Here is a 454,064-nt window from a genome sequence, read left to right as displayed (position 1 = left end):
ATATATACTAAGACATCTACGGAAGCGTATTGCATTCACTTGAATTATGTATTTTTTTTCTGTTTTTCTGAGTAATTATTTAATTTTTTCTGAGTAATTTATTTTTTGGTTGGTTTTTCGGAGTAGTTTTTTTTCTGATTTTCTGAATAATTATTTTTCTGAGTTTAGAGAGCAGTTGAAACAAAAGCCACATTCATTCCTTTATTGAGAGCTCAATGGAAACAATCATGACCGACTTGTTTAGTTTAATCAAGATTGACTTTGAGCTGGGTTCAAGACACTGGGAGATAGTCCTGTCCTTAAGTCATATCGATGGTATTACCATTAGTTTGTCGACTCTACGCAGGCACCCGAGGACTTTGCGGTTGTTCAGAAGGAAAGCCCATTCAGATCTGCTAGACATAGCAATGTTTCTCCAGGATCAGTTGGACAGATATGGCATGCTCCACGGGCATGAATGTGTGGGCAGGAAGCCCATTGGCGTCACTTGCAGGATAGAGGTTCTCGCAGGAGTTTGAAGTATCGCGATGATTCAGAAAAAAAATTACTCCGAAAAACAGGGGGGAAAAATTACCATCAGAAGTAGAAGTACTATTTAAGAACACTTCCTTTCAGAGTGTTTATATTATTATAATTACTATTATTTTTTTTAAATTATTATTATATCACTGATTCTTCACTATGTGCGTAGAATAAAAATGCTGTAGTTCGTCAGTGTGAAGTTGATTTTCACGACAGTAAGTTAGTTGTGTCATCTTTTATAAGATGATGATTTGTATGATATTATCTAATTACTAATCCTGTAAAGTTTATGATTTTTACATCCATATAGAAAAAAAAACAGTTTTATTCACAATCATATCATTGACAAAGGTAAATTAACATTTACTTATCAAAATCCTTTTAGTAGATGTTTTGCTTCTTCATACATAACATGTATTTTTTAAACTCAAATGGAAGTGAGATCAAGGGAATGTGTTTATTGTCTGTGTGTGTGGATATGTGACCTCATACGACCAACCTCGTTGAATAAACATTCTCAAATGTTTTCACGGCATCTCTGTTAAGCTCAACCTTTGGAAATGGAAAATTAGTCACAAAGAATATGAATAGTGTTTGAATTTCACCTGCCAGAGTGACCGATGTGTGAGAGGAGGAGGGCCGATCCTGAACAAACACTTACAGCTCAACAGATGACTTATTGTAACACATGAATGCATGTCGGAATATACGGCTCTGAATCAATGGATGAAGAGTGTGTGTGTGTGTGTGTGTGTGTGTGTGTGTGTGTGTGTGTGTGTGTGTGTGTGTGTGTGTGCGTGTGTGTGTGTCTACACTGCCTGATTCATGAGGAATCATAGATGTTTTATAGAACTAGATATTGAACCGGAGGATGGTGCCCTTCTCAGTTTTCTAGCTTCCAGGTTTACTTCCTGATTATGCCGCTCACTGACTTTACGCAGAACTGTTTGTCCTGCTGGTCTGACCCATGACTTCCTGCTTGGCTCATAAGCATTTTCATGAAGTTACAGATTTGTAAATCACTTTTCCCTGCCTGAGGGTTTTTCAAATATGAACCCTCAATGGACCAAAAGTTCACAAATAACCTTGTTTGCATTACAAGGTCTCCTGTCTATGGGGAAAATTCTTTTTAGACTGCTGTATCACCTTCAAGTATTATAAATATAAGTTTATATATAGCAATGGAAGCTAGGCTAGCATCTTATTCAGGTCTTAAAAACAGGCTGCTTTCATTGTACAAACCCTGTTACACTAATGTTGCGTGATGTCTGCAAGATGTCTGAATAGATAACTGTTTGCTGACACATTTATCTGAACAATTTTCCATTATGTTTACAACTCACACCCGTTCCAGTTTCCCTCATGGGAAACACGTTGCATCGTAGTGGATGGAGAAACACAAAAAAATGCTTTGATCCTGCTTGATTTGTAACATGAACGACACATATGATGTTTGTGAACTCAAAAAAAAAGAACTTTCAAGTCAAAAAAGTTGCAGTTCGTCGTAATTAAAGTTAAATATCATCTGGTTTTGTGTTAAAACGCTCAGTGAACTACGTCGTCTCGCTCAGCACCAACATGGCCGCCAACTCGGCACAGAAAAGGTCCTCGAAAAGATAAAATGAACAGTTAATCTGCTCATATTGACGACTGCAGTTACGCGTTGTGGTGGCCGTTCAACAACCCGACTGTTGGCTGTGTAGTCTTCATATTAACGTATTTTCACTTTACTATCTTCTAAATTTACCGACATCATATGTGGGATTCATGGCACAATTCAGACGGGATCAAAACATTATCAGTGTCTCTCCGTTCACTACCAGACACAATTTTTCTGAAATAAAACCAAACCAGAAAGATTAATGCAGCTTTATATGGAAGGTTTGAGTCTTGTGTGGTTAAGGTTGGTGAAATTATGCAGTGTCATCCTGTGTGTGTGTGTGTGTGTGTGTGTGTGTGTGTAATCACCTCACCATCACAGAAGATGACAGATATGACAAATATCAAACCACACATCTTGAACTCGTGCGTTTGAACGACTTGCCTGCACAACAACTGGCGTACAGCGACATGCGTTCTTGACTTTAGACACAATTTCTCAAAAGTCACATACAGTGAATAAATCATCCACATATAAAAGCATCATCAGTGTAAAACGGGGTACACTCTTTGCCACGGTTGCATTTTACAGAACATATTTTGAAGCCAGGTTCATGTGCTCGTATTTTCTTTGTATTCTTTGTCTGGCGTTGAACGGTGTAGCGTTTCAGCATTCTTTCCAAAGGCACCTCCATTGTTTCATCTTTGAACTACTATGTTAAAGGTCTCTTTCTGTCACAGACTGTACAAAATCTGACTGCCACTCCCTGATTCCTATCTGCCACCAAACCCACAAGCATCAACCCGGCATTAGACAGTGAATGGACAACAATGGTCCGACAAGAAAAACACTTGGCCTGGTTCATTGGCGTTGATTACGTAATCACTTATCATGCCGTACATGTTGTTCCCAAACCGAGATGATTGTCGATGTAATGTCTGTATTTGTTTGTTTTCTTAATGTATCCTTGAATTTACCTTAAAATAAGGAATCTCTGTGATTTCTAAGTGGTAACTTAAGACCCGCTTTCTCTGATTCCCTCCCCAGAGAATTTCATCACACAGCCTCATCCTCCCATGAGATCAGTCACATCATGAGATCACGTAACCTGTTCCTGCTGGTTTACCTGCTGGGAAGCTGCTATGGTGAGAGCAGAATTCGTCTTTTCTCTCTTTTTTTAAGAAGTGTTTTAATCGTGCGTTCTGTCTAATGACCAGCAGTGTGCGATTTTAGTGGTTGCACGAAGAAGTTAGATAAACGTGTGAATCTAGGTGCTGAATTGTAGGCAGCAGGACTTGTTTCAGAGTCTTGAAGACGGTTCACCTCTCATGCAAGAGGCTTCTTCAGTTCTAACTAACTGGAGGGGAGATTGAAGGCTTTTAAACTCTGTGTGAGAGTGGGAGTGTCCTTGCGAAGCCGCTCAGGTGAAACTCTCGCCAAAATGCAATTTAGGCTTTTTTTTTTGTGAATGTATATGAGTCAAACCTTCGCGCAAAAGCATAATTACGATGAAAGAGGCAGTTTTTAGATTTACCGTATTTTTGTTTTTGGCTCAGACTCATTTTCAATGGGAGTGCTACGCGCACTTTAGCGATAGCATCAAAATCGCTAAGAAGGCTCGACACAACATGAAACTTTGCTCGTAGTATCACCAGGGTCTCTACACATGAACACGAGCATTGAGTTTAGAGTTTACTAAAAAGAAGGTTTTTGAACAGCACACCTTAGCAGTTGCTTGTTCCGCTAGCCGCCGTCATGGCAGCCGGGAAGTATCGATCTCCGAATGCAGCGTGAGTTTCACTTTAAGGACACGTGCGAGCTCTGAGGTTCAGGGTCGTTAGGACCGGCCTTCATGTGGATTTCTCAGGTTAGCTGAGCCCAGGTGTGAATGTTTGTTAATCTGTCTGGGGAGAGAACTCAGTCCTGTATTGTAGGTGGGTGATAATGTCTCAGGTCACCTCCTCTGTTTAGAGACGGTCGTTCCGGTTTGACAAAGATGGATTCCTTTACTCCTCTTTCAAACCATCTATGTCAAGCTGCCTGAATTAACTTTTAAACACCACAACATGATTTACAGCTGCTGCACATACATGACAAAGGAGGCGTCAGGATAAATTCATTGCAGATAGAATTTAACTTTAAAGCCGAGACGTCTCAGTGACACCAGCTCTGAGAATTGAAGAGGTTCTTCTTTTCAGTTTTAACGATTTGAACGCTCAACAATCCTACAGCGGTGTGTAATATGTTGTGAAGGAGAGAAGGAATATCTCAAAATAAAATGTCTCATGAATGTCTTCTTTTCCCGACAGGGGCATCAAATGGAACAACGAAAGAGCCGTAAGTGGGAATATCTCAGTGGTGAAAGACGCAAAAATATTTTTCTTACAAATCCAGTGGAACATATTTGTCATTTTCCACTTCACCCATGTGATTGTGATGTGATTGTAATGAACCGTGATGGCTTTTGTCTCTTAAAACTTGTTTTGTTGCTCCACTGATGGAAATTTACAGGAATGCAACCTGCGATGCAAAAGAAAACTGTAATCAGGTGAGTGGCACACACATACCTGTGCACTTCTGGTAAAAAGACAAAGACAAAATTCTACCAAAAACTGTTTAAATTCAAGGTTTTTATGATTATGTTGATGAATTGGGATTATAATCGAAATCAAATACCTACAAATGCCACTGGAACAAAGATGAAATCCTAAAGACAATTTCTCATTTATTTTCTGAACAATAAATCGGCAGTAAAATCTCTGACTGAGGGAAAAATACCAAGAGTGTTTTAGTAGTACAGAGTCAAGTAGTTTGAGGAGACCAGAGATGAGATTTGTTGTTGTGAGTTGGCAGCACAACTTCTGTCCTACCATGTCACCTTTGTAGTCACGTCTCCTCGTGACTTCACCGTCTCAGGACTCTCAAATGACTCAAATGTACGGTAGCAAACTGACAATATCACATAACAACAGGATCAAGATTTTACATTGTTACCAGATATATGATACTGATAGACACTGACAAACACGACAGAGTTAATCAAAAACATCTGGTAGTCCACAGACAACAAAAACACTGAATACTACATTTGCCTGCAGTGATTACAAATGTGGTGAAGCCCCTCGCGGGAAACATGTTTGTTGATAGGTAATAAAAAGAATGGGAAAAAAAGGGTGGCTACTACAAGTGAGTGCACAATCAGACAGTATAGGCCCAAAGTTAGCTTTGGCTTCATGAGAATCTACTATTAAAAAAACAGAACATTACATTCCTGATGTCACAACCCGATCACATCAAACCAGTTTGGTCCCTGATGTAATTTCTAATGTCTTTAGATTTCTGCGATAAAGTAAATCTCAGCATGTCTCTGGAATGCGTCAGAAGCATTTCATCATATTGTTTCCTCATCGCTCAACTTTTACCTTTTTGTCATTTTATTCCAAGGCGCCGGATTCGGCCTCGGGCTTTCTCCGGTGTGTGGGATTGCCGTCGACGGACACGGGGAGGGATCACATGCGGAGGCTGAAAGGCATGCTGGAAGCGGCGATGGATGTGTACACGTTCATGGTAAGGATGACAGCATTCACAGGCACATCAGGAATGTCCTTTGGCAGAGTCACACTAAGAAAGGAACTTTCACAAATTCCAACCTAACCAGTTTGTTGGGTAATGTTGTCTGTCATGGAGTAACGCTCAGACTTTGACTGTTCCTCCAATGAAATGACACATTAACTGTTTTAGCTTTTCAGGGAAGCTCTTTCACTCACATGCCATAAATATATTTCAACAAACTATCTCTCCATCAAGCCTCTTTCATCCCATCTCCCTTAACTTTTTTCTCTGGCACCCCTCCATCACTCCAACCACAGAGGTCCAGCATGACAGGCGTGCCACTTCTCAGCCTGCAGGGGGCGCTGGAGTTAAACCAGGGAGCCGACCCTCTCCAGAATGAAGATCTGGTCCACATGTGGATGGAGGTCAAGATGAAACCGCTGCTGAAATCCATCACCAAGAGCTTCCTGTCCTGCCTGAGCACCAAGAACTTCAGCTGCTCCACCTACCGGACCGTGTACGTCTGAGTCTCCGTCTACATGTTTCTGTTTCCAACATTGCAACAACTTCTCACCATCTGACCTCTTCCTGCAGGGTGAGGGAGCTCAGTCACCATTTCTCTGAGATGGATCCAGTCAGACAGAAGTGGATCTACACTTTCTTCATGCAACCCTTTCTGTCTGGAGACAGAGTAGAAGGTAAAGCTTTCATTGGGACTTTTATGATTTGCTACTCCAGTGAAAAGAGTTGGGACTGATCAAATCCAGAATCGGTATCAGGTGCCGATACTGACATAATTCACTTGAGGTATATCAGACGGATGACGTCCATAAAGACTGAACCTTTAACTGGCACATTAATGGTCATATTTGTAAGAACATTTTATTTTTGAGTCTCATTCACAACTCGTCAAATACTGACGCTTTGGGATTGTATCAATTGTTGGCCATCATCCCGAAGCGTCAGTATATGACGAGTTTGGAATATATATATAAGATACATTGTAGGATAATATATCTTTACAGATTGTGTGTTTATGTGTTTATAATCTCTGTACAGGCTGTGTGGGGAGGAACGAGAGCAGTGAGGAGTGGCTGATAAAGAATTTTGGTGCCTTCAGGGCCATGGCCCGAATGAAGGACTTCTCAACGCTCAACATGGTTTTCAGTGGAGTGAGTTAACTTGAATTTTCTTCAAAATGAAAAAGATTTAAAGGAATGGGTCACACAGAATAATCCAAATGTTTTTTTTCCTCTCTTACCTGTTGGGCTATTCATCCATCTAGATTGATTTGGTGTGAGTTAAAGAGTTTTAGAGATATCGCCAGTAGAAGTGATGGAAGTGTAAAAAAATGGATTTTAAAAACTCAACAGAAATTTCTCCCTCCAGAAATCATGATGATCCAGCATTTTCATGTAGGAACTATTTTCTATCCGTGTCACCACGCAGAGGGAACAACACATCTAAGCTATGATAGGCTATAACTAAGCTTACAAAGCTAGCTAAAGTTGTAGCTCAGCAGCCCAGTTACTATAATTTAATGTTAGCAGTGAACGTTTGTGCAAACCATAGATACGCCCAAGGTGACATCTCACATTCATACAATATACTTATTAACAACATGTCAAGTCAGGAAGTGGCCTTAAGCTACAAGGCTTCCAAAAAGACGTCTACAGCTCGAGTCTGTGGGGACGTTTTCTAGCTGTTTCACTGGCGACCAAAACCAGCTTTTTTTTAACAGGAAGTCGGACCATCTCTAGGTCTTTTTGTGGCGACAAGAAGAAGGTATTTTAAGCAAAAACTTGGGTTTTCCAAACCCTAAACAAGTGTCTTTTGTGTCTAAGTCTACGCAGACCGTTAGCAGCGTGTTGTGACAAGAGAGAAGTAGAAAAATTCAACTTAAACAAACGTAAAGATGCGACATAAAGAAACATCTCTACAACCGACGTTTCCAAAAATCTGCCACAAACACAGTCGACCTCAGATTGGGGATTATTTCTATTAATTAGTTTAAGTGACTAAGGTCCTCCTGCTCTTGTTCCACAGTTGGAGGTTCTCCACCTGCTGTCTCCGGCGCAGAAGGCTGAGCTGCTGATGATGCCTGAGGTCGCAGGTTTGGACAACGGCACCCTGAACCTGGTCTTCCACAGTTTGTTGACAGGAGGCACCGGCCCTCCGCCCCCCACAGCCGGCCCTGGATGGGGCCACAACTGGACCAGCCCTGAATACCCGCTTAGCATTCTCCCACCACAGCCCCCACAGAACACCTTCAAAGAGGTACTTTAATGCTACTCAGTGTCATGGTTTCACGAATAAACATTTCTTAGCAACATGGTTTAAAATGGCGAGTGCTTGTTTGCGAACCTCATCTCCTTTGTCGCACTTACAGATTGCGAGTGGTTTCATGATGGTGTTCAAACCTGTCGGGAGCTTCGTCCATGACTTTGTGTCCTTCACACAAGAGGTACAATCTCACACACACACACACACACACGCACACAGATACATAAACTGTCCACCTGCCGGGAGAAATGGCTCCTGACCCGCTCTTTGTTCTCCAGAGGGACATTTCACAAATACGAAGCACCACTCTGACCCAGTTCCTGCTCAACTGGACTCTGGCTGAGCTGGCAGACATGTACCGAACAAACGACACAGCCGTGGTTCCGGAGCAGCTGGAGTTTGACGTGACAGATGTGGAGGATTGGTACAAGCAGGTGGTGATGCCGCTGTTACGGAGGTTCCTACCGAATGAAGAGGCCCTGCTGGATGGAAACATCAAACTCGCCTTCCACGAAGTGTTGTACGTAACTCTAACGATTTTTGAGTATTGATTCATTTTTTCCCTGTTGTATTCTTTATGTAGTGTGTGTCAGAGCAGGTACAACACACTGTAAAACAATAGCATCAGATTAGACAAAGATCTATATGTACATATTGATGTATATTACCAAAATGTATTGTAATGGTATTATATTTTGGTGATATATTCTTGATGAAAAATTGCAATTTACAGTCTCTTTATGCAGCTTTTGGCAGTGCACCAGTCTCACTCACTCCAACCCAGATCAGTGTGTTTGTTTCTATTATGAAATAAGGTATTATAATGTCCTTTAAATGTACATGTGTGTCTTGTTTGTGTGCAGCTATCTGGACCACCGCATGGACAACGAAACCTCTGAAGAAATGGACGTCTGCAGCATCACTCTTGATAAGAGTCCTTGTGGGGTGAGGCTTCATTTAACGTTTGCATGTTTAAATGTTCAGAAATTGTAATCTCAACTTCTCTCAGCTTTCTCCTTGTTGTCAAAAGTCCGTCTTCAACTCATGCAAACATCTTTTTTTTTTTTACCCCCTTCCAGCTCACGGACGCAGTGGAAAATGTGGCGAACGTCTTGCACTGCGCTGCTCGTACCAACCTGACGATGTCTGAGGAGACGATCATGAGATTGATTGTGGAGCTGATGGGACGTCTGAACTCACTGATGAGGGAGTTGTCCACAGCGGTGAGGATGTTAACGACTCCGTCCATCCATCTTTCTATTTATCCATCTTAAAAACACATGACACAACATTTTGTCGTCTTCTACTGAAATATTAGACATTTAAAGTTTCTCAGTGGACCATAAATCAGAATATTAGCCTGTTTTACTTCAGTGTTTACTCACATATGCACATTTAAAAAAATGTTTTTTTTTATTTTGGTTATGTCTAGAACTGTGCTTTTAAAGAACTAACTTTAGTTTAAAATTTGTAGCTGATGGTTAGAAACCAAGAAACCCGAATCAAACTTAAAGAAATGCACGACGACTTGAAAACATTTGTGATTAGAATTAAAATCAGTGCTTCCTTCTCCGCCTGTAGAACTTCACCGAGCTGGCGTCTGACTTTAAGGAGATCTTCAGCGAGGCGGACTCGTCGCCGATGACCAAGGAGCACCTGAACGACCCGGACTTCATCAAACTCTGGTTTAAGATCAAACTGATGCCCCTCCTGCCCGACGTACCCACAGGCCTCCTGTCCTGCCTCAGCACCAAGAACTTCACCTGCCCAGTTTACCAAACCATGTGAGTCCACCGGCTTCAGGAAGTGTTATTTTCATCACACACACACACACACACACTGTAAGGTGCATTTAATGTATTTTCTTTCTTTCTTCTCTTTGTGCAGTGTGGCAGACCTCAGTAGACACATGAGTTTCATGGATGCTGACCCGATGTTCAGTCATAACATCTACAGGCACTTTATCTTTTCCTTCCAGCTGCATCACAACACCTCTGGTACGTAAACTGTCAGCAGACGTTGCAGCTTATGAACAGAAATCAAAAGGTCTTTTTCAGACGAGTGGTGAAGGTGAAGTACAAGTACCTTAAATCTGCAGTTACTTTACATCTTTGTGTTTCAGATTCCTTTAACCACAAAGTCCAGACAAAGGTTTAATACTTGTGGTTAATTTAGTCAATCTACATTAAATTTGCATGTTTCAGATCCCGGCTGTGTGTCCTCAGCCAATCACAGTGCAGACTGGCTGAAAGACAACTTTGGTTTCTTCTCAAGATTTGCCTCCGTCACCGACTTCTACATGCTCCACTCAAACTTCTCTGGAGTAAGTCCAGACAACCTGAAGAACCTCTGTCTGAACTGAAGCCTGTACTTGTTGTTAATCGTCTCTTCTCTGTTGTTTTTCTCGTGCAGCTGGAAGTTCTTCACCTCTTGACTCCCGACCAGACAGCAGAGATGCTGCTGCTGCCTCTTCCCGCTCCTCCTGAGAAACACGTCGTCATCGACCGAGTGTTTGACTTCCTGCTGGAGTCACCTGAGGAGAGGAATTTTGCGGCGGTCCTGCACTTGCTGGTCAAACTCGCCAAAAAGGTCACATCTTGTTTTTTTAAAGACACAGTAACTTAAAACTTTTGGGAAACTTTTAACTGTTCTGGATGATTAATTGTAAAATATTCACACTTTCAGGACGATCCACCGTGTGGTGTCTACAAACAAATGTGAGTACTTAAAGGAGGTTTTATAACTTACCTCTGCATTGCTTATTAGTTCCATAGATTAAGCTATTTTCTTTTTATTAGCACAGTTGAATGAAAGATGAAAGATGCTTTTGTGTGGAGCAAGCAAACCAATCACAAGACTCTGCTGATGATATATTTGAATGTCTTAACCCTTTAATAAAACCTAGCAACTGTTCTCATCTTTAAATGAATGTTTTATATTTAATTCTTTTCATTCGTGTGTCAGATTTGAGAGATTGTACGGAGCCGTGCCATCTCTGCCACCAGACCTGGAACCAGTCATCTGGGCCGGCATAGACAGCCTGACAAACATCGCACCGGAGGGTCAGTCCATACAGGATGAATACCTGCCTTATACCTATTTGTTTTATTATATGCACGCAGTAGTTAACCTCACATTTTCTTATGTTTCTATTCTATTTGTACAGAGTGTGTCCCAGAGAACATCATGGTGAGATTTCGCCTGAATTTTTTCTTCCACTTATTCCATTTTACCTGCATGTTGTTGCTTTTAATTCAATTTTACTGACAAATTGTTTTTATGTTCGCCTTAAAATGTTACAGTGCCCAGTAACCCCGTACAATGGTGAGATCTCTTTGAAACATTGATGTGAAGTCTCATGTTATTTCTCATTACATTACTTTGAATGCTAAAGGAGCTAAAAGTCATTTGAGATTTTCTTCCTCTGCTGTTCGACAGGCACTAAAGTCTGCAGAGGAGTTAACAGGTATCTAATTTTTGATGATTTTTACCCAGAATCAGTGATGTGCACAAGAGGGGGGCAGGGGGCACAATTGTTGAAAAACACACGCTAAAGTGCCCTCCTGGGAGCCAAAACGTGCGCTAAAGTGCCTTCTTGGGAGCCAAAAGAGCGTGCCAAAGTGCCCTCTTGGTTGGCAAAACACACTAAACTGACCCCTTGGCTGGTTAACACATGATAAACCGCCCTCTTTGGAGCCAAAACACACGCTAAAGTGCCCTCTTGGGAGCCAAAACGCGTGCTAAAGTGCCCTCTTGGGAGCCAAAACGCACGCTTAAGTGCCCTCTTGGGAGCCAAAACGTGCGCTAAAGTGCCCTCTTGGGAGCCAAAACATGTGCTAAAGTGCCCTCTTGGGAGCCAAAACACACACTAAAGTGCCCTTCTTTTTCGCCACTGCCCTTCAAAAAGTCTGTGCACGCCACTGCCCAGAATTACTAATAAATGTCGATAGTCTCTGTGCTGACATGTTTCACGTGTATTCACAGCTCTGCCCTGCACCTCGACCTCAACACATCTACCGAAGTTTCCTGCAACTTTACCTTGGAGACATATGCTTGTGCACAGGTTAATATCTAATTCAAAATAGCCAAAGTCCAGTTGGAAGTACAAAGATTTATTTCTACATGAACCGTTTGCTGTCTCTCTCTCACACAGCTGGAGAACTTCACAGCCAATCAGCTGGTTACTCTTTTGAAGTGTAATCTGCCTGGAAACAGCAGCCACTCCAGAATGCTGTGGAAGATGCTGCTGACCAAGTTATCCTTCGTGCTGGATCCAGCTCTGGACATCTTGGCTAACATGGTCAGTAACTCCTCTGATGCACGTACATGAAGTTCCTCAATTTCTATTCAGGGTTATAAAAATGACTCAATCAAATCATCTCTCCTACAGTCCGTGGTTGTTCCCTCAGGGATGGAGGTTCTGGATGTGATTGGAGAGATCAGAGTGTCGCTGCTGACTGACGAGCAGCTCAGGAACAGCAGTGTCATCATGAAGTGGTTCTCCGGACGTCTGAGCGGGTTTCTGCCATCAGCGTCGGGAAGGTTCCTGCACTGTCTGATCCGCAGGAACCTCAGCTGTCACTCGTACCAGCAGATGTAAGTGATTGTCCACAGATGCCAAGTCTTACATGAGAGATCCTCTTCTCACAACAACATGCATATTATGGTATATCACACTTTATATCCAACATCGTATTTGACATCATTTAACCAAGAAATGTGCGCTTAAACATCCTCGAAAACAATTAAAGTTCGGTGACGTCCTCATGCTGCTCTTCTACACAGTCCAACAAGGCATTAAAGTGTTTTGCCTGGCTCGTTAATCAAACTGCCTTTCAATGTAGCTGTCATCACAGTCTGGCACCGAAGCTAATGACCCTTTCTTCATTTTTGGATTCCTTGGTTTGCTTCACTTTAAACTTTAAGTTGAATTAATTACAACATCATCTTTGACGAGTAGCAAAATACTGAGGACCCAAATGCAAGACACTCAGGAGGGAGGCAGGGTTAAAAACAACGAGCAAGCTTTTTATAACAAGCCAAAAACCCAAATATACAGATAGATAGATAGATAGATAGATAGATAGATAGATAATATATATAAAGTGCAAAATATATATATAATACATAAAGACAGCAGGAAGCATACGGACTATATACACAAGGGCTGATTAACTAACACAGGTGAACACAGGAAAAAGGCGGGAAATCACACAAAGGGAGGAAATAAAAAGCAAAACATGACACATGAAGGCAGAACTTCAAAATAAAACAGGAAATAACAACCACAAACTATGACACTCATAATTTCAATAATGTATCATTACTATCATTATATATGAATAAATCTCATCCTGTCCTTCACTTTATTGTCAGTCTGAAGGTTTTCAGCCACCAGTTTGACAGGATGGACCTAAAACAGCAGCACCTGGTCCTCAAGGCTTTTGTCCTGCGTTTCCTGTCGCATTCAGGTACTCGCTGCTTTTTCATATTTTTGAACATGGATGGATGTGAATACATTATCATTTACATACATCTCTTTATCTTCGTGACTTGGTCCAGGTCCAGACTGTGTGTCCAACAACAGTGCAGAGTGGCTGATGAAGAATCTGGGTCCGTTCTCACAGTTCTTGTTCCTCAAAGAGCTGCTTCACCTCAACCCACAATTTAACCCTGTAAGGTTTCAGTCCTGCTAACATCAAGACTCTAGAAAACCAGTACCTTTTAATTTTCAGCAGCTGTAAACATGTTTTTGTTCCTGCTCTTCCATTTAGCTGGAGGTCCTACGACTCCTGACTCCTAATCAGACTGCAGAGCTGCTGGTGTTGACTCTTCCGGCTCTTCCAGACAAAGACGTCCTCATTAATAAGATCTTTGATCACCTGACTGAGTCTCCTGACCAGAAGAAATTCACAGAGTTCCTGTCCAGCCTCACCATGTTGCCCCAGCTGGTAAAAAGACAAACATGATTCCTCTTTATTCAAAATCTGCACTTTGCACTGTTTGGTGATCAGCTGTGTTTTCTGTATTTGAAGGGAAACTTCTCCTGTGCAACATTCAGAGCACTGTAAGTTCATGTTTACTTTTGATTATATATAAATATGTTTTAAGAAGTATATGAAAGACAAAACTCTGTTATTAATCCAACGTCTTGCTGTTGTAGGTTTGACAGAATGGACCTGGCCATGACGAATGTTTCTCTTGATGTAGTGTCATCCATCACATACAGCAAGATGTCTTTATCCAGGCACATACCACCAGGTGAGGAGAACAGGATGTAAAGTACTATTGATGTTTATATAATGTAAAATAATATATTTACTCATTCTGTGTAAGTTCTGTGCTGTATCAAAGTCTCTGTGTCTCATTATTATATCATCTTATCATTCTCCGAAATATGGTAAAAACTAATTTGCGTATCTTTTACTTTTATTATAGGTTGCATCATTTACAGCGGACAGGTAGTTAAATGTGATTTTTGCATTTGTTCTTTTGATGAGTTTCATAATTAGTTTTAATGATAGAAGACTGATAACTCTCTTTATCTTCCCCCACTAAGTGCACAGTTACCATGACAAACGGTGAGTCGTCTCACTGCTTCAGCAGGTTCATTTTGACATAATTAAATATTTAAATGCAGAGATTAACCACAAATGTATTTATTCCTATGTAACACAGAAACAGACATTTGTGTTGGAGTGAACAGGTAAGATTTATAAACCACGCTCTGTTGATTTTTTTGTGATTTACTGTCAATAAATGTTTGACCTTTCCTGTTTTATTTTGAAACTACAGCACGTTGCTGCAGCTCCACCTGGACAGCAGACGGTTGAACGGAAGTTTCTGTAACTTTCCTGTTGAGGAATTTGCTTGTGCCTCGGTGAGACACCGACACATCTCTGATCTGCAGCCGTCCTAAAGCTGCTGACCTGTGAAACTGTTTGTTTGGAACATTTCCTCATCTCATCTCACCCTGTTGTCTTTCTGCTCCGTCATCACAGCTGTCAGGGCTGAACGCCGTGGATCTGGCTGTGTTGTTGACATGTCATCGCTCCTCCAACTCCAGCAGCTCCAGACCTGTCTGGAAGCTTCTCCTCTCCAAAGCCTCACATGTGCTGGATGAAGCTCTGGATTTTCTTACCAACAAGGTGTGAATCAGCAACGCTCCTCATGTTACTCATTCCTGATCAGATCTGGACACTGTGGGTGTTTTTTTCCTTGCAGACTCTCGACCCCAGAAATCCTGCAGTGATGATGATTCTGGACGCTATACGAGAAATTCGATTGGATACATTCGGCACAGCCGGCCTCAATAATCCCGCCCTCATCCAGCTGTGGTTCAAACGACGACTTCTTCCATTCCTGCCTGCAGTTTCCACTGACTTCCTGTCATGTCTCACAACGAAGGGTTTGAACTGCAGCAGCTACCAGCAGATGTACGCTCAGTTATTCACTGTCACCTCAGAGCATATTTAAGTCTATCACTGGTTGTTGTTCTTTGTATTGTGCGTATAACACAACCCTTTGTTTTATATCTGAACTCAGTTTGCAGGTTTTGAGCCGTGTCCAGCCACACATGACACACTCCGGGCAGATGTTTGTCTACACACACTTCATAAAGGCTTTCCTGACCAGGCAGAACACCACAGGTAGGAATGTGGACATCAGTGAGGACATTTATTATTGATGTAAACTCACAAAGTGGAAAGAATGTAACATTTAGCCTGAGAGTGGCACTAAATAAGAGAACATCTAATGACCTAAAATGATTTGATATACTTTATTGCCTGTTTCCTGTCTCACTCAGGTTCTCACTGCACCGTCCAATCGTCTGTTTTCAAATCTGTTTCATATTTTTGAACATGGATGGATGTGAATACGTTATCATTTACATACATCTCTTTATCTTCATGACTTGGTCCAGGTCCAGACTGTGTGTCCAACAACAGTGCAGAGTGGCTGATGAAGAATCTGGGTCCGTTCTCACAGTTCTTGTCCCTCAAAGAGCTGCTTCACCTCAACCCACAATTTAACCCTGTAAGGTTTCAGTCCTGCTAACATCAAGGCTCTAGAAAACCAGTACCTTTTCATTTTCAGCAGCTGTAAAGATGTTTTTGTTCCTGCTCTTCCATTTAGCTGGAGGTCCTACGACTCCTCACTCCAAATCAGACTGCAGAGCTGCTGGTGTTGACTCTTCCAGCTCTTCCAGACAAAGACGTCCTCATTAATAAGATCTTTGATCACCTGACTGAGTCTCCTGACCAGAAGAAATTCACAGAGTTCCTGTCCAGCCTCACCATGTTGCCCCAGCTGGTAAAAAGACAAACATGATTCCTCTTTATTCAAAATCTGCACTTTGCACTGTTTGTTGATCAGCTGTGTTTTCTGTATTTGAAGGGAAACTTCTCCTGTGCAACATTCAGAACACTGTAAGTTCATGTTTACATTTGATTATATATAAATATGTTTTAAGAAGTATATGAAAGACAAAACTGTGATATTAATCCAACGTCTTGCTGTTGTAGGTTTGACAGAATGGACTTGGCCATGACGAATGTTTCTCTTGATGTAGTGTCATCCATCACATACAGCAAGATGACTTTATCCAGGCACATACCACCAGGTGAGGAGAACAGGATGTAAAGTACTATTGATGTTTATATAATGTAAAATAATATATTTACTCATTCTGTGTAAGTTCTGTGCTGTATCAAAGTCTCTGTGTCTCATTATTATATCATCTTATCATTCTCCGAAATATGGTAAAAACTAATTTGCGTATCTTTTACTATTATTATAGGTTGCATCATTTACAGCGGACAGGTAGTTAAATGTGATTTTTGCATTTGTTCTTTTGATGAGTTTCATAATTAGTTTTAATGATAGAAGACTGATAACTCTCTTTATCTTCCCCCACTAAGTGCACAGTTACCATGACAAACGGTGAGTCGTCTCACTGCTTCAGCAGGTTCATTTTGACATAATTAAATATTTAAATGCTGAGATTAACCACACATTTATTTCTTCCTATATAACACAGAAACAGACATTTGTGTTGGAGTGAACAGGTAAGATTTATAAACCACGCTCTGTTGATTTTTTTGTGATTTACTGTCAATAAATGTTTGACCTTTCCTGTTTTATTTTGAAACTACAGCACGATGCTGCAGCTCCACCTGGACAGCAGACGGTTGAACGGAAGTTTCTGTAACTTTCCTGTTGAGGAATTTGCTTGTGCCTCGGTGAGACACCGACACATCTCTGATCTGCAGCCGTCCTAAAGCTGCTGACTCATGAAACTGTTCGTTTGATACATTTTCTCATCTCATCTCACACTGTTGTCTTTCTGCTCCGTCATCACAGCTGTCAGGGCTGAACGCCGTGGATCTGGCTGTGTTGTTGACATGTCATCGCTCCTCCAACTCCAGCAGCTCCAGACCCGTCTGGAAGCTTCTCCTCTCCAAAGCCTCACATGTGCTGGATGAAGCTCTGGATTTTCTTACCAACAAGGTGTGAATCAGCAACGCTCCTCACGTTACTCATTCCTGATCAGATCTAGACACTGTGGGTGTTTTTTTCCTTGCAGACTCTCGACCCCAGAAATCCCGCAGTGATGATGATTTTGGACGCTATACGAGAAATTCGATTGGATACATTCAGCACAGCCGGCCTCAATAATCCCGCCCTCATCCAGCTGTGGTTCAAACGACGACTTCTTCCTTTCCTGCCTGCAGTTTCCACTGACTTCCTGTCATGTCTCACCACGAAGGGTTTGAACTGCAGCAGCTACCAGCAGATGTACGCTCAGTTATTCACTGTCACCTCAGTGCATATTTAAGTCTATCTCTGGTTGTTGTTCTTTGTAATGTGCGTATAACACAACCCTTTGTTTTATATCTGAACTCAGTTTGCAGGTTTTGAGCCGTGTCCAGCCACAGATGACACTTTCAAAGCAGGTGTTTGTCTACACACACTTCATAAAGGCTTTCCTGACCAGGCAGAACACCACAGGTAGGGATGTGGACATCAGTGAGGACATTTATTATCGATGTAAACTCACAAAGTGGAAAGAATGTAACATTTAGCCTGAGAATGGTGCTAAATAAGAGAACATCTAATGACCTGAAATGATTTTATATTAGGGCTGTCAAAGTTAACGCATTAATAACGCGTTAACGCAACATCCTCTTAACGCCGTTAATTTTTTTAACGCGCGATTAACGCTCGGTATAAAAAAACAAAAAACAAAACGCGCATTGAAAGATTTACGGCCGTCAGTGGCACCTGTAGTCTTGATCCAGAGGGTGGCAGAAAGGGAATCAGAAGAAGAAGCAGCAGGGTTGGCGGTTCGGGAAAAACACGGTGGACTGAAAAGTGAGGAAATTGAGAAAGGACTTACCGTAAAATACCAAATAATAGCCGGGGGGTTTAGTTGTTTCAATCACTTAACAGACCAAAAGGCAATTTGGGACAGGCGTTTAATTCCTTCCTCACAATAATCCTGGATGAAAATGTCACAAACTTCACCAGCTTCTCGGTGAATTCTCTGGCATCCTTCTGCAAGTGAAGTTGTTGCGGCGGAGGAAACGATTCAGCCAACCAGCACTCGCTGCAAACTCCTCATCTCTGCTGTCACTCACGGTGGCGGACATTTGTTTCTCCATCACCCTGATCATTTTGTGGGACACTCTCTCATGGCGTGCGCGTTGCTGATAACTCATCCCCGCATGTTTATCTCAGGCTCCTCGCTAGCCTTCTTCCTCCCTCCAGCAGGCAGCCTGGTCCTGTTGCTGTCCTCCTCGGACAGACGCTCAAGCTCCGTTTCTCTCACTCTCTTCTGGTCGACAGAGAAACATCTAGCGGCTGCTTCTCCCGAGTTTTCCTCTGCATATTTTACGACAGAAAGTTTGAATTTCAAGTGGTACTTTTTATTGTTTTGCTGCACCGGAGCCATGGCGATCATCAGTGTGATACTGACTGACAGAAAGCAGCACACTGCGTGAAAAAGGCGAAGAAGAAAAACGTGCCGTGTCAGTGGACAGGTCTTCTTCCTTAATTTTAAAAAAATAAAAAATTAGACCCGACATTTATTTGGAACCGGCAGGTTATTTACCAAAATATACATCTGCGCCGGCGTTTAAAGGGACCCTGTGGTTAATTGAAACCCGGATATTATTTGGTCATTTACGGTATGAACGGCAAACCACTTTCAAAACAGCCAGATGGTTCGGTCGATAGGACAAAAGTTATCTGCATGTACTATCGACATGAAATGAGTTACCATCGAAGTACATTGAGTTTCAAATATCAGTTGCAAGCCAAACACACGGCAGATGCAGAGAGCCCCCCCCCGCCAAAAGCAGACAACAAAAAAGGCCTTTTATTTTCCTGCATGATTTGAAGTGTTGAAAAAAAATTTTCATAATGCAAGCATATTTGCCCTTTCTTATGTTGTTAAAAGTATTAAGAACATTAAAAAGTACATCAAGGTACATTTAGAACAGAAAAAAATGTGCAAAAAAAATTGCGATTAATTTGCGATTAATCGCGAGTTAACTATGGACAAAATGCGATTAATCGCGATTAAAAAAATTAATCGTTTGACAGCCCTATTTTATATACTTACACACATGGTCCTCAAGGACTTTGTCCTTTGTGTCCTGTCTCATGTACTCCCTGTACTGTCCAATTGTCTGTTATCAAATCTGTTTCATATTTTTGAACATGGATGGATGTGAATACATTATCATTGACATACATCTCTTTATCTTCATGACTTGGTCCAGGTTCAGACTGTGTGTCCAACAACAGTGCAGAGTGGCTGATGAAGAATCTGGGTCCGTTCTCACAGTTCTTGTCCATCAAAGAGCTGCTTCACCTCAACCCACAATTTAACCCTGTAAGGTTTCAGTCCTGCTAACATCAAGACTCTAGAAAACCAGTACCTTTTAATTTTCAGCAGCTGTAAACACGTTTTTGTTCCTGCTCTTCCATTTAGCTGGAGGTCCTTCGACTCCTGACTCCTAATCAGACTGCAGAGCTGCTGGTGTTGACTCTTCCGGCTCTTCCAGACAAAGACGTCCTCATTAATAAGATCTTTGATCACTTGACTGAGTCTCCTGACCAGAAGAAATTCACAGAGTTCCTGTTCAGCCTCACCATGTTGCCCCAGCTGGTAAAAAGACAAATATGATTCCTCTTTATTCAAAATCTGCCCTTCGCACTGTTTGTTGATCAGCTGTGTTTTCTGTATTTGAAGGGAAACTTCTCCTGTGCAACATTCAGAACACTGTAAGTTCATGTTTACATTTGATTATATATAAATATGTTTTAAGAAGTATATGAAAGACAAAACTGTGATATTAATCCAACGTCTTGCTGTTGTAGGTTTGACAGAATGGACTTGGCCATGACGAATGTTTCTCTTGATGTAGTGTCATCCATCACATACAGCAAGATGACTTTATCCAGGCACATACCACCAGGTGAGGAGAACAGGATGTAAAGTACTATTGATGTTTATATAATGTAAAATAATATATTTACTCATTCTGTGTAAGTTCTGTGCTGTATCAAAGTCTCTGTGTCTCATTATTATATCATCTTATCATTCTCCGAAATATGGTAAAAACTAATTTGCGTATCTTTTACTTTTATTATAGGTTGCATCATTTACAGCGGACAGGTAGTTAAATTTGATTTTTGCATTTGTTCTTTTGATGAGTTTCATAATTAGTTTTAATGATAGAAGACTAATAACTCTCTTTATCTTCCCCCACTAAGTGCACAGTTACCATGACAAACGGTGAGTCGTCTCACTGCTTCAGCAGGTTCATTTTGACATAATTCAATATTTAAATGCAGAGATTAACCACACATTTATTTCTTCCTATTTTACACAGAAACAGACATTTGTGTTGGAGTGAACAGGTAAGATTTATAAACCACGCTCTGTTGATTTTTTTGTGATTTACTGTCAATAAATGTTTGACGTTTCCTGTTTTATTTTGAAACTCCAGCACGATGCTGCAGCTCCACCTGGACAGCAGACGGTTGAACGGAAGTTTCTGTAACTTTCCTGTTGAGGAATTTGCTTGTGCCTCGGTGAGACACCGACACATCTCTGATCTGCAGCCGTCCTAAAGCTGCTGACTTATGAAACTGTTTGTTTGATACATTTTCTCATCTCATCTCACACTGTTGTCTTTCTGCTCCGTCATCACAGCTGTCAGGGCTGAACGCCGTGGATCTGGCTGTGTTGTTGACATGTCATCGCTCCTCCAACTCCAGCAGCTCCAGACCCGTCTGGAAGCTTCTCCTCTCCAAAGCCTCACATGTGCTGGATGAAGCTCTGGATTTTCTTACCAACAAGGTGTGAATCAGCAACGCTCCTCATGTTACTCATTCCTGATCAGATCTAGACACTGTGGGTGTTTTTTTCCTTGCAGACTCTCGACCCCAGAAATCCTGCAGTGATGATGATTTTGGACGCTATACGAGAAATTCGATTGGATACATTCGGCACAGCCGGCCTCAATAATCCCGCCCTCATCCAGCTGTGGTTCAAACGACGACTTCTTCCATTCCTGCCTGCAGTTTCCACTGACTTCCTGTCATGTCTCACAACAAAGGGTTTGAACTGCAGCAGCTACCAGCAGATGTACGCTCAGTTATTCACTGTCACCTCAGTGCATATTTAAGTCTATCTCTGGTTGTTGTTCTTTGCATTGTGCATATAAGACAACCCTTTGTTTTATATCTGAACTCAGTTTGCAGGTTTTGAGCCGTGTCCAGCCACACATGACACACTCCGGGCAGATGTTTGTCTACACACACTTCATAAAGGCTTTCCTGACCAGGCAGAACACCACAGGTAGGGATGTGGACATCAGTGAGGACATTTATTATTGATGTAAACTCACAAAGTGCAAAGAATGTAACACTTAGCCTGAGAGTGGCACTAAATAAGAGAACATCTAATGACCTAAAATGATTTTATATACTTACACACATGGTCCTCAAGGACTTTGTCCTTTGTTTCCTGTCTCATGTACTCCCTGTACCGTCCAATCATCTGTTATCAAATCTGTTTCATATTTTTGAACATGGATGGATGTGAATACATTATCATTTACATAAATCTCTTTATCTTCATGACTTGGTCCAGGTTCAGACTGTGTGTCCAACAACAGTGCAGAGTGGCTGATGAAGAATCTGGGTCCGTTCTCACAGTTCTTGTCCCTCAAAGAGCTGCTTCACCTCAACCCACAATTTAACCCTGTAAGGTTTCAGTCCTGCTAACATCAAGGCTTTAGAAAACCAGTACCTTTTAATTTTCAGCAGCTGTAAACATGTTTTTGTTCCTGCTCTTCCATTTAGCTGGAGGTCCTTCGACTCCTGACTCCTAATCAGACTGCAGAGCTGCTGGTGTTGACTCTTCCGGCTCTTCCAGACAAAGACGTCCTCATTAATAAGATCTTTGATCACCTGACTGAGTCTCCTGACCAGAAGAAATTCACAGAGTTCCTGTCCAGCCTCACCATGTTGCCCCAGCTGGTAAAAAGACAAACATGATTCCTCTTTATTCAAAATCTGCCCTTTGCACTGTTTGTTGATCATCTGTGTTTTCTGTATTTGAAGGGAAACTTCTCCTGTGCAACATTCAGAGCACTGTAAGTTCATGTTCACATTTGATTATATATAAATATGTTTTAATAAGTATATGAAAAACAAAATTGTGATATTAATCCCACATGTTGCTGTTGTAGGTTTGACAGAATGGACCTGGCCATGACGAATGTTTCTCTTGATGTAGTGTCATCCATCACATACAGCAAGATGACTTTATCCAGGCACATACCACCAGGTGAGGAGAACAGAATGTAAAGTACTAATGACATTTATATAATGTAAAATAATATATTTACTCATTCTGTGTAAGTTCTGTGCTGTATCAAAGTCTCTGTGTCTCATTATTATATCATCTTATCATTGAAATGAGCATTTTAATATGTGTTTTCCAAAATATATCAAATACTAATTTGCGTATCTTTTACTTTTATTATAGGTTGCATCATTTACAGTGGACAGGTAATTAAATGTGATTTTTACATTTGTTCTTCTGATTAGTTTCATAATTAGTTTCAGAAGACTAATAACTCTCTTTATCTTCCCCCACTAAGTGCACAGTTACCATGACAAACGGTGAGTCATCTCACTGCTTCAGCAGGTTCATTTTGACATAATTAAATATTTAAATGCTGAGATTAACCACAAATTTATTTATTCCTATATAACACAGAAACAGACATTTGTGTTGGAGTGAACAGGTAAGATTTAGAAAAACCACGCTCTTTTAATTTTTTTATGATTTACTGTCAATAAATGTTTGACGTTTCCTGTTTTATTTTGAAACTACAGCACGATGCTGCAGCTCCACCTGGACAGCAGACGGATGAACGGAAGTTTCTGTAACTTTCCTGTTGAGGAATTTGCTTGTGCCTCGGTGAGACACCGACACATCTCTGATCTGCAGCCGTCCTAAAGCTGCTGACTTATGAAACTGTTTGTTTGATACATTTTCCTCATCTCATCTCACCCTGTTGTCTTTCTGCTCCGTCATCACAGCTGTCAGGGCTGAACGCCGTGGATCTGGCTGTGTTGTTGACATGTCATCGCTCCTCCAACTCCAGCAGCTCCAGACCCGTCTGGAAGCTTCTCCTCTCCAAAGCCTCACATGTGCTGGATGAAGCTCTGGATCTTCTTACCAACAAGGTGTGAATCAGCAACGCTCCTCATGTTACTCATTCCTGATCAGATCTGGACACTGTGGGTGTTTTTTCCTTGCAGACTCTTGACCCCAGAAATCCTGCAGTGATGATGATTTTGGACGCTGTACGAGAAATCCGCTTGGATACATTCGGCACAGCCGGCCTCAATAATCCCGCCCTCATCCAGCTGTGGTTCAAACGACGACTTCTTCCATTCCTGCCTGCAGTTTCGACTGACTTCCTGTCATGTCTCACCACGAAGGGATTGAACTGCAGCAGCTACCAGCAGATGTACGCTCAGTTATTCACTGTCACCTCAGTGATTATTTAAGTCTATCACTGGTTGTTGTTCTTTGTATTGTGCATATAACACAACCCTTTGTTTTATATCTGAACTCAGTGTGCAGGTTTTGAGCCGTGTCCAGCCACAGATGACACTTTCAAAGCAGGTGTTTGTCTACACACACTTCATAAAGGCTTTCCTGACCAGGCAGAACACCACAGGTAGGGATGTGGGCATCAGTGAGGACATTTATTATTGATGTAAACTCACAAAGTGCAAAGAGTGGCACTACATAGCTGATAACCAACGTCAGTATAATCGTAATTTAGAAATATAGAAACCGTGCAAGGCATGCCAAGGCAGAAAACAAAACCAGAGAACTAAAGAGAAACAAATACAAAAGCAAAGTACAAACTAGGAATGACATGGGCAATAAAAAACAGAGACACGACGGGGATATGGACACATGAGCAGGACGGGATGGGAAACTGAACAGATTAATTTCCAAAGACAGCAGGGAGCGAACAGAGTATATACACAAGGGCTGATTAATTAATAGGACACAGGTGAACACAGGAAATCACACAAAGGAAGGAAATGGAAAGCTAAATATAAAACATGAGGGCAGAACTTCAAAATAAAACAGGAAATAACAAAACCACAAACTACAAAAACTTCCTAACTCTGCATGTTTACAGATAGGTACCGTAATTTCTGGACTATAAGCCGCTACTTTTTTCCCCCCGCTTTGAACCCTGCGGCCTATACAATGATGCAGCTAATCTATAGATTTTTACGAGCTCTACCAGGAAGCGCAAGAGCGAGACAGACAGGTGGAAGGGATAATGCGCCGAGGAAGACACTAGTTTGATTGTCATTATGCGCATCATGCACACACCCTCATCATGGAAAACACACGAAAGAAATGCATATGATGCAACTTTTAAGTTAAAGGCAAAAACGAAAGTGACATTGAGAGCGACAACGAAAGAGAGACTGAGAAAGTGTGAGACACAGTCATTCTGAGGCTGTTCAATTCCGACAATGAAGAAGACGACTTCAGTGGTTTTAGTGCACAGGAGGAAGATGAAGATGGCGATCAATGACTTTTCTGGTAGGGATTTTTTTAACCAGCTGTATTACTGCTGTGTTACTGCCGTGTAATATCTCATGTCACAATGTGGACACCTGCAGCTTATAGACAAGTGCGGCCTATATATGTACCATTTTTTTTTCTTTTTAAAATTAGTTGGTGCAGCTTATATTCAGGTGCGCTCAATAGTCCGGAAATTACGGTAGTCTTAGCAGTAATAAAGGCTGAATGCATTGAGCAGAATGGAAACTCACATTTTTTTCTTTAGGGGAACCCAAATTTAAGCAATTTGCAATCAGTTGTAATATTTTGAAAAAAACTGATGTGACTCATAATCCATAGCATGATTTCTGCGATCTTGTACATCAGCAGAACTACGACTCTCCAGATGCATCACATTAGATGTATGTAACGTATCCTGTAAAACCTGTCTTGCGGTTCAGATGTCAGCTGCAGCTCAAACACCAACAACAGTGGAGACTGGCTGCAGAAGAACTTGGGAGGTTTCTCCGCCGTCGTGTCCTTCCGGGACCTGCGGATGCTCTACTCCAACTTCTCCGGGGTACTTCCTGTGACATTCTCTCCTCTTTTATTATGTTTGTTTATTTCCTTTCTTTACTTTTGTCTCACCTGTGTTGTCGTACTTGTACATTTGTCCGTGTGCACATGCAGATGGGAGCCTTACCACAGCTGACGGTCAGACAGCTGGCAGAGATGTCCGCCACGCCTGGACAGCTCAACTCCTCTGCCCAGGTTGCCACGGTGATGAAACACGTCCCCAGCGAGCGCCTCTCGGCCTTCTTCGATGACTTCTCGCCTGCTATAAGCGTGAGTGTTAAATTAAACACCAATTCTTAAATCACATCTTGTGAAACGTCGTCTTTGATGAAAAAGGTGTGTTATTTTGAAAACTTCCTGTCTTTGTTTGCTTATCCTTATTTTCTCCTCGTCCGCAGAATCATCAAAACAGCACAACAACTGCGGTGAGGTCGGCCATGTTGCAAGTCGTGTTTGATCGTGCAGACCTCTCGAACACCTCGACGGTATCTGATGCAGCTGTGATGCTGTGGCTCCACAACCGGATGAGCCCCCTGCTGGTCGACCTGTCGCCAAACCACGTTGCGCCGTTCTTCCGCATTCTGGCGGGAAGAAACTGCAGCATCGAGCAGCAGGGGTGAGGAGTCTTTTAAAACGTTGTGTCATTTTGTGCGTTCCTCTTTGCCCGTACAGCAAACGTCACATGTCAATTTGTTTTCTGTTTCAGAGTCGAAGACCTGAATTCAACAATCCCCTCGCTCAGGGAAGTCACAAAGAAAGAAATCCACAATCACATCATTCAGTCCCTCAGAGGTAAAGAATAAAAACTACTGTAATCACATCACGTTTTTCTTGTAATGATTAAAAATAAGTCACCAGGATGCAGAAATCTTTGAAACTATGGCTTCTAGCAGATCAAGTTTGTTTGACAGATGATCTCTTTCTCTTCTTTTTTCCAGGACCAGTCCCTCTCAAGTGCTACGGTGACAACTACAACCACAGTTTCTACTCCTTCATCGAGCGCTCATTCATGGGATTCCAGTTCCCCAACCTGACGACCTTCATCTCCCTCATGACTCACAACAGGACGCATCAGGTAAAAGAGACCCAGAGGAAAATTTGCACTGCTCAAAGCTTGCTCCTTTATGGCTATGGAGCCGTAAAGGAGCTCAATGAGAGTTCTCCTTTCAGTCTCGTTGTAGTCTTTTTTGGTCTCAAACATTTCTCATTTGTTTCTCCCAAAATTCCTTAGGAGCAATAGGTGAGACTTGAGACTTTACCGCTTAAACCTTGCTCCTTTCCAGCACTGGGAGACATTCTGAAACTTCATTGAGAGCTTGATGAGATCTCCTTTGAAACTTACAGGGAGCCCAAGTTGAGATTTTCTGCACCTGTTTCTTAGGAGAAACGATTGAGAAACAGGAGAAATCAGCCACAGCCTCACTTTGGTCTCACAGAGATCTCATAGTTGTCTAGGAGAAATGAATGAGACACTACCGAGATCTCTTTCCCAATTTTCGTTTCCTCTGGGGACGATAAAAAGAAAGTTATCGAGGTTTTCATTTCAAGAGCAGGAGGAGGATGACTTACTGAATGTTTGCTGTTCCTTTAGCTGGTGAACTCCATGCCTCCGTCACATCTCGGGGATTTCCTTCGTCGCCCCGACGTCGTCGACAACGATGCCGAGCTCTGTGTGATCTACAACAACTACATCCAGACACCTGTGTTCCTGGAGACTGTATGTACAGCCACTCACGGAAAAACACACAAATAAACGCAGACACATTGATGATGTAAAAACAATTCTGTGTGTATTCACTACAGGAGTCTCTCCCGGCGGTGGTGCGGCGGCCCACGCTGCCTTGCGTCTGGCCCGTCGCTCTCAGCAGCTCCAGCAGGTCAGAGGCCAACGCCTGGTTCGACCGACGCCTTCCCAGCTACCTGGTGTTCCTCAGCAAGACTCTGATCGGCTCCAACGTGACACACAACGCCTCCTGCATGGCCTTCCAGAAGCTGTACGTATGCTTCACACAACATTATGTGATATTTTTGTGAGAAATGTATATTTTTGTCTTAAAATAATTCTGGTTTCATTTTGTTTTTCAGCGTCTCAGTTCTTGGTGAATACAACTTCACCACTGCAGACTTCACGAGGGAAGACTTTTTCGACACCATCAGGTCGTACCTCACCTCAGGTCAGTCCTCAGACTAACACACACCTACAGTCTAGTCTCCAATTTAGTGACTTTCTCGCTAAATTTGTCGACTTTCGGTGACAATATTTCTCAGTGAATGTGCTCTAGTGTTGTGTGTTTGGTGAGCGGAGGAGAGCAGCGGCAAATACACATATTTTAAGGTAAATCCTGTAGTTGATGGTAAATTTAATCAGCTTTCAGTCAGTTTACATGCTAGAGCGATGCTTAGCATTTGACAATAAGCACTTGTAGAGTCACATCTAGCGATGCTTTGGTAGCTAAATGCTAACAAAAGAATAACTGTTCATATTTGTCTGCAAGAAAAGCTGTAGATACAAGCATTAACAACAAAACTGAGTATATTTAAGACAAAGGGATGATATCATGTGAGGCTAAAGGGGCTAGTATCAGGCTCTCTGTTGATTTGTTCCCCTTTCTTTCTTTATCTTCACTTCCTCAACAAAAAATCCTCCATGTAAATGTTTGTAATCTGTGATTGCAGCGATCGTGCCGAGGTGTTACAGCCAGTCCGACCCGGAACTGAACTCCACAGCCTGGTTTGCAGAGTACATCGGCTCGTTCATTTCTTTCCTCACTCTGGAGGACCTTCAGACATTTGGCGCTGCACAGGTACTGAACATTATTTGTGGGATCATGAGCTTCACTAAGATTTGAAAAGCTAAAGATATGAGGATTAATAATCTAACACCCCCTGTTTTCCTCTGCAGAATATCCAGGTGTTCACAGTGAACCCTCTCAACATCGCACTCTTCAACCACTCCGTCTTACCTGCCAACGTCACCAACTACTACACTGAGCTCATTTATCAGCAGGACAGCAACTTCAGTCCCTTACTGTGAGTCTAAACCTTTAAAGTGTTTTTTTACCTTTCAGCCACAAGCACCTGAATACTTCTTCCGCCACTACGTACGTAAACGATACTATGCTATTTGAGTGTAACGGATTCTTCTCTCTCTTTCTGTTTCTCTGCAGTCTTCCTCTGGTGTTTCGGTGTGTCGCTCCCGGTCCAGCGTTCCTCCAGCTGAGCGCAGGACAAAGTGAAATAGTTCTGTACAACCTGACCACTCTCTGTACAGACCTGGACCCACAGGTGATGAAAACACAAAAACACACACTTATATTTCAGCTGATGCGTGCATTTTTCCGCAAGCAGACGGATCTGCCAGAGGGAAAAACTTTAAAAATGAATGAAGGAAAATAAGTGAACCACCGGACAGCTTTGATTTATCCTGGTTTGTTTTTTGGTGGGATATAATAAATTTTAGGGAGTTAAACGCCCCCAGTTAAGCTCCTCAGTTTTGATAAGAATTGTCTCGGTTCATCCAGGTAAAAATCCAGGAATATTTGATGGAAGCTTTGTCCACACATGATTTAATTCTGTTTTGATTGATGAGTCATCAGTCTTAGCCTCCAACTTCTCCGGCAACCGGTTTGTACAAACACTGCTCTATTTTACGCTAAAATCCTAATTAAAGCTGACAAAGTTTAATCAAGCTTTTTCCCTCTGTAGGTCGCTGCAGCTCTGTCGAGTAACTTCGGCGACAACATCGACGCCTCGGTCATTTCTGCCCTCGGCAGCGAGAGCACCGGCATATCCACTGGTCAGATCGCCATGATAAGGCCTCAGGACTTGATCGCTTCCATCGGCATCCTCAGCAGTGTGAACGGCTGGAGTGAAGGTCAGGCCAAGGCCATCATCCAGTCGCTGATGTCATCGGGGATGATGCAGGTAGCTGCAGTCTGTCGGCTGAACCATGAGATTTGATTTGAGACGCGAAAACTGCTGTTAATTTTGCACTACATCATGTAAATATGTATATATGTCTGTTTCTTCCCTTTTTAATTTATTGCTTATTTTTGCTATTGTTTCTGTTCTTTTAATATGCTTCTGTTTTTGTAATATTCTGTCGCTGCTGTGACAAACACATTTCCCTGTCTGCGGGACATTAAAGGATTTCTGATTCTGATTCTGATTCTGATGGTTCTGTCTCTGAGTGAAAAGCCGTCTCACAGTTGCTCTGCTTCCGTTTCACCAGATCTCCAATGCGTCAGCGCTGCTCATGCTGGGTTCTCTTGTTACGGGAATTCCTGCAACGACGTTCAGCAATATCAGCGGCTCCCAGCTGATCGCTGCGTCCCTGAATCCTTCGTTTGTGACACACCTGACATCCGCTCCTCAGATCGTCCAGCAGACCTTTGTAACTCAGGTAAAACTGATTTATTTATTTATTTATTTATTTATTTATTACGATTTTAGTGTCACACTTAATAACCACCATTGAAAAATGGTTAATTTATCACTCTTTATCGTAACATTGCAATCTGTGTTTATAATGTTATTTTATTTGGATGGACATTTTAAAGTCACAGGTCATAATCTCTCTCTGTTCACATTAGACAACCGCTTTTTAATCACGGCTAAAAGAAAATCCTACTTTACTCTGCGTACAGTAACAAGTAATAGCTAAAAATGAAATCCTCTCAGCTTGGCTGCTTTTTTTATGTTTGAAGTTATTTGATATATAGTAATTGATTTCAATTTTATTCATCTATGTACCAACATATTGGAGTATCAACTGTATTCTTGTATCTTTGTTCATCCCTTGATTTAAACTGCGCTAGTTTATTTTTAAATTCTGTTCCTAGGACATCTTACCTGTACTTCTACACCTCTGAATTGTAAATCTTTACTGTCACAACATTACATCTGTTATATAGAGCACACCTTTGTGACCTCACTACATAAATAAAAGGCAGTGAGACTCATTAACCTCACTTTTCCACATCCTCACTCAGATCATATCCGTGAACAGCAACAGTGAGACGATCATCGAGAACGTTCCAGACGAACTGGCCACTGAGATCCCTCGCGCTCTGCTGCTGGGCTTCTCAAGTAGCAACACTGTCGTCACCAGACTCAACAAGAAGAAATGGAAGCGGCAGCAGGTGAGAGGATGCAGCAATGAGACACGCACCGTTTGGTCCTGAACGCGGCTCCCGGACCGACGTCGTCACACTCTGTGTTTTTATTTTCTTCAGGTTGAGTTGTTCTTCGACGTGGTAGCCGTGGAAACTGCAACCGCAGCGCTGGGAAGTCCGACCAAGTGAGTTCTGGAGAATGTTTTCTATGAGAAGGAGAGTTTAAAAGTAACCACGTCAGGTAGGTTCAGGTGATTAAGTGTGTCTTTGTCTGTTTGTGTGTGAAGTCTGTCATCCTCAGTGCTGCAAGGGTTCACATGCACCAGAGTGAGGACCATTAAGAGGAGTCAAATCAAGAAGCTGATCAAAGCCTGTCGGAGGAGAGGCAGGAACAGGGTCAGACTGGTGGAGACTCAGGTGAGGAGGCATGAACATAAAAAACAACAATACTTTTGGATCTAATTTATCAGTTTTTCTACCTCAACATCTTCTCACCTGAGTGGAGCAGTAACAGAAGTACACACAGAAATGATAACGGTTTTATGCTCGTGTCACCGACAGCTGACCTGCATGTACAACTACATCAGAACAGAAGCCGATGCCACCAGCTTCAACCTCTATCCTCCTGACATGCTGCTGTACTACGAGTGAGTTTTGAGTCGTTCGTGTCGGACCGGAGTTAGAAACCATCAGAGTAGTTTTTCTTAATTAATCCTCGCTGTCTCTCCAGTTACTCTCTGGTGCCGCAGGCCAGCTGCAGGTCCTATTTTGAACAGCTGGCGGATGCAGACTTCTCCGTCTTCTCCACCGCCCTCAGCTACAAACGGAACGATCTGTTTACTAACTGCAGGAGCTGCCTGGTGGGTCCCACAAACAACCAAACATACATCTCAAACTGACATTTACACAGATCCTGGGGAGGTTAGTAGGGAAACAATTATGGCATCATAACAACTGAAGCACCAGTTATCGATACTTTCAAGGCTTTAGAAGCGTTAGTAATAGTGGTATTGGTATTCGCTCGATCTTCATGAATGAATGATACGCCGTACTAATCACTTAAATAAAGAGTATTAATGTCCTCCTTCCATGGAAAACACTGGTTCCAGTTAAATGACAGGACACGCCAGACATCGTGCATATAATTCACGCACGGTATCATCGGGGCTCGGAAATAAGGTGGATGAAAAAGTAGCCGATTGATCTAAATCAAACTGACTTTCTCAGAAAATGTCCCAGTGTTGAATTAATTGAACTTATTTCCTGAGGGGACATTAAAGCACTACATAACAGTTTAATTACATTTCTGAGGAGGCCGATTCAGTTAAATTTTGGGCTAGAGCACCAACAAGACCAACAAAAAGCAAACAACCTAATAACTTTACTAGAATCGGTATCAGAGACATTTTTTGTGGGTATCAGTGCATCAGTGAGTTTTCCTCGCTGTTTTAAAATCTGTCTTCACTTTTGCCTTTTTTGCGCCAATCTGATTACAGTACAGGGGTTAAAATGAATCTTAATTTACTCCGGGACTCCACACTGATCAAAATTCAGCATACACCTCAAGAAGCCACTTTTTAAGACACGATGTCTATATTATATTTTATTTTATTTTATTCAATTCAAACCTTTATTTGAGCCTCAAAAATCTTTGTGAAAGAACAAGTTCTCAGTGAAAACAATTGCACAGTCAAGTGTTTTGAAGTCATTGCCTTGAATTGTCCGGTTGTAGTGAGAGTGTTGATCTTGTGGTCCAACTGATTTAACTTTTTAAAGTAAATGTCAGATTGAGTGTCAATGAAAATCTAACAGACGCTCATGTCTTCTCTTTTAATTTTCTGATCTGAAATTAATTTCTGCTCCTACTTTTTTAAAATTTTCTAAGGGTATAACAAGCACAAGTTTGACTGAGGATAACATATCGGTGATGGGAAACATGTGCTGCACTCTGGACGGGTCGTACATTGAGAACTCCGACCCGTCCATCTTGGATAAACTCAACAACTGCCCAGAGCTCACCGACGCCCAAGCATCTGCTGTTGAAGCTCTACTGCAGAGCGGGAAAACAAAATACGGGTACATCAACACAACAATACATTTGGGTTTTTCTTTTTCATGATACAGTAAATCGCTCTCGACAGATGAATTTCTTACCAACAACCTCCAGTTTCCTTTCAGATATTCCCCTATTGTTCCTGATTTTTTCCCCAAAAACATTTTGGGTTTTTTGTTTCGATTTCTGTTTCGCTCTCTTTATACTCGCTGTTTTTTCAATAACCAGAGCTCCATCAACGTGGAATGACCAGACGCTGAGGGAACTCGGCACGCTACCGCTGTATCTGACTTCAACCTTCTACGGTAACTTCGACAAAGTGAGTAACAAATGAATGCGTTAATTATTCCCGTTCATCTGCGGCATTACCTCACCTGTCTGCTGTTGTATTGAGGTAGGTGGCTTTTGTTTTGTTTAATTATCTGTGTCTTCTTTATCTCTGCGAGCAGAAAACAAAGCGGAGTTTCCTGAAGTACTTCCTGAGGAACAACAAAGTGGCCAGACAGAAGCGAAAGGCGATGAGGAGGGAAATAAGAAAGTCCAATAAAAAGAAGTCAAAGCGATCTCTGGGTGAGCCGCCCTCCGTCGCCTGCTCCTGAATTATCCTCCTGAATTTATAACTTTAACTTTTTTGTGCGCCTTGTGTGTGTGTTTCAGCAAGCGAGTGCACAGTGGGAAACATCACCATGGTGACCATCAGTGATGAGACGTTCCCCTTCGACTATGACGACATCAACCAGTTCGACTGCTGCCTCAGTGCCACCACTGTGAAGAACAACCTGGATGCGATCACTCAGAAGGTGGACCAGGAGGAATACCTCGCCATTGTTCTCAGAAAGCTGAGAGAGGTAGGTGACGCCTTTTTCTAACTGAGAGGTGAAGTTCAGGCATGCTGGCAGAAGTGCTGGTTAAGGCCATTTTATTAAGAACCAAAGATTATATTTTTTCTTTAGAACCAAAGATTAAATGTCAAAGTAAGTTAAAGTCAGATAAAAAAATCAATAAAGCCAACAGATTGTGAGCTGTCACGTCTTCATGATGACAATAACAGTTAAAAACACCACTGATAACTTTTATGATTCTCACATATTTGTAGGCTTACGCTGCCAACGTCTCCATCCCAGAGAGTCAGGTTCAGCTCTTAGGACCAGCGTCCCGTGTGGCAACTAACGATGACATCAACAAGTGGAGCATCACTAAGATCGACACGCTCTCCGCGTTGATGGACTCGACAAACGGCCCGTGGGACCCGAGCCTGGTCAGCAAACCAGTGAACAAGTAGAGTATTTATGTGTATGTGTGCATTAAAGCATGTGAATAACTTGTGTCTTGTCATCTAGGCGGAGGCCATCATCTCTAAGTATCTGAGTAAGGAAGGGAACAAACTGGGCAGCGCTGAGCTCAACACCATCGGAGGAGCCAACCTGTGCTCTCTGGACGCTGACGTTTTGAGGAACATTTCCCAACAAAGCCTCAAGTGAGAAGTCAGGGCAGTGTGTGTGTGTGTGTTAGAGTTTACCATTGCTGCTTGTGTTACCATGAGTGCAAAGTCAAATTTGCAAATTGGAGGTTAGAATAAAGTCAGGGATCTCCAAAAATGTCTTGAAACTATGTAAAATGCTGATTCTCGTGATAATATCGTCAGGTTTACACAAAGGGGGCCCAAACTCAAGGCACACAGGCATGAAAAATGAGAAAAGCTTCTGAAATAAAATAAATAAAAGCTAAACAAAGTACAAGTACCAGGTATAAACGCAAGGAATCAGAACCAAAATCCGGACACAGGATGGTAAAATGGGTCAGGTTGATGCTGGACCACAAGGGGCAAAACAGAACAGACGACTGACCAAGAGAGGCTGAATCCAAATATCAAAACATTGACCCAATTGCAGACTCGTGGACTTTGCAGGTGCGTTCACGGGAAGTCGGCGAGTCTTGAAGGCTGACTAAACTCACATTTCATTCAGTCCATAAGGGCCCTCAGAAGGACTTTCTGTAGACTTCCAGAAAGTCCGCTTGGGCTGCAGACTTCACTGGACTTCACTGATTTAATTACCCACAGTTCATTGCAATATGGACGTGACATTATAGAACTTTTTATGAACGGGTAAAACAGTTACTTTGTAATCATGTTATTGAATCGTGTTGGCTAGAAATAAAACTCAGAAATTTTAATAGGTAAAGACTGTTGAGGTTAATAAAACATATTTTATTGTTGTAAGTCTTGTGGCTGTCTATCAGTGACTTATATTTGCCGTCTGATCTAAAGCGCTCCAAACATGAAGTGATGACAGTGAACATGTTCATACAACTGAAGTCCAGGTGGGGATCAGTCCGCAAGTTCAGAGGGTGCAGATTTGGATTTAGACTTAAATACTCAAGGTGTGAGGAGTGAAAAGGCAGGAAAACCGACAAAGGGAGGAAATGAAAAACAAAACATGACACATGAAGACAGAACTTCAAAATAAAACAGGAAATAACAAAACAGTGACATATATCTACCTAGCAAACAACAATAATGGCACTATGAAAATAAATAAACTATGTCTTCCAGTGTGTGGTGGAATTATAATTTGGTTCTACCTCCTGTATCCAATGTCTACCATTCCTCCTCTCTTACTGTGTTTGTGTCTCCTGCAGAGGTGCCGACGCCCTGGACGTGTCCAACTGCACCACAGAGAAGAAGACCGTACTGTTCAACATCGCCAGTGAAGCGTTCGCCACAAACACACGCTCTCAAACTGTCTCTCTTTCCTCCTACCAGCTCACAAAAACTTACCTCGGTAGGCAAACAGACACAAAACACATCGTCACACTGCATGTAGAAGAAAACTTCTATGAGCAAAGTTGACTCACTGTTCGTTTCTTTCCTGCAGGGGGTGCAAACGTAAGCTACGTCCGAAGTTTGTCCGCCTCCAACGTCAGCATGGACATGGATACCTTCACCAGTCTGGATGGGAGCGTTGTACTGGTCAGTTGTGTGTTTGTGTGTGTGTGTGTTTGGCTGTTTCTAACTGTGATTTATTAGATATTAGTGGTGTTCATGAGCAGCAGGAGTCTCAAAGTACATTGATTGTTAATGAGAGGTTTTAAGAAGGCAACAATGCCAGAGACAGAAGACTGAAGTACTTGTAGCATTCTGTTTTTGCCTTTTGTTGCAATGGGACCTGGATGTGTAGTTGTTCAACATACCTGGTTCGTTCTGCAGGATTGAAATATAACTTAAAGAGCTTACTTCCCAACATGCTGTCGATGTTAGTGATGATGGAGAACCCACAGTCCTCGAACAATGTGAGGCTTCACATGGCTTCAGCAGTCTGACACATCAAGTTTTTTTCTCTTAAAACCTCAAACTTACTTCCCTTGACTCAAAGACAGTTCAGGATTTTTCTTGAAATTAGACTTTACTTGCAGATCAGGGTCTGTACAAAGGAACCAGATTGGGCAACAAGTCGAGGCGAGCAATTCTCGTTGGTTTGAATGGCCGCCATCTTTCCATCTGTATATCTATTTCTTATATAAATCTATGGATCACTCACAAAACTGACCATTAACGTGGAAGAGGACATGTGTTATAAACTGCGGTAAAAACCCCAATTGAGAGGCGTTTTACTAATTCCCTGTAGACATCTTGAAAGAACGCTCCGAAAACCGTAACGAAATCAGCATATCAAACATGTCCTAATCGGAAAACGTAACTTTAGGAATATCTCAATGATTTGGAATACCCAAACAGAATATGCTGTTTACATGACTTGTATATAATTTGCAATATAATGATATTCTGAATAATAGCTGTGTGCATGTAAAGTCAGTGAAGAGGCAGACAGGAACTGGGGTGAGAGTGGTGTGACCCTGTAACCATCCGGTACCAAACCACTTCACGACTCTACATTTTACTCTACATCACTGACATTTGAAGCGTATCATAAAGAGATCTTTAGGCTATCATGGACCAGAGAAGACAGAAAATTGTGAATCATTTGCACCCACATGTAACATCTCCCTGTTCTGCTCTCCCTAGCAACTGTCAGTTGATGAAGTTCAAGGTCTTCTCGGCCAAAATGTGGCAGAATTGAAGTCCTATGAAAACCAAACGCTGGTACAGAGTTGGATCAGGGCGCAGCCTCAGTCACAGCTTGACAGACTCGGAGTGGGGCTCACGGGAGGCAGGGCTGACACGACAACCGCCACTCCAACCACCTCCAATGCTGCAAGCTCTACTACCGTGACCACCGGCTCTGCAGGGGCTTCTACCACCTCTGGCTCTGCAACCACCTCCATCCCTGCAGGGGCTTCAACGACCACCGGCTCTGCAACCACCTCCAACTCTGCAGGGGCTTCTACCACCACCGGCTCTGCAGGGGCTTCTACCACCTCTGGCTCTGCAACAACCTCCATCCCTGCAGGGGCTTCGACGACCACCGGCTCTGCAACAACCTCCATCCCTGCAGGGGCTTCGACGACCACCGGCTCTGCAACCACCTCCAACTCTGCAGGGGCTTCGACGACCACCGGCTCTGCAACTACCTCCAACTCTGTGACAACTACCGCTGGGTCTGGATCCACCAGCACCACAGCAGGATCGACTGCCATCACCGGTGAGTCCTAAAAATTGTGCTTGCAAGATTTTAATACTACTGGAGGTGTGAGGTAGATTGGAAGTCCATCCAACCTTTTGATAGTGATGAGTCCAACATGTCCTGCATGTTTCTGATGCACTACAAAATACAGCAGTTTAGCATCTCTATATGTTTGCTTGGGCCTATGATCCTGGGGTATGTCAGACCCATTGTAAGAGTTTGGTACGCGCTATCTGTACAGTTTAGATTGCAAAAGAAAGACAGGAGAGGTGTTGATAGGATATATATTTTGTAATGTACAGCGCCGAAAAATCATCCATGCTTGTTTGGTATGTGAGGTAAAAGGTAAACCGGCTGAAGGTCCAGTAGAAATTAGCTGGAATGGTGCAATGTCGCCACCTACTGTGGTGGAGTTGGACATAGTTCTGTCAATAACTTGATTCTCCCCCGGTGTTTGAATACTGGGACAATGGCAGTTGTCCAATTAAAGGTTGAGCTATGACCGGATGGTAACAATGGGAGGTGGGACTTGGGTCGATAAAGAGGCAGACTCTTTTCCCTAATTGGACCTTATTTCAGTAGTTAATGGCGAGAGAAAATCATGTTTTGATCCCACTTTACAAATATCGTCAATTCACGGCACAATTCAATTTAAAAGATATTTTTTTCAACTTGAAAAAGTCACAGTTTGTTGTGAAGATGGTAAAGAACCATTTAGTTTTGTGTGAAACTATATCGTCTCGCACAATATGCATCATCAACACCAATATGATCCTCACCTTAGCACGCAGTTATGTGAAAAGAGAGTTCGTCAGTTCTGTGAGCTGGTTATTATATCGGCTGGACAATGTTTCACTTACGGTGAGCGTTAAATGAGACGACTGTTTCGTATTATGTATATCCACAGTCACATACTTACTCGACTTTCTTGAGTTGAAGAAGCATCCTTCAAATTGAATATCATGTGTAGCTCAGCATAATTCAAACATGATCAAAACAACTACTGCATATTTTTTATCTGAAATGAGGGATAAAAGAGAGGAAGAGGTGCGACTTTGCCTCTCCAGCATATATTCATATTATCACTGTATAACGTATAACACTGATTGCAGAACATAGTTGACGTTACATTGATAAATTGTGTACGTCATTCTAAACGTAGTGAAGAACAGGCCGTGCAGTGTTACTGATCTCTGATGTGAGTCTGTGTTTGTGTGTTTTTCAGGCAGCAGTGGCGTTCGCGTCCGTGCCGACGCCGGCTTCTCCGTCCTCGTTCTCCTCGTGCTCCTCATCACTTCTCAGCACATTTTTGTATGAGGAACACACATGGCTGTTTAATTTAATAAATAAATAAATAAACTGTATATTCACTAAAAGGAGGAAATACTGTCAGACAGCGTTACCTCAAACCATAAGTGACATAAAACAGCATTTGCTACATGTTATAATACAGATGAATAATGTATTCCTGGTTAATGAACCCTTCAGTTTGCTCTGACACATTTAACTTTGCACTCCTGGTGGTTCAGTTTTTTTATTCGTTAAAATGAAGGCTTAATAGACAAATGAAGGTGATTGTTTCTGCTGTATTTGTGTTGTTGTTATCCTGCGTTTTTAAGAGCAGGCTTGCCTTTAAAATGAACAACATGTCTGGAACTGTGGGAAGTTATTAATAAATTCAGATTGTAAGTGATTGCAAAATCATCAGAGCTCATCGTGTGCACGGTCGCTGTTTATTAATATGCAGGTTTGACAGAAGGCCACATCATTTCATCTGTGAAACAAACACCAACAACACAGTTTGTGACAAAACTATCGTGAGTATATAAATAAATCTGAGCTGTAAGTAAGAGAACATCACCCTTTTCTCCAATCTAATTTTGTGAAACCCTTTAAAGCGAAACTCTCGGCAAAATGCAACCTAGGCTTTTGTTGTGAATGTTTATGAGTCAAACCTTCATATAAAAGCATAATTACGATGAAAGAGGCATTTTGAAGATTTACCGTATTTTCGTTTTCGGGTCAAACTCATTTTCAATGGGAGTGCTAGGGGCACTTTTACGATAGCATCAAAATCTCTATTTTTAAAACAGTAAGAAGGCTCGACACAACATGAAACTTTGCTCGTAGTATCACCAGGGTCTCTACACATGAACACGAGCATTGAGAACATTGTTTGTGTACACAGAGTTTACTAAAAAGAAGGTTTATGAACAACTCACGTTAGCAGTAGCTTGTTCCGCTTGCCGCCGTCCTGCCAGCCAGAAGTGTCGATCTCAGAATGTGACGTAACCTGGAGGACAGTTAAGGTGGACCGCTACTGTCTCCCGGCAACAACTATCCACACGAGATCTCACGTGACTTTTCTGGCTTTTTATTTGAGTATTGTTTCTTATATGAGGCTCCTTTCTCAACTTCAAGGTCAATATTGTTTTCCGCTAATGACAAAACAACTAATTATCCTGCATTTATATGGAACTAAGCTTTAGGAGCGTTCCACCTTAACTGTCCTCCAGGTTAAGTCACATTCGAAGATCGATACTTCTTGACTGCCATGACGGCGGCTAGCGGAACAAGCTACTGCTAACATGAGTTGGTCAAAACCTTCTTTTTAGTAAACTCTGTGTACACAAACAATGTTCTCAATGCTCGTGTTCATGTGTAGAGACCCTGGTGATACTACGAGCAAAGTTTCATGTTGTGTCGAGCCTTCTTAGTGTTTTAAAAACAGAGATTTTGATGCTATCGCTAAAGTGCCTGTAGCACTCCCATTGAAATCAGTTTGACACGAAAATGAAAATACGGTAAATCTTAAAAGTGCCTCTTTCATCGTACTTATGCATTTATACAAAGGTTTGACTCGGGTACATTCACAAAAAAAGCCTAGGTTGCCTTTTGGCGAGAGTTTCACTTTAAGGCAGCAACAACAGCAACGAGTTAGAGGCATGAGTCGACATGTAACAGTGTCAGAGGGATCTTTCATTACAGTCAGATTCACTGGAATTACATTTCAACAGTGGTTCATTCAGGAACACAACTGCTGTCTGTAGTGTGGTGGACTGATTCACGTGCTGGAAGTTTAACCCTGAGGACGCCAAATCAGTTAGTGCTGCAGTTAATCCTTATTTACATTATTGATTAACCAGCCCATTATTCTCTGTCAGAAATTAATGGAAAAAATATCTTGTGTTAAGTTTGCAGAGCCGAGATGAAGCGACAGGATGACGAGTCCCGAAATCCAAACAACATATTTAAGCAGGAACAAACACGTTTGGCCCTAAAGCCTTTAAAAAGACAAAATATAGTTTATAAGCGTTTATAAACGCCAAGTTCAGTCTTGCAGGTCGGGCAGGTGTGCTTGGCGTCTCTCAGCCGGTCCACACAGAACGGGATGAGACAGCAACCTAAAACAAAGCTGGAGAGGACAGAAGCAAATGTCAGGATCAATCATATGCAAAATATTGTATATATACATAATTTTAAACATTGTTCTGTCATTTATCTTATTATTATTATTTAAAATAAAAAATAAGGTGGTGGTTAAATTAATTTTATGAGTCAGTTTCTTCTGGTCACATCTACATCTGCCACTACATTGTGTAACTAATCACACCTGGTGGAGTTCAGACTCATTTAAACATGCGTGCAGTTAGCTTTACTTGTTTTCTCGTGTTTTCAGATTGATCCAGATTTAAATACCTTGAACACACATGACGTTCATGGTCCTCAGAGGGTGAATCCTCATTAAGACTTTACAACTAGTGCCAACAATATATCAAAATGTGTGCTTGTCGAACACTTCAGACTAAGCTATCCACCAGACTTCTGTCAGCTTCGACTGCTTTTAGCTAACATGCTAAATTGCTAATATGGCACATCTACATGCTAAGATCAGCAGATTGGGACAGAGAGGAAAACCTCCTGTTGTTCCCCTCGTTGATAGCCTTGAATATGTTAGATTTAGCACTGGCTTTAAAGTTCTCTAATCTTCTACTTTAAATTATAATTGGTGGCGAAAAGTGTTCATTCCCACGAGGCTTCTTGTTTTCACCGACTACAACTTCAAATGACAGATTTGACCAAGGACAGCTCACACAAATCTATTTTGACTTTTTGAGAAATAGTCCAAGGATTTGTGAAATGACCCCGAGTTGGATGAGAAGATTGAGTTCTCTCTCATTCAGGGCCGTAGTCAGGATTGTTAGAAACACGGGGGTCATGCCCACATACCCCCACACTTTTAGTCTTCATATATATTATAATGGAGCAACAGGTGCTCGCTCCCTCTTACCCACAGAGGAAGAGTCCTCCACAGAAAAGGTAGGTGAGCAAACCAGCGGAGTAGTTCACCTTGGACAGAACTGTCTGATGGCACTTAGGACAGGCGACCTGAACCGGACTGTCCCCCAGCGGGGCGACCGGCACTGTGTGAAATGAAGATGGAGAGGACCGTGAAAAGTGAGGACAGCGACGAGTTAAAGTTAAAGGACATTACTGGTCTACAAGTATTCTGCTGTAAGTGGGCTTCTTCGTATCACACACTCACACACACACACACACACAGTGTAGACTCACCAACAGGCATTTGTACATTCGCCATTGTTCCTGTAAATAATTTATTCAAGATTTTGGTAAATACAGGCTACAACATGAGCATATTATAGACAGGAAACACAAACTAAAACCAGATTTAAACCAAGAAAATAAAGAATTGTTCTTCCTTTATCTTTACATAATAACATAAACATAAAAAGACATTACATAGGTGGAATAAATGTTATTTATTCAGTTTGTGATCCTCGTAATTCTTGTTTAAACGTGCATTTGTCAAACAGTATTGAGACGTATAATTACACAAATCATAGTGCAGCAGTGTGGACAAGTTCACAACCTAACAAGAAGAAATATATGCTCAAATACCTAAATATTAACTCAATTCCTATAGTTTAACACATCAACCATGACTTTTTACAATAAAGGCAGAGTACTCACAGTTTGTGTGGAGGAATGTTTGACCGCAGCGAGCACAGTCTCTCTCAGTGCGAGCTTCACCTTCCCTGCCAACCTTATTTTCGTCCAGGAGTCATAAGATTGCTGGAACTGCCTGTGTGAATCTCTGTGACCCAGCCCTGTTACGACCCAGATGAGCAAGGAAAATATCTAACCCAAGATTCCCAATTTCCCAGATGAGTGCGTGAGAACAGCTCTCGGCTGAGTTGTCTCCTGGATGCAATCTGACTTTACCACAGTATGTTTTTATCCTAATTTGGGTGCACACTTCTTGATTTTATCTCAGATTTGTTCTGTTCTCATCCATTTCTTTGTGGGCTGGAAGGATTAATTCAATATCATCTTACTGTCATGCACATATATGGATTAAATAGATGTGATGACAGTAAATTTTAAACTTTGACATGCTTTTGTAAGCAGTTCTGAAGAACGACAGCCGATAATTGAGTCTCATCAGCCCAAAAGCATCTTTCTTCTGGATGTTGAGGCCCAGAGACAAACAAAAATAATAAGGAAATAAGAATAAGTAAAGACAGAAGGCAGAGTCTCTGCAGACACACACACCACAACACACTTAAACAGGCTCGTAAGTGATGATTGAGAGGGATCATTTTTTACAGAGGGATCACTGGTGTATTGGAAAACACACAACCGTCTCTGAGGCCGAGAGAGTGGCGGTGCATGAATCTAACAGAGGACAAATAACCCTCCATTCAGACTGAAATTAACAGCACATGCTCCTGCTGCTGCAAATTAGATCTGGTGTTTAACTCTTTTACAGACGAGCAGTTCGGTTCATGGGTTCGACTGTGTCAGCGATCCCATCTGTATAAATATCCTCACAGGAGAAGGTTTGAAATGTTCTCTGTTTTACCTGAAAATTCAATGAAAAGACAACAAGTAGCATTTTCCTTTTGAGAAAGAAGTAAATTAAGTGTTATTATCATTAATATTATTCTAAAACACTCACTTGGACACAGTAGTTTTTACCAAACACTATTAAAACAGAAGTTCATGGTTCGTTAGATTACATTAGATTCATATGTGTTAGTAGGTTCAGTGCATGTGAAACTTGTTAAATTAACAATTTAGGTAAATGTTACCCTTCTTAGTTAACATTTGTAAAGTGGTCAGGAAGTCTAAAAGCTTCACACTAACCCAGCATGTCCTCTGCAATTCTCTTTAACCACCAACAGTTGTAGTAAAAAAAAAAAAAACATTTATTGGGTCGTCGTGGTCGTCCAAGTCAAATCAGGTCAAGTCCAAATTTTATTTACGTGGCCAAAAATCACACCTCACGTTGTCTCAGGGAGTTTAACAATATTGTGTCAGTTTACTGGCTGTAAATACTTACAAACCAGCCACAAGACACATAAAAATATATAAACAAAACAAAATATTTACAGGGAATCATAGATGATTGGATAGTAATCAAAAGACAGATTCAGATCAGAATGAGTTTTGTCCTGCGTGCCTCTTAAGCCTTCACAAACAGGTGTCGTCACACCCTGACTGGCTCGGAGGTGAACGCCTCAGGCTGCTTTCACTCACTGATCAGGAGCCAGTCTCCCCACAGGTGATCTGATCCAATCCAGAGGGAAGCGCCACACAGTGAGACGGCTACAACATGCTCAGTGTACGACACCACCCTGGATTTGATGTAGGGGTGTGAAGACAGAAGGTGAACCACAAAACCACAAAGTACCCGGTGTTAATATAGAAATATCACAACATTAAAAAAAAAAATACTGTGTCTTAATTTATGAACTCATGTGACTAACGGGTGCTGCCATCTTCTGGTGAATCAAACGGGATGTGTGTTGTGTTCACAGTTAACTGTATTACTGCCACTTTATATTTCTACTCCACTACATTTTGGGAGCAGATATTGTCGCAACTTTGTTCTCCGCCACATTTACTGGACGTTATTTTCTAGTTACTGAGCAGATTGAGATTAAATTATCACCCCTAAATAAATTAATTGAATTGTTTTACTGCACCTTTACTAGAAATGAAGAACACCTGAATGCATCACTAGTTACAATCGAGTAATTTCATTTATTTGACTCCCAAAATGAGCCGTTCTGAATAAACACTTTTACTTCTTGTACTTAAGATCATGATTTTGAATGTAAGACTTTTACTTGTGACTCAGGTATTATAAGTTTCTCTCAAGTGAAAGATCTGAGTACTTCCATCCAGCTCTTAATCAATTTATGAGCAGCCTTTGAAGCTTTTTCCCCCCAAATTCATCCCCTTTCTAAAATTCAGATATTACAATGATTTGTACACATTTAGAAAGTTTAAAATCAACGACTGAGCCCATTAAAAAAGAGGAGTTATTGTCATAAATCAAACTATAAGGTTGATTCTGTATCTCTGACACAGAACAAATGTTTTAAATCCACAACCAATTCCAACAATTAGACGCCGACCGCGATAAAACACAGGAGGCCGATAAGATGAAAGATTTTTTTTTTTAATCAGTAAAAACAGGTGCAATATTTCACATGTAAACAATTGCAGCATCTCATTCTTAATACCTGAATAGTAACAAAGAAATAATATTGTAGAGACTCAATGATTCCTGTAAAAATAGATCCGTTTAACAAAAGCATTATATCCCCTTCAAAAAAAAAAAGAAAACAGAAAAATCTTGCTAATTATTTCAAGTGCTCTGAGGCTCGCCTGCCGATCAGTGAGCAGGTGACACGTCTTCAGTATTAAATAAGTCTCAGCTTCATTAGTCGCCCTCTCTCTCTCCTCCCTGCAGCCAGATTCCCTTTGCTCACCTGGAGTCATGCATTTACCTGCTGCTCAACATTAACGTGAAAGACAATGACTGGAAGATGTTGTCACCGTCTCTCAGCTTGTAGAGCAGCAGGTGAGTGCACGCTGTGACTTCTCAAACAGACGCAGAGAGACGCAGGCTTTTATTTCTTAGATTTCCTGTTGCTCCTTCATGACTGTAGTTTAACGTTTATTTCCACGACAAGAGTCGTGTCAAGTGTTCCACTATAACTTTTTTCTTTCCAAATAAGCGCCCGTGAATGAATCTCAGCGCCTTCTTCTGCATACTTCCTGTTGTAGTTTGACTTTTATCGAGTGAAACATCAGGAAGTGTTGAGTTTTATTGCCGTAGCTTCACTGTGTTTAGAAAGTACAGCAAAGAGGGAACAACTGGAATTAACTAGGATATGAAAGCATAGAGTCTGCGAACAAAAAAAGGGAAACTGAGCGAATGTTGTAATCAATGATTATCTTCATTACCAATTAATCTGTCCATTATCGTATTTGTCGACAAAATGTCAGAACATTTTGAAATATGTTCCTCAAAATCTTCCAGAGCCCAAAGTGACATCTTCAAACAGCTTTTATTGTCCAACCACCAGTTAAAAACCAGAAAAGCAGCAAAAATCCTGACGTTTCAGCGAATGTTTGGCATGTTTGCTCAAAGAAATATCCAAAACAATTAATCTAGTATCTCAAAAGTTGGCGATTCATTTTTTTTGTCTTGACAATCAATGAATCAACTTATCATTGCCGCGCTACACGCAGCAGGATTTGCTGATCTTATTTATTCGTCTTGTGTTAAAGAAGACTTTTAAACTGCGGGTCAGACGAAACAAACAATTTGAGGGCGTCACTCTGGGTTTCAGAAAACATGTGATAGGCAGTTTCCTACCTTCACCACACACTGTTTACCTTTACCTGGCCTTTATTTGTTCATGCTGGCTATTATCTGAGCCTGGGCCTTTATTTAAATACCATCTATTGCCTAAGAACCGACAGTGACTCAGGGAGGGTCCGGTCTGGCTGCAGGGCTCTGTGTAGTACGATCAACTCCGGTTACGTCTTCACACTTCAACAGACGTTACATTTCTGAAAGCACAGCAGGACTGAGTAGTATTGTTTTTAAATTGGACAGTTGGCACTTAGTTCCCATACTAGTGTGTTCCTAAGAGTGGATAATCCCACCGCCATCACAGCACTTTAATGTAGTATTCTGCCTCTGACCAACACTGATGTTTTGCTCGCTACCTCTCCACCGTCTTTTAAGTGTTTCCTCACATCTCTCCTGACTTAGCAGCAGTCTTAGATGTTCTCAAAGCCGTCATTTCATCCTCCTTTCCGCCTATGACAACATTTCTAGGTCTTTGCCCCGTGGGCTTCGATTGACCTCCTCTGCTCAGCTTCATTTAGCTCAGAAATCCCTCCCGTTTCACCTCTTTTGTCTTCATTTCCTGGCCCTCTTTTCTCTCCTCTCGCTCTCAGGATTCCCTGCGGACTCGTGGTCAGGACGCCATATGGCTTCTTTTCTGTTCTGCCTCGTTTCTCTCCACCTCCACCTGTTCTTTAGCCTCCGTCCTGCCCTTCAGCGCCCTCAGCAGGACCCTGAGCAGCGTGTTCTCATTCAGCAGGTTTTCAGAGGCGTCCGCCAGGTCCTGCAGCCGCCTCACCGCCTCGCCGAGCTGCCTGCTTTTCTCCCGGTGCTGCTCCTCTAAGTTTTGCCTTTCCTGCTGCAGCTCCGAGTTCTTGGCCTCTAAGGTGCGAGTGTCAAATGTCAGCCGCCTGTTGTCACGCCACAGCTGCGCCAGCTGCTGGGAGAGACGCTCGCGGGCGTGACGCAGCGTTTGAACCTCGCGCTGGAGTGCCAGAAACTCGGCACGGAAGATGCCCCCCGGCCCCTCGCCCTCACCCTCCGCCTCGCTAGAAGACGTCGCTGGTTTGTCTGCATACTGCACAGAGCCAGAGTGCTGCAGGATGAAGCGCAGGAGGTTGGGTAACGTGATGGGCAGGTCGTCGGGAAACTTCACGCTAAAATGTTTTCTTGAGGAAAAGAACAGAGAAAACAAAAGTGAAAACACTTCTGCCGAAATTCATTGATGATACTGTTCTCACAAAGAAAGAAATATCTTTATGTATAATTCTTACTGAATTAATAAGACGGCCCAAATTATTAAATATACATCAATAAACTTATTTGGTGCCCGTGGGGAGAGTCTCCCTGACTTCCTTAGAAACCGGTGTAGCTGATGTAAGAATGTGAAAGTGAGATCTGATCTGGTTGAGACTCATGTGAGACGAATAACATCAGGTGTGAACTGACACACTGGGCTCGAGACGGATGTCGACACCAGGTCCGAACTGGGCCTGTGTTGTGTTGGGTTGAACCAAAGCTGCAACTAAAGATTCACTGATCATAATTTAATCAAGACAATCATTTTCTGACCAGCTGTCTGGGCTATAAAATGTTAAAATAAAAGAGTGTAGATGCAAAACTAAAAGTCCTAAAATCAAAAAGGATGTCTTCAAATTGTTTGTGTTGTCTAATTATCAGTGTAAAACTGTATTTTTAAACAAGACAAAAAACAACTACATAAAACAGCAATCCTCACGTGTGTCAATCGAAGGAAAACTCCTCACCAACCATTTCGATAATCGACAAGTCGTTTCAGTCAACTTTTATACATTTGTTGGTTCCAGCTCCTAAAATTTCATGATTCGCTGCTTTTCTTCGCCATTTATGATGTTAAGAAAAGAGTCTTTGAGTTTTTGGTTGGACGAAAGAAGTAATCTGAAGACTTCATGTTGGGCTCTTGGAGACTGTGATGATCTTTTTTTGACATCATCAACTTGTGAAAATAATCGTTATTGATATCAAACATCGTTATCAAAACAATTTTCCCGATTCAGCTCTGACACACGTCCTCTGGTCACTGCCAGTCAAATGTCCAGGGATTATTGGGAAATGCAAATGTCAGTGAATTTGCATTTGTCTCTCTTACCTGTATTTGGGAAAGAGAAGAACAGAGGGAACGTGATCCACCATGAACTCCCACGGAAGGTCGTTACGTGCAACATTCACCCTACGCAAACAAAATCAGGATGTATTATTGACACATTTCTCTCGTAAATGTTAATATCAATATTAAATCCTTAAATAACTAAATTCACTCACATTCTTACTTTATTTCAAACAAACTGTACTGACACATAAAGCTGTATTAACAGTCAAAGATAAAACATACTGTACCTGGCGACAGTGATGGTGCCGTTTCCCTGTAATAACCTGGCCAGCTGGATGAGGACATGGTTGAGGACAGAACAAAATCCACACCACTGAGTGTAGTAGAACAGCAGAACATCCTACAGGAGAACAGACAGCAGCTCAGGTCCATGAACTCAACACGGTTCACCTTCAGACCGAACATCAGTCACTGTACAAAGCACTCACGGCATGAACACTGTTAGACGGGGACATGGAAGTGAACTGGCTTTTTGGGGAGTTGTGTAATCTGCTCCCATTCAACGTCGGCTGGTTTGGGACGGGGCCAGCATTTGAGTCTTTTCTCACCTTTTGGACGTCCATGACAGAAGGCAGGAAGGAGGCAGTGTTCAGTTCTGTGATGAGGGGGCGAGGCGACGAGTGCTGGTGTTTGTCTGGATGCCCGGTTTCCCCCTCGCCGTCTTGCTGCTCTTCCTCTCCCACGAGGTGTCTCTGGAGGAGGCTGTATGGAGCACTGAAGTTCCTGATGAAGGCCTCTTTAATGGGACGATGCAAGCAGATAATTACTTCTAGAATCACAGTCATCATGACACAATCTTTTAATCAACCGGGGTGGGCCTCCTTCAGCTTGAAATAAGGCACCTCCTCACCGCTTAGTTATATTTTTGCTCAATTCTTGGATGCCAGCGTGATCATTGTTATGTTATTTGATCCCACAGATACTCGACAATCGTACCGAGGCAGCCTTCGACATAGCAATCATATTAAAAGGTTTGTCCTATGGCACTTTTTCATGACATTAATTAATAAACCGACAAACGCTGCCTGGTGTTTACTAGGGCTGGGTATCACCAGGTACCTCGCGATACGATACTATCACGATTTTTTGCCCACGATAACGATAATATCACGATACAGCGATTCTGCGATAATCGATATATTGCAAGGAATTTCATCCACGATACATCACGATATCTGTGTCACTGAAGAAATTCAGAATTTATTGACTGCACTGAATCCATTTCACAGGAATTACAAAACATTGTCAATCAATTTCACATGAATGACAGCCAAGTAAACAAAGAGTATATTGCACAGTGTCTCTTCTTAACACACACTGACTACAACTATCATTAAATATCTATATGTGTGGGTTTCAGAGCTACTTAAACCATTTTTTTAAATTTTATTTGGTTGTATACCTTTGTTTGAATAAAGATAAAGCTGTCCTCCAAAGAGGGGTGGTGGTGGAGGGCCAAAAAAAAAATTTATTTATTTATTTTTTTTTACATTTTTAAATATCGATATTTGGCACCAGTGTATCGATAACGTACCTCAAGACGAAATATCGCAATATATCGTAGTATCGATATTTTGGCACACCCCTAGTGTTTACAGATGACAGTGGATCAAGAAACACATGCAGAACGCTAATTTTATCTTTTCTGTTCACAATAAAATGCAGATCACCATCACATCATTATACATACTCCAGGATAAAATGTTTAGTCTCACATAGGACTTCAAAGGCTGCTACACCTGTTTCTTTGTGGTTTCAAACTATGTAAAACAACAATGAAACTGAGACATCTCAGATGATGTCCATAATATGCAAAACAGCACCAAACCGTGTCCACAGAATGGGATTCAAACAGACATGGTAACCACGCGCTGAATAGACTCTGTAGCTTTCCATTCAACTTTCATATAAATGACACATACACTGTAACTGTGTTTACCACGGTACACCCAACAGGAGCTAACACAGATCTCAGAAATGTGTTTCTAAACTACAGCTGCATCCAACTTGTTGGACTTTCACACATGAAGTCAAGACGAGACCTTCTACATTTAAATCTAAACATTTTTAACTGTCTCAAAACTAACATGAACAGCTACAGCCTTTAATGAAATGGCTATTTTTATTAGATGCACATAAGAGCATTTATTAATGTTTTCAAAAGTTATGCACAACATCAACATCATCACTAACGTGTTGGTATGTGTTCAGTGACTTTCCGTCCAAGCCACAAGCCAAACAGAACCATGTGATATGAATGAAATGCTGTCTTACCCAGAGACTCGGTCAGTGTGGTTTCTGGATTGCGGCGAAGAACATAATGAACCTCGTCCTTCAGGTTCACGATAGCTGCAAACGACCCGTCACCGCCCCCGCCACCAGCCTCCTGGTGTGGAGAAGCACTTTTGTTGGCGGTTGCTCCGAGCCTCACCGCCAAAGGCCAGTTCAGAGCAACATCCAGCACATAAAACCTGAGCGTCCTGTTGGTCTGACACCAGAGCCCTGTGATCCCGTCTGCTTCCTGCGGAGGGCCAGAGGGTGGAGGTATGGATGAAGATGGGGGCGTGAGCGGAACTCTTTGCGTGTCTGGCTCCTCTTTGGCTTGTGATTCATTGAGTTGAGGTTTGACTTTCCTACAGCAGGCACTGTATTGACTAAAAGGGCTGTAGCCGTTCAGAAAGTTGCTACAGCCCAATGAGGTTGTGGGTTTTATGGACGTGGGGTCCGATTCTTGGTGCAGGCAGCAGTGTCTGAGATAGGGCTGCAACACGTCTCCTCCCTGAGCCGTGGAGGAGAAGGAGCAGCACACGGAGGAGCTGGTCAGGAGCGATCGGGACAAGCGGAGGCACACCTCACACACACTGGTGCTGGACTCTGGGAGAAGGACCGACTGGCAGCACTGCGAGGAGTGGGAGGTGAAACTTTTGTCCGAGCTGGAGTGGTTTTTGTTGTCACAGGAATGATAACGCACAGCGATGTCTGCAACCTGAAAGACAAAAGATAAGATATGGACATGCTTTATTGAATTTGTTGAGATCTTTGCTGACACATTTGGAATAAACTACAAATGAAAGATGTTGCTTTTAAACATTGATAAATGGAGTTGCAGTCGTGTACATGGATTGGAAAGATATATATTTGGAGGAAGTAGTGTCGCCGTCGAACAAGACTCCCAGATTTATAGCTACAACTTTAACACTGACCGACTGCCAGCGTTACACAGATGAGTAGACTGATTAACATGTTCACAAATAAAAACTTTATTTACACATCGATCTCCACAGATCAAGTAACTGTAACTCCATCCCTGCTCACCTGCTGCAGTATGGGATTGGGACTGGGCCCGAGCGGATTGTGTGGCAGGAACAGCAGCAGCGCCGGTCCTTTAGTCAGCTCACGTTCCAGGAGGCGGGACTTGGTTCCCGGAGGCTGCAGCCAGTGGAGGACGGTCTCGTGGTGTTCAAACACCCAGCTACAGATGGCCTCTGATGTGAAGTTGCGCTCGCTTCGAGGGAAGATCTGACAGACGAAAGCAATCCCAATCCCTGAGTATACTCTCTAAACTACAGTCAGAATCTGCTCGCGTTTTTTAAAACATCTTTTCATCTACACTTTCATGACCTGCTGACTTTCACTTACCAAAGAGGAGTTTAATCTTCTGTAAAGGTAAACGGTTTCATCGTCCTGCAGCGGGATGGCCTCGGCCACCTGTTTGTTGGTCACAACCCCGAAACGTACCGCACCACGGAAATCTGCACCGGGAAAACAGAGGACGACTCTCAGAAGACTGAAAAGATCCGTCCTTTATAAACTCACTTTCAGCACATTTGATAAAGCGGCTGCATACACAAGACTGAACATACAACATTGACATTAATCCATTTTATCCATCGTTGTACATTTTCATTCAAAGCTCACTCACACTTATCTTCAGGGGTAAAAAGACCAAGTTTCACAAACAAGGCCATTTTTAATCCAATACTTCTTTACAAATGAACCAGCTTCAGTGATATGTGACATCTTCTTACCCCTCTTTAGAGCCTGCAGAGCAGAGGACAGATATGTGATGTACCCCGGCGGCTGAGGAGAGGAGTTGAACTGGAAGAAACCCACCACTCGAGGCTACAAATGCACAAGAGACAGCCAATTACATTCCAAAGTAACATATGGAAATGCTGTCATATTCAAAAAAGACACAGGTGTAATAAACGCAGATTATGTAATACAACTCGACAACAGTAAAACTTTCAGGTCTTTCCGCAAAAAGAGAGCCAGCGTTAGTGACTTTACATGTTTTTCAACCAAACGATCTGAAGACAAACAATACCTCGTGATAGGAGAGGAACTCCTTCAGTGTTGCTCTGGATGGGAGGTAAGTGAGCGGTGTGATGACTCTGAGGATAAAACTTTCCACATACGGAGCCAAAAATGGACCCTTGTACTCAATAGGCCCAAACCTGCAGCACAGAAACGTAAATAAGTAGTTAAGATGACACACAGGAGTTAGACATTAAAGTTCAAGTGAAAGGAGCGGTGGTTTCATACAGGAAATGCCTGCCACAAGACGAGAGGGATTTTAATGTGTTAAAGCTCATCAACATCTGACACGTTACAAACCAAAGCCACTAATGCAATGATCAATGTGTCAAGTTTTCCAGCAGCCAAACCGCAGCAATCTTATCAGTTGAGTCAGGAGTGTTAAAGTCGCGTCGCGCTCTTCTGTTTCATTTTTCATGTGCCCGTTATTCAGCATCTGACATTTCAGTTTACTACAAATAACTCTGAGAGGATGAGCGCTCTCCGTCTTACCTTCTATAAAACAAATGGATGATCGGGTACTGATAGAAGCGGTTTTGCTTCCTGCATTTCCCCTGACTCCACCAACAGTTAACGGCCACAAACTGCACCTGTGTTTGTGCGAGAAACAGAGAAACAAGAGCTGAACCGTGAATTTCCAGACGACAGAGATGGTGTGATGTGTTTTTCATTGTCAGGGTCAACAGTCAGACAAGTACAAGTTAATATTTCATGAGCTGTATTCACTCTTCTCGTTGTCTTTCTAAGTTGACATGCATGTTTCCAAACCATCAAGCCGCTGTTTGTTGTTATCAGCGGTCATCAGTTAAGCTTCTTTTCTGATATGGAAACAGCCCTGCAGAGTGTCTGTCGTGTCGTCAGGTGTTCTGTACCTGTCTGGCCAGCTTCTTAGCGACCTGCTGCACTTCCTGCCGCGCAGCCATCGAGTGAGCACACCACGGTGCGTAGAAGAAGATGAGGGATACCTCCGCCATGCTCCTGAGACGCTCCACCTGGAGAGAAAATGTTACAGACGTGTCACAGACCCGACGACTGTGCAAGATTTTCATTCAGTGTGATCATTATTTTCACCACCTGGCGTCTGTGTCTTTGAATCTCACCTGGTCTAGCTGACCCATGTAGAGGTCCACTACCGGGGCCTCGGTAGAGAAGAACCGCACCGGAGGCCGAGCTGATGCCACCACATTCTTAGCGCGGCTACAGAAAGAGAATTTTAAAAAAAGACTTCAGTGCAAATTCAAAGTTTCCTGCATCGAACTGAACACTTTACTCTCTGGAGGTGTTACAGGTCAAAAAGAAAGACTGCCAGAGTCACGAGGCAGGGAGTGCCAGACATTATTTGTCTACTATTTGCTTTTCCACTGGAAGTTAAGTCTTTAAGTATTTGTTAATTAAATTATTGGTCAATTGACGGAAACATAATCACCAACAATAGCCATAACAAGTCATTTACTTCAGAAAAAAAGCTGGAAATTCTCTGGTTTGCTGCTGTAAAGATATCACCTGGTGACTTGTGATGGGCAGCTTTTCTTAATTTTCAGATATATTATATATTAAACAGCTTCATAATCAGCTTCATTAACATCATGGTTTACAGCTGGAACTATTGGTTACGCCGCCATTATTAATTTTGTTTTAACATTAACTTAAAAAAAAATTCTGTATTGGAAACTAGACAATGTTGGCGTTATTTCTATAATAACTAGGGATTTTGATGAGTAAACAAATCATCGCTGTTAATAATTTAAGAGATTAAGAATATATTAACCAACAATCAGTGATGGGCACAAATACATAAAAAAGTATCATGTCACAAATAACAAATACACTCCCTATAAATATATCAAAATAAAATACAAAATACTGGTACGAGGAAATGCATTTAATCTAAATACACTCATTTGAAATTTAAAAAATACAACACAACATCTAAAATTATCAAAATTAAGTCTCCATTTTATTTTGTGTTCGTGTTTTGTGTAGATTATCATTCAGGCAACTTGGTGTTTACTTTATTTATGGTGTTTGTTTTAACTCCTGATGTTGGCTTCTCTGATTTTGCATCAAACATAGACCAACGTTAGAGGCCCCAACTGTTTATAACAAGAACTGTCCCATAAAACTCATATATCATCAATGATTAACCGATAATCGATTGATAAGGCAGCCAACTATCAACTTTGAAAACTGCTTAAAATTTGCATCCACCACAATAAAAAGTCAAATTATTGACTGTTAAATCAAAACAGCTGTATGGACTGTATACTGCTGGACTAATAAAACAAGTGTGATCAGGTCTACAGATGCTGCTGGTTATACTTTTGTACAACCCTCACAACAATATTACTACTTTTACTCAATTAAACACTTATAACACTTTGTTCTGGCACCAGAAACAGGATGTGTCTGAGATCATTTGTCTACAGCTTGCTTCAAGTTTCAGTCCTAACAGCTGTAACCTCCACAGCTGGAGGATCAATGTGTTGTTTCCTACTGAGCTGAGTCTGTTAATGTCTTCTGGGTCACTTTCAAACACACCTCAGGGATATCCTGGAGGAATGACAGACAGTAAATACACTGCTGTCTGTTTAAAAGGTTTTAAGCAGGGTTAATCCTCTTGTCCTACAGTTCACGGCAGGTTCAGATCAGCAGCACAACATATGAACAACCCCACCTGGTTTTTAAGTAACCAGCTCATTATTAAGGTTAGCTAATTAACGGTTTACTAATGCTACAACAACATTTATCTCCACGTAACCACCATGTTCAGTCATGAGGTCCAGGAGGTCTGTTAGCCTGAGAACTAGCTCACACTGACAGACTTCAGGAGAGAAGCTGCTCTGATTGACGCTGCTGACAGTTACCTGCATGGGAATTTGACGGCCAGGACGAGCAGGACGCCGAGCAAGACAGCCCCGCAGAGTAGACCCGGTCTCCGGGCCATCAGAAACAGCACCTGCCGGAGAGACTGCCGCACCCGGCGCAGCATTACAGGCTGTCGTCGGCTCTCCGTCCCATTTATACGCCCCGGGTGCTGCTCAACGCGACCATTAGCCCAACGGGGGCGGGGAGGAAGACTGGTTAGACGGGGGGCACAGCTATCCTGGATTGGACATCGGTGCTGCTGGTGTGTAGGGTATTCAAACGCGGTCAGACCAACCTTTCTTCCCCACGTAGACTTTTCACTTCCGCAACAATGACGTAAGGGACGGACGGTAAAGTGCTGTCGGCGCTAACCGCGAGATTTGTGCTGATAACATAAAGCAAACAATAGGATTTATAATAATTTAGGCTTACGTTCTGGTGAATTTAACTGCGATACGTCACCATCATGTTTGAATTCGGCCGTAATAAGTGTCCTTGTGATTATTTTTGCGTTTTGAGTCTTACGTGCTCTTTTGAGATAGTCCCTACGTTGTTATGGCGACAACCGTTGCTGCCATGGCGGCTGCCGAACGCTAGAGGGCGGAGTTTCCAAAGATTACAATCAATTAAACTTTATTTAAATAGCACCTCTCGACACACAATTAAGGCCAACTTTACAGGCGACACGCAAGCTGTTGATTACATTTATTTTTCATCAGTTGTTTTTTTTTTTCTCTTCTTTGCTTCTCTGAATATAAAGATGACGAATATAAATTGTGTAAATCATTCTATACATGTTCTATGTACAGTTAATTTCACTTGAACAGTAAATGAAAATGGTCTCTCTTCAAACATTTTTTATTATTTTACTTTAGTTAGATGTTGTTAAGTTTGTTTTTGTCTTTTCTTGTACAATTTGGCTATTTAATTGTATTTGTAAATACCATAAAATAATGGCTATAAAACATTTTAATCAAAAGAAAGGCTAAGCATTTAGTTACTTTAAGTTTAAGTCAGAATTTTGCCCAAACTCTTATTAGTTTATTGTAATCTGTATGGGAAGACAGATCCATACAGTGACATTCTTCTCTCAACTTCAAAACAACAGAACAAAATCTTACATTAATAATACACAATGGGGAATATATAAATATATAGTTGGACTGTATTCATAAAAATATACTCGATGTAAAAAGACACTATTGGCATATGACAGATAGTGTACATAACACTGAGCATGTGGAACCCAGTCAGTATATTTATAGATTCATTCAACCTGATCTTATGTAGGATTATTTGTAAAGGTCAACAGATGTAGAGAGTTAAATATAGTTGGAAACATGTCTTTGTCAATGAAGGGTTGTTGTGTGGGAGTGTTATTTCCGATATGTTCAGACACTGTTTATAATGTACATACTGTAATTTCTTGGCTCTTTTTGTGACCTCTTCTGCATGTCACTTGTCCCCCCCATAAATCCCCCCCATAAAAATCAATTAAATGTCATCGTTGATCGTTAGGTAGAGAGTAGCTCCTGCACAAGTATATAAGCACACAGGCATTTGGTCAGAAAGTGGTGTTTCTATTTCTGAAGTTAGATAGAAACAAATCCAAACAACATCATGTAAAAATCTTTATTTTTTCATTAGAGAACGTTGAAACAAAATCACAGTGTAGAACTTTTAAGTGCAAATGAACTATGTAAAAAAGAAAGTCTTTGATTAGCTCTACGCTCCCGTCACATGAAAACAGAATGCAGACAGAATGTTTATGAAGGATAAAAAAAATGTGCTAAGCAATATTTGTCAGCAGAGCCAGCAAGTAAAATCTGCTATGAACATGTTCTGTTTAAAAATCATAAAAATTAGAAAAAAGAAAAAAGATCTGTTTTGGAATCTCACAAAAATTAAGAAAAACATGATCTAAGTGCCACATGTACTGTGAGATGTTTTTGTTTTCCCTTGATTCACCTGTAAAGTCTGACGTTCCCATCGGGCTGCAGAATGACAAACTTCAACATTTGACACATTTCATAATCATGCTGCCAAATCTCGCAGCGCTCCACAGTTCAGACAGCTCTGTAGGACCAAGATCACAGTCAAACTGCCCTGAAGACCCGAAGAACATCGTCGAAATTTATGCTAAATAAGAATTTTTTAACTTACTATAAAACGGTTTCCTTCAATCAGATACTGTTAAAGCTGCAGTTGTTCATTTAACTGGCTGTGGATTACATGTTATTAAGACATTTTTACTCAAACAAAAATGAATTTAACAATACTTGTTTTGTTCTTCCTTCAGTAGCCAGGTCACAGATATCTTAGTGCTACAAAGCTGTCAGGAAACTCCTTACGAGGCCGTCCTTACCACCACCGTTGCTGGAACGTGACTAATCATTTGCATAACTGCCCTCTGGACCTTTTTAGGCAATGTGGTTTGTGAATGCACTGTGCACGCAGAGAGAGATCGCTGCGGTAATCTCTCTTTATCAATAACACCACAGATATCTCACCCGTTCACATCTTGTTGGCTTTGTTGCTCCTACAATAGCTCAATGCCTCTTTTGTTCCACATGGCAACCATTCAGCAGAGAGACGAGACTGGAAGCGAGAAAACTTCCCTCCCAACAGCAAAAGAAGCCAGTCTCATGTGATATCACTGCCAAAAATAAACATTTGTCCACTTCAGCAACTGGATTTCTGGCTATTTTATTTGCTGTGATGTGTGCGGCGTTAATTGGGCGCTGACTGCATGCAGTTTGTTACGGTGCCTGTGTCTCTGGGTGCATCAGTTGCTGCACCACCAGGTCTATATTAATGATGGGACTGAAGTACAGAGCCCAGTAGAAGAGGCAGTTGCACACAAACTGCGGGACAAAAGGCCACATGATGGCGAATGCGAACCCCTGAGATAACATCTTCCACAAGTGGTTCCACATCTTGTCCGGCAGAGACCTGAAGAAAGTGGAAAATCTAAGTTAGTGTGTGTCGCCAACCTTTAACTGAACAACTACACAATGCCTGCAACAGACATAAAAGCTTGACATTTAAATGGGCTAGCTGTACGAATTGAGTTTGAATTTGACAAGTGCCAAATGCTAACGTGTCATCTTTTACAAGCTGGAATCTTAAGACTTCATCTTTTTTTTCCCTTAAAAAAATGTGTCTAACCGATTAATTGACACAATCACAATAGTTAATTTCACAGTTGACAACTAATCAATGAATCAATCGTTGCAGATCAAAATTGTTCACTGCATTCTTTTTTAAAAAGTCTACATTTGACTGTGTATCAAAAAGAAAGAAAAAAATAAAAAGCAGAAACAGAAGGCTCGGCGTTCCCTCTGTGTCTACCTGATCGTGGCTCTTGTCCAGAGTCTCCACAGTGCGCAGCCTTCCAGCACAGACAGCAGCATGGTGTTGACAATAATGAAGCGAGATGTCCAGTAGTGGACGGCTAGCCAGTCCCAAGCAAACTCTGCTATCAGCTGGTACGGAAGCAGGAGGTACTTCACAAGAAACTCTGCCCACTGTCGCCAACTGGGCTCCAACTAACGAACACAGAACCACCACAGGAAACAAAAGAAGCAGAAGAAGAAGTCATTTCAGTTTTTTTTATTTACAGTAAGATCTGCATCCTCAACAACTACATTATAATTACATCCAATTTCAAATGAATTATTTCAGCTGTAATATTAATTATCACTTCTCATCGAATACTGCCTTTCTCAACTATTCTAATTTTGTCATTTTTATTTCCCAACACCTCCGTTTACCTGCATGATGACCCAAATTTTAAGATAATCCCATGAAAAGCAACAATAACCTGATCCCGCTAACAAATACTCTGTGTATTTAAATCCTAATTTTTGTCCATTGTTGTCTAAAAAACTATTAAGACGACTACACTTGGTGACATACAGCTGGAAACAGTCCCAAATAAAGACACTGTTACCTCCTATTAGAGTAGCCGTTACTGAAAACTACAGTGCCGAAGTTATCTAGCCATTTGAGTTAAATTAAACAATCTATATGCGACTCATTTCTGAATATTCACATCTTCACTAGGAACAAACTTTCCTGGGGGGGCACTAACAGGGTAGAGAAGTTGGAAAATACTGAGAAACAAACTAAATACTTGTCTGTTTTGGTCTTTTAATTGTTGACTTGTTGACTAAAAGAAGGTGGTGATTCGATGTAATCATGCCCCATAAATGTATAAATATGTCCCACTGATTCTACCTCTCAAAAGATTGATACCATCTATCTGGCAGATCGCAAACTCTCACCTGTGAGTTGAGGAAGCTGCCCTCCAACGAGTGGTCGATGTTTGCGATGGCCGGACAGCAGGTGTGCAGGAAGGGCAGGAAGGTTTCCGAGTAGTCGAATAAATACAAATAGAAGAGTGTGAGACGAGGGGAGCGCTTCAGTGCGTACAGCAGGAACAGAGACTTCCCTGCATTAGCAGCCTGGAGGAAAGTGATGGAAATACAAGAGTACAGAGAAGGCGGACGGTCATTTGGTTGTACGTGGATGAAATTAAACAAACACTAACAGGAGACTCTTCTTAATATCTCTGTTATGGCGGTTTTTGTAAAATGAAGGGACGATGGTGTTAAAACGAAAGCAAAGGTCACATTTCCTTACAGACCAGAGTGTAACAGGATTCTTACACACACTTTCTCGGAGGTACTACTAATTCTAATTTGCCATCAAGTATTACTGAAAGTATCACCAACATGGGAAGTATTTTCAACTAACAATGCATCAATCAATACTCTGAAAAGGCTTTTGACTGGCACTGTATTCTGGGGCAGCCCAGACATCGTTACCTTGTATTCCCAGAGGTTCTGCGGAGGTTTGACCCCCAGGGTTTTAATTCTGTCCAGTTCAGCCAGAACCGCCCGTCGATGAGCCTGATTTTCGATGTTGTAAGGAGGTTTTAACAACTCTTCATCCCCCAGCATCAACAGCAGCCTAACGCAAAGAAATAATCACCACATGGCACGAACATATTGATCTACAGCATGAGCTACAACACTCCTTACGTACTGCGACACTCCGTACGTACTAAATGTTTAATAGATACGGCTAAACTTTCTGGTTTGGAGGAGATAAATGTGTCTACATGTTGAAATCTAGTCAAAGAAAAGTAAACAAAAACTGCAGTGAAATAATATTCTACATGATGTATCTACCTCCCATTGACGTTCTCCTGCTGGAAGGGTTCCCTGTAAAGCTGGGCCCAGGGACCCAGGTGATCGAGCCAGGACACCACTTCCTCCGGTGTCCAGCGAGACACAGGTTTACTGATCAGCGGGTCATGCTGGTCGACCACACCACTGCTCCAGTGATACACCAGCACCATCACCTGGAAACACACACAGTTATTAAAACACAGTACAGTGATCACTTGTTTACCCTGCTTGCACCAGGGTGCGTTTGCTATTTGGATGCAAGGACAAGTTTTACAGGTCTGCATGGTGGCATGAATCCCTCATAAGCCAGTCTGGCGCTAACCTGGTGTGTCTCCACTAGATTCAGTTACTGTGTCCTGCATGAATCAACCACTGCCAGTAGAGGCCACTGTATGTGTTTGAATTAACCCTGCAGCAGTGTACAAAAATAAGCATGTAATGAGAACAAGGTCACTTCTAAACAAAGAACAATAAGCATTACTAGGAATAAAATTCCAAAATACGACTGTGATGCATGACAATTTATCCCCACTGCTGTAACATTCTTCATGGACCGCCGTTAAAGCCGGGCTCAGACTACGAGAGTTTTAAAAATCAGTTATGTTTTAAACCAAACAAAACAAAAACAGTAACTGTGACTCCACCATCAAATACCAGTACTGTGCATAATAAACAGATTATAATAATAATGGATAAAGCGAATAATATCACCAATAAAGTGAGCAAATGGAAAACCAAGAGGTTGTTTGTGGTGAAAAAACAAAAAAACTGCAGAAGAGAATCCTGAACGTCTTTAGTTTTGGAGATAAAATAGCAAAAGGACGTCTTAATTTGAGTTTAGACCAGCAAGGGACTGTTGGGCATATTAAAATTAACTTTATATAACCAAAATATTTACCCGAACATGTAAATACTGATTAAGTTGAAGTTTCATGTGAGCTTGACGTGATCGAGCATGACAGATTCTGACAGATCAGCTGTCGTCAGTTACTTATAGATCAAACTTTACACGTCTCAGGTTGCTGGAGATAAATGCATCTGAAATAATCAGACGCTTGTGGCTCAGGCCCTTCTTCTCTGAATGACTTGATTCAGTCATGATATTCACTAATGAACTGTGGACAAAATCAAGACCACGCTGTTCTATTTACATTCTTACCTAACAGCACACACACACACACCCACACAAATGCACTGCCACACGGCAAAACACACAGTGACGTTGCTCCCGGGTGCCACATGGACAAAATAAACATGGTCTGTCTACAGGATGTGAACCGACCTCTTCAGTCACGACTGTGGTGACCTCCGCAGGTGCATTTTACAAAACCATGCAGTAAAAACATAGCCGCATGCAAAGACAACTCTTTAGATATTATGTATTACAAAATATCATTGATTAGCAGGGCACCATTGCAAAGTAAGTATCCACCAACACTGGTAATGTTTACTGCATATTACAGACCATGGATCTAATCTACCAATCCAATACTGAAAACTAATATTAAACTAAATGTAATGGATCCAATTTAAACTTATCACAGTTTCGCTGAATATTCGGTTTCTTCAACGTCGTAGGTATTAACAACAATTTCCTCCACAACGACTTACAATCACTGTCCCAGAAACATATATCTATATACAAATCTTCATCAAGAGTCTGGTCTTTACAGAATAATTTATATTATTTAAAAAGTAATGAAAGCACAAGAATGTGTACATGATTTAAAATAAAAAACATAGGGTTAACATTCTTACATTAACATGCTTTCCTTTGGATTACTGTGTGCCTCATCAATAAATCATCCTCACAGCACGGCAACACTGATGCACTGTCAATAGCACCTGATATGTTAGATACAGACCATATTTGAGGTTTTTGGGGGTTTTTATTTGCTGTTGAATACTTACAGCAACACACGTGAGTGCAGTTAGGACGCCAGAGAAGAAGAAGCCCGCTCCTTTGTGCTGGGTTGTCCTGGATCTACCCAAGTTGTCACCGTACCTACAAACATGGAGATATTTAATGCATGTCAGCTCTTTTGCTTCAGACTACAAAGGGATCAAATACAACAGGACAGATCAGACACAGGGCAAGTTCATGGGGATGTCGTGATCATTGTCAAATGTGAACTCTACCAGACTAGACATCAAAGCGTGTGTCTGCTGCCGGCTTAATGCAGGCAGCAGATTCAAAATAAAATAAAGAGGATGTAATAAATAAATCCAGAGTTCTGCTGCCTCAAATTTGATCCTGTATGTCTTAAACTGTTCATCGTGAGTCGGAGTGCAATGCTAAATCAGTAGAGTACTTTTTTTAGTGTACACTAAGCTCGCACTCAGTCCCAAAGCTTTAAACAAAATCAGCTCGTATCACAGATGATGTTGTTCTACCTCTGGAAGGCCAGCAAGCTGCGGGAGATTTTGGGGTTTGCCTGGATCTCTTCTCTCCTCCGCTGAATGACCTCAGTGAACAGCTTGTCAGTTGCATCCCTAGAGAGAGAAGCATTAAGTGAAATTAGCAGATTAAATATAAATCAGCTACAAGAGAAGAAACTAAAGACGTGGTGAAAGTCTGATTGTGTTGTTTGTGTTTTTTTCTTTCACTTTGAGCAGAGGATTCAAACCGGTCCTTCAACATACATGCTGCGAAAGATTCGTGGTAATTACTCTATAGCCACTTTCACCACTTTGCTTCCTCTATCCGATTCTTCTTGTGAACAGTCAGCACGCGTCTTTATGTTCGATACATCACAATGTCAGGTCTAATTGCAGACAATGCAATGATTTGTGTGTTGAATTTGACCCGACTGTGTCCTTCCAAATTTCATCCCCTCGGTACAACTTAATCCGACAAGTGAAAACACCTTTAATCGTGTCTCTTCACACTACAACACTGTGCAGCGACTGTGTGAGACACTTTGCATCACTTCCTGATTCTTTCGGTGTTACAGTAAATGCGTCATTTACATTCAAACGTTGGTCAAACAATTGTTTCCTGCTTCACTGACGGAGTTAGTGGTGGCTGGTTGTTTCTAGCACCAACTCCACAATTCTTAGTTTGTATGTCCACAAGTTTCTCATCATCCTTTTACTCACTACATTCTTAACTAATGATTAAAAGACCTTTAGTGAGTATGTGACTTCACAAAGTTGTTTTGGAGTAGTGTGAAAGTGAAACCATGCTGCGCCATATAAAGCATAAACATGTTATGATCCACATGCTGACAGGGAAAGTTTGCTACTGATAACGTGGAGCAAACATGATTCATCATCATGCAGAGAAGCTGAAGCCAGCAGAGTGCACACTCAGTCAGAGAGGCGCCAAACTCAATTGATCTTCAACCGTTTGTCGAGGAGTCAAAAAACATGCCTTCACCACAAGTCATACATCAGGATATTATTATCATCCTGTACACATGGAGCTGAATAACCAGGTTTCTCTGTGTTTAGTGTAAACTTCATACTCTGAATGTGACAAGACTCAAAACTGGAATACTAGTGTGCATGTAAACATGATCAAAATGTCACTGTCCCAGTGGAAAACAGCCTCATTGGAAGGCATGGACAGACAGTCAGATGTTATATAACAGCTAGTACCACATATTTTCAAATGATATCCACGCGCAGACACACATACTTTGTGTCTGTTGAGGTTGACAGTAGGTCTCTGTTCTCTACTGTACATGAGAGAAATGTGAATTCTGTGGTCAGAAAATCAAACATTGGTTTCCTGATATGGTCTGGCTGTGAAGAGCATACCTCAGCAGTATGTTGATTTTAGGAAAGCCTTCCCACTTCTCCCGGCACTCCGGGCACTCATTTTTGTGAGAGGACTCCCACCACAGGGCCAGACAGTGACGGCAAAAGTTATGGCCGCAGGTCAGGGTGGTTGGGTTCACCAGGATGTCGTAGCAACAGTGACATGAAAATTCATGCTCCGAGATGTCGGTGGTAGAGGGCTTCGACTGAGCCGGCTCGAGTATTTGAGGGGGGTCGTCCATTCCTGCTCCCAGACCGTCATCTGATGAATCCCACTCCATCTGGTGCAACATATCCAAGTCTGGATAAGAAGAGAAACAAGGTTACAAAAGAATAAGTACATGGAGAAAGTGATATCAGTCTAAAGATTACAAAATGGGTACAATTTCAGAGACAAGTGGCTAGAGCCTGACCGATTTATCGGCGGGCAGATATTATCGACCGATATTAGGCATTTTCCAAACTATCGGTATGAAAAATAAAATAAAAACGGACGAAACACCCTCCAACTGTGTTATGAGTGTTGGCGTCCACCAGAGTCTCTCTACAACAGGTCGAGTCTATGCCACCTGATTGACGTACAGGACGGCCAGTCTGAGATCTCTTCTTGTAGGGTCTCGCGTCACCATGCATGAGCAAACGCTACTAGCTACTGCAAAAGCCAGCTAAGTGTTCTGGTTAGCGACTTCAATTGATATCAACAAATGTGCATTTGTCAAACTACCATCGCTATTCTGAAGAAGGGGAACTTTCGAACTGTTCATAAAAAGTACGACACTGACTTCCCTCCATAAAGCGAGCTGAGAAGGAGAAAGGTGAGGGAACTAAAATCACAGTTAATCGGACAGAAGTCGTTCTTCACACAGCGGAACTCACAAGCAAAAGCTGACACCGAAGCATCGTTATGCGTGAGTCACTCTATCATGCGAGATGACGCTGGCGTGAACATCGCCGCTTCTCAATCCGTAGCAAAACTGTTTTTTCTGTTGGAAAAAGAAAGCCAAGTTGTCCCTACATGCTCTGGGGCTGTGCAACTAACTTTGAAGGCTGCACATCTGAACAATTGGCTCCATGGACTAACCTTTTCTGCCGATCAGCTGTTAGCCTCGCCGATCAGCTGTTAGCCTAGCAATGCTAACTTTCAAACTGAAGTTCTCAATACTCTGTGGGCTGTCCATCATTGTTCTGTTGGTCCTCCCTCCACCACAACCTCAGGGTTATTCATAGCCTTGCTCCTTTGTTGCTCTCCTCTGCTGCTGTGGTCTCCCGCGGCACGCGGCGATGTTGGATGGTCGCTGCTCCGCCGTTGCTGGAGGGGTCTTCAGGTGTTCAGCGCAGGAGCTCCTGGACCTCTGCTGTCACTTCACCCCAGGCGCCATCGCTGGGATTGGGTCTCTTGGTCTCCTGCGTCGCCCCCGCTGTGTGCACGGGGCCTCCAGACTCAAGTTTGTTTATACGGACAGTGCTATTCCATCCGTGCAGACTGACAGGCGCTCCATTTACTCTATGTTTTGTTTGTTTCACTTTAAGTGCTAAGATGATAAAAGAAGCCTTCGCTGAGACAGCTGACTCCTTATTTCGGGATATTAAAAACAAACCAGAAGTATTATCATCAATCAAAGTTCTTCAGCTATCAAGAAGTACAGTTACACAGCGCTGTGAAGCAATGGCCGAGGATTTGACACAGCAGCGTCGGAGAGACACTGCAGACTGCGAGTGTTTCTCACTGCAATTAAACAAGTCTACAGACGCCAGCGATACAGCCCAGATGTGCATTTTTATTCAGATGGTGTTTACAGATATTAACATTACTGCCCATGAAAGAACATACGCAAGGAGAGGTCATTTTTCAGTCATTCAAAAGCTTTGTCTAGAAAACCAGCAGCAGCTCTCGGTGTGTAAACTGTGTGCAGTATTGATGGCTGTTTGTCACCTATGTGCATTACTGCTGTCAATTGTTATGTGCAATACCAAGGGTTACATTACTCTCTCAATATCAGTTATGCGTTGTGTATATAAAGTATACTTAGTGTATGTATAAATAAATAGATGTTTAGTATTTTTTATGTAGGTAGATCATTTTGACCTGGTCATTTTGAAAGTAGCTCGCAAGCTAAAACAGTGTGTGCACCTCTGATCTACAATGTCCCTGTTGGCAACACTCGTGTTTTGTGCGCCACAAACCCTGTAATATATTTTGATGTTCCTCTGTTCTGTTGTGACAATAAAACAAACAAGTTTATTTTTAAACTGCATTATCATTTTATTTCAGTGAGGACTCATAAATAACTACAAATAACTAATGTTACAGAAATCTGTTTAAGTTTTGTTAGGCGTTTTTGGATTTATTTATATATATCGGAATATCGGATTTTTAAATCACCAAATACTTGTATCGGTATCGGCCTTAAAAACCCTTTATCGGTCGGGCTCTACTGGTGATAACTGTTAATGTAGTTTCTCCATTATAGGGATATAATGTAATACATTGTAATGTAATACAAACCCAGTTTACAGTGTTATAAAACAGAGAAACACAGAAAACCTTTACAGTCCACACAGATAATGTGACTTTGATGAAAATGCATGCAGAGTTGATTCAAAAAAGTGTGAAATATGATTACAGAAGTATATCGGAAGCAGTAGTTGCCTGCAGCCGTTAGCAAAACACATCGAATGATGTGAAACTACCCGGAAGGTATTTGAAAGTAGACAGCAGCATCAATGGAAAGTATAGCTACATCAGTTGTGGATACAGAGGTAACTTATGCTATCTTACATTTCCAAAAACAAAGACTTACTCCTTTCACAGGCGTAATGTTGATTGATACTGGATGTCATTAAGTACATATAAGCACGAGTAAACATATGTCTGGGTGAGGAAAAGGCATGAAAATCATTTTAGCAGCTAGCTAGCTAATGCAGTACTTTCAGCTTATTTTATTTACAATGAGCTGCTGTCATGATAGCAATGAGTCAAATATGTAGCTAATGTACAGATAACGCTATTAAACAACAAACAACGAAGCCTGTCAGCACCGAAAGCGAAAACCTTCCGTTAATTTAGACGCTGACAGCTTGTTTGGTCTAATTAGCTAGCTACTTTGCTAGCAGGTAACGTTAACTAACCACATTCTGCAGTGGACGTTAGCTGAAACTGTGACATTCTAGCTCGATAGCTACAAACGTTAGCTAGGTTAGCTTCGTGAGTAATAGTTCACAGATGTTACTCATACCGAGATGTGCAGTCGTTGGCTGTAGGACTGATGTGCTAGCTGGAGAGAAAGCAAAAGCTACCTTAGCAGTAGTGGCGCGTAGTGCTGAGTTACCTGTGCTAAGTGAGTAACTGCTAACAGTCAGCGTCATCCATTAAAACGTCAGTTTACCTGCCTCAGGAGTGGCCTCTGACAGCTGACCCGCTGGAGGATGACATTACCATCTGCTTTAATAACTTCGTGTCGCTTCTCGTCGGTCAACACTGAATCAAACGATCTACGGAGCAGAGGAATATTTCTGCTTCAGTAGTTGTCACCATGGCACCCCGCACTGCTGCTGCTGCTGTGGAAAGCCCCACGCACACTCCCACGCACACTCCCACGCTCACGTCAGCGTGTCATGCGGGTGCCTGATTGCGGGTGAACGGTCGTCAGTGGTCTCACTCACCTGTGAGCCCGCAGCTGCAGCAGAGGAGGAGGAGGAGGAGGAGGAGGAGGACACAGGAGCTCTTCCTCTGTGATGTTGTAATGCCTGTGAGGCACAGCTGATTTCTGACATGTGGCTTCTTCAAAGCTGCTGCAGTTCAAAGTTCAGACCTGATCCCTGAAGCTCTGACTGTAACCTATTAACTTACACGTCAGGGGGAGAACATGTTGTATTAATAGTGAGTTATGTCTCAATGTGTCTTTAGATAGTCCTGAGTCAACATCAGAGCACACATTCTGTAGGATAAGACATGTTATAGAACATAAAGAGGTTATATAATCTGTCAAATACAACCACTAAGGGTAAAACAAAGTCAATTTGATGCAGAAACAACCTTTTAGGCTCAACGTGAGCTATGATCACTTTTGTGCAGGTGAAATACAGCCTTTTATGAGTTGTATTGGCCCTTTAAAGGTATTTCAACAGGTAAAAAAGGACTGGATTGGTTATAATCGGTCAAATATAACCACCAAGAGTGAAATCAAGTCATGTTGATGCAGAAACAACCTTTCAGTAACAAGGTAGGAGCTGTAATCACTTTTTTTGCAGGTGAAATATAGCCGTTTATGAGTTGTACTGGCCCTTTAAAAGATTATCGACAGGTAAAAAATGACTGGATTGGTTATAATCTGTCAAATATGACCACCAAGAGTGAAATCAAGTGAATATGATGCAGAAACAACCTTTAAGTAACAAGGCAGGAGCTGTAATCGCTTTTTTTGCAGGTGAAATACAGCCTTTTATGAGTTGTATTGGCCCTTTAAAGGTATTTCGACAGGTAAAAAATGCTTGGAATTGGTTATAATCTATCAAATATAACCACCAAGAGTGAAATCTGGTGAATAAGATGCAGAAACAATCTTTCTGTCCTAAGGCAGGGGCTGAAATCACTTTTTGGCAGGTGAAATACAGCCGTTTATGAGTTGTATTGGCCCTTTAAAGGTATTTCAACACGTAAGAAGGAGTGAGTGGTCTATAATCTGTCAAATATAACCACCAAGAGTGAAATCAAGTGAATATGATGCAGAAACAACCTTTCTGTCCCAAGGTATGAGCTGAAAACACTTTGTGGCAGGTGAAATACAGCCGTTTATGAGTTGTATTGGCCCTTTAAAGGTATTCCAGGGTATTTAAAAAGGGACTGGATTGGTTATTATCTAGAGCACAGAGCAGGTAAAATAATGGACAGTCACAAGTTTGATGCATGAAACTTGTGACTTGTGTTTGATCCAGATGAAAGCAGCTGTAGACGTATATAAACTGGGCGATACAGCTTTAACAGGACGTGATCACTTTTTGGCACCACAAGGGAAACGTCCAGCTGCTCTCAACTTGAGGGGATGCAACATGATATGAGATACACAAAAACGTAGCTTACACCTCGGTCGCAGGTAGACAGTGCTTCAGTATTTTGGGTCACAAGGTTCAGAAGACGCCCATTATTCCCAGATTGGTGGCTTCATCTTTGATATGTGGTGAAATGACGACCAGCATTTCTCATTCAGACTGTACTGCTCCAACACTCACCTCTTTTAAATCAAGACTTAACACATTTCTTTTTGCCACTGCTTTTAACTGAAGCAATTCAAGTCTTTGAACTGCATCATGACTCTGACTCTACAGTCTTGTTTCTTTTAAAGCTTTTCTATTTTAGCCTACTTGTTTTGATGTTTGTTTCTTAATGTTTTTACTGGTCTTAAAATGCAATTTCTAATGTATTTTAAATGAAATTTTAATGTAATTTGTGTGTGCCTGTAAAGCACTTTAAGTTGCCTTGTGTCTGAATTGTGCTATACAAATAAACTTGCCTTGCCTTGCCTTACTACACTCACATAACAAAACACAAAACACACACATAACTATTGCGCTTTATATTATTTCAGTACATAAACCTGCTCCTTATGATTCACTTACCTCAACATTTAACATATATATATATATATACATATATACAACAATAATACAATATTATTATAACTTTAATTTATTTACTCATTGCTGTATTTATTTTATTTTCTTATTTATTTTTATATTATACCCATTATGTATGTATTGTATTTTTACAACCTAAACAATTTTTACCGATTAATTTTGTTTTTTTTTCTTTTTCGTATTAGTATTTTAGTTCACTTCAATATCTTAGTATGATCTGGACCTGTAAGAACTTTTTACTTTGCCATTTTTAAAATTTCCACTGTCTGGAAAGTTGGATGATGTGTGATATGTGCCTATATGTTTTTTCCCATATGTGTGTATGAGGATCTATCTATCTATCTATCTATCTATCTATCTATCTATCTATCTATCTATCTATCTATCTATCTATCTAATCATTTATATGTCATACCTATTTTGACCAGCAGGTGGCGGTATGCGCCCTCCAGCGTGTGTGAGCTGCCATTACAGATAGACACCGCTGCACACAAAAAAAACCCCACGAAGAAGAAGTGGTGGCGCAACACAGTTTAGCTAGACAGCAGCGCTCATCCAGGATAACGCCACAACTTAGCTTCATTTACTGTTCACCCTGGTTTTTCTTATGACATCCTTCAAATCTGGCGCACTATGTTTGAGGTAACGTAGATTATTTAGCTGCTATTCGGGCTGTTAATGACACTGCAAGCTGTCGTTTGCTGCGGTTTCTGGATGTAGCTTAACTGTTATAGTTCACTAGCTAACTGACACAGTTCGTTAACCTGGTATGCAGATATAAAAAGAAGTACCTTGCTAGGTGTGGGTCGACTGGGGTGACGTTTGTTTGCAAACAATAAGCAGCTTTCATTCCTACATTTAACACCTGCTCTGATTGACATCAGCGGAATAGCTGGGCTAGCTCGTTAGCTAGTGACGTTTTTTGTTAAAAACTACCAGCGATGCATTCAGTGACATTAACTTATCCGGGAAAAAAATGATTTATTGACTCCAGACTGTGAGGAAGTACCAGGGCCTCTGTCGTGTGCTAGTGATAGTGAAGACTATATCAGAGACATAGACACACATTGTGTCAAGGATGATAATAGCCAGCGTAACAACACAGAAGTTTATTTAAGGCAGCACCCCACTGTAAATATTGGTTTAATGCGTTTAAGATTGGTGTTCCTAGTATGTCAAAATCTCAGTCGCTTCCGCCATCTGTCAGTGGCTGCACAAAACCCGCTGTTTCTTATAAATCTGTTTTGTTTTCTCATGTTTTTTGCTTTGATAAATTATACTCACGTGCTACTATACTTATACTATACTTATAGTTATTGCAAGAAGCTCAAAATTCCTGATAAAGGTCAAATATACAGCATTATAATAAAAGTACAGTGTTTCTGGAGAGATGTCCTGGATCACAAATGTTGTTCTCCAGATGTAAGAGAACATGTTGGACCCCAACAAAAGTCACATCATCATGATTTTAATTGTTTAATTAAAAGGCAAAAATGATCATTGTTACTAAGCGTGAATGGTATCTCAATCAAAATAACTGCAATGTGATTTTATTTACAATCGTAATCCATATATATAAGGCACTTTGTTCTTTTGGATGTTATATACTGTAATATTGTCTGGTTTTTTTTGTCTTGGCCATCATTCCCTTAAAAAAGTGATATATAATCTAAATGGGACCTATTGTAGTATAAGAGATAAGATATGAACAAAACACCTGATTGAGTTGATTGAAATCCAGTTAGCTTGGTTAGGGTTGTTTGTTTCTGCTTGAAATGTGCAACACAAATAAATTATTTTAACAAATAACAAGGAAGGAGTGAACCCTTGTATATTGTCCACATTGCTCCAAGTTTATTGAAAAGACAAGACCTTTTGGAAGGGAGTCAAATCACAAAAGACTCAGACAATTACACGATCAATAATTGATAAAATATGTCAATAAAATGAGACAAGCAAGAGCTGTTAACATCAATGGAATACAAAAGAAACCTGGAAATAGCAAATACAAGATGGGGCGCAAAACAAGTAATTTTGAGGCACACGAGTTCAAAGAGGCACTGAATTTTCAGCTCGTCCACTTGATTTGTTTTGATTGCTTCAGAGATGTGCCGTCACAGCGGCCTGCGGCTTGAGATTAAAGATGTTGTTGCTTCAGATTTTGAGTTGAATTTCTCGCGACGGTCTATGAACGAACATTGCCGTAACAATAAACAAAGTGGCGACAGCGTGTCAGAACGAGTTCGCTACCTTTTTTTTTTCATTATTTCAGTGTCTTGGGCGCCTGTCTGTAAGGTGTGAAGTAGACTATGTCAAATCTAATGTGAGGCTACAGGAGTGGAATTGCAGAACACATTCTTGGGACAATATATGAACCGTTGTTGTAACAATGGGACATTTGTATTAGTCTGCTATGATGAATTTGGCAATAGTTGTCTAACCTCACTCGCTATATTTTTCTCTGAATTATCTCTGGCAGATTAAGCTCGTGTTATTATGTGCAATGTCTTTTGTTTTATTGCGGCTACCCTGTACTTGTGGTTTCTGAGGATTGTTACTGAAAGCTTTAAACATGTTGGTTTTCTGAGCACGCATGTCTTTGTCTTTATTTCTCAACAGGATCCCGAACTCCAAGATCCATTGTCACTGAGCTTAAATGAAAACTATGATGACCAGAATTTGCCACATCATGATTCAAAAAAAGCACCAGCGAGCCCAGACTATAATTGTGAGACACCAGAGATTCAAGTAATCATCAAAGAGGAAGAGGAAGGCTGGACTGTGAGTGAAAACCGTGAGTGGAAAATCTTACCTATCAACAAACTCTTATCAGACACCATACACACTATTACTCAGTCGTGACTCTTCATGTTTTTGTTTTGCCTTGTCATGTTAAACACAGATGAGAACTTTAGCTCAGAGGAGGAGAAAGAGGACACGTCCACACCCACTTGCTATCCCCACCTCAAAGCGTACGGGAAGGACAGCTCCATTTCACACGGAGTAAAGAGACACGACAGAGTATGCTTAGAGGAATCTGGTGGTGCGACTCTCTATGGGCAGAGCTCCACTGCAAGGGAGGGACTGCAGAGACACATGATAATGGACCCTGATGGGAAACCGAAGATTTCCTTTATATGTGGAAAAACGCCGGGAAACGTGACTGTGTATCAGTGCAATAACGCAGTATGTGAGATGACCCCCGGTCACACAAAGAACATGAAGTCCCATCAGAGTACACATGTAGCGGACGAATGTTATGCTCAAGACCAGAGCACTGACGTCAAACAAAGCACATCTCTGCCGACGGAAGCAGAACTACATGAGACCAAAAGATCAGCACCTTGCCAAACAGTATGTACAAATACTTGCTGTAGAAACTTTCTCTTTTTTTCCTCTTAATTTGTTTTCTAGTCATTTAGTATTGGTTTCATATGGTCAAACAACAGTGTGGTCTTCCAATGCCACCACAAATGCAATATAAGGCCACCTGCTTCGCTCCGTTTGTGTACAAGTTACGGACAGAGCTTCAAGAGTCCTGTCCGAAACTTGTACACAAACGGAGCGAAGCAGGTGGCCTTATATTGCATTTTTAGGGCTGTAGATTATGTTAATCGTCTGATATCTCAGGTGTTCACTTTCTCATACAGAGGTGATATTCGTCTGGCTGATTGGAGCGATTTAGGAAAAGTTTTGATTCGGAATACGTTGCATGAACAAGCCTCACATTTAAAAAGTAAGAGATGTTTGGGATTAGAAATGGAACGATTATACATTTTCATAAAACGATTAGAGTCTGACAAAGTGTCCTGGTTTTACAGTTTCAAGGTAAAAATGTATTACTTTATTTCACAACCACTGATGTATAAAATCATACGAGCATTTTTATTTAGATGTTGTATTTTTGTCTGCATGACATTTCTTTTTTTGGCTGTTTGCTGTTAATTTTTTAAAAAGAGAAATCAACAGTAGTCAGTAATAAATAAAAAATATACAAAAAGATAGTTCATTGCTCAAAAAAGTACAGTTTGTAAAGATTAAGGAAATAAATGCCCCCTTAAACATCTGTTATGTTTATGCCGTTGTTGTGAGAGTTGATTTATAAACAGCGCAATGCTCCTTTACCTGCTTCGTTGCCGTTGTTACACAATCATGACAGTTTAAACTATTAACTATTTGGGATTAGAATATGAAAATGTTTCTGCATGTGGACCAATGATTTTTTTTTTAAACAGTAAAGCATTTTTTATTCTTATTTTAAGTGCCATACATGAGCCATAGCACTTTTTCACCCTGTGATCTGTATTTAGGATTCTCCTGAACGTAAGCCCCTGATGCCACATGGACTAAAGATAGCATCTGAAAACTTAGAGGACCAAACGCTCCATCTGACTGTCAGACTGCAGTCGGGGGACGAGGAGGAGGAACAGGAGGAGGAACCAGAAGAGGAACAAGATGAAGAAATTGGTGGTTTAATCAACTCTGATGGAGAAGTGGTTGAGTGGGATGCCAGTAAGTGAATCATAACAGCACATTTACGGCAGAGACACGACTTTTGCAAACAGTTCAGTTTATTTAGTCAGGACCATTTTTGATTCAGTTTCCCCGAGTCATTTAGTAAGTAGCAATAAAAAATATGAGACATTTCTCTCTCTGAATTGTTAACCAAATATATGTAAGTATTTCCAAAACAAGACTTTTTAAATGCATGAAAACTCCTGCAGTCATTATTTTGGCTTTTGCTTTATTTTGTCCATCTTCACTGTTCAATTAGTGGTCATAGCGCACAGCATTAGAAGAATACAGTGTGCATTGAGTTTATCCTCACATTAGCTCTATTTTTCATCTAGACTGCAGCCATTTATTGAAACTTCAGTTTTAAAACACTGTTGTAAATGTTGAATATCAGTTGTCATGTCAGGTATCTCTGAAACTGAGTCAACTATCCTGATTTTTATAGGAGACAGTCCTGACCGAGGCTCTGATTGCACAGAAAGTCCTCAGCCTAGCAAGGTAACTTGTCTTTTTGACACAGCTCAACAATTTTGATAGAAACGCATCGAAAGGGGCTGTCGCCTTCACGTCTCTCGACACCTCTATTTGCACAGCATAAAATGGCAATGCATAGAATACAGTTCAACAACGACGCATGCTTTATACAACCTGCAGAATGAGAGAAGTGTTGAGACAATTCTCAACCTTCAAATCACTGACATTTTTTCTGTGCAGCTTTTCCAGTTTGACAAAGTGGAAAGATAGAAATTACTTCATGAAAATGTCGTATAAAACAATGAGTTGTCCCGGAAATGTTTTTGTTGTTCATAATTAATTTATCAGGTCTCCCTCGAGACCCTTCTAAAATTGTATTTTTGACTAGTTTCCCCACAGCAAGTGTCTGCGAAAGTTACTGCTTTGTGTAGGGATGAGCCAAAGTTGAGATCAGTCGAAGTCTTGCGATACTTGCGTACTTTACTGTCATTAACCTTCAAGTACTGTTACCTGGGTTTGGGGGGTATGTTTCTGATGGTTTTTGATGATTATATTCACAGGTTGTCATCCTGTCCGAGTCTCAGCTGCAAGGCCAAAACCAGAGAGGAAGCAGCAGCCCAACGCTCATCATGGAAGTTGAAGATGATGAAAGGGAGGAAAGCGAGGAAAAAGAGAGCGTAGCAAAGATGCCAGCTGTCACACCCGTATATCGTGGTAAACAAAAAGTCAAAGGAATTATTGAATGTGTTTAGGTTGTTTATAATAGTTATGTCTCAGTTTTAAGGAAATCTTTCTGTACACAATGTAATCAGGAAAGAGACACAGAAGAAAGAAAAAGGCTCCGGATATAAAGGTGGTGTCGGTGGACGTCTCAGACACCGAGAAAGAAGTCCCTGCACATCCTGGTGAGTGAAGAGATGGAAAATCATTCATTGTAAAACATGTTTTCTATATACGTTTATGATATGCCTCATCATAGCATCAATATAAGAACTGTGTTTCTCTCCATTTGGTAACTTTTTTTCTGTTTTTCTTTGTCACAAAGTTAAACGAAGGGGCAGAAGAAAGAAATCAGAAATTCCACTGTTGTCCAATGAAGACTTGGAGGCAGAGCCAGGAAGTGAGTGTTCCTCTTGATTTTTATGGTAATGATAATGATAATAATGCACTCAGTGTGTGGATTTGTCTAACATCTTTATCTTATAGTATCAAGGCGTACCCGAAGAAAGACACAATGCCCTGTCATAGTGGAACCAGAAGAAGTCAGCTTAAAAACTGCCCGCCGTGTTGCTCCTAAGACTGGTGAGAAGTCCAATTCTGCTCATTTATTCTACTTCATTGCATATTATATGAGTTATGAACGATTAGGATTTTAGTTTTACACCTTGCACAATGGGGTTTTAAATTAACTAATTCAGAAAGTTCATCAACAAATTAACATGTGTTTTCTGTTGTATGGAAAAACCACTTGTGTCCCGAAGTTTGGTTAATTTTCAGACACTGTTTTAAAAGTCTGAACTGCACTTTCAGGAAGTGATGAGCAGAACTAAAACAACATTTCCTAACAAATCACTGGTTCGCAAACATTTTAAATCTAATTTTGAATCACTTTTCCATTCCTAACTCTGATACATATTAAGGTTTAACATCAGTTTCGGACTAAAGCAACACTTTTGTGTTTTCTTCCACCAGCAAAGCGACCTTACAGAAGGAGGAAAGATATCAAGCCAGCTGCTGAAGGAGAGGGAGAAAACACAGGTGTTTCTGCTGGTAAGTGCAAATAAAATGTTCCACCAGAGTATATCAACAGTTTGGTAGTGCAGATGCAGCTAATACCATGTTATCCAGTGGTAAGTGCAGTGTGCATTGACTGCTAATGTGGGGGTTAGTAAAAAAGTACTGCTTCAGTAAGTCTGCCTGCAGTTAGATAAACATAGAATGCTAGAATGATTCACAACGGTGAATACATTGTTGACAGGAACTGTGATTTTATTGTAAACCTGTGTTGGACTTTCTCCAGTGTTATCTAGAGCACTCATTAAGATGGAGAAGACACTTGACAGAATCATCATCATCATCTTTTGTAGTGATCCAAATGCAGAGCAGCACCAGTCAAACCTGTTTCCCGTATCGGGCAAAACATTTGTTTTATATTAGCAGAAATTTAGAGCTGATGCTACATGCTGATGTATACCAATGATTAGTATTGGCCATAGATGTTTCTAAAAATAGGAAATATGTTCTGTTTTTTTAAATATATGAATCCCTGTTGGTTTGAGTCTTATAATCATCTTTTAAATTTGGATCTTCCTTTATGTAATACCTCAGTTCACACACAAAGAAAGAAAACAGCAGCTGTGAAAAACAATAAACTGCAGCTCTAACCCACACTGCCTGCAGGTGGTTGACAAATTTAAAAAAACAAACACTATCCACAGACAATCTAATTGACATCTGACTGGATTTTAATCTGCAAGCTCATTTTGCAAGCATTCATCCAACAGCCTAACCGTGTGGTTTCACCTTCTCTTTACCCGCTTAGGGAAGAAGCGCCCTGGCAGAAAAATGGTTCGTGTTCCAATAGAAATCCCTCCGGAGCTCCTGAAGACGCCCAAAGAGAAGATAGAGTACCACTGCGCAGTGTGTGGCAAAGAATTCCCTCACGCCTACAAACTGGAGAGGCATCAGCTGATTCACACGGGAGAGAAACCGTACTGCTGCTCCATCTGTGGTCGCGGATTCAACCAGAAAGGAAATCTCAAAACACATTACAAAGTCCATTTTGGTGAGACTGGATTATATTTTACTTACAATTTATGTACATGTACAGTTGCATCCTGGAATATTTTTTGTTTTTTTGTAATCTAGATTTAAATACATATGCCCAGATTGATTCCAAAAAACCCAATTTGAGGCATCATAAATTGTAACAGCACCACCACCACCATCAATTATTCATCTGTCTAGCAGCCCTAAATCAAACCTTAAGCTGTCAGTTGAATTGGCCTGTTTCCTGCTGCATTGTGGTACAAATGCCCCTTTTCCACCAACATGGAACCAGAGCCTTTCTGGTGCAAGATTCCCCCATGAGCAAGTACTTGACAGCCGTGACGAAGAAGAAATTGCGCTTTACTGGGCAAAAATCTCAGAGCAGGTTCAACGCACTCTGTTGATGACTCGTCCTAGATCATATAGGTTCTTCTCAAAAATGGTGGAAATTCAAAAATCTTGGTTCAGGAACCAAAGCTAATTTGGTGGTAATGGAGAAAAACAGGAAAACCAGCACGGTGGTCTACAATGTTTTTCCAACCAAGTCTTATAAATATAATGTGGAGGAAAAGGAAGACAGAGCAGTGCAACAGAGAATTAAAAATGTATTGTACAGTGATATATTTGAAGAATAAATAAAAAACTGGCAACTTAAAACCTGCTTGGAACAACCAGTCTAATTTAACACTTTGCAGAGACTGTTATACTTTGAGAGTAAAACACGATTTGTCTCTCCTTTGTCAAGGTCGTAAAAGCACGGTGGAGTTCGAGGAGGAGGTTGATCCCATAGCGTCAGAACTCTGCGAATACTTGAAGTCTCTACCGGGGGAGTCCAGGATCCGATCATCCCTCCACTGCCTGGAATGTGGAAAAAAGTGTGATAGTCAATCAGCTTTACAAGCACACCACATTACTACACACTCAGAAACAGCTGGTGAATCAGAGGTAGTTGAGCAGAGCTCATCACAGCTTCTGTTCTGCCGCCGCTGTGGCATTCAATTCAACGAAAAAGAAAAGTTGGAAGAGCACATGAAAACCCACGTGAAGGAGAAGCCCTACTCATGTCCCGACTGTGGCAAGAGGTTCATCAATGAGAGCTACATACAAGTTCACCAGCGCATCCATACTGGGGAGAAACCGTTCCTCTGCTCCCAGTGCGGCAGAGGTTTCCACACAGCTTCCTCTCTCAAGCTACATGAGATGCAGCACTCTGGGGAGAGACCATTCGCATGCTCTATCTGCGGGAAGACGTTTCGGATAAACTCGTACCTGACAGCACATTACCAGACCCACATTAAAGACAGACCTTTCATCTGCAGCGTCTGTGGGAAAGGCTACTCTAGAGCGGAGGAGCTGAAGGTACACCACAGGCTTCACACCGGAGAGAGACCCTACGAGTGCGGAGTGTGTGGGAAGAGCTTCATTTACCGCCAGGGTCTGCGGCAGCACCAGCGCACACATGCTGGAAGACGCATTGGGCCAACCAGACAGCTCGGTAGACCGAAGCAGGAGGGCAGGCTGGACATGTAACAGCTGATCTATTGATGCATTTTTTTGGTTGTTAACTGTGTCTGAAGATATTACAGTACAAAGCGCTTCTTTCCTGATCTTCTTCCTTCCATTCCTTCAACAGAGACGATTACTGTGTCTGAAAATATGCGCTACGGAGTCGGTGTGGATTTCCAAGAATAATTTGGAAGCTTACTGTGTTGTCCTTCTTGTATTCATGTTTTGTACCCATGTTTTTATGTTTACTCTTCTCTAGTAGCCCATCTGTACAATTGGAGTGCCTTTGTATCCTGCATGCCAAATACTAATATTTAATGTTAAAAAATATGCACAATATCCCTGTTATTTTAAAATCCATGACGATGGAATACAGAAATTTTTCAGAAACATGTCTTGTTTTTTTCTGCTCTTGAAATAATGAATCTGTCATTTAAGCGACATCTAATCTGCACAGTCAGCTCTGTGACCCTCCTTTGAAAGCTGGTATTTTGGCAGGAAAGTATGCTGTGCAGAAACTACCATCACAAATAGATGGCAGATCTTATGTCATCATCCTCAGTCCTTTCAAAAAATGGCCAGTTCACCCAGAAATGATGAAAACTCATAAAAGCCCATTAGTTACCATAAAACTCACGTAGCTGTGTGTGCACTACAAATTTGACATTTAGCAATTTTGCAAAAAAGTTCACCTCAGAGTTCGTACAGGAGAGAAGCTGCACCAGTGTGACGAGTGTGGGTAGAGATGGTCCTAAAGACAGGGCTTCAATAACCATAAGACGACTCCCAAACCCATAGGGGGCAGACCAAGACAGCTGTAGAGTACCAGGAACTTCGAGCAGGCCAAGGAGAGCACTGCCAGATTCAGATGGTGTGGACCTGATCTCTGATCCTTCTGACCTCGGTATGTATGTTGATCAACTGACTTTACCATTGAAATTAGAGCATATGCCTATTATTGTCCAGGGTATCTTGCACATTTGAAGATTCATGACAAGAAGCTAAAACCACTGGGAAAAATAATATCAGCTGGGTATTCACAGTAATCTAAAAATATAAGAGTGAATATTTGGGTCTGCTCCTCCATTATCATTATAAAATAAGATTTCTTTAATATTACCAAAGTGATTGATCAAGAATTATGACAATTTATGAATGAATTCAAATAACATTGCTCTTATTTGGATGTGTGTTGGCAAAAAGCTGTCAAAAAACATGACAACAATGTAAAAGTGGGGCTTTTATTGTGATAAGAGAACCGGAAGTCCTGACACAGCTGCAGAACTGGTGCTTGTTGGTTATTTGAATTAATGCAAGAATTATTTCGTGCGTATGTGTTTACAACAAGCTGTATAAAACACGAGAGTACAATACAATGTTATATTAGTGGGGCTTTTATTGTGATTTTTTAGCATGCTAACCGGAAGTCCTGATCCTACTGTACGTTGCAGCAGCTGCAGCTCGACAGGTAACCATCAGACCCCAAAAGCTTATTGAACTTCACTCATTAGTTAGTCGGCATTAACATGACACACTCTTTGAATATGATGAGCATGAAAACGAGAGAGCGGTGAAAACTATATCTCAAGGTCGTTTCAATAAACTTCTCCCGAGCGACTACTTTTTCACATGAGGGGGGCAAATCTTCAGCTGAGGTTGGTCAAAATGTCTATTGTCTTGATAAACGTTAGCTAGCTAAAGTCAGCGACGGTTGAACGGGCGGAGGTGACAGTTACAGCAGAGATGACGTATTTGTCTCACGCCGGATTACGTGAATCTATCGCGGCTGTTATTTGTTGTTGTTTGTTAGCATCTGTAGATTTGGAAGGGGGGGCTACTCGCTTGTGTTAGCTTATTGCCGAGATCAGCAGTAAACGTCAGTGGCTAGCTGGCTAATAACAGTTAGTCTGGAGAGGGTCGTTGACCGGGGAGCTGCTGGTCACCGCCGCCGCGTCACGGCTCATCATAATCAGAGGTCAGACGGTGTCTGTGCTGCAGGGTGCGTCTGCTCCTGGTGAGACAGATGTTATGACAGCAAAGGTACCAACAGGTTGGTCAGTTAGGCTGCTGCTGCTCAACTCAAATTACAATTAATGATAGATTTAGGTGAATGGAGCAAAAATGTGTCCCATCAAACTAATGCTGGAGTAAAAAAAAAATAATAAAAAAAACATCCCCTGAATGAATCCTGGACTAGTTTCATAACAGATCACAGCAATATGAGAGGAATCACTTACCGTTTAATTGAATTCTTGCAATTAATTGATCTTTGTAGTGATTTTCCATTTAATTAAATTTATACTCCAATTCTGAATAATAATTAAAAAATAACTTGAACATTAAGACTGAAATAATTCAGTTAGTTTGATTAAAATCAGTCCATCGACAAGCTGGGATGTGTTTTTGAGAACACTCAATAAATATGAGACCAGAACAGTTCAAATGATTTGATAGTCCCTTATAGTCTAATACAATGAAATTGTTTGTATTGTATTCAGTTAATAGATAATAAATAGATAGATAGATAGATAGATAGATAGATAGATATTTCATTGTTTTAATGTAAGGTGTGATCTTGAAATGAGGATCTTGATCTTTGAAATAATTTTGATTATTTTAAGCACATCCAATATTGATGATCGTTAGCCCCCTCTAATGTACTGCTGGTCCACAGAGCAGCAGAGGTTGTTGCTTTGTTGTCTACAAACAGCTGTGAAGCTTTTGACCATGTTTGGCTTCATATATTGTACATTCAGTCACTAAGCTATGACTTGTAAGTTGTCTTTTTACTGACGTTTTGATTGTTGGCCTCTCCAAGGCTGTTTATGTGAGGGATGGACTCTGAAAACTCAGACGACTATGGACCAGATGTGATCCTCATTGAAGATGATGAGCAAGAAATCAGATGCCTGATCAACTCTGATGGAGAAGAAGTGGATTACTCAGATCGCAGTAAGCACATAAATTGTAATGGCAAAGTCGAATGTGAATCACTGGAAAAGTAGTGCACCATTTATGTTGTCATTCATCAAATATGTAACGGTTGTGTAATCAAGGCTAACTGTGTGACATTTTATAGTGCTACTCCTATTATATAATTATAAAACGAAGTCAGTATAAACATCCAGCACTATAGATTCCCAGCAGAGCTTGACAGGCCAGTCTTATATGAGGATTTGAGTACTTGAAGTTACCTGAATTCATCATGTCCGACTTATAATAACGAAAAATCTCTGTAGAAATCAGTTTAACTGAGATTTCTAGAAACACGACTATGAATGCTGGATGTGTGAACCAGCAACTGATTGCTACCAATCTGTTCGGCATGTTAACTTTATGAAATATGTCAATATTGTGTTTACAGCTTGTTTCTGCAGTCCCAAAATGACAAATCAGACCCACTACTATTGGAGTTGCTTGGTAAAATGTTTCTTGGTAAACTGCCATGTGTACAATACCCTGTGCTTTCCTTTTAGAAGAAACTGGAAGAGATCCAGAGCCTGAACACAGCAGCTCCTATGAAGAGCCTCAGTCAGAGCCTGAGCCTGAGGAGCCCAAACAAGACCAGGCACCTCGCAGACCCAAGAAGAAATATGAATGTCTGGCCTGCGGAAAGGTGTTCTCTCACAACACCCATCTGCGACGGCACCTTGTGATTCATTCTGGGAAAAAACCTTACAAGTGCTTCATATGTGGAAGAGGATTCACCCAGAGTGGAAACCTCAAAACACACATGAAAGTTCACAGAGGTCAGAGGCAACAAGAGGCTCCTTTGTCTTCACTAAGATGCTTATCAGACGAGTTAAATGGGACACCTTCTCAACTGGTTATATCACATTAGTACCTTGTTGCTTAATCACTTTTTCTCTGTTGAAATGACAGATGAGTTATGCAGATCTTATCTTATAATTACAGTACAGTTTCGTCATGCCAAGAACTGTTGTTTTTTTTTGTTTTTTTCCAGCAAAGAGTCAAAAACTGTCTGAAAACTAATGTCTTTGTTTTTCTCACAGGAGAGCTACCAAAGTGGACATTAGTCAAAGAGAAGAGTCCTCCCGAAGAAACTCCTGTAGTTCATCTGTGTGGAGAGTGTGGGATGGACTTCCCTCAGAAACAGCAGCTGGAGGAACACCGCAAGAGTCACAAAAAGCCTTTCGAGTGTCCCGACTGTGACAAGACATTTAAAAACGAATATTATTTTAAACTGCACAAACGTGTTCACACGGGAGAGTCGTCTTTCGTCTGTTCGCAGTGTGGAAAGAGCTGTGTCACAGCAGATTCCCTTAAAAAACACGAGTTGAGACACACCGGACAAAAGAACTTTCACTGTGATCAGTGCGGGAGGTCGTTTTCACAGTCCTACAACCTGAATGTGCATCTCAAGACTCACACCGGAGAGCGGCCTCACCTCTGCTCCATCTGCGGTAAAAGTTACTCCCAAGCGCGTGTTCTGAAAGTTCATCTGCGTGTTCACACTGGAGAGAAACCGTATACCTGTGAGAAATGCGGAAAGTGCTTCTATTACTCTCAAGGGTATCGGGCGCATCTGAAGATTCACGACAAGAAGCCGAAACCTCCAACGAAACAGCTGGGGAGACCAAAACAACAGCTGTTATTGGTAAATGATTAATAATGTCACCCAGGAATTAACATTATTCTAGTATTATATAAAGGGGAAAGTGAATATATCCGGGTTTGCTTCTCTATTACCATGTGAGATAAACATCTTTCAGGTGACTGGTTAAGTGACTGGCTAAGCAATATTATAAGGCGTACAGTCAGCTCCATTATTGCATACATGTAGTGGAATACAGTATTTAAGACAATAAATCATGATATTGTGAAATGTGCTTAATTGTATTTATTTGTTTCTGTGTGTTTGTATGTCTGATTGAAATATAAGTTTGGTACAAAGGAAAAAGCTTTTGCTGCATTCTTGATGAAAGAACTTAACAAAGGTTGTAGCACAATATATAATAACTCCATATATTCTTGTTTATTTATTATTTTTGCATTTGGATGTATAAAATATAAGCTGTTGTATGCATTGGGTTATAATAAGCATACGGATAATGGAGTTAACATTACCTATACCTTTGTTGTGAATGTACTTTTGTATCATAAACATGGTTGTCGAACCTTTTTCTGTCATGCCCCTATTTGAAAGCTAAAAATTGTGAAATTAGGAGCTTTCATCCTCCACATGTGGAAAGGAGAAAGAACAGTAACAGCAACAGTTTGAATATTATTGATAATAACATTATCCAGAACATGAACATGTGTTCTCCACACCATCTTGTTAGCCTTGTTAAAATCAGAGTATTATTGGTTGTTTTTGGTTGACATTTGTGTGGTATCATAACTCAAAGAGTACAAATAGATGTAATTACATTTATTTTGGCTATGGTCCATTTATTTTTCTAACAAAATGCAGCAGATAATGCAATTTTGTTCCACCAGTCTTTCATAACTCAGAATATCTGCTGTGTTAAAGGTCTTTTCTCAGGTCGGATTCTCAGTTTCAGTGCTCAGTACTTTATTTGGTCTCAGTAAGCAGATCAGCCCAGATGTTTATTCTTCAGCCATATTTCAGGGATGAACCTGAAGCCAGCACAGGCTGACAGGTTGTACCATTCCTGAAGGGAAATCCAATGCCTTTACCTAAAACAGGTGAGTGATACTGTTAGTCTCTCACTAATATCCGAGCAGAGACCTTCAGATAAATCATAGTTTAACATACATTTGCATTCCTACCAAGACAGATGACACTGCTCTCAAGAATTTACTTAATCTTATCTACTCCCCCCTCCCCTCCCTACTTGGTCCAGCCCAGTGATTTCACTGATGATGTCAGCTGTGTATAACTGCCGGAAGTAGTCGGGTACCTCAGGTTGGATACGCCACAGTCGCACGTATAGCGGGTATGGTAAGGCGCAAAGACAGAAACTTATGGAATGTAGAACTGAACTGATACACAATAAGTGAACTTAATGTGGCAACGTGGACATTAAAAGCGGCGTGAATGAACTGTGATGTGCAGACCGTCACTTTTTTTAAGTGGCGGTGGGCAAATCCATCGCAAATCTCTCTGTGTCTGTGATTGGATGTAGGCAACGCCAACATTCCATTGCTAATCCTTCCGCTTCTGCGATTGGCTATGGGCAACGCGAACGTGCCGTTGCGTATCCGTCCGCCTCTGCCATTGGCTAGTAAGATGCTAGCTACACTCACACATAAGGCAAGTTTATTTTTATGGCACAATTCAGACACAAGGCAGCTCAAAGTGCTTAACAAGGACATACAGCTATATTAAATGACATTAGAAATTGCATTTAACAAAAAAAAATAAATAAATAAAAATGGCAAACACATTTTGTTTAAAGGCTTTATATTAAATATTGTCTGTGACATACCCTGCTTCGGGATAAATAAAGTATCTATCTATCTAATTCTTTTATTTCAGCCATAATTAATCATAATTATAAGCAGGTGACCTGCAACGCTCCTCCAACTCATGTCTGCCCAGCAGCCATTACTACATTACAAATTACCTGAGGCCACGCCCATCTTCAAACTCGGTCTTCATTATAACTGATAACCTGTAAAGTCACAGCTGGTAAATAATATTGCCTACTGCAGGAATACTTGTCCATGTTTAACCCAGAAATGTTGGGTAAGGGTAATGCAAAACTAGAGATCATTTTGCGATGGGATCACGTTGATGCCACGCCGCCCGTCAGCATGGTGACATTCCAACCCAGGACTACTATGTAGTAGTTTCTCCATTACTCCATTATTGGATTAGTGCTCAGGGGTTGGACCAAACCCATCTTAGAAATCAGGATTTATTTTGATCTCATCTCCACACCTGTAAAGTTTTTTACATCAAAACAAACATGACCCAAGGCTGTAATATTGGGGGGCCACGCCCCTATTTGTCGCCCCCTTTACTCAGACCACGCACCATCTTTGGCCTCGACTACACACCTTTTAAGTTTCGTTACTGTTTCTTGCACAGTTGTGATGCTATGGCGATGCCATAAATCTATCCTCAGACAGAGACATATGAAAACCTACCAAAGCACACAGGCTCACAAGGTGAAAACAATACCAGCCGACACTGTCGTGGCCGGAAATAATTGTTTCTGCAAGTTGCAGATATTTGATGGAAGGATAGGTAAAACAAACAATTAACAAGCATTGTTAAATACAAAGTATGAGTAATACGGCACTGATGGTAAAAATAGCATGTTTTCATGCATGTTGATAATCTCTCATGGTCATATAACCTCACATTCCAGATGGTTTGTTTCACATGATCACGTGATCTATTTGGCCAAGTGGGCACTTCAGGCAAAATGTGTAGCAAAACAGCATTATATTATTAATAATAATAATAATAATAATAATAATAATAATAATAATAGTAATAAAAATAATAATAATAATGCATTTTATTTAAAGCCGCCTCTCAAAGCACTCAAGGACACTGCCCATAACAACAACAATACATCAAAAATTAGGAAACATTTGAACTACTGTAGTGCTGCAGAGGTGTCCCGGCCTGCAAATCTTGTTTACCTGATGTAACATAAAATGACACCAAAGTGACAAATCTCGCATCATAATGATTTATATACTTTTTCAGTGAAAAGGAAAATTGTATTGAAATATTTTTGTCCGCCTCACCTGTAAATCTTTTGGAAATGTTTTGCTTTATATAGTCCGTCATTAGCATTAGCTTGTAAGTTGGTTGTTTACCAACTCTTAATTGTTTACATCTACAAGGTTTCACATCTGAGAGATGGACCCTGAACACTCAGAGGACTTTGGACCGGATGTGATCCTCATCGAGGATGATGAACAAGAAATTGGAGGCCTGATCAACTCTGATGGAGAAGAAGTGGATTTCCCAGATTTCAGTAAGTAAAAAAACTGGAACAAAGTATACAAAAAGTAGCATATACTGAGTGACAGGACGGTAAAACCCTGTGTATGTTGTCATGTCATCTAGTCTTGTAATAAGTGCTAACATTGTGAGACTTTGTGTGTATAAAACCAAGATATATTGTCTGGGCAACTTCTGTAGTTTATTTTATTATATAGAATTATCAATACAAAGTCAGCATAAACATCCAGCATTTTTGCATTCCCAGCAAAGCTCAACAGGTCAGTTTATATGAGGATGAGGGCAGAATCAAAGAGAGATTGCCAGAGACACGATTCAGAATAAATGCGGATGTTTCTCTCGTCACTGCTGCATGTGTAAATAAGCAACTGTTTAACAACTGTGTTCTTCATATTTACTTAATGACGTGATAACTTGTCAATGTTGTGCTCACAGCTTGTTTCTGCTGAAGTGACAAGTCTGAGCTGCCACAGTTGGAGTTGCATACTCCATGTTCCTAGAAAAGTCATTACCATGTGTACACTTGTCTGTTTGTCTATTATTATTGACAATAAATATCTTTTATCATTGGATATTTTATTCTTTTATTTTCTGTATTATTTCTTCCATGTTAGTTTTGTTTTATTTAATATGCTTGATTTTGTTTGCCTGAATCCTGAAATGTTTTAATCCCTGTTCAACCATGTAAAGCACTTTGTAACTGTGTTTTGAAAAGTGCTTTATAAATAAAGTTCATTATTGTTATTATTATTATTACACTTTCTGTTTCCTTCGTAGAAGACCCAGTTAGTGAGCCAGAACCTGAGCAGAGCAGCTCCCATGAAGGGCGTCAGCAAAAGCCAGAGGAGCCAAAACAAGACAGGGGGGCTCGCAGACCCAAAAAGAAATACGAATGTCCGACCTGTGGAAGATTTTTCCCTCACAACACCGCTCTGCAGCGACACCTTGTGGTTCACTCGGGAAAAAGACCATACAAGTGTTTCATATGTGGGCGAGGGTTCACCCAGAGTGGAAACCTCAAAACACACATGAAAGTTCACAGAGGTCAGTGTTTTGCTGAAATTGTTTGCTCTGAGTTGTTGTTTTTTATTTTTTATTTTTTATTTTTTTTTTACAATTAAATACAAGATAAGTTATGCAGATCTGATTTTGAACTTCCACTGCAGTCTTTATATGCTAAAAACTACTTATCTTTAAAGCCTCTGCAGCGGTGATGGCCAGCTCTCTCTGCCTCTCCCATTCTTGTGAACTTGATAGCGCAGGAACACCTGCAGAGAATTTCATTACATCTGGCACAAACGTCCACCTGGACTCAAGGCTGAAATTATCAGATTTTAGTGTTCAAAGTTCAAAGTCACTGTGACCACAAAAAAAACAAGTTTTAACAAATGTTTAATAGGATAAATCAATGAAGTGATGACATTTTATTTCCAAAATGACAAAGATCAGTTTCCCTTCAGCATAATCTTCTGCTTTCTGGCCATTATTTAACACCATAACTTTGGTCAGATACTGAATTGTGACACCAATCCCTCCTTAAAACTGTGGTGACAGGACAGATTTTCTGTGCTGCTGGGTGGAACATTTGTTCTTTGTTCAGTTTGTACCCTCTTTGCAGGAACATCCATGTTTGAAGTTTTTTAGTCCACCTCAGGCTAAAGTCAAAGTCCTCACTACATTTATTGTGACTCTTGACTGTCATAAACCACAGACATTATAAATAGTAGACAGTGTTTACGGTCTGATGTGATGCCAACGCAGAAGTTCCTTAAATCTGCATTCTCTCTAATGGCCAGCAGAGGGCGACTCTTCCGAAAGAAGTCAATACGTTTGCAAGCTCATGAGAAAGTGACCCTCCTTCTCTCGATATTTTATCTTAATAAACAGTTTCCTAATCAGTTTAATGTCTAAATCGCTAGATTAAAGTCACCTTCACTGTCACTACCATACCTATGGCTCCAACAAAACAAGATGGCGAGCTACTAAAGAATGAGTCCTTGGCAGTTTGTGCAAATTGACTTTGCCCATGCAAGCCAAACCACTGATTACAGTGATTCTATTCATATTTTGTAGTGAAATTTAATTTAATGTTTTAAATGCTTATGTGACTGTTTTTGTTTGCCTCACAGGAGAACTACCAAAGTGGACATTAGTCCAAGAGAAGCGCCCTCCTGCAGAAACTCCTGTCGTTCATGTGTGTGGAGATTGTGGGATGGACTTCCCTCAGAAACAACAGCTGGAGGAACACCGCAAGAGTCACAAAAAGCCTTTTGCATGCCCTGACTGTGACAAGAGATTCAAAAACGAATATTATTTTCAACTGCATAAGCGAGTTCACTCAGGAGAGTCCTTGTTCATCTGTTCGGAGTGCGGAAAGAGTTTTGTTACAGTGGGTTCACTTAAAACACACGAGTTGACGCACACTGGAGAGAAGAACTTCCACTGTGATCAGTGCGGGAAGTCGTTTTCACAGTCCGCCCACCTCCGCTTGCACCTCGAGACTCACACCAGAGCGCGGCCTCACCTCTGCTCAATCTGTGGAAAAAGTTACTCCAGAGCATTTGTCCTGAAAGTTCACCTGCGAGTTCACACTGGAGAGAAACCGTACACTTGTGAGAAATGTGGGAAGTGCTTCTATTACTGTCAAGGGTATCGAGCGCACCTGAAGATTCACGACAAGAAGCCGAAACCTCCAACGAAACCACGAGGTCGACCGAAACAACTGATGTTAGTGGTAAATGACCAATAATGGTGAACTGACAGATGGGTGAGATTATATAAAGGGTAAAAGTACATTGAGAACAGTTTACTTCTCTATTAACATGTGAATTAAACATCTTCCATATGACTGAAGTGATTGGCAGAGCAATATGACAGTAATTACACATATTATATGTTGTATAGTTAGCTCCCTTATTACAAAGTTGTATTTGACGTCTGTATTTAAGACAATAAATCAGTATATTGTAAGTCATTGTTAGTTATATTTGTTTGTGTGTCTTTATTTGTGATCACTGTATAAACTGAAATATTATTACAAATGAAGAAGATTTTCCTGCATTGATGACGAAAAAAACCTATTTTTTTAATATATTCATGTTTAATTTTTAGTCAGACTTCTTACTGAAAATATAAGCTGCTTCATGGATTATATTGAGCATGCAGTAGGATAACAGTGTCGACATCACGTTCAGTATTTTCTTAACCCAAATTATGGCTATCAATTTTTTTCTGTCATGCCCCTACAAGGAAGCTGAATAATTTGAATTTTATTGTAATACAATTATCAAGAACAAAACTGCATTTTTATAAAAATCTTTCTTTATAGAAGGTATTTTCTTATGTTGAAGCAGGCAAAGCACAGGCAGATGTATAAACAGTAATTTTGGTTGCATCCATTCATGAATGCTCAGTGTCATGGCTGTGTCTAAGCAGAGTAGCCCAGATGTTTTATTCTGAGCCGTGTCCTTCAGTTCCTCCAGAATGATCCTGAGGCTTCTCCCGATCCAACATGCCTGGAAAACTTTAAGACGGAGGGAGCAACGATCATTAAAAAAAAGTAAAGTTTAGAATGAACCTGTTTCTCCTATTGTTTTGGATCCAAAGAGTAAGTTGTCAATTCAGATTTTCCCCATCAAGGGACACTCCCATCAGCAGGAGTCAATTCAGGCTGTACCATTCCTGCAGGTGGGTCCAATAACTTGTCTGAAAACAGTTAAGCGATACATTAATTCATTCTACTAGCATCCACGTATAAAACAATTTCATATACTCTGTAGTATGACATACATTTGCAATAATACATAAACAGATAACAATGTACATCAATTACTTGCTTAATCAATTTTAACTCCCCCCGTACTTGGTCTAACCCAGTGAGTTCGCTGATGATGCCGGAAGTAGTCGGATACCTCCTTGCCGGAGTCGGACGGCGAATAACGGTCATGGTAAGTATCAAATAAAGAAACCTGCTGAACTGAACTCATGAACAATAAGTTGACTCAAAGTGGCAGAAAGCAACATGAACATCACAAACTGTGTGTATGAAGTGTGACGTGCGGGCAACGTAAACACTCCATCGCAAATCCTCTGATGGCTAGTTAGATGCTAGCTACGTAGCTATTTAATTGTTTGATTGAGATAATTAAAAAATATATATCCGAAAGCTACGGCTAATGGATAACAGACAGGCACATATGTGACCACATTTTATATTTTTAATGGAAGTTTTTCTTTAAATATTGTCTGTGGCAGTGGTAACTTTTAATCTCCACCAAAATTATGATAAATAGACAATATTGCTAGATAGACCCATGACTTATTAGTAGTAATTTCTATGATATTAAAGAGTGCTTAGTCTCTGCTACGTTATTACATGATCATGTTGATGAAAACATGTCCACAGAAAGATGTGTATCTCCAGGACCATGAATGCATAAAGAGGAGGGCATCGTGTCCCAACTTCAGGCACCTTTCCTCAGACTGAACTCATCACCTGTAAAGTCACAGCTGGTGACTAATACTGCCTACTGCACGAATAATTATCTATGTACTTTAACTAGTTGAAGTCGTGTTTATTATAAGCAAACATGATGCAAAACTAGACACCGACCAGCAGTGGGATCACAGCAGCCGCTATGTCAACATGTTGACTTTATACACATGACAGGTGTTGTCATTGCTACATTATTACCTGGTTATTCAGTACTTGGGGGTCAAACCACACCCATCTCCGAAATCTGCCTTCATTTTGATCCCAACTTTACTTGTTAAGTTTTCCAACAAATGAACGTGATGTGTCTTGCGTCTTGAATGATGTTTTCTAAATTGATGTCATATATGCTATTTTGTCATGTTTGTTAAAGCTGTGCATGTTTTGTAGATTGCCCTGGCAAGTAATTTTGTAATTTTAATCTTATTTTTTATATATTCTGTTTTGTTTTTAGGGTGACTTTAACATCTGTCTAGGGACTACAGATGAGAAATAGCCTCTTGGCTAATTCTGGCGCATTTTCAGTAATGTTATTAATGTGCACTGTCCCTGTTTTCAGATAAACTACATTTCAAATTTCAAACGTGGACCCCCCCCCTACGTTATGTCCTCCTTGCTCGGACCACACCCTTCTTCTAACTAAGCTTTTATTTTGATCTCAGCTACACACCTGTACACCATAAATCTATAGTGAAAACAAACAATTAACAAGCATGGTTAAAGTAATATTGTGCTGATGGTGATAATGGGGACAAATGGCATGTTCTTACACACACATGGTCATATAGACACATAATAATCTCTCGTGGTCACATACGTTCTTTGTTACCTGACTCTTGATTGTTTACCTCTACAAGGTCGTTTATTTGAGAGATGGACCCTGAAAACTCGGAGGACTCGGGATCAGATGTGATCCCCGAGGAGGAGGAGGAAGAAACGCACGAAATTGGAGGCTTGATCAACTCCGATGGAGAAGTGGATTTCCCAGATCTCAGTAAGCAAATAAATTGGAACAGAGTAAAAGACAGAAAAAAAGCAGGACACACAAAAAAATAAAGCCCCACTTATGTTGTTATGTAATCTAGTCTTGTAATAAATTGTGGAACTGTATATATAAAAACAAGACATCTAGTCTGAGGTACTCTAGTCTGAATGCTTTATTCATTCCCAGCAAAGCTCAGCAGTTCATGAGGATGAGGGCAGAGTTAAAGAGATTGCCAGGAACATGATTCATAATAAACACTGACGTTGTGTAAATAGACAAACTGTGTGTTAACAATTTGTCTGCCATATTTACTTTATGAGTCCATTATGTGCCAATATTGTGCTTACAGATTGTTTCTGCCCCCCCGAAGTGACAAAGCGACCCTGCTAATATTAGAGTTGCTTGCTAACTCTTCCTTAGAAAACATTACAATGTGTACACTACCATTTCTTTTTTCATTTCTGTCTAGAAGAAACTGTAAGTAAACCAGTACCTGAACACTGCGTCCCTTATGAAGAGCCCCAGGAAGAGTCTGCGGAGCGAAAACAGGACCAGGGACCTCGCAGACCCAAAAAGAAATACGAATGTCCGACCTGTGGAAGATTTTTCCCCAACAACGCCTCTCTGCAGCGACACCTTGTGATTCACTCAGGGAAAAAACCTTTCAAGTGCTTCATATGTGGAAGAGGATTCACCCAGAGTGGCAACCTCAAAACACACATGAAAGTTCACAGAGGTCAGAGGCAACAAGAGGCTCCTTTGTCTTTAATTCTATGTTGTTGTTTGTTTAGTCAGATGCTTGTGTGCTCTTGGCTGTCCACCTTAGAACTGGAGTGATGCTGTAGATCCTCTGCGCTTGAAGAAGATCTCTATCAGTCCTCTGTACTCCACCGGTAAAAATAGTCTCAGTACAGACAGCGTGTTTCCCACTGGAAAGTGATAACTTCCATTTCACCAAAAAAAGCACACTCCGGGTCTGGAAATTGAAGCCAATGCGGAAGTTCCTTAAACCGGCTTTCTTTCTAATGGCCAGCAGAGGGCGACTCTACTGGTTTCACAAAAGAAGTCCATTGTATGTAAGCCTATGAGATAATGAACATACTCCTCACTTAATTTATTACCTCAGTAAACAGTTTCCAAATGAGTTAACGGTCTCAATTGTTAGTTTATTTTCTATTTCAATACAGTACGATGTCGCTACAACAGAATGTCCTTTGATTCTCTGTCAGATCTCCAGCTTCACCATCTCATCCTTAAATTGACGCTTTTTTCCTCCAAAAAACAAAATAGCGATCTCCAATTTCCTGTTCGATATTTTTTCTGTCCTATTGAATAAAGGCACGAAAAAGCCCTTCCATATTAAAAATGTGGTTGTCAGAGCTCGGTGGCGCAGTGAATACTGTCAGGGCTACTATATAAACTACTGCATCAGATAAGTGAGCTGTTGATATGCTAGTTAGGTGATAATCAGTCACAGCAGAAGAGACATTTGCACTAACAACTAACAATTTGTCAGTCATGTCACTTTTGTGGAGCGGTTTTAGTGGTTTAATAAAAGTGATTTGCAACGCAGCCTAGAAGCAAAGTGTGTGGTATTGTATTTTGCTCTCGCAAGCCAGTCCACTAATTGCGGTGATTCTATTCATCTATTCGATTTTTGCTCCAAAATGCAATGTTTCAAATGCTTATGCGACTGTGCTTGAAAATGCAAAACTGTCTGAAAACAAATGTCTTTGTTTTTCTCACAGGAGAGCTAACAAATTGGACGTTGGTTCAGGAGAAGAGTCCTCCTAAAGAAACTCCAGTGGTTCATGTGTGTGGAGAGTGTGGGATGGACTTCCCTCAGAAACAGCAGCTGGAGGAACACCGCCAGAGTCACATAAAGCCTTTCGCGTGCACCGACTGCGACAAAAGATTCAAAAACGAATACTCTTTCAAACAACATAAGCGAGTTCACTCAGGAGAGTCCTTGTTCATCTGTTCGGAGTGCGGAAAGAGTTTCGGCTCAGTGGGTTCATTTAAAAAACACCAGTTGATGCACACCGGAGAGAGGAACTTCCACTGTGATCAGTGCGGGAAGACGTTTGCACATTCCTACAACCTGAACCTGCACCTCGAGACTCACACCGGAGCGCGGCCTCACCTCTGCTCGATCTGCGGGAAAAGTTACTCCAGAGCATTTGTCCTGAAAGCTCATTTGCGAGTTCACACCGGAGAGAAACCGTACACTTGTGAGAAATGTGGGAAGGGCTTCTCTTACTGTCAAGGGTATCGGGCGCATCTGAAGATTCACGACAAGAAGCCGAAACCTCCAACAAAAACACTCGGGAGACCAAAACAACAGCTGTGATGGTGAATAATCAATAGTGTCACGTGGGATTTCACAGTAGTCTGATAATGTATAAGGGGTGAAGCTAAATATATTACAGCTGCTCTTCTATTTCCATGTCAATAAAACATCTTTCATATGACTGAATTGATCGACCAAGCAGGATGATGGTAGTCACACAATATTATGTACAGTCAGCACTCTTCTATTACCGTACCTGTTTTAGATGTCAGTATTTAAGAAATTAAATCAGGATGTTGTGAATCATTGTTTGCATTTTCTCTGTGTTTCTGTTTGAGATCACTGCATAAATGACTGCTACAAAGGAAAAACGTATGTTAGTGAAAGAACTAAATAGAAACAAAAGGCTGTAACATGACTTTAAAAGACTTTCATGTGACTTTAAATAGAACTTATATTTTTGTATCTTCATACATATAATATAATATAAGCTCCTTCGTGCATTGGGTTATATTTAGAATGCAGCATAATAAACCCAATGCAATAGATGATAATTCCATTAGTTACACCTTTATTTGATATCTGTCACGTTTTTCTCTTTTCCCAAAGTTTGGTAACTAATGATTTAACTTGATCCATCCATCACTGCTCAGGACTTGTTCAGTCTCAGTAAGCCTGCCTTTTACTCTGACAGCTACAGAGTATGATCATGGACACGCAATCACAATAATAATAATAATAATAATAATAATAACACACACCAGTTAATCTTTTTATTGACAAGCAGTGTTGGTATAATATAGCTGGATCATTTGTGGCGACACTGGCAGTAAAATGCTTACAGGCCGCCCCAACCTACATAAAAATATATACAAACATCACACCGTGATTGGCTGGGAGGAAAATCCCCCACACTGCTTCCACTCAATCAGGAGTCAGTCTCCCCACCTGTGCTCAGGTGATCTGAATCTCCTGCAATTAGTATGGAGGGGTTTTGGAAAATCAGCCCAAAACAATAAAGATGGCAGGACTCAAACAATTGGGCTGCTACATGTATTTGTATGTTTTTAAGGAATGAGTGTTTGTTGGGTAGTTTTAATTAATGTGAGCATTATTTTATGTGACATGTATGTTTACAGAAAAATATAGAAAACGGAAGTGCCGTATAAGAGGTTATATCCGTGGTGCTTTTATTTTGAATTTATAAGCCGACCGGAAGTTCCGACGCTGCTGTGTGTTGCTAGCAGCTAAAGCTAGAAAGGTTACCATCAGATCCAAACGCTCATTTAACTAAACTCACTAGTTATTCGGCGTTAATTTGACACACTGTTTGAACATATTGAGCATGAAAATGAGAGAGAAGTAGAAATATTGCCAAGTGGTTTCAATAAACTTCAGTCGAGCGACTACTTTTTACCTGAGGGGGAAAAAATCTATGCTGAGGTTGGTCAAAATCTCTATTGTCTTGTTAAACGTTAGCTAGCTAAGTTAGCGATGGTTGTGCGAGCGGAGGTGACAGTTACAGCAGATATAACGTGTTGTTTTCACGTGGGGCTCTGTGGTGAAATCTGTCGTAACTGTTATTTGTTATTGTTGACCAGCGGCTGTAGCTTCGGGGTGCTAATGCCAGCTAATTTCTAGCTAGTAAACGCCATGTCAGTGGCTAGCTGGCTAATAACAGTTAGTCTGGAGGCAGAGGTGGTCGCTGACCGAAGAGCTGCTGGTCACCGCCGCCGCGTCACGACTGAGACATCTCAATCAGAGGTCAAACACTGGTGTCTGTGCTGCAGGGTGCGTCTGCTCCTGGTGAAAGTGGTGTTGTGACACTGTAGATACCAACAGGTTAGTCAGTTTGGTTGCTGCTCTGCTCAAATTGCAAGTATGGTTAGACTTGAGGGGTTGGAGCAAAAAAGGAGTCCCATCAAGCTAATGCTACTGAGCTAACCGGGCTCCTCAGTGAAGATGCAGAACTACAGGTTTGCCCGAGTGCTTCTCTTGACATTAAAATCACTTAAGAGAACCGTCATCTTATGACAGCAAACACTGTAACCAGTAACAGTAGCTTACTTGTCCTTACAGTAAAATAGTATGGACAAGGTAGATTGTACATCAGGCCCAGCCAGTTTCAAACCCCCCCATCACAACAAAGCATTCACCCTGCTGAAGTGTCCTTGAGCAGGACAATGGATGTCTTCCAGTATTGAGGCAATGTTATGTTGCTCATCCTCCCTGTAGAGGGGGACATGTGACAAGAATACTTTCCCACAGAGAGCTGGCGCTGGTGTTTGAAAATACAAAGATGGAACAGGATGAAATAAAAAAGACAGTCACTGAATTAGTAAGTTGGGTCACTTTCTACAGAAGTGTCATTGGGACCTTTTTATATTTAAATCTTGTGATTTATTCATCTTTTTGCGGTGATTTGCCGTTTTGTAATCAGCCTCTCTCAAGTTTCCTTCAGGAGCTAAGAATCCAAATCTAGAGCAATAAAGCAAATTGCTTAATTGAAATCATTGTCTGCCTACAAGCTGGTATCTAATGTTTTTGAGACCACAGCCCTATATTTTATATGTAGTGTATATATGTATGATCAGTATTTTGCTATAGTTTAATATTTGTTTATTGACTGTTGATTGTTCCCCTCTGCAAGGTTGCATATTTGAGAGATGGGCTCCGAAAACCCAGAAGACTTTGGACCCGCTGTGAGCCTCGCTGAGGAAGATCAGCAAGAAATCGGAGGCTTGATCAACTCTGACGGAGAAGAAGTGGATTTCTCAGATCTCAGTGAGTGAATAAATCGTAAAAACAAATTCTGCACTGAGAGTCGGGAAAGATGGAGCCCCATTTATGCTGTAATGAAATCCAAAATACCAGTCGTGTAATAAATACTAACGTGAAACTTAATCTTTTGAGTTGTTGACACTGAGTTACTCAAGTATGTGTTGGTGTAAATGACATTTCCAGTATGATAGAATTACCTTCCAGCGTCATGTTGCCGTCTGTTGTTTTTGCTCGGGGTTTAACTGTTTTGAAAGTGTTCTTCAACCTTTTTCTTTGCCTAAATAAAATCCTTTCTCTTCTTTCTGTTCACACAGGAGAGAATGCTATCCCCGGCATCGTACCTGCAGTCGTTCCCTCCAAGACGTTTCATCAAGCCGAGAATGAAAAACCCCCGTCCCTACACAGCTGCTCGGTGTGTGGGAAAGACTTCCCCTACGCTTCTAAACTTCAGCGTCACTTACGCACTCACTCAGGAGAGAGGCCTTTTCCCTGCTCGATGTGTGAAAAGAGATTTCCAGAAAAGGGGCTGCTCATGATCCACGAAAGGGTCCATACTGGGGAGAAGCCATTCCCATGCACTTTCTGTGAGAAGCGATTTGCCAGTCAGGGGGAGCTCAGGCTGCACAGGCGGACACACACTGGCGAGAGGCCTTATCACTGCTCCATCTGTCTGAAGAGCTTTTCCCGACACTGGCATCTGAAAACTCACTTGGAGGCGATGCACTCTGAGGTCGTTGCGGGCTTCACGAGGAAGAAGTTTCCGTGTTCGGACTGTGAAAAGAGCTGTAACTCAGCAGCCGAGCTTAGAGATCATCAGAGGACTCACACCGGAGAGAGGCCGTACCAGTGCTCTTTCTGTGACAAGCGGTTTGCCTTGTCGGGTACGCTTGTGAGACACGAGCGTCTCCACACTGGCATTACACCGTATCACTGCTCCGACTGTGGGAAGACATTTGCTCAGCAGTGGACGCTGACGACACACATGCGAACCCACACGGGAGAAAAACCGTACAGCTGCACACAGTGCGATAAGTCTTTCGTGGCTCCAGGAGAGCTGCGGAGGCACACCAGGATTCACACTGGAGAAAAGCCGTACACGTGCGCAGACTGCGGGAGGCACTTCTCACTGGCGGGAACTCTGAGGAACCACAAACGGTCGTGTACACAGAACAAGAATGGATCAGTTACAGGCGTCGTCTCGGACCCAGTTCAAGCTGCAGTCGGCGAATCATCTCAGCAGGACGTGGTCAACAATGTCGGCTCTGAGGTAGAGAAGATACACAGCATTTTTCAGAATCGAGTCGTTTTTGTGGCATTTGGTTTGATTCTTTCTTCTGGTCTTTACAGCCTCCTAACGTTATTGTTGCCTCCACTTGTTTTGTGTCACCTGTTGTATAGGTGTCTGACAGTCCGAGTTTGCAGAGCGCCGTTGAGCCTCATTCCTCAGACGGTCTCAACTGTGACAAAGCAGCTCAGTGTGAAAATAAAGAGGAGAAAGAACCAGATGACCAACCAGAGGCCGTCGCTTCCAGTCCGCAAATGAATGTAATAGTGAAAGAGGAGGAAGAGGAGGAACCTTTGTGTGGTACATAAACATGAGATTCCAGATAGTTTTCGGTTGTATGGTTTATTAAAATGCCTTTGATAATGATTTTGACACTCTCTTTTTTGTGTCACTTGTGTTTCTCCCACTAGAGGAAGCTCCTGACCAGCTGTCTGGTAGCGAGGATTGTACCACACCAGAGGAAACTGAAAAGCAGCAGCAGGAAAGCAACACAGAAATTAGGATTACAGTAAAGGAAGAAGAAGAAGAGGATCTTGTCAATAGTAAGCAGAATGCAGTTATAAAACATTACTGGACCTTGCAGCATTGGAAAAACTGGAGGAAATTTCAACGTTTCATTAACCAATAAGATTGTTTTTCCTCATGACTCATCTATCTTTGTTCCCTCTTTCATTGTTTTACTCTCCGCTGTTTCTCTTGTGTGCAGTTTTATTTTTGACGGCAGCTTTCATTACTTCAGGCAGGGCAGACAATGTAGAGAGGAAGCTAGATTTTAGTCCCAAGTTAGCGGTCCACAAGTAATTTTAGAAGCTGGATGAATTTCTGCTAGATAGAGTGCCATTTGACGTGCAGTTTGAGAGATGTCTGGTCGGCGGTCTTGCAGTTTGAGCAGTTTAATGTGCTCCTTTTTCTACTGTGTTTGTCTGACAGTCACAGGTGGTTTATTATTATTTTGATTAGGGCTGCACGATATATCGTTTGAGCATCGCCATCACAATGTACGTGTGTGCAATAGTCACATAGCAGAGCCTGCGATGTAGGATGCAAATTAACTTATATAGTTTCAAGGGCACCTGACACACACTGTGCATGCAGACTCTGCATGCACAGTGATCCACCAATCACATTAGTTCTTAATCAGTGTGCCGAAGCAGACCAGCCTCTGCACATGGAGTAAGTCGCTGGTAGCAACATTGAAAAATGAGCAACAACAAGAGAAAATCACGAAAACGAAGACTTGGTGCCAAAAAGAAAAGCAATGTCAGTCATCTGGAATTATTTCGGCTATAAGAAGATGAACATTTCTGATGAATTTTCTGATGAAAATTCCTGTTTTTTTTTCATATCGCAATATATATCGCAGGGTTAAAAAAATTTGCAATGTCAGTTTTTTCCAATATCGTGCAGCCCTAATTTTGATATTGGAAATGATAGAAAGTGGACTGTCTTTTTCAGTTCACTCTGACTGACCGGTTTGAAAATGAGAGCCCTGCACAGTGTTGATTTCGTGTTTCTTCTAAAGGCTCTTCAGAAACTTATATGAATTATAGATTAATTGAGAAACTCAAAAGTAAACTGTTTAACATTGCTTCAGTCAAGAACCTGTGATGTATTTATTTTGAGTCAGTCTTAATATTCCCAGGAATAAAAGGTACCATTTGACTCTGTCACTTTGTTCTAGCATCAGGCCCATGATTCAAAGAGAAGAATACGTTTGTACCGATAGAGGAAGCTCATCAAGATGTGCCTGAAATGATTATTAGTACCGTAGACATTTCTTCAGTTGTGCCCGGCGCCTGTCCTTCATTAGTAGAGATATTTAATGCAGCTTTTATCGTATGACGTTAACCCACATTCACATGTGCTTCACTGCTGGACTGCCCACAGACGAACTGATGGTTGATAATTGGATTTTTTTTCTGTCTCTCCCCTTTTTATCACCATATAATCTTCTATCACGTTGGATCTCACAATCAGCTGCGTCTTTAAGAATTCTGATGGTTGATATCATTTTACTGTAAAGAGTGTTTGAACTTGTCATATATTTTTCCCACAGTGTCTGAAGAGGATCACGATCACGTGTCCGACAGTGAAAAAGACAGCCCTCTGGCTTCACCTGCGCAGGACCAGCTGAGTGACAATCTGACAAAAAGCTCTTACTGCTGCGGGCTCTGTGGAAGAGACTGTCACAAGATGTCTGCTCTTCAGATCCACATGCGAATTCACTCGGGTGAGAAACCTTACCAGTGCAGTCTGTGTGGGAAGCAGTTCACCCAGAAAGGTCAACTCAAAGGTCACTTGAAAGTCCACACGGGGGAGAAGCCGTTCTCCTGCCCGGACTGCGGGAAGAGCTTCGCCCACTCGGGCGCCATGAACAGACACCGGCTCACGCACACAGGAGAGCGACCCTACCACTGCTCTTTGTGCAACAGGAGCTTCAACCAGTCCGGACGCTTGAGGGAACACGAGAAAATCCATTTTGGAGAGAAGTATGACTGTCCAGAGTGTGACAAGAGTTTCACACGAGCTTCGAGCCTCAAGAACCATTTCAGGCTTCACACAGGAGAGAGGCCGTACGGCTGCGACATCTGCGGGAGAGGCTTCAGCCGCTCACAAAGCCTGAGGCTCCACAGACGGAAACATGAGCAGGGTCAGACTGAGGATGAGTCTGCTTTCGGTCTGAGGAACGATGACTTATCACAGAGTGACGACAACTCTCCAATTAATATGTGTATAACAGACAAAAATGACTGATAATGTATTTATATAAATGATAGAGATATGTACCAGTAGTAGTATTACAATTCAAGATTTTAAGGCAGTAAAACACGAATTGTAAGAGGGGAAAAGTAAGAGACTACCTCTGTGAATAAACCGTCATTAAACCTTTTTCGTGGTGGTTCACAAAAAATGTATAAAAGCTACAATATTTAACACCCAGAGTGGTGCTGACAAATTAACAAACAGACGCGTCAGGTGATGTTCAGCAACTAACAACATTCTCAGACAAAATGACCCAACAGATATTTCCCACAAACACAACTTTTGTAAAATCTTGGAAAATGTTTAGATGATAAATTTTAGTGGTCATATTTATTCGCGTTTATCACTCTTTACCTGTGTTAGTTGCATTGAAAATATCGCGCTCACATTAGTATTTATGGTCGTACAAATGAATCATTAAAGGTCTGTGATTTCACATTTTTCCATGCAGTATTTATCATGAAACTAATTGTGTATGTGGAAATTGGACTGAAGAAATATGATGTTTTTGTATCAGACGTTGAGAGGGCCAATGAGCAGTCTGGGAATCAGGTGAAACTAATTCATTAGTTGGCTGTGAACTACTGGAATGTCAAAGATTTAGCAGTAAATGAAGTGGTGAGATCATCATGATATTCATCAGGTTCTTGCCAAAACCATTTTGCCTTTGTTGGGATTTTTTTTTTTTTTAATGTCTGTTTTAAACAGCAGCTATTTAACAACTAAATAATGAATCAGACTCACCTGGTTTAGAACAACTCTTTAAGGCCAACTAACAATTTTGAGAAAAAGGTGTCATTCTCTAAGGCTGTGATAAAAAAGGTAATAACTTGAAACCGTGTAGATGGTAAATTCTGCCCAGTGCTGCCTCTGTCTTATTGTATGGGACATGTTATACTGAACAATAAAAGTATTAAAGACTATTTTGCCTGAGGATTTGTGACTGCAGGACGAGAAATGAATGGATGAGATATATGAATATATGTCGGCAAAGTCAAATATTTAAGATATGCATTATATATACAATATCTTTTACACTTGAAAAATGCATATACTGTAAATACCGGAAATAACTCTGACCAAGTGAGTTCTTGCATATAGAAAATCAAGAGGGTGCATTAACAGAGAGCCAAACACAGAATATTGAAAGAATGTTTCTAGATACAGTGATGCATCAAAAGTATATTTTTAAATTTTCTCCATCAGTATAAACCAATTCTCCCTCAGTCGTGTATGACAATACGTTTTTAAAGAGGAAAGTCATCCACAAAATGTATTCACTTTCCTTCAGGTAGCCTATACTTTTGACTACCATCACCCTTGCTGTATGATTGACCCAGAGGTTGGTGGAAAAGGATACTTAAAGATAATGTGACAGAGGTATATTATTTGTGTTAAAACATACACACTTTAATGTAGCAATATTGATTTACCTCCTGGAGCTAGTGAGCTATTTGAGTTGCACAATCAATCATTAGCATGTGTGAAATATCTATCAAAATAGACTATTAAATATTCCACAACAATAAAATGTGACTTGTTTATATTTTATACAGTATACAGTATTTTATACTACTTTAACTAATGGTTATATGTTCAAATTTCTATCTGATATGATTAACTTTTACCATTTAAAGGACATTTACAGGTGTTCATACTTGACTTGAGTGTTCACGTACAGGTTTTACATAACACAAAGCGGCACCTGAAGGCAGCACAGCGACAAGAAAACACACTCTGCCCCCTCAAATGAAAATAAATGACCTACCTTACCGATCATAAATCAGCGTTATCCTTATTTAGATATCAATGTACCTTTAGTCTGATGTTTTATCGTATAACACTGTTTACATTTGAAGTTTAATTTTTTTTGACCCAGAATTCGTGGAGGTGCTCTGAACCGGAAGTTTTCAAAAATACGAGGTACGTGAATGCGTCACGAGGATAAACAAACGCGCAACATGCACACTGTTGAGGTCATCGCCGTCACGAGTAACTTAGCCGACATTACATTCACTTAAAGGAAACATTGATCCTTATGCTGTGTTTTAATCTGTCCGGAGAACTATTCAGGTGAGTACAGGTGACGCTAGCGCTCCTGTCAGCTAACGTTAGCTCACGTTAGCTAAAGTTACTGCACACTGCCGTTAAAGTTTAAGCTAGCTAATGCTAATAACCGTATTTCTACAATATACTCTGACAGTCTCCGGCGAACACGTATGTTTCTATAATTACCCAGGTGCAATCAGAACTGCGAGTTACTGAGTGGTCAAACGTCTCTCAGGTGAACTTTGACATTCATATGATTCGCTATGCATGGCTAGCTAAAGTTAGCTACAGCACAGTGTCCTTTGGACAAAATGTGCAGCACTTCACGTCAGTGTGGGTGTTCACAGCACCTCTAATGTAGGAATTATATCATGAGGCGTCACTGGAGTGTTTGAGACATTCATCAATACAAGTCAAGATTAGGTTCTATTGATTGAGGCTCATGTGACCTCGATTTGAAGTCTAGACGTGCCGCAGTTAAAGACACAGCAGGATACTTCTAATCTAGTTATGAGCATTGGACTTGTATTGAGGTAGCTGCTGCACCTCCATGTTAAGTTAATGTGTCCTTAACATGTGTGTGGTCTTCTTCACTGTCCAGCTGTTGAAATAATAATTCATCATCATCATCATCATGGTAGTTCCCATAATTTATGCAAAGAATCTGCTTCCTCTTATGATGAAACCCTTCAACTCATTTTCACTTCATCACTTCTAATACACGCTTCTCCAAACAACGCCACGCTGCAGGACATTTGATTTTCCACTGCGCTGAACTTTGCTCTGCTGTCTCTCTCTGTGTGTCTCTCTTGTGTTCAGTCACTCGCTTTGACAAACACACACTATCAGGATGGTGTCGTACAAGCGGTTGAACCCTGAAGATGTTCAGTTTTCCAGTGCAGTTTTGTCAGAAGAGTCTCGTCCTGTCCGCGAAGACGTCCCAGTGAGTTCATGATGTGTATTTATAAATCATCTATATGTACGGTCAGATTTAGAAGTGTAAAGGATTGGGTTCTTAAATGTTAACTGCAGAAATGTCTTGCTTGTGAGTCTTGTTATTTTATTACTTGATGGTATTACTTTAATGACTGGTCGATGATAATCTGCAACTATTTCAAGAGCACCATTTAAGGTTGTTGACGTCAGCTGGGACTTAAACAAACTGTCATTTTACAATATTTTTGCCCAATTTCAAGGCCAAACAGTTAATCAAGAACATTATCAGAGATTAATTGTTCATGACAAAGTTGTTAGATGAAATCCTGGTTCTGTTTCTGTTATGGTTTAAGACAACTGTTTGGTTGTTTTAAGGTCCCAGATTAAGTTGTTCCAGTGCAACCTTTTTTCTATGTTTATAGTTATGAGCCGTCTTGAAAAAGTCTCAGTAAGACATCCCTGGTGAAATAAAAATAAAACCTCTCTTTGTTTTCTTTGTTGGTTTCCCATACTAGGAAAACATCAGCAGTTCTTTTTTTAACAGTGTAGAAGAACAAGTCTGATTCCTCCTGATTGAATGCTTTTCAGAGTCTGTTGCTGAAGGGATTTCCTTGTTGTGTTTTAAGGTGCCAGACCCGGAGGAAGCCTCTTTGCTTCCACGGAGGCCGTCATGCTCTGTCACCACGGGCGTTTTGGTGATTGGCTGCCTGCTGCTGCTCCTCTGCGGCGGCTGGCTGCTCGGCACCATGTTCTGGCTGCACAGGCCGTCCAAAGAACAGCCACATAGACCTCCTCCACCTGCAACTGCACAAATGCCAGACACTGGTGCAAAAACGGGACTAAACGACACTGCGGCCACCGCTGCCCGTCGGGAGGCTTGCAGTCTAATCCCCGAGGCGTGGAGGTTTGATTGCTACCCTGAAAGAGGGGTGGTTGTGACCAAAGAGTTGTGTGAGGCGAGGAACTGTTGCTTCATGCGTGCATCCTCTCCGTCCTCCTCTGCCGCCCGCCCATCGGGGAGGAATGGTATCCCTTGGTGTTTCTATCCCCCGGATTTCCCTTCCTACTCGCTTGTGTCTATAAACGACACGTCCGTGGGGCAGAAAGCAACTCTGGTGAGGGAGGTGAAGACCTACTACCCAGCAGACATCCTCACCCTAGAGGCGGAGATACGTCAAGAGACAGATACGCGGCTACGTGTCAGGGTGAGCAAACAATATATCGTTACGTTTTATAGGTCACACAGTGCAGATGACTTGAAGCATCTACGTATTTAATAATGTAGTAATCTGATGTTACTGTGAACAGAAAGCTGTTGTTGCAGCTGCTTGTCCACACTCCACATTCACAGCTCTGTCCCTGTGAACGGATGTGTCGGTGTGCCTATCTTTTGTTTAAATTAGGTCGGTCCAAAGGTGCCTTTTATAAACTTTATAAGTCTGTTGATAGTCAGGTAGTTTTTATCACATCTTTATCTGGTTTGTAATTTGATTATTGTGTTTCTCCTGCTTCTCAATCTAGATCACTGACCCATCTAACTCGCGCTTTGAAGTCCCGATATCTGTTCCCAACGCCACCAAGAAGGCGGAGAGTCCGGACTACATCGTAGAGATTTCAAAGCAGCCGTTTGGCCTCGTAGTGAAGAGGAGGTCAACAGGAGCAGTGCTGTAAGTTTAACAGGCTACATGAGGTAGTTTCTCAAGGCATGTTGTGATAAATGAATTAACAATACAATACTGTGTCCCTTTTCAATGGTTTCTGTCAGTCTGAACACCACAGTGGCTCCTCTCTTCTACGCGGATCAGTTTCTCCAGATCTCCACCTCCCTGCCGAGTCAGTTCATTTACGGCCTGGGCGAGCATCGCTCCTCCTTTCTGCACGATGTCCACTGGAACACCCTCACCATGTGGGCCAGAGATGTGCCTCCTACGGTACGGAATTTCCTCTTTTTGTCATTGCTCCGTTTCTAATTAAAACAAGTCGGTGATTTGAGTTGAGGGGGGACGACGTCTCTGTTGTTAGACTGCGATCCCCTTCTTCATCCTGTGCTAGTAGAGAGAGAGCAGGGGCAGAGGGGTTGTTGTGTGGATTATGTTAATCTAGTCTGTCCGACTCATTGAGCCTATATCTGTGTGCAGATTAGAATCTCTCACCCCGATCGTGGCTCTGAAATATCAGTCGTGTAACTTTGCTGTGTGTCGACAAACCCGTGGCTGCTGTCCGTGGTGCTGAAGTGACGGACCGATTTGTATTTACGTCTTTTTCTCTCAGTCTCGTCCGTCTCCTCTGTTAAGATTAAGAAATTAAAGGACAAGTTCACCTATAAATGAAAATTCAGTCATTATCTAGCTATCCTCAATCTGGGCTGTATTCTTCTTCACGGCTTTTCTGCTCTGGATTATGGCTCGATTGAATGTGCAGCTCAGCTGTATAAATAAGGTGAAAGTTTTTTATAACGTCCTTGTGTTTCTCTCCACGTTGTAGGAACAGACAAACCTGTACGGAGCCCATCCGTTTTACCTGGCGATGGAGGACGGAGGGAACGCGCACGGCTTCTTCCTGCTGAACAGCAACGCAATGGGTCAGTCCGCATGTCGCCCTGATACTCTCACTTCAGGTTTCACTACGTTCAATAACACACATTAGTGTCAGAATTTGTGGATTGAAGAGGCGGGAACGATTCCTACAGTGTCTCATGACATTAAGCAATTTCCTCAAAACAGAAGTCCCACATGACGGTTCACCATCACGACTGTCTGCAGTGTCAGAGAAGTGTGACTGCAGAGTCAGTCATTATCAGCTCCAAGTGTTTCATAAAGGGGTCGCTCAGAGGTTGTGTTGTCATAAGCAGAAGGATTTGCTTATAAAGGTCAAATGTTTCATCAGAAGTCGCTCTGTGTCATCAGATGTGATCCTCCAGCCCGCCCCTGCCCTCACCTGGCGCACCATTGGTGGAATCCTTGACTTTTACGTTTTCCTCGGTCCCGATCCGGCCTCAGTGATCCAGCAGTACGTGGAAGTCATAGGTCAGTAAGTCTTTTCATTGATGCAGGAATGTTGAGATAAAACATATGAACAGCTTCAGGAGTGTGAAAGCTTTGCAAACTTTATCTTCCTCCTCCTCTTCTCCTTTTAAAACAGAGATTATTCATCATGATACACAACCACAACACCTAGATAAGTGCTGAACATGAATTTAATTTTGCTGACAGAAAAGATTCAACAACTCTTGCTGAAGATTTGTGGCGTCAAGAGTTAAAAAACATCTGTACAGCCTGTTTCTGTAATCAAACACTCTACTGGATGTAATTCTGCTAGCCTGAGAGTTTGTTGAGGGTGTTAACGGTTTTGTCCTCCTGCCTTTTGTATTCTTCTCCCGCTTCAACCCTCCTTGTGCTCACAGGCTACCCGGCGATGCCCATCTACTGGGCTTTAGGTTACCATCTCTGTCGCTGGGGCTACAACTCTAGTGACTCTACCTGGGAGACCGTGAAGAGCATGAGAAACTATGGGATACCCCAGGTGGAGACGGTTTATTTTGTCCGACTGTCAGTGTGGCTCGTTGAGTTTCTTCACGAAGTTAATAATGTGTGTCGGTTTGCCCGCAGGACGTCCAGTGGAACGATATCGACTACATGGAACATTTTCTGGACTTCACTTTTGACTCGGCAAAGTTCGCCACGCTGCCTGATCTAGTCAAGGACCTTCACGCACATGACCAGCGCTACGTCATGATCCTGGTACTCAGGAGATTATATTTGCTTTCATATGTGTGTGTGTGTGTGTGTGTGTGTGTGTGTGTTGTGTCTGATGTGGCGCATTTGTGTGACGGCTGTGTCTCAACCTGCAGGATCCAGGTATCAGCAGCTCACAGCCCGAGGGCTCATACTGGCCGTTCGATGAAGGGCTGAGGAGAGACATTTTTATCAAAGACGCTGAAGGAAAAACACTCATTGGGACGGTGAGACAATTTATTGATCCTGTGATGATTATATCAAGACACAGTTACAACCTCCCTTCTGTCCTCTGCTGTCAACAGGAAACATTAAGGGTGGTTTAGTATTAAGATTCTCCATCTGTCCCTCCAGGTGTGGCCCGGTCTGACGGCATATCCTGATTTCTCCAACGACGTGACACACGAGTGGTGGTACGACAACCTTAAGAGGTTCCATGACAAGGTGCCATTTGATGGAGTTTGGATTGTAAGTATGGGAATCACTAACTATTTTGATAATCAGTTAACTGGTTTGAGCAACCTGATTCCAGCTGTTTAAAGGGATATTCCGGTGTAAGTTTAATCCATGGTCTAAATCACCGCGAAACTGTGTTAGACTCCCTCTCGAGAGATCAAGTTAGCAGACCGCTAATTTACGTAGTTTTATCAACCTCAGAAACGACCGCACGACAACAATACACTGCAGTAAATGGATCCAAATATAAACTGCCACCAAAAAGCCACAAATAATGCTCAGAACAGCACCAAACTTCAGCAACATTACAAATATGGTCTCAGCACATAGTCCGGGGCATCTAACCTCCGCTAGCTTAGCTGGATTTCTATTGTGAAGCTAAAAACAGATTTCAACTCTCCTCCATCAGCTTCCGGGTCGGGGAAGTCCCGACATGACGATTACCGAGTGCGGTTAGAAATGCTCAATTCCGTTCTTTTCCCTGTCCGCTCTCGATTATAACTGTTATAAACTGGCAGGTAAGACACATATGAACTGTGATTGCTTTTCCATGGAGTCATAATCAGACATTTTCATCCATGAGCCGCTGAACTCTACTGCACTCGGTAATCGACTCGTCTGGACTTCCCGTCAACAGGAAGCTGCTGCAGAAGAGTGGTAAATTTAGTCAGCTTTTCAGTAGAAATCCAGCTAAGCTAGCGGAGGTTAGATGCCCCGGACTATGTGCTGAGACCCTATTTGTACTGTTGCTGAAGTTTGGTACTATTTTGAGCATTATTTGTGGCTTTTTGGTGGCGGTTTATATTTGGATCCATTTACTGCAGTGTATTGTTGTCGTGCGGCCGTTTCTGAGGTTGATAAAACTCCGTAAATTAGCGGTCTGCTAACTTGATCTCTCGAGAGGGAGTCTAACACAGTTTCACAGTGATTTAGACCATGGATTAAATTTACACCGGAATATCCCTTTAAATGTGAATATTTTCTGGTGACGGTAAACTGAAAATCTTTTGGTTGTGGACAAAACGAGACATTCGGATAAAAAAAACAACTTCTTTCTTAATTGAAAAGATATTTGACTGATTAATTGACAATCAAAATAAAAATTGAAAAGTTGCAGCCCTACTTTCATGGCTCTCTCCTCGTTCCGTATCCACTACTTGAACTTTATTCTTGTTCGTTTTTAGGACATGAATGAGCCGTCAAATTTCCTGGATGGGTCGACCGAAGGCTGTCCATCAAACAGTCTTGAGAATCCTCCTTACACGCCCGGTGAGAGATCTCATGCATCCATCACACAACAGACATCACGTAAACACGATAGCAGAGTAGATATTAAAATGTTTTGTCTTTGCCCTCTCAGGTATACTCGGAGGTTTGCTGAGAGCCAAAACTGTGTGCGCCACTGCACAGCAGAAGCTGTCCATACACTATAATGTGCACAGCCTCTACGGACTCATGGAAGCAAAGGCATCTGCAAGGTCAACACCTTTAACACACTCGCACACACAGATGCAAAACAAATATGAAATGCTAAACACATGAACAATCTTCTGTCTCTCTGCTGTGTCCACTCCTGTGCAGCGCTCTGAAGCGGATCGTGGCAAAGAAACCTTTCGTCATCTCTCGCTCCACCTTCCCCAGTCAGGGGATGTACTCTGGTCACTGGCTGGGAGACAACAGGAGCCAGTGGAAAGACCTGTACACGTCTATAGCAGGTGAGATCATTCGGGCTCATATTCAAATAACACATAAAAACGTTCTCACACACACAGAATGATTATTTATTTATTTTAATATAGTTTTAATATGGCTGACCTGTAATCACACATTTAAAATGAGTTTTACCTTAATCAACAAAAGAGCAACTTCATCCCCTTCATCATAACTTTGAAAGCTCAATGTGTCATGTTTGTATGTTAACAATCAACCCTCTGCAGTTGGGATCCTCAACAAGTCCCGGGGCTTTATTTATCAGTCATCCCACACTTTTTGTCACTGTTTGTTTATATTGTATATATTATAGTCACTGTTTGTTAATGGTTTATTGTCGTCAGTGTATTCACTTTATTCACCAAGACAAATTCCTTGTTGGTGTAAAATCCTTCTTGGCAATAAATCTGATTCTGATTCTGATAAAGTCGTCGTTTGTGGTAATAAACCCACAAAGTATTTTAAAAAGTATTATAAGTACAAAGTATTATAACAACTCTTCTGAGTCTTTAGAAAGGTTTCGTCTCATTATTTCACCTGCACATTTGCGGTGTGCTTCACTCTCACGGCTTCTATTTCAGTAAAAATAGCAACTAGCTGTTGAGCAAAGTGGCTAAAGAAGCCAGTGTTTTAATGAGAATTTAAGAGGATCAAAGCAGAATTCAGTCAGCTGGACAAAAACATGACTCCAAATAACTATCAGCTGATAATGTGTCAGCTTTGTGTCTGTAAGCTTGTTGTTTCTTCTGTTCCCCATGTAGCCAAAATAAACTGATACAGATTTAAGTGACAGTTTTCTTTACTGCCATGTTGTTCCTCACAAGCCTGCATATTTACAGGATTCATGACACACTTATGTTGTTGTACAACTGCTAATTTAAAGGTTGTGCGATTCTAAAGATCTTCATTACAGTTAAGTGGCGGCTACACACGTTTTATTGCACACACTGTTCTGTAATTAGTCTGTCAACTACAGTACAGTAAGGAGGAGCAGTAACGCCCAAGCTGATGGGTTGTTATTAGACTAGTCTGTCACTAGTTTAATAATGATTCTCTGTCGCAGATTCTCAACTTGTCGTCACTTTAGTCTCTCAGTTTCTCTCAAACTTGATCAGGTTTCTCTCATCAACGTTTCATCCTGGTGTTGTCCACCTCTGTTCTGTCTCCTTCAGGTATCTTGACCTTTAACCTTCTGGGCATCCCGCTGGTGGGAGCGGACATCTGTGGCTTCAGCGAGGAGCCACAGGAGGAACTCTGTGTCCGCTGGACGCAGCTGGGAGCTTTTTATCCCTTCACTCGCAACCACAACACCATCAACATGAGGGTGAGATCTCAACGTCGCTGCTCCAGTGTCACCAATGAGTAGAAATAGTCTGCATTGTAGTACCAACTGAAGTTATACCATATTTACTGTTTAAATTTGCAGCCTCAGGACCCGACAGCTTTCAGCCCTCTGGCTCGTACAGCCATGAAACAGGCTCTGCTGCTGCGTTACTCTCTCTTCCCTCTCCTCTACACTCTCTTCCATCACGCACACGTACACGGACACACTGTCGCGCGGCCGATCATGTTTGAGTGAGCAATCCTGCATGTTTTTATCTTGACCTAATTTGTTTGTTTTTGGCTGCACTGGAAGGATCTTTGACATATGTATCCTGTATGTAGGTTCCCAAAAGATATCAAAACCTATGGGATCGACAAGCAGTTCCTGTGGGGGAAGAGTTTACTGGTGACACCAGTGTTGGATCCTGGAATGGACTATGTGGAAGGTTACTTCCCAGAGGGTCTGTGGTATGACTACTACACGGTGAGACCTACTGCCAACATTCAGCCCCGTACACACACAGATTACAGAGATTTAAAGTTTGCTAACAGTCTGTGGTCACATGTGTTCATCTGCTTCAAAGGGCGAGGCCGTTCGCAGTAAGGGAGAGGAGCTGCGACTCGATGCACCTCTAGATAAGATCAACCTGCATTTGCGCGAGGGCTCTGTTACACCAACACAGGTAAAGTTGATGCATTGTTGTTGTTTTTTTTCCTGAATTCTTAATTTCCTCACCTACAGGCCCATTAACACTGGACAACTTTGGGCCCCAAAAGTTGACAAATGTGAGAAAAATGTGGTTTAAAAAAAGAAGTTTTTAATCCAAATCCAAACCTCACATTCTCCTTTGTACCACTGTCATGGCCAAAGCTTAATTATCTTCTTGTGACACTTTCAAAATCTGAGACGGTGAAACAAGATGATGAAGTGTCTGTTTTTCTTATATTTACTTTGTGGTGCTATGATCCACCTGACATTCATCAATACATCTGACCAGCCTCAAAACCAGCAGGAACTTGACAAGATAGAGGAGCTTTGGATGTATTTAAGGTCTTTAGTTAAAGTGTCAGTTTCCCTAAATTTCAGACATTTTCTTGCTTTCGCTCAGAAGTATTTAGGAATGCATCGGCTATAGTTTTGGCTCCATGAGCTGAAGTTTTGAGACGGATCTTGAACTCCGAGTTCCTCAAAGAAAGTTTCTATTGCCACACATTTTTCACTCCTTACGTCTGTTTGTTCAGGCGCCCAACCTGACGCTGTGGGTGAGCAGCGGTCAGCCGCTTCATCTGGTCTCGGCTCTCTCCGACGATGGCTCAGCCAGTGGAGATCTGTTCTGGGACGACGGAGAGAGCATCGACACCTACGAGAACAACCAGTACGCCTACATCGTCTTCAACGTCTCGCAGGTGCTGATTTTCAAGTAGTTCTGCCTCAGTCTGATCCTGATTCAGTTTGTGATTAACCACATTTCAGACAAACCTCTTCAGCAACCACAACAGCAGCGCATCCTGTCGCATGTCTCGTTTTGAAGCAACGCGTGCTGTGATGTAACTAACACTCTCCCGTCTGCCTGATCACGTAGAACGTGATGACATCAGAGGTGCTTCGGACCCACGAGGAGGCCACATACATCACCGTGGAGACGGCCGCCTTCTATGGAGTGAAGCAGAAGCCGAGCAGAGTGCTGGTGAACTCCCAAGATGCAACGTTCACCTACAGAGCCAACCAGGTGAGGTTAGGAGGGGGTCAGAGGTGAACAGACCGACGCAGACGATTACAAATAAAGTGGTAAACGTCCCCGGTGACCGAAAAGTACGATCTTTGAATCTGGAACCTGGAGGTATATATCGATATGTTGTCTCTCCTCTCTTTCTCTGCAGGTGTTGACAGTCGCTGATCTCGGTCTCAACCTCAGTCAGAACTTCACCATCAGCTGGATGTGATGAATCGGATCTTTGTTTGTTTTTTAATCAGTGGTTTTATTTGCCGTTAGCTTTTTTTAAATCACAAGCTGGTGTGCAGTGCAGCCTTTAAGTGTCGGGACAGTGATGTTTCTGCGTGTTTTGGTCTCTGCGCTCCAGAACGTTGTAGGTTAAAGAGAATGATAACTGAGGTCGGAGTGTTTTTATTGGGTGGACGGTGTTGACATTTCTACCTTTTGCGAGCTCTCTCATAAAAAGGGCCGTGATTCCAACCTGCTCGTCTGATGTGGTCGCAAAAAAACCCATCAAATTATAGCTGAGACTCGGCACTATAACCTCAAAGTCATTGCTTTCATTTCACAGCTAATGTTCTGGAGCACAGAGAAGAACAAAGTGTCGGTACTGTGGATTTACTGAGGTCAAAGGTCAAGTTTGTGTTAATCATATTTATAGGGCTGTGTTTTAAAAAAAAAATGGACTTGAGCATTTCTGTGTAAGTAAACAACAATATGCAGTCGATGACCTACAGCTTTAAATATCTACAATGTAATTTAATGTCCAGTAACTTATAGCTGAACTGTGAGCTGACTAAAAACAAAAAGCTTGTCGTTTTTTACTTCAGCTCAAAGATCAAATCCCCATTTTTTAAAAACTTCTCATCAGCAGAAAGACGACGTGCAATAAGTGAAAGAGACGATGATCCGCCTTCCTGAAAATGCGTCTGAATAGAGTTCGAGATGTAAAAAAAATATTGTGCTCGATTGCTGTTTACAGCCTGTTTTTGCACTACGCTGAAGTATTGTAAAGGTGGATACAGGTGCCTTATGATTCCTGTTTGTGTGCGTTTGAGCGTCTCTGGGTTTGTTCCAGATGAGCCTTTTGTTGAGCTTTAAGCCCGTTTTCAACGCTGAAGAAGACCAGAGTACTGCTGTGCACGAGGACTACTTGCATAACTAAGAGTATAATAGACCAGCCGCACAAACATTTTACTGTGAAGTCTCTCAGCACTGGTTTTCTGACACGTCTGACGGCAGAATTTAAAGGAACCACAGGTACGTTTCACGAGCTGGTCGAGTGACGATTTCAAACGAAAAGTTCTGCCTGTATTTCTCGCTTAAATGTGCTTACATGATATTATGACCGTGATGCTGTGAAAATCTGATTAGAATCTTATTGTTTTGCACCTTTTTTTTAAAAAGCAGATTAACTATACCAGTATGGTTTGTTGAAGAAGCCGTCGATGCATGTGTGCTGTTGAAGGGAAACTTCGCCAAACCCCCGAAATGATTTAGAGCTTTTAAAGACATCGATACAGACTCTATATTTTACTGTTGTTTGTGTTCGGGTCACTGAAATTGTGCAGTACTTTATGATGAATTCTTGTGTCTATTTTTTGTGTAATTGCTTAAATTTAATTAAATGAACAATATGAGAACTGCTGGAGTTGTGGTGGGTATTTTCTATTTAATGATAAACATATTTTGGGCATCAACAGGTAAAGAAAATGGAAAGCTGATGTCTTGAAACTTCCTTTTCTAAAACAAACAAACTAACAAGCAATAATTTTGAGCCCTTTTATGATCCACTGGTTTTATTTGTCTACATTATATTCTGATGTGAGGTGTTGCAGCACGTCTGCCACTAGAGGACACACTTTCTCAATGCTGCAGAGATTGTTGTGGCTAAAAAGATGGGATTCTTTTTGTATATTTGTCCGTTTTAAGTGTTGAAAAGCAAGTCTAAGCTCCAAATTATTAAGATTCAACAGAAATGTGAATAACAGATTACTTTCCCTGCCACTACAACTCTGATCAAAGCAACGTATTTGATCAACAGCAGGTATAAACTACTCAGTAACCAAGAACGATTAGGAACCAGGTAACCTAAAGACAGTTTTACAGTAATATTCAAATATGGTTATCTTATCTCTTAATACCTGTTATTCTACAGTGAATTACAATCTCTGTAGATTAAGAAATGATAAGATGTTTGGTTAATGTTTACCTCATTTTACTACAGTTGCTCTTGGAGTCATGAAGGTTCACATCCTTGTGTGTGTTGGCTCAAATTAACAGACTCGTATCTGATATTTTCCTTTTCTTAAAGACCCAAATACAGTCTACAATGTGTTTCTCTTTCTTATCCCCACAGCTGACTGTTGGAGCTTCATAGCTGTATAGTAGGGCTGCAACAGTATGACATTCAATAACCAACTTAGAAACATTTTTAACGGCATTACAGGATTTTTTCCCCTTTTTTTTAATAACACAGGGTAGAATTCAATTCAGATGACAAGCAAATGCACACGTTATGAAAAATGTCACGTTTCATACCACTGTTCATACCACAATACTGTGTAGGATGATGGATGAGCAGAGTTTGACACTAGAAGGCTGTTTTTACATTCATTGCCGAGTGTAAATTCTCTCTGTGCTCATTGAAAATCAGATTTCATAGACCCAAATTGAAAATACTAATCCCAGTTCAATATTCAGCACACACAAGTGTGATGTGGAAACCTGAAGCCTGTTCACATACACTGAGAATAGACTTTTTGTAGAGAATTTGCAGAATGATCAATATTTGCATATGAATATTTTAAAGAAGACACATTATGCAAATTTTTAGGTTCATCTTGTTTTTCAGGGTTACTACTAGAATAGATTTACATGCTTAAATGCTCAAAAATATCAGTTATCTTAAACTGTCCACTGCTGCAGCTCTGTTTTCCTCCTGTGTCTGAAACGCTCTGTTTTAGCTCCTGTCTCTTTAAGGCCCCGCCTCCTCCTGAATACCCAGTGTGCTCTGATTGGTCACCTGACACACGCCTGAGCCAGCACAGCTCACAGTGTCTCTGGTGTTTTCAGCCTCCAGTTAGCTTCACTTCTACTGTGAATGTAGGCGTAAATCATGCAAATGTGTGACTTTGTGACATGGTGTGATGTCACAAAGTCACAGGATTAAAGGCGGGACTACTGACGAGACGTTTCAGGAGCTTCAGGAGCTTCAGGAGCAGTGTTTTATTCTTGGAGAGAGGAACGGACTTCAGGCTTTTTGAATTTGCAACACCTTTTACATGCACAAGAATCTACTGTGGATAATAAACCAAAGGAGAGTAACAAAATAGGTCTCCTTAAATATGTAAACGTACTGTATTTGTAGCCTTTTAATGTGTTAATACATGTCAGTAGGGCCTCTTTAAAACGTTTATCACATCGTCCTCCTGTCGTCTTCACAGCAGAAAGGATCCTAACTTATTTTTCACCCCTCTTTTCCTTCTCTTGTTTTCTAGCCATCAGCTTTCCATCCCTCTGCAGCCTTTTCTTTTCTCTTTCTCTTTCTTTTTCTCTTTGTGTGTGTGTTTTACTGTTCACCATTTTAACCCCCATGGTCACACAGATAGAGTCTCAGGATGCATGTCATTAAGATACGAGGGGTCATTTGAGGACTGCGGCGATAAACTTTTGCTTGTCTCTATATAAAAAAAACCCCAAAAAAACACTTCTTAGTTTGCGCTGCTCTCCTTAGAAACTCACCAGAAAACAAGCCATAAACTGAAAGAAGCAAGTCAGCCAAGAACTTTGACTGGATCTCATGAATCATGACAGCAAACAAGTATTTAATTGACCTCAACACACACACACAGGGTTACTACTAGAATAGCTTAACATGCTTAAATGCTCAAAAAACACATCCGTTATCTCAAACTGTCCACTGCAGAAGCTCTGTTTTCTTCTCTGTCTGAATCGGTCTGTTTTAGCTCCTGTCTCTTTAAGGCCCCGCCTCCTCCTGAATACCCAGTGTGCTCTGATTGGTCACCTGACACAAGCCTGAGCCAGCACAGCTCACAGTGTCTCTGATGTTTTCAGCCTCCAGTTAGCTTCACTTCTACTGTCAATGTAGACGTAAATCATGCAAATGAGTGACTTTGTGACATGGTGTGATGTCAGGAAGGCACAGGATTAAAGGCGGGACTACTGACGAGACATTTCAGGAGCTTCAGGAGCTTCAGGAGCTTCAGGCGTATTGTATTAATGTGTTAATACATGTCAGGAGGGCCTCTTTAAAACGTTTATCACATCGTCCTCCTGTTGTCTTCACAGCAGAAAGGATCCTAACTTATTTTTCACCCCTCTTTTCCTTCTCTTGTTTTCCAGCCATCAGCTTTCCATCCCTCTGCAGCCTTTTCTCTTCTCTTTCTCTTTCTTTTCCTCTGTGTGTGTGTGTTTTACTGTTAACAATTTTAACCCCCATGGTCACACAGATAGAGTCTCAGGATGTCTGTCATTAAGATACGAGGGGTCATCTGAGGACTGCAGCGATAAACTTTTGCTTGTCTCTATATAAAAAAAACCTAAAAAAAAACGCTTCTTAGTACACGCTGCTCTCCTTAGAAACTCACCAGAAAACAAGCCATAAACTGAAAGAAGCAAGTCAGCCAAGAACTTTGACTGGATCTCATGAATCATGACAGCAAACAAGTATTTAATTGTCCTCAACACACACACACACAGGGTTACTACTAGAATAGGTTAACATGCTTAAATGCTCAAAAAACACATCCGTTATCTCAAACTGTCCACTGCTGCAGCTCTGTTTTCCTCCTGTGTCTGAATCGGTCTGTTTTAGCTCCTGTCTCTTTAAGGCCCCGCCTCCTCCTGAATACCCAGTGTGCTCTGATTGGTCAGCTCACACAAGCCTGAGCCAGCACAGCTCACAGTGTCTCTGATGTTTTCAGCCTCCAGTTAGCTTCACTTCTACTGGCAATGTAGGCGTAAATCATGCAAATGTGTGACTTTGTGACATGGTGTGATGTCACGAAGGCACAGGATTAAAGGTTGCATATGAATATTTTAAAGAAGACACATTATGCAAATGTTTAGGTTCATCTTGTTTTTCAGGGTTACTACTAGAATAGATTTACATGCTTAAATGCTCAAAAAACACATCAGTTATCTCAAACTGTCCACTGGTGCAGCTCTGTTTTCCCCCTGTGTCTGAAACGCTCTGTTTTAGCTCCTGTCTCTTTAAGGCCCCGCCTCCTCCTGAATACCCAGTGTGCTCTGATTGGTCACCTGACACACGCCTGAGCCAGCACAGCTCACAGTGTCTCTGATGTTTTCAGCCTCCAGTTAGCTTCACTTCTACTGTCAGTGTAGGCATAAATCATGCAAATGTGTGACTTTGTGACATGGTGTGATGTCACGAAGGCACAGGATTAAAGGCGGGACTACTGACGAGACGTTTCAGGAGCTTCAGGAGCAGTGTTTTCTCTTGGAGAGAGGAACGGACTTCAGGCTTTTTGAATTTGCAACACCTTTTACATGCACGAGAATCTACTGTGGATAATAAACTAAAGGAGAGGAACAAAATAGGTCTCCTTAAATATGAAAACGTACTGTATTTGTAGCCTTTTAATGTGTTAATACATGTCAGTAGGGCCTCTTTAAAACGTTTATCACATCGTCCTCCTGTCGTCTTCACAGCAGAAAGGATCCTAACTTATTTTTCACCCCCCTTTTCCTTCTCTTGTTTTCTAGCCATCAGCTTTCCATCCCTCTGCAGCCTTTTCTTTTCTCTTTCTTTTTCTCTTTGTGTGTGTGTTTTACTGTTCACCATTTTAACCCCCATGGTCACACAGATAGAGTCTCAGGATGTCTGTCATTAAGATACGAGGGGTCATTTGAGGACTGCGGCGATAAACTTTTGCTTGTCTCTATATAAAAAAAACCTAAAAAAAAAAACGCTTCTTAGTACACGCTGCTCTCCTTAGAAACTCACCAGAAAACATGCCATAAACTAAAAGAAGCAAGTCAGCCAAGAACTTTGACTGGATCTCATGAGTCATGACAGCAAACAAGTATTTAATTGTCCTCAACACACACACACACACACACACACACACACACACACACATGCATAGACACACACACTCCAGAAAGTGAAAGCAACCAACTTGTCCTATATTTCCCCCTCTGATAGCACGGTTGAATTATCCTTCCCCAAACCGATGGACTCTATAGATAGACGTGTTTTTCTTGGCTCCGAACGTTCACGGGCTAACTGTTTCCAGATGGCAGCTTGTGGAAGGGCACATATATCATTCAGCGGAGGAGGGGGGGAGGAGAGAGAGAGAGCAGAGCGAGGGAGAAAGAGCAAGCGGGGGTCTGTCAAAAGCATTCTGCTCCACTGACGAGGGCATTTCCTGTCTGGATTTGGGAGGATTAAGTATTTGTGCGTGGGGGGGTGTTTGTATGGTCGGCATGCGGGAGACGTGGGGGACAGAGTGCAGGACTTCACAGGGACTTTTATGATGGAGGATTCTGCTCATGTTTGATTTGAATAAACGTGCTCCAGTGGAATGAAAACAGAAATATTTAGAAAAAAGCAAAAAAAATAGTGATTTACTCTCAGGGTTTACGTGTTCTTCTTGAGAAACACTTGATGTTGCCAGGAAGCGTTTCAGTCGGGGTGCTCCGAGGTTGCATGTTTTGTGAAGTTGAGTCATATTTTTTTTGTAGCTTTACTTCATACTTAAAGGCTCATATTATGCACCACAAAATGAAACATGTTGGATCATTTCTGGCAGATGTTTATCGTGCACGAGTGTCTCGGGGGTCATAAAAAGCTAAAAGCAGCTTCTTTGTTCCTTTGTCTTTCGTTTACTGTCTGAGTTTACGGTCTCAAGCCGATAGAAACAGTACAAGACAAACTACAACTCCTCCTCAAGAGTGTGTGCGCTCCTTGTTTATGTGCACTTATCTTCATAACATCAGTTCTGCGAAGTCAAGTCAAGTTTTGGCGAGTTGTCCCGTCTTTGAGGATCAATTTGGATTTCGGTAATGATTAAGCGAAGGAATGTTGCACATGGATGATTATCGGAGTTTTGCATAAACTCATTTACAAAAAGGGAAAAAGAGTCGTTTCAGAAAACAAGACTGAAGTACAGCCAGACTGGCAACTCTGAGGCTGTATTCAGGCACAGTTGTACTTCCAGCTACACGCTAACGTTAACCTGCTAACATGCTTACAGTGGCTACAATAATATGTTCATGTTCACGAGTTTAGTTTTGTGTGTTAGCATGCTAACATTTGCTGGGTGGCACTAAAAAGGAAGTTCAGCTGAGTGTGTTGTGTTGGACAAACTTAGAGTTTCTCCTGAGTTCGTTGCTACGGGAAAAGTGATCACGTTGGTGATTCTAGTCTTATCTAGAGGAAAACCTCTGGGGCTTAAAAGAAGAGCCGACGTGGAAGTACCAAAAAACTGCAGTGCCTCAAACAGCCAATTCAGGGTCTGCATCCTTAGAAGGACCCGGCCTTTGCGGTCTTCCACGGCGAGTCCTTCAGAGAGACCTTGTTAACCGTGTCAGCCGTTGTTAAATGGGACGGTCTAGCCTTTGGAGCACTTCCTGGTTGCGTCACCAGATGTTTTACCCTTACGTCATGATTTCTGCCACCCAGGCCCTCGAAAGTGACGATCTACGCCACGCGATGTCGGCATTTTCTCTCTTTATTTCCTCTTTTAAGGAGCCTAAAAGAATCCTGAGATATGTGAGGCCACAAAGGATAGCAGCGGTGCATCCTCCAAAAAGAGGGGAAAAGAAGGAGCATCTGGAGGAGCCTTCGAATTGGGACAGCCCTCGAGCGGCATTGTGATGTAATTGGCCTTCAAATGCTCCTCCGAGGGATGCAGACCCTGAATTGGGATACAGCCAATGAACCGCATAACCATGAAGTAAAAAACAGAAGCCAGGAAACGTATTCGGTGTGTGTCAAGCCCCCAGAGAGAGCGCCAGGCTTTGAAGTCATCTTTCGCAGTGGCCAAACTGTGTCATTACATCATCACGTGACTTTTCCCCCGTAAGCTTACATTGTGAAAGAAGCATCTTTAAAACGGTGGGTACATTTTTTTTGGAGCGTCGGCGGAAGTCTTTGGTTGGAAGTTGAGCCATTTTTACATGTTTACAGCCCGGCGCAAACAAGGGTTTGTATTATTTTAAGGCTTCTGGTTTGGTTTAATTTAGGGCTTGGGCGCTTTATGTGACAGCTGGCCACTTGCTGCCTGGCGAGCTGCACCAGCACCAGCACCACGAGCCCACCTCTGCCAATTCTGGATCAGCCGGTAGTTTGGCGGTGTCACGCAAAGATGGTGACAGCCATTGGAATCTGTTCTGACTCTGAGCTTCCTCGCTGGGATGTGATTATTTCAACCTAATTCTATTACAACACAGTCGATGTTGAGACCTCAGGGTAGCCAAAAGGAAAAGTCGGGATCATTTAAGTCAGCAGGATTTATCCTCTGGGGACAATGATGCCGCAACAATACAATTTTTAATCACGTTTTGCAGGTTCCAGTGTTTTGTGTTACACTCACTGCTCTGTGTTTACTCTCCACACCTTCAGCCGTCTTCCTCAAAGGTGTGGTGACGTCTGCTGCTCCCTGTCAAATATTTACCCGGTTTTAGATTTTCTTCTCTTACCTTCCCTTTCTTTAGCTTTCTTCTCCTTCATATCAGCTTTGGTTAACATCAGTATGTGTCATTGTTTGTAACATAACTGTTAATCTTAAATCTAGTACATTTCCCCTCCAGTGACAGATTCTCACGATGGACCAAAGCTTTAATTCATCATCGCCGGTTTGAGTTGTGTCCATCGAGTCCATCTGTGACGCAACGAGGACCGTGTGACCCGTGTAAATATAGAAAAAACTGTTTGACCCCTGACACACACACAGAGGAACATGATGATTCAGAGCGTGGAGTAATGAGTGAGTTTTAAAAGAAACGTCACTGTCACTTGTCTGAAGAGGGAGGACCACGACACGATCATGTCAAACTAAACCATCTGCAGCAGTGAATTTACGGGACGTTTTAGAGGTCTCAGTGTGTCGACTCAGCAGAAAAACCTCTTCAGGGTTGAAGGTTTGAACACGCCCGACGGTGATGTCACAGTGTGCTGACAACAACCAGGTCAACCACACACACACACACACACACACACACACACACTTCTCTGCTCCTGGTTGTTGCTTCGACTTCACCAAAGCCCAGATGAGTATTCAGGTTTCATTTGCCTGTTGCGTGACACGGAATGGAAGTGCACGGTTGAATTTTACACATTTGGCCGGACAGATTGGTAAAAAGCACCAGGGTTCTAGTCCGACCCGTGGACCTTTGCTGTGTGTCGTCCCCAACGTTTCATGCCGTTTCCTGTCATCTCTGCAAACTGTCCTATGAATAAAGTCATGAAAGACCAAACAAAGACTTTAAAAAAAGGGGAAAAACTCTTTAAAGGAAACTGAAAATGGAAGGTTTTTGTCCAGAGTTTGAGAGAAAGTGGACAAACTGTTTACCAAGAATTTAAATATTGTGTTTTTGTTTTAATATCGGTGACGTCTGTGCGACAGAAACACATCTGTGGCGTTCTATAACAGATCACACGGTGGCGTTAGAAGCACCGGTGACCTTAAACTCTATTCTCGTTCCCACAGGGCCTCATTTTTCTACCTAACTGCAGCTGATTCTGCCAACACACCCACATGAAAGAGGAGCAGAAACAAACAGTAAAGTACTGAAGGGTGGATCGAACGAGGCCCTGCACCTGAACATGTGTGCAGGTGTCAGGTAGCTCTGTGAACAGACACCACCCGCCCACTTCAACACACCCTGCCGGCAGGACAGGACAGGACGGGACAGGCCGACTTACACCTGGTGAACTGGTTCCACGGTTTTTCCTCCATTAGCTCCTGAAATAGATCCACGACGTTACATTTCACACACCAGCAGCAGCTATAGGCGCACGAAACACGCTCGCCTCGGGTGACTCAGCAGGGAAGGACGTACCCTCAGTTTCACTTTGTATCTGTGGGGATTTTGAGGGGGAGTTTTCGATGACATGACTGCAAACAAATTACACATGTTGGGGTTTTTTTTTAAGAAGAGGCAGCTGAATCTGTGAGTCTCTAATCAGGCTGAACAAAAGAAAAACTACAATACAATCCCAGGAGGAGTACGAGCTATAATTAATACTTTGGACTTGGATCACACAGATCTTATCTTATCACACACACACACACACACACACACCAACACAAAGGCAAAGTGAGCTCCACCCATGCAGCAGCAGCGTCACTGTCCACCTTTCACAGGTGTCACATCCACGGTCTCACTCAAGAAAAGGTGATTCCCACACACACACACACACACACTCACTCCTGCAGTCTGTCACTTCCTGGATACACCGTGTGTCCAGGCTGCTGCTGTGGAAACTTTCACAAGTGTGTTGTTGCTGTTGGAGGAAGAGAAGGAGGAGGAGGAAGAGGAGCAGGAGGAGGAGGAGGAGGGGGGAAGCTCCGTCAGCCTACAGCCGCTCAGCTGCTCTCACAGTCGGATCGGATCAGTCCGGGACCTGAGCTCCGGGATGTCGGCCGTGAAGGCGCTGCAGCAGTGGTGCCGGCTCCGGTGTGAGGGCTACCGGGACGTGTCCATCACCAACATGACCACGTCCTTCAGGGACGGCATGGCGTTCTGCGCCCTCATTCACATTCACAGACCGGATCTCATGTGAGTACGAGGACCGCACGGAGACACTGAATGAAGTGTGTGTCAGTCAGAGCTGGCTGTTTCCTGGCTGTTTCCTGGCTGTTTAGGGAAGAAGCAGTCGGGTGCTGGTTGTAGGTTTCAGCGGTTGTTTGATGAAAGGGGAACAAACTTTAGATTCTCGGGTCTGCAGGAAAACCAGGAGCAGGAGCTGAGCTGAGGATCTGTGGAGCCCAGAGACTGAAACACAGTTTACCTGACAACATGTGATGTTTTTTTAATGTCTGTTAACACTGTTGCTAAATATTTATATTGTCGAGTGGACTTGAGACATCAACAACATGTCAGGTCTCAGGTTCTTGTGAAATGCTGGATCAGTTAAAAAATATAAGTGAACAAGGACAAATTAGAGATGATAATCTATCAGTTGGACAAATTATCAACCGATATTGGCCTAGGACAGATATAATGTATTGGCAGATGTGTTGCCGTCATGAAAAGTTTTGTTTGAATTGAACATAATGCAGAAAAATCATCGAATCATCTGCCCCCTCGAGCTGTTGTTGGTTGGTGCCCTAGCTAATGTTGCTAACGCCAGCTAGCAAACTTCAACCCTAACTTCTTTTCTTCTTGTCACAAAATACATATTTGAGTAGTTATTTTGATCATTTGTTAATTAGTAAGTTGATATTCAATGTCATTAAATTATACAAGCTCTGAGCTGCCAGTAAAAAGCTCTCAGGGACTTTGGTGGAAAATGTAACATTGCTAATGCTAACGCTGAAGCTAGCTAGCAACCTTTAACATCTTTTAAACTGTTTAAAATCCGGTTACAACGTCAGACTGTCACAAAACATAATTTTTAAAATTTATTTTGAGAATTTGCAGGTTAATATAAAATGGCATTAATATGGAACGATACTGGCTGTGAGCAGCCAATAAAAAGCTTCTGCCATTTGTGCAGCAAACTTAACATTGCTAATGCTAACGCCAAAGCTAGCTAGCAAACTTTAGCGTCTTTTCAACTGTATTAAATGCGGTTACAACATTAGCCTTTCACAAAACATACATTTTAATAATTATTTTGATCATTTTTTAATTTGTAGGTTGATATAAAATGTCATTAATCTGAAATGATACAGGCTGTGAGCTGCCGCTAAAAAGCGTGTGTTGTAAACTTGACATTGCTAATGCTAACGCCAAAGCTAGCTAGCAAACTTAAGTGTCGTTTCAACTGTTTAAAATGCGGTTACAACATCAAACTGTCACAAAACATTTTTTTTTAAATTATTTTGATTATTTGCAGGTTAATATAAAAAGCCAGCTAAAAAACTTCCAGGACATCATATAGAAGCTCTTTTGTAGATTGATGTAAAATAAGACATTGCCTTTTTCTGCTGTAAACTGCACCGTGACTTGTTCGGCAAACTTAACATTGCTAGAGCAAAAGCCTCTAATGCTATCATTGCTAACGCTAGCTAGCTAGTCCTGGAGGGCAGCGCAGCATCCTGGGCTCATACTGTAAATAGAAATCAGCCATCTTTGCGCCTTTTTCCACGATTCTTGATCGCTGATAAACCACAGATACCACGTGATGCCAACGGTCTGATACTTATTACCCACAAACTTTGTTAGAAGCTCGAACCATCCAGAGTTCTTACAGAGAGATGGAAAAAAAAAAAATCATCTTGGACCATAAAATGTTAATTCACAATCATAATACTAATTCTAAATGAAAAAAGATGCTTCTATTCTGCACCTTTCTACGAACTCTGTAGATGTATTATTTTTAAATATGATTTGTTTTAATTGTTAACAGTATGACCTCTAAGTTATTGTTAAACTTTAGAGTATTACCTCACTCCATTTACATATCTGTGTTTAAAGAACACATTTGAGGGATCGTTGAAACAAAGAAAAATGTGTATGATTGATATATTTATCAACATCGACCCCAACAATTATATATAAGACGGGCTCTTTAATTAATGTTGATTATGTTAAACGTATAAATATTGTATACCTAATTATCAAAATAAACCACTTCTGAGAACTCAATGTTAAAAATACCAATTCTATACTTAGGTGTGACCGTCTATCTGCCTGTATGTGGTCCAACCTGCTCCGTCACACTAAAATTGAAGATAGTGAGTAACAAGTTGTACATCTGTTCATCTGGATACGTGGCTAAGCGGTCGAGCCTGAATGGAATCAATCAATTTTTTTTGCTTCCAGAACAACCACATATTTTGCATACTTCAGTAATAGGCCACTACATTGAAAGAGATTGGCCTCTGGCGAAGAAAGAGCACTTCACCTCTTTAAAGAAACACTCGTAGTTATAAATCAAAGTTGCACAAACCTTAGCCGCTCCTGAGACCTCATCCTGTTTAGGGCTGCGAGTAGCGATGTTTATCACCACTGAAGGATCTCTTATAAGGAAAAATACTCAACACATGTCCCATGAGTCCATGGTGATGTTTCAGCGTCGCTTGTTTTGTCTTACACAACCAAAAGAAATTTGAGAACTGCAGCAAATCCTCACATTTCATAAGCAGGAGCTGGTATATGTTCGTAATCTTTGCTTGATAAACGTCTAAGGAGTAAATGATCCAAATTCTGTTGTTTTATTTTCTGTCTAATGACAAATGAATGACAAGGGAATCGACTAACTGTCTCAGCTAGTTAGTTATTATTTGGATTGAAGTGTTTGCAGTCGGAGCTGAAAATCAAAGTTGAATTGGATCCCGTACAGTTTGTCTCTGGTGCCTTGATCAAATATTTGTTACTCAGATTTTACAGGAAACTAAAAAGGACATGCCTTTTGTTTTTTTCCCCTGCCAGGACTTTGTGATAACTCCTGGGGAATTTCCAGCAGGGAATAATGGTTAATATTTTGTACTTGACAGCTGCAAAGTGGCGCAAGATGGTCTGAATAAGATCCGTCAGCGTCAGACTTTGGTTTAATTTTTTGAAATATTCCAAAGAACTGACTCATCGTCCCGAGTTGAACATTGGCCAGTTTCACACAGAGACGCCTGGTTTTGTTCCAGCGAGGCCGTTGTGGCAGATAGTTTCAGTTTCAGAGGAGACGCAGCTGTTCCTGTCGTCTCCATCCCTGTTTTTACCTGCAGCCATATTTCATGTTTACATGGGCTGAAGCACTGAATAAAGGTTAAAGTTAAAGGGCTCAGGTCACTAAATATAAACACTTGGAGGCCTGAGATAAACTTTCTGTACAGGTTTCAGTGTTATGACGCGCTGACTGCAGACATGTGACACTGTGTGGGATGAATTGATAAGTCATGCTGTCAGTGTCACGACATACGTTGTTGTGCATGACTAAATAACATGTGTCGGGCCTCGGCTGTCTGTAAACAAACGGATGAGGAAGGGAAGTTGGATGTTCTCGTGTTTAGTTACTCATTTTTTATCTCTTCTGTTGCAGCGACTTCGACTCACTGAAGAAGGAAAATGTCTACGACAACAACAAACTGGTAAAACATGTTTACATTCTGCATGTTGACCTCTGAACGCTTTGAATTTTTTCCTCCTGACGAGCTCATGTTTCCTGTTTACACAAAGGATTTCAGTATAGAGGATTTCTTAATACTGATATTAATCTTCCAGTTAACAAACTTGTCCAAGACTGAAATATTTCAGCAACTACAGGCTGGTTTTTCCTAATAGACAGGATGAATCTTCGTGACTTAAAGGTTCCTTGTGCTGTTCTAGACCTCGCTATCCTCACTTATCGACGGGTGGCGGTAACATGCCGAGATATGCTGCAGTGCGCCAGCGTAGGTAGGGAAGAAGAAAACTACAAGCTAGCAAACTCTTGCTTAGTCTCAATACAGGGTCTGCATCCTTCAGAGGAGCATTTGAAGGCCAATTAAGTCACAACGCCGCGCGAAGGCTGTTCCAATTCGAAGGCTCCTCCAAATGCAGCCCACAAATGCTCCTTCTTTTCCCTGTTTTTGGAGGATGCACTGCTACTGTCTTTCGTGGCGTCACATATCCCAAGATTCTTTGCAAGCCCGAAAAAGAAGAAAGAAAGAGAAAATGGCGACATCACGTGGCGTAGATCGTCACTTTCGCGGGCCAGAAATCTTGACGTAAGGGTAAAACATCTGGTGACGCAACCAGGAAATGCTCCAAAGGCTAGACCGTCCCATTTAACAAAGCTGACGCGGCCTTCGAAGACCGCAAAGGGCGGGTCCTTCGAAGGATGCAGACCCTGCATAGAGACACAGCAATGGAAGTCAACCATGCTGAATCTAAAGAACGTTTCAAATGTTTCATGAGAAAAGAAATGCATTCAACACACTTGTCAGACCTGAAGAAGACAGATGATGTGTAACCATTGTGCCGCCAGCATGACTGTAGACGTCTTGTGTGGATAATCTGAGTTTATAATTAGATTAGATTTTATACGGCGCTCGACAACAAGATAAGTTGCAAAGCAGAACTTTCCTTTACACACAAACTCGTACCTAAAAACTATTTCAAATCGATTTTTTTCTGAATATCTTTACAATACCTTGGTTACAAAACACAGACATGTTTTAAACCTTTTTTAATAACCAAAATACACCAAACTGTTCAGGGAAAGTGTTGAAGAGTTTGTTTGAGAAAATGTCTAAAGTTAAGTTGAACTTCAGTTAAGTTTGCTGGTTTATATTATACAATATCTGATCAGAGAATAAATAAACAAGACTCTTTTCATACTTGACACGATGCCACTTATATAATTGTGGATTAAATATCAGAAAGCATCAATTTTCATTCTCGACCTTTGGAAGTATTTTAATGAGCTTTTCTAAAATCAAGATCTTCCTAAAAGCTCAGACTTTAAGACGTCCCTCTGGGCTACAGGCATGTTGAGCCATCCTGACATTTTAACGACTAAACGATTTATAAATCAATCCAAACGTGCAGCTGATCAGATGTGATCGATGGTGAAAGCGGCCGTTACCTGCCGCAGCTCGCAGTGGCTTCAGCGTGTCTGTCGGCTCTGGATGTTGCTTCAGCAGCTCATGTTGGGTAACAGGGAACTTTCAACATCCCGAAGCGTCAGAGTTCGAACGTAGTTAAGAGGAGAAGTCGCTGCCAAAAGACGGGAGTGTTTAAATCTGGCACTTTGACGTTGGCTGGTTTGTTGCATTCTTTACTTTTCACTTTCTTTCCCGGAGCTTCGTTATTTGGACTCTGAGCTCCGGGACTCGCACAAGCTCAACATCACAGACTTTTTTTTTCCCCCCCAAGTAGAATGAAAAACCTACATTAAACCGTGATTATGTGACACTGTTCACGTTCTGAACTGAAATAAAGCTGAAACCACAGGCCGGTAAATAAAACGGTAATCTGTGAGAGATTAAAAGGCCATAGGGCACAGCGGAGTTTTTATGGCTCCGCTCATCGTCTGATTACTCATTAAGTCGGGCCTCTGCTGCTCGCTGGCCTGTCTCTGCTTGTTGTTTTCTTTTCTGCTTCCATGGAATCGCTGAATGGGGGATCCAGTTTGGAAATTCCTGACACCCAAACGGCCCTTCAAACACACGAGGCGTAGATTCAATCTGTGGTCAGAAGTACGATGTTCGAACAAAAGCAAGAGATGCACAATGGAAAACACGGGTGAGATGATCGTCTGTAAATCAAACAGAGAGGCCCTCGGTGAGAAAGAAAGTTGGTATAAATGAAGCGCTTAAAAGAAAAAAAAAGGATCAACATCTAACGACAATCTTGTTTTCCTCAGAGTCTAAACATGCTGATTTTGGCTGAAGCTCTCTTGAGAAATGTTTCCTCGGTCTCGGAGGAAGACTCTAGTAAAATAAAGCCGAAGAAAACACAAGAGAAATCTTTCAGTGGGACACTCTCTGTTTCAAACATGCACTTGAACACTAACATCAAGCAGCAAAGTCGCTGTGTAAAGTGTGTTTGAACGCAGTGTGTTTTTCATTTGGGCCTCACAAAGTCAGACGGTGCTTTTTATGTGATTTCATCGGCCCATTTCCGTCTTTTGGCTGCACGACCTGGATTCTAAAAAAACAAAAAAAACAAAATCCACCCTGAGTTTCTCCCGTTCTGTTGGATAAAGTCGATGTTGTTTGCAGGCCTTCAAGGTTGCAGAGGAGGAGTTGGGAATTCCAGCTCTGCTGGATGCAGAAGACATGGTGGCTCTTAGGGTTCCTGACCGCCTCAGTATCCTGACGTATGTCTCGCAGTATTACAACTACTTCCACGGACGCAACCCGAGTGAGTATCAGTGTGTCCAGTGGCGCCTCTGCCTTTTGTTCCCCTCTCCCCTGTCGCACCGGTCCAAACTCTTATCTGTTCGTTTGCTGCAGTTGGTGGTATGGCAGGTATAAAGCGCCCTGCTGAAGAGCCGACAGGGGAACCGCCCGGGAAGAAGAACCAGCCGGTGACGGCCAAGGTGTTCCCCCCGTCCAAACCTGCCCGAGAGAACAGTCCTCCACCCTCCTCCAACATCACGAGGCCCGCTCCCTCCCCAAAACAAAGCAGAAATGTCAAGCAGGTAACCTTTGCTGCTGAATGCTTTACACAAACATTATGAAGTGTGGAAACAACAAATATAACCGACATCGTCTCAGATCAGCAACATCATGTAGTTGTCGTCATTTCCACCTCCTGAAAAAACCTTTCTCCTCCTCTTATCTCCTCTTCTAGGACGTTCTGGTTGAGAAGTCCAAGCAGACGGGCACCTTAAGTAGCAAATGTGCGTCCTGCGACAAGCACGTTCACCTGGTGCAGCGACAACTGCTGGACGGGAAGCTCTATCACCGGAGCTGCGCCAAGTAAGAACCCATGAAAATGAACGCGATCGCAGCTGATCCACATAAATAAATAATAACTTGATTAATTACATTTTCATTGTCCCCGTTGCTAACTTGTGCTTCCGTCTTTCAGGTCGCTGTCGCCTACAAACACTTCTGCACCTTTCAGAGATTTACCCACAAACACCCCAGCTCTCAAATTCACTCCTCCGCCAGACGCCACAAAAACCAACACAAGTACTTCCACCAGTACTCCCTCCAGACTGGGACCAGCGTGGCTGACGGCGAAACCCAGCACCACCCCGAGCTTCTCCAGCACCTTTTCTACTCCCTCCCGGCCTGCTTCAAGTCTCTCCTCTGCTGCTAAAGACACTCCGACATCTTTGGCCTCTAAACCGACACCTTCACGTTTCGCTACTGAGTCCACCTTCACCACCACCACCACTTCTGTCACCCCCAGGCCCACCCCTGCTCCTCGCTCCTCCACCACAGCGGCGAAGACTCAGCAGTCCAAGCTCAATTTCTTCCAATCGGATAACACCGCCAACAACGAGGACAAAAAGACCACGACCGCCTACATCGGCGTCAACAAAGGGACGAATGTGGGCAACAAAGTCCAGCAGGCCACGGCAGGCCAGGCTGTGACTGTGCTGGTGAACGTTGGCGGCAGAAAGGAAGCGAGTGTGAGCTTGAACACCGGCGGAGATCCAGGAAAGGTGGGCGATGGCGGCAAGTCCAAAGCATCTGCAGCAGCCTTCATCTCCAAGAAGCTGACGGAGGAGAACAACAACAACAGCAGTAAGCCATCGTGGACAAATGTGGCGCTGAAGAAAACTGACAAGTGAGTAATCGAACTGCACACAGACAGACAGACAGACAAAGAGCTGCTGTGGACTGACCTCTGCTGGTGATCAGCAGCACTTCAATACACGACACAAAGAAGGTTATTGGTCTGCTGGAATTTATTGCCAATGCATGTTGTTCAAGAGAATAATCAAGATTAGTTTAAAATGTTTTTCAATTATTTTAGCAGCCATAATTCAACTGGGTGCTTTTAAACTGCAATAATTATGTGAGAAATAAAAATGTAAATCTGGGTGAAAGTGCAAATCCCACTTGGAGCTCCATCTTTCAGAATAATGTATATTTGATGATTTGGATTATAATTACTGATACATTACGTGTAAGTCACATCTTAATGTTGAAGCTGGTGAAGGCGGTTTAACTACTCTGTGGTGTATTTGCTGGGTAGAATTGGAATAATTTTTTTTTTCTGAATTATTAAAATAACATCCTAATTAATTTGTTGACTGCATGTTTTAATGTAAAACTGAGTGTGCAAAGTAACAAGTAACTAAAGTTATAGAATAATTAACTTGGTGGAGTAAAATGCACCAATTAGCCTCTGAATTGTAGTGTGCTGCAAATATAAAGTAAAACTACCTTAACGTTGTACTTGAGTATAGTACAGTACTTTAGTGAGTGTACTTAGCTGAGAATTTAGTTTTTCTTCTGAAATCATGAACTTGAATGTTAATTCGGTTGAGCTGTCGTGTGTGTGAAGGTCATAAATAACCAGCGTCTTTAATGGTGCTGATGGGGATTTTAATAAAAAACGAATATGACTTCTCCTCCAATCAGACTTTCTGTAGTCGAGACCCCAAAGAAGGAGCCGGAGGTAGTCAGAGGGAGAGTGAAGCTGAGAGTGGACTCGTCGCTCCTCGCCGACCTGCACTCTCCCGACACCAGGAAATCCTCTCCGAGCCCGTCCAGCAGGAGTGGACTGAGAGCCAGAACTCCAGAGAGAGGAGCCACAAAGCCCGGCACTGCATCACCCAACACCTCAGGTAGAACTCGCACACTTCATACTCTACATTACATGAAAATGACTGCAGTGTACAACATTGATTATCTCATTAGAATGCAATGTTATGTTGGGGAAACATGTGGATGCCAGCTGACACGCACCCCCCATGTCAACGGTGCTCCCCGGTAGCAGGAAATCACGCTGCAAAAACTGCTCGGGAATGGCCGGAGAAACACGACATCGTCCCAGATCACAACGTCCTATAACAAGCCTCTGTAGATCAATAAAGTTGTATTTAATTGAACTAAATTGAGCTGAATTTAATGTGATAGAAGTAACGTTTGTGTAAAGGAGCTCCTTGTTCCTCGGGTGATTATTTGCAGGCTGCTCCATGAGAGTTAAAGTTGGAATCGCAACACAACACACCTTTATGTTCGACCTGTTTAGTTTGATTTCTTTTTTTCTCAGCAGCATCAGAGAAGGAGTCTCCTTCAGACTGGAGGTTGAAGCTCAAGCCCGTCTCCAAAGACGCCAAGTAAGACCTGATTTATTTTGATTTTATTGTCTTTGACTTGTTGAGTTTTGTCTGATATTCTGTGTTTCCTGTTGAAGGTCCAGTGTGTAGGATTCAGGGGCAGAAATAATCTCTTATCAGCTGAAACTATGACTCCTTGAAGAATAAGTCTTTTTATATTCACGGAGTCCGCCATGTTTTCTACAGCAGCCTACAGTGGACAAACCAAACACTCGAGAAGAGGCCTTTGTGTTTTTTTGTGTTTTTTTTTTTTAGCATGGAGTGTGAGATGAGGGGTGTTCAGCTGGTTCCAGTCTGCCACCGCTCCACTAGATGTCACTAAATCCTTCACACTGGACTTCTATTTCTTTCTTTACTGGCTCGCGTCCTGATTTCAAACCTCCAGCAGGGATAATCTGCACGTGGGCGAGCTCACGGCGCATCAGCATCGTCAAGCGTTAACTGTATGAGCGTTTTTTATTTATTTATTTATTTTTTTGTCCTGTCCATCCATCCATCCTTTGATCCTTCATCCATCTATCCAACCACTCGTCCCGCAGGAAGCCTGTACCTGCTGCTCCTCCAAATGGCTCGGCCATCATTTGTCGCCGGAGCGTTCGGTCGCTCCTCTTCCGCCACATGCATGCGAGCCCCAAATGGTGTCAAGACGGAGTAGCGTCCTCCGTGGTGCAACATATGCTCCGTGCTCAGAGTTCCTTTCCCCCAGATGACCTTCCCCCTCCCGCTCTCATGAATCAGGACCGGAGCGAGACAGAGAAGGGACGACTTGTAGGAGCAGATAAATTGCCATTAATTAAATTCTGTCTGTTTTTTTTTCTCTTTCCTGCTCGTCCTCCATCCATCTACAGACCGGCTGCTCCTGCACAGTCCTCTCCTAAACCCTGGGCTAACGGAGCTGGAAAGCCACAGACCTCAGAGCTGTCTGTCGGGCCTTCTCCCTCCCCGGGTCTCCACAGCTCGAGCATTTCTGTCACTCCACCAGCACCAAAGGGTAAAAATGATCACCTGTGTTGTAATACTGGTCTGTGTTTGAAGATGATTTAAACAGTAATACCTGCTTACGGCTAATTTGTTCTTTGATCCTCGTTTATCCTATCCAAATATGATTCTAAAGGAAACAGTTTAAATATAGTTACCTGAGTATGAACAACACCTTTCAGGGGTTTCTTCCATCCTTTGTCCTTGTTTTTAACACTATTTATATATTTATTTGTATTAATCTTTCTCTCTTCCTGTTTCAGGATTCCTGAATGGTCAGGGAGACCCAACAGAATCAAAGGTTCCCAAGGTAACGAACGTCACATGGAAAATAAGTTTGCTTTCCCTTATCTCACATCATTTTAAATTGAATTCTTTGACATTTTTATTTCTTGTCAGGTCATAATATTCATTTAGAAGCCAGTGGATAATAATCATCCATTTACTGTGTTGTATAGTTTTACTGTATAAACTCGAGTGAGAGGGATTTAGTCACATCAAGCTAAAAAGGTTGCAGATTGCAAACAACTGAATAAACCTCGTCTCACCCTCCCCACAGTTTAACTGCTAACAATGTGAATGGGCCTCTCTGCTGCCCGTGTTTAGTTTGTCCATTCTGGGCTACTGTAGAAACATGACCAACTACTTTTACTCTCCTGAAAGTAAAAGTTCTTCTTTAGGTTTAACCAAACTGGGATCGTACACAGTCTGGTATCGCCTGTCGGTGGCACAGTCATGTCGTTTTGGGAGTCACTGTCAATCGACCTAGTTAGAAACACTAAAACCAACACATTCACCAAGTAAACACTAATTAAAACAAAGAATATTACATTTCTTCCAATAAGGTTTTCCATTTCTGCCCCTAAATCCCTGTAAATCCAACCCACTGGATCTTTTACTAAAGCATTTTTTCAATAATGTGCTCACGTATATTTCTTACCCATCATATTGGAGTCTCCACAATGAGCATCCGTGTTCTTGATCTGTTTGTGTTTCACGCTTCAGACCAAACCGGACTACATTCACAAAGACGAGATCATGAAGGAGCTGCAGGACATCGAAGACAATCTGAACGAGTTGGAGAAGAGAGGAGTGGAGCTGGAGATGAGGCTCCGCAGCTGCGAGGACGGTGCGATGACAAACACGCGAATACTAAAAGAGCCTCCTCTTTAATACGTGCTGATTGAGAAGCATCAGATTGAGAAGATGGCGTGTGTGTAGGATTGACCGTGCGTGTGTGTGTGTGTGTGTTTGTGTGTCAGAGGGTGAAGATGACTCTCTCATGGACGAGCTCATGGTCGAGTGGTTCAACTTGATCAGGAACAAGCAGGTGGCCATGCGCCGGGAGTCTGAACTGGTCTACATGTGAGTACACACACACACACACACACACACACACACGTACTTAGAGAAGGGGCATGCCACTATTTAGCGATTAGTGAAACAGACTTGTGGCCAGAAGGTTGACAGTTTGAATTCCCAGTGTCCTCCCACCTCCGTCCCACAGCAGGACGTCCTGGAACGAGACAGCCTCGCCCCCCCGCAGGCTGCCGTGGACAGAGAAGTGTGAGGCAGGAAGCAGCTTAACACAACAAACGCAATCATTCTTTTGCTAAATCAAACGTTTAAATCCGTCAACCAGGCCTGACACGATAATTACACTGTCGATGTATCGGTGTATCTACGAGACTTTGATTTTTTTCTTTTGCTGACCTCGATATCGCCCGTTGTGTCCTCGTTGTGTTCGCCAACATTTTGGCCGACGTGATGCCAGAAAACCTCGCAGGGTTTTCCCCGCCATCACAAGACTGTTCATCATGAGAACAGCTCGTTTGACGTTTGATTTACTGATTTGGTTGTAAGGTTTATTTGACTTAGAATATTGAAATATAGATTTCACGTTACAGCTCTAATGTCTGAATATTAAGAATGAAAAGTCCTCTGCTCTTTAAAAGGATGCACATGAATTATTACTCTTTTATAGTATCAGCATCTCATAAAACGGTCTTATAGTGACAATAATACTGTTTATTGCAGTTATTTTTATATATATATATCGTCCAACAACATGTCGTTATCATGACAACCTCAATCGAGGCAAAAGAAGAAAAATCTATTTTAATAATGATAATAATTTGAATCCAGATCTACATTTGAAATACACACATTGTTGGATTTATGGAGAATAAGTTGACAGTAGAGAGTAGAAGGATTTTATACAAGTGGTTCAGACACTGAGCTCCCTCCACTGAGTTACAGGCATTTAAAAGCTGCTTTAATTAATATATTTTTTATGTTAACAATGAATCAGATCGACAAAGAATTATCATCCACTGCACTTTAAATTGTTTTAGCACCTTTCAGCTTATTGTTTTGGTTCGCAGGAATGAGGAATGAGTCCTGCAGCCTGGAGATAAGTTGAGCATTGTTACAGTGCTGCCGAAGGAAAAATCCAACTGGCTTTTTACCTTTTTCTTTTCTTTTAACCTCCTAATACCCGATACAATAATAATTATCTCTGCAGCATTTTTATTATGGGAATTTAAGTTACTTGTAAATGTTACGTAGTGTCGCAAGAAAATGTTGTTGGACGGCCGTCAAAACATGCTGCATTTCATTGAAGGTTGAGCATCTGTTGAATGTTTGATTCACCTAATTTTGCCAGAGCTTTGAACAGTTTTAGGTGATAGAAACAATACAATACATTACTTCAATTTACATTTGTCTATCGTTGTTATTGTGTAGTGGGAGGACCCAGGACCTGGAGGAACAGCAGCCCAGTGTGGAGCAGGAGCTCAGGAGACTGATGGACAAACCAGGTGAGGATTTGTTGGTGAGGGCAGATTCAACAAAACATGAAACAGTTCAATTAACGAGGGCTTAAAAATGTGCTTTGTGTTTGAGCAGATCATCTGAAAACAAGCCGGGACCGCAAGAGAGAAGAGGAGCTGATGGCCAAACTGGTGGAGATCGTCAACGACAGGAACGCCATCGTGGATGGTCTGGACGAGGACAGACTCAGGTGTGTTCGACAGAGTGTTTTGTTGTTGACAACCGGATTCACGTCAAGAGTATAAATATTTTTCTCTCAAATGGATTTGGGATTGAGATCCGCAAATGTAATGTGATTCTCCTCGGCCCGTGATCCGCCCTTCTGCGTAGATTCGTGAAAATCGGGGCATTAGTTTCATCTGTAAATCCTGCTGACAAACAGACAAAACAAACCACTTGAAAACGCAACGCCTTCGGTGTCGGTGAAATTACTCGCGTCAGAGTGAAGAGCCAACCCCGAAATGTGTCCTCGCAGACTGATCTACCGTCTGTGTGAATACAGCGAATGCACGAACTGCTTTTAATCTGTGTTCACTTTTTTCTGTGTGTTCTCAGGGAGGAAGAGGAGGACGAGGAGCTAAACAAGATGATGAAGACTTTCAGTGAGTGTCTGCACCACCTCCACAGGCCGTCTGACCCTCCCGCCGCTCTGCTCATTAGTTATCTCAACCCCGGTGTCACTGCAACTTAGTTGGCTTATAAATTATCCAATTGAGGATTTCCATCATGGACGCCTCTAATTGAAGTAGATAGAATTCTCATTGTGGTTTATGCGAGTGTGTGTGTGTGTGTGTGTGTGTGTGTGTGTGTGTGTGTGTGTGTGTGTGTGTGTGTGTGTGTGTGTGTGTGTGTGTGAGAATGTGCTGCATTTTTAAGGGTGCCACTGGGCGATGTTTTCATCTCATTTGATCTAATGACTGCTAATGGAAAAAGCATCAAACAAAATGCTCCCCCTCTTTTTGTCAGCAGCGGTTCCTATTAGACAAATGGATAATGTAGCTGGTTAATTTGACCCTCTGATAGAATAGAGTTAAAGCCGGCTTCATTTGCAATTCATGACCGGGGAAGCCGGGCTGAAATTGAGGAGATTTATTGAACTTCAGCGGAAAAGGTCGTTATGCTACAGCGAACGAATGCCGACCGTGGGCTAAAGACTAGCCATTTCAATTTAATGTATTCATAAAGTTAATGCCAAAGTTTCACAGTTCATTCCCGCTCCGAGTCACGCGACAGTTTTCACACTCGTGTTGTATCGCATCATGAGACAGACGCCGCGCACAACACAACTCATAACTCAGCCGTAGCTCCATTCAACTGATAAACTGACTCTGGATCAGTCCACTAAATGCATTAAAGTGCATTAAACTATCATGGCAGACGAGCTTCAGCTTTGTGAACTCCCACAGGTGAAACAGACCTAGCTTACGAGCTAAACCGGCTACAAACAAACATTTGTGCAGGCTTTTCTTTTTGCTTGTGATAAATAACTTTCATATGAATACAATAATACGTGCACAAGAGTACTACTGATATATAAGATGATCATTTTAAGAGAAAACACCCCTTCTCCTTATGTTTGTCTCATATTTGCAGTTTAGAAACTGCAGGCTACCAGCTAGCAGCTAGCTAACGTTACACCGACAAACATCTCGCTCTTCTCTGCTCAAGTGTGTTGGTTTTTTTCGGTTAATTCACAAATTATTCCACAGTTGCTACATTTGGCTTGCTGACATTTTAACTGTTCATGAAGCTCTAACTTCTCTGTAAATGTGACTTTGTAAGAAAACACCATTAGCTCCAATATGTAGTGCTCCTGTAGTGATGTCACTCCCTCATAATTAAAACAGCATTCATTCTTTTTTTGGCTCATTTTGGGGCAGAACTCCTCTACAAACTGTTAATCATACACTTTTGAATATGATGGGCTAATAAAGATGATATGGCTATGACATTTTTAAGCAACCACCTGCATGCCTTTTTAGCTAGGCTACATACCTGATAGACACAGAGCAATGTAAGCATTTGTTTGGAGTAATGTTTCTGACAAATGTAGGTGCAGTATTCACAAACTTTAAGCTCTTTTTTGGTCTCTACCGACTCCTGAGGAAAATATCTGGCTCCACTCGGTTAACGCTTAGCTGTGATACAAACAAATACAAATCTACTGCAAGATCAGTGCAAATGTATGACGCTTGTAGTATTCGTTTGTGCTGCAAACAAACACTACAAGCTTTCAAATTGATCGGAATATCTTGTTTTTTAATATTCGAAAATGAACCAAACACACCTGTTATATTTACCTGTGTGTCATCTTTTGACTAACATCTCCTTCTACTCCCTCTCTGCCTCTCTCCCTCTCTCTTTGTCTGTCTTTCTGTCTCTCCCTCCGTCTCTCAGGCATAAAGAAAGACAAACCGAAGAAAAAGTCTCCGATGTCCAAACTGTTCGGCAGGGGGAAGAAGAAGGAGGGATGATGCTCGCCGTAAACACAGCGCCGCGGCTCGCTTTGATGATTTCTGCTGCTCTTGCTGTAGTCTTAATGTCAGTGTACTCAGCCTGTGATTCATAGGATAACATGGATGTGTGTGTGTGTGTGTGTGTGTGTGTGTGTTGTATACAGTATGTGTGAGTGAGTGTGTGTGATCTGTCATTTTGAGCGCTTATAGAAAAATGCCCTTCCCTCTGTCGACTGCATCACTCAAGATCTGACGTTAACCCTGCCTGCCAGTGACACACACACACACACACACACACACACACACACACACACACACACACACACGAGAGAGATGCTGCTGAAGGGTTAATGACTCACCAGCCGTGATGTGATTGGGTTCAGTGCTCCAGTTGTTAGTTTTAATACCCTTCTAGTCTTAATCTGTCTACTTAATGCTGTCAAACACACACACACACACACACACACACACACACACACACACACACACACACACACACACACACACACACACACACACACACTTCCTCTCCTTATACACAGCAATGCTAAGATGCTAATACGAGTTAAAGTTCACAGGTCAGGCAGCAGTTTCCTGCTCTCTGCTGTGTTGAAGTGCAGTCTACATGTTGCTGGTGACTCTCGGGGTCCCTCTCTGACCCGGCTGTCGTGGATTACATGTTGAATGCGTTTCTCTTTTAGTCTTAAAGGTCTCTCTCTCTGTAGTTTTCTGTCAAACACGGGCCTCATTTTTCTCAGACAACGGCGAGTTTACTGAGAGCGCTGCCCTTCGATAAGGTGACATGTATTGTTGTTTTTTTTTAAACTTTTTAGACCAGCGGTTCAGGAGCGTTTCCTCTCATGTCACGATTTCTTTTCTCCTCATGAATTACGGGATAATTTAATATCTTCAGGGCCTCAAATTAAGAGTCTGAGAGGGAATAATCCCTCCTAAGCCGAAACTTGTCACAGCCTGCAGGTAAATACAACCTGCGATGAGTGTCGTAAGTACTGTAGGCAAAGCTTTGTAGCAAGAGCGCCGTGAGGCGAACAAGATTTGGAAAACACTGTTCTAGACACACACTGATGTGTGTTTAGAGCATCTTAGACCGGTGAAACAGTAGAATGCACTCTAAGGTTCACTAATTAATGATTTAGAGCTTTGGACTGCACATTGAGGTCATTCAGAGAAGATGATCCTTTAGTGAAAAGCTCCAAATCATTAGTAAGTGCACCAATACCATGTTTTTAACAAATTGATGCATATTCGATGCTCTGACATCATTGGAAGAATCTTTTTTTTTTGCTGCATATGTCCGTTAAGTTTTTAGAGCTGACTAGAGAAAAAGGATGAATCTTGTTTGTGTCGCTGGCTGGTCCATATTGGATCTGTATTTCTACTTGTTTTAAACGCTTCCTGTTTAATTCGTGTGGCACAATCTATTATACTAAGTCATTTTTTCACAGGCACTGAAGCAAACTTTAAAATCTCTGTGTCGGGACCAAACTGCTTCATTTCAACGCAACCAGATTGTTACCACACATGATTTAACGTTGTATATATGTTAATGTGATTGTCCCCCTTTGTTCCCAGATATCTCAGCTGTACATATTGTATAAAGTTTACAACAGTGTGATTATTAAATGGACAAATAGGACTGGATTTTAACCAAACGACTAATAAATGTACTCAAATTTTAATAAAAAGGTGACAACCTCTGGACAGTCTCATGTTTACCTGCAGCAGCCGGCGCTCTCAGGAGCCGAGTTAGTGCTTTTTATTTTGCCTTCATATATTTCTTCCAGAAACTTTAATAAAATAAACTTATATTGTGATGGTTTTTTATTCAGGCATGACATTGTTTTGATCATATTCAGCCCCAGCAGGATTTGTCTTAAAACAAAAAAAGGATGATGTATTTTCTGTTTTCCACCACTAGGAGGCAGCATGACACTTTCCATGTCACTGGAGATCCCACATGTACACAGCCGAGCATAATTAGCTCCTTCAGTGTGTTTGATCTGTAGAAAGGACAAACGCACAAAAAGGTACAAACCCAGACGAAGAACGAAAGACAGATTATCTTTTATTTTAACATTTCTATTCTATTCTTAAGTTTGAGTTTTCATCCTCTGATTTTTCTTCTGTTCTCAAAACGGCAGACAGACGACACAATCCTCCCTCCAACTAAGTCCGATTATATTTCTCTAGTGAAACTGTTACATAAAGTTGTCATGTGTAATTATTTTCTCTTGTCAGACAGCAGAATGAAACAAAAACAAAGAAAAACAACAGAAATAAAGCCCAGAATCTGTTTGACGTTAAAGGTCAGTAACAAACTTAAAGTCTCCTTTTGATTCTGCATTTTTACAGCTGCCGCCGCCGTTTGTTATGTTAAGTACATTAAACTCTTCCTTCAACAAAGTGAGAACAATTATGACAATTTCACAGCCGGGTTTCACAAGGACATTTCTTTATTTTCTATTTGTAAAACTGCAAATTAGAAATCACAAAATTCCCTCAAAGTGCTTCACAATCTGTGCAGCATACAAAACCTCTGTGATATTTTTTAGTCCCTCCAGTTAAACTAGAGTGACACGTCTGCAAAGTGACAAGAAAAAGGTTAATATTCACCTTAGAGACTGAACTAACAGTCATTTAAATTGTCAGTTAATCTGCAGATAATTGTCTCGATTAATCAAGTAATCTTTTTGTCCATAAACTGTCAAAAAGTTGTTATATGAGATGCTCATAATGAGTGACGACGTCCTCAAATTGTTTATTTTGTTGGCCCACAGCCCCAAAACCCAAAGACTCTTTATTTACTGTTCTAAATGACAAAGAAAAACATTATATTCTTATATTTAAGAAACCAGCAAATTAATGATTGATTGATTATCAAAACAGCTGGTGATGAATTTTCTTTTGATTGACTAAAGGATTATTGACTAACTGCTGCAGCTTTAATTTGTCAGAAGACTAAAGAGGTGATGATGCTAATTGCTCTGATAAGAAAAAGAGAATGTTTGGAAACTGACAGGAAGCATTGCTGTCTTTTCAGTATGTTTGTTTTCTCACCTTTTATTGCTTTAGAGCTTCTTAATTTCTTCTTCTTCTGCAGCTTCGAGTCCCTCCAGTCATCCCAACCCTTCAGCTCACTAATGAAGGAAATGTAGATTGGTCATTTAATGGTGAATACAATTATAGGCCTAATTATTTTTTACATTTTTGAGATTTCAAAGCAACAAAATGCAACTTCCTGGAGTCTCATGTCAACCCAGAATGCCAGTGATTAACGACCTGGCGATGAGGAGAGACAATCAACCGTGTCTTTACAGGAAAAAGTCACATTTTGTTGCTTTAAGAAAATAACAGGATGTTATCTGAATCTTTTTATTTCCTCTGAACGTCGTCATGTATCAAAAGAGGAGTTCACGTTGAGTATTTCAGGTTAATATATTGGACCAGTGCATGTGCAGAAAAAGACAGTTCTGGCTGCTGAAACAGCTTCATTTATTGCAACAAAACCTCCGAGAGACGAGACGAGGTCAGACTACGAGAACAACTTCTCCCCGCTGCCGTTAAAATATCCCGTTAAGACACGAGAAGAAAGAAAATAATACAACCAGAGACGAGAAATTGACTTTTAGCTCAAAGTTGTGTTTTTTTTTTTTATATATATATCTGTTGGTGTGAAAATACAAAAGTGTAATCTTTCCCCCCTCTAACGCCGACATTTGTTCCTGTTGTTATGTGTGAAAGTGTTTGTTGATTCCTTCTTTAAACCATGATAAAATGTTCCATCGCCGCGCCGCTGTGTGTCTGAATCAATCACGTCTCCGCTTGACTTCGGAACATGTTTATCTTTGGGGGGTGAAAATGGGCCTTTGCGTCGACTCAATAAGGAACGTTTATAGTGTGGGGGACTCAGGGTTTCAGTGCAGACTGTAAATATACCTTTGAGGTGGTTCATTTACATAACACAGCGGGCCCTCACACGTTCTTCACGCGGACTTTTTTTAAACAGTTTAGTGAGTTTTCGGCGAGGCTCCACTCTGTTCCGACAACCATTCACGGCTCGTATCTGTTGAGTGCATGTCAAAACAGTGTAAACTCGACATTAGCACACACTCGACCCGTTGGTATTGTTGTTTCACGCGCCTTTGTGTTTCTTTTTAAGGTTTTAAAAAAGGAAGCTGTGTTCATAATTTGACACGCCGCACACTTCTCGCCGCGTCTCTTCATCCCTTTAGTTGCTCTGTTCAGCTCGGTCTCTTCACACCGCCCAGATTTTATGGTGTCTTCAAGTCAACATAAGTGAACTTCCTCTTTTGTTTTTTGGATGAATTCAGACGGCTGACTGTTTCTTCTTCCGTTGAGGGATGGGTGAGCTGGCCAAAGAAATAGTACCAATCTAATATCTATTACATCGCAAACAGGATCCAATATCTAAAGTTCAGTTTTGAAGTGAGACTATAGCTAGACAATTGTGTCACAATTCAGGGTCTGCATCCTTCGAAGGACCCGGCCTTTGAGGTCTTCGAAGGCGAGTTCTTCAGAGAGACCTTGTTAACCACGTCAGCCGTTGTTAAATCTAGTCTTTGGAGCATTTCCTGGTTGCGTCACCAGATGTTTTACCCTTATATCACGATTTCTGCCGCCCAGGCCCGCAAAAGTGACCATCTACGCCACATGATGTCGCCATTTTCTCTCTTTCTTTCTTCTTTTTCGAGAGCGCAAAGAATCTTGGGATATGTGAGGCCGCGAAGGACAGTGGCTGTGCGTCCTCCAAAAACAGGGAAAAGAAGGAGCATTTGTGGGCTGCGTTGTGACGTAATTGGCCTTCAAATGCTCCTCCGAAGGATGCAGACCCTGAATTAAGAAGCAGCACGAGTTAGATTAAAGATTTTTCATTTTTGGTTACTGCTATGCCGCTGGATAAGACTCACACTGCATTATTTACATTTATCAGATGCTCGTGTCCAAAGCCACTTACAGTAATTCATACATACATTCATACACTGATGGTGTTGGCTGCCATGCAAGGTGCCAACGAGCACATCAGGAACAGTTCAGGGTTCAGTGTCTTGCCCAAGGACACTTTGATACGCAGACCAGGGGAAACAAACCAGCGACCCTCCAATGACAAGACGCTGGCTCCACCCCTGAGCCATAGCCACCGTGAAGACGAGCCACAGGAAGTAATTCGTCCAATCAGCATTGAAATCTAGCTCGATTAGTTTGTTCGTGTTGCGTGGATCTACATGTCTAAGAGGTAATACGAAGTCTGGAAACAGAGGTACGACAAGAGGACATCAAATACTGCAATCATTATGATTCGTCATTGAAGAGTAGAGTGTGGACACCTTCATGGTCGATCACAGCTTAAAATCGTGACATCACTCTCCCCCACTTCCTGATATGTTATCATACTTAAATCCATTGTTTCTAAAGTCCATTTTGGGGCAGCACAACCAACCCACAGCTACACATGAATCAAACAGAACCAAATTTTACCAGCAAAAGGAAAATTAATACAAACTGGTACGAACTTCCACTAATAATTGAATGATTTTATTTTATCTTTTTATAAATCCCATCTAATCAATCAGTGATGTATCTGAAAGTTGCAAATTCCGATTACATTGACCTCCATCTTTGTTATAAAGGAAAACACACATACAACGACTTACTCCAAGATATTTATTAAACTACTAAAGGGACATGGATGAACAAACACCACCAAGTATATACACACATATAAGAATGGATGACTGAATGAAGGCACAATTAAATTGTAAATGAGTTACTGCTGACATAATTAATGAATTAAAAATGTTATGTTCTCAAGAACAATTCAAAAAAGTGGCATCAACCATCATCCAGGCTCCAACTATCTGAGGCCACAGAGGAAACACACAGCATATGTTCTTTGGTCTTATTGTGTTTTTAGTTGATACATGGAGCCAAAAAGTCTTCAAAGTAAAATAAATTGACCACATATAAGGTAAAAGATAACCAAAAATACCCAAATGTATATACATACCATTGCAATGGTAAACAACGGACTTGGCTTGTGGCTTTTGGGAATCTTTGCAGCCATTCTTTTTGGGTCGAGATTTGGGGCCAATGGTTGGCCCGGTGTGTTTCAGGCTTGAGGGTAGGCGGGCCGGGGCTATTAAGTTAGCATGTTAACTTTAGTAGAAATACTGTATCTGCAATACAGTACACAAACTTCTTTGTGATATTCCTTGTTTCTTCACATTGTGTTAATTAATTTAAGTTATTCTTTGATTTTTTTTTTTACTTAGATTCTTACATATTGCACCTTTTAATAAATAATGTTCCTGTTGACCATCTCTCAGTTTGTAATGACGCTGACATTATGACAACAGCTATCACAGCATGGTGAAGAGGCAGGAAACAGCTAGCTTAGCTCTGAAAAATGTTCACAGCAATTTAGCGTGGGTGCATTTGTGAACTTTAAGCGAATAAAGATGTACAAAAGTTCTCTCACACAGGTCACATCGGTAAGGTCTCTCTCCGGTGTGAATACGCCGGTGCTTTTTTAGATCACCTGAAGACGTAAACGTTTTCTGACAGTAGTCACAACAGAACGGTCTCTCTCCAGTATGGATACGTTGGTGGACAGTTAGAGCGTCTCCGTTAGCGAAAGCTTTCCCACACTGGTCGCACCAGTATGGTTTCTCTCCAGTGTGACCACGTTGATGGCTGATTAATGAAGATAACTGTGAGAAAACTTTGTCACAGCGGTCACAGCTGTACGGTTTCTCTCCAGTATGGACACGGCGGTGGACTTTCAGTATGCCTGATGTTGTGAAAGCTTTCTCACAAAACTCACAAATGTATGGTTTCTCTCCTGTGTGAGCACGGCGGTGGACTTTCAGTTCACTTGATGATGTAAAGGCTCTGTCACAGAGCTCACACAAGTGCGGTTTCTCCCCAGTGTGAACGCGTCGATGACTGCATAAACGAGTTGAAGTAGTGAATGCTTTCCCACACAGCTCACACCGGTACGGTTTCTCTCCAGTGTGAACACGTCTGTGGTTTGCTAGCTCTCCTGATGAAGTGAAGGCTTTCTCACAAAGATCACAGCTGTATGGCCTCTCTCCGGTGTGAAGTCTCTGATGGATCTTTAAAGATCCCGATGATGCAAGGAGTTTGTCACAGAACGGACAGTTGTGGAGTTTAGGCTCCGGTCCTATTCCCTGTTTCTTGACAGAAGACAGACACACACAGAGAAGGAGAGAGTGAGTGAAGTATCTAGCTATGTAACCAAAAATTACATTCAGAGCATATATATGGAACATAATGTGGATCGTTTCCACACAGCATTTTCTTTAGCCAGAAAATCTCTGTCTGTGCGCTCAGGAGCTCTATGACAGCTATATCACAACCGTCTCTGTATGATCAACACAGCCCCGATGTAATTTACCAACCATTTGTTTTTTTATTTGACATGGGGCATCAGAACAAGGGGGATGTGGGGGCATGACATGAAAAATAGGGTTTATTATTGCTTAGACCAGGAAAAAGACAAAGAGTGACGGTGATATCAGCAGCGCATTTCTGAAAAGTTGAGAGTTAGCTTCAAAACCTACCTACCATCATCAGTGCTGATGTTCAGCATTTTTCTGAATATTGGTATCACTAATTTTCACATCAGAATGCCGATTAAATAAACTCAAACTGTCAAATGTCCCACAAAAGATATTATCTGACTGGTAACACATTACAATTAATAGCCTATAAGCACTAAATTATCTAAGTCTGCAAAGAAACTAGTGACTTGTGTAATAAATGTAGTGGAAGTATAAAGTAGCAACAAATAGAAATTCTCAAGTGAAAATTGTACTTCTGTTTGCTCCATCACTGGTTGATTGAGTTTTTACTGCAAATGAACATTGTTCCCAAATATCGTCTTTAAATATCCTCGCTGTCTAATATCGGTATTGACCCTGATGAAACCATATCAGTCAACCCCTGATAAACAGTATTTAATATGCGTATAATATTCATTATTTATCATCATTACATCCAAAAATATTATATTTTCCAGATTTATAAGCTGTACAGCAAGATGCTGCAGAAATAAAACATAAAGAATCTGACAGACATGTGATGTGCAATGTTACTGGACATATGACTCATGATAGATTGTCTCTAGAATCAAATTATTTAACTGGTTGGCACTTAAATTACTTTTCTATTTCAGAGAGTAGGTTACTGAAAAAACATACCATTGCCTCTGAAATGTCACCACTGCATTTTATATATTAGACATTTCTGATCAGTTTATAGAAACGTGTATAGTATTGTGCGGTAAGAAGCTTGATGGTGATGACATTCAAATCATGCGACCGCAATGTAGTCTCTTCATAGTCTGTCAATAGCTTTTTACTTCTAGCAATTTAATTTAAGATCCGAAAATCACAGACGTGGTGTTCATCTGTGAAGATCATCTTGTCGAACAAAGTGTGTAAGTATCATTTAGCTATGTTTGCCACAGAGATCATTTTCGGCGATATTCGAAATTGGAGATTGGAGAAATCCCTCAGGAGGGAACCAGGGCGATGCTAACTTCCGGGTTGGCCTGCGACAATACGTCATGGCTGCGCCGCTCGATATCCAACAAAAAACTAACTTCACCGCGGTTTTCAGTTAAACAGACTTTAAGCAGTTACCTTTGGAGAACTCATCTTCTTCTTCCTCACTCAGCCGTCTCGAAGTCACAAAATGGAGGCGGATTGTTGTCCTTCTCCCTCTCCTCACACCGCCGATGTGGAGGGACTGTGCTCAGCCGAGGACGTTACACTGGAAGCTGGACACAGCGATGGAGAGGGAGCCCCATTCACAACGATGAAAGCTGCACAGGCACTTCCGTGTTGTGGGCACTTCCGCCGACCGAGCCGGCTAACTTCCGGTTTAGCGCCCGGCTAACTTAAAACGAGATCATATTATTTATTACCAAATGGCTCAAATAACGAGAGTGAAACGGGGTTGAGACGCCCAAAAAAAAAATTACCCACCGTTTTAATTTAATGGGGAAAAGCATTTTTCGGCGCCAGTGCGTCACGCAACGATGTAATTACACAGTTTGGCCACTACAGAATATTTATATTAAAAGCGTGGCGCTCTCGAGCAGCTTCGACCCCGGATTCCAAAACCCAACCAAATTTTTAACGGTTTTTTAAGTGCCAAGAAGAAAACCGTTACATTAGCATTAAACATACAAACACATAACACAGAGACTAAAAGTGTTGGAGCAGTAAAACGGAAAGTTAAATCAGAAAAGGACAGCAGAGGGAGCAAAACAACGAACAACAGGCTCATATCCGCCATTTCAACATTTCCAAGATGTCGTCTCTCTGTCAAGGAGGCAAAGCAGTCCACCAGGATGAGGAGCTCTTGAGCCAGGCACCTTGGAGGAGGTCCCAACCGACAGCGAGGGGATGACTGACACCCTCTGGCTGGTAGGCTACCTGTTTATGTCTTTTACTTTTGACCCTGTATTCCAAACACACGTTTAGCTAGCTATTTCAACCTCTTAGTCCAATTACAAGACTAATTGCTCGTTTTAGCTAACCAGAAAAACTCAATTGACATGGCCAGTTAAAGAAATTATAGCCTCTCTCCTGAAATTTCACACCCAACATGGTGAATTAAGAGTTTAGTTCGACCAAATAAGACTCAATTAGAGATGGTTTGAACAGTGAAAACAAACTAAGGTTGAGTTTTATTTTGTTTTTGTCTGGTGTAAATGAAGTGGTTGTCAGTCTGTTGCCTGGTGCATTTGGCTGCTATGTGTTGGCTGCTATTCTTCATAAAAAGTCTGTCTCTTTAGGGATGCTTTTGATTATTTTATCAAGATAATCATTAATAATCATAGTAATGTATAATTAAATGGCGTATTTTGATGGTGCTGTGTTACATTGTGGCCAGTTTAGACCAATTTTACAAATATGTTGTCTCCATTAGTCACTTAGACACAAAAACATTGAGTTCATAAAAAAAAAATCTAACTGCACATTAGCTGTAGATGTGAGAGGAGTATGTGCTTGTTGAGCTACACTCTGTGGGCTAATGTGTTGATGTTGTTGTCACTGATCCAGGAAAGTATCGTTGCCTTCATGTGGTGTAAATCCTGTATGATAGAAGGTATCTACAGGTGATGCTGTGCTTCAGGTTGTGATCAGAGGCTGCCGCCTGTCAGTGTAAATCCTGTTTAGGTTACAGGTGTTTCCATAAGATAGTAGTCTCTGGATTGTTTCTCTCTCTGTGTGTGTGTGTGTGTGTGTGTGTGTGTGGTGAGCCAGGGGCCTCCCTAGATTTTTATGCCCAGTGGCCTCTGCATTCTTAATGCGTGGCTGGGTGTGCCATATGGTATCGTTCATGTTAATATTGGTATTTAATGGTAAAAAAGGCAGTAGTGGTTTAGTTACCGAAGATCAGATGTACGTTAAAACCACTGTAATATGTTCAGGAGTGCATGAACACTGTAACAACAGAAGGGAACAAGACAACAAACTTAATCTATCACTTCAAGCAGAAGCACTCGGTTGCATACAAGGAGAGCTCAAAAGCTATTGTGAGTTTGACCAGAAATATTTTGCACTATTTTGTCACAACATCAAGAACATAATTATTGCAGAAATTCCCTGAAATGCTGTGATGTTATATCATACCCCTGTTCAAGCAATTTGAGAAGGTTCCTTTCCTGTTTCAACATGACAAAGCTCCCCAGAGCAACAACTGAAGTCCATTAATAGAAGATTTTCCCAGTTTGCTGTGGAACAACTTGACCAGCCTGCACAGTGTCCTGATCTCAACCCTATTCAACCCTTAAGGGTGAACTGCAACAGGGACTGAGCCGGCCCGCATCGCCCATCATCAGTGTTAGACCTCACTGATGCTCTTCTGGGAGAAAGGTGTATATTTAATATTACAGTCTAGATATTGCTGGAGTTAATGATCTCTTTCTATATATCTGTGGATGTGAAATCTTTAGATTTTTAGGTTAATTATTTAATTATCTTGCACAACGGGAGAGAGAGAAAGAGAGATAAAGACCTGTTATCAGAAGAAAACAAAAAGTTATTCCCTCTTATAACTTCTATGACTGTAACTCCCAGATCAGGAGCGCCATGCCAGCATGGATAGATGGCGCCTTGACAACTGCAGCAACTGATTTAACCTGAAAATGTCAGATCAAGGTGTACACGTTATTGTCATGATAGTTATCTTCTAGGCAGAAATCAGGTGTGATTAAATGAGCCTGACGCTCATTTTTCAAATTGTCCATGTGATCTTGAGAAAACCAAATCGTTATCGTGAAAAATCCGCCTTTTGTTTTCTCAAGATAACAAGAAATTAATCAATTTTTGCGGAGAAAACAAGCTTTGTTATCTCGAGATAAATAATTCACTCATGATCTGGAGATAATGTTATTAAAAAAATAATTGCCACTCTCAGCTTCTGTAGAAATATGCCCTCTAATGTTGTTTTTGTATGATTACGACGGAGTGTGACTTCCTCACCCTCGGTCTGTTTTGATGGATTTCACGAGGTTCTTATAACCCAGTGAGAGGTCATAAAATGAACCACATGAGGAAGTTTAAAGCGCTGTAACCTTATTCTGTCGGCTGCTTTATTAAAAAAAAAAACCACACACAACTTGCAAATATTTATTCTGTCCTCGGATAAGAATCCTTTGCAGCACAATATGTTCTGCTCAGACAAAACAGTGAGAAACGTGTAGAAGTGATGACAGATTTCAGAGCGAGGACAGAATTTGCATGAAGGATGAGAGGGTTGATGTGTGCGGAGTCCATAGCAAAGTGATTTTTGATGTTCGTATGATGCGTCGCTGCACGCATGCACACAGAGAGTGGAACAAAACGATTGACAGTGAGCTTACTGGTTTTGTTTTTGTGAGTTTTTTGAGCCCCGTCGCTGTGTTTTGACAAAGAGTGCTGTCTGAGTATAAGTGCGTCTTTGTGATGACAGCACTGGAAAAGTGATCACGGCCCCGGGGACCCCCTCAAGAACCTCTGGATGTCGCCCGTGGAAACCCTTTGCATGTGGTCTCTCTGCTTGCAATAACACACACACACACACACACACACACACACACACACACACACACACACACACACACACGCACACACACACTCAGTAGAGCGTACACACACCTTAGTGGTGGTGACAGGCGGGAAAATCATCTCAGGATTTTGGTTGAGGTCCCCCTCTTTGTGTTTCTTAAAGTGTCTGTGACAAGACAGGAGAGTAATGATCGGTGTGTGTGTGTGTGTGTGTGTGTTCCTCTGTATGAGTAATGTAGAGTAACAGACAGAGAGGATTTGTGGTCAATGAGTCACAAACACCATATATCACATTTTTTATTTTCCCCTCACATTTGCAGCGCCAACATTGAAGGATCAAATAAAGTTCCTTTTAAAATTATTTATGCGGAAAAGCGACCTGCCCTTACGAAGTGATGAGAAGCACAGATTTTTCTTGCTGTAACAGAATCTTTGGCTTTTTTTGGACTCTGTGTAAAGATACAATATGTGACACATCTGCATCAATATGTTTGAAAACGTGTACTTACATTATCAGAATGTCAATGTCCAAACCCAGAGATATCCATATTTTTGATCACCTTATTTAATTTAATCTGGTCACCTGTCAAGACAAATTCCAATATATGATATGATGAGATGTCAGAGTGACGGAAAGAAGTCAGAGAAATGTCAACTAAATGTAACGCAAATTATTTAAAACAAAAAAAACGTTATTTTCTGCCTGAGTCATGGCAGTGACTTTACTTATAAAACAAATATGTCAAAAACAACCCAAATCAAATGTATCAAATCTAAAGAAAAGTGTTCTGAAATCAGATGTTAAAGAACAAAAAATTGGTTCCTGCTTTGGCAGAAATTTTTGGTTCATGAAGGACCAAATTGGTGGTAAGCCAAGTATGTTTTCAGGACCTGCGATAAATTTCTACTTTGGCCCAAACCTGATGAAGAGCCAATAGAAACTGTACTGTACTTTTCTTTAAGGTCCACTGTGAAGAATTTAGGATCATTTAGTCGGTTTAGTAATCATTTTATGTTTTCATTAGTATTTGATCACAAACTAAAACTTGTTATATTATTGTTACCTTAGAATGAGTCTTTTATATCTACAGAGGGAGCTGGCCTTCTTCTACAGAGTCCACCATGTAGCTCCACCAAGTTTCTACAGTAGCCCAGAACGGACAAACCAAACACTGGTTCTAGAGCGGGACTTTTTTAGCTGCCTCCGAAGATGAGGGTGAGAAGAAGGTTGTTCAGTTGGTTGCAATCTGCAACCTCACCACTAGACGTCACCAAATCCTACAAAACATTTAAAACATTTAATGTGTTAAAGAAGGGAGCAGATTTGAGTTTTGTCCGTCCTTCGGGAGGTAAAAACGATCTTTTACGAGTGAAGTAAATTCTGTGAATTCTCATCTCTTAACTGTGTAAATTGGCTTTTCTCTGTTTAAAATAGCTGGAACATAACAGGTAACTGATGTGGGTGTTAGGGATGGTGGCTGAGCCTTATGTGAACCTTTTTGTGGATGTTATGTTCTTTGTTTAGTGGCAGTTTTTTGTTTCTTTTCTTTTCGTTTGTTTAAATACTTATTAACTTTTATGTCGTGTGCCTGAGGTCCCCCTCGTAAAATGAGATGGCACATCTCAAGAGGTTTACCCTCCAATTAAAATTTGAAATAAAAATAGAATAAAGTTATGCAGATCCAAAAGTAACACAAAACAATTTTGTTTGAACGAGTAAAAAAAAAAAATCAGATTACCATAATAATAATTTGACTGTGAGTAATGAAACTCTCCTGGTACCTGTGTGTGTTCACTGTGGCACCTCAGCACCAGCTTTTTTATCTTATGTGCTTTTGAAGGTCAGTGAAGTACACTGACACTGTGTATGTATGCACATGTGAGCTCATATTTATTGTTAATTGAGCTGAATTGAGACCAGAAGCAAAAGCTTAAAGCAGAAAATGAGAGAAGCACTCAAGTGGCTATCAGTATCATAAAGGAACAAAAGTGAAGGAGGGGAGCGAGGGAGGAGGGATGAAAGGAGATGATTTGCAGCGTTAATCCAAATTGAATTACATTGATAACATCTCCCTTTCTGGCTTTATTTCACATATTTTTTTCCATTTCATTTCAAACATCCACTTTTCTTTTTTGGTTCCTCGGCCGACTTCAAGACGATATGAGACACAGTTTGTCTCTGGTAGCAGCTGGCTGGTCGCTCTCTACAATATTTCTTTAAAAAACACAAACTAATGAATGAACAAACAGCAATCAGTATGTATTCATTAGACTCTCTCTTGCTCTCTCTCTGTCACTCTGTTAATAGTGTGAATTAGCATATAAATGAGAGATAGCATGTGATAGAATCCATTCTGCTTCAATCTGTCCACTGGGACTTATGATTATCTCTTTCTCCTCCTTTTTTCTCCACTCCTTATTACTCTTTTTTCTTCGTCTCTGTCTGCCTCTCCTCCTCACAGCCAATTATTCCCGTCTTCCATTTCTGTTTGATGACTCCCCTTTTTTTTTTTTTGCTTTTATTAACCGATACAGTTAAAGAGTAATTCGTCGTGTTTGTGATTATTTGTTTACCTGGATGTGTGTTCAGGGCTGCCTTTGTGTGCGGTTAGTTTAAGCGTACTTAATTGCTCCTGACTAATTAGCAGATGAGTCGAGGCATTTGGGAGATAGACAGAGCACACACACACACATACACACACATACGGGGACGTCAATACACACATTTATAGCACCTTCTCTTCCGTGTCCTAAGTGTTCGTCTCTTGTTCCTTCCCTCTCTTGGCTTGGCGTCCCCAGACGGTTGAAGCCCAGCGGTACGCAGCAGGAGGTGTTAATGATGTGAGGGCTCTGTGTTCTCTGCTGGGAGCGATCTGTTGTGTGTTAGCGGCTGCTGTCTGTCACCATATGAAGAGAAAAACATCTTCATATAGTTCATGTGACTGTGTGGAGCTCTGAAACTGATGTCTCACTGTGATGTAGGTGTGTGAGTGTGTGTGTGTGCAAGTGTCTGGTTTTCCACTTTTCAGTTGCTCTGCATATTAAAAATCATGAATCTCCCGCCCGCTGTCCCTGCCAAACAACACTCAGACAACTTTATTGGTGTGTGTGTGTGTGTGTGTGTGTGTGTTTGTGTGAGGTCTTTGCGTCACTGTTCCCTTTTTATAATTAAGATTTGTTGGTCGTACGTATGCCTTATGGCTTCATGCTGAGTTTGTGTGTGTTTGTGTCTGTTGTGTGGGTGTCTGTGAGGTCATGTTGGGCAGAGGGAAGACTTGACATGACTTGTTTTCACTGTTGGAGAAAGGGCAGATATTTTATTTCACTGTTGGGGGGGGGACAATAAACAGAACTGTAGTGCTGTATCGTAGGCAACTGGACTTTCAGTGTTCTTGAAGACGTTCCACCTCCCATCCTCTCAGGCTTCTTTAGTTCTAAATAACTGAACGGGAGTTGCAGGCTTTAAACTCTGTGCTTTTAAACAAGGTCTACGATATAACATGATCTGTAGGACTGAGATCCTTCATCTACAAAAGCCAGAGTATTTTCTCAGGAGTGATTTCCAAAAGTACTGTTGTACTAAATATAGTAGAGTAAACACAGCAGAGACTAGTACTGATTAACTATATTGTATAATTAAAATGTAAATAAGCACATTCCAAGTTTATTTTTTGATGTAAACACTAAATCTAATTTTATTTGATATATTTTACATATTCTTATTGTGGATTTTATTTTCTATTTGGGATTTTTGACTTTTGCAGGACTTGTAAATGTAAACAAATCACCCTATTTGGCGATAAACCTCATTTTCATGCTTAGTTGGTGTTACGTTTCTGGCCACAGGGCTTGTAGCTCTGTTTTGGTCTCCACCAGCATTTTTCAGATGGGTAATGTTAAGCTATCATACCAGAGGCTTAAAATTATCATATTTTGTGGAGACTGAATAAATAAATGTGTAATTTTACTAGGCTTACTGGTGCATTCAAAGTAGCTTGACTTGAACCCAGTAGACTTTGAGAAAGTCCAGGAGAGGAGAACGACAGCCCTGCTGGTGAATCACGTTCATGATCATAGCCTACACCAAGAATGATTGGCTAGAAAGAGGCGATGTGAGGCCATGGATCAATATTTTGCTGATCATGACAGGAAGTGAGTGAAAACAGGATGGCATCAATTTAAACCACCTACCAATAGAGGTGTCAAACAATGGTTAAATTATCATTATGGCGTTTTTGGCATTAATGTGCGTAGATTGTACAGGGGTCATTATTTTACAAATATGATCATTATGGTACATCTGGCAATGATGGCTTCTGCAAAACACACATTCATTGGGTCTATCAGAGCTTTATTGTTGAAACTGTTGCCTGCGAGCAGTGAGACTGAAGCAAAACAGTAATGTTCTGGGTAAAACCAAAACAGTGAGCTGGTAGAGATGCTTTAAAACCCTGCAGAGCTGACCTTAAAAATAGTTTCTCCACTTGCAGTGTGAGTCACCTGTACAAGACGAGACAGAGTCAACTAACACTTGGGCTCAATGTGTCCATCATCAGGACCATCAGTCTCTAATGTTTGGTACTGTGTTTCGCTGACTCACTATTTTCTCTGGATAAATACTGAGAGCTGGCTCACACAAATAGAGTAGATGTTAGAGTAAACATTTGAATAGTCTTAATTATTGCCTTCAGAGGACAGTTTTCCATTAACCAAAATGTGAGGCTCCGCCAAATGAAACACACACTTTGGCACTGTGGCCTGAAGACAGAAAACCAAGAAAGTGATTCATCATTCAGAGGAACACTGGCACCGCTGTTTCACCAAAACGCAGATCTGCATTCATTTCTTTTTTTGGCTTCCATCCCCCTTTTTTTTCTGGTTCTGCTGTTTTGCTTTATTCCCCCCCTAAGTATTTTTTTGTTTTAGCAGCCTGCTGATGGTTAATCTCTGTAAGCTAAAACAACACACAGACACAGAGGACGCACAGCCGTGATGAGGATGGATGATGCCGGAGTGAGTGAATTAAAGTGAATCACAGAGTGTTAGGCTTCCCCTGCACAGGAGGAAAATTTCAAGACACACACACACACACACACACACACACACTCAAACACACCGAACCCTTAAGGTCTGACACCCTTTCAGATATCCGCATTAGACGCTACAATCCAATTCCTGGCTATCGTTTTACAAATCGAATCATGACACACCACTCATATTCAATATCACCAAACCTCCAGCCTTTTAGTTTGGCCTCTCAAACCACCGTGTAAAAGCTTCATCATGGGCCACGCTGATGAAATTACCCTCTATTATCCCCCCTCTCTCTTTCTCTTTCTCTCTCCAACTCTCACTCTCTCCTTTCTGTCTTACTTGAAGGAGTGTGCAGATTTAATTTACAGCAGGACTCATGAGCCACTTAGCGCAATCTCTCTCCGTGTGCAAGGATTGATTGATTAGGCCTTATCTTGTTATCTAGGTCTGTGGTCGTTTGATAGGCCTGTTTGTTCTCTCACTAGTCTCTCAGTCTTTCTATCTGTATCCCTTTCCTTTATGTAATTTCATGCCTCTGTCTTCTCTGTAGTGTGTGTGTGTGTGTGTGTGTGTGTGTGTGTGTGTGTGTGTGATGGCCTGCAGCTTCTCCGTCTACTTTTCCTCCAATGTGGGAATCAGACACTGATAAGGACGGATTGTCTTGCAAGATCAGAATTAGGAAATTACATGCTTTACCCGTTGCAGACTCACACCCTCCTCCCCTCTCTGTCTGCGGACTGCGAGATGAGATTGTTTCTCAGAATTTGCTCAAACTGCTCGGCAGTAATGGCCGACTAAGTGAATCTGCCGCTGATGCTTGTTGTTTGGTCAGTGGAGTTTCATTCATAAATAGTATTCAAGCTTTTAGCAGTGAGGGTTTTTATTTGAAGGAAGCAATATGGTTTATAACGAATGCAATAAGTCCACCTTAAGAAAAGTAATCCATTACTTATTACTTCTTATGTCCTGCTGATTGGAATAACTTTTTCTTTCCTCAACTCACAAAGGAAATTCTTCTAAGAGGACAGAATAGGCATGTAAAGCCTGAAACACACCGGGCCGACCGTTGGAACTCTATGGTGTGTGCTTTGTATTTCGATGCACTCTGTTCCGTCTTTTCCCGTTTTCATGTTTTGGATTACTGGCACTAGACTAGCGCCAACAGATCTTGTGCAAGCGCAGAACGTACATGCTACTGTGTAACTGGCAGCAGTCGAGGAGGTATGTTTCAATGCAACTTTTCTGCCGAACAGGTCAGACGAGAGGCAACAGAGTAGTCAGATAAAGGCAGTTGGCTGTTGGTTTGAGTCTGGGCTGTTACCAGCAGTTGGGAAACAACAGGAGAGACTAGTCTGAACTGTTGATGAGCTGCTTCTGTTATTAACCGACAAACTGTGACCTATACTCGACATTACGGCCTGTCAGACTGACTGACAACTTATACAAACTGATACCCTTTTGGCTAACTGCATGCAGTGAGGCTAACACTTTACGTTGCTTTCCCTGATCTCAGATATGATTGATTTAAAAAGAAAACAATTGACACGAGGAGGCTGAGTCTAAAATCTAGCTCTAGGCTACTTAATATGCAAGAACAAACAAGATAGATGTTACATCTTTTTTCTAAATTTTAAGATGCTAAATGAACTTTTGACGGTTATGAAACAACCTCAATTTAATACTGATGCCTCTAAATGACCTCTGTATGACTCATATAAGCAAACAAGATCATCAGTGAGAAGATTGGCTATTTTTAGAGTCATAATTAATGCCTGTTACCAGGTAGGATTTGTACTCATCGGGGTTGGATAAGTCATAAGATTAAATCTATGATTATGGTGGAGTGCTGAGGATGATTTGAGCCTTTTGAGTCTCACAGCCTGAGGGAAGAAGCTGCTCTGTAGTCTGGTGGCATCAAAGTTGTCTTTGTTTCACCATTGAATCTTGCGTCCATGGGGTTGCAACATCAAAAAAATGTATTTCTTTGTAGTAGCTTGAAGTAATTTTTGCTCATCTGCTTCAGTGAGTGTACACATTTGGAAACAGTGTTCAGCGCTACAGTAATGAAGCAGTTCATACATTTTACATCTGCATCAAACATCACTGTTACCGACCATAAAGGAATATTACAATGAATGAAGTGGTTGTGTTTTTTATGGGTCAAAAGACATGAACATTATTGTTTAGCGGTAAAGATTTTAATGTTATGCATCCCTGGAACAAAGTAATCATAACTTAGAAGTGCTCGTGCTCACTCAACCTTTAATTTCTACACCTCCACAACAAAAAGTAATTAATTTTGAATTGACTGGCTGTGCAGTGTGTTCACAACCGGAGACAGAACTTTTCCTGTTCTGACCCGACAGCGCAAACTTTTAAACCTCCCCTGTTCTCGCCCTGCTGTCGCTCCTCAAACCTTCATGCCCTCCTAAAATCTAAACTCACCCCTCCCGCGGTGCTTAAACTAGACTCTTCCTCACCCCTCTGCCCCTGTCTTCCCCCCACCCCCCCACCATCAGCCCTGACCACCTGCACTGCTCCTCCTCACCTGAGCTGCGGTCCTGAGCTCAACCCACCTCCAGGTCTCTTTTCCAGCCTCCTGCACTTTTCCCACCGTCTGCCCCGACCTGACTCGTAAACACACTCACACACACACATACACACACAAACACACACACAGTTGGAGCGGCAGGTTCCCTCTAATGACGTCCTCGGAGTATAATTAGTCTGGCCAATTAACAGCAGTAACGATGCTTGCATTCATTATGTCAAATTACACTGTGCTGACAAAGTGTCAACTCAGCTACGCTCACCTGCTGAGGGTATCTGCGTGTGTGTGAGTTTATGTGTGTGAATGTGTGTGCTTTTTAGTTTATTAAATCCTACTTCATCATTCCAGAGATGAAGAATGTCCTGCCCGTTTCTTCATTGTATGTCCTAACACACACGCACACACACGCATTCAATTAGCACACTTGCAGTAGATCTGTTATTCTGGTGCCTGTTGTCGTGGCGATGCTCTTGTGGCCAGGAATAAGGCCTGTGAAAGCAGTTGGATCAGTACATTGCATTATTAAATCATGGATATTGATTCCTTCTCTCTCTCTTTCTCTCTCTTTCTCTCTCTCTCTCTCTCTCGCTCTCTCTGTGTGAGTGTGTGTGTACGCAATGTTATTAAATGCTATATATTACTATGACTCAGATGGGGTGGTGGTAGCTGTGATCTGTGTGGCCTGAGATGTGATTTTTACACACACACACACAAACATTAGCATAACACTGATGAATGTGAGAGAGAGGTGGGGGCGGGGCCAGGAGCGGCTGGAGGTGGATTCATCTTAATTAGCATCTCGTTCCTCTGGAGGTAAATTACTCTGCTGGAAACACACACACACACACACACACACACACACAGACACACACGAAGGCAGAGGTATTAGGAGGTATTAGGTTAGGACTGTTTACTCAGGTAAAAGTAAAAGTAGTTCAGTAGTACAACAAATACTATTACTAGGACAAGTACTGTATTCAAAATTGTACTGAAGGAGAGGTTTTATTAATATAGTTTACACAAGTGTTAAAGTATGCAGAATGTCATCATCATAATTCATTTTACATCACTGGATTAGTATGTGTTGAAGCTGGTCAATATTGAACTAAGCTTACCGCCACATTTATGTAGATGATGCTTTTATCCATCGTGACTTTTATAAAATGCATTCAACCACATGGATACAGCAGCATATTCTCATATCAAAACCACTGCACAGGTTGATGGCCAGTGTCTCCAAAAACAAAATGTATCAACGTTCCCAAAACAACATAGCCATTGCAGCGTACCAGCGACAGGCATACCAGACTCACATTGTACGGATATATTTTGGTTAGGTTTAGTTTCACTGGTGATACTCATCCTCATGAAGGATTTGCTGCTCTTGATACCAAATCTCAACTTCCAACTTTGCTTTAATTATTACTACGACCACTAGAGGTCGCCATTCCAACAGTAAAAGTAAATATTACTTGTAAAAAGCTGCCAACACAGTCAACCTTATACGATGTGATTTCTGATGAGGACAGTCATGGATACAACCCCAAACTTACAGGAATCTTGCAAGTACATCAAATTCATCGTCATACTTTGGTGGTCTAACAACACATTAGATTTTATTCAATACATACAAGATATTCATTGATGTTTAATAATGTATTTTGTATCATTAATAAACATTAATCTGCAAAGTAAGATAAAAAATAAACAAAACTACTATGTATATGTAAGTGGATAATGTAGTTCCAGGCTGAAAGAATGTTGGGATAATGGTTGACTGATTAATGTAATAGAATACTTTGTGTCCGCTTTGTGCTGGAAGCCTTCGAGGCAGCGAGGACGGTGGCGAGGCCGGTCGTCCTTGTGTTTACGGCTGTGGGTGATGAGGTTGGAGCTCCACCCAATCTTATGTCATTATATCCATTTGATGAAACAACTAACTCATATGATATACAGTAATGGTCTGTTAAGAAATGCCTTTGGGTTGTTTTATTTTGTGATTTAGCTCATTTGGCTGTTAATGCAGAGCTTTATGATCAAAACAAATGTATCTACATGGATTAAAATCAAAAGAGACTCAGGTAACTAGTATTAAAAGGTGTATGAGTGGTTAACTATCTTATAATTTCATCACTGTGGGGTGGTGTGGTTCCTGTAGTTGCCATGGTGACAAAACCAGCACACAAAAGAAAGCCTTCAAAGCTTAACATTTTAGTGGCAAAGGACAATTACTGTTGGAATTTCGGCTGTATATAATGACGTGTCACTTTTCAATATTCAGTATTAGATGAGTGGTGGAGGAAGTACTCAGATCCTTTATTCATGTGCAAATACAACTACGTAACACTTTATTACAAGTCTTGCATCTCAACCTTTAATCACATTAAGGTGTAATCTGTTCTTGAAGTATCCCAAGTAAAAGCATGCGTTCTGCAGACAGATGACCTCTGCGTAGTTCAAGCTTTACAACAAACATTTAATGCTCAAGAACTGACAAACATGACATTATTATCATAATTGATTTTTATTTATTTATTTATTTTTTATACTTTTTAAGGCTATTTATTTTATTCTATTCTATTCTATTCTATTCTATTCTATTCTATTCTTATTCTATTCTAATTCTATTCTATTCTATTCTATTCTATTCTATGCTTATTCTATGCTTATTCTATTCTAATTCTATTCTATTCTATGCTTATTCTATGCTTATTCTATTCTAATTCTATTCTATGCTTATTCTATGCTTATTCTATTCTAATTCTATTCTATTCTATGCTTATTCTATGCTTATTCTGTTCTAATTCTATTCTATTCTATGCTTATTCTATTCTAATTCTATTCTATTCTATGCTTATTCTATGCTTATTCTATTCTAATTCTATTCTATTCTATGCTTATTCTATGCTTATTCTATTCTAATTCTATTCTATTCTATGCTTATTCTATGCTTATTCTATTCTAATTCTATTCTATTCTATTCTATTCTAATTCTATTCTATTCTATTCTAATTCTATTCTATTCTATTCTATTCTATTCTATTCTATTTAATTTTTCATGCAATTCTTTTTGTTAAGCCCAAACTTAAAGATGATGGATCAGTTCAGGGGACGGTACTGCTTCTACTGGTACTGTATAGTCTAACTAAATAACTAATAACTAACTACAAATGATTCAACCTAAACCACAGAGGAAATGGCTCTCTGAAGCCTGAAACACACCGGGCCAACCAGTGGCCATCTGAAGTGTTTGGGGAGACTCTGATGAGTTCGGGAACAAATCTGTTTGGTGTATTCAGCTGTGTTGGAAGCTTTTGGAACTGCATGGACAGCGTCTTCTCTGATTCAACTTGCGAAGTCTGAGAACGTTGGCTGTTGGCCATTGGATACTCTGATTGGTTGTGTGCCAGCTGTTTGACCATTCTGCTTGGAGATGTGCTAGTGAATTTGCGCAGTGTGTGGGAGAGGTGGAATCCTGTATGGGCCGCTGAACTCTATGGTGTTAGCTTTGTTTTTCTATCTTAACTTATTGAACTTTTTTCTTTTAATTAAAGAATTTCTTCTTCAATTAAGATAGGCGAACCGGAGCACCCGGAGAAAACCAATTGTCGCTCAGGGAGAACAAATGCGTGTGTTTGAGTCAGCTCTTGAGCGTGGCTCAGGCCACTAGAGGAATCTTCTGAACTATTTCTTCCTTGCGTCCTCTCTTTGCTGGTGAGATCTTCTAGCTGGGTCTTCATGGAGCTTTCTATCTCCTTCCACTCCTGCTCCTTTTCCTGCAGCATCTTCTTGAGACCCTCTGTGGCCTGAATGAGGGATGACTTTTCCTCCTGCCACTGTACCTGACGACCTCAGAACAACCTAGAAAGGACATGAGAAGAAACCTCGAGAGGCAATTCAGAGAGAGATCCCCTCCTTGGACGGCTGGGTGTCTGCGCATTTGTTCTTGTATGTTTGTGACACACAGTGATAGTTTCACACACCTGAACTTATTGAACTTTTTTCTTTTGATTAAAGAATTTCTTCTTCAATTAAGATAGGCGAACCGGAGCACCCGGAGAAAACCAATTGTCGCTCAGGGAGAACAAATGCGTGTGTTTGAGTCAGCTCTTGAGCGTGGCTCAGGCCACTAGAGGAACCTTCTGAACTATTTCTTCCTTGTGTCCTCTCTTTGCTGGTGAGATTTTCTAGCTAGGTCTTCATGGAGCTTTCTTTCTCCTTCCACTCCTGCTCCTTTTCCTGCAGCATCTTCTTGAGACCCTCTGTGGCCTGAATGAGGGATGACTTTTCCTCTTGCCACTGTACCTGACGACCTCAGAACAACCTTGAAAGGACTTGAGAAGAAACCTCGAGAGGCAATTCAGAGAGAGATCCCCTCCTTGGACGGCTGGGTGTCTACGCATTTGTTCTTGTATGTTTGTGACACACAGTGATAGTTTCACACACCTGAACTTATTGAACTTTTTTCTTTTAATTAAAGAATTTCTTCTTCAATTAAGGTAGGCTAACCGGAGCACCCGGAGAAAACCAATTGTCGCTCGCACACCTGAGCTAATTGAACTTTTTTCTTTTAATTAAAGAATTCTTCTTCAATTAAGGTAGGCTAACCGGAGCACCCGGAGAAAACCAATTGTCGCCCAGGGAGAACAAATGCGTGTGTTTAAGTCAGCTCCTGAGCGTGGATCAGGCCAAACAGAATAACCTTCTGTACCATTTCCTCTTTGTCTTCTTCTTGCTCATGAGATCTTCCAGCTGGGACTTCATGGAGCTTTCTACCTCCTCCCACTCCATTTTCTTTTCCTGCAGCATCTTCTCGAGACCCTCTGTGGTCTGAATGAGGGATGTCTTTTCCTCTTGCCACTCCACCAGATGACTTTGGAGCTTCTGCTCAACATTCGTCAGAGCAGCTGCGAGGGTTTTGTTCTTGTGGTTCTGCTCCTCCAGCTGATCCTCAAAGAGAGCTCTAGATTTCTCTATCTCCAGCAAAGTGATTGTATCCTGCTGCCGGCTGAGGCGCTCAGTCTCCAGGAGATCCTCTGCCTCTTTCAGGGCAGCTGCGATCTTCCTGGTTTCCTCTTTGTGCTCCTCAAGCTGGGCTTGATGGGAAGCCTGAGATCTTTCCTCAGCCTCCTTTGCTTCCTGTCTCATATCCTGAATGAGGGATGTCTTTTCCTCCTGCCACTTCACCTGACAACTCTCAAACTTCTGCTCAGCATTCTTCAGAGCGGCCGCAAGGGTTTTGTTCTTGCATTTCTGTTTATCCAGCTGAACCTCATTGAAAGCTCTAGATTCCTCATTATCCCTCAGCAGGCAGTTTTTCTCCTTGTACCAGTAGTAGCGCTCAGACTCCAGAAGTTCCTCTACCCTGTGCAGCTCTGATATGATCTTGCCGGTTTCCAAACTGTGATCATCCAGCAGGGTGATTTTCTCCTGCTGCCAGTAGTGGCGCTTAGTCTCCAGGAGATCCTCTGCCTTTTTCAGGGCAGCTGCGATCTTCCTGGTTTCCTCTCTGTGCTCCTCAAGCTGGGCTTGATGGAAAGTCTGAGATCTTTCCATAGCCTCCTTTGCTTCCTGTCTCATTTCCTGAATGAGGGATGTCTTTTCCTCCTGCCACTCTACCTGACAACTCTCAAACTTCTGCTCAACATTCATCAGAGTGTCCGCAAGGGTTTTGTTCTTGTGGTTCTCCTCCTCCAGCTGATCCTCAAAGAGGGCTCTAGATTTCTCTATCTCCAGCAGGGAGATCTTCTCCTGCTGCCGGCCGAGGCGCTCAGTCTCCAGGAGATCCTCTGCCTCTTTCAGGGCAGCTGCGATCTTCCTGGTTTCCTCTCTTTGCTCCTCAAGCTGGGTTTGATGGGAAGCCTGAGATCTTTCCTCAGCCTCCTTTGCTTCCTGTCTCATATCCTGAATGAGGGATGTCTTTTCCTCCTGCCACTCCACCTGACAACTCTCAAACTTCTGCTCAGCATTCCTCAGAGCGGCCGCAAGGGTTTTGTTCTTGCATTGCTGTTTATCCAGCTGAACCTCATTGAAAGCTCTAGATTCCTCATTATCCCTCAGCAGGCAGTTTTTCTCCTTGTACCAGTAGTAGCGCTCAGACTCCAGAAGTTCCTCTACCCTGTGCAGCTCTGATATGATCTTGCCGGTTTCCAAACTGTGATCATCCAGCAGGGTGATTTTCTCCTGCTGCCAGTAGTGGCGCTTAGTCTCCAGGAGATCCTCTGCCTTTTTCAGGGCAGCTGCGATCTTCCTGGTTTCCTCTCTGTGCTCCTCAAGCTGGGCTTGATGGAAAGTCTGAGATCTTTCCATAGCCTCCTTTGCTTCCTGTCTCATTTCCTGAATGAGGGATGTCTTTTCCTCCTGCCACTCTACCTGACAACTCTCAAACTTCTGCTCAACATTCATCAGAGCGTCCGCAAGGGTTTTGTTCTTGTGGTTCTCCTCCTCCAGCTGATCCTCAAAGAGGGCTCTAGATTTCTCTATCTCCAGCAGGGAGAACTTCTCCTGCTGCCGGCCGAGGCGCTCAGTCTCCAGGAGATCCTCTGCCTCTTTCAGGGCAGCTGCGATCTTCCTGGTTTCCTCTCTTTGCTCCTCAAGCTGGGCTTGATGGAAAGCCTCTTTCTCTGCCATTTTTTCCAGCAGCTTCTGAACCTCTGCCCTCTCAAATACAAGATCAGTCTCTAGCTTTTCGGCTTTTGTGTGAGCCTCAAGAGCTGTTCCATTCAAATGAAGGACTGTGTGTGTCTCTGAGACGGTTTGGAGCTCTGATTTCAGAGCCTTGAGCTCCTCTGACTTCAGATTCTCCGACTGTTTCTTCTCCTGCGATGTGTCTTGAAGGGTCTCGCTGTGAGAAGTCTGCACCTCAGTCATCACCTCAGGTTCATCGCAGACCAAGTCTCCGTGAGGGGAAAGTGAAGCGCATGAAGGTTGAGCCTTCTTTGATGTTTCCAGATTTTTCCTGTCTAGGCTGTTCATTAGTCTCTTTTTTATCCTACCCCGAGTCCTTCCACTTTTTCGTTTCCTTCTGTTATTATCCTCAAAGTCTTCTTCCTTCTTGTTCATCTTTGATCTCGTGTCTAATTCTGTCTCACTCTGTGTACGATCCATTGCGATGGTCTTAGCAGAACTGGCAATAAAAAGTCAGAAACTCTCCTGTAACCTTTTTTCAACATTCTAGAATGCCGGAAATCCTTTCTATCAAAGACCCACTGATGACATCATCAGTGGGTCTTTGATAGAAAGGATTTCCGGCTTTGACATTCTTCCTTCTGTTGCCATAGCAACAATACCAATGTTATTGATGGCCATTTGTACACAGTGTATTTATTCAAAATTGTGAATTCATTTTTCTAAATAAACAAACTAAATAAACAAACTCTCTTTGTTTTCATGTCTGAATTAACAAACTGACTTTAAATTACACTTACTGATGACTTAGATGTGACAGAGGAATTCAACAACACTCATTTTGAAAATCTTTAGTCATGACTCATGACAATTTTGTAGCATACATGAACCAGATTTGATTGTCTGCCTCAAGATTTCCAAATCCTGTTATCCCAATATTAACAGGCATGAACAACCAGTTGATGTTCAGGCAGAAGGTTGAGAGAGAAGCTGCTGAAGCCAAGAGTGTAAAAACCATCATGGATACTGTGTCACCTGCGATGTTTACATCCTGTATTTTGTTGTCAGCGCTTGTGTTTCTAGTGTTGTTGTGTAGTTCCCCTCCTCCTCATCGAACACATGCCTCAAACACTAAAACCAGCGAGACCACCCTGAGAGAGGATATAGTAATCACAGGGTGATGAGAAAGATCTTATTTAATGTACCACAATATCCCGAACCCTTAAAGGGACAGCACAATGTCATACTGTTTAATTTGTTGTGTGATGTGGCAAACCCTGCCACCCTTCTGGCTTATCACTGAAAATGGAGTTGCACATGAAATATTGCATGTGGATACTAGGGGTGGTGAAAAAAATCGATTATTTATTAATCGCGATTATAATATTGACGATTATGATTCGATTATTAAATTTCCAAAAATCGATTTAAAAAAAAAAAAACTGTTTTTTTTTTTTTTTTTTTAAATAGTAATACAAACTGAAGTACTCCTCTTACTGGCTTCCGCTACATGGTCCACAGTCTGGAGCCAAGATATGTTATTCCATCTCAGAGCTTTTTCACACTTAAATCGATTCCAAATCTTTACAAGGAGACAAACCTTTCTGTGCAAGTGTCCCTCAACTCTGCTGACAGGGTAGCAATAACCTGCGATGCCTGGACATCCAGAGCTACTGTCTCATACGTGACCGTTACAGCTCATTATGTCAGCAGTTAATGGAAGCTAATGTGCTACGTACTTCAGACGAAAGCTATGGATGATAGCCACACAAGCGCAAATATGTGTGAGTTTCACACATGCATGATGACATACAATTGTAAATATAAATGAATGTGGTGTTTTTTTTTTATTTTTAGGGCCCGAGCACTGACCGGTGCGAGGACCTATTGAATCTGCTAGGACTATTCTTCTATTTCTCAACATTGATTGCAGTTTTGGAGGCCCGAACATACCCCAAAACTCACCAAACTTGGAATGTACATCACATCTGGTGAAAAATTTGATAATTTAATTTCAGTGGTTGGGGGGTGTGGCCTGGGGACTCTCTAGCGCCCTCTGCTGTAAATCCCTGCATCATACATGCACATACATTTCCGAAATTTGGCATGCGTATCATGACCAGACGCACAAAAAACGTCCGGGACCCTCAAAGCCCTCAGTCCATCAGGAAGTTGGCCATTTTGATTGCGGCCGCCATTTTGTAACATTACGTGCCCCATACTTTAATGAACTCCTACAGATTTAACCCCACAGACTTCACAGTCAGTCTTCCTCTAGTCACACTCAGTCTCATCCTCATACCTTGAAGATGACAATTTATCAGAAGCTTTCGCCTACATCAAACACGGTGGGCGTGGTGATGCGCTCCATTTGATGCTTCGCCATAAACCATCAACTCCTTATAACTTCAATATACAATTTCCCATCTACATCAAATTTCTCACATATGTGTAGGGGGTCGCACTGATCACGTCTACGCATCAATACTAAGTCGGCCATTTTGATTTTGGTACCATTTTGAAACGTTTCCTTGCCTCGTACTTTAATGAACTCCTACAGATTTAACACCACAGACTTCACATTCAGTCAGTCTTATCCTCACTCCTTGAAGATGAACATTTATCTAAAGCTTTTGCCTATGCCAAACACGGTGGGCGTGGTGATAACCTCCATTTGATGCTTCGCCACGAAGCAGGAAGTCCTTGTAACTTCAACATACACTCGAGGGCCCATTCATCGTTACTTGCAGCTTTAATTTATTGTTGTAATTCTTAACATTCGCAAAAATGATGTTTAACCTGCCGTTGTTTTTCCTTTGTTTGCTGTGCTGTTCATATCTAACACTGTTAAATATTGGGCAGTGTGTCTATGTGAAAGGTCCTATATGAATAAAGTTGAGTTGAATAATGTCTGAACAAAACTCCATGTCTTCTTTATGTTTTTCAGTAGCTTTTGGGCCAGAGTGGTACAGAGACATGAGTTATATCAGCTGTGGCTACAGAAATCTGTAAGCAGGATAAATTCATAGTTTTCCTTTCTTAAGAGAAAGTTTTTAATACAGACAAAAGTTGTTATGCGAGTGTCGTATTTGAGTAAATGTACTTTGTTACCCTCCTCCTCTGATTAAGTATATGTTCATATTTATACACATGGGCTCATACGTATGCCTGCACACGCACTTAAACACAGACTTGATCCAAGCAAAGGACAGGGACCTGAGCAGGCCTCTGATAGGTAATTAGCTTGTGAAGTGACATAGACGTGCTTGCAGAGCCTCCGACAAATACACAAATACAAGTACACACATACACACACGCACACACAAGAGGCAGAGCTGGCTTGCTCTCTTGATAGGCAATTAACTTACTTCAGACACCTCATCAGCAAGTGAACAAAAATCCCCCTCTAATCGGACACACAAACACGCACACACACGTCCTCGCAGCTTTGCATATGCAGTGTTCATTGAAGCATTGATATGCAGCGTGAGTGGGAGAATCTGTTCCCATTGCTAGCGCCTTAGCATTGCTAAATTTCAAATGCACATACACAAACACGTTCAGCCACGCTCACACACACAGACACACACACTCACGTACTCTCATCGCAGGGATCAGGGGGCAGATGATTCGTCAGGAGTCCCGCTGAGTTAAGTAATCACACTCGGGTGTTTAATCACTAACGAGAACCTGATGATGCTCTTTAATTAACACAACACTAATTGAAGAGGGCTGGCGAATCACAGCTCTCGGTCCTGTCTGTTATTTGAATAATTAGAGAGCAAAGGATTGTGGGCGAGGAGCCTCCAGCTGTAGGTGGGTCAGATGCAGTTTGTGTAGCCTGGAAATGTATTAGAGGAGATTCGTATCGAGCGTTGTGGGCAGAACAAAGGCAGGAAGTTTAGAAGTTTCTCAAGAAGTATTGCCTTTATGTTCAATCAAGATTATTAACATTAATACAAAGATAGAAAAATGTACCTCAAAATTGATAATATTTCGACTAATTCCACATTGTGTGCATTCAAAAAGACATTTTACAGTAAAGAGTTTGTTTCTATTGATAGTAATGGCTCTTTCTTGGTAAACACAGTATCTTTGCATATTCTTGTTTACAATGCTGTAACTGACGTACATTGTAATGACGCTGTTTTGATTACAAAATGTCGATAGACTACTTTGCATGCCAATTACCCAGTTTGATTTAAAATCCGTATCCTGTTGAAGAAGTGAAGGGGAGCACTGAGAAGAGATTCAGCACAGAAAAACCAAACAAAGTTCAAGGTGACTACTGCAGGAATAGCTTATAAAAGCGCATGTAAACGTATGTATCTGTTCATCATGTCCTTGAGGCCTAGTAAAATGTACTCTGCAGCCAGGTAGGCTACTGGTCAATGCTAGAGAATTATTCCTCTACTTTACTGATAATAACTTCTGTAAGCCAAAAACCCTCAACACCAAGGCCTAAGAGTTTACTTGTAGTGGTAGTTGCACAAGTATATTTTACAGCATTTTACGGTTGGACAAATTGGTTTTCTGATTATTTGGATTTCAGAATACTGGGCCATCGGAACAATCTGCAATCCAACTCTTTGTTGTAATTTAACTTTAATTTGCGTCTAACCTGGACACACACTATTTATTTTAACCAATAAAAAAACTGACTGGCCTCCAAACTTCTGTACAGTAGACTTAAATTCAACTTGTTTCTCAACTGCGTCAACATGCGTCAATGTTGAGAGCTTCGTCAATCCTTTGTCGAACACGGATATTCATGTTTCATAGACTGAACGTAGGAACGTAACAGCCATGATTCATAATTTACCATGAATGTATGAACATTTGCAGAACCGTCTGTGTAAGAAGCTGATATGATTTTTACATCCGTGAGCCGGTTGTAAACAAATGTTCGGAAGCGTACGAATCCTCTTTGTGCCACCGCAAAAAGGCTGAGAGCACCATACGAAGAGTTAACAGGATTTTGATTCGACTGGCTTGATTAGAGTTGTGCCTCTTTTAAAGTGGGCCGAGAAGTTTGGTGAAGTTTTAATATGTCAGGGAGGGGAGGATAGGACCGAACATGGCAACACGGAGGGGGGATTAGTGTTTTGTTAATGAGGATTACCGTACAAACCGGTGAAAAGCAACTAAGCTGAGCACCACCGTCATCAAACCGATTTAGTTCCTGGCTCCTATTTAGAAGGATTACCAGACAATGTTATTGTAATTACAATTGTTCTACCAATGAGACTGTTGAAGCTATTCTTGTCCGTTGTTTTTTATATTTAGTGGGCTAGCGTTTGCGTATTTGCTCTGCTAGTCACGGTATCGGGTTTTACATGACCAGAAGACCTTATTGGGTTAAATAAGTTAAGCTAAGATTGTTTCTGGGGAAAAAGTTAGTGAACAGAAATACCAACAGTATCATGACAGAGTAATACAGCTGCAGATTCTTCCTCCACTTCAGCAGGAGGAAGATTAACCTGAGACATGTTGTCTTCTTTCTCCCTCCTCCGTTTATTTCCCCCCTGAAAGCTGCTGCTGTCTGTTTATAGGCTCCACATGGGAAAAGGACAAAGGTTTAAACAGAGGGGGGATTTCAAAAGATAATTAAGGAGGAACGAACAGGCAAACTATTGAAGGAGGCACGGAGGAGGGATTGGGAGCAGAGAGGATAACAGAGGAGCGGAAGCTACCTTTGTTTGTGTCTCAAACAAGTGGATCAACTCAACTGCCTCTCAGACGCCATGAATATGTATTATATCAGGTTATTCATCCACCGCCATTGTTCCACCCCAAATTATGTCCCACCAGAGGAACACTGAGGGAAGACAAAAGACAAATTTGGGCAAATAAAAATGTAACAAAAACAAAAAAAAGAGAAAACGACAGAGCTGTTCTTTTTATGTCCACACAGGTTCTTTTGTGGCGTTAGGGGAATCTTCAGAGATAACTCGCTTTTTATTCAACCGAATAATGGCGCCTTTTGAAGAAACAGCTCTAATTAACATCTATTTGAATAATCAGATTACTCTACATTCTTAAAAATGTGCTGGTGAGAAAGCAGGAATGTATAGCGTGGGTATATTCTTTTGTCATCGCGCTAATACACCGAAGGTAATATGAGAAATACTGAACGCTAAACCTTTTTTTTTTACAGAGAGCTGTAGCAAGCTAATTAAGGGGTTTATTGCTGGATGGGTTTCCTACGAGGATATGGCCGATACACGTTTAAAATCTTCCCATATCCATTTCTATTTTATTGATACATATTTTCATTATTCTTTGACTTACTCAAATGTCGGTCAATCGGTTAATCCACCACTTTGTTGCAGATTGAAGTATCTCATTTACAATAGATGGATTGCCATGACATTTACTACATGTATCCATGGTCACCAAAGGATGAATCCAACTGAGTTACCTTTCACATTGTGCCATCATTTTAATTTATCCCGTACTTTGGATTATGGCAGAGTGACCATATTACCAAACCCCCAAACCCCCAAACCGGCACATTTACCAATACTACAGGTACATTAAGAAGTGGAGCGACTGTTAGCATTTAGCTCAAAGCTCTATTGTACCAATCATATATAGGCTACAGCCTCACAGGTTGATGGTATGACTGTAGACACCAGTCTTTATGTTTTCACTGATGTGCGTTGGTTGTCGGCAGTATTACTAACTTTGCGAAACATGACGTTTTTTTAACAAATTTGTTAATTTGTCAGAAAATAATGGATGAATGAGAATCAAAAAAGTATCCAAACAATCTGGATCTAGTGGATTTAAATTAAATTTATTTGAGATTGGTCTTGATCGACTTAGCAGGGACTTCTGGGCCTTGGCGGAGGTATGCGCTCTACTGCATGCCATTTTAGTATTTGTACTGTTACGTTATAGATGTTCCTGATATCTGGTTTCACCTTTTCTTTAGGATACAGGTGTGTGTATTTTTATAACAACTAGTAAAGATGTAGAAAGGTCTACATATTTTAGTGAAACAAAGCTTTTCTGTGTTCTATCAATATGGAGCAAGACATCAATTAAGTTTAAAAGAAAGAAAAAAAGAAAACCTCATTCAATATTTTCAAAGCCTTGAGAGTAAACTGGATTAATTCACAAGACAGTTGGCTTTAATTAAATGAAACTCGAAGACAAGCTTAACAGACTGAGAGGCTTTCATACTTGAAATATGGTAAAATCACCACTTAATCCATGAAACAGTTTAAAGTGCTTTCACTCCAGCATAAACATGCTTAGAATGATGACTTGCACGTAATTCTAAATAATGATTCTGTGCTGATGATCTATATTATATAGACACACAAACAGACAAAGAATAAAAGGAGTGTCTTTCTGGCATTCCCAAGTCAAGTCAAACAATGAGGCGCACACACACATTCACACACTCCTTTGGCACAAACACAATAATATAGGTAGCACTCACCTGGAGGGAACAGAGGAACAAGGGGCTAATTAGTGATGATGAGAAGTTAATTTAGTCAGACACCTCAGGTAATAGTCTCCCCCCTTCTGTCTTCATCTGCCTCTTTCTCACCTTCCCTCTCCCTCATTCATTCCCCACTCTGCATATTGCTTTTTACTCTGCAGCCCAACAATTTTCATGTTAAGACAAGGTGTCAAATGTTCTGTTTTATGTTTTTTTTTATCCCTTCAGTATGTCTCCATGCCTCTGTCTCTCTATCCATCCGACACACACACACACACACACACACACACATACAATGACACATATCCACGTGTATTCTTCAGAGATTGCAGCGGCTGCAAAGCAGGTGAGATTGTCAAGTCGTCTAAGTGGGAAATTACATTATCTTCAGCTTTGACATTGCTGAATTGTATTAGTGTGTGTGTGTGTGTGTGTGTGTGTGTGTGTGTGAGACAGAAAGTGCGAGCAGGCGAGATGGTTCCTGAGCTAAATGTTTGCTAGCAGGTGAGCCTGTTGTTGACAGATGGTGTTTGTGAGAGAAGCTCGCTCCCTGCAGAGTCTCACCCCAGGAAAACGCTCATGCTAACGCAGACAGGCCCACTGTACACACACATATGCACACGCACTGTACTGGTACATACATGGAGCTGTAACACGCCGGCATGAGGTCTCTGAGTGTATTATAACCTGCTCAAATTGTGTCGTTCACAGCCAGTTCACAGCACAACCAGGTGAGACATAAAAGGGAAGAAGAGATACAGATAATGAAGAGGGGAAACGGTAAATAAATAAATGTTGGCAATGTTTCTGCAAACGTCACATTTCTTTATGTTGCAACTTTATATTTCTTAATGTTCACTGTTCAGTTTTAATGTTGCTGCTGCTGACATGCTTTGATTATGGTCTGATTAGGTTAAGGGGCTGTCGAGATGGGTGAAAACGATCTTTTTGTCCTCCGTCTTCCTCGGCATCATTTCAAGAATATTTGCGTCCACACGGATCCGCTGAAAACGACCGAAAACGCTGTAGTTCATATTCCAGGCCTATAGGTGGCGCTTGACATTCACCAAAAACGGAGAAGAAGACACGGAGCATGCGCGTTAAGCTTGCGCACTGTATACGGAGAAACCGAACACAACAAGAAGAAGATGAAAATGGCTAGTGCAAGGAAACCAGAACCGTTTGTGTGGACCGTTAATGAGGTCGAACTGCTGCTGCAACTCACACTCAACTACAAGGCGAGTAAGTTGCAAGAAAGGCTCAATATCTTCTGCGGCACGAACACGAGCATGTAGTCCGCCATTGTTGTTGTTGTTGTTGTTATGAGACGTCGCTGGGTGGGGCGATAGCGTCAACGTTTTGGAAAGTATGCGAATTCGCCTTCCACATGAGAACGGGAGGGCTGCGTTTTCGGATTTCTCCACCCTGAGACCCGTTTTCAAAAAAGTGCATTTTTGGGCGCTGCGTTTTCAGGATCCATATGGACGGTCGTCCAAAACGATGCTATACATGTGCGTTTTCGCAAAAGAGCGTTGTCGTCTGGACGGGGCCTTAGGCACAAACACCACCTGGATAGGGTCAGGAAAACATCACATCTCAGCTGAAAATGTGCTGACATCCATCCAAAAATATCCAGCTGTATGGCCACAAAAAGGGCTGGAAAATGCCCCAGTGTGTCGTCAAAATATATGGCTTTGTCACCACAAACACGACTTGAAATGTTCCTGATGTGTCACCGAAAATATCTGCCTTGGTTGCCACAAACATAGCTAGAAATATACCAACGCATTGTCAAAAATATCAAGTGGTTTCAGGATTACAGATGTTATAACCCACCGAACAGCGGCCTCTTTGCTTGGCAGCCGTGTCACCTTGCTGTGAGGCATGCTCTCCACCTCCTGACGTGAAAGTCAGCTCATATCCATATAATGTGAACCTGATATGACATGAAGTGTAGAAATGCGGATATGATTTGTGTGATATGCACACATTTTAAACGTATGTGTGGTTTGCAAAAACAGCTTTTTTCTCTGGCGTCGGGGCTGAAAGGATCAGTGAGTGGGTTGATTCACTACCATCATCTAATTTCTGCTTATAGAATAAAGAAATTACCCTCAGTGCCACTTGTGCACCTTATTCTGACAAGGCATTCTTCATTAGGGCTTTGGAAGTTCTAGGCAACAATGTCATTAGTGGCTAAACTGTAATTTATTGATGCTTTACAGATCAGCAACAATCCACTGGAAACATCTGACACAGGCTATCTGCTTTTAACTACACCTTCACATGTACATTGTGACACCATCCATATATAAGATGTAATTAATCCAATGAACGATGGCAGAAGTATATCAGGATGCAAAGAGAGGTAATCCTCTGTGAAGGGAAAGAAATCTATGACAGTAACACTTTTTCTGCCGTGATCTCAACATTAAATGGCAACACACACCAGTAGTGTATGATGGGCATCCCTAATCCGGAACCAATGTTTTTCTATGAGTATGAAAGATATTCTCCCATCAGCAAGATGTGATTCAGCTCCGTTCTGCCAGCAGCAAACACACTTTTTAATCCATCATGCGCACGCAAAGTGTGCAGGCAAATATGTGAACAATGCTGCTCATGTGGCAGTTTACTTATGTGTGTTAAAAGTGTGTTCATCATATGATAACCAATAGGGACAACTTTTTATAAAATCAAATTAAGAAGGATCAGTTCTTCTCCAGCACAACTTTCTGTCTTTAGACTTCAGATGTTTAATTCCCCATTAAAACCTCTTCAGTTTTTAAAACTTTGACCGCTTACCTTCTGTAAAACCACCAGTTCTACAAATTACAAATACCTCGAGATGTTTCATGTGTATCGTTAGGAAATTTCTACACTTTGTCATATAACGTTCAGAGTGACGTAGCCTGTGTGAGCTGAGTCAGGAGATGGAGGGGATGGTGGCCAGGTAACTCGGCTGCCAAGCGACAGGCCACTGTTAAACATGAAGTTTCAACATTTGTAAGGGTGAAACCACTGGATATTTTTGATGCAACGTCTGGACATTCTCCAGCTGTGTTTGCAACAACAAAATTGGATATATTAGACGTGACGGTTTACCATTTTTCCAGCTGTGTTTGTGGCAACAAAACTGGACATATCTGATGAAACGTTGGGATATTTTCAGGGTGACAGAACCAAGTAAGCCAAAACATAAACCAAAAAATACCTGCGCTGTTTTCTGCCATAGAGAAATGTAAAAATCCAATATATCTGTGATTTGCAAAAATGTACACTGCCAACTTGTACGCTGGCAACTGGATTTGGAAAACAGCTTGTCACAATTTATAAACCTCTTGTTCTGTGTCCATTCAAAGAGTGGCAGCAAAGGAAGTGAATAATAAAGAAACAAGCAGAATGGAAGAGAAAGTTACAATGACATCAAAAACCTTAAATCCACCAGCTCGTGACACCATTTCACTCCTCGGCTGGCTGACCTCGCACAGACAGCAGCCATTTTGTGCCTCTGAGATCAGATTAGTAGTCTGGTGGCACTGCTTCCTATCAGCAGGTCTGCTGGAGCGTGGCAACTGTGGAGGAGTCACTATTAGAGCTAATGGCAGACTAAACAGCCTTTAAGTCAGGCCTGTTGGGTGTAATGAGACTTTAAGTGTGATGATGACAGGAGGAGCGAGAGGAAGGAAGAGCACACTGACAACTTGGCGTTAAACAACCACTTAATGCTGCTCTGGAGCTATATGTAGGTGACGGATGAGAAGACCAAAACAAACACGGGGAGAGGTAACTGAACTGTAAGGAAATATGATAAACTTGCGTGTCAGAAGGGTCAAATCACAGAGTCGACAGAGAGGCAGGCAGTCAAAGTGTTAGAAAGAGAAGAGAGATACGGCGAGGGGAGGGGGAGCGAGTGAGAGCTCCTGTAATTAGTCAGTTAATTACATCTGGATGATGATCTGCTCGGGGGGATGGATGTTGTTTGAGCTGTGTGTGTGTGTGTGTGTGTGTGTGTGCGTGTGAGTGTGTGTGTGTGTGTGTGTCTGTGTGTGTGTCTATCCTTGGCGGCTGTGTACACTCCAGAAAGCGTTTACTGAAATGGGAGCTAATTCTCGCTGTCTGAGGCCATTACGGTATTAATTTAATTTGGGTTAGCTGTCGCTAGCTCATTAACACATCTAATTAATTCATTGACATCAGAATTAAGTTGTTTCACTGAAACTGACACCTCTCTCTCTTATAAGAGAGAGTGGGAGGAGAGGCAGCGACAGATTGAATGAGAAGCAGAGATAGGCGAGGAGACGAGGGGGGAGAGAGATGATGGATTTAATCATATGTACAAGAAAAATACTATTAATAAATGTTGTTAGCTGCGGTGAGTAGAGTCAAACTCTTCTGTAGGTAATGAGGAAGAGGAATGAAGAGTAACAGTGAACACAGAGATGCAGGTAATTGTTGGTGAAGAGACGAGAAGCAAAACAGAAAGTGGATGCTTTGGTGTTTTAATGCAGCCATTTGAGAGGTGAGGCCAGAAGTGAACAAGGTACGCAACTCCACTACCTGAGTCACAGTAAAGTTACTCCTGGTCAGATATTACTCCAATCCAAGGGGAAGTTGGTCAGTTACATGTTCACTTGAGCCGAATTTAAGTGTAGTTTCTTTCCAATGTCAACGAATCGATGTGAATATCAGTTCGTCGGCGGTGGATTCACACAGGACCCGGTTCCAACACGACAGCTTGGTGGGCAAATTCATATTAAGTCATTTATCTGATCAGCCAGAGCATAAACGCTACAACTGCAAGTATGGACAGCTTTGTTAAAATGTTTATCTAGAATTAAACAAATGTTATACCGTCATAACCTGACATGCATTCTCGGGGTGAATGGAAATCTTTTGCAGGCAGAACAGGGCAAACATTTAAAATGAAAATGATAGAAAACATAGACTTCAGCATGGACATCTTTACCTGCTACACATACTGCCAATACATGAAAAAATTTAATGCAAATGTAATTCTGGACAAAAACTACAAAAGCGTCATCTGTTGCAAATGCAGGTATGAAAGAAATATGCACACCCACCTGTTCACACAGTTCAAATCTCCCCAGGTAAGAACACCTGAGAATATTGGCCAGTTAATTAAAATTCGGAGAGAAGATTATTTCGGCGCATGTTGGCGTGGGTGTGTAGTTAGAGGTGGGACACCTTTGGAAGTGGCACGCAGTGTGAGGCTGGCTAGAGGTAGGGATTATTTGGATGTAACACGCAGTGGGTTTCTTGTTAGAGGGGGGCGTCGTCACAGTCTGTCTCTGTGGTAAATTTGATTAAGGCTGGCGGGAGGAGGTGGTCCAACCGTGAACAGGTGCCCCTCACAGTTGAGTCGGGTTCAACCCTTGGTCTCGCTCTCCCTTCTCTCTGACATTGTACTTCCTGCTCTTTGTTCTCCCTCCGTCTCTCCACGTAATCCCTCTCTATTTTCACCGCTGTCTCCCCTCGCCACCGCTCCCCCTCTGCTTCATCTGTCTCTGTTTGTCTTGTAATCAGTCGCAGGAATGGCGGCCTCGTAGCACGCGGGACCAGCACCTTGAAACGCTTCTCCTTCCTCGGCTCGTCTCGTCCTCGGCTCGGCTGCGTGACTTTCACTGACCTTCACAAACCTCACGAGCCTTCCTTCCCCCTCCTGTTCACTCTATTCCTGCTTCCTACGTCTTCACCACCCCCCCCTCTGTAGTTCCCACCTGTCTGGATCAATCCAGCCAAACTCAGACCACCATTTGTTAAACTCACTGACTGATATTATTTGTATTTGGTGCAAGATGTGAAATCTGCTGCACGTTGTCAAATCACAGATCAGTTTCGGAGTTAATATTATATTTTATATCAGCTCTAACGACATAATACTCACTAAGATCTGAAAACGTGAAAAAAGCTACAACAAAGTCTGACAAGGGAAGATACAAGAGCCAGATGGTTCAGGTTGTGAACAAGCCAACAGTGTAGGCAGGTGATCAATACCACTTTATTTGCAGTTAAACTGAAGGTGATTAGCTCGGTTCCTGACCTCTGAATCACCGCCCAGATCCTTGATTTGTTTTCAGTCTCTCCCCGATTAGTCACTCACTATATACCGTACATACCAGCCCTCTGCCCTCCTCCACCTAAACTACAGTTTACAGTTTTGTGTTTCTTTATCTAGCTCCTTAGCTAGGTTGTAGCAACTCTAGCTAGTCAGTTCACGTATCTTGGTAGGTAATCAGGCTGGAAAAAAAGGGAGACTTTCTGGGTTGTGGAAACGCCTCCATATAATCCATATACACCACAGATTAAAAGTCAAAAGTACATATCTAAAATTTGCATTTCTGAAAGTATCTTCAAGTGGAAGCATTGTGAGAAATGGCGTTTTCCCACCGGCGCCAAGTCAAAACAAGCCGTGCAGATTTTTAATTCGACACTTGACACAGAAGAAGACATTCTTAAAAGTTCAGCTCGCAGTACTTTTGTACCTTCTATCTGAATCTCTTTAGTCTCTTGTACTTTCAAAGACCTTTATGTGTTTTACTGTTTCATCATGTTTCATCATGGAGTGAAGCTTAGTAACTGCTGGTGAAAACACGTTTCCTGTAATACTGCTTCATAATAAAAGCTTTTAAATTACTAGATAATGGGGAGCTTTGGGAGTTATCAGAAATGTAAGTCTTTGTAACTTAATTAGCGGAGCCACTTTGTTTTTGGTAATTCTCTTGGATAGCACAAGATTGGTACAGGAGAGTCATTGGTTTAAGACACACCTTCAAGCAGGTAGCCGAGTTGTGGTGGAAAAGCAAATCCCTGCTGAACCGAGTCAAACCGAGTAGAGCCAGGCCGGCAAAAGTGTGCCTGTGTTCAGGAGCCGTCATTGCCAGGTAGTCCTTCAAAAAGAAGAAGAGGAGGGATAAAATGATGCCGGGCTAAAGATGATCAGGAAGAAATGATGTGACATTTAGAAGTGTATTTCTTCTTCTTTGGACCTTTTTCATCCATTTTCAGCAGCAAACTGAGCGAGCGCAGTGACGAGACGCAGATTAGTAGCAACATTAACGTACGTGAGCTCACCTCTGACTACACACACCTCAGACAGAAACTGAGAAACACTCAACTGATTTGTATCGCTATGAAATTGAGAGATTACCAATTGGGAACACAACAGGAGGTAAGGGTGAAATATAGGGAGACTGTCGTAAAAATTAAGAGAGTTGACAGGTATGAAATAATGAATGGATAATAATCTTCTACTGCCGAACCTGGCCTTTATTATAACAGAAGATTTACTGAACACTTAACCGGAGCAGCAAGAGCTCAAACTCAAAAACAAACAAGCCAACTCGACTCCTCTGTAGCACTGTGGCACGGTCTGTAACACTGGAACAAACACAAACAAGTCCTCAATAACACTGTGCTATAAAACACCCGACCCAGAACCGATCCACTTAACCTCTTTCAACATTGAAGTGACGAAAAATAGGATTAGCAAGTGGAATTTCATCGCTGGATTACAAAATGTTATCCCTAACACTGCTAATTGCTGTTTTTAAGTAAAAACAATTGGCGGCTCAGTCTGATTATCAGGTGGATTCACCGAAAATGTTGGCGATAATCCAGCTGGTGTGCTGGAAAACTGCGCACACAGCTGCAAGAAGAGCGGTGAATTAAAACCAGGAAGCTGGGATCGATGTTTACAGCTGATGGTGTCAGTATTAATTTCGCTTAATTTGACTTTGTTTTCTTTTCCAAACTTTTTTTTGTTTAAAAAAAATCCGTCTGATCAAAATGCATCTCTAGCAAATTCCCACAACTCGGCGAATACCTCGGTGAGCGGCGTGTTATTACATCCAACAGAAAAATCGTTAACAAAACTATGAGATGAAGTTGTAATAAACCACGACGTGTCCTTAAAAGTCTCAGCCTGTCTCGTTAACACTGTGTTAGACAGTTATTCCCAGCGGAGGGAGAAAACGGAGAAAGAGGGAGTGATCGACAGAGAGAGAGAAACCTCACCTCCTTAGTACGGAGGAGCTACATCACCAGCTGCAGCAATTAACCCCTTGTTCCTCTGGGAACCATTAGAAGGTAGAATAGCCTTTAAAATTACATATGGCTGCAATTAGGGCAGAGAGAGTGATGAAATGATTTGGCGGAGATTTTTCTGTATAGATTTTTTAGGAAATGGCCCTTTTTATAGCACCATAAATTGAAGCTAAAAGAGTAAAGTGCTTCAGCCTCTCCTCTCCTCTCCTCTCCTCTCCTCTCCTCTCCTCTCCTCTTTTGCTCTTTTCTCATTTTCTTTCCTTTCCTCTTTTGCCGTGATTCCTCCACTTGTCTCCTTGTCTCATTTGCTCCCCTTATTTCTCTAGTTCCTTTGCTAGCAAACTTTCCTCCCCTCTGTGTTCCACTTTCCTCCTTCCTCCTTTTCCATTATGTTATTTTTTGCCCCCCCCCCCCCCTTCCTTCTCCTCTTATCACCTCTTTACCCTCATCTTCGTCTCCTTCTCCCTTTTTCCTAGTCCTCCTCTCATCTCCTCATTTGCTCACACCATTTCCTCTCCCCTGTTATTCCTCCATTCCTCCTCTCTTCTACGTCCTTCCTCCTTTAGATTTTTGTCCCCTCTCCTCCTCTCATCTCCTCCTCACCCTACTTTTTTGTCTCCTCTCCTTTTTTATTTTCTCCTCTCTCTCCTCCTCTACCTTACCACTTGTCTTCTCTCTCCTTCCTCTCCTTTGCTGTGCCTCCTCCGTTTGTCTCCTTACCTCATTTCCTCTCCTCGCTTTTCCTAGTCCTCCTCTCATCTGCTCATTCGCTGACACCATTTTCCTCTAATCCCTTTTCTTCTTCTCTCCTTCCTCCCTACATTTGTGTCCTCTCCTCTCCCAACCCTGAGTCCTCCTCTCATCTCCTCCTTTTCTGCTCTTTTCCTTTATCTCATTTCCTCCCCTTTATGTTCCTCTCCTTCTCGATTTTTTCCCCCTCCTCTCCTCTCCTCTTTTCCCCTGCAATAACAGAAGGAGATGGCTTAAGCATCTGTGTCATCAGTGCAGATTAATGTTCTAATAATATTCACAGATGTCATTTCAAAACTCTCCATTTGTTTATTTTTGCTCTCCGTCTCCCCCCGAAGCTCGCCCGCCGCTCTCCGTCGCTTCCTCGCCTCCTTTTCTTTTCTCCTGTCAATGAATCACAGGACTAATCACAGGCCCGTCGTGGACTTCAAAGCAGCCACTTAAGAAGGCCTGTCTCATTCGAGTGTGACACACACGCCTCTCCAGCACCACTGTTTTTTGAATCATTCTTAATCGGGATAATTACACATGAGAGGAACTAAATGAGCGGAGTCTCGAGTTAAAAAAAAAAAAGGGGGGGGGGCAGGACGGCGAGAGCTGATAGCGAGAAAAAAGGGAAGACAGCAAAGTGCTTCCTGACACGTTTATTCATTTGCTTATTATTTTGCCGCTGTAGTTGTTTGTTTACTCATTAAGGATAATCCAATTAAAGCACTTAAGAGCAGCTTAAGACGAAGCGTACACACACACACACACACACACACACACGTCTCAGAGAGGGTCCAGTCTTGGAGAGAGGACAGGTTGTGTTGGGGTCTGTAGCGCCTGCAGCCTCCACCCCTCCCTGCCACTACAAACAGGGCTTCAGGAGAGCGTGCCAGGGGCTTGGGGCGCTGAGACCATAACATGCCTCCATGGCGGCTCCACGTTGGCTCCGGAGCTGGTCAGTCGCCTGCCTGCCTGCGTCCCCCCGCAGCGCTTTCCTGTCGTGTGTTGGCTGACTGGTCCCCCAGTGCACATATGCCCACTTACACTGTGTTCCTCTCTAATTAGCTGCTCTTGTCTACACAGGCGCACAGGCTTTGTTAAAACATTGCTATGCCTTTCCCTGGCATGTTCCTCGTCGTGTAAAAATGAATCCTCCTCACATCAGCAGACGATGCGGCGGGTTCATTAATCCTGGCCTCGTGCGTCGCTGGCTGGGCTAATAAAGAGGACGCTCATGGCTCTTTTTACACCAAACAAGCAATAATAATCTGGAGGGCAGGCGGCGAGGGTGGAGAAATGCCTTTTACCTCATTTTCTGTTGGTTTTCCACGAGTCGTTTATTTAATCTACGAGATCCCTCGCCGGCTTAACGCCGCGATACCAACGCCGCTTCTCCTCCAGTCATTTTTCATTACTCTCTAACCAAATCAACTGTTATCTTTTTTCTTTGTTAATTCTTCTTCCTGTGATAGAGGAAGAGAGAGAGGGAGGCAGAGGATGAGAGTGACTCTACTTTAGAGTTTGATCATTAATTATTAGTCTCTGGTTCCTCTGAGGAGAGAAGCTGATGACAGCTAATTAAGGATGAAGTGATGTATATGCTCTCCCTCCCTCTCTCTGTTCCCCCCCCCCCCCCCCCCCCCCCTCCCTGTCTCTCCCCCTCCCTCCCCTGCCCACCTGCCAAATCATATGCTGGAGCTATAGACAGTAAATATCCAGAATAAATGTGTGGACGGCGGCAGCACACATTGTGTTTACAGCATGCTTCAGTGATTTTTCAGCAGAGTGATTCTCATCCTAAATATGAAGGATTGTTTTTTGGTGAGTTCAAACGACACCAGAGTCTGTGAGTGGAAATATCTGGGCCATTTTAAAGGATAAGGCTGGTGTTATTATTATTATTTATTTCAGACTCTCAAATACTTTTCTAGCGTCCCTTTACTGTCTGTGATTCTCAGCCTTTCATTCCTACTGAAGATGTAAATCTTTAGAAATCACAGATTTATAGTTTAAATTATAAAAGGAGCAATAATTTCCTAAAACATCACAGCATGGCAGATTTAATCCAACTTTTAGTTTTTTTGCAAAGAGGAGTAAATAGTGTTTGTTCAGGACTAGTTTCAGTTGTGGGTTAATACACATTTTGGCGCTCTAGTGTGTAGAGAAGTAGGATTGACTCAATATAAACAATGAATAAACAAAATAACACACCCACCACATAGAGTATGTACTCTTAGTATAACCTTTTTATTGTTATTTTAGTCTTTTCGTCTGATTTGTTGACGATAAGAGGAATATACAGCAGAATATTTACAAGCCCTATCCTTTAAAGTTCCACTATGGTGGCGCTGTGGAGCTTTCTGGAGGATTAGCAGCTCCTCTTTGTTTTTGGAGCTCGTTCTGTACTAACATGGATGATTGACACGATTAACATTCCTGCTGACTGAAGGGAATAATGTGAACTTGTACGTCCATTGACACCTGGATGCACCACAAAATAAATAAATATAAGAATACTAGCTGATTTAAACCCACCGTGATGTTTGTGGTCCACCAGTTTGAAGCCTCAAGTTTGGCGTTATGGCCGCCATCGTCTTTGTTTTTCATTAATGATATTTGGATGAGAGAGCAGAGTTGGAGAGGATATCCGTGCAGAGCCTTTGAGTTGAGAAAGTCGCGTCATTTCCATTAACTCCAGTGGATTATTTTTGTTCTAAACAACGGTGGATCGTCGAGCTTCTAAATAGTAAGCTGCAACTTCTACCAGCCCGGTACTGTAAATCAATCAGTCAGTTAATCATGTGAGCTGCCAAACATCGCACTTCAGTCTCTCTGAATTCATGTATTTTAATCGCGTGCCATGAAATCTGTGACGTCTTCTTGCTCTCAGTCTCTCTAAATGGAGCCACAATGTACAACATGAGCATCAGGCTGGGTTAAATAATAGTTGAAACTACAGATTGGGACCATAAACTGATGAGGAAACTGTTTGTTGAGGTAATAATCGAGTGAGAAGTAAGATAATTTTCTTATAGGCTTACATACAATCAGACTCCTTCTTGAAACCGGTGCCATTAGACAGAATGCAGGCTTCAGACACTTCCACTTGGCTTCGGTTACATCGACCAATATATCAACCTGGCAGATGTGTTGGTGTAGCTCAATACAAAGGAAAAAGCCTCCTGAAGGCTGCAAAAGTAAACAAATAGAAAAGAAAGTGATGAGACAGCTTCTGGGTGACAGAGGAAAACAGAGCAAAAGTATTAAATCTTTGGTAAAATGTCTTTTATCACATCGTGTTAGTACAAAGTCAGTAAGCATAAACAACTGAGAGGTGAGGTCACTGTGTGGTTTTCGCTTCATCATCCTCCGCTACAGCTGCGTCTGCTGTGTCGATTCACCTCCAGCCAGATCCACAGAGAAGTGACTGGCAGATAGATCATCATGTCACTCCTGCTTTTCTTCCTCTGCCCTCAAACAGCGATGATGATGTCTTTATGACACGTCCCCGGGCAGGAGGAGGGGAGGAAGAGCGGGAGCCGAGCCGATGGAGAGGTGGGAGGAAAGAAAAGGGAGAGAGGTGGAACGAGGTGTTGTTTTTTTTTTAAAAAAAAGGTCCGGGGATGGAAAACTGTGGCACATTGACCGCAGTTGGACCACGACTACGGTAAGACCAGCTGGACAAACAGAACGTGAAGTGAAAAGCCGCCGTGCCCACACACCCCCCCCCCTCCCCGAAAAAAGCTTTTCTCTTGAATTTGCGGTGACTCCAGCAATAGCAACACCAGTGGAGGAAATCATTTGTGCCTCCAGGCGAGTCATTACAGAAGCAGAGTGTGAGATTGCAGTGACAAAACTCTGTCTCTGGCCTCACGACCAGCCAGAGACCAGCACGCTTCTCCACACTCATTACTTCATACCTCCTCTCCTCCCCCTCTGCTCCTCCCTCGCTCCTTTTATTTTCATCACACCCTCTTTTGTGATTTCATTGTATTTTTTATTTTTTTCATCATCAGGTCAGACTTATTATATAGTTTGTACGTAGATTGCATTTCATGTTTGGCACAATTTTCTCAATGTTTAACAGTATCCCATTACAAAAAAAGTGAAATTTGCCTTTTCACATGTGAAATTCACTGTTTGAAATGTGTTGATTCTCATTTGAAGATAGCCAGTAACGTGAAATTGTGATTTTCACACATTGGCTATTTTCAAAGGCGAACCAAAGATAATTAACATGTGAATTCTACTTTTACATATTATCACATGTGAACTAAAATTGTAACATGGGAATAGAAAATAAGGTCCCCTGTGTATTACATGTGATTGGCTGATTATCACATCCGGATTAGAATTTGCACATGTGGGAACAAAACGTGGAACATGAAATCACATTAAATTTGCTTCTTAGCTTTTGAACTCCTCATTTTTTCCACAAATTTTCACATGTAAACTAAAATTTTAACATGCAAAAAAGATAATATTGTCACATGTGATTTGACAATTTGTGAATTGCTTTGGGTACATGTGACTGAAAATTCACACACGTGAATCACATGTGGAAACAGGAGCACTTATGTCAACACCACCAACAACAAATAGCTTAGCTTTGACATACAGAGGTAAAAATTCCTAAAAATTAAAATGGCTAAGTCTTTATATACACAGACAACAGCTACGCTAGATTTATTGATATGTTTTAATGTCCATGCAGGAGAGAAACAGGCCAAATCTGTCAGTCATGATCACACAAGAGCACACTTATATGAATACACCTGTAATATATATCTAATAATGAGTTAACAGACTTGTATATCATATCAAATTAATTTATATATATTAATATTGTGATATTCCACGTACCCATTCACTAACTATTCCTGCGCCTTTTAAGAGGAAGTCAATAAAGTTAGTTGACTGTTAACTTTGTGACATTTTCACCAGAAACATTCAAACCAAGACAACAAAGCGAGACTTGTCCTCGTCTGTTTGCAGACTGTTTTTGCCCTCGCTGGCCAGAAGGTGTCAGCTCTGTGTTGGGTAGTGGTCCACGTCCACACACACACACACACACACACATACACACACAGACACACGCACACACAATACACATGCACACAGACGGACACACGCACGTACAAAGCAGTGCGCTATGGCCCACTGATGTCCAGCTGCTCCTGTCAACACTCCGCTACAGCGTGTAATTCACCCTCACACACAACGGCAGCTGAGACCTGAGAGGAGCCCCAACCCCCCCCCCCCCCCCCCCCCCCCCCCCAACACACACACACATGCACACACACGCACACACACATATAGTAGTTTGAAGGGAAAGGAGGAAATAGGAGGTGAGAAAGAGAGAAACTATAAAGAAAAATAAAATAAGTGAAGTGGACAGAGAGCTGGACATGGAGAGGGAGAGTTGTGGGTGACAGACGCACCGAGAGCCAGACAGACAAAGAGAGGGGGGACACTGTTTAAGTGGCCTAATCAAGGGACCACCCCTTCAAAGGGAGGGCTGGTGTGTGTGTGTGTGTGTGTGTGTGTGTGTTTGGGCAGGGGGGAGGCTGGGTGGGTTGCACATGGACAGACTGAGTCCAAGTTCCCCTGCAATTATCAACTTACCCATCCTCCCCCCTCCTCCTCCTCCTCCTCCTTCATCCCCTGAGAGACCCAAGCTGCTGTACCCATCAACAACTCATTCAGGCCTTAACAAAGCAGCACCACGCCTACCCACACACACACAATTACACGCACACACATTTTTACAACGGCGCAGCCCGGGTCGATGCTGACTCCGTGGATTAATCCTCCACACGAGAATCATTTGAAAACAACCTCCAAAATCAAGGGGAACGTTTATGTGATCTCATTTGAAAGAGGTTGTTTTGTTGCTTTTGGTTACATTAATATGTTAAATACACAAAGTGTTGTTAATCAACAAGCATGAACGTCACAATAGATGTCCTGCCTTTTATTTATGCTTAGGAATCAGGAAAGACGTTGCAGAAATCGTTTTCATCAAATGGACTTTTTGTGAAAGCATTTAAGGATAACTCTGCTGTTACTGCTGAGGTTTTTTTTTTAACTCCCTTTACTAATAAAAATTTCACTATCGCAGTTAATTTTTTTTTTTTTTTGCCAACTCCCACGTGAGAATTGTTTGAAAAACAAAGGCTGAAATAGAAAAAGTCTTCTACAACTGATTCTTCTCGTTTTTTTCTCATTTTGCTGTAAAGGTCAGGTCAGAGATCTGTAAAGGGAACAAGCTGTTTTAATAGACTCTTACCTCCTGTAACAGAAGCTTTTTATGTGCTAACCCATGGATCCTGCCTCCTTTTACACTGAAACTCTGGTAGCATGAAACAGAGGGGAAATTCTCTCTCTCTCTCTTTGTGTGTGTGTGTGTGTGTGTGTGTGTGTGTGTGTGTGTGTGTGTGTGAGACGGTACATGGCCGGCGTGTGCCGCTCCACACGCTGAACATGCCCTGAGGCCATCGTTTCACCTGCGGCACTCTTAATGTGGAGTGCTTGCTGTGTGTGCGAGGACAATATATGCATTCATGCCTTTCTCTGTGTGTGTGTGTGTGTGTATGTGTGTGTGTGTGTGTGTGTGTGTGTGTGTGTGTATTTGTTCTCTAAGCCCTCAGTAATAAGGTTGGCCATGGTGCATCAGAGATAAGGCATTAGGCAGTTGACCTCTGACCTCTACCTCTGTTTAATACGGAAAACTGGCCCCTAACACCCAGGAGAGGCCATGTTTAAGAGACTGCTTAATGAAATCAGTTGGATTGTGTGTGTGTGTGTGTGTGTGTGTGTGTGTGCATGTGTGTTGTGTGGTAATTGAGCTGGCGTTATAAAGCAGCTGTATTTAAAGTGTTGTCTCGAATTTAGAATTAGCTTTAATAAATACAGTGTTTGAAGATGATTAAATCAAGTTTTTTTTTTTTTAAACAACAGAAGACAATTGTCGGCTGTCACTGTTTTGCCACCGCTTAACAGCAGTCGTGTCACTAAACACAGAGAAGTCGCAGCTCTGAGGCTTTATTAAAAGACATAGAATCTGTGGTATGTGAAGGATTTTTATTTTAGAGACTTTACAACAAAAAAAGATCTCCGTTGGCTTGGTTCAGACATTACAGGATCATTACAGACAGAGCTGTGATGTTTGGCACGGGATAGGCAACAAAGGAAGTGATCAGTTGCAATGTGTGATGTGTGCAAAAAGACAGTTTCAAAACATTACAAGATAAAATGATAAAGAAAAGAAAATTAACTTTCACTGATAAAAACTAACTTTATTCCTGTGGCCTGTGCCTGACGCTGGACGATAAACATTTCTGGATGCCCTCAGATGCTCATGCAGTCACGGTATAAACCCTGATACTCCCCGTGCTCCCGAGCTCTCAGTCCAATCCACTAGCTGCACAGCTAACTGAGCTAACTAGCTAACAGCAGCTGCAGTAAGTAGTTACTCTAGTGATATGCTGCCTGGTGTCTCGGGATATACTTGATCATGTATATTGCATCTTTAATTGACAGACCACTAGTCGTAGAAAAGACATAATCTCTGTTTAAGTTTGTAATTTAAAATATATATATTTTTTTTAATAACTAAAAGTTAGCTCCACGTTAACCAGCTACTCCTTCTTTTACATTAAGGCATGAGTAATAATAACCAAGTGATGTAATAGTGTTATAGTCGGTATATTCTCCTGATACTCGTTACAGTAAGTAACATGTTCGATGTGCGCCTTTATTCATAACAACGTATTGTTACACTGTAGTATTAGTACTTTCATTAAAGAATCTGAATTCTTCGTCCACCATTGCCTCAACCAAAGCGCACTAGCTGAAAAAGTATTTAAATGATTTTAGTTTTAGTTGTTAAATTATTAAACATGATCATTTTAGCTTGTTGGAGCAGTAACAAAGATGCATTTTAATTCTGTGGCTGGAATCTTTGATCCTATCAAACACAAGCTGTCACATGAGGACATGACATTCAAAACATTCAAGTAAAGTCAAACTAGAGTACTTAAGTAAATGTACTCAGTTACTTTCCACCGCTGCAGAAGTGCTTTATGGACTTTCAGAGACTTCTTATCTGCTGCACTTTTGTGACATTTCCCTCTCACAAAGTCCTTTAGGAAGAATAACAATCTTATTCCACTGTATCTTTATCTCATCTTGTCAATAAGGACTTCATGTCTGCGTTGTGTCTTTTTTGTGTGTGTCTTGCAGAGTATGAGGTGTGTGTGTGTGTGTGTGTGTGTGTGTGTGTGTGTGTGTGTGTGTGTGTGTGTGTGTCAGGTAGTTAACCGGGTGTGTCCAGGACACTGAAGACATTCTGCAGCCTCTCCTCCACTCCATTAGGCTGTAAGTGGAGGCGGAAGTGTATCAGATGTGTGTGTGTGTATGTGTATGTGTGTGTGTGTGTGTGTGTGTGTGTGTGTGTGTGTGTGTGTGTGTATATGTGTGTGTGTCGATGTGTGTGTGTGTGTGTTTTGCTGGTGCGTGGGGTGTCACTTCGGCTGTATTGGGGTCAGGTTGGGAAATATAGAAGCTTCCAGGCACTCAGCACGTAATTGAAAATCTATTTCGCTCAAAGTGAGGAGAGGGAACGAAAGAGCGGAGAACAAATGAAAGAAGGAAGGCAGACGGAGGAGGAGGAGGAGGAGGAGAAGGAGAAGGAGGAGACCAGGTGACCAAAAGATAATAGTTGAGGGGAGGAGGTGGAGAAGAGAGTATAGGGAGGAAGACACAGCAAATGAAGGAGATATTATTTTAAAAGGTGGAGTGTGAGAGAGTGGAGGAGGGAGCGATGGAGGTGAGGGAAGGACAAAACCAGCGGTTGGAGGGTGGAGAGGCTTCACTGCCGTCCTAAGTGGATAAAAAGCAGAAGAGACGGCTGAGAACGATTCATTTTTGTGTCCTGGTGAAGACGTCCTCCCTGTATTATCCCGTCCCTCCTGATCTGTCACACTGTGTCTGCATGTGTTTCTGTCCAGCCTCTGACACTGTGATCTCCCAGGCTGCAGACAATATATTCAACAACAGAAAAATAAAAGTCTGAGACACAATCTCAACCGTGCATCTGTGAAATATGTATATAATCTTCATTTTGCTGTTGTTATTATTATCATCATTGTGGTAATAACACGTAATGTTATCGTTGTTGCCAAACATTTTTGTTGTTTGTTTTGCTTATTTGAGTAATTAGATTAAGAAACACTCCAGTTCTAGTATTTTTCTAAAAAGGCATAATGATCCAAATCTACAAAATAAGAAATGAGCACCTGCTCCAGCTCTGAACTCTCTGACAGTTACTTTGATGCAAAAAGACGCCAGACGACAGCAAATCCAGTGTTTTTGTGATGCTGCTGGCGGTTTGTTTACACACGATTATTATACGTTGAGCAAAACACGATTTGGACTTCTGTGTCTAAAACAAATATTTTTCAATTATGTTTACATCTCTTAAAACACAGTCTAGTCAGTCTCACTAACTTCAGTGTCTTACTTGCACATAAATTTTAATTAGTCAGTGGTTTGTTCACCAGGTGCTAGCTAATAGCTCATTAATAACATCCAACCATATTCATAAAGTAAAACTGGATCGTCCAGGCTCTGCACTAAAATCAGAAGCAGCAAAACCTCATTTAAACTCCTGCTGACGTTTGTAATCAAGCAAATAACTGAAAATTTCCCATAAGCCCTCCCATAAGGGGTGATGGTGTAAAGGTTTTTAGACAACAGAGATTATAGTTACAGTAAAAGGTTCGTGAAAATGACTTGGAAGAGAGTGTCGGTGCCCATTGGTGCCCATCTAGTGAGTCACGGAGGTAGTGGTACAGCAAATATCTTAATTTGCTAAAAAACCCATGTAGTTAAACTGCATCAGTTTGAATATCACCACGCCAATCGAACACATCATCATAAGGAGACAAACGTGTTTTGGATACAGCGACGTGAAATGAAATCGGCTTTTAAAATGAAATAGTGATAATGGAAACAACACCCGTGACAGTAAAAGTGTGAGGTGAGGAAATATGACCGTGAATACATTCAATTAAAAACATTAAAGTCAGATTTTCTTTTTCTTTCTTATTCATTTCACAAGGTGGACTTCAGAAATGTGTTTTTCAACAGTCAGAAGGGAGATTTGAGTTACACAAAGGTTGAGGACTCCTGTGATGAAATGTTAAACACACGTTAAGTTGTTTTAAAGCTTAACAGTTCTATTGACAAGCACTGGTTATTTCTTTTCAAGAAGATGCATTATTCTCTTTTCAAAATGAAAACATGTTGAGTTACAGACACAAATGGAGAGGTTAGCTCAGACGTTATGACACTGATTAGTGACCAGGTTGATTTATCTGTCTACAACACAGGGTTGTTCAACAAAATACCAGTTGACTAAATCACAGATTCTCGTTAGATGGTACCAATGATTTACCAGTTTTAATCACATGCTGCAGCCTCACGTCCGGCATAATGCACATCCCAAACTTGTTCATAAAGTTTCCAGGATGCTTTTTCTACTCGTCGACAAGAACTTGGCATTGGGATTTTTGCCGTCTTGAGTTTCAATAAAAAAAGACTACACACAGCTGCCTTTTTATCCTGTGGATGCCCTCATGCTAATGTTGTTTTGAAATTTTCTGATTAAGATTTAATGTCCTTGCAACAAAATCCTTGTTGCTGCTCAGATTCTTTGGGACCAAGTATTTTTCCTACAACTCCAACTGTATAGTCAATGCTTTTTTTTTTTAATTAATGTTAAGTCCCTTTAAATGGTTCTACCTGATTGCATCTATATGAGCTGTTAAAGAACTGAGATTGCAGGATGGTGTGAACACACAGATGTCCACTTAACATGCATATTACACTTCACTGTATTGACTTTGCACTCAGATTTACAGTGCTGTTCACTCAAAACAGCCTGTTTTTTACGGCGCTGTGTGCCTCAGTGATGAGTGGACCATCTCAACAGGCTGTGTTTGTCTCGTCACACGGGAGCTTTACGTTGTTGTGTTAACACCAGTGATTTTCGGTGCAAATGACTTTCCTCTTTTAAAGACCAACGGAGCAGCTGTGAAATCGCCAACACTCTCACACACCTACCAGAGTCGTGTTGTTGGATAAACGGCACCTTGTCGTTGTGAACAGTTTCAGAATGAGAAGAACAGAAGATTATAAACCGATACGATCTCAGTCGTTGGTTACGTTTCAGTGTCTAGATCGTACAAGTCAGCCTTTTGTTCACTGAAACAAAGACACAGAAACAGAGCAAATGAGAATTGTTTTTCTGGTCTGTTTGATTTTTTATATAGTTCTTTATTTGTTCTCTGCTTTTTCTCATAATTAATTCCTGCGCTCAAGAACCTCACCTCAGCCCAAAACCCAATTAGTAAACACAACTCTAAACTAAGTGAAGACTTGTCAGAATATCCGTAACTTTCAAAAAAACATCCTCTCTCCCCAAGAAGACAAAAGTACAATAACACATGCACTAAAGCTCTGGTGAATAATTTATTATGAAAGCGAGAGTTTTGGGCATTCAGATGAACTACAATTGCTTTTTTAATTAGTGGCGCGGCAACAACAAGTAAGAAGCCGACCACAGAAACATGCACACAGAAACACTGACACCACAGAGCAACACTTCACCTCATTAAACCCACAAATACCAAACCTGTTGAAGTGAAAGGACAGAATCTGGAGAGGCACAACGGCAATTTTGTGAAACAAGAGGGAGAGAATGAGAGGGTTGTTTCTATTGTTCACAGCTGTGAAGAACAAAAGAAGAAAGTATAGCCGAGTCCCTGACAACATAAACAACATAGAACGTCTTTACGCGCAAATTAACTGGTTAGATGTTCTGCATCTGTATCATTTTGTGTCCGTACCATGTTTTTCTTGTTCTTTGCTTAAATGTCTCCAATTTACTACATTTTTAAGATCTACTTGTCGTCATGTGGTTGGTGTTGTGATACAGTTGCAGTTCTTTTAGATTTAGGCGCTGAAATTACTTTGTTAGGTGTAAGACAGGGTTTGAGTTCAAATAAGTACGCCAACTTAATGCGGACATCTTTTCAACTATCCTATACAGGGTGTTTCCCTGTAGCATTACTGTTGGTGCCACTGTTGCAAAACCGCTACCACTAGCATCTTTTAGCTACTTTAACCGAGTGTGAACTGGAAAACCCCCCATCTCAGTGCATGAAAAGGCAAAGTGATACATGCAGTTGTATTAATAGGTAGGCAGGTATTGTTACACGTATCAACCGGGGAGAAGACTTTGGAACACTGATCCGTTCACTTGTTTTACCTCGTTTTCTCTCCTCTTTGCCTTCTTTGTTCCCCCATTAGGGAGGTTACCAAACAGTGCCTCCTCCTGCTTTGGTTGCTTTATGGCAGACACACTTCATTTGTCCCTTAATTCAACCTTTGTTAGTCTAGTTGTGCATTCACTGCGCCTCCTTTCTATGCAGACCTTCTCTCCCTCTGTATTACCTCACCTGACTTCCTCTTTTGCTGCTGTCATACTTACTACAGCCACTAGAGGGCGTTGCCTAATATTAAATGTAATAATTTGTCGTCATAAGTGTTTTGTTTTTATTTCTAGTGAGGAAATGTTTGACATGTTTGATACTTACCTGATGATTAAGTGCTGAGTATATGAAGGGCTAACATCCACAAAACATGGTGTGAATGTAATTCGTATTTGTCTAATTGATTAATTTTGATGTAGATTGTTGTAATAGAGGTAGGATGAGGATCGGAGGGACGGATGCTTCCTTCACACGTGTGAGTCTTTGACTGAATTGATCACTGATAAGACGAGGAGGATATTTTGATGAATTTTCTGGACTTTCTTGGTGGTTAGCTGCCGTGCTGGATTAGACTGTGTTGATGTCCATGAAGCTCTGACACACAGTAAACTCAAATGGTGAAAAAAATCAAAAAATGTGACATTATACCAGTTAACAATATTAACTATATTCATATAACTGCTATGTTAAATCGGATATTACTGCAACTATTAAGATGTTTGTATGTGTTTTAATGTTCAGTCCTTTTCCAGACTGTTGAATTATGGCATAAATCATTTTTTTCTTGTAACGTCAAAGTCACGATGTGAACATTTTAAAAAAAATTACTCCAATCTACAGAAGACCAAAAAAAAAGCACAACAAAGAAGACAATTTAGCTCATCTGTCCAGATGTTCAAGTGAGAGAGATAGATAGTGAGGTTTGTGCGTGTGTGTGTGTGTGTGTGTGTGTGTGTGTGTGCGCCTGAGGCCTCTTCATCTCATCAGTAGAAATCTATTCTGCTCAGACTCATCCAATAAGGTGGGTAATGATACTCCACTCTAATATTGGGACCGTCCAAATTGAACACATTTAAACTTTAATGCAAGTCAAGTCCTGGGGAGAATGTAATCTGCCCCACTTAGAGTGTGTGTGTGTGTGTGTGTGTGTGTGTGTGTGTGTGTGTGTGTGTGTGTGCGTGTGTGTATGTGTGTGTCTTTTAGGATTTGTGTGAGAGTGTGTATGTGTGTGTGTGTGTGTGTCTTTTAGGGTTTGTGTGTGTGTGTGTGTGTGTGCACCCGTGTACGTCTGTTTCTGTGACATGTAAAGCACTTGGAGTTTTTTCTTCTTCTCCGTTTTGCTCCACTAATGAATTTAAATATGTTGAATTAGTTTTAAGAAGAAGGTGAGAGGTGAGGCGAGAACGTGTGTGAAGTGCTGTGTAGAGTTGGTTTTGAGCAGTTGAAGCAACAGAGCTGCTGTGTTTAGAAGCTCCAGCTGAGAGAGGAGCGCCGTGATGACAAAAACACATTGCACACCTTTTCAACTCGCTCCTCTTCTCCTCCGCTGAGAGAAAGTTCACGCTCTCTTGACTTTTTTACTGTGAATGTTGAGACTTGAAAGTTTGTAAACTGATTTTTTTATATACATTTTCTATCTGTTAATCAATTATTTAGCGCAGTAGACCTTTTAGTAGCCACTTCACTACTTCACATAAATTATTCAGTGGAACTTATTCATATAAAATGTAGTTAACTAATCCACCAATTGTTATTTTGTAGCCATGTTTAGTGCTTATTCGACAATTTTAGCATGCAAACATGCTAAACTAAAGTGGCAAACTGATGCAAAAACATGAAACATCACTAATGGAACATTTTCATAACAGTTATAACAGTTAAATGTTCATAAAATGTTAAGTGAGATTTATAACATAACATTAGCATATTAATTAGCAGTTAATACATTTTTTTACCTAATATTTCTGGTCATATGACATCAGCGTTATTTATTATTAACTGCAGACCTCTAACAGTCAAACCTGTTCAGTATGATAACTTAACTTTCCAATCCAACAAACTGCACATTTCTAGCCGTGCTTTGTGTTTAATGCTAATTAGCAGATGTGTATATGCTAACATGCTAAAGTGAGGTGAACATGGTAAGAGTCATACCTGCCTATGGGAAATTCTTTCCTGCTGAGAGTTGGATTCATACCACTTCCATCTGTTAAACTAAAGCTAATGAAGCTAACATAGCTTAGCACAAAGACTGGAAATAAAGGAGAACAACTAACATTCATCTGTACAAAGGTGACAGGATCTATAGACCAGCGTCCCTACAGCTTACCAAATAACACCGTATTTCTTGTAACCTATTTTCACACATCAGCATGTTAACATTGTCATTTGGCATGTTAGCTGCTAAATTTAGCATCCGACTCAAAGTAACACTGTGTCTAATTACAGCCTGACACTGCTGTTAGCAGCGCTAGTCTTGTGGTGACCTTTTAAATAAATTGCTAAAAGTAAACGTATTGTTGTTTACAGACAAAGATCAAGCATTAGTGCACTGATAACGTTTTATTTTGTTGTGTTAAATATGTTAGGCCAGTTGACTTGATGTTGACTTTAATCCTTCAAGTGCATTTTAATTATACAGAATACCTTTTATTTGCGACCTATATGTCTTTTTGTTGACATTAGGATTTGAAAAATCTGATTTTAACAATTATGAGACAAAGTTTTGTTTGTTTCTGGACATGTTGTCGTGTTGTGTAAGTGCAAGTGTTTGCACTACATCTTATATGGGATCTATATTAATTTGTTGAATGGTGTGAGTGACACAGTAATTTGAAAATAAATCATCATCATGTGGTGTTTAGCTTTTTAAAAGTCTTATCAGCTTTTACAAATATTTTAGTTCACACGTCCGCAGAGTCCATAATTAAATTTCAGGGTATCTCCCTGTGTGTGTGTGTGTGTGTGTGTGTGTGTGTGTGTGTGTGTGTGTGTGCGAGTCATAACTCTTGCTGTTATGTGTTGTGATTGATTATTTAGACATGTTGAGAGCCTGACCAGCTCTGTGTGCGAACGTCTCAGACGTCCATCCACAAATACGAACGTACGTGTTTGTGTGTGCACGTTTGAGGTGTTTTACCACTAATCCATGAAGAATCCTCTTCCTCCTCCATTTCCTCTTCCTCCCAGGATGTCAGGGTCACATCAAAGGAAGAGCGGTGACCTTTGACCCCGTGACCCCCAGTTTAGCAGGTTTACGAGCGAGCAGGGCGAGAATCCATTAGCTACAGCAACATCATCAACAACAACAGCAATGATGAGGCCGGCAGAAGACTGGAAATCAAGATAAAGCCGCGACGTCAACTTCAAATTAATAACATTTAATGACAAGTTATAATGTGACATAATGACAAATTATCAAACCGTTTTTAATTACACTTAATCACGTTAACTAAAATAAACCACATACAAATGATTCTACCAGATTTCACAGTCACAATAATTACAAACAGTAACTTTCAGAAACTTTTCTTTTTTCTGTCGTTATTAATGTTCCAATGACTCAATTATTTTGTCCCCGAAAACCTGATGAGATTAGATTGTTTTCATAACTAATGAAAAATGATAGGGCAAACTGAAAGGCGCTTAAACATGCTGAGTGCTGTGTGTGCGCCTGTGTGCGAGTGCATTTGTGCTTGTAAATGGGGCTAACCTGCATTTAAAGCAGCCCTCGGCATTGCTCCCTGTTTTTGTCTTTGCACAATGAGTAACTTATCTAAACCATCCCCTCTTCAGCGCTCAACTTCAGCTGCCTATTTATCCATTTTGGGTTGCGCGCAGCCCGTCGTTAGTATTCTGGTACACACCTCAACAAAGCCATTATCATAAAAACACACACATTCACATGCAGATGGATAGCTCTTAGCCTCTTAGCTCAGCAGCTAATGGTGCTAGCCACTTAATTAAGGTCACTTATGGACAAACTCTGTTAGCATGGGCACTAATAAGTACTGCCCAGACAATGGGACTGTGTGTGCGTGTGTGTGAGAGTGTGTATGGTAATGATATTGCTGTAAAGCCTGACCTGCAGTCTCCATTACCTCCAGCTTATTGAGTGGTTTGTTTTGCAGAGTGGCTCTTAGAGGTGGGTATCATTGAAATTTCACTAGATGGACAACTGGACACTTTAGAAAATGCATCACAATACATTTTGGGCTGAAGTGTGAGTGTGAGTGTGTGTGTGTGTGTGTGTGTGTGTGTGTGTGTGTGTGTGTGTGGCCATGTTGAGGGGCACCCAGAGACAGAAAAAAAGAGATAAAGTGTCTGCAGTTTTCTCACCGAAGCCCATGTGGAAACCGAATATCCGGCACATCGTTAATTTATAGCCTTCTGCTTTCCTCCTCTTCTCCCTCAGTCCTTTGCTCATGTCCTCCCTTCCGGAGCCTCTCCTCAAGTTGCCTCATCTAAAAACAATTAGTTCCCCCAAGAAGACTGACCAACCAGTCAGCGTCCAGAGTGTGTGTGTGCGGTGTTGTCCCGTCGGGGAGCATAACATTGCCCTCTAACATCACCACACAGGATGCTTCCGAAGACTCGGTGACCTTTGACCTCCAGCGGTGAGGATGAGAGACGAGGGGAAGCAGAATGAGAGGGGGAGCGATGGGGACGACCCTTCTGCCCCGACACGGCAGCTTAGTGCTGGATGTAAGAAAACACCTCCGAGCTCAGTTTGTACAGTAGGTGTTTAAATCTCACGAGGCAAAAGCACCAAAATAAAGTTGTGTTGTGATCATAGGTGACATTTACCTGTGGGACACCCAGGACATGGCCCATCACGTTGTAAAAGCATAATCTGTTCAAAATGGTTAAAAACATTGCCTGTGTAGCTTGAAATTATATTAAATGAATTCTGATGTTTTCCATTATGCCAAAATTCACTCAGACCTCGAATGAACCTTGCATTACGTTGCTTAAAATCAGATATTTTAAAAAATCTGTTTTCGTTTGAGTCCTCATGTCCCAAACCAGGTTTCAACACAAAGTGACTTCTTGATTGTGACATTTGATCTCGTATCAACACATCTCCACGTATCTTTGTCTATCAAATACTATAGTGTCTTTTCTTAACATAAGTTAACTTAACATAACATAACTTAACATAAATTGTGTAATGATGCAACACGTTTTGTCGTATCAAGTCCTGTTGCATCTTGTCATATTTGATTCCTAATGCAATGTAAAATATTGTAACATAATGTTAAATAATATAACGTTCCGTCCTAGTGTATCTTTACTGAAACACGTAACAACGCATAACATAATGCGAAATGAATTCAAGGTATCATAATGTGCCGTGTCAGTTCCTTTCATATCAAACCCAGTTGTATTTAACCAAACCATCTTTTTTTTAACATATACTTGATTTTGATTTTGACTTGATCTTGATTTTTGGCTGGCTTGTGTCCCAAAAAGTCCTAAAAGTCTTTGTGTTGTTGTCTCAAGGCGTGTTTTACCATATTATATCATGTTGTATAATGCATTATATAATATTATCTTATATTGTGTCTTTTGTATTTTGTCATATGTAAAATTGTATTATATCGTTGTATTTCTACTGTCCCGAGTGTAATTTTATCATTTTTTTGACTGCTTTGTTCATTAGCTACTTTTGAAATGAATATTTTACATAAATAAACATTGAATCAATTTAAAAACATCCTAATATTTTTGTTTTTTTATTTTTAATTAAGCCAGCGGCCCCCAACCTTTGTAGCATGTGACCCCATACAATTACTCCTAACGTTCTTCAATATGATTTCTTATCAGTCCTATAAAATACCTACTTTGACTTCTTTCTTTGTGTCATTAAAATCACATTTTCAGACCATTCAGTAATTTCACTCATGAAATAAATTGTGACTCTTAAGTTGGGAACAACTGGAATAAACCATCAAACTGTACATGAAGTAGTTTATTAAGTCAACATTAAAGTACATATTGATGCATCAGTATTAATGATGTTATTCATTATACCAGGTGTCAGCGAGTTTCAGGAAAACAAGTACTTTAACTTTCAATAATTAAAGTAAGTGTAGCTGTTTATACTTTATATGTACACTAGATTTTAAGGGCGGGACTTTTACTTACTAAGTACTTTAACTTAAAATAAAGGATCCGATTACTATATTTTGCTACAAAATATTATTAGCATATTGTCCCAGTGTAACATACTTGAATAGTTTACTGCATCTTACTGTATTTTATTTGCACATTTTTGCATTGTTTTTAGAGTAAAATCTGTGTTTAATTCAAGTGTTCAGCAGCCATATTGCTGACAGACATTGATTTATTTCTCCCCGGGTGAAAACAATTGATTATGTGCTCACAGGGACACTAAAGAACAGCTGTTTCTTTCTTTCTTTCTCCTTACGCTTCCGCCAACGACCGATCCGTCTTTCGCCCTCACCACCTCCGTCTTTTCTTTCTGTATATATGCACTGCATGTCCCCTATAATTTTGTTTTTTTTTTAACACCATGTACGTCTTAACTCATCGCAGCTTTGACAGAAGGCCACTGGCTTTTATGTTTTGTGCGTGTGCATCTGCTGCAGGAGCTTTTTGTACGCGGTCTCACGATCAGGAACCCCAAAGTTCAGAGGTCAGATAAATAGTTGTCAGGAGGGCCTCATCCCAGGAGAGAGACAGAGAAACAGACAAAGAGAAGGAGAGCAGGAGGTTCGTAATTAGGAGAGAAACTTGAAACTGGATGTGAAATTAGCATCTTAGCTAATGAGTACAAGCCCTTGCCCCCCTTTGGTTAAACTCAGTCTTAGTCTTTGTTTGTATTATATTCAGCCGGCTCTGTTTGGCTGAAAGTTAAAGCGTTTTAGTCTCATGTACTTTGTGGACACTGGCTCGACGAAGAGAAGAGTGTGGAGAGCGTTTGCTAATTGAAAAGATGTTTGATGAACGTCTCGCCAACGTCTTCCCGATAAGCCAACGCTCTCCACAGTCGGTCTAATGTAACTTGTGCCAATGTCTGCAAGGCGAGTGTGTGATAATAATCTACTTTTTAGTCAAAATCTGCAGCTTTTTAGTCATTTTTCTTTTAATCCATCCGATTATTTTGAACATTTCAGTCAATCTTGTCCAGACAAACCCATTTCTCCTACTATTTTTTGATGAAAAACAGGTTGAGTGATTAATATTTTGTCCGTCAACGAAAATAGACAAACTGTTTTATCTTCAAACTCAATTTTTCATCAACAACAATACTGCATGTTGATATAGTCACAGTTGATGTTTAACGTCTCATCAGCGACTCGTCTCGCTCAATGAAACAATAGGTTGTTGTCGAACATATTAAGTTTATAATTAAAATCAACGCTCCTTGATCGACACTTCTGCGTGTAAAAAACATTGTAATAAACAATCACAATGTATTTTTCTTTGAAACATTAAAGCTTAATATAATTTACTGAAAAAAACATTTTACTTTATGGTACCAATAAGCTTCACCGGTGTTTCATTGCGATCCATTCGTCTGAACGTCCTGCACTTCTAAAGATTTTGCATTAAAAAAACCTTCTGCTGCAGATGAAATAAGTGGCCTCCCTACACACACACACACACACACACACACACACACACACACACACACACACACACACACACACACTGAGGCAACAATCCCATTTCCAAAAGCCATATGAAATAGATACGTCAACACAAAACGAACAGGGAGACACACAGAGAGAGAGAGGGAGGGAGAGAGATGGGGGTTGGAGGAGAGGGGGGGGGGGAGATGGGATGAAGGATAAAAGATGGATTAAGGTTGTGTTTAAGATTGGCAGCGGCGGTTTGTATATGCTGCATGTGTGTATTTAATGTGCGGTTGTTTAGGGGGGAACAGTAAGCTGGGAGATGTGCGACTTTATTTGTTGCAGTGTTATTCTCCTGCAGCCTGCCAGTCGCCATGTCTCAGAAGGAAAAAAAAAGCCTTCTTACCCAACATACTTATCTGTGTGTGTGTGTGTGTGTGTGTGTGTGTGTGTGTTTGTGCAAACCCCTTTACATGTGATAATGACAGCTGTAATGCCTGTCTGATATCTACTCAGCTCTGGGACTTCAGTTGCATGTTTGTATGTGTATGTGTTTATGTGTGTGTGTGTGTGTGTGTGTGTGTGTGTGTGTTGTGTGTTTGTGTACCTGAAACGTGCACTTGGGATAGACATGCTTTAAACGCCCTTTGTGTGAAACGCAGGAACGTATCAGAGAGGGATAATCTTTACCGTGTGTGTGTGTGTGTGTGTGTGTGTGTGTGTGTGATGAATAGTCTACGACAGGTGTTGGGGATGAGATCTCCAATTATCACACTTTAATACCTTTTTTCCTGTTCACACATAAACACACACACACACACACCTCAGTGCGAAGTGGAGGGGCGAGTCAGGAAGAAGCGAAAATGTAGTGAGAGGGAAAAGAGTCCAGAAAAGACGGAAGGACTGGAGTTTCTTTTTATTTCTGACCCTCTTCTGAGTTTTTTTTTTCTTCTTCAGTGCTGCAGACTCCAATAAACAGATCTAATCTTATATTACAAAATAAAAGCTTGTCACACTAATAATGGTTGGTCAAAAATGCACAAATAAAAGCCGTTACAATGGGTCACATGTCTTACAGAGAGACACATTTCTAGTATCTGTTAAAATCTCTATTAAATGCGTCACAAACAACCGACAGCAACATATATTAATTTGGGTAACCATGGTGATAGACCATCGTGGTAGACTAAGTGAAGGAGGATTGTGTCGTTCTTCACCTCCTCTCCACAACTTTGAGTGTGTTGTTGCACAGCACAGTTTACATTTTTACTGCTCAGCTCTCATCAGTCACTTTTTTTTTTTCTTTTTCACAATAAAAGATTTCCATCGCGCTCTCAAGATGACATCACCCCGATGACGTCATGACGGTGATGTCATCTTGGACTTGTGACAAACTGAAAGTGAGGAGTTGGGAGGCATGGGCGTCTAGAAAGATATGCTTATCGGGTTGCATCATGGGAGATGTAGTTACCTTTTTTTTTTTTTTTTAGAGCTGGACCAATACTAGAATCCAAAAGTGGGGATATTTTGGCACTTGCAACTTCCATTTTGACCACTAAGAAAATCTTTCACTCGCGAGGCCCCCAAAGATCAATTTATTAATCACTGCAAGTACAACAGATAGATAAAGTGTTGAGTTTGCAGCAAGCAGGTGCAACACAAACGAAACAGAACAGAAAACAGAAAGACTTCTCATTAAGATATGAGAAAGAATTAGAGTGGAAATGTAATGAATGTGCTAGTCTCAGATAAAGGCCTCATTTAAGTTGAGGAATATGAGACTACAGAGGTTGTAGAGGGCGATTTAGATTAAAGTTTGTATCGTATAGTGAAGTAGGAAGCTTATTGGTGCTGAAACTGAAATGCGACCGGGACGTAGTTTGTTTATAGCCTTACCTTAACTTATTACTTCTGGCGATTACATTTATGCTTCAGAAACCATCCAGGTGGTTCATTTCTGAAATCTTGCCCAACAAAAGTTTAAGTCTCATAAACTTGTGTTTGCCACGGAGCTTATTTTCCGCGGCAATACGAAATCCAATTAAAAAAGTCACGTAGGCTCATCCTCGAGGGGAACCAGGGCGATGCTAACTTCCGGGTTAGCCTACAGAACTTTGTCGTCCCTGCAGTATCGAATTGCGACCCAAAGGAGAGGAGGGAATGTTTGTCGTCTCAGCTTTCACGTGGACGTTTACACAGACGAACACATGAACAGTGAGTTTCGTCGTCAGCACCCTCCGTCTCCGTCTCCGTCTCCCTCGTTGTGTTTGCGTCCTCCCTCGCCTATGAAGTAAAGAAAGGCCCTTTCGCTTTCTCGCTCTCCCGTCGCTGATGGTTCTGTATCTGCTGCATCAGCGATGTGCCAGGCAGCACAATGACATCATCTAACGCAGACAGTGTGCGATGACTGACACTATCCTCTAGCCTGTCAATCATCATCGCCACCCGCCCTCTAGGAAAGCTGTGTTTATCTGCAGCTGTGACTGACTGAGGGACAGGTGTGTGTGTGTGTGTGCGCCTCGTACGACACATGCCGCCACACACAGGTCTCATCACGTCTCCATGTGTGTGAGGGGAAACTATTATTATTATTAGGGAGTCATCATGAATCTTGACCCCACAAATTTCAAAGACAAACATTTTAACTGCAGGGAGGGATGACGGAGCATTGCTGTTGGCGCTATCAAGCAAACAAGAGTTCAGCTGGACGCCGCGGCTTTGCCAGCTGGACAGGTGTGACCAGAACAAACACGGAGAGACCAGGAGGACGTCTGCAGCCAAAACAAATCTGATGTTGTTGGGTTTTTTATGCCTAAACGCTACTACAGTCTACAAATAATGCAAAATGAGTGTTGAAGCTGAGCTGATGCTTTGAGGTTCCACGTCGTATTACTTTGGACTTTTCTCACCATTTAAAAGTCTTGACGTGAAGCGATGTTTTTCCCAGTTTCTGATGTTTTATGAGTTCAATCTGTGCACAAGAGAGCTATTTTGAGGGACTGGGTAATGACTGGATGCCCTCTAATTTTAAGTTGCAGATGTAGTCGCTCAAAATAAACTTTACTTCCGGTGTCTCACGGAAATTTCTAACTATTTCATTGTCTCATCAACGCTGATCAGCGGCTGGTTCATACGATTATATGGAGCAAATTTCATCATCATGACTGAAAATCATCTTGATTAATTTGTTCGTTATTGCTGGATCGGAAAAAAAAATAAAAAATCTGAAATGCAATTTATACGCCCAGCGATGAACGGCGGTGCACATTAAGTTTGCGTGATGAAATTTCACACCGTTGTTATGGATTATTTAATAATGTCATACTTTAAAGCACATTAAGGACGATGTGTTTTATTAAAAGATTTCACTGCACGAGCAGATTAATGAAAACAAAGAAACAGATGCGTGTTTGTGCGTTTGCTTACACGCTCGTGCATTAGTTGATTTTCATGTTCGGTTAAACTCCCGCTCTCTGTTGTTATTAAGCATCGCATGAAATTCGGTCTGATTTTATTTTGCTGATGTGAAATCGGTCTTTTGTCCAAACTGCTGAAGTGAGGAACATGTTTCCAAACAACACATGTCAGCGCACCTTTCAGTTCAGTGTTTGTGGGGAGTAAAACTCAGGGACTTTTTATTTAGTACACGTGAAAATAAAGAGCATCCGTTAAATAATCTCATTAAACTTTATTTTGCGTCTTGAACACTCACTTGAAGTGAACAAAGTGTGGCCGTGTGTGTGTGTTTGTGTCTTTATTCTGCTGGAAAACTACATTAACAAAGAGGAAGTTAATGAAATTAATTCAAATGTGCCTCGAAAAGGAACAATTTCACAGCTGAATACAACTGAAGAGACGATATTTAAGAGGACGCACCCTGTTAATCACAGAGCTGAAACAATTAAAAGGCTACAGAGCTGTATACACGCTGCAGAACTGTGAAAATAAACACTAAATACATTAGAAATGACTATGAAAGTCCAACATGCAAACGTGATTCGGGCTGGATTTGAATAATAATTGTTGATAATTGCTTGATTTATTAGTTTTCCGTGCATATTTTGTTATTAAACGTGAGACAAACAAACCAACTGTGATGCTGGGAGACATGAATTCAACAGATGCTGGTGACAGTTCTTTATTAAATATCATTTAATACATTTTTAACAACTCATCTTAACTTTTGTCAGCGTCTGTCGGAGAGCCGTGTGAACAGATGCACAGAGAGGAGTCGTTCATCTCTCTCAACACTGAATCTGGAAACAGATGAGAGTGTGTTATTTACTGTTACCTGCTCCGATGCTCTGATGTCACACGTTTTTCGCTCCAGCTCTGCAGGATTGTTTTCTACAAGTCGACTGGCTGAATAAATAGGATATTTGTACATGCAGAAATGATCAGAATAACACATGTGGGTGGTTGTTGGACGGGTAAGATCTGATTTCTGTCTCTTGATAATGATGAGATTTATTATTTTTTATGGAGAAATATTATTATTTTCCCCTCCCGCACAAACCTGGTGGCCTGCCTCTATTTTTAGCAATGTGTTCTTGAAAATCTACACTTATTTTTACACTGCATCGGTCTTTATCCAGTAGTTTCATATTCATCTGAAGCATTCTGTATTTTTCTACTGTATTTTTTGGGAGCTTTTGTTCCTCCATCCTCAAATATTTCACCACCGACACACTTCAGACTGAAAATCGCTGATGGCCGTCACTGAATGGGGCCTTTGAAACCGTCAGATGGAATTTTTGTCTCGTGTGCGTTCGTTCCCGCTCATGAGTTTCGCAGTGTTTGTACAGTTCTGTATGTTTTTACAGAAGTGCGTGCGAGTGTCGCGTGTGGCCCGTGTGTGTGTGTGTGTGTGTGTGTGTGTGTGTGTGTGTGTGTGTGTTATGGTTGGACGGCCGTCACAGGCTCATGAACTGGCCGTGATCCATGCTGGTGTGTACAGTATGTTTACACACGGTACAGTATGTGTGTACACGCCACTGTGACTGTGTGTGTGTTAGTGTGAAGGTGTGTGTGTGTGTGTGTGTGTGTGTGTAATCGCTGTGACCCATAATGTTTTTCTCTCCAGGAAAAAAAAAAAAAAGAGGGGAGGTGAACCGGGAGTCGTGCCCCAGCTCGTAGCTCCACTGGTGGGTCAGCCAGGCGTCCCGCAGGGCCCGTGGCTCCGGGTCTGACCCGGAGAGTGTTCCAGATTTGTGAAGATGCCGATCCGTAGAGGGTAGTTTGTGTATGTGTGTGTGTGTGTGTGTGTGTGTGTGTTTGTCTGTGATTAGCCTGACTAGCTGCTTGTTGATGTTCTGTTTAATGATGTTCCCAGAGAGACACAGACAAATGTTCAGAGAAGGAGGAAGAGAAGGAGGAAGAGGAGGAGGTGCATGACAGCAATAAACTTGCACACACTTAATTGTCTCGTGCAAAAGCAGAATGTATTTTAGTTTACATTTTTTCTTTGGGTGATGACAACAGCAAACATTGATTGTGACACATAGTTTTGGATTTCGTAGCCTCAAACAATCTCACGAGATGTTGAGTACAAATCTAAAAACAAGACAACAGAGAAAGTGTGTCTCAATAAAGTGAAAAAATAATTATCATTTTTGTGCTTTGGTAATTTATTTACCCCCCAAAAAAGTAGACAAAACACACAGTAAACAATGTTTAAGACAGATTTCATTACGAGCATTTTCTTCTCCCTTTCTGTCGACATCATTATAATCATCGTGAATTTGTTTGGCCACGATAATCATGTTGTAAACATGATGTTGTGACAGAAGTGAGCGCTAAATGTATTAAAAACTACTACAAATAAAAATACTCAACATGCAGGTATGACACAGTCTGTCTCATTATATTATATTTAATTATGAGTGATGCATTATTCTGTTTACATCACTTGCATGTAGTTGAGATGGAACAATTTATCTCCCCTTTTCTTCTGTCGGGTTCTTTAATCGACAAACGATGCATCATATTTAATTACATAACTTTTAATATATATGTATATACATCTGTAATTAATAGAAAGTGAAATATTTACCACTTAATGTGTTAAAGTTGCACAGAATGCTCAAACAAACTCTGTTTCAGCCCACCGTTGCTGAGCAGATTGACTTTATTGTCATCAGACTTCCTCTTTGGTATAAATTTACATCATTCTTCTCGCTGAGTTCTTTAAAACTTAACTACAGCTGTAAAACCACCGTGAAAAAAAAAAAAAAGCCTCGCCAAAAAATATGCCTCATGGCAGAGAGACCCTCACGCGCCTTGAGGGAGGCCTTTTGAAAAGATCTGCTTGCTCCTATTTTTGGTGGGATTTTAGTGAATTTTAACTTTCTGCAGCAGATAAACAATTAACGGGATCCTCCTGCTGCTGCTGCTGCTGCTACTGTGTGTGTTTACTGTCTGCAGCTCTGTGTCTTGTAGTTTGGAGACCCGGCTGTCTTTGATTGCATGTTACCTCTTATTGTTCGACTCCTCTTGGGCATTATAATCCACGGTTCTGTGTGTGTTTACATGTTTGTCCATTCGTATCAGAGGTTACGTGTGTGTGTGTGTGTGTGTGTGTGTGTGTGCGTGTGTGTTGTTGGTGCATAGTCCCTCGGTGGCTGTTCCCCTGCTGTAGACGCCTGTTCTGGCGATAGCATTGTCTCCATGTCCAAAGACCTGCCGGCTGCCCTATTCCACCACGTCTTTATCATGCTAATACAGAGAAAGACGGAACGAGGGAGGAGGGAGGACGTGGGGAGGAGGGGGGGAGGAAGGAGGGAGAGGGAAACGATAGCTCGACAAACAGAGAGAAGGGGTAATCTTTCCCCTCCTCTCTCTCTCTCCGTCCCCGTCTATTCCTTCTCACCACCTCCTCCTCCTCCTCCTCCTCCGTTCTCCCTCTCTCCCCCTCTACTTCCCTTTCTTCTCGTCCCCGCACCCTCTTCATCTGCCGCTTTCTTATCTTCCCCCCTTACTTCTTTGATAATCCCTCCGAACATTGTCTTCATAATTACACACAACAATGATTCCCATCCTTGCAAGAGAAATGTGCGCCGCGCATGGAGAATATTTCATAGATGAAGACCAGTGTGTGAATTAATAACTTGGGTTTCTCATATAAGGTTGTTTCTGTGTGTGTGTGTGTGTGTGTGTGTGTGTGAGAGAGAGAGAGAGAGAGTGTGTTTGAAGGGGGGAGCACATGGAGCCCAGTGTTGTTTTAACACGACTGTTACATTATGCATGCTGACAGCCCTGCCTGTCCCCATTAAAGGCCCATCTTGTTTCCCCATTATATCTGGTTTCTCTGTTAATAGACCTCTTTGTGTGGCACTTCCCTTTATACTGGGGGTGTTACAACAGAAAGGTCAGCGCCGGTACAACCCGCCATGCTGCCGCGGCCCCCGAACGACTGCGTAGTCCTCTCATCGCGGCTCCTGGGTTTTTTTTTTTTTTTGGAGGAGGTATGTTAGATGTTCAACCATCTCTTCCTTTGTTTTCGTGCTCAGGTTTTTATTTCTCTCGCACACGTTATGAGGTTCATAAGCCACAACAGACTTAATTCATATTTAATAAATAATGTAAAACGCTTCTTTATGGACCGGCAGGAACAGAGACGTTGTACGAGAGGGGACAGTTCAAGAACACAGACGCGGAATAGGAAAAGTCCAGTGACAAAAAAGCCAGTCGTCTGCTTTATTACAGCCGAGCTGGGAAACATTTCAGCACACCGTGGAGTCTCACCGCAGTTTCAACCGATTTTGGTCGCAGACGGACTCCTAACAGGCATGGAAGAGAAGAAAATCATGCTAATGCGCAAGATTACCAAGAACAGCGAGGTTAATCAAAAATTTGACATTAAACTCTCACATTAGTTGAAGAGCTCTGGTGGGACGAGCTGATGACGTCACGTGTCGCGGCACCGCTGGGTTGAGACGTAGAAGTAGGTGGTTTGGTGAAAGCTCGGGCATCTGAGGAAAAAAAAGAGATTTCAAGCCACATTTTAAGCAATTTTTATGTCCCAGTGACCATTAAAAGTAAAGTTTGGGCTTTTCGTGCCCAAAATAACTGATGGGGGGCGCTGCAGAGAAGACTTGGCTACAGGGAAGTAAATCTCTTCTTTCAGCATAACTTAGGCCTACTTTGTCTTCCCTGCTAGTAATTTATTTCATCTAAAAAGACAGAAGATGTTTATAAACCCATTTGGCTTGAAAAATACATGGAAACTTTCCGTTCTAAGTTTTTACCTTTGCCGGACGTGGTTTTTGTCTTTTTCTGTACCTAGTTTAAACGCTCCAAAACAACTGATGGTAACACATTTTTTGAGATATATAGAAAAGTTTGTGAGTTTTTTAATGGAAACACGGCTTTGGAGACAGGATCTAAATACTCACTGTGACAATCATTTTACCCTTTGTTGGGGAGAGGAGTAAAAAAAAGGCCGACACATGACCTGCTGGGTGACGTTGAATTGTGTTAAAAAAAATTGTAGGATGACACTGAATTAACACGTGGGCATTTAAACTCAACTTTCAAATGTATTTGATGGCGACACAGCAGCCAGGGTTTGGTTTTGCCCTACCTTGACTTTTATCACTTTATTTATTTACCCAGAACCGCCATCTTTCCTTAACTTTACCCAAGTGCTTGAAAATCTTAACCACGGTTTGGTTACCAGGAGTTGAAACGATAGATAAAAACAACAACAGATGAAATGTGCTGACAGTGAACAGCTGGGAGACACATTTAATATAAATTATGTTGCTATGTTGACAGTCAACCACTTAACATCCAGTCCAAAAAACCTCATTTATCAAGATTTGCATGTGCAGACATGATGGAATATTTTAGCAGAGGAAGCTTTTATCAATCATTCACCAACGTCCCTCACAACTATTAGCTGTTGGCTTATTATGAAGTTTCAAACCTACGTCCTGTTATAAATGACTTTTTGTCCAAGAAGACAGCGAGCTTGCTGCCATAAATGTTCCCCTCATCCATCCGCCCTCTCTCACCCGTCCGAAGCCGAGCAGATAAAATATGAAACGTTGTGTTTGACGTCGACTTGAATGCCCCGAATGAAATAAAGCCACGTCGATGAATCTCTCCTTATTTTAGTACCCATAAATCTGTGGGTTTGAGGCATGTTTGGAGACGTTTCCATCCAAAATTCAGTCGCAACTAGAAAAAAAAACACACAAAAAAAAAAACGCAGCCCCGTGTGTGATTATATCTGCATCGAATCCATCAAGCGGTTTAACGTAGCTACTACTTAGAAATCCTCCATCATCGCAAACGCTGCGGAATGACTTCATTATAATAACTGGATGATATAATATCCTGCTAGCGCTGCCATCTTTTTCTCTTCATCCGCTTCTTTTTTTTTTTTTGCTCTCTGCTAGCTTTTTGACCTCCCCCTCGCTCCTTCCTTCTCCCTCTCCCTCTCTCATGTGAGTCCACTGTGTGCCGGCCTCTGCCAGTGATCCATGGATGGTAATGGCCATTCCTGCTGCTCCCACAGCACACACCATTACTGCTGGAACACCCAGACGGAGCGCGACAGACGGAGGAAGGAGAAGAGGGGGAAAAAGGCCGAGAGACAGAGGAGGAAGAAGACGGGCCGAGGGAGAGAGAGAGAGAGAGAGAGGGAATATTTTGGTTTCAAAAAGCGTAATCATGACATGAAACTGGAAGCATGGCAGCGTGTGTGTGCGCTGCGTAAATGTGTGTGTGTGTGTGTGTTGGAGATCATTTCATGGTGAGGATTAGACAGGGCCAGGTAAGATATCTTGTTTCCTGTGACCTGCTCATCGCGAGGTTTCCCACACTCATCACTTCACTCTATCATCCCTCTCGCTGAGATATAAAACATGTAGACAGTGACCTCCAACACACACACACACACACACCATTTCATCACACACTTACCCGTACCTTCATACGCTGCAGAGCTGTAAATCCAAATTATCTCCAAATACCTCATTTCAGTCGATCTCTCTCTCTCTCTCTCTCTGTGTGTGTGTGTGTGTAACGCTATATTCCTGACATACTGAAAACTTGAGAGATGTGTGTGTTTCCTGTAACTCACTGCGGGTTATGATAACAACCGTTTCTCCTGTCAACAGCCCATAATGTCAGATTTACAGGGTTGCCCCCGGTAACCAGCCGGGGCTGGCGTGGCTGAGTGATTCTACAGCATCTGTCAGAGCGAGAGAGGCCATCTATCACACACACACACGCGCACACACACACACACACACACACTCATATCTAATGTGTCTCTCAAACGGATTTTCAGTGTAACAGGGGAAAGATTTCTGGATGAATAATCCAACACCTCTCCTCCGTCGGAAACCGTTCCTCCACAGAAAACTGTCGTCATCGCTTGTTTTATTCAAACAGCTTTAAACCGTGTGTGTTTATGTTTCGGTCGCAGACGCAGGACGCAGTTCTTGTAGTGCGGCGACAGGAAGTGGTTGGAGCGGATGAACAAAGCATCTGATTTTGTCTGGTTTGTCATTAAACACCTTTGGTTGTTTGAGCAATTTAAAGGTGCAGTGTGTAAGAAATAACCAGCACGTCTTGGCCGCTGTCGGTCCGAAGCTCCTGTGCTCGTGGTCCAAACATTTTCTCCATCATATCTGTCGGCCTGGCTCCTCTCAGTTTGATTTACATTTCCCTTACAATGATACTACCTGTGTGAAGGTGTGTCTTTAACGGATGATGTGCTAGTCTTGTGTAGTTGGTCAGAGGATGGCTGTAAACACACACACACACACACACACACACACAAAGCTGCTAACAGAGCTCCATTTATCCGGTGGCAAACGTCCTCTGTTATCTAGTTAGTTAAAAGCTTTGTGTTGGGTTTTCACCAGCAGTTACTTAACTGAAACTGGTGAAAGCAAACGTGATGAAACAGCCGATATTTGCGAGCACGAGGGACGAGGACAGACCTGAGATCAGTCTCACCACACAGGTTTGTTTGAGGTAAAGAACGGGCTCGTCACGGGTTAGCCGTGGTCATGAGATGTCACTGTGGCCTGCTCGGAGGCAGCGTGGGCACATTTTAAACCTACTCAGGAGGAGCTCCATCCAGGGTGCAGCTTGGCTCAAATAAATGCCAGTGGAAAAACCACACAACAGTCCCCTGGTCCGGAGCTCCCACATTGCTAGCTCGCTGAGTTAACTATCCAATGGCAGCTACAAGCAAGCAAGCGGTTACTCCAATTCTTGTATATCCTGCCTTTAAATATATCTGGTGCTCTTTTTTAAATAGTCAAAACATCGTAAATGGCTACATTACATGGCGTTTCTATTCAAAGTGCCATAAAAGAAAAATAAAAGATGACAGCAGAGAAGTGGATGATGTTTCCGGACTGGACCACGAGGTTTGGACCTGCCGTGGATCTCGGTGGTTTCAGAGACTACAGTCGTCGACACTCTCAAACTTTAATTATAGGTGCAGCTGACCGTCCTTGCATCGTCCATGTGGGTCATTTTTTCAACAGTTCAGTCACGAGGACTCGTTGTTCAGACCGTCTTCCCACTTTTTCCTCGTTCTTTCTCTTTCTTGTGAAGTGAAAAAATAGCACAAACTAACTAAACAGTGCGAGTTATGCCTTTCTTCTCCGTTAATGTGATCAAAGCTGTGTTTTAACTGTTTTAAATGGGCCTCGCTGGCGGGCGTTTCCACTGATGTGAAACCCGGGGGACGTATCGGAGGATGTGATCGTGTACCACGTTTACAGTCTGCCTGTTTAGCTCTTATCACACCGCACTACTTCTAGATCTGATCTTGATAGACTATTTTAATTCTTATCATAATAGACTATTTCATGCACCGATGCCTCTCTACTCCCGTGCAGCTGTGATGAGGTATAATTGGTTTGTTATGCACATATTCTCGGGCTGCCTCACCGTGCAGCGGACAGAATTTTATTGTGTTTTCTCTTGTTGCCTTTTCTTCTCTTTTGTACTTTCACCATTGTTGAAGCGGCAGCGTTGGCCTACTTCCATCTCTCTGTATCTCCAAACACACACACACACACACACACACACACACACACACACACGGATAGACACTGAACACACCAAAGGTTAATAGTTGTTGCATTGGTGACGATCACTGATGATTGTCCACCGAAGCGCGACCGCTGTCTCTTCTAATCTTAAACACACATGCAGTGACATGATGTCTTTGGGTTTCCCGTCATTGAATCTTGTAAGTTCTCACTCAGTTAAACAGAAAACAGAGCGAGGATGAAAATACTTATTATCATAATAGTATTTAGTTGGTAAGTATTTTAGGAAGCTCCTGTTGCTCTCTTGTGAGTCATGTTGCACCCTGCAGAGCCACAGTGGTTCCACTTTTATGTCTCGGCCACTTCGACTCGTCCTCTTCACCTGTGTTTTCAACTCCAACTCACAGAATACATGTTGGTGTATGCAATATGCATTTCTTGATATAAACGTTATGTTTGAAATGCTGAAACTTTAAGATTTCTGTTGGTGAATGTTGAATTTGATGTTGTGACGACACTAATCGTCTCATTAGGTTTAGGCACAAAAAACACTTGGTTAGGGTTAGGAGAAGATAATCCTTTGACTTAAAGGGATATTCCGGTGTAAATTTAATCCATGGTCTAACACACCGTGAAACTGTGTTAGACTCCCTCTCGAGAGATCAAGTCAGCAGACCGCTAATTTACGGAGTTTTATTAACCTCAGAAACGACCGCACGACAACAATACACTGCAGTAAATGGATCCAAATATAAACCGCCACCAAAAAGCCACAAATAATGCTCAGAACAGCACCAAACTTCAGCAACAGTACAAATAGGGTCTCAGCACATAGTCTGGGGCATCTAACCTCCGCTAGCTTAGCTGGATTTCTACTGAAAAGCTGACTAAATTTACCACTCTTCTGCAGCAGCTTCCTGTTGACGGGAAGTCCCGACGAGTCGATTACCGAGTGCAGTAGAGTTCCACAGGCTCATGGATGAAAATGTATGATTATGACTCCATGGAAACGCAATCAAAGTTCATATGTGTCTTACCTGCCAGTTTATAACAGTTATTATCGAGAGCGGACAGGGAAAAGAACGGAATTGAGCATTTCTAACCGCACTCGGTAATCGTCACGTCGGGACTTCCCCGACCCGGAAGCTGATGGAGGAGAGTTGAACTCTGTTTTTTAGCTTCACAGTAGAAATCCAGCTAAGCTAGCGGAGGTTAGATGCCCCGGACTATGTGCTGAGACCCTATTTGTACTGTTGCTGAAGTTTGGTGCTGTTCTGAGCATTATTTGTGGCTTTTTGGTGGCGGTTTATATTTGGATCCATTTACTGCAGTGTATTGATGTCGTGCAGTCGTTTCTGAGGTTGATAAAACTCCGTAAATTAGCGGTCTGCTAACTTGATCTCTCGAGAGGGAGTCTAACACAGTTTCACAGTGATTTAGACCATGGATTAAATTTACACTGGAATATCCCTTTAAGACTAAACAGGAAAATATTTACCTACGTTTCATTAAAATATCCAGTGGTGTCACACTTACAAATGCTGAAACGCTGTCTCGAACAATGGCCCCAGAATAAATGTACCCAATGCACATTTCTGCAAACCCGTGAATATGTTGAAATGTTTAACTTAACATTTCTTTTGGTTCAGTTTTAAATCTTATGTCGTGACAACATTGTGTTTACAATCGTGTTATGTTTAGGCACAAAAACAACTTGGTTGGGGTTCGGAAAAGAAGATGTTTTGATTAAAATACAGAGTTTTGTTCCCACAAACAGCCACGGTGATTTATATGGCCAAAAATCACAATCCCATTGCCTCAGTGGTCTTTACAATCTGCACAGTGAATGACATCCTCCTCAGAAATAGCAGTTTTTATAACCTAAAATTTGTCCCGTCGAAAATATGCAGTGGTTTCACTTCACAAATGTCGAGACACCATCTCGAACAGGCATCTCTCCTCGCTGTCACGACATCATCTCCTGCACCTCCTGACATGAAGGTCCGCTCTTATGAATGCACTCTGAATCATGTAATGTAACTGTGGTCACACGTATTATAGCAATGTTGATATGATGCGTACAAAACACACAAATTCAAATCAACCAAGGTTTGCAGAAACGTACTATACCAACATTTTATTCTGAGGTACTGCAGTCATTACAGTCATCCAACAGTTGAATGAACCAAGAATTATGCTGCAATTATTCTGTGAAAGCAGGATTTGAAACTTCACTTTTATGAATTGGTAAATGAAACCATAAAGCACGTTTCTTTATGAATCCTCAGTTCGTTACAGTCCAGCTACACCGAACACGTGATGTGTGTCAGCAGTGCTGATGTGAAGCAGAACACACGTATGCTTCAGGTTTGTGTGAGTCAAAGACACGTATACGAGACATTTAAGTCAAGTGAAAAGTTCCCACTGATTTGTGTAATATGGATAAGTTAAGGGCAGGGAAGGTGATTACGTAGAGGGATGGTTGATTGTTGAGTCTCATTCCCAGGTTGTCAAACACTGATGCTTTATGTCGGCGTTCAACCTGAATTATAACCCAAAACATCGTAGCGGACAGCCTGGGAATGAAACTCCACGATCAGCTATCCCTCTCCAGAATCACCGTCCCTGCCTTTAACATCTACAGACTGCAGTAATCTATTGGTTACGGTCTCCGTCCCGAGAGATAGATCTCTCTGCTTAGATCTTGACGAAGGGTGGCAGTTTCACTTGGCAAGATAGCTGTAGCTCACATCTCACTACTTGTAAAGTACGCAGCGTCTCCTCCGCCATCTTGTGACTACGTTTGACTTTTCTTTGTTCCTTCAAATGTGAAATATGTCTGCGTCTTGTGCTGTCCGGTTCCATACAGATAACGGTTTGGAAGAAGTTGATATTCAGGAGCTGTGGGACTTCGGTCGGCTCGTGGAAGTCGCTGAAGTATCGTCCTCGAGCATCCAGACGACGGTAATCTAGATAAAGTCACCGAGCAGCCACCTGCCGTCAGTCAGGTAAATTCACCTATTCATTTCCTGCACCCAGGTCGTTTAATTTACCAAAATATCGTCGCTGCATGAGACATTTCTGTCTCAAAGGACCACGTACGCCTCGTGTAAAGACTATAAATAGCAGAGGGGCCCATTTTTACGCTTGCGGAGCAGATCTCGGTGGCACTTACGCACCACGTGGGCGCCGCTCTTGCGTACAGCAGCCGCTCCACCGAACGTCTGCATACGTCACGAGTGTGCTGTCGCCAGCCTGTTACACGTTTTGAATCTGCTCCAGTTGCACTGGAAGATCTCGATTCCAGATCCTGTTTTTCTTTGACAAAGCCGTCGCTGAACCTGTGAGCGTCTTTATCTTTTGATCGGGTGTTGTCGTTTTTTCCGTTCGGCCCTAATGGAAGAACAATTATAACCCAGAACAATGTGTGTGTGCACTGTAGTCGCCACCTGGGTGTGTGGGATATGTCATAATGTGTTATGTTAGTCACTGCCCCTCTGACAGCCCATGTCAATAGGTGGGTGATACAGCTGTCATCATATTGTGGTGTGAATGAGCTTGGCTCGGCTGTGTGAGTCTGTATATTTGCACTGTGTGTGTGTGTGTGTGTGTGTGTGTGTGAGAGTGTGTGTGTCTGCAGTCCCAGACGGAAGCCCAGAGGACAGATGGTGGGTTCAGACGCAGACTGACACACCGTAACCAAGCGATTACACACTCAATGACTCCCCCTGAAGAGAGAGAGAGGGAGAGAGGAGAGGAAGAGGGGGACAGGGGGGAGAGGATGGAGAGAAAAAATGAGAGAGAGAGAGAGGGTGAGAGGGGAGAGACGAGGGGAGGAAGAGAGGGTGAGGGAGGAGTGCGGGATATCTGAGGAGAGGAAGAGGTGTCAAGTTTTTCATTTGCAAATCTGGTAGATTTAAAAAATGGGCAAAGTGGAAGCGAGCGAGGAGCGAAGACGAGGAGTCGGATGGAGTAAAAACAAGTTGAAATGAGAGAGGAGGTGGAGAGGGAGGAGGTGGAGAAGGGGGGGGGGGGCCCTGTACCAGGAAGAGATGGTGAGAGTGAGAAAAGAGGGAGTAATGGATGGATAGAAAGTCTTCAGGGACACCGGATTACATGATAGCCAATTAGAGCGAAGGATGTTGGAAACTCCCCTGATGAAACCGATACGTGATTGGTTCGGTGGTTTATTATGCTCGCTGAGCTACCGTTGCCTCTTTAATACACTCAGATGCGCACAGACGCAGATTAGATTTGGGTAATCTTAAACTGGCGGTGTGTTGTTGTGGATCTGATGTTACCGACATGATTCATTCCAATAACGTGTCACAGCTGATATACGCGAGGAAAGACTGCAGACTCTTTAAGGACTCTAACCTCTGCCCACGAGGAACACTGTTTACAGCAGCGAGACAGACCGAAAACACCCCCAACACACACACACACACACACACACACACACCACCAGCCGAGTGTAGCCCGGCCCAGGTCAGGTCAAGCGGGATCATGGGAAACCATTCCTGTGGCCCTTCTCACCTTTTTCATCTCAGAGCGTCTCAAAAACATCCCAGACATCGCGCTCTCTGCTCTCCTCCTCTTCCTCCTCTCTTTCCCTCTTTCAGGTCAAACCCCTCTTTTCTTTTTTTCTTTCTTTTTTTTTCACCAGCTCTGACACAACAGTGGCCACAGAGGGAAACTTTTACATGTCCGCGAAGGTTTTATCGACTACTTAAACAATCAAGTAAAAGTTTTCTTCGCGTAAAACAAGACTTTTTTCGTCGCTGGTAAAACGTGAGGGCAACTGAAAATGAACCAAGAACTCCACAATAAATTACTTTCTTGTTTGCATATGCTATAACAGCCATGGCACTTAAACCTGTGTACAAATGCCACAACTTAAACATCTGTTGGGTCAAACTATAAGTGCGTTTACACCAGAATAAGCGCGTCTGTGCACTCTAAGAAAAGACATTTTACTTTTACTGACAGGAGACGAGTTTGCCTTCCTCTTTTTTTCTCAATTGAAAACAGCAGATCATAAACCTCATTAGCTTACATCCAGAAGACGTTAAATGTGTCTTAAAAGTCAGCGAGCATTCTTACCTTCAATACAGGTCATAGCATCGTGTCTGAAAAGGGGCGAGAACGGACGCGTTTACCCGGCTGTTGAGTTTTCATTGCTGCCAGTCGGAGCCGTGAAGAGTATATACTCATTATACACATTCATATTAAGGACCGAATCTGGATATTAGTGGGTTTTTTGTCCAGTGTGACAAGGACAAATTAAAGAACTGGCTTTATAAGGAGGTGTTACATGTATTACAGGCACAATTACTTTATTAAGGACGCAAAAAAAACTCCATAGCACACAAAAAAAACAGTAAATACGTCGCAGTTCCTTCCTAAGATCGGCCCATTTTCACTCCGTAGTCCAATAACTGATGAGCAAGCTTGGTATCTGCGCTTCCACGTCACCTGTTAGTGTTCTATGTTTTAGCTTTGTCTACATTGAAAGGAAAAACAAATTAACAGGATGGTTAGAGATGTTGCTGGGGAGCTCTAAGCAGCACTCGACACTCCCTCAGGTGCGTGCGAGGCCAAAGACACCGATGTAATGACGCTACACTCTTCACAGATGCATCATTGTATGCAGTCACATCTGATGTTAGCAAAAAACAGTGTGAAACGATCAGCACCGTGGTCTGTCGTCAGAAACAGATACATAGAGAGCTTTGTTGATCCCAAGAAAGGGAACGGGGGCCGACCTGGAAGCCAAGAAGCAACGTTGTGATCTTGTCATCGGCATTCAAGCAAAGAATGAGCGACTTTTCTTGTTTCCCTTCAGACTGGAATGGCTTTGCTTCGATGCACGTCATTTTGCTGCGCACATAAAACTTAGAATGGTGAATTTATCCTTCCAGTGCAAAGTTTAGTTCTTGCTGCGACATTCGAATAAAGGCAACCTGTACCGTCTTATGTCTGATGCCAATATCAGTAACATTTCAAACAAAATGAGTTGAAGTTTGAACAAAAATGCTGGAATATTCTGTGACCTACACATCAGAACTGCTCGGGCTGCGCTGGTTCTGTGTGATCCAGCAGGCCGGGCTGTGTAAGTGAGGGGCGAGGGTGGGGAGGCGGCGATGAAGAGGGGTCTTTTCCGTTTCTTTCGTGTCAGCGCAGAATCAGAGTGGAACTTTAAATCCAGCCCTGTGTGGACTCTTCTGGAGCAGATATTTACAGATTGGGGGGGATTAGGAGGACGGCTCTTATTAAGACCGAGTCCACATCATTTGACTGTCATTCTACTTAATCATCGCTAAATGGACTCATTAAATTCCTCCTCTAAAGTGTTTCCCTTCAAACTCCGTGGCTTTGAGGCGCTGCACACACACACACACACACACACACACTGACCCAGTCTATTGAAGAGACTTTTATCAAATGTAATTTATCAACTTTCTAATGCGACCAGGACTTGTGATGCAGTTAATTCTGCAAGAAGGATTAGTTGTGTGTCTCTGGTTGTACCATATATATATATATGTGTGTGTGTGTGTGTGTGTGTGTGTGTGTGTTGTTCTGCTGTGCTGTAGTGTAAAGGCCGTGTCTCTTTTGCGTGTAAGCTCACAGCTCCGAAGACTGTTTTTCTTTTGCTAAACCTTTAATAAATTGAATGTTACACACCACAGAACACAAGCGTTTGACTCTGATGTATTTTTTTTGGGGGATGTTGCGGACAATCCAAAAGTGTTTTGAGTTTTATTTCTGTCAACAATCGAACGAGGACAAACTGGTCTTGAAGTCAGTAAAAGTTTAGAATTAAAACTCTTTATATTTATTTGTTAAATGAAAACAGGTGTTGATTTTTTAGCTAAACCAGCGATGTGCCTCCAGGAAAAGCAACATCTGTGCATTTGTCAGTCAATCTGCTGCTTTGGTCCACACTGAAATATCTCAGTCACTACACGGAGGATTGCCAATAACCAGCCGATACAAGCCGGCTGTAAGGACTTTGACGAGCCTCTAATTTTTAAATGAGGCAAGAGGTTGACGTCTTTGATTTTAAATTAAATGTCTTGACATTTGCTCCCCTTGTTCTGGTGACCCCTTCACTGTCCGAACAGCAAAGTGCTACCATGAAGTAAAACATGTAATTTGTCCAATAAGTTCATTCATATCTCATTCCCATAATTGTTGTGCTAATTATAATAGCATGCTAACATGATCAGCTGAGTCGATAAGCATTATACCAGCGACCAGAATGTTAGCAAATCATGTGTTAGCATGCTGATGCTAGCACAACAATGTGTTGCAGTGCTTGTATAGAAGTTTTACTATGTTATATACTGAAAGCAGCTCTATGTAACAATTTGTAGTCATTTACATGTGTGTGTTAAATGTATTAATCACTTTTAATGGTCATATGTGAGCAGATTGTAGCGAGACCTTCCCCGTCTCTCTCTCTCTCTCGGCCGCCTTGACAAGCCTGTGGACGATTTCTTTATGCAGTTAAACGCTGCTGAACCTGTGGGAGGATTTCTGTGTGAAGGACTCAGGTCAGAGTCTGAAGTAGCTGAAAATGAGAATTCTCAAATAAAGTACAAGTGCCTCAAAATTGTGCCGAAGCAAGAAGTTCACTCAGAAATGAAAATTCAGTGATAATCTACTCAACCTCTCGCCGATGGAAAGTGGGAATGAAAGTGACGATGCCTCGCGGTTCATGCAACGTTTCTGGAGCTTCGCGGCAAAACAGCGTTACAGCGCTCTCCTGAACAACTGAAGAAAATGTCAAATAAATTAAAATGTCTCCCTACAGCTCGTCGGCGTAATCCAAGTCTCTGGAAGCCCTGAGATGTCTTAAGATGAAATCTTCACCGCAGCTGCATAGCTAAACTAGTTAGCGTTCGTCCCATCCGACGAGCTCGACCGCACGTTGAACATGTAAATAAAGTCTTTTCATGTCAATTGGAGATCTCTGGACTTCAGGGGACTTGTATGGAGCTATTTTATGTATGTTTTTGGTTGTTTTTTGTTGAATTCTGCATCACTGTTCTGCTGTGAAGCTCCAGAAATGTTTTGTGGACAACAAAACTTCACCTGACTTCCCACCAGGGGCAGTTCTAGGGGGGGGCCAACAGGGGCCAGTGCCCCTGTAACTCTGAGTCCGGACCCCCCCGCCAAAGCTTGTTTTAAGTGCTTTTTGAAGTACACTACAAAACGACTGTCAGTAAATACTCACAGTGTCTTTAATCACAGAGGCCTCTTCTCAACTTCCTCAGCTCCCCCCCCCCAAATATTTCCACTTTACTCAAACCTCCCACTCCCCGTCCTCGCCTGTTGTCTCTGCTTTTCTATCGAGGCGAAACGGGTCGTTGGCGGCTAATAGATTTAGCCGCTATACTGGTGGAGAGACAATGAGAGAAGCATCAATTTATCCGCCGTTTAACTGCTCCAATCTAACCTCCGTAAACTCACCCGGTGAAACTCATTTCTGTGTTTCCTCGCCAATCTGAAAAGCTATCATCTCGCTAATCTTGGGCTTTCAATTCGCCGGGGGGACAGGGGGGGAGTCGGACCAATCCCGGATCTCGGAGATGATCTGTTAGCCCGGCGTAAATGTTTATAACACGGGGCAATCTCCAGGGTTTATACGTTGATGCACAAGCACACGCGCACGTCCAGTCGTACACACACACACACACACAACACACACAAACACGCTTCCTTTTTTTTTTTTTTTTTTTTTTCTTTCCTCCTGTGTGTCTCTGTCTCTCTGTTTCTCTCTCTCTGTCTCTCTCGCCCTCTCCGGGGCATTTATAGGGATGTGAAAGCTGTTATTGGGCAGGTCAGTGGAGTGGAACTGTCAGATAATAGGCTAGTTACCGTGGCAGCACATGAATGAGGGATGGAACGGAGGAGGGAGACAGAGGGAATAGAAACGCTCAACTCGCTCCTTAATCAGAAGGTAAACTGGAAATCTGGGGAGTTTAGACTCCCTGCTGAAACAGATAGAGAGGGAGGGGGAGGAGGAGGAGGGAGAGAAAAGGGGGTGAAGAAAAGTAAGCGCGTGAGGGAGATAGAGGGTGACAAAGGGAGGAGGACAGAGGAAATGTGAATGGGTGCGGAGCAGAGATAAAGATACAGAGGGAGAGAGCTTATTACCATTCCCGGGGAGCCAGGTGTTTATTTCTCTATTTGTAAACGCCGGCTTCATTACCCAGAGTTCAACAGGAGCGCGGCTGAGCTGCGGCTGCATCAAGGTCAGACTAATCAGACAGCCAATAGGAGGAAAGACAGAAGAGGGGAACACAAATTATGTAATGTATCCTCTCTACTGCTCCTTCCCCTCCATCCTTGCCATTTCCCATCCGTCTCCGGTCCTCCTCCCTCCCTCCCTCCCTCCCTCAGCCTGCTCACCCTCCGTCTCCCTCGCTCGGTCCGCAGGGAGGAGAACTCTTCAGGCCGTCTCCCACTGCCTGTGATGGAGACTGACAAAGTCTGCTTTGGAGAATGACACTTGTTTGTATGTCTGTGCATCCTTCAATTTGTCTAAAGCGAAGGCCAATACGATGCACAATCCTGCTTTCATTGTCAAAGTCACGAGGAAACGGTCTGTGTTGTTGTGTTCGTGTGCTGAGGCGGATTACAGGTTTACATTTTGAACACTTTGAAGTGAGAACATTTACCTGAGAGCACAGAACCGGTACTGGTGAAGTCTTTAAAGACTTGGTGATGACTCCCGACAGATTTAAAGTGAAGCTCTCGCCAAAATGCAACCTAGGCTTTTTTTGTGAATGTATATGAGTCAAACCTTCGTATACGAGCATGATTATGACGAGAGAGGCACTTTTAAGATTTACCATATTTTTGTTTTCGGGTCAAACTCATTTTCAATGGGAGTGCTACGGGCACTTTAGCGATAGCATCAAAATCTCTATTTTTAAAACACTAAGAAGGCTCGACACAACATGAAACTTTGCTCGTAGTATCACCAGGGTCTCTACACATGAACACGAGCATTGAGAACATTGTTTGTGTACACAGAGTTTACTAAAAAGAATGTTTTTGAACAACTCACGTTAGCATTAGCTTGTTCCGCTAGCCGCCATCCTGCCAGCCAAGAAGTATCGATCTTCAAATGCAACGTAACCCGGAGGACAGTTAAGGTGGAACGCTCCTAAAGCTTAGTTCCATATAAATGCACAGATAATTTGTTGTTTTGTTGTTAGCGAAAAACAATATTGACCTTGAAGTTGAAAAAGGAGCCTCATATAAGAAACAATACTAAAATAAAAAGCCGGTAAAGTCACGTGAGATATCGCGTTGTTGTCGGAAGACAGTAGTTCCACCTTAACTGTCCTCGAGGTTACGTTGCATTCGGAGATCGATACTTATCGACTGGCAGGGTAAACTCTGTGTACACAAACAATGTTCTCAATGCTCGTGTTCATGTGTAGAGACCCTGGTGACATTATCAGCAAAGTTTCATGTTGTGTCGAGACTTCTTAGTGTTTTAAAAATAGATTTTGATGCTATCGTAAAAGTGCCCGTAGCACTCCCATTGAAAATGAGTTTGACCTGAAAATAAAAAAATACGGTAATTCTTAGAAGTGGCGTTTTCATCATAATTAAGCTTTTAAACAAACGTTTGAATTGGGTACATTCACAAAAAGGTTGCATTTTGGCGAGATTTTGACTTTAAATTGTCGAATTGCAGGAATAACAACCCTAAATCCACTATCTCAAACTCTTTAACTTTAAAGGACTGATCGTTTACATTAACATTAACATACTGTAAAAGTCAAACCTACGGTAACTGTGAAACCACTTGCAGGGGCTGTCTAAGCATGCTGCGAGAGCAGATTCTCCCTCAGTAAACATTTACATCATTATCTAGATTTTAAAACCAGAAAGGAGGACGACACTGTGGTGGAGGAGTTGGTGCTGAGTGCATCATTAGCGTAACAGCGAGAGGAGAATAATAAAGGCCGTGCTCTACACTCGTACAAATATGATGATGACACCAGCGGGAGCCAAAAAGTTGCTGAATGAGCCGGCGATGTAGAAAGCATGAATGAAGCAGCTGAGCTTCTTCAGCGCTGTGCCAGAACTGTCGTCTTGTAAACAAACTGAGTCAAACACTGACTTCCACTCAGCAGTGGCTCATCGGACTGTTTCAGATCGTAATCAGTCTATAACGGGTCCATAATGCTACTTTGCAGACTAATTGTATGTGTCTAGTTAAGCCAGTTTGCTTGGGCTCAACAGGTTTATACCCATTTATCAACTTCAACTCTTCGGTGTGATCACTTACTAGTTGTTTCACGACACAAACACACGATACAGATGGTGTAAAAGTGGGATTAAATCAGACATTTTAACCAACAACAACAACTATTTGTATTCAGACATGTTGAGGACGATGTTGTAGGACCTAACATGCGAGGGGGGAAGGAGATGAGTAATACAGCTCCTGTTTCCTGCATGTTCAGTCCAACTCTTTGAGCGGTTATGCAGGAAGCTTGAAGCTAATAACTCTTGTGGTAGCTGTTTCTATTTATCAGAGACAACACTTCTTCCCCAAGATGAGGAAGGAGCTTGTGGTCGCCATTTTAAAAGTGATGATGATGTTATCGCCGCTGTGGACTCCTGTCTGCAGAAAGTTTAGACCCATATGCTCCAGGACCACTGGACTAAGTGTGTAAATGTAGGACGGGATGATGTTGGAAAATAAATGTGCAGCGTTTAACTTGAAGGCCCCGACACACCAAACTGACGTCAAAGAACCAGCTGCGTTGAAGTCCGACTGCCTCACAGTTCCTGTGTCACAGCTGCACTTGAACACACCGTTTTCTATGTTCTTCACCTGCCATGATTCGTTTTTCAGTTCCTCCCTTTGTCCTTTTTCCCACCTGTTTTGCGTTATGATTAAGAAGCATATTCCTGACATCACTCTCCCTAATGGAGCCGCTTCTAACCTTGAATTTGTCCGATATGAAAAGTTGAGAATGGCGCTGGCAAAGGATATGAGTGAGGACAAAAGGACACTACGGATACTAGAGCGACAGGGCGACAACACTGAGCAGCCAATCGGAGTGATCGCCACCAACTCTGACCGCTAAATGAGCCAAAAAGACGCCAACAAGGGCCGTTTAGTACCAACCATGCGGGACACACCGCACCGACAACAGACGCCACAGACGGCCCGGAACTCACCAACGACACCTTGAAGGCCTCGGTTTGAAAAAGCTTCATTTTTTCAATGATTTCGCCATTTTTTGTTGGAGGAAATACCAACACTAAGCCACTCAAAACAAGCATGGTGTGATTGCACCCTCAAGTCGGAATTATGGTTTGGCATGTGAATGTGTCTGTGTGCATGTGGGCGTGTGTGTTAAGATAAGAAAAGCTTTTTTTTTTTTCTTTCTTACGCGCACACGAGTCTACGTGGTATTGTAATAATCATGATTCTTTTGATGTCCCGGACTTGAAAAAGGCTCTCAACAGGGCTGTTCTCCAAACTGCTAATCTCTCAAAGGTATAGTGAAGAGGAGGAGAGCGCAGGAGGAAGAAAGGAGCGAGTAATGAGGAAGGAAATGGAGAAAGAGAGGTGGTGCTGGTGGAGGAGGAGGAGGATGGAGAGCGGCGGTGGAGATCAGTGAGAAGGAGGCCAGACTCGCGGAGAGATGGAGGGAGAGAAGGGCAGAAATTGGAAAATGAATGAGAGGAAAAGCGATAAGAACTCTTGCTTTTGAACTTGAAGAGCTTAATTTGAAATGTCAGGGCTATACCTCCCCTCCCCCCCCCACCCACACTCACACACACCCACACCACACCTCCTCCCTTCTTCCCTTCCGAACTCCCCCTCCCTCCCTCCCTCCCTCCCTTCCTTCAGGAGTCCCTGTTGTGCGGTAGTGTGGATTAAAATAATTAAACAGGCTCTGTTTTAATTAAGACAATAAAGCCGGGAGTCTCTAGGTAAGACCTGCGAGAGATTGAGGGAGAAAGAGAGACGGGGGGGGGGGGGGGGGGGAGGAGGAGAGGAGAGCGGGTGAGGGAGGGGGGGGAGATGATAAAGTGGTCTAACGAGAGAGGCGGGATGATAGGACGTACGGAGGGAGATACATTATCTTCATTACTTATCTATCTTGTCTGTTTCTAGGCGTGAGATTGCATTATCACTCTCTACGTAAGTATGTTTGCATCGGCCCTCCATGTACCAAACCCACCAATGTGTGTGTGTGTGTGTGTGTGTGTGTGGGATATATGTCGAGAGCTGCTTGTTTAATGACGGAGGCCTGTGTGCAAGCGCGGATGTGTAAATGCATTTATATTGCTTTTCCCCCCCCTCCGCATCCGAAGCACTACTTGTTTGTGCGTGTTCCCCCCGCGTCGCTCAGACGTACGTGTGTGTGTGCGCGCATGCATCTTTATTTCGTCTATTCCCTCTCTCGGCCTCGCGCTAATGAAATATTTATTTATTTCTCGGAGCGAGGGGGCGGCCGGGTGGTGAGGAAACTCAAATGAAATGTCATATCTCATTGTGTCTCCCCGTGAGGAGGGTGTGCGACGGAGGGAATAGAGGAAACAGAATTGCTACTGAATTATATACGGAGGATTCAGAGGGGAGTGATTACAGGACGGAGAGGGAGGGGAAAATGAGGAGGAAGACGGAGGGAGGGAGGGAGGAGAGAGGAGAGGAGGAGGAGGTTGGAGGAGAAACAAGTCATTCATCTCCCATCACTTATTGTTGTTGTTGTGTGTGTCATGTTGCGTCTGTCACGTCGTCAGCTTGCCGGTCGTGGAGCTTCAGATGTTGAACTCTGGACTGTGGAGACTCCTGTTAGCTGTAGCGGTCACACACTGCAAACACACACAGCGAGACACACCACAGCCTGTGTGGACTCACCGGAGGGACGAGCCGCTGCTTATCTAGTAGAGTAGCTGTTATCATTGCACTGAGAGCACACACACACACACACACACACACACAGAAGGAGATTAGAACTTCTTAATCTTCTCTCGTCCCTACCTGTGTCGCACAAACATGCACAAACACGCCGAGCCGCTTCCTGTCAGGAGATCCTCGAGGGACCGCTGCGACGGGAGGCGTGGGTACTTTACGGTAGTCCTGCCAGCTCGTCTGCATGTTCTGTACAGAAGATGACCAGCGTAAGAAGCGTGTAACACAGCTGGACTTGTTTACAGGTAGAACTCCACAGCACCGGATCGCCAGAATGAATGTCGGCTAAGTACGATTCACGTCTTTATGTTGCAACTTTATGTTTGTGTAGGTTGAATTTTCTGTTTCTCTCCTGCGCTCTGGTTTGGTTTACGTAAAAAACCCACTTGGTTAGGGTCAGAAAAGAATAATGGTTTGGCCTGAAATACCTGGTTTGGTCGCCACAATCACGGACGGAGACGGTCTCTGACTACCTGCGAAATATAGACGACGAAAATGACCGTAAATGACCCCAGGTGTCGGTGAGACGTTGGATACGAAAGGTGGCAAAAAAGGATATAATGTCAACGTGATACGGAACAAATGTCAGCATGGGACGTCTCTGTGGTTTGCAGAAATGTTACCTGCTGACACTCATGTAAGTGTCACCGCACGTGTTTGTCTAAATGAATGAAGAGAAACCAGAGAGCCTTCCTGTTGGCACACTTTTGGAGATTTTGAAAACAATCCCCTCAATATGACTCGTATTTTTGGACAGCAGCCTGGAACCAAATTATCAGTCCGGGCTGACACCGATTGGATGGACTGGCTTGAAACATTGTACAGAAATTCCACGGCGCCCAAAAACTGAATCCCATTGACTTCTGCTGAACTCCTCTCGCGTCAGCATGAGGTTAAGAGAGATCGGGTTGTCAGTGAAACGTCCCGACAGCTGTTGGATTGATCACCATGAAAATTGTTTCAGGCTTTTCGTGCCCCTCTCTGTGATTTTTTAATAAGTTTGCTGATCCCCTGACTTTTCAGGTCACAACTTATATGAGTTGATACCTTTTTACAAAATTACAAAAACTAATGACGACCCCATCGGCTTCAGCCGCACCTTGTTTGGCGCTAATTAGCAGACGGCGAGCACTGACGCTAGCACTTACAGAGGTGTTAGCGTGACTGTAGTCTATCAACCTTGTGGGACTCTTTAATATGTGTGTGTGCGTCACCAAGTCTTCCACCAAGAGACGTATGTTGAGAATATCTGGGTGGAGGAAAAAATGTAATGATATAATACAAAGGGCAACGGTGGACAGCCAGGAGTGAACATGCTAGCTGATAAGCTGGCTAGCAGCAGTGCTAGCTCAGGCCATGTGCTCCTGGCCCTGCTGGACTTTGCGGTTCCCTCCGGACTCTGTGCTCCCCTGAGGGTTCGTAACCACGAGCGTGTCCTCTTCTCTTCCCTGAGCCTTTTCTCACGACCCCGCGTGTCTGAGCTGCAGGTGCAAAAACACTCCCGACAAACAAACAAACAAACTGTGAAAACAAACGCAGGCTAATGACGGGACAGCTGCGCCCCGCTCACCAGGGTTCTCCCTCCATTAGCTAAATGCTCCTTCATGACTTTCCCTTGAGGAGTTAACGTGTCGGGGAGCGAGAGAGTTAACACCTCAGCATTCAGCGCGGCACAAGTCTGAGTGGATTCTCCATCTGTTTAGAAGATCTGCACACTTAAAGCGGCACTAAAAGAAGGAACAACGCGACAAGCTGAGTGTAAAGTCGTCACCTGTCTGCAGAACGTTAAGTGTGCATTCAGCAGAAGGGAGAGTAATCGATGCGTCCGTTCAGTTAGCTGTTGTTTTGTTTGTTTTTAATCTGATTATATTTTAAATCAGAGAAAATAAAGCCTAAAATTGTGTGTTATTTCCACAGAGCTCTGCTGTAAATGTTCAGACTGCAGTAACAGGAAACACACTGAACGTTCAGCTCTGAGGCAGCAGAGGACGGCTCATCAGGACAAAGTTAGTGAAGAAAGAATTGATGCACCGGGCCGGCCTTCTCTCTATTAATGCATCGGGAAAAAAGAAAAAAAAAAAAAAAAACGCACCCCGCCCTCCAGGACATTAATATTTCAGCCTGGGATCACCAATAAAATACCGGGGCTATATTTGGGGCCGAAAAGTCGTCTTAAAATGAATTTTGCGGGTGAGAATATTGCACCGCCGTACTCAGGCCAGAGGCAAGAAATGAGACTGTCACACGAACAATATTCAATAACGAAATCCCATCATCCTCCACTGCAGGCCAGCCCTAAAACTGTGCCAGTCAGCCGCTGACACTTCCTGGAAGTTGAAGAAAAATGATTTGCAGACAGGTGAAGTCTTTCAATTCTTATTTGGTGAGGTCGCACATATTCGTATTGGTCTGATGCAGGATTAACGGTTTCAAACCAACCCAGCGCTTAAATCATCTGCTCTCCATTATGAGCACGAGGAGGCGCGCTGGCGAAATTAATTCCTGACCTCTGACACTTTGAACCTCGAGTCGTTATTCGCACGCTTAGAATAAACACAGAGCGGCGGGAGCACAAACAGTCAGGATGTGGACCGGGAGGATGAAAGGAGCGACGATGAGGGGAAGAATAAAGATGGACACAAACAGAGAATACACAACGCTGCATCGAGAGGACGACTTCTACACTATGTGCTCATGTGGAGTGGCTCCCATTAAAGGAGGTGCAACCAAGTGATCATTATAGTGAAGCAGCAGAATAAAGCTGAAGTAGTTGCTGCATTTTACTTGACAATCATACTTTCTGGCTGAATTGAGGCCTCGTTCAAAATAGCAGAGTGGAGGTTTACTCTCTCGCTCTTTGAAAATGTGGCGACTCGATTCTCGCCACCGTATCTGGTCTCATTTATAGAATAAACGTAGCTTCAGTGTTGATGTTGAGGTGATAGTTTGGGTCTTCTGATGCGGGGTTGAATGAGGTACAGCCGTCAGGGAGCAGCACCGACAAGGAGGAAGAGTGTTGGACTGCAAAACTCGACCAAACGCAAAACAGAGGTGGATTTCATCGTTCGATGTCGAGGTTCAGTTCCTGTCGGTCAGTTCGGCAGGAAGAATCGTTCGTTCGTTCATTCAGTCACGTTTCCGGTACAATGTTGTTTAGCGGTGAATCATGTAACGCACAGCTCTCAGCTCCTCGTTCTCAAACGATCGTGCTAACGGTCAACATAACACTTTAGTTCAAGGCAAATACAAAGACAACTTCATGATTATGTGTACTGTTAGACAACACAACAGTGGATAATGTGTTTATTCACCTTGACATTAAATTGACACGCATTGAAGGTAAGCCAAGGGTGGCTGACTGACTGAACGAGAACGATGAGCTACAAACGAACTGAAATGTTTTTTGTTTTTCATGGAAACCGTTGCTATGCTTTCCTGTTTCTCATTGGCTAAAATTTGACGACAGTGTCCTCGACTCAGCGTACGATTGGCTGGCTCTCAGTCCTCTTCACCACCCTGATAGCACAGCGAACAACACAGCGACTCGTCTGTGAGAACGAAATAACGAACAAGAGAGAAGTGAAACGTGGAATCAGGTCAGTTCATTTGCGTTAAAGAGTCGTTCCTTTGAACTGATTCGGTCGCAAACGACTCAACTTTAAAGCAAAACTTATTTTCGCCACCAAAAAGAAGTCACACCTAAAAAAAATGGTGCTGTCAGTCCTTTCTTTCCAGACTACATTCCTCCAACTGTAAATAATCCAGTATATACAAATATATATCACAAGCTTGATTGTGTCGGTCTCAAGTCACACTGCATTCAGCTGATCAATCACTCAGCGAATACAAGTTCAGCAAAAGCATCTATTTCCCATCAAGCCTTGTGGTTTGCAGTGTATTTTTAGTTACATTTGCTGTTTTAAGTTCCGAAATGCAAATATCACTGTTAGTCTTTGTAACACCTGTGTCAGTTTAGTTATTATAATTTCTTTGTGTTGGTCAGTCGTAACGTGAATGAAATGGATGTTAACATACTTGTGGCCAACTGTTGTAACAAAATCAACTCTGTGATGTCACTGGACAATTCAACTTGTGTACCCGGGTGATGATGCTCTACAACTTGGTCGCTCTGTTTCTGGTCCTCGGTCGTCCCTTCACTCAACCCTCACTCGTGCTGGCATGACATAAGGGGGGACGTCACGAGGCAGGCGCTGTCGATTTAAGTCGATTTGGAGATTTATAGATCACAGGTGCGTAATTTAACAAATGGGAATCTCACGCTCAGCATCTTGAACGTATTGAACGAAAGCACACCATCGGAAATCATCTTAAATAGAAATTGAAGTATATATCCGAGAACATTTTTTATAAAAGATGCCCCAGGACTGATTCAGAAAGTGGAGAGAAAAGTTTGTGGAGACGTCAACGACAGCAGTGACCTCTCTCACACCTGCAGCACACCTGCACACGGTCGGGTCACGGCTGCCAGAGCTTAGCAGGACTGTCCGGATCGAGGCGCCGTGACGATCAGACTGAACTGTAACTGAACCCGGTTTTCCCGTCAGCATGTCGGTGAGTAGATCGTTTTCACTGAGGCGATAACAATGATGACAGTGATAAGGCGATTAATCAGGTAGCAGAAATTTAATCGGTCGGAGCTTCACAAACATGAGAATCTGCTGTTTTTCTTTATAATCATTTTACTTTTACCAGTTGGATTCTGGGTAATGTGATGACACTGCACATACATTCTGGGTTCATATAAATGTATTTTATTTTAATCTTCTTTTATTCTAATTTAGGTAATTGCATATGTTTTCTATCTGTGCATCATGACTGCACTTCTTCTTCTTCTTCCTCTTCTTCTTCTTGGACCTTTTCACCATCACCCCATAAAAACCACAACACATGGCGGAGCTTTAAATTCTGACCTCTGACGGATGACGAGGGCCTGTTGCACGTTACGTGAGGTTTAGTGCCCCTCGACGCTTCGTCTTCATCTCAGACACGACTTTCACATCTTTTGTCTATGAAATCGCTCTCCCCGGCGAAATCTACATCCGGCTGTGAGCGTCTATTTTTGCATTAAAAAAAGCCGCACGGCAAAAATGTTCTCATTCAGGAAAATATTGTCGCTCGGGAGTCGCCGCAGATTGAAAAGTGTAGAGTCCCGCTGTTAGGTAAAAAAAAAAAAAAAAACCACGGTGCGTGGCGTGTTTGTTTCCTGTTTGAGGACATATGCTGGCGTGTCGGCGTTTATCTCGTGGATAAAGCCAGGTTGGGATAAAGCTACGCAGGAAAAAAAAAAAAGGCTGGCCTCAGTCTGGTGTGTATGGAAAAGGCTGCAGAGCAAGTAATAGCAGCAGGCGTGTGGGAGTGTTTAATGGAGAGTGGAGTAATTTGCGCTTTTTAATGATGATTAGAGGAGGAAATTGGCTCAGATTTACAGTGTCACTCAGCACTGAGACAGACGAGGGAGAAAATAGAATAAAGGCCTCTAAATTGTCTGATACTCGTGTGTGTCTGTGTCTGTGTGTGTGTGTGTGCACAGGTGTGAGACAGAGAGAGAGACCCGTAACGTACGACTGACCCCCACCGCCACCACCATCACAACACCCATCCACCCACACACCTCCACACCTCCACTTCCAGAGGAAATGTATCACTTAAACCAACTGCAGCTCAGCTCACAGAACCTAATGAATCTGGACTCAATTTTACGCCTAGCTGCCCTTCCAACTGACACACACACACACACACACACACGCTCTCTCTCTCTCTCACACACACACTTAAATACTGAGGCGGTCTTACCTATAGCTGGGTGGTAGTCTTTGTAACGTAAAGAGGAAATTGGAAAAGTGTGATTACGGCGCTGATTGGCAGAAGAGTCTCTCCTCAGACTTTACTGTCTTCTCATCAACACTTTATTCTCCTTTTGACCTCTCCATTACCCATCGAAAAAAACCCTCCCGACACACAAACCCCCCTCTTTTTTTCTTTTTTTTCTCCTCGTGGACCTTTTATCTCTTTCTTCTTCTTACACCCTCTTGGTCCAGTATTTTTTCTCTCTCTCCTTCTGCTGATTGCACCATTTGCCAAATTAATAGAGGGAATAAAAAGTGCAGTGGAGGAGGAAGTTGCCGAAGTCGGTTTAAGAATTTACAAAATGCACAAGATCTTGTCGAGTGTCAGAGCCGTTAGTAAATCTAAATACAGCTGGTTTAGTCTGATTTTTGCCCTCTTCATACTGGACATGTAGGTGTTTGCATCGCCGATCTGAATTATGTCCTAAAGAATAACCAAATCCAGCTGATCTGAGTTCATTTTGACATCGACCATGTAATGTTTGCAGTACACTGCTTCCACTGTAAACAATGAAACTGGCTACCTCCCCTCCCCCGTCTCTCTCGGTTGCCTGTACAAGTCTGTGGACAAGTTACAAAACATTAACACAAGTAAAAAAATAGACGTTAAAGATACTGATTAAAGCCTCAAAACTGGCAAGCAAAATAGTCTCCAGCCTCGATTTAAAAGAGGTAGTGAGAGTAATAAACTCATCTCTCATACAAATAACTGAGATACATTGTTATTTGTTAGGAGAAAAATGATTAAGAAGATTGATTAAACTATTAATACATTAAAAACATCCAAGAATGATAATTTTCCCTCTGTTATTTCGGTCTAAACAGTGAGTTTATGTAGGTAATTCTCTGAGGACGAGTCGTTATGTGGAGTAATTAACATTTTTAAAGCTGTTTGAAGAAATTCGCTGATTGAATTTTTGGTTGAGTTGTAACAGCTCCCGTCAGCCTCATCCCTGCTTGTGGTCTTTTTTATTTATGGGGTCACTATTTTTCTGACAAGTGCTCTACAAACCTCTTTCTCCAATCAGGAAAAAAACATTTTAAAAACCTTTTGAGTGACCGTCACAATATCCAGACGTGGGCGACGTCGAGGTCCGGCAACGGATTTGTTTTAAAAACTACGCGTCACCTTTTTTTAAAATGTTAATTGCGAATAATTCAGAACAAAAAACCTCTTCAGTGTGTCGAAAACAAAACCGGGCCGGCACTGAACCGGTCGCCTCTGTGAGATCTGAGTGAAAAGCTCTTCAAACTGGTCACACACACACACACACACACACACTCAATGACATTTAGTATAAAATCACTCAAACAATTTTGATCATAGATGACAAGTTGAGAGGAGAGCAACCCCTTAAAAACACAGGTTTGTTAGAGGTCGCACAAAATGTCTCCCTCAAACACACACACACACACACACACACACACACACACACAATCAGGTCACATACGTTCTGTAATTCTGAAGATGAGTTGTGCAGCTTCTTTTTTTTTTTCTCTCGGTGGAGAGCCGTAGCATGCATTTCTCTATTAAGATATGTAAATTCATAATCTCTCAAAAGCCCATTTTTACATCCATTTCTCTCTGTCATTCAAACAGTCTTCATTCTCTCCCTCTGTCGAGCTCTTTCTCCCCTCTCTCTCTCTCTCTCTCTCTTCTTTTTTTTTTCTTCCTCCGCCTCGTGGTTTGTATGTCTGTCTTTCTGCTCTGTCACCCTCTGCCTCCGCCATCCAAACAAGCAAAACGCCAACGACGGAGACGTGTCTCGTCCCTAAAGGCCAATTGTCAGGCATAATTACCATCAGAGAATTAGAGGTTGAAAAAGATTAGATTAGAGCGTGTGTTTAATTTTTTTTCTCTCCCTCTCTTCTTTTTTTTTTTTTTTGCATTGTTCCTCCACACTCTTTATTTTTCTCATTATTATTATTATTATTATATTATTAAAGAAGAAAGAAAGAGTAAATTAAAGAGTGCAGTGAAAAAAAAACAGCAAGGAGGAAAAATACATGTTTATATTCGTGGCTGCAGCCAAAGAACACCGCTGCAATTAATGTGTCCGGTATTTTTTTTTTACTGTTGATGTTTAAGTGCACGAATATCACGAAATAATGAAAAACGCCTCTCGACGCTTTCCAAGAACCTCAGGTGACGCCTTTAAACGTCTCGTTCTATTCAGCAAACAAGCCAAAATTAATATTCAGTGAGGACAGATATGTGAATAACAACAAAGTGTTTCTTCTTCTTCTTATTTCTCATCAGACGACATCCAGAAGATACGTTTTAAAAAGTCTTCATCATTAATGTTCTCGTTTGGAAGCATCGTTTATGTCCGGAGCTGACAGAAATATTGATTTAAAAGTATTAACCAGAAACCAGAAATAAGCATGTTCTTCTTCTACTTCTAAAATGTAATCTATAACTTTATTAGTTAGTAGCATTTGAAAGTTCGTAACACTACTTTTATGTTACTTTCACTAAAATATCTGCAGGCGATACTCAGTAAAAGATACTGTTTCACTACTACAGCATCGGACTAACTGGGTCTCTATTAGTTATAAAAACGTATTGTTTATCATCGGTTCTGTTACGTCCACCAGAACCTTCCACACTGGAGGCGCTTGTCCCGGGATGAAACTAAACGAGGACATGTGAGGACACATTCATGCTAAAGAAACATAAAACAACAACGTTAGGCAGGAACAATAGAGAATATGTCTCCTGTAGGAAGAATATAAGTTCTGCAGACACTGATGGATGGACTTTGATGGATCCAACAGGACAGATCCATCAGAACACACACGTCAGGTTGATTCCAGTAGGTGTCCTTGACCGAGGCGCTGGCTAAGATCTGGAGTGCTAACATCCCTGAGCGCTGGACAGTCGCTGCCCACTGCTTCATCGTATGTGTCATAAACAAAGATTCTTCTTCTTTGACTTAATTTTAAGAAAAACCCTTTTTCTTGTCTCTTCTTCTGACCAATGCCGGCAAACCTGAACAAAATATTCTCTTGTTCTTACGGTTTCTGTAAAATGAACTGAACGACTAAACTGTGGAGAATCTACCTGATCTAAACATGTACAATATGTCCATATTCATATCGTTATGAGCCTCTATGAAAGGGTTCCCAGTGAGTGTGGGTCTGAATTTCCAGTTGGTAACGCCTTACCAGACGTATATTACTCCATTACTTCTTAAAGTAATGTATTACTGTAACATGTAACCTTTGTCTACCCGCAGCTGATGAATACCTGTGACTCCCGCAGAGTCATCTTGCGAGAGTTGATGCCAATTTCACGTTCACATTAAGACAAAAGCCAGATGTTAGCAGGTGTTTGTGTCCAGTTCAGTCCGGAGGGATATTACACTGCATTAGTTTCAGCGAGGTGTTCCTAATAAACTGGTAACTGACTGGATAGTCTAAGTATAGACACACACTTATCGATTGAGTGGGCAACCCTTCAATAAAGCTCCCCCCCCTCCTCTGCGGACGTCTACCTTCCTCCAACACACACACACACACACACACACACACACTTCCACTAAACCTCCAGTACGACCACAAACAAGCGACTGATGGAGTGAGGAGTGAAGCTTGATTTGGTCCTTTGGCACCCTGCAGTTTGGATCCTGTCCCCGCTCTTTGGCTATCCTCTGTCATTTCTGTCTTGCCAACTCTGTTTCTTACGCACACACACACACATGCACCTACACACACACACACACACACACACACACAGAGCATGCCAACTGTTACACTATCCGAGCCAGAATGACCATGTGTTGTTGTATCCTTCTAATGTCTCCATCATAACAGCGGCGCTTCTAATAGCACTTGATCAGGTCTTATGACACGACACGGTTTTCCTTTCCTTCCTACTCTCCTCCGGTGTTCACGTCAATAGCGGCTGACATCATTAAAATGCAGCAGACCGATCTTTACCCACACACACATACAGCATATGCACACTTGCCCACACACACACACACACACACACACACACACACACACCTCTCCTAGAATCAACACAATAATTGAAATATTTTCAACCTGATTAGGTCTGGCCTGCTGGCTGGGTCGGTTGCTAGGGCTATGCTCCCTGGTTGCTAGGGGGAGTAAATCATCTGGCATTATTTGATTTCTGTTCCAGATATGAAACCGTTACCGCCGCGATTAAATGTCTCACAGCTTAGACACCTTGAGGGGGGAAAAGACTGAGGAAGAGAAAAGGGAGACAGACCGAGAGAGAGATTAAGTTGAGGAGGTGGAGGGAGGGAGGGAGGGAGGTGGAGGGAGGCGAAGAGGCCCCTCGTGAGAAAGAAATATGAGAAAAGGTGAGAATGATAATGCCTAAATACAGAAATACAGAGCGCGTGTGAGAGAGAGAATAACAGGGTAATAAGGATGAAATGTTTTCCTGCACTTCCGTGTCTCAGTTGGCTGTTCGCTCCCTCCTGACGACTGACAGGTTAGTGTGTGTGTGTGTGTGTGTGTGTTCGTGCACACGTGTGACAATGGCGTGTTTGTGCTAGCGCGCACGCTCAGTTTCCGACAGGGCTGACAGCCGTGCATCGTGTTGTGCGTGCGCGTGTGCGTGCGCGGAGTTGTTTGCGCTGTGTTGATACGGGGGCACAGGGATCCGCCTACACATGGGAGCTGTGGCCGTTCTCAAATGTTTATAAAACACAAACTGAACCAAGAACTCCCACCGGAACACACGTTGTACACAGAAGGAGGCGAGCGGAGGAGAAGGAAAAAGACGGAGGAGGGAGAGGACGCTCTGTGTGATGCCGTTTTCACATGTTTGTGAATTAGTCGACGAGGAAATTGATCCATGTAAACGTAGCAAAGTGTGTTTTGTGTGTTAATACGATCTATAGGACTCGTCTTAACTATAAATGAGTCTCTAACGCCTGTCTGTATGTGGCTGGCATAGCTCAAGAACTATTCGTCAGGTCTATTTCACACTCGGCAGGTTTGTTGCTGAGGGTCCACCGACGTGCAGTGTTGAATTTGGTGCAAATTTGGTGAGAACAGCAATTTGTTGGGGGGGGGGGGGGGGCGTGGCTTCAGCTGTCTGGCTTGGATGGCTCTGCAGACTGAAGCTAGGCTAACACAGGACGTGACATTGAAATCTGGACGCGGTGTTGAAGCTGTAATAGCTCGACTCCCCGGCTATAAAATGACCCGATCTTCTGCATTTTGGGGGCCAATGGAGCCTGCACACTTGAGACTTCCGCCGAAGAGTCTGCTAACTTCCGATTTAGCGCTCGGCTAACTTGAATAGAAATAAAATGAATTAATCTCGCGGCTCTTATAGACTTTCCCAGTGTTAATGGACCGAATAGCTTAACTTATGATTAGTGAAACGAGTCGTTTTGTGGGATGTTGTAACAGAACGTTTCATTCTTTCACAATGTAAGCTTATGGGGAAAAAGTCTCTATAAAATATCCTGGATGTTCCGAATAACTTCTGGTTTCATCTTCTGCAAACTAGAATGAGGATAAAATGATTTAATCCTGGGTGTTTCAAAATGTTACCGACCAAATGGATCAAATTACGGTACTGAAACAAATCATTTTTCAGAGGTTTTGGTGCTAAAAACAGCGGTTTTTGCAGCGGTTTCTTTCATAACGTAATCTTATGGTGAAAAAATCGTTTGCATCGTGACCGCAGCTCCGGCACGGCACTATATGTGTGACCACCACATAGTCAGAAAAACATTTCAGAGTCGGGATTGGCTCTAATAAACAAAAAAAACACATTTTTCAAGTGGCATATTTAAAGTCCTAGTCTTCTGCGTCTCCCCAATTTCATGTCGACACAGTTTATTTTGACCTCTCGCAGGCCGCACCAATCCGGCGAGCCCTGTCTGATAGGATTACAGCAGTAAGCGCTTGTATTTGTGTGTCGCTGTCTGTGGGTGCCTCTCCCTCCCTCAGCCTCCCTCCCTCCCTCTCTCGGCGAGTGTGTGTGAGTGTGTTTCTAACTGAGTGATATAAAGCTACTTGAACGTGCTGTCAGATGGAAAGATGAAAATGAAAGAGGAGGAGAAATGATTGTGTACCACTCGCAGCACTCCACATGAAGAGCCTCCGGACCGTTTTGTGTCAAGCACCCCGACTGGTTCTGTATTTGATCGTGGACCCCCTTTTGATAAGTTTGTGTCCTTACCCCACATCCATGATGTCAGCGACCCGGTTGATGGGCCGCTCTGCTCTGACCAGTCGCACCCTTCCTGATTTTAACAGCGTTGAGTGCAGTTTTGTGTTTTTTTCAGCGATAATACAACCTTAATCACAACGACAGAGGCACAATGTAATAAAATGCATCTGTCCCTCAAGACTGTCTCTTTCTGCAATCTGTCAAATTAAAGAAATAAGAAACTTTAAATGTATAACTCTGAGTAAGTAAAGCTACTGTCTCTCAAAATATAATCACAGGGAGAAAGCGGAGCGTGAACGTCTGATTGGTTGTTGATGCCCAGATGTTCAGCCAACTCGTCGGCGAACTTCTCTCAGCCGACAAGCTTGTTAACCTCCCGACCTTCCACGCATCAGTCGCTCAGCTCAATAGGAAATTAACGGACTTGTAGTGACTTGTTGATTGTGTTGTTTGCGATGTTAACAGGAGGTTAGGGACTGAATCTGAGAACGCTTTTGTTGTCGACTCGACACAGAGTTGTATGATTATAAGCTGCTATTATAGAAGGAAGGACAAGAAATAAAGTGACGTCCTAAAGAAGTGAAATTCAAATTTATCTTATTTTGTCAACCCTGTAGTGACCAAATATCATTGTTGTTCATGTACAGAATACAGAAGGTGTGATACATTCCCTTAACTGTTAATTATCATCATCAAAAAACATATTTTAGGGTTCAATGTTGAAGGCAAATTAACTTTACTGTCTTCTTCATCTTTAATGCCACAGAAACTGAAATTCAAATCAAAAACACTTTTAATTATGATGAAGTTGAACCGATGTGTTGCCATATTTGACTGACACTAAATATGCCAATCAACATTTCTAATCTCTATAAATACAGTTTATAAAATGTTCCGTCCTAGAATATTTTATTATTTTTATTTTATCAGCATAATTAGTTACAATAATGAAAACTTTTACTTTTAACATAAATTCCAAACTTGCATTAAACATATAGCAGCAAATGAAGAGTAGAACACATTAAACACAAACTGTACCAGTGTAAAAAAAACTATTCAAGATGTAAGTTGGTGTGCGCTCATTTTGCACTTAACGTAATATCTGAGGCACAAACCCACAACTAGCGGTAGGATGACGAGTTTCGCCCTCTAAAGAGATTTTCAGAGGCACATTTGAAATTTAAAGAGAGTTAACCCCCGATTTAAAGTTTCAATCGAGGGTTAAATCTCTGGTGTTTTATTGTGTTACGATCCTTTTCTTTATAACGAACATAAAACAATCGCTTCAAATTGCTGATGTCTTGTTAGCTAACTAGCCAACAGTTACATCCTAAGCATGTTGTTGATTTGGACAAGACAGTCTCACTCTGACTTATCTTTATTCCCCTCTTTGAAATTTAACTTAAGTCCGGCAGCGAAGTCACGGCAGTTGTTACGGCTCCTCTGATATCAGCCCAGACCGGATCACGGATGTTAGCCTATAACCGCTAACGCTAACGGCCAGGTGACGACTTTGTTTGATAACGTAAAGTTGTGAACAAAATGCGAGCTTTGATGCTTTCAGGTAAATGGCAAATTGTGAGAATACCAGGATTGTTGCAGTATGCAAGAGAAATCACTACAGCTTAAAAAAAAACAGCATATTGATAATGTCCGGTTGCGTCTGTTTACATAAACGCCACTGATGACTGCAGGTGATGTATGAGGTGTCATGAAGGGTTGTCCATTTCAATAACTAGCCGCTGTAACTCTGCTGTCAGGGGCACGAAGGCCCTCGGCAAGGAGGTCGAGTAAAACATTGGAAATAGGATTCAGCCTTAGAGGTTGTAGGCTGTGAATTTTCTCGTGTATATATATATTGCATTTGACAACAATACGGCAGCCGTGTTCAACAAAGTGGCTTGTTTTACTTTCTTCCATTGATGTAATATTAGTCACACTTTAGGGGTAGTTGGCTAACTGCGCTGAAAAGGATCATAGTGGGTTTCTGGCGGAAAAGTACACTACTCTAATTGCCTTAAACCTGTTTCTCCCCTCAACCAGTCAATATGCCTGCAGTGTGTGTGTGTGTGTGTGTGTGTGTGTGTGTGTGTGTGTTCCGCTGGTCAATAAAGCGTGTGCTGAGAGGCAATTGGTTGTTTTTCCTCAACTTGACACGTTAAATGCAGTCACACTTCAGGTAAACACACACAGGCGTGCTCGCGAACACACACACAAACACACACACATACACACACGTACGCTTACACGCGTGCTGCGAGGCGATTGGGTAAACGGTATTGATTCTGTCCAGCTTTCAACTTATTTTCCCTCATAACCCCTCGGAGCTCCATCGCACTCGCTGACGAGCGTGGAGAGTCTCTTAAATCACACCCACATGCAAACACAAACATTTTATTCACAAGTGCCAACACACTCGCGGAGAGACAAAGAACTGTTGTGGATGTCGTTTGTTGACCCCGAATGAAACGTAGATGATGGAAAATGTCCACCGATGACTTGAATCATTTACTTTTAAAGCCGCTCTCGCTGAGGCCGATGCGTTGTCTTTGCTCCCTCAGTCGATCGGACTTAATTGGTTTAAGTTTGAGCAGCTTGATTTCCGCCCACTCCAGTCATGTTTGTATCAGCCGAGAGGTAAAACAGGGTGTTCAGCGCTGTTCGCTCCTGTTCAGTGTTTACACTTGAACCAGGCCACTAAATCAAGAGAGATTAGGTTGTGTTTTCACAATCTACGGCTCATCGGTGCAGTTTGACGATCATTCCAGATGGATACGGAGGATAAATGGAGAGTTCTGCGATTAACAATCTCTATGATCGGCAGTTTTGCCGTCTAGTTTTGCGATTTCACTGCATCTCCACATCTCAGCAGGTAATGTGCAAACTTTCCCCTCAACGTTTCCAAGCGGCGGTCTTGTTGGCACCGCCGTTGCAAAGACAACCGTTCAATTTGTCTGAGAGCCTAGAAAGCGCCAATAACACCGGACACACTGCGTTTGTTTCCGCATTTCCGTGAAGAAATGATCAACACGACTTTGAAAGATATAACAGAGAGAACGAAGCATGTTCACTGAAGAGGTAACTACCGCAGGGGATTCATTTAGGGTGGAGGAGGAGTGAAAGAAAAACATTAGGAGAGTTTTTAAGTCTGTAATAGAGACGTGAATGCAGGACGGGTTGTGCCATGAATCAAGCCTTTCGCTTTTCCAGGGAGTTCTCGTACCCAGAGACGGGATTGAATGAATGTATAGTGTGAAAGCGAATCTTTCCTGTTTATATTTACTAGTGCAGTGCCCGTAAGAAAAATGTATTCCTATAGAAAAGTGGGAGGTTAAGCAGCTTTTTCATGGATGGCCAAATGAGGCTGTTTGAAGGTGGGACGTCGGGGATATTTAGGTTTGTTGTGAAATCCGTTATTCCAGGGTATAATTGTCCGTTTTTGACTATTCTTGATTTTGCCATTATATTTCACCTTAAAAACTATTTACTTGGTGTCATTTTTTATTTGGCACAACCTCACATGTGACTGTACAGTTACTTTTTTATTTTGACAAACTGTATTAACACAATGGACCTAAAATAAAAAAAAAAACAACATAAAATCAGAGTAGAAAAAGTTTGATTTTTTTACTGTGAAAACCACAAATATGTTTAACAAACCATTTTTTATTACTTATAATGCAAATTTAAATTGTTGTTTGCTAAATATGTGCATACATCTTAAAAATGTACAAAGTTACATGTAACTATTTACATTTAAATGCAGGCAGTGCTCATTCAGCAGTCTCCTAATTGTTTTGACTCATTAAACAAAAAAACGACTCCACTACACCCTAAACACTACATGACACACTAACTACACACTCAAAACACGCTAAATGTCACAAATCTCTCAACTCTCAGTATCGCTGTCTGTCAATCATCCGCCTAGGTCCCTCCCACAACTTCCTGTTCCTCAACAACCAAACTTGCTGCTTGGACACTTTCATGGCAAAAGCCCGTTTTTACCGTTTCTTCTGCACCAGACACAAAGCAAATGTGACGGCAATGTTCGCGAAAAAGCATGGCGGACATTATTTACCCCAAGTCCGGTTTTGGATGTGTTGGTGAGTCCGGTCCGTTGCCTCGATTGGGAGGTGGGCCATGTAGCTAGCGGCTAGCAGCTAGCTAGCGGCTAGCAGCCAGCAAAGTCCCGGTCCAGCTGGCGCCGCTGCAGGTATAAATCTGCTTGTTTCTCGAGGTGGGGGGTCGCGGTGGGCTCTGCAGTGATTGGCTCTGGTGCGCACGTGACTGTAGTGGCTCCGGTGGACAATGCTCGTGGAATTTGTAAAGCATTTATGAAATAATTTATTAACGGTATCATTGCAGTCCAAACAAATGCAAAATTGCACACCCTTGAACCACGCAGCAGCCATGTTGAAACTCTCAGGTCAGTCTGATCTTGATCTGCAGAGATATTTGAGGAATACACACACACACACACACACACACACACACACACACACACAGACAGACAGACAGACAGACAGAGATTCCTTGCTTTTATAGAGAGATTACACTGAAGTTGAAGCAGTCAAGTTGTCCATTTCCAGATAGACTTGGTGTCTCACCAGGCTCCTGGAGAGGTTAGCGTAGCCGCTGTTGGATCAGTTATATCAGAACTGGGGAGCTTATTTCATCGACCGAAGAGCAAAGAAGAGGCAGAGAGAGATAGAGATGTTTTTGCTCGTCTCAAGACCGACTTCGGTCGACAACAATTTGAGGGACCAACTGGCTCCACTGGTGGCAGCGCTCACCTGCTGTTTATCTGATTGTTCGAAATTAGCTTGTGATAGACGGTGATGGACAGATGGTTCGGCCAATCACCTGCCGAGTACTTTTGAAAGTGCCTTCCCCTTTCTGAATAGTTTCCACAGTGTACTGATGGTTCTGTGTGACGTCCGGTTTCAGTTCTGACTCTAACAACACTTTACAGACTTTGCTGTGGTTGTCATGCTCAGATATGGAAGGCAAATTTAACGTAATATCAGGTTTTGCAGGACGTCTTATTGGTTGATTGTTCAGTCAGTCTTCAATCTAAGTGTTTATTTCCATCGAGGGGAAATGGATGTAAATCTGGCACACGAAAAGAATTAACTCTACTTGAGTGATGCAGGTGGCTGCCATGTCCAAAAGTATATTTTCATAGAGGAAGATGGATGGATGATACGTTTCAATTTTGAGGTTTTATGGGTCGGTTCCCCTGAATTATGAAAGTGGAATCTAGCGTGCAGCTTTGGCTTTTATCTGCAGAGATTTGGAGATATCCGTCTCTGAGGTTTCTGCCTTCACCCCAACACAAAGTAGATAAATGGGATTTCACTTTATTCTCACAATAATAATATAAAAAAGAAGTCATATTTAAAGAATATATGTGATTTTAAAATAGCAGCATCTCTCTGAATATCCCACAGAGCTTTGCTATGTGCATTTTACATTACAACGTTGTTTTTTGACCGGACACATTCCTGCTGAATGTTTGAATGAGTCTCTTGGAAAGAATAGCTCAGAATCAAAGCCAAAACAATCTGCCTTGCTTGATACCACTTGAGGTAAATGGGAGAATGTGTAAGGAACTGGCAAGTAAATCAAAGATGATGAGTAATGATAGTTTCTAATTAAATACGATAGAGTTGCACAAACGATTCTGCTCCTCGCTGCCAGTGAGGCAGAGGGGAACGCTGTTTTTTAGAGGCAGGAGTGTGAGCTTTGACACCCTCACAGCGTCCAAGAATAAATAATTAGTGGAGTTGGCAGCGGGGAAGACGGGGGACAGAGATGTCATTATTTACGCCAGATTATGGACTCATACACACATTGACTCACACATGCGTGCATATACATATTCACCGACAAGCGCTTGCAGATGTGCGGTGAGTGATGATCAGGTCGGGTTTCAGCAGGTGCATTTAGATGCAGCAGAAATAGATTTATTAGATGAACAAGTCCTCTTCCTCTGCTGGAGGTTTGTTGCTTTATGCCTCCATTTTTATTTTTTAGCTATATTAGCCGCGCGACACGAGGGGATGGCTCGGTCTGTCTGTCGCTGTCACTTTGGTCCAGGCTAAAATATCTCGACAATTATTGGATGGATTGCAATAAAACTTTGAACATTTAAGGTCCCCAGAGGACGAATCACACCGACTTTAGTGGCGCCCTGTTCCCCGTAGCACCGCCACGAGGATGACGTTTAGTTCGGTGAAACTTTGTCTGGCATTCTCTCTGCAGCAAAATACAAATATAAGACAAGTAACAGCAAACGGAATGTAGAATAAAGACAATTAGACAAAAGCTGATAAATAAAACAAAAAAAAAACAATTAAGTAAAGACAGCATCAATAATTAAAAACCGTTGGATGGATTATAATGTCATTTATGTCCCATCCAGCATTGATTGTAACATCCGTGACCCTTGACCTTCTAGATTGCATCATCAGGTCAAGATTGATTGATTTATGAACCAATACTTGCAAAACTAATGACATTTCCATCAGGCTTAGCTGGTTAGCAGATATACGTACATTTATATGTCATTATTTAACAGGGCCGCAAAACAAAATTCAGTTTGAGTCTTTTTTAGCGTAAACATTAGCTTGTGTCAGCTAACGTTAGCTTAAAAAAGTACGGGACTTTCACCCAGGAGATTGCTGTTCGTGTCCAGTGTGAAAAAAAAAGCCAACAGTCGTTCTTTTAACTTACTGACATAGTTTTCTTACATCTCAAACGTAACGTAACATGAGTTACATATGTAACGTACTCATCTTAACCCAAACGGCAACGTTTTCCTCAACCTAACCAAGTTGTTTTCATGTCGAAGAAACCAAATTCCAAATTGTGATAATGAAACAAGTCTTTCGTGGCGGTTGTGACGGTCAATTCACAAACCTTTTCCCAGTGTAAGCTTATGGGAAAAAGTCTTTTTGGGTCGGTGTGCGTTCACGTGACGTTGTAAACACACGGTTTGTTCCTGGGGTCTTTCTGGCAATCGACCTTCCCCGTTATTCAAGTATGGTGACGTGGAAGAACAGTTTAAGCTTCTGTTGAGTGATGATTTATTTAATGAATGTATCCCTGTGGGATGTCTTCCACTGTCTCTTACTGTCTTCTACTTTTTTGTCGATATATATTTTAATTAATGCTGCATTTTTGAGAAAAGACAGCAACTCCCTGCCTGTTGAGTTATTTGCACTTTGGTTGTAACAATGTTTTTTCTGACAAAAAGAAAAATGACAAAAGCACATCACCGAATACACACGATTTCTTTTATTACTAAACACTCCATGATGTGATGTTCAACACGAGTTTATCAAACAGCACAGCGTGTGAAACAGTTTGAATAATCCAGTTTTGTCTCTCTCTTTAGATCACTTTTAATCCTCTCGTTCTTCTGTTGCACCACCTCTCTGTGCCACTCTGTTGTTTCAGCCTCCCCTCCGTCACCTCCTCCCTCACTGCCCCACCCTCGCCCCCTCTCACTCACATCAAGTGGACATCCAGACGTTTGTAGTCTCACATCTGGAAGAAGCATTTAGCTCTGGTTGAGTCTCAGGAAGTTTTCACACTTCACGACTCATTAACCTGCAGACCTGCAGGCCTCCCGAGCAAGAGAGAGGGCAGCGGGGGAAGTGAATGGTGGAGGAGGAGGAGGAGGAGGAGGAGGAGGGACAGATAGGGGGATGATGAGTTGGTTACAGGAAGGGAAAGTGAGATGATGACGGAAAATTGAGCACTCAAGCTCAGCTAAAGTGAAAGTTGAATTAGCACATTCAGACACCAAAAATCTGCTCGATTCACCAGAGAAATGAGAGAAATATCGCAGTTCGGTTTAATTGGTTGGTGGCCGTTTTGAAACTCTGGCAGGTTTAACAGCAGATGAAAGAGGAGGATCTCTGAGTCGGACGAGTTAACATGAAAGGAGAGCGAGTATGGAAGACGAGCAGAAAGAGGTGCGAACACGTCCGGAAAAAACAGATCGGACCGAGGACGAGAAAGAGGGGTGATGAATTCGTTGGACGTGTGTGTGTGTGTGTGTGTGTGTGTCCAGGGTGTCTGTGTCCAGCCCTCTGTGAGTAATGTGTCTGAAAGAGGAGCTTTCCTAATGAAACACTTTTCCCGGAGTGATAATTACACCAGTAGAAAGCAGGGACACCTCCAGTCAATGTGTGAAACTTAGCTTACTAAAACACAAAGTTCCTCCGAGGCTACTCCGCGCGTATATTAGTGTGTATTAGTGTGTATTAGTGTGTGTTAGTGTGTGTGTATACGGCGGGCTGACATTATAAGCTGTGCTTAATAATCAGCCAAATAAGTTGGAGCGGACCCTCTCCCAGATGTGTTTGTGTTTCTCTCGTGCAGGGATACACGAGCTGACATTTACATGAGCTGAAGAAGCTGATTTAATGCTTTCACTTTCTGTACTTTTACTGTATGTGGAGGCTGCTTTCTGTCTCAGGGGGTCAAAAATGAAATTATATTAACTTTGCCCCCCCCCCCCCCCTTCCTCTTCCCCTTCCTCCTTCTCTGCCTTTGGTTTGTTCTTCGCTTTTTCCCGTCTCCCGATTTCAATCTCCCCGGCACAGCTGACTGACATCCTCTGCTTTCACTGCATGTCACAGTGGTTGAAATCTCACTGAGGGGCTCGATGCAGATAAGCAGCGGAGATGTGGATAAGCAGCGACAGAGCCGGGGCATCAGGTCGGCAGAGGAGGGGGAGAGGGAGGGGGATAAAGGGAATGATGGGAAATGTTCTATATGTATCCGAGATGCACAAATACACAAAAAGATACCTGTGTCTTTAATGGGATTTTTTTTTTGTTGCAGGGAAATCTTGTATCACACTTTGACAGCCAAAAGAATTTAGTCAAACAAATCAGACCTAGACCAGCAGAACAATTCAATTATTCTGCGTGGCTTTAATAAATGTTTGATATGCATTACATGGGAACTTTCTCATTCAAATTTTTTACGATTTAACAGTTGGGGCTTTTTCCCATTAATTCTCGACACACAAAGTTACAATTTGCACTGTGGGCGTTTATTAAATAAATATGAAAGAGTCTGACAAAATTACAGGCGGAGGAGCAGGATAGGGTGGAGATTAGGGGCACATGGGTAAAACAAAAAGTTTCAACTACCGGTGCGTTTATAATACAAACTCCTGGCATGTGCGCGCTGGGATCTGGCAGATGAAGTGTTTAATTCGTTGGTTTAATAGATTTTTTTTTTCCGCCTTTTTGGGGAAAATATGGAAATGCCCGTTGCTCCTGCAGCGCGTGCAGACTTTTCCACACGGTGTAAGCAAATCTCTCTTGTTTGTCCTGCTCTCCTCCGGTGATGAGATTCTGAGTCCTCTGTAATTTCTATAGACGTCCATAATGTTTTCCAACTGGCAGATTTACAAACAGTAGCATCTGGAGACTCTACTTAAGGGTGGCTTTAGCTGCCTGTTCAAAAAACTCTTTTAAAATTCAAGGATTACAGCCCTCCGGGATTTCAGGAACATGACTATCCATACCTCGCGCCTTACTTGGCTTCACGCGGTAGTGACAGAAATAATATTCCTCTGAAGAAATGTATTATTTTTTGTGTCCTGAGAACAAAAAGAAAATTAAATTAAAGGGTTTGACGCTCCGACACCACATCAGCAGCTTTTCATCCACACGGACAAATAAGAGACACGAGCTAAAATATTGAACATTTAGAATATATAAATATTGATGCTATCATTACGTCACCACGCTTCAGTATGGATGGTTTGAATGTTATTGTGTTTTGAATAATGTCACCAGAATTGTTTGTAGTGTCCTACAATTAGAATATTCTGGCTGGGAATCAGTTTTAAATAGTTTTTATCATGGTTTTATATTTTTTCATGATTATTTTTTGTCGTTATTTGAAGATGACCATGGAGATACGGACAGGAAATGAGAAGGGGGGGGGGGGGGTGGCGTGCAACAGAAGTCGCTGGCTGGATTCAAACCTCGGATGCAGTTATGTAGTTACGTACGTATATCACCCGGGAGGACAAAGGAAAGAAGTTCATGTGAAATTCACGTTTGTGCACAAATATCCAGGTATCCACACTCAGCGTAATAGCAGCCATTGTTCTACAAAAGACGATAATTAAAACATCTCTCTCTTTCTTCTCATCCTCATCCTCATAATCATCCGCTCACAAATTTGTATAAACGTAACTACAAACGTTGCATTCAGTGACCTCCATGTTGACTTCTGTATGACAGCGTCCTGCACGTGACATTGTACGACGTGTAATTGTCTCCGTGCACTTGTGCGTCACTTCAGGATCACGTTTGAAGCTGATACTGTCCACATTGAGGAGATAATGGATGACAGATGTAGGTGTAAATTGTTTGTACACTGTTGTCAATAAATGTCAGAGCACAGAAAGTGTGATTCTGCAGGTTCACCCCACTTTTACTCCTCCACGCCCAGAAAAAGACCAATAAAAACCCAAGGTGTGGTGACTCAACTGGAAGTAAAATGCATGAAATATCAATGTATGATTTTAAAAAGATGCTTTTAAAAGAGATGATCCAGATTTGTTGATGTGTTTTGGACATCAAACATAATTCCTATGAATTAACCATTAAGTTCTTCATAGAATGGTAATTTTGCCTTTTACCATCATTGAAAAAAACAGCCGGCAGCTTATTATAAGAGGCCCAATAAGGCAAATCTAAAATAACAAATATAAAAACAAGTGGCTGTCCTTTAAAAGAAAAGGCATAAATACAGTCGCACATGTTGTTTTTTTGTTTTTTTTCTCCACGAGTCGGGTGAATGAAAGCCCACTTATCGTCGTGCCAATTAGCTGCCTGATGGCTTTCAGCTGAAATTAGCCCATCCACTGCTGTGGAGTGCAGGTTAGACTGCAGCAGCCCGCTAAATGACGAGAGATACTTCGTCTCCTGAATGAACGAGACGGAAACAAACCACCTCGGAGCTTTATATCGTCCATGTGGCTGTTTAGTTACTCGCAAACATCTCGTGACATTTCTTCCCCCCCGTTGATTAATGAACTCAGGTGCTGGGACTGGTTTATTGAGTTGTTACGCTTATTTCCTACATTATATTTGTGTATTTGTAGGCCTGATTTTATTTGCATTACTCTGTATATTTTAATGATAATACTTGGTGTTAAAAGCAAGATGTAGAAGAGTATTTCTACACAGTGGTATTGTTATTTTTCAAGTTAAAACCTTAAAAGTTAGAGCCCTCAACATTACTTTTTTACGCCTTTTCTATCATTACATTTGTCTTTTTTGGGGTTAAATCTGACGTGAAATCAGCTCCATACTCCATAAAATGTTAAAGAGCAACACTGCAGGGAGAAGCCGTAACCAGATCATATGCAAACGTGAAATGATTCATCAAAAGTTAATGAAAAACATGTGGATTCGGCGCCCGGACGAGTCATCTATACACGGGTTAAACAAGCAGGGAGATAACGCACCACCCTGCCTCACCCCATTACTGACATGGAGAGAATTAACTCCATCTTATCTGCTATAATCTGCGTGCTCCGACAGGCACACAGACACAAAACCATTCAAAGGTACATATTGAGTTAGTGTTGAACACTTTTCTTTCCCATAATTGATTTAATCAGAAGATGTAGCAGCGTCACAGACACAAGAAAACATGGTGGGAATGAGAGTTCGACCAAGTATGGATATATTTGTGTCGTGCTTTCTATTAAAGCATAAAACATGATAACCCTATATAAACAAGTCTTTTAATCAGATTGTAGGGATAATAGCAATGACTGTATGCATGTACTCACTGTCATCCAGGAATTCCACTGGTTGCGTGTACGTTGCGGATCGTAGTGTGGGATCATGGGAGTTGTTGTCTTAATCGTCAAACAACCACCACCGCTGATGAAAATCCGTCCCCGTGGCAGAGATGTTCACTGACGAGCTGACGTTTTAAAAGTTTTATTCACTTCATGTTGAGTCTCGCTCACTGACTTCCTTCCTCACTCTCTGGTTCTCTGCTGAAGTTAAAACGACAGACCGCTAAATGAAAACCCACTGTTACCTCAACAAAGTCCAGATTCCTTTGACATTTGGGATAACATAACACAACTCAACAAAATATACAACCATAGTCATTTTTAGATATTTTGATGTTGAATTTAAACCTGAAAGGTTCCACAAACCTCGCCGTCATCGTCCTTAACCCCTGAAGGAACACCGTTCCAACATAGGAACACCCTTCACTAAACGAACACCCTTCGTAAAAGCGAATAGTTTTTTTTTTTCTTAACAGTATATACTCAATATTGGAAAGCTGAGACTGTCGTGATTATTTTAAGCCCAAAAAAGTTATTTCCAGACCATGTAATAGCCTTCTAAACTCACCATGACACAACATTAGAAAGAGCCCTCTACCGCAAGAAGCAAGAATGCCTACATACCTTTCGGAGTGTTCCCTTTTTCCACAGCTACAACGTCATGCCACAATTTTTGTTTTCATAGTTCGCCAAGAGTCCATAGAATGGGAATATCCGTGTCATTTTACCCAAAACTAGCTACAAGTGTCGACCCGGCAAGAAACTCCAGGGTCGTAGCTTTCATTTGAGACCAAGATTATGTTTCTAGGTAAAGGGATTCTCAAGTTATAAGCCTTTGAATCTCAGTAGGCGCTCTCGGAAAAAATAGGACCCAAGCAAAACGCACAGACATGCCTTTAGAAAGAAAATTGTGAAAAATCAATTTTTCAGTCTTTTGACTTCAAATTTTGAGTGTAGCAAGCTGAGACCTGTAGCTATGGCCTAATGTGTCTGCTGTGTCCATAGACATACCTGAACCCTTATATCTTAGTCAGTTTATTGACATTTGAATTGGACGAAAACCAAAACCTGTGTTCCAACCTCTGTAACTTACACTTCTAGAAAAAACTTGAGGGTGTTACCTTTCCAATGGTACCAAGCACATCCCTGAGTCTCAAACTATGTGGGAGCTGTCATGCTTTTAATTTCGGTATGTCGTTTTGGAAAAAGAACCTTAAAACGGGGGCGTTCATTAAGTGGTTAAAGCTCTGGATTCTTCATCAGGCCTCATTTCTTGTGCTGCACGTGAAGTTAACATCATCACAAGTCAAACCATCAGTTATGCTAAGAGGCTCGGCTGCTTCTTACAATTATTTCTTCGCGAACTCCCCAACGAAATGGTTCTTATTTATACATACTTTATTTAAATGTACAATTAAACGCTGATAAAAGGCGCCATGTTTGAGTTTTCCAGCCTCCAGGTTTGCGGCTCCGAGGCCTCTCTCTCTTTCTCTCTCTCTCTCTCTCTCTCGGGTTCAGCTGCAGGTTCAAGTGAACTGATTTAAATTGATGAATTATTGAGTTCTCAGCCCACAATCAGCGGCGTGGGCTGCAGAATTGGAGGTTTTGTGATTTAATGCTCATTTGCACTTAGAGTTACTTCCCAAAAATGTTCATGTGCCCACTCTTGTACTTAAAAGTAAAAACTTTATAGCGATGAAACACATTTTCTTTCAACATGTTGCCGATTATTCATACAGACGTTGGAGGAGCTCTAATGGCCCTGAACTTTATATCATCGATACAAGTTTGTGCTCTTTAATGTCCCAACGTGCGGACAGTGGAGCATGTACAGTATACACATGAGCCTGTCTTGGTGAAAATAACCGTATCTGAGACTTCTCTGATAAAATAACACAGATTAAATCAATTTGTTTTCTCCAGATGTATTCTGGGATCGTCTTTCTCTTCGTCTTTCTTCGAGTGCAGCAGTTGCACTGAGCAAACTTGCTCCCATTTCACACAGGTAAGTGCTGTGGGAGGTTGTGTACCTGGTCAGGTATGAAGGAAGAGGAGAACTGAGGATGACAGATTTTATCCACAGTCACATATTACACATTAAGGGTCAGAGTAAGAAACAATCATCACTCCAAACTGGTCAAATGATGCTCTCCCTGCATCTCGAGTATCAGTTTTGTCAGTTTCTGGGACAGATCAATAAATTCAACATCCGGTTAAACTTTCAAAATAAAGCTTGCTGACCAACACTTCACCTAGTATGAGATGTTATGACCTTTGGACCGTTAGCATCGCTGTGAAGCGGTCGTGGTTGGGTTAGGTTTAGGAAAATATCATACATTGGGTCAGAATAACTACGTCCAGTCAAAAAACACATCGGTCTTGCGAACCCTGCTCTCCGGAGGGGAATTCCCGTGAACGACCCATCTGACCAGCCTCTGACTTGGACTTTACTTGCTCGTCATGCTGCTGCACGAGCAGGTGGACTTTGAAGCTCTAAGTGATGCGTCGGAGCGAGAGCCTGCTGTTTGTGGCGGTGCTGGTCCACAGCCGGGTCACATGTGCGCATCATTCACATCCTGTAACCTACAAGCGCAACACACACCGAGCAGCGTCTGCAGTCCTTCAGTGTAAATGTGATGTATAATATGTTCGGCTGACTGAGACCTCGTAAACAAACACGGACCCACAAATTCACGTCCTCTCAGCCTTTAAGCTGCTGCTTCACAGAACCCGAGGAAATGTCACGCTGCACAGGAGTGACTTCCTCTTTGTGAGCAGTGAGCAGAAGGTGTGACGAGCTGTGAGATCAAATTCTCAAGTTTACAGACGCACATGTGACACCGCTGCTTGTCTCAGTCTCGCCGTACAAATTCATCTTTTTGTTTGTGACCATTTTTTTGTCCTTATATTCACACAGACGTGTACAGATGTGCGTCTGTGCCTGACTCTTGTTACATGTGTTACTAACAGTTGTTTCATAGTTAAGGGAAGTACTAGTATTTTTATACCTGGGCCCGATAGCTACATGCTGTGACATGACTGCAAAGGCTGCAATGTAATCTTTTGGGGCAACACTGATCTTCAAAGTTGTTGTTGTCACTGACAGGCTGAAGTTGTTCGACTTAGTGTCTGACAACGAAACGGAAACAGTTCTTACAGAGAGGGACCTGCTTTGTCAAAGGGATATTCCGGTGTAAGTTTAATCCATGGTCTAAATCACCGTGAAACTGTGTTAGACTCCCTCTCGAGAGATCAAGTTAGCAGACGGCTAATTTACAGAGTTTTATCAACCTCAGAAACGACCGCACGACAACAATACACTGCAGTAAATGGATCCAAATATAAACCACCACCAAAAAGCCACAAATAATGCTCAGAACAGCACCAAACTTCAGCAACAGTACAAATAGGGTCTCAGCACATAGTCCGGGGCATCTAACCTCCGCTAGCTTAGCTGGATTTCTATTGGGGAGCTAAAAACAGATTTCAACTCTCCTCCATCAGCTTCCGGGTCGGGGAAGTCCCGACGCGACGATTACCGAGTGCGGTTAGAAATGCTCAATTCTGTTCTTTTCCCTGTCCGCTCTCGATAATAACTGTTATAAACTGGCAGGTAAGACACATATGAACTTTGATTGCTTTTCCATGGAGTCATAATCATACATTTTCATCCATGAGCCGCGGAACTCTACTGCACTCGGTAATCGACTCGTCGGGACTTCCCGTCAACAGGAAGCTGCTGCAGAAGAGTGGTAAATTTAGTCAGCTTTTCAGTAGAAATCCAGCTAAGCTAGCGGAGGTTAGATGTCCCGGACTATGTGCTGAGACCCTATTTGTACTGTTGCTGAAGTTTGGTGCTGTTCTGAGCATTATTTGTGGCTTTTTGGTGGCGGTTTATATTTGGATCCATTTACTGCAGTGTATTGTTGTCGTGCGGTCGTTTCTGAGGTTGATAAAACTCCGTAAATTAGCGGTCTGCTAACTTGATCTCTCGAGAGGGAGTCTAACACAGTTTCACGGTGATTTAGACCTTGGATTAAACTTACACCGGAATATCCCTTTAAATAAGATGAATCAGATCTCACTCTTAAATCTGTGAGGTGGAAAAGTGAGTCACAGGGTTGAAGATGTAATGGCGGACTACGACCACGACCATGATGTAACATCTCGCCTCTCTAATATACTTCAGACCCAGTATGACTACAAGTGAAATTATCTTCAATGTCCATCATCTAAAAGTCATCATAAAAATCATAAAGACTGAAGAACTTCACTCAAAAACATCTCTTTTTTTAAGTCTCTTCAGTATCAAAGTTACCCAGTGATAGTTGTCTGAACAAACATCAGTAAATTGTAAAAAGGAACAGCTAATAGCTGAGTCGGCGTGTTTTTGTTGGCGCAAATTTGACATTACAACAAATTCAGGAGAAAAGGGGGTTCAATTTGAGCCCCAAGCTAACTTCATGTCAACATTATACTTCTTGTTTGGATTCCCAGAGGCCCAAATATGGGAAGCTTAGTGTTGTTATCCCCAAAATAGAAATCTTGGGCTGAGGGGTGCATTGGCTACATTGGCAGCTTAGCGAAACACTTTAGTTGTGTTGGTGCTGGAGTGGCTTTTTCAGCATAATATTAAACTCCTACACTGCACTCAGAGTCACCAGTATACACTGTAGCATACACACCTTTCCTTTCCTAACACAGATAAATGCCCTTTTATACATTAATTCACTGTTAATTTAATTTCTAAATAATGTGGAGGTTATTAAAGCTCCGCGTCTCTTGAGGGAGCGTCGATAAAAAGGCCTGAAATTGACATTTCGAGCACAAAGACGGTGAGGGGTTTGAAACATGAATAATTCTGTCAGAGGCTGCAGAGAAACGCAGTATTTGGTTGTTGTCTTGACGCTGAATGTCTCACCAGAGGTCCAGACGCGGCGTTAGTGGCATTGCAAATAAACCTGTCCGTCATGACAAATGTCGTCGCGAATGCAGCGGTCCCGTCTCCTCCGCGGCGTTCACGTCGGGTTCGCGTCCCGGCGCCGCTAACAGCAGAAAGACTTCCACAGCGGCCGGATAAATAGCATTGACCCGAGACACCGCGCGCCCGCTGCTCCCGCCGCACATTCAATTCGACTAAAGCGAGGTGATTATACAGAGTGAAAATTTTTCATGCTTTAAAATTGTATTTGGTCATGAATTATTAAATCCAATCACCTTTAATCCAGTTTCCAGGTTAGGAGGCCGCTCGGCTGCAGGTTCATAAGCATACGGGCTGAAAACGACTGAGTCAGCACTGATTGACTGCCGGCTTTTGATTTACGTTCCGTCTTTGGCAACTGAGGACACGTTCAGACCAATTATGCAGCTGAAAACTTTTTCGCGGGGGGTGGAGGAGGATCGATAAATCACCCTTTAACGTATGTCGATATCTCCTCCCAGTGTTGTCCCAGTGCTGAGCGGAGCTGTTGGGGTGGAAGAAATACGTCGGTTTATCATTTCAAATATTCACATCAGAGTCGCCGGTGCTCACATTTACTCAAGTACTGTGTAAGCAGAAGTTGAGCTGCTCAAACTTTACTTGAGTACTTTTCCTTTCTCGCTGATCTTTATCGATACTTCACTGCAGTTCAGAGAAAAGTGCTCATCATTTACGCTGTTTTTTTAAGCCAAAATCACTGCAGCTGACCTTTTTTCTTAGTTTTCTCACATTTTGAAACAAGTCCCCGTCTATTTCTGTTATTCAGGAGAACGCTGTTTTGCTGTGGAGCTCCAGAAATGTTTGGCGGGCTCTGAAACTTCACCCGACTTTCCATCAGCGGGAGGGAGAAGAGATTATGACTGGATTTTCATTTTTTGGGGGTGAACTTATCCTTTTAAAACGACGTCCACCTCCACCAGCTAAAGCAGTTAAACGCTTCTTACACATGAGTGCGTCTGTAATAAAACAAATAAAAGGGGAGATTAAGATTTCTGTCCTCTGCGCGGACCTTTTCCTTCCTTCCTGACTGCTGCGCGGCCTTTACTCGCGTGCAGGATCTGACGTTCTGCGCTGTATTTTGTGTGTTACTGCCCCTCCTCTCGTCCTCCGCCGCTGTGCTGTTGGTCTACTGTACAGCCAACGTGAAGAACACGGGCTCGTTTATAGATGATCGATATCAGCTGGAACAGTCGAGCGTTTGGATCTTTCTGTCGGGACATGTGTCTGTCACTTCTATGCTTCAGTTAACCCCAATCAGCTGGTGCCAGACCTGTATTGAACAATTTGTCTCATACACTGTAGATAAATAACACACACACACACCACCTCTCTCTCTTTCTTTCTGCGTGTGTGTGTGTGTGTGTGTGTTTAACTCTCTGATGCTGAATCAATGCGACACCTCAGGGATGGCACAGTGGAGGTGGAGGTGGGGGGGGGGAGGAGGGGTGAGGAAGGGAGGGGAGGGTCGTATGCCAGGCTCGTTCTTCACACTTTTTTCTTTCCTCTTTCTCTTTCCTCTTTTTCTTTTCTTTTTTTTTTTTTGTAAAGCAGAGGTGTGTGCGAAATAATACCCGCTCATTAGGAGCAGCACGCCGGCTCCTGGTTAATTCATCCCGGACTGTCATGGAGCTTGTGTACGACCCCCGGGTAACACATAAATCACGCGCAGAACCAACCGGTCGAGCGGCAAGCTTCATGCCCCTAACGCCGCTGATTTATCAACCAAATTACTGCGAGTCCTTGCTCGGGCCCCAACACTTTGCCGAGGAAATCACCGACTAACCCCTGAGCGAACCGATTTATTGAAAAGCTGTCCCCCTCCACCTCCGTCTCTCCCCGCCCTGCCCCGCTCCCCGTGTCACTCCACTCATCTCTCACTGACTTAATTAAAATCTATCCCGTTGGCTCGTTGGCATTTATTACAACCACTGGGCTAATGAAACAAAGAGCACGACAAAAAAAAAAAAAAACCCAAAGCTGCTTTGTGCCCATAAACGTTCATTAAAACCACAACACACACACACGCGCTCACACACACACACACACACTGGCTTCTGACTGTACTTATTGGCATTTAAACAAGGTGGGCTTATTGAGGACGTGTCTCAGTCAGCAGCTGGAAAAAACAACAACAACGATTAAAAAAAACGAAACTGTTAAGAGGAAGTGAAGCCTTCTGATTATCTTTGTTTTTGGAGGTCCCAAAGCTCCAAGATGAACAATAATAATGTTGCAAAATCAAATGTTTTTTATATTTCCTTTGAACCTATTAAAGTGGTGGTCGCTTCTTTTGGACGCATTTGATTAGAGGACAAAAAAAGAGCATTGATTTTTCCTTTTTTTTGTGCGAAACAAAGAAAACTGTCATGGTGTCAGATGGTATTTACATTTTTTCACTCTATGTTGCTCTTATCCCAGAAGAACCCATGCTGACACACTCGTAACAAACACTTTAAATGTCCTAAAATGAGTCTGGATCCTTCACTCCACATTATTTTTCCATCACAGAGAACGTAACGAGTGACATCGCTTGTTTTGGGTGCTAATAAAAAATAACAAAACATACAATATCGATACTTCAGGGGTCGTTGCTGCTTAAAATGACCGTCGACATCAATAAAATAAAGAGTTTAGTATTTTAGTTTTGTTTTATAGCCTAGCTGGACTTGTCTGATACTTAATGTGACATTTTCTCTGGATTACTTCCCCCAAAAAATGTCGGTTTAAATCTTTATTTCATTTGCAATCTTCACCAAATGAGTTAAAGCGTCAAAGTATTTGTGCAGGATGGTTTTAGAGCTGTTTAGGAGCGTCAGGGAGCCACACGTCAAATAATCCACCGAGCTCTGAGGTCTGGCTAACGCGCTAATAAAGTATTTAATTTATCTTCTTTTAATTAGGTTTACCTCTAATTAGCTTCACAAATGAGGAGTGTGTAGGACGTGTAAATTGATTTGAAAACGGTGAGTGATCAGCCGCTCCTGAGCTGTAAAAGGCCAGAGAGGTTTAACATAAAGTAGGATTATTATTATTATTTTTAGTTAAATTTGTCACTTTTGTTTCCCCATAAAAAGTGTTAAAGTTTATTTTTGACCTCAGAAACAGAACAAGAAACAAATCTTCAGTAGATTGACTTTTCCAGACGTGTCTCATGAGCTTCAATGAACCACTGATGAATAAAAAAAACAACTTTAATTATATGATACCTTTAAAAAAACAACGTTACAAAGATCTTTATTGTTTAGTTTTGATGAAACCTTGAAAGTGGATCTTGAGGTTTTTGTTTTTAAAGCCACATCTTTATCCTATTAGTTCTTTAAATGTTTATTGTAACTGATTTGTTTGAATTAAACTGATTCAGAATAAATATTCAACACTGAGCGAGATGTCCTGTGAGAATTTGCTCTATTGATCTTCCTTAGAAAATGAGCATATTTCCTTTAAAGGTGCAATACGTAGTTTTGGGGAAAAGACATTTTAATCAGAAGAGAAATTAAAGAAAAAGTAAAAGGCTTTTTTTTTATGCCTAAACAGACTAAATTAACAAACTGTCTTTGTTTTCATGACTGAATAAACTGAATAAACAAACCGTTTCATCCTGTTTTACTTTGTTTACATGTGGCGGACCCTGCCACCTCAGTGTTCTGGGGACTTTATTTTCCTCTGAGGACAGAATATTTCTGAGTTTGTATTTTTTTTACCTCATTAATATTGTTAATATTTCAATTTGAATTTGAATTTCTTCTCTAGAACTACATAATGCTCCTTTAAGTGTCCACTGTCGCCTGTTTAAAGAGGTTCAGGCCCTTCATACGTCACTTTAAGAGGCTCCATGCTGTCTGACTGTGGCTGCAGGCCCGTTCAGTCCGGATCAAAGATGCCTGAACCCTAATGACAAAAGCTGCTAATTAACTGAGGAGGAGGAGGAGGAGGAGGAGGTGGTGATGGAGAGTCAGAGAGTGCTGGGGGTGGAGGTGGAGGTGGAGGGGCTGGGTTTTTGTAATAGGTTCTTGAAATTACGTCGATAATTAATTGTGCAAATTTGTTTCTATTAAATAAGAATAGCACGTATTGAAGAAGTCAATTAGCGTTAATTAATCCTGCATCTGGAGGAAGAAGAAGAAGAAGAAGAAGACAGGGATTGGAGGACTTTCTCTTCTTCTGTGGTTCTTTCTAACCTCAGGCTGTTCCTCCCTCCAGTCTTGGAGGTTACAGGCAGCCATTGGACTCTCTCCTCTCCTCTCCTCTCCTCCCCTGTTTTTCTCCCCTCCCTTGCCTCCTCTTGAGAATTGGAAATGGGGGGATGGAGACGGGGAATGTGGAAGGTGCTAAATTAGCTGGCTGATCCGCGCTCATTGCCGCATACACATCCCCCTATTACTGCGCCCCGGCGCCGCTTAATATTCCGGGCATGGCGGGCGCGTCTAGATAGCAGATTTATCAAATGGGAAAATGAATGTATGATGATCAGTTAAATTGAAAATCAGCGCCCGGGTGACAGGCCGCACTGACACCTCGGTAATTAGAAAGAAAAATGATGGCGTCCGAATGCATAATAGAGCAAAAACAATTTACGCTATCCCCCCACGCCGTAATGATCGCGCGCTCAAATTGAAAATTTCTCCCGGTTGAAATTGAATTCATAAAGTGTGATGCATGAGCGGCACGGACACAGCGGGGGGGCGCGCGCGGTCCAGGGCTCGGCGTGATCGATTGGTCGTTTGTGTCGGTGCCACCAAAACACCCACCTCTCCCTCTCTCCCCCCCCTCCCTCCCTCCCTCCCTCACCCACTGACTCACCCTTTGGTGAGATGGATAAGATTTGTGCGTCACAGCCAGAATAAACAGACGCTTTCCTTCTCACAATCTGCCTGTTTTGACATTTGTATCCACTTTAAAGTCAGGCTGAACACTGAAAACACCAAAACAAGCAACTTGAATCAAACTTCAGTCTGTTGAAGTACCTCTAAAATCAATTTAATTAGAGTTAGGGTGCCTTTAATGAACCCACAATCAGACACACTCCAGATGCGCCTTATGGTCACTTTTGCGCCTTTATTTGGTTTTGAAGTCGCTTTAAAGTGCTTGTGACGCGCTCATCTGATAACACACAGACCTCTGCTGTGTCCACTGTTACATCCAAACCCTCTTTTCACACTATTTCCTTAATTATTTAACAAAATAAATGTCCACAGCACTCTGTGAGAAAGGCGCATGTTACGCTCCCCTTGTCTCTCCACACACGCGCTCTCTCTTATAAAAGGCCTCGCTGAAGGCACATCAAACCTATATTTTCTAATTAATCGCACTCTTGAAACTAACCGATTATAATAAAGCGTTTCCAGCTCCCCCCACCTCCTCCAAAAAAAAAATAGAAGAAGAGGAAGAAAAAAAAAAAAAGGAGAATAAAAGTAGAAATTTCACAGTGCGCGCGCGGAATGAACGATTTAATGTGATTGTTTCGGTCGAAGGGGACGTTTCCCGAGGCCTTATGGGAAAATAATGTCCTTATGAATTAAATAATAGGGTTATTACTTTCATTGATTTTAGCTGTCTGGGAATTTAGTGTTCAGCTCCGGTCTTAACCCGTCCTCCTCCTCCTCCTCCTCCTCCTGCTGTTCTTCACTCTCGCTCCCTCCTCGTCCTCTTGTCTAATTATTTTCCTATAAGCCCCCCGCTTCCTACAGCGCAAATAGCAGAGTCACTGAGCGAAAATTATGTAAATATTATTAAAGGGACTCAGGCACGGAAATTCATTTTAGGTCGGCGGCAGCAAAGTAAAGCTCCGTCCCTCGGATCCCCCTCAATTTATTTGCAAATAAAGGCGGAGGTGACCGGGAGGGATCAGGGATATTTAGCCGGGCTGTCAACACGGGGCTCCTCCGCGCGCCGGCTCGCCAGAATTAATGGTTTTAATAATTGGGATTTCAGTTTCCAGGGACTTGGTGGCGTTTACACTTCATAAGCTAAACACACTCTTTTCTGTCTTTCTCTGTCTGTCTCACACACACACCTGCACATTTAGGAGAATCCGTCTTCTCTTCTGTCCCTAAACATCCTCTTAATTCAACCATCCTTCACTTTCTCACACCTTTTTTTTTTTTTTTTTTTTCTTTGAGCTCAGCCAACAAATTGGTGAAAAAAAGAAATAATATATATATATTAACGCGAGCCTGGCACATCAGTCGCCTCCTCTTCCTCTCCTATATCTTTATCTGTCTCCCCCTCTCCTCCCTCCTCCCTCCTCCTCACCCCCCGAGGGATTCACAGTCCTATTAGAACAAATGACGAGGGGCCCGGGCGCTTTTGTAAGAAAAAAAAAAAAAAAAAAAAAAAAAGGCGCAGGCAGACGGGCGCGCGCCTGTCCTATTATGTGCGACACATGATCAATAGGGCGATAACGCAGCAACATCAATATAAGCGACAGAACAATGAGGGATATCATCGAACATCTATCTTAATATAGCCGACTACAAGGGCCGTCTGACAACCGCGGCAGCTCATGAAAATTCCGCCCCACGAATCTGCCGCCATCTCCTCCTCCTCCTCCTCCTCCTCCTCGTGCGCTCAATACACCATGCGCACTCACGCACGAGTTCGCCCAAAACACGCGCGCACACACACACACACACACACACACACACACGCGCGATGCAGCTGGCGCGGCTATTATTTCCCCATTTCAATTTGACACCCCTGCCTTTCATGCTAATTCTATTATTGTAGGAAGTTTATGTGATTCCATATCACTAGAAATCGGTAATGTCTAATAACCCTTTGGGCTGAAAGGAGGAGGAAAAAAAAAAAAAAAAAAAAAAAAAACTGCCTGGAGACCCGCGGCAGCCAGTGGGAAAATAATTACTTTCATATCAAAACTCAGCAGGAGGCGCAGGGTCCTATAGCCCGCGGCCACTAACCTCATTCCAGCTCGGCCTTTCAAATGAATAAATTTGTTAAAGCAATAAATACAAACAGCCAGACGGACTTGAGCCCGAGCTCCGGCTCACTACACAGAGAAAAAAGGAGGATTTATCTGCTGGAACACGACAAAAACTCCAGCCGCCATGATCCAAGCCTCCGCCACACAGCAGCAGCAGCAGCAGCAGCCTCCCCTCCTGCACCTCCTCCACCCCTCAGAGACAGTGATTCAATTTAAACAATAACTTTATTTATCAAAATGTTTACATATAAATATCATTTTCTCGTCTTTCTTTACAATATCTGAGGATTTTTGTTGTGTGTAAGATGTTTTATTGTCACCTAGTTTTTTTTTTTTTTTGTTACAAGTTGGTCACCAGAAAAGAGAGAAAGAACCTGCTTCTAAAGGTGTCGAGGCCTAAAGCCTGAATATGAGGACAGCCGCGGCTTTTTGTCGGGGCCATCTGGATTGATCACACATTATGATTAAAAAATAGATGAGAATTAAGTCTCCTGATTCCTGATATGTTTTAGAGTGTCTCAGCAGAGCTTTGGGAATGTTTGAATAGTCTGAGCGGTTGTTCCTGGTCCTTTGTTTATGTTTGCTCCTTGCAAGTGTTAGTCCATATCGACATCCTCTCCATCTGTTCCGGGTGTTTCTTGACAGTCTGTGTTTGCCTCGAGACGCTCGGAGAGGTCTGGAGACGCTCTCTCCTCTCTCGCACCCTTCTCTTTTACACACAGCTCGGAAACTTGGCAGCCGTCGGTCGCTGCCTCCGTCCGAACTTTCAAACTCCTCTCCTCGCTACTGTCACTGGACTGTGCGGAGCTCAGCCGGGCCAGAGCCGCCTGAGCCGCACTGCTGGGTGGAGGAGAAACAGGAAATCTTCCATTACTGCAGTCACCACCACACTCCTCCGCGTCTGCTCCATCCACTCTATTGCTAATGTGATTGTGGTGATGCTGCGTGTCATGCTCCGTAGGATCCGAGTTTAGAGGCTTAGTGACAAAGCTGGAGAGGTCGGAGGGAGCGGGGCTCCCTTCACTTGGCACACACCTCTGTCCCAGGCTGAGCCTGTTAATGCTGCTGTCCTGACACGGTGAGGCCTTCAGGGCTGTTTGGGGCACTAGAAAGCCCAAGGGCTGATGGGTAATGGGGTAAAGCAAGAAGTGACCTTTGCCCACCAGAGTCCTCTGACTGGGCAACGAGGGGAAGTCCAGCTGAGATTTGCGTCGAGGCGTGGCGTCAGAGAGGAGGCTCTCCACGCTGAAGGGGTTGCGTTTCTGCAGGGCCGAGGACCTCGGGCCTCCAGGGCTGGAGCTGTGCGTGCTGCCTGGAGAAACCTGCTCCGGTTCTCCTGCGGTTCTTTGGTTTTGGTGGTTTTGTAGTTGGCTGAAGTCGTGTCGTGTTTGGTCACAGCTGGAATCGGTTTGGTGTCCTCCTGCTCCCTTTGTTGCTGGCAGTTCGATGTGAATAGTCCCGTTAACGCTGGATGGCTGCTGCTCGCTGTCAGTGAACTGGGAGACCCCGCTGTCGCTCTCTGAACCTCCAGGTGTGTGGAAATTGTCACCTGCGAGCAGTTTGTTCTGCGACTTCAGCAGCTTCCTCTCATGTTTCCGCTTCTTCTTCTCGGCGCGCTCTTGCTCCCTGCGGGCGATCTCCTCGGGGTCCATGGGCTCGCCGCTGCACGTGGTCGGGTGGGAGTTGTGAGCAGGCCGGCCCGGCCCTTTCTTTGTGTTCTCCTTTTTTCTCCATTTTGCTCGTCGGTTTTGGAACCACACCTGCGCACAGACACACACATGAAATACACACAAACACAGGTGGGAGAGTGACACATGAGATTAGTTTCTTTTCCATGTCAACACCTGTGAAACACCATCGCTGAGGTCATGTATTCAATCACAGTGTTCAGATATAATGTCACAATTTGTTTTCAGGTTTGAGGAGTTCGGGCTGAATTGAGTTGATTAATGGACCAGTTGATTATTCTGGTACGCCAGATAAGAAATCGTCAGCAATTTTGATGATCAATGAATCATTTGTGGAGGCAAAATGCCAGATTAGCTCGCTTTTTGTGTCACTGTGCATCAGATATCTTTGTGTTTTTCGACTGAATAAGCTAATTCAAGAGGTCATCTCGGCTCTGGAGGATTGTGACGGGCATTTTTCACTATTTTCTGACATTTTACGGACAAAACAATCATGAAAACGATGGATCATTTAATCGGCACTGAACAGAACTGTCACAAATGGGACAACAGTAACGTTTTTATAAAACAGGGCCTACATTTATTTCAGGCTGGACCTACGAGACATCTCCTGTTGTTATAATCCAACACAATATTCTTTGCTCTACGGTTTCATGTATATAATATTCATGATCTGATTAAAATCTGTGGTCACTTTTAAGGACGTCTTTGTGTATTTTGGGTCTAGTCTTTGGCTTGAGATGTTCCTAATTAGACGAAACGTCTATGACAGTGCGTTGAGACAACCTCAGACAACAGACCTCACACCTGCCACCATAATAAATCAGTGTCACACTGGTTATCAGATGGTAAGGACAAAAAACATATTGCCTGCAAATCCAAACAGATTCCAACAAAGCCCTGAAACAAGAGGAACCTTTGTCCTGCCTGCCTCTGAGTCAGTCTGTGTTACTGCCGCTGTAAACACCTGGAGTACATCAGGTTAATGGGTCACGGAGGTGGACCAGCAGATGCACACATGTGCTGCTGTTAATTACCAATGAATCCGCCGATTGCATTTAATTGTGCCGTCGCTGTGTGCTGCTCCACACCCGGCCCTCATGCGCTCATATGGGGCTTAACGCTTCCCCGGCTCTCCTCCCTCCGCACCGAGCCAACAGAGGCAGCCTCCCCCGCCTGAGACGCTCCCCGGCCGGCCTCTGGGCGCGCTCAGAGCCGCGTGTTCGGCGCTGATAACGGCGGGATCGGGCGGAACATTGCATAATAAGGAACCGGGACACCAACATCACCGCGCGACAATGGCGCTTCTTATGAATTGTTAATGTTGGTTATATCTTTTCCCCCCGCAAAAACCTGGTGATAAAGGAGCGCTAAGCAGCTTGAGGGAACAATAATCTGAGGTTTAGGAGCGAAATCCCCCCAAACAACATCCAGCGACGGCGAGCTGCGCTTCTGTGGACCCGAGCACGCTGAGAATTATATGTGGCTCACTTCAAGATACACGAATACACGTTCAACCACACAGAGCCTCATCAATACATACACAGGCTTTACACACTGAGCACAGAATACTGCTAAACCTGTGTGTCTATTATTATTATTACTATTACTATTATTATTATTATTACTATTGTTGCTATTATTATTATCATTATTATTATTATTATTAGGAATTAAATGTGAATAATTATCGAATATTATTTAAAAAAAACTTTATTTATTGTATGCTGTATATTTTCTGAGCTGTTCCTTTAAAATAATTGTTAAAAATATATAATCCTAAGGTCTTGTATTTTGTTAAAATATTAATTAATTATTATTCTCTTTCTTGGTATCTCTTATTATTATTATTATTATTATTATTATTATTATTATTAGTTTATTATCTGTTAAATTATTTAAACATTGTTGTGTATATAAACATATATATTTAAAAAATCATCATTCAATAAACATCGTAGCTAATTTCTACAATATCCTGATAAAATAATAATAATAATAACAATAATAATAATAGTAACAATAATATAAATAATAACCTGAGATAAAATAAATAATAGAATAATAACGGCTTCATTTTAAACTATGATAAACCTAAAATAGACAATAGATGAAGAACATGTGAGTATAATTGTGAATCAATTGTCGAATAATTGGATAAAAGCTTAATAAAAACACTGAATGTGAAGGAAGAGTTTCCATTTTCACGCCTTGGTTTGCTCAGTAAATAGCCTTGTTTTTATTAACCCATAAATCAATAGTCTGCCTCCATGCATAATTCAAAAGAGAACCTTTATTGATGCTTTGATAATTGACAAATAGCTGTCTCGGTGTGGGGCAGGCCTGCACGAGCGTCACTAAACAAACGCCCCTCGTGTATTTTCTTTACGATAGTTTTGTGGATTTGTGACATAAAATCGAGATTAAAAAATATATATATATATTTTTTTAAATCAGAACAGAAACTCAAATCTGCTTCTCCTCCAGCAGCGGAATAAAATGAATGAGTGCCTCACAAAACGATGTGACTCGTGTCTTTACCTGAACCCTGGACTCCACGAGGTCGAGCCTGAGCGCGAGCGCCTCCCGCATGAACACATCTGGATAGTGACTCTCGTTGAAAGCCTTCTCGAGCTCCTCCAGCTGCCAGCCGGTGAAGTTGGTCCTCGTTCGTCTCCGTTTACAACCGGGACTGTCTTTATCCGGGTCCCCAGAATCTGCATGGGTCGACGTGTGTGTGTATGTGTGTATGTGTGTTTATGAGTGTGTGTGTGATTGTGTGTGTGTGCGTGTGTGAGAGAGAAGAGAGACTGTCATGGCAGAATTTGGCTTATAAAGCTCAGCTCAGTGTAATCACACCTTTCTTTTAAATTTGTATTATTTTTTTTGCTGGTGAACTCCAAAACATTTAGGCCTAAAATAAACTTTTATGTCTTACCTAATATTTAATATTTTAAAGGAAGTTAAAATATTTGCTTGATGCAGTTTTGTTATTTGCTGCCTACCAACAATCAGCAGCTAATAAACATGATATTGAAATAATAGATAATTTTCCCCTTTATTTTAACATACAGGGAGTTTTTGCAGTCACATTTTAAATAAATCAGCCTGCACATAAACTTTTCCTGCATTTCTTATTAAATTCACTGAGCTCTCAAACTTTTAAACAACGATGTTTTCTCTTTAAACTGGCTTTCTCGTTCCATGTCTCTCCTTAAAGCCTAAACAGAGTTTAATTTAGCCTCAAAGTCCTCTAAATAATTTTATTTTTTTCGGCATAAAACAATCCCCTTCCATTCACTACAGTTTCTATAACAAAGCCTTGTTTCCACACAGGTGTGTTAATGAGCCAGCAGCGGTAAAGAGCCGGGCCTACCTGAGAGTTTGAACTGCTGGCTGTCGGGCGACAGCAGCGGGTTGGAGCTGACCACCGAGGCCGAGCAGGAGCCGTTAAGTAATCCGTCTATAGAGAAGGGGACGGCGGCCGAGGACTGCAGCTGGTGCCCGCTGGCGAGCTCGTAGACGTGCTGGTGATGGTGGTGGTGGTGGTGATGGGGACCGAGCGGGTACGGGAAGCCCACCAGCCCGCCCAAGGAGCCTCCGAACTGGGCGTGAGGATGCTCGAGTACCCGACTGTCCATGCTCGCCCGGGCTGCGGCGGGGCCGAAGTGAAGATGCAGAGGGAGGCAGTGTGGCTGAACATGCAGTCACAGAAACAAAGTCAGGGAGAGGAGGAAGAGAAGGAGGAAGAGGAGGAGGAGGAGGAGGAGGAGGAGGTGACGGCGGAAGGGGGAGAGAAGGGAACCCAGGCAGACGGTCGTCTCCCGCGGCCACGGTACGGTGTGTGTGCGGCGGCGGAGAGAGGAGAGCGGGGCTGCGCGAGGTATTCACGTTTACGGTCCAGCCGAGATGTCAACCCTGCTCCTTCCGTCCGCGAGCCAGCTCATTAGGACTCCTCCATCTGCTCGCGGGACCAATAAGAAACGTTAATCGCCCCGTGACGTCAGAGGCGCGGTTAATGGAGTAACGGAAGGCAGAGAGAGAGAGAGAGAGAGAGAAGAGAGAGAGAGAGAGAAAGAGAGATTCTATCCGGATCGATCGCTAATTACACCTCGCGCGCTCCTTTAATTCAGCCCTGTCAAAACAACGAGGACGAGGCTCGAGCGGCGCGTGCAAACAGCCGCGTGACTCCATTAAAATCTCACAAATAAAACCCGCGTGCTTTATTTTGTCTTTCTTGTGAGGAAACACGTTTTCCTCCAACTTTCTCTCCTTTCTCTCTCTCTCTCTCTCTCTCCGTCTCTCCCCCGTGCGTGCGTGGTGCGTGCGTGCGCGCTCCCGCACCGCGTGTGTAAGTGTTTTACAGGGGCATTCAGGGCCAGATTGATCCAATAACAGCGCCTTTATCATCCCCCCCTCCTTTTCCTGAGCTGTCACATCGCATTTTAAACTACAAGCCTCTCTCCATCTCCCAGGCACCCCCACCACACACACACACACATACACACGCACATCATATCCAAACTCCGCACCATTATCTCGATTTTTCACCTGAGCAGCTTACACCCGTGTTTAGTTGTAAATGACGGCCGGAGTTAGTTGTACATGATGTTTTGTTTTTTTCCCCCCAAGAAGTCAATATACAGCCGCCATTAAAGTGCGCGTGTATCGATACAGGACAACATCAGAGGGCTCCAGTGTATAAAGATTTTCACTTTTTGGTCCGTTATCATGAGCAGGAATCCTTCGAGACCGTTTCCTCAAATGTCGTTATGTAGAAAAATAAAATGTATGCATAAAAAATAAAACTACAAGGGTTGGAGTTGTTTGTATTGATAATGAAGCACCCTTTACTTTTTAAAACAAACAAAATAAAAATGACAGCTAGCACAGGATATCAATTATGAGACCGTTTATTAAAACAGTCTCAGTTTTGGAGCTTTTCCTCCACATCACGTGACACCTGGTCCAAACTCCACCTGCTTATGAAGATCACGTGATTATAATCCAGCTGTACAACAGATATATGGAGCTTCAGGTGGGATTGTTTTAATCTAAACACATTTTAAGTCTCAGTCACTAAAACTCCAACCACAAAAATGTGCTTCTACCAACAGATGGAAGCAGAGAGCAGCAGTGCAAATTAACTAAAAATATTCTTTAAATGTATTAATGCTGATGAATAAATATTTTACTATTACAACAATAATGATTTTAAGTTATTCTACGTACGCTGAGTGAATTTTTTCATTGATTCAGAGAGAGTGTTCAGAGAAATTAACAGCTTGATCCTCAGAATAAAATGTCAGAATTAACGTTTTGGATATATCTATACGTACGTGTTCATCAGCAGGCCTACTGGACATTTTTATGGAGGCTTCGGGACAATTTTCCAGACGTGTTTGCTGCAACAAAAAAAATCTAATATTCTTAACAGGAAGTCTCGACTCACCAGTCGTGTTTGTGGCGACAAAAAAAGCAGCTATTTCAAGATTGTTCAGAGAAATTAACAGCTCAATCCCCAGAATAAAATGTCAAAATTAACATTTCAGATCAGTCTATATGTAAAAACAGCTATTTCAAGCCAGACCATGATGTTTTCCTAAACCCAACCACCTGGTTTTTGAGCCTAAACGTAACCAGAGCATGAACACAGAGAGAATAACATTTTTTTTTTATGAAACGCAAAGTTTTTACTTATCCATGGTTTTCCCTGTAACGTACGTTGCTAATATTTATTCTGGCAATTGGGTTGAAATAAGAAACAGTTTAATATCCCAACCACACTGTATTTATGCATATATATTTACAGTTTTTTATCAAGTTTTTTTTTATAAATTACATAAAATTCCTTAAAATGGCAGATATTCCTTCTCCCTCATTGAAAATTCCAGAATATTTGAAAATGCAAATATTTGATAACTTCACAAGTTTAACTTCTGAACACATCATGTTTCTTAATCACAGTCTAATAAGCCTAATAAATGTCTGTGTGCTCTGGAAGCCTTAAATCTCCACGTTACACTTCCGATGGACCTCATGGGACCTTATTTTTACAGCCGTCAGTCGATACCTTTTGAATTGTGCCATGAATCACACATATGATGTTTGTGAATTAAAGAGATAATTTTTCAAGTCCATAACATCGCTATTTGTTGTAAAGAGTAAACTACATCGTCTCAATCAACATACGTCACCAACACCAACATGGCCGCCACCTCGGCACAGAAAATGTTTCATAAAAGTTGAAAGTCACAATAAATCTGCTCATATTGAAAACTGCGGTTACAGGAGCAGCTCCACCATGTTTAAGTTACGGGTTTTGGTGACCGTTCAACAAGACAACGTCACTAAAGAGACGGTTGCTTGTGTAGTCTATATAATTACGCCTTGTGTTTTGTTATTTTTCTGACAAACTGTGATTTTCTTGACGTGTAAAATTATCTTTTGAACTGACAAATGTCATAATGTCATGTGTGTGATTCTTGTACCAATTTAAGCGGGATCAAAAAAAAATGTTCTTTCCAAAATAAGGTCCCATGGTGTTCCACCGTAAAAAGGGCGTGTCTTTGTTTTTCTACTGGACATCTTTGTGATGTCACAAATCTTGCTCGTAGTCCCGCCTCTTAAAATTCAGATTTTTAATGAGCACAGAGAACTCTGACACGCTGAGCAGATTAATGTGTAAACAGCTTTCAGTATCAAACTCTGCAAATACATCATTTTACACAGTGAAGCTCAAACATTTAGCTGCAGGAACGAGAGGAAAACATATTCTTGAGTGCAGCTCGACTTTAAGTCATCGTTGTAGAGAGCAACAAAGTGAAAAAAGAAAACCAGAGGAACAACTCCTGCATGTACAACACTGACATCTATACAGCAGAAATCATTCAGATGCGACTTGTTTTACATTTTCTCTATTCCTGCCATGATTGATAAGTATATTAATCTGCTGCTTTTTATATTCACGTGTAAATACGCACTATAATTACTTGTTTATTCACACACCACCCTGGAATAACTGATTGATTATGTACATACAATTATAACTTATAGCCTCAGTGGAAGCTTCGCAATTAGAATAGGTTACGTTTACGTCGCGCAGGTTTGCAAACATGAAAACCTCCATTTTCAAACTGATTGATCTAGTCAAGAGCTGTTGTGACTGAGTGAGGATGAGCTTTAGAAGGAGGCCGACAGTGTTAAACAGCGTATTATGACAAACATGGGCTTCATACAATAAACACAGTACGCTGAGTGGATGTTCAGGTCAGATATGACAGTGGAAGCAGCTTCCTCTCAGACGTTGCTGTCGATGGAGCTCTCCTGGATGCGGTTAGCCGAGCCGTCTCTCAGCTCGCTCCACCTTTATTAGAGCCACTTGAGGTTAATAACGTCTGAATTCAGGTTTGAGTTCCTCTAAGTGTTTCTTGCCTCTTCTCCGAATGATGATCTGCTTTGAATAAGATCAACCACATAATGGACACAAAGCCTTAAAAGGCATGACGGCTCAGCGGCGAATGAATAGCAACAATAAAAGAAACAAAACACATAAGCGAAATGGAGTTAATGGGTCCTTGTGGGTTTAAGTCCAGAAATATAACAGCAGGGTCGTTATTGAGCATTTAAATTTATTTAGAACTTTTCTTTGGACGTCTTTTTTTTGTATTCGCCAAAAAATAGACACTGAAATATAAGATTTCCTCCAGAATGATCTCTGAGAAAGAGCAGAAAATCGTATCTGAGAGCGAACGCGTCCAGTCTTCAAGAACCCTCGTTAATAATTTGGGCAGACGGGTCAAAGAAATTCGATTTGAAAGAGATGAAATGGTCTTCGCAGGATGGGAAAACCCACCGATACTATAATCACCTGAGACATTGTGTGGCTGCTTCTCAAAGGGTTTGTGAGAACAGATTCAGTTGTAGCAAATTAACACTCCTCTTCAAATCAGAGTGTACGCTCTCATTCATTAAAGATGGACTTCACAGAACATTTCCTATAATTTCAACATTATACAGTTTCAGAAAAACCCATAAATCATTAGTATTCATTGTGACTTTATTTAAAGGGGTATTTACCTTTTTAAAAACTGAAGTTGAAAAAATGCTCCTCCCTCTTGCTCGAGCCTGTGGATCACCAAGTGTGCGCGGTAGTTTAAATTAAATCAAATCAACCAATTGAATAGTTTGGGTCCGCAAAACCTGAGTGTGAGTTCTGGGAGATGTGCGTGTTACTCATGTGTTGAGGGTCCAGATCCACGTTAGCTGCTCAAGGTTCAAGTGTCATTCATTCATCATTCCACTGAACAGGATTGTGCAGTGAAATGACGGATAAACGTTAAGCATTTCAATACAAAAATGAAGTGGTTCCGAACCCAGAAAGTGTCGGCAGCTGGAACCGAAAGCAGCAGATTTGCAGGTTTCCCTTGACTCGAAGAGGGAACTGTGATGGTTGTGTCAGTGGTTGGAGAAGACGAGGTGAAAGGTCAAGAGACAACATGATTGTTTTTTGGTTTACAGCAAATATCTCAGAACAAAATCATGCAGGTGATCAAGGCGATCTCTCATCCTGCTACTTTTTACTTCTGTTCCGTCTATAAATCGAGCATCCTTGACTACGATGTTTCCGGACATGACGGATGGAAACATGGGCTGGTTAACAGAATCCTGAACGGAGCCGGTTGAAGAACCGGAGCTGACTTGTGGAAAAGGGATTTATGAGGAAATCCTGTTGAACGTTTCATGTTAACTTGGCCGGAACCACCATGCTAACATGCTAATATTTAACAGGTATATTGGCAGGTGTAATATTGACCAAGTTTACTCTCTCAGTGGCTAAAACAAGCACTTTTAGGGAACGTAAATCTGATGGTCGAGTTGCCCCAATAGGATTACATTGGCTGTGTTGTTGCTGCCAGCTGAGTTGATCAACTGGACCGACTCCAAAAGGTTTGGTAAGTATGAATCATTTACACACCAGAACTTGTTAATATAGCACCAAGGTTTGAAATCACTGGGTCAAGTTATTTTAGTTTGTTCTGTTCAGGGATGAATTTCTTAAAATCCCTCCAGTAGTTGTCAAGAAATAACAACAAATGTCAACCATGTGGTGTTGTAAAAGGAAAAGCAGAGGATCAACAAAATGAATGTATCATCTGGAGACCATGAATGTTATATAAGACATATGTTGATGTATTTCATATTGTGCCAAATCGCTGGACCGACTGGACCCGCTGAAAATTCAAGTGAATAAACAATAGTACCATAAAGTGAAATTTAAACAATGGACACAAGCTTTTGTCAAGGAAACATAAAAACAACATTTTAGCAAAACTGGTGACAGCATGTAGAAATGTACGTAGCGTCTGTCTGGTGGAGATTAAAAAAGAGAGAGAGAGAGAGACAGAAGATAACTGCAATTAAAATTTTCGAGTTATCCTATCGAGTTAAGGGTCTCGTCTAATGCAGGGGAAACGGTGCTCGAATTGAAGTGCGCGGTGGAAAAAAACCAAAGGTTTTGAAAATTCACAATCACGGCACAGGCCAGGAGCAACTGGGCTGTCCGGGTGGACATCTTTGGGGAGGCGATGGAGGGAGAGAGGGAGAGAGAGAGAGAGAGAGAGAGATTATACATATAAATTGTAAACGGTGTCGCAGGGGCCAAATCTTGCCCGAGGCGGTGACTGCTTCATTTTGTGTTAAATTTCTTGACAGAAAGCCACCCGCGTGCTGGTGAATACTGAATGGTAATCAGAGCTGGTTGAATAAGTGCCTCCCCCCTCCCTCCCCCCCCCCCCCCCTCCCTCTTCCATTACTGTGAATTAATTCGACTTTATTTATCCAATTTCTGGAGCTGACAGAATGTTAATTTGAGTTGAGATTTCTCTCTGCTGTTCTGCCTGTGACCCGTAGCCCTGGGATTGGCGTGTTGTAATAACCTGAATCTTTCACCAGAAGCTCCGATAATTGTTACCTTATTAGCATGTAAATTGTTTAATTAATATTATTATGAAGAACCATATAATCCCTCGGTTACTTGACCCCGAGTCCACACACGAGCAGGCTTTTCTGCATTTCAATGTCTAGTTTTTTAAATGGACTCTTTAATGTCGGCTGGTCGTCGGGCTGTTATAAAAACCCCCGTCTCCCTCCGATCTTAGTGCAACTTTGAACGGCTTGAGAGGCGCTTTTGATGTCACCCCGTCTCTATCTCCCTCCTCTGCTCCCTCTATCCCCTCTTTTTTATTTCTCTGCTGCTCTTTCTGATGTGTATTTATTATCCTGCTGCCATTTTTGAACATCAAAAACCCAACGCCTTCATGTCATTTGCTTATAAAAGCTCCTTTTTCTAACAAAAAAAAATGAAAAATGCCCCCCCTCCCTCCACTTTCCCAGTGGCTGTGCGAGCCAAACACATGCAGTGCTCGATGAAAAGCAGCCCTTGACATGAGGTCCTAAGAGACCGCAGCATTTAAATTCGCTTTTCTTCCTTCCTCCTCCTTTTTTTTTCTCTTTTTTTTTTTTTTTTTTTTGCTGGGCACGAGTGACATTGTCAGATGCTAGCTTTAATTAATTTGATAATAAGATGGGCGACTCACATGCAGGCCAGGGTTTGGCTCGCCTCGCCTGCAGCCTTTCTCCCCTCTCTCATCTTTCTGTGCAGGCAACACAATCAATCCCACACAAAACAAGACAAAACACCGCTTCTTACAGAGGTGATCGCTCCTGAGGTGTTTTTAGCCTATAGTGACTCTCACTTATATTTTTTTAATTTAGTAAAAATACAGTCAGAAGCACTGAGGAGTTACAGGGAATCCCTAACTGAAGACCAGTCTGACTGTCTCATCGTCTGAATGAAATCAGATATTTTCCTGATCCATAATTGGACGGATGAGTCTGTCACGCAGCTGAAACCTCCTCAGTACCCTCTTATTGTGTCTCATTGCATAAATCTAAAGAGTCGTAATAAAATAATGGTTATATTCCTGACTAACATACTGGAGGTCTTGCAGGGGTTAAATACACAATTACAAGATGAAAACAACCTGAAGGGGGCGCTCCGGTGCATTTGAACGTGCTGACCTTGCTGCAGCCTATCACAACACGTGAGTTAAGCAGCTGTGAGGTTGAATCGTTTTACACATTTGACCACCAGGTCTTTATCCAAGGCATGCAGTGATCTGTGACCACATGTTTAAGAACAACGAGCTTGTTTGGTTGCATATATCTCAGTAACGTGTGCATCTTTGACTTGCCAGCACAAGAAAAGACAGATCAATTAAACCCAGTATCCACAGTAAATCCCCTCACTTCCTCGATCAGTTTTAAATTTAAAATAGTTCGGTAACACTTTCTATGAAGCCCACTCTTATAATGCATTATGATGCGATCATGATACGGTTATAATGAGGTTATAATGATTTATAATTGGATGATTTAAGTAAAGTGAGGACATTCTGGTGGCATCCAATGACCGCTTATAATGGTTTATAACCACTATTTAAGCATTATGCACTCTCATACGCCTATTATTTGACATCACACTTACAATGAATTATAATCAAGTTATAAAGTATAATAATAGTGATTATAATGCGTTCATGAGAGATTAGTTATACTACTTTATGATACATTATGATGGTCGAACCCTTATAAAACATTATAAAAAAAACATTATAATCTGTTTATAATTGTTATTACAACACATCATGGACATGTATAAGTAATTATAACACCAATTATAAATCATTATAACCTCATTATAACCGTATTATGATCGCATCATAATGCGTTATAAGAGTGGGCTTCATAGAAAGTGTTCTTATTTAGGTTTTGTACCTTGACTTCACTCACTGTGATGCTGAAGTGCTGATTTTATTATAAATTGTCCCTTGAAGTTGAGAGCTCACCCTTCAGAAGTGTATGATTTTGGCCCCGAACCTCCCTCAATTTGTCAGATGTCTTTTGAAACTTTAATCTTGTCTCTCTGCAGGTATCACCTGAACACTGAGGAGAAGTTAAAATGTTGAACCAGACTAAGAAGGTAACCTGCGCTCAGGATACGTAATGATGATTATCAGCCAGCTGCCATTGTATCAGCACAAACTAGGCTGCAGTGTGAGCTACATGCTTCGTTCTTCTAATATCTTATTAATAGCCACTGTACATGTAGAGCATTGAGATTAGGAACTGCCTGGATGCCTAGTTAGAAATCTGAAACTCTGAAAAAACTGAGGTCGGCGACAGAAAGTCAGAAATTTCATAGACGTTTGGTAAAAGTTTCTTTGTGGGCCACTAAATCTTTATGTTTGTCGGTCTGTTGGCCACCACATTCGTATGGGACTAAAATATCTCAACAACTGTTGGATGCGTTGCCACAGGCTTTTCTACAGACATTCATGGTCCCCAGATGATGTATCCTAATGACTTTGGTGACCCTCTGACCTTTCCTGGACTGGTATGAAATCGTCATGTTCCCCAGGAACTAGGATATCTTGTCAAATCGTCCCCTTCAATGTCCTACACAGAACCTTTAACTGGTTATGAAACAGACTCAATTTAATATTGATGCTTCTATAAGTAAATAACACCATTAGCAAGAATACTGGCTATTTCTTTATTGTTAGTATACTTATTCTAAATGCTGCCATCGGGTCTAAATTCCAATTTATCCAGGCTGAATAGATAATAAAATTAGAAATACGTACTGATGAGGAAGTCTGGTGGCACGGCACTAAAATGCTATTAATATTACAGTCAGGATGCATCCTGTAAAAAGCTGTACTGTACTCTAAAAATGTGTTACCTCTGTCTTATTTTACTTGCTTCCAAGAGGAAATGCACTGTGATTGTCAGATGAAGATCTTTACGTTTGTGTTCATACTGCTTCAGTCCACAGGGGGCGCCAGAATCAACATCAAATGAAAGCTCCTTGTAGCAGCTTTAACTTGTCGTCTCTCACATCAGCATCAGGCCAAAACTAAAACATGTCCAGGGAACTTTTACAATAATCTCATTCCCATCAGTCTCAGCTGCACTTTGCACTTTGAGCACATTAGCTGGGAATCGTGTTGCATGGCTGTAGACTCTCCCTCCTGTTAGATTATTCATTGTGCCAGCTGACACTCATTTACCTGTTATGGCGCTGCATCAAGTTTGGCCACAGATTGATGCAGGTAAATCATTGAGGAGCATCATGGAGGAGCTGCAGCAGTTTCACATTGTCGCCTCAAACCACCAGAAGTTTGGGTGCAGAGGGAGGAATGAGTTTTAATCTTTTACTACCTCTCCCCTGTTTTTTTTTTCTTCCTGCCAGTCCAGAAACATTCCAGTCCCAACCCCACCTCCCTCATATTTATAGACCACCACCACCAACCATTTATATCCCCTATACGTCCAAAGAATCAAAGCTTGTGACCACACATTAGCAAATAAGCGCCCCAAAAATAGAACAGAGCTCAGGCCATTCATCCAACTTTTCTAACCAGGGTTAATTTGAGACGAGGTTTGGGAGTATATATACGGTTTAATGTATTTGAATTAAATTATTTTTAAACGCGCATTTCATGTGTGTTCTTTAGCGAAACTGCCCGTACAAGTCCAGAAACAAGGTGGCCTATACTTCACCTGATGAGGATACATGTTTTTCACAATCAAGCATTTAAGCTCCCTGCAGTCACGTTTACATTACCAAAAAGGATATTCGCTCCAAGAAAACTCTCCTTTTATAAACTCTGACCATGGAGGTTAGTCCACAGAAGAATAAGAACCCTCTTTTGAGCACACAAAACCCTTCACGTGCCTCTTGAGAGGAGGAATCAAGTCATATTTATTTTTTAATTAGCAAACTAAGGTGAATCAGTGGAGAGTTAATTACTCAATTACTGGTACAAGTTAATTTTTAACCATCTGAAATGAAGTCAGTCATTATTTAGGTGATTGGCTGATAATTAAGAGTCTAATCTAAATTAATTGTTGGGAGCTTTTTTTTTTTTTGGGATCCTGCAGTGCTGCTTTGTGCAGCTTTAAAACCAGGAAAGGATGCGATTCCAATTAAAAGTAAAGGGATTTAATGTATTGATGTTTTGTTTTTTTTTTCTTTCTTTTTACCCCACAAATCCTGACACATAATGGGAGCTTTGATAATTTAGAAAAAAAAAAGGAAAGAACCCATTTCCAGGCGAGTGCGTCTCAGCTCCTTCTCTCCACGCAATTAGAAACTTTTTCCCTCCATCTAATTATGAGCGTAATCGCGCCTCTGACAGAACAGTGGGAGGAAAAAGAAAGAAAAAAAAGCAAATTGTGATTGATTTAAAGTTCTTTAATTCACCTCTTGTATGATAGATTAAAGTCCTTCAACGTCTCCCCGTGTTTATTTAAAGTGAGTGTAGCAAAAACTTCCTCTGGAGCAATAATTCCATTTCAATTAAAAGTGACTTATCACCTTTTTTTTTTCCTAAAACGTGCCTGATATGCCAAAAAATCTTCAATGCTTGAAAGAGTCCAAAATGCCATTTTAATTGTTATCAGCCACTCGGATCTCCCCCCCCTCCCTCTCTCTCTCTCCCTCCTTCCTCCCCCTCTTCTTTCTTTTTCCTTGGCTGTCTTGGCACAAGCCGCACAGAAATAGACCTAATTAACCCCCCTTCCCCACAGGGAAATCCGCTATGCAAATTAACATTTTCAAAATATAGTAATGATATCATTTGAGAAATGGTGGCGCCAATTTTTCACGCACCGGCTCGAGGTATTTGCATATACATTTTAGCGGGGCCAATCAATACTCCTCTCCTCATCTTTTAATCATCTGCGGAGGAGGAGGGGTGTTAAAACAAAATGCTCAGATCTGATGGGCACGGAGGAAGAATGGATCGGCCCACTCGGCCACTGGCTGGCTACTGGAGCCCAACAAAACCATCTGCCGGGTGGAGGGGTGGAGGGGAAGGAGGAGAGAGTCGCCTCCTCCCTCCCCCACAAAGAGCTCAGCTTAAAGCCGCTCTGTAAACGAGGAAAGATGTTTTAATTAGGAAGCAAGTTCACGCGCATCTCATTTAAATCACTCTAATGAATAGCTTAGTCAGAGTGGGCCCGTGTGCGCTGACATGAGAGGCCCGGCGCCGCCTGAAAACAAAGGTGTTTACTTTGGTGCATGTTTTGTTTTCTCAACTCAGCAGGGTCCTCGTATCCGCTAACCCTCGCGATTTCAATTTACAGCATTTCAGGTTACAGTCAAATATGTTTAATCAAATGTAAATACAGTGTCCATTTAAACATCTGGATTATACAGTGTGAGTCAGGGCACTTTATTAATGTAGCCCAAAAAAATCACAGATCAGAAATCAGCTCAGGAGGATTTATAATGTGGACAGAGTACAACGCCGTCTGTCTTTATACCCTGGACAGGAGTAATATGGCCTCCGACCACTAGGGGGACAAGAGAGTAGCGAAAAGAGCGTCATCTGCATACACATCAGATAAAGTTCAAATGACATTTAGATATTTAAAAAAGCCACATTTTACATATCTTAAAGGCTCACTGTGTAGAAATTCAAACTAATTTTTTGAAAAAAAAACAAACAAAACCCAAACAATATATTTATTGGGTTTTTGTTCTTTGAATATACGGAACAGACATCCCATCACCAATCACACAAGATTTTCAGTCAGAAATGAATTAATAAAATGATAAACCTATATGCGTATATGCCAATACACATACGTATATACATACACACATATACTGTTCATAAGGGAAACATTTGCTTGAATAAAATAAACAATCGATTAATAAAAAAACAAAACAACAACAACAAATGATTAGATTATCTCTTACAACCAAGTTATTATTAACAGCTGAGTTACCTGAGCTGGAGCACGACTTCACCTGTAAAACCAGACGGAGAACAAAAGCACAATTATCTAATCACAGGCATCTTTTATCGACAAGTCGTTCATAAAATGTAAGAAAAGCTCCTCAATCCACTGACGAGTGTTCGGTCCTGTAGTATCGTTCCATTTTAATACACTTACATTGTACCATTTCTTTGTGCTTGCTGGGAAATCTTCAGGGTATATATGTATTTGTAATATTTACAATACTAATGAGGTAATTATACAAACTTAGAAACATTTATTTTTTCCATAACTGAATAAACGAGCTGTTCTCAGAGGAAAATAAGGTCCAAAACACTGTTTGAAGCTAGAAAGGTGGCAGGGTCCGCCACATATAAACAAAGAAGAACAGTCTGAAACTTTGTTGTTCTTTAAGGTCAGTTTGTTTATTTTATTTGTTGAGGCAAAATATCAGCCAATGAAGATCTTTATCTTCTGATTAATATTTCTTCCCCAAAACTACATAATGCGCCTTTAAATCTCCAAAACATTATTTTGATGTTTAGATATCTATTTGATTAGTTATTCTTTCTTTAAACATACACAGTGTTCACTTCAGTGTTCAATAAAACTGTGGTTATGTTAATGTCAGTTTCCATTTAAATATGTTAATCTGAAAGAGTGAGGACAAATTAAACTGAAAAGGAAAATGTGTATGAATTAAATGTACATTCGGGGCTCTGCTTTTCTTATAAATACACGAATAAACAGTTGTGTATGAAAACCAAAATAAAAAAATATATATATCTAAAGTTAAAGAGGTTCTTCAGCAGTTTAGTTGTTTTGTTTGTTTAGCAAATATAAAAATGTGCATTAAAGGAGGGGCCCGAAAAATAAAGTCAGCCCAGTGTAATCTATCTTTTTGATCCGGCCCTGTTCAGACGCAAGAACACTACAAGAAGATTACAAAATAAATGTAAAGAATGTGGAAATCGAGCAGCGTGAGGAGCCTGAACACAGCGTAATGATCAAATGTATTAAAAGTAACGATATAATATAATATAATATAATATAATATAATATAATATAATATAATATAAGATGTGTGCAGGTTGAGCTTTATCCTATTTATTGTTGACTCTCTTCATGATTTCCAAATGTTGTGCCATGAGTCAAGTCCAGTCGGGATCTTGTTACGACCATATATTATAATTGTGATACAAAACACGTAATAAATATGTTTTCAATTTACTCCATCAGTCTTTTGTACAGATTTCCTAATGACGAAACAAACTCTCTACCTTTAAAGATCCTTAAAAAACCCTGTAATATCATGTCTGAGGATATTGAGCACACATGTTTGAAGACCTCTGCCTCAGACCTGCTCTGCTGATTCATAATGATTCCTGAAAGAGAAGTGTTAATACATCATTAGGACTTCTATCTGTGCTCTTTAATCTGACACCTAATTAATCAGTGCAGGCGCTGCACGTAACACTGGATAAAGAAATGTTAAAATCTACGAAGCTGGAAAATCGGTGAATCATTTTACTTTGTGGTCGTCTTCACACTGCGGCGGCAGCCGTTTAATCAGTTTGTCCACGATTTACTGAGCAGAGCGAAAAAGTTAGTGACGTTATCGCTCGTCCTTATAAAATGCTCACATGTACCGACTAAACCAGGTAAACCAGGCTGCGTTCCAACATTTGTAAGTGTCACACCGCTGGATATGTTTAACGAGATGTCAGGACATTTTACCAGAGCATGAGCACAAGTGTCGTGAATTGAAATGTGAACGTAAAGAAATGTAAAGTTTGAACATAACTGTGGTTTGCAGAAAATGTACAGCACACATTTAGCACACTCAGCTGTTCACGGCGTTCACCTGTAGTGTAGCTCTTGGGCCCGACCTTAGATTAACATAATCCCTGACACATTTCTTGCACTGAATCTGAGCAGGTATACATGAACACAGCTCAGTCGGGTGGGACAGCAGCAGCTTCACTCTGGCCAGTGCACATGTAGAGATAAATCTTCCTGCAGTCTCATCATTTTGAGTTTTTCAGTGAGTTTCCAAACACTCCTGCAACCGTGCATCGCTCGTGTGTTTGTGCCGTTCCTTATCATGCAGAGTAACGCTGCAGAGGAGGGGGAGGATGTTTTTAATCACCTTGCCACAACCACTTTTTTAAGGTGGACTGTTTCCCTGCGTCTCACTTCACGTATGGGACTAAGAAAACACTGTGCGATTAACTTAAAGCTTCACTTTTAGGAGCTCTGATGCTGCAGGAACCTTTTGAAATCGGGACGTTTTTCATCCACCGTGAAACCTGATTGACGTATTTGTTTACATCCACTTTGGGAATTGATTTGTAGTTTTTTAAAAACGCTGTCGGCACAATTTTCCACAGATGAATGCTCATTAGGTTGAACACCATAATGTCGTTACGTTGTCACTACATGATATATATGAGTGTGATTTAAAGACGGGTGAAACAGGGTGAAACTGATGGTGCATAATCACTGAAGTTATAACACAGATACTCTGGCTGCCGGATTATAACACAATTACTACTCACCGGCTAATTAAAGCACTCAAAGCACTCTCTCTTTTAGTCTGTAATTATCGTTTTGCTTCTCTTAATTAGTCAAACAACCACTTTTGGAGCTATTTTCTTGCAGCCTTTTATTTTTGCGCGTGCCGTGTGTGTGTGTGTGTGTGTAGCAGTCGTGGCAGCATGCGGTCGGTGGCACGCGGCCAAAATGACAGAACAGTTTAAAGCAATTAATGCTCAAAGATATCAGTCAGTGAGTGAAATAATTCCAGATAAACTGCCAGTCCAAGCACAGCCTGATGATACCCTCTGGAATATCCCATCCCAACATATGTCTAATTGTTTACTACTGCTTGTTTACATAAATACAAAATGTTGCAGGGGGGAGGAGGGAGGGAGGGAGGGAGAGGGGAGGAGTGGAAGAGAGTCGGTACACTATAAGACAGAGCCGGAGAATTAATAACAATTTGTGGCAGATAATTACTTATCAATTAAAGCTGTTATCCTGCCTAATTAGGCAACGTTCATTAAATTCAGCCAATTTAAACCTTAATCAAAGTTAGCAGGGCCTGACAGCAGAGCGAGGCCCAGTGGAGGAGCGCCCCCCGCTGGAGGAGAGCGGGAGGACGAGGCCCGCAAGTTTTATATGATTTATTCAGTTTATTTTCAATCCCAGTTCGTGTACAAGACTGAAAGTGAAAATGAATAAGAAGAAATTGCCTTTGATTTTAATATTTCTTCTTCTTCTTCTTCTTCTTCTTCTTCTTCTTCTTCTTCTTCTTCTTCTTCTGTCATTATTATCATTATTATTATTACTAGTAGTTTTAGTTGCAAAAGAAGTATTGAGATAAGAGTAGTAATACCACAAGTACAAAGTATTCTGTGTACATCCTTTTACATCCTCTTTTGTATTTGTTTGTCACAAGCGTTCGGTGTGTTTTTGATTGTGTCATCAGAACAACTTATACACATAAACCCTTACAGAAATACTCAGGCACTCACCGACACGCTGCTACATTCAGCTTTATCTCTCCCTAAAGGACGTTGGATTATTTAGATTATTAATTCTTTCTTTCATAGATCACAGGCACCTTTTGTTGAACATGTTGACATGAGTAAAGAGTGAAGTCGAGACCTGCTGTTAGTCAAACATCATCAGGTAACAGTCGTTGTGATTTGGCACTTTAAATATATATAAAATCATCTTGACGCTTGTAATTTTTGATGATGCATTCATGTGTGAGCAACGAGGACGAGCTAATTAATGCTGCTGTGTCTCCAAAGTAACTAAGTCTGCTATTAGATAGATAGATAGATAGATAGATAGAATTACTTTAATGATCCCAGACTGGGAAATAATTTTGTTACAGCAGTAGTACTGCAGTATTATGGGGTTAAAACTCAGCTCTGTTGTATCAGTGAGGCTGATGATGTCACAGGCCGGGATATCTGGTGAGATATTCAAACACAAAATCTGTAAATATTCAAGATTGTAGGTCATTTTTGGATTAAACGAACAATGACCCCGAGCCTTCAGTACAAAAACCTTACAAATGATCCTGAAGTGCAGCACTCGAGTGAATAGATGAAGATGATGATGATGATGATGATGATGATGATGATGATGATTGTTAAAGTACCACTACACTTTATGCAGATTGGCCTCTTCCCAAGTTATTATCATTACCTTTATAATTATTAATGTTGTCATTATCAAGAAAGAGCAATCACTGGACCTGTTTATAAACTGGGTAACACTTCATAATAACCATCATTAATAAGTTCATTAAACTTCAGTCAGCCTGATAGTTATCTCACCGTTAATCATTACAGTGCCGTTGTTAATCAGTTGTGATCTCGTAATAAACACCCACATGATGTTTAGAGATGAACAGCTTTTATTCACCGTTTACACAGTTTTATAAACATTAGTTGCATTTTAACAATAAAAAAACTGGCTGAATAAACAAACTGAAGGATTACACAGTTTCAGACTGTATTACTTTGTTTACATGTGGCGGACCCTGCCACCTTTCTAGCTTCAAACATCGTTCTGGGACCTTATTTGTTTGCTTGTTTATTTAATATATATATATATATTTCTTGGTTTGTATAATTACCTCACAGATAAAGTAAATATTACCTGTCTGAGTGCAAAGTGCCCCTTTAATAACCTTTTTATTGTTTGTTAACACTGAAATAATTATCGACTCAAGTTTAATTTATTATACATGTAGAATATATTAATGCTGTTATGATAAAACTAAACCACTTACTGTTAGTTTAACCTGTAAAAAAGCATTGTGTGTTATAAAATAGTGTTTTTTCTGTATGTAAACCTCAATATTCAAAACAACTTGTAAATGCAGCTGTCAAATAAAGTATATTAATTCGAAGATGTCAGATATCTTATTTAATTTACTTGATACTCTTGATATTCTTTCCTATTAAAAGGTTTATTTTCCTCAATATGAAAGTTTCTCCTCTCTTGTATCGAGGGTCTGAGGACGTGATGTGATTCTGGCCTCTGTAAATAAAACTGATATGAGCCGTTAAATGAGAATACTCGAGTAACATACCTCAAAATGTTCCTCGAGTAAAAAGTTACTTTCATGTTGAAATTATAAACATCTGATGTCAGACACACACTGACTGCAGCTGTGTTCATCTCCTCCACCCTCTGTCCTCTCTCCTCCACCCTCTGTCCTGTCCTCTCTCCTCCACCCTCTGTCCTCTCCTCCACCCTCTGTCCTCTCTCCTCCACCCTCTGTCCTCTCCTCCACCCTCCGTTCTGCCCCTCTCCTTCACCCTCTGTCCTCTCTCCTCCACCCTCTCCTCCACCCTCTGTCCTCTCTCCTCCACCCTCTCCTCCACCCTCTGTCCTCTCCTCCACCCTCTGTCCTCTCTCCTCCACCCTCTCCTCCACCCTCTGTCCTCTCCTCCACCCTCTGTCCTCTCTCCTCCACCCTCTCCTCCACCCTCTGTCCTCTCCTCCACCCTCTGTCCTCTCCTCCACCCTCTGTCCTCTCCTCCACCCTCTGTCCTCTCCTCCACCCTCTGTCCTCTCTCCTCCACCCTCTGTCCTCCTCCTCCACCCTCTGTCCTCTCCTCCACCCTCTGTCCTCTCCCCCTTCCTCCCACCCTCTGTCCTCTCTCCTCCACCCTCTGTCCTGCCCCTCTCCCCCTCCTCCACTCTCTATCCTTTCCCTCTCCTCCACCCTCTGTCCTGTCAGCTCTCCTCCACCCTCTCCCTCTCCTCCACCCTCTATCCTTTCCCTCTTCTCCAGCCTCTGTCCTGTCAGCTCTCCTCCACCCTCTCCCTCTCCTCCACCCTCTGTCCTGCCCCTCTCCTCCACCCTCTGTCCTGTTCCTCTCCTCCACCCTCTGTCCTGTTCCTCTCCTCCACCCTCTGTCCTCTCCTCCACCCTCTGCCCTGTCCCTCTTCTCCACCCTCTGTCCTGCTCCTCCACCCTCTCCTCCACCCTCTGTCCTGCTCCTCCACCCTCTCCTCCACCCCTCTGTCCTGCTCCTCTCCTCCACCCTCTGTCCTCTCCTCCACCCTCTCCTCCACCCTCTGTCCTGCTCCTCCTCCTCCACCCTCTGTCCCTGCTCCTCTCCTCCTCCCTCTGTCCTCTCCTCCACCCTCTCCTCCCCCTCTGTCCTGTTCCTCTCCTCCACCCTCTGTCCTCTCCCTCCACCCTCTTCTCCACCCTCTCCTCCACCCTCTGTCCTCCTCCTCCACCCTCTGTCCTGTTTCCCTCTCCTCCACCCTCTGTCTCTCCTCCACCCCTCTGCCCTGTCCTCTTCTCCACCCTCTGTCCTGCTCCTCCACCCTCTCCTCCACCCTCTGTCCTGCTCCTCCACCCTCTCCTCCACCCTCTGTCCTGCTCCTCTCCTCCACCCTCTGTCCTCTCCTCCACCCTCTCCTCCACCCTCTGTCCTGCTCCTCTCCTCCACCCTCTGTCCTCTCCTCCACCCTCTCCTCCACCCTCTGTCCTGCTCCTCTCCTCCACCCTCTGTCCTCTCCTCCACCCTCTCCTCCACCCTCTGTCCTGTTCCTCTCCTCCACCCTCTGTCCTCTCCCCCACCCTCTTCTCCACCCTCTCCTCCACCCTCTGTCCTCTCCTCCACCCTCTGTCCCTCTCCTCCACCCTCTGTCCTGTTCCTCTCCTCCACCCTCTGTCCCTCTCCTCCACCCTCTGTCCTCCACTCCACCCTCTTCTCCACCCTCTGTCCTGTCAGCTCACCTCCAACAACTGTTGTGGCCAGTTGCACAACAAAGCTCTCTCTCTCTCTCTTCTTCCCCCTCCTCTCTCTGGTTGAGGCCCCCGGCCGGCACGAGGAACGAGTTAATTAATATTGGCTCTTGTTTGGTCGAGTTAATGAATGAGTGAATTATGCACCTCTGGGACACCGCCTCCCCAATCGCTTTAAATTATCCCCCCACCCTCCACCCTCCACCACCACCCCTCTCCTCCAACATTGTCCTCCAATTTCCCCACTCTGATCCTGCACTGATGGGGTCCCTGTCAGCAAGCAGAGCGCGACACACACACACACACACACACACACACACACACACACACACACACACCCTGCAGTCTCCATCTGTCTGTCTTTGTCCTGCTCGGGTGTGTTTTACTTCTTTGTCTCCAGCACGTTTATTGACGCCCCTTCCTCTTTTTTTTTTTCTTTTCCTTTTTTTAATTCAACGCTTCTGGTCGACCTCGCATCGTCAGCTCAGGGTGGCAAATAACTTCCATCCCATTAACTCGTTTGAGAGGGGAGGCTAGTCAAACAAAGCTTGGCCCGCAATCTGATCCACACACACACACAGAGAGAGTCGTGTTGGTCAGAAGAAGAAAAAAAAAAAGGATCCATATTATTTGCATTAAAAGCCTCGCACCGTGAAATTCATTTATAATTACAAAGCGGGGTCCTGTGTGTGTTATGCAGATCAGGGGACATGTGTGTTTTCTGGGTTGGTTATTTCTGTGATATGCTAACACGGAATGTATAGTGACAGATTGCAATTATCCCGTTATTGTAATTGTCAGAGTCGATTCTGTGCAGGCTGCAGGAGAACGAGCTGGACTCAGATCTGTTCGCTTTTTGTCCTCTTCGACCCCTCAGAGTGTCATCACTTTACAAGCTGCAGGAGTTAAAGGTTGTTTGTTCATCAGTTAGTAATTAACATAACAATTAACGTATTTCAATAGAGTATTTAGACATCTGATGAAAGTAAATCTTTATTATTTTATTTTATTTTATTTTATTGCGTGTTTAAGAGAAGATTCTGCTCAGCTCTGCAATAATTCCATAAAACAACCGGCTGAAAATGTCCAGTTAGATTTATCTTATTAAATCTTTATTTTGTAATCAAATAAAACGCGAGTCTGTGGAGTGTCCAGTGAGAGCAGCTCTGTGTCTGTTTCCACTTTCACTCTGCTGAGCTCAGTCTGGTGGATCTCCGGCGCCCCCGTGTGGTGAGCGAGGTGCAGTGCAGGACAGCGTCACCGCTTCTTCACCCTCATCTAAATGTTGATACATTTTACTTTCGTTTATGGATCGTTCAGGCTGAATTATTGCACACTGCACACGTGTTTTGTCTTTTTAATCTCAACCTCAGCTCCTACAATAAGCTCTCTAACACACTGAGCATGTTACAGACAGACAGCAGCTGTTTACATTTATTATGAACCATTAAAACATATTGAAATATGATTTTTTTTTTTTTTTCAGTTTTCATTCATTTTTCACTACATAGTCCAAATACATGCAGTTTGCCTTTGTGTCCTATAGGGGGCTTAACCTCATGATGAAACTTAACCCTCATGCAACTTATAAAAGATCATGTTTAGTCCCAAAAACAGTTACATATTAAAGAAAATCTATATTTTAAGTATATGGAATATAACAATTGTTAGTTTTAGTGGCATCATGTAAACACACTTATTTGAAGAGTTAAAATCCTCATAAATAAATAGTTGGTCGTTATTATCAGGACTGATGTTGGTTGAAAAAAGTAACAGTGAAAGTTGAAAATAATATTAATATATTGTATTTTTATGCCAGTTTTTGACTGTTTGTTGTACTAAATGAGGCCTGAGTAGTTTTTTTTTCTTTTTCTCCCTGTCAACCTTATTATGTAAAATGTTTACATAAGTCACCAAACCTTGGAACATTATCCTGCTGGATAAAGTTGGATTTCCAGAACTTGATATGTACTAAGGATGATAAGCAGCTCAGCAGGTAAAGCACCTGCCTCCTGCAGGCTGCTCAGCTGAGGCCTGTCGTTTGTGCAGCAGGAAAAACTTTAATTTTGAAACACAAGAAGCTCTTTAGACGCCTGTGACTGAAGCTGAAAACTCTGAAATGACATTGTAAAATCTTTGACTTCCTTATTTAAAGATAAAATGGGAGTTCAGCCTCACAGAAAGGTGAGTGAACTCATGAGGTCAGGAGGTATAAACACTGTGTTGGAGCTGATTGGCTGAAGCTGAGCACACCTGCATGTACTTCTACTTAATGAAGCCTTCATGTCAGCCAGTGTGCTGTGTGTGAGGAGCTCTGAGGAGCAGTGAGCAGCAGTCAGGAGCTGTGAGGAACAGCCAGGAACTGTGAGGAACAGCCAGGAACTGTGAGGAACAGCCAGGAACAGCGAGGAGCAGTGAGGAGCAGTGAGGAGCTGTGAGGAGCTCTGAGGAGCAGTCAGGAGCTCTGAGGAGCAGTGAGCAGCAGTCAGGAGCTGTGAGGAGCTCTGAGGAGCTGTGAGGAGCTGTGAGGAACTGTAAGGTGCTGTGAGGAGCAGTGAGGAGCTGTGAGGAGCAGTGAGGAGCAGTGAGGAGCAGTGAGGAGCAGTGAGGAGCAGTGAGGAGCAGTGAGGAGGAGGTGAGGAGCAGTGAGGAGCAGTGAGGAGCAGTGAGGAGCAGTGAGGAGCAGTGAGGTGAGGAGCTGTGAGGAGCTGTGAGGAACTGTAAGGTGCTGTGAGGAGCAGTTAGCAGCTGTGAGGATCTGTGATGGCTGAGTCTCGCAGGGTTCAGTTGACCACTCTGTCCTTGGATGCAGCTCCGTCCTCAGATGAACCGGCTGCGGCCCACAAGTCTCCACCAGGTGCTGAGCAGGTGAAGGAGAACGGTCCGGACCGACCCGCAGACACAGAAACAGTCCGACTGGTGCTGACTTTGTTTGACTCTGATGAGAGGAGCTTCCCAGAATTCAGCTACAGTCAGCTTGTTGACAACAAGGTGGGTTTAAATCTGCTGAGGGTCACTCAGACCAGTCAGACCAGTCAGACCACTGAGACCAGTCAGACCAGTGAGACCAGTCAGACCAGTCAGACCAGTGAGCTCAGTGTTAATGTCCCACAGCTGCTGTACAGAGTTAACAAACATCAACATCAGCCTTCATAGTATACACAATATACACGGTGGTGCTGACTGGTTCTGTCTGATTATCACATCAATATTATGAATATGAATAAATATTATGAATTCTCTTAAAGGATAAAACAAAAGTTGTTTTTTTGTCTGTTTTTACTTTTAAGTGATTCAATTAAAAGTAAAGCTACAATAGCTACTATAAAATAATTATAAATATTTGGTATTTTGAAAAAAAATTCCAGATTCAGAATTTGGTTTGAATAATCTTTTTTTTTTTTTATACCGCTGGTTCACTCTGATACACTGAACATTACAGAATCATCTTGCAGTCAGTACTTTTGGATAAGTAGTCCAGTTACCCAAATGTTTTGCTTTCTCTTACTTACAACTACTTAAAACACGCTGGGGATAGTGTGATATCAGTGCATGTGTGCATTACAAGACGAATGAAATGTGTTTGGGGATCAAAAATATCCACAGAAGTAAAAATTCAGATGCGTAACAGGCAAGAAGAGTTTATTTTGTAGCACAATTCAGACACAAGACGACACAAAGTGCTTCACAGGAGCATAGAATAACATTAAAGGGAGACGACAAGAAACAAAACATTAAAACAAGTTAAAATTAGGAATATAAGCTAAAATATAATATGTTTAAAAGCGGCGAGGCCGAAGAATAAAAGTCACAGTGAAGTTGGAGCTGAACTGCAGTTTTCAAGGAGTTTGTTCCTGATGTGTGGAGCATGATAACTGAACAGATCTGAGAACTGGAGCGACGTGATCTACTCACAGAATAAACAATCAAGTAAAACACTGACATGTCCCAAACTCATTTGGAGTAGAGTAAGATTATTTAGCCTTTTGTGTAAAGGATTTGCATCTGTTTTCTACTTTTTCCTTTTAAAAATACCCAAATCACAGAGAGTCTGGATCATGTTTGCTTGTCGAACAACCTGAACATGCCGGGATGCTCCAGTGAGTAATGAATGAGGGATGAAATTCACAAAGATCCTGCAAAACCTGAGCTAAAAACACGACTGCAGGACACACAACTGCTTTTATTTTTGTGTAAAACGTTTGATATGAGACTTTTTTGTTTTGTTTATTCAGATCAACCACAGGAAAGATGAAGTCCCTCTGAGCAGATTTGACAACGAGGACAAGAGAGCGAACGAGGAGGCCGCTGCTCTGGCAAAGAAGTTTGAGAAGAAATATGTGAGTGTTTTTCTTTTTCTTTTGCAATCCTCAGATATTAGTAAAGATACCAGATGATTAATCTCTTCAGCTAAACGTTGTCATGTACAAACAGCACGACGATGTTGTGTGTCGTCTCTCTTGCAGGGCGGCAAACCCAAGAAGAAGAAGGACCGCATTCAGGACTTGATCGACATCGGATACGGCTACGATGACGAGGATTCGTTCATTGACAACTCTGAGGCTGTGAGTCGGTGTCAAGTCATAAATTAGAGGCAATCCAAACACTCCACTCAAGACTAAGTACCAAAATAACGATGGAGATATCAAGTTTTCAATATCTAGGAATGAGGCTCCACTTCTTGTCTTGTTTCCCTTCAGATTGTCCCCAAATGTCACATTTAGAGGCGCTTCAATCTTTCTGAAACTTTTCCCCAACTGATCAAATCCGCTTGCTGGTCTCTGTAGTATGACGAGTTCGTGCCGGCCTCCATCACCACCAAGTTCGGTGGATTCTACATAAACTCCGGCGTGCTGCAGTTCCGCCAGGCTTCCGACTCGGAGGACCAGCCAGCGGCGGAAACACTCGAGCCCTCAAAAGTAAGACGTGCATCTAAAAAAGCAGCATGCGGAGCGTTTTAATGAATGTTTGATCAGTCTGAGGGAGCACATTTTAACATTTTAGATGGATGTTTTTGATGCTTTTTCATCTATGAGAGAATGCCAAGCCGTTTTTGGCACCAATGAGTCACATCTCTAGGTTTTTCAATGTGAACTGAACCTGATTTAAGATGTTGCGCATTCAAACACTCTTTAGAAACGTAAACTCAATGGCGGACAGGATAAACCACAGAAGAAGAAGCCGTGCAGAGAAGATGAAGGGGTGAAGAGCAAAGTGGTTCGTAGGTCGAGGTGAGGCCGACCAAAGCAGCGATACCTCCTGTTCGATTTATGATTCTTAGATCACAGATTGGAGATGTTCAGACTGTATTAACACTAGAAGACACATTGTGGTTTGGTTATCAATCAATTTCAAGATCTCTCATCCGTTTAATTTGCTCATCTTGTAGCACTTTGTCTGCGATTGGACCGGATGGCGAGATGAAGAAGAAAAAGAAGAAGTCCGTCGGCACGTTAAGCGTCACCAGCATGTTGAAGAAGTTTCAGAGGGAGAAGGAGAAGGAGCGACAGAAGGTGGAGAAGTCGCAGAGGGCGGCAGCGATCATGGGCGTACCCACAATCCCTCTGTGCCCCGCGGATGCAGCTGGAGGGGGCGGCTCAGGACTGACCGACCCGCTCCTCAGTTTAATCGGATCCATCAATGACCACGCTCTGATCCAGGCGGCCAACACGGTGGATTTCGATATCGATCTGGACTCTTTGTTAGACGTCACCGAAGGGACTTTGTCTCCAAAGATGGTTCCTCAACCCGCCACGGAGACGCAGCTCTTTCAACCCAAAACTGAAGATCAAACTCAACTCCAGTCTCTGAGTACAAAGACTAACTCGCAGCTGAAGCCTCATTCAGAACCCGTCCAGGTCCAGTCACAACCCAGTTCTACATCAGCTCATCTGTGTGTCCCGCTGCCAGACGGACTTCCCGCAGGACTGGGAGACAGCATCCGAAAACTGACAGCGGTAAGAATTTTGTTGTTTGCGTTTGTTCAAGTTAACAATTTTTTGCGTGCGTTGACAAAATTAAGCATCGCTGCTCAGTGGAAAGGCATACAATGGACGCACAGATGACTTGCACTCATTTTTCAGGCTGCCAAGACCTCAGAGGGCGAGTCAAAACTCAAGTTCTTCACTCCGGAGATCAACTCAATCCTGCTCGAGTGAGTTGTCCAACAACAAAGATGAAGCTCTGCAACAAAACAAGACGACCCACTCGAACAAATATCCTCCCAGAGCACTGCTAGTGGGCTGAAATGTCACATCCGCACAGATTCGAGTCGTTGATATCAAACATCAGGGGTCAGTTGATGGAAAAGGAATTTAAATTTCTGCACACTTGCAAATCGTTCAGTCTGTAAAATGTCATCAAATGTCAAGGTGAGTTCTCACAATGGCTCCTTTTGTCCAACCAGCTGTTTAAAACCCAAAGTCTCTTCATTTACTGTCAGAAAAACAAAGAAAACCATCACATCATCACATTTAAGAAGCTGGATTCAACATCATTTTAAAATGTGCGGGCCGTATAGTAATCAGACAGTTGCTGGTTTGAATCCCTGGCTCCCGTAGCTGCATGCTGAAGTATCCTTGAGCAAGATGCTGAACCCCAAGTTGTCGTGATGAGCAGTCGGCACCTTGCTTGCTCTGAGCCGTGTGTCGACTGGAAAAGCGCTCAATAATACAGGTCCGTTACTATTTAGATCAGCTGATATCCGCTTTGAATCATAAAGCCATGTGTTCCTGGTGTTAGCCGTCCAGAACGTGGTTTAAAGGCCCAGTATGTAAGATTTCTTTGTTTAAAACATTCACAGCTCTGATGTCTAAGTGTCGTGTTGCAGGGATAGTTAGCATGCTAACCAGCTAGCCTCAGCCCGTCCTGTTCTGAAGCTCGTATGCTAGCAGTGGAAACACCAACTCTCCGACCTGAACTCTCGCACTGGACTGCCAGCTGCACGGCTAACTTGGCTAACAGCAGCTCACCCTGCAGCAGTTAGCAGTAGGGGTGTGCCAAAATATCGATACTACGATATATCGCGATATTTCGTATTGAGGTACGTTATCGATACACTGGTGCCAAATATCGATTTTAAAAAATGTAAAAAAAAAAATAATTCTTTTTTTTTTTTTTGGCCCACCACCCCTCTTCGGAGGACAGCTTTATCTTTATTCAAACATAGGTATACAACCAAATAAAATTTAAAAAAATGGTTTAAGTAGTTTTGAAACCCACACATATAGATATTTAATCATTGTTGTAGTCAGTGTGTGTTAAGAAGAGACACTGTGCAATATACTCTGTTTACTTGGCTGTCATTCATGTGAAATTGATTGACAATGTATTGTCATTCCTGTGAAATGGATTCAGTGCAGTCAATAAATTCTGAATTTCTTCAGTGACACAGATATCGTGATGTATCATGGATGAAATTTCTTGCAATATATCGATTATCGCAAAATCACTGTATCGTGATATTATCGTTATCGTGGGCAAAATATCGTGATAGTATCGTATCGCGAGGTACCTGATGATACCCAGCCCTAGTTAGCAGTTACTCTTGTGATATGCTGCGCCCTGTTTGTTTTGGTATGAATGCGGTGGTCAGTTCCTACATTTATAGTTCACATGTCGGCCGTCTCGCTGTCTCTGTCCAGTATTGAGCTGCAGTGTCGGGAACAGGGAGGCCAGCTGCGCTCCAAGGTGTACACACACCTGTCGTCTTTCCTGCCCTGCAGCAGAGACACACTCCTCAAGCGTGTGAAGAAACTGTTGCTCACACACACGGTGAGTGTGTATTAATGTGCAGAATGGGTTGTTCAGGTTTTTGCATGTGACTCGCTTGTTAAATCTGACTCTGATAAGGAGGAACCACCTGATGTGGAGGATCCAGTGCACAAACTCAAGGAAGCCATTGGCAAAGCGATGCCCGAGCAGATCGCACGCTTCCATGAGAGCTGCCAAGTGTATGAACACGTCAAGACTTTAAAGTAAGTTCACTAGTGAATGTTTCAGGTTAATGAGTTTGGTAAAACAACACTTCCTATCCTGGATTTAACTTGTGCTGTTATAGATTACTGCAAGACGATGGGAGTGTTTTTCAACCGAACCCTCTTCTTGTGTTTCAAAATGAAAGTTTTCGGTACATTGGTCACACAACCCCTACCAGGTCGGCTATCTATCAGCGTCTTGAATACTACGACTTGATGAGCCAACCTTTAAATAATAGCCTACCTGATGAAGGCTGGATGACCACAATGCAGTATTTAATTAAGCTCTTGGATAGCTCACCTAGTAGATTGTGTTTTCTATCTACCAAGGTTGAGACTGGAGGTTCGATTCCAGCCTGTACCTTCGCTGCATGGGGTAAAACTGGGCAGTCACATAAAAACTTAAATTTTGAGGTGACGCTTTTTTAGAAGTCTTTAATTACAGTTGACAAAAGGTCTAAAATTACTTTGTTAGAACCTTTTAATTTTGAACCCTGTAAGGATGTCTCTTGGACATCGATGGTGAACGTTGGATATGTTTTGCTCATGAAAAACCATCTCGAAATCAGATATGCCAAAAAACACACATGTGATGCAATTGCTTTGATAATTGTATATAACAGGAAACGATGACGATGCATCAGTAAAGGTTTGGTACTTTACAGCTAATGTTTAACAATGTTTATATACACGAGGAATCAGTCCAGATGTGCAGCAGAGTTCTGGTTCACTGGAAATGTATTTCTTTCCCGTCTGGCTCTGGTTCTGTTGATGTCAGAGCGACTGAGGAGGAGAAAGAAGGCAAACAGAAGCTGAGCACTGGGCCGGAGGACGGCGTGGAGGAGAAGGGCGGGAGAAGAGGCGGTCCGAAGAAACTGTTTAAATGGAGCGACGAGATCAGGTCAGAAACATCGAAGAGCGTCAGATTATTTGACGTGGTCTCGTATCTCGCTCTCTGCCGTGAAATATACATGCGTAACATTTCCTCTCCTGCAGGGAGTGCTTCTGTCATTTGTTAAAGGTGAAAATGGAGCGATATAAAAAGGAAGGGAAAGGCAGCCAGGAGATGGAGGACTACCTGAAAACCATGTTGGACAATGAGGTCAAACCAATTTGGCCCAAAGGGTGGATGCAGTCTAGGTATGTGACGCTGGTGCAGAATCATAAAAACCTGATTATCATTTGTTTAAAAGTGCTTCTCTACCTGATTGTATATGCAGACGTGCTCTGTCTCCACATGTGTCGCTGCAGGGTGCTGATGAAGGAGAGCAGGAGCATTTTAAACCTCTTCCCGTCGTTGCCGTGAGTACAGCGAAGAGTTTTATTCCTGGCAGAAGCTGCAGATCTTACGTAGAGTCAGATTTTTCCGGGTCGCAGGATGTCCACTATTACTAACTCGCTTCATGTCTCACATGTGCACTCAGAGTAAAGAGAACCAAGCCTGAGAAGAAGCAGTCGTCTCTCAGTGGTTGTTCAGTAATGTCAGATGGCTGCAGTGTTCTCCAGGGATCTGTGTCGAGGAAAGGACTCCACCAGGAGGTAGACGGCGTCTCTATCGAGGGATCAGATATCTCTCTTTCTGTTCCACTCGGTGCTGTGAAGAAGGAAGTCGTTGCTATGAAGAAGGTGGAGGTTAAACCCGGAGGCAGTTCCTCCACACCTGCGGAGTCGGTGGAGCCTCAGGTCAACGTCACGCCTGCTCCGACTCATTCGCTTCTGGACCTCCTCGCCGATCAAGCGCTGGCTCGGGAGAAACCTTTCTCGCTGTCCCAGGAGCTCCTCGCAGCAGCTGTCGCCAAGTACAAACGCTCGGTTCAGAACATGAGCTTTGTTGTGGACTCCAAAAGTCCTCCTTTTCCTCCGCCGCCTCCTCAGTCCAGCCCGGTGGGTTTCCCGGTCAGTGGTGTGTGTCAGGTTGTTCCGTCCAAACTGCTGCAGATCGGCGACTTGACCAAACACGTGGATGCTGGAGAGGTTTACGTCATCTCTGACGATGATCCTGACGATCCTGTGCCGTGAAAACCCCCGATGCAGATTATCACAGTAAGTTTTATTTATTTTTGTAGTGGAAACTTTGTGTCACCTTTACAGTTAATTTATTCTGAGATGGCAGAATGAGATTCAGAGATTCAGTCCTTCAAACAGACAAATCTAAATGAACAAAGTTTAATGTCCTTGTCTTCATCGGTGGACTGACGAGGCACATAGAGTTGAATAGTTAGTCATTTGTTTGTTGCCTAACTCCATGTGATCCAGTTTAAAGTATTCCTGAAGTTTTTTTTTCCTGATTTAAAAGAAATAAATGGAAGCATTAGATATTCTGACACCTGAACTAGCTACATCTGTTAATGAAGACCATGAGATCTGGTTGAGGAAAAGGCTAGTTAATTAATCTTGACGTATGTAGTTTGTCAAACTCATTTTCCAACATCGTTATACAACATTTGGAATCAAACCGTGCACCAGACGTACTAAATTACCATCAATAGTCCTTACTTAAAGATTTTTACCGAAGTACAACCCAAAGTTTAGTAGTTTTGTCAACTTTTTGGAACGTTTTTGACGTTGCAGGTTCTATTTCAGCTATCAAACATGTAGAACCCACCACCTGAAGTCGTCCTTATATAAAATACACAAAAGCAGCAGTTATTGCTGCAAACTAACTTGTAATTCTGATAGATTGCGTCGGTGCCATCAACAGTTCAGTTCAGTCACACTGCCCAACACATGTTGTCGATGGATCAGAACCAAACATCTTGTATGAGTTTTGTCTTTTTCTTTCAGAGTGCTTCAGTCTCCTTGAAGCCGGACCGACACGTGATCGGACTCTGTGACAGAATCAGCTGTGGAAGTGGAAAACTAATATTAAACAAGCTGAAGATGTGTCACATTGTGCTCTCTGTCACTGTAGCTGTGAAGACACTGAAGATTTTACAATTCATGGTTTTGACATTTTGAAAGGAAAAGCGGCACTTTACCTGTTGAGCAGAGAAGAGAGCTGACGTCCACCAGATCTGTTTCTGAATGATGTCAGTATGAGTTGGGACGACGATGATGATGATGATGATGATGATGATGATCTGGAGAGGCTTTGTTTGAAATGTACATGATTTACTTTGGATGAATAAATAATAAAGAGCCGACTTGTTTTTTTTTAGTTTTTTCTTTTTTTTTTTTTTAGCTTAATTGTCCTTATGTGAGGTTCAGTGCTCAGTCAACGTGACCGACAAAACATTTTAAACTTTTTACCTAATGTTACTTTTACTAGTCCTACTCGCTAGATCAAGGATGTGATTTATTATGGTTTTGGTGTGAACTCCAGGCTTTTTAATCACATCATTTGCCACGTTTACCTGACGATAATTAACCTGTGACTACGTTCACTGTATCTAAGATCAAGTGTCTGTTACCAGTTTAATGATTGCGGCTTTCTTTGCTCCAATAACTGAAGCTTCAACATCACAATCTGAAATATGAAGACCACATACGTCCATCTCAACACGCAACTGTATGACTTGAAGTCTAAATCAAGAACTCACTGCTGACGACACGAGATTGTTCAGCATTTTAATGTACAGCAGACGGAACATGATCTCGATTGAAGCGGACCTGATGCTTTACATTGTTTAAAGACTTGATACCACAGAAAATGTAACTCTCGCACACATTTCAGACATTGTAAGATCGCCAAAAGGTTCAGACGGCACATAAACAAGAAGAGACGGTGAAATGATTGTTGATTATTACGTTGTACAAACCTCGAGGGTGGATTTCTTTCAGAGCAGCTTTCAGTTTGGAAGTTCTTTTTGTTTCAGCTAGAGATTCATGGAGCTTTTCAGAAAATGTACCTGGACAGAAGCTCTCCAAAAAAAAACATTTATGTGCTTCTTTTTTTGGAGTTAAAATGAATCCGTTTGAACAAAAGCAAAGAGTCATCCCGGACACACGCTTCTCACACACAGTTCATCCAGACAGCCAGGAAACACCCCGCTGGGTTTTCCTCCTTCTGCTGTTTTACAGCCAGTTAATCATCTGAATCATTAAGACGGCCAACAGGAAATATCCGTTGCAGCTGTTTGCAGTTCCTGGAAAGAGAAAGAGGCAAATCAAAAGGACGACTTTGAACTTTTGACTCGGTTTCCATTTTTACTCCGATCCCCTTTTGATCATGCGAGATCTTAAAATAACAAACATTCAGGAAGGAAGACGAGTTTCAACATTTGTAATTAGAACTTATCTCTTTCAAAACAACAGATGCTTAAAATAGTTTAAAGGTTTCATGCTTAACACCGATTTATTTTAGTTTCTGTACATGATACAGATTTTAGAGTTAAACCTACCACCGCCACCGAGGACCTCAACCTCCACTGTAAAGTTTTTACGTTCCACAGGACCGATTGCCAAGACCGTGTATTTCCCAGCATGCTGTCTGCTCGAGGACGTGGGCAAGGCGACCACCTGCCCGTCTCTGAACCAGGTGACTCGCGGTTGGGGGTTTCCTCTCACCTCGCAGTTTAGGATCTCTCCCTCCCTCACCTGAAGTTTTGTCGGACAGCCGAGCTGTGGACCGACTGAGAGAGAAGACAAAAAGTGATGGAGAAGAAGGAGAAGCAGGGCTGTAGACGAATACTTAAAGCGAAACTCTCGCCAAAAATCAACCGAGGTTTTATTTGGGATGAATATGAGTCAAACCTTTGTGTAAAAGCATAATTACAACGAAAGAGGCACTTTTAAGATTTACCGTAGTTTCGGTTTTGGGCACGTTAATTTTGAACGGGAGAGCTCGGGGCAGGACACGCTAGCATCAAAATCGCTAATTTTAGAAGGCTCGACACAACATGAAACTTTGCTCGTAGCATCACCAGGGTCTCTACTCATGAACAAGAGCATTGAGAACATTGTTTGTGTACACAGAGTTTATGAAAAAGAAGGTTTTCGAACTACTCACGTTAGCTGCTGCATTTCCTGCGCGTCGCCGCCAGGCAGCCGAAAAGTGTCGATCCCCGAGTGCGACCTGACAGGCACGCTTGAGGAGCGGTTCACCATTACTCTCCTGCCTGTCAGGTCGCACTCAGGGATCGACACTTTTTGTCTGCCATGACGGCGATGCGCAGGAAAGCCTCGGTTGCTTTTTGGCGAGAGTTTCGCTTTAAAAGAAGAAATATCTTTAAAAGAGTAAAGAGAACAAGGAGAAGTAGAAAGTAGAAAGGGGCAGTTTTTTATTTTCACCTCACCGACATGGAGGTCGAAAATAAAAATTCTTACAGGTGAAAACGTGAGCAGTGTCACTCACAGTGGACAGCGGCAGTGATGTGTTGGGACTTCACCACTGGAGGATGCTGCGGTCCTTCAGGTCCCAGGTCCAGCTCGGCTTCACACCAGAACTCTGCTCCATCATCTTCACTACTGGTGGTGAAGTTTAAGGCGAAGATCTCGGTCACCGGTTCCTTCGATCTGCTGCTGCAGGACTGCGGTCGACCCAGCGCCTTCTGCCCTCTGTAGAAGGTGACGGTGAGGTTTTCGACGGGAGCGACACCCTCGACCGAACACTGCAGAGTGTACCGACGATCCTCCAGCATCGCTCCGGTGTGATTGACCAGGCTGATGGACACGTTGTCTGGAGGTTCTGTGGAGACGCATCGACAGGTAAAACCACACAGGAAAACGATGAAGGATTTTCTAAAATGTCAGAAAGATAAAATGAGAAACTCACTGTAGACTATCACAGGGACGTCAATGTGACACGGTCCATCCTGTTCTAATAACGCAAAGCACTGAAGCGTGAGGCTCCACACAGTCATGTTCACAGTCCAGACGATGAAACGCTCCATAGTGTAGGCCGGATTTGCTTTGAGCTGTAAAACACAAATCACAGCAATATTTGTGTGTTGCTAGTTTCTACAATCTGATCAAACACAGTAGCCTTCTAATAAATCCTCTTTGTGAAGTCTATAACACTGAGATTTGTCGGCACTGTCTCTGATAATATCTGGTCTTCTTGGACTCCGGTTGTCGTCCTGAGGAGCGCCTGTGTTGGAAGAGTTTTGGGAGTGCCTTGGAGAAGGTCTCTGACTTGGCCTGAAGTCCAGGATGGGAAGGCGAGGTCTTCCGTGGGCTGTTTTCAGCAGGACTGGGGACATTGTCGGACAGTGGAAGAACATTTTTTGATTAACTGCTGCCGCTGACTGATACGCCCTTTGTGGAGGAGGCAGAGCCGGAGGATTCAAGGGAAACATTAACCGTTTCCTTGATGGAGGTTAGAGAAGTAGTACAAAAAGCTCAGAGGCAGCAAGTGAATGAGATTCAGCATGAGATACTGAAGGATCTATAAAGCTGCGTGGAGCTCGGGGATGCAGTTTATGGCCTGGCAGACGCAGTTGTTGGTTACCATTTTTCAATCGTGTTGTTGTGTAAAACATCCCGTCACCAGACTTTTTTTCTACGATTCAGAAAGAATATGACCCGTCAGCTGATGATCACCGGAGGGACACAGTTTTCCGACACCGAGCAGCACTCCTGCCATCCTGTTTTTTGATCCTGCGACAAGTGTTTGATAACCTCATTTGAGGGAGCATTGCAAAAAAAAAACGTGTGTGTATCATATTTTTTTTTTGGCTTCATTTGGCTCTGTCTGTCCAGTGTGCACTGGGAGTCTGAAGAGGCTCAGATGAGAATCAGCACATCTGAGTTTGAAGCCATGGTGCCCTGCTGGGAAAACCTGTATCGTCTCCTGTCATGTTGGGTATGAGTCGCTCCACAGTTGCGACACAGATTCCCCCCAAAAAAGTCCAAAATATAATGCGATCATGTGCAAACAAACTGTTTGATGGTACGTTCCTGATGCCACTTTCATAACCGCACCGTGATACTTCCTCCTGCTGCCTCTTCAGTTGCAGTCCACAACTTTTCCAGTTCGCTGGCGTCTTTTGTGCTGCTTTCAGTCGCGTTAATGTCAATTTGCCAATTATCAACTTCCATTTTAATTATGTTTTACACAATGTCCCAACTTTTTTTAAGAATCAGGGTTGTAATATTGGTTTATAAGAGAGCACAGTTTCCCCTCACCGGTGAGACTACCCAGCCGAGACCAGAATAATCCATCCCTTGTCCAGAGCAGTTAGCTGTGAACGGATCTCCAAACCTGTGACAGGAGAGTTTACACAGGATTAGTTGTCACACATTTTTATATATATACATAAAGGCACATTTCTCTAACAGGTAGTGGTAGTTTTCAAAAACACAAATAATTGTCAAAAGTAATTGGTAAAAAGGGGATAAATTGGTAAAAAGGGGATAAACCAAGTTGATCCACATCTTCCAATGCTACATAAAGCATCAGATCACTTTTATACCGTCTCACTGTACTCCTCCTCTGCTTTCTCTTTTATTTTGAAAGGGAGGAAGGAAAAAACCCCTTTTCAATCACTGACATACCTGACCACCAGGGTGGAGGGCGACACCGTCAGTCGGCAGCCGCCCTTTCCTGCTGACGCTCCGGAGGCGCTGGCGAGACCGGGGGAAGGAGAGGGCAGAGATTGGAGGACTGTCGGAGCCGGAGAGGGAGGTAAAATCTGCGACAGAGGAGGCTGAGCAGGAGTGCAGATGGAAACAGGGGATGAGGTAGCTGAAGGGCACAAGGAGGGGTCAGCGAGCGGGAGAGGAACAATGACACAATAAGTCACTGACACATGTGAAAGGTATAAATAAAATCTCTTAAAGGCTTCCTCCAAATCTTTGTGGATTAGAGGAGTAGTTTCAAAACATTAAAGGTTATTTTTCATCTCAGAAATGAATTAAACAGCACTGTTTTTAAAGTATAAACAGAGAACACAGATTAGATCTCAAAACACAAACGTTAACAGGCTCTGCTCTTAGCGATAATCCACCTGGAGGAAAGAAACGATGCATCTCTTTGTCTGTTTGTATTTGTTCTTTACGCCGTTTGAACTTATGAGTCATTTTTCCCCTCTTGTCTTTTCATAACACAGGCGAGGGTCAATTGAATTTTGCCATCTCGTGAAATAATACTCTGTTTTAGCTGATCTATTGTGAACCATTGTTTCCCGGCGCACTGAATACACCCAGCGTGTTCCTCTGAGGAAGGAAGGACACCCTGCCCAAGTCAAAAGAACCCGCTCCTCTTTTCTATGACCATTGTTCCCCCGAATCCTGAGGTTTGTTCTGCCGCCTATCAGATGATCTCACTCACAGGAGCGACGGCAGTTTGTGTGTGTGTCAGCATGACTGGCCCTCCTGAAAGGTATGGTTGTGCTTTTACACATGGAAGTCTGCAAAATGAGTGAAATGAGACGACTGTCGCATTTATAGAGCTGAATATCATCAAAAACAAGGTGAATCTGTCATTAATGTTTCTTCTTCTTCTCATTCACGAGTAGTCAGTGAAGCAGGAAGCACTCAGATCAGATTTACTGACGAAGAAGTAACAACAACACAGTGTAGAAATGTGGCATTGTTGGAAAAATATACTTAAAAGTATCCAAATTAAAGGTGCAATATGTAAGAATATTAGTGAAAAGCATACAAGCACCAAAATAAATACTTATATGTTTAAATTATCAGCAGAATGTGAATGACAGTTCTGATGTCTATGTATTGTTTTGCAAAGATATAAGCTAGCATGCTAACCAGCTAGCCCCGACACAGTTAATTATAATGCTCCTGTGCTGCTGATGTAAACACAAACACAAGAATGAGTGTGTGTGTGTGTGTGTGTAGTTACACACTGTAGCTAACTGACACAGCTAACGTGTTCTCTCAGATTCATTCAGCTTCTCTCTCTGTATCACTTCCACCACACGGCTAAAAGAAATAAATAAACATCTATGAGTCATTTCCATTCAGTTGACTGAGCGTCGCCGTATTCTTTCATGTCACGTGTTGCTACAGTCAGGCTGAAGTTTTATAGTCCATAAAACATTTCTGGAGCTTCACAGCAAAACGACAACTTTCTCCTAAACAAGTGAAGTAGACGGGGACTTGTTTTAAGAAGTTAAAATAAAAAATAAAAAAAACGTGTCCTCACAGCTCATCCAGCCTAATCCAAGTTTCTGGAAATCGCAAAGATCCCAGATTGATTTTTAAAGTTGTTATTCACACCCTTTTAAAGCCAAAATCTATCGAATCAATTCTGGATCTGGAGACTCGACGGACGAGTTGTATGTTTTTGCTTGTTAAGTTGTTTTTCACACTTTAAAAAAGTCCCCATCTTTTCATTTTTGGGTGAACGGCTCCTTTAACACTGCTGTCATTGTTTATATGACCTTTTATATCCAGGTTTTTATTGTAGCAAACATTTGAGTTTTAATTTTGAATAAATAATGATCTTATTTTATTTTTGTTGCTACTCTATCGAGCTCTGACGTCCCCAATTGTTTCACAATTTTTACTATTAGTCTATTGTTGTTTGTATTTTATTCTGATATTACCGTATTTTTGAACATTTTCTTTAGGATTAGTACATTTAATCTTATCTTAATTTATCTTATCATCCTCTGAACAGTATTGAATTTAAAGTATAAAGTACAACTACCTCAAACTCATACAAACTCTAACTGGTTATCAAGCAGTTTCACCGTCTTTCTGTGACCTATGCAGGCCAGGGGAATCATCAGCAACAAGATTGACTATTTCTATAGAATTATTATTTAATGTTAATTGAAGAGTCTCAAAATCGAGGGAAGAAGCTGCTCTGTAGTCTGGTGGTGCTTCACAAAAACAAAATTAACTTTGTCTCACGGTCTTCAACTTCAGCCAGAATCAGAACTAAAATTAAAGTATCTTGTAGGCTTTAAGAAAAGTAAATGTACATTAGATAGTTTTTAGTTCCACCTTGATGTGTTTCCCTTTGTGATCTACCTGTAGGCTCCGCCCTGGAGGTCCAGACCCCCCACAGCGTTTTGAGATAAATCTGAGAGTTCGTGAAATAAATTCATAAAGTTCTTCTCAGATGTTTCAGTTGAAAGAGCTTAAAAACCCAACAACAATGCTAATCACGTTGCTTTCATTACTTTTACCTTGTTTAATCTCTTTAGTCCTCTGAAAACATCTTTAAAAAGTAACGATCACTCTTTGGCTGAGCTGCTCGCTGTGATGAGTCACCTCACCGCTGATCACCGCTGATCACCGCTCTGACTGCTCTCTCATCACGTTTCCATCTCGTTGCACCTGAACACACAGTGGGTTTCAATTAGCCGTCGCTTCACTCACCTGAGCCGAGCAGGCTGACCAGCAGAAGCGTGATTGGCCGTCCACAGATCTGCATCCTTCCTCAGTTTCTGGTTTCTTGGCTGCTGATGTGATGATGCTCCTCTCTGCAACGCCAGAGTCTGTCTGTGTGATGCTGGCAGTGAGACGTCTGAGGAAACACACAGTTACTTCAGGTTTTTATGGGCGTGTGTGTGTGTGCTTTTGTGTATGTGTTCAACATTTGTGTGTGTGTCTGAAGCTGATGATCAGGCGATTCCCTTTTCTTTGGCCGCTGAAACCCACCATGGGCGTTCTCTGTTGGTATATCAAGAGAGGAAGGAAGGGAGGGTCAAGAATAACGCAGTGAAGTGCTGCAGCACAGAGGGCAAGAATGAGAGCACATTCTGTGTGTGTGTGTGTGTGTGTGTCTGTGTGTGTGAGTGTGTGTGTGTGTGAGCAGCTACACACAGCAGCTAACTATTGAGAAAGCAGCAGATTGAAAGATAAAGTGTTATCACAGATAGATTCAGCTTTACTTCCACCACAAACTCAGCCGGGTGTCAAAGTGTGAATGTTGTCTTTTCAAACCATTTGGGATCTCAAGACTCACCTGACGAGTTTCACAGGGTTTTTTTTTGGGGTGTGCTGTTAAAAAACAACCAGAAGAAAACATAAACTAGCTCGATACACCTCATCTAACATAATCCAGGTGTCCAGAAGCTCCAAGATCCCAAACTTGTATGAAAAAACAACATTTTTTGAGCCATTTTATGTTGTTTTTAGGTTTTTAAAACAAGTCCAGATCTACTAGTTTATGGAGAACGCTGCAACACTGATTTTCTGTGAAGCTCCAGAAATGTTTTGCAGTCTAAGAAACTTCACCCGACTTTCCATTGAGGGGGCAGATAATGACTGATTTTTTTGTCATTTTTGGGTGAACTGCTTCTTTAAGGCTGCTATAATCCATATTTTCATATAAAATGGACAATGAGATTGAAGGACGGCAGTAGTTTCAGCGTCTTTTCAGCTCAGCCCGTACCTTTACTGTTTTAGTTCACGTTGCTATGATTGTATGTGTGATTATCATGATCAGGCAGGTGTTTCCAGTGAAAGTCTCTCATCCCTTAGCAAAAAGTAGTATACTTGAAGTTCATTTTATTAAGTATGCTTGAGTATAAGTATAAGTATAAGTATAGCAAGTATACTATGGACAATGTACTTGTAGCGTACTAGAAAGTATACTAATTTAATACTTCTTCGGACTAAATTGGAACATTTTAAGTTCATCAAGTACACTCATCTATATACTACTAGTATACTAAGTATATACTTGTAGTCCACATTTTAGTTTATTAACATGTAAGTTCATAACAGGGGTAATACCTCAAAGCAAGTGTGTACAGTGAAAAACATTTTTTTTCTGCTAAATTAAATGTAAGTACAACTCAATGACTCAACCCTTTTCTGTACTAACATCAAGATATTGTAAGTAGTAGTACTTGTAATGTGTTTCTCTAGCAAGAGATTCACCATTTATTATCTTACACGTCCACAACTTAACAGACAGGAAGTCTCTCCCGGAAAACACCCCTTCACTCACGGTGCCAACATTTTTATCGTCTTTGTTAATTCGACACAGTTTAACCACAGAGCAAGGATGTCAATTAAACCGCAACCGTCTTACACATCATCTTATTCACAAACACATTCACGAACCATAATTACACCAACAACAACAGAATACCCAAGAGTCTTTGTGCCACAGTCCACAGTATACTAAAGTACAAGTATAAGCTTTAGTATTAAAGTATAAGTCTAAGTATTAATGTACTTAGTCTTAGACTATTCTTTATACTTTTCAGTATAAGCCAAGTATACTTCACCATACTTTTCTTAAGTATATAATATGTAGTATATAAAAAGTACACTTCAAGTATACTGCCTCAGTTTTAGTATAAAATAAGTATACTTTTAGTACACTTGAATAAACTACTTTTTGCTAAGGGATAAAGCCTTCAGGCGCTACCTGCCCGGCTACAGACAGCAGAGTGACTGTAGCTGATGAACACAGTGGAGAGTTTGTAGCAGCAGACACTCAGTTATTTTGATCTGGAAATGAAAACAGAGAGTTAAATCACTGGTCATACACTCACCAGGTGTCTTCAGGTGTCTCCAGTTTGTCTCCATGTCTGCTGGATGTGTGAATATCATCTCTGTGACGTCAGTGTTGTGTCTACAGCTCGCTTCACTGCCCCCCAGTGGCCACAATCAAAGTGTCTGTACAGATGTTCAGCATGTTCCTGTAACATGTGTCACATAAACAGTTATTAAGTATTAATTAAAATCTAATTGGCAGGTAAACACTGGACTTAATACAATGTTTTACTAATAAATGAACACATTGATTAAATTACTTATTGTTTTATTTCATGGTGGTGTCACAAATTCACAACCAGCAGCAAAAATGATTATTATAAGATTTTAGAAATATTTGTGTTAATAACAGAATTGTATTTGAAAAGAAAAAGAAAATAGAAAAAAAACAATTTTCCGTCTAATTGCCTGATAAAAACCTGTATTGTCAACTCAAAAGTTATTTTATTGGTTTTTATTTGGTTTCTTGTGTTTGAATACTGTCTGTAGAGTGAATCGCTCCACTGTAGCATTAAAGTTTTACTGTGCTCTATTAATAGACAGGTGAAAATCAGTTTACCTCCATTTAATGATGCTGTATACTGTATGTATCAGGATGGAAACACAATGTGTCCTCCTCTTCTCTTTCTGTGAGTTTCTGTTTTTATATCCATAAATAATCTGAATTGATGCTCAACATGCAGTTTGTTAATATTGTTACTGAGGCCTGTTGTTTGTCTGGAGATTCAATGAGTCCAAATGAAGGACAGAAAAATAAAAACAAACAGTGATGAGATATAAAATCTCTCCTGGTGTTCAAAATATTCTTTTATTCTGATTTTATTTGTGTTTTCAGGTGAAAAGAGAAATAAAAAAAGCCTCCACAGCTGCTGGTGAAATATACAAATTAAGGTTGTGTTAACATTTGTATGTATTTTGGAATGAAATGACGTCACAGTGTCTTTCACCACTTGAACTTCTTTAGAAACTTCCTGTTGTACCAGTTTGAAATCGAAAGCAATTCATTTCCGCCATTTTCTGTACATTAACTCCAGGCTGCTGTCACACGGTGAGTGTTTTTATATCAGAGGGATCAGATGAGAAGCAGCTCTGGCCTCTGTGGTTCTGATGTGGTTCTGATGTGGTCCCACCTGTTGCTGCTCTGCTTCCTCTGTTTGATCAAATGAAGAAGCGGGTCAAAGTTTCATCAGGAGTGAAAACCCGCGGACTGACTGACTGTGATGTCACACTGACGGTACCGGTCATTATGTCACGTAACGCGTTACTATCCGCGTTACCGACCGAAGTGACGCGGTGATTGTTCTTTCTTTAAGAACCCGTCCGACACCAACAGGACCTCATTAGTAAAGGCTGTGTGTTTAGTTCAGCCGAGCCCAAAAGTTCCGTGTTCAGCCTCTGTGGGACTGAAATGAGCCTCATGATGAAGTCCGAGCGCACTTTCAATCACACTCTTCCTCTCATACAGCTGCAGCACCACCACAGACTGCACATCTAACAAACTAAATGATAACAAATAAAAGATAAAAGACTCACAACTTCATAACAATGTTGTATTAAATAGCCTGAGTGCTTCTTGAGTTCTCAGGATACCACCTAAGCTCTTATTAATATATAATTGTATCATAGCTGCACAAAGAACTGTTTATACGACTTATATAATCATATTTTTTTTAATGTGAATGACCTTTTAACACTTTCTGATAAAGCACTTAAAGATGCAGTCTGGAGAGAGAGAAAAGTGGACTGAGCCAGAATATTTGAGTGACACAGCTCCCAGGTCCCTCCTTCTTCCTCTCTGCCTTCTAAGCTCCTCCCACAGAGGAGCCAGCCGCACGAGCAGGCTTGTAACCAAGGTAACAGAGGAGGCCAGATAACCAAGATATCACATTCAAAATAACAAAAACAACATGAGCCCTGATTGTTCTATTTCTGATCAATACAACTAAATTACAATGACGAGTGCCTCATGCAGTTCACTGTAGAAATCCAGAGTAACAAACAATATTCATCACATCGCTGTAGACGAAGTAACCAGCTAATTATTGAGGTACTCATCACCACCATGCTGCCTTTCTGAAGCACGAGTAATGTTATTTCTCTAAACCAATTCAACCACGTCAGAGCGTACTGAACACTGACATTATTATAAGTGTCCGGTCAATTGAAAGACACTTTTGCTAACCAGTAGCCATAAAGGCAAAGCTAAACACTGCAGTTAGCATACAAGCTAACAAGCTAGATTTACCATCAAGCTATGTAGCTCGACTGCAACATCGTAATGTGAAATGAGCTATTGCAAGTATTACTATAACCGCCGCCACCATAGCATTGTGGTTAAAATATAGAATGAAACGTTAGCAGGGGTCCTTACTTGTCCAGCAGAAAAGTCCTTACAAATCCCACAGCTCCCTCCACCTCTGAAATGACGCTCCGATATTTATCCTAGCTTTCTCGCTGGCTCGGTCCAATTCTTTGTTATTGCACTGCTTTTCTTCATCAGTCTTCTTGTTTCTTCTCTTTGACGTGGGAAACTGTTCGGCAATTTTCGGCTCTGTTGTTGTTGTCTGTTCTCCGCCATTGTTTATAGTTTGGGCTTTAGCTTGAACGTATCTGACCAGGTAACAGCAGGCACTGCACTGCGTGAGGGAGGGGGGCTGCCAGCAGTGTATGCACGAGAATGATTGACAGTTCTCAGACACTCCCCTTGGCTCTGATTGGTTGTGTTGAGACGGCGATGGATTATTGCAAATCAAATTACAGCCACTGGGTGGAGCCACAGATGACTGACCTGTATCTTATTCTACTGTCAGATCATAATGACAATTTTAGCAAATATATAGAAAAAGAGTGATAGACTACAACTTTTAAGGGGCAGTTTGTAAGAACTTTAGTTGAACCGATGCAAAATTAAATACAATTATTTGCCTGTGAATAAATCAGTTTTGACATTATGATGTTTATGTATTGTGCTGCAGAGATGAGGTTAGCATGCTAACCAGCTAGCCCCATCAGACCAGTCACAGTCTGAAGCTTGTGTGCTAGTGGTGCTAACAGCAACACTCCCCTGATCCTCAAGCTCCTGGTCCGAACCGCAAGCTGCACAGCTAACTGAGCTAACTGGCTAGAAGTGACATAGTGCAGAAACAAGTGATGGAGACAGAGACACCGTGAGGACTTCAGAATGAATCTCAATGTTTGCAGCCTTTTCTGTTATTGACACTGATCTGGAACTCAATTCTGCCTCTTCCAGCTGTTCATTGAGCAGACATGTTGGTCTCACAGCTCCTCCTTGAGACTCTGGAAGAGCTTCGCCAAGGTGACTTCGACAAATTCAAGTTCTACCTTTCCGATAACGTTTTGGACAGCTGCGACCGAATTCGGCCAGCTCATCTGGAGAATGCAACCCGAGTGCAAACAGCCAGAAAGATGATAGACAGCTACGGAGAAGACTCGGCTGTGAAAGTAACTGTTAAGATTCTGAAGGAGATGAACTGCAACGGCCCTAAACAGGAGTTGGAGAGCAGATACGCAGGTGCTGTATGAGACGAGGATTGACTCATTCTTGTTCTCAAAATTTCTGCCTACTCCTCACAGCTCAGCTCCAGTGGATGTTATGAGATAAAGCAACTGAAATCAGTCACTTTCCAGTTTTTTTTTGTGTGTGTGTCTTTATTCTAATTATTTGCATCTCTATCTTTGCATCTGCAGCGGGAAAGCCAGCTACACCCGCCCCCTCCTCCTCCTCCTTCTCCATCACTGATCCTGCAGCCTCCTCCTCCTCCTCCTCCTCCATCGCTGATCCTGCAGCCTCCTCCTCCTCCTCCTTCTCCATCACTGATCCTGCAGCCTCCTCCTCCTCCTCCTTCTCCATCACTGATCCTGCAGCCTCCTCCTCCTCCTCCTCCTCCATCGCTGATCCTGCAGCCTCCTCCTCCTCAGCTATGAAGCTGAGGAGAAGGAGGCTGCTCCTGCAGCGATGACAGCTCAGCAGGGATCTGTGGTCTTCACCCTGAACGTCACCAGTGGCACAACTGGAGGCTGGAATATAACCAACAATAAATCAACTCCTGAAACACAACCAGATGAGACAACTTAACCTGCAGTCCTCCATCTACAGACGTGCTATTTGAAACAACATCAACATGAACTGTAGCATATTGACATAGGAGTTAAGAGTTACGCTGACAAATACAATAATGAACACTTATCAGGTGTCTCCAGTTTGTCTTCATGTCTGCGGGATGTGTGAATATCATCTCTGTGACGTCAGTGTTGTCTACAGCTCGCTGCACTGCCCCCGAGTGGCCACAATCAAAGTGTCTGTACAGATGTTCAGCATGTTCCTGTAACATGTGTCACATAAACAGTTATTAAGTAATAATAAAAATCGAAATGACAAGTAAAAATGTGATTAAATGCAGTATTTTACAAATGAGTAAATCCATGAATTTATTAAGTTATTAAGTGTTTTTATTTCATGGTGGTGTCATAAACTCAAAAGTCTTTTTATTGGTTTTATATTCTTTACGTTGTGTTCCAGATGCTTCGATCAGGGCGGAGGTTCAGTCTCACTGATTTATCTTTTATATATTATCGACTTTTGGCTTTTTAAACAAACTATAACCTCCATGACCTGTGTGATAGTGTGAGTGATGTCCTGTGGTTGATTTATCATGTACTTGTGTTTGAATACTGTCTGTAGAGTGAATCGCTCCACTGGGACATTAAAGTTTTACTGCACTCTATTAATAGACAGGTGAATATCAGTTTACCTCCATTTAATGATGCTGTATACTGTATGTATCAGGATGGAAACACAATGTGTCCTCTTCTTCTCTTTCTGTGATTTTCTGTTTTTATATCCATAAATAATCTGAATTGATGCTCAACATGCAGTTTGTTATTATTGTTACTGAGGCCTGTTGTTTGTCTGGAGATTCAATGAGTCCAAATGAAGGACAGAAAAATAAAAAACAGTGATAAGATATAAAATCTCTCCTGGTGTTAAAAATATTCATTTTATTCTGATTTTATTTGTGTTTTCAGGTGAAATGAGAAATAATAAAAGCCCCCACAGCTGCTGGTGAAATACATAGAGACAGCTGTGTTAACATCTGTATGTATTTGTGGTGAAATGACGTCACAGTGTCTTTCACCACTTGAACTTCTTTAGAAACTTCCTGTTGTACCAGTTTGAAACCGAAAGCAATTCATTTCCGCCATTTTCTGTACATTATCCGCAGGCTGCTGTCGACACGGTGAGTGTTTTTATATCAGAGGGCTCAGATGAGAAGCAGCTCTGGCCTCTCTGGTTCTGATGTGGTTCTGGTGTTGTTCTGATGTGGTTCTGATGTGGTTCTGGTGTTGTTCTGATGTGGTTCTGATGTTGTTCTGATGTGGTTCCGCCTGTTGCTGCTCCGCTTTTTCTGTTTGATCAAATGAAGAAGCGGGTCAAAGTTTCATCAGGAATAAAAACCCGCGGACTGACTGACTGACTGTGACGTCACACTGACGGTACCGGTGCTGGTCGTCTTTTTTTTATGGATTTTAAATCACTCGACTTGTTTGTTTCTTCTGGATCAGTTCAGTCCCGTGTGTTGGTGTGTGTTTCTGCCGTGAACAGAGGATCAGGTGTGTGTCCTCACCTCAGGTGTGCGCGCGTGCATGTTCTCAACGACTTCCCGTGACAGTTTGTAATATAAAGGCGCTTTTAAAAGGTAATCAATGGATTTATTAATGTTGATTAGTAATATACTAATGAGCTATAGATGTAGCCTGTGAGCAGTGTAACGCGTTACATAGGCAATAAAAGTAACGTGTTACAGTGACACATTTCATTTAGCAGTAACGGAGTAACTCGCTACTAATAATAGTTAAGTAATATAGTACTTCAGTAATGTCACGTGACACGTTACAATCAATATGACTAAGCCTGCAATTAAAAATATGTATAGTATTATGTACAGTTGTAGTAAACACTCCTTCAGGACACTCACCTGTGCTCTTACACTGACTCTTTAAAGGGGCACTATGTAGTTTTGGTGAAGAAATTATGAACAGAAGAGAAAGATCTTCATTGACTGATTTATGTAATGGCTAAACAAATTAAATAAACAAACTCTCCTTGTTTTCATGACCAAATAAACAAACTGACCTTAAAGGACAACACGGTTTCATACTCTTTTACTTTGTTTATATGTGGCGGACCCTGCCACCTTTCCAGCTTCAAATAGTATTCTGGAGACCTTATTTTGCTCAGAGAACAGCTTGTTTATGCAGTTTTGGAAAAAGTACATATTTTGTATTGAGTTTGCATTATTACCTCCAGAGAAAGTTTGAATTTCTCTCACCAAAACTGCACAGTGCCCTTTAAAGGAGCACTTCGCGGATTATACTCATGTAATAATGAGCAGGTCACTGTTAAGTGTGTGAGAACAGTTTCATGTCCTCTGTGGTCCAAAGTCCAACCCTGCTGACGTCATCCCATGATTGTTTTCATTAAAGGTGCAATCATCTTGCATTATGGGAAATGTAGGAACGAGGAACAGGGCTTAAGTGGCACACCGCTGTCAAGCAATGGTTTGAAAATGTAATTATTGATTAGCGTTATACGTGCTATTAAAAAATAATAGTTTAAGTTCATATCTGGCTTCATGGCTGTCAGGACATATTAGTTTATTAATGTATAATAAACCATTTGTTCAACCAAAGAAAACTCCATTTATTTTAACTCTATTAAAGGAATATTGTAACCAATTATTGATTCTTAATAATAATTACACTGTGTACTGTGAAGCTGTCATATTCTCCGAGATGGTTGACATGAAAATCTCATAATTAAACATAATAATAATTGCTTGTGTTTTGACTTTTCCTCCAGCTGTTCAGTGAGCAGACATGTTGGTCCCACAGCTCCTCCTTGAGACTCTGGAAGAGCTGGTCGACGAGGAGTTAGAAACTCTCAAGTGGTACCTCTCGATGAAGATCCTGGACGGCTGCAACCCAATTCGGAAGGCGCATCTGCAGAATGCATCCCGAGTGCAAACCGTCAGTAAGATGATAGACAGCTACGGAGAAGAGTCGGCCGTGAACGTCACTGTTGAGATTCTGAGGAAGATGAACGTCAACAGCCATGCAGAGGATTTAAAGAGCAGATACGCAGGTGCTGTATGAGGCAAGGACTGACTTGTTCTTTTTCTCATCGTCTGTTACCTGTTCGTTTGTTGACATGTCTCTATACTAATTCTCTGCATCTGTATCTTTGCACCTGCAGCAGGAAAATCAGCTAATCCCGCCCCCTCCTCCTCCTCTTCCTCAGCTGCAGCACCTCCTGCAGCTCCTTCTGCTCCTGCAGCGATGACAGCTCAGCACGGAGCTGTGATCTTCGCCCCGAACATCGTCGGTGGCACAATGGGAGCCATGAATGTCACCATCAACAAATAAACTCCTGAAACACAACCAGACAACTTAACCTGCAGTCCTCCAGCTGCAGACGTGCTATTTGAAACAACATCTGCTGGCCAATCACAAGCAAATGTTTTCGCACGACCTAATCAGTTCTTAACAGGTGCAATGACAATTTTAAGTGTTTATTAATGTTTCGTTTTTATAGTTTTCCTGATCTTGCATGTGATTTCGCATGTCTGTGAGAAGAAGTGTGCAGATTTTACAGCCAAAACTTAAATTTTCTGGTAACAAAGTCATTTTTTTTTTTTTTTTAAAGCGTAGGTTCTTACGTAAAATTGTGAGCCATTTAATCTTTGCTAATTTGGAACCACCCTGCTGATACAGCTGGCTAAACAATGGCTGACAGGGGCGGGGATGGTTATAACACCTTATAAGAAAATGTTACAAACATCCCTGTAATCACAATTCACATATTTTCTCTATTCTACTCCTTTTTATTTCAGTATGCCAAGAAAGTGGTTGAGGAAAATGAATAATGTGGTGTCTGCACATGTACTTAAAGTTCCATCAGATGAAGTGAGGCACATTAAAACAGTGAGACTCCGTCTGCCATGTGACACTGAGCAGGTAGTGCAAGAATCAAAACCTCAGAGAACAATGTTAGATCGTCATCATCATCATCATCATCAAGCAGCCAAACAGTCTTTGACGCTCAGCAAATTTCAAACCCAAAGAAAAGTGTAAATTGTAAGTTAAAGGCCCACGAAAATCTGCACCCCTGGAAAACCTCCATCCATCTGTCACCACTGTGACTCTGATCCCTCTGATTAGATGGATGACACACACAGATACACACTCAGGTTCATGTTTTATCATTTAAGACAAAGACATGCTGTGTCTGAATTCAGGGTCTGCATCCTTCAGAGGAGCGTTTGAAGGCCAATTACATCACAACACCGCGCAAAGGCTGTCTCAATTCTTAGGCTCATCCAAATGCGGCCCTCTTTGCGCACCCGAAAAAGAAAGAAAGAAAGAGAGAAAATGGCGACATCGTGTGGCATAGATTGTCACTTTCGAGGGCCTGGGTGGCAGAGATCATGATGTAAGGGTAAAACATCTGGTGACGCAACCAGGAAATGCTCCAAAGACTCGACTGTCCCATTTAACAACAGTTGACGTGGCCTTCAAAGGTCTCTCTGAAGGACTCGCCTTCGAAGACCACAAAGGCCGGGTCCTTCGAAGGATGCAGACGCTGAATTGAGACACAACAACAGTGTGCATGTTTGTTGTTTGTCTAATTGTCAAACATCTTCCTGTGATTTTATGTTGATTATGAGCCACTTCTGACCTCCTGCTGAAGGTTTCATTCATAGGCATTATCACAGAATGTTCTTTAAGAAAGCTCGTCTAATGTTAGGACCAACACCACTGACACTGTTCTTCATTTAGTCATTTAGAAGCACAGGAAGGTGCTTTAGTGTTGGTATGCACAATAAACCTGTACAGATGCATGTTTTGTGGTGTGGTCTCTGTTTGTAGTGATGTTTCTGTTACAATCTTACATTTACAATTGACACCAGGTTGTGTTACAACATACCCTGGTGGTGTGGTGGGTAGTAACAATGGCACTTATTGCATTTGACATCAAATAATGAATTCTGTGATATAGTTGGAGAAGTAAACAACTTGTTATTTTTAGTAGACAAGTGAGGGAATTTTGTGTCAACATTTGAGTGCCCTACCACAAACATTCTGCAAGTTACAGGAGCTGACAAATACAAAATAAACAGTGTAACTGAACCTTTTCTTAATGTTGTTTTTTCCTGGTGTTCAAAATATTCTTATATTCTGATTTTATTTGTGTTTTCAAGTGAAATGATGAATAATAAAAGCCTCCACCGCTGCTGGTGGAATACATAGACACAGCTGTGTTAACATCTGTTTGTACTTTGGGGTGTAATGACGTCACAGTGTCTTTCACTACTCGAACCTCTCTGAAACCGAAAGCGATTTATTTCCGCCATTTTCTGTACATTAACTGCACGCTGCTGTTACACGGTGAGTGTTTTTATATCAGAGGGCTCAGATGAGAAGCAGCTCTGGCCTCTGTGGTTCTGATGTGGTTCTGATGTGGTTTTGATGTGGTCTCGCCTGTTGCTGCTCTGCTTTCTCTGTTTGATCAAAAGCGGATCAAAGTTTCATCAGGAGTGAAACCCGCGGACTGACTCACTGACTGTGACGTCACACTGACGGAACCGATGCTGGTTCTCACTTTTATGGATTTTAAATCACTCGACTTGTTTGTTTCTTCTGGATCTTTTTGTTGGTGTGTGTTTCTGCTGTGAACAGACGATCAGGTGTGTGTCTTCACCGCAGGTGAGAGCGCGTGCATGTTCTAAAAGACTTCCGGTGACAGTTTCTCATATAAAGGCGCTTTTAAAAGGTAATCGAAGGCTTTATTAATGTTGATTAGTAATATACTAATGATCTATAGATGTAGCCCGTGAGCAGTGTCGGAGGTAACGCGTTACAAAGTGACAAAAGTAACGCGTGACAGTGGCACATTTCTTTTAGCGGTAATGGAGTAATATAACTATATATTTCAGTACTATAGTACTACAGTTATGTCACGTAACGCGTTACAATCCGCGTTACCGACCGAAGAAGTGATGCGTCGGTTGTCTTTTTTTAAAAACCCGTCCGACACCAACAGAACCACATTAGTAAAGGCTGTGTGTTCGGTTCAGCCTCTGTGGGACTGAAATGAGCCTCATGATGAAGTCTGAGCGCACCTTGAATCACAGTCTTCCTCTCTCACAGCTACAACACCACCACAGACTGCACATCTAACAAACTAAATGATAACAAATAAAAGATTTCACAGCTCCTATAATGTCTGCAGGATAAATGTTTCAGGCGATGAGAAACGACTAGTTTGACATTTACCTGGGTAACTCGTTATCGTGATTGTTGCTGTCCTGTGTTTTTCAGCTTTGAACGAACTCAGTTGCCTTTAAATATCGAGATGGTTTTGCAGCACTGCTTAAATATTTTCTCAAGGTTAATCATGTTCTCAGTAAATCATCTAACATGTTCATCATCACGACAACTGTGCCTTACTTAATGGAAAGTTTATTAAGATACCTGCTTTTGGTAACTTTAATTTGGCTCATTGTTCAGTTTCCCTTCAGTAGTTGAGAACGTTGCACACACGTGTTCAGCAAAGAGAAGTTGTGCTGCAAGACCGTCATGTTAAAGATCAATTATGTGTTGCATGTGGATACAGATGACTGCTGATCTCATCTCCATTCTCTCACAACTTCTTAAAAGTTGTTACATTAAATAAGTGAGTGCCTCTGTAGTTTATCAGGAAACAACTTAACAACTTATTAATACATAATTGTATTATAACTGCACAGAGAACTGTTTCTTTATGACTTATATAATAATATTTTTTAAATGTGAGTGACCTTTTAACACATCCTGAGTTTATTATAAAGGTGAATCTTTGAGCCTCATCACTGACTTTACTTCCACTTAAAGGGGCAGTTTGTAGAATTGTATTCCCCTGTGAATAAATCACAGTTTTGACATTATGGTGTTTATGTGTTGTGTTGCATAGATATATACTGATGTTAGCATGCTAACCAGCTAGCCCCACCAGACTAACACTCCCCTGATCCGAACCGCAAGCTGCACAGCTAACTGAGCTAACTGGTTAGAAGTGACATAATGCAGAAACAAGTGATGGAGACAGAGACACCGTTCACCCTGTTACAAGACACTGTGCCATCAACATGACTTTAAAAGTGTTATTTTATGTTCATAAAGTTTCATGATGTCGCTTAAAACTGCAGACTTGATGTCATTTTTGACATTTGAAACCACCAGACTGCTCCTTTATAAATGACCTACTAACGTTTATCACTTTAGATGTGATGACTCTTCAGAGTGAATCTCAATGTTTGCAGCCTTTTCTTTTATTGACACTAATCGGGAACTCACTTCTGCCTCTTCCAGCTGTTCAGTGAGCAGACATGTTGGTCTCACAGCTCCTCCTGCAGACTCTGAAAAAGCTTTGCAAAGATGACTTTGAAACATTCAAGTTCTACCTCTCCGATAACATTTTGGACGGCTGCGACCCGATTCTGCCAGCTGATCTGGAGAATGCAACCCAAGTGCAAACTGTCAGAAAGATGATAGACACCTACGGAGAAGACTCGGCTGTGAAAGTCACTCTTAAGATTCTGAAGGAGATGAACTGCAACGGCCCTAAACAGGAGTTGGAGAGCAGATACGCAGGTGCTGTATGAGGCGAGGACTGACTTGTTCTTTTTCTCAAAGTTTCTCGCTGTTCCTCACAGCTCAGCTGCAGTGGATGTTCTGAGATAAAGCAACTGAAATCAGTCACTTTTATGTTTGTTTGTTTTGTTGACATGTCTCTGTACTAATTCTCTGCATCTGTATCTTTGCATCTGCAGCGGGAAAACCAGCTACACCCGCCCCCTCCTCCTCCTCCTCAGCTGCAGCAGCTCCTGCAGCGATGACAGCTCAGCATGGAGCTATGATCTCTGGCCCAAACATCGACAGTGGGCCAGTTTATCTTTACTAATTTGGAACCACCCTGCTGATACAGCTGGCTAAACAATGGCTGACAGGGGCGGGGATGGTTGTAACACCTTATAAGAAAATGTTACAACCATCCCTGAATCACAATTCACATATTTTCTCTATTCTACTCCTTTTTATTTCAGTTTGCCAAGAAAGTGGTTGAGGAAAATGAATAATGGGGTGTCTGCACATGTACTTAAAGTTCCATCAAATGAAGTGAGGCACATTAAAACAGTGAGACTTCGTCTGCCATGTGACACTGAGCAGGTAGTGCAAGAATCAAAACCTCAGAGAACAAGGTTAGATCATCATCATCATCATCATCATCGTCATCAAGCAGCCAAACAGCCTTTGATGCACAGCAAATTTCAAACCCAAAGAAAAGTGTGAATTGTAAGTTAAAGGCCCACGAAAATCTGCACCCCTGGAAAACCTCCATCCATCTGTCACCACTGTGACTCTGATCCCTCTGATTAGATGGATGACACACACAGATACACACTCAGGTTCATGTTTTATCATTTAAGACAAAGACATGCTGTGTCTGAATTCAGGGTCTGCATCCTTCAGAGGAGTGTTTGAAGGCCAATTACATCACAACACCGCGCGAAGGCTGTCTCAATTGGAAGGCTCCTCCAAATGCAGCCCTCTTTGCGCACCCGAAAAAGAAGAAAGAAAGAAAGAAAGAAAGAGAGAAAATGGCGACATCGTGTGGCATAGATTGTCACTTTCGAGGGCCTGGGCGGCAGAGATCATGATGTAAGGGTAAAACATCTGGTGACGCAACCAGGAAATGCTCCAAAGACTAGACTGTCCCATTTAACAACAGCTGACGTGGCCTTCGAAGGTCTCTCTGAAGGACTCGCCTTCGAAGACCACAAAGGCCGGGTCCTTCGAAGGATGCAGATGCTGAATTGAGACACAACAACAGTGTGCATGTTTGTTGTTTTTCTAATTGGCAAACATCTTCCTGTGATTTTATGTGGATTATGAGCCACTTCTGACCTCCTGCTGAAGGTTTCATTCATAGGCATTATCACAGAATGTTCTTTAAGAAAGCTCGTCTAACGTTAGGACCAACACCACTGACACTGTTCTTCATTTAGTCATTTAGAAGCACAGGAAGGTGCTTTAGCGCACAATAAACCTGTACAGATGCATGTTTTGTGGTGTGGTCTCTGTTTGTAGTGATGTTTCTGATACAATCTTACATTTACAATTGACCCCAGGTTGTGTTACAACATACCCTGCAGTGTGGTGGGTTGTAACAATGGCACTCGTTGCATTTGACATCAAATAATGAATTCTGTGATATAATTGGAGAAGTAAACAACATGGACAACAGTGGACAAACAAGGGTACTTTGTGTCAACATTTGAGTGCCCTACCACGAACAATCTGCAAGTTACAGGAGCTGACAAATACAAAATAAATAGTGTAACGGAACCTTTTCTTAATGTTGTGTTTTCCTGGTGTTCAAAATATTCTTATATTCTGATTTTATTTGTGTTTTCAAGTGAAATGATGAATACTAAAAGCCTCCACCGCTGCTGGTGGAATACATAGACACAGCTGTGTTAACATCTGTTTGTTATTTGGGGTCTAATGACGTCACAGTGTCTTTCACTACTCGAACCTCTCTGAAAGCGAAAGCGATTTATTTCCGCCATTTTCTGTACATTAACTGCACGCTGCTGTTACACGGTGAGTGTTTTTATATCAGAGTGCTCAGATGAGAAGCAGCTCTGGCCTCTGTGGTTCTCATGTGGTTCTGATGTGGTTTTGATGTGGTTCCGCCTGTTGCTGCTCTGCTTTCTCTGTTTGATCAAAAGCGTGTCAAAGTTTCATCATGAATAAAAACCCGCGGACTGACTGACTGTGACGTCACACTGACGGAACCGGTGCTGGTTCTCACTTTTATGGATTTTAAATCACTCGACTTGTTTGTTTCTTCTGGATCTTTTTGTTGGTGTGTGTTTCTGCTGTGAACAGACGATCAGGTGTGTGTCTTCACCGCAGGTGAGAGCGCGTGCATGTTCTAAAAGACTTCCGGTGACAGTTTCTCATATAAAGGCGCTTTTAAAAGGTAATCGAAGGCTTTATTAATGTTGATTAGTAATATACTAATGATCTATAGATGTAGCCCGTGAGCAGTGTCGGAGGTAACGCGTTACAAAGTGACAAAAGTAACGCGTGACAGTGACACATTTCATTTAGCAGTAACGGAGTATTATAACTCGTTATATTTCAGTACTATAGTACTACAGTTATGTCACGTAACGCGTTACAATCCGCGCTACCGACCGAAGAACCCGTCCGACACCAACAGAACCACATTAGTAAAGGCTGTGTGTTCGGTTCAGCCTCTGTGGGACTGAAATGAGCCTCATGATGAAGTCTGAGCGCACCTTGAGTCACAGTCTTCCTCTCTCACAGCTACTACACCACCACACACTGCACATCTAACAAACTAAATGATAACAAATACAAGATTTCACAGCTCCTATAATGTCTGCAGGATAAATGTTTCAGGCGATGAGAAACGACTAGTTTGACATTTACCTGGGTAACTCGTTATCGTGATTGTTGCTGTCCTGTGTATTTCAGCTTTGAACGAACTCAGTTGCCTTAAATATCGAGATGGTTTTGCAGCACTGCTTAAATATTTTCTCAAGGTTAATCATGTTCTCAGTAAATCATCTAACATGTTCATCATCACGACAACTGTGCCTTACTTAATGGAAAATTTATTAAGATACCTGCTTTTGGTAACTTTAATTTGGCTCATTATTCAGTTTCCCTTCAGTAGTTGAGAACGTTGCACACACGTGTTCAGCAAAGAGAAGTTGTGCTGTAAGACCGTCATGTTAAAGATCAATTATGTGTTGTATGTGGATACAGATTACTGCTGATCTCATCTCCATTCTCTCACAACTTCATAAAAGTTGTTACATTAAATAAGTGAGTGCCTCTGTAGTTTATCAGGAAACAACTTAACAACTTATTAATACATAATTGTATTATAACTGCACAGAGAACTGTTTCTTTATGACTTATATAATAATATTTTTTAAATGTGAGTGACCTTTTAACACATCCTGAGTTTATTATAAAGGTGAACCTTTGAGCCTCATCACTTTATTTACTTCCACTTAAAGGGGAAGTTTGTAGAATTGTATTCACCTGTGAATAAATCACAGTTTTGACATTATGGTGTTTATGTGTTGTGTTGCATAGATATATACTGATGTTAGCATGCTAACCAGCTAGCCCCACCAGACCACCAGCACTCCCCTGATCCTCAAGCTCCCAGTCCGAACCGCAAGCTGCACAGCTAACTGAGCTAACTGAGCTAACTGGTTAGAAGTGACATCGTGCAGAAACAAGTGATGGAGACAGAGACACCGTTCACCCTGTTACAAGACACTGTGCCATCAACATGACTTTAAAACTGTTATTTTATGTTGATAAAGTTTCATGATGTCGCTTAAAACTGCAGACTTGATGTCGTTTTTGACATTTGAAACCACCAGACTGATCCTTTATAAATGACCTACTAACGTTTATCACTTTAGATGTGATGACTCTTCAGAGTGAATCTCAATGTTTGCAGCCTTTTCTTTTATTGACACTAATCTGGAACTCACTTCTGCCTCTTCCAGCTGTTCAGTGAGCAGACATGTTGGTCTCACAGCTCCTCCTTCAGACTCTGAAAAAGCTTTGCAAAGATGACTTTGAAACATTCAAGTTCTACCTCTCCGATAACGTTTTGGACGGCTGCGACCCGATTCTGCCAGCTGATCTGGAGAATGCAACCCAAGTGCAAACTGTCAGAAAGATGATTGACACCTACGGAGAAGACTCGGCTGTGAAAGTCACTCTTAAGATTCTGAAGGAGATGAACTGCAACGGCCCTAAACAGGAGTTGGAGAGCAGATACGCAGGTGCTGTATGAGGCGAGGACTGACTTGTTCTTTTTCTCAAAGTTTCTCGCTGTTCCTCACAGCTCAGCTGCAGTGGATGTTCTGAGATAAAGCAACCAAAATCAGTCACTTTTATGTTTGTTTGTTTTGTTGACATGTCTCTGTACTAATTCTCTGCATCTGTATCTTTGCATCTGCAGCGGGAAAACCAGCTACACCCGCCCCCTCCTCCTCCTCCTCAGCTGTAGCAGCTCCTGCAGCGATGACAGCTCAGCACGGAGCTATGATCTCTGGCCCAAACATCGACAGTGGGCCAGTTTATCTTTACTAATTTGGAACCACCGTGCAGATACAGCTCGCTAAACAATGGCTGACAGGGGCGGGGATGGTTGTAACACCTTATAAGAAAATGTTACAACCATCCCTGAATCACAATTCACATATTTTCTCTATCCTGCTCCTTTTTATTTCAGTTTGCCAAGACAGTGGGTGAGGAAAATGAATAATGGGGTGTCTGCACATGTACTTAAAGTTCCATCAGATAAAGTGAGGCACATTAAAACAGTGAGACTTCGTCTGCCATGAGACACTGAGCAGGTAGTGCAAGAATCAAAACCTCAGAGAACAATGTTTGATCATCATCATCATCATCATCATCATCATCAAGCAGCCAAACAGTCTTTGATGCTCAGCAAATTTCAAACCCAAAGAAAAGTGTGAATTGTAAGTTAAAGGCCCACGAAAATCTGCACCCCTGGAAAACCTCCATCCATCTGTCACCACTGTGACTCTGATCCCTCTGATTAGATGGATGACACACACAGATACACACTCAGGTTCATGTTTTATCATTTAAGACAGACACTTGCTGTGTCTGAATTCAGGGTCTGCATCCTTCAGAGGAGCGTTTGAAGGCCAATTACATCACAACACCGCGCAAAGGCTGTCCTAATTCTTAGGCTCATCCAAATGCGGCCCTCTTTGCGCACCCGAAAAAGAAAGAAAGAAAGAGAGAAAATGGCGACATCGTGTGGCATAGATTGTCACTTTCGAGGGCCTGGGCGGCAGAGATCATGATGTAAGGGTAAAACATCTGGTGACGCAACCAGGAAATGCTCCAAAGACTCGACTGTCCCATTTAACAACAGTTGACGTGGCCTTCAAAGGTCTCTCTGAAGGACTCGCCTTCGAAGACCACAAAGGCCGGGTCCTTCAAAGGATGCAGACGCTGAATTGAGACACAACAACAGTGTGCATGTTTGTTGTTTTTCTAATTGTCAAACATCTTCCTGTGATTTTATGTGGATTATGAGCCACTTCTGACCTCCTGCTGAAGGTTTCATTCATAGGCATTATCACAAAATGTTCTTTGAGAAAGCTCGTCTAACGTTAGGACCAACACCACTGACACTGTTCTTCATTTAGTCATTTAGAAGCACAGGAAGGTGCTTTAGTGTTGGTATGCACAATAAACCTGTACAGATGCATGTTTTGTGGTGTGGTCTCTGTTTTTAGTGATGTTTCTGATACAATCTTACATTTACAATTGACCCCAGGTTGTGTTACAACATACCCTGGTAGTGTGGTGGGTTGTAACAATGGCACTCGTTGCATTTGACATCAAATAATGAATTCTGTGATATAGTTGGAGAAGTAAACAACATTGTTATTTTTTAGTGGACAAGTGAGGGAACTTTGTGTCAACATTTGAGTGCCCGACCACAAACATTCTGCAAGTTACAGGAGCTGACAGATACAAAATAAATAGTGTAACTGAACCTTTTCTTAATGTTGTGTTTTCCTGGTGTTCAAAATATTCTTATATTCTGATTTTATTTGTGTTTTCAAGTGAAATGATGAATACTAAAAGCCTCCACCGCTGCTGGTGGAATACATAGACACAGCTGTGTCAACATCTGTTTGTAATTTGGGGTCTAATGACGTCACAGTGTCTTTCACTACTCGAACCTCTCTGAAACCGAAAGCGATTTATTTCCGCCATTTTCTTTATATTAACTGCACGCTGCTGTTACACGGTGAGTGTTTTTATATCAGAGGGCTCAGATGAGAAGCAGCTCTGGCCTCTGTGGTTCTGTTGTGGTTCTGATGTGGTTCTGCTGTGGTTTTGATGTGGTTCCGCCTGTAGCTGCTCTACTTTCTCTGTTTGATCAAAAGCGAGTCAAAGTTTCATCAGGAGTGAAACCCGCGGACTGACTGACTGACTGTGATGTCACACTGACGGAACCGGTGCTGGTTCTCACTTTTATTGATTTTAAATCACTCGACTTGTTTGTTTCTTCTGGATCTTTTTGTTGGTGTGTGTTTCTGCTGTGAACAGACGATCAGGTGTGTGTCTTCACCGCAGGTGAGAGCGCGTGCATGTTCTAAAAGACTTCCGGTGACAGTTTCTCATATAAAGGCGCTTTTAAAAGGTAATCAATGGCTTTATTAATGTTGATTAGTCATATACTAATGATCTATAGATGTAGCCTGTGAGCAGTGTCGGAGGTAACGCGTTACAAAGTGACAAAAGTAACGCGTGACAGTGACACATTTCTTTTAGCGGTAATGGAGTAATATAACTCGTTATATTTCAGTACTATAGTACTACAGTTATGTCACGTAACGCGTTACAATCCGCGCTACCGACCGAAGAACCCGTCCGACACCAACAGGACCACATAAGTAAAGGCTGTGTGTTCGGTTCAGCCTCTGTGGGACTGAAATGAGCCTCATGATGAAGTCTGAGCGCACCTTGAATCACAGTCTTCCTCTCACAGCTACAACACCACCACAGACTGCACATCTAACAAACTAAATGATAACAAATACAAGATTTCACAGCTCCTATAATGTCTGCAGGATAAATGTTTCAGGCGATGAGAAACGACTAGTTTGACATTTACCTGGGTAACTCGTTATCGTGACCTGAGACCACATATTGTCTTAGATGTTGGATGTTGTGACATGTTGTCTCTTCCTGCCTTTAAAGGCTGCATTCCCGTAAAGTGATGCAACTTCTCAACTTGTTCTCCTTGTTATACTTTCCGGATCCACTTAGTCATTACATCACTGAATAGGACTAGAATGATGTGAAATTATAATGTTGAAGATGATGAATGGTAGTTATAAATCAGCTATTGGCTTTGATTGTGTTTGTTTTTTGCGTGTGATTGTTGCTGTCCTGTGTTTTTCAGCTTTGTACGAACTCAGTTGCCTTAAATATCGAGATGGTTTTGCAGCACTGCTTAAAATGTTTTCTCAAGGTTAATCATGTTCTCAGTAAATCATCTAACATGTTCATCATCACGACAGCTGTGCCTTACTTAATGGAAAGTTTATTAAGATACCTGCTTTTGGTGACTTTAATTTGGCTCATTATTCAGTTTCCCTTCAGTAGTTGAGAACGTTGCACACACGTGTTCAGCAAAGAGAAGTTGTGCTGCAAGACCGTCATGTTAAAGATCAATTATGTGTTTTATGTGGATACAGATTACTGCTGATCTCATCTCCATTCTCTCACAACTTCATAAAAGTTGTTACATTAAATAAGTGAGTGCCTTTGTAGTTTATCAGGAAACAACTTAACACCTTATTAATACATGATTGTATTATAACTGCACAGAGAACTGTTTCTTTATGACTTATATATCATATTTTTTAAATGTGAGTGACCTTTTAACACATCCTGAGTTTATTATAAAGGTGAACCTTTGAGCCTCATCACTGACTTTACTTCCACTTAACTGAGCTAATTGGCTAGAGTGACATCGTGCAGAAACAAATGATGGAGACAGTAGCTGTTTTTAGACAGAGCACCAAGCCGCCAATTTGCCCGTACTTTTGGCGGCTCGGTCCGCGGTTTTAGACAGAGGGCGGCAAATTGGAGGTCTGTTTTTGCCTGCCAATTTTCCGCCTCGGAGGGTACACTTATTTCCACATTGCCTGCTATCTAAAAACGAGGCGACAATGTGCCGGCCTCTGCGTGAGGTGGGCAAAGGTGTCGATGACCTGCACTGTTGTGCGACCCACAGCCGGGAAGTTTTAAAACCAGGAAACAGCTGATCACAGCAGTCAGTCCATCACCCGCGGACATTAAGATGAACAACTGGACAGCTGCTGGGATCCAGGAGATGCTAGCGTCTCCTCGGTCTCTGTAGCTGTTTGGTTGTTTTAGCTTGTTGTTGTGTCGGCAGGCTAAGACCGGTCGCTACTTTCAAATTAAAAGCCCCCCGCTAAGAACCCAGTTCTAAACTCCAATGGGGTGCAATGTAAAGCTCTTATTTTGAAGACAAATTCGTTGTCACCGTTCACAGCCCAACTTCGAGCTTCACGTCACGTCACATGTTTACGCCTACCTCAGAGGCGGCTTTTAGAAAAGGAGGAATATTACGCCTCCGTTTTAGAAAGACAGGCCGGCACATTGCCGCCCTTACCTTGGAGCAAATGTGCCGCCTTTTCTATCTAAAAAGGGCTAGAGACACCGTTCACCCTGCTACAAGACACTGTGCCATCAACATGACTTTAAAACTGTTATTTTAAGTTCATAAAGTTTCATGATGTTGCTTAAAACTGCAGACTTGATGTCGTTTTTGACATTTGAAACCACCAGACTGCTCCTTTATAAATGACCTACTAACGTTTATCACTTTAGATCTGATGAATCTCAATTTTTGCAGCCTTTTCTTTTATTGTCACTAATCTGGAACTCACTTCTGCCTCTTCCAGCTGTTCACTGAGCAGACATGTCGGTCTCACAGCTCCTCGTTCAGACTCTGAAAAAGCTTCGCAAAGATGACTTTGAAACATTCAAGTTCTACCTCTCCGATAACATTTTGGATGGCTGCGACCCGATTCTGCCAGCTGATCTGGAGAATGCAACCCAAGTGCAAACTGTCAGAAATATGATAGACAGCTACGGAGAAGACTCGGCTGTGAAAGTCACTCTTACGATTCTTAAGGACATGAACTGCAACGGCCCTAAACAGGAGTTGGAGAGCAGATACGCAGGTGCTGTATGAGGCGAGGACTGACTTGTTCTTTTTCTCAAAGTTTCTCACTGTTCCTCACAGCTCAGCTGCAGTGGATGTTCTGAGATAAAGCAACCAAAATCAGTCACTTTTATGTTTGTTTGTTTCTCTTTACTAATTCTCTGCATCTGTATCTTTGCATCTGCAGCGGGAAAACCAGCTACACCTGCCCCCTCCTCCTCCTCCTCCTCCTCCTCCTCCTCAGCTGCAGCACCTCCTGCAGCTCCTTCTGCTCCTGCAGCGATGACAGCTCAGCATGGAGCTATGATCTTCGCCCCAAACATCGTCGGTGGCACAATGGGAGCCATGAATGTCACCATCAACAAATAAACTCCTGTAACACAACCAGACAACTTAACCTGCAGTCCTCCAGCTACAGACGTGCTATTTGGCACAACATCTGCCGGCCAATCACAAGCAAATGTTTTCTCACTGTCTAATCAATTCTAAACAGGTGCAATGACAAGTTTAAGTGTTTATTAATGTTTCGTTTTTATAGTTTCCCTGATCTTGCATGTGAATTTGCATGTCTGTGAGAAGAAGTGTGCAGATTTTACAGCCAAAATATACAATTTCAGGTAACAAAGTAATTTATTGGACCAAGTCTATATTTTGATTAGTACTGATATACTGCTGACATTTGAATTAGGTAACTTAAAGTTTTAGTTTAAAGCGTAGGTTCTTACATAAAATTGTGAGCCATTTAATCTTTGCTAATTTGGAACCACCGTGCAGATACAGCTCGCTAAACAATGGCTGACAGGGGCGGGGATGGTTGTAACACCTTGTAAGAAAATGTTAAAACCATCCCTGAATCACAATTCACATATTTTCTCTATCCTGCTCCTTTTTATTTCAGTATGCCAAGACAGTGGGTGAGGAAAACTAATAGTGGGGTGTCTGCACATGTACTTAAAGTTCCATCAGATGAAGTGAGGCACATTAAAACAGTGAGACTTCGTCTGCCATGTGACACTGAGCAGGTAGTGCAAGAAATCAAAACCTCAGAGAACAATGTTAGATCATCATCATCATCATCATCATCGTCATCAAGCAGCCAAACAGTCTTTGATGTACAGCAAATTCTAAACCCAAAGAAAAGTGTAAATTGTAAGTTAAAGGCCCACGAAAATCTGCACATCAGGAAAACCTCCATCCATCTGTCACCACTGTGACTCTGATCCCTCTGATTAGATGGATGACACACACAGATACACACTCAGGTTCATGTTTTATCATTTAAGACAAAGACATGCTGTGTCTGAATTCAGGGTCTGCATCCTTCAGAGGAGCGTGTGAAGGCCAATTACATCACAACACCACATGAAGGCTGTCCTAATTCGAAGGCTCCTCCAAATGCAGCCCAAAAATGCGGCCCTCTTTGTGCGCCCAAAAAAGAAGAAAGAAAGAGAAAATGGCGACATCATGTGGCATAGATCATCACTTTCGTGGGCCTGGGCGGCAGAAATCACAACATCTGGTGACGCAACCAGGAAATGCTCCAAAGACTCGACTGCCACATTTAACAACAGTTGACGTGGCCTTCAAAGGTCTCTCTGAAGGACTCACCTTCAAAGACCACAAAGGCCGGGTCCTTCGAAGGATGCAGACCCTGAATTGAGACACAGCAACAGTGTTCATGTTTGTTGTTTTACTAATTGTCAAACATCTTCCTGTGATTTTTACGTGGATTATGAGCCACTTCTGACCTCCTGCTGAAGGTTTCATTCATAGGCATTATCACAAAATGTTCTTTAACCTCTTAATGAACGCCCCTCTTTTAAGGTTCTTTTTCCAAAATGACATACCAAAATTAAAAGCATGACAGCTCCCACATAGTTTGAGACTCAGGGATGTGCCTGGTACCATTGGAAAGGTAACACCCTCAAGGTTTTTCTAGAAGTGTAGGTGTGATTCTATGATATACTGACACAGAGTTACAGAGGTTGGAAGACAGGTTTTGGTTTCCGTCGAAAAAACAACGGTGTTTCTTAAGGGGTTAAGAAAGCTCGTCTAACGTTAGGACCAACACCACTGACACTGTTCTTCATTGAGTCATTTAGAAGCACAGGAAGATGCTTTAGTGCACAATAAACCTGTACAGATGCATGTTTTGTGGTGTGGTCTCAGTTTTTAGTGATGTTTCTGTTACAATCTTACATTTGCAATTGACCCCAGGTTGTGTTACAACATACCCTGGTAGTGTGGGGGGTTGTAACAATGGCACTACTTGCATTGGACATCAAATAATGAATTCTGTGAAATAAATGGAGACGTTAACAACATTGTTATTTTTAGTAGACAAGTGAGGGAACTTTGTGTCAACATTTGAGTGCCCGACCACAAACAATCTGCAAGTTATAGGAGCTGACATATACAAAATAAATAGTGTAATAGAACCTTTTCTTCTTTTATTTTCTTGTGTTTTCCTGGTGTTCAAAATATTCTTTTATTCTGATTTTATTTGTGTTTTCAAGTGAAATAAAAAATGCTAAAAGCCTCCACCGCTGCTGGTGGATGACTTCACAGTATCTTTCACCACTCCAACCTCTCTGAAACTGAAAGCAATTTATTTCCGCCATTTCTGCACGCTGCTGTCACGCGGAGAGTCTTTTTTTTATATCAGAGGGCTCAGATGAGAAGCAGCTCTGGCCTCTGTGGTTCTGCTGTGGTTCTGATGTGGTTTTTGATGTGGTTCCGCCTGTTGCTGCTCTGCTTCCTCTGTTTGATCAAATGATTCAGCACATTAGCCTCGGTGGTTTTTCCGCTCGCTCTTGAGTCTTGGATAGCATCTCTTAGAATAGTTTGCAGCTAGCTAACCAGTCAACCAGTCAGCTAAACAGTCATGTCTCCTCCACTAAGCTCATGCATCTTTCCTGGATGCCACAGTGTGCAGGGTGACGGCGCTGTTTGCTTATTTAAGTTTCCTAAAGACGACAATGTAAGGAAACGGTTATGAGACTTATGAGACTCAGCTTTATAACAATGTTGTATTAAGTAAGTGAGTGCCTTTTTAATGTATCATGAAACCACTTAACAACTTAGTAATATATAATTGTATTATAACTGCACATAGAACTGTTTCTACGACTTATATAATTATATTTTTAAATGTGAGTGACCTTTTAACACTTTCTGAATAGTTTATTATAAAGGTGAAACTTTGAGCCTCATTACTGACTTTACCTCCACTTAAAGGGGCAGTTTGTTGAACTTTAGTCACTTAAATCACAGTTTTGACATTATGATGTTTATCCACGGACGTGCACAGGTACGGGCTATTGTTTGCCCTTTGTACCAGAGCTGCCCCTCTGGAGAGAGTGCCTTTTTTTCCCTTTGCTGTCCATACTTGGTAAAGTAGAAGTGTTAAAACGAATTAAATCTCCATATAATTCAAACTTTTTTTCTGTAATCAAAAAGTTATTTTATTTTGACAACGTCAGTGATGCCCTCTGCCCCTCGTCACGTGACTTTAATCTGACACTGTGGGTGCACAATTCAGTTTATAGGTGTACGAGATAGGGGTGGGAAATACTGCAAATATTGTTATCGATCCAATACCAAGTAATTACAGTGCCAGTATTGCCAATACCGATACTGACACTTTTTCTTTGAAAATTACTGATCATTGAATGATTTTGTACTTTTGCCTTTATTGACTTAATCATGACTATGATAATAATAATAAAACACAGGACAAAGATTTTAGCCAATAAGAAAATTATGTTTAACATCATTAAATATATAACCTATCTGCATGAAGCCTAAATAGGAATACTAATGTTCCTTCAACAGCTGAAAAAGGGTTATTATACTCTGCCATATTCATACTTCAGGTATGAGGTAGGCTATATATCTAAATATAAGCATATATTTTTGAGTTCCAGTAAAACAATTAAGATTTATTTCAACTGTCTGAATATATAATAATAGTTTAAGCACTCTGCTAATATTACATCATTGACTACCAGTTACACTAACAACATTAATTAAAGCTGGAAATAACTTTCACTTCTAGAAATTGCTACCTGGATATTGTTGAGGTATTTGTTGAAAGGCCTCTGACAGTGACTGCTGTCTCTGTGCCAGGCATCTGGCTCGGGTTTGGGGAGCTCCCTCCTCCTCCTCCTCCTCCTCCCTCCGTTTGCTTTGCAGCTGAACATTTACTTTTGGGTGTGCTGCTTTTAAATGCACATACAAGTTTACCACATAAACGTATTGCTTTCCTGCACACGTCACAGGTAGCATTTTATCTGTCTGAAACTGTGAAATAACTCCAAACAGCACTCCTCTTCCTCTCCGCCAACATTAAGGGTCGCTTGTCGGTCTCTGCTCTGGAAGACAGCAAAGGAGGGTAGGGGGAGGGGCACAGTGAACTTGAGTGAGCGGGAGAGTGTGAGAGGTGGAGAGGAGCGCTGCAGATGCTACGCTCACAAACTCTGAAGAAAAACGAGTGATTTGCTGAACTTATAGAAGAGAAACTACAAGAAAACTATCGATCTCATCACGCTAGTATTGATCTGACACCAGTACTCACCTTGGTATTGATACTATCGATATTTGGATCGATCTGCCCACCCCTAGTACGAGAGGGAAGTTTTGTCAGTCAGGTGAGTTTTAAAAGTTATGGAGATCACAAATGCTCTGTGAATAGTACAAAAAATTGTCAACCTGGCCTTGAATAATGTGCAGTTGTTAACGTTTGCCTCACCTCACCTAACATTGCCTTTTATTAGCGTTAGCCTTTATGCTAGTAACATGAACCAAAGGAAGCTAATAACATCGGGAGCCTGATGATGTTTTGTGCCCCCAACGAAGACTTCAAGGCAGCGCAGGGTGTCCTCACTAAGGTAGAAATGTGTGTGTGTGTGTGTGTGTGTGTGTGTGTGTGTGTGTGTGTGTGTGTGTGTGTCAGTGTGTGGGGGCGGAGAGTCCCTTCCATGCAGCGCTGCCTTGAAGTCTGCGTTTGGGGCACAAAACACCATGGAGCTACCGGGAGACACGGTAGTGGATTCTCACTTGGTTCCGTCCCAATCCCGTGACAGAATAAAAACAATGAATCTGCTCTATTGGATGTGATGTGATATAGTATATTCAGTGTTGGAGAGTCGTGAACTACATATAGGCTATTTAATCTACTAGATTGAATACATTTTGCAGTTATTTCAAAACTGACGAGACAACAGGACCCTTTTTATTTCGTAATTTAGACTTTCATTGTTTAAATTTGTTATTTATTACCAAATGTTATTTAATTTTCAGGTATTTTTATTTTATTTATGTTTGAACTGTGAGGAAAGAAATTGCACTTATAGTTTAATTGCAATTAACTGGCAATTTCATTTGCTATGACTTTATATCATATGTTCACTGTCAATTTGTCAGTAGTTTGAACATTTTTTTCTAAGTGACTTACCTTATCCTACATAATTTATTTAATGTCAAGTAGGCCTATCTTATCAGAGGCATTTTCTTTAAGTTACAAACACTGCACTATACAGTATACAGTATACAGTATGTGCTACGCATAGTATGGTGAATGTATAAATATGTTCTGTAGGGGGCTAACCCTGAAAGCACCTGTCCGTGTGGTGCCCCTTTTCCAGGTTAGAGCAGTAGCCCCTCCAAATGTCTGTGCACGTCCCTGTGTTTGTGTATTGTGTTGCAGAGATATCTACTGATGTTAGCATGCTAACCAGCTAGCCCCACCAGACCAGTCAGAGTCCAAAGCTCCTGTGCTAGTGGTGCTTACACCAACACTCCCCTGATCCTCAAGCTGCCGGTCCGAACCGCAAGCTGCACAGCTAACTGAGCTAACCGAGCTAACTGACTAGAAGTGACAGAGTGCAGAAACAAGTGAAGGAGACAGAGACACCGTTCACCCTGATACAACCATAGACAGACGCTGGACTGTACATCGACGCCGCCATATTGGAGGAGGCAGCTCCGCCCCGTGAACTAATACAAGTCAATGGAGTGAACTTTATAAAACGCCTTCTACAAAGTGCTTTAAGTTAATGTCTCTCATTCACACACATACGAATATATTTGGGAAACAGATGGAACCAAAAACAACGTCTGTAACGCTCTCTGATGATCATAAACAAAGAAAATAATCAAAGTCAAGAATATGCAGAAAAATAGTAGTAGAATTAATAATAATAATAATAATGATAATGATAATAATAATTATAAAAAGATATGGTGCATATTTATAATTGTAGCCTACTGCGACTTTTTTTTTTTTTTTTTAACCATGAAATGTTATTTTATACATTACCATATTTTATAATATTCTGTCATGGAGTATATCACGGGGCGGCTGTAGCTTGGAGGGTAGAGCAGGTCGGCTAGTGGTCGGAAGGTCGCTGGTTCAAATCCCATCTCCAGGCTTAGCTGTGCTGTATGTGGAAGTGTCCTTAAGCGAGATACTGAACCCCAAATTGCTCCTGATGTGCAGTTGGCACCTTGCATGGCAGCTTCTTCCATCAGCTGCGATGAGCTGGCGACTTGTCCAGGGTGTATCCTGCCCTCGCCCAGAGAGGCTCCAGCAAACCCCCTCGACCCCATAAAAGGGATAAAGCGGTTACAGACAATGGATGGATGGATGGAGTATATCACTTCACTGCTAAAATAAAAGAAAGTAGGCTCACTGCCAGTTGCAGCTTCTTATCTTTGCAGTCTTTATTAATTTGTATCCATGATTGTGCTTAGATTATCATAAGTCACTGTCTTTATAAAAACGACGTTGGTGCTTTTTATTCCCACAGACGTCACATTTACATTTCAGGATCTGGTTATTATTTACAGATTCAAAAGTTAACTGTCATGTATCATCACAGCAACAGCGTTACATACATTGGCAGCTGTAAACCCTCGTGAAAACATTATAGTAGTCCATCCTGTGGTTTGGTGCCGACCTGTATACTGAACGCATAAGCAGTAGTTAACGTTTATAATCATCATATATAAATATATTTGTACGTGTGTGAATGTGTAAATGAGAGGCATTAACTTATAGCACTTTGTAGAAGGAGCTTTGTAAAGTTGACTCCATTGATTTGCATCAGTTCCAAAGTGGATCTGCCACATCCAATAAGGCATCGACGTATCGCAGCACTGGGCCAACCCGCTCAATGAGGCGTCTGTGTATATATGTCAGTGGTTACAAGACACTGTAAGATCAACATGACTTTAAAAGTGATAAAGCATTATTTTATCTGTTATCTGTTACTTTAAGTTCAAAAAGTTTCATAATGTTGCTTAAAACTGCAGACTTGATGTCTTATTTGACATTAGAAACCACCGACTGATCCTTTATAAATGACCTACTAACGTTTATAACTTTAGCTGTGAGGACTCTTTAGAGTGAATCTCAGCATTTATAGCCTTTTCTTTTATTGGCATTAATCTGGGACCTAATTCTGCCTCTTCCAGCTGTTCAGTGAGCAGACATGTTGGTCTCACAGCTCCTCCTTGGGACTCTGGAAAAGCTTCGCCAAGATGACTTTGAAACACTCAAGTTCTACCTCTCGGAGAACGTTTTGGACGGCTGCAACCCAATTCCGCAGTCTCATTTGGAGAATGCATCTCGAGTGCAAACAGCCAGAAAGATGATAGACACCTACGGAGAAGACTTGGCTGTGAAAGTCACTGTTAAGATTCTTAAGGACATGAACTGCAACGGCCCTAAACAGGAGTTGGAGAGCAGATACGCAGGTGCTGTATGAGACGAGGACTGACATGTTCTTTTTCTCAAAGTTTCTCGCTGTTCCTCACAGCTCAGCTGCAGTGGATGTTCTGAGATAAAGCAACCAAAATCAGTCACTTTTAAGTTTGTTTGTTTCTCTATACTAATTATCTACATCTGTATCTTTGCATCTGCAGCGGGAAAACCAGCTACACCTGCCCCCTCCTCCTCCTCCTCCTCCTCCTCCTCTGCTGCAGCACCTCCTTCTGCTCCTGGAGTGGTGATAGCTCAGGACAGATCTGTGATCATCGCCCCGAATGGCACAATGGGAGCCTTGAATATAACCATCAACAAATAAACTCCTGAAACACAACCAGACGTGACAACTTAACCTGCAGTCCTCCAGCTACAGACGTTCTATTAGAAACAACATCTGCAATTAATATTATCACTTCTTATATTTTAGAAACACTGAGTTTAGTATATTAACAGGACTTGTGTCTGCTTAAAACTACATTATAGTTATTTATAAACATGTGTTATATTTTGAAGTCAGCTCATTTCGGTATGAAATAATTGTATGACGATGAATTTACAATACTTAACGTCACAGTTTCTTGTTGACTGGGCTTCATTCCCATGTGATGCTGTTTTTAAGTCTCTTGAGCACGTTCAGGTCTAATAATGTCCATCACCTCCACAGCGGTGACGGCAGGTCGAGCAGAATATACATTTTTAAAATCAAATATCCATCTTTTCACTGGAGATTTTAAACTCAGTACCATCAGCAGATTGTTACAGAATATGTAAGCTTAAAATGTGCCTGACAAGTTTTCTTAATAAACAATAACAAAACACATAGTGTCGTCCTGTGCTGTCTGAACCTGCTGTAGAGAGGACTGCAGAGCAGACACGTGTCATTATTTCTTGTTTTGTTGCCTTCGCTTTGTGATGCTTTTTAAACTAGTTACTTAACAAGTAGAGCTCTGGATTAAAGGTTTTGTTGTGTGGAATAATAATCTGTAAGACTGTTTTATATACAGTAGATAGACAATAACAGTCCTGTCAGAAATTAATAGAAGCAACACGGAAATAATCAGCAGAGCAGTGATCAGAGACCTTCAGAAGGAGTTTGGCTCTCCTGAACAGCTACTGGAGGCTGCGATGGCATCAGACAATTTATCTTTTGATGAAGCTGTCGTGAAGTATCTGAAGATCTGTCTGGATCCTCAACAGTCCAGAACGTTCTGCAGTTCCCAGGTTCTTCTCCAGGGTGGGACGAGCTCTTACCAAACACTTCAGGTGCTGTTGTGAGACTAAATGACCACCTCAAACTTTTTCACCACCCACCGCCTCTTTTTAACTTTCTGACTCCCTGGGTTACGGTTTCCTCCGAGTCACTGCCATTCACCCAAACATTGCAGTAGTAACGTTTGTCACACAGTGGTGAGGTTTTGTCTCGTCTGGGTTTTTGTCTTGTGAATTTCCTGTTTTATTTTGAAAGTCTAACTCCCCTCTCGATTCAGGTCACTTGCCCTTCCTCATGTGTCCCTGGTCGGACGTCATCCCTGATGCCTGATTGTTTCCACCTGTTCCCCTCTCCCTCATGTGTTAATTAGTCTGCGTCTTCCTTTGTCTTGTGCCAGAGTGTTTGTGTTCATCCTGCATCTCCAGCCCTTTTCTCAAGCCACGACTACGCCCAGTTACTGTGTTTGTAATTCTGTTTTCTTGATCCTCTTAAGTGAGTGACTTTTTGTTTGTGATCTTTTTCAGTAAAGTGAAGTTTAAGTTTTTTCCTCTTTTGTTTGCCTCTGGTGGAGTGCCTCTTTTTGTTTCTTTACTTTCATAGATATTGATAGAGTAGTTTTGTTTATAGCCTTTGTCTTCCTCCTCTTTGGAGCGAATTTTTGTTGTAAGTTCTTTATTGCCTGAGTGCCAGAGTAGTTTAGTTTTTTGCTATTTTATTTTTCCTCCACAGTGAGCGACTTTTTTTTTCTGTTTTTTTTTTCCTTTTCTTTGGAGGTCTTTTTGCCTCAGTCTGTTTTGTGATTTGTTTCATGTTCCTTGCTTAGCAGTTTAGAGATTGTGGTTTATAGCCTATTTCTTTAAGTCACATTGCTTAAAAGAGTTCAAGTAAATTTCAAGTTATTTTTTGCAATTAAACTTGATTGAATTGCTTTAATTCTGCGTCTGAGTCCTGTCTTCCGCCCTAGCCTGACAACGTTAAAGAAATGCTAACCAGGCCGTGCAGGTGGTGCATCATGGGAAGCTGCGATGACTTCAAGAACCAGACAACTTTTCTTCAAGATGAATGTCGTTAATGGATAGAAGCTTTTTTTTTTCTTATTGTGAAACAGTCTGAAATGTGTCAGGACCCTACAGCTTTAAACATATTGTTTTCATACAAAAATATTAATCTGTTAAAAAAAAAAAAAAACTCTGGTCTGACCTTTTGAGAGGGCTTTTTAGGGAAGAATATGATTTAATTTCCACAGAGAGAAATGGTGTCAGAGGCCTCACTGTGGTCAGCATACGCGCTTTGTCCTGCATAAAGACGTGAGTTTTCACAGCAAAACTGTAACACTCAGCTCTTTGGTCAGTCTTGTTTTTGAAATGGGAAGATGAACTTATTCTTGTCATCATGAGGTAGAAACTACAAGCAGACACAATGCTGAGGCTGCTGCATTCTCTGCAGATTCACTTCTGGAGCCGATACTGTAAGACATCTCCTGAGATATTCAAGAAAACCATTCTGACTTTTGGTGAAACTGGATGAAATCAAAGATGTGATATAATATCTGTGTTTGTTCAGTGATGATTTGTGCATGTTAACGTTCATCCTGCAGATCAATATTTAATTTTTATTTTGTGATTTTAATATGTTAATGTTTTGAAAAACAATGTTTTCTAACACACTAAGCAGGAATAAAAGTGTTGTACTGTGAAATTGACGTGTCGCATGCATGTCAGAACATCCCGAGCGCAAACAGCCAGAGTGATGATAGAAAGCAGCGGAGAAGAGTCGGCCGTGGAAGTCACTGTTAAGATTCTGAGGAAGATGAAATTACACGGCCGTATATAGAAGTTGGGGAGAAGAGTCGAAGGTGCTGTATGAGACGAGGACTGACTTGTTCTTTTTCTCAGCGTTTCTCACTGTTCCTCACAGCTCAGCTGCAGTGGATGTTCCGAGATAAAACAACCAAAATCAGTCACTTTCCAGTTTGTTTATTTTGTTGACGTGTCTCCATACTAATTGTCTGCATCTGCAGAGGAAGAATCACCTCCACCTTCCCCCTGATCCTCCTGCTGAGACGCAGCACCTCCTGCTGCTCCTGCAGCGATGACAGCTCAGCACAGATGTGTGATCATCGCCCTGAACATTGCTGGTGGCACAACTGGACCCTGGAATATAACCATCAACAATTCACTAACACAGACCACGCCAAATACTGATATGAATTTAGAAAGGTTTATTAGACAGTATGAATTTGGTAGGATCGACGATGTGTAAGAAAAATGGATTGAGGGTTCGAGGAGAGGGTTTTAAGGTTCATTAATATTATATCTGATATTTTAGAAACACCTAGTTTAGTATATTGACATAAGTTAAGAGTTATGCTGGCAAATACAATAATTAACACTTGTGTCTGCTTAAAGTTACATTATAGTGAATTATAAACCATCTATCATATTTTAAAGTCAGCTCATTTTAGTATGAAAGAATTGTTTGACGGTGAATTGACGATATTTGACATCACAGTTTCTTGTTGACTGGGCCTCATTCACATGTGATGCTGGTTTTAAGTCTCTTGAGCACGTTTCAAGTCTAATAATGTTCACGACCACCACAACGGTGACGGCAGGTCGAGCAGAATATACATTTTAAAATCAAATGTCCATATTTTCACTGGAGATTTTAGATCATGTGGCCTCAGCAGATTGTTACAGAATATGTAAGCCTAAAATGTGCCTGACAAGTTTTCTTAATCAACAACAACAAAACTCACAGTGTCGTCCTGTGCTGTCTGAACCTGCTGTAGAGGGTAAATGTTTGTGTACTCAGGATACATGTAGCACTCTGACTGCAGAGCAGACACGTGTCATTATTTCTTGTTTTGTTGCCTTCGCTTTGTGGTGCTTTTTAAATTAGTTGCTTGACAAGGAGAGCTCCGGATTAAAGGTTTTGTTTTGTGGAATAATAATCTGTAAGACTGTTTTATATACAGTAGATAGACAATAACAGCCCTGTCAGAAAGAAATAGAAGCGACACAGAAATAATCAACAGAGCAGAGATCAGAGACCTGCAGAAAGAGTTTGGCTCTCCCGAACAGCTACTGGAGGCTGCGATGGCATCAGACAATTTATCTTTTGATGAAGCTGTCGTGACGTATCTGAAGATCCGTCTGGATCCTCAACAGTCCAGAACGCTCTGCAGTTCCCAGGTTCTTCTCCTGGGTGGGATGAGCTCTTACCAAACACTTCAGGAGCTGTTGTGAGACTAAATGACCACCTCAAACTTTTTTCACCACCTCTTTTTTTTAGTTTTCTGACTCCCTGAGTTAGTACCGTTTCTTCCGAGTCACATCGGTTCACCCACACATAACAGTAGTAACGTTAAAGAAATGCTAACCAGGCCATGCACATGGTGCATCATGGGAAGCTGCAATGACTTCAAGAATCAGAAATCTTCTTTTCTTCAAGATGAATGCTGTTAATGGACAGAAGCTTTTTTCTGATTGTGAAACAGTCTGAAATGTGTCAGGACCCTACAGCTTTAAACATTGTTTTCATACAAGAATATTAATCTGTTTAACTTCTAACTGAAAAACTCTGGTCTGACTTTTGAGAGGGCTTTTAGGGGAAGAACATGATTTAATTTCCACATAGAGAAACAGTCTCAGAGGCCTCACTGTGGTCAGCGTATGTGCTTTGTCTTGCGTGAAGACGTGAGTTTTCCCAGCAAAACTATAACACTCTGTTCTTTGGTCAGTCTTGTTTTTGTAACAGGAAGTTCATTTTATTCTTGTCGTCCTTGGGTTAGAAAATAAAAGCAGACACAACGCTGAGGCTGCTGCATTCTCGACAGATTCACTTCTGGAGCCGATACGGTAAGACATCTCCTGAGATATTCAAGAAAACTGTCCTGACTTTTGGGGAAACTGGGTGAAATCAAAGCTGTGATATAATATCTGTTCAGTGATGTTTAGTGCGTGTTAACTTTCATCCTGCAGATCAATATTCAATTAGTTTTCTTTTGTGATTTGAATAATGAAAATTTTTAAAAACATTTTTTTCTAAGACACCAAGCTGGAATAAAACTGAAGTTCACGTGTTTCATACATGTTAGAACAACTTCTCCATTAATTTGGTGATCGTTGGCTTCCTTGTTGAGAGTAGAGATACGGACAGGAGACATAAAGAGGAAGGGATCGTGGGATAACGCTCGCATGTGAACGTTTTACTGACTGTAGTATCATGAAAAATTATGTTAACAAAGTATTGAAACATTACACCATGTTCTGCATAAATTATTCAGGTACAAATGAAAATATGGCCTCTCCCTTCCCTCAGGGCAGCAAAGAAATAAATCCTCCAAATCAGTTTTGTTACGAGTACAAAAAACTTGGTTGGGTAAAAAAAGTAAAGATTTCATGTTAAAATATTTCTTGGGTAATAGTGAGAGTCACCCGTACAAATAGTACTCAAGTAAAAGTCATAAAGTGTTTGATATGGAAGGTACTTAAGCATCAAAAGGAGAGTAAAGGAGGTCAAAACGTTTCATAATGTTGCTTAAAATGGCAGACTTGATGTTACATTTGACACTATAAAAGCACTAAACTGACCCTTTATAATTGACCTACTAACATTTATAACGTGAATCTCAATGTTATTGACACTAATATGGAACCTAATTCTGCCTCTTCCAGCTGTTCAGTGAGCAGACATGTTGGTCCTAAAGCTCCTCATTGAGACTCTGGAAAGGCTTCGCGAAGCTGACTTTGAAAAACTAAAGTCAGAACCTCTCTGAGAACTCTGAGGACGACTGCATACCAATTCCGCCGGCTCGTCTGGAGAAAGCATCCCGAGCGGAAACAGCCAGAGTGATGATTGAAAGCTACGGAGAAGAGTTCGCTGTGGAAGTCACTGTTGATATTCTGAAGAAGATGAACCTCAACAGACATGCAGACACGTTGAAGAGAAAATACGAAGGTGTTGACTTGTTCTTTTTCTCAACATTTCTTACCTGTTTGTTTTTTTTTTATGTCTCCATACTAATTGTCTGCATCTGTATCTTTGTATCTGCAGCGAAAAGATCACCTCCACCTTCCCCCTGATCCTCCTGCTGAGATGCAGCACCTCCTGCTGCTCCTGCAGGGATGACAGCTCAGCACGGATCTGTGATCATCGCCCTGAACGTCACCAGTGGCACAACTGGACCCTGGAATATAACCATCAATAAATAAACTCCTGAAACACAACCAGACGAGACAACTTAACCTGCAGCCCTCCAGCTGTGGACGTTTAGTATATTGACATAAAAGTTCAGAGTTATGCTGACTAATACATTAATTAAAAATTGTGTCTGCTTAAAGTTACATTATGTAAGGGATAATGCCCGACGAGGTGTCCATAAACAGGAGTTAATGGACGACGCGGAGGCCTAAGAACCGTCGCTGCGCTTCAGACGGTTGCCTCCGCGAAGTCCATTAACTCCTGTTTATGGACACCTCGAAGGGCATTATCCCGCTTATACCATGGTCACTTGCCAAAGAAAAGAAATTCGGACCATTAATTTACATTTTCATGCGCTTTACAATCAAAATATAAAGTTTTTCACAAGCCATAACTACGTTTCCCTGGTAACGCCTGAGGGTTTGACTAATACCTGGAACAATCATTACTCTCCCGTAAGATTCTTATGCAATGGAGACCTTGTTCACTCCTCCAGTAAATAGGATGGACCATAGATACGACTTGGAAACTAGAGATTTTCTAGTCCGCTAAGCGATGAGCCATAAAGCTAACGCTATGCTAGCAAGATTCAAACTCAATAACATTGCGTGCGGTTGACAAACAGTAAATATAATTTGACAGTATGCTAGCTAACACGTTTAGCTCGCTAGCCAGTCATGTCATTGTCCCCAAATCAATAGCAAGATTTTCACGAACAAATGACCGGCCGTGTGTGACGTTACTGTGGCCGCAGCCTGAAGCAGAGAGCTGAACAGCGAACGGGATGTGAGATTACTCGCGTATCAGTAAATTTAGAGGTGAAGTGAACTTTCTGCAGCTTGTGTGTTACACTCGCCACCCTGTGGTGTTCAGAGGATAAGACACTGAAGGACTGACGGACTGAACTCAGCCAGCTAGCGCATTAAAGGTCCCATATTATGGTCATTTCTGCATCTTAACATGGTTCCTTGAAGTCTAAATGGAATGTTAGTAACATGCTTTGGTCGAAATAATCTGAAGGATTGAGCACAGCAGGGTTCTTGAAACACCAGTTTCACAGCCCTGCTCCAGGCTGCCGGTTTCAGTGCCTTTCCCTTTAAATGCTAATGAGCTACTGCGCGCCGCCCACGGTGCCGCCCACCTCTTCCTGCCTGCGGAAGACGAGGACGGCATCACGTGACCATGGCAACGATGGAGTTTCTGGAAGTAATGGCTGCCGGACAACATACTACGGTCCGACCCAGAACAACAAGAGGCTCCAGAAGAAAGTAAGCGGCCAAGAATGAACATGTATGTTTCTCAGTGGTTAGTAGTTAAGTTTGTTAATTCAACATTACTTTTATGTTACTGCAGACTAACGAAAGTTTTACGGGCTTGCTGGCCGTCTGCCCCGCGTTGTTTCAAATAACAGCCCCCTTCTCCTGCTTCGGGTGTTTACATCATGAAGCTAGCCAAACCTCGGCTAGTGTTTACTGCTGTTCAGTTGTAGTAACGCAGATGCAATTTAGCAACAGCCGTTACAAGACAAAAGCGTAACCCCATATTATTATTCACCTTTATGCAGCCAGGTAAGTTGATTGAGAACCTGTTCTTATTTGCAGTGACGACCTGTAATTAGCTACTGCCAGCCATTTTCAACTGTAGTTTTCAGTAAGCCAGTTGCCTCCCATCACCTCTCTACCAACAGAATTGTTTTTTAACCAGTTACAACGGTTTATAAACTTTAGATATATTACCAAATAAACAATGCGACGTGATTAGCGATCATAGTTTACAATGAATAATAAAAATTCTGCATAAAAGCAGGTGTTCCTGTGGCAATTGTGTACAAATGCCTACAGAACCTGAGAATATCTGCTGCATGGAAATACCACAATGAAGTGTCAACACTGGGCAAACATGGTTGTAATTTTGCAGTCTCTCTTTTCTCTAATCTATTGTCACTCACTTACCTTTCATAATTTCTAGGTTACACGAAGACTACAGCAGCATCCTGAGCCAACATCGTGCATGGTGGACCCTCCTGGCCTGTAACCTGTCTGCCTGAATGTATCTGCACTGCAGAATGCACTGAACATTTATCAGACAGACTATGGACCTTTACGTCTGAGGGGAATAGTGCAGTCAGCTTTTAGTGCCATAAATACTATTCATTTAACGCAAAAGTGTTATGATGAAAAGTACATAACTGCTTCCTCTATCTTACATTGATTATAGTTTGTATTTTACTTATTACCATGAAAATTACATAGCAATCAATGAAAACACAGAACAGTTAGGAAAAATGTTTTATTGTAAGAAACATTTGTAAACATGTGTTGACATGAATTAAATAATAAGAAGAAAATAAATATCTGAAGTGAAACAGTTTGACTTTATATATTAACTTCAATATCAATAAGAAAATAATAACAAAGAAAGTATCTAGTTGCCATGGGTGTAAACATTCAGTGCTGACTTTATATTGAATTGTGTTCAGCCAATGTAGCCTACAGAAGCTTTGTAAGCTGGTGCTGGGGCTCTCTGGGGTGAAGAGTGAGAGTTGTGCTGCATGTCTGCGTGGTCCGAGATGTCTTCAGGGATTATTAGTTTCAGCACCTCGTTCACATATGGGGCAGGGTCCTGGAAAACCTTCTCGAAGATCAGGTCCAACAGAGCATCACCGCAGTCTGCAGTGCGATAAACAAAAATTTATGTTTACAGAAAAATTGCAGTAGAACCAAAAAGCCTTTTGCTGCAGTGTTGTAAAGTTTCTCTTACATCTCCTAATTACTTCTCATTTATACATTCCTATTTATTTTGAAAACCATCTTAATAGAATTCAGATTTTAAGTGTTCGTTTTCAACCTTTTGTGTGATGCCAGTATGTCCATGTTTATTTTAATTTGAGAAGTTCAAATAAAAGATTGTAAAACTTACAGAATGTCATGCCTGTCTTCACTGTTTTGGCTCTGCACTCTCCCTTCCTGGACTTTGGAAAACTCAGTTTGAAAAGAGGATCTCCTGATGATGTGGTGGTTGTCCTCTATAAGCCTTCTCATTGTAATGCAGTGCAGCCAGGTAGAGTCTTGAACAGTAAAAAGACAATAAAACATGAAAACAATTGTAAGAAATGGGCAAATGTTCTCAACAAGTAATCACAGTTTAATTATCCTGCACAGAATTCCCAGATATGGATAGGATAACACATGACAGCACTGTTACAGTATAATTCAAGCACTAAAGGCTGCAACGCGTTACGTTACTCTAACCTGATCTATTTACTTCAGTAACGAGTAATCTAACGCGTTAACATTTCCAAACCAGTGATCAGGTTAAAGTTATTTATTCAAGTCACAGTGCATTACAATTATTTTTGTCATTTTCCTTAGTAAAAAAATATGTTCTTGCTTTCTTCTTGCGTCTGGGCGAGTGATGTCAGGTACGTATCAAGTCACGTTTTTACCATGAGGATAACACACGTGTAACACCACGCAGCAACACAAAAATGGAGGAGAAAGAGATGCCGTTTTCTAGCTGGAAATATGGTCATTATTTTGAGTTATTGAAAACAAAAAATCACGATTACTTGATCAAGGGCCCAGCCCGGCTGAGGACAGCTGCAGGCTCGGGCAGAGGATCTAAACTCTGTGTAGCAGTCAACAGTACACTGGTTTTGCCCCGGCCCATGCCAACATATTCCAGCTTAGAAAACGTTTTCAAATGCATTATATCACAAAATCCTTAAAACTTAGACCAGGTGGAGGGTGTGTGTATGTGCCGCTTGACCGACCGGGTCTCTGGGTTTGCATGTGGAGACCGTGTTGATCGTGAACTAGCTCGCGGTTAGCATTAGCCTGGAAGATCGCGGTTAGCATTAGCTAGTACTATGTGACACTGCTTGGTTAGTTCATGTAAAATTGCTAAATAAACACAGCTAAACGCTTGCACATGCAGACATTTACCTAGGACACGCATTACATAATGTGCAAGATCAGAAATGTAATACACACAATGATTCTGCTGTTACACTAACTTGTGTGGTCAGAGAAGCTAACGTTAGCAGTTAGTTGCTAACCATACCTTGTTCTCAATAGCAAAACACACAGTACATCACGAACATTTCAGCCTCATCTACAGAAACACACAGCACATTATTTGTATACTTACATGTCCTTGGTCTGCAAGTATTCCTTTGAGTAGAAGTCTGCCGACTACTCCTGCCTTGTACTGGCCCAAGTTGGTTAAACAGTCAGCTCAAAGTGGTTCGCACACACTAACAGTGTTTTGCCAACTTCAGCTGGGACATTGCAACCGCTTCTTCCAGGTCGTACGTTCTCCATTTTCTAACCAAGGGGAAAAAAATGGCGCCGTTTAGATAATTCCTTCGGGTGTGGCAAACCTTCACCTGGGGCGGTGCCACCAACCTTGGGGGACGCGTCTAATCTGTCGGTGACGTCACCGACAGAATATCTTCAACTGGCCTGTATAAACACACATTTTCTAGAGGCGGAGAAAGCAAAAAAGGGAGAGAATGAACTTTTTTCATACCAGGGGGGATTGTAGACAGGCCGGGGATGCATATTATTGATAGAAAACCGCTCTAAGGTGTATTTTGCATAATATGGGACCTTTAATTTACAGCGGTGAACAGTCAATGTGACTGGAACTACTTAGTAGGTGTCCATATATCAAGGGTTAATGGACACCCTGCAGCCAATGAGAATCGATTTATTCCCCCAGACCATGGTATAAAGTGAATTATAAACCATCTATCATATTTTAAAGTCAGCTCATTTCTGTATGAAATAATTGTTTGACAGTGAATTCACAATACTTTACATCACAGTTTCTTGTTGACTGGGCCTCATTAACATGTGATGCTGGTTTTAAGTCTCTTGAGCACGTTCAGGTCTAATAATGTCCACAACCACCACAACGGTGACGGCAGGTCGAGCAGAATATACATTTTAAAATCAAATATCCATCTTTTCACTGGAGATATGTAGACTCAGTACCCTCAGCAGATTGCTACAGAATATTCGACACTAAAATGTGCCTGACAAGTTTTCTCTAATAAACAACAACAAAACTCACAGTGTCGTCCTGTGCTGTCTGAACCTGCTGTAGAGGGTAAATGTTTGTGTACTCAGGATACATGTAGCACTCTGACTGCAGAGCAGACACGTGTCATTATTTCTTGTTTTGTTGCTTTTGCTTTGTGATGCTTTTTTAGATGAGTTACTTGACCTGAGTTACCGCCCACCGCCTCTTTTAACATCGACGTCACAGTGATGTTCAGGGTTGGATTCCCAGCCTCAGTCGTTGCTGTGTGGAGTTCAGTGTTGCCGCTGTTACCTTGAAAAAAGTAATCTGATTACTGATTAGTCCTTTAAAACATGACTTTACAGGTTGTTTTCTTTTAAAAGTAACTAAGATAGATTACAAGTTACTTGATTAGCTACATTCAGCAGCTGCCGACAACATCCCCATCGCCTCAACATAAAAATGACAACCGGTTTTGCCAACATTCTATACTTTATTGGAAGTGCATCTCTAACGGTAACGCCGAGCATGGCATTGATAGTAGCAGGGATCTTGTTTATTATGCCACCAAACGAGGGCGAGTCAACCGTGTTTAAGTGCAGCGATTCCTCTGCAACATACCGCCTGACCAACTTCTTCAACTCCCCCCACACTTACTTGGTTTGCACCGAAGTTGAGCTTTGTTGTTTGGGTGGTGGGGGACCTCCTGCAGAAGTCGAGGCTGTGCGGCTTTGCACGCAGCTCTCTGCTTAACACCACCTGGTGGGACTTGATCTGTAAACTTAACTGTGCTGTGCTGCGACTCCAAATTTGACATTACGTTTATGAAGCTTGATAGTACTTTGTCGCCAGCACAGAGTGTACAACGATCCTTAATATTCTCACCTTTAGCTGACACAAACTCAAAATAATGACTGTATTTCCAGCTAGAAAATGTGCATCTCTCTCCTCCCTCCATTGTTTGTGTTTGTGTCGCTGCGTGGTGTAACACGTGAGTTGTCCTTGTGCTGAAAATATGATTTGTTGCACACGTAACATCACTCCCTGAGACAAGAAGAAAGCAAAAATATATATTTTTACTAAGGAAGATGACAAAAATAATAGTGACTTGAATTAATCTAATTACTGGTTTGGAAATATTAATGTGTTAGATTACTTGTTACTGATAAAAGTGGTCAGATTAGAGCAGCACTGGTGGAGTTTTCCTGACTCCCTGGGTTAGGACAATCAACTCGGTTCACCCAAACATAACAGTAGAAATGTTTAAGAAATGCTAACCAGGCTGTGCAGGTGGTGCATCATGGGAAGCTGCAATGACTTCAGCAACCAGAGAACTTATTTTCTTTAAAATGAATGCTGAATGATGAATGCTGTTAATGGACAGAAGCTTTTTTTTTTATTGTGAAACAGTCTGAAATGTGTCAGGACTCTACAGCTTTAAACATATTGTATTCATACAAGAATATTAATCTGTTGTTTAACTTCTAACTTTGAAAAACTCTGGTGTGACCTTTTGAGAGGGCTTTTAGGGAAAGAACATGATTTATAAATTCACATAGAGAAACAGCCTCAGAGGTCTCACTGTGGTCAGCATATGTGCTTTGTCCTGCGTAAAGACGTGAGTTTTCACAGCAGAACTATGACACTCAGTTCTTTGGTCAGTCTTGTGTTTGTAACAGGAAGTTGAAATTCTTGTCGTCTTGAGTTAGAAACTAAAAGCAGACACAATGCTGAGGCTGCACCGTCCGCAGATTCATTTCTTGAGCCGATACGGTAAGACATCTCCCGAGATATTCAAGAAAACTGTCCTGACTTTTGGTGAAACTGGGTGAAATCAGAGCTGTGATATAATATCTGTTCAGTGATGTTTAGTGTGTGTTAACTTTCATCCTGCAGACCAATATTCAATTAGTTTTCTTTTGTGATTTGAATATGTTAATGAACATTTTTAAAAACATTTTTTTCTAACACACCAAGCTGGAATAAAACTGAAGTTCACGTGTTTCATACATGTTAGAACAACTTCACCATTTATTCGGTGATTGTTGGCTTCCTTGTTGAGAGTAGAGATACGGACAGGAGACATAAAGAGGAAGGGATCGTGAGATAACGCTCGCATGTGAACGTTTTACTGACTGTAGTATCATGAAAAGTTCTGTTAACAATGTATTGAAACATTACTCCATGTTCTGAAAATGTCATTCAGTTAAAACTAAAAAACATGGTGTAAAAAAGGCAACAAAGAAATAAATCCTTTACGTCAGTTTGTACAAAATGTACAAAAACTCATACTTGAGTAAAAAAAGTAAAGATATTGTGTCAAAATATTACTTGTGTAATAGTGAGAGTCACCTGTAAAAATAGTACTCAAGTAAAAGTCACAAAGTAGCTAATATTTAATGTACTTAAAGCATCAAAAGGAAAGTAAAAGGACATTTGTACTTTCAGTATATGTTCATGTATGTTCAGTATATACTGTACATGGGTGTACTGATTAATGGCAGATTATCAAATATTAAACATATTTTTGATCACAAGAATCGTATTTTTGGCTCTGATGCAGCAAACAGTCTGCAGAGTAAATAGTAACCAAAGTTATTAGTCAATGAAGAAGAGTAAAAAGTACAGTATTTGCCTCAAAGTATAGTCGAGTATCACAAAATGGAAATACTCAAGTAAAAGTACCTCACAAATGTACAGCACATGAGTAAATGTACTTTATGAGCACATTCATTCCAGGCAGCCGACAATCACAAAGAGAAAATCAGCTAAAACAAACAAATAAATTAAAACTTGGTTCAAACTGGATCCTGCAGGAGTGAATACACCTTCAGCTAAAACTCAAAAGTGGCACAATGGATGCTGATCCACAAACTGACAGCTCATTTGTCTTTCCTCTCTTCAGTGAACAGACATGCAGGCTTCACTTCTGCTCTTAGACACTCTGGATGAGCTCGGCACCAATGACTTCAAGAGGTTTCTGTGGAACCTCACTCAGCCGGTGCTGGACGGGTGTCCGCCCATTCGTAAGAGCCACCTGGAGAACGCAGACCGGCAGGACGCCGTCAGCAAGATGATCGACAACTACGGTGAAGAGGGGGCTGTGAATGTGACCGCCGAGATCCTGAAGAGGATCAACAACAACAACGCTGCGGAGAAGCTGAAGAAGGCGTACGCAGGCGGAGGGGATGGTAGGATTTAACTTTCTTCTCTTGCTCCTCTCTGGTGATCTCCCATCTATAGTATACTTCTAAATGATCCTTTTTGTGTCTGTCTTTCATCACCAGGGGGATCAACAGCTGCACCACCCTCCTCCTCCTCCTCGTCCTCCTCCTCCTCCTCTTCTGGTTTGACACTTCCCTCCTGGTTCCTCACTTTGTGCTCAGGGCAAAAGCGTCATCATCGCACCAAACATCCAAGGCACCTCGTCCGGCGTATCCATTAATATGAACTTAAACACTCATTAACTGTTCCTGTTGTTGATGCTAAATGGTTTCACACCTCAACAAAACTTTAAACAAATGCTATAAAAGGCTACTAGTGATGTCACCAAGTGTCTATATTGCATTGTGGGTAATGTAAGTGCCCAGGTTTTGTAAAAGGAACAAGAATGCTTGGGGGGGTAATAAAGTTGTCTCTGATTCTGCTGCACTTGATTTTGTGTATCAGCTTGTTGTCACAGATAAACATTTCAATCGTTTTATCATAAGAGTAAAACAGAAAGTAAAAATAATAAAACTGCACCGGGTCATGTGCTGTTTTTTTCTGCTTCCTCATATCGTGGCCGCTGGTTGACCTTTACATTCCAGTCAGAAAACTGTCTTGTTTGTGCTTTGTGTCATTTTCGTTTCTGGATAAATCTTGCTGATCTGAATCCTGGCAGCTTTGCCAGCATTCGAGCACTTTCTTTATCATTCCCAAAGTAATCAGATGAAAGATTATTTTCACAGCAGTGGAAAGAACATTTTTTTATGGACAAAAGCAATTACTGCAAGGCAATAAAGCAACTAATGATGTTATTAAAAAAGCATTTTGTGTAAAAAAAGGGACTTTTCTATATCAGTGTCTACAGTTTTCATGTTGGAGTAACAAGCTAACCAGCATTTCTGCCTTGTTGTGCTCATTTATAAAGGTACGCTATATAGTTTTGGAGAAGAAATTCATACTCAAAAATGTAATATTTGCAATATTAATGAAGTAAGGGGCAGCTGTGGCTCAGAGGTCGAGCCAGCATCTTGTTACTGAAAGGTCGCTGGTTCAATTCCCCTGGTCTGCAAGTGATAGTGTTCTTAGACTGAGCCCCTAAATTAGGGATGCACCGATCCAACTTTTCAGTCCTGATACCGATGCCTGGGCTTTGTGTATCTGTTGATACCTGATACAGATCTGATACCGTTGTTGAATTAATAATAAATTATACACCTTCCACCTTATACCTTCCTTCCACTATGTGGAAGAGACTAAAGGCACCAGACTTTACTAACTAAACATTTCTTTTCTAAGACAAAATAATCAAACAGTTACCACAGATTGTAAACATGTAAAAAAAATATTATATATTTAAATAAATAAAATGTAGATGCAGAAACAAAACACTGTATTGGTTGAACAAACAATAGTAATCAAACAGCAACCAAACATTGTAAACATGTAAAATATATATTAAGTGCACAGTCCTGTACACAGGAATTCAAAATAAAACATACACCTGAGAATAAACTAATGAAAAGTTGGTCAAACAACAACTTGTGCTCTTCCAGCATGCGACACAATGTGCTGCGACGGAGAAAAAAAAGAACTGGATCGGCCCGTGGATCTGTTAATTTTTCCGATCCTGATCCAGCTATTTTGTCAATATCGGCCGATATCCGATCTAAATATTGCATTGGTGTACCCCCACCCCAAATTGCACCTTGCACAGCAGCCTCCACCATCAGTGTTTGATTTACTGTAAGTTGGTTTGGACAAAAGCATCTGCTAAATGTAATAATACAAACTCAGAAATATTTATTTTCTCTGTTCTAAGAGGAAAATAAGGTCCCCAGAACACTGCTTAAAAAGCAGACAGTTGGCAGAGTGCCAAATATAAACAAAGTTAAACAGGATTTGTTTATTTTGTTTGTTTAGGTATTCAAAAAACAGTTAATGAACATATTTCTCTTCTGATTAAAAATTCTTCCCCAAAACTACACAGAGCTCTTTTACAGTAAAAAAAAAAAAATATGTTTTGTTTATAAAAATCCTTGAATGTAAAATAACTTTAGTTCCACGTGTCAGTCATGTTAAACATCAAATCTGCGCATACATGGCAACTCTAAGGTTCATGTGACGTGGAGGCTCGTCACGTGAACGGTTTGAGCCGGAAGTAACCTCATCAAGGCCTAATAATTCAAGGTGTCGTCAGAACTGTGGAGGTTAAAAACGCGACCCTTTTACAGACAGACAACACATGATGACAGACTGTTCTTATAGAGAGATTTTATAACTATATAATTATAAAATTTTTACTACTTTTGTGGGTTTGTTTTGGACGGTACCGGCCTCTGAATCACGTACCGGATGTGAACGTGCAGCGGATGACGCATCTGTCTGCACCATGGTCACTGTTTTGTTCGTGGGTTCACGACCAGGAAGCGAGAGTTTGCCATCTACAGGCTAGCTGTTACCTTTACGCGATGAAAGCACAAAAGAATCGGAAAACATAACATTAATTCCTCTAGCTTGATGATAAACGACGCAGTTAGTGCACCGATACACTGAATCTACATATTAGCATCACTGTAGCTCGACTCGTATCTTGCCGGGACTGCTTTGCTAGCTTGCTACTTAGCCATCTGGCAAAGATTGTCGTCAGCTAACGTTAGCAGTAGTTGCCGCTAGCAAGTTGGTTACTGCCTGGTGATGGCTGTGGCACATAGAGGTTGTGTCGTGGCTGGATATTTACTCCTACTACTGCTGGCTGGGTGTCAAGCAAGGATACACCAGCTCACCTTAAAGGTAAAGGCGACTATCTCAACCCAGAGTTATGCTAGCTAGGGTGCTAACATAGTATGTCGCTAGACGACATTTTTAGCTAACTGTTTTGCCTTAATTAGCTCTGACAGACGATGGTTTAAACACAGTGTCGTGTTGTTGTGGCATCATGAAACTCTTGTTTAAAAAAAAAAGGAAGTTAACGTAACGTAACGGAGCTTATCTGTCCGTGAACTTGGAGTGTACCTGTTCGCCACAGCAGCTCACTTCTTTCTGTTTTTGTGTGTGCTTCTTCCTAGAATGAAACACGGTTTGCCGTCGACCTCAACAACTTTGGCTTCTATGCTAACGGGACTCTGGATGTCAACCTGCGGTCTCTGAGCATCCCAAAGCTCAACGACAGCACGCAACTGGTAAGAAGAGTGTGTTTCTGCCCCTTGTGTATATTTATAATAGCTGGTTTTTATCTGTGAGCTGTAGCTACATTTAATTCTGTAATCATGACCTTTAAAATGATTTATACTAAATAAGGAAGAAATGCATTTACATTAGTTTTAAAGGATAAGGCTGCTGATGTTCTCACATTTTGTCTTTGTAAGAATTAACCCTGCAAAATACCCAAACTAACAATACATTTATCCTACTTAGGAAATGCTTGTGACAGCCAAAGCCTGATAAAAGTTATTGTGACACATACACTCCACTAATAAGCCACATCATTGCGCAAGTTGCCAAATTCATGTTTTTCATTAATGTGTCTACTGTCTGGACTGGTTTGAAAAGTGTTGCAAAATACTTGAAGTTATGTATTTATGATCTGTCTTGTTAAGGTTTAGAGTGCCACGTTAAAGTTGGGGATTGATGGAAGATCGACTGACGCACTGTTTGTTTTGGTATTTAATTGTATTTGTCGACAGTAAACCGAACTTTATTGTCATTCAGTGTGCAACAAGTGAACACTGAACGAAATTTAGTTTCAGAGGCTCAGCATAGAATTGAGATATGAAAGTATATTTCAAAAAATACCACAATAAAAATAATATATATCAAAAACAGAGACATACTGAAAGTGTAAATTAGTGAAAGTGGCATTGTTGAGTTAGGTAGTGCAAATATTTTGAGGAAACAAGGTATCAAGAATAGGGTTCAGCAGTCTGATGACATGGGGGGAAGCTGTTACAGAGAACTTGTGGTCCTGCATCGAATGTTGCAGAATCTCTTTCCAGATTGTGCGGGTGGGAGAAGTCTCTGATAATATAAATATATCATATAAATACAAAATAATTTACAGGTATAATATGAAGCATTTTTGTTTGAATGAAAATGTCTGAAATGACCTTTTTTCTTTTTAAAATTCCCATTTAGCTGTGTGCTTATATTATCCCAGATGTTCCCAGCAGTGTTCAAACAATTTTATTCACGGTTAATTCACAATTCATTTGGTCGCCTGTTGCGATAACTTCTGGGGAAACATCAGATGACTTGACACATAGTGAGGAAAGGAGACGGCAAACATGACCAAGTTTAAAAGAACTAAGAATAAAACTTAATGAAACATCTGCATGAGTTAAGTTCTATAGACTTTTATCAGCATTGGTGGTTGTTTTGTTAAACAATAACTTGTATGATCCCACGCTACTTCACAGTGTCGTCAAATTACGTCTTTTGTTTTGATTAAGAGACCCCTCGAGGCAGAAATTATAAACTGTGAGTTCAAGTAATCCCACACTTTCACCTGATCATCTGATATTTTGTATTCTGCAGGTGCACATACTGTTAATTAAATCAAGACGACTGTTTGAACACAGATGAAGGAAACAGCCCAGTTGAGTCAAGCTAATGTTGTGTTAGGAAAACAAAACCCTTGACAATAATTATTGTCACATGTAGATCATAAACAGACGGTCAAAACGTGACAGTAAAGCAGTTTGATGTACAGTCTGATATATTGTTTTCTGTTCAGATGTCTAGAGCTCAGTTCTGTTCAGCCTCATGGATTGTTTCTCCCAACATGGAGGAGCTTAACAATGCACCTTTTTACCAAATCAAGAAAGTTGTTTGAAACTATTTGATATTAATAAATGAACATAATCTAATCAACATAGGCTTCTTGGCGAGGAATCTGAATATGGTGCAAAGACTTGCCGCACAGTGGCATTGTTATTGGGTTATATACTGATATGAATGAACATCCTTATTTGTTTATACTTACGCTTTGTGAACCTCGCTGGTATTAATTAACTTTAGACTTCAGAAAGCATAGATGGATATTTTGCTGAGCTGTTTATAAATTTTGGACTTAAGATAATCTATTCAGTATTTGCTTTTAGGTGTACTCCAACTGCACACTTAGGCGGTTTTTCCCCTGAGGTCATTTGGTGGAGTGATTATGTGTTTCATCAGCACATAACAAGTGAGCTACGGTACTTTGCATTCTAGCTTGTGAGTGCTTTCACCTGTAGTGCTTTAACTACTTATTTTTTGGCCATTGGAAGTTGATGCGAAACAGTGGGAGCTCTTAAATGGAGCCATTGTGTCACTGAAATGTTGTATTTATACTGGACATCTTGTCTTGTTGACCCGCTGACTGACCACATTTCTGACCCTCTTTAGGTTGGTTTCACTCTCTCCAGGTCACGTGTGAATGGAGTCTTGTCCTACACAGTGAGTTCATTTAATCAGAAATATTCCTATAGAATTACACACAAAGTTATAATCATGTTTTAATTATCCATCCCTTCAATTTCTTCTGCTTATCTGGGGTGGGGTCGCGGTGGCGGCTGGCTAACCGGGATAGTCCAAAGGTCTCATTCCCCAGCAACGCTTTTCAGCTGCTTCTGGGGGATCCCACGTTGTCTCCTGGCCAGATTAGATATGTTATCCCTCCAGTCCCCAGTTGGTCTCGCTCAGAAATGTCCTAAGCGGGCCGCCTGGTAGACATCCTGACCAAATGACCAAACTACATCAGCTGAAAAAGCCGTGCCTCTACTTCAGGCTTCCTTCCGATGTGCGAGCTCCTGACCTTTCTCTAAGGCTGCGTCAGCCACTCTACAGAGGAAACTCATTTTGGTCTTTTGTATATGCAATTTCATTCTTTTGGTCACTGCCCAAAGCTCATGACAGTGTGTGTGAGGGGTAGAACAGCCACAAATATTTGTGATGCCACACCAAACCCCGCCTGTCCATCTCACGCTCCACTTTACAATCACTTGTGAACAACAAGACCCCGAGATACCTCAACTCCATCCAGCGTATCTGGCAGAGAACCATGGCCTCAGCTGCTGACACTCATCCAAACTGCTTCACATTCAGCTGCACATCGCCCGTGCCTGCTGGAGATCAAGGACCGAAGAAGCCTGCAGAACTTGTAATCAGCAAAAAGCAGAGATGCAATTCAGAAGTTCCCAATCTGGACACTCCATTCCACAGCTGCGACTTGAGATCCTGTCCATGAATATCGAAAGCAACTGGCATTTGCATACAGGAGACCCTCTTGCTTTCCTCGGAGAACTCCCAACACAGCAGCACTCAGCTGGGGGCTTACGAGTGCACCCACACAGGCCCGATGCCTCTCATCCTGGGCAACTTCGAAAAAGCATCCCGTACCTGCTCTGGTTCCATCCCAGCTAGAGAGTTGACATTCCACTTACCTCACGTCACCACGAAAGGGAGTCAGATCAGCTGTCCCATCTCTGCCTGGCCAGTGTCTGACATACGTCCCTGTGCTGGGTTTAAAAGTGCCTTCGCCCCTGCATACATCAGATTAAGCATATTACAGGTTATGTTTAATGGTGTGATGTGTAGTGGTCTGAAATATGTAATTTGACTTTTTGTTGTGATTTATTTTTCTCACAGGCCGAGGAGACGGAGATATGCCCACTCACTCTCACAAAGTCGACCAACAACGAGCCTCTCATTCTTTTTCTTATTGATATCCACACGCTCAGGTGTGTATGTAGCTGCACCAGCATTAAGACGTGTGTATTACACTGCTGTGACAGCTAATGTGATGGTTGACTGTATTATGTTTCTGTTGTGTTTGTGTAGTGTCAATGTGAGAGTTATGGGTGCCCCAGACAACATCTTAATCGCGCAACAAAAGGCTATTCCTGCCGCTAAACCAGAAGACAAAGTGGACAAAAGTGCAAATAAACCAGACAGTGATGTGGCTGCAGACAAAAAGGACAAGCAGCCTGAAGAGCATAAGGAAGAGAAAGAAGAACAGAAAGAAGAAAAGCCAGTGCCTACAGTAGAGGCTAAGAAAGTGACAGAATTCCAGGTAAAGAGGTGTTTGTGTGTCTGTTTGTGCAATCTATTACTGAAATCAATTTCTAATTCTTTATTTTCTTCTAGCTGGAGAAGACCAGCCAACCGATTTTAGCTTTAGGCAACATCAGCAATTCCTACAATTTCAGTGTAAGTAGACCTTTCTTAACCATTAAATAATGTAGGAAACATTGTTTCAAGTGGTTTCCTGTTGCGTGACGTTTTTCGTTCGCCCATCTTCCAAAGTTCCAAATGGTGGTCGGCGCGCAGGCGGAGGGTCTGTACAGCCTCAAGTTCCACTACTGCCAGAACAGGAAAGCTGGAATCAAGCTGCCCTACTCGTTCACTGTAAGTTGAGTGATTTTGTGTTAGTGTGTGCGTGTTTCAGGTGTGTGCCTGTGTTAACCTGAACGTATCCTCCGCAGTTGGAAGTGACGGAGAAGAATCCAGACGGCTACTTGTCTGCAGCAGAAATCCCTCTGTCCCGCCTTTACATCGGTATGGCTGGAGTCTTCTTCACTGCTGCCATGATCTGGGTGTACACACTCATGAAGCACAGGTACACATGCATACAGGTGCACTAATATGGATGATTACAGTGTTGTGTAGCAGTATATTGTGGCCTTCCTTTTTTAAAGGTCAACTTGCAGAGTTCATCCGCCAGAGCAGTTTTTCACCTGTTTTCCCAGATCGAAAACAAAAATTGAAAATGGATCCGAAGAATGGTTTTTCTCATTTACCTCTCAGGGCTTCTCAGTGCTCACTGTTTGCATTGTCATGTTTAGCACATCCTGTTAAGTTGTTGCAACATAACAAGAAGAGGAGACAGGACAGACAGGCTGGCAGCTCTGTGAGCTGTGCCTGTACTTGGGTATTATGTTGCTTCTAGCTAAGTGCTAACCACAGTACACTAATATGCTCTAAATGACAATGCCGACATGCAGATGTAGAAGGTATGTCTGCAACGTTCACTGTCTTAGTTTAGCATATTAATATTAGTGAGCACAAAACAAAGAACAGCTGAGTCTGAGTTGGTCTGAAAATGCTTTAAAGCTTCACCTGATTAAAAGCTGATTATAAAGAAGCCAAACTCTCATCCTGACAGAAACATTATGATTTGTACAAAATGTTCATCCATCTCCATCTATTAGACCTTTTTCCACAGAGGACACTTGTCATAGCAGGACAAGCACGGATGAAACAAGTTAAGTTAATGATGGTCCCAGTCAGTGTTGGGCATGTTACTTTAAAAAAGTAATAGTTATAGTTACTAGTTACTTCTTCCAAAAAGTAACTGAGTTAGTAATGGAATTACTCCACTATAAAAGTAACTAGTTACCAGGAAAAGTAACTATTGCGTTACTTTTAATTATTCCCCCTTTTGAGCTCGGCATTCATTTTAGCTACTCGGCATCCATGTATTTAGAAAATGTCTTCCTGCATGGCGGACCGGCTCCTGTTCTCCCCGATGTTTTTGCCAGTGAGTGCTCTGATTGAGTCTGAGTCAGCTGTTGATAACAGGAGCGTGTTCTCAACAACATACCTGCCTATCATTGCATTCAGTTCAGTCTGTGTCAAGTTTTTGTGAAGCTGGAGCAGAAACATCCAGCTTTAGCTGCTCGGACAGCTCCGTGTCCTTCTTTGTTAGCGGAGCTCACGTTAGCCACATGTGCTATCATCATCAACAGTGTCAACAACGGAGTTTTTGGCCACTAGTTCTGTAGAAGCGCGTGCCGTTGAGAGATGATGCATTAGATAAGAGTTGCTTACAACGGACGTAGACAAAAGAGAATAAAGTCGTGTCTGTACTTCCACTTTGAAAACCCTAACTTTCCCTCCGGACTCGCCATTGCTGCAGTTCACCTCTGCTAGTTAGTGTGTGCGAGGCTGCTGTGTGCGTGTGTGGTTTGTGTGTAAACTAAACACTGCCTCTGATTGGCTTACAAACTCTCACTCTACCTTAGAGAGCAAATCACTATCACATATGCGGTTGTCCCGCCCCTCCCTCCTCCCTCGCCAAGCTAAAAAAAATAATAAAGTAAAACAGCTCTGCAGCGCCGGTGGCTGAAAGCCGAGTCGGATGACAACAGCTTCAATGAGCAGCTTCAGTTTGTAACACTACGTTTAATAGTCGGTAACGGTAACAGCGCTGTAACGATGGAAATAGAAAATTAGTTAGATTACCCGTTACTGAAAAAAGTTACACCGTTAGTAACGCCGTTATTCCCAACACTGGTCCCAGTAGGCCTGTCTGTACAACCCCAGGACCTTTGAGCTATCACCCTGAAATGGAATACAGTAATTTTTGTGCCTTTCCTGTAATGACATGTCACAATTTCTGCTGTGAAGGTCTAACCAATCTACCAAAAGACCTTCTTTTTAAATACATGCTGGACCTGCGCATCTACAGAGCAGTTTAGTATATGTCAGAGTACTCGTGCCTCTTAGTGTATTTGTTTTTTGTGTCCACAAATGCTTTTAAGATTACTGTAGGGAGTCAACAAAGCCACAGGGAAAACAAACACACCGTGTCTCCGCTCAAAGTGTGAAGTTATTCTGTTTTGTTAGTTCTCAGCATTCTTGGACCGCAAAACCAGTACTGAAACTTAAACAGTCAGAATAACTTCACACTTGCACATAAAAACCTTTCGCTATATGAAATGCGTCTTCTCTTGTGTGCTTGTTTACAGGTACAGTGTGTTTAAGATCCACTGGCTGATGGCAGCACTGGCCTTCACCAAGTCCATATCACTGGTCTTCCACAGTGTAAGTACACCATCACCATAGAGCAGATTAGTGTTTGTATTTGGCTTTTATTGTACTTTCTGTCCTTTAATTCTGTGTCATTGTATTTAAACTTCTCTCAGATCAACTATCACTTCATCAACACCAAGGGGCATCCAATTGAAGGCTGGGCCGTCATGTATTATATCACACACTTGTGAGTACAGTTTCCCCGGGATATGATCTTCTATTTTGTGTGTTTTTATTATTATTATTAACAGTTGATGCTCTTTCCAGGCTCAAGGGGGCTCTCCTGTTCATCACCCTGGCACTGATTGGCACCGGCTGGGCTTTTGTTAAATACATCCTGTCTGACAAGGAAAAGAAGATCTTCATGATCGTCATCCCCCTGCAGGTGTGTGTGTGTGTGTGTTTGTGTGTATGAGAAACACGACTTGTGTATGAGTCTTTACACTCGGTGAATTTGTTTTGGTGACCCTCTCACCTGCCGTCCTCCAGGTCCTGGCTAATGTCGCCTACATCATCATCGAGTCTACAGAGGAAGGCTCCAGTGAATACTATCTGTGGAAGGAGATCCTTTTTCTTGTTGACCTCATCTGCTGCGGAGCCATCCTTTTCCCTGTTGTCTGGTCAGTGTGTGTGTGTGTGTGTGTGTGTGTCGTCTGTTTAATATGTATCAGGTACATTTTCAAAAATCTATTAAAAAATAGATTAGTTTGAGACTATTTTATGAGCAGCTCGCTGTTTCCACATCTTTATGGCAGAATGACACTCTGTTAGTACTGTACCAGAGCCAAACTGCCCATTTTCAGTGCTTTTTGTAAATTAATAAATATATATAACTTACTAAAATAAGTAAGAAAGTGGTAGAATTACCAGTCTACCAAAAAGAAAGTCTTTAAGGCAGGTGTGATGATTCTGATGGTCTGGATGAGCAGCATAACCAGCCAAACAGAAGTTAGTCACGCCCTCTTCTCAGCCGGCACACATTATCTTAGGTCTTAAACTACTAGACAAGCCTTAGAGTAAAAAATACACTAGTAAGTGTTAAGTGGACCATGCATGCAAGTCAACCCACGATGCTGAATACTGTTTTCAGTCTGTGCTCCGATATGTTTGTAGTTCTCAAATGTTTATGTCTCTGTAGGTCCATCCGTCATCTGCAAGAGGCTTCCAGCACCGATGGCAAAGGTGAGAATCCTCATCAGTTTCAATCACAAGAGTTTATGTGCCCTACAGATTCTAATGCTTTTAATTAAACTTGATACAATGTCTTTTTCAGCCGCCATGAATTTGGAGAAGCTCAAGCTCTTCCGGCATTATTACGTGATGGTAAGATTATAGTTCAGCTCAGCTCTATTTGTCTTGTCATCCATCCTCCCATCCTTAAGATCTTACCATTATTACATTTCCAGTGAAATAAAAATGGACAACCACAAGTTTGATAGCTCGACATCTTAATCAGACCGGCAACATTTAATGCTGAAGTTGTTGATAATGTTGTTGATGTTGCTTAAAGATTTTCCTAATGTTGTCAAGCCTTATTCATAGAACAGATAACACTGAGTCACAGTGGTTGGCACGGCCACTCTGTGCTTCTCATTCAGCAGAGTCACTGCTGCAGAGCCAGAACAAAGCCTTTGTAAACAAACCTCACACACTGTTTGACCTTCGTGATAATGTCTACCATTATACTTTTGTCGCAAATCAAGATTCACTGACCTTGAGCAAGATGGTGGTAAAATAAAGTAAAAACTTCTCCCTAGAATAAAAACTGTATTGCTTCGAGTCAAACTGCAGGTTTTTGAAATTCTGATTTCTTCATTTTTAGATTGTGTGCTACATCTACTTTACAAGGATCATAGCCATTCTGCTCAAGGTCACTATGCCTTTCCAGTGGCAGTGGTGCTATGAGGTAAGACAAGAACAACTCTGTGCGATATCAATCTGACTTCATCACTGTACAGAGCTCTTTACTTCCTGTTTCTTATTCTGACAGAAATGACTGGGCTGAGTTGGCCGCAAGTTTTATCTTTATGTATGCGAGTGTTGTGTTTGCAAACACATTCAGTATATAAAGCTCTTTATTGTTTAGCATTTGGTCATGTACGCCGTTTTCCTATCAGAGGTTTTAAAGCATATTAACATGATTAGAATGAGGAAAATGTTCAAGCTGCACTGATTAAATCGTGTTACCTTCTTTATGAGTGAGTTACAGCACAGGTCGACAGTGAGCAGCATTCCGTTGGTGCACATGTCTCAGCAGTTCTTCTAACACACTCCTTTGTTTCTTCAGTTTCTGGTGGAGGTGTCTACTCTGATCTTTTTTGTGCTGACGGGCTACAAGTTCAGACCAGCGTCCAATAACCCGTACCTCCAGCTTCCCCAGGACGAGGAGGATGTGGAGATGGACGAAGTGTAAGTAACACACCTTCCATTCTGACTGTCGAGTGAAAGTAAACTGGTTATTGGGCAAAAGTTCTGGCCTGCGCTTAAGAGCTTTTCTTGCCAAAGGACATTTTAACATGTGGCAGAAGGTGATTAATGGCAAATGAGTCTGACTCAGCAGATGTAGACTGTTGGCTCAATCATTCTCCGCTCTTCCACTATCTGAATGTTTTCCCCCTACACCAGAATGAGAAATGGTGCAGCCAGAACTTTTTCTCGCGTGCCAACACAGCGCTGTGGAGAAAGTTCTGGCTACGCAAGACTGGTGGATGACCTGCTTGACTTCCTGAGCCACAGCAGTTCATCTGCTGCTTCCATAAAAGTGTAGACGAGCTGTCAGGCCTCACTTCTGTTAAAGCTCAACACGTGGATATGAATAGTTGAGATTCTTCCCCATCGTGCTCAAGGTGCTATGAAGAGCTAGTTAATGGAGATAGTGAGCACACCTAGCATACTCTGTTTGTTTTAGCTTATAAAATTTCCTGTTTGCTCTTTAACAATGAGTGGACAAATAGTAACTGCTGAATATCTTGTACAGCTGAAGAAAATATCTTTAAAAGCAGTGTCTTTTTCCGAGTCTTAATTGGTTTTATGGATGCTTATCAGTGATGGATATCTGTGATACCGCTATCAATGGAAAGACAAAGTCACACTGAATACTGAGTATGTGTTTGATCACCATGTGCTCCATCAGAGTGATCAGGTACAAAGCATTGTTATAATCTGAAAGACTATTTAGGAAAACCTCTCTGTTTGTCCCTGTGTCCAGAGTGACTGAGTCAGGCGCACTGGAGGGCATTTCCAAAGTCAAGAAAACGTGCAACGGACGCGATCGCCAGAAAGAATCCACCTTGTGAGCGGGAAGCTGCATCTTCGGGGGGACCGGGGGGGGGGGACCCACAAAACATCCCCAGGCCAGCTGATACAAAGGGGTGCACACGGACCAAGGCCCCCCCCCCCCCCCACCCCCAGTGACGGCTTTCCTTTTGAAACTCTCTAAGTGGTTGCAGTGGTCGTGGTCGTGGCCGCTGTCTGGCTATGCAAAAAAATGAATAAAAGACTAACTTTGTCGGACGCTCTCTGTTTCCCCCGGAACACCTCCACCCAGAAACTCTGAAAGATTTCAGACGGAGACGACTCCTGCCACAGTGATGGGTGGAGATATGGAAAGGAAATCTTTTGTTTTCATTCTCTTTCTCTCTCTCTCTCACTCTCTCTCTCTCTCTCTGTCTCTCTCTCTCTTTCCAAAGATAATTATCATTTTAGAGAAAGACTTGCTTTCCGTTGTGTTTATATATCGGATATTTAAAAACGGTACTTCTGCCTCTGAGCTGTACCTTGTCGTGTGTGAAGTGAGTACGTGTGTGTGTGAATGTGAGACGACACAAGATTTGGACACAGCAGGTTTTTTTTTTAGTTTTTTTTTCCTATGGAGACAATGGCCCACACTCAGGTTAAAGGCTAATCCGTACGTATTTAAAATTTAGACAACAATCGTATTCTCTTTCCCGCTGTTCAGGGGTCGGTAAAGTTCCATCGGTCATTATACACTTTGATCCCCACGTACTACAGTGCAGTTACTTTTGTTCTTATATATTTGATTTGTATATTGAAACATACGGACCTAAGAGGGTCTATGTTTCAATATATTTACTTCTTGCATATTGAAATGTTCTATTTCAGTATTATTGTTTGTGTCGGAGAGTCCCAGTCCATCACATGGACCGCTGCTGTAATTTAGTGCTTTGATTGGTTGAGGTCGATTTACATCCCTGTGAATTCAGCCCAGACGGTGACGCGTGCAGGTGTTCCGATCACTCTTTGAGACGACCAGAGCAGTGACCCTACGTTTGTTCATCGACGGCCTTGTTTTTTTTTTTTTGTTTTTTTTTTCCTGGCCATGCTGTTCCAGTCCGGGCGGAGAAGTGACCTAACTGATCTTTATTTTTTTGAAACTTTCTGCTATTGGTTTTACCTTCTTTGCTGTTGATGTGAAGCTTATTTTATTAACGACTCATTGGTGAAAGATCTGAAACGTGTGCAGCCGGACGGTTGGGTCGATGGCCATTTGTAAATAATTTACAGAAGAAGAAGACTGTTGATACAAAAAAAGGCGGCACATAAACACTTTCATAAGAACTGCGTAGAGGCTTTCTAGACAGTGCTTCAGACTGTAATGACAGGTTCGGATTCAATGAGATTTTTGGATTCCTTTTAATAGACGAGAAAAGAAAAACGCGTGGAATCCAGGAAAGACTACTGAGAACCACAGACACTCCTGTACAGTGTTTACAGGCTGCTCCTGTGTCTCCAGGTGTTGGTGTTGTGTACCTGAGAGGACGGGTGGAACCAGTCTGTAAACCATTTGAGCAGAGGATATGTTGTGCTTGTAACAGAGAGCTGTTTGATATCTGTGTGAATTGTCACAATAAAGCTGGTGTTCTGGAAACGTCTCACATGAAGTTTGTCTGTTTTGGCGCTACTGTAGAAACATGGCGGACTGGAGGAGGACTCGCTCCCTCTGTAGATATAAAAGCTTCATTCTAAGGTATCAGAAACGACACAACTCTCAGTTTCAGGGTTTCAAAATAGCTATTAATATTTTGTTCCTTTTCTGTCTATAGGTCCTCTTAAATCCGACACACTGCACCTGATTGTCTAATTATAGAAAACTAATTTGGCATTTCCATAAAGAAAGGAAAAGTTTAAAATATTAAAAACACACTAACAGTACAAAAACACTGAATCCACACATCCCATCATGCAACTGGAATCTTTTGGGGTGACCACCTGTCTGATGATGATGATAATGATATAGAGCACTTATTAAACCAAAGGGAAACATGCTTAACAGAGATGAAACAAAATGAAATATGAAAGCAAATTAGATCAAAATCAGGGATGTTTTTCGATAACAGTACATTTTGAGAAGAGACTTAAAAGAAGACACTGATTCAGGCGGCCTTATTTCCTCGGGCAGGTCATCCCAGAGCCTCAGGGCCCTGATAGTTTAAGCTCCATCCCCTTTTAGATTTCAGCCTCGACTCTAAAAATATAAGAAATATCCTCGTAAACGCACTCGTCCTCTGAACTAAACAACCCCAAACCCCTTTGTAACGGCAGTGTTAAAGTCATACAAAGTCAAATACTTTCCTCAGACTTGACATAGCATCTTCATTACAGAAGAGGATTAAAGCAAGTGTGCAAAATGTGTCTCAGTTCTGACTTCATTTTGTCACCTGAGACTTTAAAATGAAAATAGGTCATTTGCAGTCACATGGTTCCAATAATGCGTAAAAATTCAGATGGAGGGCGTGAATTGAAATCAGAGGAAAATTGGTTTGTTATTCTTTTAAAATATAAAAAATACAAAGACATAAAATTGCTCCAGTGTATTCCCAAGTACTCTGAAGCCCAAATTGATTTCAATAAAATGTTATTTACACCATTTTAAGCTGAAATCTTGAGTGTAGCTGCAAAGACACGAGGCATTTCTGCACATTCTCTCTGAAGTGGAAACTCATTCGTCTGTGTGTCGAGGATGAAAATAACTTTATATCAAGTCATTCGGGGTCTCAAGACTTCCAGAGATGTATGTTACTCTGGATGAGCTGTATGAAGCCTTTTTATGTTTTAATTTTGAATTTTTCCCCCCTACATTTTGAAAAGGGGCACTAATATGATTCTTCCAGGTCATTCTGTCCTTATAAGATAGGAGGTCATACGTATCCTGGACAGACGTTTAAGTCTGGATAAGGACGGTGTAGATTGCTCCATGAGTTTATATCTCATTGTCTCTGCAACCTAGTTAATCAAAGCTACTGTAAATATGTCTGACGGAACAAGACAAGGCAAAGCCGGCTGTTGGCGTAAAACTCATATGAGGCCTTCGATCTATCTGTATCAGCAGACTGAGTGTCTGTGACCTGATTACCTCCCATCCCTCCGCTCCACATGTACTGTTATGTTGTTCCTCCTCGATCAAGTTTGTATAAATTACTTTAACTTAAGTAATCAGTATCTCTGAGTATTCTTCATCTCTGCTGAACAGTCAAGCAAGACGAAATCCCACAATAGTCACTGTATAGGTTTGGAGATGAAATCCAAACTCAGTATTTGAATATCGACAGTATTCATGAGTTAATAATACAAACTAAGAAATATTTATCTTTTCCATAACTGAATAAACAAGCTAAGGTCCCCAGAACACTGTTTGAAGCTGAGAAGGTGGCAGGGTCCGCCAGTAAACAAACTGCTGTTTTACTTTGCGGTTAGTTTGTTTATTTAGTTTGTAAAGACATAAAACATGACGATCTTTCTCCTCTGATTAAAATATCTTCCATGAAACTGCTCGTGCTCCTTTTAAAACAAGTCCCCACCGCCTTCAGTTGTTTCGGAGAACGCTGCGACATCATTTTACCACGACGCTCCCGAAATGTTTTGTGACTGCAAAAACTTCACCTGAGGTTTCACCTGCATGAAGACGAGTCGAAAAATGACTGGATTGTTAATTTTGGGTGAACTTTGCCTTTAAGAAGTAAAATACCCCAATTACAGTGGTATGGCCCTTTTTAAAGTGAGCTGTCCAGTTAAGGTGCGTCCTCTTATTTTGGCCTTATTGTGGATGTTAGAGTTTAAACATCCTGATCAGAGGCGCCGTTTAAATGCGGGCTGGTCTCCATCATGTCTGCACATTACGGGTTAATGATGGCGGATTCCTGATCAGACTTCCTCGTGTCGCTGCAGCAGCAGCAGCAGCACGCTGGAGGTGAGCGCTCACTTCTAACTGGCACACATCATCCGTCCGGGGTTGGCTGCTCCGCTCGTTGTGCAGCCCCGTGCCAGCTCGGCCCCTCCCTCCCTCCTGCAGCGAGCTTCAGGCGGACGCTGGTCCTCACTGCAGTCCGCAGTGAAAAACCCACCCGGCGCCCGTCAGAGCGCAGCAGACTGCAGTCTCCATCACACTCCTCCACCACCTCCTCCACCTCCTCCTCCTCCTCCTCCCTGAGCTCCCCTGGCAGGTGGAAAGGACACACCGACACGCCGGGCCGGCACAATGTGAGTACCAGCTCTTATATATTAACGTTAAATCAAAAACCACACAGGTAAAAATGCGCATTTCTTCTCTAACTGATGCCCATTGTGGTGACTTTTCCGCCGCGTCATGCACAGGTAAAGTTGATTTTTTTTTTTTTTTTTTTGCGCCATTATTGATCGGACGTGCGTGCGTGTGTGCGTGCATGTAACCCTGAGGTTTTTTATCTAACATCCCGCAGGCTGCTGCAACACCTAAACACAGCAGCAGACAGACGTGACACAGACATGTGGTTTTATTCTAGCAGGATCCATCACGTCGTTAAATAATCTGAATTATTCCTATACAGACTGTAATCAGGTGATTGTGCAAGGTGATCAGACAGTCACAGATGCTCTGATGAAGACTGATGAAGAGGATGTGATGATGAGCGGATCGATGTTCATCCGTGACCTCAAAACGCCTTTGATTGAGAAAAGGCTGATGATGCAGCAGATCTCTCTCTCTCTCTGTCTCTCTGTCTCTCTCTCTCCTCTTCATCTCCTCTTCCTCTCATCTCTGCAGTGCAAACAGCGGATTGCAGCACACTGACGAACACTTCTCATCTGTCAATCAACATTTTTTTTTTCCCCTCCAACATGTTTAATTCCAGACTTTAATCAGATTTTTGACCGTTTTCTCTCCTCGTTGATCGGTATCAGCCTCCTGTGTGTCTCTGCAGTTAAATGAAGATGTGTCACTTGTCCTTCCTCAGGGATTTCCTCTCAGTCTTGGCCTTTTTGGCCCTGGTGGTCTCTGCTGAAGGGAGCGTTGGGTGAGTCTGTCTCTTCACATGTAACTTGTAAAGATGTAGCTCATGGCCAAAAGTACGTGGACACGGTTAAACACTTACCAGGGTTGGGTCGGATTACTTTGAAATGTAGATACAATTTTACATGTTAGTGACTGAATCAGTTGGATTGCAAAAAAATGTCATCGTACCTGCAGTAAACCTGAGTCATACTTGAGAAAAAGTAATGATGTGGTGTTGATATGTTAATTTTGTAAAGTGAAAGTCATCCATACTAATAGTACTTGAGTAAAAGTATCTGATATTTAAAGGTAATCATAATAATGACGCTTTAAGATTGTAGGACGGGTCGGCCGACGTCCCAAAGTTAACTGGGACGGGTCTCAAAAATACAAGTTGGACCTTTAAATGTACTGATGCATCAAAAGTATAAATTGACATTTATGTATAAACTATGAAACTATCAGTCAACAGATTATCAGATCAGATATTCAGCATTTTTCTGATTATCATGACAATGTTTTTTTTTAATAATTATTTGACTTAATTATTATTATTATTACCTAAAATACGCCCATGTGTCTCTGATGCAGCAGTCTGCAAAGTAACTAGTAACTAAAGCCATCAAGTAAATAGTAGTGGAGTAAAAAGTATAATGTTTTTCTCCAAAATGTAGTGGAGAGGAAGTATCAAGTAGCAGAAAACAGAAATACTGAAGTAAAAGTACCTAAAGATTGAAATCTACTGAAGTACAGTACTTGAGTAAATGTACTTTGTTACATTTCATAACTGCTGATCTGGATTACATCAAATCAAACATTACAATTGTTGCGCCTTTATACTAAAACAACAACAAAAAATCAATGTGAGCTCAACAAATATTCTTTATTTTTCTCTTTAAACATCTGAAAACATTTTCATTTCAAATAAAATAAAATGCATTTTGTTTCCAGCATTAACAAATCAGACTATCCATATTACAAAAACATCATCATTACAAGTCCTCTGTGTGTAATCCAGTACACGTGGGTCTTTGTGAATAACAGCAACGCACACAAACCGCACTGTCCTGTTTATTAAGTCGATGTGACGGTGACATTGTCGGGAATGACGAGCTGCTCTTGAGGGACTGCTGCTGCTTCAACCTTCCATCTCGACTCGTCACTGTTCTTTTTTTCTCCACCCACCTGATCAGCCACACGGTGGAGCACTTGTTGTCTGAGAAAACCCCCCATATCTCAGATGTGCGTCTCACGGTTCAGAGCACTGGTTATCATAAAAGCTGCATCATTTTAAAATGTCCAGATGATGGTGTGTGACACCTCCAGACACCTGAGGTTCAGCCACCACGTGAAATGTTATTGTTCAACAACAAGACAAAGGGCTTTAATCTGCTGCTACACCAGCCTCCACTCTGCTAGCAAAGCTTTTAACTGGCTGCATTGCAAACAAGGCATTGTGTTGTCATCTCCCTCTGTACTCACATAAAATGTACTGAGGAACACTGAGCCTTCAGAGCAGGAACTTCAAGGCTGAAAACTAAAAGTGATTGTCCTTTTGTGAATCAGCCTCCAGCAAAGTCGGTGCTCGCTCTGAAGAAGTGCCCCAAAACAGCTAAAAATAGCTTTTACCTTGTGGATTATACTTAATTAACTCAGCCATACCTCTGAAAAGGAGGTTTTTTCATTTGCTTGCTTGCCACTGATGTTGGATGATACAGTCTGGATGTAGTTCATCCCAGAGGTGTTAGATGTGGTCGAGGTCAGTTGAAACAGGAAATTGCCACGGTACACTAATGTCTGAAATGCCTGTTAGTTTCTAAATGTTATTCTTTTATCACTCTGTTATAGTCCGAGTACCAACAACAGCTTCTGCACAGAGTCAAAGGAATGTCTGGAATATGAGCTGGTGTGCAAAACAGATGAATATGAGGTGAGTGAGTCCCAGCCAACCAGCATATACAGTATTTACCTCATACGTCAAGGTGACCCCTCTCAGACAGTTCTGCTCTGTCATGTGTCTCTTGTGTGTGTGTGTGTGTGTGTGTGTGTGTGTTCAGGTGAGACACTACAGCCCAACTCGCTGGGTGTCAACAGATGCCGAGGCCTACTTCATGGGCGTGGGTGCAGCCATGGCCTTCAGGAGACTCTTCCAGTACATCACAGGAGCCAATGATGGAGGTGAGGACCAGCCGGCGGCAGAAAATCAGCTCTCACCAGGAGTGTGTTCATTTTGTGTGTGTTATACAATGTGTGTGTGTGTTTTCTCCGCAGGTATCCAGATGGAGATGACCGCCCCCGTGCTGGTGAAGATCCCAGAGGAGACCAAGATGTGGGAGCCGGCTGTCTACACGCTCAACTTCCCGCTGCCGGCAGCCTATCAGGACAAGCCGCCCGCGCCCACCAATGACAAGGTGAGCTGAACCTGACGGGAGGGGGAAGGGAGGGATGTGGGGGAGGGGGCCTTCAGGTGCAGAGTGAGGCAGTTTTTCCGGGAGGCTGTGAGCTTGTTGCCGTTGCCGGTCAGGAGGTCAAATGCTTTTATCCTTCCTGCGTCTGTCAGTAATTTGATCATTGAGAATTTTGCTCTGAGATCAATAGAGAGAGCGGACGGATGTACAGTATTTAGCAGCTGGCTCTGGAGCTGCTTTCACTGACTCGGTGAAATAGAAATGGATTGAGCTGCGTCATGATGCTATCAGTGCTGCTGTCTGGTGTCTGTATTTAATCTATAATAGGCTGTAGATAAGTTCAAACAACATTTAATTATTCATGCCTCAAAGGTGCAATACCAATACAACCTTGAATTAATACTCCCAGCAAGAAGAATAGAGGCAGTATATCATTAGAATAACAGCTAACATCTGCTAACTGTTGGCTATTATTTTCACACATCCATAACTGTAGCTACTGTTAGCTTGTTAGCAAAGTTAGCTGTGCACCCTGCCAGCCTGGTGTCCTGAGTGTCGATGTTTACACACTGCTTTTACTCGCTGTTTAGCATGCTGACTTCAGTAGATATCTTGTCAACACATTGTCAAAACTTATATTTTTTCACATTCAGTTGATCATTTCAGCTATTTTTTTTAATGTTATGAACTACATTTGTACATATTGCACCTTTAATCGATTCTTTATTTATTCAAAGTCTTTGTAAATTGAGGTTTTCGGCTAACGTTGCGTCCGTGTCTCCTCCGTAGCTGTATTTCACTGAGATGCCAGAGATGGACGTCTATGTGAGGAGCTACGGCGGCTGGATGCTGTCGGTCACCTCCAGGCTTCACGCTCACCTGCTGACTAAAGAGCTGGAGAGAGTTCGAGCTTCCTACAACCACAGCTACCACTACGGAGTCGGCTACGACAGGTGTGATACGCGTCTGTGAATGCTTAATTATTTCTAACTTTGGAATCACATACCAGATGTTTTTTTTTTTTTGTATGTTTGTTTTTTAAATATACTGTATAATTTGGTTGCCAAATTCTGATAACTGCTGCCTAATTGACATAAACAGGCACATCTTTTCAACGTTTTGCATTGTAAGAATTGCAAGTTAGATGACAGGTGCACACATCAACTCATTGAAAGATGGCCCCTCCTCCCGGCTCAACGGTTGAGACAGAGGCGGAGATCAGAGATGGTTGCGGGACCAGGAGAGAATAGTTGTGTGGCGTTAGAGTGAACACAGTAGTGGATCAGAGAAATAAAATCTCCCAAATCTCCCAACAACCCTGCTGATTTTTTGTGAAAGCACCCAAAGTGCGCGCTGCATCTTGTCTGCGGTTTTGCCTTTCTGCTCTGTGTGTTTGTGTGTGTGTGTAGCCCCGCCCTCAGTCAAACAGACACACAGGCCTGCAGCTCTTTATACGTCCATAACAGACAGAGAGCAGAGAAGAGAGGTGGAGACGGCAACATTACCCGGTGGATAAAAACATACCCAAATGTTTATATCCAGAAACCTCCTGAATGCACCAAGAAACAGTCCTCCTCAGACGATCATGCAGCCTGAAGAAACCTGTCTTGCCAGATTATACAGTATATACTGTAGATACACATCACTGCTCATGTCACTCACTTCTAACGGTTGTGTTTGTCTTTCTTGCTCTTTCCCTCTGTTGCTTGTTTGTGTGAAGTCCCCTGAAGCTGCTGAACAGGCACAATGAGGTGTGGTACGTGGCCGATGGGCAGCCGATCTGCACAGATCCACAGGAGCCGACCCCCGCTCACACTCCCAGACCCACCCTGACCGGCTCGCCCACGGACTCTGCGTCCGAGCCTCTCCCACACACGCTCTCTGATTCCCCCGCGCTCACTCCCGCCAACCTTTCCTCAAACACAACATCCAACTCGTCTTCACAAACGCCCTCCGACACCCCAGCTCTCCCCCCTTCTGACGCTCCACCCAGCCCTTCATCCGACATGCTCGCCGATGCCCCGTTCAGCCACACCCCCACCTCCGCTCAGATCCCGCTGGACCCAACGACCAACTCCTCCGACCCCGTCTCCGTGAGCCCGTCCCTGGAGCCCCAGTCTGACGCTGCCCTGTGGAACAGCACAGCCCACAGCTCCCCTGATACTGACAGTCACCCCAAGGTCGAGCCAGATGACGCTCATTAGCAGCACTTATATAAGCAGCTACTCCAGGTATAATAACAAGGAGTCTGAACAGAAAAGAAGCAGTGGAGGGAGGTGGGTGGTTGATGGAGAAGCTGCTCTCTTCCTCCTAATCTCTCTATTCCTACGTATTACACCAACCCCTTCTTATGGCACTTAGTGTTTAACTATATGTTCTATCACAGCTTTGCACCAGCAGCTTCCCGTAACAGCGAAACACACGCTTCGTCCACTTCGTCGCTCATAGAGTTAAGTAAGGTGTATGTGTTAGTTAGAAAGTTAGAGTCCATGGTTATTGTGTTGTTTGAACCGGCTACAGCTGAAGGCAGGGACAGATGCCGTTTAACGTCTGTTTAACGCTAAAAACTAACATAGCATCTAATAATAGGACTTCAATGGAAATCTGTAACCGGTGTATGCTGGGACTAACCACAGTATAAGATGATGTATCAGAGGAAACTTAACAATCATAATGTGTTCTAGCTTCGCCTCTAAATGGAGTTTGATGCTGTAATTAGTGATTTCTGTCAATTGTTTCCAGCCATAACATCCTTCCAGCTTTTACTCTCTGTTTATTATTCGTGTCAGTTAATTTGATGATATATGTGGCAACATGTTGGTGAATCATTATAACTTCAGTGTGCGCATTTATTGGGATCTTTGGGGCAGCCTTAAACCTGATTACTGATACCGTAAGGCTCTTAAGAACAGTACATTTCCCCAATTCTTATTTTTCTTTATTAAAACTTCTTGTCAGTATTTGTGCTCAAAAGTGCCTGTAAAAAAACATGTTTTGCAACAGTCGTTGTCCCAGTATTTTTCAGGTAATTCAGCAAGTTGATCATATTTAGTGAACACTCCAACAATAATATAACCTGAGATTATGCCACAAAACACAGTTTGGGGTACATCACAAAATGGCTTGTCTTTTCCCCTTGGTTTCACTCTTAATGGCTCTGCAATAATTAATAAAAAAGAACTGCAATAAATGTTTTAGCATCTCTGAATCACCGAGAATCTATTCCACGCAAGTCAAATCCATACCTAAGTGTAGAAACTTCGACCGAAATGCTTCAGAAATTAATAAAATGACAGTTTTTCTTTAGACAACAGTGAGATTCAAACACATAAGCACAGCTCTGGTTCCTTTCAGTACTGTGAATACATTTTCAGTTCACTTTTCCCCTAAAATGCGATGTTTATTCATGCTTCTGAACATTATATTTAAGGTATGTATATAGCAAAAATTCGGGCTGACATGATGCATAAAGAGCCACATGAGCCATTAAAGGAGAAAACAAAACAATTTACCAATGCAGGGCTCAAAAAACCCAGAGAAGACATTGAATGTTAACAAAACCTTTGTTAGTTTCCACAGAAAATCCTGCAGGGTTCTTTTAATTCTTCTGTCCTGATGCTAAATCCTGGACATACTTTGTAAATATCTGCATCTAAGAAAATCAGTCCACAAAAATCCATAATCTTAATCTTTATTCTGCTCAGACTGCCCCAAAGATCCCAAAGACTCACGCCTGATCGACTGATGCAATATGAATTACATCGATAAATTAAAATTGTTCTCTATCTATGCGTATCTGAGCTACATACTGTATGTTCTGAGGAAGGTGCAATAAAGAACCAAAACAAAAACTCTTGTCGGACTCATTTCACTGTTGGTGTCTTTGGACTTAATGAACCAAGAGAATCATTTATTCTGACTGTCTGAGCAGCTATGTAAATGTTTTGGCTTTATGTTTAATCTTTCCTTTGTCTCCATCAGGTGGTGGGATTAAGAATAACACTTACCTTCACCTGCTCCTCAAGTACACCTGTGCACAATCTGTATCCAGACTAATGAAGTGACCCTGTTGTTTCTGATTCTTCTCAGGACCCTCTTCTGTTCTTGTTCCATGACAGTAAAATCTCTCTTATCTCTAATACAGTATTTTAACTTGTTGTGCTGCCTCCAAGTGGCCAAAACATGTAATAATCCACCTCTAACTAAGCATAAACCCACAGTGTCATCACAAAATGACCACTGAAACTAGAGTTTGAGACCATAAATTCATTAGGAAACTGTTTGCTCAGTTAACAAATCAAGTGAGAAATAGGGTAAATTTCTCATAAGCTTACATACAATCAGTGGAGTCGCCCCCTGCAGGTTAAAGGAACGTCTGCACTGGCTTTGTTTTTCAGACCCGTCAGCTCTGCACACTATTTATACACAACCCTGACTCTACTACTAAACCAGAGCTCCAGAAGATGCTCCTCATTCCTCATTAGACCTCAACAGTAGCCGACATGTAGCTCCCAAAAAGAAGCTGAGAACATCTGTTTACAGGCAAGAATCAAAATTCATTTCTTGACTTGAAGTTTTACCGTTCTTCACTCCAGTTGTCGCGGTGAACTTGCTAATCTTACACTTGTTAGTTTGTTGTTTGGAGTTTGTTTCTCTTTAGGCATAGAATCCTGTATGTCACCAAAGATCTGATCTTGCTAAATGCAGACTTACCTTTTGATTAATATAACGAGGTCAAAGAATCTGGCCCTCTGTTGTTTTTTTTTCAAGAGTTAATTTGGTGCAGATCTCCACCGTTCCTTTAGTTTATAAGGCAGCTTTGATACAATGAACTTTAGAGTGGATGTCAAATCTGTTTGTGTCACCCAAAGCATGATGGGAAGTGTAGTCCTAACAACTCTGAACTTATTAAAACAAAACAAAAAAAAAAACATCTGGAGCAACAAAATACATATAATTTATTATGTTCTTTACTACCAGAACATTATTTTAAAATATTGAGACTCAGAATGTGTCGACAACATGATTCTTTATATACAGATAATAGAAATTATCCAAAAATAACTATGATGATAAACAATCTTCGATGATCGACTTCATGAACAGTAATAACTCATTTCAATTACAATAACTGTGGAATCGTACAAAGCAAAATGATCAGTACATATTCTTACACTTTCAAGTGTCAGTAACCTGATTTAAAATCTTTTGATTTTGATGTGTGTGTGTGTGTGTGTGTGTGTGTGTGTGTGTGTGTGTGTGTGTGTGTGTGTGTGTGTGTGTGTGTGTGTGTGTCCTTCTTACAGAGACACTGAGGAATTAGATGACCTGAACAAGAACCCAGGATAAAGAGGTTCAGTGAATGTGGTGTTGAAGGTGTGGAGGTGGATCAGTGAGTCAGAGGAGACTCTGTAGAAGGACAGAGTGCCAGCAGGACAGTCCACATACACTGCTACTCTACCAGAGGAGGAGGGGGAGGAGGAGAGGGCTGTTCTCTTATTGTGCCAGATAGAGTAACAACCACCATCATCAGAGCAACTCAGACTCCAGGACTGATTATTTCGTCCAAACAAACAGTCCTCTCTGTTTCCTCTCCTGCTGATTCCTCTGTAACTCACTGATATCTCAACGCTTCCTCTCCACTCAACCTCCCAGTAACAGTGACCAGTCAAACCATTTCTACACAGCAGCTGAGGCCAGTAGTCAAACCTCTCTTGACGATCAGGATATGGCTGATACTTTGACACATGTGTCACCTTCCTGTTGTTGTCAGACAGTTTGAGGAATCTGTTTACTGTGTTTGTGTCGACTGTGAGTTTACAGCCATCTGATGGAGAGAACAAGACACAATACAGCAGCAGTTTATCATCTAACACAGCTGAAGGTTTATTTGTTGCTTTATTAACAGACTGACTGCTAATTAGATCAAAACTTCACTATGACTCATCTTTTTGGATCTTCTTTCAAACTGACAGTTACATGCAGATACACAAGCTTTAGATTTAAACTACTTTAACATGTGCTGCATTGTTTTTATCACTCAAAATGAACACACACTTACACTTCCTCACACCAGGTTTCAGCCTCTGCTCTCCACCATGTTCCACCCTGGAGGAAGAAACAAAGTCAGAATGATCCTTCAGAAGCTTCCTCATCAATGATCTTCATAAAGCTTCACTCAGGTCACCATTAAGACAAAACAGCTGCATTTATAAAAAACATTTCATACACACACTCAAACTTTACATCAAACATTCACAAACAACTAAATAATAAAAAGGTCAGTCAAAAGTAAAATATCCAAAGAATCAATCCAATAAAATACTAAAACTTAAAGATGGGAGAATTATGATTATAATATAATATATAATATAATTATAATAAATTGTTTGGGTCAAAAACTGATTGTCAGTAAAATCAGTATATTAAAGTTTCTTTATTTTGTCCAGTATGACAAATCACAGTTTTTCTCCAGGCTCTTTACGATTTGTTCATCGACGACTCCCTCAATACTCAGACACTCGATTCAGATCAGAAAAACTCCCTAAAAATCTTTAATGAGAAGTTAGAAACTTTAGAAACAGCAACAGAGGAGGGATCTTTTTTCAGCTCGGACAGACAGGAAGTAGATGTCATGGTTATAGAACGGATCAAAATAAGTCTGAAGTGTTGAAGAAAGTCTCAGATCTTCTCAGCCAGATGATCAGAAGACGAATGTTCATTTGATTTCTCTTCATTGGTTCTGTGTGTGTGTGTGTGTGTGTGTGTGTGTGTGTGTGTGTGTGTGTATGTGTGACTTTGTATATGAGAATGAGTGAGTGAAAGACTGAGTGAATGATTGTGTATGGCCACAGGTCTGTCCCCATCTAGAGGTCGCTAGAGAGGCTGCTGAAGGTGCAGCTCAAGGGGGAAGGTCTTATGAACTCTACTGAAGCCACAGCATCTGGGTGTTGCTGAGATGGCATACAGTTTTTAGACTGTGCGTCCATGCATGACCATGTTTTAATACCGTGTGGCCTATAGACTTTGATATTGAAAACCTTTCTCAATTTATTTTATTTTTATTTACAACAAGTTTTCTGTAAAACAAACCTGTAACAATAAATGGTCATAGGGACCAACTTGGAATACTCCTCTACTCATCATTCATCTGCACACGTCAAAATCCAACTCAGCCACCAGTGGTAGATTTCAGTCAACAAAAGGGTTCAGAAAATGCTACTACCGTAATTTCCGGACTATAAGGCGCTATTTTTTTCCCACGCTTTGAACCCTGCGGCCTATACGACAATGCTGCTAATCTATAGATTTTAATAGGCTAACAGCCTCCAGGGGGCACTCTAGCAGGAAACGCAAGAGCGAGACAGACAGGTGGAAGAGATAATGAGCTGAGGAAGACGCTAGTTTGTGTTTTGAACAGTCATTTTGCGCATCATGCACACACCCTCATCATGGAAAACACAGGAAGAAATGCATATGATGCAGCTTTTAAGTTAAAGGCAATCGATCTGGCTGTCGAAGAAGGAAATAGAGCTGCTGCACGTAAGCTTGGCATCAATGAATCGATGGTGAGAGATGTTGAGATGGCAGCGTGAAGAACTGACTCAATGCAAAAAGACGACAAAAGCTTTCAGAGGTAATTAAAGCAGATGGCCCAAAATTGAAAACGTTCTTGAAGACTGGGTGAACACACAGAGAGCAGACGTGGACACCTGCGGCTTATAGACTAGTGCAGCCTATATATGTACACATTTTTTTTCACTTAAAAATTAGTTGGTACGGCTTATATTCAGGTGTGCTCTATAGTCCGGAATTTACGAATTACTGGGTAAGTCCGACTATGATCGGATTTTTAAGATGCATGTATACACCTTAGTCTGACTAAAATGGGACCGGATGGTCACCGGCGGTGGTGTTTTTCCTGCGAAATAACCGCAAGCAAGAGCGCCATTGTGCATCTAGTTTGTGTAATTATTATGTACACCATAGACGAAATGTACAAAGATGTAGCTTCGTCTCGTTCTTTGTACGCCATCTTTCTTGAATGCCGATGCAGAGTTTGTTGTTGCTGGTGATGTAAAGAGGTCAGCCGGAGGTGGCTCTATTACCACTAAATGGGTACAGCGCCACCTAGCGTACCGGGGTATGACATGCTTCGGCCAATAATTCGATTTTCACTGGCATGTATACTCGGACAATTGCAGTTGTCTGATTGAGTATCATAGTCGAACTATGGCTGTAATCTGACTAAGCTGTGCATGTAAACGTGCTGACTGAGGTGGAAGTGTCATGGTTTGGGGATACTCTGCTGCAGCAGGACCTGGCCAGTTCACCATCAAAGAATCCACCATTCATTCTACTGTGCATCAGAGGGTGCTTGAGGAACATGTGAGACCATCTGTAAAAAAATTATCGCTGAAGCAGAACCGGACCCTTCAACATGACAATGATCCAAAACCTACCAGTAAACCCACCAGAGACTGGCTGAAAACTAAGAAATGGAGAGTTCTGGAATGGCTGACTCAAAGCCCAGATCTTAATCCCATTGAGATGCTGTGAGGTGACTTAAAATGGGCTGTACATGCAAGAAACCCCTCAAACATCCCACAGCTGAAAGAATTCTGCATTGAGGAGTGGACGTTCCTCAGAACGATGTCAGAGACTGGTAAATGGCTACAAGAAGAGTCTCATCTCTATTTCAGCCAAAAAGGGTAACACCAGCTATCAGGGGTGTATAGGGTGTCCTAAATTTTTCCTCAGTTAGAATACACATTGAATATTTCTTAATGAAGAACTGAATATCTAATGGGGTGAAACATGCTGAAAAAACTGCAGATGTCGACGTCATGACATGTACTGTCACGCCTCTTTTGGATCCACAGCACGGATGTGCTGTATGAATTGACACACTTATCAGCAGTGCTGCTGGATCAGACTGTGAACCAACAGTCCTCAGCTTGTCAGTGTGGCAGAGAAACAGTGTGTGAGCTCTTGCTGTCTGTTCATACCTGAAACAGTCTGGCAGCTTCGCTCTTGAGTCTCCTGGATGATTGTAGCTCAGGTCCAGCTCTCTCAGATGGGAGGGGTTGGATCTCAGAGCTGAGGCCAGAGAAGTACAGCCTTCCTCTGTGATCAGACAGCCTGACAGCCTGGACACACACACACGTGCACACACACACACAGATTTATATATCATTTATTTTCGTAAAAACAAAACAATGAGCTCAAAGACGCTTCAACGGTCTAAAGAGCCAGGCCATGTTACCCTGTTGATCAGCTTCAATGTAAAAATACTGATTAGAGTTTCTTTAATCAGCAGTGAGCAATCTGCCCCAAAATAATATCACAATCTATTTAATTTCAATCAAAATCAAAATTAATTTTTCAATCAATTTTAAATGTCCTGGAGCCTACAGCCAGAGGTGAAACACCTCATGAATTTCTCCATTTCATTAATGATAGTTCTTGTGTCTTCATCCACCCTGTTACTAGCTAGCTAGCTATAACACATGGTGGAAAAAAGAAAAGATTTTCTGTGAGGCATGTTCTTTTATTGTAACATTTGTGTTCCTGTGTTAATCAATAAAACAATAATAATAATATAATTTTGTATTGTATTATCTTTTTTCATGAGAAAAGTATTTCACTCCGTTAATATTTTTTTCCCCTCAGGGCTTATATGCCCAACGAAAAGTTGTGAATAAACGTATTCACGTTAAATAAACGTTGTGAATAAATGTGCAAAAAACTCATTGATACAATTTTAAAAAATGAAGACTCAAAGCATAACAGGGATTAAAACCCAAACTTAATGTTTCTGTGTGAAAGTGTCAGTATCATAAGACTTACCATTATCTAAACAAAGTTTAAACCATTGGTTTCAGGTGCTGCTGCTGCAGCCTCCCTCCCAACATGTTAGAGTAATACAATTAAGATGGTATAGAACACAATTGTGTTGATGTGGTGCTCAAACATTTTTTGCTAGAGCTCTTAAAATTTATGTCAGGAGCACCAGTGCTACAAGTGGAAAAAGATTTGTCTGGGGCCCTGCTACAGATGTTGAATGTGGTATTTTAAACAGAATTAAACTTGTATATCCGGTAACATTTAAAATGTTCTCTCTTAAGCAGAGGCTTAATCCTAACCTGAGAGTCTCCAGTTTACAGTGTGGACTCTTCAGTCCAACAGACAGCGGCTTCACTCCTGAATCCTGCAGATCATTGTTACTCAGGTCCAGTTCTCTCAGATTAGAGGACTGGGAGCTGAGAACTGAGGACAGAGCTTCACAGCTTCTCTCTGAAAGATTACAGCCACTCAGCCTGAAGGAGAGTAAGTGACAAAAACAAACACTGATTCTGTTTCTGTCTTGTACAACATTAAACACATCACATCTCTATGGTTGCCCTGACTGAGGCTTTACGATCTCAAGTAAATAACTGGGATCTGTCAACAATTAATACAATGTCCTAAATTATACTCATATCTCTGGGATTTATCCTGACATGAACTACAAAGTGACAGATTTTTCTCCTATTTCATGGATGTATTAATCTGTAGAGGTACAGTAAAACTAAAGGAACAATATGCATGTTTTTCAACTGATCAATCTGTTGACTAAATCTCTGGACTCTTATTTGATTGATATTTAATATTAGGAGATTAATTAGTAGGGGATAATCCGTACATGTGTGATACAGTATCTGTTCACTTACAGAGCTTTGTTGGAGGCTTTGACCACTGGCAGCAGCCTCAGTAGAGCCTCCTCTGAAGCACAGTATTTCTTCAGGTCAAACATGTCCAGATCTTTTTCTGATGACAGTAAGATGAAGACCAGAGCTGACCACTGAGCAGGAGACAGTTTATCTGTGGAGAGACTTCCTTTTCTCAGGTACTGTTGGATCTCCTCCACTAGAGAACCATCATTCAGTTCATTCAGACAGTGGAACAGATTGATGCTTCTCTCTGGAGACAGATTCTCACTGATTTTCTTCTTGATGTAGTCAACTGTTTTTTGATTGGTCTGTGAGATACTTCCTGTGTCTGTCATCAGACCTTGTAGAAGAGTCTGATTGGTTTGTAGTGAAAGACCCAGGAGGAAGCGGAGGAACAAGTCTAGGTGTCCATTTGGACTCTGTAAGGCCTCGTCCACAGCACTCTGGTAGAGATGTGTTGGTTCAGGTTTGTCTCTGAATAGTTTAGACCACCAGGCAGTTGGTTTTCCTTCTGCCAGCAGATTGACTCCAGAGTTGAAGAATGTAAGATGAACATGAAGTGCAGCTAAAAACTCCTGAACACTTCGATGGATGAAGCAGAACACCTTGTCCTGGTACAGTCCTCTCTCCTCTTTAAAGATCTGTGTGAACACTCCTGAGTACACTGATGCTGCTCTGATATCGATGCCACACTCTGTCAGGTCTGATTCATAGAAGATCAGGTTTCCATTCTGCAGCTGCACAAAAGCCAGTTCTCCCAAAGACGTGATCATATCCTTGCTCTCTGGAGTCCAGTGTGGATCTGTCTCAGCTCCCCCATCATACTTGACATTCTTCACTTTGGACTGAACCACCAGGAAGTGGATGTACATCTCAGTCAGGGTCTTGGGCATCTCTCCTCCCTTTCTAGTCTTCAATACATCCTCCAAAACTGTAGCAGTGATCCAGCAGAAGACTGGGATGTGGCACATGATGTGGAGGCTTCGTGATGTCTTGATGTGGGAGATGATTCTGCTGGCCTGCTTCTTGTGTCTGAATCTCTTCCTGAAGTACACCTCCTTCTGTGGGTCAGTGAACCCTCTGACCTCTGTCACCATGTCAACACACTCAGGAGGGATTTGATTGGCTGTTGCAGGTCGTGTGGTTATCCAGAGGCGAGCAGAGGGAAGCAGTTTCCCCATGATGAGGTTTGTCAGCAGCACATCCACTGAGGTGGACTCTGTAACATCAGTCAGGATCTCAGTGTTGTCGAAGTCCAGAGGAAGTCGACACTCATCCAGACCGTCAAAGATGAACACAACCTGGAACTCTTCAAAGCTGCAGATTTCTTTGGTTTCAGCGAAGAAGTGATGAACAAGTTCCACCAAGCTGAACTTTTTCTCTTTCAGCACATTCAGCTCTCTGAAAGTGAATGGAAATGTGAACTGTATGTCCTGGTTGGCTTTGTTTTCAGCCCAGTCCAGAGTGAACTTCTGTGTTAACACTGTTTTCCCGATGCCAGCCACTCCCTTTGTCATCACTCTTCTGATTGGTTTATCTCCTCCAGGTGAGGCTTTAAAGATGTCTTCTTGTCTGACTGTTGTTTCTGGTCTGTGTGGTTTCCTGGATGCTGTTTCAATCTGTCTGACCTCATGTTCATCATTGACCTCTGCAGTCCCTCCCTCTGTGATGTAGAGCTCTGTGTAGATCTGATTCAGAAGGGTTGGGTTTCCTGCTTTAGCGATCCCCTCAAACACACACTGGAACTTCTTCTGAAGGTTAGATTTGAGTTGACATCGACAAACTGCAGCAAGAGTTCCTGAAGGAAACACAACACAACAGTGAGTGGATATTAGTGTGAAGAAGAAAACAGTTTATTGAGAAAAAATCCTCTTACTGCTCTGCAGACAGTCAGCCAGCTCCTCCTGCTCCATTCTCCTCAGGAAGTTCAGCGTGATCATCAGAAATGCCTCTGTGCTGCTCCTCCTCTTATCCTCTTCCTCACCGTCCAGCACCTCCTCATCCTCACTCTGCCTCTCTGAGCATTCTGGGTAATCTGGACTCAACACTTTCTGGAACTTCTTTAACTCGTTTTTCACAAAGGTGACAATGTTCTCCTCAAGATGCTGCAAAAGAGTAAAACTTCAAATGTAAAATAAGACATTTCATTTCATTTGCAGCTGAAGTAAAGTTGTTGTTGGACATTTACTCACCTTAAATATGGAGTCCAGGTCTGTTGGATGCTGCTGGATAGACTGACCACTGAAAACCTGCTGAACTCTGCAGAGAACATAAAGTACAATGATTTCAACTATCAGCAGCTTCACATTTCTACATCATCCATCTACTTCCTTAGGCCATTTGATGGATTAGGCAAAAAAGTTACCTGGTATTAATAATGACGCCTTTAGTTTGATAAGAAGCTGCTTACTGTAATGTGTGAGACAGTGTCTCATTTAACTTTGATTTTCAGAATTTCCCAGTAAAGTGTGCTTCTGTACTAAATCTGCTGATAGATACAGTAGTGAGGAAAGAAACTGATGTCATTATAAGGCCTCAAGAGAATCAGCCGCCTAATGTGGTAGAGAGGTTCTCGTACCATTTCCTCAACCTTGGGAGCTGAGCTGTGTAAAACTTGCATTTATCTATAGTTCCTCCAGTTGTGGAGGAAATACAAAATCCTGGCCATGCTGGACACATTTTATTAGTATCTCTTACCAGGGAACCCCAAATTGATGCTCTGGCGGCCAAAGTTTTGTGCATGTTTGGGGATATTGACCAATGTGAACACTCCTTATACTGCCTCAGACTGTGTCAGAGGCTTCACCCTCACCTGAACAAAGTTTGTAATGCAGGAGATAACAACCTGTCTCCTTAATAGCTTCCACTGTAGTTAAATGCTGTACACTCAAACAACAGGAATCATTCTTGGCTGTAGTAAAGTCTGACACCCATGATTTGTATAATGAGCAAGCAAGTAACTTCTGCTTTGTTTAATGAGGTCGTCCACACAGCACATTAACATCCAGACTGTGGAAGTCAGAAAGAAAGGTCATACATTTATATTATCTTTCCTCTTTTTAATTTCGGAGCAGTGTTTTGAGACAGACTTACAAACTAACTTCATCTGTCAGAGGGGAGACTGCCGACAGCAATTATGCCTCCACTGTCTGTATGAATAGGTTCAGCTGAAGTCGGACTTCGCAGTAAAGGTGGCAGCATTTGAGATACACAGTCATTGGACTTGTGTCAAAGATGCAGAGGGGCTAATGAAAGCCCAGGACTCCTGAAATTAACCATCCAACTTCCTCCCAACTGACTGAATCTACAGGAAACAACAAAATATGTTGTCTTGATCCACCGTTTCAAACTAATTCCAGTCAGAGTACAGAGTCCCAGGAGGAACCAGAGAGAGATCAACACCTTTAGTCCACAAATGATTTGAACAATTTATTTCAAGTCTGAAGGAAAATTATTTGCTCCCATTTGATCACTTGTTTCATGTTTTAACTGTTGATTTCTGGAAAATCTTGAATACTAAATGTTCCTCTCTGAAGAAAACATTAAATCAGTTGAGTGTGAAAGCAGAGACCAGCTGAAAGACCATTTTATGTCAGGAATGATAGAAGGAGAGCTGCAGAACAACAAACTCTTCTGGTTTAGATTCTTACCTTTCTTCAGCAGATTGATCTCCATCCTTGAAATCTATAGCCTGATTCATGGACCGGTCACTCTTCATGGACACTCCGCTGGGTGTAGGAGAGTCTGGTCTCTGCTGGTGAACCCTGATATAAACAGACAGACAAACCAAACCAAACAAACCATCAAAACGTCATACCACAAATGTATCAAAATCTAAAGTTGATTTAAAGAGAAGATGTCCAGAAAAACCATCAGAGTTTGAGACAATAACCAAAGTTCGTATTATAAGCCAGATAAAGTGGTTCTAGTAATTGTGTCATGTTGCTGACCATTCCTTTTTGAAGCTTGAAGTTTGAAGCTACAACCCTTTTTAAAAGAGATAAGAGGAGGTGGACAACATTACAGGAGACTTCTTTGAAATGATACATCAGAAAAATGTCTGAATGTTTCAGATTAAACGTTCCTCCAACAATAACATTGTTAGAACATGTAGATAACATGATGAAATGTTACAGGAACGTTCCTGCTGGCTGGGACTGTGTTGACTTACTGAGTCTCTGAGGGAAGTTTTCCTTTAAATTCTAATGGTTGATTCATGGACCGGTCACTCTTGATGGACACACAGCTGGGTCCAGGTCCAGGTCCAGCAGAGTCTGGTCTCTGCTGCTCTGGGCTTCAACATAACACACACAGAGCTTTGAGTGTGAATCATGATGGTGGAGTGATTTGAGTGCTGAGCTGTGACACGGAGAAGAGTCATGGACAGTTAGAGATCCTCATCTCACCTCTGAGCTTTGGTCTGGCTGTCATGTTCCCCACACAGAGTGGTTTTTGAGGGAGGTACTCCGTCCTCTGTCTCCTCACACTGATTCATAGCAGATCCCCCACCTTCACACAAACACAACAACATGCTGTCACACCTTATTTATCAGCATTCCTCTCAGTCACATGACAAACATACAGAGCCTGACTGGAGGAACCTAATGAAGCTTTCTGACACCAAATGAAAAAACATAAATCTGACAGTTTAGAATGAAGTTTAAAGTAAAACCAGCTCAACATTTTGTTTCTGACCACAGAGACCACAACGAGCAGTTAAGATGCTTTAACAAGCTGAAATGAATATTTCAGCTCAGCAGAAGCTGCTGAATTCACATCCACATCAAGTCACAGAGACTTTCTACCTTCATCTGTAGGAAACACTGGAGCAGAGCTTAAACTGTCAGTCCATTCATTGATCTGACTGACAGATCATTACACGACAGCACTTTGAATCATTTACACTATTTTTTCCTGCAAAAATAACAAACATGAGCTTCAAACTTCTTCAGTTTTTTTTTATTTAACTTGTGTGTTGTTTTGTGTCAGACTTATTACTATTCTAGTCTAAACAGCTGATGGATCGTTTGAAAAACTGATGAAACTAAGTTGATAATGAAGATAATGATCAGTAGAATCCTGAACTGAGAGAGAAGAAGCTTCTTATTGATCCATCAGGAAGAATCAGTTCAGTGGAACCTGCAGCCAGGAAGCCAATCACAGAGCAGCTGGTGTAGTTCTGCTGTCAGTCCACTAGATGTCCTCAGTCATCTAAAGTCAACTACAGAGCTGCTCAGTAAACAGATAAACAGGCTTGTTTCCAGATGAACTGCTGACAGTTTCCCAGCAGCCTTCAGTCTGCACAGGAAGTCAGGATTTTTACACTGTCAGGGATTTACATCTGTACACATGACATTGTATTTGATTCACTGTTGTATGTGTAGATCAGAGAAGTCAAACAATTAACAGCTGATCAAGGTTCAGTCAAAGCATAACATGTTTGTTGTGACATGATATTAATAAATCACAATCAACTGATCAAACTTTGATAAGCACATGATTTTGGCTCAGTCTCTCTTGTTGAAACTTAACTTCTCTCCACAAACATATAACATTTAGAGTATTGAGGTCGTTCTCTACAAAAATACACCTTTATTTTCTCATATATATATATATATATATATATATATATATATATATATATATATATATATATATATATATATATATATATATATATATATATATATATATATATATACACACAACTCCTTCAAAAATAACATCACTCTTGATGACTAAGAGACTGGAATGTCAGGCTGCACAACTCTTCAGATTATTGGAGAGACATGTCAAATTCCCAGAACAAAGAAAGAATATAGTCTACTGGAAATTTCTTGGACCCAGAAATTGTGTTTCCTATAAACTTTTATGATTGAAAAGTAATCTATAGGCCTAGCGGATGAAATTCAACTTGGTTGCTAAAAGTTGCATGTTGGGCAATTCGAGTAATTAGCATCATTAGTTAATAAAGGGGAGACAATACAGGTGAAGAATCGGGACATTTTTTTTAACTGATGTGTATCACCATGAAACTTCCCCAGTTGATTACTTACATTAAGACAATTATTTTTTGTATTAGGAGTTTTCTGAAATTGTATGTATAAAAATGCAAATGAGGCATTATCTCATTAAATATGCGCTAATTTGCATACATTTCCAGAACATAAATCCAAACATTGGATAAAGCCAGGTTCAAAATTCTTGTTTCATTTTGTTGACATATTATAGCCAAAGGTTTTTACAGAGGGATTTTTGGATATCTCTTTTCATCACTCATTAATCAGAAAATACTGTCAACAGCCATGAAAAAAACAATTTTCGCCCTGTTTTTAGGAAGATAATGTTATATAAATCAGGCTATGAATGATATATGAACAAACCCCTCTGTTACAACCTTCAGAATATAGATAGGAATAAAACTGGAAAGTTTGGTGTATATAAGTGCTACTGAAGTGGAGATTTTTGGCTCAGAGTATGAGAAAAAACTCATTTTGAGAAAACAGCCTTTGTATATTGTATAAGAAATCTATAGAAGGAGGAGGGGGGTTATGAAACATTCGGTGCTTTGGGATTTCTGGATCTCACAAACATGGACTTAAACTCCTAGATCACCTTTCAAAGTTAACTAGAAGCAAAAATATAGCCATTTTCAGTTTCTCGTGATTAGGGGAAACATGGCAGGCAAAAACATAGTTTTTTATGCACTGTCAATTTTGAGATTTTGGGTTACTTTGCTTCCATAACATGTCTTCTTTCAGACTAGTGGAAAGAAAACATCCAAAATACACATTTAAGTGTTCATTTTACTTCACTTTGTCTATTTCCTTCTATAGATCTCTTATACAATACCTAATGGAGGCTGTTTTCTCAAAATGAGTTTTTTCTCATACTCTGAGCCAAAAATCTCCACTTCAGTAGCACTTATAGACACCAAACTTTCCAGTTTTATTCCTATCTATAATCTGAAGGTTTTGACATAGTGGTTTGTTCATATAGCATTCATAGCCTGATTTATATAACATTTTATTCCTAAAAACAGGGCAAACATTGTTTTTTTATGGCTGTTGACAGTATTTTATGATTTATGGAGTGATAAAAAGAGAAATCCAAAATTCCCTCCGTAAAAACCTTTGGCTATAATATGTCAACAAAATGAAACAAGAATTTTGAACCTGGCTTTATCCAATGTTTAGATTGATGTTCTGGAAATGTATGCAAATTAGTGCATATTTAATACGATAATGCCTCATTTGCATATTTAAACATACAATTTCAGAAAACTCATAATACAAAAAATTATTGTCTTAATGTAAGTAATTAACTAGGTAAGTTTCATGGTGATATATATTAGTTTAAAAAATGTCCCTATTCATCACCTGTAGTGTCTCCCTTTAATTTCCTCATTATGCTAATTACGCAAATTGCCCAACATGCAACTTTTAGCAACCAAGCTTAATCTCTTCCGCTAAACCTATAGATGACATTTTAATAATAAAAGTTCATAGGAAACAACATTTCTGGGTTTAGTATGGGCCACATAGGGATTTCCAGTAGGTTGGGCCGGTGTGCAGGAACACCCTAACCCTAACCCTAATAAGCAGCTGTTGGTAATGTATTTCTAACCTCCCATGGCCGCTCACTCACACGGTCAGTTTGTCTCATCCTGCTGCGGCTGCTTTGTGCTTTTCAGCAGAGGTGGCAAGTAACGAGGTAACAATATACTTCGTTACTGTACTTGAGTAGATTTTTCAGGTACCTGTACTTTACTTGAGTATTTATTTTTCTGACGACTTTTTTACTTTTTACTTTCACTCTACATTTCCTCCGCCGATGACTACACAAAGGATAAGACGTAACTACCTAGAGAGTGAAAGTCAACCGCGGAGAGAAGCGCCGTGAGTTAGAGAAAACTTGCAGCAGCGACATGGAGGAAGAAAGTGAACAAACCAGGGAACGACGACGCATCATGTTCGGAGAAGCAAGACATTCCCCATTCATGACCCTATTTAAGAGAACTGTGTGAGGTTGTCGGCTCCAAGAATGATTCATGGCGAATGCCTTGTGTCCTGTGCCAACCTAAAAACCACGAGCTTCTGGCGTTCAAGAGCTCTCTGAATAACCACATACAGGTAAGGTGTATTTTCAGTTGTTATCATTAGCTCATTTAGCATTTCTTGTAGGCCAGTTTACAACGTTAGCAATGCTATGACAACACATTGTTTTGATAGTATAGAGCTAACACTAGCTAGCGCTCGGTTAAAAAAAACAACAACAACCCAATAATCCTCAATTAATTGCCGTTTTGCCACTGTTGTGAGGCGTTACTCTTCAGGGCTCTCTGCCAGAAAACCCCCCTTGGGTAGGTGATATGGAGGACCAAACCTGACATAAGTATAAATAAATAAATAAATGCATTAATGCATAAATAAATACATAAATAAATAAATAAATAAATGTTGAAATAAATAAATACATGTATAGATAAATAAATGCATAAATAAATACATGCATAAATAAATGAATAAATAAATAAATGCTGAAATAAATGTATAAATAAATAAATAAAAGTATGAATTAAAGAATAAATGCTTTTTATTTATTTATACATTTCTGTTCACCTACATTTATTTATTTCTGTATTTCTGTTCACCTACATTTATTTATTTCTGTATTTCTGTTCACCTACATTTATTTATTTCTGTATTTCTGTGTCCATATGTAAATGAGGAGGTAGGAGGTCCTGACCTCAGTCAAGAGCATGATTGGTTACAGGAGTGTGCTCGATGAGGGTCTACTACTTCTGCCTAACTAGCAGCGCTGATTCCTGTACACTGTACAGGAATGTTGCTGGCTACCAGCAAGCCCGCTCAGTTAACTGTTAGCTGCAGTTGTTGACATTTGTTCATGTAGCTCTGGTTTACTTATGAATTTGACTGGTGTTCATTTTAACTTGCGAGGGTCCCAGGTGTGCTGGTGGTGTGGTTTGAGAATCCCGTCTGGAGAGAGAGGGGTCCTCAGCCATGTCCGCTAACCAGGAAAAACATTCTGCTCATCGCTCCAAGTCATGTATATGTGTATTCTAGACGAGCGCTACAGAGCACAAATCGTCCAAAAGTGCATGTTGTCGGTCTCATATCTTTGTCGTGAATGTCTGTACTCTCAAATAACTCATGGGTGGAACAGGCTGAGGCATTTGTTCACGCCGAGCGGCTCGAGAGCGGAGTGGAGACCCCTTTTAGCTCTTATGTTAGCTGTTAGCTGCTCGCTGTAGCGCAGCGTCCAGGCTACCTTGTGACACCGGTTACCATCGGGTATTTTTCATTCCGCACTGTTCAAATGGTCGCCTAAAGCCATCGTTCCGAGCCGCATACATCGTTATTAAGCTGAAGCTAAGTCGGTGTGAAAACTGTACACTGTCATACAGCCTGCTGGTCAAACAGTCAAGCAGAGTACGTTGACATCCAGCCCGAGCTCAGCGTGAGGTCAATCAGCTGTGGCAAATCGTGAGACGTCCAGATCAACCTGTGATACAAACACCAGTAGCGACAATGGTTCATAGGAAAGCCCAGACATGTATCTCACTCTCGGTGGTAACATGTGTCAACTAGGGCTGCACAAAAAATCGTTAAAAAATCGCGATCTCGATTCACACATACACGTGATCTCATTTCTACACACAGCGATTCTGAAGCATTTTATATCTCGAGCCGAATCACAAACAAATGCTCCTATTTTCCTCCCGGATTTTTTGAAGCGCCCCCAAACGCAGCACGGCCGCTGCCTCCTCCCTCAACCTGTGGTAAAGCGTCTTTACAACACGTGATTCAGTGGCGGAAGCCCACCTGCAGTTGAGTGTTTGGAAGGAGTGTGAGAAGCCGTTTTTAGACAAGGCAGCAAGCCGCCAATCTGCCCGTCCTGTTGACGGCTAGGTCCGCGGTTTTAGACAGAGGGCGGCAAATTGGGGGTCTGTTTTGGTCCGCCGATTTGCTGCCTCGGACGGTACACTTATTTCCGCCTCGACTGCTAGCTTGTTGTTGTAGCGACAAGCTAGAAACGGTCGCTACTTTCAAATTAAAAGCCCCCCGCTAAGAACCCAGTTCCAAACTCCAATGGGGTGAAATGTAAAGCTCTTATTTTGAAGACAAATATGTTGTCAACTGTTTGCAGCCCAACTTCGGGCTTCACGTCACGTCACCTCTGAGGCGGCTTTTGGAAAAGGAAGAATAATATGCCTCCGTTTTTGAAAGCCGATCACAGCAGCTATCACATATCACCTAGCCAAAGCTACGGCCCCAATAAACACTGTACAACATGAGGTATTAGAGGATGCCCTCTCATCTTGGAGACTAATTTTTTTTTTACTTTTGTAAAAATCATTTATCATCCAATGATAGAACTAACAAAACAAAAAAAAACATTGCTTTGGCAGAGGCATAGTAGTATGCCTCTGCCATACTACAATGTTTTTTTTTTTTGTTTTGTTCAAGTTCATCAGTGCAATAAACATTTTGTGAAAAAAATCGTGCCAGAGAATCGTGATCTCAATTCTAAGCAAAAAAATCGTGATTCACATTTTTTCCAGAATCGTGCAGCCCTAGTGTCAACAGTTAACCTGGATGCTACGCTCTTAGCGCTACAGCGAGCAGCTAACAGCTAACTGCTAACAGCGGTGTCCACGCCGCTCTCGAGCCGCTCGGCGTGAACAAATGCTTAATACTGTTCCACACATGAGTTGTTTAAGAGTACAGACATTCACGACAAAGATATGAGACCGACAACATGCACTTTTGGACGATTTGTGCTCTGTAGCGCTCGTCTAGCAGTGGTTTGCAAGTAGCAGCCCCGGCTTCTCCGTGTGGATAGAAGTGTTCAAGCCACGTCAAAACGAATACACGTATACATGACTTGGAGCGATGAGCAGAATGTTTTTCCTGGTTAGCGGACATGGCTCTCCAGACAGGATTCTCAAACCACACCACCAGCACATCTGGGACCCTCGCAAGTTAAAATGAACGCCAGTTAACCTGTCACACTGGTCGAGGCCATTAAGCTAACTGGAGCTGTTTTACAACGTTACAGAGAGCGAGGCTTGAGATCAGGAATCGTTTGCTTTTGTCTGGCTCTCCGATTTGACCAATCATGCTCTTGACTGAGGTTAGGACCTCCTACCTCCTCATTTACATATGGACACAGAAATACAGAAATAAATATATGTAGGTGAACAGAAATACAGAAATGAATAAATGCAGGTGAACAGAAATACAGAAATAAATAAATGTAGGTGAACAGAAATGTATAAATAAATAAAAAGCATGTATTCTTTTATTTATACTTTTATTTATTTATTTATACATTTATTTCAGCATTTATTTATTTATTTATTCATTTATTTATGCATGTATTTATTTATGCATTTATTTCTTTATACATTTATTTATTTATTTCAACATTTATTTCAACATTTATTTATGTATTTATTTATGCATTTATGCATTTATTTATTTATTTATACTTATGTCAGGTTTGGTCCTCCATAGGTTTAGGGATTGAATGGTGATTTAGGTTAAAATAAATACATCTTCTGTCAGTAAAAGCTTTTAAGCCAAAAGGTCTGACGGCTAACGTACCCTGTGTGCCAATAGTTGTTAATCATCTACGTCAACACCGCACAAAGACAATGTTAATCGTTTATATAACAATTCTGTCAGATGAAGCACTTTTCTCTTATCTTTGTGTACGTCTGTATCTTATATGTGTGTGTTGTCACTCCGACAGAAAGCACGTGAGTCACTTGGAGAGATACAAAAACCTCACTGCACCTACTTTGAGGAGGAAGTCGACCTCAGATGAAGGCCCATCCAAGCAGCATAAACTGTAGGAAACCAAGCTAGAGTCCTACCTGGCCTGCCCGGATGATACCATGGTGACCTGAAATGTTTCCCAGCAGTCTGCAACGTGTCACTGAAGCTCAACATACCTCTACCTGCCTCAGCTGCCTGCGAGAGGCTTTTCAGCACTGCAGGACTGATTTTCAGAACCAAAAGTACATGCCTGGATTCAAAGAACTTTGAGAACCAGATCGGCTAAATAAACAATTTTGGGATTCCTGTAGAGATGAGTGAATATCTCACAAAGAAAAACAACTTGATTAAACTAGTTTCCATGTTGATCATAATGTTTTAAGTTCTGTTGCTGAAATGGAAAACTGATTTGCACATTGGCGTAAATTAAGCCTGTCAAAACAAAAGTTTTTCTATATAAAGTGTTAAAAGATAGATATTCTGTCAAAAGTAATATGTTAAGTATAGTATTGAGAGTACCAAAGCTGTTATAAAGCTGAATTATCCAGGTGCTCATGAGGACCTCTGGTCAATTCAGTCTTGATTATTCTGTCTGAAATTTAACTTGCAGCAAACAGACCAGTGATTTATTTATTTTTACTCTGTACCAGAACTGTGCAGGTTGTTAATAAAGGGAAAAAAACTATCCTATTTTGTGTGCCAAGAACTTTTCGTTTTGTTGAGTTGTCAAAAGAGATATTGTGTATTATTGACGGCAAAAATTATTTTTTACTTTTTACTTTTGTACATAAGTACATTTCAGAGCCTGTACTTTTTTACTTTTACTTGAGTAAAGGAGCTGAATCAGTACTTCTACTTTTACTAGAGTAATTTCTTATACAAGTATCTATACTTCTACCAAATGTGAGTACTTTTGACACCTCTGCTTTTCAGCAGATCATCTGGATCATAATAGGAACATTAGAGCTTCAGTTCTTCATGTGGTTTCATGTTTGAATGGTCCAACAGAGAATCTGGTCCCTGCATCTCAACTAGTTTCTGATTAATAAAGACAGAAGTTGTGTCTAAATGAATTCACTATTTCTACACAACTAAATCTTCCTGAGGAGATAAACATGACGTTGAGTCTGACTGAACATTTTACAGTTCACATGAAAATGTGTCACATTTGGTTTTGAAATTGTTCTCATGCAGAGAAACTTTGATCAGACATGTTGTTGTTCTTCTCAACATGTTTCACTGCACATTTATCTTTGTGTTTTAAGGACCTTTTCTTTATAAGGAGAATGAAGGAAAATATTTGATGAGCCATCTTTTTATTCTGACTTACCAAACACCACATCCTCCTCTGATGCCGCTTCAACTGTTTAACAGACATTTTGTTCCTGTTTTTAAGAGCGAACTGAAGGAAAATGTGGATGTCATCAAATACTGACAGAAGTGTAAAGCAGTGCATACTTTGATATTACAGCAGACACGTCTGTTGAATGAAGGGCCTTGTTGTCCTTGCTGATACGCCTCCCTACCTGCACCCTGGCCTTTGCCTTCTTATTGTCATATTTCATGGATCTTTATGTGCCCTATTATGAACTGATAATGATGATTTTGGACTTCAGTAAAAACTTTGTGCCTGTATTCTCATCTTTACAGTAATCAGCGCCGTTTGTGGCATCATGGTGTTTTCTCACAAACAAACAAACAACAATAAACAATCTCACACATTGTTTGCCGACTGTTAGCAGCTGTTAGTATCACCGGTGAATCTGTTTTTCACCGTTTCAAACTGTTCAGGTCCAGAAGAGCTGAGCGGTTGATCCTGTCGACCAATGAGCTCGACACCTCTCACACATTTCAATAGTTTCTACTGCGATGATTGAGTCAAACTAATGAAGACACAAGACATTCTGATAACACGAGTCTTTACAGGAGAAATGACACAAATCACACATGAAAAAGAGACATGAAAAACACGCATTTACCTTTTTGTCTGCATGCAGGAATTATGTGCGTCTCACCGAGACAGAAAGTGGAAGTTAGACACGGAGACAGGAGGGCGAAACTTGAAGACAAACTTCCTGATCTCTTCATGTGAAAAACACTTTACACTCCGTTTATGAAAGAAGACAACATTTTATTGGAGCTTTGAGCGGAAAACTACAGAATGCAGATGAGGCTGTTTACAGTTTTTTCCAGTTGCTAACACACTAAAATGACATGCAGCACACATATTCAAACTGACACAGAGAGCAAAACCTCTTTTCAAGTCTCCAAAACTTTAAACACATTTTCTATTCAAAATGGCACTTTTTAAATGCACTGAACACGGTTCTACACAACAATCTGACGTAAAGTCACATGTTCACCATTTCAAAACACTGCCATTCAAAATTACACTACATGAGCTAATTGGCCACTATATGTGCCACCTGGCCAACAATTTTTACAGTTTTGTCCCATTGCTAAAATGCAATTTTGCAAACTAGGGTGGTTTTATAAAAATACATAGCACAATTCACAAAACCACACACCCAAACTACAAAATACCCCATATATCCTGCAAAATGAAGCACTGCAACCACAACTACATATAGCATTATCAAAATCAAACTTTTGCACCGGATGGCAAAAACTTTCATATTACAGATTTTTATCTAACCAACTACACACTGTTGGGCATAATGAAAAGCACTCTCATCTTCAGTATGCTTTGCTATAACACTAACATAGTTCAAACTGTAGAGAATTCTTCAGATTGTTCACACGCACAGAAATATTTGCAGATACACACACATACTATTCAAATATTTTATTTTTATTTTTCACCAAACAAGTAAATATATCTGCTGTGCATATTTTGCACTGACTTGTTTGGTGAAACATTTTAAAAAATAAATGTCTCAACAGCATGTGTGTGTATCTGCAAATATTTATGTGCATGTGAACAATCTGAAGAATTCTCTACAATTTGAACTATTTTAGTATTATAACAAAGCATACTAAAGATGAGAATGCTTTTCATTATGCCCAACAATGTGTAGTTGGTTAGACAAAAATCTGGTAATATGAATGAGGTGTGCGCCATTTGGTGTTTGATTTTGATAATGCTATATGTAGATTTGGTTGCAGTGCTTCATTTTGCAGGATATATGAAGTGTTTATCAGTTATCTCTAATACGATATTTCAACTTGTCGTGCTGCTTTCAAGTGGCCAAAACATGTAATAATACACCTCTAACTAAGAGTAAAGCCATGTCATTACAAAACGACCATTGAAACTAGAGTTTGAGACCATAAACTCATTAGGAAACTGTTCGCTTGGTTAACAAATCAAGTGAGAAATAGGGTCAATTTCCCATAAGCTTCTGTACAATCAGTGGAACCCTGCAGGTTAAAGGAACGTCTGCACTGGCTTCGTTTTTCAGACCTGTCAGCTCTGCACACTATCTGTTGACAGGCAAGAATCAAAATTCATTTCTTGACTTGAAGTTGCTACTCTTACGCTTGTTAGTTTGTTGTTTGGAGTTTGTGTTTCTCTTTAGGCATAGAATCCTGTATGTCACCAAAGATCTGATCTGAAACTGTAGGAAACCAAGCTAGAGTCCTACCTGGCCTGCCGGGTTGATACCATGGTGACCTGAAATGTTTCCCAGCAGTCTGCAACGTGTCACTGAAGCTCAACACACCTCTACCTGCCTCAGCTGCCTCCGAGAGGCTTTTCAGCACTGCAGGACTGATTTTCAGAACCAAAAGTACATGCCTGGATTCAAAGAACTTTGAGAACCAGATCGGCTAAATAAACAATTTTGGGATTCCTGTAGAGATGAGTGAATATCTCACAAAGAAAAACAACTTGATTAAACTAGTTTCCATGTTGATCATAATGTTTTAAGTTCTGTTGCTGAAATGGAAAACTGATTTGCACATTGGCGTAAATTAAGCCTGTCAAAACAAAAGTTTTTCTATATAAAGTGTTAAAAGATAGATATTCTGTCAAAAGTAATATGTTAAGTATAGTATTGAGAGTACCAAAGCTGTTATAAAGCTGAATTATCCAGGTGCTCATGAGGACCTCTGGTCAATTCAGTCTTGATTATTCTGTCTGAAATTTAACTTGCAGCAAACAGACCAGTGATTTATTTATTTTTACTCTGTACCAGAACTGTGCAGGTTGTTAATAAAGGGAAAAAAACTATCCTATTTTGTGTGCCAAGAACTTTTCGTTTTGTTGAGTTGTCAAAAGAGGTATTGTGTATTATTGACGGCAAAAATTATTTTTTACTTTTTACTTTTGTACTTAAGTACATTTCAGAGCCTGTACTTTTTTACTTTTACTTGAGTAAAGGAGCTGAATCAGTACTTCTACTTTTACTAGAGTAATTTCTTATACAAGTATCTATACTTCTACCAAATGTGAGTACTTTTGACACCTCTGCTTTTCAGCAGATCATCTGGATCATAATAGGAACATTAGAGCTTCAGTTCTTCATGTGGTTTCATGTTTGAATGGTCCAACAGAGAATCTGGTCCCTGCATCTCAACTAGTTTCTGATTAATAAAGACAGAAGTTGTGTCTAAATGAATTCACTATTTCTACACAACTAAATCTTCCTGAGGAGATAAACATGACGTTGAGTCTGACTGAACATTTTACAGTTCACATGAAAATGTGTCACATTTGGTTTTGAAATTGTTCTCATGCAGAGAAACTTTGATCAGACATGTTGTTGTTCTTCTCAACATGTTTCACTGCACATTTATCTTTGTGTTTTAAGGACCTTTTCTTTATAAGGAGAATGAAGGAAAATATTTGATGAGCCATCTTTTTATTCTGACTTACCAAACACCACATCCTCCTCTGATGCCGCTTCAACTGTTTAACAGACATTTTGTTCCTGTTTTTAAGAGCGAACTGAAGGAAAATGTGGATGTCATCAAATACTGACAGAAGTGTAAAGCAGTGCATACTTTGATATTACAGCAGACACGTCTGTTGAATGAAGGGCCTTGTTGTCCTTGCTGATACGCCTCCCTGCCTGCACCCTGGCCTTTGCCTTCTTATTGTCATATTTCATGGATCTTTATGTGCCCTATTATGAACTGATAATGATGATTTTGGACTTCAGTAAAAACTTTGTGCCTGTATTCTCATCTTTACAGTAATCAGCGCTGTTTGTGGCATCATGGTGTTTTCTCACAAACAAACAAACAACAATAAACAATCTCTCACACTGTTTATCGACTGTTAGCAGCTGTTAGCATCACCGGTGAATCTGTTTTTCACCGTTTCAAACTGTTCAGGTCCAGAAGAGCTGAGCGGTTGATCCTGTCGACCAATGAGCTCGACACCTCTCACACATTCATAAGTTTCTACTGCGATGATTGAGTCAAACGAACGAAGACACAAACAGTCTGATAACACGAGTCTTTACAGGAGAAAATACATAAATCACACATGAAAAAGTGACATGAAAAACACGCATTTACCTTTTTGTCTGCATGCAGAAATTATGTGCGCCTCACCCAGACAGAAAGTGGAAGACAGACAGGAGGGCGAAACTTGAAGACAAACTTCTTGATCTCTTCATGTGAAAAACACTTTACACTCCGTTTATGAAAGAAGACAACATTTTATTGGAGCTTTGAGCGAAAAACTACAGAATGCAGATGAGGCTGTTTACAGTTTTTTCCAGTTGCTAACACACTAAAATGACATGCAGCACAAATATTCAAACTGACACACAGAGAGCAAAACCTCATTTCAAGTCTCCAAAACTTTAAACACATTTTCTATTCAAAATGGCACTTTTTAAATGCCCTGAACACGGTTCTACACAACAATCTGACGTAAAGTCACATGTTCACCATTTCAAAACACTGCCATTCAAAATGACACTATGAGCTAATTGGCCACTATATGTGCCACCTGGCCAACAATTTTTACATTTTTTTCCCATAGCTAAAATGCAATTTTGCAAACTAGGGTGGTTTTATCAAAATACATAACACAATTCACAAAACCACACACCCAAATTGCAAAATACCCCATATATCCTGCAAAATGAAGCACTGCAACCACAACTACATACAGCATTATCAAAATCAAACTTTTGCACCAGAAGGCAAAAACTTTCATATTACAGATTTTTATCTAACCAACTACACACTGTTGGGCATAATGAAAAGCACTCTCATCTTTAGAAGATCTCTCTACAATTTGAACAATGTTAGTATTATAGCAAAGCATACTAAAGATGAGAGTGCTTTTCATTATGCCCAACAGTGTGCAGTTGGTTAGACAAAAATCTGGTAATATGAATGAAGTGTGTGCCATTTGGTGTTTGATTTTGATAATGCTATGTGTAGATTTGGTTGCAGTGCTTCATTTTGCAGGATATACAAAGTATTTATCAGTTTGGTTGTGTGGTTTGTGAATTGTGCTAAGTATTTTGATAAAACCAGCCAGGTTTGCAAAATTGTGTTTTAGCAATTGGAAAAAAACTGTGATTGTCTCCTCCTGTTTATTGTAATGTGCACCACTGGCCACATGATGGAGACACAGAACCACATATGATTCCAACACAGGGTTGTATAATGAAATGAACGTTTGTAAACTCCTCCATGCTTCACAAATGATGGAACAAATTCAGTTATTAAACTATTGTAGACAGAATGAACTAAATAATTTTATCAGAAATGATTCCAAGCTAAAAAAAAAAAAAAAACGGAACACACCCACCCCTATCAATAAAAGCAAAAATCATTGAAGAATTAACTCTTCATCAACTCTCAGACAGAACACATGAAGATGGTTATTTCCCACTTTGGTGGTAGATGAGCTGATGATGAGGCGAACTTCTCAGAAAGCGCTAAGCATGACAAGAGCAGGCTAAGATCTATCTGAGGCCATGGAGGAGACGCAGCATGTGTTCTTCTGTCTGGTTGTGATGCATGAAGCCAAAAAGCTTTCAAAAGTCAAAAAGTTAACTAACTACAAAGGAGGATCACAAAATTTACGATTTCATTGTGGAGTTCATTGTCCAACTTTCTTCAGCTCTCAGTTAAAGGTTTGAAAAACAAGCCAACACCTGATCATGCCTGTTGTCAGCATTCCAAATCAGAGGGGCTTCACCACAGAGTCCAGATGTAAACCGTAAGAAACAAGAGGGCAGGACAGCATGTGTTGTTAAGTCTTATGGTCTAGGGGCGTGTTTGGAAGAAATAGGATTGTTGGTGCTGTTTTACTGATCAATAATTCATTATTTCTTGTGGAAAGAGAACTGGCCACACAAAGGGGAATAAGTTGACATCTTAAATAACATTTGAATTATATGAACCCGCAAACTGAAAAGCTTGTAAGAGGAATTCATCAAATAACACAGAGTATCAAAACATAACAAATAAACATATTCAGATCTGTAGCTAAGGATTATGTAACAGAGGAGCACATCTAAAATAATACATGATAATAGAAATGAAATTAGTACTGGTAACTATCAAATACACTCATGTTATACTGACATTATATCATTGTGTTAAAAGTTACTACCAAAACTCATCAGAGTGGAATCCTGTAAATCAGTAGAGTTTAAAAGCTAGCAGATGTTTGATGCCTTGAACTACTAAATCTGAGATCCCAAACTGATCTGAAAAGACATTATTTCAATCAGGAGAGAGACGTGAATGATAAAAGTCAAATGTTTATTCTGACAGATGATGTGAGATGATGAAGTGTTGACAGAAAGTCTCTTTTGTCCAAAGCGACTTAAAGCAATTCATACATCCCCAATCGCTGCCAAAACAACCCTGACCCGTCGAGGCATTGACTCCACTAGTCCCCTGAAGGTGTGCTGTGGTATCTGGCACCAAGATGTTAGCAACAGATCCTTTAAGTCCTGTTAGTTGCGAGGTGGGGCCTCCGTGGATCGTACTTGTTTATCCAGCACATCCCACAGAAGCTCAATCGTATTGAGATCTGGGGAATTTGGAGGCCAAGTCAACACCTCAAACTCGTTTTTATGCTCCTCAAACCATTCCTGAACTATTTAGCTTTGTGGCACGACACATTATCCTGCTGAAAGAGGCCACAGCCATCAGGGAATAAAGGGTGTACATGGTCTGCATGTAGGTGGTGGCCTTGTTCCATGACAGTAAAATCTCTCTTATCTCTAATACAGTAGTTTAACTTGTTGTGCTGCCACCAAGTGGCCAAAACATGTAATAATCCACCTCTATCGAAGAGTAAACCCACAGTATCATCACCCGTTAGTTTGTGGACTACTGCTCAGAAGCCCTCCAGTTTGACATTACAGCCATCTTGGTTTTTGGGAGCCACATGTAACCATATTTGGACAAGAAGGCGGAGCTGGGGGAAGATATCCTGACTGAGAAGCTGAGTATACAGCATTGTGGAGACGAGTCACTCAAAAAGTATGACCGTCAGACCCGTCAGCTCTGCACACTATTTATACACAACCCTGACTCTACTACTAAACCAGAGCTCCAGAAGATGCTCCTCATCCCTCATGTAGCCGACATGTAGCTCCCAAAAAGAAGCTGAGAACATCTGTTTACAGGCAAGAATATGTGAGTCAGTCCAAGTTGTTGGTTCAATTCTTGACTTGAAGTTTTACCGTTCTTCACTCCAGTTGTCGCAGTGAAGTTGCTACTCTTACCCTTGTTAGTTTGTTGTTTGGAGTTTGTGTTTCTCTTTAGGCATAGAATCCTGTATGTCACCAAAGATCTGATCTTGCTAAATGCAGACTTGACTTTCGATTAATACGAGGTCAAAGAATCTGGCCCTCTGTTGGATTTTTTTCCTTGAGTTCATTTGGTTCAGTTCTCCACCGTTTCTTTACTTCATATGGCAACTTTGATACAATAAACTTTAGAGTGGATGTCAGCTCTCTTTGTATCACCCAAAGCATGATGGGAAGTGTAGTCCTAACAACTCTGAACTTATTCAACTTAGAAAAACATCTGGAGCAACAAAATACATATAATTTATTATGTTCTTTACAACCAGGACATTATTTTAAAGTATTAAGACTCAGAATGTGTCGACAACATGATTCTTTATATACAGATGATGTAAATGAACCAGAAATAACTAGGATGAAAAACAATCTTTCAACTTCATGAACAGTAATTACTCATCTCAATTACAATAACTGGAATCATATTTGTACAAAGTAAAATAATCAGTACATATTTTTACACTTTCAAGGTTGATTTTAAACCTTTTGAAGTGTGTGTGTTTGTGTGTGTGTGTGTGTGTGTGTGTGTGTGTGTGTGTGTGTGTGTGTGTCTCCCTCCTACAGAGACACTGAGGAACCATATAACCAGAGCAAGAGCCCAGGATAAAGAGGTTCAGTGAATGTGGTGTTGAAGGTGTGGAGGTGGATCAGTGAGTCAGAGGAGACGCTGTAGAAGGACAGAGTGCCAGCAAGACAGTCCACATACACTGCTACTCTGTTAGAGATGGAGGAGGAGGAGGAGGAGGAGGAGGAGGAGGAGGAGAGGTCTGTTCTTCTCTTATTGTGCCAGACAGAGTAACAAGCACCATCATCAGAGCACCTCAGACTCCAGGACTGATTATTCCATCCAAACACACAGTCATCACTGTTTCCTCTCCTGCTGATTCCTCTGTAACTCACTGATATATCAACCCCTCCTCTCCACTCAACCTCCCAGTAACAGCGACCAGTCAAACCATTTATACACAGCAGCTGAGGCCAGTCAAACCTCTCTTGATGATCAGGATATGGCTGATATTCTGTCACACGTGTCACCTTCCTGTTATCGTCAGACAGTTTGAGGAGTGTGTTTACTGTGTTTGTGTCGACTGTGAGTTCACAGACATCTGATGGAGAGAACAAGACACAATACAGCAGCAGTTTATCATCTAACACAGCTGATGGTTTATTTGTTGCTTTATTAACAGACTGACTGTTAATTAAATCAAAACTTCACAATGACTCATCTTTTTTGATCTTCTTTCAAACTGACAGTTGAATGCAGATACACAAGCTTTAGATTTAAACTACTTTAACATGTGCTGCCTTGTTTTCATCAATCAAATTGAACACACACTTACACTTCCTCAGACCAGGTTTCAGCCACTTCTCTCCACCGTGTTCCACCCTGGAGGAAGAAACAAAGTCAGAATGATCCAGTGTTTCCTCCAGTATTTGAGACTGTGGCGCCGGGGGGTGTCAGTCATTATTAGCGACACAAATGATAAGCATTTACATTTCATATGAGCTCATTCATGCGTGCTTGCACCCTTCCTAAACTCCCATTCCCCACGCTATCTTACTTTCACTTTTAAAAATTGCGTTCATCCAATTTTCCTTCGGGCGTCGGTATCAATTTATAGCGGGTCGGCTCGGGTACGGAATGTAATGTGTGCTACTGTTGGAAAACTGGTCGGATACAGCGACCCGTGCAGGACTCTGCTCTAAGTGACCATTTTAATCCTCTAGCTAATTATCAAGCTAAATATCCAACACGCTAGTTAACATCAAAGACTGCGGTGGAAGACGACGGTAAAATATTTCCTTTCTCCAACACTGGATTTATTTATGCCTGAATTTTTATGGTGTGGCGGCTTTTAGTTTGCCGTGGCGGTGCACCACAGTCAATTACATGTAGTGGAAACCCTGTGATCCTTCAGAAGCTTCCTCATCAATGATCTTCATAAAGCTTCACTCAGATTAACCAAAACAGCTGCATTTATAAAACACACTTCATACACACTCAAACTTTACATCAAACATTCAAAAAAAACTAAATAATAAAAAGGTCACTCAAAAAGAAAATATCCAAAGAATCAAGACAATAAAATACTAAAACTTAAAGAAGGGAGAATTAAAATTATATAAACCGATTGTCAGTAAAATCAGTATCTTAAAATGTCTTTATTTTGTCCAGTATGACAAATCACAGTTTTTCTCCAGGCTCTTTACGATTTGTTCATCAGACGACTCCCTCAATACTCAGACCCTCGATTCAGATCAGAAAAACTCCCTATAAATCTTTAATGAGAATTTAGAAACTTCAGAAACAGCAACAGAGGAGGGATCTTTTTTCAGGACGGACAGGCAGGAAGTAGATGTCGTGGTTATAGAGTGGATCAAAATAAGTCTGAAGTGTTGAAGAAAGTCTCAGATCTTCTCAGCCAGATGATCAGAAGGCCAATGTTCATTTGATTTCTCTTCATTGGTTCTGTGTGTGTGTGTGTGTATATATGTCAATGGTTGAGTGAATGGTTGAGTGAATGATTGTGTATGGCCACAGGTCTGTCCCTGAAATAACTGCAAGCAAGAGCTCCACTGTGCATTTAGTTTGTGTAATTATCATGTACACCATATACAAAATGTACAAATATGTAGCGTCATCCCTCTCTTCATACGCCATCTTTCTTGAATGCCGAGGCAGAGTTTGTTGTTGCTGGTGATGTAAAGAGGTCAGCCGGAGGTGGTTCTGTTACCACGAGTTGAAATGGGTACAGCGCCACCTAGCGTACCGGGGTATGACATGCTTCGGCCAATAATTAGATTTTCACCGGCATGTATACTCAGACAATTGCAGTTGTCTGATTGAGTATCATAGTCGAACTATGGCTGTAATCTGACTAAGCTGTGCATGTAAACGCACTGACTGAGGTGGAAGTGTCATGGTTTGGGGATTCTCTGCTGCAGCAGGACCTGGCCAGTTCACCATCATAGAATCACTGGCGGTCCTTCCTACAGGCGACACAGGCGCTTGCCTCAGGTGTGTGCCTGATGAATGTAAAGAATTTTAGCAATAACTTAACTGTCCTGTTTTATTCATTTAAGTTGGTTTAATGATCTTCTTTTTAAAAATAAAAAAAATATCAGGTTCTGCTTAACGCTGCAGTCACACAATAGCATTACATTGACATTCTATTTATTCTATATCTTGTGTGTGTGTGTGTGTGGTAAGTTATCTTGAATACAAGGTGAGAAAGTGTGCTTCATGTGCCCAATAGATGCAGCAAACACTGGCAATTCACCTTCAGCTGATCCTGCTGACTGGCCTCATCATGTAACAGACCTAATGAGAACAGAGTTGGTCCTTTTTGTGTATTTATTATTGAACAAGTTTATTCATTTGCAAATATTGTTATATTGTTTGGATTATGATTGTTTAAATAAATGAGCAGTTCACTGGACATGTTCTTTGGTGTTTTCTCGTGGGGATGGGGCGCTATCAGGAAAGCTCTCCTAGGGCACCACATGGTCTAGGACCGCCCCTACATAGAATCAACCATGAATTCTACAGTGCATCTGTAAAAAAATTATAGCTGAAGCAGAACCGAACCCTTCAACATGGCAATGATCCAAAACCTACCAGTAAACCCACCAGAGACTGGCTGAAAACCAAGAAATGGAGAATCCTGGAATGACCGGGTCAAAGCCAAGATCTTAATCCCAATGAGATGCTGTGGGGTGACTTGAAATGGGCTTCACATGCAAGAAATCCCTCAAAGATCCCACAGATGGAAGAATTCTGCGTCTACCAGTCTCTGACGATATCAGAGACTGGTAGATGGCCATAGGAAGAGTCTCACTTAAGTTATTTCAGCCAAAGAGGGTAACACCAGCTATCAGGGGTGTACAGGGTGTCTTAACTTTTTCCTCAGTTAGAATACACATTTTTGTTGATATCTTTTGTTTAATGAGTAAAACAAAGTTCATTTTTGTTATTAACCTGCAATTAAATCACGTTCTCCCCTTCAGAGATAAATGAAAACAAGATTAGACATCAATATGTGAACATTTCTTGATGAAAAACTGAATATCTAATGGGGTGTCCTAATTTTTTTCACATGGCTGTACACGTTTAAACTAACAACGTGAAACACGCTGAAAAAACTGCAGACGTCAACGTCTTGACATGTACTGCACATTTATCAGCAGTGCTGCTGGTTCAGACTGTGAACCAACAGTCCTCAGCTTGTCAGTGTGACAGAGAAACGGTGTGTGAGCTCTTGCTGTCTGTTGATACCTGAAACAGTCCGGCAGCTTCGCTCTTGAGTCTCCTGGATGATTGTAGCTCAGGTCCAGCTCTCTCAGATGGGAGGGGTTGGATCTCAGAGCTGAGGCCAGAGAGGTACAACCTTCCTCTGTGATCAGACATCCTGACAGCCTGGACACACACACACACACACACACAGATTCAGATATCATTTATTTTCGTAAAAACAAAACAATGAGCTCAAAGACGCTTCAGCGGTCTAAAGAGCCAGGCTCATGTTACTCTGGTGATCAGCCTTGATGTAAGAAACATGATTAGAGTTGCTTTAATCAACAGTGAGCAATCTGCCCAAAAATGATATCACAATCTATTTAATTTCAATCAAAATCAAAATTAATTTTAGTATGAATTTTAAATGTCCTGTAGACTACAGCAAGAGGTGAAACATCTTATGAATTTCTCAATTTCATTAATGATAGTTCTTGTTTCTTCATCCACCGTGGTACTAGCTAGCTAGATACAACACATTTTGGAAAAAAGAAAAGTTTTTCTGTGAGAAATGTTCTTTTATTGGAACATTTGTGTTCCTTTATTAATTAATAACAAAATAATGATAATAATATAATTTTGTACTGTAGTATCTTTTTTCATGAAAAAAATGTTTCACTACATTTATTTTTATTTCTCACTTGCCCCTCAGGGCTTCTGTGCCCAATGAAAAGTTGTCAATAAACGTTGCGAATAAACGTACAAAAAAATAAATTATACAATTTTGAAAAATGAAGACTCAAAGAATAACGGGTAATAAAACCCAACCTTAATGTTTTTGTGTGAAAGAGTCAGTATAATAAGACTTACCATTATTTAAACAAAGTTTAAACCATATATTATTTTTTTTATAATTTCTTGTTTCAGGTGGTGCTGCTGCAGCCTTCCTCCCAAAATGTTTGAGTAATACAGTTAAGATGGTATAGAATACAATTGTGTTGATGATTTATGTGGTGCTCGTACATTTTTGCTAGAGCTCTTAAATTTCTGTCAGGAGCACCAGAGCTACGAGTGGAAAAATATTTGTCTGGGGTCCTGCTACAGATGTTGAATGTGGTATTTTAAACAGAATTAAACTAACATTTCAAATGTTCTCTGTAAAGCAGAAGCTGAATCCTAACCTGAGAGTCTCCAGTTTACAGTGTGGACTCTTCAGTCCAACAGACAGCGGCTTCACTCCTGAATCCTGCAGGTCATTGTTACTCAGGTCCAGTTCTCTCAGACTAGAGGATGGGGAGCTGAGAACTGAGGACAGAGCTTCACAGCTTCTCTCTGACAGATTACACCCACTCAGCCTGAAGGAGAGTAGGTGACAAAAACAAACACTGATTCTGTTTCTGTCTTGTACAATATTAAACACATCACATCTCTATGGTTGCCTTGACTGAGGCTTTACGGTCTGAAGTATTTTACTGGGATCTGTCAACAATTAATACCATGTCCTAAATTATACTCATATATCTGGGTGATAAGTGACATAGTTTTCTTCTATTCCATGGATGCATTAATCTGTAGAAGTACAATAAAACTAAAGGAACAACATGCATGTTTTTCAACTGATCTATCTGATGACTACATCTTTGGACTCTTACTGATTGATATTTAATATTAGGAGATTAATTAGCGGGGGATAAAACCTACATGTGTGATACAGTATCTGTTCACTTACAGAGCTTTGTTGGAGGCTTTGACCACTGGTAGCAGCCTCAGAAGAGCCTCCTCTGAAGCCCAGTATTTCTTTAGGTCGAACACGTCAAGATCTTCTTCTGACGACATTAAGATGAAGACCAGAACTGACCACTGAGCAGGAGACAGTTTATCTGTTGAGAGACTTCCTGATCTCAGGTACTGTTGGATCTCCTTCACTAGAGAACGATCATTCAGTTCATTCAGACAGTGGAAGAGATTGATGCTTCTCTCTGGAGACAGATTCTCACTAATCTTCTTCTTGATGTAGTCAACTGTTTTCTGATTGGTCTGTGAGATACTTCCTGTGTCTGTCATCAGACCTCGTAGGAGAGTCTGATTGGTCTGCAGTGAAAGACCCAGGAGGAAGCGGAGGAACAAGTCCAGGTGTCCATTTGGACTCTGTAAGGCCTCGTCCACAGCACTCTGGTAGAGATGTGTTGGTTCAGGTTTGTATCTAAATAGTTTAGAAAACCGGGAGTTTTGATTTCCTCCTGCCAGCAGATTGACTCCAGAGTTGATAAAACTAAGATGGACATGGAGAGCAGCCAGAAACTCCTGAACACTCAGATGGACGAAGCAGAACACCTTGTCCTGGTACAGTCCTCTCTCCTCTTTAAAGATCTGTGTGAACACTCCTGAGTACACTGATGCTGCTCTGATATCGATGCCACACTCTGTCAGGTCTGATTCATAGAAGATCAGGTTTCCTTTCTGCAGCTGCACAAAAGCCAGTTTTCCCAGAGACTCAATCATCTTCCTGCTCTCTGGATTCCAGTGTGGATCTGTCTCAGCTCCTCCATCATACTTGACGTTCTTAACTTTGGACTGAACGACCAGGAAGTGGATGTACATCTCAGTCAGGGTCTTGGGCATCTCTCCTCCCTTTCTAGTCTTCAACACGTCCTCCAGAACTGTAGCAGTGATCCAGCAGAAGACTGGGATGTGGCACATGATGTAGAGGCTTTGTGATGTCTTGATGTGGGAGATGATTCTGCTGGCCTGCTTCTTGTGTCTGAATCGCTTCCTGAAGTACTTCTCCTTCTGTGGGTCAGTGAACCCTCTGACCTCTGTCACCATGTCAACGCACTCAGGAGGGATCTGATTGGCTGCTGCAGGTCGTGTGGTTATCCAGAGGCGAGCAGAGGGAAGCAGTTTCCCCCTGATGAGATTTGTAAGCAGTACATCCACTGAGGTGGACTCTGTAACATCAGTCAGGATCTCAGTGTTGTGGAAGTCCAGGGGAAGTCGACACTCATCCAGACCGTCAAAGATGAACACAACCTGGAACTCTTCAAAGCTGCAGATTTCTTTGGTTTCAGTGAAGAAGTGATGAACAAGTTCCGCCAAGCTGAACTTTTTCTCTTTCAGCACATTCAGCTCTCTGAAAGTGAATGGAAATGTGAACTGTATGTCCTGGTTGGCTTTGTCTTCAGCCCAGTCCAGAGTGAACTTCTGTGTTAACACTGTTTTCCCGATGCCAGCCACTCCCTTTGTCATCACTCTTCTGATTGGTTTTTCTCTTCCAGGTGAGGCTTTAAAGATGTCTTCTTGTCTGATTGTTGTTTCTGGTCTGTGTGGTTTCCTGGATGCTGTTTCAATCTGTCTGACCTCATGTTCATCATTGACCTCTGCAGTCCCTCCCTCTGTGATGTAGAGCTCTGTGTAGATCTGATTCAGAAAGGTTGGGTTTCCTGCTTTAGCAATCCCCTCAAACACACACTGGAACTTCTTCTGAAGGTTAAATTTGAGTTGACGTCGACAAACTGCGGCAACAGTTTCTGTATGAAACACAACACATCAGTGCGTGGATGTTAGTGTGAAGAAGAAAACTGTTTATTAAAGGAAAATCCTCTTACTGCTCTGCAGACAGTCAGCGAGCTCCTCCTGCTTCATTTTCCTCAGGAAGTTCAGCGTGATCTTCAGAAATGCCTCTCTGCTGCTGCTCCTCTTCTCCTCCTCCTCACTATCCAACACCTCCTCATCCTCACTCTGCCTCTCTGAGTATACTGGATAATCTGGACTCAACATTTTCTGGAACTTCTTCAACTCGTTCTTCACAAAGGTGACAACGTTCTCCTCAAGATGCTGCACAAGTGTAAAAATGAGACATTTCATTTCATTTGCAGCTGAAGTTAAGTTGTTGTTGGACATTTACTCACCTTAAATATGGAGTCCAGGTCTGTTGGATGCTGCTGGACAGACTGACCACTGAGAACCTGCTGAACTCTGCAGGGAACATAAAGTACAATGATTTCAACTATCAGCAGCTTCACATTTTTACATCATCCGTCTGCTTATTAGGCCAGTTGATGGATTAAGTGAAACAGTGTCCTGGTTTCAATGATGACACCTTTAGTTGATTTTCTAGTTGTCTACACTGTTATTTATGTTCCTACCTAAGACTTGATAGAAGGAGAGCTGCAGAACAACAAACTCTTCTGGTTTACATTCTTACCTTTCTTCAGCAGAGTGGTCTCCATCCTTGAAGACAATAGGCTGAATCATGGACCAGTCACTCTTCATGGACACTCCGCTGGGTGCAGGAGAGTCTGGTCTCTGTTGGTGAACCCTGACAGAAACAGACAGACAAACCAAAGCACCTCTCAAAACTTCAACCACCAATTAATTTTCAAATGTATCAAAATCTGAAGTTGATTTAAAGAGAAGAAGTCCAGAAAAACCATCAGAGTTTGATTATCCAGTTTGGGACAATAACCAAAGTTCATATCGTGAGTCAAATAAACTGGTTCTAATAATTGTGTCATGCTGTTGAAAATTCCTTCAGTTTGAAGCTACAACCCTTTTTAAATTTTGACATGATGAGATAAGAGAAGGTGGACAACATGACAGGAGACTTCTTAGAAATGATAAACATTAAAAAGTTGTCTGAATATTCCAAATAAAATGTTCCTCCAACAATAACAATGTCAGAACATGTAGAGAACATGATGAAATGTTACAGGAACGTTCCTGCTGGCTGGGACTGTGTTGACTTACTGAGTCTCTGAAGGAAGTTTTCCTTTAAACTCTAATGGTATATGCATGGACCAGTCACTCTTGATGGACACACAGCTGGGTCCAGGTCCAGATCCAGCAAAGTCTGCTCTCTGCTGCTCCGAGCTTCAACACAACACACACAGAGCTTTGAGTGTGATTCATGATGGTGGAGTGGTTTGAGTGCTGAGCTGTGACATGGAGAAGAGTCATGGACAGTTAGAGATCCTCATCTTACCTCTGAGCTTTGGTCTGGCTGTCATGATCCCCACACAGAGTGGTTTTAGAGGGAGGGACTCCCTCCTCTGTCTCCTCACACTGATTCATAGCAGAGCCCCCACCTTCACACAAACACAACAACATGCTGTCACACATGATTTATCAGCATTCCTCTCCGTCACATGAAAAACAAACAGAGTCTAACTGGAGGAAACTAATGAAGCTTTCTGACACCAAATGATAAAAACACAAATCTGACAGTTTAGAATGAAGTTTAAAGTAAAACCAGCTCAACGTTTTGTTTCTGATCACAGAGAGCACAAACAGCAGTTAAGATGCTTTAACAAGCTAGAATGAATATTTCAGATCAGCAGAAGCTGCTGAATTCACATCCACATCAAGTCACAGAGACTTCATCTGTAGGAAACACTGGAGCAGAGCTCAAGCTGTCAGTCCATTCATTGATCAGCTGATTGACAGATCATTACACGACAGCACTTTGAATCATTTACACTGATTTTCCCTGCAAAAATAACAAACATGAGCTTCAAACTTCTTCACTGTCTTTATAATTTAAACCTGTGTGTTGCTGGATGTCAGACTTATCAATATTCTAGTCTAAACAGCTGATGGATTGTTAGAAAAACTAATGAAACTAAGTTGATAATGAAGATAGTGGTCAGCAGAATCCTGAACTGAGAGAGAAGAAGCTTCTTATTGATCCATTAGGAAGAATCAGTTCAGTGGAACCTGCAGCCAGGAAGCCAATCACAGAGCAGCTGGTGTAGTTCTGCTGTCAGTCCACTAGATATCCTCAGTCATCTACAGTCAACTACAGAGCTGCTCAGTAAACAGATAAACAGGCTTGTTTCCAGATTAACTATTGACAGTTTCCCAGCAGCCTTCAGTCTGTACAGGAAGTCAGCATTTTTACACCGTGAGGGATTTAAATCTGTACACATGACATTGTATTTGATTGACTGTTGTATGTGTAGATCAGAGAAGTCAAACAATTAACAGCTGATCAAGGTTCAGTCAAAGAATAACATGTTTGTTGTGACATAATATTAATAAAATCACAATCAACTGATCAAACTTTGATAAGCACATGATTTTGGCTCAGTCTCTCTTGTTGAAACTAAACTTCTCTCCATAAACATATAACATTTAGAGTAATGAGGTCAGTCTCTACAAAAATACACATTTATTTTCACCTATATAAATACAACACCTTCAAAAATAACATCTTTCTTGTTGGTGGACTAAGAGACTTGAATGTCATGCTGCACAACTCTTCAGAGTATTGGAGGAAACATGTCGAATTCCCAGAACAATGAAAGAATAAGTGGCTGTTTGTGATGTATTTCTAACCTCCCATGGCCGCTCACTCACACGGTCAGTCTGTCTCATCCTGCTGTGGCTGCTTTGTGCTTTTCAGCATTGCATCTGGATCATAATAGAAACATTAGAGCTTCAGTTCTTCATGTGGTTTCATGTTTGAATGGTCCAACAGAGAACCTGGTCCCTGCCTCTCAACTAGGTTCTTATTACTTAAGACATTAAGACAGAAGTGGACGAAAACTGGACGTTGAGTCTGACTGAACATTTTACAGTTCACAAGAAAATGTGTCACATTTGTTTTTGAAATTGTTCTCATGCAGAGAAACTTTGATCAGACATTCTGTTTTTCTTCTCAACATGTTTCACTGCACATTTATCTTTGTGTTTTTAGGACCTTTTCTTTATAAGGAGAATGAAGGAAAATATTTGATGAGCCATTTTTTTATTCTGACTTACCAAACACCACATCCTCCTCTGATGCCACATTTTGTTCCTGTTTTTAAGAGCGAACTGAAGGAAAATGTGGATGTCATCAAATACTGACAGAAGTGTAAAGTAGTGCAGATTGTGATATTACATCAGACACGAAAGTTCAATGAAGGGCCTTGTTGTCCTTCCTGATTCGCCTCCCTGCCTGCACCCTGGCCTTTGCCTTCTTATTGTCATATTTCATGGATCTTTATGTGTCCTTTTAGAAACTGATAATGATGATTTTGGACTTAAGTAAACACTTTGCGCCTGTATTCTCATCTTTGCGGTAATCAGCGCCGTTTGTGGCGTCATGGCGTTTTCTCACAAACAAACAAACAACAATAAACAATCTCTCACACTGTTTACCGACTGTTAGCAGCTGTTAGCATCACCGGTGAATCTGTTTTTCACCGTTTCAAACCGTTCAGGTCCAGAAGAGCCGAGCGGTTGATCCTGTCGACCAACGAGCTTGACACCTCTCACACATTTCAATAGTTTCTACTGCAATGATTGTGTCTTCATTGGTTTGACTCAAACAGTCTGATAACACGAGTCTTTACAGGAGAAAAAACATAAATCACACATGAAAAAGTGACATGAAAAACAAGCACGCATTTACCTTTTTGTCTGCATGCCGATATTATGTGCGTCTCACCCAGGCAGAAAGTGAAAGTTAGACACGGAGACACCGAGGGCGAAACATGAAGACTTCCTCCCTGAACTCTTCCTGAACTCTTCATGTGAAAAACACTTTACACTCCATTTATGAAAGAAGACAACATTTTATTTTTTAGCTCTGAGCGACACACTACAGAATGCAGATGAGGCTGTTTACAGGTTTTTCCAGTTGCTAACACACTAAAATTACATGCATAGCACAAATATTTAAACTGACACACAGAGAGCAAAACCTCTTCTCAAGTCTCCAAAACTTGAAACACATTTTATGCTTTACACACATTTTGCAATTCAAAATGGCACTTTGTAAATGCACTGACCAAGGTTCTCTGCATAAGACCCAACAATCTGACATAAAGTCACATGTTTGCCATTTCAAAACACTGCCATTAAAAATTACATTACATGAGCTAATTGGCCAATATATGTGCCAACTGGCCAACAATTGTTACCGTAGTTGTTACCACTTCAATCAGGAAGTCAGCACTAAAAGACCACAGGTGAGCTTTCTTTTTTTTTTTTCTTTTTTTTACAACAACAATGGAAGAAGTTGCAGATAGAGGAAGAGGAAGATGGAAGGTGAGAATGAGGGGGAGGAGGAGTGAGAGGAAGAGCTGGTAGAGGAGCTCATGGCCAAAGAAGACAACAACTTTCAAATGAAATCAGAGCAACCTGAGTTGATCATGTCATCAACCATGGGCTGACACTGCCAGAGGCTGCAGGATTTTCTTTCTTTTGTTTTGTGAGCATATATTTGTTCACTCCAATGTAAATATATCTGCTGTGCATATGTTGCACTGACTTGTTTGGTGAACAATAAAAAAATAAATGTCTCAACAGCATGTGTGTGTATCTGCAAATATTTATGTGCATGTGAACAATCTGAAGATCTCTCTACAATTTGAAATATGTTAGTATTATAGCAAAGCATACTAAAGATGAGAGTGCTTTTCATTATGCCCAACAGTGTGTAGTTGGTTAGACAAAAATCTGGTAATATGAATGAAGTGTGCGCCATTTGGTGTTTGATTTTGATAATGCTATGTGTAGATTTGGTTGCAGTGCTTCAGTTTGCAGGATATATGAAGCATTTATCAGTTTGGGTGTGTGGTTTGTGAATTGTGCTAAGTATTTTGATAAAACCAGCCTAGTTTGCAAAATTGTGTTTTAGCAATTTGAAAAAAACTGTAATTGTCTCCTCCTGTTTATTGTAATGTGCTCCACTGGCCACATGATGGAGACACAGAACCACATATGATTCCAACACAGGGTTGTATAATGAAATGAACATTTGTAAACTCCTCCATGCTTCACAAATAACAGAACAAACCATTGTAGACAGAATGAATTAAATAACTTTATCAGAAATGATTCAAAAAAATTCAACTCTCCAACAGAACACATGAAGATGGTTATTTCCTACGTTGGTGGTAGATGAGCTGATGATGAGGTGAACTTATCAGAAAGCGCTGAGCATCACAGGAGCAGGCTAAGATCTATCTGAGTCCACGGAGGAGACGCAGCATGTGTTCTTCTGTCTGGTTGTGTTCAGTGACAGGCTGCACTGTGATGCATGAAGCCAAAAAGCCTTCAAAAGTCAAATAGTTAACTAACTACAAAGGAGGATCTCAAAATTAATGATTTCATTCTGGAGTTCATTGTGGAGCTTTCTTCAGCTCTCAGTTAGAGATTTAAAACACAAGCCCCTGTTGTCTGCACTCTGCGCTGCCAATCAGCGGGGCTTCACCAGAGTCAGGATGTAAACCGTACACAAGTAAACCGAGACAAGAGGGCAGGACATCGTGTTGTGAAATGTTATAGTCTAGAGGCATGTTTTGGAAGAAGTAGGATTGTTGGCGCTTGTTATGGCCTCCACTGAGATCATTTAAAACTAAGGCTCAAAGGGGTTGGAGGATGCAACATATAATAAACACCAGACACGATGTAAACCAATGAACCAAATGTGTTAGACAATTCCCAAATGAAAACCAGGTACAAACAAACAGGGCTGAAGATCCCGGCCAAAAAGAACTAAAGATGGGAAGATATGGGACCAGCTGTACAGTGGGCCGTCGTTCCTCACACCTCCCCCTAAACTGCCTAATGGAAAACTAAACCTAAAACAAAAGAGACGAATAACTGAACCACCCGTAACCTCCAGCCCACAGTAATGCAACAAACTAAGATAACAAAAACCCCAGCACCTAAATGCATGGAAGTTTAACCAAACCTCTTTGTGACAAAGGAGAAAAAGGTGAGGAGAGAACACTCCTCACAAGTGTGCTGCTGCCTGTGTGTGTGATCTTCATCTCCCCTGTCCCTGCACTCTCTGCCCTCTTATCACCTCCCCCACTCCGGAGCACCGGGTACACTCAGGTGTACTCAGGTAAAGAGGGAGGAGGGTGCCATGAGAAACACACAGAGAGAGAAAGAGACAACAGAACACACACAGCAGAGGCACACATAACAACACTCTTTTACTGATTAATAATTTATTCCTTTGAGTGGAGAGAGAACTGGCCACACAGGGGAATAATTAGACATCTTAAATAACATTTGAATAACATGAACCGGTAAACTGAAAACTCACTTGTTCTGTCGTCACTATATGCAACATATCTAAGAACCAAATGAAGCATCAAGAGCTTGTAAGTTATAAATAACAGAGTATCAAAACATAAATAAACATGTTCAGATCTGTAGCTAAGGATTATATAACAGAGGAGCACATCTAAAGTAATAAATGATAATAGAAATGAAATCATTAGTTAATCATACTGGTTACTATCAAATACACTCATGTTATACTGACATTATATCATTGTGTCAAAAGTTACAACGAAAACTCATCAGAGTGGAATCCTGTAAATCAGTAGAATTTAAGGCCGAGGTTCGCGGATATCAAAATGATTAGATAATCTGAAACACAAGATAAATATACTTACACATTAAAAGATGGAAAGAGACCATTTCAGACATGTGGTGAGGAAAGGAGAGGAGCAGGACGAAATACACTCGAACATGTTTATTCTGACAGATGATGTGAGATGATGAAGTGTTGACAGAAAGTCTTTGGCTCTTCGACTCTACAGGGAGATTTTGTAATGGATTTTGTCTGCACGTAGCAGTAGCTCTATCCAAACATATACACATATTTATAGATAATAACTCAAATAAGACAAATGAGAAACTTCAGTGATCAATAATAAATCAACAAAATATAAACTGTCTGTGTGTCCCTCCTACAGAGAACACAGAAACACTGAGGAACCAGACCTGAACAAGAGCCCAGGATAAAGAGGTTCAGTGAATGTGGTGTTGAAGGTGTGGAGGTGGATCAGTGAGTCAGAGGAGACTCTGTAGAAGGACAGAGTGCCAGCAGGACAGTCCACATACACTGCTACTCTGTTAGAGACAGAGGAGGAGGAGGAGGAGGAGGAGGAGGAGGAGAGGGAGGAGGAGGAGAGGGAGAGGTCTGTTCTTATGTTATTGTGACAGACAGAGTAACCATCATCAGAGCACCTCAGACTCCAGGACTGATTATTTCCTCCACACAAACTGTCCTCAATGTCTCCTCCCCTGTTGATTCCTCTGTAACTCACTGATATCTCAACCCCTCCTTTCCACATAACCTCCCAGTAACAGCGACCAGTCAGACCATTTCTACACCGCTGCTCAGTCCAGTACTCAAAGCTCTCTGGATGATCAGGATATGGCTGATATTCTGTCATATATGTCACCTTCCTGTTGCTTTTAGGCAGTTTGAGCTTTCTGTTAGCTGTGTTTGAGTCCATTCTGAGTTGACAGCCATCTGATGGAGAGAACAAGACACAATACAGCAGCAGTTTATCATCTAACACAGCTGATGGTTTATTTGTTGCTTTATTAACAGACTGACTGTTTATTAGATCAAAACTTCACAGTGACTCATCTTTTTGGATCTTCTCTCAAACTGACAGTTGAATACAGATACACAAGCTTTAGATTTAAACTACTTTAACATGTGCTGCCTTGTTTTCATTAATCAAAGTGAACACACACTTACACTTCCTCAGACCAGGTTTCAGCCTCTGCTCTCCACCATGTTCCACCCTGGAGGAAGAAACAAAGTCAGAATGATCCTTCAGAAGCTTCCTCATCAATGATCTTCTTAAAGCTTAACTCAGCTCACCATTAAGACAAAACAGCTGCACTTATAAAACACACTTCATACACACCCAAACTTTACATCAAATATTCAACAACAACAACATCTAAATAATTAAATGTCAGACAAAAGGAAAATATCCAAAAAATCAAGACAATACAATCAGCAGAAGACTCACTCAATACTCAATACGCGGATAGAAAGATAGAAATGTCAGAAAGAGCAACAGACAGGAAGTAGATGTCCTCATTACAGAGAGAGTATTTTACATGTTGTGGCTGAAACTGTTGTCTTGACTGAGACTACTATGATACCAAACTGAAAGTCACTGCATCAGACTGTCGGCATCTTCCAGCTCCGTGTTTTCATTTTTCTTTCTTAGCAGAAAGCTGCCTCGCTCGCTTTCAGTCAACACTGGGGACGCAGCCATCCGGTTTATATTGACGTCATTATGATTGTCAGTGGATAAAACAATCATGCTTCATGTTCATGTTCAGAGTGAGCTGCAGGTCCATCGAGTGATCTGAACAGAAGTCATATGACTGGCTAAAGGCTGATAAAACATGTGAGTTGTTACAGTTGGACTATTTTTCTGTTTTTTTTTTGTGTGGTTTTTCTGTGCTTATGTGTTTCAGAGGTGCGGTGGAGTTGCAGGGCATTGCTTTCAAGGGCCTGAGCTATGGCTGATCATACACAACTGCAGCAGTTTGAGGCAACCAGCATCAGGTTAAAAGCTCTGGCCACCTCTACTCACGCTGCCGGATTATTCTGTCAACCAGACGTGGTATATGGTCGCCCAGTGCTAACCCCCAATTTCCACTGGATACGTAACGCAGCGGACACGTTTCCAGTGGAAATTGGGGGTAAGACTAGTATTTCTTTAGCCTGCATCACCTGGATCTTATGTGCTCCCACTCACCTAAGCCTCTTCCTTTTCATATTTATATTGGCACACATAAAATATTACCTGTAGATTATTATTGTGCTGTCAGATGGACTCCGCTCAGGGAACGAGGCCAAACCATGTCATGATTACATGCAATAACATTTGCTAACATTACATGGGCATGACAGGATGCACGATGTAAAATCACTTTCAGGATTTGCACCTTCAGCAAAATGCATTTAATTGCCCAAATGTACAATATTTATAACATGAGCACACACTTGCACTCTCTGGTGGGCACATAATGCCGGTGGCGGAGATGAGAGCACCCGTTGTCGGCGGGACGGAGAGGGTCGCAGGCGGGCACATAATGCCGGTGGCGGAAATGAGAGCACCCGCTGTTGGCGGGACGGAGAGGGTCGCAGGCGGGCACATAATGCCGGTGGCGGAAATGAGAGCACCCGCTGTCGGCGGGACGGAGAGGGTCGCAGGCGGGCACATAATGCCGGTGGCGGAAATGAGAGCACCCGCTGTCGGCGGGACGGAGAGGGTCGCAGGCGGGCACATAATGCCGGTGGCGGAAATGAGAGCACCCGCTGTCGGCGGGACGGAGAGGGTCGGAGGCGGACACATAATGTCGGTGGCGGAGATGAGAGCACCCGCTGTCGGTGGGTATAGCTAGCGGCAAATGCACTTCATGTCCCTTTAGTATGTTACGTTAAAAGGAGTCACAGTAGGGGTTTGTATTCCCTGAAAGATACTGAAAACAGGTTCTTGGTCCAGCCCTTTGAGGTCCTGCATCATTGTTCTTTTGGACCCTTAAAAATGTCTGGCAGTTGTCATGTTTTACAAGTTACATTTCTGTCTCTTTTCTTGATGGCTTGTCATTTCAAGTTTTAAGGTTTGAACATATGAATTTGTATGCACTTGTTCAGGTATATAAAGGTCTTTAAAAGCAATGTCCTATTTTAAAAGAATTTTAAAAGGTATTTTCTTGCTTGATATAGACAGTAACGTTAGTTATATAAAGGTTTTTGTGTCTCATTGCTGAGACACCTATTGACTAAACTGTTTTGACAGTGGATTGTGTGTGCAGGCTGTTCTGTTTGTGTAGTTTCAAAGGTCTTGCAGTCTTTTAACTTGAAACACTGCAATGTCCATGTTTTGCACAGAATGTATAATGTGTCTTAATTAGGGCTGTCAACGTTAAAGGTCCCATATTATGCAAAATACACCTTAGAGCGGTTTTCTATCAATAATATGCATCCCTGGCCTGTCTACAGTCCCCCCTGGTATGAAAAAAGTTCATCCTCTCCCTTTTTTGCTTTCTCCGCCTTTAGAAAATGTGTGCTTATACAGGCCAGTTGAAAATAGTCTGTCGGTGCCGTCACCAACAGATTAGACGCGTCCCCCTAGGTTGGTGGCACCGCCCAAGTGAAGGTTTGCCACACCCAAAGGAATTATCTAAACAGCGCCATTTTTTTCCGCTCGGTTAGGAAATGGGGAATGTATGACTGGGAAGAAGCGGTTGCAATGTCCCAGCTGAAGTTGGCAAAACACTGTTGGTGTGTGCGAACCACTTTGAGCTGATTGTTTCACCAACTTGGGCCAGTACAAGGCAGGAGTAGTAGTATACTTATACTCAAAGGAATACTTGCAGGCCAAGGGCATGTAAGTATACAAATAATGTGCTGTGTGTTTCTGTAGATAAGGCTGAACTCCTGCGTGATGTAACGTTAGTGTGTGTTTCTGTAGATAAGGCTGAAATGTTCGTGATGTACTGTGTGTTTTGCCATTGAGAACAAGGTATGGTTAGCAGCTAACCGCTAACGTTAGCTTCTCTAACCACACAAGTTAGTGTAACAGCAGAATCATTGTGTGTATTACATTTCTGATCTTGCACATAATTGCACATAATGCGTGTCCTAGGGAAATGTCTGCATGTGCAAGCGTTTAGCTGTGTTTATTTAGCAATTTTACTTGAACTAACCAAGCAGTGTCACATAATATTAGCTAATGCTAACCGCGCTCTTCCATGCTAATGCTAACCGCGAGCTAGTTCACGATCAACACGGTCTCCACATGCAAACCCAGAGGCCCGGTCGGTCAAGCGGCACATACACCCACCCTCCACCTGGTCTAAGTTTTCAGGATTTTGTGAAATAATGCATTTGAAAACGTTTTCTAAGCTGGAATATGTTGGCAAAGGCCGGGGCAAAACCAGTGTACTGTTGACTGCTACACAGAGTTTAGATCCTCTGCCCGAGCCCGCGGCTGTCCTCAGCCGGGCCGGGCCCTTGATCAAGTAATCATGATTTTTTTGTTTTTAATAACTCAAAATAAGGACCATATTTCCAGCTAGAAAACGCGCATCTTTTTCTCCTCCATTTTTGTGTTGCTGCGTGGAGAGAGTCATCCTCATGGTAAAAACGTGACTTGATAGTACGTGACATCACTCGCCCAGACGCAAGAAGAAAGCAAGAACATATTTTTTTACTAAGGAAATTGACAAAAATAATTGTAATGCACTGTGACTTGAATAAATAACTTTAACCTGATCACTGGTTTGGAAATGTTAACGCGTTAGATTACTCGTTACTGAAGTAAAGAGGTCAGGTTAGAGTAACGTAACGCGTTGCAGCCCGTAGTGCTTGAATTATACTGTAACAGTGCTGTCATGTGTTATCCTATCCATATCTGGGAATTCTGTGCAGGATAATTAAACTGATTACTTTTTGAGAAGATTTGCCCATTTCTTGCAATTGTTTTCATGTTTTATTGTCTTTTTACTGTTCAAGACTGTACCTGGCTGCACTGCATTACAGTGAGAAGGCTTATAGAGGACAAGCCACCACATCATCAGGAGATCCTCTTTTCAAACTGAGCTTTCCAAAGTCCAGGAGGGGAGAGTGCAGAGCCAAAACAGTGAAGACAGGCATGACATTCTGTAAGTTTTACAATCTTTTATTTGAACTTCTCATATTAAAATAAACATGGACACACAGGCATCACACAAAAGGTTGAAAACGAACACAAACACTTAAAATCTGAATTCTTTTAAGATGGTTTTCAAAATAAATAATAAGAATGTATAAATAAGTAATTAGGAGAAATAAAGAAACTTTACAACACTGCAGCACAAGGCTTTTTGGTTCTACTGTAATTTTCCTGTAAACATAAAATTTTGTTTATTGCACTGCAGACTGCAGTGATGCACTGTTGGACCTGATCTCGAGAAGGTTTTCCAGGACCCTGCCCCATATGTGAACAGGGTGCTGAAACTCATAATCCCTGAAGACCTCTCGGACCACACAGACAGGCAGTACAACTCTTGCTCTCCACCCCAGGGAGCCCCAGCACCAGCTTACAAAGCTTCTGTAGGCTATATTGGCTGAACACAATTCAATATAAAGTCAGCACTGAATGTCTACACCCATGGCAACTAGATACTTTCTTTGTTATTATTTTCTTATTGATATTGAAGTTAATATATAAAGTCAAACTGTTTCACTTCAGATATTTATTTTCTTATTATTATTTCATTCATGTCAACACATGTTTACAAATGTTTCTTACAATAAAACATTTTTCCTAACTGTTCTGTGTTTTCACTGATTGCTATGTAATTTTCATGTTAATAAGAAAAAGATAAACTATAATCAATGTAAGATAGAGGAAGGAGTTATGTACTTTTCATCATAACACTTTTACGATAAATGAATAGTATTTATGGGACTAAAAGCTGACTGCACTTTTCCCCTCACACGTAAAGGTCCATAGTCTGATAAATGTTTAGTGCATTCTACAGTGCAGATACATTCAGGCAGACAGGTTACAGGCCAGGGTGGTCCACCATGCACGATGTTGGCTCAGGATGCTGCTGTAGTCTTCGTGTAACCTAGAAATTATGAAAGGTAAGTGAGTGACAATAGATAGAGAAAAGAGACTGCAAAATGACAACCTTGTTTGCCCAGTGTTGACACTTCATTGTGGTATTTCCATGCAGCAGATATTCTCAGGTTCTGTAGGCATTTGTACACAATTGCCACAGGAACACCTGCTTTTATGCAGAATTTTTATTATTCGTTGGAAATTATGGTCGCTAATCACGTCGCATTGTTTCTTTGGTAATATATAAAGTTTATAAACCGTTGTAACTGGTTAAAAAAACAATTCTGTTGGTAGAGAGGTGATGGGAGGCAACTGGCTTACTGAAAACTACAGTTGAAAATTGCTGGCAGTAGCTAATTACAGGTCGTCACTGCAAATAAGAACAGGTTCTCAATCAACTTAACTGGCTACATAAAGATAAATAATAATATGGGGTTACGCTTTTGTCCTGTAACGGCTGTTGCTAAATAGCATCTGCGTTACTGCAAGTGAACAGCAGTAAACACCAGCCGAGGTTTGGCTAAGCTATATGATGTAAACACTCAAAGCAGGAGAAGGGGGGCTGTTTTTTGAAACAACGCGGGGCAGACGGCCAGCAAGCCCGTAAAACTCGTTAGTCTGCAGTAACATAAAAGTAATGTCGAGTTAAGAAACTTAACTACTAACCACTGAGAAACATACATGTTCATTTTTGGCCGCTTACTTTCTTCTGGAGCCTCTTGTTGTTCTGGGTCGGACCGCATTCTTGTTGTCCGGCGGCCATTACTTCCAGAAACTCCACCGTTGCCATGGTCACATGATGCCGTCCTCACGTCTTCCGCAGGCAGGAAGACTTGGGCGGCACCGTGGGCGGCGCCCAGTAGCTCATTAGCATTTAAAGGGAAAGGCACTGAAACAGGCCACCTGGAGCAGGGCTGTGAAACTGATGTTTCAAGAACCCTGCTGTGCTCAATCCTTCAGCTTATTTCGACCAAAGCAGTAACTAACATTCCATTTAGACTTCAAGGAGCCATATCAAGAAGCAGAAATGACCATAATATGGGACCTTTAACGCATTAATAATGCGTTAACGCAACATCCTCTTAACGCGTTAATTTTTTTAACGCGTGATTAACACTTGGTATTTTAAAAAAAAGAAACGCGCATAGTTTGATTTACGGCCGTCAATGGCACCTGTAGTCTTGACCCAGAGGGTGGCAGAAAAATTAAGAAAGGGAATCAGAAGAAGAAGAAGCAGGTTCGGCGGTTCGGGAAAAACACGGTGGACTGAAAAGCGAAAGTGAAAGGAAATGGAGAAAGGACTTATGAACGGCAAATTCACTTTCAAAACACTGCCATATGGTTCGTCAATAGGACAAAAGTTATCTGCACGTACTGTCGACATGAAATGAGTTACCATTGAAGTACGTCGAGTCTTAAATATCATTTGCAAGCCAAACATGGCAGATGCAGAGAGCCCACTGCCCCCCTCCCTCGCCAAAAGCAGACATCACCATGTTTTGATCCCATTTAGGATAAGGGGATATTTTTTGAGCCTTAAATCATAAATCATAAATCAAATCATAAAGCAAGAATATTTGCCCTTTCTTATGTTGTTAAAAGTATTAAGAACATGAAAAAAAAACATTAAGATACAGAAAAAAATGCACCAAAAAATTTCGATTAATTTGCGATTAATCGCGAGTTAACCATGGACATAATGCTATTAATCGTGGTTAAAAAAATTAATCTTTTGACAGCCCTAGTCTTAATAGTTGGCAATGAAATAAAAAAGATTGTCAATACAAAACGGCCAACAACTATGTTATTATTAGGGTCCGAGCAGGTCACAGACCTGTGAGGTCCTATTGTTTTTCTAAGGATTTTTTTTATTTTTTCTTTGCAAATGTTTATTGCATTTTTCACTGCATGAACATACCCCAAAACTCACCAAACTTGGAATATAAGTCAGACCTGGCGAAAAATTTTATAATCAATTGTCGTCTTGAAAGTCCACCACTAGGTGGCGCTATAGTCAAGGAAAGTGGACCCTCCCGACAAAAAGTTATTTTGATATTCCAAAGAATTATTATTAAATAACAACTTCCTGCAGATTTGGTTCGAAACAGGAAGTGTTGCATATCTCCACATTGGTGTGTCCAAATGACATCAAACTCATGTAACTACTTCCCCATGAGCTCCTAAGGTGCTGTGCAAAATTTTGGACGATGACCAAAAGGTGGCGTTCTTTAAATTGAAGTATTTTATATCTCCACATCGGTTGGGCAGATTAACACAAAACCTGGGATAATTATTGTCAATGGTCTCCTGAGGATATCTGACAAAGGATCTACCAACCCGCCACTAGGTGGCGCTCTGGTGATAGTCCAATGTAATCTTTGGCACTTTGCCCAGACCATAACACTTATATATATATCACTGATATCAGCAGTGCTGCTGGTTCAGACAGTGAACCGACAGACCTCATCTTGTCAGTGTGGCAGATAAACACTGTGTGAGCTCTTGTTTGTTCATACCTGAGCGTGTCCAGTCTAAAGTCTGGATCATCGCATGCAGCCGACAGCGAGTTCACTCCTGAGTCTCCCGGATGATTGTAGCACAGGTCCAGCTCTCTCAAATGTGAGGGGTTGGATCTCAGACCTGAGGCCAGAGAAGTACAGCCTTCCTCTGTGATCAGACAGCCTGACATCCTGGTGACACACACACACGCAGACACGCACGCACGCGCGCGCACACACACACACACACGCTGATCAGAGCAGAGAAACTTAATCAAAACAGTAAAGTTGTAGGTCATCAAAATCAATCAAACAATCTTTATGTGTAAAGTGCCAATAATCTGGCCAAAGTAATACCGAGGTACATGTAATTCAAATTTCAACAATCTAAGTTGCAATCTTATTCAATTTATGCCCTATAGACTACAGCCAGAATTGAAATAACTCAAACATTTCTTCACAACAACATTTAAGCACAATATTTCATTAAAGATAATTCTTGTTTGGCACAATCTCTTAATCCACCATGGTGCTAGCTATAACTCCCATTGCATTTATCAAAATACATCATCCAAGGAAGAGCAACAAGAAGGAATTGACTCCAGACTGTGGCCATTAATAAAGACAGAGCAACTAAACTAACACAAAAAACAAAACAAAAATATGACTGTGAGACATCTACAGCATGTCTTTCCACCCTGGGAGAGGGCTCCCTCCTCTGTGGCTCTTCCTGAGGTTACTTCCATATTTTTTTCACCCTGTTAAAAAAATGTTTCTCTCAATATTCTCTCAAAGCGAGGTGTTCTTCACTTGAATTGAGGGTCTAAGGACAGAAGGTGTAATTTCACGGTACATTTGGAGAGCCCACTGAGGGAATGTGATTGTGATTATGGGCTGTATAGATACAATTGATTTGATCTGATTGACATTTAAAGTTATCTCTCTATAAAAGCAAGGAATCTCTGTCAGGTCTGTCTGTCTGTCTGTTTGTGTGTGTTTGCCTCAAATATCTCTGCGGATCAGGATCAGACTGACCTGAGACTTTCAACATGGCTGCTGCTTGGTTCAATGGAGTGCAACGTTGGATTTGTTTGGACTGCAATGATACCGTTAATAAATTATTTCATAAATTCCACTAGCAAAGCTAACCATAGCCACCATAGTCCTGTGCGCACCAGAGCCAATCACTGCACACCGTAGCCACCTGCGCACTAGAGCCAATCACTGCAGAGCCCACCGCAACCTCCCACCTTAAGAAAAATGCGGATTTATAGCTACAGCGGCGCAAGCTAGACCAGGATTTTTTCGCGAACATTGCCGTCACGTTTGCTTTGTGTCTTGTGCGGGAAGAAACGGTAAAAACGGGCTTTTGTCATGAAAGTGTCCAAGCAGCAAGTTTGGTTGTTGAGGAACGGGAAGTTGTGGGAGGGACGGAGGCGGATGAATGACAGACAACCACGGTCGATGTAGAGACAGCGATAGAGACAGCGATATTGAGAGTTGAGAGATTTGTGACATTTAGTGTGTTTGGAGTGTATAGTTAGTGTGTCATGTAGTGTTTGGTGTAGTGTGTTTAGTGTGTGGTGGAGTCGTTTTTTTTGTTTAATCAGTCAAAACAATGAGGAGACTGCTGAATGTGGAGCAGGCAGTGCAGCTCTTCATTCAGCTGGAAGGAGCTCAGGCAGACCTAAGCATTGCCTGCATTTAAATGTAAAAAGTTACATATAACTTTGTAAATTTCTAAAATGTATGCACATATTTAGCAAACAATAATTTATATTTGCATTATAAGTAATAAAAAATGGTTTGTTAAACATATTTGTGGTTTTCACAGTAAAAAAATCTAACTTTTTCTACTCGGATTTTATTATTTTTTTTATTATATTTATTATTATTTTTTTTTGTGATTTTAGGTCTATTGTGTTGATACGGTATGTTAAAATAAAAAAATAACTAGTTTTTAAGGTGAAATATAATGGCAAAATCAAAAATATTCAAAAATGGCCAATTATACCCTGGAATATCGGATTTCACAACAAACCTAAATATCCCTGACGTCCCACCTTCAAACACAGCATCATTTGGCCATCCATGAAAAAGCTCCTTAACCTCCCACTTTTCTATAGGAATACATATTTTCTATGGGCACAACACTAGTCTCTTAAACAGAAGCTGAATCCTGACCTGAGAGTCTGTAGTTTACAGTGTGGACTCTTCAATCCAACAGACAGCAGCTTCACTCCTGAATCTTGTAGGTCGTTGTCACTCAGGTCCAGCTCTCTCAGACTAGAGGACTGGGAGCTTAGAATTGAGGACAGTGCTTCACAGCTTCTCTCTGACAGATTACAGCCACTCAGCCTGAAGAAGAGTAAGTGAAAAAGAGAAACACTGATACTGTTTCTGTTTCATACAATATAAAACACATCACATTTCTATTGTTGTCCTGGTTGATTCTTTATATTCTCAAGTATATAACTGGGATCTGACAACAACTAAAAAAATAAGCCTGACATGAACTATAACTTTTTTTTTAAATGTTTTTCAACTGATCAACTAATCAATCTGATGACTGAATCTTTGGACTCTTACTTGATTGATATTACATATTAGGAGATTCATTAGTGGAGGAAAAACCCTGCATGTGTGATACAATATCTGTTCACTTACAGAGCTTTGTTGGAGGCTTTGACCACTGGCAGCAGCCTCAGAAGTGCCTCCTCTGAAGTAGAGTACTTCTTCAGGTCAAATACGTCCAGATCTTCTTTTGATGACAGTAAGATGAAGACCAGAGCTGACCACTGAGCAGGAGACAGTTTATTTGTGGAGAGACTTCCTGATCTCAGGTACTGTTGGATCTCCTCCACGAGAGAACCATCATTCAGTTCATTGAGACAGTGGAAAAGATTGATACTTCTCTCTGGGGAGAGATTATCACTGATCTTCTCCTTGATGTACTCAACTGTTTCCTGATTGGTCTGTGATATACTTCCTGTGTGTGTCATCAGACCTCGAAGGAGAGTCTGATTGGTCTGCAGTGAAAGACCCAGGAGGAAGTGGAGGAATAAGTCAAGGTGTCCATTTGGACTCTGTAAGGCCTCGTCCACAGCACTCTGGAAGAGATATGTCGGTTCACGTTTGTCTCTGAATAGTTTAGATTGTTTTCCTTCTGCCAACAGATTGACTCCAGAGTTGATGAACGTCAGATGGACATGAAGAGCAGCCAGAAACTCCTGAACACTCAAATGCACGAAGCAGAACACCTTGTCCTGGTACAGTCCTCTCTCTGCTTTAAAGATCTGTGTGAACACTCCTGAGTACACTGATGCGGCTGTGATATTGAGTCCACACTCTGTCAGGTCTGAATCATAGAAGATAAGGTTTTCTTTCTGCAGCTGCTCAAAAGCCAGTTTTCCCAGAGACTCAATCATCTTCCTGCCCTCTGGAGTCCAGTGGGAATCTGTCTCAGCTCCACCATCATACTTGATGTTCTTCACTTTGGACTGAATCACCAGGAAGTGGATGTACATCTCAGTCAGGCTCTTGGGCAGCTCTCCTACCTTTCTAGTCTTCAACACATCCTCCAGAACAGTAGCAGTGATCCAGCAGAAGACTGGGATGTGGCACATGATGTGGAGGCTTCGTGATGTCTTGATGTGGGAGATGATTCTGCTGGCCTGCTCCACATCTCTGAATCTCTTCCCAAAGTACTCCTCCTTCTGTGGGTCAGTGAACCCTCTGACCTCTCTCACCATGTCAACACACTCAGGAGGGATCTGATTGGCTGCCGCAGGTCGTGTGGTTATCCAGAGGCGAGCAGAGGGAAGCAGTTTCCCCCTGATGAGGTTTGTCAGCAGCACATCCACTGAGGTTGACTCTGTAACATCAGTCAGGATCTCAGTGTTGTGGAAGTCCAGAGGAAGTCGACACTCATCCAGACCGTCAAAGATGAACACAACCTGGAACTCTTCAAAGCCGCGGATTTCTTTGGTTTCAGTGAAGAAGTGATGAACGAGTTGCATCAAGCTGAACTTTTTCTCTTTCAGCACATTTAGCTCTCTGAAAGTGAATGGAAATGTGAACTGTATGTCCTGGTTGGCTTTGTCTTCAGCCCAGTCCAGAGTGAACTTCTGTGTTAACACTGTTTTCCCGATGCCAGCCACTCCCTTTGTCAGCACTCTTCTGATTGGTTCGTCTCTTCCAGGTGAGGCTTTAAAGATGTCTTCTTGTCTGATTGTTGTTTCTGGTCTGTGTGGCTTCCTGGATGCTGTTTCAATCTGTCTGACCTCATGTTCATCATTGACATCTGCAGTCCCTCCCTCTGTGATGTAGAGCTCTGTGTAGATCCGATTCAGAAGGGTTGGGTTTCCTGCTTTAGCGATCCCCTCGAACATACACTGGAACTTCTTCTGAAGGTTAGATTTGAGTTGACGTTGACAAACTGCGGCAACAGTTCCTGTATGAAAAACAAGACATCAGTGAGTGGATATTAGTGTAAAGAAGAAAACTGTTTATTGAGGAAAATCCTCTTACTGCTTTGCAGACAGTCGGCTAGCTCCTCCTGCTTCATGCTCCTCAGGAAGTTCAGTGTGATCTTCAGAAATGCCTCTCTGCTGCTCCTCCTCTGCTCCTCTTCCTCACCGTCCAACACCTCCCCATCCTCACTCTGCCTCTCTGAGCATTCTGGGTAATCTGGACTCAGAACATTCTGGCACTTCTTCAACTCGTTCTTCACAAAGTTGACAACGTTCTCCTCAAGATGCTGCACAAGAGTAAAACTTAAAATGTAAAATGAGTTATTTAATTTAATCTGCAGCTCAAGAAAAGTTGTTGTTGGACATTTACTCACCTTAAATATGGAGTCCAGATCTGTTGGATGCTGCTGGACAGACTGACCACTGAGAACCCGCTGAACTCTGCAGGGAACATAAAGTACAATGTTTTCAACTATCAGCAGTTTCAAATTTTTACATCATCCATCTGCTTCCTTATCAAATCCATTTGATGGATTAGGTGAAACAGTTCCCCAGTATTAATAATGACGCCTTAAGGTTGATATAAGAAGCTCCTTACTATAATTTGTGAGACAGTCTCTCATTTATCACATAATTCTATGATTTTCAGAGTTTCCCAGAAAAGTGTGCTTCTGTACTAAATCTGCTGATAGATACAGTAGAAAAGGAAAGAAACTGATGTCATTATAGGGCCTTGAGAGAATCAGACGGCTAATGTGGTAGAGAGGTTCTTGTACCATTTCCTCAACCTTGGGAGGTGAGCTGTGTAAAACTTGCATTTATCTTTAGTTTCTCCAGTTGTGGAGGAAATACAAAATCCTGGCCATGCTGGACACATTTTATTAGTATCTCTTATGAGGGAACCCCAAATTGACACCCTGGCAGCCAAACTTTCAGAGAGAACTGTCATACGTTTATATTACCTTTCCTCTTTAATTTCAGAGCAGTGTTTTGAAACTGACTTGCAAACTACCTTCCTCTGTCAGAGGGGAGACTGCCGACTGCAATTAACTCAAACGTCACTGCCTCCACTGTCTGTGTATCTCAAATGCTGACGTCTTTACTGCAAAGTCCGACTTCAACTAAACCAATTCATACAGTCATTGGACTTGTGTCAAAGATGCAGAGGGACTAATGAAAGCCCATCTAACTTCCTCCCTACAGACTTAATCTACGGGCAACAACAACAACATGTGTTGTCATGATCCACCTGCACTGATTCATACTCCCTCCAGTCAGAGCACTGAGTCCCAGGAGGAACCAGAGAGAGATCAACACTTTTAGTCCACAAATGATTTGAACAATTTATTTCAAATCTGGAGGAAAATGATTTGTCTCATTTCATCACTTGCTTCATGTATAAACTGTTGATTTCTGGAAAATCTTGAATACTAAATGTTCCTTCCTGAAGAAAACATCAAATCAGTGGAGTGTGAAAGTTGAGACCAGCCGAAAGACCATTTTATTTCGGGACTTGATTGAAAGAGAGCTGCAGAACAACAAACTCTTCTGGTTTAGATTCTTACCTTTCTTCAGCAGATTGATCTCCATCCTTGAAGTTCAAAGGCCATGGACTCATGGACCGGTCACTCTTCATGGACACACAGCTGGGTGCAGGAGAGTCTGGTCTCTGCTGATGAACCCTAACAGAAACAGACAGACCAACGCACCTCTCAAAACTTCAACCACAAATTCATTCAATTAAAAAGTATCAAACTCTAAAGTTTATTTAAAGAGAAGAAGTCCAAAAAAAACATCAGACTTTGATTATCCAGTTTGGCACAATAACCAAAGTTCATATTATGAGTCAGATATACTGGTTCTAGTAATCGTGTCATGCTGCTGATCATTTCTTCAGATGAAGCTACAGCCCTTTTTAAAATGTGACATGAGATAAGGAGGACGTAGACAACATTACAGGAGACTTCTTGAAATGATAAACATCAGTAAAACGTTGTCTGAATGTTTCAAATGAAACGTTCCTCCAACAATAACATTGTTAGAACATGTAGAGAACATGATGAAATGTTACAGGAACGTTCCTGCTGGCTGTGTTGACTTACTGAGTATCTGAAGGAAGTTTTCCTTTAAACTCTATTGGTTTACTCATGGACTGGTCACTCTTGATGGACACACAGCTGGGTCCAGGTCCAGGTCCAGGTCCACGTCCACGTCCAGGTCCAGCAGAGTCTGGTCTCTGCTGCTCTGGGCTTCAGCACAACACAAACAGAGCTTTGAGTGTGAATCATGATGGTGGAGTGATTTGAGTGCTGCACTGTGACATGGAGAAGAGTCATGGACAGTTAGAGATCCTCATCTCACCTCTGAGCTTTGGTCTGGCTGTCATGTTCCCCACACAGAGTGGTTTTAGAGGGAGGGACTCCCTCCTCTGTCTCCTCACACTGATTCATAGCAGAGACCACACCTTCACACAAACACAACAACATGCTGTCACACATGATTTATCAGCATTCCTCTCCGTCACATGACAAACATACAGAGTCTGACTAGAGGAAACTAACAAAGCTTTCTGACACCAAATGATAAAAACACAAATCTGACAGTTTAGAATGAAGTTTAAAAAACTTAAAAAAGTAAAACCAGCTCAACATTTTGTTTCTGAGCACAGAGACCACAAAGAGCAGTTAAGACTCTTTAACAAGCCAAAATGAATATTTCAGCTCAGCAGAAGCTGCTGAATTCACGTCCACATCAAGTCACAGAGACTTTCTACCTTCATCTGTAGGAAACACTGGAGCAGAGCTTAAACTGTCAGTCCATTCATTGATCTGATTGACAGATCATTACAGGACAGCACTTCGAATCATTTAAAGTTTGTGTTGCTTTGTGTCAGACTTATTAATATTAATTAATTATTATCAATTCATCAGCATTCCTCTCAGTCACATGACAAACATTCAGAGTCTGACTGGAGGAAACGAATTAAGCTTTCTGACACCAAATGATAAAAACACAAATCTGACAGTTTAGAATGAAGTTTATAGTAAAACGAGCTCAACGTTTTGTTTCTGACCAGTGACGGACTGGTAATCTGGAATTTGGGCAGATGCCAGAGGGGCTGCCAGTTCTCACGGGCCGTTTGGGTCGGCAGGCCAGCCAATCAGAGACCGGTCCAAGATTGTTTTTCTCGACCCCCTTTTATGCGCCAATAAAGTTCATATGCTAAACAACAACCACATTTCTCCAATTCCTTTACACCAGGGGTTCTCAACCTTTTGCAAGCTGGGGCCACCCAAAGCTGGTTCATTGCAGTTGCCCCCCCAAGAAAAAAAAAACAGCTGTCCAGCTATTTTGTGAATGATATAGCTGGGGGCGGGTCGGTAAGGTAACACTGAGTGGCCTTGATGCCTGTCAGTCACGATGAGTCGCGTCTTGTCACCTTTCTGATGTGTCTGCAGCTGAGCACTGTGATGCGTGTCTCTCTCACCAGGCCGGGTGAGCTATCATACCATAAAATACCAAATAATAGCCGGGGCGTTTATTTGTTTCAATCACTTAACAGACCAGGCGTTTATTTGAAACAGGCGTTTAATTCCTTCCTCACAAAAATCCGGGATGAAAATGTCACAAACTTCGCCAGCTTCTCTGTGAATTCTCTGGCATCCTTCAGGGCAATAGTTGTCTTCTGCAAGTGAAGTTGTTGCGGCGGAGGAAACAATTTAGCCAACCGGCACTCTCTGCTGTCACTCAAGGTGGCGTACATTTGTTTCGTCCTGATCATTTTGCGGGACACTCTCTCGTGGCTTGGTCGTTTGCCAATCACCCATCCCCGCATGTTTATCTCCAGCTCCTTCTTCCTCCCTCAACCAGGCAGCCTGGCCCTGTTGCTGTCCTCCTCTGACAGACGCTGAAACTCACTTTGATTTTTTCGCCCATCTCTCCCTCTCTTGGGGTCGACAGAGAAACATCTAGCGGCTGCTTCTCCCGAGTTTTCCTCTGCATATTTTACGACAGAAAGTTTGAATTTCAAGTCGTACTTTTAATTTTTTTGCTGCACCGGAGCCATGGCAATCATCAATGTGATACTGACTGACAGGAAGCAAGCACAATATGTGAAAAAGGCGAAGAAGAAAAACGTGCAGTGTCAGTGGTCACGTCTTCTTCCTTGATTTAAAAAAAATAAATGAATTAGACCCGGCATTTATTTGGAACCGGCGGTTATTTATCCAAATATCTGCACCTGGCGTTTAAAGGGGACCCTGCGGTTAATTGAAACTCGGATATTATTTGGTAATATACGGTACATTTACACCCCGCTCTGTATGCCAAGGCGGGAATGGCGGTAGCCATGCGCACCCGTGATTTATTTGCAGCCTGGACGCAGAGTGCTGTGTGACTCCTCTCTGCTCTGACTGCAGGCTGGACTGCTGCGCGAGGCTACTGAGAGACTGAACGCCTGTGAGTGCTTCTGGATGGGGGAGGGACTCAAAGCAGCACCCGCTGCTCGTTGAGCACAGTAACTGCAGAGTGATACGTGCTTTCAAGTCAGAGTCTCCAATAACACCAGTAAAAGTCACTAGATTTGTCGGTAGTCGCTTTTGACAAAAAAAGTCGCCAGAAGGATGCTATGTTTGTTATAATAGTCCAACCACTTGCACTTCGCCATGGGGGAATTTTTTTTTTCTTCCCATCCTGTAATCTATTCTCAGGCTCCACCAGTTGAGAACCGCTGCTTTACACTATATACTATATCAATGTAATCAGGTTTTAGATGCCACATATGACTCTCTATATTACAGTTATTGTTACCCTCTACATTCACAAACTTTTATATCAGTCTGTATTGTTTTGTGTTGTTTAGAAAAATGCATGGTTTGAAATAAAACAAATCTATCTGCATTTTTTTATTTGATTATTTGTTTGCAAAAGTTAAAATGAAGCAATGCCTTCTGGGAAATTCAAGACTGAATCGAGATACACCAGGGGTCCCCAACCACCGGGCCGCGGACCGGTACCGGTGGTTGGGGTACATTTGATACTATTCCAGTGCTCTTTAGGTCTTTGCATGTATATCGCCATAAACTATATAACGTTATAAAAGGGGAGGCAAAAATGAAGGACAGTTCTGTCAAATATCATGCATAACGTTATTCCATCTGATATGTCCATCCCTAGTCAACAGCTAACGTTACCAAAAATAATAATACATCTTGATCTTTACTGAGAGAACAGTTGCTGACGGAGGATACGCCAACTGCTCTGGCAACCTCGAGTCTGGAGGGGAGGGGGTGGAGGGGGAGGCAGATATGACTCGCTGCAGTATTTTGAATTTGAGTGTAGTAACCATTTTTGGCCACATTCTTACATATGGCGCCTTTAAATAACTGATAAAACACTATTGAAAGTAGGTCAGCCATTGTGTTACACTTTTTCACCACTGAAATGGGCAGGACACTTCTTAGTTTCTGATTTGAATAACATTACCGTTTTCCAAATCAACTTCCTCACAACAACACAAGAAAGGTTTTGACAGTAATTGGGAATAGTGTAAGGTGAGACAACACATAGGGGACAACACATAGGTGATTTCAGCCAACCTTAATGGTGAACTCAGCAGAATTGTTGTAGGAAGCTGACGACAGAATTTTTGCAGGAAGCTGAGGGTTTACCAAACACCACATCCTCTGATGCCGCTTCAATGTTCTGAGACATTTTGTTCCTGTTTTTAAGAGTGAACCATCAAAGACGCCTCAAATACTGAAAGAAGTGTAAAGTAGTGTAGACTGTGATATTACAGCAGACAAAAGCTCTGGCAGGAGGATTATCTCTGACTGAACTTGGTGCTGTATATTCAGACTGTTGAATGAAGGGCCTTGTTGTCCTTCCTGATTCGCCTTGACATAGCTGTCCTCTGATATGCAAAACATACCTGATACGTGTTTGGGCTCCTGTTTGATTAAAAGTGTCTAACCCTCAGTTGCTGTATCAATGTTGCTGGTTGTTATGGAAGACGTTGCAAACAGGAAAACGGAGAGTTGCTCTTCCTGTGAATGTGTATCTCTAATAAACTTTTATTAAAAAACACTTACTCGTCTCTTCTTCCTGTTTGAGTAAACATGCATCATATAGAGGAACTATGGAGCCCTTTTAAACAAAAAAAAGAAAAAAGAATTGCAGGACTTGAACTGACATTCATTGAGGGAAAAAATAGTGGCACAGTAATCGATTGATTACACCAATCAGATCACGCAAGTAATATGCCGTATAGTCTATTTCACTCCTCACAGCAGACACACAGCCAGCTCTTGGACGCAGGAGGCCAGATCAACTAGTGACTGCACAAATTTGTGGTCACAAGTTGATCTGGCCTCCTTGTGCAACTCCTTCAACATTTTAATCATTTACTTTAAAAACACACTGTTTTTGATAGTAAAAGAACAAAAGGTACAAGAACGGGATTCCCCAAAATTTAAAACGGAATTTATAGGGCCCTATACGTATCAGGTATGTTTTGCACAGAGAAAAGCGGAACAAAGAGGCATATCAGAGGACAGCTAAGTCTTCTCTTCCGTTTCCAACATCTGTTGTAGCTACGGCGACCACAGATGCAGTTGGCTGAAAACACTGGTTTTCACCGTTTGAAACTGTTCAGGTCCAGAAGAGACGAACAGTTGATCCTGTCGACAAACGAGCTCGACACCTCTGACACATTTCAGCAGTTCTACTGCGATGATTGAGTCAAACTAATGAAGACACAAACAGTCTGATAACACGAGTCTTTACAGGAGAAAAGACACAAATCAAACATGAAAAAGTGCCAATAAAATACACATTTACCTTTTTGTCTGCAGGCAGAAATTATGTGCGTCACACCGAGACAGAAAGTGAAAGTTAGAGTAGGATGTGGTGTAATCTGCAGGTGTATGTGAGCAGGGGTGTCGAACTGAGGGGGAAAAGTGGGACTGATTACCAGGGCCCCAATGGGGGAGGGGGCCCTCAAAAGCCCTGAAATAAAAATTATGTTTTTATTCAATTTTTTATTTCGAAGTAATTAGTGTCATAACTAACTTAAAATTGGCAGAATAAATTGGATGAGAGACTTTACTCTGTAGGGGAGACTGGGGTAAGATGAGCCATTTCTCATATTTAGGATCACTACATGAAGGCAATTATTGTTTTGTTGCTAACTAATATATCTGCATATATTTCAGGATGTTGTGCACCCCTTCAAACAAACAGAATGAGTGTAAACATAACTGTTTCGATAATATAGCATGTCCAAAAAAAGTTTTCTTGTGGCACAACTTACTTATGGGGTAAGTTGTGCCGTAACCCTACTCCCCCCCATACCTCCCTCACCTTCTCCCTCCCTAAACAACAGTCACTTCTTAACATTCATGTATATTTTTATTTATTATACACAATTCAACAGGTACAATATTTTTTTTTACTATTACTGCATATTACTGCTAAACAGTTGTTGTATAAAAATACATGTTAACATGAGAATACCTTTAAGTGCACTTGGGAAGAGAACATGAACAGCTGTGTTTTTTGAAAGAAAACACTAGAACTGAATACTTATTCCAGAATCATATTTTCTTGGTGTCCTTGCTGACAGTAAGGTCAGTTATAGACTAGTAACACATTTGAACAATCTGAACTGAAACTCTGATCCTCTCATCATTCATCCTTCCCTTCTCTCTCTATCCTCTCTTCTCCATCTTCGTTAAACTCCTCCCTCCATCCATCCATCTCCCACCTCTGCTGGGTGGCTCAACTGACCCCTGGCCAAATGGCTCAACTTACCCCAGAGCTACCATTTCGAATTTATTAGTCTCTACAGCTAAAATCGTGCACTTTTATGCTAGGTTTCTGACCTCATGTTGTTGCTCATAGATACCACAATTGATGTATTAAACAAACAAGAAAAGTGTATTCCTATAAAAAAGTGGGAGGTTAAGTAGCTTTTTCATGGATGGCCAAATGAGGCTGTGTTTGAAGGTGGTGCATCAGGTATATTTAGGTTTGTTTTGAAATCCGATATTCCAGGGTATAATTGGCTGTTTTTGACTATTTTTGATTATGCCATTATATTTCACCTTAAAAACTTACTTGGTGTCATTATTTTCAGCACAACCTCACATGTTTGACTGTACAGTTATTTTTTTATTTTGACATACTGTATTAACACAATAGACCTAAAATCACAAAAAAACATAAAATCCGAGTATAAAAATTTAGATTTTTTTACTGTGAAAACCACTAATATGTTTAACAAACCATTTTTTTTTTTTTACTTATAATGCAAATATAAATTGTTGTTTGCTAAATTTGTGCATACATTTTAAACATTTACGAAGTTATATGTAACTATTTACATTTAAATGCAGGCAATGCTCAGGTCTGCCTGTGCTCCTTCCAGCTGAATAAACAGTCCTTCCAGAAAGTTTTTTTGTGATTGTTGTGGGCAAAAATCCTTGATTATGCGGCAAGTTTTCTTAAAAAATGCGATGGAATATGCAGGATATTTATGCAGTTTTATGCGATGAAATTGCAGGAACTTGCAAAAATCGCAGGAACTTGCAAAAATTGCTGGAACTTGCAAAAACTGCGGTTTGATGTAAAAGAGAAAAAAAAGTGATTTCCCAACACTCTGTTCTCACTAGGCTACAACCTTAATGTAAAGAGTCATTTCTTATTACTTCCTATGATAAGCAGCATACTACATCACAGAAAATGCTGGGAATATTTAACTGCTCAGCTTGTTTTATTTCAGACCTTAAACACATGGCTCAAACTTACAAATCATTGATGAGTCAAACAAGTTCTGTAGCTTTACAAAAGGAATATGCTACAACTTCTGTAAAAATGAATAAATAAAATATAATTAAATAAAAAGTGTGCTTCCTGTTTTACAGAGGTAGCGATACGTGTTTCCAATGCACAAAGTGCAATCTCTTACTGTAATGTAAATTTACATACTACTAATATACTTACAACTGTAAGGTTTTTGAAACTAGTATGATTTTTTGTTGGCAAATGAGACTGATTTGCAGGATTCATCATGGCTTCATCACGGGGTTTGCAGCTTTTCGACGATGTTCACGTTGTGTAATTACATCACTTCATAACGTTTCCATGGCAACAGGGGAAAATGGCTGCTCTTGTGTGAAGTAAACGCAACATTTTTCAACTTTCTGCCAAGATATATGTGACTTTTTTGCAATGAAAATGTGGGGATTCATCATGCAAGCCCCGCATATTTTGTGTGGAAATCGGCAATTTATGCGGCTGATTATGCATTGAATTATGCGATCGCATAATCGCATTTTTCTGGAGGGACTGAATAAAGAGCTGCACTGCCTGCTCCACATTTAGCTTCTCCTCATTGTTCTGACTCATTAAACAAAAAACCGACTCCACTACTCACTAAACACACTACACCAAACACTACATATCACACTAACTACACACTCCAAACACGCTAAATGTCACAAATCTCTCAACTCTCAATATCGCTGTCTAGACATCGACCGTGGTTGCCTGTCAAGGCCTCCCTCCCACAACTTCCCGTTCCTCAACAACCAAACTTGCTGCTTGGACACTTTCGTGACAAAAGCCCGTTTTTACCGTTTCTTCATGCACCAGACACAAAGTAAACGTGACCGCAATGTTCGCGAAAAAGTGTGGCGGACATTATTTACTCTAGGTCCGGTTATGGACGTGCCGATGCATCCGGTCCATCGTCTCAGGAGGTAGCTAGCTACACAAGAACATCCACAGATTCCGATTCCACTTTGTTGTCTGCGCGTCTCTGGATCTCCTCAGACCCGAACAGACTTCGTCCGGACTCGTTTAATCTCATTAATCCACAACAGTCAGTTTAGATGCACAGAACAGAACAGAACGGGACCTAACCGCCGGCAAAATCCCTGTCCAGCTCGCGCCGCTCCAGGTATAAATCCGCTTGTTTCTTCAGGTATGTCGTGGGCTTGAGCTCTGCAGTGATTGGGTCTGGTGCGGACGTGACTGTGGTGGCTCTGGTGGACAATGCTCGCCGGAATTTGTAAAGCATTTATGAAATAATTTATTCAAGGTATCATTGCATTTCAAACAAATGCTTAGTTGCACACCACTGAACCACGCAGCAGCCATGTTGAAAGTCTCAGGTCAGTGTGATCCTGATCCGCAGAGATATTTGACTCACAGAAACACACACACACACACACACACACACACACACACACACACACACACAGAGGTTCCTTGCTTTTATAGAGAGATTTAAAATGATCTATTTTGGTCTAAACACAATTCTCATGAAACTTATGATTGATGATTCAAGAGTGAAAAATTGTTTTTTGGAAATAAATGTCTAACCACTTTACCCATGCAGTTCTTACTTTCACAGAGTCCATGACATGATGCCTTCCTCCTAAATATTTGGTCACATGATCAATGTTTTTTTAACTGTTTCCCAGCAACAAGGCGTGGCTCAACTTATCCTTTGGCTCAACTTACCCTAGTCTCCCCTATAAAAAAATAGTGGAGGCTGTCTGAGGCCCTCTCACCCCTCACAATACAAGCCAAGAACTGAGGTGGAGAATAATTCCAACTTTAAGATCATGGTGATCAATGAGGCAGAGTTTAATTAAAATAAACATGTCGTTCTGTTTTTCACATTTGGATGGTTAAATTATGTTAGAAAAAAGACACCTACCATTAGGCTGCAGTTAAATTTCTGGCCTATTCAAACAAGACAATTTAATTTAAACATATCATGTTACCTTGTTTTTTTCAGTGTGTTACCATTACTGATGCATTGTAGTCAGATTTAATTCTTCTCTTTATAAAAATAAGATTGTCTTCAAAAAAATGGTTCAAAAAGAGAAAAAGGAGGGGTTTTTTTTATAATCAAGGTCTATATGTTATATTATAAGCAGGTCAAGAGGTTATGCCAATCCTGTATCACAGCTTGCTAACACTGTTTAAGACTTGTTTAAACTAATATTGGTATGTTGCTTGGAGGCAGTCAACCAGGCATGATACTTCATCCAAACAGATACGTTAAGTGCATCAGCAGCAGCAGCTGTCTGCCAGCCCCCTATAAAATAAAAATAGCCTATAATCCATATTTATGTCAGAATTAATCTCATGTATTAAAAACAGTTATGAAATAAAAAAAAGCATGTGTATATATATGTATATATAATATAGTTAAAATTCAGCTATCACTACAACAGAGTGTTTGGTCAGTAGTTTGGGACTCTCACCTTCCTGCTTTGCAGTAGGAACAGAGGAGACATTTCTGGTGCATGTAGTCTGTGTGACTCAATACAACTTTCAATACAATCAGAGAAATGTTTATATTTTCTGGAAACCAGAAGATTAAATCGCAACAACCATATAGCCTCATATGTATTTTTTCACCCCAAATCCAATGCCACCACCTGTGAGTCTACAGTTGTGGAGATAAATTAGACCTGCATGCTGGACTACAAGGGAGAGAGTGAGCAGTAACCAAGTAACTGTCATACTGTTCTTTTCACAAATATGGGAATGATAGTCAAATCAAATTTTTTCACCGGCCTATACAAGAGCCCAATTAGATTTTTTTTCATGGGGCCCAAAATCCCTGGCGGATAGATACTGGGGCTGATGTTAAGGTTATACCAGAACAGTTGTATAGACTGTTATGTAACAGCGCTGTATGCAACTTGCCCCTGGTAACAAGGTGATATTAGGGCCAGGATGTACACCTCTCTCCATAGTGGGTGTCGCCAGAGAAAGCCTGCAGTATGACAGGAAATACACCACAGCACAAGACATTTACGTGGTGAAGCACCTGAACACTGCACTGTTGAGTAGACCTGCCTCAGTTAGCCTCAGGTTAGTAGCCAGAGTAGACTGCATTGATATGGCCTCTGTGATTCAAAACTGTGTGATGGGTTAGGCTTATTACAGCGACCATACACATTTAAACTCAGACTCAATGCCAAGCAGGTGTCTCTGAAAGTGCCTCGTCGTGTCCCACTAGCCGGTTTAAGACAGAGGGTGGCAAATTGGGGGTCTGTTTTGGTCTGCCGAATGATAATCAAATCAAATTTTTCCGCCAGCCTATACAAGGGCCCAATAAAATGTATTTTCATGGGGCCCAAAATCCCTGGGGCGCCCCTGGTGCCAGATGATCAGTCCGGCCCTTCCTTCATCACACTGTCATCATTCAAATCAAACATTCATCTGAACTCAAACATGATCTAAAATAGAACTTTTACACTCATCAGCTTTTCTCTTACTGCTCACACAGACGTCTCTGACCTTCAGAGGAGGAAGTTTGCTCGTTAAACTTGTGTTTATACTGATGACTGCATTAAAGGACACCTTCAAAGTTTTACTTACTCGACTTATTTCCATGAGTGTCCATCAGTCCAGCAGCTCACTTGTGTCCTGATCAGGTGCGTGTAGAAAAAGAGGATTAGATTGATCTCAGTGTGACCAGCCCTTCAATACAAATTCCTCCCAGCAGCATTAAAACACTATAAACCAGTGTGAAGCTGCTGCACAGGACAAAGTTCAGCATTCACTCTTTTATTAGCAGGTGATCAAATGATACCCCCGACGTCTCTTTAGTTCAGCTCTCTACCAAAGTCTTTGTGTCTCAGACTGTTTCTTCACTGAATACACACAAAAACTGAACTCTGCACACAAAGTGTGAAAACTCAAACCTGGTGGATCAAAATCAATTTGCTGACTGAACTCTGTGTCTTGATCCTAAATACTGGACATACTTTGTAAATATCTGCATCTAAGAAAATCAGTCCACAACAATCCCTAATGTTAATCTTTATTCTAAAAGAACTGCCCCAAAGATCCCAAAGACTCACGCCCGATCAACCGATGCAACATGAATAACATCAATAAATTAAAATTGTTCTCTATCTATGCGTATCTTAGCTACATACTGTATGTTCTGAGGAAGGTGCAATAAGGAACCAAAACAAAAAACTCTTGTCAGACTCATTTCACTGTTGGTGTCTTTGGATTTAATGAACCAAGAGAATCATTTATTCTGACTGTCTGAGCAGGTCCTTAAATGTTTTGGCTTTATGTTCTTTTCTTGAATCTTTTCTTTGCTTGAATCTTTTCTTTGCTGCCATCAGGTTGTGAGATTAAGAATAACACTTACCTTCACCTGCTCCTCAAGTACACCTGTGCGCAAGCTTTATCCATTCTTTTGCAGTGACTTTGTCGGTTGTGATTCTTCTCAGGACCCTCTTCTGTTCTTGTTCCATGACAGTAAAATCTCTCTTATCTCTAGTCCAGTATTTTAACATATTGTGTTGCCTCGAGGTGGCCAAAACATGTAATAGTTCTACCGCTAACTAACAGTAAACCCACAGTGTCATTACCCGTTGGTTTGTGGACTACCATTTGGAAGCTTCAAGTTTGACATTACAGCCATCTTGGTTTTTTGGAGCCACGTGTGACCATATTTGGACAAGAGGTTGGAGCTGGGGAAGATTTTCTTGACTGGATCTGATTGAGAAGCTGAGGATACTGTGCTGTGGAGACGAGTCACTCACAAAGTACTTAACAGTAATTCACAAAAAGACCATTGAAACTAGAGTTTGACACATAACTCATTAGGAAACTGTTCACTCGTTAACAAATCAAGTGAGAAATAGGTTCAATTTCTCATGAGCCTATGTAGGATCAGTGGAGTCGCCCCCTGCAGGTTAAAGGAACATCTGCACTGGCTTCGTATTTCAGACCCGTCAGCTCTGCACACTATTTATACACAACCCTGACTCTACTACTAAACCAGAGCTCCAGAAGATGCTCATCATCCCTCATTAGACCTCAACAGTAGATGACATGTAGCTCCCAAACAAAGCAAAAAGAAGCTGAGAACATCTTTTTACAGGCAAGAATCAGACGTCACACAGCTGCAGATTCACATCTTTTCAAAAGACAAAGTAAACTTGTTGGAGAAAGTCTTAACTCGCTTGTAGTTACAATGTTTCATAAAGTTAAACTGCAAATCTTGACACACTGTCAGGGACAAGTCATGCATTGCGTCTTGGTGTTTACAGTACCCCAGAAATTCTGACATGCCCTCCCATCTCATTCAGTCTTCAAAAACCTCCACAGAGGAACACAAGTTCAGTTTAAACAGTCATTATTTAGGGCTTCCCCCTTGTAGCTGAGAGTTCGTAAGAAGCCATTAAGTACCTTGTGTTTTTCTTCATTATCATAATCATAGACTGCTTATAACAGATTTTTGTTTACAAACACAGGAACACGTGGGTGGAGCAGGAAACCAGGAATAACTCAACAATACACCAAGAGAGAGGAAGGAAAAGAAAGACGACAGAGAGGAACAGTTGATCAGTGGAGTTTAATCCAGTCTGTTTGTTATTTCATACATGAATGCTGGTTCTGAAACACACCGATTTAATTGTGTGCACTCTAACAAAGGTAAGGATGAGGCCCGATAGCATTGTAATAAATCTGGATCCAGCTCTGAATCTGATTCTATCAAATCCCTTTTTTCGATCTTTGAGTTACAACAATAAGTTCTGTTTTTTCAGTCAGTATCATCTTCCTGCTCCTGTCTGATCATCCAGAGAATATCAACTGTCTGTCTAAGAGTGACTCACAATAAAAGATCCAATAAGGGATTTTTTTTGGCTGCAGAGCTTCACGAAATCTGCGTCTTGGAACCGGATCCAGACTATACTCAGCTATCAGGAGCCATCCCTAACAGAGAGCGCCACAATGCAGGTACTTCTAAATGTAAGTTTGGCATGACATGTCATTCCTCAATATGCTATTAGCTCAGTGTTGTTTAATTGGCATCTGAAACTCATACATATACCCATTGTCAACATAGTGTCATCAAACATTCAATTTTCACTGTGATATTGTTTCGAAGTAAGCTTATACCACATACAGTAAATAACCCTCCATGCTGCGGTCGTCGTCTCTGAAGACCACCGACACCTTTACAGACGCTTGACGTTCGCTTCCGCTCTCTGCGACATATGATTATGGCTATCTTTCATTTTGAAAAAAAAAACACATGTGCTTCAATTAATCCACCTACTGACAGCCGTAACTCGGACAAGATAAAAGGTCCTGCCGGGCACTCTGACACAAGAAGGCATTTTCTCTGTTGTTTGGCGTAACGTACAAAACTGGTGCTCTACTACCAGACAGGGAACAGACGGTAGTCGTGTGTCTTATGAAAGTCAGTGTTTTTCAAATAAACAGCTTCGTAAAGTTTCCTTTTTCTTCATAAAGAAAAAAAAAAGACGGCATTTTTGAGTTTGCACTTTAAACAATGAAAGTAGAAGTATCGAGACTTTTTAAAAGTAACTTCCTTGTGCGATTTGAACTGAATATGTTTACAAAACCTTCCTCGGTACACTCTGGATGTGAGTGTGTCTGTTTAAGGAAAGGAAAAGCTGTGCTGTTAACGTTTTTCGTGCACAGAAAAGAGGAGTACAAATCATTTCTTAATGTTTTGTATTTGTTGTAATGTCCCAGGGCGAGAGAGGTAAAGTGTATGTATGCACACACAAGAGGCTAAAGGCTCGACTGTGTGCATGTTTTTATACGTGACTACAGTTTTCACTATCATTGTAGTGTTTTCTTTAATTATCTGTCACTGAGATGTGTTATGTTCTTCGCTTGGAAAAAGAAACGACTGCCTTCTTTGTAACTCTTCCTCCTCTTCCTCCTACTGTATTTCATACTTTACAACAGTTTCCACTCTAATTACAGTGTGATTACAGTGTTTTCTTTAATTATCTGCCACTGCGATGTGTCATAGTCCTCACTTGGAAATTACTGCCTTCTTAGTGATGCTCGCTCTCCTGCTTCCTCCGCCCGCCGCTCCTCCTCCTCCCTGCCAAAGATGGCCGGGGATGGTGAAGGCGTCCACACTCATGCCCATGGTTTTAGAGGGGATGGTACTAAACTGCTTCCTGTCTGAGCTGTACTTGTAGATGGACTCCACTTGGGCGGAGCTAATTGTCCGTGGGCCCACGCCAGCCAGTCGCACAAGCTCCTGGGAGTCGGTGTTCATGGTGTAAACGCCCCGGAACTGACAGCTGGAGTCACGGAAGAGGATGAGGAAGTGGTTGGCCGGACTCTTCTCCATCTCCTGTGGTGGGACGAAAGAAGTGTGCTTTAGTTTTCTTCTTCTAGGATTTTCCAGACACACAAGTAAGCGAGTTTAGTGCCCACAAATGCACAAGTACAACAAGATTTAAATGATTAGAAAAGTGGCCTTTACAGTGAGAAAAATGCCACTTCAAAAATACAAAAAACATTTTTAAAACATGTCACTGAAATGCTATTTTGTAGGTAAAAATTATCAAAAAATTAGATCTAGAGAATATATTTTTGTTTTCGCAGTGTAAAACCAATCGTCTACCTCCACTATCTTGTTCTTTTGTGTCTCGTTGACCTTTCCGGCGAGGCAGCAGCGAGAGAGTGCGTTGTGAATGATGAACTTGTTGGACTTGAAGCTCGGTTCTTTGAAGAGCTTTGGACCTGCAAACACAAGCACACTAATGTAATGCTAACCCCTCTTTACAACCGTCGGCATTTTGGTAAGAGACAGTAGGGTGTAAATACTGTACCTGTGTATTCTGGAGCCGGCGAGGTACCATTGGAACCACTGTCCCATTCTCCATTCTGAGTTACCAGTTTACTCGGTGTCATACAGCCTGCAGGTGAACCAGGACGGCTGTTGGAGAGATATGAACCAATGTGTCATCACCTCTGACTGTATCTGAATAATGGCTTGTGGCAGCGCAGGATGTAAACATTACTGATGTCCTCCTGGGCTAAGCTAGTTAGCTTGATATCTCTATGGCCTATATCTCAAAAACTAGGAATATTTTTGTACTCTCTGCACTTTGTGACACAAGGTACTATCCAGAACTCACAGTCAATCTTATTAGATACACGTTTACAGCTTTGTGAGTTAACAGTCCAAAGTTTAACCTGTAACATCTAGTATCCTGTCATGCTAATATTGTTATATTTACCTCAAAGTTCAGCTAATGTTATGGCTAAAAACTGTATAAATGAGAGCAAAGCGGCAGATGAATTATGCAGCAGTGTACCTGTTGGGTTTCTTTGTGGGGTTTGCACTTTTGCTCCCTGCCTCGTCCGTGGCTGCCAGGTTGAGGGAGGAGTGGGAGTACACTTTGGTCAACTTAGCTCCTGGAGAAACATAAATATTAAGATATTAAAACAGCTTCACTGAAATCATCTACAAACACACAACTTAGTAAATTTTTCGACCATACCAGCTGTTCCCCTGGCTGGACTCAGAGAGAGCTTTGTTTCCTCCCTGGTCATGCTGCGAGGCCGGGAGCGGGTTTTCTTAGCAGAAGATCGTCCTTGATTGGTTGATTTCTGCTGCTGCTGGAGCACTTTGTCCAAATCATCCATGATCCTGAGTTGCTGTCGACGTGCATACTCCCCTCGCGTAAAGTCTCCTCGGCGGGCTGGTGTAGCAGGAGGTGTCGGTGAAGGTGAAGTTGTGCCTACAGGAGGTGTATTGGAGGGAGACGCCATTCTTTTGTGTGAGGAATCTGGCCTGAAATCAAGAGAAATTTTGTTATTCTCAGCTTTGGATTTGGTTCATCCAATGTGCAAATGCAAAGAACCGTGTATGCATCAACATTGTGCAGGTGCACTCATCAATGTGTTACCTGTTTTCCCTTTCTTGCTCATGCCACTGTCTCCTCTTCTTCAGCTCCTCAGTTCTCTTCTGCTGTTTTTCCAAGAGGAGAGCTCGACGCTGGGCCATCTCCTCCTCACCACGTACATCCTCCTACAACCACAGAAGCACAAGATCGTTAACTGAAATACTGTGACAGAATGAATTTTTATTTGCAAGCACTCACCTTAAAAAAGAACTGAAGTCCTCCTTTTGTTCCCAGCTCATTCTGTTCTCCACTTGGCTCCAAAGTTTCAGTTGTTCCCAGTGCATTCTGTTCTCTACTTGGTTCCAAAGTTTCAGTAGGTCTTTTCTCTTCTTCTTTGGATTCAGTTTGTTGTTCTGTCGAGTCGATGGCTCCCATGGCCAGTTCTAGCTGCTCTAGGGGGTCTAGGGGTTCTGCAGCGAGTCCTCTGGCAGGTTCCACAGCCGATTCCGTGTGGTCACTCATAGAATCAGAAGAAAACTCCTGTCCTTCATCAGTTGGTTCATCGCTGCTCGCCTCGGGCCCTCCATGAGATGAAAATGAGACCTCAATCAGGCTGCACTGTTTCCCTGCACCTCTCCTGCCTTCACCTGCTGCGCTGTAGGCAGCAGAAATTGACAAAGTCTCGCTCTCAAACGAGCACTCGGAAGGAGCTCCGGAGCTGCTTCCCCCAGCACCCCTCGGGCGATCATGTCTGGGTTGTGTTAAGATCGGCAGCCCTCCTACTGACTCCGTCTCCTCCTGCTCCAGCTCCAGGCTGAACTGAGTTGGTGTCTCACTCGAGCCTGTGTCTGAGGTGCACTCATCCTGCTGTGGCTGCTGGACAGGCTGAGGTGAGTCTTGAGGAGTCCGAGGCCCGCCTATACGGAAGGAAGAGGTGGTCTGAACCTGACACTTGCTGGGGGACACACGGCGCAAGTGGGGTAGGGTGTCCACATTGTGGGTTGGCGTCAAGACACGGTTGAGTGGCGGGAACTTGAGTTCGGAAGGCCGTGGGTGAGGCTGATGTTGGGGACGCGGGTGATGCTTGGGGCTGCGGGGAGTGGAGGAGGAGTGGATCTTAGTGCGAGGAGCTGGGCAAGAGGAAGAGATGATTTGAGTCTTTGGGGAGGCAAGGACTTGGGAACGCCGTGACGGAGAGGAGGCGGTAGTGGATCCAGCAGGAATAACCCAAGCCTTTGTGGTACTCCTTGTTGGTGTCTTTGTCGGGGTCCTTGGTGGTGTCTTTGTCGGGGTGTGAGGGGGCGTTTTGGATTGTGTTTTGGCATTACTTCTGGTGGTTGATTTTGGAGTAGTGATTTTGGGTGTATTTCTGGGTCTTTGGTTGCTCATGAGCTGCTGTTGTTGCTCTGTAAGTTTCTGCATGTCCTTCTGTAGTGACTGCAGGGCTTCACTCAGTTTTTGCACCACTTCATTATACTCCACAAGGACACCTTCACCTCCTTTCTCTTTCTCTGCTTCCTTTTCTTTCTCTGCCCCTTTCTTACTTTCAATTGAGAATGTGACCTGCTTCTCTAAGCGAGGAGGATTGGAAACAGATGGCTTCTCTTTCTCCTTCTCTGCATCTTTTTCTGTCTGCTTCTTTTCCTTCTCCTCCTCCTGTTTCAGTTGCTCCTCCATGCATGTGAGACGCTCCTCCAGGGTAAGATTATCCTCCTCCGCTCCCACTCCTCCTCCCTCTCCTTGCTCTCTCTTCAGTTGAAGGAAAGCAGTTTTTCCAAGTCTCTGTCTGTGTTTGGCAAAGATGGCTTCAATGCGTCTTTTTTGAGCTTCAATACTTTTGCGTTTCTCCTCTAGACGAACCCCCAACTCCCAGGCTTCAGATCCTGGTTCAGGACCTCTGGGGCCTGGGCTGTCCTGGCGGCCAGGTGGCCCTCCTGGTGTGGAGGGTGTATGTGGAGTGCCTGGGGTTGTTGGGGTCACAGCAGAGGTTGACTCCTCCCCGGGAGCGGCGGATTGTCTTTTTCTGCTGTCTCGTCGCTCAGCAAAGTTTGTCATGCGTGGACTGTTGCTGGTACTGTTGTTTCCTTGGCGACCATTACCGGGTCGCATATTACCCGGTGCGTTTCTAGGGTTATCATCGGATGCTTCAGAGGAGTCAACGCTACCATCACGTAGAACAGAGTCGTCATCACGAGACATATCGGAGGTGCGATCTGGTCTGTCCCTCTTTTCTCCCCTTCCTTGCCTTTTAGTATCACCCGTCTCTCCTCCTACAGGCCGGCAGAGGACTGCAGAGCGACTCGGAGCCGAGCTACTGAGCTGGGGGTTATTCTCCTCGGGGGAGTGTAGGAAGAACCCAGCAGGGGCTCCTTCAGGACGTAACCTGGGCTCCGGCCTTCCTCCCAACACTACTTTTCCTGCTTTCTCTGCTGTCCTTACCTTCCGCCGATCTTTGCTGCCAGGAGAATGCACCACCTGTAGCGCCTCCTCGATGGTCGGCAGCTCTCCCAGTGGTGTTGTGTGTGCGTAAGGGCCCCAGGACGAGCGCTGCGATGGTGCAGAAGCACTGACCAGGTGGCTGAAGTCCTCTGGAGGGCTGTACGGGACATGATTCATCCCTGCTGATTTCACCGGTGAAGTCATTGCAGGGATGCCTGTGGTGAGGCTGTCAGTGCTGGCAGAGCGAAAGACAGAATCTATTGGGTTTCCCATGACAATGTCAACATCACTGTCCAGCCCAAATGGGATGCTGAAAGTCACTGCTGACAGAGGACGACTGCAGGGAGGTGGATGACGATGGAGGGATGGATGAATGGATGGGGTGTGTCGGATAATAATGGAAAAGCAGAGACCACAGAAGCCAAAGTAAGAAGATTAAAAATTAAGATAAAATATGAATGCAACACAACATTTACTATAGAAATCAGATGAAGCTGTTCAATACAACTACCTGATTTGTTTCTTCGTCCAACTTTTGTTTTCTAGAAAGACATATAATTAAAACAAAAGTCTTTTAGAGTCTATTTTGGTTAAATCCATTGAAAAAAATTGTCCAATCATTTCTACTTCTTACCTGGTGACACTGGCGAGGAGATGGGCACAAAGGATTGTTTTAAGATGAAGGAAGGGGTACCACTGGAACAGAAAATACAGTAAGATGTGGTTCATTCACAGCTCTTCACAAAAGTGTCTGTGTGTCTTTAGAACCAGCCACTGGCAAATCTTCTCTAAAGCTTCTCAATGGCTCAACGAAGTCTTATTTCACTATACAGAATCTGTCAGGTTTATTTAGGTTTTAGTCAGGTTTTTAGCTTAATAAATACTGAGGTAGTTTAGCATCAAATTGGTTTAGGTCAACCAAAAAAGTTGACAATTAACTGTGTTTATGTGTTCCTGAGCCAATGTAGCAATATGATATATAGCAGTATATATATGGAATTAGGGTGATACAGATTGCAAATCAGACTCATGCCTTAATTTTTCATGTGGGTGTTAGAAGTGGGATGCTGGTACCTGTTGCTGTTTCCATTAACAGGACTTGTACAGTCTAGTAACCCTGATACATCTGAAAGACATATAAAGAAGAAATAAACGTTTGTCTGATCATCAGTTTCATATGTATTCAAATGGTCAACAATCAACATTATATCACAGAATTGGATGTGTTCACGGACCTGTGAGGTCGATGGGTTGTATGGGTTTGACGAATTCAGGCTTCTTGACCTCAAACCACTCCAGCAGCTCAGCTATGAAACTCATGATATTCATCTGAGGAAAAGAACGTATTGGGTTACCACTGTCAAAGTCTTAAAGGGTGACCACACTCTGTGACCACTCCAGTCTCACATAGCCGTGACCTTTTACCACAACAATCTGCACCAATTCCTATTTTGTAATAGAGCAAAAAGTGCTCTGGCTTGTTTGCATGTTTCAACCAATCGTCATCATCTTGGGAGGCGCTAAAACCCAGGATGGAGTTATGGTGCCCCTGCAAAATATTGTCTGGGGAACTTGTTTTGCACAGGTTGAGGCGTTAAAATGGCAGAATCACTGCAAAGGAAAAGGTAACCGCTGCTTGTTTTGGTTTGTTTCCGTTTGCGTCAAGGTTAAAGTCTCTTGCCACTTTCTGTGTGTTGGTTGCTCTGAGGGTTTATTGTTTCACACAGCGAAAGAGATTTTAGAAACAGTATCTCACAGAAAACATTAGAATAAGAGGCAACAGCTGCTTTAAACAGGTTTCCAGTGACCAATTTATACCAACAGTCTACATCTGATGAGTCAAAGTCCACCCCATTGCATCCGATAAACTAGAGCCTTTCAAGTCAGTGTAGTGATACTTTACTCCATTGATAATTTAATGTGGTGTTGCTCCTCACTTTGACTGTATGCATAAATGTAATTGGTCATAATGCTTACATGTAGAACTGGTGGAGCGTATAGCAGATCCTCCACAGCGAGTGGGCAGCAGCTCTGCAAACTGCTCTCACAGAACTCTTTAATCAGCTGCAGGTTGTAGAGACTGTCGGCCACCGACATGGTGTCCTTCAGACACACATCTGGAGGGAGCAGAGAAGAAATACATGTTAAAATGTAGTATGTAATCTCTGTGTTTGGACGTGTCAGTCAGAGGTAGCTAATACTTTATAATTCAATGTTGATAATTTGTATGAATATACGTAGATAGCAAATATAAAAAATGTATGTTAATATTAACAGATGTGAAGACATGTTTTTTTCCGGTGATCCATTTTCCATGTCTGATCTAACTGTTTCCTCTCCTGTATTTATGATGTAAAAACTGGTGGAGAAAAAAAGTTTTGCCAGGAGCTCCTCAAGGATTTCTTAAATTCTTACGTGTGAACCAAAGTCACACATTCTTCTTTCCAGGAGATTTTTGC

At 41.7% G+C, this 454,064-nt stretch overlaps 21 protein-coding genes, 3 long non-coding RNA genes and 1 pseudogene across 47 annotated transcripts in view; 13 read left to right on the top strand and 12 right to left on the bottom strand.

The window, feature by feature from the left end:
- Positions 1-3,171: 3,171 nt before the first annotated feature.
- mslnb (mesothelin b) lies at positions 3,172-39,125 on the top strand. Its single transcript, XM_030422174.1, has 86 exons — positions 3,172-3,267; positions 4,432-4,459; positions 4,634-4,670; positions 5,567-5,689; positions 5,992-6,191; positions 6,269-6,372; positions 6,734-6,846; positions 7,721-7,951; positions 8,064-8,138; positions 8,236-8,477; positions 8,821-8,902; positions 9,037-9,180; positions 9,539-9,741; positions 9,845-9,954; positions 10,162-10,280; positions 10,370-10,546; positions 10,643-10,674; positions 10,922-11,019; positions 11,124-11,146; positions 11,260-11,281; positions 11,396-11,423; positions 11,942-12,020; positions 12,111-12,257; positions 12,348-12,553; positions 13,334-13,428; positions 13,520-13,632; positions 13,732-13,908; positions 13,993-14,024; positions 14,121-14,218; positions 14,396-14,418; positions 14,517-14,538; positions 14,636-14,663; positions 14,753-14,837; positions 14,959-15,105; positions 15,182-15,393; positions 15,503-15,606; positions 15,882-15,994; positions 19,956-20,132; positions 20,217-20,248; positions 20,345-20,442; positions 20,620-20,642; positions 20,741-20,762; positions 20,860-20,887; positions 20,977-21,061; positions 21,183-21,329; positions 21,406-21,617; positions 21,727-21,830; positions 22,125-22,237; positions 22,337-22,513; positions 22,598-22,629; positions 22,726-22,823; positions 23,025-23,047; positions 23,140-23,161; positions 23,259-23,286; positions 23,378-23,462; positions 23,585-23,731; positions 23,807-24,018; positions 24,128-24,231; positions 25,547-25,665; positions 25,776-25,931; positions 26,060-26,277; positions 26,368-26,453; positions 26,600-26,736; positions 27,253-27,378; positions 27,465-27,655; positions 27,747-27,835; positions 28,338-28,465; positions 28,564-28,691; positions 28,829-28,946; positions 29,367-29,585; positions 29,893-30,063; positions 30,653-30,802; positions 30,896-30,960; positions 31,063-31,192; positions 31,337-31,422; positions 31,506-31,635; positions 32,661-32,851; positions 33,057-33,147; positions 33,278-33,398; positions 33,486-33,676; positions 33,925-34,086; positions 34,169-34,305; positions 35,469-35,611; positions 35,705-35,799; positions 36,853-37,429; positions 38,637-39,125. The coding sequence occupies exons 1-86, from the start codon at positions 3,216-3,218 to the stop codon at positions 38,726-38,728; spliced, it is 10,140 nt and encodes a 3,379-aa protein (XP_030278034.1). The 5' UTR covers positions 3,172-3,215; the 3' UTR covers positions 38,729-39,125.
- Positions 39,126-40,313: 1,188 nt separating this feature from the next.
- Positions 40,314-42,846, bottom strand: LOC115585055 (lipopolysaccharide-induced tumor necrosis factor-alpha factor homolog). Its single transcript, XM_030423108.1, has 4 exons — positions 42,404-42,846; positions 41,987-42,016; positions 41,703-41,835; positions 40,314-40,826 (listed from the first exon to the last, which is right to left on the bottom strand). The coding sequence occupies exons 2-4, from the start codon at positions 42,009-42,011 to the stop codon at positions 40,718-40,720; spliced, it is 267 nt and encodes an 88-aa protein (XP_030278968.1). The 5' UTR covers positions 42,012-42,016; positions 42,404-42,846; the 3' UTR covers positions 40,314-40,717.
- Positions 42,847-44,879: 2,033 nt separating this feature from the next.
- On the bottom strand, positions 44,880-55,791 carry txndc11 (thioredoxin domain containing 11). Of its 2 annotated transcripts, XM_030422265.1 has the most exons (13): positions 55,413-55,791; positions 53,649-53,745; positions 53,421-53,540; positions 53,041-53,138; positions 52,559-52,688; positions 52,260-52,353; positions 51,871-51,983; positions 51,547-51,750; positions 50,506-51,217; positions 48,780-48,967; positions 48,459-48,571; positions 48,211-48,291; positions 44,880-47,251 (listed from the first exon to the last, which is right to left on the bottom strand). In XM_030422265.1, exons 1-13 carry the CDS (start codon positions 55,535-55,537, stop codon positions 46,717-46,719), a joined length of 2,610 nt encoding a protein of 869 aa, XP_030278125.1. In that variant the 5' UTR covers positions 55,538-55,791; the 3' UTR covers positions 44,880-46,716. The 2 variants fall into 2 exon arrangements, with proteins under 2 accessions (XP_030278125.1, XP_030278136.1); XM_030422276.1 differs by lacking the exon at positions 48,211-48,291.
- Positions 55,792-57,031: 1,240 nt separating this feature from the next.
- On the bottom strand, positions 57,032-68,053 carry LOC115584898 (bifunctional apoptosis regulator). Of its 5 annotated transcripts, none has more exons than XM_030422825.1 (9): positions 68,034-68,053; positions 64,371-64,671; positions 63,003-63,101; positions 62,520-62,613; positions 60,609-60,781; positions 60,243-60,387; positions 59,700-59,879; positions 58,765-58,961; positions 57,032-58,365 (listed from the first exon to the last, which is right to left on the bottom strand). In XM_030422825.1, the coding sequence occupies exons 2-9, from the start codon at positions 64,661-64,663 to the stop codon at positions 58,173-58,175; spliced, it is 1,374 nt and encodes a 457-aa protein (XP_030278685.1). In that variant the 5' UTR covers positions 64,664-64,671; positions 68,034-68,053; the 3' UTR covers positions 57,032-58,172. The 5 variants fall into 5 exon arrangements, with proteins under 5 accessions (XP_030278685.1, XP_030278657.1, XP_030278648.1 ...); XM_030422797.1 differs by lacking the exon at positions 68,034-68,053 and adding an exon at positions 67,757-68,025; XM_030422788.1 differs by lacking the exon at positions 68,034-68,053 and adding an exon at positions 67,700-68,007.
- Positions 68,054-70,491: 2,438 nt separating this feature from the next.
- On the top strand, positions 70,492-79,658 carry LOC115584717 (zinc finger protein 37-like). Its single transcript, XM_030422329.1, has 12 exons — positions 70,492-70,646; positions 72,624-72,798; positions 72,907-73,358; positions 74,315-74,516; positions 74,965-75,017; positions 75,554-75,707; positions 75,806-75,898; positions 76,039-76,113; positions 76,200-76,295; positions 76,686-76,763; positions 77,536-77,778; positions 78,508-79,658. Exons 1-12 carry the CDS (start codon positions 70,638-70,640, stop codon positions 79,290-79,292), a joined length of 2,415 nt encoding a protein of 804 aa, XP_030278189.1. The 5' UTR covers positions 70,492-70,637; the 3' UTR covers positions 79,293-79,658.
- Positions 79,659-80,742: 1,084 nt separating this feature from the next.
- LOC115589349 (zinc finger protein 721-like) lies at positions 80,743-95,135 on the top strand. Its single transcript, XM_030430195.1, has 10 exons — positions 80,743-80,923; positions 82,087-82,220; positions 82,745-83,017; positions 83,282-83,893; positions 87,955-88,221; positions 89,307-89,925; positions 91,054-91,124; positions 92,538-92,663; positions 93,124-93,390; positions 94,403-95,135. The coding sequence occupies exons 2-10, from the start codon at positions 82,103-82,105 to the stop codon at positions 95,002-95,004; spliced, it is 2,955 nt and encodes a 984-aa protein (XP_030286055.1). The 5' UTR covers positions 80,743-80,923; positions 82,087-82,102; the 3' UTR covers positions 95,005-95,135.
- Positions 95,136-96,134: 999 nt separating this feature from the next.
- Positions 96,135-102,696, top strand: LOC115584798 (endothelial zinc finger protein induced by tumor necrosis factor alpha-like). Of its 4 annotated transcripts, none has more exons than XM_030422577.1 (7): positions 96,135-96,387; positions 97,213-97,282; positions 97,595-97,728; positions 98,040-98,992; positions 99,124-99,310; positions 99,421-99,552; positions 101,067-102,696. In XM_030422577.1, the coding sequence occupies exons 3-7, from the start codon at positions 97,611-97,613 to the stop codon at positions 101,762-101,764; spliced, it is 2,088 nt and encodes a 695-aa protein (XP_030278437.1). In that variant the 5' UTR covers positions 96,135-96,387; positions 97,213-97,282; positions 97,595-97,610; the 3' UTR covers positions 101,765-102,696. The 4 variants fall into 4 exon arrangements, with proteins under 4 accessions (XP_030278437.1, XP_030278447.1, XP_030278428.1 ...); XM_030422587.1 differs by lacking the exon at positions 97,213-97,282 and adding an exon at positions 96,546-96,735; XM_030422568.1 differs by lacking the exon at positions 97,213-97,282 and adding an exon at positions 96,546-96,786.
- A 994-nt stretch (positions 102,697-103,690) lies between these two features.
- gaa2 (alpha glucosidase 2) lies at positions 103,691-115,339 on the top strand. Its single transcript, XM_030422232.1, has 21 exons — positions 103,691-103,846; positions 104,642-104,765; positions 105,385-105,963; positions 106,280-106,425; positions 106,524-106,689; positions 107,243-107,339; positions 107,665-107,784; positions 108,162-108,280; positions 108,367-108,498; positions 108,609-108,719; positions 108,847-108,960; positions 110,133-110,217; positions 110,309-110,426; positions 110,530-110,663; positions 111,831-111,982; positions 112,085-112,233; positions 112,324-112,465; positions 112,566-112,664; positions 113,224-113,388; positions 113,565-113,711; positions 113,863-115,339. Exons 2-21 carry the CDS (start codon positions 104,673-104,675, stop codon positions 113,923-113,925), a joined length of 2,931 nt encoding a protein of 976 aa, XP_030278092.1. The 5' UTR covers positions 103,691-103,846; positions 104,642-104,672; the 3' UTR covers positions 113,926-115,339.
- An 8,562-nt stretch (positions 115,340-123,901) lies between these two features.
- LOC115585073 (uncharacterized) lies at positions 123,902-127,112 on the bottom strand. The gene is made up of 2 exons (XR_003984661.1): positions 126,805-127,112; positions 123,902-124,666 (listed from the first exon to the last, which is right to left on the bottom strand). It is a non-coding gene; the product is annotated as an uncharacterized LOC115585073 (long non-coding RNA).
- Positions 124,018-140,319, top strand: LOC115584734 (MICAL-like protein 2). Of its 4 annotated transcripts, none has more exons than XM_030422374.1 (16): positions 124,018-124,466; positions 127,891-127,939; positions 130,556-130,697; positions 130,790-130,977; positions 131,130-131,257; positions 131,370-132,077; positions 132,878-133,083; positions 133,512-133,578; positions 134,409-134,569; positions 134,820-134,866; positions 135,562-135,685; positions 135,819-135,921; positions 137,302-137,375; positions 137,464-137,578; positions 137,944-137,990; positions 139,786-140,319. In XM_030422374.1, the coding sequence occupies exons 1-16, from the start codon at positions 124,324-124,326 to the stop codon at positions 139,860-139,862; spliced, it is 2,379 nt and encodes a 792-aa protein (XP_030278234.1). In that variant the 5' UTR covers positions 124,018-124,323; the 3' UTR covers positions 139,863-140,319. The 4 variants fall into 4 exon arrangements, with proteins under 4 accessions (XP_030278234.1, XP_030278243.1, XP_030278254.1 ...); XM_030422383.1 differs by having other exon boundaries at positions 124,020-124,466; positions 133,515-133,578; XM_030422394.1 differs by having other exon boundaries at positions 124,022-124,466; positions 134,427-134,569.
- Positions 140,320-145,533: 5,214 nt separating this feature from the next.
- Positions 145,534-148,774, bottom strand: LOC115585038 (zinc finger protein 525-like). Its single transcript, XM_030423068.1, has 2 exons — positions 148,550-148,774; positions 145,534-147,079 (listed from the first exon to the last, which is right to left on the bottom strand). The coding sequence occupies exons 1-2, from the start codon at positions 148,562-148,564 to the stop codon at positions 146,294-146,296; spliced, it is 801 nt and encodes a 266-aa protein (XP_030278928.1). The 5' UTR covers positions 148,565-148,774; the 3' UTR covers positions 145,534-146,293.
- On the top strand, positions 148,711-269,307 carry LOC115585068 (uncharacterized). 2 transcript variants are annotated; one of them, XR_003984658.1, is made up of 4 exons: positions 148,711-149,338; positions 174,343-174,411; positions 217,268-217,406; positions 269,197-269,307. It is a non-coding gene; the product is annotated as an uncharacterized LOC115585068 (long non-coding RNA). The 2 variants fall into 2 exon arrangements; XR_003984660.1 differs by lacking the exons at positions 217,268-217,406; positions 269,197-269,307 and adding an exon at positions 199,189-199,812.
- On the bottom strand, positions 163,632-166,690 carry LOC115584708 (golgin subfamily A member 6-like protein 22). The gene has a single exon (XM_030422318.1). The coding sequence runs from the start codon at positions 166,656-166,658 to the stop codon at positions 164,235-164,237; it is 2,424 nt and encodes an 807-aa protein (XP_030278178.1). The 5' UTR covers positions 166,659-166,690; the 3' UTR covers positions 163,632-164,234.
- LOC115584879 (homeobox protein unc-4 homolog) lies at positions 264,379-269,534 on the bottom strand. The gene is made up of 3 exons (XM_030422755.1): positions 269,237-269,534; positions 268,402-268,577; positions 264,379-265,932 (listed from the first exon to the last, which is right to left on the bottom strand). Exons 1-3 carry the CDS (start codon positions 269,499-269,501, stop codon positions 264,769-264,771), a joined length of 1,605 nt encoding a protein of 534 aa, XP_030278615.1. The 5' UTR covers positions 269,502-269,534; the 3' UTR covers positions 264,379-264,768.
- A 21,614-nt stretch (positions 269,535-291,148) lies between these two features.
- ubn1 (ubinuclein 1) lies at positions 291,149-299,633 on the top strand. 3 transcript variants are annotated; one of them, XM_030436115.1, is made up of 15 exons: positions 291,149-291,192; positions 291,258-291,493; positions 292,738-292,842; positions 292,969-293,067; positions 293,290-293,421; positions 293,639-293,733; positions 293,892-294,459; positions 294,586-294,656; positions 296,146-296,275; positions 296,354-296,478; positions 297,257-297,379; positions 297,475-297,618; positions 297,730-297,780; positions 297,903-298,521; positions 299,263-299,633. In XM_030436115.1, exons 2-14 carry the CDS (start codon positions 291,266-291,268, stop codon positions 298,495-298,497), a joined length of 2,466 nt encoding a protein of 821 aa, XP_030291975.1. In that variant the 5' UTR covers positions 291,149-291,192; positions 291,258-291,265; the 3' UTR covers positions 298,498-298,521; positions 299,263-299,633. The 3 variants fall into 3 exon arrangements, with proteins under 3 accessions (XP_030291975.1, XP_030291995.1, XP_030291985.1); XM_030436125.1 differs by lacking the exon at positions 291,149-291,192 and having other exon boundaries at positions 291,202-291,493; positions 299,263-299,269; positions 299,349-299,633; XM_030436135.1 differs by lacking the exons at positions 291,149-291,192; positions 299,263-299,633 and having other exon boundaries at positions 291,200-291,493; positions 297,699-297,780; positions 297,903-298,076.
- A 398-nt stretch (positions 299,634-300,031) lies between these two features.
- LOC115592898 (intercellular adhesion molecule 1-like) lies at positions 300,032-306,988 on the bottom strand. Its single transcript, XM_030436150.1, has 7 exons — positions 306,706-306,988; positions 303,913-304,102; positions 303,544-303,619; positions 302,192-302,333; positions 301,772-302,104; positions 300,819-301,049; positions 300,032-300,563 (listed from the first exon to the last, which is right to left on the bottom strand). Exons 1-7 carry the CDS (start codon positions 306,758-306,760, stop codon positions 300,493-300,495), a joined length of 1,098 nt encoding a protein of 365 aa, XP_030292010.1. The 5' UTR covers positions 306,761-306,988; the 3' UTR covers positions 300,032-300,492.
- Positions 306,989-322,488: 15,500 nt separating this feature from the next.
- LOC115588768 (pyrin-like) lies at positions 322,489-338,358 on the top strand. 5 transcript variants are annotated; one of them, XM_030429542.1, is made up of 3 exons: positions 322,489-322,560; positions 329,508-329,789; positions 329,958-332,340. In XM_030429542.1, the coding sequence occupies exons 2-3, from the start codon at positions 329,525-329,527 to the stop codon at positions 330,137-330,139; spliced, it is 447 nt and encodes a 148-aa protein (XP_030285402.1). In that variant the 5' UTR covers positions 322,489-322,560; positions 329,508-329,524; the 3' UTR covers positions 330,140-332,340. The 5 variants fall into 5 exon arrangements, with proteins under 5 accessions (XP_030285402.1, XP_030285410.1, XP_030285436.1 ...); XM_030429550.1 differs by lacking the exon at positions 322,489-322,560 and adding an exon at positions 326,760-326,815; XM_030429576.1 differs by lacking the exons at positions 322,489-322,560; positions 329,508-329,789; positions 329,958-332,340 and adding exons at positions 326,801-326,815; positions 337,247-337,528; positions 337,697-338,358.
- A 4,205-nt stretch (positions 338,359-342,563) lies between these two features.
- On the top strand, positions 342,564-343,982 carry LOC115569390 (uncharacterized). Its single transcript, XR_003981551.1, has 3 exons — positions 342,564-342,608; positions 343,428-343,710; positions 343,807-343,982. It is a non-coding gene; the product is annotated as an uncharacterized LOC115569390 (long non-coding RNA).
- Positions 343,983-350,657: 6,675 nt separating this feature from the next.
- On the top strand, positions 350,658-353,016 carry LOC115569323 (pyrin-like; annotated as a pseudogene).
- Positions 353,017-354,549: 1,533 nt separating this feature from the next.
- Positions 354,550-366,863, top strand: gpr108 (G protein-coupled receptor 108). The gene is made up of 17 exons (XM_030431050.1): positions 354,550-354,975; positions 355,251-355,364; positions 357,565-357,615; positions 358,807-358,898; positions 358,999-359,230; positions 359,305-359,367; positions 359,464-359,565; positions 359,643-359,776; positions 361,908-361,983; positions 362,085-362,158; positions 362,239-362,356; positions 362,461-362,591; positions 363,110-363,153; positions 363,245-363,294; positions 363,794-363,877; positions 364,259-364,380; positions 365,180-366,863. Exons 1-17 carry the CDS (start codon positions 354,880-354,882, stop codon positions 365,265-365,267), a joined length of 1,671 nt encoding a protein of 556 aa, XP_030286910.1. The 5' UTR covers positions 354,550-354,879; the 3' UTR covers positions 365,268-366,863.
- Positions 366,864-369,013: 2,150 nt separating this feature from the next.
- soul5l (heme-binding protein soul5, like) lies at positions 369,014-376,496 on the top strand. The gene is made up of 7 exons (XM_030431929.1): positions 369,014-369,468; positions 370,200-370,259; positions 372,086-372,167; positions 372,295-372,415; positions 372,509-372,648; positions 373,435-373,598; positions 374,366-376,496. Coding segments are annotated over exons 1-7 (1,053 nt in total). The 5' UTR covers positions 369,014-369,466; the 3' UTR covers positions 374,850-376,496.
- A 1,406-nt stretch (positions 376,497-377,902) lies between these two features.
- LOC115572916 (protein NLRC3-like) lies at positions 377,903-387,870 on the bottom strand. Its single transcript, XM_030403800.1, has 10 exons — positions 387,764-387,870; positions 387,529-387,651; positions 387,008-387,121; positions 385,550-385,616; positions 385,234-385,462; positions 383,358-385,155; positions 382,791-382,964; positions 381,654-381,794; positions 378,707-378,753; positions 377,903-378,472 (listed from the first exon to the last, which is right to left on the bottom strand). The coding sequence occupies exons 1-10, from the start codon at positions 387,850-387,852 to the stop codon at positions 377,946-377,948; spliced, it is 3,309 nt and encodes a 1,102-aa protein (XP_030259660.1). The 5' UTR covers positions 387,853-387,870; the 3' UTR covers positions 377,903-377,945.
- Positions 387,871-404,430: 16,560 nt separating this feature from the next.
- LOC115572283 (protein NLRC3-like) lies at positions 404,431-413,506 on the bottom strand. The gene is made up of 10 exons (XM_030402625.1): positions 413,130-413,506; positions 412,895-413,017; positions 412,353-412,466; positions 412,057-412,123; positions 411,754-411,982; positions 409,878-411,675; positions 409,330-409,503; positions 408,191-408,331; positions 405,255-405,301; positions 404,431-405,020 (listed from the first exon to the last, which is right to left on the bottom strand). The coding sequence occupies exons 1-10, from the start codon at positions 413,264-413,266 to the stop codon at positions 404,473-404,475; spliced, it is 3,378 nt and encodes a 1,125-aa protein (XP_030258485.1). The 5' UTR covers positions 413,267-413,506; the 3' UTR covers positions 404,431-404,472.
- Positions 413,507-418,610: 5,104 nt separating this feature from the next.
- Positions 418,611-433,623, bottom strand: LOC115573651 (NLR family CARD domain-containing protein 3-like). The gene is made up of 9 exons (XM_030404916.1): positions 433,597-433,623; positions 433,060-433,176; positions 431,869-431,935; positions 431,553-431,781; positions 429,690-431,475; positions 429,207-429,380; positions 427,041-427,214; positions 419,646-419,692; positions 418,611-419,411 (listed from the first exon to the last, which is right to left on the bottom strand). The coding sequence occupies exons 2-9, from the start codon at positions 433,128-433,130 to the stop codon at positions 418,843-418,845; spliced, it is 3,117 nt and encodes a 1,038-aa protein (XP_030260776.1). The 5' UTR covers positions 433,131-433,176; positions 433,597-433,623; the 3' UTR covers positions 418,611-418,842.
- Positions 433,624-445,876: 12,253 nt separating this feature from the next.
- LOC115582325 (calmodulin-regulated spectrin-associated protein 3-like) overlaps positions 445,877-454,064 on the bottom strand; it is a 21,273-nt gene continuing 13,085 nt past the window's right edge. For 5 of the 6 annotated variants that reach the window (XM_030418248.1, XM_030418275.1, XM_030418266.1 and 2 more), the window contains 12 exons: positions 453,583-453,722; positions 452,841-452,934; positions 452,680-452,731; positions 452,240-452,301; positions 452,117-452,147; positions 449,425-451,942; positions 449,230-449,351; positions 448,822-449,114; positions 448,636-448,735; positions 448,147-448,253; positions 447,939-448,057; positions 445,877-447,665 (listed from right to left, as the gene is read on the bottom strand). In XM_030418248.1, the coding sequence (XP_030274108.1) occupies positions 447,336-447,665; positions 447,939-448,057; positions 448,147-448,253; positions 448,636-448,735; positions 448,822-449,114; positions 449,230-449,351; positions 449,425-451,942; positions 452,117-452,147; positions 452,240-452,301; positions 452,680-452,731; positions 452,841-452,934; positions 453,583-453,722 (3,968 nt within the window). In that variant the 3' untranslated portion in view covers positions 445,877-447,335. The remainder of the gene's footprint in view (positions 447,666-447,938; positions 448,058-448,146; positions 448,254-448,635; positions 448,736-448,821; positions 449,115-449,229; positions 449,352-449,424; positions 451,943-452,116; positions 452,148-452,239; positions 452,302-452,679; positions 452,732-452,840; positions 452,935-453,582; positions 453,723-454,064) is intronic. The other variant, XM_030418291.1, reaches the window with a different exon arrangement.

This window comes from Sparus aurata, chromosome 1, assembly GCF_900880675.1.
Source record: "Sparus aurata chromosome 1, fSpaAur1.1, whole genome shotgun sequence".
In the NCBI taxonomy this organism is placed as follows: domain Eukaryota; kingdom Metazoa; phylum Chordata; class Actinopteri; order Spariformes; family Sparidae; genus Sparus; species Sparus aurata.
Note: the sequence above shows the minus strand (reverse complement) of the source record. Positions and strands in the feature narration are given on the sequence as shown.

Coding starts and splice junctions, on each gene's coding strand:
- LOC115573651 (XM_030404916.1), bottom strand. CDS start 433,130: ATGAAGAGTGACCGGTCCATGAGTCCATGGCCTTTGAACTTCAAGGAT. Junction 431,476..431,552: donor AGCCGACTGTCTGCAAAGCA/GTAAGAGGATTT, acceptor TTTTTCATACAG/GAACTGTTGCCGCAGTTTGT. Junction 429,381..429,689: donor AAAGCCTCCAACAAAGCTCT/GTAAGTGAACAG, acceptor ACTCTTCTTCAG/GCTGAGTGGCTGTAATCTGT.
- LOC115585055 (XM_030423108.1), bottom strand. CDS start 42,011: ATGGCGAATGTACAAATGCCTGTTG. Junction 41,836..41,986: donor GAATGTACAAATGCCTGTTG/GTGAGTCTACAC, acceptor CATTTCACACAG/TGCCGGTCGCCCCGCTGGGG. Junction 40,827..41,702: donor GGAGGACTCTTCCTCTGTGG/GTAAGAGGGAGC, acceptor TGTCCTCTCCAG/CTTTGTTTTAGGTTGCTGTC.
- txndc11 (XM_030422265.1), bottom strand. CDS start 55,537: ATGCTGCGCCGGGTGCGGCAGTCTCTCCGGCAGGTGCTGTTTCTGATG. Junction 53,746..55,412: donor GCCGTCAAATTCCCATGCAG/GTAACTGTCAGC, acceptor CTCTTTCTGTAG/CCGCGCTAAGAATGTGGTGG. Junction 48,292..48,458: donor GGCACCATCACTGTCGCCAG/GTACAGTATGTT, acceptor TTGTTTGCGTAG/GGTGAATGTTGCACGTAACG.
- mslnb (XM_030422174.1), top strand. CDS start 3,216: ATGAGATCACGTAACCTGTTCCTGCTGGTTTACCTGCTGGGAAGCTGC. Junction 25,932..26,059: donor ACTTCTCGCCTGCTATAAGC/GTGAGTGTTAAA, acceptor CCTCGTCCGCAG/AATCATCAAAACAGCACAAC. Junction 27,836..28,337: donor CAGGTCGTACCTCACCTCAG/GTCAGTCCTCAG, acceptor CTGTGATTGCAG/CGATCGTGCCGAGGTGTTAC.
- LOC115588768 (XM_030429542.1), top strand. CDS start 329,525: ATGTCGGTCTCACAGCTCCTCGTTCAGACTCTGAAAAAGCTTCGCAAA. Junction 329,790..329,957: donor GTTGGAGAGCAGATACGCAG/GTGCTGTATGAG, acceptor TTGCATCTGCAG/CGGGAAAACCAGCTACACCT.
- gaa2 (XM_030422232.1), top strand. CDS start 104,673: ATGGTGTCGTACAAGCGGTTGAACCCTGAAGATGTTCAGTTTTCCAGT. Junction 104,766..105,384: donor CTGTCCGCGAAGACGTCCCA/GTGAGTTCATGA, acceptor TTGTGTTTTAAG/GTGCCAGACCCGGAGGAAGC. Junction 108,499..108,608: donor AGCGCTACGTCATGATCCTG/GTACTCAGGAGA, acceptor CTCAACCTGCAG/GATCCAGGTATCAGCAGCTC.
- LOC115592898 (XM_030436150.1), bottom strand. CDS start 306,760: ATGCAGATCTGTGGACGGCCAATCACGCTTCTGCTGGTCAGCCTGCTC. Junction 303,620..303,912: donor CCCTCCACCCTGGTGGTCAG/GTATGTCAGTGA, acceptor CTCCTGTCACAG/GTTTGGAGATCCGTTCACAG. Junction 301,050..301,771: donor CATCACTGCCGCTGTCCACT/GTGAGTGACACT, acceptor CTTCTCTCTCAG/TCGGTCCACAGCTCGGCTGT.
- soul5l (XM_030431929.1), top strand. Junction 372,168..372,294: donor GCAAAACAGATGAATATGAG/GTGAGTGAGTCC, acceptor GTGTGTGTTCAG/GTGAGACACTACAGCCCAAC. Junction 372,416..372,508: donor CACAGGAGCCAATGATGGAG/GTGAGGACCAGC, acceptor TTTTCTCCGCAG/GTATCCAGATGGAGATGACC.
- LOC115584879 (XM_030422755.1), bottom strand. CDS start 269,501: ATGGACAGTCGGGTACTCGAGCATCCTCACGCCCAGTTCGGAGGCTCC. Junction 268,578..269,236: donor CCAGCAGTTCAAACTCTCAG/GTAGGCCCGGCT, acceptor CGACCCATGCAG/ATTCTGGGGACCCGGATAAA. Junction 265,933..268,401: donor TCGTGGAGTCCAGGGTTCAG/GTAAAGACACGA, acceptor GTCTGTGCGCAG/GTGTGGTTCCAAAACCGACG.
- gpr108 (XM_030431050.1), top strand. CDS start 354,880: ATGGCTGTGGCACATAGAGGTTGTGTCGTGGCTGGATATTTACTCCTA. Junction 362,159..362,238: donor ATGTATTATATCACACACTT/GTGAGTACAGTT, acceptor TGCTCTTTCCAG/GCTCAAGGGGGCTCTCCTGT. Junction 362,357..362,460: donor TGATCGTCATCCCCCTGCAG/GTGTGTGTGTGT, acceptor GCCGTCCTCCAG/GTCCTGGCTAATGTCGCCTA.
- LOC115572916 (XM_030403800.1), bottom strand. CDS start 387,852: ATGAATCAGTGTGAGGAGACAGAGGACGGAGTACCTCCCTCAAAAACC. Junction 387,122..387,528: donor AAACTTCCCTCAGAGACTCA/GTAAGTCAACAC, acceptor TGTTTATATCAG/GGTTCACCAGCAGAGACCAG. Junction 385,156..385,233: donor GGCTGACTGTCTGCAGAGCA/GTAAGAGGATTT, acceptor TGTTTCCTTCAG/GAACTCTTGCTGCAGTTTGT.
- LOC115584798 (XM_030422559.1), top strand. CDS start 97,611: ATGGGCTCCGAAAACCCAGAAGACTTTGGACCCGCTGTGAGCCTCGCT. Junction 98,993..99,123: donor TCAACAATGTCGGCTCTGAG/GTAGAGAAGATA, acceptor CCTGTTGTATAG/GTGTCTGACAGTCCGAGTTT. Junction 99,553..101,066: donor AGAAGAGGATCTTGTCAATA/GTAAGCAGAATG, acceptor TTTTTCCCACAG/TGTCTGAAGAGGATCACGAT.
- LOC115584898 (XM_030422788.1), bottom strand. CDS start 67,736: ATGACGCTGACTGTTAGCAGTTACTCACTTAGCACAG. Junction 60,782..62,519: donor CTGCACTCACGTGTGTTGCT/GTAAGTATTCAA, acceptor GTGTGTTTCCAG/GTGATGGTGCTGGTGTATCA. Junction 58,962..59,699: donor GCAGCTTCCTCAACTCACAG/GTGAGAGTTTGC, acceptor TGTGTTCGTTAG/TTGGAGCCCAGTTGGCGACA.
- LOC115584734 (XM_030422374.1), top strand. CDS start 124,324: ATGTCGGCCGTGAAGGCGCTGCAGCAGTGGTGCCGGCTCCGGTGTGAG. Junction 130,698..130,789: donor CTTCCACGGACGCAACCCGA/GTGAGTATCAGT, acceptor CGTTTGCTGCAG/TTGGTGGTATGGCAGGTATA. Junction 137,376..137,463: donor GAGACTGATGGACAAACCAG/GTGAGGATTTGT, acceptor GTGTTTGAGCAG/ATCATCTGAAAACAAGCCGG.
- ubn1 (XM_030436115.1), top strand. CDS start 291,266: ATGGCTGAGTCTCGCAGGGTTCAGTTGACCACTCTGTCCTTGGATGCA. Junction 296,479..297,256: donor GAACACGTCAAGACTTTAAA/GTAAGTTCACTA, acceptor TGTTGATGTCAG/AGCGACTGAGGAGGAGAAAG. Junction 297,781..297,902: donor AACCTCTTCCCGTCGTTGCC/GTGAGTACAGCG, acceptor ATGTGCACTCAG/AGTAAAGAGAACCAAGCCTG.
- LOC115589349 (XM_030430195.1), top strand. CDS start 82,103: ATGGACTCTGAAAACTCAGACGACTATGGACCAGATGTGATCCTCATT. Junction 83,894..87,954: donor ACAGCTGTTATTGGTAAATG/ATTAATAATGTC, acceptor TTTCCTTCGTAG/AAGACCCAGTTAGTGAGCCA. Junction 89,926..91,053: donor TTAGTGGTAAATGACCAATA/ATGGTGAACTGA, acceptor GGTCTAACCCAG/TGAGTTCGCTGATGATGCCG.
- LOC115584708 (XM_030422318.1), bottom strand. CDS start 166,658: ATGGATCGTACACAGAGTGAGACAGAATTAGACACGAGATCAAAGATG.
- LOC115572283 (XM_030402625.1), bottom strand. CDS start 413,266: ATGTGTGACAGCATGTTGTTGTGTTTGTGTGAAGGTGGGGGCTCTGCT. Junction 413,018..413,129: donor AGCCAGACCAAAGCTCAGAG/GTAAGATGAGGA, acceptor GTTGTGTTGAAG/CTCGGAGCAGCAGAGAGCAG. Junction 405,302..408,190: donor AAGCTGCCGGACTGTTTCAG/GTATCAACAGAC, acceptor TTCTTCCTCCAG/GGTGGAACACGGTGGAGAGA.
- LOC115584717 (XM_030422329.1), top strand. Junction 76,296..76,685: donor CCGTGTTGCTCCTAAGACTG/GTGAGAAGTCCA, acceptor TTCTTCCACCAG/CAAAGCGACCTTACAGAAGG. Junction 76,764..77,535: donor AAACACAGGTGTTTCTGCTG/GTAAGTGCAAAT, acceptor TTACCCGCTTAG/GGAAGAAGCGCCCTGGCAGA.